The 410,591-nt window shown below is 45.0% G+C and overlaps 7 protein-coding genes and 2 long non-coding RNA genes across 25 annotated transcripts in view; 4 read left to right on the plus strand and 5 right to left on the minus strand.

Annotated features, from left to right (window-relative positions):
• The window catches only part of LOC309336256, an 11,179-nt gene extending 10,950 nt beyond the window's left edge, over nt 1–229 (minus strand). The window contains exon 1 of the long non-coding RNA XR_014153948.1: nt 1–229. This exon is cut by the window's left edge and continues 1,345 nt beyond it. This is a non-coding gene — a long non-coding RNA (uncharacterized lncRNA).
• Nucleotides 1–2,440, plus strand: part of HTATIP2 (HIV-1 Tat interactive protein 2) — a 19,830-nt gene extending 17,390 nt beyond the window's left edge. For all 4 annotated transcript variants that reach the window (XM_081851809.1, XM_081851812.1, XM_081851810.1 and 1 more), the window contains one exon: nt 318–2,440. In XM_081851809.1, coding sequence (XP_081707935.1) covers nt 318–534 — 217 coding nt within the window. In that variant the 3' untranslated portion in view covers nt 535–2,440. The remainder of the gene's footprint in view (nt 1–317) is intronic.
• Nucleotides 2,441–56,798: 54,358 nt separating this feature from the next.
• Nucleotides 56,799–89,752, minus strand: COLGALT1 (collagen beta(1-O)galactosyltransferase 1). Its single transcript, XM_081851744.1, has 12 exons — nt 89,508–89,752; nt 85,159–85,269; nt 83,951–84,068; nt 77,524–77,658; nt 76,003–76,207; nt 74,081–74,200; nt 66,303–66,379; nt 65,483–65,589; nt 64,638–64,770; nt 61,825–61,952; nt 59,441–59,647; nt 56,799–57,564 (listed from the first exon to the last, which is right to left on the minus strand). The coding sequence occupies exons 1-12, from the start codon at nt 89,735–89,737 to the stop codon at nt 57,297–57,299; spliced, it is 1,839 nt and encodes a 612-aa protein (XP_081707870.1). The 5' UTR covers nt 89,738–89,752; the 3' UTR covers nt 56,799–57,296.
• Nucleotides 89,753–100,068: 10,316 nt separating this feature from the next.
• On the minus strand, nt 100,069–108,122 carry PGLS (6-phosphogluconolactonase). Its single transcript, XM_081851823.1, has 5 exons — nt 107,814–108,122; nt 107,337–107,444; nt 105,920–106,021; nt 102,029–102,169; nt 100,069–100,578 (listed from the first exon to the last, which is right to left on the minus strand). Exons 1-5 carry the CDS (start codon nt 108,105–108,107, stop codon nt 100,441–100,443), a joined length of 783 nt encoding a protein of 260 aa, XP_081707949.1. The 5' UTR covers nt 108,108–108,122; the 3' UTR covers nt 100,069–100,440.
• Nucleotides 108,123–109,965: 1,843 nt separating this feature from the next.
• Nucleotides 109,966–162,553, minus strand: SLC27A1 (solute carrier family 27 member 1). 4 transcript variants are annotated; one of them, XM_081851738.1, is made up of 13 exons: nt 162,411–162,553; nt 152,673–152,840; nt 144,610–145,004; nt 143,055–143,216; nt 141,038–141,107; nt 139,916–140,007; nt 139,663–139,772; nt 136,429–136,638; nt 127,875–128,001; nt 122,388–122,525; nt 120,981–121,145; nt 117,482–117,628; nt 109,966–111,813 (listed from the first exon to the last, which is right to left on the minus strand). In XM_081851738.1, exons 2-13 carry the CDS (start codon nt 152,837–152,839, stop codon nt 111,656–111,658), a joined length of 1,941 nt encoding a protein of 646 aa, XP_081707864.1. In that variant the 5' UTR covers nt 152,840; nt 162,411–162,553; the 3' UTR covers nt 109,966–111,655. The 4 variants fall into 4 exon arrangements, with proteins under 4 accessions (XP_081707864.1, XP_081707865.1, XP_081707863.1 ...); XM_081851739.1 differs by having other exon boundaries at nt 162,399–162,542; XM_081851737.1 differs by lacking the exon at nt 162,411–162,553 and adding an exon at nt 160,678–160,817.
• Nucleotides 158,926–188,246, plus strand: NXNL1 (nucleoredoxin like 1). 3 transcript variants are annotated; one of them, XM_081851878.1, is made up of 5 exons: nt 158,926–159,896; nt 183,993–184,093; nt 184,609–184,758; nt 184,864–185,864; nt 186,715–188,246. In XM_081851878.1, exons 4-5 carry the CDS (start codon nt 185,539–185,541, stop codon nt 187,010–187,012), a joined length of 624 nt encoding a protein of 207 aa, XP_081708004.1. In that variant the 5' UTR covers nt 158,926–159,896; nt 183,993–184,093; nt 184,609–184,758; nt 184,864–185,538; the 3' UTR covers nt 187,013–188,246. The 3 variants fall into 3 exon arrangements, with proteins under 3 accessions (XP_081708004.1, XP_081708003.1, XP_081708005.1); XM_081851877.1 differs by lacking the exon at nt 158,926–159,896 and adding an exon at nt 176,696–176,840; XM_081851879.1 differs by lacking the exons at nt 158,926–159,896; nt 183,993–184,093 and adding an exon at nt 184,102–184,321.
• A 3,825-nt stretch (nt 188,247–192,071) lies between these two features.
• Nucleotides 192,072–283,616, plus strand: GMIP (GEM interacting protein). 5 transcript variants are annotated; one of them, XM_081851688.1, is made up of 22 exons: nt 192,072–193,124; nt 200,732–200,869; nt 231,441–231,534; nt 235,234–235,309; nt 236,655–236,718; nt 240,508–240,633; nt 241,267–241,331; nt 242,597–242,707; nt 242,904–242,984; nt 251,206–251,382; nt 253,339–253,476; nt 256,787–256,977; nt 259,303–259,430; nt 261,137–261,223; nt 264,305–264,397; nt 265,561–265,721; nt 266,636–266,824; nt 267,639–267,776; nt 271,883–272,079; nt 273,867–274,155; nt 275,732–275,843; nt 282,489–283,616. In XM_081851688.1, exons 1-22 carry the CDS (start codon nt 192,869–192,871, stop codon nt 282,881–282,883), a joined length of 3,306 nt encoding a protein of 1,101 aa, XP_081707814.1. In that variant the 5' UTR covers nt 192,072–192,868; the 3' UTR covers nt 282,884–283,616. The 5 variants fall into 5 exon arrangements, with proteins under 5 accessions (XP_081707814.1, XP_081707815.1, XP_081707817.1 ...); XM_081851689.1 differs by lacking the exon at nt 200,732–200,869; XM_081851691.1 differs by lacking the exons at nt 192,072–193,124; nt 200,732–200,869 and adding an exon at nt 218,975–219,515.
• Nucleotides 283,617–298,170: 14,554 nt separating this feature from the next.
• Nucleotides 298,171–379,526, plus strand: LPAR2 (lysophosphatidic acid receptor 2). 4 transcript variants are annotated; one of them, XM_081851795.1, is made up of 5 exons: nt 298,171–299,417; nt 300,526–300,615; nt 314,599–314,710; nt 362,552–363,303; nt 377,493–379,526. In XM_081851795.1, the coding sequence occupies exons 4-5, from the start codon at nt 362,571–362,573 to the stop codon at nt 377,792–377,794; spliced, it is 1,035 nt and encodes a 344-aa protein (XP_081707921.1). In that variant the 5' UTR covers nt 298,171–299,417; nt 300,526–300,615; nt 314,599–314,710; nt 362,552–362,570; the 3' UTR covers nt 377,795–379,526. The 4 variants fall into 4 exon arrangements, with proteins under 4 accessions (XP_081707921.1, XP_081707923.1, XP_081707922.1 ...); XM_081851797.1 differs by lacking the exon at nt 298,171–299,417 and having other exon boundaries at nt 300,510–300,615; XM_081851796.1 differs by lacking the exons at nt 298,171–299,417; nt 300,526–300,615; nt 314,599–314,710 and adding an exon at nt 318,376–318,511.
• LOC309336264 lies at nt 359,066–362,906 on the minus strand. Of its 2 annotated transcripts, none has more exons than XR_014153959.1 (2): nt 362,769–362,906; nt 359,066–359,371 (listed from the first exon to the last, which is right to left on the minus strand). It is a non-coding gene; the product is annotated as an uncharacterized lncRNA (long non-coding RNA). The 2 variants fall into 2 exon arrangements; XR_014153960.1 differs by lacking the exon at nt 362,769–362,906 and adding an exon at nt 360,062–360,217.
• Nucleotides 379,527–410,591: the final 31,065 nt, after the last annotated feature.

Here is a 410,591-nt window from a genome sequence, read left to right on the forward strand (position 1 = left end):
GAGTGAACGGCCCCCTACCACTGTAGCTTCCATGTTGGGGCCTAAGGCAGATACTTAATATGCCCTGTTTGAAAAATTACTGTATTCACTGTCCTGAATCCAATACACTTGGTCTTTTATATGATTCACTGATTTTGCTGTCTCCAGAAATGCCCGTGATAGATGCAGCTTCCCCCCCCCCCCCTGCTTGCTTGTACTCTAAAAGGTATCCAATGTGTTATCTGTTGCCTTCCAGAAGTCACCATTCTGAGCAGCCGTAATACCTGGTGACATCAGACAACTGAAAGGAAGTGGTTTTCTCCTTCTGTCTCCTACAGAGTGCTGCTGTGTGATCGCCAGGAGTCTCGGCCAGCAGAGTGGATGGCCCAGAAATTCCTAGGAGTGGTAGCCCTTGTCTTCCCCACAGCCCTTTCTGTCCCAACAGTGACTGTGGCGCAGGCAATGCTGAATCATGTGGTGATGCCAGGAAAGGAGGGCCAGAAGGTTTATGTGCTGGAAAATGCAGATATACATGCCCTTGGGCAGGCAAAATAAGGGGCGAGGGTATTGTTTCCTAGATGACCTAGTGGCAGAGGGTGTCATCATTCCCCAAACCCAGTCTTTCCTGTTCTTCCTTTCCGCCAGAAGGTGCCCCTCAAGCAGTAGGGCCTTGCCTGTTAACTTGAAACCATTCCTCTGTGTCTCCATGGTAATGGGACAGACCGCCACACCTCCCATGGCAGCCATTTTGAGTAGCACTGCTGGTTACCAGAAGGACAAATATTTGATTTTCACTGCTGTGCAATGCTCACTAAAGATTGTAAAGCACATCTATGGAGGGAGGGTGCTGCTTATGGGGTCACTCTCCTCTGTGCCTTGATCTACGGGAGATCTGTTCTTGGTACAAGTCTTCTTTTCCTGTCATGTATTAAAATAAGATCCTCACAAGTGCTTGTTTCCTTACTGCTTTGAAGGTACTGATCAGATCCCTTCTGGGCTAACTGCCTCTTTAGGAATGTGGCTGAAAACCAGCCATAACTGGTTTGTTCCTGTCAGTATCTATAAAATGTGTGATTGGGATACCCATGTCTGAAAACAGTGGGTCTGTCACCATCATTTGGACCAAAGATTATACCCTTCTAGGCGTTTCTGTGACACAGGAAATATTTGCAACCCTGGCAGGACTGAGCTGTCAAGCTTTCAGACACGTAACAATCTGAGCTGGCGCTGGGAACCTGGCAATCTCTTCCTAGTCCTATACCAAAGAAGATTGTGATTTCTTTTTATGTTGAATTTCTGCTTATGGCGCAAGGGAAAAATGGAATGTTATTCAACTCTCATGGGTGAAAATGAATAAGGGATGCTTTTTCTACACAGGTTGAAAAGAGGAATGTAATAATGAACAGGACTCAAATATTATCCACCACCCCGGAATTTTCAGCTGTGCTTCAAAGCTGTGTTACAGCAGTCACTTACAAGTTCCCAAGAGGGCACAATACATGTTCACATGATCTCCATTCGCATGAGGTACACCAGTCTTCACCAAACTTGTGTCTCCTGTGCATGTTTTGGACTACAGTCCCCATCAGCCCCAGGCAGTATGGCCAGTTCTCAGGGATGATGAAGAGAAAGTCCCAAGACACCTGGAGGGGACCAGGTTTGGAAATGTTGGCACACACCTTTTTAGAGAAAGCCTTGTGTGAAGTGGCCTACAGATTGTGGAGGAGGGGCCTGTACAGGAATCTGCCTGGTGTATTAGCCATAGCTGAGCTCTGGTGCTTCAAGTAAAAGTCTAACTATCTTCGGCTGAATGCTACTAAGTGAAGCTTTCTGATATTTTCGTGGATTTATTTGTTTTGCAGTAAGACTTGACCTTGTACAGTGAAATGTTCTCTCCCTCTCCTCCCCTCATGCATCCCTAAATCTGTTCTGAGGGTTCCCTGAACCCTCCAGAGCAGATCTAGGGAGCAGTAATTCGTATTGTGTTAGCACAAATCTTTTCTGCATGAGATCTACCCAGTGACAAGACAGTTATGAATATGAGCTTGAAAGAAAAGTGCTCAATATTAGACTGTACGCCCAAGTTATCTGCATTGGATCTGACTGGTAGATCCCATTCAGATAAATTGAACATACAGTCCAATATTCTGATCCAGCACTTTTCTTTCAAGCTCATATTCATAACTGTCTTGTCACTGGGTAGATCTCAAGCAAAAATAGGTATTTCAGTGGATAATGCAAATGTTGAGAAGCAAAGTGAGCTAGCAAAGAAATGTCAAAACAATATTCAGCAAACAAGGCTTGGGAAAACCTGTGGACTTGACTTCCAATTGCATTTTATTTGATTCATGAATCAAAAAGTATGCTATTTTTATGAAACAATTATGGTGTTGGTGATATTTCTAAAGCTGTAAATGTGTTTAATTCTTATTTATATATTCATTAAAATCATTTAAAAGGTTTTAAAGTTTTGTAGTGTAATGATTACATGTTAAAATGTTAGTTATAGCTTGAAATACCACTCCAAAATAATGTGTGTTCTTTAGATTTTGTTTCCATTTTTCCTCCTTATTGCGTCCCAGCCAGCTCAAAATATAAATTATTAAAAAAACTTAGGAGCCAGCACTTAAATGCAGCATCAAAATTCAAACACATAAAATTAGAGCTGCTAATGTTAATTAATAGATTGACTAACTAAAGCGTTAATTGAAGTTCCTGACTGTCCATTTTAGTCAGTGCAGCTGAAAAAAGGCCTCTGATCTTTGAGGCTCTCTCAATTCTGTTTTCGAAAGGCAGGCTGGCTTTAATAAATGGTGACTTTTCTTAAATCCAGGGGTACCATCTATGCGGGACCTTGGGTGTCAAGCCCCCCCCCCCCAATTTTCAGTGAAGAGCCCCCCCTCCAGTTCTGCAGTGGTGCACTTATGTCTTGGGACGTCAGCACACCCTGCAATGTGCAGGGCAAGGCAGCACACCTGCTTAAATCATACATCACAATTTACACTTCAGTATTTCAATATTATTATTATTATTATTTATTATTTACACTCTGCCCATCTGGCTGAGTTTCCGCAGCCACTCTGGGCAGCTCCCAACAGAATATTAAAAACACGCTAAAACATCATTAAAAACTTCCCTAAGCACACGTGCAATTAGAAGCTGAGATGGGAGTAATCAGCCTCCCAAACTCCTCCAGGACTGGAGGAAATAGGCTTCATATAGATGTTAAAAAGCGTGAGGGAGAGGGGTCTGTACACTCATCCCCCAACACCACTTTCTGGACACGGCCCAGAAGGAAGGAGCAGAACCACTGTATAGCAGTGCCCCCAGCTCCCAGCCCCTCTAAACGCTCCAGAAGGATGTTATGGTAGATGGTATAAAAGGCCGCTGAGAGATCCAGCAGAACTAGGAAACAGATTTCACCTTTGTCCCTAGCCCGTCCGAGATCATCAACCAGCGCAACCAAGGTAGTTTCAGTCCTATGATGAGGCCTGAATCCCAACTGGAAGGGATCCAAATGGTCCGCATCCTCCAGGCGTGCTTGGAGTTGTTCAGTAACCACCCGCTCAGTCACCTTGCCCAAGAATGGAAGATTTGAGACTGGGCAATAGTTGGCCATATTGGCCGGGTCTAAAGATGTTTTTTAAAGAAGCAGTTTAATAACAGCCTCTTTCAGTGGGTCTGAGCAACTTTATCTGCAAAAAAACTTAGCAAAATCATTGCAGGAGTTCTTGGGGTCCTTACCAGGCCTCTTGGCAAAGGTGGTTCCGTTGGATTGCGAACCACCCGAAAGAGTCTTCTGCTGCTGTTTTCTGCAGATGCAATAGAGACAGTGAAGAAGGTCCTCTTCGCCTTTGCTATCGCCACTTGGTAGGCTTGACGTTGAGCTCTAACCTGTGTCTGGTCCGATTCAGAATGAGTTTTCTGCCACTGGTGCTCTAGCAATCTCAGCAATTCTTTCATCGCTGTCAGCTCTGGGGAAAACCACAAGACTGTCTGGGCTCCATACAATCAGAGAGGGTGCTTCAGAGCCAGACAGTCGATAGCCCTGGTTAACTCTGCATTCCAGTGGGCCACCATGGAATCAGATGAAAGGCCATCTCATGGGATAAAACATTTCCTACCACTCTCTGGAAACTATTTGTATCCATTAAGAGGAGAAGAGTTGCGCAGAGGAGAAGAGTTGCGCAGAAGTCCAGTGGCACCAGGAAGTGATCCGACCATGGCACTTCTTTTGTTTCACTTTTACTTGGTGTGACCCACATCCATAGATGTGAACACCAGGTCTAAGGCATGTCCGTGACTGAGTTGGGCCAAACTTATTCAGGGACAGCCCCATGGAGGCCATGCTTTCCACAAAGTCCCGAGCGGCCCTTTGTAAGGTTGTGATGGCATGGATGTTAAAATTCCCTAGGACAACCAAACTAGATGTCTCCAGGAGAACATCCACCATGACCTGAAGCAGCTCAGGCAGGGAATCCTTTGTGCAGCGGGGAGGTCGGTACACCAAAAGGAATCCTGTACTGCCCCTAATGTCCAACTTCCAGAGCATGCACTCAGAGAACTGGGTCTCCCCAATAGGACACCTGGTGTAAAAATCACTGCAACCACCCCCCAACCATATGACCTGGGTTGCTGTGTGTAAGAGAAACCTGGTGGACAAGCAGTGGAAGGACAAGCCCATTTGCTTCAACCAAGTCTGTGTTACACATGCCAGATCAAGTTGTGGATGATAGCCAACTTGTGAATCATTGACCTGGCATTGCACTTTTGAAGCCGGGGGTGAGAATGTGGGGGGTGGAAAATGCAAAATATTATCTTGTTGGTATATTATTTATTCCGCCTTTTTCCCTGACAGGTTACTTTGTTACCTTAATAACATAAAACACATAACATATTACTTGATTTACTATAGAATTATCTTGTGTGATATAAACAAAGTACAATTTGTTCAGGCAATAATTACAAATGGACTTAACCTTTTAAAATTGATTTATTAGATGATCACAAATTTGTTGAAAAAGCAAAAAAGACCTTGAGGGATTATTTTGAAATAAATAGTCAAGGGCTAACAAAGTTACAGACGGTCTGGGATGCAAGCAAGGCTGTAATGAGAGGACTCTTTATACAACAAAATTCATTTAAAAGGAAATTGAGAGAGAAAAGAAAAAAGAAATATTAGAGGAAATTATGAAAAAGGAGAAACAGCTGCCAAACAAAGCAAACAAAGAGGCAGTAAAACAGGCAATCAAAACATTACAAACCCAATACTCAATGATTATAAACAAGGAAATCAGTTGGAAAATAAAAAGAGTAAAACAAAAATATTTTGAGCATGCAAATAAACCGGGGAAGTTGTTAGCCTGGCAGCTGAATAAAAGCGAACAAAGGAACTCCATAAATAAAATTAACATAAATGGCAGAATGACAGACAAGCTGAAGGAAATACGAGAAGGGTTTGTTAAATATTTTTCTGAGTTGTATAGACAAGGGAAAGAAAAAACATTTAAGATAGAAGAGTTCATCAGGAAAAGCAATATGCCATATTTAAAAGAAGAACAAAGGAACATCCTTAACTCCCAAATAACAATGCAAGAAATACTTGATGCAATAAAAAGCTCTAAAAATGGCAAGTCTCCAGGCCCGGATGGCTTTATGGCAAAATATTATAAGATATTAAGTGAACAATTAGCGAACCCATTGAAAGATGTCATGAATGAAATACTGAACACAGGCGAAATCCCAGAAACATGGAAACAGGCCTATATAACAGTAATTCCAAAACAAGATGCAGATTTGCTGCAAATTAAAAACTATAGGCCTATTTCCTTGTTAAATAATGATTACAAATTATTTGCAAATATCCTAGCTAACAGATTAAAAAAAATATTAAATGAATATATACATCAAGATCAAGCCGGGTTCCTACTAGGAAGACAAATGAAGGAGAATATAAGGAATATTTTTAATATAATAGAATATTTGGAGGCTAAAAATGAAAAGAAAGTGGCAATGATGTTTATAGACTCTGAAAAAGCCTTCGATAATGTTTCTTGGAAGTTCATGATAAAGCTGTTAGAACAAATCAGAAGTGGTCCCAAGTTTTTAAAAGCAATAGGAGCAATCTATTCAGAACAAAAAGCTAAACTAATTATAAATCAGGTGATAACGGATGACTGTAAGATCCAAAAAGCAACAAGACAAGGATGCCCATTATCACCATTATTGTTTTTTCTGGTCTTGGAAGTACTTGCCAAAAACATAAGATCAAATAAAGAGATTACAGGTATAAAAACTGGGAAAAGTGAATTCAACTTAAAAGTGTATGCAGATGACCTAGTAATAACAGTGGAAGAACCTAAAACTTCACTCCCTAAAGTAATAGAAAAAATTCAGAATTTTGGGAAAGTGGCAGGATTTAAGCTAAATAGGAATAAAACTAAATTATTAGTTAAAAACATGAAGGAAGAAAGAACCGAATTAGAACAAAACATTGAGATTGAAGTCCATAAAAAGGTTAAATATTTAGGGATTTGGTTAATATCAAGAAATATAAACCTATTTAAAGTAACTATGAAAAAATTTGGCTTGAGGTAAAAAGAAATTTAGAAATATGGAGCAGAATGAATCTCTCAATGTTTGGAAAAATATCAGCAATTAAAATGAATGTGTTGCCAAAAATGCTATTTCTTTTTCAGTCAATACCAGTCATCCTGAAAGATGAATGCTTTAAAAAATGGCAGAAAGGGATCTTAAGATTTATCGGGGGGGGGGGGGGAGGCCTAGGATAAAACATAAAATACTTACAGATATAAAAAATAGAGGCAGGTTTGGCCTCCCAGACCTTAAATTGTATTACGAATCTGCTTGTTTGGTATGGATCAGGGACTGGATGAGATTGGACAAGCAAGAGGCATTACAACTAGAAGGACATGACAACAGATTTGGTTGGCATGCATACTTACGGTACGGGAAAGGGAAGATTCATAGAAGTTTTTACAACCATATACAGTGGTGCCCCACAAGACGAACGCCTCGCAAGATGGAAAACTCACTAGACGAAAGAGTTTTCCGTTTTCGAGTTGCTTCGCAAGACGAATTTCCCTATGGGCTTGCTTCGCAAGACAAAAACGTCTTGCGACTTTGTTTCCTTTGTCTTAAAACCGTTAAAACCAAGGGTGCCTTGCTTGAACAGCTGCAGTTGCGACTTGACTTCGAGGAGCAACTGTTAGCACGCGGTTTGGTAGCCTTTTCTCAGACTTTGCTCATTTTTGAAGCTTTTCCAAAACTTTTCCAGAACTTCCTTAGCATCCATTTGGTAAGTGAAACTTGTAAAACTTTTTGGGGGGTTTTTTGGATTTTGGGTTGGGGTGTTTGGGATTCAAGGACTTGGTGTTGGGGAGGCTTTTTCAAGAATCTGGGAGCTTGGGGGGGGGTTGAATTTTTAAGATTTTCTGTGACCATTGGGCCATTTTTTTTATTTTTTTATTTTTGAAAATTTTCTGAGTTTGAATTTCTGTGTGCTGGGTGGCTGGGGGAACAGTTGGGGAGGCTTTTTCAAGAATCTGGGAGCTTGTGGGGTTTTTTTTGAATTTTTAAGATTTTCTGTGACTATTGGGCCATGTTGGTTTTTTTTGAAATTTTCTGAGTTTGAATTTCTGTGTGCTGGGTGGCTGGGGGAACAGTTGGGGAGGACTTTGCAGGAATCTGGGAGCTTGTGGGGTTTTTTTGTTTTTTGTTTTTTTGTTTTTTTGAATTTTTAAGATTTTCTGTGACCATTGGGCCATGTTGTTGTTTTTTTGAAAAAAAAAATTTCTGGGTTTGAATTTCTGTGTGCTGGGTGGCTGGGGGAACAGTTGGGGAGGCTTTTTCAAGAATCTGGGAGCTTGTGGGGGTTTCTTTTTGAATTTTTAAGATTTTCTGTGACCATTGGGTCATGTTGGTTTTTTTTGAATTTTTTTTTTCTGGGTTTGAATTTCTGTGTGCTGGGTGGCTGGGGGAACAGTTGGGGAGGGGTTTGCAGGAATCTGGGAGCTTGTGGGGGGTTTTTTTGAATTTTTAAGATTTTCTGTGACCATTGGGCCATGTTGTTTTTTGAAAAAAAAATTCTGAGTTTGAATTTCTGTGTGCTGGGTGGCTGGGGGAACAGTTGGGAAGGGGTTTGCAGGAATCTGGGAGCTTGTGGGGTTTTTTTTTGAATTTTTAAGATTTTCTGTGACCATTGGGCCATGTTGTTGTTTTTTTGAATTTTTTTTTCTGGGTTTGAATTTCTGTGTGCTGGTTGGCTGGGGGAACAGTTGGGGAGGGGTTTGCAGCAGTTTGGGAGGGGCTGGGGGAGCAGTTGGGGAGGGGTTTGCAATTTCTGTGTGGTGGGTGGGTGGGTGGGGGAACAGTTGAGGTTTTTGAAGACTTTGGTATTGTTGAAGCTTTTCCAGAACTTCTTTTGCATCCATTTGGTAAGTTAAATTTTTAAAACTTTTGGGGGGGGTTTTGGATTTTGGGTTGGGGTGTTTGGGATTCATGGACTTGGTTCTGGGTTTTAATTTCTGTGTGGTGGGTGGCTGGGTGCTTTTGCATTTTTTGGATTTGAAGCACATCACTGATTTTTTTTTTTTTGTGTGTGTGAGTTTACGAAGGTAGGAGCTGTGCTGCCATGGGACCCAAGAAGACTGCTGCTGCAGAGGCCGGCGAGAGGAAGAAGGAGAAGGTGACGCTGGAAATGAAGAAGGAGATCATCCGGAAGCACGACGGCGGAATGCGTGTGATGGACCTCGCCAGGGAGTACGGGAGGAATCCATCGACCATCGGGACCATCCTGAAGATGAGGGAGAAGATCATGGCGACTGATGCAGCCAAGGGAGTCACCAGGATCGTCAAGAACCGCCCAGCTGTTCTGGAAGAGGTTGAGAAGTTGCTGCTCATCTGGATAGAAGAGCAGCGTGCAGGGGACACAGTGACTGAGGCCGTCATTTGTGAGAAGGCCAAGGCCTTGCATGCAGACCTCGTCCGGGAACAGCCAGGAACCTCAGGCGAGCCAGAAGTCTTCAAGGCAAGCAGAGGTTGGTTTGACCGGTTCAAGACAAGATCTGGAATCCACAGCGTGGTCAGGCATGGAGAGGCTGCCAGTTCTGATGTTCCTGCGGCTGAAGAGTTTGCTGCGGAGTTCCTGGAGGTTGTGAAGACGGAGAGCTACGTTCCACAGCAGGTCTTCAACTGCAACGAGACCGGGCTGTTTTGGAAGAGGATGCCCGAAAGGACTTTCATCACACAGGAGGAGGCCAAGTTGCCTGGCCACAAGCCCATGAAGGACCGTCTGACCCTGCTCTTCTGTGCCAAGGCAAGCGGTGACCTGAAGATCTGACCTGAAGACCCCTGCTGGTGTACCACTTGGAGAACCCACGGGCCTTCAAGAGACACAAGGTGGACAAGGAGCAGCTGAGTGTCATGTGGCGATCCAACAGTAAGGCTTGGGTCACACGTGTGCTGTTTGTGGACTGGGTCAATCTTGCTTTTGGCCCTGCTGTCAAACAGTACCTGCAGGACAATGACCTGCCGCTGAAGGCTTTGCTTCTGATGGACAATGCCCCTGCTCATCCTAAAGGCCTTGAGGTGGACTTGTTGGAGGAGTTCAGCTTCATCAACATCATGTTCCTGCTGCCTAACACCACGCCACTGCTCCAGCCGATGGATCAGCAGGTCATTGCCAATTTCAAAAAACTCTACACCAAGGAGCTTTTCAGGCAATGCTTCGAGGTGACTGATGGCACCACCATCACCCTGCGGGAATTCTGGAAGGACCACTTCGACATCGTCACCTGCTTGAAGATGATCACCACGGCCTGGGACGGGATCAGCCAGAGAAATTTGAATTGCACTTGGCGCAGCCTGTGGCCAGACTGTGTGGCACCAAGTGACTCTGATGCACCATTGTTGCCTTGGGGAGGACCATGGGCCTGGAGGTCACAGAGGAGGACGTCTGCGAGCTGGTGGAGGAGCACGACCACGAGCTGACCACCCAGGAGCTGGTCGAACTGCAGGCAGAGGCTGTGCAGGAGCGGGCCTCGCTGGAAGAGGAGGAAGCAACTGAGGAACGGCTGTCCTCCAAACAACTGAGGGACATTTGCCTGAAGTGGAAGGAGGTGCAGACTTTTGCAGAGCGGCACCACCCTGAGAAGCATGTGGCACATGATCTTGGGAACACTTACGATACAACGGTCATGTCGCCTTTCAGGGAGGTGCTGAAAAGGCGGATGAAGCAGCAGACTATGTACAGGTTCTTGAGCAAGAAGCAAAGAGTGGAAGAGGAGCCTTCTTCGAGTGGTCCCCCAGAGTCTTAGAAAATGTACTGTACACTTTGTTGATTTTTAAATGTTTTTCTGTCATGTTTATAAACTTAATTTATTGTTCCTTCAATTTTTGAAATGCTCTTTACAGCATGTGTGACTTTAAAGAGCAGTTAATAAACTCTTTTTGTACCAAATTTGGCTTTGTTTGGACTTTTTTTGACCATAGGAACGCATTAATTGATTTTCAATGCATTCCTATGGGATTTCGTGCTTCGCAAGACGAAAAATTCGCTAGACGAAAAAAATCGCGGAACGAATTAATTTCGTCTTGCAAGGCACCACTGTAATCAGGAAATCATTAATGAGAGTATGGGAGAGATACAAAGACTTATTGGAACAAAAGACTTTGTGGTAGCTTTCACCACATGAAGTATTACTGCTCAAACCACTTGGAAAGAAAGGAAACTGGCTCACATATTCTGATTTATTAAAGGAACATGATGGAAAATGGAAATTAAGAGATTATGATGAGATCAAAGACCACTTTCAGAGTTGGTTGCATTATCGACAACTATATGAAACATATAAAGAAGACTGTAAGAAAGGATTTAGTTATACTAGATCTAGGTTTCAAACGGAAGTGATTGAAGGGAAAGTGAAACTACTGAAGGCCGCATACAGCATACTATTCGAATGGGAGACGAAAGATGAAGAGGTAAAATCAGTTATGATTAAATGGGCACAAGATGTAGGTCACAACATTATGATGGAAGATTGGGTTAAATTATGGAAAACTGACTTAAAATTTACAGATTGTTCCCTATTGAAGGAGAATTACATGAAGATGATGTACAGATGGTACACAACACCAGTGCAGTTAGGGGAAATGTACAAAACTAGTTCAAATATATGTTGGAAGTGTAAGGAAAAGGAGGGAACATTTTATCATATGTGGTGGGATTGTAAAGTAATTTTAAAAATTTGGGAAATGATATACAATGAATTGAAGAAAATGTTCCATTTAACATTTGTTAAAAAACCTGAGGCATTTTTGTTGGGGATTGTAGGGAAAGACCTGCCAAAAAAGCTGAAAAACATCTTCACGTATGTGACAATGACCGCAAGAGTTCTGGTAGCAGAAGGATGGAAGACTGAAGAAACCCCAACTAAAGAATCATGGCAAGAAAAATTGATGGACTATGCAGAACTGGCAAAATTGACATATAAACTACGAAATAAGGATAACTGTGACTTTAAGGATGAATGGGTATTTGAAGTATTTGAAGACGCAACAAAGTATTTGAAGATGCAACAAAGCGAACTGCATTCCTTGGCAGGTTTTGAATAAACATTCACAATTTTTTTACTGATAATAACTAGCTAAACAGTTGGAGGATCTATATAATTCTGTAACATGCAGAAAATAGAATTATTGGAGAAACCAAAGACTGGAACTGAGGGAAGTAGTGGGGTGGGGTGGGGGGATGGGTTTTATGGAGGGAGGGGAGGGAGGAAAAATGGGGGGAAATAAGGATATGTTTTTGGAAAATATGTTTTGTTATAATTTTGAATAAAATTTATTAAATAGAAAAAAAACCTTTTAAAGTTGTTGTTACAAGTGATCTTCTGCGTGTGTGTTCTCTGCCCTGGGACCTTTGGATGAAGGGCAGATTGCGAGCACCTGAAATAAACAAAAACCTCTGCAGCCATACAGGTGATGTGGGATTACAACTCTCATCAGTGCCACCCAGCATGGCCAGGGGTCAAGGACACAGGAGTTATCAAATAAACCTGGAGACACACAATTTCACATCTCTGGTCTAAGTCTTTTAATATTTAAATTTATTTAAATTTACAAATTTACAAACAATCATCAAGCAAGCAAATAAAACAATTTCCATAAATTCCCTTGGACACCTTGTGGGTCCTTATGCATCTTCTCTGTTAATCCAGTTTTATTTTTTATTTTCCCCCCGATAAATTTTTATTCTTTTCTTTATACATTCTTTTACAATACAAATACAATACATTAAATCACATATATACTTTAGCTCTGTTGAGCTTGCGACTTCCCTCCTTCCCTTCAGCAGGTATCCCTTATTTTCTTTTATCGCGTATTCTGATTTTTAACCTCATATCTGTCATGCGTTGTAAGAGCTATTTCAATCCTGCCAGTGTTTTTAAAGTTTTACAATTATCCTTTAAATACACAGTAAATTTACTCCAACTTTCTTGGAACCTCTGATCGTCCTGATCCCAAATCCTTCCCGTCAGTTTGGCTAACTCCGCAAAACTCATCATTTTCATCTGCCACTCCGCAATAGTGGGAATTTCTTGCAGGTTCCAATTTTGGGCGAGCATGTTTCTTGCTGCTGCTGTGGCATACATAAAGAGTCTTTGTTCCGCTTTCTTAATTTCCTTCCCCATCAAACCCAACAAAAAGGTATATTTAAATATTTTCTTAAGTTCATTGTAAATTAACTCCCAGAAGTATACGTAAAGGTAAAGGTACCCCTGCCCGTACGGGCCAGTCGTGTCCGACTCTATGGTTGTGCGCTCATCTCGCTCAAGAGGCCAGGAGCCGGTGCCGTCCGAAGACACTTCCGGGTCACGTGGCCAGCATGACGAAGCTGCAGCTGGTGAGCCAGCACCAGCGCCGCACACGGAAACGCTGTTTACCTTCCCGCTATAAAGCCGTACCTATTTATCTACTTGCACTTAGGGGTGCTTTCGAACTGCTAGGTGGGCAGGAGCTGGGACCGAACGACGGGAGCTCACCCCGCTGCGGGGATTCGAACCACCGACCTTACGGTCAGCAAGTCCTAGGCACTGAGGTTTTACCCACAGCGCCACCCACGTCCCTCCCAAAAGTTGGTTGCAAAAGAGTTTAAAATAAAAGTGTTTGCTGACAACTTAGTTCTAACAGTAGACGACCCAAAGAATAGTGTACAAGAAGCCTTGCAGAGAATAGAGGAATTTGGAAAAGTTATGGGATTTAAACTTAATAAAAACAAGACCAAAATGTTAGTAAAAAATATGAACAAATAAGAGATAGAGGAATTGCAACATAAGACAGGAATCATGGTGGCTAAGAAAGTGAAATATCTTGGAATATGGTTGACAGTGAAAAATATAAATTTGTACAAAGATAATTATGAAACCACATGGAAAGAGATCAAGAAAGATCTAGAAATCTGGAACAGGTTGAAACTCTCCTTTCTAGGCAGGATATTGGCGATTAAGATGAATGTTTTACCTAGAATGTTATTCTTGTTCCAAAAATTCCAGTGATTAAGGGGACAGGACAATGTAGAGAGTGGCAAAAAATATTATCGAGATTCGTCTGGCAGGGAAAGAAGCCAAGGATTAAAATGAAAATTTTGATAGATAAAAAAGAAAGAGGCGGATTTGCCCTGCCAGACATGAATCTCTATTATGAAGCGTCCTGTCTCGTATGACTAAGAGAATGGATAACATTGGAAAACACTGACCTTCTAGATCTAGAAGGCCATGATAACAGGTATGGGTGGCACTCGTACCTGTGGTATGATAAGGTAAAGGTCCATAAAGGTTTCTCAAACCATGTGATAAGAAGGTCAATCTATGAGGTGTGGGAAAGAAACAAAAACTTCTTGGAAAGGAAAACCCCATGGTGGATATCACCAATAGAAGTTACAGATAGGTAGCCGTGTTGGTCTGCCATAGTCAAAACAAAACAAATTCCTTCCAGTAGCACCTTAAAGACCAGCTAAGTCAGTTCTTGGTATGAGCTTTCGTGTGCATGCACACTTCTTCAGATACACTGAAACAGAAGTTTCCAGACCCTTCTATATAGTGAGAAGGTGGGGAGGGGTATTACTCAGAAGGGTGGTGGGAATGGGTGATTGGCAGATAGCTGTGATGAGCCTGTTGACGACTCTTAACGACTGCAATAGGTCTTACAGGAAAAAGCAAGGGGTGAAAAGGTGAAAAATGGCTTTGTCATGTATAATGAGATAAGAATCCAAGGTCTTTGTTCAGACCAGGTTTCTCCATGGTTTTAAGTTTGGTGATAAGTTGTAATTCAGCAGCTTCTCTTTCCAGTCTATTTCTGAAATTCCTTTGTAGTAAAACAGCTACTTTGAGATCTTGTATAGAATGTCCTGGGAGACCTATTGCAGTCGTTAAGAGTCGTCAACAGGCTCATCACAGCTATCTGCCAATCACCCATTCCCACCACCCTTCTGAGTAATACCCCTCCCCACCTTCTCACTATGTAGAAGGGTCTGGAAACTTCTGTTTCAGTGTATCTGAAGAAGTGTGCATGCACACGAAAGCTCATACCAAGAACTGACTTAGTTGGTCTTTAAGGTGCTACTGGAAGGAATTTGTTTTGTTTTGACCAATAGAAGTGTTGACTATATGGAGAGGGAAGGAGGACCGAACAAGGGTTAAAACTTAAGTCATATGACCAATTAGAAGGCATGTTTACAGGTTGGTTGCAATACCATCAGGTGAATGATATATTGAGTGATGATAAAAGGAAAGCCGGGTTTGAAGATGAAAAATCAAGATTCCAAATAGATTTAATAGAAGGCAGAGGTAAAACTTTATCTAAAATGTATGATTCGTTATTAGAATGGTTTACAAAAGATGAAGACGTGAAAGAAGCAATGATAAAATGGGCTATAGATTTTGGGCATAATATTGAATTGGATTCATGGTATGAATTGTGGAATGTAAACATGAAATTTACGGCATGTACGGCTTTAAAAGAAAATTTAATGAAGATGATTTATAGGTGGCATTTAACACCAGTAAAACTGATGAAAATGTATAGGATGAAGGACAAAAAATGCTGGTAATGCAAAGAGTCAGATGGAGACTCCCCCCCCCCTCAATAATATTTATTAAGTTTCAAACAAATACAACACATACTGTAAAACCAATGAAACAAAAAGAAAAGTAAAAGAAAAAAGAAATAAAACAAATATAGCAAATAATAACCAAAAATATAACCACAAACAGATAAAAAGTAAAAATTAACTAATTAAACTTCCAACTTCATAAACATATTACTTGACTTCCTCTAATCTCTTCCATCTGAATTTCCTTGTAACTGAATGTAGCAGTTTTCCAATATCAATATTCAAAAAACAATATTCCGATTATAATCAAATTTCTTAACTTTTCTTAACATTCTATATCTCATTTATTTATCCTAATTTAATCCTAGGCCTATTTAGTACTTTCAAGTAACTACTAATCTTTAATATTACAATATTTAATCAAATAATATTTAAATTTCTTCCAATCTTCTTGTTATTCCTCTTCTTTCTGGTCGCGGATTCTCCCAGTGAGATCAGCCAGCTCCATAAAGTCCATCCATCTTCATCTGCCATTCTTCCACAGTTGGTAATTTTTGTGTTTTCCACTTTTGGGCTATTAATATTCATGCTGCAGTTGTGGCATACAAAAATACCTTTACATCTTTCTTGGGCAGTTCAGGACCTAATATTCCATGGAGAAAGGCCTCTGGTTTCTTTATAAATGTATATTTCATCAAATTTTTTTGATTCATTATAAATCTTTTCCCAGAAGTCTTTTACCTTGGGACCGGTCCACCACATATGATAAAAAGTACCTTCCTTTTCTTTACATTTCCAGCATAAATTATCACAATTATGGTAAATCTTGGCTAGTTTAACAGGGGTCAAGTACTACCTATACATCATTTTCCTAATATTTTCCTTTAACATCATACATGCAGTAAAATTAACCCCTTTCTTCCATAACCTCTCCCAGTCTTCCATCATTATGTTATGTCCCACATCTTGTGCCCAATCAATCATAACCGATTTAACTCGTTCATCTTTTGTATGCCACTCTAATAACAGATTATACATTTTAGACATATTCTTAACATTGGTATCTAACAACTCCGTTTCCAATTTGTTTTTTTCTGTTGCAAAGCCATTTCTCTTATCAATCTTGAATAATTCATTAATTTGATAATATTGAAGCAAATTCACTTTATCCTTAATTTGTTCAAATGGTTTTAATTTAAATCTGAATACCTCAGCCACTTGTTTTCCATATTTAGCTTTTTGGGGGCCTGTGCTTCCATTGGCGAAAGCCATTTGGGTGTTTTTTGTACCAAGAGATCCTTATATCTGTTCCATATATTATAAAGCGCTTTTCTAATTATATGATTCTTAAAACCACTGTGGCCCTTTATCTTGTCATACCATAAATATGCATGCCAACCAAATCGATTGTCCAGTCCCTCCAAATCCAAAATATCTTCATTATCTAATTTAATCCAGTCTTTAATCCAGCAGAAGGCCACAGCTTCAAAATATATCTTCAAGTCAGGCAGGGGAAAACCCCCTCTTTCTTTTACATCCGTAAGTAGTTTATATTTAATTCTAGGTTTTTTTCCCTGCCAGATAAATTTAGACAGCGCCTTCTGCCATTCTTTAAAACATTTAACATTGTCAATGATAGGTAGGGTTTGGAACAAAACAACATTTTCGGCAATACATTCATCTTGACCACCGATATTTGGCCCATAAGTGAAAATTTGACCATATCTCTAAATCTCTTTTTATTTCATTCCATACTTTTTCATAGTTATCCTTATATAAATTCAAATTCTTCACTGTTAAATTCATACCCCGATATTTAACCTTTTTCGTAAAGACCAGGCCTGTTTTTTCAAGAAGGGATTTTCTTTCATCCTTGTCTACATTTTTATCCAAAACTTAGGTCTTGCTCTTATTTAATTTAAATCCTGCCAGCTGCCCAAACTCCTGAATCATCTCCAGTGCTTTTAATGCACTGGTTTCTGGGTCATGTAAAGTTAAAACCAAATTGTCAGCAAAGGCTTTTAATTTATACTGCTTGGATCCTACTACAATGCCTTTAACTTCCTCTTCTTTCTTCAACATATTTAGCAATACCTACAGAACCAAAATAAATAATAGAGGGGAAAGTGGGCACCCTTGCCTGGTTTCTTTCTCAATTCTAATTTCCTCTGATACCACATTGTTAACAATAATTTTAGCTTTTTGTTCAGAATAGATCGCCTTAATACTATTTAAAAATTGTTGACCAACCTCCATACTTTCTAATTTCCCCCCCATAAAAACCCAAGAAATATTATCAAAGGCCTTCTCCGCATCAATAAACATTAATAATGCTTTACAATTTCTTTTAGCCTCTAATCTTTCTAATATATCAACTATATTCCTAATGTTACCTTTCATATGTCTTCCAGGCAAAAAACCTGCCTGGTCTTTATGTATATATTCTGCTAAGACCTTTTTCAATCTATTAGCCAAAATATTTGCAAATATGTTATAGTCCACATTAAGTAATGAGATTGGTCTGTAATTCTTAACATCCGATCTATCTTGGTCTGGTTTCGGTATCAGGGCTTATATATGCATCTTTCCAGGTTTCAGGTGCTTTCTCCCCTCTTAAAATCTTATTACATTGGTACCTCGGGTTAAGTACTTAATTCGTTCCGGAGGTCTGTACTTAACCTGAAACTGTTCTTAACCTGAAGCACCACTTTAGCTAATGGGGCCTGCTGCTGCTGCTGCGCCGCCAGAGCATGATTTCTGTTCTCATCCTGAAGCAAAGTTCTTAACCTGAAGCAATATTTCTGGGTTAGCGGAGTCTGTAAGCTGAAGCGTATGTAACCTGAAGTGTATGTAACCCTTGGTACACATCTGCCAATGGTTGAATTAACCAATCTTTCAAAGTTTTATAATATTTGGCAGATAAACCATATGGTCCTGGGGCTTTGCCTAGTTGCATCTGGTTTATTGCTGTCTCTACTTCCTGTCTTGTAATCATATCACTGAATAAGGATCTTTTGTCTCCGGGAATTTTCTGCAGTTCATTTACCTTAAGAAATTGCTCAATTTTATCCTTATCTTCTTTACCTTTTTTGTACAGTTGTATAAAATATTTCTGAAAACATTTCCTTATGTCTGCAGGGTTTTCCACAGATTTTCCATCAGATACAATATTTGTAATAGTATTTTGTTTCTGTCTCTTTTTTAATCGTCAAGCCAACAATTTTCCACACTTTTTGCAGATTCAATTGAATCTGTAAGGCTTTAATTTCTTTTTGTATCTGTTGGCTTTTTGGCTTTGATCTTATACTCTTTTCTTTCTCTTTTTTTTGAGACAGAATTTTTTATTTTCTCTCATTTTGTATCTTTCTTTATAGAATTCTGTTGTATGATGAAACCTCTCATAACAGCTTTACTGGCATCCCAAATGACTCTTGTTTCTACTTCTGTATTTATGTTTAATTCAAAGTAATCTTTTAGAGTCCTTTGGGCCTTGCCGATCACCTGTTCATTCCTCAACAACCCATCATTCATCCTCCATCTGAAGGAACCCTGCAGACACAATTTCATTTCCAAAAACACTGCATTATGGTCAGAGCAAGTCTTAGGGCAGATTTGAGTTTTACACACCCTGGGGACCAGATCTCTAGTAATCCATAAATAGTCGATTCTCGAAAATGTTTGACTCGAATTTGAGAAAAAAAGTGTAATCTCTTTCCATAGGGTTCCGTAGCCTCCATATGTGTGACAGATCATATTTGTCCATCATATAAAAAAAAAACCTTTGGAAGTCTGTCAACATTCTGAAATTTTTATTCTTGTGACTTATCCATAAATGTTGAAACTACTCCATTCAGGTCCCCCATTAAAATTAATTTGTAATCCTAATAGTCATTAAGTTTTAAATTCAAGTTTTTTAAAAAATCCACTTTTCCATCATTTGGTGCATAAATTCCCAATAAAAGAAATTTGTCGCCTTATGCTGTAATTTTAACAGCAATGTATCTCCCTCGTCCTTAAACAACAACTTGGGATTCCATTTTTCTTTAACATAAAAAACCACACCTCTTTTTTTTTTCAATAATACTTTTTATTGATCATTTCCGTATATTTATACAAAAAAGATTAGATTGACAGACACATATAAGAAGAAAATACACAATAAAGAAAGAAATAAATACACTTCAACAGAAAAGAAAGAAAAAAGAATACACTGAATTTTTTGCTTTCTCCTCAGTCATTTCACCTAGTGATCCCTATCAAGACTTCCTTCAACTTGTCCGTAAATCATTCGAAACAATAAATAAGATTACACGTTTCTTTACTTGTATTGTCATTATGTCTACTCCCGTCTTCTATTTGCTTTGAACAATAACTCATATTCTTTTACAGTACGTCTCTGAATCCCTTTAGCGTTGTTTGTCCTTCGCTAATACATTCCAGATAATCTACATACTTTCCCCAATCCTTGATGAACACTTGGTCTCTCAAATATCTGACTTTTCCTGTTAATTTATCCAGCTCCGCGTAGTCCAGCAACTTACATCTCCACTCCTCCACCGTTGGCGTTTCCTGCTGTTTCCACCTCTGGGCTAGTACTACCCTTGCTGCTGTAACCGCATAATATACTAGTTTACAATCATCCTTTCTTATCTCTTGCCCCAAAATCCCTAATAAAAAGATTTCTGGTTTCTTTACGAACGTGTACTTTAGTATCCTCTTTAGTTCATTGTATACTTTCTCCCAGAATTGCTTGACCCTTCCACACTCCCACCACATATGGTAGAAGGAGCCCTCATGATGTCTACATTTCCAGCACTTTTTATCCACCTTATACATTCTCGATAATTTTATGGGCGTCAAATACCACCTATAAAACATCTTCATTACATTTTCCTTTATCGTTGTACACGCCGTAAAGTTTAAGCCATCTTTCCATAATCTTTCCCAATCTTCAAATTGTATACTGTGACCTATATCTTTTGCCCAGCGTATCATTACGGATTTAACTTCCTCATCGCTTAGGTTCCAGTCTAACAACATCCTGTACAGTTTCGATATAGTTTTCACTTCATTATTTATTATCTCCGTCTGAAATTTTGAATCCTTGTCTACATATCCTCTTTCTTTGATATCTTTATTAAACATCTGATTCACCTGATAATGATGTAGCCAGTCATAGACATGTTCCTTTACTTGTTCGTACTGTTTAAGCTTCCATTTCCCATCCTCTTTAGTTAGTAACTGGTTATATGTTGCCCAGTTACTTCTCATATTGGTAGTCCTTATACTCATTATTTCAAGAGGTGATAGCCAGTGTGGAGTTTTCGGCTCTAACACATTTTTATATCTTTCCCACACTTCAATTAGCGGCCCTCTAAAAATATGGTTTTCGAACCCCTTATGTACTTTCCTTTTGTTCTTCCATAGATAGGCATGCCATCCGAAACGGTTATCGAAGCCCTCCAAATCAAGTAACTCCGTGTTCATCAACTTTACCCACTCTTTTATCCAATTCAGGCATGAGGCTTCGTAGTATAGTTTTAAATCTGGCAGTGCAAAACCCCCCCTTTCCTTAACATCTGTCAGTAATTTGTACTGGATTCTGGGTTTTTTGCCCTGCCAAATAAATCTCGAAATTATCCTCTGCCATTCTTTAAAGATTTTATTCCCTTTAATTATAGGTATAGTCTGAAATAGAAACATTAACCTTGATAGAACATTCATCTTAATTATATTGATCCTTCCCCAAAATGACAGTTTCAACCCTCTCCATTTCTCCAAATCTTTCCTTATTTCCCTCCACACCGGCTCATAGTTATTTTTAAATAGGTCTATATTTTTGGGTGTCAGCCAAATGCCGAGATATTTTACTTTTTTAACCATCTCTATCTGCGATTGTTGTTGGATTATTTCTAGTGTCTTTGGATCCACATTTTTAGCTATCATTTTCGTTTTCGTCTTATTTAGTTTGAAACCTGCTACCTCTCCAAATTGTTCTATCTCCTTTAATATTTCTTCTATTGCAGTTGTTGGTTCTTCTGTCATTATTACTAAATCATCAGCAAATGCTTTAGTCTTGTACACGTTACGTCCTAATACCACTCCTTTTATGTTCTCATTTTGTCTTATTGAATTCAGGAGGACTTCTAAGACTGTTATAAATAGCAACGGGGAGAGTGGGCAACCTTGTCTTGTTCCCTTCTGTATCTTTATCTCCTCCGTCACCATATTGTTTATAATCAGTTTGGCCCTCTGTTCTGTATATATTGCTTTTACCCCATTAAAGAAGTTGTTACCCACATCCATATGCTCTAGATTTTTCAGCATAAAATTCCATATCACATTATCAAATGCCTTCTCGGCGTCTACAAACATCATTATGGCTTGTTTGTCAATCCTGATCGATAAGTACTCTAGTATATTAATTATATTTCTTGTATTATTTCTCATTTGCCGACCTGGCAGGAATCCTGCCTGGTCTCTGTGAATTATTTCTGATAGTAAATTTTTTAACCTTCTTGCCAGAACTCCTGCAAATATCTTATAATCTATATTTAGCAGTGAGATTGGTCTATAATTTTTAACTAGAGTTGGATCTGCATCTTGTTTGGGGATAAACGTAATATATGCCTCTTTCCAAGTCTCAGGAATTTCTCCATCCTTTAAAATGTTATTCATAATCTCTTTCAGAGGTCTCGCCAATATAGATTTCATCTCTTTATAATAACCAGCAGTAAATCCATCGGGACCTGGTGCTTTGCCCCTCTTTAGATCTTTAATTACTTCCTCTATCTCCTCGCTTTCAATTGGTATATTCAGTCGTTGTTTTTCCTCTCTTGGGATTTTTTGCACCTCTTTTTCTTTCAAAAATCTCTCTATCCTCCTTAGACCTATTTTCTCCTGTTCCTTATACAGACTTCTATAGTATTTAAGGAATTCGCTCCTGATTTCTTTGGGGTCGGTTCTTTCACTTCCCCCCACTATAATTTTGTTAATTGTTCCCTGCTCCTTCCTTTTCTTAATTTGCCATGCGAGCCATTTGCCCGATTTGTTCGCAAACTCAAAGTTTCTTTGTCTTAATCTTTTGATATTCCACTCCACCTCTCTATTTATTATTGTGGCAAACTGAGATTGCAAGATTTTTATTTTTTCTTTCGTTTTCTGACAGTTAGGTTTTTGAGATAATTTTTGTTCGTTTAACATTATTTGTTTTAAAATTTCTTCTTTATTTTTCTCTCTATTTTTGTTCTTAATTGCATTCTGTTGAATAAAATATCCTCTTATCACTGCCTTACTCGCATCCCATACTACACTATCCTTTGTACCTTTGCCACCGTTGTCCGCAAAATATTCTATTAATTTTTTCCGTGCATTCTCTACAACTTTTTGGTCATCTAATAGGTAATCTTTTAGTCTCCATCTATAAGTTCTTGTCTCCAAGCCCTCCAATTCGAGTTCTATTGGGCTATGATCCGAAATTATTTTCGGTCTTATTTCTACTAGTTTAGCTCTTGGACATAGTTCATTTGATACCCATATCTGGTCTATACGTGACACTGATTGGTTCGGTTCAGAGTAAAATGTGAATTGTTTATCAAGTGGATGCTTCAGACGCCAGATATCCACCAAATTACAATTTTCTACCATAGAAAAAAAGGATTTTGGTAGTTTTCCTTCTTTGTTCACTCCTTCTCTGAGTCTATCCACTTCTAACGAAACCACCCTGTTTAAATCTCCCATCACCTCTTTTTTTTACCTTGTCCGATGAAATAAATTCAGAAATAAATTCCTGTACAAGTTTTTTGTTCTGTAAAATTTTTCTATGAAATCTAATAACATGTGTTTCTTGTAAACAAATTATGTCCAAATTATGTCTTGCTAAGATATGATAAACTTGGTTCCTTTTTTCTGAGAATTCAAGCCATTTACATTCCAGGAGTAAATTTTTAGGGACATCCTGATTTTTTAGGGGCCTACTGCCCCTGCCCCCAAATGAAGAGGGACTTTCCAAGCCAAGCTCCTTTGCGTTTTTTCTCTTTCTCTCCAACAGTTCTAATTCTTTGTTTTCTCTCTTGAAATTTAAGAGAGAGACCCTCTGGGAACTCCCACCTGAAAAAGACACTTTTCCCCCCTTAAAGCAGTCACCAAATCTGTTTAATTATTTCTCAAAGCCAAAAAATCTGGGGACCTCTTTGAATAAAATTACCCCCTTCCCATCTATCTTTAAGCTTTTTTATAGTGATGTCCTAAAATAATATCTCTTTGATCTTTTGTTTTAAAGATCACCATACAGTCATGTGTGATCTTGGAGTCCTTTTTTGGTCCAAATCTATATGCCTTGTCAACCCACAAATTTAATTCTTCTTTTGAGAGATCCCAATAGACTGCAAATTCATCAGTAAGCCAGCCCTTTAAATTATACTGCTCCTTCTGGGGTGTTCCTCTCAATCTCAAATGGGTCTCCCTCTCTTTCATTTGAAGAAACGCGATTGAATTCTGAGCTTCCTGCTGAATTGTTTCCAAGTCCGGAACTCTTACAGTTTCCAATTGTGACAGTATTGCTTCATGTGGAGTTACATCTGTCTTAACCACTTTCAAATCTTGCTTTAATTCAACAAAGTCATTTTTTAAATCCTGAATAGTTTTGATTACCTCTTACTTCTGCTTTGATCTCCTGAAGAAGTTGCATCACAGACTCCTCAAATGTTGGTGACCTAGAGTCCCTCCTTGCTTTAATTTTTGCTTTCTCTGGTCTTTCTGCCTTTTCTCCTTTGTCTCCCCCATCCATGCTTTTTTATTTTTTATTTTCCCAGGGTCAACCTCAGTCACAAGGGGGAGATAGTGAAGCAAACAAATTCTCTTCCCAGCCTCTCCGAAAGTCCCCACAACAAAATAGCAGTCTCTCCTTTCCTGTCTTTTGTTCTGTTAATCTTTTCTTTTTACTCCTCTAAGTTCCCAAGAGTTTAGTTTTAAAGTAATTTAATAAAAATCATTATTAAATTATAATAATGATTTTTAGAGTTCTGGCTGCTGGAATTACTTTGTTTTTCCCAAAGGGGAAAACGAAAGTTGAAAGTATCCGATTCCTTTATGACGTCACAATAGAGTCTAGCCTTCCCCCACCGGGTGGTCCGCTTCCACAAAGAAGATACAACAGTTCAAACAGTCTTCTGCAGAGAAATTAATTTTTAGTCTTTTTACCCCCTTCCCCTTACTAGAAGGGGGGGGGGTCTAAGTTTACTTGAAAGTTTTCTAAAAGCAAAGAGTTTAAGGTTGTGGCTTTTGGTTACATTAGCTGCTTTCATTTTTCATTCAGCGGAAGGGATCAACCTCCATTTTTAAATCCCTTTACTTCCAAATTGACAGAGCCACTTCCGAGCTTGGGAGGAGGTGGGGTTGCGGGCCCACCCCTCCCACACCCGTGGGGGCTGGCCTTTAGCCCCCGTGAGAACGAGGGAATCCCCAGGCATGCCTGCGACCCTGTCCGCCAATCGGCGGGCTGGGGAGGCGTGGCCTAGCCCATATAAGGCCAGGTGCACCCGGGGACTGCCCTCTTTGCCCCGTTCCAGCTGCCCAGTTTTCCCATCCCACCCACCCTTTAGGATTAGCTAGCTTTGACCTTGCTATGGACTCCGGTTGGTTGCTGCAAGGGGCCTGGTAGGAATTTTTCCACTTGGCGCACTTCCAGCCATTTGGTTTCTTCACCTACCTCGTAGCAAACGTCACAACTTCCTCGGTATTGGCAGTTAGGCATTGGCAGGGGTAATTGTTATGCAAATGAAGGGGGAAGGAAACACCATCACCTTCCACCAATGGAAAAGGGTAGTCCGGTAAAGGACTGCAGGGGGCATTGCCTTGTCCGAAACCTAGGGAGGTGAGGGCCCCCGGCACGCCCCCGAACAGTGACACCCATGGGATCCTAGTTGGCATACTTCAACAGGACTCCCACGGCTGGTGGATAACCCTTCCCGGTCTCCATGCCAGGTAGTCGATTGGCCTAAGGCCAATACCTTCTAATTCCTGTAATCAATAAAGTTGTGGCCTTTTACGCCCATTAACCTTAAATAATGTGTCCGGTGTTTTCATTTCATTTTTTTTTTTTTTATAAAATTTTTATTGGTTTTACAGAATACAGAAATACAAAGAAAAACAAATAAAGACAGAAAAAGAAAAAAGTAGATGTTTCAAATTTCCATATTCCCTTTATCTGGACTTCCCCACATCTTCCAGACTCTGCATTATTTATAGTACAAACTTCAGCAATTTATTATCTTGTTTCATGACTTATTGTATCTTTCAATTTATCATGTTTCCAAATTCAAAATGTTGTATCCCAATTCTTGTATATCCTATTTTAAACACAATAAAGCTTATTTCATTGTTCCACCTTTAACTTTTTGTACCTTAGTTTTCATTTCATCTAATTACAATTGCTGGGGCTAATGTTTCCTAAAAAATGCATTTTCTTAACATTCATACAACTTACAATGTTTTTGCAAATAGTCCTTGAATTTTTTCCAGTCCTCTTTTATTACTTCTTCTCCCAAATCTCGGATTCTGCCAGTCATTTCAGCCAGTTCCATATAGTCCATCAACTGCGTCTGCCATTCCTCCAGTGTGGGTAAATCTTGTGTCTTCCAATGCTTCGCAATGAGAATTCTTGCTGCTGTAGTAGCATACATAAAAAAAGTTCTGTCCTTCTTTAACACACTCTGGTCTACAATGCCCAGAAGGAAGGCCTCCGGTTTCTTAGGTAAGGTATATCTGAATACCTTTTTTAACTCATTATGAATCATCTCCCAGAAGGCCTTCACTTTCGGGCATGTCCACCAGAGGTGAAAGAATGTCCCTTCCGCCTCCTTACACTTCCAACATTTGTTGTCAGACAAGTGATATATCTTAGCAAGCTTGACTGGGGTCATGTACCACCGGTATATCATTTTCATAATATTTTCCTTCAGGGCACTACATGCCGTGAATTTCATTCCGGTGTTCCATAACCTTTCCCAGTCTTCAAACATAATGTTGTGCCCAATATCCTGTGCCCATTTTATCATGGCGGATTTGACTGTCTCATCCTGAGTATTCCATTTGAGCAGCAAGTTATACATTCTCAAAAGTAGTTTATTTTTTGGCTCTAACAATTCTGTCTCTAGTTTCGATTTTTCCACCTGGAATCCCACCTTCTTGTCCACTTTAAAAACCTCCTGAATTTGTGCATAGTGCAACCAATCTCGCACCTTGTTTTTTAATTTTTCCAAGCTCTGCAACCTCCAATTGTCTCCAATTTTTTCAATTATTTCCCAATATTTAGGCCAATAGGCCTCCATGTTAAGCCTCTTACATGCTTTGGCCTCCACCGGTGAAAGCCACCTCGGGGTCTTACTCTCCAATAAGTCTTTATATTTTGCCCAGACCATCAAAATTGCTCTTCTGACAATATGGTTTTTAAACAGTTTGTGCACTTTAACCTTGTCATACCACAAATATGCATGCCACCCAAAAGCATTATCAAACCCTTCCAGATCTAGGACATCAGTGTTCTCCAGTAAAATCCAATCTTTCAACCAGCAGAAGGCTGCAGATTCATAATATAACCTCAAGTCTGGCAGGGCAAATCCCCCTCTTTCTTTCACATCAGTTAGTATTTTAAACTTTATTCGGGGCTTTTTGCCCTGCCAAACAAACTTAGAAATATCCTTCTGCCACTTTCCAAAACATTTCACCTTGTCCACGATCTGAAGGGCCTGAAACAAAAATAACATTTTCGGCAATACATTCATCTTTATAGCTGCTATTCGACCCAACAAGGAAAGTTTCAATCTTGACCATATTTCCAAATCTCTTTTAATCTCTGACCAACATTTCTCATAGTTATCTTTAAACAAATTCAAATTTTTGGAGGTCAGATACACCCCTAGGTATTTTACTTTTTTAACCACATTTAATTCTGTTTCTTTCAGAAATTCATCTGTTTCTGTAATTGTCGATTTTTTTGCTAAAACCTTGGTTTTTTGCTTATTCAGCTTAAATCCCGCCACCCGACCAAAGTCAGAAATTAGTTCTAACACTTTTTTAGTACTAGAGACTGGCTCCTGTAATGTTAATACCAAGTCATCTGCAAATGCCTTCAATTTATATTGTTTCACTCCGACCTCAATTCCTTGTACAGACCTGTCCTTTCTAATCATATTCAATAACACCTCCAGGACTGAAATAAACAATAGGGGGGATAGGGGGCACCCCTGCCGTGTTCCTTTTTCAATTTTAAACTCCTCTGTCACCACATTGTTTACTATCAATTTAGTTTTTTGTTCTGAATATATTGCTTCTATACCATTTTCAAACCCCTGTCCCACTCCCATCCCTTCCAAATTTTTCTTCATAAACATCCAAGAAATATTGTCAAAGGCTTTCTCCGCATCGATAAAAATTAACACCGCTCTAGTATTAAGATTGGTTTGTAAAAGCTCCAAAATGTCAATGATGTTTCTTGTATTATCAAACAAATGCCTACCGGGGAGAAAGCCTGCGTGATCTTTATGGATCACTTCGTTAAGAACCTTTTTAAATCTACTTGCCAAAATGTCTGCAAAAATTTTGTAATCCACATTTAGGAGTGAGATGGGACGGTAGTTCTTAAGCTGGGTCTTTTCAGTTTCTAGTTTAGGTATCAATGTGATGAAAGCTTCTTTCCACGTTTCCGGTGCCTTCTTCCCTTCCATGATCTGATTACAGACCTCCATCAAGGGTTGCAACAAATAGTCCTTCAAAACCTTATAATATTTGGAGGTGAGTCCATCAGGGCCTGGAGATTTGCCTAATTGAAGGTTCTGAATGGCACTTTCAATTTCCTGCTGTGTAATTTTACCATTCAGGATTGTTCTCATTTCCTGGGGTATTTTTTGTAATCCATTGGTTTTAACGAATTGATCCACTTCAGATTCTTTCTGCGGCCCTTGTGTGTAAAGTTCTTTGAAGTATCTCTGGAAACACTTCCTAATTTCCTCGGGTTTCTGAACAATTCTCCCTTCAATCTCTAGATTTGTAACAGTATTTAGTTTTTGTCTCTTCTTTAACTGCCATGCTAGCAGTTTCCCACACTTATTTGCTGATTCAAAAGATCTTTGTTTCATTTGTTTAATTTTCCATTCCACCTCTTGGTTTATCAATTTCGAATATTGTGCTTGGAAAAATTTCACTTCTCTCAGCACTTCCTTCGACTTGGGCCTAGATCTTAATTTTTTCTCTCCTTCTCTTATTTTCTCCAATATCTTCTCTTTCTTTTCATTCCAGAGTCTTTTCTTGATCGTATTTTGTTGTATTAGAAACCCTCTCATTACTGCTTTACTTGCGTCCCAGATTGTTCTTTTTTCCACCATAGTATTTAAATTTATCTCAAAGTAGTCCTTTAAAGCTTTTTGGGCCTTCTTTACAATCTCCTGATCTCTAAATAAAGTGTCATTCATTTTCCATCTGAAGGATCCGGTCGTGTTTAGTCTCAATTCCACTTTCAGAGCATTATGGTCGGAGCAGGTTCTTGGGCAGATTTCCACTTTTCTAGTTTTAGGTGCCAGTCCTTTAGTTGTCCATATTTGGTCGATTCTTGTCCATGACAGATGAGCTTCGGAAAAGAAAGTTCCTTCTTTTCCTAGGGGGTTCTTAACCCTCCATATGTCAATCAAGTCCATATTGTCAGTCATTTCAAAAAAAGTTTTAGGTAGTCTGCCATTTTTCGATATGTTTGCACTTTGCGACTTATCCATGTTTACAGACACGACTCCATTCATATCTCCCAGCATAATAATGTTGTTGTAATCTAAATAGTTCAGTAAAGTCTCATGCAGCTTCTTAGGGTGTTTTCATTTCACATGGTGGGGAGGGACTTGCCACGCAAATCAAATTTGTGTCCTTTTACTCACGAGTTTCAAATCAAATTTTCCTTGAAGCTTTTGGCCACTCACGATTGCCGGACTCAGAGCTTCGTGCATTGAAGGAAGTGAGTCGATTCCCAAGTGCCACTGTCTCCAACCCCGCTCACACTCGGCGCTCTTTTTAGAGCTTACCGGGGAGCGGGGGAGCCGTTCCAGGCAGCCGCAGGAACACCAGGTCCTCAGAATGCTCAATCTGAGGGTTTTTCGGGGTACCGCAGCGCTCTAGCGTTTCTCCCCTGCCTTCATAGCACCAGTGCCCTTTCCGCGAAAGGGCTCCTGTCCGCCATGATCGGGCGAGCCAACCGGAAGTCTCCTAAATTCAAAGAGGCAGATGGAGACTTTTATCACATGTGGTGGACCTGTGATAATGTTAATCCAGTTTTATTAAATCTCTGATAAAACCATAGTCCAATGCTTAACTGCATTCCATTCCTAGTAATAATTTTTATTATTTACAATGATTTTTTAGGTAAATTACATATTTTCCCAATTCTTTATTGAAATTTTGGTCTTCCTGATTCCTAATTCTTCCGGTCAGTTTTGTCATTTATGCATAGTCCATTGGTTTAATCTGCCATTCTTCTTTGGTAGGGACTGTGCTTTCTTTCCATCTCTGAGCTAATAGTTTCTGGGCAGCAGTAGTCGCATATATGAAAAGTCTCTTCTGGTCACTTGGAATTTTGGCACCTACAATTCCTAAAAGAAAAGCTTCTGGTTTCTTACAAAAGGTTATTTTAAACATTTTTTTTCCAATTCATTGTATATTATCTCCCAAAATTATTTTACTACTTTACAAGTCCACCACATATGATGGAAGGTGCCCTCTTTTTCCTTACATTTCCAGCATGTATTTGAACTTGCTTTATACATTTTAGCTAATTTGCTATGGGTTAAATACCAGCAGTACATAATTTTCATATAATTTTCTTTCAAAGTACAGTGGTACCTTGGGTTAAGTACTTAATTCGTTCCAGAGGTCCGTTCTTAATCTGAAGCTGTTCTTAACTTGAAGCACCACTTTAGCTCGTGGCAGCCTCCCGCTGCCGCCATGCCACCGGAGCACGATTTCTGTTCTTCTCCTGAAGCAAAGTTCTTAACCTGAGGTACTATTTCTGGGTTAGCAGAGTCTGTAACCTGAAGCATCTGTAACCCGAGGTACCACTGTATAGCATGCTGTAAACTTTAAGTCTCATAACCTCTCTCATGTTGCTAATTGTATGCTATATCCCTAGCCCAGTGTATCATTACTGATTTGACCTTTCATATGCCATTCTAACAATAATACATTTTTGAATGTAATTTAGTCTTGTTTTCTAACAGCTCATTAAAGAAACCTTTCTTTTGGTCCATCTTAAATATATCATTGAGTTGATGGTATTGTAACTAATCAGTTAGTAATCCTCTTATATCTTCAAACCTCTTTAATTTCAACTCATGATCTACTTCTATTAATAGTTCTTTATAAGATACCCAGTCATTTCTCATGTTTGTTTGTTTAAAGAGATATCACCTCCAGTGGAGAGAGCCACCATGCTGTTTTTTGTTCTAATAAATATTTATATTTTTCCCATACTTCATAAACCACTTTCCTTACTCCATGGTTTAGGAAAGCTCTGTGTACTTTAACCTTCGCATACCACAGATACCGTATGTGTGCCAGCCATATCTATTGTCATGACCTTCAAGATCTAAAACATCAGAATTTTAAAATGATATTCATTCCTTTAGCCAGCAAAACATGATGCCTCGTAATATGGTCTTAAGTCCAGCAGGTCTAAATTGGTCTAAATTGACTGGCAGAGGCTCTCCAGGGTTCCAGGCAGGAGCCATACCTGAAGATGCCAGGGGTTGAACCTGGGATGTTTTGCATGCAAAAAAGGCCTTCTTTCTCTTGTCACAGGATTGCATTTGCCCAGGCACAAATAAAGATGGGTATAGACTGAGTAGACATTTAGGCTGAGTATAATTAAAGGGTTGTCTCTACATTATCTTTCCTTCAGAACATGACCATTGCGAACTTAAATTAAAAGCTAATAAATGGCTAAGCCTGCTCTTACTCATCAGATGCTTTATGGCTTTCTTCACATCCTTGTTCCTCAAGATGTAGATCAATGGATTGAGCATGGGGATGACAAGTGTGTAAAACATGGAGACCAATTTGTCATGGTCTTGAGATCCATCCTTGGTCCAGGTCTGGGCATACATGAATATGGCAGTGCTGTAGAAGAGACCAAGTGTGGTGAGGTGGGAAGTGCAAGTAGACAAGGCTTTTTGCCGCCATTGGCTGGAATGGACCCTGAGGACATTCCAAAGGAGCTGGAAGTCACTGCTAGTCTGGATGATGGAGCCCATTAGGCCGCATGCATAAAGCTCCCAGGCTAGGAACTGGTCATACGCCATGGCTGCCAGGAGGAAACACTCTGCAGTCACCAGTGTGGAGAAGCAGAACATCTGAGCAGCGCAAGCTGACAGGGAGATGGAAGCTCTGCCACATTGCAGCTGGACGTCCAGGGCCTTGTGTGCAATGACTGAGGAATAGTAAAGATCTAGAAGAGAGAGGTTACTGAGGAGGAAATATGTGGGGTATGCAGACACTGTTCCATTCCGATCAAGGTGACCATCCAGGGATTGCCTAACACTGTGAACACATAGAGAAGGAAGATACCAGAGAAGAGTGGGCCCAGTTTAGGGTTCTCAGTAAAGCCCAGGAGGATGAATGTTTTCACTATGGTCACATTCTGATCCTCTGTAGAGTCAGGGCTGGTGGATCTGTGGATGAAACCACAGACATGGGTGCATTGCAATGGACACACACACAAAAGGTTAGAAGTAGGTGCCTGAAAAACAAGACATAAACTATGGATTTAAAAAGACCTTGCAGAGGAGGAGATGGGAGGAAAGCAGCCAATGTTCCTTGACTTAATAAATACATTTTAATGTAAGCATGTGCAAAATTTATCACCGAGGCGAGAATGCATGCAAACAAATAAAAATGCAAAACCAGAGGCCCAATCCCTCCCCAATCCTTGGATGCAGCTGTCCAGCAAAAGGGAGTCCGTATATAGATGCTCAATTAAAGCCTCTTCCATTAGGACCCCATGGTTGGCCCTGAGGAGCCATTTTGCATCAACTATACTCTTAATGCGAAGCCTATGTTTCTTTGAGGATCAGGCATAACTTAGTGGAATGGCAGAAGGTCCCAGGTTCAACCCCCAGCACCTCCAGGTACAGCTGGGAAAGACCCCTCTCAGAAACCCATGGCAGCCGTTGCCCCTCAGTAGACCATATTGAGCTGGATGGACCAAGCTGAAGGCATTCTTCAATTCATCAAGGGAGGGAGGGACATCCAGGTCTTTTAAGAAAGACCGTCTGGATACTATCAATTGCTGTGTCAGAGACCATGTTTTCTCATAAGTACAGTTCTTGATAGCACTCTGCCCATTGCTTGCTTCATCTGCTTACTGCAGTCTGCGATGATCTCTCCCAAAATGGTTTTCAGTGGTGCTGTTTGCCTGACTGTTGGTCCAAAGGCTTTCTTCATGCCTTCGTACATTTTGTGAGTGTTGCCAGTGTCAGTAGCAAGTTGGCTGCTCTGACATAGCTTTAGCCAGTGGTCACTGGCACATCGGCTGGCAAGCGGCTGAACATTACTCCTTGCCTTTCTCAGCAAGCGTCCTGAGAACAATTGTAATTCACAAGTGTAATTCATAAGAGCATCACACTTTGCAGCAATAACACATGACATAGAATCATAGAATCATAGAATCATAGAGTTGGAAGAGACCACAAGGGCCATCGAGTCCAACTCCCTGCCAAGCAGGAAACACCATCAGAGCACTCCTGACATATGGTTGTCAAGCCTCTGCTTAAAGACCTCCAAAGAAGGAGACTCCACCACACTCCTTGGCAGCAAATTCCACTGTCGAACAGCTCTTACTGTCAGGAAGTTCTTCCTAATGTTTAGGTGGAATCTTCTTTCTTGTAGTTTGGAACCATTGCTCCGTGTCCGCTTCTCTGGAGCAGCAGAAAACAACCTTTCTCCCTCCTCTATGTGACATCCTTTTATATATTTGAACATGGCTATCATATCACCCCTTAACCTCCTCTTCTCCAGGCTACACATGCCCAGCTCCCTTAGCCATTCCTCATAAGGCATCGTTTCCAGGCCTTTGACCATTTTGGTTGCCCTCTTCTGGACACGTTCCAGTTTGTCAGTGTCCTTCTTGAACTGAGGTGCCCAGAACTGGACACAGTACTCCAGGTGAGGTCTGACCAGAGCAGAATACAGTGGCACTATTACTTCCCTTGATCTAGATGCAATACTCCTATTGATGCAGCCCAGAATTGCATTGGCTTTTTTAGCTGCCGCGTCACACTGTTGGCTCATGTCAAGTTTGTGGTCAACCAAGACTCCTAGATCCTTTTCACATGTACTGCTCTCAAGCCAGGTGTCACCCATCTTGTATTTGTGCCTCTCATTTTTTTTTGCTCAAGTGCAATACTTTACATTTCTCCCTATTAAAATTCATCTTGTTTGTTTTGGCCCAGTTCTCTAATCTGTCCAGGTCATTTGGAAGTGTGATCCTGTCCCCTCCCAGTTTGGTGTCATCTGCAAATTTGATCAGGATGCCCTTGAGTCCATCATCCAAGTCGTTGATAAAGATGTTGAATAAGACCGGGCCCAAGACAGAACCCTGTGGCACCCCACTAGTCACTCTTCTCCAGGATGAAGAGGAACCATTGATGAGAACCCTTTGGGCTCGGTCAGTCAGCCAGTTACAAATCCACTGAGTGGTAGCATAGTCAAGACCGCATTTTACCAGCTTCTTTACAAGAATATCATGGGGCACCTTGTCAAATGCCTTGCTGAAATCAAGGTAGGCTACATCCACTGCGTTCCCTTCATCTACCAGGGTAGATGAATTTTAATAGGGAGAAATGTAAAGTATTGCACTTGGGCAAAAAAAATGAGAGGCACAAATACAAGATGGGTGACACCTGGCTTGAGAGCAGTACATGTGAAAAGGATCTAGGAGTCTTGGTTGACCACAAACTTGACATGAGCCAACAGTGTGACGCGGCAGCTAAAAAAGCCAATGCAATTCTGGGCTGCATCAATAGGAGTATTGCATCTAGATCAAGGGAAGTAATAGTGCCACTGTATTCTGCTCTGGTCAGACCTCACCTGGAGTACTGTGTCCAGTTCTGGGCACCTCAGTTCAAGATGGACACTGACAAACTGGAACGTGTCCAGAGGAGGGCAACCAAAATGGTCAAAGGCCTGGAAACGATGCCTTATGAAGAACAGCTAAGGGAGCTGGGCATGTTTAGCCTGGAGAAGAGGAGGTTAAGGGGTGATATGATAGCCATGTTCAAATATATAAAAGGATGTCACATAGAGGAGGGAAAAAGGTTGTTTTCTGCTGCTCCAGAGAAGCGGACACGGAGCAATGGTTCCAAACTACAAGAAAAAAGATTCCACCTAAACATTAGGAAGAACTTCCTGACAGTAAGAGCTGTTCGACAGTGGAATTTGCTGCCAAGGAGTGTGGTGGAGTCTCCTTCTTTGGAGGTCTTTAAGCAGAGGCTTGACAACCATATGTCAGGAGTGCTCTGAAGGTGTTTCCTGCTTGGCAGGGGGTTGGACTCGATGGCCCTTGTGGTCTCTTCCAACTCTATGATTCTAGGGTTGTAATTCTGTCAAAAAACGAGATCAGGTTAGTCAAGCTTGCATGAATCTATTGAGCTTGCATGAATATATCAAGCTTGCATGAATATATTAAGGGGATGCTCATTAAATTTGCAGATGACACCAAACTGGAAGGGGTAGTCAATGCCACAGAAAACAGAATTGGGATTCAAGATGACCTTAACAGATTGGAGAACTGGGCCCAAACTAACAAAATGAATCTCAATGGGGCAAATATAAGGTTCTACATTTAGGCAGGAAGAACCAGCTAAATAAATACAAGATGTGGGACACATGACTTGCCAGTAGTCATGTGAAAAGGATTTAGGGATTTTAGTTGACCACAAGCTGAACATCAGCCAACAGTGTGATGCAGTAGGAAAAAAAGCTAATGCTATTCTAGGCTACATCAGCAGAAGCTGTGGAATGCCCTCCCATCCCATGTCAAAGAGAGAACCAAATACATGCCTTTTCGGAAAAAATTGAAGGTAGTTTTGGAAAGTTTTTAAAGCGTTATGTTTTTTATATTATGTTGGAAGGCTGGGGGTGGCTGGGGCAACCCAGTTCAATGGGTGGGGTTGTTGTTGTTGTTCCTGATCAAGGGAAATCATAGTCCCACTCTATTCTGCCTTGGTCAGACCACACCTGGAGTACCGTGTCCACTTCTAGGCACCACAAATTAAGAAGAACCTTGACAAGCTGGAACATGTGCAGAGGAGGGCGACCAGAATCATCAAGGGTCTAGGAACCAAACCTTATGATGAACAGTTGAGGGAGCTGGATATGTTTAGCTTGGAGAAGACTGAGAGGAGATATGAGAGCCATCTTCCAATATCTCAAAGGCTGTCCCATGGAAGATACAGCAAGCTTGTTTTCTTCTGCTCTGAAGAGTAGGACTGAAACCAATGTCTTCAAGTTACAAGAAAGGAGATTTTGATTCAACATCAGGAAGAACTTTCTGACAGTAAGAGCTGTTTGATTGACTCCCATGAGAGGTGATCGACTCTCCTTCCTTGGAGGTTTTTAAGTAGAGGTTGAATGGTCATCTGTCATGTATGATCTAGTTGAGATTCCTGCATTGCAGGGGGTTGGACTGGATGACTCTTGGGGTCCCTTCCAACTCTATAATTCTATTGAATGAATGAATTAATTAATTAATTAATGAACTTTATTACGGTCTCAGACCATGATTAAAAAAGCATATAGATAAAATAGCAGTTAGGATTTTTTTAACCGATAATTGTTAGAGCAAATGAGGACAAGGAAACAGACATAGGATAAAACATATGGTTAAAATACAAGATTAAACACGGATAATGGATGGATAAAAAACTGATAATTAAAACAGATAAGAACTAAAAACAAACAAGGACACGCAGTTAAAACAACTGTAAGAGCAAAAGAACTAAAAGACTTGCAGTTAAAACAACTATAAGAGGCTGCAGAGTAGAAGCCTCTGAAATAGAGGACACTCAGAACATTAGATCTGCTGTGCAGATGTGGTTAAAACAGACAATTAAAACAATGTACAACACTAAATTTAGCAACAATGTACAACGATAAACTGTCCCAGGGAGTTGACTCAGAATCACCCATGGATCCATGTTTGGGGCTTTCCATGCTGGACTATTTTGAGTTGGGCGATGGTCTGCGCCTACAGATCTGTACATACAATCTGGCGACTACCTAGGTCATCTTCTGATCTTTGCCTAACAGCAAAAGGTCAAATTTTTGCTTTCGCGGGAGGTTGGCGAGCCTCACCAGTAGGGGATCCAAGATCTTACTACGTGCCTCTTCATAAAAGGGACATCTAAAGAACAAGTGTTCTTGGCTTCCCATCTCTCCCAATGGGCAGGTGCAAAGTCTCTGAGCATACGGGACCCTTCTAAAGGCTCCATCCAGGACCAGCGAGGGAAGAGCCAAGCTTCTGGCAAGTGTAAAGGCCCTTCTTGCATCCCTAGATACGAGAAAGAAGAGATATACTGCCAGTGCGGCTATATATCTCTCGATTTCTCCAATTCTAAAGTCGGGGCACCTTGCACAGTCCTGCTGACTCTCGGTGTCTAATATTATTTGCCTGACGGTAGCTTTTGCCTGGCCCAAGCCCCGACTTAGAAGGGCTTGAGGGGCAAAACCCAGTTTCTGGAGGGTGTTCAGGACTGCAGTCTGCCAGCCCAACTGGAATTGGTCACAGAGGATCAATGGGGCTATCCCTCGGGGGAGCAGGTTCAATGTCAGCCATTTGTTGATTGATGTTAGGCAGATGCTAGCCTCCACTCTCATCATCCCCGTTTCCAATCCCACCCATGCGTTTGAGACACATCTGGGGACTTGGAGGAGAGCTCTAAGAAATCTAGATTGAACTCTCTCAAGTGGGGAGAAAGCAGAGGAAGGCGGGCCCAAAAAGGAACCATAGAGGAGTTGTGCCAAAGTTTTGGCCTTGTATAATTTTAGAGCTGCGGGGACAAAGAAGCCGCCTTGTGCTCTGAAGAATTTGAGGATACAATTTGCGTTTTTCGCCGCTGAACTCCCGATGGAGTTTATTTGTAGTTTGTTGGTTCCTGAGGCCTGTACCACCATTCCTAGATACTTATAGTTTGTGACTTGTTCTAATTTATGGCCTTGGAGTTCCCAGCTTCTAAGCTTTGGTTTTGCCCCAAAAGCAAGTATCTTGGTCTTTTGATAGTTGATTTTGAGACATTCAGATTCACAGTATGTTGCGAGCTTTCTTAGTGCTCTTTTGAGTCCAATGGGGGTTCTGGATAGAATTACCGCATCATCGGCATATATCAGAACCGAAATATGCTGATTTGCAAGCTTCGGCGGGTGGAGCTCTGAGTCATTGAGTGCAGATACTAAGTTATTTAGATAGAAATTAAATAGTAGAGGGGCCAATAGGCACCCTTGCCTGACTCCTTTGAAGGTTTTAATAGGGTCCGTTAGGTGTCCTAGGCGGCTGCACCTGACTCTAAGAGCCGTGTTTGCATGCAGTACCTGAATTAAGAGCAGTAGCCTTCTATCTATATTGGTACCCTGTAGTCTGTCCCAGAGTCTGGTTCTGGAGACTGTATCAAAAGCTGCTTTTAGGTCGACAAAGGCAGCATATAGTGAGGCCTGCCCTCCAGATTTGTATTTGTCAATGAAATGTTGTAGCGTTAGGCAGTGATCTGTCGTGGACCTTCTGGGTCTAAAGCCCGCTTGTTCTATTGCCAGAATATCTTCATTCTCCAGCCATTCTGTAAACTTATTAAGGAGGTGCTTTGCGTAGAGTTTACTGATCACACTTAATAGGTTTATCGGCCTATAATTCGCTGGGTCCCCTCTGTTGCCCTTTTTATAGATTGGAACTATTATGGCTGTTCCCCATTCCCTTGGGATGCGGCCAGTGTCATCTATATATGTGCAGAGGGTGGCTAAGAAAGGTGCCCACCAATCCGCCTGTGCTTTTATCATTTTTGGCATAATGCCGTCTGAGCCTGGGGCTTTGGCTGTTTTCAGTTGGTTTATATATGCTTTCACTTCAGTTACTGAAACAGGCGGCCATTTAGCCAGTTGTTCTATATTATAATTCCGTAGTGGAGGTTCAGCGTCCTCATATAAAGATTGGAAGAATGAGACCCACAGGCTAGGGGGAATTTGTGAGGTTAAGGGAGAAATAGCTTTATGGGTGCCAGAAGTTACCAGTTTCCAGAATAGTGTCTGATCTTTTGCTTTTGCTGCACTAATTAATTCTAGCCAACATTTTCTGGTATAGGCATTCTTTTGGTGGCATATTAGGTCTTTATACTCTTTTTTTTAGGGCATGGACGGCAAGATAGGCTTGGTGTCTGACAGAATTTTCCGCTGTCAGGGCGGCTTTGTATTTTGCAGGGCTTTCTTTGCCTCAGAGCAGGTGTGATCAAACCAGGGTTTGTTTGATGTTATTGGTTTAGTTGGCCTTTTCTCTGTGGTATTAAAAAGATGGGGTTTTAATTGTTGGAGCAGGCTCTCATACTTGGAAACTGGGTCCTCAGGCCTAGGATTATTCCCAAAGCCAGTTAAAATTGTACGGAGTTTTTCAGAGGTTAGAATCTTCTTCAGTTTGGGGTCAAGTGCAGGGGTCCATTTGACTCGGCAATCAGGTCGCTCTAATGCGGTGATCTCTGCAGGGTATACTGTTCTCAGGAAGGGTGACTCGTTTAACGGAGACACCTGGAGGTGCAAAGGGAAATGGTCCCCCTCTATGAATGGGAGCACTTTTAAATTCACTATTTTTGTTAGCAATTCACTGTCCGCCAACATATAATCAATTGTGCTGGATCTTACCCCAGACATGAATGTATATTCCCCAGGGATGTCGCCCCTGATGCGACCATTTAGGATATGAAGACTTAGCTGCCTAGAGAATTTGAGGAGGCAGGCTCCAGCAAAATTTGAATGTTGATCCTTTGACTGCCTTGGCAGTTGCAAGGCCTCCGTGCCAAAGTCGTCAGGGTACCCTATTTTTGGCCTGTATTTGGTTTCTAAACTGGGGTCGTCAGGACCTAACCTTGCGTTTAGGTCGCCCACCAGCAGGACCTTTGCTCCCGGATAGTCTGTTAGCAGTAACGTGACATAAGAGTCCAGTCTATTCCAGATGCCCTCAATATCGTTTTTTGTTTTTTGTTTTTGTTTTTGTTTTTTTGCTTGTTGGGGGGATATAAGCGTTGATAATTAGTAAACTGCAGTTTCCCCAGGATATGAGTAGGACCATTGCTAGATGCTCTAGGGGGGACAGTTCCTTACAGGTGGCGTTTAGGCAGAGTGAGATTAGGATGCATAACCCTCACTTGAGCCTCCTTGGTCCTCTGCCTGCAACTGCTCTCACTGCCTCTCACGTCTCCTGGAGAGCAATAATATTAAAGTTTTGATGGTAGAAGCGAATGTCTGTAGAATGGGAGAGGCATCTGGACCAGCCGGCAACATTCCAGGAGATGATTTTTAGGGCAGTAGTTGATTCTTGGGTTTTTAGATTCCAGGCACTCATAGCTGTTTTCTGCCGCTGATTCCTCGGGTCCTTTGAGTTTGGCTTGATTGAGCCGCGATGCGGAGGTATGGGGGAGCCTTTTGAGGGAAAGACTAATTTGGGGGTATTAATTTGTCTGTCCAGGCAGTCACCCGCTAAGACCTTATTTCATTCCTCTGCATGAATAGCTTCTAGCATTCCCTGGCAGTCCATGAAGATTGAGCCAATTCCCGGCGCTGGCACTACTAGTTTGACTTGTTGCGATTTGGACTGGGCTGTTGGTGGGGGTGTAGGAAGGCCCATTTCTTCTGGAGACAGATATCGACAAGTTGTCCATTCATCATTGGTTAAAGCCTTTGATTTACAATTAAATTCCATGGGGGGAGGCGGGGCTAGAGGTGGAAGGGAGTTCCTTATGGTTGATAGTCTTTCAATTAGTGCATCCTGGGAAAGTAGAATCTGCTCGAGGTAGGTTGTTAGGAGTTGTTCATCCTTTGAGGAGAAATCCTTTTCTAGCTTATTTGGTGAGGGCCAGGTTTTGTACAGCCTGCCAGATTGTTTAAGATTGCCAGCCTCTGGGTAGAGCAGCTTACCGTTTCCAGCACTGTTGGATTCTGCAGTGCTGGTTTTGGTTTTTGGTCTGGCTGGCCTATGTGCTCCTAGAAGGGTCTTCGATGTTTTCGAAGAAACGGTGCACAAGCAAGCCAGCCTTCAGGAAATTGTCTTTATTAGAAAGGGTCTGCTTAGTTGAGAGCCCGTCCTTAAAAGTCACTATAGCCCTATTTTGGGCCGTATCATGAGGGATGAATTTTACCTTGATGATATTTTCTGCTGTCACAAGGCCCCTGGTGACTATTCCGATTTTTACGGGAATATTTACTTTTCTTTGAGCATATGATGGATGACCTCTGTTTGTGGGAAGTATTGTGAAGGCAAGTTTGTGTTTGTTTAGCGTTAGCTTCCAACAAGTCTGTGTTGTTTCATCTTGATCCTTTTTTGTTATATTGGGGTACACAGAATTTATTTGTGATGTCAAGAGAAGGGTTGGTTGCTTGGGAGCTGAAATTTCCTTTGGTTTTCCAGACACAAGATCTACCCACCCGGGAAGATTGGCAGATGAAGGTGATGGAATACATGGAACTGGCTGAGATGACTGGCAGAATCCGGGACCAAGGAGAAGAGTCGGTGGAAGATTGGAAAAAATTTAAAGTTTATCTTCAAAAATATTGTAAAATTAAGGATTGTTAGAAAGATGTTGGAAAAAGAAAAATATGTGGTTTTGGCAGAAATGACATAAAGGATTAAGTAAAAATGAATGGGTGAAAGAGAGAACGTAAAATTATAGTATATTAAGACAAATTATTAAGATAAAAACAAGGTTGGAAGGATTTGCTGAAATAACAATTTGAATTAGAATACAAAAATGGGAGGTGTGAGGAGGTCAAGGAAATAAGTAAAGGAAAGAAAGCTATGTAAAGGTTCGATTTGTTCCTTTTTTTGTATTGATGGTATTTTTCTGTTTTTTTTACTTTTCTTTCTTCTCTTTTTTCTTTTTGTAATCTTTAAAATTTGAATAAATATTATTTTTTTAAAAAAAGAAATTTCCTTTGGTTTTCCTATTTCCCCACTAGAGGCCGGTGTGTGATCTTCTGGGGCGTGGGGCTTTTCCTCAGAGTGCTTTATTGGAATGCATGAGTTTGTGATTTTCTTTTGGGTTGTAGAAGCAGAGTTCTTTGTTGTTATATTCTCCAGCACCTTAAAGAGCTTCTGGAAATTCATTTTTTTAGTCCGGCAGGTCGGCGCTCCTTTTTGGCCTCTCAATTTGATGTTTTTGGTCTTCTTCATTTTTTGTGTTGAGCATTTTCTCTTTAAGGTCGGTTTCTTGGGAGCAAGGGACCCTCCCTCCTGCACTGAATTGTTTCTGTTTGGTTTTTTGTAATCAAGTCCTGGCTTGGTTTCACCTCCATTAGTCCTAGTCCCAGATGCCATGTGAGGGAAAGCGACCTCATGGTTCTTAATCAATTCAGTTAGGGTGGTAAGCAGGTTCAAGCTTTCCGAAAGGAAATTTTTAATTGGCTCAAGTTCTTTGCTTATCTGTGTGAAATGAGTTTTGAGTAACTCTTCAAACATCCCTGACAAGTAGAAGATAAAGTTGTCCGGGTACTGTAACCTTAAGCTGTTTGGCCATTTGTCTGTCTCAATCGGTTCAGTCGGGGAAGGGCACCTTAAATTCTCTCCTGATAGGGAGGAGAGGGGAGGCTCATTTAACATGGCTTCTGGGTTTTCCAGGAATAGCTCCTGTTCTAAACTTGCTTCACGTCCCTCTTTGGCTAGCTCAGCTTGTTTTAGTTCTGTTGCCAGGTCCACTCCCTCACCTCCAACTTTAGTTTTTTCCTCCCTTCTAATCCAGGTGTGGTCAATAGACCACTCATGAGAATGGAGATTTCCTGGATTATTTGCTTCATCAGCCTTGGGATGGAAGTAGGTTGAAATTTTGGCCTGTTTTTTCTTTGGGGGAGTTGTTGCAGGTTGTAAAGGTGAAATCCCCAGTTCTTTGCAACATTGTCTTGTAAGTACCACCTTCGTACTCGGAGATAAATAGGGCTATTTTATCCAGCCCACAGCTTTATGGGCTTTTCAATGGAGGCAGTTCAAAGTTGATTTAAGTAGCTTTGAAGGGGGGGTTAAAAGTTCACCCAATAGCTCCCAGAGTCTTTTACTGAGTCTTTTTACTGTTGTGGGTCCACACCATTTGGTAAGCAGAGCTATGTTCCTCTAAAGACAGAGGTTCTGTTCTTAGGTGTGGGTATTAGTCATTACAGATCTTCTCCAGCAATGCACTGCAACATTTTGAGTATCTTCCTTGAGGTGTCTTCTAAACTGATTACCAACCAGCTGTCATTATATGCTGTAATGGGTGGTATTCATGGGGGTAAACTTAACATCTAAGAATGTGAATTTATTTAAAGATAATTATGAAAAATGTTGGTCAGAAGTAAAGAAAGATTTAGAAACATGGTCAAGGTTGAAACTGTCCTTGTTAGGTCGAATTGCTACTATCAAGATGAATGTATTGCCTAGAATGCTTTTTTTGTTTCAGAACTTACAAATTCTGGACAAGATGGATTGTTTCAAGAGGTGGCAGAAAGATATATCATAATTTGTCTGGCAGGGCAAAAAGCCCAGAATTAAGTTTAAGATTTTAACTGATGCAAAGGATAGAGGGGGATTTGCCCTGCCGGACTTAAGATTATACTACGAAGCAGCAGCTTTCTGCAGGCTGAAAGACTGGCTACTTCTTGAGAACACAGACATCTTAGATTTGGAAGGATATGATAATTGTTTTGGTTGGCATGCATACTTATGGTATAACAAGGCAATGGTGTACAAAGGTTTTAAAAACCATACTGTTAGAAAAGCATTATATAATGTTTGGAGCAGATACAAAGATTTACTGGAAACTAAAACCCCCAGGTGGTTGTCACCAATGGAAGCCAAGGGGGTGAAAAAACTTAATATGGATTCTAAATGGCCAAAATATTGTGAAATCTTAGAATATGAAGGTGAAAGGGTAAAGCTTCAGAGTTATGAAAAACTAAAGTCCAAAGTTCGAGATTGGCTGCATTACTATCAGATAAATGAGACATTTAAAGAGGACAGGAAAATAGGATTTCAGAAGGAGAGGTCAAAGTTAGAAACGGAACTGTTAGAACCCAATACTAAGAATCTGTCAAGAATGTATAATTTGCTGCTTAAATGGAATACACAGGAGGAAACGGTGAAATCAGCTATGATTAAATGGGCACAGGATATCGGTCATGACATTATGTTTGCTGACTGGGAACAGTTATGGACCACTGGTGTTAAGTTTACGGCATGTAGTGCTTTAAAAGAAAATATAATGAAAATGATCTACAGGTGGTACATGACCCCAGTCAAGCTTGCAAAAATTTACCATTTGCCCAATAATAAATGTTGGAAATGTAATGAGAATGAAGGTACCTTTTATCACCTATGGTGGACCTGCCCGAGGGTTAAAGCATTCTGGGAAATGATCTATAATGAAATTAAGAAAGTCCTTAAATGGACATTTACTAAGAAACCAGAGGCTTTTCTCCTGGGCATGGTTGGCCAATTGGTGCCAAAGAAGGATAGGACTTTCTTTATGTATGCTACTACTGCAGCAAGAATTCTTCTGGCAAAGTATTGGAAGATGCAAGAACTACCTACTCTTGAAGAATGGCAGACAAAGGTGATTGACTTCATGGGACTGGCAGAGATGACCGGCAGAATTCGTGACCAGGGGAAAGAGGCAGTGGAAGAAGACTGGAAGAAATTTAAAATATATCTTAAAAACTGTTGTAAAATTGAGGAGTGCTAAGATGTCAAGGGGTAAGAAGCAGAGAACTACAGCTGTAATTAACAAATTTATGCGAATTTAATGAAGGGAACTAAATGGATAAATTGACTAAAGGGTTGCTAAAAAATTTTAAAATAAGGATGCAGCGAAAGGGAGGTAAGGGGAAGTCGATTGAAAGAAGTTACAAGAAAATAAGATTATGAATTTATTTATGTTTGATTTGTCTATGTTTGTTTGTATTTTGTGATGTGTTTGTTTTTTTTTTTAAATATGTGTTTTAAAAACTGAATAAAAATTATTATAAAAAAAAATGTAATGGGTGGTATTCATCAGTGGAGTCCTCGCGCAAGGTCTTTTTATCCCCCTCCTCCACAAAGTGTCTTCTGCACCCAAAATTGGCTGGGGGGGGGGGGGGAGACAGCTTGCAGGGGGAGCAGAGGGCAGATCATTCTGTCTGACATGCTGAAATGCTTGTGCTGACAGAACAATCAACTTTGCACAGCATTGAATTATCCCCAGTATCTCTCAGACTTGCTATGATGGTGAGTTCCTAATGCCACATTTAATCATTCATATTCAGTTCTACTGAGGATGGGGTTCTAAATTACTTTATACTTTGTTTAATAGTCCGTTGACCCTAGTAAACACTTGATTGACTGAGCTTCTCTAATCTAACACTTCCTTCCACCATCACACAGTGCCATGATTGCAGTTTGTAGGATGTATTCTTTTTTTTAAAATGATATTTATTAGAAGTTTCAAAAATTACAAAAAAAGCAAAAGAGAGAACAACAAAAAATTAACAAAACATACATAACAGTACATAAAAAAAACCCCACATAAAAACCAATACACCAATAGCAATTAAAAAAAACACACACACATCCAATATTCCATATCTCCATCCTTCATTTACTTGTTTCATCGACCTCCTCACACCTCCCTTTTTGTATTCTAGTTTAGTTATTTGTTTCAACAAATTCTTTCCATCTTTCTCAATTTTTATTGAGTAATTTGTCTTAACATTCTAACCTATTAGTTAACTCAGCAAATCCTTTCCATCTTACACTATATTCTGTCATTCAATTTACCTTAATTTATTTTAACCTTATCTTTCTATAAAATACCTTAAAGCTTAAAACTTAATATTTATTTGTACATAATTCCTTATATCATTTCTACTAAAGCCAAATATTTTCATTCCAACATTTTCCTAATGCTCATTAATTTTACACTAATTCCCAATATAAGTTTTTTTTAAAAAAAAAATTTCTTCAAATCTTCCTCCAGCGTCTCTTCTTCCTGGTCTCAGGTTATGTCAGTCCTTACTGTCCGTTCCATCTAGTCCATCAACCTGGTAATCTTATGTCCGAGGCTCTTAAGTCTTTTCCATGTCCCTTCTGCAGATCTTCTTCTTGTTTGTACTTGCACTTTACCTTATCTTTTGTTGATCTCTTTCTTAATTCCTTTCCTTTCTCATTGAGGAGTAGGTCTCGGGGATGTTCCAACTCAAAAATATCTCCATCTCTCCTCAGCAGATCGGCCCATTCCCCACAGTCCCATTCACCACAATCAACAGTGTAGTCCAGAAAATATTTAAAGGCATTTTCAAAGTCCCTCCAAACTTAAGGGCCCCCACAACTCCAGACCCCCCCCCGGCCCACTCCAGATTCAACCTTCAACAACAACGGCTTATGCTCCTGTAGGGCCTCGGGCTTCTCCATTTGTATTACTTGAGGTTCAACAGCAGCCTCCTCCATTATCTTCTGCGTTTGCACTTGCTCTGTCAAAGCAGGTTCCTGAGTTGGCTCCTGGATGGTTTCTGTATAAGTATTCACTGTTTGTCCAAAATTTTTGATTGCAACAGTCATCAAGTCCATCTTCTCATGCATCTGCTCCAACAAAGCGCTTGTCTTGCAAAAGGCAAGCACCAAAACTTCTTCCAAACACATTTTTGTTCAAGGTCACAGTCTGATCCCACGATCCTTATCACCGCAGCTGTAGAGTCCCCAGATCAACTCCAGCAACAATTTAACAAGCTCCCTCTAGAGGAGACAATTTCTATTTGTATCCATCTTTTGAAAGCAGATCCAACAAAAAAAAGTTACTTTCATTTTTCAGATTTCTTGTTTCTTTTAAATGCAAAAGGCAACATTGGAGACAATTTGTTTCTCTTCTTTAACTATCTGTCAAAGGATGCTCCTTTCACAGTCAATGAACTTCACCAAAAATCTCTGTCTCTGACACCCCGTTCCCAGGTTTGAGACGGTGGAAATTTATCTTTCTTTACTCTCTCTCCTGCAGGCTTAAACAGTCAAAATTCCCCCTCTTAACTCCTGCTTCCAAGAGGGGTTTAGATGGTTAAAACAGGAGGAATTTTAAACCTTTATGTACAGCTTTCCAGACTTTAGCTTGCACAATTTTTGCTTCAGGCTATTTACAAAAGCGGAAGGCGGACTTCCTGTTTAGAACCTTCCCGCTCGAGTGCCAAATTAAAATGTTTCTTAGCCCAATTTTCCGTTCTACTCACGGGTACTTGTTTAGAGTCCAATTGTCCACAGGAAAAAGTCAGCGCTCTCCGGCAACGGCTGTGCAGCTTCACTCCACAAAAATAGCGGTCGATTCAAAACACCGCGCCGCTCACCCCATGTCACTTCGGATCTCCGAAAAAGGGGTTTCCTTGCGTGTGGGGGGGGGGCGCTCCTGGTTGTTGGGATACTGCCAGGACCTCAAAGGCCATCACTGCCTCCTGCCGACTCCGTACTCTGGACGTCCATCGACCTCCCGTAGATACAGTATCAGAAATTAGCGACATGAGCTCCAGAAAATAGCTTCCACATTCCAGAACTGATGCACGCTTTATCAGCAGATAATGCACAGCAAAAGTTGCACTCAGGAGAGTATCATTTAGAAAGTTTATTCAGTGTCGGTCAGGACAAAGAAAAACATGACCGCCTGCTTCGGTGTTCAGCGCAGAGAGAGAGAGAGAGAGACAACAGCTCTATCGAAACAGAAACATCCTGTGAACAGGAAATGCGCAGGCTGTGACACACAAAAGCCTGCTCCCTTTTAAGGTGGAACGGAAATATCCTAACACTGGTGTCAGCCGAATCCCACGTTCCCAGGCTTCCTCCGCCTGGGATTTTTAAAGGGTCTCCGCCTTCGCCGCAGCGGCAAGACCCGATTTTCGCGGTGCGGGTTCCTCTGGATCAGAGGAATTCCATCATTGCCGATGGCGCTAACCCAGAAGTAACTGTAGGATGTATTCTTGGCAACATCCTGTTCATTGGGCGAACAGGTTGGCATATGTGTACCTCGGGAGACAATGGAGGATTGTGCCTTTGGCAATGAAGTCAAGCCTTGAAGTGTTACAGTGCCTGCTGTGGCTGTAGAGACCATTACGGGAGAGAAACATATTTTGTTGCAGCTGGGGCAGATGAAGGCAGCTGGTTTTGCTGCTACAGATGCCCCATGGTGTTTTTTCTCTCTGCGCTCCCCTCCCCAGTGGTCATTCTTCCACTGTTGTGAATATACAACCTGACTGTCTCTAGGAACTGTGGACATTGGCAAGGGATTCCCACATGGCAGGGTTGATGTTTTCAGTCTTCATGTCTTACTTGCAGACATCTTTGTAAGACAGAGTTGGTCTGCCAATGGGCCTGGTGCCTGAAGCCAGCTCCCTATAGAGCAGGTCCTTGAGTGAACACACTAACTGTTTTCAGTGAAGCCAAATAATTATGCAACAATGTTGGTGTCCAATAGCCATGGGTAGGCTCCAGATTTTAGTGCGTTCCTGAGAAAGAGGCCCTTGGAGGCTGCCTCCCCAAACAGTCCCACCTCCATGTCCATGTCATCACTGTCACACTGCTTTTCTGCCCACTTGACACCCGATTGGCACCGTTATCCAGGGAGAAGGCAGGTGAAAAGGCAGCCAGAGCAAATAAGAGCAAGAGCAGGGCCAGGAGGCTGCGCAGTTAGCCCCCTGCTGGACCATGGGCCTTTAAAGTGCCAGACACTACTAAGTCCTGATGTTGACCCTACCAGTTCCTCACCCATGGCACCACTATCTGAGGTGGTTTTATGTGAAGTGTCCCTTAGTAAAAGACATCAGGGAGCTGTGGCTTTAGAACCAGATGTTGTTGGTTTACAACTCCCATCAGCTCCAGCCAGAATGGCCCATGGTGATGCGAGTTGTAGTCCAGCAACATCTGGAGGGCTACAGGTTCCCCACTCCTGCCAATGTGGTGCTCTCCAGATGTTTTGGACCACAACTCCCATCTGCCCCAGCCACTGTGGTCATCGGCTGGAGGGCAGTACATTGACTGCTCTTGGTTTATTCAGCCATAACTTTCCAACCAGCTCCATCAGAAAGCAGTAGAGTGTGGAAGTTTCTTGCACTTCATAACAAAAATAATTGCCTATCTAGGGTATTGCTGTTTGCAAAGTTTGCTAATGACAAGTTGCTTTAAAAAATATACTTTGCACAACAGCATATAGGGGCCTTATTAAAAGTCTGCAAAAGTTTATAATGCAGTGGGGACAGGGAGGAGCCTATTTGCCAACTTATTTGTAGACTCCCTTACTGCAACGGAAGCTCGCGGGAGAGAGATGTGTTTTGGAAATAGGCAGCCAAGCCCCACAGGACACTAGAAAGGAGGCTAATTTAATGAGCTGGAAGAGTCACAATCCAAGAAACTTTTCTTTTTAGTAACAAAGATCTCTCATTTGCATTGACAAGAATGCAATTGCAAATAAATGAAACCAGTTCTCAAATTGGCACCCCAATCTGAAGTATCAAATTTCACTGATCTGCAGGTTAATAGGTTCCCAAAGAGCAACCACCTCCGGTTACTACTAAATTTTACTACTATTAAACTGCAAAATTTTATTTGGTCCAGTATATATATATTTTAATAGGGAGTCTAATGCTGATATATTTGGAAAACACTGGGAATTAATTTCTTTCATGGGAAGCCAATCCCAATGGTTAATTCCCTTCCCCATTCCACATAGAGAGTTCATTTTATTTGTATTTTTTTTAAGAAACCCCACTGCCACATTTAATCATGTTCTTCTACCTCCTTCTGCTGGATTGAACAACCATATATAGCAAATTCTCTGAAAACAGACATCCCTGAGAAAATATGTAGAATAGCATTTGGTGTTATAGAATTTTTCAGGAAATTCTAATTCAATCAATTGTATAAATAATGGTCCACAGCTGAAAATAGCCAGAGGTCCACAGCCAGAGCGAGGAACCTCATGTCTGGGGTTGCCAAATGTGGCCCTCTAGGGTTCTCTATCCAGCCCTCTGGACTCTTCTGGTGCCACATCTCTTCCCCAGGGCAAAACCCTCACCAGCCTCTTAATTATCACTGCTTTCCTGGTGCTGGAGGTTAAAGGTTAAATTGGAGAATGGAAACTGCATGGCTGGGACAGAGCTTATCAATACTTAGACCAATAAGAGTCACATCCATTGCAGTCAGCCCACCCAAAGCAGCATGAGGCCCCCGTTCTCCACAAGGGAATGTGGCCTTGGGTTGAAAAAAAGGTTCCTCTCATCTGATATAAATAATGGAACCAATGCTAACCATTCCAGCTCCAGATTGGCCCATCATTCCACTCTTAAATGGCAGCTTCTTAGAGGCACCAGAAGTCATGTCTGAGGCTTCATGGGGACATCAGAGGTGGTATCTGAATTATATGAACAGTAAGGCAGGAGAAACGGCATTTCCGTGTGCTGCTCTGGTTCGCCAGAAGCGACTTAGTCATGCTGGCCACATGACCCAGAAGCTCTCTGCGGACAAACGCCGGCTCCCTCGGTCTATAGAGCAAGATAAGCACCACAAGCCCAGAGTTGTCTGCAACTGGACTTAACGGTCAGGGGTCCCTTTACCTTTAAGGCAGAAGCATAAAAAAACAGTCTCATACATGATGACAGCACTTAAGAGCTCTAGCTGCACGGTTTTTAAAAGACTTGCCTCAATAGTTAAACTAACTCATAGAATCATAGAATCATAGAATCCTAGAGTTGGAAGAGACCACAAGGGCCATCGAGTCCAACCCCCTGCCAAGCAGGAAACACCATCAGAGCACTCCTGACATATGGTTGTCAAGCCTCTGCTTAAAGACCTCCAAAGAAGGAGACTCCACCGCACTCCTTGGCAGCAAATTCCACTGTCGAACAGCTCTTACTGTCAGGAAGTTCTTCCTAATGTTTAGGTGGAATCTTTTTTTTCTTTTTCTCATTATTTTAGAGAAAACACATTGTATTAGATCTAAAGAAAAAAGATAGCAAAATTAATTCAGAAGATATTGGTCCTCTTTTACCACGTACTGTAAAAACAAGCCACTGTTTCCAAAAACACACCATAGACACACAATGTTTTGAAATCAATTGATGTTTACACTTTTCCAATAGGGTAAAGTCAGAACTTGCTTTCTTGGTTCATGTCATAGCAGAGAATATTTCAAGGAAATGTGCAAGCATGGATTTAATTTTAACTTGTGTTTAAATACCTCATTATCTTTTTATGGCTCTAGGTGCTTGATTCTTAATTTGAAGAACATATCCTTTTCTTATATAAACATTTTTTCAATGAATGAGTGCAGATGCTCATCATCCTTGATCCACACACAAAGAGAGATTCTGAAAAAGTGAGACCTGTACTGGCTAGGAGGCAAGGAAGTTGCAGAGAATATGCCTGGTAGATATTTCTCTGTGTTGAATTTGTTGAAGGACAGAAGATCGTTGAGGTCATGTCAGCTGACAATGTGCTTAGCCATGGATATATACCAAGTCCTTCATGCCTACTGCCTCAATCATAGTCTTTGGCTGTGGTCTCAAGCACACATGGCAAGAATAGAGTTAAACTAGAGGCTGTTCGACAGTGTTCGACAGGCTGGGATCCACCTACCTGAGAGGTCATCCCACACCAAGTCGTTGATAAAGATGTTGAATAAGACTGGGCCCAAGACAGAACCCTGTGGCACCCCACTAGTCACTCTTCTCCAGGATGAAGAGGAACCATTGATGAGCACCCTTTGGGTTCGGTCAGTCAGCCAGTTACAAATCCACTGAGTGGTAGCATAGTCAAGACCGCATTTTACCAGCTTCTTTACAAGAATATCATGGGGCACCTTGTCAAATGCCTTGCTGTAATCAAGGTAGGCTACATCCACTGTGTTCCCTTCATCTACCAGGCTTGTAATTCTGTCAAAAAACGAGATCAGGTTAGTCTGACATGACTTATTTTTCAGAAATCCATGCTGACTATTGGTGATCACAGCATTCCTTTCTAGGTGCTCACAGACTGTTTTCTTAATGATCTGCTCCAGAATCTTCCCTGGTATTGATGTCAGACTGACTGGGCGGTAATTATTTGGGTCCTCTCTTTTCCCCTTTTTGAAAATAGGGACAACATTTGCCCTCCTCCAGTCTGCCTGGACTTCGCCTGTTCTCCAGGAATTCTCAAAGATGACTTACAGTGGTTCTGAGATCACATCTGCCAGTTCTTTTAATACTCTTGGATGCAGTTCATCTGGCCCTGGAGACTTGAATACATCTAAACTAGCCAAGTATTCTTGTACTATCTCCTTAGTTATTCTGGGCTGTGTTTCCTCTGCTGAATCATTTGCTCCAAATTCTTCAGGTCGGGCATTGTTTTCTTTATCAGAGAAGACTGAGGCAAAGAAGGCATTGAGGAGTTCAGCCCTTTCTGTGTCCCGTTTGCATTTCACCATCTTCTCCTCTGAGTGACCCCACTGTTTCTTTGTTCTTCCTTTTGCTACGAACATACCCATAAAAACCTTTTTTGTTGCTTTTAACCTCGCTAGCAAGCCTGAGTTCATTCTGTGCTTTAGCTTTTCTGACTTTGTGTCTACACGTGCTTGCTATTTGTTTGAATTCCTCTTTGGTGGTTTCCCCCCTTTTCCATTTTTTGTACACATCCTTTTTAAATCTTAACTCAGTTAAAAGTTCTTTAGATAGCCACCCTGGCTTCTTTAGGCACCTTCCATGTTTCCGTCTCATTGGTATTGCCTGAAGTTGTGCTTTTACTATCTCCCTCTTAACAAACTCCCAGCCATCATGAACTCCCTTTCCTTTTAGTATTACTGTCCATGGGATCTCACCCAGCACTTCCCTAAGTTTTATGAAGTCAGCTTTCTTAAAGTCAAGAAATTGAGTCCTAGTATGCTTGGCTGCTCCTTTCCGCTGTATAGTAAACTTCAGAAGAGCATGATCACTCGCGCCTAATGATCCTTCCACTTCTACCCCACTAACCAGGTCATCAACATTGGTTAGGACCAGATCTAAAATGGCTGTTCCTCTTGTTGCTTCTCCCACTTTCTGGACAATGAAGTTGTCTGCAAGGCCAGTGAGGAATCTGTTTGACCTTATGCTCTTGGCTGAGTTTGACATCCAGCAAATATCCGGGTAATTGAAGTCCCCCATTACTACTATCTCCCTTCCTTTTGCATGCTTGGCCATCTGTTCCAGGAAGGCATCATCTATGTCCTCTGTTTGGCTTGGGGATCTATAGTAAACTCCCACATGAATCAGGCTGTATCAAATGGGGAAGTACCAGCCAGCCCTTGTCACTTCTGAAATCTGCTTTGGGACTGGACCTTTTAGGCATTTTATGAGGCAAAATAGCAAGACACAAGATTTATGAATTAAGGAACAATGTTGCAAAATTAGTTGGTGTGTAGATGAAATAGTCATATATGAGCTGGAAAGTTTATGGAGCTTTAGGGAGACATAAAAGAGAAGCCATGAGAATAAATATGATGGCAAGAAAAGCAGCTGGTAGGAAACAGGTCAAGCATGCATATACCCTGGCTCCCAATTTCCCTCTCCCAGTTGCTGTTCCTAAGGCAAGCAGCCACCAGCGTGTTTGTTATCTCCATTTGTGCTGAAAATGCAGAAAAGTTCTGACTCAGCACCCAAAAAGAAGCAGCCTCAGGGGGTGGAGCGTGCAAAACAGGAAAGGGATGTATAAACTGCTCTGCACCAACACATTATGAAAAGTTCGTGACACACATTTCTGCTCTAGACCAGCAGGAATTTATATTTGTGTAATAAATTTAGACACCCTCCCCCATCCGTAGCAGGAGTGACTCATAAGATGGCTATCTGCAGATGTTTTTGAAACGTGGGCTTATTTTTCACTTCCTTTTCTTTTTTGACTCTCTCAGCATGGCAGTGGAACGGACTTCCTCAGAAGGTGGTGGACTCTCCTTCATTGGAGGTTTTTAAGCAGAGGTTGGACGGCCATCTCTCATGGATGCTTTAGTTGAGACTCCTGCATTGCAGGGGGGTTGGACTGGATGACCCTTGGGGTCCCTTCCCACTCTACGATTCTATGAAAGAGCTTTCCATACTTTCCATGTTGATGACACTTTTTAGACATGCATCATTTCACAACACAGTAATTCAGTTTTACTAGCTAACTGGAGGTAAACTAGCCCTTTTCCAGTCCCAGGAGTGCAGGGAGTGTTTTTACAACACACCTGCACACTGCAACCAACATGCTAACATGTTGCAACACAGAGTTTGGAAAGCTCTGTTTTATGATATATGCTTAGCTCATGCAACAGACCAGCTTTCAATAATCTAGTGCTTTCCAGATACTTTGGACTAAAACTCTCCATCAGCCCCAGGCAGCATGGCCTGTGATCAGGGATGATAGGAGCTGAATACCAGCCACATCTGGATTGCACCAGATTGGGAAAGGCAGATTGGTGGAGGCAGAGGTGACAATATTGAAATCCTTGCCTCTACATATGGGAAAGTGGGGCTTTTGCCTGCATAGATCCCCCAGGTTCAATCTCCAGCATCTGTCAAAAGGGATCTCAGGAAGCAGGGCTGGCAAAGAGCTCAGCCTGAAACCTAGGAGAGTCTCTGTTAACTGGGACTGCTCAAGCCACTGATCACTGTATGGCCCTTCTTCTTTCTAATGGAGCTATTATTATGTAGCATCGAAGGCAAAAATGAAAAACATAGGTCATGGCACATATGCATCTAATACAGCATTTTCAAACCTTTTACCTTCAATTAACTCTTTCCAAATTCCATTGTTTGTGAACCGAAACTAAGCCAATGACAGGGAACTTATGGCCCTCCAGACACCACAGTCAGCCTGGTCAATGGTCAGGGATTGGCACTGTAGTCGAGCAACATCCAGAAGGCCACTAGTCCTCATCCCTGCTCTAGGCAAACACTTCATTCATGCTGAGCAATGCTAATGCACCTCACTGGTGCCATGAACTAAGCATGCACCCTAAAACATATCCAATACTTTCCTGTGGCAACAGACTGCTAGAGAAGACCAATGATGCTGGACAAACTGACTTTCAAATAAGTACAGTATATAATGACCCCCCCAAAAAAAAAAAATCTCATCACCATCACAGACATATAATGAAGAAAAGGCAGATAGGGACTACACAACAGCCAAATCATTTTAGTGTATTGATTGCTCAAAGGAGATGAAACAAATAACATACAGCTCTATTTTAGTTGTATTAATACAACTTGTGCATCATTTCATGGTCCCAAAAATAAAACCCTAATGTGTTAGTTCTTTTGCTTCAAGGTTCTGCACCTCAAACATGAGAACTTGAAAAAAAGCTTTGGTCTACAGGTGTCATTAAGATGAACAGCAAAATGGAAGTGATGATTTCTTTACTTATGCCTATTTTTCTACCCTCATAAGTGTGTTGGTACAATCCAATTTGCAAACCCACCTCAGCCGTCACTGGCTGAGGTGGGTTTGCAAATTCACCCAGAAGTTCACCCAGGAAAGCTGATTCTAATAAGGCTTAAACAGGTACCAACAATATTGATCACTCTGGGCTGGTGCTGCTCTTGGACCTGTAGGAACTGGGTTTAAATCTCTGCTTTAGCCAGCTTCATTTCTGCTTTTGCTTAACAGACATAATAGTCACTTGCATCTTTGAGGGTTTATTACTATTATTTAAGGGTACCATCTACTGTAATCTTCTGTTTAAGCCCTACTGAAATTAATGGGAGCTTCAAACAAGTTTATGGCCCACTTGCTGGTGGATTGCAACCCAATTGTGCATCCAGAAGGGGTGTGTGTGTGCTTTCTCACTGCATTTGATCCCAAGCCACATTCTACCTCTGCTCCATCCAAAATGACTCAAGAGGAAAGACCAGTATGAGGTTCTTCTCCACTCCATCACTGCCTTCCTCTCCAAGCAACATCTGTAGCATTTTGCTACACACCACATCCTAAATTATGTGTGTCCTATATACAACATCACACCAATCACAAGTCTGCCTATGGATATTAAATAAAGCTGCTCAAATTGCAACACAGGTGTAGTTCTGCCAATCCAACTCCAATCAGCAGAAGAAATGTGTAGTCCAAAGTTGTTCCAAGTACCATGTGCTGAAGAATATACACCTCTGAAAGAGGAGAGTATCAGATGCAAAATGTCTGCTGAGAAGAGGGTGCAGTGAGAGAATGCAGCTAACTATAGGGCTGTGCAGGAAATTCTCATGTAGTATAATCTCATGTAGCAAGAAGTAGCAAGGCACTTGATTATTTTGTGCATCTTGTGAGTAAGTGAATACACAGAGGTCTGGGGGCAGAACTTCCACAGTCTCGCCATCCTGATGTGATGGAAGAGCTCTGCTGGGGATCTCCCATCCCATCCAGCTGCAACCCCTCCACCTGGTGACATGATGCATTACACACCATCTGCTTCAGAGTTGGATGATGCTTGCTAGCATGCCACAACCATGCTTTCTGAGGCACCTCTGCTGTCACCAGAAGGGGTGGTATGTCCTTCCAGGATGGGTGAAACTGCAACAAGGCTGACATTGAGCTGTGTCTTTTAGAACCTTCCAATGTTCCTTACAGGATCGCTAACACTACCTTGCAAGCCTCTCCCTCCTCTCCCCTTTTTTCACCCCATTGACCTGTTCCAATGTTTCAGCACAGAGTTCTCCAAACTTCAGGAGCCCTTGGACTAATAGTCTTCAGCATGCAGATCTGGGGCCCACCTTTTTAACTCTGATCTGCAACATGAGGCTCATTTTAATTAACTATATCTTACCCTCTCTTCCCCAGCCCCACATTTTTTATTTTGAAAAGAACAGAAATATTAATAATGGTGGAAACAAAACAAATTCCTTCCAGTAGCACCTTAAAGACCAACTAAGTCAGTTCTTGGTATGAGCTTTCGTGTGCATGCACACTTCTTCAGATACACATACCAACAACTGACTTAGTTGGTCTTTAAGGTGCTACTGGAAGGAATTTGTTTTGTTTTGACTATGGCAGACCAACACGGCTACCTATCTGTAACTGTAATAATGGTGGAGTGCTGCAGGTGCAACCCGCCTTGAAATGCTGTCCCACAAGTTGAAGGGCAATGCTTTATATTTGCTTGTCACAATGTATGAAGGGAAATGTGGTTCCAACTATGCCTCCCACGATGGAGGGCACCTCCCACCATACATCTCTGACCACTGGGGAGTGAAAGCTACAACCTACCAAGGCACTTTGTGTCTCTACAGAGCAAATCAAGAGACATGGTAGGAAAAACATTCATCAGCCCAAGGGAAACAAGGACATTTCTGACTTTCCACATCGAAACTGGGCATTGCAATCTCAGCACAGACAAGGCACAAAGAAAGGGGAGGGGAGGGGAATCAGGATTCCACAAAAATGAGATCTGAAACTGTCACTAGTAAAAAAATTATATAAAAATAACTGGAAAGGTCTGAAACGTACACAAAGATAAATGGTTTGTCTGACACAGATAATCATTGTGCTGTAGTCTGCAAGTCTGGCCTCCATTTTTTCAAGGACTAACCACTCTTGCTTCTTCCAGAACATATAGGGCTCCCTGTAGGAGCCAGTACCAATTCTTCAAAGAATAAAACTTCTCTTACACAACTGAGTATGGAAAGATCTCACCCACACCACTTCCAAAACAGAGGGTAGGAGAGGTGGGGGATGGCACAGCTATGTAAACCAAACAATTTCTGTTGCAGGCTCTGCATGGCAGAGGGAGTGGAGCTTGCCATTATTGCTTTGCCACAAGGTGTGATGAAAGATGTGGACCCCACAGTGAAAAGCGAGGGAAGCAACCCATAAACCCTGAGAAAGGGAAAAGCCCTCCCTGCCTCATGCCACACCATGCCCTCCTGCTAAGCCCCCTTCATCTGTGCCCCAGCAGGGTCATAGTTCATCACGGGCTGTGCTGTCCAGAGGGGACTGGAGCACATTAGAGTTCTTGGCTTCACTGCTCAGCTCCTGCTGCTCCTTCATCTTCTGGGACTTGGCCCGGTCCCAGTCAGTTTTGATGTTCTCATTGTTCCACACCACAGAGGTTTCCGTGTCGCTGATGTAACCATCGTCTCCTGTGTAGTGCGTTGGGAAGACTAGCAGCGGTTCTACAGAGAAGGCCAGCAAGTTCCGGTTCTCAAAGTGCTCCATATACTCAGAACTGTAGGAGAACAAACATCACATGAAAAGAGCTGCTTCTGGAGATACATCTCTGCCACACGTGTAAATCAGTCAAACAACTAACTGCACAAAAGTATGACTCCTGGAGTTACATGAGGCAAACCATGAACCCCCTTTGAAGAGAAGGAATGCCTTCTCCTCACTAGCTAAGTTTGTCTTAGATTTCTGATGAGCTAGAAAGATGAAACTTCATAATTTCACTTTTCGGTGAATACAAGGGTCTGCTGTACAAATATCTTCTGCTAATATAACTTTCTCCACTCATCTTGCTTATTTGGACCAGGTTTCCTCAGTGTTAGATATTTTTTCACATTCTTGTCTTCCTGTGAGGGAATCAGCTCTTTAGGCAGCTGTTATGTTCTAGAACACTCTAGATTCTTCCAGCAGAAACATATTAGAAGCTGTGATATGAAAGCTAAGAGCTAAATTGCACCTTAAAGGTCGGTTATGGGCACAACAACGCAATGTCTAGGTGTGCTTTTTTTATAACAAGAATACATAGCTGAAAATGAATGAACTGCAACTAAAATATTATGTTCATTTTTCACATGGTCTAGTCCTTCCCCTGCCCACCCCCCCCAATATTCTTAAGAGGGTCTCTTCGCCAGTGTTCAGAGAGTAGCTGGAAAGAGGGAGGCAGAAAAAGGTCCTCCTTTCCTTCCACTCTACAGTTCTAATCTGAAATCTTAGGTGCAGTACTGTGCCCAGAGCTCAGAAACTGCTTGTGCTGATGAAATTCTGTATCTCAAAATGTGCCTAGAACAATGGGAGTTTTGAACATTGTTTAGGAGAGAGAGTGAACCCTACCTAGAGTGAAGGCTACCTAGGCAAAAGCTACATAAGACTCCACAGAGAATTGATTCCTACCTTCTCAAAGAGTACAATCATCTAGCCCAGGAGTTGCTAATGCAGTTGCTCTTCAGATGCTTGGACTCTGGCTCCCATCAGCCCCAGCCCGCCTGGCCAACAGTCAGGGACGATGGAAGTTGCAGTCCAGCAACCTCTTGAACTGGCTACCCCTGATCTAACCACACTGAGGGAAATCCACTTCAGCTGTCCAGTGTTTTTGGCTTCAGATAAATGGCATGGCCAAAGAAGATAGAAACCAACTTGGAACAAGGCAAGGGAGCAAGAGAGCAAAAACCATTTTCCAAGCAAGAAATACATGCCAGGACAGAACCTACAGTTGAGACAAAAGCAAAGGTGTCCATGCCAAACTAAAGAGGAGGTGTGCGACAGGACTGTGGAAGGAAGCTCAGACACGGCCATCCTTCTGGCCCAACAGGCTGCCACTTGAAATCCTTCTGTAAATCAGGAGGGCCTACAACTATTACCTGCTGCCTTGTGATACATATTTGGGAGAAGAAAAGGCTCAGGAGTAAACCCTACACAAATCTGGAGTGGAGTGTACTGGATGGTGCCTTGTATGCCTCCTTCCAGCAACTACTGCAGGCCAGCTGGTGCCAAACGTCTTGATCTGCTTTCCTTTGAACCACATCAGCGAGGCCAAGAGGTCTTGTTGCCTGGACATCCCAGGTCCTTCATACACACTGCCCAGGTGTGTCCCAGGGAGGTCACTTCAGTGCTGCTAATATAGCAAAAGCAATGCAGGAGGCAGCAGTTGTCACAAGACTCTGCAGCTAGAGCAGGCCCTGGCCATTTGACTTCCATTGTCTTGAGACAGATGAATGCCAACAACTTCTATCCAACAGAAAACAGCAAGGGACTCCTCTCTATCTCCCTCTTTTAAGAAGCTACATCTCATGTGCCAAGAAGCTACATCTCATGTGCCAAGCACCCTGCTCCTTCCTGCCCAAGGCCACAGGCCCCTCTTCCCCTCCCAGCCCCAACCTTACACAGGGTGTTTGTCAAACATGACAGGTAGGAACTCATCCACAGGCAGCATCTTGGAGAGGGGCTGGGCATCCAGGAGCTTCTGGGCCCCCTGGAGGGAGATGATGTAGGCCAGGGTCCAGTAGGAGTAGTCCGCTTCCACCAGATTACGGACGTGGGGCACGGCTTTCTCAGGATGCTCCACTTGCATGCGCTTCCGGCCAATGTAACTAAAGGCAAGCAGAGATTGAGATCATGACACTTCTTCCCTTTGAATCACATGGGGGCTGTCAGGACTGGTCGTTGTCCTCTTCCGATCACCACACAAACACTTCTTGTTCTTTTATAACTTTTTATTGTGTATTAACAAAATAATCTTATAAACAGTTCTTAACTATTCTTCCTCAGAGTCACTTCTTTCAGATACCTTCTGAGCTCTGCTTCTCTGTGACCAGCCAACCTCAAAATGGCAAAGGCATTAGAACCTAAAACTAAGATTCTCTCAAGAATGTATAACTTGCTGCTAAAATGGAATACTTGGGATGAAACAGTTAAATCAGCTATGATTAAATGGGCACAGGACATTGGTCATAACATTATGTTTGCTGACTGGGAAAAGTTGTGGACCACCGGTATGAAGTTTACGGCATGTAATGCCTTAAAAGAAAATATTATGAAAATGATGTACAGGTGGTACATGACCCCAGTCAAGCTTGCAAAAGTATATCATTTGCCTGATAACAAATGCTGGAAATGTAAAGAAACTGAGGGAACATTCTTTCACCTTTGGTGGACGTGCCCAAAGGTCAAGGCTTTCTGGGAAATGATCTATAATGAACTGAAAAAGGTATTTAAATATACCTTCCTTAAGAAACCAGAGGCCTTTCTCCTGGGCATGGTCGGCCAATTGGTGCCAAAGAAAGATAGAACTTTTTTTATGTATGCAACAGCAGCAGCAAGAATACTCATCGCGAAGCATTGGAAGACACAAGATTTGCCCACCCTGGAAGAATGGCAGATGCAAGTGATAGACTATATGGAATTGGCAGAAATGACCGGCAGAATCCGAGACCTGGGAGAAGAATCGGTGGAAGAGGACTGGAAGAAGTTTAAAGACTATCTCCAAAAACATTGTAAAATGTTTAAATGTTAAAATGATGTTGGATATAAAGATAATATGGCATCAGTGACATAGTTAAAAGGAATATGTAAAAATGTTTTAAAATGGAAAGGGTGAAAAGACCAGAGTAATATTATGTCAAATTTAAACAAAATGATACAAGGGATTAAGTTATAAAGAACATGTAAAAACGGATTTAAAAAGAAAGGAAAAACCGGAGACATAATAGGGTGAAATGTACAATACTGAATAAGATTTGAAAGAGGGTAAGGAATTGCTGAAATTGATTGTGTAAAGGGGAACACAGAAAAGGGAGATGTGAGGAAGTCAGGTAAGAGGGTTATGAAGATAAATAACTAAAAAACTAGATCTTCTTTTTTTTGTTTTTGCTCTTTCCTTACTTTTTTATGTTTTTATTGTATTTTTTTGTTATGTTTGATTGTGATGTTTTTTATTGTCTTTTTCTTTTTCGTTTGATTGTGATCCTTGTTTTATTATACAAAATTTTAATAAATATCTTTAAAAAACAAAACAAAATGGCAAAGGCACCCTTCCCTTCGTTTTCCCACTCTTTTTTCTAACCTCCTGGCTAGAGCTGGCCTGTATCTCCCCTCCTCCGAATCTGAGCTAGAACTTAACCCTTGCCTTTCCTGGGAACAGCCGGTCCCTCCCTGTTGTTCCTCTTGCTCCCTTCTATTAGATTCACTGCTCTCCTTCCCCCCTTGGGGAATGCTTTCTACCTCTGATAAACTGAAAACTTCTAACTTTTCCCTGACAGGGGCAGCCTGCAGGCAGACCTCCACTGCTCTCCATGCAGCCCACCAAGCCCCAGGGCGCCCCCCCCCCGGCTGCTCAGCCACCAGCCATCAGCAGGGAAAAGGTTGCTGTCCCAGCTCTGCTAATGGGGTTCCTGACAGACAGTGCTGCAGAGATTAAAGTGTGAGTGTGTGAGGCAGGTGAACAGGAGTGAAAGGCATGGGGGGAACTAGGTGCCTATGAGTGTGAATGGCAGGGCAGATATCATAGAATCTTAGAGTGGAGGGGACCCTGAGGGACTAACCCCCTGCAATGCAGGAACCTCAACTTAAGCATCCATGACATATGGCCACCCAACTCGTGTAAATGTGAAAGGGAGCAGGGAGGATGTTGGTCCCTTAACTCCCCGCTCCTGCCCACATGAATCCCCCAGAAGCAAAAATGTTGCCCAACTCTGCCATACAAGATTCCCCACTGAAGGATGCTTTTGCCAAGACTTCCCGCTGCCTGAGTCAGCACTTCCGTACTTACATCAAATCCCAGTCCAGGCCCTCCTCTTCTAAGTCATAGATGAGGTTCATCATGCGTCGCTTAAAAAAGATCTCGAAGCGCAGGTCATCCTCAAACACCACCGACTTCTCCAGGCCTCTCTCAACAACCTAGCAAAAATCAGCACATGTCACTGTTTATTGATTCATTTATTTAATGAAAATATTTCCATCGTGTTTTTCCACTAAGGTGCTCAAGGGGTTAAATCTGCTCTTTCTTGGACCAAGTTATTTTTGGCTGCTTGGCTTGAATTTGATGGTCACAGAGAGGGGCAAGAAGTCATGCAGGGGACTGATGAGACCCCCCCCCCCAGCAACTGGTAGCTCTGCTGGGTCTGGACCAGCCTTTCCCAGCCTTTTGTCTTTCAGATACTTCAACTCTCATCAGTCCCATCAGCACAACACCTGGAAGACACAAGGATTGGGAAGGCTGGTCTAGAAACTTGCTTTTTTATTTTTAAAAATGAAAGCTTGTATTCTCAGAAGGCGGATGGTATTCTCAATGCCACATTCGGCACTCTTTTTCTGCAGTCTTTCAGAACCACAGCATATACAAAGCCCTGTAAGATTGTATGTAGCTCTGCCTCCCAGAGCAGGGAAACAAAACTGGCATTCAGATTTTGAGTGGCAAATATTCCCTAAAGGTCCCTTTCCTTTCTAGATCATCACACCATGAATGTTTTCCATATTCTAGCTGATGTAATAATCCAATGTGCCCAAGAGGTGGCAGCACATACTAAAAATGCAGTGAAATCCGGTTCTAAGGGATTCCTTCCTGCTGCTTTGGAAGACTGCAAGCAAGCAAGGCCACACAGCAGACCCCAAGTCTGGCTCCTGTGCCAAAATAAGGCCAGCATCCCACTTGTGCCAGCACAACAGGGACCGCTCTGGAATTCTGTGTAATACTAAAGCCCCCATGTTTCTCCACTGATGGAAATTGGTCCAATGCATATTGCTTCATCTCCTTTTATATCTGTATCTTGGGCCAATAATACAATAATACAATTGTTGTCTAAACTGAACCATTTTCACCCATTTCAAAAAGGATGAGGAGACCAATGGAAGGTTGCAGATCTGCATCTGTAGAAAGGCATTTCTGTTTCCAGATCTTAGTCACTTCCAGAAAGCTAATCTGCAGCATTCAATAGGCTCCACACAGAAGGAAGCCACTTACGTGAGTATGCAAGAAGGCCAGAGAAGGCACTGTGTTTACCAGCTACCATTTTAAAACATCCACTCACTGAAATCCCGTGCCACATTAACACAAAATTCTGCAACACAAAATGCTGAATTCTGCAACCTGTGTGAATTATGTAAATTAGGCATGGAATGGTACACAAGCCCCACACACTTTCTGGAAATCTAATAGTGGGGATGGGAAACCTGTGGCCCTCCAGATTCCCAGCAGTCCCAGTCAACATGAGGAAATGGATTATGGAACTTGTAGCCCATCATCACCCCAGAGCCACATGTTCCTCATCCCTGTCCTACAGAGAGATCTCTCAACCCCATGGGCCACAAACTTTGAAGCCTAGCTAGGAGGACTGGAAGCTTGCCTACTCCCCCAATGAAAGGGGAGATTCTTTGGGAACTGGATTCTGTGCCAAGTACTGTGTCTTGCAGTCCTTAACTGCTTGTGCAGAACCACACATATACACCTGTTTTGAAAGTTTCATGGTTGGGAACAGATGACCTAATCTCCTGAAAAGACAGACTATGCCTTGCTGTTTGACCTAAACATAATTTTTGGATTTGGTTTGTGGTATTCAAGAGTTCAGTCCCAACTAAGTCGATCTCATAAATGTCGTTTGGAACGCTAGGCACCTTTCCAGTTAGGAGTTTGATCTGGCCTTCTACAAACTGTCATGCAGATCTTTTTTGGTTGGAAGATTAAATAAAAAGAGTTTGTTTTAAGAGCCTCTGCGTGTTCTATGTTGAGCTTAGTTCTTGTCGCCATTTCACTTTGGTACTTTGGTGTTCTGTTAGTGCCTGCTTGTTATTAACTGATAAACTGTGGACCTCTTTGGATAATTGGGTTATTTGAGAGGCAATACCTCTAATTTGTTGAAAGATATGCTCAACCGTTCTTGAATTTGGAGTTAATTGGGTGCTCTCCCTACTTGTTATTCCTTCCTCTCTTAGAGGCACAGGGTCAACTTGCCCCATTGTTGGATTCAGTATTCTCCCCATATTCATAATCATCTTTAAGGAGAGAAAATCGTTTTTTTTGTTGGAACTGTAAAAGCAGATTTGTTAAAAAAAGACCTCCATTTTAGATTGTTTGGAATCTAATTAGATTGGTGAGAGAGCTGCTTCCTCTGGGTCCCTGTAGCGTTTACTAGCAGGCATAGTGTTGCGGTGGGGAGTAAACAAGGAGAGGTTTCCTTAACCGAAGAAGAGAGAAAAAATAGAAAGTGCTCAGTTTGTTCAATTTAAGAGCTTCTCTGTGAGGTGACTGCCAGGAGTTCCAGGAACAAAGTATAAAAGGGAGCTGGCGGTTAATAGCTAGCAGCTGGTGGCCTGCCCAGGATGCTTCACAGAACTTGCCCAAGGTGTTTCTCATAGCATAGATAAGAGGGTGCTGATAGAATCCCAATAGGTTGGTAAGTTTAAAAGTAGAGAAGTAAAAAAAAGAAAAAAGGAAATATTACTTCCCTGGGTAGCAACCAGCGCTAATTACAATCCTGTTATCTGTGGAGCTTTGAAGCCTGCTTGCCAAGCCGTTGCCATCTTGGAACCGCCCCTGAATAAATAATTAAAAAATGGCCGCTGTTTGACATGATGAGCATCACTTACCTCTTGCCAAACCTTATAGTGGCTGAGGAAGCAACCCAATTCCCCCTTGGTGAGTGGACGCCCATGGTATGGGTCCTTGTAACCTGGCAACATCTTAATGCCCAAGGCTTCCACCTGGCTGGTGTTCATTGCTCTGAGGACAGATGGAATGAAAGAATAAAGGACAGTCAGTAGAACACAAGCTATTCATGAAGAGAGCGGCAGAGATACATGCCAAAGATACATGGCTGTGTGATCTAGGGTGAAAAATAATGCAGAAAGAAGAAAACAATTCTCTTTCCCTAGATCAACTTCTGTTGGCAGAAGCTTCCAGCCAGCGCAGAGTTCTTCACTGAACAGAACAGAAAAGCAGTCAAGCCCAAGAAGCAGGGTTGTGTGCCACTCAAAAGCTTGCCTCCTTCTTTCTACAGCCGCTGAAGTTTCTCCAACACAAGATTTCACTTCCCCTATTATTTCTTACTTTCTGTGAGCAATTTGGCAGCAACATCTTTTGCTCCGTGCAAGCGAAGATTAAACAAGGAAGATAAAGAGCACAGGGTGTTGTCTTTGGGCAGATTAGTTTCTGCTTTGGCCACGACTGGCCGGACATCTTGGGGGTCCCAGGCAGAAGACCCTTCATGTCAAACCTGTTGCCCTAGAGCCTTTTTGACTGCAGATCCAAGACCTTCTGCAGGATGCAAAGCAGGGGCTCCAACCCCGAGCCACAGCCCCTCCTTTTAGATATGGTGAGTGTGAGCCCATTCCACTACAACACCATTGGGCCCCTATTGGCATGGCTAAGGTCAAGCACCCTATTCCACCCTGAACACTCGCCCTTTTTGTCTTTGTCCCAGGCAGGCACTCACTTGCCATCCACAGCTTCAACCACTTTGCAGTCTATCTCCTGCTCATAAAGCGCCCGCAGCATCCGCTCCCGGCGGTCGGTCCGACGCTTCAGGTTAATCATGAAGACCTGGGAAAGGAAGCATTGCGGCGTCAAGAATGCAGAGCGATGGCACACCGTGGCAGAAAGGCAGAGGAGGGAGCAAAGCAGCGCCCCAGGCTTTGCCATAGCTATGCAGGCAACCAAAGGACATAGCGGAGCTTTGAGGAGAGAGTCAGAATAGATTCTGCATTACTTCAGAGTGTAGGCAGAAGATGCTGAGCTCCCTGCAAAGCAGGAAATAAGCTGGGCTGCAACCTTTTTGCTTGCAGGAAGTTTTCTTTTATGCAGGGGGCATTATAAAAGGGGATCTTCCTCTCCACACTTGCAACACACACCTGTAGTCTGAAGTGGTACAGTCCACTCTCATCCCCTTGGGATTCTGGCACCAGCTCTCTCATGTCTAGACATTTCCCCTATGGCACTACACTCTAAGATCTATCTGCAGAGCTGAACAAAGAAGGCTCCAGAAGTCAAAGAACTAGGGAAGTCTGCAACTTGGCTTTCAGAAGGCAGGATGACTGAAGGCAGCAGCATCACAGCCCACCAATGAAAAAGTCCCTCAAACTGCCCTCTACTAGGCAAACCCAAAGGAAATTGCCCAGACCCCATGGAAGCAGATGTACAAGATGGTGGAGATGATGACAATCAAGGGTCAGTCAAATTCTGTTCTCTGCTTAAATCCTGTGACTTAGATTATGCCGTTCAAGCACATTCACACAGGTCTGCTTGCTTTTCCTCACCTCATCAAATCCCATCTTGTCCGGGATTTTAGGAGGCATAGATAGGTATCGAGAAGATTCCACTGGAGGGTTTTTAACTGTAGGGAAAGACAAAACTGGGTCATGCAGTGGGTCACGTGACCTGTCACCAGGTTTTCATTTAAGGAAAAGAAGAGCAGAGATGCATTTTATGACAAGCTCCCCCCAGATTCTTGGCCTCGTGTCAGATGCTGGGAAGGGCCATTGTTCGGCGGCAGAGCTTCTGTCTGACACACGGAAGATCCCAGGTTCAGTCCCTGCCATCTCCAAGTAGGGCTGGAAAAGACTCCCAGTCTGAATCCCCCTGGTCCGTGAAGACATTTCTAAGCCACATTAATAAATCTGCACCCTAAATTTTGATGTGGAGGCACATACATGAATTGTTCCCCATGAATGCCCAGTGCACCACGTAGTCCTGCAGCACTGGGTCTCCCAAACTTCCTGCCACACTTGCCTTCCTCTCTGCCACACCCTCTGAGAACCACTAAGAGGTGTCTAGGTGGATTTTTAAAATGGATTTTCTTCTTAGCCCAAGGATGGGGATCTTGTGGCCCTCCAGATGTGGCCGGGCTAGAACCCCCTTCATCCCTGACCCCTGGCTGTGCTGGTAGGGGCTGAGGGGAATTGTAGTTCAGCAACATCTGGAGGGCCAGTCTAGCCTTAGCAAAATGCAATTTTGACTTCTCAAGAGCCCTAGGAAGACAGTTCACTCCCTCTGAGTTTACACTAACTTTGTAAATAGATCTCCAGGAAACCAGGCAAGGACATTTCAGAAAGTCCCTGCCCCTTGCCCTCTGGCTGCAAATGACAAGCATATGGGGGTGGTGGGAGACTAAAGTCCTTTTAAATTTATTTCCTTACATTTCTAAGGTTTCATGATTTTCTTTTCTCATCCCCTGGCCAATATTTTATCACTGTAGCTTGGGTTCAAGATTACCCCAAATATCTTCTAGTCAGATTCAAGGCTAAGTTGAAATGTGCCCTTGGCCATTTCCTGGAGGGCGGGTGAGGGGGTTTGGGCACAAGGCTGGCTCTCAGTGTGGGCTAGAAGCTTCAATGACATATCTTCCTCTAACTCCAAGTTCTCCCTTTAAAAAAAAAAGAAAAATCTTCCTCCACACAACCTTTTTCAACCACTATTTTCAACAAACTTGACTGTCCCACTCCTCACAGATACATTCCACAAGGATGAAAGTGTGCCTAACAGCAAAGGCAAGGTCGTCTTCTTCTTCTTACATGAATGTGCTTTTGCAGACGAGATCCTGCCCTGCCAAAGGAAAAGATCTGAAGGAGCAGCTGGGTGGGAGTTGGGGGGCAGGAATGTCTCTTTACCCTCCAAAGTCTTGTTTTTAGAAGGCTTCTATATTCAGACACCTGGCACTGCTATTTTGCCCATGAAATGACCAGTGCTGTGTTTTGCCAAACAAAAAACAAAAATCAACCATCATGTTTCAACACAAAGAGGATGCAACTTTAAAGAACCAAAACCAGTTGTCCATAGCAGCAGAAACATGCCTGAAACAAATCCCACTCCACTGGTAAAGGCAAATGTTGAGAAACTAAACGTTTTCTCCCCAACACAGTACCTTTCCACATGCAGAAAGGTTTTTGGCATGGCAGCCATGTACATTCTGAGGCAGTACAGTCCACCTCAAAAGCAGACCCTTTAATGGGCTCTTGGGGCCCACAAGCCATCTGCTACTTACAGAAGTTTTGCCTTCGAAGAAATCTCCCAAGGGAAGGTCAGCACAGAGAATGCCCCTTTCGGTTAGCGAAAAACAAGCAGTTATTAATGAAAAGAGGGTGCACACGGAACTCTCCTACCTTCCACCTCAGTTACCTTCTCAAAGAGGTGACCATTTTGCCTTTAAGGGCAGTCAAATTTAGTGAAAGGACCTTTGTGTAGCTGCAGCCCTGTACAAAGAGCGACTGTGAATCATCCCCAAGGGACGGAGTCTAGCAAACTCCTCCAGAACCCAAAGGAGGGGCGACTGCTACACACAAACACCATTGATGGCAGAGGCTGCTCTGAGAGGCTTCACACAGGCCATGCGGGGCTGGTCAGGCTGCCTTGAACTGGAGAAGCAGAAAGCATGAGCCAGGGCAGAAAGGCTCTGGTCCAATGTCCTGCAATTTCAGTGGCACTTTTTGCAGCATGGTCCTATGCATCCCTATGCAAAAGGAAGCCATGTTGATTATCATGGGAGGCCCTTCTTCATGTGCTCCTCTGCGAGAAGATGGTGGCCACATAAGAACAGGGTCTTTTCTGCAGTGGCTCCCCATTTGAGGAAGGCTGCCCCGGGGAGGTTTGCCTGGCACATTCGTTGCATATCTTTAGGCAACAAGTAAACTGTTCATCTATAACCAGGTTTTAGGCAGATTAAACAATTTGTGGCCTTTCAAACTTTGTGTCTGGGCTGGGGTTGTTTTGTCTCTTACACTTTTATTTTTTCTGTTTTTATACTGTAAACTGCCCTGTGATGCTCAGATGAAGGGCAGAATATAACTTTAAATAATAATAATAATAATAATAATAATAATAATAATAATAATAATAATAATAATAATAGATTGATGATTTAGTGAGGTTTACTCCCAGCTATAGAACCTTAACCTTAAGTTGCTTTTGTACCTTTATATGCTGTCTTCACAGCAACCCCTGGGAGGTAGGCCAAATACATTTCCCCTTTGACGGCCAGGGAACACAGGCTGAGAAGCAAAGCTTTGCCCAAGGCAGCATCAGGAAGTACAGAGAGCCGGCTGGATCAGGCCAACAATGTCTAGTCCAGCATCCTGGTCTCACAGCAGCCAACCAGATGCCCATTGAGGGAAACCAGGAAGCAGAACATGAGCTCAACTGCTATTTGGAAGCCTTGCTGCCTCCAGAATGGCCATCCTGGCTAGGAGCCATCAACAGCCCTCTCCCCCCACCTCCATGAATGGGCCTAATCCTCTTTCAAAGCCATCCAAGTCGGTGATATGGCTGTCTCTGGGAGTAGCAAGTTTGACAGTGTGTTGTGGGAAGAAGGACTTTCTTTTAGTTGCCCTAAACCTTCCAACATTCAGCTTCAACTTTCCTCTCTCCACGATAGGAGACTCACCTTTTCTCTAAAATAGGCATCCTCAAACTTTTTAAACATGGGGCCAGTTCACTGTCCCTCAGACTCTGTTGGGGGCCGGACTATAGTTTGAAAAAAATGGTGCCTTCATTATACACCTTTAGGCGCCAGGCAAAAACGTTTCATTTTAGCCAGGCTTTGGGTTGATTTGATTGACATCCTATGCCCTTTTTAAATGTGGTTCTTTTTTTGGGGGGGGGAGATGTTATTGGGTTGTTTTTATTTTGCTTATATATATATAATTGTGGTTTTAGATTACCGTATATTTTGCTCTATAACACGCACCTAACCATAACACGCACGTAGTTTTTAGAGGAGGAAAACAAGAAAAAAAATATACTGAATCAAATGTTGTACTAAACTATTTAATAAACAACCGGTATATCAGAAGCATATTACAACCATGTAAAGTGAACAGCAGTCAACAGTGGCATTAAGAACCATCATCACTGTCATTAACAAATGAAGAGAGAATTTTAGGTTCGAGTACTCTTCTAGTCTTCTGTGAACCCCAAGAAATCACTGCTAGAGTCAGAATTTATGAAGTTCAGTTGCTCACAGTCACTGACATCACTTTCTTCACTTTCTTCATATAAAATGCCATCTTCTTTTGCATCCAAACCATTGCTAATGCCACATTTTTTGAATGACTGTGCAACGATTTCCTCCTTCACCGAGTGCCATGATGTTTTCACCCATTCACAAACTTCCTCCCTTGGAAGAGGGAGGGAGGGAAGGAAGAGAGATGGAGAGCTCACATTTGTTCTAGGCAAAGCAGCCAACTCCTATGGGCCTAGGTGCCTTCACCCCCCCCCATTAAATATTTGAGGGAGTCATCCCCCACCCCCCATTGTGGTATGTGAGGTGGGGCTTACCTGGCTGCCCCCCAATATTTTTTGAAGTTGGAAGAGGGAGGGAGGGAGGGAGGGAGGGAAGGAAGAGAGGGGGGAACTCACATTTGTGCAGCTGCCTTGCCTCGAACCGGAGCAAAAAGAGGAGGAGGAGACTCAGGGACACGAGCCTTGTAAGCCACTTTGTTTGAATTTACCGGTGAGGTGCTGGGGGAGGGACGGAAGGGGATGCCCTCTTTGTCCCTCCTTCCGGCTCATTGTAAAGAAAGCAGAGTAAGAGCCGCTTACATTTCTGTAAGGGAGAGCCATAGAGCAGGCAGACACTGAGAAAGAGAGGCTGTCTCCCTTTCCCCACCTTGGCTTTTACACGCTGCGTGCAGCTCTTGCCGGCTTCCGAGCTGCCTCCCTTCTCCCACCTCGCCAAAAAGCCATAGAGCAGGCAGACAGGAGGAAGAGAGGCTGTCTCCCGACACTCAGCTGTTGCTCAGCTGTTGCCGGCTTCCCAGCGGAGGAAGAGAGGCTGCCGAACAGCCAGCAAGAGCGGCTCCTCCTGCCTGCATTCGCTCCATAACGCGCACACACATTTCATAGAATCATAGAATCATAGAGTTGGAAGAGACCACAAGGGCCATCGAGTCCAACCCCCTGCCAAGCAGGAAACACCATCAGAGCACTCCTGACATATGGTTGTCAAGCCTCTGCTTAAAGACCTCCATTTCCCTTTACCTTTTAGGGGGGGAAAACTGAGTGTTATGGTGCGAAAAGTACGGTATGTTCTGTGAACCGCCCTGAGACCTCTGAGTATAGGGCAGTATATAAAGTCAATAAATAAATAAATAAATAAATAAAACCTCAGTGGCAGCCCCAAATTCAACCCCTGGCATCCCCAGATGGCGTTGGGAGAGCCTCCTGCATGAAACCCCAGAGTGCTGCTGCCAGCCAGAGTAGGCAATACTGAGCAATGTTCTGGCTCGGTATAAGGCCTCTAGAGCTGGCTGCTTGTTGGGAGAGGCTGCCCATTCGCTCCGGCTTCGCCTGGGGCCTCCGCCTCCTGCCCTGCGGGGAGGAGAGCGCTCTCAAGCTGCCATGGTGACCCAGGCACCATGCGGCCCCCCACCTCTCCGCAAGGGGGCTCTGAGGACTAAGCGGCGTGGCTGCGCCTGCAAAACGGAGAGTCCAGAGCCAGAGGGTCCGCGGTACCATTCCCCGGCTGGCGCCTCTGCCTTAGCGGGGAGTGGGCAACTATAGGAAGGCAGAGGGGTCAGGAGCAAAGTTCCGCAGAACGCTTGAAATGCAGGAGGAGGGAGGGAGGGAGAGACACCCCTCTGCCTTAGCAGGAAACTACGAATCCCAGCATGCAATGCAGCCAGAGAGTATGATTAGGCCGAGCACGGAGTTGTAGCCAAATGCTTTCGTTGCATTCAGTCAGAACGCTTTGCCGCCGCTTTGCTGCTCGCTGTAGGCCGCCTCCCCCACCCCCCTTTGTTTGCCCCTGCCAGGCAGGCTGAGTTCAGGACCCTGGCGGGCCGGATCTGGCCCTCGGACCATAGTTTGAGGACCCCTGCTCTAAAACATCCTCAATGCTGCAACCTTTCTTCCTCGGGGAGTCGCTCCATCCCCTGGATCACGTTGGCAGCTCTTTTCTGAATCTTTTCCAACTCTACAACATCCTTTTTGAGGTGATTCTGCAGAATAATTCTGCGTCAGAAGAGAGCTTCAGAAGAGCTCTTGCGTATGGCACTGAGGCCCATCAAGTCCAGGACTCCCAGTGACCTGCATCCAGCAATCGCCAGACAGACACCTCTGGAAAGCCCCTGCCCCACGGTCAGTGCCCACTTCCCCCAGCCGTCTCTGTCTCTGAACCCGGAGGGCCCGCTTAGCTACCAGACATAAGGAGGAAAAGGTAGTGGCACCCGCCCTGTGGAACGCCCTCCCATCAGATGTCAAAGAGATAAACAACTACCTGACATTCGGAAGACATCTTAAGGCAGCCCTGTTCAGGGAAGTTTTTAATATGTAACGCTGTACTGTTTTTAACACTTGATTGGGAGCCGCCCAGAGTGGCTGGGGAAACTCAGCCAGATGGGCGGGGTATAAATAATAAGTAATTATTATTATTATTATTATTATTATTATTATTATTATTATTATTATTATGATGATGCCAGGCTCTTAAACTGCAAGTTGGTTTTGTACTCCCCACAAATGGATGACATCACCCCCAGGTTTCATTATGCATCTACATAAACTTTCCTCTACTCTTAGAAATGTGCACAACAGATCAGATGACCAAACCAAATAGCCACATGGCTTAGGAGCTGAGGGTCCTGTTCAGCCCTTCAGTCTCTCCGTGATTGTCCAAAGCAGAATTGCAAAACAGGAAAAAGCATGCCACTTTGCTCAAAGTGCATACATGTATCTGGGTCACATAACTTTGCCTTTATCAGCCCACAACCAGGGATTGCCCAGGTGCCAAAATTAATTGATTAACTGATTGCCCAGAAGCATGCAGAGCCCTTCCTATAGCAAACCACCAGTGAAGATGTCAAAAGCTCTGCCAAAAGTAAGCCATCCTCGCTCTCCCCTAAGTAGGGCTGGGTGATATCTGGTTTTCAACATCACAATATATCACCAGCTAAATATCACAATATCTCAATATATCTGCGGCGGCAGAGGGCCTTGCTGGGGGGCCCCGGAAAGTGGAGGGTGCACCTCACTTCCCCCACAGCCGCCGAGGGCCTTGAGGTTCCCAGCAGCGGTGGAGGGCCTTAAAATGCAAGGAAGTAGTAGATGAAAATATGAAATAAACTTCCATATAATATATTTAATATATTTTCAACCAATTTAAAGAGTAGTTTGTGATTTATTAGTCAAGTTGCATCTGCTTTCCCACTCAGAGGTCTAAGTGGAATATTTGCATGCATAAGCCCCACTGAATTCAACTAAACTTACTTTTCCTTTCCTGGGAGTAAGCCTCATTGAATTCAGTAGGACTTATTTGTGAGTAGACACACATTTGCTTGCACTGCTTACCAACAAACACCCTTAGCATCATGCTCACATAGTACCCAACCTCCCATTTCAGCATAAGGCAGCCAGCTAAATCTTCTCCCCTCCACCCCTCCAGAAGGCCCCCCCAAAAGCCCTCATCCCACCAATCTCTCTCTCTTTTTATCAAAGGCAGGGACGGAGGGCAAACAAGCAAAAAGATAGTCTCCTTAAAAACAAAAAAACCCTTCCTTTTTAATATGGTGGAAAGCTATTTAGGAGGAACCAACAACATAAACACCCCCAGAAAATAAAAACGAAAACTCTTCCCCCTCTTTTTTTCCACAGGTGGAGGTGAGTGTGAGGAAGAAAGAAGAGCTTTCCAGTGCTTTATTTATATTCTTTGTATATTTTGCCACTGAATCACTGGAAAGACTCCAGTGAAACCGATAGAGTTCCTAAGCTCAACAATTCCAGTGGTTTCCTAAAAAAAAAAAAAAAGCTCAGAAACTTTTGGGGTGTCCTGGTCTTTGCTTTTTGAAATATGGTAACCCTAGATCTGCTTAGGAGGGAGGAGGGAGAGAGCAAACAAAGCAGGAAACACAGCGCCTTGCTGAAACTCTTATCATGATGTATTCAATGATATGCACAGCCCCCACCCCCAGTGTAGTTTTCTAACCCTCCTCCTAACCCTTACACAAGGTAAAATCTGGTGTCTGTTTATAAAAATTTCCTCTTTGGTTTAAAACATCAACTTGCAAAGGCCTTGCTAACTTTTGGCCAAGAGTCACATAGAACTCACCCATCACCTCCAACTGCACGTGCATGAAACTCTCCACCTCGTCGCGGAGGGTGCTGTGGGATCGCAGAGGCACGGGAAGGAAGCCATACACCTCTTTGTTGCACACGTACATCTGAACTTCTAAACAAAGCGAGGAGGAACCACAAAAGGGAGCACATAAAATCAAGATGTCATTGGGCAGCAGAAGACAGACCCCTCTCTGTATCCTTTCCAAGTCAAGGAGTCATGGCCATTGTTATGTTTCACCTCCATATGCATGAAGTTGGGCTAATTGGTGATTAAAATAAATTCTGATGGTACACTTGGCAGCCCACAAAATGCTGCAGTACCCTGTTCAAAGATTTAAAACTAGGTGGAGAACCAGCCCAAGAAATCTGCACTATTTGGGCTACATGCAATTCTACAGGAGCTCAAAATGTAGGAAGGGGTGCTGAAGTCAGCTTCCCAGGACTCTCAGGAAGCTTTTCTTCTTTTTCAAAGCTTCTAGCCCTTATGTTAATTCTCAATAGCAAAAGAGGTGCCTGAACGAAATTTTCTGTGGTTGGGGCACAGCTTCAGCACCCTTGCCTCTCCCATGACCAACAAACCCAGAGCAAAAAATTCAAAATATTAAAACACAGAAGAACAAAGTATGCAAAATAAGACCAATTTATGATCCCCCCCCTCAAGATGCACCATTTATATAGCTTGCAGAAATCCACATCTATTTTTTGTTTTTTGTTGTTGCTAGCAAGGAAAACATATAGCCCTAGTTACGGTGAGGAACAAAGATCAAAGTAGAACTGGTTGTGCCTGGAAATCCCAAGAATGCCTCCTTGGATTCATGGATTTGTGTTTCTGTTTAGAAGGCACTTGCCTCAGCTGAACTGAACTGGCCCCAAGCAAGCAGGCAGGTAGCAAAGTAGATCTGCTTCTCCTTGCCCATGCTGCCACCTGGCTGCCCATTCCATGGCAACACTATCCCAGGTGCAGCAATATTTACAGCGGAGATGGGGAACCTGTGGTCCTCCAGATGTTGTGGAAGTACAATTCCCATCCATTCCATCATGACAGCCAACAGTCCGGGATGAAGGAACTGGAGTCCAGCACAATCCCCACCCCTCCTGTTTTGAGTCCCACGTGCAGGCAATGGGCCTTTTGGAAACAGAAGCTGCCTGGGAGAGACATCCCTTGAACTCCACACTCTTGTCCCTTGCCACGAGTGATGCCAGCTGATTGATCAGAGGGTGTGGTTGGGGGGAAAATGGCCTCATGGGCCAAACTGCATCCCCAGGGAAGGTAAGACTGACCCCCTGGCCAGATGTTCCCCACCTCTGGAGTAATAATTTCCACAGGGTGCTATTTCCTAACAGCAGGGAGCAGCATGGGGCTATCCAATCTTCTTCTCCTGGCTTCAAAGAGCAGCAGTTGTATGTGATGAGAATGGAGTGTTTCTAGCAGGCAACAAGTTGGGGACTGAAGAAATACTGTGGCTCAATGGTGGAGGACGTGTCTTGCAAGCAAAAACCCTGAGGTCCAATCCTGGGTGTTTCCAGGCAGGGCTACGAGGGACTTTTGCCTGAAACCTCGGAGAGCTGTAGCCAGTCACTATTGATAATGCTGAATTAGACTGGCGAATAGTTTCATAGAATCATAGAGATGCAATGTTGGGAGGGACCACAAGGACCATCTGCTCCAACCTCCTGCAATGATGAAATCACAGTATGACTAGGCATAAGGCAGCTTCCTGCGTCCCTATTTTCCAAGGCAAAATAAGGGAAAGTATGCAGCTATGCTGAAGAATTGTCTGCAAGGCAGCTCAACAAAGAAAAACCATCTCAATTAATCTTGTTGATCCTCACAAACAGATGCCTCTGCGAGGCCAACACACACAAACCAAGACGGCATCCTTCTCTGTGAGCAAAGATAGGGCTTTGACTCACCTGCCTGCCTGCAGGCAAAGGCAAAGACGATGATGTCATCGAATGCCCAGGTGTAATCCGGATGGGGTGGGTAGAAGACAAGGCTCCGAGTGGCCTCTTTCTGCAGGTTGATAAGAAAGGTGGAGTGCACCATGGGAACAGCAAAGCAGCCCTGGCGGTCTCGCTTCCTGATGGGGATGTAAGCAGGCGTGCGCTTGTAATAGCCCTAGGAGAAGCAGAATGGAAATTCCACATGAGATTTCCTGCAAAGAGAAGCAGGAATAGAGCCCAGCCTAGGAAAACTTGCAACACTTCAGCATCATGTGCAAAATGAGTCTGTGCTGAATTATATGAACAGTAAGGCAGGAGAAACGGCATTTCCGTGTGCTGCTCTGGTTCGCCAGAAGCGACTTAGTCATGCTGGCCACATGACCCAGAAGCTCTCTGCGGACAAACGCCGGCTCCCTCGGTCTATAGAGCAAGATAAGCACCACAAGCCCAGAGTTGTCTGCAACTGGACTTAACGGTCAGGGGTCCCTTTACCTTTAAGGCAGAAGCATAAAAAAACAGTCTCATACATGATGACAGCACTTAAGAGCTCTAGCTGCACGGTTTTTAAAAGACTTGCCTCAATAGTTAAACTAACTCATAGAATCATAGAATCATAGAATCCTAGAGTTGGAAGAGACCACAAGGGCCATCGAGTCCAACCCCCTGCCAAGCAGGAAACACCCTCAGAGCACTCCTGACATATGGTTGTCAAGCCTCTGCTTAAAGACCTCCAAAGAAGGAGACTCCACCGCACTCCTTGGCAGCAAATTCCACTGTCGAACAGCTCTTACTGTCAGGAAGTTCTTCCTAATGTTTAGGTGGAATCTTTTTTTTCTTTTTCTCATTATTTTAGAGAAAACACATTGTATTAGATCTAAAGAAAAAAGATAGCAAAATTAATTCAGAAGATATTGGCCCTCTTTTACCACATACTGTAAAAAGAAGCCACTGTTTCCAAAAACACACCATAGACACACAATGTTTTGAAATCAATTGATGTTTACACTTTTCCAATAGGGTAAAGTCAGAACTTGCTTTCTTGGTTCATGTCATAGCAGAGAATATTTCAAGGAAATGTGCAAGCATGGATTTAATTTTAACTTGTGTTTAAATACCTCATTATCTTTTTATGGCTCTAGGTGCTTGATTCTTAATTTGAAGAACATATCCTTTTCTTATATAAACATTTTTTCAATGAATGAGTGCAGATGCTCATCATCCTTGATCCACACACAAAGAGAGATTCTGAAAAAGTGAGACCTGTACTGGCTAGGAGGCAAGGAAGTTGCAGAGAATATGCCTGGTAGATATTTCTCTGTGTTGAATTTGTTGAAGGACAGAAGATCATTGAGGTCATGTCAGCTGACAATGTGCTTAGCCATGGATATATACCAAGTCCTTCATGCCTACTGCCTCAATCATAGTCTTTGGCTGTGGTCTCAAGCACACATGGCAAGAATAGTGTTAAACTAGAGGCTGGGATCCACCTACCTGAGAGGTCATCCCACACCAAAAGTTTGAATAGGCTGCCCGTGAGTCCAGCATCGGAGCCACCACAGTCTTGTTCTCAGCTATCAAAAGGCCCAGAGTGTCAGGGTTCGTCAGGAGATTGTCTGCATCCACAAACTGCAGAATTATGCAGCAAGAAAAAGAAGAGAAAAGTCAGTTCTACAGCAGCTGTTCCAGTTTAAATGTTGTGAATCCCCAAGGTCCAAGGTTGCTGGTGAGCAAGAAACCTTAGCCAACAAATTACTGTGCCCCTGTCTTAGGACCTCAACTTCTAACCTATGCTTATGATACGCCAACATTTTAAAACTGGCAGCTGCTGGGCCAGATCTGGACCCAGGAGATTTTGGTCCAGCAGATGCAGCCTTGAGATCCAATTGCCAGAAAAATAACTTTTCAGAAAGGAAGGGCAGGAATGAAAATGAGAGGCGACAGCTGTGATGTCAGTGAAAGAGAAAAATAAGGATGGTGAGGAGTCAGCCATCTGCTTGGCAAAGGAAAGACATGTTGCCCCCCCCCCACCTTTCTTATTGCCCCCTATACCTTCTCAGAAGGAAGGGGACCCCAAACTTGGATGGCAGCTGCTTTTCCAAGGGGCATTATATGTACCTTCTCATGGTCACTATTTAGTAGGGACCAAGGCTTTGATATTCTGATACCTGTTCCTGGTAAATTCTTGTCCGTATTTTGCTTGCAAGGGCAGCTTTGGGGATAACCACCATTGTAGCACAAGAAGCTAGAACATTCAAGCTACTAGTCATTCCTATGCAGGAGGCAGAGACGTGAATGTGTGAGCACAAGAGCACTAAGGCTCCGTGGAATTCACAGCCTGCCATTTTCCAGCTGGCAATATTTATTTTGATCTGCAGTGCGAGGCACCCGTTTGCTTTTCCTTTTAACTAAAAGCACCAGCACCATCTTAGCTTCTAAAACAGCATAGGACAGTATATTGTGAGGCCATTAAAATACAGAAAGTGGAGGAGGCCCTTTTCTGCACATGTAACACAAGGAGGACGCCACTCAGATTGCTGTAAAAACAAATGGCAGAGTGTGTCCCTTTTTTCATCTGTGAAACAGAAGGAGGTATGCTTGGCTTGGAGGACAACTACAAGAAAAGCCAGCTTAAGCATGTGAGGACACTCCTTCCATAAGAAATCCTTTGAGGAACTGTGCAGGAACTGAGGTCCATTGTGGGCTTATCTCCTAAGAGCCAAGGTACTGCTAGGATTAAAAGAAACTTGATGACGTCTACACAAACAAACAGGTGCCTCTGCTTTTCATGAGCAGGGCAGCTCCCTCCAGCCCTAGCAAGAAGCACAGAGACACACAAATCACTCCCTGCCAGCAATTCTGGGCTGCAGACCAGCACCTAATTCCAGAACAGAAGTACAAGGCATGACAAGCCAAGGGGGCTGGCTCCCAGTGAGAACAGCTGGACTTCTACCACTCCATCCCAAAATCCCACCCCAGTTGTGCTTGCCCAGGACTGAAAAGCACCAAGGGAAAGAGCAGCCCACATAAGAATGTCGGCTGCACCCCCAGCGAGGCGAGGCTGAGGAGGTCAGGGGGCACGAAGGGGCATTGGAGACAGGGAAGTGGCATCATCGCCCCCAGAGATATTCCACTCTGTACTAGAAGAATCAGGTGAGGCAAGGAAGGGCATCACCTGCTGTGATCTGCATTGGATAGTTTCCTTTTAATGCCAGATTTGGCAGTATTTGCAGAACAGCAAAGTGGCAGAAGAAAAGAGCTGGATAAGATCAATGGACAAGGCACTGCCGAGGCAAAGCCAGTTTCACCCCAGAAATGAAGGGCCAGCCGTGAGCTCTCTTCTTCTGTTACTTTTGTCCTCAACCAAAATCTTATTACAAGAAATTGAGGGTTCTGACCAAATACCACATTTGGTTTTGAGAAGAGGTCTTTCCCCACTGCAGGGCTGGGGCAGGGGGCAGAAAGGCTGCCTTTCCCTATGGAGAGTCCAAAGGCTGTGACTTGAGATCTCTAATGGAGGGACCACCAAGCTTTTCGGCCAGTGGTCACAGCAACTGTTCCCCCACCCCCCGCACTTCACTTAGAATCATAGAATCATAGAGTTGGAAGAGACCACAAGGGCTATCGAGTCCAACCCCCTGCCAAGCAGGAAACACCATCAGAGCACTCCTGACATATGATTGTCAAGCCTCTGCTTAAAGACCTCCAAAGAAGGAGACTCCACCACCCTCCTTGGCAGCAAATTCCACTGTCGAACAGCTCTTACTGTCAGGAAGTTCTTCCTAATGTTTAGGTAGAATCTTCTTTCTTGTACAGTGGTGCCTCGCAAGACAAAATTAATTCGTTCCACGAGTTGTTTCGTCTTGCGATTTTTTTCGTCTTGCGAAGCACGGATGCACCCTGGTACTGTATTACTGTATGAACATTATTACAGTACTCCTTTTATAATGGGATAGCGGGCAAAGCACAAAGCGGGTCGCTCCCCAGCAGGAGGAGTTTCCCCAGCCTGCAGGATCTGTTGCCGAGAAGAGGCAAAGACACCCCCTCCCACCTCCCCACGAAAACAGCCCCCCCTTCCTCTGTCGCCAAGCCTTGCTGCGTCTTCGCTCCGCCAAACCGCGTCCCACATCAAAGCCCCAGCCCGCTCCTCTCCCTCTCTCTCCACGAGCTGCCAAAGGAAGTTCGAGCCCAGGAACCGAGGGCGGACGCATGAAGCGCCCGGCGCGGACTCTCCCTTGCTCCCTCCGTTACCTTGCGCCACGCCACCGGGCTCCCCACAGTCTCGGCAGCTGCTCCCGGCTTCTTCCCACCCCCACAAAGGCGCCTTCGTGGCGGCCCAAGCGCAGTGGATGCCTCCTCCTCCTCGGTCCCCCTCCTCCTGCCTTTGCGCAGTTAGGGCAAAATGGAGCAGCCACGTGGGGAGGGGGAGAGAGAGAGAGAGGCAGAGGCAGAGCAGAGACCCAGCCAGATCCGCTGCCTCCTCTGGCGCCTCTACAGAAGATGATCCCTCTGCGTCGTTCTGCTAGATCCCGCTTCTGTTGCGCCCAAGTCTGTTATTTGTTCTTTGGCTCCTTCTGCAGTCTTTCTTTCGTGTGCTTTTACGCACACGCTCTGTCTCCAGAGTGTCTGTCTCTCTCTCTCTCTCTCTCGTATCGGGTTACTCGCGATCACGCTTGGAAGAGATTTGCTCCTGCTCTTTTCTTGCCTTGCATTCATTTGCGGAGCGAGACACTCTCCTTCCCCAAGGCTGAAACTGGAAAAGGTAGGTCGCTCCCTCGCTCCCTGCCAGCCCAGTTCCCACTTCAAACTTGGTACAGTACTGTATTACAGTAACGTTTTTAAGAAAAAGGAAACAAACTCGCAAGACGTTTCGTCTTGCGAAGCAAGCCCATAGGGAAATCGTCTTGCGAAGTGCATCCAAAACGGAAAACCCTTTCGTCTAGCGGGTTTTCCATCTTGCGAGGCGTTCGTCTTGTCAGGCCCACAGATCACTGCTTCTGTTCCCCTCAGTAGGGAATCCCCTATCACCACTACACGCCTCCTCTTAGCTTTGGTCGGGGTTCTTCCGTGAGTATGCTTGGCTGCTCCTTTCCGCTGTATAGTAAACTTCAGAAGAGCATGATCACTCGCGCCTAATGATCCTTCCACTTCTACCCCACTAACCAGGTCATCAACATTGGTTAGGACCAGATCTAAAATGGCTGTTCCTCTTGTTGCTTCTCCCACTTTCTGGACAATGAAGTTGTCTGCAAGGCCAGTGAGGAATCTGTTTGACCTTATGCTCTTGGCTGAGTTTGACATCCAACAAATATCCGGGTAACTGAAGTCCCCCATTACTACTATCTCCCTTCCTTTTGCATGCTTGGCCATCTGTTCCAGGAAGGCATCATCTATGTCCTCCATTTGGCTTGGGGATCTATAGTAAACTCCCACAATGAGGTCTCTGTTATTCTTCTCTCCCTTAATTTTGACCCAAATGCTCTCACTTTGGCTTTGAGATTCTAAATCTTGGATCTCTTCACAGGTATACACATCCCTGACATATAATGCCACTCCTCCTCCTTTCTTGTGTGGTCTGTTTCTCTGAAATAGATTGTATCACTCCATTATTACATTCCAATCGTGGGACTTATCCCACCAGGTTTCAGTGATGCCTATTATGTCATATTTAATTTGCTGCTGTACCAAGAGCTCAAGCTCATCTTGTTTATTTCCCATGCTTTGCGCATTAGTGTACAGACATTGAAGTCCATTAATCATTATCCCGTGTCTCTTATTTAAGGATTTTTTCCTCCCACCACTAGATCTGCGTGCTGTTTGCTCCATTTGGTCTATGACATTTGGATGATCATCATCTTCAGGAGCACTGTCTCCCTCCCCCACATTAGTCAGTTTAAAGCCCTCCTGATGAGGTTTCTGAGATTTTTGGCAAAAACATTCCTCCCAACCGTTGTGAAGTGCAGCCCATCGCTTGCCAGAAGTCCATCTTCAAGAAACTGCAGTCCGTGATCTAAGAATCCAAACCGTTCCTGTTTACACCATTTGTGAAGCCAGCTGTTCACTTTCACTATTTTTCCCTCTCTCCCTGGGCCACGTCGTTCAACTGGGAGGACAGATGAGATGACAATTTGTGCATTTAATTGCTTCAATTCCCTGCCCAGAGCCTCGTAGTCTCTTTTGATCTTCTGGAGGCTATTGCTTGCAGTGTCATTGGTTCCCACATGAACCAAGAGGAAACGGTATTTGTCAGTGGGTTTTATGATTCCTTGCAGTCATTCAGTTACATCTTAGATCTTAGCCCCGGGGAGACAGCACACCTCCCGAGACATCTTGTCAGGCCCACAGATCACTGCTTCTGTTCCCCTCAGTAGGGAATCCCCTATCACCACTACACGCCTCCTCTTAGGTTTGGTCGGGGTTCTTCCGTGATCTGTCCGTTCCAAGGTCGCCTGCACATTCCCTGAGGACTGACTTTGCTGCTCGTCTTCATATACCTGATCGACTGTAATGAGGGAGAGATCCTCAAATGGAGTCTGTTCTTCGTCTTCCATGCTAGGGGAGAGGACTTCAATCAGAGCGAACCCTGGGCTTCCTACTTCTCTGAGTCACGTTTCTCCATATATCTGGCACCTGTGTTGGTGAACTAGCCTCCTTCTCAGGGGTGTCCCCTGTCTCCTCCTTGGTGGAGACGGTGTGCTCTGTTGCTTCCAAGAAGAGCTCCAGCTCTCTAATTCTTTGGAGCGTAGCTACACATTCCTCCAGTTGCTGGACTTTGTCTTCTAAGAGGGCAATCAACATACAATTGCTGCAGGTAAAGCTGCCTGCAACCTTTGGCAAGAAAGGTTTTCTTTCCCCAGGGAAAGGAGGAGGGAAAAGTGCAACATACATGCTTCACTTTCCCAAGGGATCTGCAGAATTATCCAGAGGTTTGGGAGGCCCTCAGGGCTGAAAGAGGAAATGAAGTAAAGTGTTGCTCCACCAACTTCCGCTTTCAGTTCTATGTACTTTTCTGAGGAGAGACGGGTGACCTCATCACTTCATGACTCAGGAGGAAGACCATGAGTAGGGGGCTCAGAGGCTTGGTAGGAACAGGGAAAATGCCGTGAGGGCACCTTTGCACCCACAGGCGTCATCTTAGCAACCTCTGCCCTAGGGCCCTTGGTGGCACACGTATCCTTCCCTTCTCTGTGCAACATCAGGGGCCCTTGGCTTGGCCAAAGCTACTTCCCAGGTCAAAGGGGAGGCCCTGGTTCAGAATGTATTGAAAGCTTGGAAACAAGTCTGCTCACTTCTCCCAAATTTCCTTGGGAGGTGGGGGGTGTAAAAAAACAATCCTCAGCGCTTAGGCAAATTATTCACAAAGAGCTTCACATCATTCTCCATAATCCCTACAACAACCCTATAAAGCTAAGTCAGAATTATCATCCTCAGATTTCCGCTTTGCCTGGGGTGGGGTGAAGAGGGATTATCACGGCAAAGGTGTTTTATTACCTGAAGTCCAAAATCCAAAAACATCCTTCCCACCTACAATTAACGCAGGGAATGAACCACAGGGAAAGGAACAGCTGCACAATCTGACAGAAGCAAAAAGTGGGGCTGGTTTGAAAGGAGGCACCCCAGCCCAAACACTATAACCATTAAATGACACAGTTGTTTACTGAAGTATCCCTAGAAAAGTCAGGCTTGTTTCCCAGCCATGGAAATTAAAACTGCGCAGCCCACACTGGTCTCCAGATTATCTCTCTCAGCTATGCGGCTGAGCAGGGCACTAGCATGCGCTGAAAGCCCTCCTGGATGTGCAGACTGCTGGGCTGCCACACAGCATACAGTGATGCCCTAAATCAAGGTCCCTGGAAGTCAGTCATCAGATCTTAGAAATGCAGCTCCCCCACCCTGGCTTCCCTCCCAAGCCTCTCCTTACCAGGATGTAGTCAGCCCACATGTCCCGGGCAGACTGCAGCGCTGCCTGGCGAAGCTTCATGACATGTTCATAACGGGAATTGGACCAGTGCTTGGGACCTTCCTCATCCAGATAGGACCTGCCAGGGACAGCGAGGCTCAGGGTGAGGTCACATAAAGAAATCACCTTCTTCCCCACCCTACCTGCCCCAACGGAGGAATCTAGATGCGCTAAATGCCAACAGATGGGGGATACCCAACAAAGTGCTTCAGCCAGCACAAGGTTTTCTACAGAACGTCTCCCTCTCCCATTCCCATGCATCCCCATGCCCTCTCCAGATCTGCTCTGGAGGGTTGAGAGAGCCCCCCAGAACAGATGGGGCGAGTGCCATTGCACTAGTGGAAGCATTTTGCTACCCCAAGGGATTTTGTGACCTTCATCAGTTGGCTCTTATCCTTGTGACACAGATAAGCTTGAAAAACAGGGAGAGTAGGTGCTGAAAGCAGAAGAGGCTGCTAAAGTCCTTTACACACTTACCTGTGAGCAAGTGCCATGGAATCTGGTAGGACTTATTTCTGAGTAGACGTAGACTGGATTACAGTGTAAAGGTTTCCAGTGTCTTGGCACTGCAAAGAATCTTGGCTTTCCTCCCAACTAGTAAAATAGATTTAGTTCAAATTGCAGAATTGTGTAAAACAAGAGGAAACTACACAACTCTGTTCAATTTGCATAGTTTATACTAGAAGCAGAAGCTGCTTTTCCTTGCACAGAATTTGAATTCATTTTATTTTTAAATGCAGAGTAAACACAGCGTGGCCACAGGGTATCATTCGCCAGAAGCCTCGTTTGGGCCATTCATCCATGGCCACAATGTGCAGTTTTGATGTGCCTGTGGTGCAGTGTCCGAGGTGCATGCCCTGCCTTGCTGAACAGAGCTGTCCAGGGGAATGGGGTGGGGGTGGGGCTACCCAAGTTGACTCGCTTATGCAATCCACCCACCCTTTTCTACAAGCTGCCCATCAACAAGGCTATGTCTGCAAAACATAAGGCAAAAAAACAAGTTTGTGGAACTCAGCCACAGAGCAGTCTCTGTGTTCTCACTCTCTCCTTGGGAATTGGATCCCTCTTCAAATCAAGTTTCTGTTTTCTTTTCCCTTCTCTTCACCTCTCCCCACAAATACTGGAGCCCTTTTTCTCTCCTCCCTTCCCCACAATGCTGGTTTGCTCACCTGGGTTGCTCCATGGGCCGCCACTCCACCGAGTGATACATGTTCTGTACATTCATCAGCCATTCCCGAAGCACAGCTGTCGTGTTGTCCACATTGTGATCAGTTGCCACCCTAAAAGACGCGCAAGGCAATGGATTTGGAAGCTTCATTCCTCCCCACCTCACACTTCCAGGCTTGCAAACAGCCACTTGCCAAGGTTACCCAAAATGTAGGACACCAGTATTTTAGCATCTGCACAGGTTTCTAACTGGGCACAAATTTCATTTGAAAATGTCTCCCCACACTTTGAATAATTTCTTCCAGAGCACAGCTTACAGTCTCCAAGAAAAACCAACCCCACTTGATGATTAAAAAAATGTACAAAATTACAGTTCAGCTAAAGAAAAAACAAGCATAGAAAGAGAAGTACAAGAAGCAGAACATAAAACAGTGAAAGAAAAACTCAAGCTGCAGGAACAGAGCTGATGTAACTTGGGAAAGTTTGGGAGAAACACTTTTGACAAATGTAAAAACACAACCAAGTTGGGGTCTGCTTCACTCAGGGGAGGAGGATCTCAGAGAACTGGTGCTGCAACGTCAAAAGCAGATGCTCGAGTCACAGCATGCAGGGATGTGCAGCACCATCAAGAGCCCTTCCTGGCTTAGGAAAGCAATTCCCTTCAGAGAAGAAAAGGCCCACACAAAGGCAAATTTCCAGAAATGGCTCTAGAGTTCCCACGCCTTCTCCAGAAGACTCTGCCTCCCTCCGACTGTGCCACTCTCACGCCGTGGAGCCTGGTCCTCTCCCTTCCCCCTGCATCCATTCCCCCACGTGGATTTTATCTGTGGGTCAGCAAATCTGCTGCCTCTTTGGACAGCCCTGTCCTGAAGACCCAAAGCAGCAATGGGAATCCTGCGGCCCAATAACTGCACTTGGCTCCATGCGGCGGGGGGGGGGGGGAGCAGGAGAACAAAGGAAGTCCTGCCCAGCTACAGCTCCCACCCACCACCCATGAGTGCCCCAGCTATGATTACCCCACCATATTTTTAAAAGATCAGACAGCACTCCTCATTCCGAGCCAGGATGAGACATCCTAAGCCCATAGCATCTGATATTTTAGAAACTCCTGTCAGCCCCAGTCAGTGTGGAGATCTGTGTGAGCCGATCTCACAGTTCTTCAGGCCATGTACGTTGAGGATCACGTTTCTTGCAGATTAATTTGTTGACTGTAACTAACCTCCTCCCAAACCTTGCTACTTACAATGAGTATGTTTCTTATTCTTATGTGCATCATGATCCTTACATCTCCCTAAACCTGACAAATTGCCACCTATTACTCTGCCTCCATTCTTCATTAGGATGAGCCGCCGCCCCATCAGATCAGGGCCTCTTGGGGTTGTCAAGCCACTCAGATTATCCGGAGCTTTGGGCTGGGCTGTCACCAATATGCTGATGACACTCAGCTCTATCTGCTGATGGATGGCCACACTGACTCAACCCTGAACACACTGACCAGATGCTTGGAAGCTGTGGCTGGATGGTTTCATGGGAGCCGATTGAAACTAAATCCTTCGAAGACAGAGGTCCTATGGCTAGGTCGGGATGGCATGGGGATGAGGGACCAACTCCCTTCTCTTGCGGGGGCCCAATTAGTGCCATTGCCTTCCGTTAAGAGTTTGGGTGTAATCCTTGACGCCTCCCTTTCCATGGAGGCGCAGGTTACAGCAACAGCCAAGGCGACATTTTTCCACCTTTGCCGCATCAAGCAGTTGGTCCCTTACCTTTCCCGCCCTGACTTGGCCACAGTGATCCATGCGACGGTCATCTCCAGGCTTGACTACTGTAATTCGCTCTATGCGGGGCTGACCTTGAAGCTGTCCCAGAAACTCCAGCGGGTACAGAATGCTGCAGCGAGGCTCCTCACGGGGTCTCTGCCATGGGAGCATATTCACCCAGTGCTTTTCAAGCTGCACTGGCTCCCGGTGGAGTACAGGGTCAGATTTAAGGTGCTGCTTTTGACCTTTAAAGCCCTTCACGGCCTAGGACCCTCGTACCTACGGGACCGCCTCTCCCGGTATGCCCCACGGAGAGCCTCAAGGTCCATAAATAGCAACACCCTAGTGGTCCCAGGCCCTAAGGAAGTTAGATTGGCTTCAACCAGAGCCAGGGCCTTTTCAACTCTGGCTCCGGCCTGGTGGAACGCTCTGCCTCATGAGACCAGGGCCCTGCAGGATCTGATTTCTTTCCGCAGGGTCTGTAAGACAGAGTTGTTCCGCCTGGCCTTTGGCTTGGAGCCAATTTGATTCCATCCCTCCCTCCCTCTCTCTCTTTTGTTTTCTTTTCCTTCTCCTCCTGTGACGAGGCTACATTTTAATATTTTAATGTTCCATTATTTTAATGTTGTATTTTATTTTTGTTTTTAAGTTGTAATCATTCTTCTGGTTTTTATCATTGTTTGTAAGCCGCTCTGAGCCCGGCCTTGGCTGGGGAGGGCGGGGTATAAATAAAAAATTATTATTATTATTATTATAGATCCTCCTGGCCAGCTGCCAGAACAGGAGAGGGGGAGACAGAAGGCGGCCAGTGTTTCCTTTTACCACACTTTCCATAGCTGCAAGATGTTCCAGTAATGAAATGTTGCTGCTTTTGGGGGGGGGGGGCACTTTGCACATGTTCTGAGGTATCATATTACATCTTTTTGAAATGGATTCTGACTTAGGCTGCCAGCCATTATGGAGAGCAATGTTGGTGCCCAAAGGCTTGCAAACCAATTTCACAGTGAACGACGATTTTGGGTCCACTGAACATCAACCAAAAACTAGGCACAGCCTCAAAAACCACACAAAATTAATATATGATATTAAACGTATCGATATGATATTTAAAAAGTATCAAAGCAGGCAAGGAAGGGGAAAATTAACCCTGCCCTTCCTTACTATGATACAGTATCTGTTTGGGTGGGGGGCATTTTGGTGCCAAAGTGACTGTCAGCTTCAGAAGAGGGATTTTATTCAAGACCACCATCAAGGGAGGGATCAATTATCAGCCACTACTGCTGATATAATTCACATTTTTTTTATTAAAGCCAAAGAAATACAGTATTTTGATAAATATTGAAAATAAAATGAAAATTCACTTTTGAATTCCAGCCTGCGGATGGAATTGGCTGCAAAACAACTTCAGCCCAAGCCACTCATGTACAGTAATCTTGGCAAACAGGCAGGCAAACTTTTGTAAACTGTCCTTACTGACATTTCCTCTCCCCTTCCTCCAGCTGGCTACTCTGTGCGCAAACCGTTTTTGCTCTGTTTTTTGAAGACTAGTAATTTTCATGTGCTCATTCCCAAAGCTGCTTTCTAATCTTTCATGGAGTAGACGGGAAGGCGAAGTTCTGCAGCCTCAAGCCACTTTCTGAGTCACAAGCGGGGAGCTGCTCTTGCACCCGAGTTCTGCTTCCACTGGATGCCGGACTACATGGGCCAAAGCCCACCAAATGCATGCATGCACAGAGGCATACTGGGTGGTGGCTGGAGGTGGCTGTTTTCTTCCCCGAGTATGGACTCAATCGTCGCAGCAACACGCCTCTACCCATATTTACTGGGAACTAAAAAAGCAAGGGACACGGGTGGTGCTGTGGGTTAAACCACAGAGCCTAGGACTAGCCGATCAGAAGGCTGGCGGTTCGAATCCCTGTGGCGGTGTGAGCTCCCGTTGCTCGGTCCCTGCTCCTGCCAACCTAGCAGTTCAAAAGCACGTCAAAGTGCAAGTAGATAAATAGGTACTGCTCCGGCGGGAAGGTAAACGGTGTTTCAGTGCGCAGCTCCGGTTCGCCAGAAGCGGCTTAGTCATGCTGGCCACATGACCCGAAAGCTGTACGCCGGCTCCCTCGGCCAATAAAGCGAGATGAGCACTGCAACCCCAGAGTTGGTCACGACTGGACCTAATGGTCAGGGGTCCCTTTACCTTTACCCTAAAAAAGGGGGAGAGTCTCACTCTGTTGAAAGTGGGGTGTGGAGCGTGGACGCGCCGCTCCACAAGTTCCGGATGGCCATTGGCCCTGCTTGCTTGAGCTGAGTTTCCTGCATGGCAGGGGGTTGGACTAGATGAGCCTCGGTGTCCTCCCCCCTCTACACTGCTAGGATTCCGGGCGAAACATACGCGTGGCAGCCGCACAGCCATCATCCGGGTGCCGCGGCTCGCAGCGGCCTCCTCGCGAGCAAGCTGCGCGGCGAGCGCGCTGGGCTTTCGGCGGCGGGCGAGGCTGCGCGGGAACTGCGCGATGGGAAGCGGCTTGGGAAGCGGCTCCTGGGACTGGGTCGCCCGGCAAGGCCGGCCCCTCGCTCGCTCGCTCGCTCGCTCGCTCACTCACCAAAGCGCCAGGCGGTCCTTGGGGTGGCGCAGCCTCTCCAGGCAGCCGAGCGCGGCGGGCAGCGAGTGCGCCGCGTTGCGCGCCAGCAGGGCCAGCAGGACGCGCGGCGGCCGCGCCGGAGACTCGGGCACCCAGCGCTCCTCCGGGAAGTAGCCGCGCGCCCGCCCGCCGCTCCACGCCAGCAGCGCCGCCAGCGCCAGCCACGCACCTCGGCGCGGCCCCGCCGCCATCGCCTCGCCCGGAGCACCAAGCGCCGCCTTCCCGGCAGGAAGCAGCCGCCCCCGAAGGCGGCCCTGCGACACCAACGCCAGGCCGGCGGGGCGGCGGCGCGCCTCGCTCCTTTTCCGGAGGACGCGCCCGGGCTGCGCGCTCCCAGCAGCGAAGGCATCCTCCGGCCGCAGAGGCGCTTCGCAGAAGGGGGCTGCTTTGCTTAGGCGGGCAGAGACGGTGGGGGACAACGGCTTTTGGGCTTTTTGAATACTGGTTCTTCCTCCGCAAGGGCAAATACGGATTACATAGCGGGGGCGGGGCGGTATATTTATAGAGACAGATTTATAAACCACTTAAGCAACTCTCTACAACAGTGCATAAAATTAAAATGTAAATAAAAACAACTTAAAGACACCCCCCCCCCAAAAAAAAATCCCACAAAGGAATGAATACACTTAAAATTAATTAAAACGCAGATGAAATCAGTACGGCACTTCTGGGTGCTACATATTAAGAAGTACAACATACAAGGAAGCTGAGAGCAGTAAAGATAGACAGGGATAAGGTGAGAAAGTCCCGTGAGAAAAGGATCAAAGGACTGGCGTTGGGGATGCGATGGTGCTCTTCAACTCTCTGCAGGATGGCCACACAGAACCAGTGACATAGTGTGGGTTGCCAGTACCCAGGGCCACGTGGAGGGAGGGAAACAGATGGAGTGCATATGCACATTCAGCTAAGAGCATCATCCAAGAGATCCGCAGGTGCAGAGATAAGAAGAATTGTTGCATTGTCAGGAGAGGTCACTTCTTGGTTCACATGGAGACACCATTTTCAATGGATCCCTGTGACAGAAGCGCAAAGCTGTATTGAGACAGCACCAAGCATTGAAACTTTGCGCCCCCAACAATTTTGCGCCTGGGGCAGCCGCCCTGTGGTCCCTCCCACACTACACCACCACACAGTTCAAAGCAAAGACATGTTCTCTGCTGTCCCAGAGGGCAGGACTGGATCTCGTGGGCTGAGGTGACAGGAGTATACAGTATTTCAGTTGATCAGTGGGAGAAAGGAGCAACTGGACAATCAATCTAGAGGGGTCGTCAGGTGTCTCTAGCTCTGGGTTGATGAGATTATCTGCAAGGCTCCCACCAACACTATGAAAAAATGTTGACACAGCGTCCTGTGGAATTTATTGATTATGGCGTGACCCGCTAATTTGTTTACGACCCAAATTAGCCATTTACAGCAGTCCGGCACGCTTCCTCAAGCTGTGATAAATTCTGCTCCGTCCAGTCACGCCTTGCAGAGTAAACACAGCGGCAAAGCTGTCACTTGCTTCAGACAAACATACAGAGTACAGGTTTGTCTATTAACAGTTCTTTATTGCGACATTTCTCAGCAAAACAGTCCTGGGCTTCTCTCAGCCATTACAAACTGCGTCCATTTCCCTCAAAGACAGAGAGGAAAAGAGAAAGAATCTCCTCCCAGCTTCGAATCCTGACGTCAGAATGTTGAGGCATCATGGAAACAACTTAACCTGTTAAGTTCTGAACTCCAACACCCCCTCTTGTCTCACATTCTGACAAGACCTGTGGAACATCCACACAACTCCCAGATTCGCACTGTGCGAAACTTACCCACGCACCTGTGGCCTGATACCTTTCAGGTGGAATACCCTTCGTTGTGCGACTGGACCGCCTGGGCACAAACTCAGGTATTTCCTCTGACTCACCGTCACCAGCAGGTGTGTCCTCTGTATCACGGGATTCCCCCTCTGACTTAAAGCGTCTTCGAATCCTCTCCATTACACTCACAGGAGAACTAGGCTCACTCTTGGGCTCTCTTTTAACAACTTGTGGAGACACCCCATCCTGCTCCTGACCTTGGTCAGTGACCTGATCGTCATCAGCAGACTCAGCCTCTCCTTCCTCCTCATCAGAACCTTCCTGCTCTGAATCAGAAAGACATTCTGAAAGAACATCACGCTTTGCAGGAGTCTTTGACCTTTCATCCTTCTCATAGAACTCAGTGTGTTTACTGATCAGCAGCTTACTCTGATCACCTGAAGGGTATGCAAACCTCCATGCACGAGCTGCTGGCTCATACCCACAGAAGATCATTTTCCGGAACTTGGATCCATCTGGCCCTTGCAAAGCCTTAGGCACCGGCACAGATGCAAATACACCAAACTTACGCAGAAAATGAATCTGGGGTTTCCTGCCATGCAACGAACAATAAGGTGTGTCACCTACTAGTGAATTGTAGGTACGATTCCAGGTGAAGCTTACATACCTGATCGCCTCCAGCCAAAACCTTGGAGGTAACCCAGAGTCTGCCAGCATCACCTGTGCAGCCTTAACCAGAGCCTCACTCCTAAGCTCTGCCACCCCCCTCTGATTGGGTGAAGTAACTGTGTGACGTATCCCTTTCTTGCGAAAGAACTTCTGCAAAGCAGACCCTGTAAACCCAGCATTTCTGTCACTGGTGACTGCTTGCACCCTGGTGGAGAACCTTAGTTCCACCCCCCCAATCCAACCTTTGATCAGCTGTGCTGCATCTTCCTTGGACTTGAGACCATGAGTCCAGGTGTTCTGCGTAAAGCTATTCTGCATCGTCAGCAGAAACCTGGCCCCTCCCAGACTTGGTTCCTTTATGGGACCCGACAGATCTATGTGAACCAGTTCAAAGGGTTTTGTGGTTACCCTCTCCACCTTTGGGTAACTGCACCCTTTTACCTTTGCCTGTCTGCAAGTTTCACAATTTATGGCACTTCCACATTCTTTAATCTTACAACCTTTGGAAACCTCAGGCAGCACTTGTAGTTCTTCTAAAGAACCATGAGCTGTCCTTCTGTGCCAAACATGGGCACATGACACATGAGTGGGAACTGTAGCACGCAGGGCTTGTGCTTTCTCAACCTTCCCCTCACCCTCCAGAGGTGTTTTAAGAATGAAGAGGTCATTCTGCCCCTTTTTAACCTTGGCAAGCTGCCTCCCTTCCTTGGAAATTGTGCAGACAGCATCCTCAAAACAAACCTTGAACCCCTTTTTTAACAAATAAGGCACAGATAAAAGACAGTGATGCATCCCTGGGACGGTGCAAAACTCCAACTGCTCCTGCAAAACAGAAAGAGAAATTGTTGCAACATTAGTTACATTTCTTTTTTGTCCATTTGCAAAAAGTACAGTTTTTCCGGCCGGAACTGCCTTGCAATTCCACATCTCGACAGCAGGGGTCTCTGGAATCAAATTGCGATTAGCTGCAGAGTCTATTACAAAGCTAAGCTCCGAGTCTCTCACACAGCTGTCCTCAAACAAAGCCAGACTGGCTGTCAGCTGATCAGGCTCTTCCTGTTTGCCACGTCCACTTGACTCAGTCCCACGCCTGGTTGTTTTTCCAGGCTGGTTGCCATGGAAACCCGGCTGGTTCCCATGGGAATTGACCTTGACAACATCCTGCCTCGCCTCTCTGCTCCGGTGGGGGCAATTGCGACGCAGACGTTCAACTCCAGTGGAAAAGTACTGCCCGGGGCTCCTTCCAGCCGGCCTGGCCCTCCTTCTTCCGGAAAAGCGCTCCGTGCCAGCTCCGCCCCCTCTGAACTCCACTCCAGCATCCACAGTGGAAAATTTTTTAAACTTGCCTTTGGAACTCTTCGCCCCCCCGATCTGCTCACCAGCGCTCCTTGAGGCTGCTTGATGAACAGGGGCTACTTCTCCAGCTGCTCCAGGGCTCTGGCCTCCTGCTGAAGTTTCACACAAACTTCTCAGCACATCCCAGGCAGCCCTTGCTGACTTTACGCCCTCCAAGTGGGGTTTCAGCGATGCATCTACGCATGCTTTCAGCATATCAAGCTCTCTTTGCATTCTCTGCTGGCCATCTTCAGGCACCACAGCCTCAAAGCCTGCAACGTCTGTCAGGGGTAGTGGCTCTTTCTGGCTTACATCCCAAAGCCCAGTAACCAAGAACCAACCTCTCACTCTTCTGCTCCAAGTTGCCCAACTTTTTAAAGTGAGCTTTTCAAGCGGTATGTCCTCAAGGACCTGGCTGTCTGCCATTCTCTTCCCGGGGCCCCAAAGCTGTACTCACGTATCACCAGCTTCTCCAGCACCCGTCTTCTCAGCTGCTCTTAGCTTCCAGCTCGCAGCAACTCTCTTGCCTCTTAGAAGCAGGCAAAAACACAGAACGCAGACCTCCGCCTCCGGCAGCTCCTCTGCCTCAGTACGCAGACTTCAAAGCATTCCGGCAGCCTCCAGCAACAGCTTTACAAGCGGTAATAAGGCCTCCATAACCTGTGGAATTTATTATGGCGTGACCCGCTAATTTGTTTACGACCCAAATTAGCCATTTACAGCAGTCCGGCACGCTTCCTCAAGCTGCGATAAATTCTGCTCCGTCCAGTCACGCCTTGCAGAGTAAACACAGTGGCAAAGCTGTCACTTGCTTCAGACAAACATACAGAGTACAGGTTTGTCTATTAACAGTTCTTTATTGCGACATTTCTCAGCAAAACAGTCCTGGGCTTCTCTCAGCCATTACAAACTGCGTCCATTTCCCTCAAAGACAGAGAGGAAAAGAGAAAGAATCTCCTCCCACCTTCGAATCCTGACGTCAGAATGTTGAGGCATCATGGGAACAACTTAACCTGTTAAGTTCTGAACTCCAACACGTCCTCCTATCAGCCATTTTGGGTGTCTTCCAGCATCTGGCCTGTCCAGATTTGCCAGCTGGACACTCACAAGATCCAGGTTTGTTTCTTGGAATTATTTAGTGGAGTGGCAGGAAGTGCAGCTGCAGCTCTGTGTCCCAAGATAACCTCCCCACCAGCACCCCTCCCCCCCCCACTCCTTGCAGCCAGGGATGCTGCAAATGCATCTGCACATAGTATGTTCTGTAGGAAATAGTCACAGCCAGCTGCATTAGAACATCTGGAGTTGCATCAGAACAAGACTGTGATCCAAGCACACATCTTCTGTCCCGGGGGGATGTTTGAACACAACAGTCTCTTTGCTTAACCCAACTTTAAGCCTGCTTTATTCAGTCCCCATAGTGGTGATCCAGGTGTGTTTAAACACGCACAACTACCAACAGCTGGAAAGTTTGCTACTGTTTGTCCCAGCAAATAGTGGGTGCTGTTTGTCCCTCTAAATAGTGTGGAAAGGCAGGGGGCTTGCCTTTGTGTGTTTACTTAGAAGTGCTACTCAGTTTTAAGTAGCTTTTGAGTGTGATGTCACTGTTCTATCACTAGTGATAGTTTAAACATTATTGCCACTGTTGGTTTGATGGTATAGTTTGTGTGGTTTGATTTCAGATGATGTTTGTACATTGCCTTGAAAGGCGATCACTGGATTTAATATTAAACCCATTAAGAATAAGAATTCAGTGGGGCTTACTCCCAAGTAAGTCTGCATAGGAGTGCTGCTGTGCAGCCCAATCCTATGCAAACCCATTCAGCAGTCCCACAGACTTGCTCCAAGATAAGTGCACAGCGTTGCCTCTTCTTTAAGCCAACCTCCTTGGCTCTTGGTTCTGCTCTTTCTCAACAGCACTGGCAGCAAAGGTAGGTCTCTTGTTCAGAGTTCTCTCCCCAGTCCAACAGGTGACTCCCATGGTGCCACGGCTGCAGCCAGGTCTGCTGGTGTAGATCAGGGATGCAGCACCTGTGGCCCTTTAGATCTGCTGGACTTCAAATCCTGCAGTGTGACAGATTGACCAAAAAACCATCCCAGAAATGGGTTCCGGTGCATTCCACCAGGAAAAAAGCACGGACTATTTTTATGTTAAGACTTTAATAGTACAAGAAGCAATGTTGTTTGTTTGCATGGCAGCATCAACAGATAAAGGTTCTCCAGTGCATCAACACCTCTCTGAGGGCTTTGGCCCGGCTGGGTCAGGCCTCCACCTTGCCTGGATGGAGGACAGTGGAGAAGTTCGCCCCCTGGACAAAGATAAGACTTCAGTGAGGGGCAGGAGGCAAGGGGAGGGCGCTGCCTCAGGGCCAGGATCCACCAGGGAAGCAGATCCTGACAAGTCTTTCCTTCCCGCTTGTTCCTGATGCAGATCTTCCCTCAGCCCTTCTCCCCAGGCAGGGAGAGGGTGCCATCTTGGGGTCTGTCTCAGGTGCCCAGAGGTCTTGGGCTGCCCTCTTCTTCCCCCACATTTGCCTCTCGCTCAGTCCAGAAGGTGGTCTAGAAGGAAAGGGAAAAGGCTTTCCCCCTCTTCATTTGTGTTGCTGAAAGGAAAGGAGGAGGGCAGAAAAAGGGCCAGGAAAAGAAATTCTGTGACCTGTTTGCCCATCCTAAGATGGAGAAGCTTTGTACCTCAAAACAAATCACATTCCGGTATTGTGGAATATTGTGCCAAGAGAGATTCAGCAGCTGCTGCCCTCTGCTTCCATGCTGAAATGTTTTCTGTGCCGCCAGGTTTATGCAGGTGATTAGGAAGACATTTTTTAAAAAATGCTTTTAATTAATTTTATTACTTACTACAAACATACACAATAAAATCACCAAAATAATGACTACAAACAAAAGAAGATATAGAAATAAAAAAGCAAAAAGAGAGAAAAGAAAATAAGAAAAAACATACCAAATACATACATGCAACCATAAATCCATCAGTCTTGCATATTGACTTATGTCACCATATTCTTTAATCTTCATTCCTTTTCTTCTCAAATAGACTTCCATCTTCCTCTAAACAGGTCTATTTTATCTATTTGTTAAACTGCTCTTATTATCCTTTCTTCATTTCTACTGTTTTCCACATACTATACTAATAATTCATACTGTGGTTTGCAAAAGTTAATCAAAGCAAATCCAAGTTTTTACTTGGGGACATTGGTTTTTCACATAATCTCTATATATTCCCCATTCCTTTTGGAATTTTTGGTTAGGTTGTTTCCTAATCGCATCTGTCATTGTTGCTAACTCGAGATATTAAAAATAGCTTATCCTGCCATTCCTTTTTTGTTGGTACTTTTTCACTTTTCCAATGCCTAGCTATTAATATTCTACCTGCCGTTGTGGCATATAAGAATATTCTCTTTTTTTCGTTTGGTATATCCGAGTCCAAAATACTCAACAAGAAAGCTTCTGGGTTTTTTTATATATATAAAGGTTTGCTTAAACATATTCTTCACAGTTCTTCAGAGGTCTAGAATATGGGAAGTCCGTTTGAAATTTAATAATTCAGATTGTAATTTGGTTTTTTAAATTTTTATTTAATTTGTTATTATTTTGAATTGGATTATGATTTGATTTGTTATAAATTGGAAGTTTAATGAAAAATTATTAAAACAAAACAAAACAAATTCTTCAGCTCCTCTTATATAATATCCCAAAAATCCTTTTTTTTTTTCCAATCCCACCACACCTCCAGCAAGTGTTACGATCTCATTTTATACTTTTTGGAGCCTAGGGCTTGCCGATCAGAAGGTCGGTGGTTCGAATCCCCGCAACGGGGTAAGCTCCCATTGCTCGGTCCCTGCTCCTGCCAACCTAGCAGTTCGAAAGCACGTCAAACTGCAAGTAGATAAATAGGTACCGCTCTGGCGGGAAGGTAAACGGCTTTTCTGTGCACTGCTCTGGTTTGCCAGAAGCGGCTTAGTCATGCTGGCCACATGACCCAGAAGCTGTACGCCGGCTTCCTTGGCCAATAAAGCGAGATGAGCGCCGCAACCCCAGAGTCAGCCACGACTGGACCTAATGGTCAGGGGTCCCTTTACCTAATATATACTAGAATGTCCTACAAGAGCTGCCTTCTCTCTCTCTTTTTGCTGTCGATATGCCTGTGGATTCAGCAGCAGCTGAGCTGGTCAACAATGAAGCAGCTGAAGCTAAATGTGGCAAAACAATGGAGAAAAGCTTTGCCAGAGCAGGAAGAGCAGGATAAAGGTCAAGGGGGCAAAGCAGGGGAAAAGTCTTGCACACTGAATCTTAGTTAACTGCATAACTCCGGGATTCATAGGATCATAAACTCACGGAATGGTAGAGTTGGAAGGGACCCTGAGGGTCATGTGGTCCAACCCCTGCAATGCAGGAATCTCAACTGAAGCAACCATGGCAAATGGCCATCTAGAACTTGTGTGATGCATGGAACTTGCACTTTCCTTTTGGCAGTAGCACCCTCCCTGTGGAACACCATCCCATCAGATGTCAAGGAGATACACTTTTAAAAGACATCTGAAGGCAGCCCTGTAGAGGGAAGCCTTTTAATGTGTAATGTTTATTATGCTTTTATATATGCTGTAACCCACAACAGCAGCAAGAATACTCATCGCAAAGTATTGGAAGACACAAGATCTACCCACTGTGGAAGAATGGCAGATGAAGGTGATAGACTATATGGGTTTGGCAGAGATGACGAGCAGAATCCGAAATCAGGGAAGAGAAACGGCGGAAGAAGATTGGAAAAAATTTAAGGACTATCTAAAGAAATATTCAAAAATTAATGAATGCTAGATTGACGCTGGATGAGAAAATCAGGGGTTAATAGTGGTAATGGTTAAGTTAAAAGAAAATGAGTGTTATTAAAATTAAGTTGAAAGTAAGGGAAGGATTTGTTGATAAATTAACTAGACATGAGAATACAGAAAGGGGAGGTACGAGGAAGTCGGGAAAGTAAGTTATAAGAAATTAAGAGTTGAAATTATATGTGTTGTTTGTTTTTATTGTTATGTTTTGTTTGTTAATGTCTTGTTTGTCGTGATAAAAATTTGTGGAAATTTCAATAAAAATTTATTATAAAAATATATATATATATGCTGTAACCCGCCCATAGTGGCTTGGGAAACCCAGTCAGATGGGCAGGGAATAATAATAATAATAATGAAAGCCACATTCAACAGTGGATTCCCCTACCCCCTTCTGAGTAAATAAGGGGAGAATTGCATTGTTGCACACATTGCATCCGTACTCTATGAAAAAATCCAAGAGCACCCCACACCTATCAACCTCTGCTTAAAAACCTCCAAGAAAGGAGAGTCCACAACCTCCCAAGGGAGACCGTTCCTCTGTCAAACAGCTCTTACTGTCAGAAAGTTAGCTGGAATCTCCTTTCTGGCAATTTGAAGCCATGGGTTCGAGTCCTACCCTCCAGCAGGAGCAAACAAGCTTGCTGCCTCTTCCATGGGACAGATTTCCCTGAAAAGAGTTGAAGATGGCTCTCATATCTCCTCTCAGCCTCCTCTTTTCCAGACTAAACACACCAGCTTCTTCAACTATTTCTCATAAGGCTTGGATTGCAGATGCATGATAATCTTGGTCACCCTTCTCAATCTTAAATTGTGGGGTCCAGAACTGGACCCAGGTCTCCAGGTGTGGTCTGACCCAGTTAGAATAGAGTGGGACCAGGACTTGCCTTTCACTGTGAAGTGGACCTTTTTCTTTTGTATAAAAGTCTGGATTCTTAGGATTCTCTCACTCACTCACTCACTCATCTCCCCCCCCCCCGGCAAAAAACTCTATAAGGCTGGAAAGCACTAGACATAAGGACTCAGGGGATTAAACTACAGTTCCAAGAATTCTTTAGGGAAAGCCATGACGGTTAAAGTAGTATAATGCTGCTTTAAAAGCAAGGTGCAGCTGCGACCTTAGTTAGGCTAGGTTCAAACAGTGACTGGCCCAGAGGAACTTCATGGCTGATCAGGGATGTGAACCCAGGACTTCCAAGCAATGTACTTACCTGCTATTCCACCTGTTTCACTATTCTATGACTGACACTACAAAGACTGCTGTTCTCTGGGAGATGTAAATAATGGAGCAACAAAGCTGCCTGCCTTTTTTTTTTTTTTGCTTTTTCTTTCCCTGGGGGTGTCACTGGGAGGCTAACATGATGAGCTCCTGTGCTTCAGAATCTACCTCCTCCCCCTCTTGTGCAGGCCATTGGGTTGCTCAGCCTCCACCCACAGGGAAGGGCTATGGAACATCTTTTCCTTTGACAGCTGTAAGCAGCAGTGCCAGCCAAACGTGGACATGGCTTGCAGTCATCTGGCTGTGCTTTTCTGTTAACCTCTCAAGATGCTCCTGTACATTCTTTATCTCCGTTTAGAAGCTTGTAGACTTTAGATGTCACTGCAAAGCTTTGGTGAGTTGGCTCCGTTGCACTTCACGTCCTCTCTACCTCTCCCATCTACACCTTTTCAACTGAGTCTTGCCAGCCAAAGTTGACCCCAACTGCCCTGCAAATACACTGCGACCAAGGGCCATATAAATTCTGCTAGTACCCTGTATGTTAAATGTGCACTGACCCAGCATCCATATATAATGAGTGCCAATGCAGAAGAGACTTCAGTCTTGTCCCCATATTAAAGAAGAATCACACAAGGAAGAGAGGAACACACAGTGCCAACATGGAGTGGCTGTACTTTACATCTTTAATTGTGCACTCACTTTACACCACATTAGACTGTTCACATGATAAAAGACTGTAACGCTGTTCCCTGCAACTCTGTTTACAACTAGTAGCTGGACCCAAGCGTCCCCCCACCCCCATTTCACACTTTGTCCTGGCTAAAGAAATAATTATATTGGTTACACAGTGCTCCACAAATGTATCACTTCATTAATTTTTTTAAGAGGAGGAAGGAAGGGGGGGGGACAGTGTTAGTTTAGTGCCACTCCTGAGCGCTGCGACCAGATGTGGAGACCGTGACCTGGAATGTTGGCAGGCTGGGCTCTACCCCACAACCTGCATTTGATGGGCTCTCCCCAACCTGAAACACGAGCTTCTACAAGATGGAGTGCTTCTCAAAGGGAATTGTCAACTCCTTTGCAGCTGGCTCATCCAGAAACCAATACAGCTTCCCAGTGTGGGGTTGGACCAGGGCAGCTGGCAGTGGGTTCTCTTCATCACCTTCCAAAATACGCTGTCCCAAAAAACAGGATGTTAGAAGCTAATCACTTGGAACTTAATGATTAGCACAGTACTCAAAATGTAGACGTTACAGAGATTTCCCTCACCACATCTCCAACAAAAGATAAGAATCAGAATTCAAACCCAAAACTGCATGATTAGCAGCCTTGATATCTACTGAATCAGACATGCCTTTGGAAACCAGGTAGGTTGGTAGGGTGTAGCAGAGGCAGCAGTTTGAACAAAAGGGGTGTTTTTAAACTCTAAATGCTTCTGGAAAGATAGACACCCAGTGGCGAGGGCTGGACCTCCGGTTCTCTCCATAAGCTCCCTCGGCCCCAAAACTAACAGAAACAGAATTATACAAAATGAATCCAGCCTGCAGAAGTTGATGAATTTGAATAATCAGAGTGGGGAGAGAGAACATGAAATTGCGGGGCAAAGTATTATTTATTATTTTGTGAATCATTTCCCATGAAAACATCTTAAAGAGATTTACTTTTTAAAAAAAACCCATTATAAAATAGAGAGCCATAGCTCAATAATGAAGCATGTGCTTTACATGCAGAAAAGCCCTTCCTTCCATTCCTGGCATCTCCTCGTCCAACTCCCTGGAGCGCTGCTGCAGCCGCTGTATGCTAAGGGTGGGAATCCTGCACCCATCCAGATGTTACTGGCCTCTCAAGTGCCACCAGTCCCAGGCAGCCTGGCTAAGGGTCAGGGATGGTGGGACAGTCCAGCAATGCCGGGAGGGCCGCCAGTTCCCTGCTGCAGGTGTGGACAATACTAACTTGATTACTCCTATCAGGCCACATGCCAGGCTGGCTTAGAACACCTCTTCCAAGCATTTAATGAGGTTGAAGCTGTTCTCCTCTCCCAGACAAAAGCAGCTAATGCTGGAAGAAACAAGCCAGTGTTGCTTTAAGAAGAGGCTGCTGCCATGTGGCTCCACTGCTGCTTCTCTAGGAACCCAGAAAAAGCCAAGAGGTGTGTTCCCAACAGCCTCACCATCCTCATGCAATTGCTCTGTCAAGGATGATGTGTATTCTTTTCCTGGGGAATTCTAAGACAGGTAAATTCTAAAACACTCAACATGTTGCATCTTTAGGAGGTTAATGTTTGATTCAGTCAAAAATCTGATTTAACTCTGAAACACTTCTGTTTAACTCCTCCACAGATAAACCAGGGCAGGAGAAGCTGAAGCTCTCCAGACCTTGTTGGGACTCCAAATCCCATCAACCCCAGCTGGAATGGCCAATGTCCAGGGATGCTAGAAGCTGTGATCCAAAAATGGACTCAGGACCACAGGTACCCCACCCCAGGTCAAAACCTACCAGTACTAAGTTTCCTAGCTCTTGGTATTCCTGACCCACCCCCCACAACAAATCCATTCTCTTCTTTCCCAGGGTGGAATCCAGCGCACCTCCAAACCTGTGAGAAAGAAGCCACAGGATGCATGTTACCTTAATCACGGCAGCCTTGCTGTCCCCAGTGGCCACAAACACCACGCTGCGAGCCGCGTTCAACACTGGGAGGGTCAGCGTAATGCGCTCCGGAGGTGGCTTTGGAGAATCGCTAATGGCAGCCACTATTTTCTCCCGCTCCTGCCACAGGAAAGAGGGAGGGAGGGGAGATTAGGGGTGTTCTGTCACAGCCCTGCCTACACCATATTGTGCCAAGCCCATAATTGAAAAGGATCTCCACAAAGCTATTCTCAGGCACATTACTGGCAATCTGTAGCATCAGCCAAGCACCTGTTTTGAAGAGCAAGCCTAGATATTTTAACTGGGCAGACACTGGTATTCAAGCCTCCATAGCATCCATGCAGAGCAACCAGTCTTGAGAGCCAGCCGGCCAGTCATCTTTAAAGAATGTGAAGAATGCATGCAAATCCATATCTTCACCCAGAAATGAAGCAAGGTGGCTGGGTACACAGAAAGATTGAGTGAGATTTAAACAACAAGTGCAAAAGAGGAAATTTGACATGACTATATATGTAGCCATGAGCACTTAACAGCAAATGCAAGTCCTAAGAGCACTCCAGACTTGAGAATGCCCTGGAATCTGGTTGCCCACTTAGATGGAGCAACAATTGCAGCTAGGAATTGGGAATATTTGTCAACTTGGGAAAGGGGGGCTTGGCACCTAAAAGATTGATACTGATTCCAGCTACGTTTGATATTTTCTTGCTTCTCCAAATACATGCTGTCTGAACAGACAGAAATGGGCACAGGAACAAAGGGAGAGGACAGCCAAAAGAGGGGAAGTGCTGCAACAACATTGGGTGTGGGTGTGTGGCACATCTGCAGAACAGGCTTAGATGGGGAGTGGCTTGCAGGCTTGATAAACTAAATGAGTGCAGCCATAATCCCCGCCCCCAAGAAATCTGCAAGGAAGTGCCCTGGGATGAGCAAGATGGTTTAAACAGCTAGGGGTTTGTTTAATATTTAATTTGGTGAAATGTTTCTGCATATTTTTGAGTCGTTCTTGTTGCAGAAGCTTCCGAAATACTCCAATTGGAAAAGGAGTTACTCAAGCATTTAACTGTTACATACAAGCAATCCTGTTTGACTCCTAGAATCATAGAATCATAGAGTTGGAAGAGACCACAAGGGCCATCGAGTCCAACCCCCTGCCAAGCAGGAAACACCATCAGAGCACTCCTGACATATGGTTGTCAAGCCTCTGCTTAAAGACCTCCAAAGAAGGAGACTCCACCACACTCCTTGACAGCAAATTCCACTGTCAAACAGCTCTTACTGTCAGGAAGTTCTTCCTAATGTTTAGGTGGAATCTTCTTTCTTGTAGTTTGGAGCCATTGCACCGTGTCCGCTTCTCTGGAGCAGCAGAAAACAACCTTTCTCCCTCCTCTATGTGACATCCTTTTATATATTTGAACATGGCTATCATATCACTCCTTAACCTCCTCTTCTCCAGGCTAAACATGCCCAGCTCCCTTAGCCGTTCTTCATAAGGCATCGTTTCCAGGCCTTTGACCATTTTGGTTGCCCTCCTCTGGACCCGTTCCAGTTTGTCAGTGTCCTTCTTGAACTGTGGTGCCCAGAACTGGACACAGTACTCCAGGTGAGGTCTGACCAGAGCAGAATACAGTGGCACTATTACTTCCCTTGATCTAGATGCAATACTCCTATTGATGCAGCCCAGAATTGCATTGGCTTTTCTAGCTGCCGCGTCACACTGTTGGCTCATGTCAAGTTTGTGGTCAACCAAGACTCCTAGATCCTTTTCACATGTACTGCTCTCAAGCCAGGTGTCACCCATCTTGTATTTGTGCCTCTCATTTTTTTTGCCCAAGTGCAATACTTTACATTTCTCCCTATTAAAATTCATCTTGTTTGTTTTGGCCCAGTTCTCTAATCTGTCAAGGTCGTTTTGAAGTGTGATCGTTTTGAAGTACATGTGAAAAGAATCTAGGAGTCTTGGTTGACCAGAAAGGAACATGGCTCACACAGGAGTGGAGAACCTTTTTCAGGCTGAGTGTGACTCAACAAATGTGAATGCTGCTTTGGAAGAGGAGTCTAGCTTCTGCACTACTCACTCAGTCATGCACACCCCTCTATCCTGCACCCAGGCAAGCAAGAGGCAGGATCCTGTTCAAGGACACAAACATAAACTCAAGGAGGGGGCAAAGCAGGGCCAGTGAGGGGCGCAGCCTGGAGAGAGTTCCAAGGGCAGACAGAGAGACCTAGGGTCCTGAGCCTGAGGCTCCCCAGTCAAGAGAGGAGCAGGGCAGCAATAAACCTGCAGGCACATTTGGTTTCAAACTGGGTGAGGGACCACGTGTTGAGATTCTTGCATTGCAGGACCCTTGGGGTCCCCCCCCAATTCTGTGATTCTATGACAGGGGTCAGCAAACTTTTTCAACAGGGGGCCGGTCCACTGTCCCTCAGGCCTTGTGGGGGCCGGACTATATTTTGAGGGGGGGAAACAAACGAATTCATATGCACGCTGCACATATTGTATTTGTAGTGCACAAAAAATAGGAAAAACAATACAATATTTAAAATGAAGAATGATTTTAATCCCGCTCTCCGTCCGTTTTCCATGGGGGGGGGTGTATATGTGTTTTGTGTGTTACAGAAACTTAGTCACCAGCTATTCACCCTCAACCACCTACCCCCCCCCCCAAAAAGTGACACAAGCCAGCTCCCAAACAGGGAAGGATACCCCTGCCCACAGAAAGAGTGCCTCCACACCACAAACAGTTTCCCTTCCATGGGGTTTCCTACCACAGCTCATCATTCTTGGCACAGAGTGTGCCTCCTGACCATGGGAAGAGTGCCCTGCTGAGTGTGTGTGTGTGTGTGACAGAAACTTCCACCTACCCCCCTCCCCAAGAATATGGGGTGCCACCTTGAATAAAATATTGGGAGAGGCAAGTAAGCCCCACCCTGTATAATCGATCGCATTGTGCTTTACACGTGCACACCAAAAGGCAACGTCCATCAACTTTTTTGGGGGGGTGGCTCCCTCAAATTTTTTGGGGGGCGGCTTGGTGGTGATGAAGGAACCTATGCTAAGAACAGAGACAGGCCAATCCCCGGAATGGCAACAGTGCCCCTGTGCATGGCGAGAGCACCTCTGCAGCACTTGAGGCTACTACAAAGTGGGGTGGGGGGTGGGGACCGATACCACTTGCCTCCTGATTCTGGCCAGCCAATCCCGGGCTCGAGGTGAGCCTATACCCACCCTCTCACGAGGGCAAGGTGCCCCTGCCCATAAGAAGCGCGCCCAGTGTGCAACACCCACGCCTCCTGCTCTGCTCCGTCTCTGCTGTTGGAGACAAGGAAGCCGAACTTGTCGACACAGCGCTCGCCATTGGAGCTGCCGCGGCGGCTGCCCAATGAGCTCTGTGAGTCCATCTCGCTCGTCACAGCCACCGCTGCTTCGTCTTTGGCAGCGTCGCTGTTGTCGTCCTCTGCCTCGGCCAGGGGTGCGGAGCCCATGCCACTGGCCTGGGTGGGGGAGGCAGCCTCCCTGCCGCTGCCGCTTCCTTCCACTCGGCTCTTGGCCATACGCAGCTGCCTCAGCGGGAAAGAAGGGGCATAGCGAAGAGGTGTCCGTGGCTTCGGATTGGCTGCAGGAGCTTCCTGCAGCCAATCCAAAGCCATGCCAGCATCGCGGAAGTCAGTCCCCGCGTGGCAAGGCGTCCATGGCTTCTTCTGAAGGAAATGCTGCGTCCGCACTGGCTTAGATCAGCACACGGAGACTGACTGAGCGGGCAGCAGAATCCACAGGCCAGATTTACGAGCCTGGTGGGCTGGATCCGGCCCCCGGGCCTTAGTTTGCCAACCCATGTTCAAAGTTCACTGCAGCTCCACACCCTGGCTCACCTGCAAGAGAGAATGATCCGGAAAGAGTGAGCAAGTGTGCCCATCTGGTCCCACTCCCAAGATCAAGAGGTCAAACACAGGCATATCCTCGCCTTGGAAGGCCTACACAGAATGGGAGAACACAAATTTATCAACCACATTTTCAGTACTGCCCTTCAATATACAATTATCACTGTGCTTTACAGAGCTTAAAATAAAAGTAAAAATGCAATGGAACAGCAACGCAATCCTAATGGCAGGAAAAAAGAAGCAGCCATGATAATATCATCAGAAGATGATAATAAGCCTGGGAAAAGGTATTTGACTGGCACCAAAATACCTTAGTGCCAGGCAGCCAATTCCTTGGTGTGTCCAAGTCAGGGACAGCCGACCTTCAAATGCATTGGAGGGAACACCTTGCCTCCCACCAGCAATTTTCCAAAGTGCTTTCAGTCTTCAAGCTGTCAAGCTGTCAGGGGGGCCAAGGGGGGGGGGAGACCCAATTCATTTAGCAAGGAGAGATGCATATTTCTGACTATTACTAGAAGATCCCTCTAGGCTTGATTCGAGCGTGGGAGAAACAAATAACTCCCTTGGCCAACACACACAGCCCTTGCAACCTTCGGTTTTGCTTGAATTGTACTGCAGCACTAGCCTCCCTTTTGAGGTCATCTTCTGCATCTTGTTGACTGACCTCAGTGTTGAATGAAGCGTCACTTTTCTGCCGCCCCAAGATTTCTTAGAAAAAGGGTGTGGCTTTGAAATAGGGCCAAGGAGAAACTTGAAGCGAACAAGTTGATCACCAGGCTCCGCACACCACCCAATTAATCACAATCAATGTTATTGGCTCATCAAAAATTCCACTAGGTGGTCTGTGACTTTATTTGGTTGTTTTAATTTAGCATTTCCAGATGACCCAACAAACTGTGTCTTCTGGGCACAGTTCAAAAACTGAAATCAGTAAACTACAAATTCAATCAAAATATTAATCCATATATAAAAGTTGGACCAGGTCAAAATGAACAAAAAGGATAAAAAACCCATTCAACTGCATAAAAAACTCTCACACACATAATAAAAACAGAATTATAAACCAATAAGAAGAAAGCAAAATAGTTCTAAGAACTAAAAAGAACTGAATTTGAAAAGTGAGAAAAATAAGGTTTTCACCTAGCACCAAAAAAATCCTAACATAGGCACCAGGCATGGCTCTTTGGGGAGAGCATTCCAAAACTGGGGTGCCACTACTGAGAAGACCCTCAGCCCATTTAATGCTGAGCAGCAGAGCAGACTAGGAAGAGCTCTAGCCAGGAACTCAAAATTTAGGATGTTGAGTTAAGCAATGAATGGTAAATAAGCTCAGTCCATTAACTCTCAACACACAAGGATTTTTTTATCCCAACATGGGACATTGTCTGAAAAAAACACACAACTGTACCTCTTTCAGTTTTGCTGCATAATCTGCAGCTGCCTCTTCCACTGGTAGCGAAGGGTTGATAACAACAATTTGGTCCTCAGGTACAGCAATTTTAGAAAGGAGGTACGTCTGAAATAGGTAACCACAGGTCACATAACAACAAAACCATCTATGGTGGTTCTTTCCAACTTTTGTACTAGGTGATGAAAGCATCATAGAAATTGCCTCTTTTTCCTCCCTTGTTGAAATTTAGATTGTAAGCCTCTCGGGGTAGGGTCTGGTTTCTTTTTAGCTTATATATAATATTCTGTAAAGTACATCAACGGCACTATATAACTAGTAAAAACAAGATGACTATTTCATTTCTATATCCCGGAGGGCCAGCCCGATCTGTTTGGGCCGGTGCGGCGAACCCCACACGGCGGGGTCCGCTGCCCCCGGGACCCCGCCGCCCCCCAAAGAGCCTCCCCCTCGCTCGCCCCCCCCCCGGAGGGCCACCTGGTAGGCGCCGTAGTTGCTCTCGGGGTCGCTGAGCGGGACGCGGCGCTCGTCGGCGAAGGCCAGGAGCCAGCGGGCCGGGCAGGCGGCGGCGGCGGGCAGCTCCTGGGCCAGGACGCGCACCAGGCTGCCTCCGGCCAGGCCCAGCGAGAAGCGGCCGGCCGGCCCGCACTGCGCCTCGCGCTGCGCCACCAGCTGCGCCAGCGCCGAGCCCAGCTCCTGCGGGGAAGGGAACACCGAGACGTGCGGCGCCGAGGCCGCCGGGCCGCGCCGGGACGACGAGGAGCCGGGCATGGCGGGCGAGGCGGAGAGGGAGCCGGCGGGCGGAACGGAAGGGCCGCGCGGCGAGGGAGCCGGGGGGACCCATGAAAGCAGCGAGCGCGGCCGGGCGGAAGACCGGGAGGTAGCCGAGGGAGCACGGGCGGAAGAGGCGCCGGAAGGAAGGAAGCGCAGCGCAGCTCAGCGCAGCCCGACCCCGCCCAGGAGGCACCGGAAGTCCGGCGGCAACCTCGGAAGCCCTCGCTGCTCCGGACAGCCCCGTAGCGCCGTCCCGCGGCCGGAGGCGCATCTCTGGCTGCCCGCCTCGGCAACTGGCCCTCAGACTCAGCCAGGGGGCAAGCTGGAAGTCAGGAACTAGAAGCGATCAACGAAACCACGTTTCCCACGTCCAGCAAGAGTCCCGCTGCAAGAGCAGCTTTGGCCTTTGCTTCTGCTTTTTGAGTGTCTTTCTCCTCAGCAAAGTCTGGAGGGCGTTGTGTTGGCTGCCTCTGTCCCATCAGGCACAGGGGAAGACCGTGTGATGGGAGTCCCAGAAGTAGGTGGCTAAGGCACAGGTAAAGCCTGGTCCTTAGGAGGCCTCCTCCTCCTCTGCCTTTAACAGACCAAAACGCAGCAGGTGAAGAAATTAGTGTCCTATTTCTATACTGTCTTGTACTTCCCGCCTTTCCTGGACCAAAAGTGGTCCTGAAATGTAGATTGGTGGCAGCCACACATCTCTCATTAGTTAGATTCTAAATCTCAGGGACAGGGCTATTTATTGAAGATACAGGCGCAAATTAACATGAAATGAAACCTCAACCTTTTTAGCTAGAGGCATCTTGAAATTTTGTTTCTTGAGCATGCATGCCTAGCTGCCTATGCTATTCTCCAACCCTTTGGAATAATCCCCCGCCCCTTTTAATGTAGAGACTGTCTTCCTACTTTGCTGCATGTCTCCTGCACAGGAGTTCATATCCAGTCCTCCACTAAAAATAATGCATGGCGTAAAGTAGCTCTTTTTATCTTCCCTGAATCTTCCAATGATTAGCTGTATTAGATGTCCTGAGGTTCTGGTTCAAGAGACACCTGCAGGAATGAATGTTAATGTGTGCAGAGGGCCCATAAATAATGGTCTTCTATCCTGCTATAGCCAATGAGGTCGAGCGTCTACAACAGGAGCAATTTCTTGTAGGGGAGGGAAGTATATGACCACAAAACAGCATGGAAGAAACTATCAGCACATGCCCTACCAGGGGACACTTTAGATGCTCAGAAAATGCATTATTACAACAAAAGGCACTGCCTTGAGGGAAGACACAGGAAGAGAAAGTCCAACTTGTGAGACGTGCCTCGTCTCACAAAAGGATGAGATAAGAGTTTGATTTGGAAGTAAGGTTCATTGGTTCCAATGAAGTTAAATTTCAAGGACTGAAGGATACTTAGGATCCTTTTTGGGTTTTCCTTCTGAAAACTTCTGATATAATAAAAAGTGAGGCATGACCATGGATCAGGTGTTTGTCTTAAGTACATCCTTTATATGAGTTGTATTCTTAGAACAAAGGGAACCTATTAACATAATTTACAGAATACATGCTGTGTGCCCGCCCCCTCCAATACGCATACAGGCAACCCTAGTTACTAATCCAAATCAGACTTGCTTGTGATAACGGCTTATGCAGATATGATGAAGAGACACAGGAGATGATCCAATGCTAAGTGGTCTCCACCCACAAAAGTCTTTTTGCTTGACTAGCTACATCCAATGGTTTAATAAAGCCTGACAGAACAGAACTGAGGGCAACAAAGAGTGAAACTGGTCTCTGCATTTGACTGAAATGACATGCAGCTGCATACATCAAAGAGAGACAGAGACAAAAAAGAGCAAGACAAACTCTTAAGCTTTCTTCATTTTTTATTTTCAAAACAAAGTTATACTTTGACAATAGTGACTCCACCTGAAAATGTAACTGTTAGTGCATGATTTCTGTTCAAACCATGAACTATACAGCCTTAAAAAAACCTATGTGCTTTTCTCCAAACAACAGGGCTCAGTTAGCTGTAGGTGCCTTTTTCTGAGGATTAATAACAAAGCTAAATTTATTACAAATGTTAACCTGCTCTGTCTGGCTCTGATGAAAGGCACATTCTGGGTCTAATAAAAAAGGGAAAGCACACATTCCACTGGTTTCAGAACCATTACTTAACAATGGCCCTACTAGTACTGTATGGTGCTCTATTATACAACCTAACACTGCATAGAAGTCTTTGTAAAATGGTTTTGTGCAAAGTTACATTTTTATGAAAGAGAAGAAGGGTTATTAAAGGGAAAAGGGCACAGAAAGAAGAGTACAGGAACATCCCAGTAAAATAATCAATTCCATAGAAGTTAACTAGGAATATCCTTGGAATAGCTGAATTAGTGGTACAGGTCTTCCACAGCAACATAATCACAAGAAAGAATCACAGCAACTTTGAAGGTATGGTCACTCACAAGTCTCAGTATCCCTTCTGTCTTCCTTGTTTTAAATAAAATGCTTTGTGCCATCTACAGAAATTGCACTAGAAAAAGCCGTAGAGTTAGTAATACCCACAGTTGTGTACTGATGGAAGGTGAATGTTAGGATTATGTTGCAACTTGCTTTGAGCAGCTGCCACACTTCCTACAGAGAGCAGTGTGGATCAGAGAAACCAAAACAAATGTTACCAGACTTTGTTCTCAGGATTATCACCCTGTTTTCCAAGATTCTGGATCAACGTCAAGTAATCTGAAATGTTGCAATGTTCAAAAGTGGACATGTAAACCAAAGCACAATGGCTTCCCCTACAAGGGTACAAAGTATTTTATTAATCTTCTGTCATTGTGTGGAAGCTTTCAAGCACCACAATGGATTAGAAGGGTGTTTCCTGTGCATTTATCAGCCCAAATTTGTTTTTGCTTTAATATAACATTTTTAATACCAACTTTGTTGTTACTTCATCAAATTAGTCATTTTATTTTTAAGATCAAAGTCTCTGCAGATAAAATGATATTGCATTTTGAGAGTCAGTCCATCAAAGTTCTACCTAAACATGGGTTCATTTCAGAGTGATGACAACTGGAGGGACTATAAATGTGTAGATTAGGAAGCTGGAAATCCCAAAACAACTGAAGACGCTCCACAGCAATTGTGCTATTGCCTTAAGTAAGGAAAATCCAGCTGAGACACATGGCAGAAGGCAAGTCCACCAGTGCTATTGCAGGCTCAGTCACACCAATGTATTGAGGGCTTAACAATGTAATAATGGGGACCATAAATCTGTCTTGCTTCACACAGTGTCTTAAAATGCAATGGTTACATAGAGGAAGGGGAAGAAAAACCATTCTAAAGACTGAACAGTAGAAAGGGGCCACCACCTTTGCTCAGGAAACAGTTAATGTACTTTTTAAAAAGATGATGGCCACTCCCTGTGCCTTGCTAGTTTTTGTCCCTACTGCAGATGTTCTGAATGGAAACCTTGCTTCACTTGTTTAGCCAAGTTTGTTTCTCTAGCCAAGCAAAGCCCTTCAGTGGCAAACTCTTCACTAGTGGCTTTTGCTGATGAAATCACAGAGACACTTTTCCAGCCTGGATCCTCTCAAATACACACTCATCCACAGGTAGGTACTTGCCAAGTTTTACATCCAAGAAATATAATCGATCAGATGTCTGTTGTGGGTTGTAGCTTTCCCTTTGCAAACGTGTTTTCTGAATTTTGAAAGTGCCTGTTGGAAGAAAAGAAGTCAGAATAATGGTGGGAGGAGGACAAGGGCAGTGGCAAGAAACAGCTATACTGCAGATTGAAGGGAGACGATTGGCTGAAGGAATTGCCCTGCTCTCTTCTTCAAAGCAAGCATGTCATGGTCAGATGTGAACACAGCTCAAACTTCAACTAGATTCAGGAGGAAGACTGGTTATTTCTGTGAGGCAAGTTGTTGGTATTGTTACCGTATTTTTGCCCCCATAGGACGCACCTAATTTTCGGGGGGGGGGAATAAAATTATTTCCCCCCCAGGCACGGGGCAGGCGTGGGGGAAGCCCGAGCTTCCCCCGACCCCAGCCCCCAGAACAGCCTGCTATCCGCAAGCCTAGGGAGCCACGCCGGTCTCCCCAGGCTTGCGGAGAGGTATGCAAAGCCCGGGCGTGCTCTTCAGCGCGCACCAGGCTTCGGAATGCAGGCAGCTCTGCGCCACCCTACGGAGCCGGGCGCGGCTTCAGATCCAGATGGATACTGGAATCAACAGGGGAAACCTACATGACCTGAAGGTGTTGCTGTGTAATGCCAGGTCAATGATGAATAAAACCACTGCCATCCACGACCTGATTGTGGATGGTGGATTTGACCTGGCGTGTGTGACAGAGACCTGGTTGGATGAAGCAGATGGGCCTGTCCTTGCCGCTGCTTGCCCACCAGGTTTCTCTTACGCACAGCAACCCAGGTCATGTGGGCGGGGAGGGGGGTTTGCAGTGATTTTTAGGAAGTCATTAGCTTGCACCAGGCGTCCTACTGGGAAGACCCAGTTTTCTGAGTGCATGTTCTGGAAGTTGGGCAATAGGGGCAGTACAGGATTCCTTTTGGTGTGCCGACCTCCCCGCTGCACCAAGGATTCCTTGTCCGAGCTTCTTCAGGTCATGGCGGATGTTCTCCTGGAGACACCTAGTTTGGTTGTCCTAGGGGATATGCTTCGCGCCGGGATCCGGAGGGTGGCGCAGAGCTGCAGGAAGCTCAGGAAAGCCTGCATTTGCCCCATAGGACACACACACATTTCCCCTTCATTTTTAGAGGGGAAAAAGTGCGTCCTATAGGGCGAAAAATACGGTATATGCGTTAGTCACGAAATACAAAAATAGCCTCTGGGCGATTTACAAAATAAATTCAAAGACACAGTTAAAAATATAGCAATCAATACACCAACAAAGCAACAACCTCAAGATGCTAACAATAACGAATAAGAAGGGTGAAAAGGTAGAGACAGAAATTACTAAAAAGTAATTATTGTTACAATACAGAATACGGTGAATCGGTCATCTTGCCATTTTGGATGTTTCTAGATAGGAGCTTGATGTCACAAACAGGTGGTTTAGAAGAAGTTTTTTCTCTGTGCACAACTGGCATGCAACTGTGCACATGCTCCATTTTTTAGGCTTATATTTTTCATCGGTATTCTGCTGCTTCCCATCCCCATCAGTAGGTGGCCCTTGATGAAATGTTTCTGTGCTATGTTTTCTGGCTCCAACTCTCATCCACTCCTCCCCTGCCAACCACTACCTTCTCTGGTCTGGGCATGCACTCATGTTTGTCCATATATGTGCGCACACACTTAAGGAACTCTACAGGAAGTGTGCAAGAGTAAACATTACCAGCTCTTAGTTATGCTTCAAAAGGTAAAAAGGTAAAGGACCCTTGGATGGTTAAGGCGACTCTGGGGTTGCAGCGCTCATCTCACTTTCTGGCTGAGGGAGCCGGCGTTTGTCCACAGACAGCTTTCCAGGTCATGTGGTCGGCATGACTAAACTGCCACTGGCGCAACAGAACACCAAAACGCCATTTACCTTCCTGCTGCAGTGGTAGCTATTCATCTACTTGTACTGACATGCTTTCAAACTGCTAGGTTGGCAAGATCTGGAACAGAGCAACGGGAGCTCACCCCATCACGCGGATTCAAACCACCGACCTTCCAACTGGCAAGCCCAAGAGGCTCAGTGATTCAGACCACAGCGCCACCCGCGTCCCCTCCTTCAAAATGGAAGGTTATGCTTGGGGTTGTGTGTGTGTGGCTGAGTACATCATTCATTTGCATTTGGGTTTTGTTTTAATACGGATATCTTGCACAAGGTTGATATTTAGCAATACCTAGAGTCTGAAAATAGATAGATATAAAAATGCTAATCTATGTATTGTAATTACAGTCTCCAAGTTAATCCCCTACATGTGTTGAGATGTTGAGAGAAAAGTTCCTTTGAACCATATTGGAATTTCAGCATTTGCTGCCAGCATGTGGCTATTGGTAGAAACAGGCAGAGGCATATTGGTTGAGCTGCTAGAGCAAATGACTATGTCAGGGCTTTCCAAACTTTTCACGTTGGTGGCACACTTTTTAGACAGACATCATTTTGTGACACAGTAATTCGGTTTTACTAGCAAACCGGAGGTTAAACTAACACCTTTCTAGCCCCAGGAGGAGCACAGGGAACGTTTGTGCGACACACCTACACACTACAGCTGACACACTAATGTGTCATGACACACACTTTGAAAAGCTCTGGGGCTAGGTTTTGCTCAGATGAGCAACAAAGTGTGGCAATAGAGACCATGACCAAAGCACATAGACATAGACATAGAGAGAGAGAGAGCGCGCTCACCAGCTTCCATACCAGTGGGTACAGGCTGACAGATTATTTTACTTAATGGGCTTTTTTTTTTGCTTTGTTGGGGGTAGGTGGGTGGGATGGATATTTGGTTGGGGATTAATTTTAGTATAATTGTTCTGTTTTTGTCTTTTGTTGTTTTATTGGTTGTGTATAGTTTGTGTTTTGTTTTTAAGGGGTGGGATCAGGGCTGCCTGGGAGTGGGGCCCCAGCCAACACAATGGCTGGGACAAGTTCCACCGGGGGGGGGGGGGAGGCACTGGGACATCCGATCTCGGTGATCATGGGCAGGAGGAGGAGTTATGCTAAGACCAGACCGTGTCATTACCGAGGAGGCAGCTTTAGTCGTTGTTTGAAGACTATCCCTGCCTCCGGGTCTGGCCTTGTCCAGATGGATACTGGAATCAACAGGGGAAACCCACACGACCTGAAGGTGTTGCTGTGTAATGCCAGGTCAATGATGAATAAAACCACTGCCATCCACGACCTGATTGTGGATGGTGGATTTGACCTGGCATGTGTGACAGAGACCTGGTTGGATGAAGCAGATGGGCCTGTCCTTGCCGCTGCTTGCCCACCAGGTTTCTCTTACGCACAGCAACCCAGGTCATGTGGGCGGAGAGGGGGGTTTGCAGTGATTTTTAGGAAGTCATTAGCTTGCATCAGGCGTCCTACTGGGAAGACCCAGTTTTCTGAGTGCATGTTCTGGAAGTTGGGCAATAGGGGCAGTACAGGATTCCTTTTGGTGTGCCGACCTCCCCGCTGCACCAAGGATTCCTTGTCCGAGCTGCTTCAGGTCGTGGCGGATGTTCTCCTGGAGACACCTAGTTTGGTTGTCCTAGGGGATTTTAACATCCATGCCTACCATGACCTTACAAGGGGCCGCTCGGGACTTCGTGGAAAGCATGGCCTCTATGGGGCTGTCCCTGAATAAGTTTGGCCCAACTCATAGTCATGGACATGCCTTAGACCTGGTGTTCACCTCTAGTGACGTGGGTGATCTGACACTAAGTAAAAGTGAAACAAAAGAAGTGCCATGGTCAGATCACTTCCTGGTGCAACTGGACTTCTCTGCAACCCTTCCCCTCTGCAGGGAGGTGGACCAATTCAGATGGTCTGCCCCCGCCAAGCTGTGGGGATGTTTTTACCAATGCTTTTATTAACTATGTTTTATTGTGGGATATATGTAGTTTTAGGGGAGAGGTGATAACTCTGCTGGGGAACACATTGTACTCCTTCTGGGGTAGTTTATTCCCCTTGGGTCCCCACCCTGCAGTCAGCTCTCACCTGTAACTCCTAGAAGCTGTCAGCAGGCAACAGCAAACACACTGGCTTCGACTGGCCGGCTAAATCAGGTGAGGGTAGCTGATGGGTCTGAAAAACTGAGGGGGGAAATCATATCTGCTGCCTTGTGGGACATATTTAGGAGAAGAGTAGGCTAAGGAGTAAACCCTACACAAATCCAGAGTCCCTAAGATGGCTTCTTGTACACCTCCTTCAGGCAACTCCTACAGTCAAGCTGGTGCCAAATATATTGCTCTGCTTTCCTTTGGACCACATCAGCCAGGCTGAGAGGGGGATGGAGCCCAGGACCTCCATACTGCCCAGGCTTGTGCCCCAGAAAGTTTACTAAATAACGTAGGAGGCAACAGTTATGAGTCAATGTCTTTGCAGCCACAGCAGGCACTATGATTCTCTGGCAGTTTGACTTCACCCCTGGAGGCACACTCCATTGTCTCTTGATCCAATATCAACAATGCTTTATTGTACTTGTTATTCACATTGTTCTTTGGGGATTTCTATTATAGCTGATGCATTCTTATTTTAAATATGTAAGCTGCCTTAGAAGAATTATTCTGTTACACTCTCAGGGTGCCCTTCCATGCATCATGGCAGGTATTTTGCTAGTTATCTGCAATCTGAAATGATTCATCTAAGTTACAGCTATTAATTCTGTCTCACTTCTAGGTTACAAATTCCCTTTATGTCCAGCTCTTCCTCCAAATTACAGAGAAGGTCACCCTTTCACCTTCTGGCAAGGTGCATAAACTGTCTGTTGCCAGTATATTGAAGCAAAGGCAGCGGAGCAGAAGTCCATGGGTGAAATCTGGTGTCAATTAATGTAAGTTAATGAGGTCAGTCTTAAATATTTCAAACAAAAAGCCACAAATCTTCCAGCCTGCTATGCCCAATTAATAGTTACTATTTAGTTGTGAAAGATCAAGCAGAAACTCTTTCACATAATGAAAGTTACCACTTGATACATTTAGTTCTCCATTACGCAATCTGCATCAAATGCTGGTTTTGTTCCTGTCATTTAAATCTGGCCGCAGCTCAGTTTGCTAAAAGAGGCAGAGTTTCTCACTTCTTCAAAGCAAAAACAGGATATTTTAAAGCCTGTGCCAATCGTAAAAAGGCTCTTAATTCCAACATAAGGGAGTGTAAGCAAGAATGCCAAGATGCTGAAGCAAACAGGCAGTTTCTTTGTGGGTGCAGACAATGAATTCTTTAGCAACAAACTTGACCAACAGCCTACTTGTTAATCTGAGCTGTTTGAAGAAACATCCTGTTGCTCTCCAAAAAAAGAGAGAATTCTCTGGGGTTAGCTCAGCTGCTTCATGAAGAGAATGTGAGTGAGTTTTATGTGCTTGTGGGTCAATTTCCACAACCATTCACCACTTTTTGGAAGATATCAGCATCAACAGTTACCATGCTTGATGGTCAGGAGTTCAGCAATCTCAAGCAGCTGTACAAACCACACAGGGCTAATGGTAGGAGAGAGAGAATGCCCATAGTGAGTTAATTTACCGCCATAATGTTCTTATAAAACAAATCAATCTGCTTCCAGAACCTTTAGAGAAGAAGCAATTCCCACTTTGCTTCACCCTACTCAGAGAAATGGAAGTAAGGATCAAGTGACTGGGTTGATATACCGAGACCAAATATTCCAGCATAGAGTCTGACAGCAAACAGGCAACCTGGGCCGGGTGCCAAGAGAGGATCTTGCTGCAAATGTGCCATTACCTGTAGTGTCAACCTGGGGCAAGAGCCGGAGGAAGATGGGTCGTGCATAAGGGGGCAGTACTTTCTGCATCTCTAGGTACAGCACGTTAGGGTTTAACTTGGCTTCAGGATCAGCAATGGCTGCCATTCCTGCCTTGCCTTCTACTCCTGAAATCAAAACAAAAAACACAGGAAGAGACACAATCTTACACCGCAAAGGAGCAATTAGACCCAACCTAGCAAAATCCACAGCTGGAATTCAAATCAGGTTTCACTCCTCCCTCCCACAAATAACTTCACAGCAAAGGATAAAAAACAGCCTAGCCAGAGAGGTTGCCTGCTGCCTTCCCATAGGAAAGAACTGTTACTTGCCCTGTGACTGCACCAGGAATGTCACTCTAGTGCAGTGTTTCCCAGCCTTGGGCCTCCAGCTGTTTTTGGACTACAACTCCCATCATCCCTAGCTAGCAAGACCAGTGGTCAGGGATGATGGGAATTGTAGTTCAAAAACAGCTGGAGGCCCAAGGTTGGGAAACACTGCTCTAGTGCAGGCATGGCCAGACTTGGCCCTCCAGCTGTTTTGGGACTACAATTCCCATCATCCCTGACCACTGGTCCTGTTAGCTTGGGGGGCCAAGTTTGGCCATGCCTACTCTAGCCTCTGTCTCTGGAGAGGGAGTTGTTGCTAGTTGCTCCCCTCCCTATGAACAAAAGGAACACCAGAGGAAAATGCCAATTCCAACTCACCAATTTGTTCTGGCAGCGTCAATCGCATCTTCCCCCCTTCCCTCATTTAACCTCTAGTTTTTTAGTTTGAAGATCCAAAGGCAGGGCTCATATCTCATTTTTAATTATGTACAGCTTTCTGCCCTGCATCAACATTGTATAGTGAATTTAATTGCTGCGAGCCATTTTGGAGTCAGTGGAGGAAACAATATAATAAACTACACTAGTGGCCAAAATTGTGGAAACCATTTGGAGAAAGTGTATTTTCAAGGTTTGATGGCTCATAGCACCACTTGTTTTTGGAAAGATAATTTAATGAAGAATATAATGCAACAAAGTTTGTTCAGTTATCTGTATTCTATCAAAAGTTATGGGCAAATAACCAGAAAAAGGAGTGTTTAGAGGGCCAATCATGTGTCATCTTGTTTTGGCAATGATGGCTCATAACACCATTTTTTTAAGTAATACAGTGGTACCTTGGGTTACAGACACTTCAGATTACAGACGCTTCAGGTTACAGACTCCGCTAACCCAGAAATAGTACCTCGGGTTAAGAACTTTGCTTCAGGATGAGAACAGAAATTGCACAGCAGCGGGAGGCCCAATTAGCTAAAGTGGTACCTCAGGTTAAGAATAGTTTCAGGTTAAGAACGAACCTCCGGAACAAATTAAGTTCTTAACCTGAGGTACCACTGTACCATAAAATTATATATTAATGGAAAGATAATCTAATGAAGAATGGAATGCAATAACTTTTATGAAGGATTATTTATTACAGCAGCAGTCATAAAGAAAAGAACATGAAACACATAGAAAAAAATTAACATACAAAAATTCTCCCCATGTCAGTTCATACTTAGTTGGGCAACCTTTAGCCTTCCCATGGAGTGAACCAAGTTTTTTAGTTCTGCAGCTATAATAATGTGAAACCAAGATTGAATTATTGCCTCTTTTATTTGGGTTTTATTGCTGGGTTGCTTCTGACTAACAACTTTCTCCATAGATTTTTGATTGGGTTTTGGTCTGGGCTATGCATTTTTGGGCATTTACATTCCCATTAATGATGCAAATTCTGCCCACACGTTTTGCTGTCATACAACCCCAGATCGTAACACTAACTGGGTGTTTCACGGTAGGTGTAATACAAGTGGGATGTAAATCTTCTCCGATTTTCCTCTTCACGTATTTCATGCCATCACTATCAAGCAAGGAGATAGTCCCTTGTTCCGCTGTCCAGTTAACATGGGTTTTAGCCCAGTTTAATCTTTTCAACCTTTGTTTGAGAGATAACAATGGCTTTTTCCTTGGAATTCTAGCATATAGACCATATTCCTGCAGTCTGCGCCAACAGTCCTTGCACTCAACTTCTGGTTATTTGGCCATAACCTTTGATAGAATACAGATAACTGAACACACGTTGTGGCATTCCATTCTTCATTAAATTATCTTTCTATTACTACAAAAACAAGTAGTGTTAGAGCCAATAAACCTCGGAAATACACTTTCTCCAAAACGTTTCCACAATATTGGCTACTAGTGTAGATAACTGAAAGGACAGTAGACTTTCTGAATCAAAAGACAATTTCTGCCCTCTTGCTCACATTAACTCTTCACTCTGCTCCTTTCATTTCAGTCACCAGCTATTATTCAGTGACTCCGCATAAAGGATGTTTTGTTCTGCTCCAACAATCCATGCCAGAAATCTGGGCTATGCCACTAACAGTGACCAAGAGGAGTCCTTTGGCATAAAGAAATAAGCCTTCCTCTCCTTTAACTAGAGGAAGACCTTTGTCATCACATTATTTTAATTGTCACTGTAGATTGTCCTTTTCTATCTGCTTTACCTCTGTTCAGGCAGATATCTCTGTTGTCAGTTTCAAAAGTCTCCTCACACTGCCCCACAGGGGCCTGGGACTTGTCTCTCCATTCCCAACAGCAAGGGCTGGCTGGCTGGCTGGCTGGCTGGGCTCCCTCACCCACTTGCTTGCTTACTCCAATGCCACCTCAGCTTCTGGCAACCAGCACTCCCTGACCAGCCCCAGAGGCATCATTTGCCTGCAGAGCTTGTAACCAGGGCTGCTGCAACAAACAGCTGTGCAAGCCTTTGGGAGCCAGAAATGCAAGAGGGTATCAGAGGAGGGAGGGAAGGAAAGAGGGACAGAGGCCAGTGTTGCCCAAGGCACCCCTGACCACCATTCAAGGCACCCCAGGATGCCACGGCAGACTGGTTGAAAACCACTGCACTAAAGACATTCTGATGATGTTTTTAGAGGATTACACTCTGATTGCTCATTTGTACAGTGGTGCCTTGCAAGACGAAATTAATTCGTTCCGCAAGTTGCTTCGTCTTGCGGTTTTTTCATCTTGCGAAGCACGGCTATTAGCGGCTTAGCGGCTATTAGAGGTTTCGTCTTGCAAAGCAAGCCCATAGGGAAATTCGTCTTGCAAAGCACCTCAAAAAACGGAAAACCCTTTCGTCTAGCGAGTTTTTCGTCTTGCGAGGCATTCGTCTTGCGGGGCACCACTGTATTTACTTCCTCTCTAGTGGTGAATGTACCTCTGCTAGGTGAATCCTATTTCTGTATGATTTACTCTCCTTTCTCATCAGCTTGCTTGCAGGACCCCAATCCCAAAAGCAAATACTGATTTCTAACTATTCTGGGAAACTAAACAGCCAGATAGGCGGGGTATAAATAAAATTATTATTATTATTATTATTATTATTATTATTATTATTATTATGCCTACTCGCTGGTCCAAATTGCATTCCCTGCAATTGCATTGTTCCATTTACCTGGCACTTCAACTCCATAAACGGCAACATCTGTCTTGCTGAGGATGTGGCTCAGGATTCCTTCAACCTCTGTGGTAGAGACATTCTCCCCACGCCAACGGAACGTGTCCCCACTCCGGTCTTTGAAATACATGTAGCCAAGTTCATCCATCACTAGTACATCTCCTGGAATTAAAGAAACGACACTCAATACCCAAACAAACAGCAGAATTGCCTGCTTTGGGGGATCACTGGGTATCTACTACCTACTGCCCTGGAGGAAGGATCCCACAACAGCAAGGGAAGGAGGCAAGAACATCACATGCCTGCCCCTGTTCCAGGTGGCTGCTCCCTTCCTCTGCAGCAGGGATGAGAAATATGCAGCCTTTCAGTTATTGTTGGACTGCAGCTCCCATCCTTCTTGACAACTGGCCAAGCTGGCCAGGCTGATGGGAGTTGGGATCCCAACATCTGGAGGACATATTTCTCATCAATGCAGACCTGGCCTACCACTGTGAGAACGATCCTGATGCTTTTCTATGTTGACTTTCTTAATTGTAGTTTTAAATAATTATTTTACTGGTAAATTGCCTTGGAAGGATTTGTATCCTGCAAGACAGGCTAAAAATACTTGTGATTGGCTAATTATTGATTAACGTAGTTGTCTCTGCCTCTACAATTGGGGATCCAGTAACAGAAGACCAAAATAAAGTGACGTTGTTGCTCTCCAGCCGCTAATGGAATGACTCAAGAGCCAAACAAGCAGATAAAGGCTCAGAGGCTGGGCAAGAATGAATAATTCCCTATGGTAAAACTATTCCATCACAATAGGTAACAAAATCAAACCAGAAGGCTTAGGACAAGAACCATAACCACTTGAAATCCCCTGCACATGGAGCAGTGCTCTATTGAAAAAAGACATAGAAAAGGCAATGAAGGCAACACATAGGCGTCCACCCCGACCCCCCGATTATTTAAGTCTTTTCTTCTTTTTTTGTCTAAGCTTATATTGTACTTCCAGGTTATACTATAGTTAAGCCGTCTTCTCAATTCTGGTTAACAGAAAGGCAGGGTACACATCTTTTAGATAAATGTGATACACAGAGCAGTCTGACTTCGCACATCCATGCTTAGGAAGTGCTGCTTCCTAAAGCCAAGTCACATGAGAGCAGTGGCACTCACTTGCATGAGTCACTACTGGGAACCCATGGCATTTTTAACTATTCAGTCAGATGTTCCTTCCTCCACTCAACTGCCAGTACAGGGCTGCTCCCAAGGAAAAAAATATCAAATATTTGAACCTGTCCTTAGAGGTAGAGTAACTGAGGGCAGGGTTTGCTGTGTTTAGTCTGAGCAAGATCAATCTTCTAGGCCACAACTGTAAATATCCCTAGCCACCAAAGAACAAGATGATGGCCTGAAGAGTACCTGAAAGGTAAGCCTGGTCACCTTTCTGGAAGACATTGTAAGCAATCTTCTTGTTGGTCGCATTCTCATTGACATAGCCATCAAACCTACGCAAAGGATCCTCCTGGTTTATTCGACCCACAAGTAGTCCTGGTTCTCCTGAAAATAATAATTCCAGATGGAAAAAATAGAAATCAAGATACTTCTGCAAAGATTATTCCAAAGTAACCACTAGAAATGCGGCTGGATAGAATTTGTTTGCATCTGAAGTTTCCATGTTTCTGCCACAACATCTCAAGAAAAGTAGACTGATTTGTTCACAGCCCTATAAAACCAGACATCAAATGAGACATGTAGCCCAGTCTTACTCATGTATGAAGTTAGTGGGTCTCTACTCCCAGGTTAGGTGTGTAAAAGACTGCAGCCTGTGGAGCTCTGTTCTACAGATATTCCAACTATTTTATTATTTATTTATTACATTTATATGCCACCTTTTCCTCCAAGGAGCTCAAGGGGGCGTAGATGGTTCTCCTCTTCCCTAGTTCATCCTCACAACAACCCTGTGAGGTGTGTTAGGCTAAGAGATGGTGACTGGCCCAAGGGCACCCAGTGAGTTGGGATTTAAACCCTGGTCTCCCAGGTCATAGTCTAACACTCTAACCATTACACCATTTTGTGCACTTTCATCTCACAGTATTTTTGCCTGACAAAATTCATGCATGCTGCAGAGTGATACCATCATGCAACATTATGATACCATTAAAGAGAAGCACAAGAAAGAGAGAGAACCGGCTCACCTAGCTGCATACATCAACTTTGGTGCAAGGGAGTGAACAACTGGGGAAGGGAGGATGGCCAAGAAAAGGGAAAAAAGACAGTCGTTCTTCATAAGTGACAATCACATGTGGTTCAGCTCCATGGTTAGCTTCAAATATAGGACCATACATTGAGTTGTCCTGTTAATCTACATCAGTTCAGGACAGCACATGTTCCTCACATAGATGCTGCTGGCAAAATATGTCTTTAATTCACATTTAGTTAAAATGGGTTAGTAGTTCATGGGACAGTAGCAATGTAGTCAGACAGAGAGGCCCAGTTTATATGTTCATGAGGTAGCAATTCAGTTCCCTTGAGGAAGCCTGCATTTGCCTAGCTTCCATCTAATGTATATGTGGTTTCAGATCACTACACAATAAGTACATGGGCCCCAGTTATCTAAGGTGCCACAAAATCTCCAATCTGCTCTTGAAGTCATACTAACTGTAGGTTTGACTATGACAAAGAGCAAAAGCAAATTAGCAAGGATTCAGATCTAATGATTAGGAACAATGGACTATTGGGACAGCCAATTTGTCCCTTAAGACCTCATCCGCAGAAGCCATAGCAGTTAAAAGGAGGAATATGAAAGGAGAGTGGCCCACGTCCCAATTATTACTAGATGTGGATAAAGATGAGCCAACTTTGAAGAAATATGATGAAATCAAAAACCACCTGTCAGACTGGCTCCAATATTTTCACTTAAATCAAAGACTGTATATAGGTAAGAAAGAAGGTCTTGCAAAAGAAACATTCAAATTTGAAAAAGAATTAACCCACAATAAAGGAAAAAACATATCACGAATTTATGACGAATTTACGACTATTTATTAGAATGGGAAGTAAAAGAGGAACAAATTAAAGTAGTAATGGTAAGGTGGGTGCATGACCTTGGATACAATATCTACATGGAACAATGGGAAAGATTATGAAGGCCAGATATTAAATTCACGGCATGCTACAACCTTAGGGAAAACACTATGACGATGCAATACAGATGGCACCACACCCCTAAAATGTATAAAGACAGGTCGCCAACATGCTGGAAATGCAAAAAGGACAGGGTCATATTTTCATATGTGGTGGAACTGTGGTTATCCATGAATTTTGGAATAACATCTATACAGTGATACCTCGGGTTACAGACGCTTCAGGTTACAGACTCCGCTAACCCAGAAATAGTACCTTGAGTTAAGAACTTTGCTTCAGGATGAGAACAGAAATTGCGCAGCAGCGGCGCGGCAGCAGCGGGAAGCCCCATTAGCTAAAGTGGTGCTTCAGGTTAAGAACAGTTTCAGGTTAAGAAAGGACCTCCAGAACGAATTAAGTTCTTAACCCAAGGTACCACTGTAGTGAACTTTAAAAACTATTCAAATTTACATTTTAAAAAAGACCAGAAAACTTCCTATTAGGTATACTACCAATAGAATTTTAAAAAAATTTAAGACCATTGTGTATGTATGCAATCACGGCATCCAGAATAATAATGGCAAGAAACTGGAAAAATGAAATCCCACCAACGATTACAGAGTGGCAGACTCTTAGAATACCTGCAACTAGCAAAACTGATGGGAAGAATCAGAGGAGTGTCAAACCAGAAAGTATACAGAAAATGGAAAATATTCAAAGAATATCTAAAATTGCATTGTACAAACAATAAGATACTTGCTGAACTAGATTGATACTTGTAAGCAAAAACTGTATTAGATATTATACTGGAATATATATTTCTCCCTCCCTTTAGAGGAGGGAGAAATGTTGTTTTCTGCTGCTCCAGAGAAGCGGACACGGAGCAATGGTTCCAAACTACAAGAAAAAAGATTCCACCTAAACATTAGGAAGAACTTCCTGACAGTAAGAGCTGTTCGACAGTGGAATTTGCTGTCAAGGAGTGTGGTGGAGTCTCCTTCTTTGGAGGTCTTTAAGCAGAGGCTTGACAACCATATGTCAGGAGTGCTCTGATGGTGTTTCCTGCTTGGCAGGGGGTTGGACTCGATGGCCCTTGTGGTCTCTTTCAACTCTATGATTCTATGATTCTATATGTGTGTGTGTGTAATGAAATAACATAAATCTGTGCAAGAAAATACAGACAGTATAAGCAGTATAATAAGAATTATTGGAAGTTTTACATTTTAACCTGTTATTTAATTGTAATATAGTGTATTTTTTCTTTTCTTCCCCCCTTTTCTTCTATTTTTTCTTTACTTGTATTGCTTTTTAAAAATATAATAATAATAATAAATTATTTATACCCTGCCCATCTGGCTGGGTTTCCCCAGCCACTCTGGGCGGCTTCCAACTGAATATTAAAAACAATACAGCATCAGACATTAAAAACTTCCCTAAACAGAGTGTCAGTACTGGTTGTTGCCCTCTTCAGATCACCACACAAACACTTCTTGTTCTTTTATAACTTTTTATTGTGTATTAACAAACAAACTTTTAAACGATCCTTATCTTTAACTATTCTTCCTCAGAGTCACTTATTTCAGATACCTTCTGAGCTCTGCTTCCCCGTGACCAGCCACCTTCAAAATGGCGAGGGTTCCCTTTCCTTCGCTTTCCTGCTCTTTTTCCCACCCTCCTGGCTAGAGCTGGCTTGTATCTCCCCTCCTCCCAATCTGAGCTAGAACTGAACCCTGGCCTTTCCTGGGAACAGCCGGTCCCTCCCTGTTCCTGTTGCTCTCTTCTGCTCCTCCCCCACTTGGGAAATGCTTTATCCCTCTGGGAAACTGGAAACTTCTACCTCTAACTCTTCCCTGACACAGTTGTCTTTTAAAAGTAAAATAGTTGTTTATTGCCTTGACATCTGCTGGGAGGGCGTTCCACAGGGCAGGCGCCACCACCGAGAAGGCCTCTGCCTGGTTCCCTGTAACCTTACTTCTCGCAATGAGGGAACAGCCAGAAGGCCCTTGGCGCTGGATCTCAGTGTCCGGGCTGAACGATGGGAGTGGAGACGCTCCTTCAGGTATACTGGACTGAGGTCACTTAGGGCTTTAAAGGTCAGCACCAAAACTTTGAATTGTGCTCAGAAACGTACTGAGAGCCAATGAAGATCTATCAGGACCGATGTTACATGGTCACGGCAGCCACTCCCAGTCACCAGTCTAGCTGCCGCATTCTGGATTAATTGCAGTTTCCAAGTCACCTTCAAAGGTAGCCCCACATAGAGCGCATTGCAGTAGTCCAAGCAGGAGATAACTAGAGCATGCACCACTCTGGCGAGACAGTCTGCGGGCAGAGAGGGTCTCATCCTGCATACCAGATGGAGCTGGTAGACAGCCGCCCTGGATACAGAATTAACCTGTGCCTCCATGGACAGCTGTGAGTTCAAAATGACTCCCAGGCTGCACACCTCGTCATTCAGGGGCACAGTTACCCCATTCAGGACCAGGGAGTCCCACACACACACCCGCCCCCTGTCCCCCAAAAACAGTACTTCTATCTTGTCAGGATTCAACCTCAATCCATTAGCCGCCATCTATCCTCCAACTGCCTCCAGACACTCACACACTTTTGCTTTGTATGATTTGTTATTTATGTATATATGTCTATGTGGGAAATTAATAAAGATTTTTTTTTTAATTGTCACTTAAGAAGCCGGGATATATACAAGTGCCAGGGACCCAAACGTAAGAGCTTCCAAACAGGACCTGAAGCTACTTGACTTCCAGATTCTGGCTTTCTGGAAGCTAGTGACCATATTTTGCCAGTTCAGATGAAACAGGGAGCTGCGGTTCACCCTGTCTTCTTGATTTGTTCAGCAACCTGGGAAGAACAAATTAGCTGCAAAGGAGTTGCATCAGGTGTACAGAGCTTGTGCATATCATGGCTTATTAAGCCACAAACTGATCACCCAAACCAGATCAATATTTCACAATATAAATTAAGACCAGTTAACCAATTACAACAAACAGAAGTACACCCATAAATAATTCAGCCTCAAACCACCGTTGGTTATGTACATGGAAACAATCATCAGTTGGCTGTCACTTTTTGGGATGGCTGCCAATCCTTGTCCTAAAAGATTCATTTGAATCTATCAACTCTGCTGCTTTATATCAGGAGTAGCTAAGCTATGGCCCTCCAGATCTTGTTGCACTCCAACTCCCATCATCCCCACCTAGCATGGCCAGGGATGATTAAAGCTGTAGGCCAGCAACTTCTGGAGAGTCCCAGGTTCCGCTACCCCACTGTGTGTCTGTGCTTACGTTTCTTGTATGGCTATCTTTTTATCTACCCTCTTCTTTCTCTCTCTTCATCCTCTTACATTTCTCTTCAACTTCTTCTTCTGCTTCCAATTGCCACCAGTTAACTTTTCAGCCTGTTGCTCTGTTCCAGGGTTCTATGCTCCTCCCTCCCTTCCCTTGCTCTGCATATTTATTTATTCAACTAATTTATATCCCACCCTTCCACCTTTTAGGTATTCAGTGTGTCTTACAAGCATGTTTAGATTAGCGGCAGTGAAGCCCTTCACAAGACCATGGACTCCTTCACCTGACACTTGATGTCTACTCTGCTTCTGGCCATCTTGCTCTCCCTGGTGAAGCAAAGAACAACCCTGCCCTAGAAGTGTCTGTCCACGATCCTCCCCACAATCAGCCCTGGGAGGTAACACCATTCAGGTCAGAAGATGGCTAGGGATGCTCCTAACACACAGCAATATCATATGGCAATCACAGTGACATTTACCTGGGCGGCAGGTGATGCATAGTCCATTCTCTTTCCTTATCAATTCCATGGTATCCTCATTTACTTTTACCAAGCGAATAGGATACACATTTGGCAAAATCCGGCTGTTGAAGCCACAGGCACCAACCTGACAAAAGATAAAGCAAAGTTTAAAAGACGATGGAGGCTACCCTGAGTCATTTGCCATGATTAACCAGCAAGGAACAGCCAGAGAGCTTCCAGTGTATACAGATCCCTGAAGAACGATCAGCTGAGGATAACAGAAACAAACAAAAGGAAACAGGGGAGGAGGACCTGCTCAACCCTCCTATACTATAGCAAGTATCCTGGAGTGTGGTATTGCTAGGGATGTGGGGAAGAGAGAGATATGTCCCACCAGTTTGTTTGCTTTTAAATTGATAGTCTCCTTGCCTTATACAGGAATGTTTCAGGAAGAAAATTGTCTCTTTCCCTTTTCCCCTTTCCAGGACCTCCACTGCTATAATACACACTTTACATACGGTAGTAAAATGTTCAGGTTCAAGCAATATCTTTAGTGCCTCACAAAATGTTCTTCCTCCAGTCCTGAAGCTTCTACTTCACCCAGCCCCCTCCACAGAACAGTCTAAGGTTCCTGTTCTAGGCTGGCAGGAACCCCAAGGAGGAACAGTCCTCTTAGGAAATTGGGATGCCCCGCGACATTAAAAAGGTCAAGGTTCAAGGACCCCTGACAGTTAAGTCCAGTCGCAGACGACTCTGGGGTTGGGGTGCTCATCTTGCTTTACTGGCAGAGGGAGCTGACATCTGTCCACAGACAGTTTTTCCAGGTCATTTGGCCAGCATGACTAAGCCACTTCTGGCGAAACCAGAGCAGCGCATGGAAGCGCCGTTTACCTATTTATCTACTTGCACTTTTTGGCGTGCTTTTGAACTGCTAGGTTGGCAGGACCTGGGACCGAGCAACGGGCGCTCACCCCATTGCGGGGATTCTGATCAACAAGCCCAAGAGGCTCAGTGGTTTAGACCAGTGTTTCCCAACCTTGGGCCTCCAGCTGTTTTTGGACTACAACTCCCATCATCCCTAGCTAGCAACACCAGTGGTCAGGGATGATAGGAATTGTAGTTCAAAAACAGCTGGAGGCCCAAGGTTGGGAAACACTGGTTTAGACCACAGCGCCACCCACAATCTATAAATGAAAACTGAAAACTGGTAATAGTTCATTTTCATTTCATTATAGATCATCTCCCAGAAAGCCTTAATCCTTGGGCACGTCCACCAAAGGTGAAAGAATGTACCTTCAGTCTCTTTACATTTCCAACATTTATTATCGGGCAAATGATAGATTTTTGCAAGCTTGACTGGAGTCATGTACCACCTGTATATCATTTTCATAATATTCTCTCTTAAGGCATCACATGCCGTAAATTTCATACCTGTGGTCCACAACTGTTCCCAGTCAGCAAACATAATGTCATGTCCGATATCTTGTGCCCATTTTATCATAGCAGATTTTACCGTTTCATCCTCAGTACAGTGGTGTCCTGCAAGACGAACGCCTCGCAAGATGGAAAACCCGCTAAACGAAAGGGTTTTCCTTTTTGGAGGTGCTTCGCAAAACGAATTTCCCTATGGGCTTGCTTTGCAAGACAAAAATGTCTTGCGAGTTCCTGCGGGTTTTTTTTCCCTCCCCCCCCCCCCCTTTTCCTAAGCCCTAAGCCGCTTATCAGCTGATCCGCTGATAAGCCGCTTATCAGCTGATCCGCTAAAAGCCGCTAAACCACTAATAGCGCTAATCCGCTAAACTGTCAATGGGCTTGCTTCGCAAGATGAAAAAACCGCTATACGAAGAGCCTCACGGAACGGATTAATTTCGTCTTGCGAGGCACCACTGTATTCCATTTCAACAGCAAGTTATACATTCTTGATAGTATCTTAGCTTTGGATTCTAACAGTTCTGTTTCTAATTTTGATTTTTCCACCTGGAAGCCAATTTTTTTATCTAAATTGTAGGCCTCCCTTATTTGAAAATAATGAAGCCAGTCTCGCACTTTATCCTTTAGTTTCTCGAAACTCTGCAATTTCAATTTGTCACCCTCCTGTTCCAAAATCTCCCAATATTTTGGCCAGTTGGCCTCCATATTGAGTTTTTTCAGAGCCTTCGCTTCCATAGGTGATAGCCACCTTGGGGTTTTATTTTCCAGTAAGTCTTTATATCTTGTCCAGACATTAAACAATGCTCTTCTGACAATATGATTTTTAAATGCCTTATGTGTTTTAACCTTGTCATACCACAGATATGCATGCCACCCAAAAACATTATCAAAACCTTCTAAGTCCAAAATGTCTGTGTTCTCAAGAAGCAGCCATTCTTTCAGCCAGCAAAAAGCTGCTGATTCATAGTACAATTTAAAGTCCGGCAGGGCAAATCCACCTCTATCCTTTGCATCAGTAAGTATCTTAAATTTTATTCTGGGCTTCTTGCCCTGCCAGACGAATCTAGAGATATCTCTCTGCCACTTCTTGAAACAGTCCATCTTGTCTATAATTTGCAATGATTGAAACAAAAACAGCATTCTTGGCAATACATTCATTTTGATAACAGCAATTCGGCCAAACAAGGAAAGCTTCAGGCTTGACCATATTTCAAGATCTTTTTTCACTTCTGACCAACATTTCTCATAATTATCTTTAAACAAATTCACATTCTTAGCAGTCATGCTCACCCCCAGGTATTTTACTTTCTTTACCAATGTTAAACCTGTCTCCTTCTGAAACCTCTCTTTCTCGATTGGTGTTAAATTTTTCTCCAAAACCTTAGTTTTTAACTTATTCAACTTAAAACCTGCCACCTGACCAAATTCCTGGATTAATTCCAAAACCCTTTTAGTACTAGATTCTGGCTCCTGTAATGTCAATACTAAGTCATCTGCAAAAGCTTTAAGTTTGTATTGTTTAGCTCCGACCTGAATATCTTTGATCAGATGGTCCCTTCTAATCATATTTAACAGGACCTCCAGGACCGAAATAAAAAGCAATGGGGAAATTGGGCAGCCTTGTCATGTCCCTTTCTCCATCTTAAATTCTTCTGTCACCACGTTGTTGACTATCAGTTTAGCCTTTTGTTCTTTTATTATTATTATAATTATTATTGATTTTCAACACAAATTAAAAACAAAACAACACACGCACATAAACCAACAAAAACAAAAGAAAAACAAAAAAAACAAAACAAAAAAGAAAACACAAACAAACGCATACACATATCAAATTACAACATTACATTAAGGACTTCCCTCTATCACGGTTTGAGCTCTATTTTAACCTTATCTCCCTGCGGTTTCTTTTTACCATCATTATCAATACCTCTCAGGCTTTATATTGTACCTACTGTAATTTTAATATTTCCTATATTTTTTTCTATATATGTAAAGAATTTATTCCAATCATTAATAAATTTAACATTTTTCTGATGCCTGATCTTCTGTGTCATCCTTGCTAGCTCTATGTTTGTTCTGAGTAAATTGCACCTATACCATTTTGAAAGCCTTGACCAACCCCCATCCCCTGAAGATTTTTCTTCATGAAACTCCAAGAAATATTGTCGAAAGCTTTCTCCGCGTCTACAAATATCAAAACTGCTTTGGTGTTAATATTCATTTGAAGCTTTTCTAGAATGTTAATTATATTCCTCGTGTTATCAGACAAATGTCTACCCGGGAGAAAGCCAGCTTGATCTTTATGTATCTCCTCCATTAATACCTTTTTCAGTCTTTTAGCCAAAATATCTGCAAAGATTTTATAATCCACATTAAGCAGGGATATGGGGCGGTAGTTCTTGAGTTGTGTCTTTTCAGACTTGGTTTTCGGTATAAGTGTAATGTAGGCTTCTTTCTACAACTCTGGCGCTTTTTCCCCCTCCAGAATTTCATTGCACACCTCCTTTAGTGGTTGAATTAACCAATCTTTCAAGGATCTATAGTATTTAGAGGTTAAACCGTCCAGCCCTAGGGATTTACCCAGCTGCACGTTCTGAATAGCACCTTCCACCTCCTGTTCAGTTATTTTGTAATTCAGCAATAGCTTATTTTCTTGAGAAATTTTTTGTAATCCATTAGTTTTCAAAAATTTGTCTATGTCAATCTCTTTCTGTGGCCCTTGTGTGTAAAGTTATTTGAAATATCTCTGGAGGCAGTTTCTGATCTCCTGTGGATTCTGTATGTTCTTTCCTTCCACTTCGAGGTTTGTAACAGTATTTAACTTTTGTCTTTTTTTCATCTGCCACGCTAGCAGTTTCCCACATTTATTAGCCGATTCAAATGTCTTTTGTCTCATCTGTTTAATTTTCCATTCTATGTCCTGATTTATCATTTTCATATATTGTACTTGATATAACTTTATTTCTCTCAGAATCTCCTGCGACTTTGGTTTCACTCTAAGTTTCTTCTCACCTTCTCTTATTTTCTCCAAAATCTTTTCTTTTTTCTCATTTTGAGTACTCTTTTTTATTGCATTCTGTTGAATCAGAAACCCTCTCATGACGGCTTTGCTTGCGTCCCAGATTACTCTTTTTTCAACGGTGGTTTTCATATTTATCTCGAAATAGTCTTTCATGATTTTTTGGGCCTTCTTGGTAATTTCTGAGTCTCTAAACAGGGTGTCATTCATCCTCCATCTGAAGGAACCAATCGGTGTTAGTTTCATCTCCATTCTCACAGGATTATGGTCGGAGCAAGTTTTAGGGCAAATTTCCACTTTTCGAATCTTGGGAGCCATTCCTCTGGTTATCCAGATTTGGTCAATTCTTGTCCATGTCATCTTGGCTTCAGAAAAGAAAGTCCCCTCTCTACCCAGGGGGTTTTTAGTTCTCCAGGTATCAATTAAATCCATATTGTCAGTCATCTCAAAAAAAGTTTTTATTAATCTTCCATCTTTGGTAACTTCCTGTCTTTGTGACTTATCCATATTTGTAGACACCACTCCGTTCATGTCTCCCATCATAATGATATTACAGTCCATGTAATCCAACAATGTCTCATGCAGTTTCTTAAAGAATTCAGATTTCCCCTCATTTGGTGCATAAACTCCTACTATCAAGAGTTTCTCTCCTTGAAATTGAATTTCAATTGCCACAAATCTTCCTTGGTCATCTTTGAATATAAATTTTGGTAATAAACTCTCTTTTGCATAGATCACAACTCCTCTCTTTTTGACCTTATCTGATGAAATAAACTCTTGACCTACTCTTTTATTGATCAATACTTTCCTGTGTAGCCTAGTCACGTGGGTTTCTTGTAAACAAATCAAGTCCAATTGTTCCTTTTTCAACAGGTGAAAAACTTTTTTCCTCTTATCTGGGGAATTAAGGCCACGGATATTCCAACTTAATATCTGCAGAGACATGGTGTAGTTACTTTGCTTTTCCTCCGACTGCTCCTAGTAGTTGTTCTTGTTCTGTCGGTGGTGTCACTTTCTCTGGTTTGTCCAATCCCAAAGGAGGCCTTGCTGGGTCTAGTATTCCTGGTTTTAGTGCTTTTGGCTCTTCTTCTTCCTCAGCTTCTTTTTGTAGGTTTTCTCCATGATCTCTCAAAAATCTCTCTTTGTCCTCCACTGATCTTATTTTAACTTTTTTCCCTTTGTAGGTAAAAGAAATACCTTGGGGAAACTCCCACCTGAATGCAATTCTGTTGCTTCTTAACAGGGCCACTAAGTCTCCATAGTTGACCCTAAGATCCAATAGATGTTTTGGAATGTCCTTAAAAAATTTCTATTCTTGAATCTTCTATTTCCAAAGATTCCTGGTAGTGGAGACTCAGTATTTTATCTCTCTCTTCTTTTGTTCAAAGAGTTATCAAACAGTCTCTCACCCTGTTCTTTCTCCCCCCTTTTCCAAGTCTGAAGGCGCTCACTATCTTAAAGTCTTGGTTATCTGAGTCAAGGTTCCAAAATTCTTCAAATTTCTGTGTAAGGTAACCACTTAGGTTGTCTTTCTCAAGTTCTGGTACAGCCCTGATCCTCAGATTAGTCTGTTTTTCCTTCAGTTCAATCATAGACAATAGCGACCTGTGATCCTCTAACTGTTTACTTATCGGCGGTATCTTTTCCTCTACGGCCAGTGCCTTCTCTTTCGCTTCTTCTGCTATTTTTCTATTTAATGTAGATTCTTGCAGCAGCCTGTCAATAGCCTCTGTATTGGAATTCACCTTCTGCCCCAGGTTGTTAATACTTGTGGTATTTTGGTCAATTTTAGTTGATAATTTTTCCAAGGATTCAAATATTCTATTTAGTGCTGAAGATAGTCCCTCTTCAGATGCCATTCCTTTTGGCCCAACCTGCACAGGATCTTCCCCTTCTGGAACAGAAGGGCCAGATGCTGATTGTCTACGTTGCTGCAGCCTAGTTTTAGCCAATCTTGTCGTTTTTTTCCTGTGGCAGATTTGCCATTGCCTTGTGTCTGAAGATCAAGGTCACTCCCACAGCCCAGACTTGTTTTTATAGTGGAAATTTCCCTAGCCAGCTGGAATGGAAAATTCCCAGTTGTAACAATTTCAGAGTTCCTCTAGGGGGACACAATGGCAACAGTATTTGTTTCAATAGAGTATCTTTCCCAACTTTTCAAGTCCCCTTTCAATAATAGGCAACAGTTTCAAGTTTAGGGGGAACCTTCAAAACCTTCAAAATACTTGCAGAGTATCTATCACAAAGTTACATTGTCCATAAGTAGTGCGACTCTCAACACGGCAGTTTATTATTCCTTGGCAGTCCGATACCAAGGATTAAGTGGTGGTCTTTGTTCCCTTTCCTCTCCTTTTCCTTTTTTTTTGCAGGCGAAAAAAAGAAGTTTCTTTCCTCCCCTCCCTCCCCTCTCCTGCAGCTCAGGGAGGGAGTCCTTTTATTTTGACGTTAGGAATTAGATCCTTTTAACACGATTTTCCAGTTCTTAGCTTAAAAAGTCTTTGCTTTAGTCTATTTACAAAAAGCGGAAGGCGGACTTCCTGTTTACACCTTCCCGCTTCAGTGCCAAATTCAAGTTTGTTCCTTTGATCTCCCGATCTTTCACTTGACCTACTCACGGGTTGTTGTTTAAAAGTCGAATTGTCACAGGAAAGAGGACAGCGCTCTCCGACAGCAGCTGTGCAGCTTCGCTCCGCAGAAGTAGCGATTGACTCTCAGCACCGCGCCAAACTCCCCGTCCCGCTCCGGAGCCCTTTGCAGGGTTCCTTTGCAAATCGGGGGGGGAGCAAAAGGTGCCCGCCGAGTCCCACGGTCGCAGGCTTCACCCGCTTGCGGTTTTCGAGAGGGTCCCCGCTTCGCTGTAGTGGAGGACCCGATTTCTGCGGGGCTTTCTCCCTCTAAGCTAGAGGGAATCCGCCATTGCCGATGGTGCTGCCGCCGGAAGTTGTTTCTTCTCCTTCTTCTTCTTCTTCTTCTTCTTCTTCTTCTTCTTATGACCAGTCCGGACAGTGGTAAGCAGAGTATATCAGTAAAATTGTCCTTTCTGACGTCAGTCTACAAACTGCTGTCACAGCTAGCAATGACCTGCTGTCTGAAGGGATTTCCCCACTAATCCAGTCACTTCTTGGGTTACTTAAACCACTGCATATTCATCTTGCTGCATGGTTCACAGCAACTTGATATGACTTTGCATGTAGCCCTGTGCTATAATGGGGCTGCGTTTCTTCTGGCAGATGGTTGGAGCTACATAAAAAGTTGCAGCTGCTTGTGTATTGGGTGGGGAAGAGAGTTGCTTCCAATTAACACTTCAGAAATGGAGCTTGCACATGGAAGGGTCTGCAGAGATTAGGCTCTGTGAGCCTATGCCACAAGTGGGCTAGGCACTATCCAGACCCAACGTAAGGGGGCAGGATCTTTTTTCTGTCAAGGGCCACCTTCCCTTGAGGGTCATTGTCAGGGACCACATGCTGTCAGTGCCTGAGGCCGAGGCCAGGGGAGGCCCTCCCCCTCTCTTCCCCTCCTCCTTCCTTTCCTCCCAATGGAGAGGGAGAGGGATGGATGGAAGGAGAGGGATGGATTACACTTGCCAGAGATCTGAATTAATCACTTGCCTTCCCTGCCCCTCCTTCCACCACTTCCTCCATCTTGCATTCCCCGCCCTCCATTTTTCTATTCACAGCTTCCTTCTCTCCCTCCAGGCACTCCACCCCGACCCCCACTTGACATCAGGCCATATTGCCCACTCCCATCCTGCATGAGTAAGAATTGTTGTTCAGGCTGATTAACACAAACCAATATATATCACACATATATGCCTCACTGAGTCTGCTTCCTGCAGGGATCTCAGAAGGCCTTGAAAATCTCTCTTTCAAATGGCTTTCTAGGAGTCACTTTAATTAGACTGTGGCTACATAGAATTATGTTATCCTGACCTAGTTATTCTTTTGAGGAGATTGGTCCCCCCCCCCAATATTATATTACCATTTCTTTGTTGTTGTTTTATGACTGTAAGCCAGTCTGGACAGGAATAGCCCAAAAAAGCAGCCTAAAACTATTTCAAAATAAAGAATAAATTACAGACGCCTCCCAAATATATATTGCCATGGCAGCCCTTTAACATACCTTTCCATCCAAATTAGCAATGCTACAGTTACACTCTGTAGCCCCATAAAATTCCCCAATCTGTTTAATTTGGAAGCGTTGGGTGAAGTCTTCCCATATGGTAGGCCTCAAACCATTTCCTATTGCCAGTCGCACTTGGTGGTGTTTCTCTGCCTCCCGCACCGGTTGGTTCAGCAGATACCTGCAGATCTCCCCAATATACTGGATAATCTAAGAAGAACAAGACAGACTAGATTTGAAAGATTACTAAACCCTTTAGAAAATTAGGTCAAAATGCAACATTTCCAGAACTTTTGAAGAGACAGAGGAAGGATATCTGTTTTTCTGATTACTTTCAGGAGAAAATGGGCATAAGTTGATCTGTATATAAAAAATATTTTTACTACTTTAAGTATGGGGGGGGGGGGGAAATGTATTACGAGTCCATTCGTCCAGAAAATACTGCATGGTTGAATGACTGAAAGCTTTAATTGATTAGCTTTCATATAAACCACCCCAGACTCTGTGTTCATCATCTGAGGCCCTCTTCATGCGCCTCCTCCACGAGAGGTCCAGAGGTGGCAACACAAGAACAGGTCTCCGATGAAGAGGCTCCCCATTTGTGAAATACTCTCCCCAGGGAGGTTTGCCTGCCCCTTCATTATATATTTTTAAGTGCCAAGAAAAACACTCTTCTTCAACCAGGCTTTTTGCTGATTAGTATCTGTGGGAGTATTGTTTTGCTGTTGTTGTTTTTACTTATTTTGATGCTGTATTTTATTCTATTTTTATTATTTAGAAAGGTGCCATGGCATTTACAAACCATGGGCTGCTGCTCTTTCTAAGAATGCAAGGCATTCCCCTTCTTCTCTCACACATGAACAAATGACTCTTCTGAGAACAAATGACTCTTCCTGCTGCAATACGTCCATGTATCATAAGATGAAGGAATGCTTTTGTCTTCAGAGCAATATTTTAATTCATATGAATATAAAATCTATTAATGAAAATGTGATTGACTAGTAAGATTTAGTAAAGTTATTCTAACCACTTGGCCTACAGTAAAACTAAGAGAATCAGAGGAGGAAGCATAAGTGTTGCTACACGTTCACATGCAAGGGCACATTCAAACCAAATCCATAGTAATGCAACCATATAATGCAATATTGTCTTGGAAATAGCTACAAAAGTTACCTATTGCTCAGACACAATTCTGACACAGTACTACAAGGAAGTCAGACATTTCACCCGGTCCAGTGTTATGCCTGGTGGTGACCTTGGAATTCTATACGGTGGGGCAGTCTACAAATACTTTTTATAAATCAATAAATATGCACAGCACTTCAAAGAATAAGTGAAGCCTAGCACTACAAGGAAATGCTAGGAGATGAGGTCAGCTTAAAGAATCAGTTCTTGATCAATGCAACAGGGGAGAGGAAAAATCAATCCAGCACTTTCCTTGATGAGTGTCACACAAAACACTGGCATCAGCAAGAGTGTTAGAACTGGGATTAGCTTTCTCACTATGTAAGCCTCTCCGTGTTACCCAATATAGCTACACAGTCATACCTCCGCTTACGTATCCTTCCAGTTACGTAAACTTCGGGATACGTAAGCGGCAAACCCAGAAGTATATTTCCGGGTTTTTGCCGAGCGTGCATGCGCGGAAGCAGTCTCTCCGGTTGCAAAAACCTCAGGATCCGGCCGGACATCTGGAATGGATCCCATCAGCAACTGGAGGTACCACTGTATCTGGAATGGAGGGCAAACGGTCAAGGGATTCCCTGCTGGAATCTTCCTTTGCAAGGAAATTCTGAAAGCAAGAAGCACATGAAGCTGCTAGCCAGGCACTGGCGTCAAATGCAGTTCTGGAAGACAAGGGCCAGCAGCTATGTATTCGACTTAATTCATTGCCACACCTCCAATAAAGGGACAAGAGACTGTCCATCTCTATTCAGAGGTGGCTATTCATGAGGTAAAGTGAAGTGGCTGCCTCAGGTAGCAGATCCCCAAGTGCCATTAGGAGTGGCAGAGTGAGACAGAGAGTTCTGAACCACAGGACATAATCCACTGAGATGCAGGAAGGATGATAGTTGGACTTTCCACCACAGCCTCATCATAGAATCATAGAATCATAGAATCATAGAGTTGGAAGAGACCACAAGGGCCATCGAGTCCAACCCCCTGCCAAGCAGGAAACACCATCAGAGCACTCCTGACATATGGTTGTCAAGCCTCTGCTTAAAGACCTCCAAAGAAGGAGACTCCACCACACTCCTTGGCAGCAAATTCCACTGTCGAACAGCTCTTACTGTCAGGAAGTTCTTCCTAATGTTTAGGTAGAATCTTTTTTCTTGTAGTTTGGAACCACTGCTCCGTGTCCGCTTCTCTGGAGCAGCAGAAAACAACCTTTCTCCCTCCTCTATGTGACATCCTTTTATATATTTGGACATGGCTATCATATCACCCCTTAACCTCCTCTTCTCCAGGCTAAACATGCCCAGCTCCCTTAGCCGTTCCTCATAAGGCATCGTTTCCAGGCCTTTGACCATTTTGGTTGCCCTCCTCTGGACACGTTCCAGTTTGTCAGTGTCCTTCTTGAACTGTGGTGCCCAGAACTGGACACAGTACTCCAGGTGAGGTCTGACCAGAGCAGAATACAGTGGCACTATTACTTCCCTTGATCTAGATGCTATACTCCTATTGATGCAGCCCAGAATTGAATTGGCTTTTTTAGCTGCCGCATCATGACTTGGGTGTGTAACTAATTCACTTTAGCACCTACAAACCACCAGGGTTTGAATGACTCCTGCCTGTCCATGGGCGTCTCTTGTCAAGAAAAACTAGCTTTAGCTATCCAACAGGCACCTGCAAAGGTTTAGGGTGGGTACAGATCACAATATTTGGATGGGAACCCTTCCTAATTATTTCTGCTCAGGAGAACCCAAGTACTCTGGATCACAGGAACATCCATAATGTTTAATGTGTCAATACCAATTGCCCTTCAGTGACTGAAACAGCTTTGGGGTCTTATAAATCCAGCTGAAACAGGGATTTGCAAGGAACTACTGCACACATATCATTTGGAGTACCCCATTTACCTCAAGGTAATTTCTGATTTCATTCCTGTTAAAGGGTCTTCTTGATCTTTTTGAGCTGGAGCTTTCTTTCCAAGCAGACCCTCCCCACAAATGCATTTGCTCCCACCTCCTATAAACTCTGGTGCCTACAAGCAGAGTTTGGGGCTCTCCTTACTGTGCACTTGTATTTCACACAGTCATCCCAGAAGCGACTGGCAGAAAATTTCTTCCTAATCACTACAGTCAGGCCATGGATCACACACTGGCCAGCACCCATGATATTCCCTAAGAGAAAGAGAGAAAGGTTGTCAGCATGGCGGGTTTGCCATGAACCTGGAGGACAGCATCATCTTTAAACAACAGAGTGCCCCCAGCAATGCCAGAGCAAGCCTCCATAACAAAAACAAGCAGCAGGAACTATGGCCTACCTGCTGAGTGATACAGTGGTAGACAGTTATAGATTATGTCATTGGGGGTCATTCTGTAGGCATAATAACCAAAAGCTGCTATTCGGTAATATCTGCAAGGAAACAAAAAGCATGTATGAATTTAGGTCACTTAATACTATCTAGCAGTAGAAGAGTTTGGATTTGATATCCCGCCTTTCACTCCCTTTAAGGAGTCTCAAAGCGGCTCACATTCTCCTTTCCCTTCCTCCCCCACAACAAACACTCTGTGATGTGAGTGGGGCTGAGAGGCTTCAGAGAAGTGTGACTGGCCCAGGGTCACCCAGCAGCTGCAGGTGGAGGAGCGGAGACGCGAACCCGGTTCCCCAGATTACGAGACTACCGCTCTTAACCACTACACCACACTGGCTCTCAGTACTCTCTCAGTAGCAAGAAGAAAGTATTTGGTAAAAAGGACAATTTCAGCTCACATAAGCTGACTTTCGAAAGCAACAACACAAGAACATGCAGGCAATGTAACAAAGGAGACTATTTTCAGGATCCTATTTCTTGTTCACAGGTACATCTAAGGAAAAAGTTGCAGAAGGTACTAACCCCATGATGAAGGCTCCTGCATGATTTCTATCCAAAAGATCCAAAATAGTCCCCCCCCCCACACCCACACACTACAAGAGGAGAAATCAAATTCTCTCAGGTAGCCCTGTTTCCAGAGATAACACTCTCAGTGTTTTATATTATTATGGAATTCATTTCCACCTGGCCCTCAGCGTTTCTTACTTTTTCTCTGTGAAGGAACTGCAGTCCATAATCAAACCAATGGCCTGGCTTGATATAACATAGCTTCCTACATTTGTATATGTGATTAGGCACAGGGTCACTATCCTAAGGGTGACTATGTATACAATGGGAAGTGGGGAGGAGATGCAACACACATCTGGTGCAATGGGCCCAACAATATCAGAAAGCTGCACAAGCTGCATTTCATTGCTCCTGCTGCCTCCTCTCAATTATTCAAAGACAGGAAGGAAATGTTATGCCTTCTTCCAAGAAGACAGCTGTAAAGACAAGTGTCTGGCAACCTACTGTCCAGTAGTGCTTCTTGGATATTTGTGTACATATTAAAAAATAATAATCACTCCTCACCTGCTATGCACCACAATGGCAGCCTTGGGCATTCCAGTTGTGCCAGAGGTGTAGATGTAGAACAGCCGATCTAGGAAGAAAATACAGAAGTGGAGCATGAGTGAGACATTCAGCTTTTGTCTCCTTGATCCTTGCCCATCCTGGCTAATAAAAGTGAGCCAGGAAGGGCTGGGTGATGGGCTCTACGGTGTGGTGAATGCTTCCCTCTGCGAGGCAGCCTTCCCAGACCTGCTGAAAGAGGCGGTCATTAAACCGCTTCTTAAAAAAACATCTTTAGACCCGGCCAGTAAGGCCAACTATTGCCCAGTCTCAAATCTACCATTCCTGGGCAAGGTGATTGAGTGGGTGGTTGCTGAACAACTCCAAGCATGCCTGGAGGATGCGGACCATTTGGATCCCTTCCAATCGGGATTCAGGCCTCATCAAGGGATGATCTCCGGTGGGTTAGGGACAAAGGTGAGAGCTGTTTCCTAGTTCTGCTGGATCTCTCAGCGGCCTTTGACACCATCAACCATAACATCCTTCTGGACCGTCTAGAGGGGCTGGGAGCTGGGGGCACTGTTATACATTGGTTCCGCTCTTTTCTCCTGGGCCGTGTCCAGAAAGTGGTGTTGGGGGATGAGTGTTCAGACCCCTGGGCTCTCACTTGAGGGGTGCCTCAGGGTTCCGTCCCCTCCCCCATGCTTTTTAATATCTCTATGAAGCCACTGGGAGAGATCATCAGGGGGTTTGGGCTGGGTGTTTTTCAGTAATGCAGATGACACCCAGCTCTACCTCTCTTTTAAATAAGAACCAGTGAAGGCGGTGAATATCCTGTGTGAGTGTCTGGAAGCGGTTGGAGGATGGATGGCGGCTAACAGAATGAGGCTGAATCCTGACAAGACAGAAGTTCTGTTTTGGGGGGACAGGGGGCGGGCGGGTGTGTGGGACTCCCTGGTCCTGAATGGGGTAACTGTGCCCCTGAAGGACCAGGTGTGCAGCCTGGGAGTCATTTTGGACTCACAGCTGCCCATGGAGGCGCAGGTTAATTCTGTGCCCAGGGCAGCTGTCTACCAGCTCCACCTGGTACGCAGGCTGAGACCCTTCCTGCCCACGGACTGTCTCGCCAGAGTGGTGCATGCTCTAGTTATCTCCCTCTTGGACTACTGCAATGTGGGGCTACCTTTGAAGGTGACCCGGAAACTGCAATTAATCCAGAATGCAGCAGCTAGACTGGTGACTGGGAGTGGCTGCCTGGACCACATAACACCGGTCCTGAGAGATCTTCATTGGCTCCCAGTACGTTTCCGAGCACAATTCAAAGTGTTGGTGCTGACCTTTAAAGCCCTAAACGGCCTTGGTCCTGTATTCCTGAAGGAGCGTCTCCACCCCCATCGTTCAGCCCAGACACTGAGATCCAGCGCCGAGGGCCTTCTGACAGTTCCCTCATTGCGAGAAGTAAGGTTACAGGGAACCAGGCAGAGGGCCTTCTCGGTAGTGGCGCCTGCCCTGTGGAACGCCCTCCCAGCAGATGTCAAAGCAATAAACAACTATTTTACTTTTAAAAGACAACTGAAGGCAGCCCTCTTTAGGGAAGTTTTTAATGTCTGATGCTGTACTGTTTTTAACACTCGACTGGGAGCCGCCCCAAGTGGCCGGGGAAACTCAGCCAGATGGACAGGGTATAAATAATAAATTATCATCATCATCTTGGCAAACTACTTGTCTCCGAGACAGCTGTTCTGAAAAAAACAGAACAGAACAATAAGCAGAAGGGCTTCTGTGCCAGTAAAAGTGACCTGTGGTGGCCCACAGCCCAGGTTGCAAGATGCAGTTATGCTCTTTTGACCCAGCAAACAGCCCTGAGGTTATAAGCTTTCAATTTCCATGCCTTCCTGAAACTAGGACAGGTGCTGGCTGAGACATCTAGTAACATGATGAAAGGTCCCGTGAATCAGTGTCTGTCAGACGCTCCTGCTGGACTATGCAAGATAACCTGATTCATTAGGGAAAGGCGTGTGGTTGTATGGAAACATACCATCTAATCCTTTGGCTGGAACCTGAGCTGGAGGAGATGTTGATGCCTTAGCCAGAAGAGGGTCCAGGTGTTTGGTGCCTGGAGGAACCAATTCAGGTTTGAAGTCTCCAGAGCAGAACTTGACCATATTTTTCCCCAATGTCCCATTCACTTCAGATATTGCTGCAAAACATAGTCAGCCTTACAAGAAGCTCAAAACAGTAGGTACCCAAGGGCAAAGAGTTTTCAGAATCTAATTTTGAGAAGATGCCAAACTACAGCTTGTGGGAATTCTGTTTATGTCAAAAGAACAATAAACCCAAATGTAAATTTTCATGCCATGCTTACAATAATGATATTCAAATTATGCTAACTGCATGCAAGAAAAGATGCAGGCTAGCCTTCCCAACAGCAATTCCCTGGAACCACACCTAGCATGTCCTTGCTACCATTATCTAGGAATGGTACACACACACACACACACACACACACACACACACACACCTACTCCCTGCAACAAAGGCCACAGGCACACAAACCCACCTGCTGCAGATATACAGAAGATATACTAAAGTATTTGTATCCTGCCATTTGCACTAGAGATCTTTCTACCAATGCTGATGGGGGGTCTTTTTAAATTGCTACTTTCTGCAGCTTTTAAAGTATAAAACCTCCCAAAACAATTTGCAGCATTCATAAACAATATAGCATCAATAAAGATTGATACAATACAACAGAAGAGCATTGTAAGAGCACAATAAATGCATCAGTCAAACTAAACAACCTGTAAAAAGATTGGAAAGATATCAGAGATGGGACTAGGTGAGATTCCCTGAGGGGTGAAATCCAAAGACAAGGAACCACAACCAAAAATGCCTTTTTACAGGCATATTGCCTCATATGATGTAGGGACAACAGTAGGGATTCTTCTGGTGAGGATCTTAAAACCCAAACAGGCTTGTGTGGAAAGTTTTTGAGGTATCCTTTATATAAGCCATTTTATTCTAATAGTGTTTCTATATATGTACTGTTGTGGTTGTACACTGCCCTGTGTGTTTTACTGAATGGTGCATAGAAAATGTCAACATAATTAAAATATTAATGAATATAGTTGTGCTCCTCCTAGCAGAAGACTGAAGTTAAATGTCCATTTTGGGGGCCAGGTGGGTGATGGGTATGAAGTGGAGGATTAGGGTCTGAGAAGCCCCTTGACACCAATCTACCGTTCTGCCTCTACTTCCAGACCACACTGGCTTCTGCACAGTACACACAGAGGAAAGAGCAAGAGAAACCTGCTCCCACTTCTGGCACCAAGGAAATGATGGACATGTTAGCACTACCTTGAGATGACCCATTCCGTAACAGATCAACCAATTCAACCTTGGCAAATATTACTAAGAGCCAAATTACCACTGTGCAATTGAAGATCTTCAGTTGGACACCAGAGGAAGTGAGTAGCTTTCAAGTATTTCCTCCAGAGAAATCAATCTTCTCCCCCTCCTCACAAAACAAAAGTGTAGTTCCTCTGAGTAAAACAAGAAGTGCTTAAGAAGCAGCAAACCAAATGGAATCCCACCTGTTGACAGCTCTCCGCCAAAGATGATGGCTTTTGCCCCTGATGTTTTCACACAGTAAGTCAGAGAATCAAGACGCAAGTTGAAGTTGATGAGGGCTGCCTCGATGCCCACTTTGGCCATCCCTAGCCAGAAGCCTACAAACTCAGGTCGACTCTCCATAAAGATGGCAATGACATCACCAACTCGAAAGCCTTGCTGGTAGAAGAAGTTGGCCACAGTATTAGAATATTCATCCAGATGCCGGAAAGTCCATTTCTCATCAGTAGCTTCATAGATAAAGGCCACTTTTTCTGGATGTCGGCAGACCACATCCTGGAATATCTTGGGGACATTGCTCTTGGCTTTCCGGTGCCAGTACAATTTATATTTAACCTGTATGAGCACCGACAGCCCCCTGCAACAAGGAAAATCTAGTTACAATTGCACTTAACACAATGTTCCCTGCTCAGAGGGAAAGGCAGCAATATACCAGAGTATCGTCTTGTCCAGATACTCATTCTTCAAGATACAGACTTCACAGATATTAACTTCATTTAAGGAGCTACTTATATTGTGCCTGACCCACAGTCAGTTCCATGCCAAAATTACTTCATACAAAATAAATAAATAAATAAATAAATAAATAAAATTTCTGCATCTAAGCAATCTAAATTCTACACCCAGCTAAGTATGCATTCACCCTCCTTACTTTGAGAACTTAATAATACAAGTTTGTTTTCACTATTTTGCACATTTTAGAGTTTAATAGGCCTGTGGAGAGGGAGAGGCGAAGAGCTAGTCACAGCATACAAACTTTCCCAACCAGTGAAAAATGTAGTCACACACCTCTCTGGCTTCTTGAGATTTCATCAAGTGTCATCCACGCATCTTCAATCATAGAATCATAGAGTTGGAAGAGACCACAAGGGCCATCGAGTCCAACCCCCTGCCAAGCAGGAAACACCATCAGAGCACTCCTGACATATGGTTGTCAAGCCTCTGCTTAAAGACCTCCAAAGAAGGAGACTCCACCACACTCCTTGGCAGCAAATTCCACTGTCGAACAGCTCTTACTGTCAGGAAGTTCTTCCTAATGTTTAGGTGGAATCACATCTTCAGTCATAAGGGATAGAAATTTGTTTTTGTTTTTAAAAAGCCAGTATTTTTGAGGAAGCTGACTTTTATGCCCAATATCACGTTCTGGACTTGTTCTGCCCTCAGCTGCAGCATACAGACATAAATATCCTCAGTTCATCTAACCAAGTATATTTATGTCTTGACAGCTACTGGCACTTGATGCTTCAAAGGAAGCAACAATTTAAACTACTGTACTGGGAACTTGTGCCACAATCCACCCTCAATTAACAATTCCCAACACTCAAGATTTTCAAAGGCTGAACCCTTAGATATTATAGCTCCTGGTATCTTAGCTTATAAGCACCAATGGTTCAAAATTCTCTGCATGAAACAGAGTCTGTTGTCAATGCAGAAAGGCATTTGTCTATTGCAGGGATGCCCAAATGGTCGACCGCAATCGATAGGTCGATCTCCAGTTGATAGCAGTCGATCGCCGGCTCAATTTCCTCCGCGGGGTAAAAAGAACATCCAGCCCCGCCCCCTCTCTCTGTCCTTCATTTGCACACAATTGCAAAAACAGAAGACAGAGTTTTGGCTGGCCGGTTTATTGTTTGGTTAGTGATTTATGGCATGCCCCCCCCCAAAAAAAAACAGAAGAGCTTTTGGTTTCCCGCCTAAAAAAAGCTCACCAACTTTAGGGTCTCTCCCCCCCCCCCCATGGGTAGATCACTGCCAGTTTTTTATTCTGGGAGTAGATTGCAGTCTCTTGGGAGTTGGACATCCCTGTATTGAAATTAAAATCTGGTTCTAGCCAAAGTTGAGGAGGGGCACTCTACAAACCAAAAAGACATGCTGAATGTTAAGTATTTCTTACACAAGTACATACAAATAAAGTTTGTTTGTTTTTTCATTCACTGTGAGATAATGTATAGCTGCCTCTTTGCTGCTTCCTGCTTAACTCACATTTTGGAGTACTAAGAAGCAATGGTCTGTGGTATCCCACCCTGCCTATTTAATGCCAAGTGTTACGTGGGAGATTTCGGAAACTCAGGGGAAAAAATTCTACAACAACATCTTCCAGATAAATTGTTTCAAGTTTGGTTATCTTACTGTGAATTGTTTTAATGAAGTGTTGCATTTGGAGGTTAGGGGTTTAAAACAAAAGACTTCTAGTTCTGTGATAGCTGGGAATGTTTTTATACCTTCGAATGGTTATACACCATAAGAGTTCAGAAGGTAACAATCTCCAGCTAATGGGAAGGAACAGAGAGCATTTGGAGCCAATATGTAGTTTTGAATTTGAAAAAAAAAAAAAAAATTTGAGCTGTCAGGAGTGTCAACTTGCATAAAACATTGGGGAGGGGGGCCAAGTATGCCCTGCCCCATATATTTGATCACAAGACGCAGTGCACCCACACCATTTGAATGGCAATGCCCATCAACTTTGGGTGGGCCTGGCTGCCTTAAATATTTTAGGGGGGGCTGAAGAGTCCTCGGTCCCTGGGAGCTGGCTTCTAGGTGAACTGTAGTTGACGTTAAAATTAACAAGAGCCAAGCCTTGGATCTGGCTGAAACAGTTCCTATTTCAGCTGTGCTGTCTGTTTCTAGGAATGTTCCTGCTTCTATCATGGTCTGCTTGTATATGTGTAAATGAAGCAAGTGGTTACAAAAGGACACTAAGTGTCTGGTTCTCTCTCATCCAAAGGAAACTAAACTCCTAATTGACACGGGAATTTCTCACCCATCAGATTAGTGCAGAATATATACAAGCAGACATGTATGATTCCCTAGATCTCTCGGTCCATATAGCTCTTTGCAGAACCAAGGATGGAGATAAAACCATAGGGGCTGAGGCAGTTTTGGCCCCCTGAATGTATTTTTGAGGGGGCTGGGCCTCCTCCATTTTCAGAGGGCATTTGGCTCTGCCCCCTGGCTCCTCACAATGTCATATGTGACGTCAGGACAGAACAGGATAGAACAGTCATTCGTAAGTCCACATATCACTCCATGGTCAGGCCAGTCCTTTGCTTCTCTATGCCTACATCTTAGAGTAGTTTACATATAGAACCGGGGGGGGGGGGTTCAGGGGGGGGAACCATGGGTTGTATCCACCTAGAGTAGGCTTAAGTTGGTCCTGTTCATTAATTTCAATGGATCCACTTTGAGTAGAACTAACACTGGCTACAATCCTGTGAAAAATGTTCGTATTTTGCATGAAACTGCCACTTCATTCCGAGTCTAATGTTTTCAGATTTGCAGTCTGGAATGTCTTTAGACATGTGCTGTGACAGAAAGAGGAAAATGACTAAACAAGTGGCAGAAGAGGAGGGGAGATAGGAATAGGGCAAGAGGCTATAAAAGAAGCAAAAGAGCACAAAATTCCAACCCCTAAACACTGGGCCTGTATATTTAAAAAAAACTTCTTTGCATCTGAAAGCTTGAAAACTGAGATTTTAACACTTGCAAATTTTTCATTAGATTCTCTTATAATCTTAGGGCACAAGAATTGGTTATAATCTTAGGGCACAAGCATTGGTTTCTGGCCTGCAACGTGCAGCTGCCATGCACAGAATTAAGTTGTGCATGTCATTGCAAGCCTCCATTGGTGCATTAGGTGGAAGGGGGACTGTAGATGCTGTTGGTCTTAGTATTACAGCCTGACAACACTTCCAGCATCTTTTAACAAGGTCCACTTGGCACCAAACCCTCCCTTCTGTGGCTTTGTCCCAATTTGTAAATAGTATATATGAAATAATATACAACAGAGGAAATCATTTACAGAATGCCCTTCATTCCCAACCAAGCATGGAGACAACCCAGCCAGCAGAATACACGATGTGCACTCAGAAGGTGCAGGTTCAATCCCTTGATCAAAAGCATTACCTCTGCCCAAGAAATCAGGGAGCTGCAACAAGTTAGAGTATAAAACAGCTTCATAATGTATTAAAACATGTCAGTCAACTAGTGTAACTAAAGTAAAAATGTCTCCTTGCAGTGGACATGGTAGAGCACCCAAACAGACCTGAGCCCCAATACTTCATTTTAAAAATCAAGTGCTGTATTCAAAACATTTGATTAAAAATTGTAACATATGCTGGAACTACAGCATTTCACAGAAAAAAATCTCTACTAATTTTCATTTACTTTATTACAGAAAGTTTTCCTGTAGTTTGTGCCCATTTTGATGCATGGGCAAGGTGAATCAGAAAGGGAACAAAAGGGAGTGGAGAAAGGAGGAACACTTTGCAATTTAAATGCTGTATTTTCAGGTTCAATTTGTGTCTGAAAGCAACAAGGAGCAAGCAAAATTAACTCATTTGTAGAAGGGCTCTTAAAGATGACTCAAAGCAAATTATATTGCATACCTCACATCCAGTCAGGGTTATGAGACATTAAGAATTATATTGACAAAAATTGGATAAAAGATGAACACCACCACTAGCAGCACAACCTTAGGGATATTTGCTTAGGAGTAAACCAACAGAGTTTAAAAGTAAGTATGAATAGGATTGTATTTTAAGGCTGCTGCACAATGCATGCTTAATCAGAAGGTAACCCCTCCAAATTCAATGAAGCTCACTGCTTCATAATTGTACTCAGGACTGCTGTGTTAATTATCTGCTATCCTGACTTTTAGTCTATACCAGACACTGAAAGCAACTTTTTGGTGTGGGTAACAGATCTTTCTGGTTTTTTGGATAATTTAAAACATCTTCCATTGTACAGTGGTACCTTGGTTCTCGAACTTAATCCACTCCAGGAGTCTGTTTGACTCCCGAAACAGTCTGAAAACGAAGGTGCGGCTTTCAATTGGCTGCAGGAGCTTCCTGCACTCAAGAGGAAGCTGCATCGGACTTCCAATATCCGAAAAACGTTCGCAAACTGGAACACTTACTTCCGGGTTTGCAGTCTTTGGGAGCTGATTTGTTCAACAACTAAGCCGTTTGAGAACCAAGGTACCACTGTAATGGACAATTATGATCAATTTTGAAGTAGGAATTCCTTTTAGACTCATCAGGAAGATAATAATAAGTGCCACAGCATCAAGACATGACTAACAGGGCTGCACTAAACACATTCTGTACCAAAAATGTCATTTGCTGTTGATCTAAGGAAGACTGCCCAGAGGATTAGACCGCCAATACAAATCAATAACATTAAAAAAAAAAATCCTACACATCCCTCCTGAGTGAAGCAGGAGCCTTGAGGGACTGGGGAGAAGAGAGACTGGTTTAGTAATAGGCTGCTGGCATTTCACCAAACGAGGCTTGCCTGTCACAATGACCCTGCCCTCAGCTCTGCCAGGAAAGAAACAGAAGAGTCTTTGCAAGCTTTAGCTGCACTTTCCACATTCTTAAGGGGGCTTTATTCTCTCCTGTTATTTCTCACTTGCCATGCAATGAGAGGAAACAGAGATCCAGAGGACACTGAAAACCCCTGTAAGAAGTGAAGCAATCTTTGAGAATGCAGCAGCCCTAAATCCATTGACAACACAGGAATCTCAAGGATATATAATCTTGAAGAAAATAGGTGTCAATTTCAATTACAGAGCAAGGCACACAGGAGAGCAGTATGGATCTAACACACAGTTTATATCTTCAACCAAGAAAGCTCATCTATGGTTGTTTAGATGATTCTTCTTGTTACTGCCACTCTTGTGATTCTTTTGTACAGTGGTACCTCGGGTTACAGACGCTTCAGGTTACAGACTCCGCTAACCCAGAAATAGTACCTCGGGTTAAGAACTTTACTTCAGGATGAGAACAGAAATCGCGCAGCAGTGGCGCGGCAGCAGCGGGAGGCCCCAGTAGCCAAAGTGGTACCTCAGGTTAAGAACAGTTTCAGGTTAAGAACTGACCTCCAGAACAAATTAAGTTCTTAACCCGAGGTACAACTGTATATGGTTGCATTGGTGGTTTTTCATTTATATTATAGTACCCCACCCTGCAGTGGCGAGCAGATTGAAAATATTTTGAATAATAATAAAACAAAGATCAAGAAACCTATATATACACATAAACTCCACACAGAATTCATGTTAATTTCTAGGTGTAAGTTATTTCCAAGTAGGAATTTGAATTTGGCTTTAAAATTATTTCCCCTTTCAAACTTTTAATTTATCTAATTTGGATTCTGAAGCATACAAATGAGATTTATCTCCTTTTATTATCACAACAATAGCATGATGTACATTGGACCAAGAATTAGTACCTGGCCCATGGATGTAGCCAAGGGGAAGCTGCTCCCCACCCCCCCAGATCAAGTAAAGCAATATAAATACTTAACATACTGATCAATCACATTGGCTCTGCCCCCCTTTCAAAAGTCCTGCACCCCAACAAAGATCCTGGCTACGCTGATGACCGGGCCCCAAGCTTCATGGGTGAGTAGAATTTCTCAACATTTCTCATTATGTGTAGTTTCAGAATTCTTCACATTAACACCATTTATGTTTTTGAGCAGACAAATAGCTAACAAAACTTTAAGCAACCTTCTCTCCCACCTGCTACCCACCACAAATTAGTTCTCCCTTCAAGGTCGCAGCCTCCTGTGGAGCATTTCCTTTCAAAATGGAATCAGAAAAATGATTTTCACAACGTTTAGTTCAGCCCCAAATCTACCTCTAACTACTCAGTTACAACAGCTGAGGAATGGAATTTTATCAATAACATTTTATCTGCTTTTAACTGTGTATTTCCATATCAACAGCTTAGAGTCTTAGGAAGTGAGAGCTGTCTCTTTCAGATGTACTGTGGTACCTCGGGTTACGTACGCTTCAGGTTACAGACTCCAATAACCCAGAAATAGTACCTCGGGTTAAGAACTTTGCTTCAGGATGAGAACAGAAATCGTGCGGCAGCAGCAGGAGGCCCCATTAGCTAAAGTGGTGCTTCAGGTTAAGAACAGTTTCAGGTTAAGAACAGACCTCCGGAACAAACCAAGTTCTTAACCCGAGGTACCACTGTATACGAATGGTATGGTACTTTGCTTCTGAAGCAATCTAGCAAATGCTTCACACACTGTTTCATTTCACAGTAAGAGTATTTCCATTCATGTGGGTGACCCGTTCAACGTAGCTTTGTCCCCAGATAAACTAACCTTGGGTCGCTTTCCTCATAAGTACAGTACACAAGACTGAATAAACAGAAGATTTAGAATGTTGTACCTTGATCATCTTTGGATTTATCAGCAGCAATAAATCCAATTTAGCACAAGTTCCACTTCCACTGAAGTCCTTAGCACACTGAGCCATATACAGGTCTATCGGGTGTGAGAACACCTTTATTATTTATGGCACAAGTGGCAAACCCTTTTCAGCCTGAGGGCCACACTGAGCGTCAGCCACCTGTCCAAGCAGCATTGGGCATGGCCAAAGGATATGTGTGCGTACAGGCTCACTACAAATACAGCCAATAGTAGCTAGCATGGCTGAGGCTGCATTGCTCTTCCACCTCTCCAACATCGTGTGTCACTGCTGATACCAAAAGGGAGAGAGGAAAAGACAAGGCAGCATGGAACTCAACATGGTTTTTGGCTCAGCAACACAGCTAATCTAATGCCCTGTGCAGAGCTTCCTGTGACTGCATCCAGCACAACACAACACAGGCAGCACACATGCACTCGCTACACAAGCACATTCACAACACACAGTTTTTTCACCAGACATGTAACCACAAAGTACACTCATCCTTTTCTCTCATTCTCCACACTCATGTGCACACGCAGCATTGCCAACCCTCACCACTCCAGTGCTGGGATGAGAGTGTCTGGAAATGTTGTGTTTTATACTCTTAAAGATCAGGCTCCAATCTTAGTTCTATGGTGCTCAGTGCAAAGATCAGAAAGAAAAACCCTCTATGTGCACTTTTGTTTAATTTCCTGATCAGAGGGGTGGTGAGCCACTTCTCACGGCATGAGGGGCCAGATCTGTGCCACAAGTTGGCCACCCCTGATTGATGTAAACAACAAACGAGCACATTACGATGCAAGAGGAAGTTGTACTTACAGGAGATCTCTCAAGGCTGTTTTAAAGATGATCCGGAGAAATGTCCAGCCACCAGTGCCAATGTAAATGCCCAGAGCAACTGCAATACTCCATGACCAGGCCAAGCCAAAAAAACGCATCAGGCCAAGAGAACCAAGTGAGGCAGTGCAAACGCCAATCATACGCATTCTAGAGAAAGAGATAGGCTGCAGTGTTAACCACTAAGTTCATTTGTTTTGCATCAACATTTTATTAAGTATGCAGTTGAGCAGTGTTAGAAACTCAAGATATATAAGCTAGATGCCAAATGGCTCCTTAAACCAGGATTAGCCGGGGGTCATTCCACGTCGGTTCAACATGGTCACGCCACCCACTTTCTCGGATTTTGATGAAACTTGGTGTACACCCTTCCCTTATGGTTGAAAGAAACCCCCTTAATCCCCCCCATCTCAAACGGTTTTAATTTTATAGCACTTCAAAATTTCGTGAAATCTGTGTTTCTGTCCCTCTTGAGATCCCCGGCCTTGTGTGCATTTTAATGTTTTTCTCCATAACCAATTATCAGATCTCTTTGAATTTTTACACAGGGATCAATAACATGATGAGGATTTCAGGAAAAAATACACCAGCACTCAAAAGATCTTATAAATGCCTTTAAAAAATGTATAAATGTAGCTTTTCTGGTGGAAAAACTAGGTTTAGGAAACCTAAATTTTCAGCGTTAGGGCACGATGCAATCAAAAGTTTTTGATGGCGAAAATTATTGCAAAGTCATGCTCTTTCTCAACAAAGAATAAAATTTATGGTTCTCTTATGTCTTGTAACAAAACTTTACGTTTTTTGGACATCGGGGGGGGGGGATGGCTACTGGGTACAACTTTCCTACAATCCATAGCTGTAAAAGAAAAAAATAATGAAACAAAGTTCATCTTAAAATCTAAAATAATATTGGTGATTACAGGGTTGTTGTTGTTTTTTCAAAAGTGCAGACTTGTTTTCAGTTTTGGGGTATTTAAAACTATGAAAATTGGCTATATCATGAAATCAATCTAAAAAAAAAAATCGGTCAGAAACTTTAAATGCTGACATGTAAGGAAATAAGACCTAGCAAGAAAAAGATTAAAAGTATGTAAAATTATGCATTATATTCAATTATGAGTACATCAAACCATATTTTTTTTTTAGATTGCCACTGAACACTGCCTCGAAACTTTCTCTGATCCCGTATGTAGCACCTCTCAAAAGACTATAATGTTTCCTAGGTACAATTCAAGGTGCTGGGCTTGACTGAGAAACCTTGAAGACAAGGGAAACTGCCTCCTTCTCTTGTGAACGCCAAGATCAACAAATGGGTATTTAACAATGCCATCCACACACCATGTTCTGATGCAAGTAATGAACAGAAAGGCTGTCCGTTAACTGAAGCACAAGCCTGAGTATCATTCCAAAAAGTTACAAATACTCATTTCATTTTTTTATTTAGTGAAGGCTAAGGTAGCCAAGGTGAGAACTTTCACACTGAATATACTTAAATCCATTTTTAGTCCTGAGTCTTCAAGCTTGGAGAAAGAACACATTTTATGAACGAGTGAATGAAAGCTTAATGAAGGATTTAAAACAGGATGAGCAAGTAAGTTACTTGGCGAATAGAAAAGAGCAACTTGTTCCAGAAGTAGGGAACGGCATGCTAGAAGGGTACAAAGACAGGAGTGGCAAAAGGGAACAAAGGAGAATCAGTGTTGTTTTTGCTACAAAGCTGCACACTCGAACACTTTCATTTAGCTGATTTTCTGTCTTGCACACTGTCTTGCAACACACACTCCTTTGACTAGACTCAAATACAATCCCATCATAACATAGTTAGCAACAGTCTGTCGGGGTGCAGGGTGCAAATGCTGCTTATGCACCAAGAAAACTGCATTATTAAAAACAAAATCACCATGATAGGCAAGGAACATTATTTAGATAAGATAAAAGATTGTATCTCCTAAAGTCAGGAGCTAGATCCTAAGGCCTGTGAGGACACTTACTCGCTTGTCCTTAGTTACAATTTTCAACCTAATAATAAATATACTGCGTGTCAGTTGTGCACATTTATAATCTGTACCTGAAAATATAATCTTCCTAGGGTTCCTTCTTTAAGTACAGCTTCCTCAATGTGTTTTATACTAGGGATCATGTGTTTGATACAGTCATGGATTCAGTTTAAAAAGATAACAATTGTAGTCCTTGTTTTAGCCTGTTTCTATTAAATTCAGATTTCACTTTTTTTCTTTTGTTTTAAAACAATCTTACATTAACTGAATAGCAATAATAATAATAATAATAATAATAATAATAATAATAATAATAATATCTGGCTTCAAAAAACAACATCAATCATTCATCCCATTTCAGTTTCAAAATAAAATGCAGCTCCCTAGCATTTTAGGGTAAATGAAATAGCAGCACTACTTACAGGGAGGATGACTAATGCCATATAGAGAATTTCAAAGACAGAGACTGGATCTTTTAACAAATCCAACTCTGATCAAAGCATCTGTTTGACATTTAAAGCCCTAACCAGATTTCAGCTCCTGCGTACTTGAAGGATTGCCTCTGCCATGGGCTCTGATATCATCAGTGTCTATGGTGAGAGCATGATTACAGCTCACAAACACATGTTCATTGAGATTGGTGGGTATTTTGATATTTTCTATTGTTTAGACTGATTTTAATTTGGCAGAGCAATCCAAGCAATGGGGAAGCAAACTGACTCACGCCCACCAGCCATATGCTGGGACCACCTTTTCAAATCCCATGCTGAAGGGAGTGTTTTTCACCAGTGAGATCTTTCCTCTACTGGGTGTGTTATGTACTTGTGGGTGTACTGTATTCTGCATCCTGCCACACCTCAGCCTGGTATATTTGGGGATTGAAGGGCAAGTTATATTATTACTGTTAAAGCCAAATGCTATCAATAAAATTCACAAAATGGATATTGAGGAGAGAGATTTCCTGAAGCAGATTCTTTGGATAACAGACGAACAGTTCAATACTGTACTATGCATGCCTACTCTGGTGTATGTTCCATGTTCAGCATAGTAAACATCCATTAAGATTGCAGCCTTTGACTTTTAAGGTGACTTTCAACTTCAGTACTGGTTACTACAGCAAAACAACTGAACTAGGAAGTTCTAAACCATTATGGGGTGAAATATGAGCAACATGTTTACAATGTTGTTTTACACAAACCTGGGCAAGGCGTAACAATGTGTGTTCCTGAATGAACCTTGAGGATATCAGACTCAGCCTTTTGGCTAAGATCAAGTGTGAAATGGAAAAAAATGCCAAAGGGCAAAAATTACAGCACATACTAAGGGGGTGAGAGGAGTTCTTTTTTTAAAAAAAGTAAAAATATTTCAATACAGATATTTGGATTGAATTATTTATAATTATTGTAATAACAAAAAGGAATATTAATTCTAAAGCCAGTAAACCTAGCATCTTATATACAGTGTTAGAAACTCAGATATGTAAGTTAGGTGCCAAACGGCTCCTTAAGCCAGGGTTACAGTTGCCAAAACAGAATGCCTAGATGCCATTTTGAGGCCGTCCGGCTCGAAAGCCGTGTTTTTCAATACAGCTTGTTGGTTCCTGAAATTCATTCTGATTGTGCAGAAGAACTGATACAATTCTACAGGACATGTTGCTAGTGTGTGAAAACAGTGAAGACTCAAGGATTCCCAGGCATGCACCTCCAGATGGTGGAGATGTCAGGCACCCTCCTGGTGCCCAGGCATCTTCACTTGATTGCAGGTGGCCGATAGGCAAGTGCAAAATTTACCTGATGAATTTTCATCGCTGCTTATATAACAATCAGGGTGTACTTTAGTTCAAACAGAAGGGTAGTTGGGTAATTTTAGACTCTGGACTTGACTGTCTTCCAATATCACGTCCAGCCTTTTTAGATGGTAGTGTGTATTATGTGCTTTGTTTACTTCAAAAAGTGATAAAGCCACTCCTGCTGTTTCAAGGTCCTTCTGCTCATTCTGCTAAGTAGGGCCAGAAACCTCTGCCCCAAGATACAGTCATACCTCGGGTTGAATGTGCTTCAGGTTGAGTGCTTTCGGGTTGCGCTCCGCGGCAACCCGGAAGTAATGGAGCGCGTTACTTCCGGGTTTCACCACTCGCGCATGTGCAGATGCTCAAAATGACATCACGCGCATGCGCGGAAGCGACAAAACACGACCCACGCACGTGCAGACATGCCATCACGTCTTAGGTTCTGTTCAGGATGCCAACGGGGCTCCGGAACAGATCCCGTTCGCATCCTGAGGTACCACTGTACTGATAACTTGGACACAGAATACCATCCCTAAAACCTTAGCTTCCACTGTACATTTTTAAAAAGATGTTTCTAGTCTCCTAAAACTAGGAGCAGGTGGGGAGGTGAAACACTGCTGTGGAGTGCCACTGCAGCTTACAAGGACAGGGTCAGGCAGGAACAAGGAAAGGGCTGCAGGAATGCACGGGCAGGGCCAATCTTGCACTCTTGTCATTGCACCCATAAGCAGTGACCTCACCTCACCTCTGCCCTGCCCCACCCTCCTGGTAAGCTGCAGCTATACCAGTCAGTGTCAGGAGGACAACTCAGTAGCACCCTCCCACCACACCAGCTGCTCCCGTCAAAACTGCAGTGGGCACTATATGCAGAATAGTTGCATGCAAGACTCTTAAAACTCAAGGGCACAAGGCAGTCTTCCAATGGTTAGGAAACAAGGTTTTACTATCCCAAAAGGGTTCCCAGTGTTTTCTCGCATAGTTGCTATTCCTTCTTGCATCAACAATAAAATCTAATATTCCCTTTCTTCTCTGGAATTCCACTTCTTGCCAAATTCTTTTAAAATTCCAGTCTTAGAAGCAAAAACTCACTACACCAATTTACAGTATTCAGGAAATGCAATTCATTCTGCAACTATAAAAGTTGTGTGTGATGCCCAAATGCCTTGTACAGGTTGCATGAGACAGTAGGTATCTGCTTTCTTGTTGCCCTGATCCCACAGAGAACTGTCACCACCATGCTCGAAGTTCAGCAGCAACAAGTGAATTCATGAATGGCATCTTGAAGCAGGTAACGCGTAACGTTTTCTGTTGTAAGTCTCCTTATTCATTCATATATTTTTCTCCCCCTTGTTTCCAATTCCACAATTAGAGTATTGCTGAGTGCCACAAGGAAAGGTGTAACTTGGTTTTGCCCCCTGGATTTGGGGAGAATCTCCTGAACTACTCTAAGATCAAAGTCTTTCTGAGGAACAGAACCAGCCCCTTGAACTACTTCTAAAACAGCTACACCTATAGTTAAGATGTAAAAAGCCCTACCTTGGACCATTTGCCATCCTCTCTGTCCAAAGTAAGGACTAAAATGTCTGTGTTATCCTTACACAAAAGATCATCAGATCATTAAGCCTTTCCTCCTCCTGGATTGTGGATGATGGGAGCTCTATCATCACCAGGATGACATCCTGCAAGCCAGTTTGCCAGCTCTTGGGCTTCAAGAACTGCCTTTCTCTTCTTTTCACATCTGTGGTATGTTAACTCCCAAACCAAGTTTTCAGAAGCATGCCCCTACTCACAATCCAGGCTTTTTCTTTGAGAGTCTTGAAGGGGATGATGCCCTATAGCATCTATGAAGTAGGACTAGAAGAGTGTGAGGAAGAGACTTCATGGCTTCATTTAAACGGCTGTCCAGGCACTTCTGGCAGCAGCCTCTGGCACACCTCAGTCCACCTCAGCTCTTATAGCTCTGCTAAGGATCTTCTTGACCCACTCAGTGAAATCAGGGTGCACTGAGGTCCCTCCAACCACCCTTACATTAGGGTTGGGGGTTTAAGGAAGTAAAACAACTCTACTAAGAAGTCCAATGTTTCATATATTTGATCCCTACAATTCATTCTACAAGCAGAATTTTTCTTGGCACATTTTTTTGGGGGGGGAGAGTGTAGTGTACATACAGCCCTACACAGAGTTAATAAGGTTGTGCTTTGTACAGTCACTAGTCAAGAAGTCATAGAATCATAGAGTTGGAATAGACCACAAGGGCCATCGAGTCCAACCCCCTGCCAAGCAGGAAACACCATCAGAGCACTCCTGACATATGGTTGTCACGCCTCTGCTTAAAGACCTCCAAAGAAGGAGACTCCACCACACTCCTTGGCAGCAAATTCCACTGTCGAACAGCTCTTACTGTCAGGAAGTTCTTCCTAATGTTTAGTCAATGTAATGTAGCATCCAGATAGTTGTACACAGGCAGGGTAAACCCAAAATCATACTCCTCTGTAGTCATGAAGCTATGAGTGATACAGGGCCAGTCACAAACTCTTGACCCGGTTTATGTCATAGGGCTGTTACAAGGATAAAATAAGATAACCCCTATACACACCACGCTGAGCTCTTTATAGAAGAGGCAGGATAAAAATATAACACACAGGCCTATTGCTGTCAATAATCACACATGCCCTATTCATCTGGGTTGGTAAATCCATGTATTATTTCCTATTCCTCAATTTGGCAATCCATGTTTGATCTTTATTATATTAGAGTCTGACCACACTGGCTTCTGTATTCAAAGTTAATAATCAGTCTCCCACAGAGACTGGAAGAAAATATTTAATTCCATGTACAAAAACTTCAACTTTAGAAACTAAATTTTAAGTGCCCTGTTAGAAAATTAACAATTCTGTGCAAAGAGAGATTAATTGGTAATAGGTTCAGATATACTTCTTCACATAATGCACAGAAGAGGGTGGCACGAAAGCAAACACCAACAATGCCTGTTTCAGCTGGGCTGCCCCTTTCCCCCATAGGGCCACTTCATTTCTAGATAGAAGTTTATTTCATAGAATTGTAGAACTGGAAGGGACCACAAGGCTCATCCAAATCCAACCTCCTGCAGTGCAAGAATCTTTCACACAATGTGAGGCTCAACACCGTGACTGTGGGATTAAGAATCTCTTAAGAGTCTCATGCTCTCTCGACTGAGCAAGGAAAGTGGCTTCCCCATTTCTTTTATTCACAAGAGAAGACTAGAAATAAGCCCGCCCCCACTCTTTTTTCTGGACAGTTGGCAACATTAGGAAGAGGACTTCAAGATCTTGCCAGGTTTACTGTCGGCTTTGGGAATCCCTCCAAAAGAGTGTCTTGGGAATAGAGCTTCAGGAGACAGTGTTTGGTGGCATGTTATCTGTGGAAAGCAGTAGCCTTAGGGTAAGAAAATGTTTTGACATGCTGAGATTCCTTTGCCAACTGCCAGCTTAGTCAAACTGTTTTAAGTTTTGGAAAGTCTGGTCAGGTATCTTCCTAGGTTGATGGCACTGAGGGTTGCCGTGAGACTTAACTGTGTGCACTGATTTAACATAACTTATGGCTGCTTTAGCATAATGCGTGACAATATGAGCATGGTGAGCTTTCTCCCCACGCTCTTTTTATGTGAACTGGTGAGTGTGAATTTAGGACTGAGGTAACCACATCACCTGAAGGGATTTGAAGACTGGCCTTCAGTGCCTTGCAGATTGTCTACTGAATTTGCAGGGATTCCTCTGTCTGCTCATCTCTTGTCAAAAACATTTTGGATGGGTGGGTATGACTCTCCAAATTCCCTACATCACCTAACCGTGCTTAAGTTTCAAAAGCTTTTTCTGTTATCCTGCCTAAATCTGCTGTGTCTCAACTTGATTCTTGCCCTTCCCTTGTGACTCAGGTGAACAGCTCCATGTGATCTTTATTGCAGTCTAGCTATTTGCCAACTGATATCATGTAGTGCTTTAATCTTCATTTCTCTAAGCTAAACAAGCACAGTTCCACCAACTTTTCCTTATGTCATAAATTCTGGACTCTTTGTTGTATCTAGTTGTATGCGTTGCTATCCAACATGCTCTCTGGATCTGTTTTTCTCCTCCTCTCCCCCTTTTAAAGTATGGTGACTAAAAGCAGGTATGATACATCTGAGTCATAACCAGCACCAGTTTGGTTCTGTTGTAAATATTACCTTCTGGTAAAAACATGCCTGCATAGAAATATGAGCATCAGCTTGATTCTTGGTTTATTGGTGATCAGACCTGGAACAGGTGATTTTAGAAATATTTTTCATCTTTTTTCTGCAAGTATGGAAGATTAGCCTTCCTGGATTAAATCTACCAGGCTTGTAATTCTCGTTTTTTGACAGAATTACAAGCCTGGTAGATGAAGGGAACGCAGTGGATGTAGCCTACCTTGATTTCAGCAAGGCATTTGACAAGGTGCCCCATGATATTCTTGTAAAGAAGCTGGTAAAATGCGGTCTTGACTATGCTACCACTCAGTGGATTTGTAACTGGCTGACTGACCGAACCCAAAGGGTGCTCATCAATGGTTCCTCTTCATCCTGGAGAAGAGTGACTAGTGGGGTGCCACAGGGTTCTGTCTTGGGCCCGGTCTTATTCAACATCTTTATCAACGACTTGGATGATGGACTCAAGGGCATCCTGATCAAATTTGCAGATTACACCAAACTGGGAGGGGTGACTAACACCCCAGAGGACAGGATCACACTTCAAAACGACCTTGACAGATTAGAGAACTGGGCCAAAACAAACAAGATGAATTTTAACAGGGAGAAATGTAAAGTATTGCACTTGGGCAAAAAAAATGAGAGGCACAAATACAAGATGGGTGACACCTGGCTTGAGAGCAGTACATGTGAAAAGGATCTAGGAGTCTTGGTTGACCACAAACTTGACATGAGCCAACAGTGTGACGCGGCAGCTAAAAAAGCCAATGCAATTCTGGGCTGCATCAATAGGAGTATAGCATCTAGATCAAGGGAAGTAATAGTGCCACTGTATTCTGCTCTGGTCAGACCTCACCTGGAGGAACGGCTAAGGGAGCTGGGCATGTTTAGCCTGGAGAAGAGGAGGTTAAGGGGTGATATGATAGCCATGTTCAAATATATAAAAGGATGTCACATAGAGGAGGGAGAAAGGTTTTTTCTGCTGCTCCAGAGAAGCGGACACGGAGCAATGGTTCCAAACTACAAGAAAAAAGATTCCACCTAAACATTAGGAAGAACTTCCTGACAGTAAGAGCTGTTTGACAGTGGAATTTGCTGCCAAGGAGTGTGGTGGAGTCTCCTTCTTTGGAGGTCTTTAAGCAGAGGCTTGACAACCATATGTCAGGAGTGCTCTGATGGTGTTTCCTGTTTGGCAGGGGGTTGGACTCGATGGCCCTTGTGGTCTCTTCCAACTGTATGATTCTATGATTCTATGAAATCAAATGTCTATTTGGTCCAGCATTCTGATTCCCGCAGTGGTCAGATGGATTCTTCTGGCATATTATATGCATGCAATGGCATTTCCTGACATTCTCCTAGCACAGAACCTCTCAAACTGTTGGCTGGCTAGCTCCCTCTTGCCATCCTGTCTCGTCTTCTGTCCGTTTGGCTAGTCTTTTCAGTGGCCATGGATGCATCGTGTGCCAGGGTTCATTTATACAGGCAGTTTTACAATACAGTAAAAGGACATCCCTATGGGGCACCGGGATGGCACCCCACCCAGCCCGCGGGTCCGGGGGGGGCCGCTTCTCGCCAGGCTTCCTCCCGCGACCCTCCGAGCCCCATCTCCCGCGCGCCCCTCCCAGCCGCTCTCCCCCTCCGTTGCCAGGCAATGGCACGGCGCCCCCCGCCCCCTCAGGAACCGTGGCGAGGGCAGCGCCCCCGTCGTCAAGGCAACGCACCAGCTCCCGTACCTCGCGCCGCCACCGCCCACCGCTCACTCGCGAGGCTTCTTCCACCTTCCGCCCGTCCGTCCGTCTCTCCTACGGCCGCTTCAGAGGAAGCCCCGCCCCTCGACTCCACCGGCGGGCCCGGGGGCGGGGCCTGGAGGCAAAAGCCCCGCCCCGAGACATCGAGCCCGGGAGGCCTAGAGAAAACGGGGGAGGGCGGAAGGCGAGGATGCTGGGAAGGCGGCGGAACGGAAAGAGGGGGCGGGGTTCCTGCTCTGCTTTGGCAATGGGAGGGGCTGCGAAGGCGGGAGGGGCGCCTCGACGTCCTCGGTCGGACGGATTGCTCGGGAATGTTGTCCAGCCTTCCTCGTCCGTCTGTCTCTCACACAAACGCAACTCTTTCGAGAACTGACTGGGTGGTTTTGGTTGTTGTCCGTTGGCAGCAGCTCGACAGGCCGAACTGACAGAAAGGGCTCTCTTCAGAAAACGGCCCGCTTCCCGCCCTGGCCTCTGCAGGCTTGCTCCAGAAATGTTGTCAGGGTTGCACTCAAGACTCCCAGTGAGTTGCAGGGGGTTGGACTAGATGACCGTTGGGGCCCTTCCAACTCGACAGTTCTCTACACAGAATGCGACTCTTGCTTTTCTCTTACGTCTGCTCTCGTCTGAAGCCCTCTCTTCAACCGGAGGGCTGCAGTCAGCCGCTGGGCTATAGCCCCATCTAAGCTGGGCTGCAGCAGCACCTCTCTTAAATATCATAGAATCATAGAATCTTTTAAAAAAAAAAATAATAATATTTTTTATTCAATTTTTTCCAATATAAAATTTATACAGTTCATACATCTTTTTTATATCCATTCTCTTTTTTGACTTCCCTCAACTTGACTGATACTCCTTCCCTTCTTGATTTCTTACACAATTCTAAAACCTTACTTCTATTATTTTTATAAATAAAATCTTATTTTACTCATATTCTAACATTTCTTTTTACAGAGCTTCATTAAAGCTTAAAGCGTTATTTGATTATAACTTAATTTATGCATATACTCTGTAAACTTTTCCCAGTCTTCTATAAATCTTTGGTCTCGTCGATTTCGGATCCTTCCCGTCAGTCTATCAAGTTCTGCAAAGTCCGTCATCTTCAATCTCCAGTCTTCTAATGTAGGTAGCTCCTCTTGCTTCCATTTCTGAGCCATCAGTATTCTTGCCACAGTCACTGCATATAAAAATAGCTTCCTTTCTTATTTATCTCATTCCCTGTAATACCAAGTAAAAACGCTTCTGGTTTCTTAACAAAGGTGTACTTAAACATTTTCTTCAATTCGTTATATATTTCCCAAAAGCTTTTTACTTTCTTACACTCCCACCACATATGATAGAATGTACCCTCTTTTTCTTTACATTTCCAACATTTGTTACATCCTTTATACATCCTTGCTAACTTCACTGGTGTTACATACCATCGATACATCATTTTCATCACATTTTCTTTTATTGTTGTACATGCAGTGAATCTTAAACCTTTCCATAATTTCTCCCAATCCTCCATTTGTATATTATATCCAAAATCTTTGGCCCAGTCAATCATAACCGATTTTACCTCTTCGTCTTTTGTATACCATTCTAATAATATCTTATACATTTTAGCCAAAACTTTAATATCACTGTTTATTATTTCTTTCTGAAATTTCGACTCTTTATCCTCAAAACCTCTTATTTAGATCTTTTTAAAACATTTCATTAATTTGAAAATAATGCAGCCAATCATTAACATGTTCCTTAACTTCTTCAAATGACTTCAACCTCCATTTACCTTCTGTTTTTATTATTAAATTCTGGTATGTTGCCCATCCCCCTTTCATATTGATTTTTTTCACACTCGGCGCCTCTAGTGGTGACAACCAATACGGAGTTTTTACTTCCAACAAGTTTTTATACTTTTCCCATACCTCTATCAAAGACCTTATGGTGTGCTTTTTGTCATACCATAAATAAGCATGCCACCCAAATCTATTATCAAAAACTTCTAGATCTAGCAAGTCAGTGTTTTCTAATTTCATCCATTCCTTCAACCAGCAGAGGCAAGATGCTTCATAATATAATTTCAGGTCTGGCAGGGCGAAGCCTCCTCTTTCTTTTAAATCAGTCAGTAGCTTAAACTTTATTCTCGGCTTCTTACCCTGCCATATAAACCTTGAAATTTCTCTTTGCCAGTTTTTAAAGATAGCTGCCCCCCTGATTACTGGAACAGTTTGAAATAAAAATAACATCTTTGGTAGCACGTTCATTTTTATTATTGCACTTCTTCCCCAAAATGAGAAATTTCATTCTTTCCCACACCTCTTAAATCTTTTTTAATCTTACTCCAAGTTGGTATGTAGTTATTATGATACAAATCAATACTTCTGGGGGTTACCCAAACTCCTAAATATTTAACTTTCTTTACCACTTCTATTTCTAATTGTTGCTGCACTTTATCGGTAGTTTCTCGATCCATATTTTTACTAAACATTTTTGTCTTTTTCTTATTCAAAATAAATCCCGCCAATTGACCAAACTGTTCTATTTCATTCAAAACTTCTGTTACAGTATTTGTCGAACTTTCCAAAGTTAGTACCAAGTCATCTGCAAAGGCCTTAACCTTATATTGTTTACTTCCTACTGTTATCCCTTTTATCTGTTCATTGCCTCTTATTGCTCTTAAAAGGACTTCCAGTACCGTGATAAATAACAGTGGTGAAAGCGGACATCCTTGCCTAGTTCCTTTAGTTATTTTTATGTTTTCTGTTACCACATTGTTAACTATTAATTTTGCTCTTTGGTCTCTATATATTGCCCCAATACCATTCATAATTCCTTGTCCAATATCCATCATTTCAAAGTTTTTTAACATAAATTCCCAAGAAATATTATCAAAGGCCTTTTCCGCATCCACAAATATCAACATAGCTTGCTTATCATTCCTGGCATTCAAATTTTCCAAAACGTTAATTACATTCCTAATATTATCTTTCATTTGTCTGCCAGGAAGAAAACCTGCTTGGTCTTCATGTATCAAACCCTTCAACACTTTTTTCATCCTATTTGCTAATATATTGGCAAACAGTTTGTAATCATTATTTAGAAGCGAAATCGGCCTATAATTCTTAACTTGAGATAAATCTGAGTCTTGCTTGGGTATTAAGGTAATATATGCTTCTTTCCAGGTTTCTGGTATCTCTCTTTTTGTTAATATATCATTCATTACTTCTCTCAGTGGTACAACTAGGATGTCTTTCATTTCTTTGTAAAATCTTGCACTGAATCCATCCGGCCCTGGGGTCTTTCCACTTTTTAATTCTTTAATTGCATTTCTTATTTCTTCTATTTCTATTCTTTCATTTAATTTACTTTTCTCTTTCGTCGGAATTTTCTGCACCCCTTTCTCTTTCAAGTATTTTTCTATTTTCTTTAGATTATCTTTCTCCTTCTTGTATAATTGTCTATAAAAGTCCACAAATCCTTTCCTTATTCCTTTCGGGTCATCAATCTCTTTATCTTCAACCACAATCTTATGTACCATACTTTGTTCTTTCCTTTTTTTAATCTGCCACGCTAGTAGTTTCCCAGATTTATTTGCATTTTCAAAGTTCTTTTGTCTCATCCTTTTGATGTTCCATTCCACTTCCTTGTTTATTATCATAGAGAATTGCGTTTGTAATGTTTTTATGTTAAGTTTCAATTTTTTATCATTAGGTCTATCAATAAGTTTCTTCTCATTTTTCATAATTTGTTTTAAGATTTCTTTTTTCCCTTTCTCTCTATATTTGTTTTTAATTGCATTCTGTTGTATAAAAAAACCTCTCATGACTGCTTTGCCAGCGTCCCAAACTATACTTGTTTTTGTTCCTTGATTCATATTGTTTATAAAATAATCCCTCATATGTTTTTGCAAATTCTCTACTATTTTTTGATCATCAAAAAGATTTTCGTTTATTCTCCATCGGAAAGATTTTTTTCTTCAAATCCTTTTAAGGTACTGTTATGGGAATTGGGGTTGCTTGTGCATAAGCCGCAAACTGCTCCAGGCTGGGTTGTCTGGCTAAAACCTTTCCCTGGCAGAACAGCCCTCACACCGTGGCTGTCTCAATCACTGGCAGAATCCGTCAGTGGGCGTCTCCTGAACTTCTTCCAACATAAAAGTTCTTTTACACCAAGTCTCCTCCTAGCCTCCCTGCGCGGAAGGTTTCTGCGCAGAGTGGGCGTGCCCAGCGGAGGTCCTGTGCTCTCCCCGCTGGTGGAAGAGTCTCGGAGCCCTCCCTCCGAAGCCCTCTCAGCCTCCCCTTTCTTCCTGGCGTCACGCTGATTTCCTTCCCCAGAGGAAGCTCTCCCTCTCTCCTTGCTGGTTCCCTCTCCGGCATCATTGGGGAGCCGTGCCTCCACCCTTGGCTCTGATGGCAGTTCCCTGACAGGTACATTTTATTGGATTATGGTCCGAAAGCACCTTAGGTTGTATTTCAATCTTTAAGATTCTTGTTGTAAGGTCATTTGTTATCCATATTTGATCGATTCTTGACATTGATTGATTTGCTTATGATTGATAGGTAAACTGTTTTTCCAATGGGTGTTTCAATCTTCAGATATCAATTAAATTGCAATTCTCTGCCATCGAAAAAAAAGTCTTTGGTAACTTCCCTTCTTTTGATTTTCCTGATGCTCTTAATCTATCCATCTCCATTGAGACCACTGCGTTCATATCACCCATTATTATAATTTTTTGATCAATATATTCAAATAATTTCTCTTCTAAGTCTCTGAAAAAATCCATTTTGTTTTCATTAGGTGCATACACTCCGACGATTATTATTTTTTCACCTTGCCATTTGACTTGTACTGCCACAATTCTACCTTCTTCATCTTTAAAAATCTGGTGGGCTTCTATTTTATTTTTAATATATAGAACCACTCCTCTTTTTTTTAATTTTGTCCGATGAAATAAATTCATTCCCTAATTTTTTATTTACCAAAATTTTTCTATGTCTCCTCATCACATGAGTCTCCTGCAAACAAATAATGTCCAAATTTTGTTTTTTCAAATATTGTTGAATTTTGTTCCGCCCCCCCCCCATTTATCCCATTGACATTCCAGGTCCATAATTTCAGCGCCGTAATATCTTCTGATTAGTTTTTAATAATAGTCTTTAATTTATTTTCCCCTCTTCTTTCTCTTCCTCTACCTTCTCCTCATCCGAATCTTGCGAGTCTTATCCTTCAGCTCCTGCCCCCATTGGTGCAGTTTCTTCACTTCCCAATTCTTTGTACCTTCTCAGAAATTTGTCCAGTTCATCCAGTCTTGTTATTCTATGTCTTTTCCCTTTGTAAGCAAATGAAAGTCCTTCTAGGAACTCCCATCTAAATTCAATATTATTTTTCCTGAGGGCTTGCACTAACTGTTGGTATTGGTTGCATTTTTTCAGCAGGCGAAGTGGGATGTCTTTAAAAATGATTATGTTATTCCCCCCAATATTCAATCTTCTCTCCCTATTTTTTTGCAAAATTAAATTTCTCATTTCTCTATCTCTAAATATCACCAAACAATCTCCTGGGAATTTCTTCGCTTTATTTGTCCTTACTTTAATTCTAAAGGCATTATGTACCGTCTTTGCCACATCTTCTTCTTGCATCTCCATCCAAATAGCAATTTCTTTAATCCCATCAACCCCAGCTGGAATGGCCAATGTCCAGGGATGCTAGAAGCTGTGATCCAAAAATGGACTCAGGACCACAGGTACCCCACCCCAGGTAAAAACCTACCAGTACTAAGTTTCCTAGCTCTTGGTATTCCTGACCCACCCCCCACAACAAATCCATTCTCTTCTTTCCCAGGGTGGAATCCAGCGCACCTCCAAACCTGTGAGAAAGAAGCCACAGGATGCATGTTACCTTAATCACGGCAGCCTTGCTGTCCCCAGTGGCCACAAACACCCCGCTGCGAGCCGCGTTCTGTCACAGCCCTGCCTACACCATATTGTGCCAAGCCCATAATTGAAAAGGATCTCCACAAAGCTATTCTCAGGCACATTACTGGCAATCTGTAGCATCAGCCAAGCACCTGTTTTGAAGAGCAAGCCTAGATATTTTAACTGGGCAGACACTGGTATTCAAGCCTCCATAGCATCCATGCAGAGCAACCAGTCTTGAGAGCCAGCCGGCCAGTCATCTTTAAAGAATGTGAAGAATGCATGCAAATCCATATCTTCACCCAGAAATGAAGCAAGGTGGCTGGGTACACAGAAAGATTGAGTGAGATTTAAACAACAAGTGCAAAAGAGGAAATTTGACATGACTATATATGTAGCCATGAGCACTTAACAGCAAATGCAAGTCCTAAGAGCACTCCAGACTTGAGAATGCCCTGGAATCTGGTTGCCCACTTAGATGGAGCAACAATTGCAGCTAGGAATTGGGAATATTTGTCAACTTGGGAAAGGGGGGCTTGGCACCTAAAAGATTGATACTGATTCCAGCTACGTTTGATATTTTCTTGCTTCTCCAAATACATGCTGTCTGAACAGACAGAAATGGGCACAGGAACAAAGGGAGAGGACAGCCAAAAGAGGGGAAGTGCTGCAACAACATTGGGTGTGGGTGTGTGGCACATCTGCAGAACAGGCTTAGATGGGGAGTGGCTTGCAGGCTTGATAAACTAAATGAGTGCAGCCATAATCCCCGCCCCCAAGAAATCTGCAAGGAAGTGCCCTGGGATGAGCAAGATGGTTTAAACAGCTAGGGGTTTGTTTAATATTTAATTTGGTGAAATGTTTCTGCATATTTTTGAGTCGTTCTTGTTGCAGAAGCTTCCGAAATACTCCAATTGGAAAAGGAGTTACTCAAGCATTTAACTGTTACATACAAGCAATCCTGTTTGACTCCTAGAATCATAGAATCATAGAGTTGGAAGAGACCACAAGGGCCATCGAGTCCAACCCCCTGCCAAGCAGGAAACACCATCAGAGCACTCCTGACATATGGTTGTCAAGCCTCTGCTTAAAGACCTCCAAAGAAGGAGACTCCACCACACTCCTTGGCAGCAAATTCCACTGTCGAACAGCTCTTACTGTCAGGAAGTTCTTCCTAATGTTTAGGTGGAATCTTTTTTCTTGTAGTTTGGATCCATTGCTCCGTGTCCGCTTCTCTGGAGCAGCAGAAAACAACCTTTCTCCCTCCTCTATGTGACATCCTTTTATATATTTGAACATGGCTATCATATCACCCCTTAACCTCCTCTTCTCCAGGCTAAACATGCCCAGCTCCCTTAGCCGTTCCTCATAAGGCATCGTTTCCAGGCCTTTGACCATTTTGGTTGCCCTCTTCTGGACACGTTCCAGTTTGTCCATGTCCTTCTTGAACTGTGGTGCCCAGAACTGGACACAGTCCTCCAGGTGAGGTCTGACCAGAGCAGAATACAGTGGCACTATTACTTCCCTTGATCTAGATGCAATACTCCTATTGATGCAGCCCAGAATTGCATTGGCTTTTTTAGCTGCCGCGTCACACTGTTGGCTCATGTCAAGTTTGTGGTCAACCAAGACTCCTAGATCCTTTTCACATGTACTGCTCTCAAGCCAGGTGTCACCCATCTTGTATTTGTGCCTCTCATTTTTTTTGCCCAAGTGCAATACTTTACATTTCTCCCTGTTAAAATTCATCTTGTTTGTTTTGGCCCAGTTCTCTAATCTGTCAAGGTCGTTTTGAAGTGTGATCCTGTCCTCTGGGGTGTTAGCCACCACTCCCAGTTTGGTGTCATCTGCAAATTTGATCAGGATGCCCTTGAGTCCATCATCCAAGTCGTTGATAAAGATGTTGAATAAGACCGTGCCCAAGACAGAACCCTGTGGCACCCCACTAGTCACTCTTCTCCAGGATGAAGAGGAACCATTGATGAGCACCCTTTGGGTTCGGTCAGTCAGCCAGTTACAACTCCACTGAGTGGTAGCATAGTCAAGACCGCATTTTACCAGCTTCTTTACAAGAATATCATGGGGCACCTTGTCAAATGCCTTGCTGAAATCAAGGTAGGCTACATCCACTGCGTTCCCTTCATCTACCAGGCTTGTAATTCTGTCAAAAAACGAGATCAGGTTAGTCTGACATGACTTATTTTCCAGAAATCCATGCTGACTATTGGTGATCACATATCTGGGGGGGGGGGGATAAGAAAGGCCTCCCTGAGCATTTATGGCAGGTCTGAAAAGGCTTAAAGCTACTAATCTAAATAATTTCATGTCAACGCTTACATAAATTTGCTTATGACAAGAGAAATCCGTTTCAAGTTATATTTGCTTACATTTTGGACATAGGTACTGTATTTGAACATGACTTTAATTAACTTCAGTAGGCCGCCTTATCCGATTCAAGTCTATGAAAGCAAAGTTCATAAACCAGACTCCAGGCTATTAAACATCTAATGCAGGCCTATAGAAAGATCATAGTTGGTCATAACATTGCCGCCTGTTGGTACTTTTAATGGAGAATTCATGTTTCAGGAGATGATTAGAAATTGTTTGAGCAAGCACCAGTCCCTGCTGCATATACAGGGGAAGGCAGCTTTTCTAAGCAGTAAAAAGTAAACAAAGTATGCATTCAAAATACAGGAGCAAGTAAGGGTTACTTCTCTCATAGAGAAGTAATGCAATTTGTTGATAATCCACAGTTAAGAAAAACAAATTTCTGTGTACAGTGGTACCTCGGGTTAAGTATTTAATTCGTTCCGGAGGTCCGTACTTAACCTGAAATTGTTATTAACCTGAAGCACCACTTTAGCTAATGGGGCCTCCCGCTGCCGCCGCGCCGCCAGAGCATGATTTCTGTTCTCATCCTGAAGCAAAGTTCTTAACCTGAAGCACTATTTCTGGGTTAGCGGAGTGTGTAACCTGAAGCATATGTAACCTGAGGTACCACTGTATTACATATTTACAGGATTTTAACTCTGCTCCGTACTCAAAGAGGCCCCCAGAGTGGTTTACATAGTCCAGGGACCAGAGGAGTCTGCTGGGAACTGATCTTCCAGCAGACAATCAAATGGCTGCTGCTAGATGATGAGGGAGCAAAGCTGATAGGAGTGCAGCTGATAGGATCATAATGGGATCCCATGTGTGGATAAATTCTTCCCTCCTAGCAAACACAAGTGAATGCATATGGGATGTCTCATTTTATCCTCAATAACTGAGAAATGTTAAACAAATAATTTGTCCAAGGTCATCCTGTGCTCTTCAGCACTGAGCAGATATATAAACCCAACTCATCCCGGCATAGGTTGGCAGTCGTGTCCATTTTCCAATTGTGACTTTAACAAAGCATTAAATTTACTTAATAGTTAAGAGAAAATGATATTACTGCTGGATAATAATAATAATAATAATAATAATAATAATAATAAATTTTGATTTAAAAACTGGGCTCAGGGCAGCTAACAGCAAATATAAAACATATATAAAAAACATTGATTAAAATACGACTTGAAAACAGCATAATCCATGATCCAAATAACTTAGACCCTCCAAGTGTCTCAATTTTCCAGGCACAGTCCTGGATTTACAGAAGCCATCACAGTTTCTGATTTGACCCCAGAATTTGGGGGGGGGGGGTATGCAGTGACTCCTGAGCCAAGGAGATAAGTAACTATACAACCTTTAAAAGACATCTGAGGGCAGACCTGTACAGCAAAGTTTTTTAAAATGGTTTATTGTGTTTTTATGTATGTTGGAAGCCACCCACAGTGGGCAACCTAGTCAGATGAGTGGAGTATATTGTTGTTGAATAGGGCATCCTTATTTTCATTGGAGAAATATTGGCGGGTATGTGTAACTGTCATGGCTCACAGTGCAATAAAAACCATGGATCAGATCAGTCAAATTCATCATTTTGCCCCATAGTGAATGGCTGGTCTGTCCATAATTTGCCAAATTAAAAGGTAGTTTTTTGGTGCCTGTAATACTGCACATAGGTTACTTAAATGCCATGACTTCTATGCTAATTGCTAATGTGGACTATTACTGGAGGCAAACTGATTATGCTGTCTTCCTCACTGATATCTGCAACTGATTTGTTTTCATGAAAATAGATAGGCATAGTACTTCAATAGGAGATTTATTGTCCAAATTATTTCTAATACAGGTAAAGAACTGATATAAGTAAAAAAACTGCTCCTTTTCCCTTATGGGGTACCCAAGAGCCCATATAGAGTCCTTTTGTAGGTTCTCTATCGGTAGGAGAAAATAACAGAGACCAACCAGAGAATATTGAGAAGAAAAGCAGCTAGTAAGTGTGATCTTTATTAACTGTTGCAACAGGGTGCTCCCCCACACGCAGGAGAGAGGAGGAGGACCCAGAACAAAGGTGTGCCCACCCTTATATAGACATTTTAAATAGCCCGCCCTGGAGTCCAAGACCACCCCCCAGAAACATACATACATCACAGAAAAGGTGGTCTGCAACAGAAATCTGAGTGCGTTGTTTATCTCCTGTCTGGCACGTTACCTGATTGCATTATCTGGATTTTGGCTACTCTTTTGTTATTATAACTACTTAATTCCTGAATCTAGGTCACAGGTCACAGGCTCACACCATGTTCATATCTTGAATGTGCCCTTAAGACAGGATTTGTGAGGAAAGAGACAATGGGGAGGTTTCCCACTTTGACCTTGCAGAGAATTATTTGAGGTCAATTTGTTCAGGACCTAATCTGTGGGGTTTCAGACATGTGGTTTATATATACAGTGGTACCTCTGGTTACGTACTTAATTCGTTCCGGAGGTCCATTCTTAACCTGAAACTGTTCTTAACCTGAAGCACCACTTTAGCTAATGGGGCCTCCTGCTGCCACTGCGCCGCTGCCGCCCAATTTCTGTTCTCATCCTGAAGCAAAGTTCTTAACCCGAGGTACTATTTCTGGGTTAGCAGAGTGTGTAACCTGAAGCGTATGTAACCTGAAGCGTATGTAACCCGAGGTACCACTGTACAGTTATGAACATTTAATTTTTTTATATATGACCTTAAAATTCTTATAACAGAACTATTAGCTTTCTTGTGCAATACTCTAATTTTAAAGAAACTCTGTTTTAGTGGCAAGGCGCTGAGAATCCAAAAACACTTATTATATGTATTTTCTTTTTCTTTTGTATTTTCTTTTGTTGTAAATAGGTATGTTTTCTAATTTGTGCTTAATAAAAATTATTTTTTAAAAAACAAAACAAAACACTTATTATTTGGGGGAATAAAAAAGAAGCGAGGAGAAGAAAGCCCAAGACATTTTCGTAACCATAACATTTAAACATTTCACAGGCAGGAAACACTATTAAGTAGTGTTGCTTGAAGTTACTTCCTTTTATTATTATAAACAGAACTGTGGCATATGTAAAGAAGAGGAATATTTGTTGTGTGTTAAAAGTCACAATGTTCTAGAAGATGTAACAGCTATTCAAAATGAAGCGCCTCTGGTTAGTATTATTTTTTGAAGAAGCATTTGTTTTCAAAACCAGTGGGCAATGTAGATTTATTTGAGAGACATATTTTCTCTCATAAATTAATCAGTACAAATTGTTCAGCTGCAAAACCTTGATAGGACATTATGCTCAATTTCTCTTTCTATCATGATGGAAATTGTTGTGTACATGATGTTCCAGTGACCTTTCCTCTACTTCCAGATCAGCAGAATTACTCCTGAATCTGATAGTATTGTCTGAAGCCTATTGTTAGAGAACTCACATGAACTGTTCGCTGGGGGAGGGTTTCCTGTAGTATCAAGTGAGTCAAGAGCTACACAGACAGAGAGAGAGTCATATTACAAGACACTAAAAGGTCATTTAGTTTCTTGAATACAAATCACTTACCATAACATAATATTACAAAGTGATTTACAAGAATAATGTACAAGAAGAAAATACAGTGATATAGTAATAAAATAATAATAATAAAGATAACACTAATAGTAAAAACATCCTTTCCAGCTATTCTTGAATTTGGTTCTGAGGATAACACACATTGTTGTATGCCAAGCAAATTCCCAATTATCTGGCATATTAAGAAATTCCCAGATTTTGATCCATTGTGTGACTCAGTTTCCCAATTCATGGCTAAGTGTGGATGAACAAGTGAGCATGTGGATATTCACAAAAAATAATAATCCATCCACTTTCTTTCTACCCAGGTCCTGCTGCTGTTGCTGTGCTACTCGGAGCTAAGCAGTGTTTGACTTAGGGTTATGTCCAATCCAGGGCTCATGGGTTGTTTGCCCCCCCCCCCCCGGACAAACCACAAGTGGTAACCAAAGTACACACCTTGGTTATGTGGGAGTAGGGCAACACTGCATGTGATAAGTTACCTGACCTGGAGGGGGGCAGTGGCAGCAATAGACAGGAAGGCAACCTATTCTTCTCTCACTGATTCCTTCTTGAGTAATGACTTGCTGTCATTAAAGTGTGTTTCCCTAGGCTTTACTTTCCTCCATCTTCAGTCAGTTGGTATCGGACCTTCCTTTGCTAACCTCATCCACATGTAAGGTAAAGGTAAAGGTACCCCTGCCCGTACGGGCCAGTCTTGACAGACTCTAGGGTTGTGCACTCATCTCACTTAAGAGGCCGGGAGCCAGCGCTGTCCGAAGACACTTCCGGGTCACGTGGGCAGCATGACGAAGCTGCTCTGGCAAGCCAGCACCAGCGCAGCACACGGAAACGCCGTTTACCTTCCCACTATGAAGCGGTACCTATTTATCTACTTGCACTTAAGGGTGCTTTCGAACTGCTAGGTGGGCAGGAGGTGGGCCATTCTTCCCAGGTGGGTAAATCTTGTGTCTTCCAATACTTCGCGATGAGTATTCTTGCTGCTGTTGTTGCATACATAAAGAAAGTTCTGTCCTTCTTTGGCACCAATTGGCCGACCATGCCCAGGAGAAAGGCCTCTGGTTTCTTCAGAAAGTTATATTTAAATGCCTTTTTCATTTCATTATAAATCGTCTCCCAGAATGTCTTAATCCTTGGGCATGTCCACCAAAGGTGAAAGGATGTACCTTCAGTCTCATTACATTTCCTACATTTATTTTCGGGCAAATGGTAGATTTTTGCAAGCTTGACTGGTGTCATGTACCACCTATAAATCATTTTCATTAAATTCTCTCTTAGGGCATTACATGTCGTAAATTTCATACCAGTGGTCCATAACTGTTCCCAGTCAGCCATCATAATGTTATGTCCAACATCTTGTGCCCATTTAATCATAGCAGATTTCACCGTTTCATCCTGAGTGTTCCATTTCAACAGCAAGTTATACATTCTTGACAAATTCTTAATTTTGGGATCTAGCAATTCTGTTTCCAACTTTGATTTTTCCACCTGGAAGCCAACTTTTTTGTCCAAATTATATGTCTCCATTATTTGATAATAATGGAGCCAATCTCGCACTTTGTTTTTTAATTTTTCAAAACACTACAGTTTTACACTCTCTCTATCTTGTTCCAAAATTTCCCAATATTTCAGCCATTTGGCCTCCATATTAAGTTTTTTTCTGTGCCTTTGCTTCCATTGGTGACAACCATCTTGGGGTTTTATTTTCTAACAAATCCTTATATCTTATCCAAACATTAAACAGTGCTTTTCTAACAATATGGTTTTTAAACGCTTTATGTGCTTTCACCTTATCATACCACAAATATGCATGCCAACCAAATACATTATTAAAACCTTCTAAATCCAGCACATCAGTGTTTTCAAGAAGCAGCCATTCTTTCAACCAGCAAAAAGCAGCTGATTCATAGTAAAGTTTAAGGTCTGGCAGGGCAAATCCACCTCTTTCTTTAGCATCAGTTAATATCTTAAATTTTATTCGAGGCTTCTTGCCCTGCCAGACAAATCTGGAAATATCTCTCTGCCACTTCTTGAAACAGTCCACCTTGTCTATAATTTGCAATGTTTGAAACAAAAACAACATCCTTGGCAAAACATTCATTTTTATCGCAGCAATTCGACCTAGCAATGATAGCTTCAAATTTGACCATATTTCTAAGTCTTTTTTCACTTCAATCCAACATTTTTCATAATTATCCTTAAACAGATTCACATTCTTGGCAGTCATGTTAACCCCTAAATATTTCACTTTCTTGACCAATGTTAATCCTGTCTCCTCCTGGAACTTCTCTCTCTCATTCACAGTTAAATTTTTCTCTAAAACCTTAGTTTTCATTTTGTACAACTTAAAGCCTGCTACCTGTCCAAATTCTTGAATCAGTTCCAGTACCCTTTAGGTACTAGATTCTGGCTCCTGTAAAGTCAAAAGGTTGGACAGTGTTCTCGAAGCTACTAATATGAGTTTGACCAAACTGCGGGAGGCAGTGGAAGACAGGCGTGCCTGGCGTGCTCTGGTCCATGGGGTCACAAAGAGTCGGACACAACTAAACAACAACTGCTCTTCATCTGAAGATCTCATGTCTGTTCACAGCACATATATCACTTCACTGATATGTACACCAAACTCCAACAGGCTTCTAGAGCACAGCAAACCATGAGCCTGAGTTTAGACGTAATTGTTATATACTGAGTTGAATAGGATCCAAACTGCAGCAGTCTGATTGGTCCTAGAACAATAGGATCCAAATTGCAGCAGTCTGATTGGTCCTAGAACAATGCAGCAGTATGATTGGTTGGCAGGAACCACCCAATCACGCTCCAGATATAAGTGAATCCACAACCTGATTGGCTTACAGTAGAATTCCAGAATTAGCCAATCATGTGCAGCCCATTGTGTAAATAATGTAGATAAAGCAGATACTTTGAGGGGACTTGGATTCATTCCTCCTCACCACTATGAGCTGAATAAAGAGCATGAAATCACTTTGCGACTCTGAGTATATTTCACTGGCGACGAGGATGGGATCCCGCTGAGCTGACTGCCACATGCAGCACCGCCACCTGCCGCACCGCTGCCTCGCACCGTGTATCCAGGCTTCAGCTCTGGGACACAAGGAACTCAGAATGGCAACCGACAGCAGCTTCTCACCGTTCAACCCAGCATCTGGAGACTGGGAAGCGTACGCCTCCCGTTTCACCTTCCTCCTAGAAGCCAAAGGGGTCACCGATCAAGAAGACGCCAAGAAGAGGGCGATATTCTTCAGCATCTGCGGAGAGGAGACGTTTGAAATCACCCGGGCTCTCCTTGCACCTGAAGACGTCGCTACTGTTCCATACAAAACAATAATGGAACAGCTGAAGGGGCACTTTTCGCCGCAGCCCTCAGTGGTGGCTCGTCGAAATGCCTTCTACGCAAAGCGGCAAGCCCCTGGGGAAACCATAACTGGGTTTGTGACCTCTCTCCGCCAAGCCGCCCGGTTCTGCAACTTCTCAGAGCTGGAGAACATGCTTCGGGACCGCCTCATCGGTGGCCTGAAGGATGAGAAGCTGCAACGACGTTCCGGAGGCGGCGCGAACGACAATGGCGGTCCTTCTCGCGCTGTGAGAAGGAAGCTCTACGGAATCGGGCCGTCCGCTACGGCAAAGCGGAGACCCGCGCTGGAAAACCCCAGGCAGCAAGAGCCTGGGGACGTGGGACTCGGCGGGCGCCAGAAGCGACCCTTAAAACGTTGAAGAGACCCCGTAAGGAGCCTCGGATCGTGGAGGGGGTTGCGGCGCTGTGAGTCGATCGCTACTCTGTAGAGTGAAGCCGCGCAGCTGCTGTCGGTGAGCGCTGACCTTTTTTCCTCAAAACATTCGGAATTGAAAAGCAACAACCCGTGAGTAAGGAAGGACTTTTCATAATTGGAGTCTAAATTAATGGAAATGTGGCTGAAAGCGGAGAGATGTTAAAAGGAAGTCCGTCTTCCGCTGCTATTTAAATTTCAAAGCAAAAAGAGCTGGAGGAGTGGAGCCATTGTAGAGGCTTTTTAAACCATCTGATTTGAGCACCTATTGAAGCTGCTTTGAGATAAAGTAAAGTCTTAACTTAATTATTGGATTTAACCTTTACTTGGACTGTGTTAATCTTCTGCTTTGGGAACTACAGATCTTGACTGAGAAGCCCAGGTACTTGAGCTGCCTGAACAGCAAAACTGTCAGTTTGCAGATTTGGCTATTGTGTATTTGGACTTGCAACATTTAGAGCATTTTAAGACTTGCTACTTTGAAGCATCAGTTGGCACTTGCCAGAAACAATGTTTTGCTGTTAGTACTAATTCTGCTAAACACTAGCTACTGAAGGTCTTTGGACATTAAATTTGACTTTATTGATTTTATTTGATTTGACCTTTTCTCTCAAGACATTTCAAACTCCCTCTAGAGGATTTTGGACTTACAGCAGTGATATTATTCTACTTTCTCTTTCCTTTCCTCCTATATGATTGTTTACTCTTGGGCCGTGGCATTCTCATGGGAACAACTCAGCTTGACCTTGACTCCTAGATAAAATTGGAATGAGCGGCACAAGAAAAAGGGGAGCAAGAACTAGACAAACAACTTTAACCTCAGCCTTACAGACACGTAGATCATCTGTACCTACCCTGCCGGTAGCAGGGGAGGAAGAAATTGTATCTACTCTGCCGTTGGCAGGGGAAGAAGAAACTGAGCAGTTACAGCTGGAAGATATGGCCTCAGGAGCAACTGCTTCAATTTTAGAGAAAATTTATGAAAAATTGGAGTCTTTGGATAAAAGAGTAGAATCATTAGACAAGAAAGCGGATGAACAAACAGCCAAAATTGATCTAAATACAGCTTGTCTAAATAAAATAACTGGACAGGTGGCACAGAACGTACAAGCAATTGGGTAGTTAACTGAGGCCACTGAAGAGAATCGTAAATTGGTTGAGGCTACTAGTCAAAAAGTTGAAAATTTAGAACAAGAGGTAAAACCATTGTGTAAACAAGTTGGAGAACATCAGATGTATTTGTCTATGATAGAACTGCGGAACCGGGAAAATAATTTAAGATTAAGGTCAATACGAGAAGCTGAAGAAGAAAACTTAGCTGAGTTCCTGACCAAAGAATTTTCCAAGTTCTGGCCTATACAGGAAGAAAAGGACTTTAAAATTGTATCGGCTTTCAGACTTGGAAGATTTGCAAAGAAAGATAAGCCCAGAGACTGTTTGATAACTCTGAGATCGAAGGAGGAAAGGGACAAGATTTTGGGACTACATTACGGAAAGTCACTGGACATTTTGAATAGAAGAGCTGAAATTTACAAAGATATCCCGAAACAACTGCTGGACCTTAGATCCGCCTATCTTGAATTGGTCAGATTGCTAACGAGCAACTCAATCATTTTTAGGTGGGAATTTCCTCAGGGATTATCCTTTACCTTCAGAGGGAAGAAAGTTAAGATTAAGACACTTGAAGACAGAGACAAATTTCTGATTGCCTACGGAGAGGACCTACAGAAAGGAATTGAAACACCTTTGGGGCCTGGAGCATCGGCTGTACCTTCTTCCTTGGAACCTGAAGATCTAGAGAAAAAGATACCACCCCTTGAGAAATAACAGATTTGTTCAGGATGTCTCTGCGACTGTTGAGCTGGAATATTAATGGGTGCAACTCTCCGGAAAAAAGGAGGATCTGGCAATTGAGATATAATATCAAGGAGAGAAGTTTTTGATACTAGGAATCTACGCACCAAATGAAGGGAAATCGGAATTTTATAAGAAGTTGCATGAGAGTGTCCTGGACTATCTGGACTATGACAACATCAATATGATGGGAGATATGAATGGCGTGGTATCAACCAACATGGATAAGTCACAAAATCAAAATCTTACAAAAGATGGCAGATTACCAAAGACATTTTTTGAACTGACTGACAATATGGACTTGATTGACATTTGGAGGACAAAGAACCCCTTGGGAAGAGAAGGAACATTCTTTTCTGAAGCCCAACTGACATGGACGAGAATCGACCAAATATGGATATCTAGAGGTCTGGCACCTAAGACTGGAAAAGTGGAAATCTGCCCAAAGACCTGCTCCGACCATAACGCTGTAAAGATGAACATGACACTACTACCAACCGGCTCCTTTAGATGGAAGATGAATGACAATTTGTTTAGAGATCAGGAGATTACCAAGAAAGCCCAAAAAGTTCTGAAGGATTATTTTGAGATAAACTTGAGCACCACAGTGGAAAAAAGAATCATTTGGGATGCAAGTAAGGCCGTGATGAGGGGGTTCTTGATACAACAGAATGCTGTAAAGAAAAGGACACAAAATGAGAAAAAAGATCAGATTTTGGAGAAAATCAAAGAACTTGAGAAGAAGCTAAGATCTAATCCGAAGTCACAGCCGATTCTGAGAGAAATTAAACTCTATCAAGCACAGTATTCTAAATTGATAAACCAGGAAATAGAGTGGAAAGTCAAATTAATGAAACAAAGAACATTTGAATCGGCGAATAAATGTGGGAAACTGCTAGCATGGCAGTTGAAAAAGAGACAGAAACTAAATACAGTTACAAATTTAGAGATTGATGGAAGAAACATTCAGAACCCTGTGGATATTAGAAAGTGTTTCCTGAGATATTTCAAAAAACTATACACTCAAGGGCCGCAAGATGAGGACGAGATAAAACAATTTTTGAAAAAGAATGGACTATCAAAATTGTCACAAGAAAATAGAGTAATCCTGAACTCCAAAATAACACGACAAGAGATTGAACAAGCCATTCAGAACATGCAACTGGGCAAATCTCCAGGGCCAGATGGGCTCACCTCCAAGTACTATAAGACATTGAAAGATTATTTGATACAACCATTGTTGGAGGTTAGCAACGAAATTTTGGAGGGGAAGAAGGCGCCGGAATCGTGGAAAGAAGCTTTCATCACATTGATACCAAAATCGGAAACTGAAAAGACTCAACTTAAGAACTACCGCCCCATCTCTCTCCTAAATGTGGATTACAAAATATTTGCAGACATTTTAGCAAGTAGATTTAAAAAAGTTTTGAATCAGGTAATTCATAAAGATCAGGCAGGCTTTCTCCCAGGAAGACATTTGTTTGCTAATACAAGGAACATAATTGACATTTTGGAACTTTTGCAAACAAATATCAATACAAAAGCAGTTTTAATTTTTATAGATGCGGAGAAGGCCTTTGATAATATTTCTTGGAAATTTATGAAGGGAAATTTGGAAGGGATGGGGGTGGGACGGAGTTTTGGGAATGGGATTGACGCAACTTATTCAGAACAAAAGGCTAAACTGATAGTTAACAATGTGATTACAGAAGAGTTCAAAATTGAAAAAGGAACATGACAAGGCTGCCCGATTTCCCCTTTGTTATTTATTTCTGTCCTGGAGGTGCTCTTGAACATGATCAGAGGGGACCGGCTGGTGGAAGGTATTCAGGTCGGAGCGAAGCAATATAAACTGAAAGCGTTTGCAGATGACCTAGTTTTGACCCTTCAGGAGCCAGAATCTAGTACGAAAAAAGTATTACAACTGATTCAAGAGTTTGGTCGGGTAGCGGGATTTAAGCTAAATAAGCAGAAAACTAAGGTATTGGGGAAAAATTTGACAGTTACAGAGTCAGAACGGTTTCAGAAAGAGACAGAGTTGAACGTGGTTAAAAAAGTAAAATACCTAGGGGTAAATATAACAGCAAAAAATCTGAGTCTATTCAAAGACAATTATGAGAAATGCTGGGCAGAAATCAAGAGAGACTTAGAAAGTTGGACAAGATTGAAACTTTCCTTGTTAGGCCGAATTGCTGCTGTAAAGATGAATGTATTGCCGAAAATGCTTTTTTTATTTCAAACATTACAGATTGTGGACAAAACAGAGTGTTTCCGGAAGTGGCAGAGAGATATTTCTAAATTTGTCTGGCAGGGCAAAAAGCCCAGAATTAAGTTTAAGATCTTAACTGATGCGAAAGAAAGAGGGGGCTTTGCCCTGCCAGACTTAAGGCTGTATTATGAATCAGCAGCTTTCTGCTGGTTGAAAGATTGGCTGCTTCTCGAGGACACCGATGTACTAGATTTGGAAGGTTTTGACAATGCGTTTGGCTGGCATGCATATTTATGGTATGACAAGGTTAAGCTTAACAAGAATTTCAAGAACCATATTGTCAGAAAAGCAGTGTTTAATGTCTGGATAAAATACAAAGACTTATTGGAAAACAAAACTCCAAGGTGGCTTTCACCATTGGAAGCTAAGGCCCGGAAAAGACTCAATATGGAGGCCAAATGGCCGAAGTATTGGGAAATATTAGAAAAAGATGGAGATAACTGGAAATTGCAGAGTCAGGAGAAAATGAAAGACAAAATGCGAGATTGGTTACACTATGCTCAGATTAAAGAAGTTTTTAAACTTGATAAAAAGTTAGGATTCCAGGTGGAAAAATCGAAGCTAGAAACGGAACTGTTAGAGCCTAAGACTAAGGTACTCTCAAGAATGTATAACTTGTTGTTAAAATGGAACACACAAGATGAAATGGTTAAATCAACTATGATAAAGCAGTCTGATTGGTCCTAGAACAATGCAGCAGTATGATTGGTCCTAGAACAATAGGATCCAAATTGCAGCAGTATGATTGGTTGGCAGGAACCACCCAATCACGCTCCAGATATAAGTGAATCCACAACCTGATTGGCTTACAGTAGAATTCCAGAATTAGCCAATCATGTGCAGCCCATTGTGTAAATAATGTATATAAAGCAGATACTTTGAGGGGACTTGGATTCATACCTCCTCACCACTATGAGCTGAATAAAGAGCATGAAATCACTTTGCGACTCTGAGTATATTTCAGTAATGCTAAGTCAAACCATGGCTTGCAGGGCCCGCAAAGCAAATGCAATTTTTGCTGTAAATGCTACATGCTCTTTCGTGCTTAGGTATGATTTGGTTTAAAACAATGTATGAACCAAACCAGAGGGATCGTTGCAGAGCTCAATGCAGTCTTCTATTCCCTTCTATGTTTTGCTATGAGATATTTTACTCTGCCCTTATATTTTGGTGTTTGGTTTGCTATTTATTATTTTTATGGATAATTTAGGTGTTTTGAGCTGGGCAGGGGGCTAATTTTTTTTTTTACATGCTTCTTACACAATGTAGGAGAATATGTTTTTTGTTTTGAGACTTATTTTAGAGGAACAGTGGAGGTCATCCTTTATGTTCCCACCAACATCTAAAGTGGGGCTTTGGTATTAGGTAGAGAGCCTTCTTTCTCTTTGTCTGCATTCAGTCTGTGAAGCTCCTTGCTTTGGAAGGCCCACGTTTCTCACTCCCCCTGGTGACCTTCCACTGCCATGTAAAAACCTTTCTACTTTAGAAAGATGTTTGGGCTGTGGTAATCTGCTTTTATTTTTTCCCCTGATTGTATGTTTCGTTTGACACACACAGGGTGTTTCAATTTTTTGTTGTTCAGTCTTGAATTTTACCTGCCATATCATCTTTTCTCTCAGTTTTTTGTATTCTAATTTTATTAGCTTTAAGGGTTTTAGGCTGCCTTGGACATCTTATGGAAATGTGGAGTAGAAATAATTTAATTACTACATGTATTTGTTTGCCAACAAGTCACCGTAGCTGTGCACACTTGTGAAAAAACAATATTATACAATGACACAGAGAGCACAACCAAGTAACTCTTTTTCTTTTATTTGATCAGGATTATCACCTGCCCAGGAAGCTATCAGTACAACGAACAGATTTCTGGCAAGCAGTGCATGGATCATATTATCTCCAAAGGTCTGCTTTAAGAAGATTAAGGTACTGGCTGTGGATTCTATTAATAGGGAGGGAGGTGAAATTCAGCATAAAAGGTCATGCACGTCAGTGATCCAAACTAGCAGCAAGGCAAGGATAGTGTCACACTGAAATGTGAAGAGGAGGATCTCAGCTGCACAAGGAATGAAAGAAGGAGGTTTCTAATGATACAAAACACTGAACAATGTAAGAACTCTGGCTTCTTATTCTGGGCATGGAGATGTCTTCAAGGTGAGAAAAATGGAACTGTATCACATTGATGTGTGTATATATATATATATATATATATATCCATTTTAACAATCCAATCAAACCTCATCATATATTCCGAATTATACATATTATTTAATAATCAAACAGTCCAAATATTATGCCAAATTATAATTTTTCAGGGGGACTTCACCATGCTCCGAGGTCGGGGGGGGGATCTGATCATCTCATACTTCTACTGCTTTTCATAATCTTTCCTGATAGTACACATAAGTCATTCTGATGTTAATCCTCGTTATTTTCCACAGCATCTGAGTTCTTCTGGCAAGCGAGATAGCTCAAAACAGTGTTTCTGTGTGATTTTTATGTCCAAGATTCCCCTCCACATTGATGTATTCTTTACTTAGAAGAAGACTGGAGTCCCCATCCTTGGGAGGACACTACGTGATACCTGGAAGGTACAACAATCTGACTGTATCATTAACATGTACAGACTAGATTGCATTCCCAAGACTTTCTTAAGACCCCTCTAGACCTTTAATAATGGTTTTTTGTTCTTGTAGTTGTTTTCACTGCTGGAGTCTTGGCAAAGCCCCAGCCTGAACGGAAATGCCTTATTTCTCAAGATCTTTGTGGGAAAACCTAGTTCCAAATGGAATGATTTGCCAGAGGAGGTCTGTGTAGTGCTTTCCAAGTCACACCGATATCTATTGCTTGCCATGAAATGGTTTCTGGTAAGGGCAATAGCCATTTATTGCTCCTTGGCTAACCTTGCTAGCTGCCATCAGAGGTAGGTTAGACAGAAAGTGACCCTAAGTCTCCCATTTTGCTTCATAGCTGAGCAGGGATTTGAAGCTGGCCTTTTGTCAACTCTGTCCAACATTCTGTTCATTGTGCTTAATTTTGGGGCCTCACAACTAATGGCAGAGCTGGGCAGTGGTAGAATGTGGGGAACCAAATAATTTGTTGCATTTTGTTTTTATTATGTGCAGATCTCTCTTTTTTTACACCACCTATATTTTTTATGCCTTCCCCACCTGTAGTCTGAAGTAGTACAGTCCGTTCTAGCACTCCCCCACCCCACCCTGCATACTTGAATCAATAATTCAATAAAAATAAATTCTATGAATGCATGATGAAGCTAAAAAAAGATTAATTTCCCTGATACTGCCTTCTTGTTCCTTTTCTGTCTTAAAATTGGTGTATGGCACCATTAGCACAACAATCAGTCTAAAGCCATGGCTGCCATTTTTACCAACAAGACCCTGATTGTGAACAACAAGGACAAGGATAAGTTGGAGCTGGAACGTGAGCTAACCCAAGCATTGGAGAACAAGATTATGCTTCTGTATTTTGGCTCTGGTGAATGTCTTCGATGCCAAGAGTTTGCACCCATCCTGAAAGATTTTTTTGTGAGGCTCACAGATGAATTTTACGTGGAGAGAGCATCCCAGCTGGTCCTGGTCTTTGTCTCACTGGATGAGACTGAGGAGAAGCAAGACAAGTTTCTGAAGACCATGCCCAAGAGATGGTTGTTTTTGCCCTTCCAGGATGAATTCAGGAGGTAGGGATTCCAGTGCTTAGACAGCTTACACAATGGCCAAATTCAAAGTGAGTCACCAGAGGCATATTTGCATAGTTTATGCATTGCCAGGGGTTGGGCTAGATCACCCTTGGATCCCTTCCAACTCTAAGATTCTATGATTCTATGACCTTTGCCAGGAGCTGCTGCATGGTTGTGCAGCACACCCATGTGGTGAACTGTTGAATTGCAAGGGGTAGTTTCTCCTTCATGCCTTGGACTGAGTTTTCGGGAGGTGTGGATAGGCTGGGCAGATCAGGACGAGGTGGGGGGGGGGAGTTGCTCAAGGACAACCGCTGGGCGGGACGCAGCAGAATAGGACCAACCACGTCAGAGTCCTGGAATACCAAAAGTCCTCAGGGGAGGAGGGTCCTCCCCAGGGAGCATCCCAATGGGGTGCCTTTCTGCACCCTGTTCTGTCTCCCTGAAGCTCCACCCTTGCCTCCTGACTTGGCTTCACTTTCAGAGTCACCAGGGCCCACCGCCAGTCCACTTTCCCAAGAGGAGATCACTGCTCCCACTACTGAAGGTGGGAATAATGCATAATGTGATGATGTCACAATACTGAGTAAGTGATCTTATATGTTGCAGGGGAAAAGAACTTGACACAGAGGTTTTTGGTGGCATCCCCATGATATATAATGTGCAGATATGCTCAGAGTTAGTAGCCGGGCAAAGGAAATGAGCGATCATCATGCAAGCAATTCAGTTTTGAAACTAACTAACTAACTAACTAACTAACTAACTAACAAGCAAAACCCATTGTTTTCCAGACTTCAAACTTTTATTCAAAACCTTGGAGCTTCATCTCTCTTTCTGTATTAACTTCCAGGGAACTGGAATTGAGATTTTCTGTGACAACCCCCCCAGTGGTGGTGGTGTTGAAACCAAACGGAGAAGTCATTGCTGCAAACGCAGTGGAGGAGATTAAGCAGGTGGGCCCTGCTTGCTTCAGGAACTGGCAGGAGGCAGCTGACCTGGTGGAGAGGAACTTCCTCCTGGCCCAGGACTTTGACAACGTGGCTCTGAGGAGCATCATGGATCCCATCCGCCGGCTCAAATACAAGCTTGCAAGCAACAAAAGCAGAAGGGGCAGCAAAGATGACAAGGAAGAAGAAGTGTTCTCCTGACAGGACATTTCTTCCCATCGTAGCTTTGTTGTAGGTGAGCTTAACTCTTCCCAACCCATGGCCTGTGTGCAGGATAATGATTGTTACCTACAAGCACAGAAATTGTTACTGAGAACAGATTTCAAGCTTCTGAAAATCTAAGTGCCTTTTACTTTTCTATATAAAAAAATTCTAGCCTTTATGACTGTGAAGATAGTCATGAAAGTGTGTGGACAATATCTTGTGAAAGCATAGAATGTGGGAGACTGGTGGGTGAGTGTTGTTCATGCAGATTTTCAGTGGCTCCTGGGAACTGTGTCTAGCATTTGCCCCTTCTACTTGAATAGCAGAAGACGCCCATGTGGATTTGTTTGCTTGAATTTGCTACCCTCCCTTGACTGCAGCGTGCCAGGATGTGCATACATTCAATGCAACATATTAAATGTCAGTAAAACATCACTTAAAACCATAGTTAAAGCAACATAGGGATTACAGTGCTACTGTGTAGAAGCAGCAGAACTACTCAGTCAAAAATGACTCATTTGCTCCCAAAAGCCTGGGCAAAGAGGTGTATCTTGACTCATCGGCAAAAGAAGTACAATGGTGGTGCCAGATGCACCTCCAAGGGGAGGGAGTCCCTAAATGGGCAGGGAACCGCAGAGAAAGCCTTCCTATGTGCCAGTGCCCTGTGAGTTTTAAGGGGTGCCAGCTCCACCAGAAAAGCCTCCTCTGTTGATCTTACAGGTGCTCCTTCAGTTATCAGGGAAGCCAAATGATGTAGGGTTTTGTACATGAACAGAAGCACCTTGAATTGGATGCAAATAGGCAACCAGTGCAGGATTTGGGGGACAGGTGTTGCAGCTTCTGAACTGTCTTTTATTTATTTCCTAACATTTATATACCACTTAATTATAATAAAACTTTAATGATTCAAAGGCAGCACTACACACAGCGCATTACAGTAGTCCAATAAGGAAGTTATCAATGCATAAATTTAAAAAAATGTATGCAGATGTGCTTTTTTTTTGCTTACTATATACAGTAGTGTCTGCTTTCATATGGCTCTCCCTGTTCCATCACTGGAATATTCTGTTACAACTTGCTTTAGGCTCAGACAATAACTACTGTAAACCCAAATTAACATTCACTTGGTGCAAGGCCTTCTGTGTGGTAGCATTTTCCTTGTGGAACACATTCATACTAGAAACTTCAGGTTCTTCTTATCAATCTGTAAAAAACATACCATGGCTTTCAACAGGCATTGCTTTGTCAGGTTTTATTTTCTACTGTGTCATTGGTCGACTGCTGATTTTGTAGCTTTTGTCTTATTGTGGTGCTGTTTGAAATTACGATTCTCCTAAATGACTTTGAAGCTGAGTGGGTGGTATATAAACTTTAAAAATAAAAAATGATAGATAAGTGCATAAATAAAATACGGCATCACCAAAGAAGGCATAAAAAGGAGAAGGGAACATTTTCAAACATATACTGCTTATGAAAAGAGAAAGATCAGTGGTTTAGTTTTGCTTCTGAGCTTTAATTCCTCAGCAAATAGCAGGTGAAGTGTGGGGAGTATTCCTATTCCAATTGGGATCTGAGCAGAAGCAAAGTGCTAAAGCCCTGCTCACCCCCTGCCAGGGTTGTAATCTGACTTGGCCCCTTTCCATATGCTGGCTGTTAAAACCAAAGCAGCTGTGCAAGGATGAAATATGTGGCAAACATCATGCTTTGTTTGGTCCTCTATAGTACACCAGTCTTGGCCCACCTGGTGCCCTCCAGTTGTAACCGGACCACACTTCCCATCATCCCTGACCATTGGCCTTGCGGGTTTGGGCTGATGGCAGTTGTAGACCAGAAAGTCTTCAGGGGGGTACCACATTGGGAAAAGTATTGCTTGAGATGCATGGCGTCTGCCAACCTATGACTCCGCTCTGGCTTTCCTCTGATAGCTCATGGAAGAAGACATGTGATTTGCCATGGTGCTCTGTGTTGCACCACACACAGACATGCGCAGATCCTCCTTACAAGAATGTGTTTTTATTAATTTATTATGACCATTTCTCTCTTGCTTTCCTGAACCAGGTACAGGGGACACTAAGTTGTTTGCAACTGTTGGTTGGTAGAGAAAGAAGATGACTAAGGAGTGAGGGCATACTAAGAAGTGTATAAACTAAGAATGGTGTACTCACTAAATCTTTTTTAAAGGAAAACTTTAAGAAGGGATGTAAGAAGGCATCATTTTCTATTTCGCCCTGTGTTTGTGACATGCAGTACTGGATCCATTCCACTGCAGTTCATCTTCCACCAAATACTATGGTAATCATCTCACTGTCTGTTGGGACAAAATTATGTAACTGCTTTGCATGCAGATGCTCCTGGGTTCAATCCCTGGCATCTCCAGGCAGGGCTGGGAGTGTCTTGAACCTTGGAGAACTGCTGTCAGTAAATGCATTCGACCCACAGCTGTGAGGCATTTGCGAGCTTTTTTGAGGAGAAAGTCCTGTTGCTCCGCTGTGACCTCCCTGCCAATTTAGATACAGTGACAGAACTGGAGGCCCCTTGACTGTCTTTGGGTCCAGTGTTAGACCATTTCGATCGGATACTCCCTGCTGATGTGGATAGACTCCTCCAAGCTGGTAGGCCCACCACCTGCCTCCTTGATCCGTGCCCGTCTTGGCTGATTAGGGCGTGCCCAGATATTGAGCGGACCCCCCTGGTTGAAATTATCAATTTGTCCCTTGGCACAGGGATATTCCCAGGGGAGCTGAAGGAAGCAATGGTGTGTCCGCTCTTAAATAAAACTTCACTAGATCCTTTAGATCTATCCAATTACCGCCCAGTTTCAAATCTCCCATATCTGGGTAAGGTAATTGAGAAAACAGTTGCTGAACAGCTTGGTAGGTTTCGGGAGGAAACATCGGCTTTAGATCCATTTCAGTCTGGATTCCATCCTGCTTTTGGGACCGAGACGGCTCTGGTCGCCCTAACAGATGATCTCCGCAGACAACTGGATCGAGGCGGGTCGGGACTGCTAGTTCTCTTAGATTTGTCAGCAGCCTTTGACATGGTTGATCATGATCTTTTGGACCACCGCCTCGCAGACGTGGGGATACAGGGCATAGCCCGTAAACGGCTGTGCTCTTTTATCTCTGGTCGGGGACAGAGGGTGGCACTAGGGAGGGAGATGTCATCACGTCACCCCTTGGTGTGTGGAGTGCCGCAGGGCGCAATCCTCTCCCTGATGCTTTTTAACATCTTTATGCGCCCCCTTGCCCAGATTATCCGGAGCTTTGGGCTGGGCTGTCACCAATATGCTGATGACACTCAGCTCTATCTGCTGATGGATGGCCATACCAACTCGATCCCTGACACACTGACCAGATGTTTGGCAGCTGTGGCTGGATGGTTTTGTGGGAGCCGATCGAAACTAAATCCTTTGAAGACAGAGGTTCTCTGGCTGGGTTGGGATGGTATGGGGATAAGGGACCAACTCCCTTCTCTTGTGGGGGCCCAATTAGTGCCATTGCCTCCCGTTAAGAGTTTGGGTGTAATCCTTGATGCCTCCCTTTCCATGGAGGCGCAGGTTACAACAACAGCCAATGTGACATTTTTCCACCTTCACCGTATCAAGCAGTTGGTCCCTTACCTTTCCCGCCCCGACCTGGCCACAGTGATCCATGCGATGGTCACCTCCAGGCTTGACTACTGTAATTCGCTCTACGCGGGGCTGCCCTTGAAGCTGTCCCAGAAACTCCAGCGGGTGCAGAATGCTGCAGCAAGGCTCCGCACAGGGTCTCTGCCATGGGAGCATATTCACCCAGTGCTTTTCCAGCTGCAATGGCTCCTGGTGGAGTACAGGGTCAGATTTAAGGTGCTGGTTTTGACCTTTAAAGCCCTTCACGGCCTAGGACCCTCATACCTACGGGACTGCCTCTCCTGGTATGCCCTACGGACGACCTTAAGGTCCATATTTAGCAACACCCTAGAGGTCCCGGGCCATTAGGAACTTAGATTAGTTTCAACCAGAGCCAGGGCCTTCTCAGCACTGGCTTCAGCCTGGTGGAATGCTCTGTCTCTTGAGACCAGGGCCCTGCGGGATCTGATCTCTTTCCGCAGGGCCTGTAAGACAGAGTTGTTCCACCTGGCCTTTGGCTTAGAATCAGTTTGATTCCCTCCCTCTTCCTTTTTCCTTTCTCCTCCTATGAAGAGATTGCACCCTAATGTTTTAATGTTGTATCTTAATCTTTTAAATTGTATTTTAACCAACTTGTTTTTATTATTGGTTGTTAGCCGCCCTGAGTCCGGTCTTGGCTGGGGAGGGCGGGGTATAAATAAAATTTATTATTATTATTAAGATACACTAAGACCATGCTGGGTTTTAGTAATCACAGCATCCTTTTCAAAGTGCTCACAGACCGACTGTTGAATTATCTGTTTTAGGACCTTTCCCGGTATTGATTACTGACTCAGTAGTTACTTGAGTCTTCTTTTCCCCCCACCTTTTTGATGGGGACAAGATTTGCCCAACTCCAGTCCGCAGGTAACCTCACCTGTTCTCCAAGAATTCTCAAAGATTATAGATACTGAAAAGTAGCATTTGTATTATTAGTGTAGCTTTAAACACTGGCATTCATAATATTTTCTTAGTACCTGAGAATGTTCAAAGTGCTTTACATATATCCACAAAAATTATTACAACCTTGTAAGGCAAGCCAGTACTGTACTATTATCCCCATACTGGAGATACAGGGCCTGAAGCTGAAAGAGAGTAGATTGCTGATTTCAACTAGGGGATTACCTAATTCACAACTTCCATCTTGTCCTAGGCACTTCACTTTTTTCTCTGCCACATTAAATTTCTACTTGCTAGGCTGCATTTAAAGGTACAGGAATAGGGCCTTGAGGGCTGGTGGGTGGAAATAGGCAACCCTCCGTTCGTTGAGAAGGCTCGTGTTCCACCTCTTGGGGCTTTGAATCAGACTCCCTAGAAAACATATACAAGGCCTTCAGGTAGGAAATGGTTAATGAAAGAGAGAAAGGTGGGAGGATTGCTTCATCCTGTGTTGGGCAGAGACACTCCTGCAAATGGAATGTGGAAAATCTGCCCTGTCTGACGCCCTGTAACCCAAATGGCTCATCCATGATTCCTCACAGACATGTGACATTTACCAACACTTCTGAGTCTGGCGTCCTTGGACCTGGTTTAAACGAAAGGAGACGCAGACTTCCGCTGGACGCATAAGACTCTCCTGGGGTACAGCTTTCAGGCAATGACTTTAGTACATCCTCTTGTGTGATGAGGCCAACAGCGAATGAGAATCCTTTCTCCTGACCTCATTCCTCAATCTAGGGCACACCTTAGCTCGAGAATCTGACAGAGCTCTCCAAGAAGAAAGAAAGGAAAACCATTTCGCTCCTGCCATTTTCAAGAGAGGAATGAATATCTGTCTCTGGGAAATGAAGGGCCTTCTCTGGTGCTGGGTGTGTGTTCCACAGAACTGTCAGACTGGACCTTTCATTTGAAGACTATGCCAAGGCATGATTCTATGACTATTCTAAGGCACCTGTGCCTTAACTGTTCCCAATCAATGCCTCTGGAACTCCCCTCCCAGTCATGACATCTTCGCAACAGCCCCACTTGAAGAACTCTGACTCACTGGGAGAACCGCTGAGCCCTTGGAAAAGAGCAGTCGTGTGCCTTCAGAATCTGAGGACAATTCACGGATGAAGACCATGGATGCCTAGGAAATAGTTGGGGGTCTTACAACAAATGCTGAAGCCTGTGGGCTGTTCAAGGGAGGCACATGACAGGGGAATCTCTAGCACCGAAGGCAGTTGTGCTTGTGGTACTTGTCATCTGTGTCCAAGCTCTGAGGGATGAACATGAATAAGGCCAGGGACCACAATGATTCCACCTGCCCTTGCAATGGCAGCCAGTCACCACTGGGCAATGGGCTCTTAGCCAGTGATTCAGGTTTCCTGAGTGCTGTTTGGGCTTCTGTGCAGACATCCACCTCTGGGGAAGGCATGGGATGTGTGACTCTCTGCCCCAACCAGCTGCTTCAGGTCACTACGCATCTCAGAGAAATGGACAAACAGTTCCAGCATTTCCGGGAACTTTTCCAGCAAGATGGCAAGTATTGGAAGCATTTTATTTATTTGTGAGTCATCTCACACTTCCTCCAAGTAACTTGGAAGGGCCAGGGAGTTAGCTAAGCTTGGGAGGGGTGAATCTGCCTCCCTTCTCTGCCGTTTTCTGCATGATTTTTTTACTTCTGGTTCTGTTCCATTTCTGCAATGAATCTTCAGACTTTGTTTTCAAACATTCATCTCAAAATACAATTTTTGAGGAATATATGGTTTTTTTATTTTTAAAACTGTTACGTTTAGTAGAGGCAATGTTAATTATTATTATGGTCATTTTTTCATATAGAATGGTTACCGACAAGCACATACAAAATGCAGTAAAAATAATGAATGTACAAAATAAAAATAGAAAAATGAAATGAAAATACAGAGGGGAGGGGGAAACCAGGAGACAACTGAGAATGCAATGCCACATACAATTATCACATATAAGAAGAAAAAGGTGAATCAAATTAGTTCTCAATAAAGCCTCTCCACATAGTAATCTGTGGAGCAGGGGGTTTAGTGGGCTGTGTGGATCAATTAACATAGGAGAAAAGCTAAGTTGCATAAAAGTGGTCTATTTTTGATGAACCACTTAGGGCTCTCTGCTTGTGTGTCAGGTGTTCTGACAGTGCAATGTCCCATTCACTAGCTACTCTTAGGAAGGAGGTGAGTCCAATTTCCAATGGGAAGCCACTGACATTCTGACTGCGGCAATAAGCATAAACTCAAGAGATTTGTGTGTGATGGATTGGTGAGTTGGCACCAGGCTCCAGGGACAGGTGTGCCAGGGCTGAGTCTGGGGACAGTGCCTGAGAAGTGATGGTGGAAACAGTGTGCAAAATTTGGGTCCAGAAACTGAACTATGCAGCAATCCCACTCAAAATGCATTTTTTTGTATTTACATTGATTAGTCAGTCACCTATTAACCTTCCACTCTAGGGTAATACACATGGTAATACACATAAGGAAATATATCTTCAATGAGTACTTTCATATCTTTTATAAATTTAAACTTTTAGAAAAGTCATTTTAACCAGTAGTGGCTGATGCAGTACAAGGCAATGGGAATGAATGAGGTTGCGCACCCTGAAGATTTTAATATTTGGTCCTCACAATCAAGCTAAACACTATACCCATGGTCAGCATGCTGACTCTAGTTAATACTAATTTGTTTGTTTTTAAAGTCAAGCACAAGAATTATTCACACCCCTGAACATTTATCAGAATGCAGAAAAGATGTGAGACTTCTGAATCATCTGCATTAATGTATAATAATGATTAATTAAAGTGGCTGTCCTGCCCTATTTCTGAAGGGTGGTAACCAGTTGTTAGAACACACTCTCAATATATTCTCTTGACTGAAGTCTAGTTAAAACAGCTAAAAATTTAATTACACTGCAAGCCAATGCAAACTTAAGTGCAGTTAAGTCAATGAAAATCTATAGGCTTAAATGCATTTAACTGAGCATTGGGTTGCGGTCAACTGCTGTATAACTCCCATCTTCTAATGCCTGAATTAAGGGGTGATATGATAGCCATATTCAAATATATAAAAGGATGTCACATAGAGGAGGGAGAAAGGTTTTTTCTGCTGCTCCAGAGAAGCGGACACGGAGCAATGGATCCAAACTACAAGAAAGAAGATTCCACCTAAACATTAGGAAGAACTTCCTGACAGTAAGAGCTGTTCGACAGTGGAATTTGCTGCCAAGGAGTGTGGTGGAGTCTCCTTCTTTGGAGGTCTTTAAGCAGAGGCTTGACAACCATATGTCAGGAGTGCGCTGATGGTGTTTCCTGCTTGGCAGGGGGTTGGACTCGATGGCCCTTGTGGTCTCTTCCAGCTCTATGATTCTATGATTCTGTGATTCTAAAATATATTAAGGCAGTATTGGCAAAGATCACTACAAAAGTGTTTCCAGATTGATTGTTGAGCTTATGGTGGGACTCTAATGAGGGCAACCACTTACTGAAGGTATATTTAGCCAACTCCCAGAGGACAAGGTCCCTTCAGTCCCCCAATAAAATATTTGAGGGAGCTAGTCCTCCCCCCAAAGGGCATTGCCATTCAAATGGTGTTTGTGCGCCACATGTGATCAATTATGTGGGGCAGGGCTTACTGCCCCGCCCTCCCATATTTTATTCAGGTAGGAACCCCAGCCAGAACTGTTCCAGGCATGTTGAATTATTCCCAAATCAGTACATCATCATCAAACATCAAAATGTTTATTCGGCTTTACGCCCATCATGAAACACAACACAACAAAACAAATCAAATAAAACAGCGGACTCGTACAAGCCACAAGTAGTATAACACAGTTCACAACTCACAAGGACAAATATTAGCCATTCATAAGAAAAGTTTAAGATTAAGATTAAAGTGAAAAAAAATAAATTGCACTACACTAAAATCAATATCTGATGTCGTTATAGAAAATTCTTATAACTATCAATAATCAGCTAACATTCCATTCCGTCTCTTGTACGAGAGGACGGCTGTTAGGAATTTAGCAACCTGTAGGGTAATATAAGGATCCACATCTTGAAGAACCAGGCAAGCTGTAGGTCTACTGGTTTGTCAGCCATAGGCTGGATTATGGAATTTAGTATACTAGCACGGGCTGAACTGTACAAAGGGCAGATAAACATAACATGATGTAGAGATTCAGATGTTTTCATTTCACAAGCACACATTGAAGGGACTTGGCCCTTAGTGAATCTATGTCTCAGCACGTTTCTTGGAAAGACATTAAACCTAGCTCTAATGAAGGCATATCGGTGAGACGCGGCCATAAGCGATGTTAAGTAGGACGGAGTGCGGTAGATAGGGGTTATGCCGAAATTTAACAGCGAGCAGGCTCCACCACCAGCTACGAAATTTTGGTATAGCTCCGCATCATCCAGCCTTTGATTTATACACCTTTTTGCCACGTTTAGATCCAGTTTGAGCAATTCAGTGGGCGAGATCTCATAGGACAGCAATTTGGCATGGATTTTTCCTGACCACAAATTTGTGAAGTCATCACGCCACATGCATTGAATGAGATAGTGGTTCGGGAGTTTATGCCATAGGGATATCCAATAAATCAAAACTCTCCTCCATATAACTAACTCCACCTTTAGGGCGGCCACCATTTGTTGACGGGCTACCAGGCAGACATATAAACTCAAATCAGTACAAGAGACAAGTGGTTCTTGTGGCACAAGTTTGCTGCTCCCCCCCCCCCAACAACTCCTCTTCACAGAGTCATAATCTTTGTGCTGGGAGAAATCCAAAACATCATGTTCCCTGAGCGCTAGACTTTAACAGTGCAGTCCTATGCAGGTCTACTCAGAAGTAAGTCCTGTAATGGAGCTTTCTCCCAGGTAAGAAGCAATTAAGTACAGTAAGTGATTGCAACCTCAGATCATTAACACTCAGGAAATGGTCATAAGACAGAAAAGCCTTGTCTAAATATGCAGGGGTGAAACTAGGCTTTATTTCACTCGGATCATAGGCCCAGTTTGGTACACACACCCGTGCACATTTGCGTGCACACACACACACACACACACACACACACACAGCGTGGAACCTCAATGGCGCCCCTCTGAAAGCTTCCGGCTATTCCTCACTCCTGTAACTACAGCACTGCCTGTTATAATAGGTTGCTGCCTCTATGCCTCATCAGAAGCTCCACAGTCAACCAGGAACTGCTTTAGTCACAATGCAATCTTTGCAACAAACATCATTATACTAAGCTGCAGCTGAACACCAGCAGCAACCCGCACAAGGGCCAGGCTAAACAGGACACCATTCATGCAACCAGCAATTGTGTGAATGACTTTTTCAAAGTGCATTGCAAGCATGATTCCCACCTCCCACCCCAATCCAAATCAGCACCCTGGTGTGAGCTTCAGCCCTTTGCTCCTGCTGCAGTTCTGATCCAGAGTGCATGAGAGTGAACAGGAGCTCACCTGCTGCTGCCCCAATGCAAATGGCAGGCCTGGGTGAGTCAGTAGGTGCTTGATATAGTACATTGATACCCTAAATAGACATGGAGGGCCCTAGCTATTTCTGTGACATGATGAACTAATAATCCAACAATTTATGTATTTCTGCTTTGAAAGAGAAGTGCATTCTCGAATGCCTCCTTTGGTGAGGACCAAGGCGGCTGGTGCTTGCCCCATTGTGCAGCCTGTGAGAAAAGTCACCAGATGGCGCTCAGCAACAGCGAACCCTGTTTTCAGACTAACCAAATTTGCATCCTCTTCAACCAGCATCCTGTTAAGTTGGGCTGAACATCCAGAGCCAAGTTGAGCACAGCTTTAAAGTGTGGAGGCTGGATTACATCCACACTTATTATATTTATCTGCAAAGGAAGATCATAGTTCAATAGTAGAACCTCTGCTTAATGTGTCCAGAAGTCCAAACAGCCAGGTTTTTTGTTGTTGCTGGCATTTCTAGTTTAAAGACTAGATAGCAGGCTCAGATTCTGTCCTCCTGACCACAAACTTAAGCAATATCTGACCTTTGACCTCACTCATTTCTACTTTGTACACATAGTAGCTGCAAACCTTGTGTAATGCACATGGGGCTGCATTCTGACTTTGCATAAGACTGTGGCACCACTGACCAAGATCCCCATTTATTGCTAGGAAGATGTGGGGCCAGGAGGAAATGGCTGTGGAGATCCCATGATTTGCATGCCTATCTGTGGGCAGCCCCTATTTTGCATTGAGCTGCCTTTGGTTTGCCATTTCACAGTGTCCTGGTTTGATTATCTCTATGGCTATAATCCAATCCACATCTAGCTGAAAGTAAGACCCATTGACCACAATGCGGCATATTTCCGATGATTAGGCTGTGAGATTAGTTTCTCCTCCCCAACTATTCTCTCTTGGAAATATCCCAAGGCTGTTTTGTCTCCCATAATCTCTGGGTTTGGAAATGATTGAGGACCCCTTCGTCCTGGTTCCTTCCCCAACAATTGTCCCGCTGCATTCATGTTATCTTGGCCAGCAGACATCTGGAAACCACAAATCCACAAAGAGAGTGAGTTGTAGCCAACACTGTTCCTCCATTCATGCAGCAGACTCCCACTCATCTCACCTCCAGGCCCCGCCCATGCACCCTCAAAATCTTAGTTTAGGCTAATTCATTTTTAGGCAAAATTGCCACTTCCAATATAGGTTGCCATGCATCCAGATTTTCCTGGACATAGCAGCAATTTGCACCTGGATGCTGTTCCCAACAACCGAATCCTGGGTATGTCTGGGAAATTCCTGACATATGGCAACCCTAAGAGATCCTCCAGGGCATAGCTGTCAACTTACAGATTTGAAAATAAGAGACCAGCAGCCTTGAAAATAAGGGACCAGCAGCCAAAATAAGGGACCTGCAGCCTCACCTGTTTCAGGCACTCCAGTCTTCCTGTCCTCCTGCAGTCTGGTCAAACTCATGCTGGTAGCTTTGAGAACACTGTCCAACCAACTTCGTAACCAGACGTTCAACTGAATAGAATCAGAAACACATGCACCACAAGGCCTATGCAGCCTCAACTTAAGATGGCTCCCCGGCCTGGCTTTGCACTGCAAAGTTTGCAGCAGCACGTGCAAGAAAATGGCGTCCAGCATTCAAAAACCCCCTCAGCTTGCATTAACTAGTCACACACAAGGCATGCAAGCTCCACCCCCCAGTCATTCTTAGACTTCTTCTTGGGTGAGCAACACAGCCAAGCAACACAGTTGGAGCCTCCCTCCTCCCTGGCCAGCAGGGAGGGAGGGAGAGGAGCTGCTTCCTTTGAAATTTAAGGGACATCATTTAAGGGACATCCATCAATAAGGGAAAGCAGCAGGACATGGCGCTGGAATAAGGGACTGTCCCTTCAAATAAGGGACACTTGACAGCTATGCTCCAGGGTAGATTTTGAGGAAGCACGGGCAGAACAGAAAGTCCTGTTGCCTGAGTGGAATACTGCTTCTGCAGTGTGGGAGGCAATCCATTGTAAAGTTCCAAGTGCAGAGAATATTGTGCAGAGGAGACAATCTCCCTTTGCTGATGGTGGTCCACACACACACACACAAATATGGCGTGAAAAGTTAAAGCAGCTTAATGCCCCTCTGTGAGATTCAATGTGCTGGTGCATATCTTTAAAGTCTTAACAAAACAAATTCCTTCCAGTAGCACCTTAAAGACCAACTAAGTCAGTTCTTGGTATGAGCTTTCATGTGCATGCACACTTCTTCAGATTCTGAAGAAGTGTGCATGCACACGAAAAAGTGTGCATGCACACGAAAGCTCATACCAAGAACTGACTTAGTTGGTCTTTAAGGTGCTACTGGAAGGAATTTGTTTTGTTTTGACTATGGCAGACCAACACGGCTACCTATCTGTAACTGGAACTTTAAAGTCTTAAGTTATGGTACTTGGGACCATGGACATAGCCAGGATTTATTGGGGGGGGGGGTTCTTTGTTGGGGGAGGGCAAAACCGAGTAATCTGTGATGCGATTGGTCAGTTAGTTAAGTATTTATTTATTTATTTATTTATTTATTTATTTATTTATTTACTTGATTTAGGAGGGGCACCTCCCCTCCCCAGCTACACCCATGTTTGGGACTAAGACACCTGGAGGAATGCCTCTTCCTCTATCAGAAGTCAGGGGCATAGTGCCGGGAGGGGGGGGGACGCTGCCAGGCTGATGGCCCTGGGTGCATTTTTTGAGGGGGAACTGTGCGTTTGGCTCTCTCATCTTGCCTTACCAGTCCTGTGCCACTTTGCAAGGCTGGGATCTGATCTGAATGATTCGTTGTGTGAGTCATTCAGATCAGAACCCAGCCTCACAAAGCAGCTCAGGGCTGGCAGGGTGGCATGAGAAGGATGCAACAGACATGCGTTCTTCAATCCCAGTCTCACCCTTGCATGGCTGTTGCACCTAAAAAGAAAAAGCACTGCACAACAACACTGCACATAACAACGGTTATGCATTGATTTAATATTGAACAAGGACGGGATAGCTCAGGAGGCAGAGCCTGAGACTCTCAATGTCAAGCAGTGAGGCCTCGTCCGCACAGGATGCCTGTGCCCACCTGCCACCAGGTCCGGTTCAAGGTGTTGAATGCAAAGCCCTTAACAACTTGGGACCTGCTTGCCTATGAGTTTGCCTTCCCCCAAATGTGCCCCCTCAACTGCTTCCATCAGCGGAATTGACACCACTACAGGTACCTACGAATCCTCTTTGCCTTGATAAGAACTCGCTCATTTAGTGTGGCAGCTCCTCCATTGTGGAACTCCCTGCCTGTTGCTATTAAACAGACACCTGCACTTCATTCTCTTGGGTGCCTGCTGGAGGAATTCATTTTGGCAAGCCTACCCTGATGCTTAGAAATGCTGATGTGAATTTTAATATATTTTAGCATTTTAACTTTAGTACATTTTAAAGTATTATGTTTTTAAATTTATCTTTGAAGGTTTTTTCTTTTTTCTTTACAATTAAGCGGTATATAAATTTTATGTAATAAAATAAATGAATTAAATGTTTATTATTTATTAAGTTATGTTATGACAACCCAATAAAATCAGAGATAGAAATAATAATACACGTTTATCTGCTGTTATTTTGTTTGCAGGCGATGCCCTCTCAGACCCAATTGAGGTTAGACTGGCTGACCTGCTCCAGGCCACCTCATCCTTTCTCAGCAAGTACCCAGCCTTGAACGGTTCTGCCATTCAGCCAGCCATTGCCTCTCTCATCACCTGTGTGAATGGTGAGTATCTAACCCCAGGTACTTTCAAGCCACCCTGAACAATGTTTCCTCTTTTTTTTAAAAAAATAAAATAATTATATTTATTCAAATTTTAAAGGTTACAAAGAGAAACAAAAAAGAAAACAAAACAATACATAAAAACAAGTCACATCAAAGAAAAAAGAAAAAAGAAAAACAGATAGAACAAATCAAACCTTGTATAACTTTCTTTCTTTAGCTTATTTCCTTGACCTCCTCACACCTCCCCTCTATGTATTCTAGTTCAATTAAATATTTCAGCAAATCCTTCATCCTTGTTTTTATCCTAATAATTTATCTTAATATACTGTAATTTTACATTCTCTTCTTTCACCAATTAACCATCCATTTTTACTTTATTTAATCTTATTTCTCATTAAAACTAATATATTTGAACTTGATCTCTTAAGTCTCTTAAGACCCTTAAGACTCTTTTATGACCCCCAGGGTCATAAAAATTTCATTCCACGATTTTTCCATCTCTCATTAATTTTTTTTAATTTTTTTTTAAATCTCCACATATACACTTTAAATTCCCAATTTTCTTCCACCGTCTCCCCTCCCCGGTCTCGGCCCCTGCCGCCAGTTCCATCAACCTCCAACAGTCCATCAACCCGGAGATCTTATATCCGAGAGTCTTAACTCTTCTTGACGTCCCTTCTGCCGATCTTCTTGATAATCTTTAATGCTAAAAAGCAGATCTCGGGGGAGCTCCAACCCAACGATGCTTAGATTCCTTCTTAACAAGTCCGCCAGATTTCCATAGTTGAGGCTAGGGCCCACAAAGTATTCCAAATCTTGTTTCACAATTCTTCCAAGTCCAAAGGCCCCAAAAGCTCCAAGCTCCTCCTGGCCCAAATCCATATCCCAAAAGACGATTGATCCCTGCATAAGGGGATCTCTCCCACTTTCCTTTTCCAAACCAGGCCAGGCTCCCATCTTTACAATTTGGCTTTTCCTAGTTACAGTCATATAGGGCTTCAACTTATAATCCTCCATTTGCCTCTGTAAGGTCAAGGCTCCCCCTTGTATTGCATTATATTCAGCAAGAGCGACTTTCTCCTTCTCCAATTCATCAATTTGTTCAATTAAAATAGATTCCTGTGCCGGATTTTTGTCAACTTCTGTACTGCTGCCCACTTGCCGCCGCGGCAAGACCCGATTTTCGTGCAGCGGGTGCCTCTCTGTCAGAGGAGCTCCGCCATTGCCAATGGCGCTAACCCGGAAGTCCTCAAAGCTTTTGATTGCTTATAGTGGAAATACCTATTTCAGCAAGGCATTTGACAAGGTGCCCCATGATATTCTTGTAAAGAAGCTGGTAAAATGCGGTCTTGACTATGCTACCACTCAGTGGATTTGTAACTGGCTGACTGACCGAACCCAAAGGGTGCTCATCAATGGTTCCTCTTCATCCTGGAGAAGAGTGACTAGTGGGGTGCCACAGGGTTCTGTCTTGGGCCCGGTCTTATTCAACATCTTTATCAACGACTTGGATGATGGACTCAAGGGCATCCTGATCAAATTTGCAGATTACACCAAACTGGGAGGGGTGGCTAACACCCCGGAGGACAGGATCACACTTCAAAACGACCTTGACAGATTAGAGAACTGGGCCCAAACAAACAAGATGAATTTTAACAGGGAGAAATGTAAAGTATTGCACTTGGGCAAAAAAAATGAGAGTCACAAATACAAGATGGGTGACACCTGGCTTGAGAGCAGTACATGTGAAAAGGATCTAGGAGTCTTGGTTGACCACAAACTTGACATGAGCCAACAGTGTGACGCGGCAGCTAAAAAAGCCAATGCAATTCTGGGCTGCATCAATAGGAGTACAGTGGTGCCCCGCAAGACGAACGCCTCGCAAGACGGAAAACCCGCTAGACGAAAGGGTTTTCCGTTTTGGAGGTGCTTCGCAAAACGAATTTCCCTATGGGCTTGCTTCGCAAGACGAAAATGTCTTGCGAGTTCCTGCGGGTTTTTTTCCCTTCCCCCCTTTTTCTAAGCCGCTAAGCCGCTTATCAGCTGATCCGCTAAGCCGATAAGCCGCTAAAAGCCGCTAAAAGCCGCTAAGCCGCTAATAGCGCTAATCCGCTAAGCCATCAATGGGCTTGCTTCGCAAGACGAAAAAACTGCTAGACGAAGAGAATCGCGGAATGGATTATTTTGGTCTTGCGAGGCACCACTGTATAGCATCTAGATCAAGGGAAGTAATAGTGGCACTGTATTCTGCTCTGGTCAGACCTCACCTGGAGGACTGTGTCCATTTCTGGGCACCACAGTTCAAGAAGGACACTGACAAACTGGAACGTGTCCAGAGGAGGGCAACCAAAATGGTCAAAGGCCTGGAAACGATGCCTTATGAGGAATGGCTAAGGGAGCTGGGCATGTTTAGCCTGGAGAAGAGGAGGTTAAGGGGTGATATGATAGCCATGTTCAAATATATAAAAGGATGTCACATAGAGGAGGGAGAAAGGTTGTTTTCTGCTGCTCTAGAGAAGCGGACACGGAGCAATGGATCCAAACTACAAGAAAGAAGATTCCACCTAAACATTAGAAAGAACTTCCTGACAGTAAGAGCTGTTCGACAGTGGAATTTGCTGCCAAGGAGTGTGGTGGAGTCTCCTTCTTTGGAAGTCTTTAAGCAGAGGCTTGACAACCATATGTCAGGAGTGCTCTGATGGTGTTTCCTGCTTGGCAGGGGGTTGGACTCGATGGCCCTTGTGGTCTCTTCCAACTCTATGATTCTGTGATTCTATGATTCTGTGATTCTACCTATTAACAGTACTAACATGAAATTTGGTTCCAACTTTTTACAAACTCCCAAAAGAAATATATTCCTGAGCCTCATCAAAATGCAGGACTAACAGTATGGACTCTTAATACCATAGTAATCCAAAGAGGCACAAAACAAGGATATTCACTGTCTCCCTTCCTATTCATCCTGGCTCTGGAACCTCTAGCAATCCGAATTTGAGCAGCCACAGACATCAAGGGAGTGGAAATAAAAGGCAGAACCTATAAATTAGGGCTTTTTGCATACGACCTAATGGTCACAACACCAGACACCATAAACACAGCAACCTCCCTAATCAGAGAACTCAACACATTTGCAATGGTGTTGGGCATATGGTAAATTCTGCAAAATCTGAAGCTATGTGCTTCAACACGCCCCCTCATACCCAAAAAGAATTTACCAACATCACCAAGATAAAACTTTGCCACACGAAGTTCAGATACCTAAGGGTACAAATAGCCAGAAACCTCAACAAATCATACCTCCACAACTACAACCCCTTGTGGTGACAAATCAACAAAGGTCTGAAGAGATGGAACACCAACTTCACTCTCTCAGACAAAATAACCATGATCAAAATGACCACCCAAAACTAACCTACCTATTCAAAACCCTCCCAATCTGGATTCCCCCAGCCCAACTTCACAAGTGGCAGAAGAAAACTACACTCACTTATCTTCCCACACAAAAAAACAAGAATAAGTCCCAAATACCTGCACCTCCCCTCCTCTGAGGGAGGATGGGGAATCCCCAACATAGAAGCATATTCCATCGCCAGCCAAGTACGCCATTATCCTGTATATACTAGAAGATGAGATAAAACAAAGGTTACACCTGGAGAGGGAAACAATTGAAAATACCCGCACCACAGCATACCCATTCCTCCCAAATAAACTAAGGAAAATTCTCACAACACTAAACAGGTTCACATAGACCATGCTTAAAGCATGGAAAGAAGAAGTAGGTAAACTGTCCCCAACCCCATCCCCACTAATTCCCCTGGCACACAACCCACTATTCCATTATTGCAACATAAAACCTCCAGATAAAAATCTGGCAAACCAAAGGCTTGCCATATCAACACAAGAAATACAAAACAAACTAGGGGACACCCAAGTGCCCTGGCTACCATTATATTACCAATTACATGCCCTTTTAAATAATCCAGTAGTAAAATCAGCAGCAACTAGGCCCTTGACAACCTTTGAAAACCTCCCCCTAACAACAAAGGGGCACAGCAAAGGGATAGTACAGTGGTGCCTCGCAAGACGAAAAGAATCCGTTCCGCGATTCTCTTCGTCTAGCGGTTTTTTCGTCTTGCGAAGCAAGCCCATTGACAGCTTAGCGGATTAGCGCTATTAGTGGTCTAGCGGCTTTTAGCGATCAGCTGTTAAGCGGCTTATCAGCGGAACAGCTGATAAGCGGCTTAGCGGCTTAGGAAAGGGGGTAAAAAAGCGGAAAAAAAACACGGGAACTCGCAAGATTTTTTCGTCTTGCGAAGCAACCCCATAGAGAAATTCGTTTAGCGAAGCGCCTCCAAAACGGAAAACCCTTTCGTCTAGCAGGTTTTCCGTCTTGCGAGGCATTCGTCTTGCGGGGCACCACTGTATCCACAATATACAAAATACTACTCCAAAATCCCACAAACCCCCTAGATGTAATCAAAAAACAATGGGAGGATGACATAGGCTATGAGATTAACCCCACCCAATGGACCAGAATGTGGTCTAAACCTCCCTTTAAATCCATATCAGTGAAAAGAAAAGAACTCACTCTGAAAAACACTTACAAGTGTTACCTAACACCATGGAAACTAAAGCTAATATGCCAAGGAACCTCACCAAAATGCTAGAGGATGCAGCTACACAAGCACATACCTACACATGTGTTGGGAATGCCCTAAAATCCAACTCTTCTGGACATCAATCATACAAGAAATATGCAAAATAACTAAGCAAGTATTAGAAGTCATTGCACATACTTTTGTAAACCAAGAAATCTTTAATAATATATATATATATATATTAAAAAACAGAACTGTAGCTGCTGATGAGAGATTAAGATCAAGAATGAATGTAATTGGATTAATTAAGACTTGGAAGCAGGATGAAATAAAATCATCTCACCTTGAAATCTAGCATGCGGGAAGTCATACAAAATGTATAATTGGCTTTATAATTGATATATATTTGAATCTGAATTGTAATTTGACATTGATAAAATGTGGTTTATATTGGATTTTAATAATTGGAAATTAATAAAAATTATTTATATATAAAAGGGTGGCCTTTCCGTCTTGTCACCATGACAGAGAATGGCTGACAAAACATGTGACCAATCTCCATTTAATTAAACTTATTGCTGATGTTGAATAACACAGATACAATATGTGAATATATGTACACAGCTGGGAGGCAAGTTACTCATAGGCATTTCTGCAAACTTTCAGATGAGTAGTCAAAACAGGGCTGGGGTCAAGATGCATCATAATTTTTCTCAGGATGTGAACTAAAGTAGTGTAAGAGAAGTGGACCAATAGGGTCACAAAACCAAAAAGATGGGAGAACAAATGCAGCTGATTGCAGGGGTGCAATCAGGAGACTCCTTCAAAAGGTCTCTGGGGGTCATCCCATGATGTATAAGGTTTTAAAATCCAACCAGGTCAAAATCAGCCAATGTGAAATCCTGGAGAACAAGTTAATTTTTTTGTGATGTAACTCCCGTTTCAGTTTCATTTATGTTCATTCACAAGCTTGTTCTCTCCTGTATCTGCATCAATCTGTGATTTTTTAAAAATCTGCATGAAAATGCAAATTTAGAATCATGCATATATATATATAATATTGAACATATTTTCTCACAAAATGCACATTACTACAATTTTTATATGCATCTTGGTAAGTTTTTTAAGCTGAACTACATTGCAAATGTCAAATGTCCTGATCTGTACATTGGTCTAGGAGGTGTGCGTCAAGTCAGTTCATATTGGAATTCATAAAATAATTAATTCTGCAAGTACCACCAACCTGGCATTAGAGTTGGTAAAGGTAAAGGTACCCCTGCCCGTACGGGCCAGTCTTGACAGACTCTAGGGTTGTGCACTCATCTCACTCTAGAGGCCGGGAGCCAGCGCTGTCCGCAGACACTTCCGGGTCACGTGGCCAGCGTGACGAAGCTGCTCCAGCGAACCAGCACCAGCGCAGCACACAGAAACGCCGTTTACCTTCCCGCTATAAAGTGGTACCTATTTATCTACTTGCACTTAAGTGTGCTTTCGAACTGCTAGGTGGGCAGGAGCTGGGACCGAACGACGGGAGCTCACCCCGACGCGGGGATTCGAACCACCGACCATGCGATCGGCAAGTCCTAGGCGCTGAGGTTTTACCCACAGCGCCACCCGCGTCCCTTGGTAAAACCTGGTGCCAATTTCCTTCACCTTAATTTTAGTCAAGATGCCAGTGTTGCGTTCTTTTGTGTCACTGCATTCTTAGCCCTTCCAACCACCAGAAGGCTTGCTGCCTTGTCTAAGTGCAAATGAATGGAAGGGCTTCACGCTTTCACCATGTTACACAAGGTGCCAGATTCTTTGTACTGTAGATGTGATGGTGGCAGCTAGGGATCACCTGGATTAAATTCGTTTGCAAGCAAGTGTTGGGTTGATACTTACATCAGGGTTACTTGGGTTTCCCTAAACCTCTTTCCTTTTAAGCAAAAATCACATGTAGGGATGGAGAGGGAATGTCTTTTAAACTGATTTCAACAAGGAATTTGGTGATTTCAACCTTTGCTTGCATCAGACTGCCTCTTGTATCAAGAACCTGTTTATATGTGAGCCACTCATGCATTGTTGGGTGTTTAGTTTTTTTGTTTGTTTGTTTGTTTTAAAGCATAATTATGTACATAATTATGTACAGTATATAAATAATGATAATAATGATTATTATTATTATTATTATTATTATTATTATTATTATTATTTATACCCCGCCCTCCCCGGCTAGGACCAGGCTCAGGGCGGCTAACATCAAAGTGTATAATACATTAAAAACATTGTCAACCAATCGATTAAAATACAGCTTAAAATCAAATTAAGATCAGAATAAAATCAGATAGCAACCCACGAATTATAACTATAGGGGTTTGGAACATTAAGTGCTCACCAGGCCCAATTATTTGTGCTGATCTTATATGAGTCGGTGGGAGGAGTTAGGGAGGCAACTTACTGTACATGCAGGGTCTTCTAAAAAGAGGGAGAGGTCAGACTGGCCCCCGACCAAAGACCTGGCAGAAGAGCTCCGTTTTGCAGGCCCTGTGGAAAGATGTCAGATACCGCAGGGCCCTGGTCTCTTGCGACAAGGCATTCCACCAGGCTGAAAAGGCCCTGGCTCTGGTCAAGGCCAGTCTGACCTCTTTGAGGCCTGGGACCTCCAAGGTGTTATTATTTGTGGACCGTAAGGTCCTCCGCAGGGCATGCCAGGAGAGGTAGTCCCCTAGGTTCGAGTGCTTTAAAGATTTAAACCAGCACCTTAAACCTGATCCTGTACTCCACCGGGAGCCAGTGCAGCTGGTGTAGCACTGGATGAATGTGATCCTGTGGTGAGGACCTTCTAAGGAGCCTTGCCGCAGCATTCTGCACCCGTTGGAATTTCTCCGTCAGCTTCAAGGGCAGCCCCGCATAGAGTGGATTACAATAATTGAGCCTGGAGGTGACCATCGCATGGATCACAGTGGCAAGATCAGGGCAGGAGAGGTAAGGGACCAGCTGCTTAGCACGGTGGAGGTGGAAAAATTCTGCCTTTGCTGTGGCTGCAACCTGTGCCTACATAGAAAGGGAGGCGTCGAAAGTTACACCCAAACTCTTGACGGAAGGCGCTGGCACTTATTGAGCCCCTATAAGAGATGGGAGTTGGCCCCCAACCCCATGTCACCCCAACCCAGCCAGAGGACCTCTGTCTTCGAAGGATTTAACTTCAACCGGCTCCCACACAGCCATCCAGCCACAGCTTCCAAACATCTGGTCAATGTGTCTGGGGCTGAGTCAGGATCAACAGATAAAGTTGGGTGTCATCAGAGTACTGATGACAGCCCAGCCCAAAGCTCCGAACAAGCTAGGCAAGAGGGCGCATAAAGATGTTAAAGAGCATCGGGGAGCATCTGCGATGACAACTCCTCCCCTAGCGCCACCCTCTGTCCCTGACCTGACAGGGAAGAGTGCAGCCATAGTAGGACTGTGCCCTGAATCCCCACGTCGGCAAGGCAGTGGTCGAATAATTCGTGATCGACCATGTTGAAGGATGCTGACAGATCTAAAAGAATCAGCAGCCCCGCCCCATCCTGCCCCATCCCAGTCCAGCTGCCTACGGAGATAATCTGTTAGAGCGACTAGGGCCATCTTGGTTTCATGACCAGGGCGAAAGCCAGACTGAAATGGATCCAAAGCCAATGTTTCATCCAGAAACATACCAAGCTGTTCAGCAGCAGCTTTTTCAATTATCTTACCCAGGTACGAAAGATTCGAAACCAGGCGGTAATTGGATAGATCTAAAGGATCTAATGGTGTTTTCTTTAAGAGCAGACGCACAACTGCCCCTGGGAATGTCCCCGTACTGAGGGACAGATTGATGATGTCACCCAGAGGGACCCACACCTCGTCTGGGCACGCTCTAATCAGCCATACGGGCACAGGTCAAGGGGGCAAGTGATGGGCCTTCCAGCTCAGAGTAATTTGTCCACATCGGCTGGGAGTATCTGATCGAAGTGGTCCAGAACTGGACCTGAAGACAGTGGAGGGGCCTTCAGTTCTGTTACTGTATCCAAATGCCTCACAGCTGAGTCAAATTCGTATTTAAGTTTGCTGTCCCTCCAGGGACATTAAGGATCTAATTATACTAAAAAGTTGTGCCGGGCGAGAGCTAGCGGATGCAATGGAAGCTGAGAAGTAGGACTTCTTAGCAGCTTTCACTGCCATCTCATAGGCTCAAGTGTCCTATAAGATGTTCTTGAGGCTCCGTCGTGAGCACGTCGCCATACTTGCTCTAGCCATCTCAGGTTTCACTTCATTTTCTGGAGCTCCTCGGTAAACCAAGGGGCCCCAGTTTCGGCAGGGTCGTAGAGGGTGCCTGGGTGTGATCTCATTAATGGCCGCCAAGAGCCAGGTATTCCAGCCCTCAATGAGCTCATCTAATGAGCCACTGGGGGGCAGGGTCTCGCAAGGCCTGACGGAATCCATCAGGATCCAACAGCCCCCATGGGCGGGGCCAAATAGGCTCGCCACCCAAGTGGGGTGGGGGTGGGGAGTCAATTCTGGCTTTCAGAGTGTAGTGATCAGACCATGGCTTTCAGAGTGTAGTGATCAAACCACAGGGGAGGACATGCTCACAACTATACCTACGCCAAAGATCAAATCCTGCTTGATGTGTGGGGCCTGAAACAAACTGGGAGAGCCCTAGTGATGCTATGGAAGACACCAGGTCCAGAGCCTGTGAGGAGGGGGCAGCATCTGCGTGGATGTTGAAGTCTCCCCAAACTAATAGGTTAGGGAACTCCAGGGCCCAGCATGCCGCTACCTCCTGTAGGTCTGACAGGGTGGCTGCCAGTGCACTAGGTGGTTGGTACAGCAGCCAGACAGCCAGGCTCTCCTCAGTGCCCCACACCAGGCCAACATATTCAATGCCGGAGATCGATGGCACTGGCAGAGCCCTGAAAGGGCAATCCCAGATTAACAGCACCATCCCTCCCTCCAGTCTGCAATTGGTGGAGGATGGAGAAACCTAGGCGTGCCATCTCGCACAAGGCGACTGTTTCGCCTTCGCACATCCAGGTCTCCGTCACACAAGCCAGATCAGCCCCCTGCGAGATTAAGAAGTCTTGCAGGGTGGCAGTTTTATTGCCTATAGACCTGGCATTGCACAGCACCAGTGATGGAGGTGGGAAATCCCTGCTCAGCCTACCTTCGTCCCTTGAGATGGGGTGCAGATTGGAAGAGGTTCAAGCATATCTGTATCTTAAACCCCTTCACTTATAATATTTGCCCCCACCGCCATACCTCCCTCGTCCCTCAACAGTGGTGATCCCAAGCCCTATGCTGGCCTCCCTTGTTAATATCAGTGTTCTCCTTTCCCAACCCACTAATACCCTTACAATTTTGGCAACTCATATAATATGCATAAAAGAGTTGTATTTCTGTACTACATTTCTGCAGTTATGAGTATGTTAATATGTACACATTTTTATAGTTATACATATGCATTGTTGTATGTATAGGTATATGGTCAGTTTAAGAAACCTGGAGTGCATATGCATCTACTATTATGCATAGGATAATGTGTGTAATTATGCATACAAGGTAGGAGATTTAGCCTTATTTTTAGTGGAACTGGAGGAGGAGAACTTGCTCCTTGTTGAAATTAAGAAGTGAGGCAGAAACTGGGAGTGGGTGGGAAACCCATGTAAAGGAGCTCAACATCAAGATTTTAAGAAAATCCCTCTCTGGATCACCTGCTCCCTTGTTCACTTGGGAGGATTGCCGCCAAAGAAGTCAGTGGAGGCCAGCCCACACTGTCCTCTGGTGTGTGTTTTTGTTTTACAGTGGTACCTTGGGTTATAGATGCTTCAGGTTACAGACGCTTCAGGTTACAGACTCCGCTAACCCAGACATAGTAGCTCAGGTTAAGAACTTTGCTTCAGGATGAGAACAGAAATCGCGCAGCGGCAGGCCCCATTAGCTAAAGTGGTGCTTCAGGTTAAGAACAGTTTCAGGTTAAGAATGGACCTCCAGAACGAATTAAGTTCTTAACCCGAGGTACCACTGTATTTTTGAAGAGGAAGTTGTCAAAGTGTCTGTGGTGAATTGAGGCTTCATGTGAACAAGGCTAGGCACTCAGGAGTTCTCTTCAGGGCTGGGAATAGACACTCTTCAGCTCCTTCCCCCTCTAAATCCTCTCCAGCCTAATTCTCATATTGATATTTGAAATATACTCAGAGTCCTGCAGTGATTTCATGCTCTTTATTGCAGCTTGTAAAACAGTGATTGAATTTCCCCCCAAACCGCAGACTTTTATATACATTATTTACACAATGAGTCCCGTCTGATTGGCTGATTAGCTTCCTCCTGGGGTCTGATTGGGCTGATGCTGCAAGCCAATCAATTGTTTCACTCTAGGACCCTACTTGCCTATTTTTCTAGGATCCAAGCTTAGGACATAACAATATTGTTGGGTGGCAGCCATTGAAACACCAGCCACATATAGGACTGTTATGGTACCCTTCCCCCACCTCAGCCTATTACTGATAGGTGTGCAAGTGAAAGCATGTGATCTCGACAGGGATGCAAGTTTACACCAAGATCCCGCACCCCATTTACATTCATTAGCCACATCCCCAAAGCCTGTAAAATGCCCTTCTCACCAATGCCTACATATGCCACTTTTCTCTGGCTCTTGTAAGTGCCGTCATGGAGTAGAATCATAGAATCATAGAATCATAGAATCATAGAATCATAGAATCATAGAATCATAGAATCATAGAGTTGGAAGAGACCACAAGGGCCATCGAGTCCAACCCCCTGCCAAGCAGGAAACACCATCAGAGCACTCCTGACATATGGTTGTCAAGCCTCTGCTTAAAGACCTCCAAAGAAGGAGACTCCACCACACTCCTTGGCAGCAAATTCCACTGTCGAACAGCTCTTACTGTCAGGAAGTTCTTTCTAATGTTTAGGTGGAATCTTCTTTCTTGTAGTTTGGAACCATTGCTCCGTGTCCGCTTCTCTGGAGCAGCAGAAAACAACCTTTCTCCCTCCTCTATGTGACATCCTTTTATATATTTGAACATGGCTATCATATCACCCCTCAACCTCCTCTTCTCCAGGCTAAACATGCCCAGCTCCCTTAGCTGTTCCTCATAAGGCATCGTTTCCAGGCCTTTGACCATTTTGGTTGCCCTCCTCTGGACCCGTTCCAGTTTGTCAGTGTCCTTCTTGAACTGTGGTGCCCAGAACTGGACACAGTACTCCAGGTGAGGTCTGACCAGAGCAGAATACAGTGGCACTATTACTTCCCTTGATCTAGATGATATACTCCTATTGATGCAGCCCAGAATTGCATTGGCTTTTTTAGCTGCCGCGTCACACTGTTGGCTCATGTCAAGTTTGTGGTCAACCAAGACTCCTAGATCCTTTTCACATGTACTGCTCTCAAGCCAGGTGTCACCCATCTTGTATTTGTGACTCTCATTTTTTTTGCCCAAGTGCAATACTTTACATTTCTCCCTGTTAAAATTCATCTTGTTTGTTTGGGCCCAGTTCTCTAATCTGTCAAGGTCGTTTTGAAGTGTGATCCTGTCCTCCGGGGTGTTAGCCACCCCTCCCAGTTTGGTGTAATCTGCAAATTTGATCAGGATGCCCTTGAGTCCATCATCCAAGTCGTTGATAAAGATGTTGAATAAGAGCAGTAAGAGCAGGAGTCTGTGTGTTTTAGATGACCTCATCAGCACAACTGCATGAAAATGATGGTGAAAATTGCTTCCCCCTCCCCACAGGGAGCTGCCACACACAACTGGCTCCCCATGCAATCCTGACCCCCACACAAATCAGCATCTCAGGAACTGTTGCACCACAAAGGAAATGTGAGAACTGGATCGCCATGAACATGGAATTAACATTCAGGGAATAAGTGCCAGCCTCAGCAGCTAGCACCCTCAAGCAGCACTGGAGTCCCTGCAGCAAGCAGCTGGAAGGAGGAAGCATTTGCCACGTTCATTTTCCCACAATGCCCTGGAGCATCTGGTATAGTGTCACAGCCAGGCTTTCTAGGAAATGTGAAATCATCACGAGGGATCCACCAGAGGAGGAGGAGGTCCGTTCTTGCCATGGTCCCTTTACACCTCAAAGTAGCCCTGAACGGAGGCGGATTTAGGAGAGTGTGGCTGGTTCAGTCGCACTGGACATGGAGCCTCTGGAGTGCTGCAGGGGACTCCACAACTATGATGTAGCATGGAAGGCAAGGGTGTGCGGGGGGCCGCTAGGGGCGCATTGGAAGATGGCTGACAATACCATCTCTCCGTCTCACACGAGGCAATTAAGGGGCTAATATGGGAGTATGTAGCCTTCCTTGTTTCCCCAGGGAATGGGGGAAACACTGCCTTCACCTGCGGTTGCCATAAATCACCCCCGAGTTCGAAAGAAGAAGGGGGTGAGGGCACTAGGCGCACAGCACTCGTGTGGGATGGCTCTCCCGATGCCGTCTCTGATTGCGCGACCTGGTTGCAGGAGCTCAAAATAACAATTAGAGAGAGCAGCAAATGCACATGTTTTTAGTGAAGAACGGGAGTTTAGACTGCTAATTGAAGTGACCTCTGTGAAGCTGAGCGACGGGCTGGATTCAACAGGAAAATATATCAAGAAGAAGATACATCAAAGGGTTGGTATCTCGGAACGGGACAGAAAGGGGGGACTTTTCTTTTCTCTCTCTATGTGATTACCTAACAATCCCTCCCCAAGAAGTTACTGTTGCACAATTGACTATAAGCGGGATGATTAAGAAACTGTGTGGAAATGAATTACTAACCAAAGGCATGGTTTATGGAGATCTGGAAAAGAATCAAAGGCTTTTGGAATGGCGCAGTTATAAAAAGAGAGTCGCCATGTTGGCAGGCTTTGTTCCAGGATTGACGATTAAGAGGGGGAGGAGGCCTTGGCTTTGTTATTATATCAGACTCTTGGCAGAACCCCCTGAGAAGATCAAGAAGGGAGTGACAGGCCTGCAAAGATTAATGAGCAGACATGAAGATTGTTTTTATGGAAGTGATGAAATGCATCTGCTGTCTGAATATGATTCTTGGATGAATGGAAAAATCCACACAGGATTATAAAAATGCTTGTTTTCAACTCGCTTGTGATTATCAGAGGTCACAAAATAAAGAAAGGAAAAAATATACGAAAACAACAAGAAGAGATGAGGAAAACAACAAAGAAGGAATGGATAGAATTATGAACATTATTTGGACAGAATTGTGAACATCAAAGCAGCAGCAATAAGATGACTGGATCGCTTTCGGAGCTTGAAACATCGGTACCCCCAACAAAAATTTAAAATTTGGCTCTGTAATTTGGAATTAATGTGATTTGATTGGTTTGTTAATAAAAATTATTTAAAAAAAAAGAAAGGCAAGGGTGTGTGTGAGAGAGATGTCAAATTTTGGCAGCACACAGGACACCACTGAAATTTGTACTCCCAAGGTCTACCACTGCCCTGAAACAGATTAGGGGCTTGTTAAGTTTATGGAAGGAGTGCCTTGCACTGAAAACATGCAGGAAAGGCAGAAATGTTATGCCTTTAATAGCAAGCAAAAATAAACAGTTGAAAGTTTTCCCTGGCAGGGATGGTTGCAAATTGTGGTTGAGGAGTGCCAGGCAGCCAAAGTGAGCTGCTAGTGAAGTTCACAGTAAGAAGTGAGGAGTAGGAAAATACAGTTCCCAGTAACAGAAAGCAAGAAAGGAATGTGGACACTCATGTAGAGGACAAAAAAGATCTAGTTCACTCATGAAGTGAGAAAATGTCAAACTGAAGGTGCCCATCTCAAGGATGCCTATGAGGACCTACATACAGCAACAGTGTTTTGTGTTGTGTCGGCTCCTATTTGTTATGTGCAAATGGCTTTAGATACCTATTAGGTCCATCAATTACCATATAGCATATATTCAACAAAAAAACAGTGACAATTAGTTGTTGACAGCTGGACATATAAAGGGCCCCATTACCTTCAGTAGCTGAGGGCCTCATCAAACCTCAATCTGGCCCTGATCACAGCCATGCAGTGTCCAGGGTTGCAGCAACTTTCCATGCAGAATGTGGTTTGTTCCCCCAACTCCACCCACCATATAATTTTTGGAGAAAAAGAACGCAAATGCTATGCAGATAAGCAGTCTGTTGGCAAATGGCCTTTGGGAGGGTTGCTATTGAGTTGTCTTCTGTGGCTTTGAGAATGCAGAAGTAGGGACAGAAAGTGCCATGACGTCCTCCTGACTCAGTCTTTTGCCACATCAGCCTGCAGTTCTTTATATCTTCTGAGCGTTTTATGTCTTGGGTTCAGTCTTGCCAAGATGCAGTATAGATACGTTGGCTTTGACAAACCCCAGACGGAATCACTTTCACTTTTATCCCACAAGGTGATGTGATCATTGCACAGTGAAGTGCAAAGATGCTTGTAAAAGTCTGCTAAAATAACACCCTGGCCCTACATTCATGGTTTCAATAAGTGTTGAAAGTTCAAAACCGGTTTGGAAAGAGAGTGAGAGAGGGCTCCTTGGGGAGTCCTGCAGTCCTGCCATCACACCATGAAGGCCCTAGAGCTGGTATTAATATAGAAGTAAGCATTTTCAAAATAATGCAAAATTCTGACCATGATGGCTGCACAGGTAGATGTGAAATAATGGACATAGGTGTGAAGTCTCATGTGTTTCAATGTTCTTTGCTTTTCACACATAATTTCTAGTACTTGTCCCTGGTAAATCAGTTCCTATTTTGACTTTTGGGGAGCTAGGGAGATGCCCTCAAAGACAGGCTGAAGATGGGCACCCCAGCTCCCACAAAAGGGGAAAGGAGATTGAAGGAGGTTTAAAGGGTAGGTTGATGTGTATTTTCTTGGCGTGTATGTTCATTTTGCATTTGCCTCTGTCAAATAGGCCTTGCAGGTTTTTATATTGTTTCAAAACCCTGCAAAACCTGTTTGATCAGAGGTGACTGTGGCACACACAGAAAAGGTTTTTGTATACCAGAGGCAGGCAGAAAGTTTTCTTCTTTGGCAATCATTTGGCAATTGTCTTCCATGAACATGGTCTTAACAGAGTTTTTATAACATTATTCTTGTTTATAAAACCCAATTAAAACACAAACAGTGAGTCTGTGAGTGATTGTGGAGGCCAATTCTGGATCCACACGTCCTTCCACAATGGGGAAAGAGGTTTCCAGGTGGGAGTAGATCATGATGAGGATTTGCCAAACATGCCTTCCTCTTAGCATGTTTCTCCCTTTCGTCCTCAGTTCAAGGATCTTCAATGTCCATGACACCTTTGGTAAAGGCTGTTCTTCATTTGGAGTGTTGGCAAGCCAGTGTTTCCCAATTGTCGGCTGTGGTCCACAGATGGACTCCATATTGCTTACTATTTGCTGCCAAAGAATGCTAGACTAGGAGGATCTTGGGTTGATCCTTGGTCTGCACAAATATACAGAAACATAATAAAACTTCTGACATTAAAAGCTTCTCTATATAGGGCTGCCTTCAGATGTCTTCTAAAGGTTGTGAGGTTACCGTACTTATCTCCTTAACATCAGAAGGGAGGGTGCCACTACTGAGAAGGCCCTCTGCCTTTAACCTCACTTCTCGCAGTGAGGGAACCACCAGAAGGCCCTTGGAGCTGGACCTCAGAGATGGGAGTGGAAGCTCCTTCAGGTCTGCAGGGCTTTAAAGGTGAGCACTTACACTTTGACTTGTGCTTGGAAACGTACTGGGAGCCACTCTCCTGTCCCGGCCCTGCTACCACGGTAAAGTCTACCTCCTTCCAAATCTGAGTTATTTAATCTGCAAAAAACTTCGCAAAGTCATTTCAGGAGATCTTGGGAGTCCTTACCAGAACCCAGTGGTGAAAAGGATCTGTTCGATTCCAGACTGCCTGAAAGAGTCTCCTTGTACTGTTTTCTGCAGATGCAATAGAGGCAGTGAAGAAGGTCCTCTTTGCTATTGCTATCGCCACTTGGTAGGCTCGACATTGAGCTCTAACCTGTGTCTGGTCTGATTCAGAATTAGTTTTCTGCCACTGGTGCTCTAGCTGTCTCAGTGATTGTTTCATCGGCCTCAGCCCTGGAGAAAACCATGGGGCTGTCTGGGCTCCATGCAATCAGAGAGGGTGCTTTGGAGCCAGGCAGTCAGTAGCCTTGGTTAACTCTACATTCCAGGGGGCCACCAGGGAATCAGCTGAAAGGCCATCAACATGGGATAAGAGCCATAAAGTGTCAGGGGTGGACCATTCAAATTAGTACCTTGTAGAATTGTTCATTAATTTTAAAATGCTAAATCCTGTACTAATACTAGCCCTTTTTATGTTCTGAAGCAAAAGTGCATATTCAGAATAGCTTCGGATTGGTTATGCTTTAAACAGTAAAAGAGCCTGAGTTGGCACTCTTCCTTTGCAAAGTGAAAACACAGAAATGAGCCCTGGGGATTCTATTATAAAGACCACCCAAAGTGAAGCTGACCCATCCCTGGTTTAACATTATGACAGCAGTCCTTCAACAGTTCCAGACCCAGAGTCCTAACCCTCACCCAAACAAGCATTTAGGGACCCACTTCATTTGCTTCCTTTGTACCTGAACAGTGGAACTGCTTTTTGCAACTCCATATATTGTCAAGCATTAGCTCCCATCAGCCCTGAATGGGGGTGGGGGCATAGATGCATCACTCCTGCAGTACAGAGTCCCATCCCGACATAGGCATAGCCAGTATTTTTATTAGGGGGGCATGACTTTTGTTAGGGGGGCAGAACTGACATGACTGGTCAGTTAGTTAAGTATTTCTATTGCTTTCCTTGATTTGGGGGGGGCAGCTACCCCCCATCCCCCCTTGCCCATGCATCCTGACCCAGCAGTTGAAGTCCAGTGATGTCTCTCACAAATTGTTTTCAGCTCTCTCTTAAAGTCCACAGTTTATCTCCCGTTTTACTTGATTGAGCTAGTACAGTTTAGTAGAGCTGCTAAGAACATAAAATCGGAAGCCCCTCATTCAAATCTTACCTTAGTTACAGACATCATAGGTGTTTTTAAGCAAGCCAGTATTTTCTTAGCGTTAGCTGTCACATGGGGTGAGCAGGACTAGTCCACTTTGCAGAGCTGCTCTAAGGAAGCCTGCAATCATGTGCCATGAATGCCGATGGCTTATGGTGTCCAGGATCCAGGGGGGTCTAAGCAGTTTCAGAAAATTTATGCATTTCATTATTTATGTTTGGATTTTTACTTTCTCTTGCTGCATATTACTGCATAGTTGTTGGCTTACAGAGCAAACACATTCATTCATTCATTCATTCATTTGTATACTGCTTTTCTGGCAGACGTCACAAAGTGCTTTACATAAAGTTATTACAGCAATATGCAGTGATTGAAACATAAGCTAACAAAACAATGGATTTTTTTTTTTAAGCAGCAGCAGCTGCAACTGGTGCCTCTCCACTCCCCATGAGATCTGGGGTTCTTCAGAGGCCCCCCTGGTGGCAGTTGCCCAAGAGAGGGGCCGCTGACGTGAGCTGGGCAGGGACCAGCCAGAAGACCCTTTCCTTCCCCTCCACTGGGGGGGGGGTAGCCTTTTTTTACCTCATCCCCACCAGCCATATTTCTGTCAGGAGGTCCTCAAGACACTGAACACAGGTTCAGAGATGGCAAAGCACATGCAATGCATTATATTACAATGCTTATTTTATTTTTCCCCGGAGTAGAAAGTGAGGTTTGTTAATTTCGGAAAACCTCAAAGCCAAGAGGCCTTGTGCAGCTGCAGATAGCAAAGCCAGTAGGATTGCCACAGGGCCCTCTTTCTTGCAAGCTGAAGAAAAGTATGCAAATCAAAGGGGCAAACAAGTTTCCTCACACGGAAATGCTTGTCGGCAGGAAGCAGCAAATTCTGAGCGGCTGCGGGCTCTGGCAGACCAGCAAGGCTCTGCAAAGTATGCAGAACCCATGGGGCCACCTCCCAGAGCCTGTGGCTTTTGAGTCGTCCGGGGACTTGGGCTGGGATTCACCCCTGCGTTTCCTGCTGAGGACTTGACCATGGCGGACCCTGAACCTGCTGGTAGGTGAAGCAATCTTCTGATCTATTTCAGCAAAAAGGATGAAGCTCATTCTTAGTGCACTGTCAGGAGGCAGGTCCTGGGGCTTCTAATCTGGGGCTGCACTGAAGGTGTGGTTGTGCACTTGCTGGAAAATTCTCACTGTTGTTTGGGGCCGGATCTCTGAGAGTAAAGCTTGAGTGGATGAGACCAGCAGTTTATTCAGGGCCAGGGGATCAACGATTTTGGTCGGAACCGAAGACAGCACAAAAGAGACCATGTGTATATACACACTCAGCCAGCTGTCCTCTGCAGTTAACAGTTCCCTCCACCCCAAATGTGGGGAGTAACAGCCTGCAAAACCTGTTTGACCAGAGACAACCTGAGGCAAAAGGGACAAAGAGGTACTGCAATGGGCAACACCACCTCTGCTGTGCAAATACAGCCCCTGTGGGTCTCTACCCAAGGTCAGTATGCAGTCCTTGGTTGTGGCTGATGCAAAAAAGAGGAAACTAAATGAAACTAGGCAGATTGAGTATAGCAGTGTTCATTTCAGAAGTACTTAGAAAGCAGGAGCAGTTATTAATTGCTTCAGAAACCATTATTATATTCTTATTGTATTCACAGTTGGGAAAAGGGCTCAAAAGGTAGTTGGTGTTATATATTTGTATATATTATATATTTGTTACTTGAAAACTTATTTTAAAAGGCTGACCCTTAAGTTATATCTCTGAAACTGAAGGCATGTGCACACAGCACTAGGTACACTAATTGGAACCCTAATCCTGAAACTTAAAAAAGCAACTTTTAAAACTAATGCTTTTAAAGTTTTGTAGCAGAAATGTCAGATTTGAAATTCTATATGTACACACACACGTGAAATTTTAGAAAACTTTCCTCCCCAGATTTGTTTCAGCTGTTGCACTAGATGTTTGAGTGGAAATTATTCAGGCCATCTGAGGAGCCCTTGCAGGATGGTCCATCTCCTGCCAGCCATGCTCAGAGCTGTGATCAGCACATATTTCCATTTCCTGGCTGTTTTTGCCTAACTGCCCTTCTGTACGTACACACTTACACATTGGACACAAAATCACAGAGCATCTTAGAGCTGGGAAGGATATAGAGGTCAGGTGACCTGACTCCCTGACTTGGTCTCACATGCACCATATTCATCTTCCAGCAATCCTCAGATACAGGAACCTTACCCCATAGATCACAATGTTGTGTTACAAGCAGAGCCCAGGGCTAATAGTTTCTAAGTCCCAGAGTCTGCTACAATAGTCATAAGAAGAGCTGGCTGCATTAGGCCAGTGTCCAGTCAAGTCCCGCCTCCAGTGGCCAACCAGATGCCTATGGGAAGCCCGCCAGCAGGAGCTGAGCAGGAGCAGCCCTCTCTCCCTCTTGGCTGTTTCCAGCAACCTGCGCTCAGAGACCTCTTGCCTCCCACAGGGGAGGGAGAACACAGCCACCCAGGTTAGGAGTTACTGAAACACATTATCTCAGTGAATTTCCCTAATCCTTTTTAAAAGCCGCCATTGCCTCTTTTGGAAGGGAATTACGGTACATAGTCTCACAGAGAAAAGCCACAAGGCATTTTCAATACTGGATGGGTGTGGTTCTCCTAAGCACTCTTAGGGGTTCATGTTCTTACTTCCTGACAGTAAGAGCTGTTCGACAGTGGAATTTGCTGCCAAGGAGTGTGGTGGAGTCTCCTTCTTTGGAGGTCTTTAAGCAGAGGCTTGACGACCATATGTCAGGAGTGCTCTGATGGTGTTTCCTGCTTGGCAGGGGGTTGGACTCGATGGCCCTTGTGGTCTCTTCCAACTCTATGATTCTATGATTCTATGATTCCTATGTGCCTCTGATTCACTGTTTCAGCTTGCGCTACAGCCCCCTTGTATGACCTAAGCGAATGGTTCATATCCCATATCAGGCCTCCATTTCATTCTGTCAGACAGTGAGGACAAGGCTCCGTAGGCACTGGCTCTCTTTTTCCATGGTGGATGTTTTTACAGCTCATTTGTGCTCAGCAAGAAGGCAGAAGTTCCACTTCCCTTTGTGCTCCTCTTACCTCATTTCACAGAAAGTGTCAAATAGTAAAAAAAAAAAAAAAAAAAAACCTCAGCATCTTTCCCTGCCTCAATTAGAACATTATTTCCGGTCCTGGGCCTGGCATACACAGAATAGATGTTGACACTGCTTAACAAGCAAGCATTTGGAGGACAGTGGGAGGATCTGTTCCCCATGTATACAAAATTCACACACCGGACAAGGACAAGACACATACATGCAAAGGAATGTGGGAATCCATGCGTTTCTGCATTAATTTCTGGGCAGAAGTTAGAGGCACCATTTAAGAATGAGAGGGGTATGTTTCAGGATCCCGTCCAGCCAGTTCTGCAGTTCTACACACTGATTTACAAAGTTACCAGGTTTCATAAAAACAAGTTATTGAGGAAGGAATTCAGCATTGCACTAAGGCCATTATTCCATTAGGACAAGCATCTGGGCTTGACAGATGGAACAATTTCCCCCTCTCCTCCTCCAGTGCACTTTTTGGGGTTCTCCCAACCCCTTCAGAGCCAATTTCAGGGTTCAAGGGGAGAAGTGGGAAGGCCACTGTACAAGCAAGAGCCAATTCCGTGGATGCACCTCATTAATTAAATCCCACCCAGGAGACAACTGGAGACTGCTGAGCTTCGAAAAATTAAAGAATAGGGTGCAAGATTGGTTTCATTATGCCCAAATTCAAGAAGTCTTTAAGTTTGACAAAAAAACAGGATTCCAAGTGGAAAAATCGAAACTAGAGACAGAACTGTTAGAACCTAAGACTAAGGTACTTTCGAGAATGTATAACTTGCTGCTTAAATGGAACACTCAGGATGAGATAGTCAAATCAGCCATGATAAAATGGGCTCAGGATATTGGGTACAACATTATGTTTGAAGACTGGGAAAGGTTATGGACCACTGGAATGAGATTCACGGCATGCAATGCCTTGAAAGAGAATATTATGAAAATGATATATAGGTGGTACATGACCCCAGTCAAGCTAGCAAAAATTTACCATCGATCTGATAATAAATGTTGGAAATGTAAGGAGGCTGAGGGGACATTCTTTCACCTTTGGTGGACGTGTCCAAAAGTGAAGGCCTTCTGGGAAATGATTTACAATGAGTTAAAAAAGGTGTTTAGGTACACCTTTCCTAAGAAACCAGAGGCCTTCCTCCTGGGCATAGTGGACCAAAGGGTGTTAAAGAACGACAGAACATTTTTTATGTATGCAACTACAGCAGCAAGAATACTTATTGCAAAAGGTTGGAAGACACAAGACCTTCCCACGCTGGAAGAGTGGCAGACGCAGTTGATGGACTATATGGAATTGGCAGAAATGACTGGCAGGATTCGAGATTTGGGAGAAGAGACAACGGAAGAAGACTGGAAAAAATTTAAGGATTATTTACAAAAACATTATAAGTTGTATGAATGTTAAGAATCTGCATGATTTGGAAATTTTTGCTCCTGCAACTAGATTGGGAAAATAGAAAATTAAGTTATAAGTAAGAAAAAGGTGAAATTTAAAGTTATTTTATGTATTATTCTAAGGCATAAATATTTGAAAAAAGGTACTTTAAATCTAGAAGTAAAATATTTTGAAAGATACAAATAAGACACGAAATAAGGTAATAATTTGCTGACATGTTTATTGTGAAGAACGCAGGGTGAGGGAGATGTGGGGAAGTCCAGTTAACAATGTAAAAATGCATTTTGAAAGTTGGATCGCTTTTTCTTTTTCTTTTTTCTGTAAATTGAAAATGTAATAAAAAAAATTAATAAATAAAAAAAATTAAATCCCACCCTAAGATTAATGGGGCAGAGCCTTAGAAATAAGGGTTGGGCCTTGGTAGTGTAGGGACAGAACCTGGACATAGACAGAGATTTTGCCTGGGAGCATTGGGAACAGAGCCTGTGTCCAGTAGTTTCTGGGCAAAGCCTCATAGCCACAAGTGGCTCTAATAGCAAAAATACTCAAGCCAAACAGAAAATAGCCTATCTGCTGGTTTCTGTCTTCATGCTATAGGCACTTCCAGACAGTAACTGTTTTCAGGTGAAATTCTGTCACAAATTCAAGTTGTGCAATTAATGTTGGTTTAGAGGTCTCAAACAACAAAGTTGCTTCTGCAAAAGATCAGACTTTTATAATAAGGAAAATGCACGGGAAAGTGTTGGATGACACTTGCTTTGACACAACATCATTTAACTTCCCTGCAAATAATCTGGAATTAATGCTCAGTCAACAGCCATTGTTATCTAAGTTCTCTACAAACAAATCAGGGTGAATGTTCAACACACAGGTTGTCTGGAACCACCACTATTTTCTCCCTCTGAGAGCTAAACTTCATCCCCTGGAGATCTTGAGATGAGTTGTTAGACTTTGGCACCTGGAGACTTATGAGTGACTAGAATTATAAGCAATTAAATGAGCCTGCGTAGTAGTCACCAGGCATGCCCAAGGCATTCGTGTTTGCTTTAGGAAAAGGACAACTTCTTGACTCTTGCTAGTAACACTGCTGTAGTAATTACAGATTGTAAAAAAGTGAAACTCCCCAGGAAAATATGCCAGGCCTACTCCACTATGATATATAGGTGATCATAGGATGTTTTTATTCGACCAGGCATTCAGCGAACTGATTTCACATGAGATAAGTTGTTGCTATGGTATTGTGTATTTTTACTTTTTGCAGTGCTGTTCTGCAGACAAGTAAGGTGTACAAAAATGTATATTCTGGGGTAAAGTGTGCATAGAAATGCATTGTTTGTTGTTTAGTCGTTTAGTCATGTCTGACTCTTCGTGACCCCATGGACCAGAGCACGCCAGGCACTTCTGTCTTCCACTGCCTCCTGCAGTTTGGTCAAACTCATGCTGGTCACTTTGAGAACACTATGACACCATCTCGTCCTCTGTCGTCCCCTTCTCCTTGTGCCCTCCATCTTTCCCAACATCAGGGTCTTTTCCAGGGAGTCTTCTCTTCTCATGAGGTGGCCAAAGTATTGGAGCCTCAGCTTCAGGATCTGACCTTCCAGTGAGCACTCAGGGCTAATTTCCTTCAGAATGGATAGGTTTGATCTTCTTGCAGACCATGGGACTCTCAAGAGTCTCCTCCAGCACCATAATTCAAAAGCATGAATTCTTCAGCGATCAGCCTTCTTTATGGTCCATCTCTCACTTCCATACATCACTACTGGGAAAACCATAGCTTTAACTATACAGGATATAAATGCATATATTAGTGAAAATAGCATGTAATGCAATATATAAGAAAAAACTATGTTGCAAAAAATGTGTATATTAGGAAATAGCACTAAAATGTAATTAATCTTCATGAGGGACTTCATGAGCCAGTGTGGTGTAGTGGTTAAGAGCGGTAGTCTCGTAATCTGGGGAACCAGGTTTGTGTCTCCGCTCCTCCACGAGCAGCTGCTGGGTGACCTTAGGCCAGTCACACTTCTTTGAAGTCTCTCAGCCCCACTCACCTCACAGAGTGTTTGTTGTGGGGGAGGAAGGGAAAGGAGAATGTTAGCCGCTTTGAGACTCCTTAAAGGGAGTGAAAGGCGGGATATCAAATCCAGACTCTTCTTCTTCTTCTTCAAATGTGGAATGTGAAGAACTGAACTAAGACTGAAAAAATGAGAAATGAACTAGAATTGACAGATTTGCCCATCCCTAGATATGGGCAAGGCACGCTTATTATGTTTATATAATAAGACATTTAGGCTAAATTTTAGGAAGAGTTCTTGAGTTATAGAGTTCCTTAATATTAAGATAGATATCAGTGTTATAAAATACATTCATGACTGTGCATATTCTAGGCTTCTGAACACATATTGTACAGATGTAAAAATTGGTATTAAGTACAATATTCTGCATACTGTCTGTTCAGCTTCCATTTTAAAAAAACCAAGTGTCTAGTCCTCATGGTTGCAAAAATAGCCTTGAACATGTGAGCACTACCAGGTGAAATTGGCAGTGTGTGTTTTGGGAAAGATTTCCAGTGCTGAGTGAACAGAGTTTCAGTGCCCTGCAAAGATTTCTGTGGACAAAGCAAAATAAATTAGGCAAATACATGCAATTTTTATAAGAGCTGTTGATTTCAACTTGACACAGATTTTTTAAAATAAACTTGGTACATGCCAACTTAAAGCATAGAGTACATATAGCCCTGCATAGCCTGCAGTGCAAAGTTTGGTCTTCCTACAACTTTTATATGATTCAGGGTCTACTGCTCAGAGAGATGGTTATATCAGTCAAATGGCACATGTCAAATATTGATATAAAGCAAATCCAACCATGGATGTCTTTGGGATCTCTCCTTAGTAGACTTGCTTTGACTTCCAGGAAGGGAGGAATATCAAAATTAAATATGAGGGGGTGGGGGGAGAAGCTGTAGAAGTCTTGTGGAGTGTGGACCCTGTAAGAAGGGCACACATTGGTTTCACTCTTCTAGCAGACAGTGTGGTCCTTGTATGCACTGATGTGGTCGGTTTCACAGCACTTAAATGGCTCGTTGACAGTGCTGGCTATAGTGACTCTCTGGCAGGCAAGCTTAGGGCTCATCCACACATCTTTTTGTGGCATGGTTCTAAGCACAGGTCTGAGAGGTATTGTTATTGGATTTGGGGTTTTCTGGGATCAGTGTTTTCCCCAGGAAAACCTGCATTTTACCAATGAATCAGAACAAATGGCAATCAGGTTTTCTGCACATTACTGCACATTCTGCACATTACTGTTTGCTCTGATTTAGCAATAAAATGCAGGTTTTCCCAGGGAAAGTGCAGGGATAAACCCCCCCCCCCTTCAGACCTGTGCCTAGAAAGCATGAAGCCATGCTTTAAGTGTGAACCAGCCTATAGCTACTTTTGGACGGGAGGTGCTATAAGACATGGACTCTCACTGGACAGTGCTGAAGCCATCACCACCAGGCATGTCCATCACAAATCCCTACTCTACTTTAGCTGTGCCCATGAGCATAGTCAGACGCACAGGGGGCAGCTGCCCCTCCAATCAAGTAAGTAAATAAAAATACTTAACTAACTGACCAATCACGTCTCCGATAGCTTGGATCTGCAGAAATCCTGGCTGCACCCATGACTGTGCCCTTCATTTCAGCCACTGTCTGAAATGTGGCAGGCAATTACTAGGTCCAGGGCCTTCTCCGTAGTGGCATCCTCCCTCTGGAGACTCTACCCAGAGAGAATCACCTGGAGAGCTGGCATTTTATTGCTGTCACTGCACTGTGAGAGGGTTAAAGACTAATTTTAGCATAACTGTTTTTAGTGGAATTGTGCCTATTTTATGTATCCCGGACAGCTGGTTTGCTATATTCTATGGTCTTGTTACATTGCTCCATTTTCTAGGGTTCTCTTCTGATGGGGGTTCTGTATGAATTGTTTTTCTTTTAAATGGATTGCAAGCCACTTGGAGAACCCATTAAGCTAGGAATGTAGGATACACCTATTAGAACAAACAGTCTGCACCTCCCAGTCCATCTAGTCAAGCCATTTTGAATGCCCAAAATTTGCACACACAGATATTTGGATGTTGGGAGGAGGTTACACTGTTCTGCTACAAGAGTTCAAGCAGATGTCTCCAGAAATGAAAACCAAGGGTTACTTCCCGGACTATCCCTAGCAACCAATCTTCCCCATTAACCATCACGTCCCCCAGCACTAGCAAGGTGAACCCCACACTCCACTTTGTTATGCAGAGCTAGGATTATTGCTGCAGATGTACAGAGCCGGCTACAGCATTGCATATCATGCCCCAAAGGGCAAAAGCCAACTTCCTAGGCGTGCCTTCACATAGACAACAGTATCAACATCACAGAGGGGTTTGTGCTGTTTGGAGACACTGAGAATTCTCAGATTGCAGAGATGGTTGGATTCTGCTGCACTTAGCATGCATGCTGTCCACAAAGACAGGCCAGCAAAGCCTCTTCCTCCAACCCGTGCAATTTCCATGGTCGGCCAAGGTGTGTCAGCCAATACTGTCAGGACGAAACTAAACTCAAGTCTTTGTCTTTTCCCTATTGGCTGCCTTCCCGTTAAAATTCAACTGGGCAATCTGCGTAGTTCAGTAGTGAGGCAAGCAAGAAGGTGCAAGACCCAGCTGAGTTAAAATGATTTGGAGCAACATTGCTGGCTCTTTTCGTTTTCATTTGTGCCTGACAAACAAGCCTTTCCTCCCATTGCTTGCTGCTTAGTGAAGCAACCCCCTGAGTTTAAGGCAACCACATCCTGTTTCTGGAGGAGGGGGAAGGAGAGCAGAGAGATTTTGCTCTGTTTATGGTATGAAGAAGCACATGCCTTGTTTTAAAGGTTTGGCAAAGAGTTTTGACCCAGAGTTAGGCCATCTTTACACATGCTGCATCCTGATATCCAGGTTTATTATGAGCATATAGGGTGTTTTCTTTTTAAATTGTTGCTTGGTGGTTTCCACGGGGAAGCATTCTAAAATGGCCTCTTCCCCATGCAGTCTGAAGTGCTCAAGTCTAGATTCCACCACTTCAAGTCCCCCATCTGAGTCTTCTGCACAAGCGGTCAGGCCAGGCCATGTGTTTGTTTCAGGAAACAGAATTGGACATTAGTGAGACTCTAGGGAGAAGTCTAGAAGGGGGGGGGCACAGGTTTGTGCCGCCAATGCATGCTCCTCTCTGCTTGCTGCTTCACGCTTGCTTGGCACACCCCATCATTATGATGAGGCGGCTGGTGCACTGTGCCCACGGGGGCGCAAGGGGGAACAGACGCCCAGCAGTGTCCTGAGGAGTTTGGCAGCCCCTTTTCCCTCCTTTCCTGTGTTGCTCAGCACATCCGCTGTGCCCCACAGGCCATGAGGAGGCTGCTGGAGTGCGGTGCTGCAGCCATGGGTGAGGGCTGTGAGGCCAATAAGGGCCCTGAGGGACCCCCAGCGTGCCTGGTCTGCTGCTGCACCCTGACTGGATACACGTGTCTTTCAGTGACTTTGTGGTAAAGCCAGGGCTGGCCCACCTATGAGGCAAGGGGAGGCAACCGGCTCAGGCGGCAGGATCCACGGGGGTAGCAGATCCTGATGTTGATCTTTCTTTCCCCCTGGTTCCTGATCTTCCCTCACCCCTTCTTCCTTGTTGGGGAGGGCATTCGCCCAGGTGCCAAAATGTCTTGGGGTGGCCCTGATAAAGCCTCTCATAGGGATTGGCTGGGCAGCACTGATGTCATAATGTGGTTGGGTTGCACCAATGATGGCTGCAACCCTACTGAACTATTTTTGCCCTCTTCTGTCCAATTTTAAATAGCACCTTTGAGCAGGAAAGGAAGCGGTAACAGACCAAAATTAGTAGGAAAGTAAAGCAAGTTTTTCCCTAGAAGAATCAGCAGAAAAAGGAAAGGTTGGAAGAGAGTTTATAGTACTACAAACCAATATAGACTTTAGGCCAGCTGAACAGTTATGGATAAGAATCTTGGGTATTGTGACCTTGAGTGAAATGCTGAGAATCCTCAGCCGCCCATCAAAGAGTTCCCCCAGAAGTAGGATCACCATATTTAAAAAAGTAAAAACCATGACACACTGAAAGTTGTTGGGCTTTTTTTATATATATAAGTAAAAGCTACAAGAAAATTTGAGGTTTTGGAGCTTTTAAAGGCAATTTTGGCACAATTTAACCCCCGTTGCAACTGGAGAGCCAAGGGGTGAAATTCTGCAGAGCAGCAATGGTCCAATCAGTGCAAGCATTTCTCCTTGTACTACATAATGTCCTGTCCCTCTTCTCACCCCTGTGTGCCTCCCAAAACTGGAATTCTCTCAACCCTTTGAAGCAGAGTTGGTGATGGCATGGGGCATGCGTGGAGAACACATTTAATGTTCTGGCTTAAGCAGGTTTCCATTGTGAATATCCTAAGCTGGAATCCAGCTGAAAATAGTGCAGAGTAATGCAATGCACTTTATTCCATGCTACCCTGATACCAACCAATCAGCTACTGGTGCCTGTCATGTCACTTCCCAAGCAGCCCCTGATTCCAATGGCCATGGGTAGGACCGTCTCTCTTTGGCATCAGAAGCTCTGGTACCAGCATGGAGCACATCCTTGCTTCCTTCCAGTGGTAGCCAGACCACTTACCAGGAAGGAGAGGAGCAAGGTGTCACGGAGATTGGCATATTGTGGGCACATGGGAGGGAGTGCCAAGTTGAGCCTGCCCATTTGCCTGCACCAAGCCGGCTTCCCTCCCACCTTATCCTCTCCCTCTCAGAAAGCAGCAGTGGCACTGCTACCTGAAAGCTGGCAGTGCAGCTTCGCTCCACAGGCAAGTTGCTCCTGCCCCCTGAATTTTGTCAAGTCTAGAAGTGGAGCTCAGTGATTTTTGCTGAGTCCCAGCTGTCTATCAATCTCACCAGGACCGTTATAAAAATAGTGGAGCACTGGCTGGGGAAATATCATCCTTGCCCCCGTTTTTCTGGCAACTGGTGTGAAATAGGTAAATAAAAAATAAGGTCAGTTTTCTTGGGTGGATCCTGTTTAACAGGACTCCTGGAATTAGTCTGGATTCAGGACCACACCAAAGAGACAATTTGTTCCCCACGTCCCATGGAGCTCTCTCCACTGCAATGACTGTTGTGATGTCCTCAGAGAGAACACTGGCCCAAGTTCAATCCCAAACATCTCCAGGAAGGGCAGGGAATGTCTTAAGGGCTTGTCCACACTTCCGCTTCTCATGTGCCTTGGAAGCACAGGTCTGAGCCATTTACCACTTTCCCCTCACCTTTCCCAGGGAAACCCACTCTTTAGCTCTAAATCGGTACAAATGGCAATCCACAGAAACCCCAATTGCTGTTTGCTCCGATTGAGCACTAAAGAGTAGTTTTCCCTGGGGGGAAGTGTGGGGAAGACCTGAAATTCTGTTAGGCCACTGCCAGTCAGGGCTTATCCACACTTACCTTGTGTCCCACTCTTTCCAGGCACAGGTCTGCACTTTAAAGCTCCATGTCCAAGTGCCCCATTTTTTGCTCCAGAGCTTTCGCTAGCCCCACCCCCATCAATTGCATGGATTCAGAATATGATATTACTAGCAGTGGGACCCATCCAGTATTGCTTTTGTCATCGGGGGGGGGGGGGATGACAGACACAATCTTTAAAGAGAAGCCACAGTTGGTTATTGGTCTGTGGTACAAGCCTGGCAACTTTTCAGTTTACATGACAATTGCTGGATCTTATCAGATCAGATGCTGGGTCAGCCATCAGTTCTGCCACTCTCTCCTATGTTTACAGCCTTTCTTTAAGTTTTACTTTTCACAATGCTGTATGTTTGTTTGTTTATTTATACTTTTATCCTCCATGTTCTGTTTTTAAAAATGCAAATATGTTTAAAAGAGTTGCAAAACTGCTCACAGGACCGATGCCTTGCTGATGTCATGTGTGCTAGCCAATTAGTACTGTCAGTGCTTTCCCCCTTTCTTTCTTTTTAAGGAAAAAGGGTCTTGGCAGACACCATGAAGTTGTTAGAGTAAATGCCACACTTTTAACTTTTTGGGGGGGGGGAGGTGCCCATACTGCATAGCCTTGAGTACCTCCAGAAGAAAAGTACCGAGTGCTGTGACAAGCCAGATCTTCCTGCAAACTAGCATCACTGTTGTTTTTTCCTAAGGAGCAAATGGCATGTTTGTATTAAGGAGAGTTTCAAGCCAGCTCTGCAAATCTTGTGCCTGTCTTTATTTCAGTTTGAGCATTCACTAAGCCCAATAAGATTTCAAACACATCCATATTGTTAATTATTTAAATAGTTTTCAATAGATTTTAGCTTGAAAGGAAGACAAGACTTCTCTATAATTTTGCCAGAATGCATGGCTAGATTCTATCTTTCATTGTTTGCACAAGGCCTCACGGAGATTTCTCTTTTATCCCTTTTATCCTCCTTTCCAGATCTCAATAGCCAAGTGAAAGGGACTGAAAACAAGAAACGCTTCAGTGAGATTTTCCGGAGTCTGGATGCCATAGAAATTTCAATTGGAAATTCGTATGTATCCAAGATCGGTTTCATAGCAATCCTCCTAACACAGTGCTCACCACCACCGCTAAATTTATCCATACTGTTGTACAGAACTGAAGGGAGAAAGATCAACGCAGATGAGGCATGAGCATCTCCATCAACTGTGGCTGCTGAAAAAAGCACAACTGCAACCATGAAAATGGCTTAGAATTGTCAGAACAATATTTCTACTGACCCGTCCAGGTTGTTATGCTTTTCGCCAGAACCAGAAGGTGCAAAGCCAGAAAAAATAACCCAGCTGAATTCTTCTTGCATTTAGCCTGGTTCTTTCATTTATTTAACAAAATTTATATACTGCTTAAATTGAAATAAAACCTCTAAGCACTTTTCAAATAATATAAAACATACATTTAAATTGTCAATAAAAATCAGTGTTAGAAACATGCTATAAAAAGCAAAATGAATAAAATCAACAGTTAAAAGTATACATTCTAAGCTAACATTATGGGTTAAATACCCATCAACTTTACATGTCTGGGTAGGCTTGCCCAAATGGAAAAGTTTTCAGCAGGTACTGGAAAAAATACAGGAAGGAGCCTGCCTAAAGTCAATGGGCAGGGAGTTCTGGGGTTTAGGAGCTGTGACACCAAAATATGGGTTCCTTACAAATGCAGAACAGCTATTCTGGCACACCTGCAACAGTGCGAGTTGGGTAGATCCAGATGGCTGACTGGGGTAAGGGGATCCCAAGTCAAGTCAAGTTTTATTGCGGCAAAAGCCAGTGACACAGAACACCACAAGATCATACAAAAGGAAATCAACAACAGCATCAAAAAGGAAAAAAAAAGAAAAGAAAAAGAAAATTATTACGCAAGGGAGCTTCGCAGTGTGCCGTTCAACAAAAGAGATTTACGCTTCCTGATTTGCTAAAGTGCAAAATTTGGCCACCTCATATGATATTGAGCTTGAGGAATCTTCCAGAAGGTATTTTTGTAGAATTTCGGGGGAGGATTCCAAATAATGTTGAAGGGGTATAAATTTTGATAAAAGCGGCAAAATAAGTTGAGCTCGTTCTTCACTATAGAATTCGCAAAATAGAAGGATGTGAGTGACAGATTCTACCTTATTAGACATACAGGGGCAGAGACGCGCATGCATTGGTACCCGCGTAAATTTGCCGTACAGCACTGCTGAGGGCATTGTCTCAAAGCGGGCTCTGGAGAAAGCCCATCTATAAGCTTCGTTAGTGATGTTAGTTAAGTAAGGGGCAGCTGAAAAATTAGACCAAGCTTTTAAAGATCTATACGTCTCCGGGAGTAGGGCGTCTTCTTGTTGTAATTCAACATCGTAGAGTCTCTGAGTGATGATTACTTTAGCCTTGTTCAGAGTTCCAATAAGAAGATTTTCAGGGTTTAGGCCAATTTGTTTGATCTTGTTAGTTATTTGCATAAGCCAAGGAGGATAGGGAACTGCAGCCAGGAAGTAAGGTAACAGTCCCTTAGGGTTGTAATGGATTTTCAACCAGAGGGATATTGCTTGCTCCCAGACTTTTAATTCCACTCTGGGCAGTCCTGCCTCTTGCCTTAAGACTGCATTAGGTGTACACTTTGGGGTAGCAAATAATGATCTTAAGAATTTTGATTGTACTGTTTCAAGGGTCTTAAGGTTGGTAGAAGGGCTAATTTGAGAGCCATACAGGAGTTGGGCTAACGATTTTGCCTGGAAAACTTTAAGGGCCATCAGGAGGAAGCCAGCTCCTTTCCTTCTGAATAATCTAAGGATGGCATTTGCACTTCTTCCTGCTGATATAGCTGATGTGGTCAGGTGTGTTGACAATTTGGCATTATAAGAGAAAGTAATGCCTAGGTATTGGAAGATCTTAGTCTGTTCAATGGCGTTTCCCTTTACGCTCCAATTATCTTTCCTGAAGGAGCGGTTAAAATGTACAATTTTGGTTTTGGCAAAGTTAATTGTTAACAGCTCAGTGTTACATTGGTCACTGAACTTTCCTAAGGCACGTTTCAAGCCCACTTTGGTTTGAGAGAGAAGAACAGCGTCATCCGCATACATTAAAACTGGTACTTTTCTGCCGTTAGAGAACACGGGGGGATGGGTTTCGGTTTCACGGCAACATGTGACCAGGGAGTTAACATAGATGTTAAATAAGAGTAAGGGGATCCTTCAAGCAAACTGATCGGCCCTAAGGTGTTGGTAGCAGATATGTACTTTATGTTATTTTTGGTTTTTGGTTTTTTAAAGTTTGAGGTGCAGGTGCCTCCGTGGCTAGGAGTGCCTTTTACCAGCTTGATTGGTAAGACAGCTGTGGCCATTCTTGGACTGGGATAACTTGACCATGTACTGGTAACCTCGTGGTTGCACTACTCTGGTGCACTCCATGGGGCTGCCCTTGGGGTTGGTCCACAGGCTGCAGCCGCTGCAGAATGCGGGAACAAACCACCGGCAGCATATAACACGCCACTTGGGGGATTTTTTTCTGGCTGCCAAGCTGCTGCCAGTCCAAGTTCAAGGTGCAGGTATGAAGATATAAACCCCTCTATAGCTCAGGACCAGGGAGCTTGAGAGACCACCTTATATCTCACCCAGCAGATCACTGCAGCATGCAGGAGAATTTACCCTTTCAGTGCCAAAGGTTTCCAAAGTTTTCTCTGCGGTAACTCTGGGCAGGGCTTTTTGTATGGCTGCCCCTGCTCTGTGGAATAGCGTTCCTGTTGAGATGCCCAATGTCGACAGGTGCCCAATATCCACACTTTCCAGAAACAAACTGAGGCTTTATAGGCTTTTCCAGTTGGCTAAATGGGTTTTTGCTTTGGTATGGTTTTAGTTTTGTTTTAAACACAACTGCTGGTACCCCCACCACCCCCAGCAACTGTTTATTGATGTTTCCATTGTACATTGTCTTGAGGTAACTCTATAGAAACTAATTGATTAATGAAGATGATGACAATAGATAATTCTGCAGCAGAGAATAATGACATCAGGAGTAATTTACTTTGGGAACAAATCAAAGGAATGCAGTTTCAATGGAAGCAGGATCAACTAAAATTGTTCTGTGGAAATGCAACCAGCCCCACACAGTTGATGCTACTGCTGGGTTTGCTGACCTTGGGGGAGAGAGAAAATCAAGGTTTCTGGAGTTTCATGCAACTTTTGTCTCTATCAAACCAGCTTGTCTGACAAGCTACTTTTGTTTATATGGTCATAACTTTAGGGAATAGTTGCATTTCTTGGTATGCTGCCATTGCAGATTTTAGAAGGAAGGCTTTCAAACTGATGAACAAGCAGCAATGGAGGACTGCTTCATGTTGCCGGAAGGCAAATACCTGTGTGTCATTGCCATCATTTGTGCATATAAGCAGGGAGCCATAATGGATTATGACTCCCTATTGAGAGCACATATGTTGTACATTTTACCAGAAAAAAATGAATTTGCCAGTGCACATCTTGCTCAGTCAGGATGACCCCAAATACTCTGGTTTTTGGGGTGGAAAAATCCAAATGCTACCATTCTCCCAGATAAGAATCTAATAATAAATAAAGGAGGATTTGCCACTCAGTAATGGCTCCTAAAATCTACCACTCAAGGCAGCTACACCATTCTGCATTATAGTGTGTTGTATGGCCCATTTTGTATTGTATGGTTCTAGTGGAGAACCTTTACTTCTGCCGTGTGTGTAATATTACTTGTTGGCTCTTTCTAATTTGCAGGGCAGTTGATATGTTCATTGATGATGTTAATGACAATGATAGTGGAATCTCAAACCTGCAGACGGAAAAACTACAGGTACGTTGAAATGTAAGCCTGACACTGGAGTGAAAAACTATTAGTGCATTTGTGAAAAGCTAATTTGTTCCAACAGTTCAAAAGTAACCAAATCCCTTCCTTTGCATGATAAACTCCCCCATAAAGTCTAATACCACAAAACTAGCAAAATGGGTAGCCAACATGGTGCCTATGGGTGCGGTGGCCCCCTTGAGAACTTCCACACACCACTCACTGTCCTTTGCATTAACAGGAGAGAAGGGGGCTGGCTGCCTTTCTTCCCCTCAAAAAGTCCTGTACAGCTGGAGGACAAAGTTGGAAGGCTCTCACCTTCATCTGCTTCTTTTCTGCTGCATGTGCTTTTCAAAGCTCAGACCAGCACTGAAGCTGAAAGCAGGAGAAAGGGAAGATTCTGGGAACTTGTAGGGAGGGGCTAGGGGAGAAAGTGGTCAAGAAAGAGAAAATGGAATTGGAGAGAGTGGAAGGAAGAGAAGGGGCAGTGTACATGTGCAAAGGTCCAGCAAAACAGATCCACTGGAAACGGCATAATTTTTTAAATAAGTTTTCTCCTCCTTCCCAAATTACCATTAAATCACAAATCATATCTGTCTCATTGACAAGACTGCAAAAATCACAGATCCTGTGCTTTGGTCTAGTGCTGCCATGGTGTAAAATTGTGTATCCAAGGCACAGATCCTTATGGATCCCCAAATAGTGAGAAATTAGCTTAATATCACTTTTTAGCTCAAAGGGTGTGAAAGGTGTCTGAGACGACACTGCAGGATATTTCAGCTATCTTGTGAGGTTTTGGATTTTTTCACTTGCCTTCTACCATCTGCATAGCTGTCAACGTTTCCCTTTTTTTAAAGGGAAATTCCCTTATTCCGAATAGGATTCATCGCAAGAAAAGGGAAAAGTTGACAGCTATGACCATCTGCTCCTTCCCAAGTTTCTGCATCAGAAGCAGATTATGTGGGTGGGTGGGTCTGAGGTGCACAGTCTGCACCTCATGCCCTTTGGCAAAATGAAGGGCTCGCCCACACTTCCACTTGCCCCATTCCTAGAAAGCACAAGCGGGTTTCCACTTGCCCTGCTGCTTTCCCCAGGAAAACTTGCTCTTTAAGTGCTAAATGGGAGCCAATGTCCACCTGGAGAAAACCTGTTTGACCTTTGTTCTGATTCAGTGTGAAGAATGGGTTTCCTCTCGAGAAAGCAATGGGGCAAACAGAAGCTGGAAGAGCCCTAAAGCACTGTAGTTGTGTTAAACAAACTAAATGAAGCTTTAAAATGGGGGAGCTGTGCATTTGGGGGTTATTCACCCATTTAAAAACATTCTCAAAAATGTTATCATCTCTTTGTTTCACAGACAGATGAAGCTTTCTATAAATGTGAAGGAAGTTCGGAAGCAGGAGAACCAGGGAACATGTCAGGTAACAGGACAAGGGAGGTTAAACAAAGGTGACCAAATTCAGTTTGGATTGCCACTGTCATTTTACATCTGCTGCTAGGCTTGAGGACTCTTGTAAGTTTTTGGCATCATGAATGGCAGGATATCCAGGACAGACAAAAGAAAGTCCTTCTCCACAAAATGCACAATTAATTTATGGAGTTCACCATCACACAATGTGGCAATAACCAGTAGCTTAGATGGCTTTGAAAAGGGGAACTGATGAGACTTCCGGGTTAGCACCTCTGGCAATGGCGGAGCTCCTCCAATCGGGAGGAACCGGCTCCGTGAAAAACAGGGTCTGACCGCCACGGTGACGGCGGAGACCCTTAGAAATCACAGATGGGAGAAGTCTGTGAACCTGGGATTTGGCTGGCACCCTCAGCGCCCACCTACTCGCGGGGAGACCCGGTATCGGGAATCTGGAGCGACGTGGGGTGAGAGGCGCGGTGCTTTGAATCAACCACTTATTTCACGGAGCAAAGCCGCATTGCCGCTGTCGGAGAGCGCTGACTTTTTTCCTGTAGACAATTGGATTCTAAACAACAACCCGTGAGTAGAACGGGAAATTGAGCTTTTAAATAATTTAATTTGGCATCGAACGGGGAAGGTTCAAACAGGAAGTCCACCTTCCCTTTCTGTAAATAGACTGAAGCAAAGTAGTTATTAACTAAGGTTTTGGAAAGTCTCACATAAAGGACTAAAACTCCACTGATTGAAACCATCAATTCTGACCAAGTGAACTTGCAGGAGAAGGTGGAAAATTAAAGCATCACGTCTCTGAACCTGGGAACGGTTTGCAAAAAGTCCATCGGCGGTAAACAGGACAAATTTGACAGCTAGCTTTAACTTGACAGCAAGCTTTAATTTGACAGCTGGCATTAATTTGACAGCTAGCTTTAGAAGAAAGACATTGTTTCTATTGTCTGCTTCTGCACTTAAAAAGAAGAAAAAGTAACTGGGAACTGTTATTAATTTACTTTTGGAATTGTGCTGGAAAGGATTGATACAAATTGAGACTGTTTCCCTCTAGAGGGAGTTTTGGGACATTGTTACAAGTGTGCAGCTGCAAAATTGGTCTGAAGATAAGGACTGTGAGAAACTAGTTTTGACCTTGAATATCTTAAGAATGTCGGTAAAGGAAGAAGTAGCGTCTGTTCTGAATAGGACAATTTATCTGCTGGAAAAGCTGCATAAACAGATAGATGTCATGGCTACTAATATTGAAATCTTGGGAACAAAAGTGGGCATCAGCACAGAAGTCGATAAGAACCCGGCACAAGAATCTTTCTTAACTGAACAAATTGATGAATTAGAGAAGGGGAAAGTTGCTGTTGTTGAATATAAAGCAAAATATGGGGGAGCCTTAACCCTAAAGAGGCAAATGGAGGATTACAACTTGAGGCCTTATATGACTGTAATTAGGAGAAGCCAGTTTTTGAAGATGGGTGCCTGGCCTGATCTGGAAAAGGAAAAGTGGAGAGATCCCTTTATGCAGGGATCAAATGTCTTTTGGAATATGAATTTGAGCCAGGAGGAGATTGGAGCTTCGGGGGCCTTTGGACTTGGAAGAATTGTGAAACAAGGTTTGGAATACTTTATGGGCCCTAGCTTTAATTATGGAAACCTGGCAGACTTGTCAAAAAGGAATATAAGCATCGCTGGGTTGGAGCTCCCCCGAGATCTGCTTTTTAGCACCAAAGATTATCAAGAAGATCGGCAGAAGGGAAATGAAGAAGAGTTAAGAGCCTCGGATATCAGATCTCCAGGTTGATGGACGCTGGGAGGTTGATGGAACTGACGGCAGGGGCCGGGATCGGGGAGGGGAGACGGTGGAAGAAAATTGGGAATTTAAAGTGTATATAAGGAGATTTAAAAAAATAATAATTAATGAGAAATGGAAAAATCGTGGAATGAAATTTTTATGACCCTAGAGGAAATGTCTTAAGAGATTAAGTTCAATATATTAGTTTTAATGAGAAACAAGATTAAGTTGGAATGAAGTAATGTGGTTTTAGCAGAGATGATATAAAGGATTAGGTTAAAATTGATTTATTAATTGGTGAAAGACGAGAATTACAGTATATTAAGATAAATTATTAGGATAAAAACAAAGCTGGAAAGGATTTGCTGAAACATCTAATTGAACTAGAATACAAAAAAGGGAGGTGTGAGGAGGTCAAGGAAATAAGTAAAGGAAAGAAGGCTATTTGGGGGTCTGATCTGTTTTTGTTTTTTTGGTTGTTTGTTTGTATTTCTTATGTTTCTTGTTTTATTTTTATTTTTTATTGTTCTTTTTTGTAATTTTCAAAATTTGAATAAATATTATATAAAAAAAATGAAAAGGGGATCTGATGAATTCATGGAGGATGTGTCAATTAAATGATGGTTTTTTTAATTACAAAAGCCCACCCTCTGGTTATATTTTCACTTAACAGCATGGCTACCCACAACCTGTTGTGAGGAAACACATTCTTTGGTTGCTTCCCCCATCACTACTTCCATCTGGAAGGGGGAGGAGATTGCTGGCACTCTCTCTCCCCTTTCTCTAGTTTCAGAACTGTTTAGGGGCAGTTTAATGGCTGAATGGTGGCAACATGAGGATGACCATCCTGGGAGGCATGTGATTATGTAGGTCAGGTGTTGGAACAAACCTTGCCTTGGAAGAACTTGCTTAGGTTTTGTGATTTTTCCACGCTAAATGACAGATTCCTACTCACTGATTCATGGGATCAAAGTCACGTTTAAGCATTACTGTATTAAAGACATATGTAAAAGGGAGTCAAAGAGGGAAGTGCTCTGGAATTAAGAGCAATCACTATTAAGTATGTACACACTCTTAAAAGCCAGACATTCAGTGTGATGTCTCACACAGGTGGGGTCCTTTGCCCTCCTACAGAAGAAAGGCCTCTCATTGTGAGAACTGGTCTTTTTGGCTAGGTAGCCTGGCTGAAGGACCAAGTTGCCAGGGAGAAAAATGAAACTGTAAGTTGGAGAACTCATTAGTTCCATAACAGTAGCACAGACAGATGACAAGAAGGGCATGTCCAAAGGATGAGTCATTGGGGGATTGGTGCTCCTTAAGTATGAAAATCCCTCCCAATGTTGCTGGACACTTACAAATAAGATTTTATACCCCTGTCATTCTTTCCAGAGGTTCCTGTGATTTTGTCTGTTGTTTCTTATATTATTGAGGACCTTCTCTGTTTTGGTTGGCATCCAAAATACCAATCCATATTTCACCACCCCATTTAACTTGGATCAAGAACAACAAACCTGTTGCCAACGACCCCTTTAATGATATCTGAATAACCTATTTACAATATTAGGGCTCCATCTGGAAGTACCCAAAGAGATGAAGGTAGCAGCACTGCTAGTGAACTAGAGAAAGCTTTGTCTGGCTCAGGAGCAAGGCAAGCATCAGGAAGGCAGAAGACATGTAGCAGGTGCTGCAAGAGACACACACACGGGGCACTTTGTTACAATGGCAGTGCATGTTACAAGGAAGGAGAAGCTACAGGGATTGAAAAGGCCAATCACCAATCAGCGGAGGAGGGGGGTAGAGTAAAGCAAGAGGCTGGTAAAGATGTTTGGTCTCCTGGAAGCCAATGGGCTTCCCGTGGTCCAATGAGCAGAGCGGCTAGACACCAAGTCTGGCTTTGACCTGACCAATGGAGACTTGTTTGCCTCCTCACGCTGCTGAGTGCTGGTGGTCAGCCACAGGGACTTCTTCTGCAGCTGCTTCCTGAAACCTGCAAATTAATTTTCTCAGCTGAAGAGGCCGACGAGATGCTGATCAAGTGCACTGGTGGCGTGGAAGCAGCCCTAGGCTATGCCAAGATGTGGTGCAAATACGTCAAGGAACTCTTGACCTGGGTTGACAAACGCCTGAATTACGGTGAGGCTGGTTTTGCATTTTCCATGACCTAAACAGGCCATCAGACCCTCCAAACTCTCCTCTAACACAGACTCTTTTAAGTTAAAATCCAGGTGATATATTTCCACATTAGGCAGCCATAAAAAATGTCCCCACAAGCAATCCTGGCCAAAACAGCAGCAGAAGATGACATTAGAATGGGTACACAGTGTTGCGACATACAAGAGCCCCACAAGAAGCATTCGGGAATCCACCTGGATTTTCAGTAAGGCTTTATTCAGTTGCAGTCTTGCAGCATTGTAAAGCAGTCTTGGTACATTAAGGATACACAAGATACAGGTGGAATTACATTCAGGGAGAAGCCATCACCTGAAGACAACCTTGCCTCTTTATGCTAGCTGGCAAGGAATCAATTAGGCTACGCCCCATGATGCTTAGTCATACATGCTGCTGAGTCAGCATTCCCAATAAGCACAGTGTTTAACTCCTTGATACCCACAACACTCCAACACACAGTTCTTTCCATGAATCTTGCCACAAGGTAGGAGCAGCTTTCCAAAATCCCATGTTTTTGTGGCTACATAGAAAGAAGCTCTCTGCTCCTACTGTATGTTTCCTTTGGAAATTCAGTCTATTGTTGTTTTCTGTTCATAGAAACTGAGTTTGCAAAGAACATCCTGAAGATCGCTGATGCTGGCAGGAGTGCCATTTTCCCACAGGTATTGTTTCCTAGTTGCTCCCTTCTGGGACTTCATTTCACAGGCTGTGTGAAATAGTTTTGGTATTGCCCTACGTTGTCTGATCTGTAGGGTCTTTGCTAGTCTCTCCCATGCAGAGCCTAAATCTATAAGGTGTGTGTGTACCCCCCCCCACGTTTACAGTTACCATTTTTCCAGTACGTATAAAGATGAATTCACCCATGCAAGGGCAAGTGTTCCAGGGTGCCACTTCCAATAATGCAGCACCCAAAGGCAACTGTTATTTTCTGGTATTATGTTCTCATCAGCTAGTTAATGGACATGACACACTTGAAAGCTAGCCTCTCTACTTGACAGAGCAAAATTAACTCTTATGTGCATTACACCATGCTATTAGCATTAATTTCATGTCTGTTTCATTCCTGCAGCTCTGAGAAGCAACCAGCATCCTCTGTATGTCAGGGATGGGCAACCTGGTACCCCCAGGTGTTGCTGGATTGCGACGCCCACCTTCCTTCACCATTGGCCATGCTGGGGGGGGGGCTGATGAGAGTTGGAGCCCAACAACATCTGGAGCACCACACAGTTCCCTGTCCCTGTTCTATGTTGTACACTCAAACCTCTGTTCTCAAATGGCTCTGTTTTCAAATGTTTTGGCTCCCAAATGCCAAAGACCCGGAAGTAACTGTTCTGGTTTTCAAACAATTTTCAGAAGCTGAACTTCTGACACGGCTTCCGTTTTGAGTTTCCCTATTGTATTGAGGCTTCTGCTTTCAATTTTTGGTTGTTGGACGTTTCGGAAGTCGAATGGTCTTCCAGAGTGGATTACATTTGACAATTAAGGTTTGACTGTATCGTAGTGCCATGACACTAGCTTCTAATATGGCTGGGCTAAGTTGCAGCTAGAACTCCTAAAGCTTGATTCTCTGCTTTCTCCTTTAAGCAGGCAGAGGGGTTGTTGCTGAAAACCACTTCTGTGTGGTATGCAGCTAGTTTTGTGGATTGGCTCTGGTGCTTCAAAAGTCTCGAAAGCCAGTTGCAGTGCTGATGTGGACACTTGCCACGTGACGTGGCTGATCCATGGGGTGAGCTGTTCACATATGCCATGGTTACTGCATTGAGCCAGCAAATGAAACCGGCAGAGCAGTGCCACATACGTGAGATAGGAGGTCTTCTTTCATCGCTGAACATTCCCTGTAAGCTGGGATTTGAACCCAAACATCCTTGTTCCAGTCCCAACACTCTCAGTCCTAGAACCCATTGGCTCTGTGTTTTTGTCTTTTCAGACTTTTATGCCCTTACAGAATCTGTACACCATGACCATGGAGCATGACATCAGGGCAGGGAACTTGGCCATAGAGACGGCTGGGATTTTGCAAATGAAGGAATACTATCAGGTACAGTGTTTCTCAGCTTAGATGAGACACCATTTTACAAATGCAACAACTAAAATATCTCTTGGGCTTGCAATCCACTCTGCTGATTTGCCCAGGTCCCTTGGTCACTCGTGGTGTCTCCTATATGCCATAGATTAGTAAATAATGAAACCTACTGCTGGAGATCTCACTTCCTGCACCCCACCTTGCCTTGCAGCCTCTTTGGGCGAAGAGGAATGAAATTGAGAAATGGCGGAAGGAATTCAAAGATCAGTGGCAGAAGGAGCAGAAAAGGATGGTAAGAGCAGATCTAGGAAAGGACGTGGGGGGGGGGAGGGAAAAAGCTGCAATCACTGGGAGGTCCCCTTTCAGGTGGGTGTGGGCCATGCAGTATTTCTCAGCTGGTTCCTGGGCAATGCATGCTGGGATTGATATGAAAGTGGAAGCTTGGGGAAGTACTAGGACAGGCATAGGCAAACTCGGTCCTCCAGCTGTTTTGGGACTACAACTCCCATCATCCCTGACCACTGGTCCTGTTAGCTAGGGATGATGGGAGTTGTAGTCCCAAAACAGCTGGAGGGCCGAGTTTGCCTATGCCTGGACTAGGAGCTTGTCCCAGGGCTTCCATGCAAGTTCACATCATCCCTGTAACCCCTGTGCTCAAAGAAAGACAGTCTCACCCACACTTTCAAGTCTTCTTATCTGTCATCCCTTACCCTGCAATATTTCTCCAATAGAAAAGGGGGCCTCACCCCAACTATTGGTCAAAATGTATAAAAGGGTGTTAGAAATGCAAAGAAACAGAGGGGACATGTATACACATGTGGTAGGGATGTAAGAAAGCTAAGGAATATTGGGAGAAGATATACACAGAAATTTTTAAAAATGCTAAAGTTGCCATTTCCAAAAGACCCAGAGATGTTCCTTTTGGGTATAATAGAGGCTGAGAGACCTAGGAATGTATTAAATCTTTTTCTTTATGCAATTGCTGCGGCCAGAATAGCCTATGTACAAATGTGGAAGGATAAAACAGACCAATGAAAGAGGATTGGCAGAATAAGTTAATAGAATATGTGGCGTTAGCAATATTGACTGCAAAGATAAGAAGCCAGGATGAACATACCATAAGAGACGAGTGGGAAAACTTTGGAGAATATTTAAAGAATTACAGGTGAAGCTCGGAAAATTAGAATATCGTGGAAAAGTTCATTTATTTCAGTAATTCAACTTAAAAGGTGAAACTAATATAATTGTGATGATCAACTACTCAAATCTCTTTTCTGATGAGAGCAGCTTTTGCATCTCATTTGGAAACCAAGGACCCAGAGTCTGGAGGAATAATGGGGAGGCACACAATGCCAGATGCTTGCAGTCCAGTGTGAAATTTCCACAGTCTGTGTTGATTTGGGGAGCCATGTCATCAGCTGGTGTTGGTCCACTGTGCTTCATTAAGTCCAGAGTCAACAGTCAACACAGCCATCTACCAGGAGATTTTGGAGCACTTCATGCTTCCTTCCACAGATGAGCTTTATGGGGATGCTGACTTCATTTTCCAGCAGGACTTTGGCACCTGCCAAAAGTACGTTGGCACTTTGGCCAAAAGTACCAACACCTGGTTCAATGCCCATGGGATTACTGTTCTTGATTGGCCAGCAAACTTGTCTGACCTGAACCCCATAGAGAATCTATGGGGCATTGCCAAGAGAAAGATGAGATACATGAGACCGAGCAATGTAGTAGAGCTGAAGGCTGCTATTGAAGCATCCTGGTCTTCCATTACACCTCAGCGGTGCCACAGGCTGATAGCATCCATGCCACACCGCATTGATGCAGTAATGGATGCAAAAGGGGCCCAAACCAAGTACTGAGTATATATGCATGCTTCTACTTCTCAGAGGTCCAATATTTGCAATCCTTGTTTTGCTGATTTCATTTAATATTCTAATTTTCTGAGATTATTAATTTGGGGTTTTCATCAGCTGTACGCCATGATCGTCACAATTATAAAAAATAAATGCTTGACATATCTTGCTTTGCATGTCATGAGTCTATCTCATATATTAGTTTCACCTTTTAAGTTAAATTACTGAAATAAATGAACTTTTTCACGATATTCTAATTTTCTGAGTTTCACCTGTATAACAGTTACATAAATCTCCAAGTAGGAATAGATATATGAACAGCAGCTAAATCAATTAAAGGGGGTATAAAGATATGTAGCACAACTAAGAGTAAAAAGGAACCCATGGAAGGTTGGGTGTGTGGGGAAGTCGAATAATATAGAAGAATATTGTGAAAGCATAAATAAAATTTTAAAAAAGAAAATACGGATGTCCCATTCCATAATGATAATTTGACTATTTATACCCCACACATCTTACTGGGGTTGCCCCAGCACTCTGGGAAGCTTCCAAACAGATATAAAAATATAATAAAAAATATAATAAAACACTAGACATTAAAAAAACTTCCCTTCAGAGGCTCGGGGGTTGGATAACTCCATACCCCCCAATAGTTCTCCAATGAAAATAGGGATATTCTAAGGAAAAGCGGGACATTCCAAGCAGGATCAAATCAGAAACCGGGATGGCTTCTCTAAATTAGGGATGTCCCTGGAAAATAAAGACACTTGGAGGGTCTGTGATCCTTTTTCGTCCCAAGGACTGTAGCCAGAGGTGCTCTCAGAGGCATTACATGCCTTTCTTTGTCAACTTTAATTAAAAGCCATACATGGCTGATGTCCAGCAAGGCAAGGTAGTGAGTGCCACAGCTGCGCAGGGCTCCTGAGGACCGCCAGACCAACTGTGCTGCTTGGCTGGTCTCCAAGCTGCTGCAGCTGCCATGGGGGGAGGGACTGGCCCGTCCTGTCCCAATGTCCAGATTGGACAGCATTCTGCTCACACAAGGCCTGATCCCCCAGTAGAAACAGCAAACATTGGTAACATTAAAATCACAAACCATGCCCCAGTAGAAGCTACCCTCAAAATAGGAGAAGAAGCACAAACTATCTCATCATGGTCCTTCAGCCCCATCCTAACCACAAACCAACTAGCTAGAGAGAGTCTCTTGAAAACTCTCCAGAACTGCTTTAAGGACAATGATGTGGTTGACATTACAACCCCCTTCCTTTGGGACACAATGAAAGCGGTCAACAGAGGAGCCTTCATAAAGAAGAGGGCATCCTTTAAAAAAAACACCTCCTCAAAAATTGATAAATTCGAACAAGACATTACAACCCTCTCATCACACTACAAACAAACAGAAGCCAAAAAAACTCCTTAAACTCATAGAACAAAAAAGAAGGAAAATAAACTTTCTAGAAATCAATAAAACAATTATTAACATCCTATATTCTAAACAACGCTTTTACGAATATGGGGGGAAGAACTCCAGACTATTAGCAAACATATGTAGGAAAAGATTACTCAAAATAAGAATACACTGTGTCACATAAAAATACACTGTAAAAATACACATAAGAATACACTGTGTCACATAAAAAAACACATGGTAACATAACATCCTCCACCAAAGAAATAACCTCAGAATTTGCTGAATACTATCTGACTTTATGTGGGGATGCGGGTGGCGCTGTGGGAAAACCTCAGTGCCTAGGGACTTCCAGGTTAGCACCTCCGGCAATGGCGGAGTTCCTCCGATCGGGAGGAACCGGCTCCGTGAAAAACAGGGTCTGACCGCCACGGTGAAGGCGGAGACCCTTAGAAATCACAGACGGAAGAAGTCTGTGAACCTGGGATTCGGCTGGCACCTTCTGCGCCCCCCTACTCGCGGGGAGACCTGGTATCGGGAATCCGGAGCGACGTGGGGTGAGAGGCGCGGTGCTTTGAATCGACCGCTTATTTCACGGAGCAAAGCCGCATTGCTGCTGTCGGAGAGCACTGACTTTTTTCCTGTGGACAATTGGATTTTAAACAACAACCCGTGAGTAGAACGGGAAATTGAGCTCTTAAATAATTTAATTTGGCACCGAACGGGGAAGGTTCAAACAGGAAGTCCACCTTCCCTTTCTGTAAATAGACTGAAGCAAAGTAGTTGTTAACTAAGGTTTTGGAAAGTCTTACGCAAAGGATTAAAACTTCACTGATTGAAACTATTAATTTTGACCAAGTGAACTTGCAGTAGAAGGTGAAAAATTAAAAATCGAAGCATCACGTCTCTGAACCTGGGAACGGTTTGCAAAAAGTCCATCGACGGTAAACAGGACAAATTTAACAGCTAGCTTTAAAAGAAAGACATTGTTTCTATTGTCCGCTTCTGCACTTAAAAAGAAGAAAAGGTAACTGGAAACTGTTACTAATTTACTTTTGGAATTGTGCTGGAAAGGATTGATACAAATGGAGACTGTCTTCCTCTAGAGGGAGTTTTGGGACATTGTTACAAGAGTGCAGCTGGGAAATTGGTCTTAAGATAAAGACTGTGAGAAACTAGTTCTGACCTTGAACATCTTAAGAATGTCGGCAAAGGAAGAAGTAGCGTCTGTACTGAATAGGACAATCTATCTGTTGGGAAAGCTGCATAAACAGATAGATATAATGGCTACTAATATTGATATTTTGGCAACAAAAGTGGGCATCAGCATAGAAGTCGACAAGAACCCGGCACAAGAATCTTTCTTAACTGAACAAATTGATGAATTAGAGAAGGAGAAAGTTGCTGTTGTTGAGTATAAAGCAAAACAAGGGGGAGCCTTAACCCTAAAGAGGCAAATGGAGGATTACAACTTGAGGCCTTATATGATTGTAATTAGGAGAAGCCAGTTTTTGAAGATGGGTGCCTGGCCTGATCTGGAAAAGGAAAGGTGGAGAGATCCCCTTATGCAGGGATCAAATGACTTTTGGAATATGAATTTGAGCCAGGAGGAGATTGGAGCTTTGGGGGCCTTTGGACTTGGAAGAATTGTGAAACAAGATTCGGAATACTTTATGGGCCCTAGCTTTATCTATGGAAATCTGGCAGACCTGTCAAGAAGGAATATAAGCATTGTTGGGTTGGAGCTCCCCCGAGATCTGCTTTTTAGCACCAAAGATTATCAAGAAGATCGGCAGAAGGGAAATGAAGAAGAGTTAAGAGCCTCGGATATCAGATCTCCAGGTTGATGGACGCTGGGAGGTTGATGGAACTGATGGCAGGGGCCGAGACCGGGGAGGGGAGACGGTGGAAGAAAATTGGGAATTTAAAGTATATATAAAAATTAATGAGAGATGGAAAAATCGTGGAATGAAATTTTTATGACCCTAGGGGAAATGTCTTAAGAGATTAAGTTCAATATATTAGTTTTAATGAGAAATAAGATTAAACAAAGTAAAAATGGATGATTAATTGGTGAAAGAAGAGAATGTTAAATCACAGTATATTAAGATAAATCATTAGGATAAAAACAAAGATGAAGAATTTGCTGAAATATCTAACTGAACCAGAATACAAAGAGGGGAGGTGTGAGGAGGTCAAGGAAATAAGCTAAAGAAAGAAAGTTATGTGAAGGTTTGATTTGTTTTTTTTTTTTATTGTATGCATTTTTTCCTTTTTGTCTGTTTTCCTTTTTTATCTTTTTTCTTTGATGTGACTTGTTTTTATGTATTGTTTTGCTTTCTTTTTTGGTTTAATTGGGTGTTTTTCTGTTGTTATTCTTTTATTACTCATGTAACCTTTAAAATTTTAATAAAAATCTAAAAAACAAACAAAAAAACTCAGTGCCTAGGACTTGCCAATCGTATGGTCGGTGGTTCGAATCCCCATGGCGGGGTGAGCTCCCGTCGTTCGGTCCCAGCTCCTGCCCACCTAGCAGTTCGAAAGCACCCTTAAGTGCAAGTAGATAAATAGGTACCGCTTTATAGCGGGAAGGTAAATGGCGTTTCCGAGTGCTGCACTGGTGCAGGCTTGCCAGAGCAGCTTCGTCACACTGGCCACGTGACCTGGAAGTGTCTTCGGGCAGCGCTGGCCCCCGGCCTCTTAAGCGAGATGGGCGCACAACCCCAGAGTCGGTCACGACTGGCCCGTACGGGCAGGGGTACCTTTACCTTTACCTTTACTATCTGACTTTTAGAAGTCATCTGAAGGCAGCCATGTTTAGGGAAGTTTTTAATGTTTGATATTTTATCACTTTTATTATTATTACAGTGGTGCCTCGCAAGACAAAAAGAATCCGTTCCGCGACTCTCTTCATCTTGCGGTTTTTTCGTCTTGCGAAGCAAGCCCATTAGCGGCTTAGCGGATTAGCACTATTAGCGGCTTAGGGGCTTAGCGGCTCACCTGATAAGCGGCTTAGTGGCTCAGCTGATAAGCGGCTTAGCGGATCAGCTGTTAAGCGGCTTAGCGGATCAGCTGATAAGCGGCTTAGCGGCTTAGAAAAAGGGGGGGAGGAAAAAAAACCCACAGGAACTCGCAAGACATCTTCGTCTTGCGAAGCAAGCCCATAGAAAATTCGTTTTGCGAAGCACCTCCAAAACGGAAAAACCCTTTCGTCTAGCGGGTTTTCCGTCTTGCGAGGCATTCGTCTTGCAGGGCACCACTGTATTAATATTCTATTGGGAGCCACCCAGAGTGGCTGGGAAAACCCAGCCAGATGGGCAGAGTAAAAATAATAAATTTATTACTACTACTACTACTGAATTTTATGCCAATCTATACACCTCCCGCAACCCGCAACAGGAAATCAGAAGATTCCTAACAGGACTGACCATGCCAACCTTAACTGCAGAGGAACAAGAATTCATGCACAGCCCTATCACCCCACAGGAAATAGAGACAGTATTCAAAAACCTGTAACCACCCAAAGCCCCAGGCCCAGATAGCTATACAGCAGAATTCTACAACAAATTCAAAGAACCCCTGATGCCTTACATGACCTGCCTATTTAACGACATCACAAAAGGGCTCCCCATCCCTAAAACCTGAACCTCTTCCAAAATAGTTTCTATCCTAAAGCCACTCAAAGATAGCCTCAAAATAGAATCATACTGCCCAATATCATTGATAAATCAATCAGTCACATCAATCCTGGCTAACCGCCTAAAAATCTTCCTACACAAACTAATCGCCCTGGAGCAGGCAAGCTTTGTCCCTGGTTGCAGCATAACAGACCCCATTAGGAGACTACATTGGTACCTCGGGTTAAGTACTTAATTCGTTCCGGAGGTCTTTTCTTAACCTGAAACTGTTCTTAACCTGAAGCTAATGGGGCCTCCACTTTAGCTAATGGGTCCTCCCGCTGATACCACGCCACCAGAGCACGATTTCTGTTCTCATCCTGAAGCAAAGTTCTTAACCTGAGGTACTATTTCTGGGTTAGCAGAGTCTGTAACCTGAAGCGTATGTAACCTGAAGCTTATGTAACCCGAGGTACCACTGTACTGAATCTGGTAGAACACAGCAAATCAACCAAACTCCCATTGACAGTCATGTCATCTACATTTGCATAACACTGAAGTACATATTCATGAAAATTCAATGCAATACTGCTGGATTTTGCCTTCCTGTGCTCTGGCCAGTGAGTGTTTAGGCACCAGGGCAATTGAAAAACACATGATACAGGCTGTTCAGTGCTGTTAAGTTTTTGAAAGGAATTATAGCATGCACTTAATATAGTGAATAATTTCAAATATGCTGGTCTATTGGTATTTAGATTGCACTGACTTCCCCTGCTTCTCCCGCTGCTCTTCTACCTCCATGTCTATTAAATGTGATTAGAAGTGTAATGTGAGCAACTCCTGTGAGGTGCTGTTTGTGCAGCTGCTGTTTCCTATGGTGTGGATGGGGGGGAAACAAGCCTGATAAGCCAATGACAAATATAGAATGAATCTGCAAGTAGTGCTGGATGGCCACCCCTGTTGAGCTACTTCCAATGTAGCCTTTTGTTTTTACTAATTAGTTACTAGCCCACAAAAGGTTTTGCTTGCCCAGTTCCCAGAGATACCTCCTTCAGGGCTCATCCAGACTTGTGCTTCTTAAAAGACACTTTAAAAAGCATAGGTCCGAGGGTTTCTTTGCTTGTCCCCTGCTTACTAGTCATAGGTCTGAGTGGTTTTGCTCTTCACCCACCCCTTTCCCCCAGAAAATCCACTCTCTAGCCATAAATCAAAGCAAGCATTAATCTGGAGAAAACTTCATTGACATTTGCTTTGATTCAGCGGTTTTCTTTGGGGTGGGAAGCAGTGGGGCAAGGAGCCCATCATCATTTATGACACTCTGGGGGGCTTCCAGTTGTAGGATACTTCTCCTGCTCCATCAACTGGAAGCAAATTTTACTTGCCATGGCCACTAAGCCTATAGCTGTTTTCAAGCCTGATTTAGAAGGGTTACAGCCGGGAACCACACTTTAAATCCACAAAAATGTGCTTTCCCCCCCAAAGTTTATTGCAATTTGGTTTTAGCACTTTGATCAGGAAGGAAAGAAAAGCTCCCTAGATGCCTCCTAATGCAGGTCTGAGCTTCTAAATGAAAAAATGACCCAGAGCCACAGCTGGTCAGACATGCCCTTGTAACTCCTCCTTCAATTGCAGAATGATTCCAGGTCCTCGATGCAGAAGGCACGGCTCCACTACCTCCAGCGCTGCGAGGATCTGGAGAAAGCCAAAGTGCTAAGTGCCAGAGCAGAAGAAGAATGGCAGACCACTGCAGGCAGCGGCAACAAGCAACTGGAGAAGCGGCGTCGATGTCGTGATGAGCTGCAGTCAAAGGTATCAGTCTGAGATCCTAAAGCCTATGCAGTTTGTCCCTTTGTCATTTGCAATCTGGGGTCTAGTTCAGACCTCGGATTTTGGAATTCAGGTCCTCCTAACAAAGAGCCTGTAAATGTGTGGCAAAGACTCAGATGCCAAAGGTGAGTTGGGAAACAGGGCCAATGACAAGTTTTTGTGGGCTACAAAACTGGGTGTGGAGGATCTCTGCATGGGAGACCAAATGACAGCAAAGCAACTCACACAGAAAGGTTGATGGCCTATTGGTCTGGTCACCCCTGGTAAGACAGGGTGTATTAGCTGGTTAAAATCTCTATTATCTTTGGTCTGTTTGTAGTCATAGCCTTTTATATACTAAACCTTTATGCTTTCCCTTATCCATTTAATGCTCCTAACCCTTCTTTTAGCTTCTTTTATATTTTTATAGTCTTTTATATATACCTTCTCTTTAGATCTCCAAAATGATTTTAAATGATTGTACTCCACCCTACATCTATGACCGTAATAAACAGTTTTGTTTGCAAAGCCTAGAAGGCCCTTTAGAATACGCCAGTATTTTATTGTATTCTTTTATTAAGTACTGTCCATGGAGGCCCAGGTCAATTATATGTCCAGGGCAGCTGTCTACCAGCTCCACCTGGTACTCAGGCTGAGACCCTCCCTGTCCGCAGACTGTCTCACCAGAGTGGTGCATGTTCTAGTTATCTCTCGCTTGGACTACTGCAATCACCTTTGAAGGTGATTTGAAAACTACAACTAATCCAGAATGTGGCAGCTAGAATGGTGACTGGGAGTAGCCACCGGGACCATATAACACAGGTCCTAAAGGATCTAGATGGGCTCCCAGTACAACAACAACAACAACAACAACAACAACAACAACAAATTATTTATACCCAGATATAATTTATAGATGACTGGGTTTCCCCAGCTACTCTGGGTGGCTATTTACATGTGCAGACTTTATATAATTCACTAGGTAACACATTTCAATGGAAAAGTCAACTCAGAAGATATACAGGTCACTCTAACAATAAGAAATGCAGTTTCAGTCCAGAAGAATTTTGTTTCTCCTTTCCTCTGAAGAGAAGTTTCCAAGCACAATTCAAAGTGTTAAAGCCCTAAACAGCCTTGGCCAGTTATCTGGAGGAGCATCTCCACCCCCATTGTTCAGCCCAGACACTGAAGTCTTCCTCCGAGGGTCTTCTGCTGGTTCCTCACTGCGAGAAGTGAGGTTGCAGGGAACCAGGCAGAGGGCCTTCTCAGTAGTGGCACCCACCCTGTGGAACACCCTCCCATCAGATGTCAAAGAAATAAACAACTATCTGACTTTTAGATGACACCTGAAGGCAGAGCTGTTTAGGGAAGTTTTTTATGTTTGGTGTTTTATTATGCTTTTATATTGGTTGGAAGCTGCCTAGAGTGGCTGGGGCAACCCAGTCAGAAGGGCAGGGTACTACTACTACTACTACTACTACTACTACTACTACTAATAATAATAAATAAATAAATTTTGTTTGAAGATTTCAGCTTGTGTGTAACCAAAAGGTTATTGCATGTCTTTCTGGCTGCTCTCGTCAGACTTTTATCAACTATCTCCCTGAGTAACCTCTCTCAAGAAGCCGATTGCCTAATGTGGATATTGAAGGAAATTTGGGGTTTGCCCAGTGACTTTGAAACTCCAAAGGAAATTAACAAAGGGATCAGAGGAAGGCTGCAACAAACGGCGTCGTTTTTCTATGTGACAATGAACCTCAAACTAAAACTGCATTTCAGCTTAGTTTTAAAGTAAATTTTACAAAATTTATTTTGGGTGCATAATTTGGCTTTTGTGGTAGAGGTATCCACATAGGGCACTTCCTCAGGTACCCTCAGAAATGTGTAAGTACCCCCTTCTTGCACCTCCAAGTCAGCACTTTCCATTCCTTCCCTCAGTTTTTATTTCACTGCCCACAGGTTCAGGAACTGGAAGTTGTCTATCGAAGCTGTGTCTATGATGCTAACATCCACCGGCAGGAACTGGAGAAAGTCAGGGAGAGAATCATCTCCCACATTCGCAAACTTGTGTACCAAGGAGATGAGGTGCTGAGGCGGGTAAGCCGTGATCTGTGCTGAGGGAATATCCCTGGCCCTTTCCTACTCTTCTCCAGGTGCAAAGACAGAAGTGACTCAAGGAGGCCTCACCCCAATTAATTACCTACCAATTAAGGGAGGCAGGAAATTTGAGTGCAGAAAACTGCCTTCTTAGGGATGTAAGAAGGCAGCAATTTCCATTTGTCATAACTGTTTCCATTCTGCTGCAGTTCAGTTTCCGTTAAATACTATGCTGCTTGTCTGGCTGTCCACTATTTAACGTAAATGATTTTACAAATCTATGGTGCAACCACATTGGGAATACTGCGTACAGTTCTGCTCTGTTGGAAGAATCTCAGAAAAGGGCAATAAAATGATCAAGGGGAGAGGGCAACTCCCCTTGAGAAAAGGTTGTGGCAGTTGGGCCTTTTTGACTTAGAGAAAAGGCAAGTAAGAGGTGACATGACAGAAGTTTATAAAATTATGCATGGCATAGAGAAAGTGGAGAGAGAAAGTTTTTCGCCCTCTCTCATAACACTAGAACTCATCAACATCCAATGAAGCTGAATATTGGAAGACAAAAGAAAGTCCTTGTTCACGCAGCACAGAGTTAAACTATGGAACTCCCTCCCACAGGAGGGAGTGTTGGCCACCAACCTGGATGCCTTTAAAAGAGGATTAGACAAATCCATGGATGACAAGGCTTCTACGGCTACCAGTCCACTGGCAATGTTCCCCCTCCCCTGTCAGAGGTCATCTGCCTCAGAACGCCTGTTGCTGGGAATCAGATAGGGCAGAGTGTTGTTGTGCCCACATCCAGCTTGCCACAGATTTCCCACAGGCCCCTTGTTGGCCCCTGGGATGCTCTAAACAGGACGCTGAATAAGATGGACCATTGGTCTGATGCAGCAAGCTGATCTTACATTATTCTACTTATTATTATTACCCTATCCTTCGGCCTAAGGTCCCAGGGCGGGTCACAGCAATTAAAACACAATATTAAGAAGCAGTTTAAAGCAACTTAACACCACAAAAATAAGGTGAGTCCTATGTATCCCTTTTGTTTGGCCCCCATGAAGCTGGATTCTCAGTCCTCACCTGGAACTGTCTGGAGGAGGATGGGACACAGCTCTCCAATGAGAGGCCAAGGCAGACAGAGGACGGAACAGAACTTTGGGCCTTTGTTTGGAAGGGAAAAGGGGAATTGGAAAAGGGCAGTTGAAGAAGTGAACGGGAGAGAAAAAGCAGGAAGGAGGAGGAACAACAACATAAGTAACGGAACGAAAGAGCCAGGCAGGTCAAACACAGAGACACAAAGGAAAATACTTTTGAGAGACTTGCACAGCTGCTGCAGTTGGAGAAATGCACAGGCTTGAGAGAAATGATTGGGGAAAGTAATGCTGATTGTCTATATTGCAGCAAAGGGCATTTAGGTGAAGTCCTCAGAACACTCATAGACAGCATCCCATCAACGTATACGTACAGTCATACCTTGGGTTAAAGTTGCTTCAGGTTGAGCGTTTTCGAGTTGCGCTCCGCGGTGACCCGGAAGTAACGGAACACGTTAGTTCCGGGTTTCGCTGCTTGCGCATGTGCAGACGCTCAAAATGATGTCACGCGCTTGGGCAGAACCTGTGAATCGTGACACGCAGACACACAGACACGGGTTGCGTTCGCTTCAGGATGTGAACGGGGCTCTGGAATGGATCCCATTTGCATCCAGAGGTACCACTGTACCATGGTTTTGGCGTGTTTAGATAAATTTGCAAGTATTACCCTGTGACACTGATGATCAACACTGCTTTGCCCCTGTTGTGTATTTGAGGGTGGCGGGAGGAGAGTCTGAGAGACAACAGCTTGCCTATGGACACCTGTGAGCTTTGGAATTTTAATTACAGCTCCCATCATTAACCAACAGGTAAAACCTGTGTTGGATTTTGCAGTTTTCAAAAACAACAGGCACCTCCAACTGTCCAATTTCAGCATCAGTCTGAATTGCATTCTATTACTACACAGTCGGTGGAGGAACAAGAATCATTACCATTGCTTGCTATGGTTTTCAAGAACATTTAGTTTAAAGTGAGCCTAGCAACAGAATAGATTGAAAACACCTCCTGTTGGCTGACATGATTTTCACTGTTCCCTTTCTCCAGCAATTCTCGATACATTTTGCAGCTTGTTCTATTTGGGTTTCAGTCTCCTTTAGTCTCCTTTTGCTAGTTGCTGCAGCCAAGCCCCAAGATGAGGAAGACTTTAGAGGGGAGGACTTCGGGGGCTCGCTTTGGGGGGGGGTGGAGAACAGAAGACAGAAAGCAGCATCCAGGGAAAGAACTAGACTGAAGTGGAAAGAGAGACCATGGAAGCTGTGCTATATGGTGTCTGGACCATCTCCGAAGTTGCAAGGGGAAAACCTCCTTGGCTGGGCGTTCAAAAGAGATGTGGACAGAAGTTGGGCTGCCTAGGAGTTGTGGGGATAAGGAGATGGTGGATGGATTCAACCTCCTTCCACTTATTCATGATGTGTGTGTGACAACCGTCATCATAGATGGGGCCAGCCTCAAGGATTGGTGTCATGGGGTACTTCCTGAGGGTGCATGTCTTTAGGAGGCCTCACTGCCCTTGGCTGGTCCTGGCCTGCCTGTGGCTGTTGGAGAGCATCTGTAGGCACAAGGAAACAGCAACACCTTCCCAGCAACACCAATGACTCAGAAGAAGCTTGCTGGTGGGGAGGAGGAACAGCTATGGCAGCCTGGCAGCTTCAAAACACCACTGAGTAGCTGAAGTGAGGTGAGAGAAAGGGAGGAATGTAAATGACATGTGCGGACACCTTGTGCAAGCTTCCACCAGATGAAAAACAAAGTAAAAGCAGGTGAACAAGAAAAGCAGGAGACAAACACACAGCAGCTGAGGAACAGAGCCCACATCTTCCTTCCCTCTAATATCATTCATCTTGCTTGTTGTAGGAATCTGATTTTGAGCCCTAACAGCTGACAGCAGAGCTCTCAAGCAAAAAAAAAAAATAGTGAAACCAGCACGGAATAGCTATAAACTTCATCAGCAGGAGGTGTGGAACGAGAGAAGTGATGCCATAATTGTGGCAGCCAATAGAAAGGTGTCTTTGGTCCTTCTCCAGGACTGCAGTTTTCAGCTAACTTTACATTACATTTATATTTCATTTTTATGAAAACTATAATATCTAGATTTAGGGTTCTTTTTAAAATAGTTATTAATCAATTAACTGTTTAGGAGAATTTAGGAGAAATCCCAGTTCTGAACTTCCAAATGACGAAAAGTCATTTATGGTCATATTGTCATATTTTGTTTCCCTAAGGTCACCTTGAGGATGTTCATGTTCCAGAAAGCCCAGGCAGAGCGAATCCCTGCAGGATACCAGAACCTGACTGAGATCTGCAAGCCCTACAAGGTTGGGGCAAAGTACCTGGAGTTCATTCAGAACCTGCAGAAAAACGAGCTTCCGATGGAGGTGTACAAATTTGAGGAGTTTATATCCTCAGGGCAGAGGTAAGGAAGCACATTTCTTACTCCTCCTCCACACCTCAAGCAATGTAATGCCGCAGACTTTGGATGTCACACCTACACATGTGTACAAAACAGAATTCCTTTGGGGCTAAAAAACAACAACTATCCATGGGAGCACAAGATGCAGAAAGATGCCCACAGGTTCAGGATATGCCAAAGATGCATGAGAAAGACTGCCAAATCTTTACTAGTGGCGCAAGGTCAATACTATGTCATATAGTTAGTACTATGGGGAAAATCTTACTACAATACACCCTATTTTATCTATTGCATTATTTTTATTTTCCAGCCATCTCTGAATTTGCTGGGTGTTGGGGGTTGGAGAGGGGATAAATAAATTTAAATTAAGATAAAATGTCCAAGCAAAGAAATTAAGTTGCTTCAACATAGATTTGCTATTTACCTTTCACAGAGCCTGAGAGCAAAACTACATGTTATGAGGAAAACAGATTCAGCAGATTCTCCTTTGCAAAGGCCACCCCTGGCCATTTTAAAAATCATTTTGTCCCTAGCCAGAGCCCAGAACCCTGAGGCAAGTCAGGCCAGCAGAGTGAATTGAAACATGTCAAGCAAGAGTTTTGAAACTTTCTGCCCCAGAGGCCTACTTGGCAGGGCTGAAAGCGATGGCTGCCCCTCATCATAAATTGGGGGGGGGGGAGTAGGTGGGCGTGGTGTCCTAAAGTGGTGGCAGATGGAGGCAGAGTTCAGCAAAATCAGCTGACAATTGCTGACAGCATTTTCTGCTGATAGCACTTTTTAGAAATTGCTAGATTCTTGGCCAGAGCAATTTTATCATGGCAAGGAGTTTCATTCTTCAGTTTTCCTCAAACTAAGTACAGATATTAGCCCTGGAGGCAAGGTGACTCAGTCACAGGGGTTTTAAGTGGAGAAGTTTTGTATTTTAATGTTTTCCCTACCCCCTCTGTGATTTCTTCTCCTTTCGCACTTTTTATCTCTGATGAACTACTAGTGTTTTTCATCCCTTCTCCCTGCTTCTATTATGTTCACTTATTCCTCCTATAAATGTCATTTTTATTCCCAAGTTATTGTTGCTGTTGTTATTTTTAAAATTAACTTTTTATCTGTTATTCTAATTTCCTTCAGCCCTCCTTCCTCTGGCCTTTTCCTCTCACAGGAAGGAAACCTTCCTTCTCTCCTCTACCTCAGTATGGGGGGAGTCACTGGTGCTGGCACCCATCCAACCCCAAGGGGACATCAGGGGAAGAGGCGCTGAGCTGAAAGGGAGACCTACCTGAAAGTGGACTGAGGCCCATAGTGGTCCACTGTCTGGGAAATGGTGATGTCAAAGACTGCTTGATAAAGTAGGCACAGGTTGTAGGAGAATCCATTTCATTTGTTGAAGGTGATGCATGATCCAGAGCCAGCTTTTGTAATGGTTAGTGATTGTGTAGGTACATTTCTTCATTTAGAGTGGTCATAGCCCAGGGCAGTGGCAGAGGAAGGGGTGTGTGAACCGCCCCGGGTGTCATCAGTGGGGTGTGTGTGACAAAATGACAAAAATATTAGTTAAAACTTTTTTTAAAAAAAATTGGGCTCACGAAACTTTTTAGTTCAGTCAACAAACATAATGAAACGCGACTGGCACTGGGTGCCACACCACGGGGGCTGGCACTTACCGCAGGGCCTGCAGTGTGTTTGAGCCACGCGTCTCTCCTGGGAATGACGTGGTGGCTTGAGCGCCTGCAGGCTCAGCGCTGCCTGAAACGGCAGCGTGGGGCTTGCGTCTGCCCACCACCTCTTCCTACAGCTGAGGGGGAGACAGCGGAGAGGGTCCATGCAGCGAGCCCCACCCCCAGGACGCGCACGCTGCACCAGGCACCCTAGCAGCTAGCTACGCCCTGGCCCAGGACAATAACTTATGAGACAAGAGCTGCTTCTACACCAGGGCACTGAGTATGGAACAAGGGTTCACGGATATCTTAGAAGGGTCCACACAAAGCTGTCCTCCATTCGTAATCTGCCTATGGTTTGCCAGTACATCTTCCATCTTTTTTCTTACTGCACATAGTCTGGCTTGTTGGGGAATGGTGGAAGTGCAGCACCATCTCAACAGGTAGAGGTGCTCTTCTGTCCTTTTAAAACAAGAAATATCTTCTTCCAGCTAGCTGCTTGATGAAGGCAAGTGTGCCTACGCATGATGGGAGCAGCAAATGCACCAGCCTGCCACCTGCAGTGGCAAAACCATTGAACCATCGCACCAACTCATGAACAAGTTCTTTACTGACCACTAAATGTTTGCATCCTTTGAGAAAACTGAAGTGCTTGACAGATGCATTGCTTTCTCAGGTCACCCCCCACCAATTCCAGAAGAAAGAATGCTTCACACAATACTCGTATCTCATCATCTGCAGCTGACCTCAGCAGCAACTCAGAAGATGCCTCTGGAAAGCCATCGTCCTCAAGCAGTGAGCAAAGTAAGTTATGTTTACATTAAAGTCAATTTTCTGTTTTATTGTCCTTCAGTTTTGTTCCATAATTCTTGCCATGGCCCAGCTAGATCAGTGAATGGTTCTCACAGGGCTGGAGTGGAGAGAAGGGCCAAGGAAAGAAAATGACACATTTCAAGGACCACCCCGTCCAGAACCCAGCACCAGCCTGTGTGGTGGGGCCAGCCTGGCATCACAACAGGTTTCCTGGAAGGGGCGGGGCTGAGGTTGGGCCTGCTTTCATGCAGAGCCAGTCCAGGGCTCCTGTCTGTGCCCCTGCGTGCCCTGGCCTCACTGTGGCCTTGCCCTGTCCAGGGATCCGCAGCACCGCAAGTGCTCAGAGGGTGGCACCACCGCTGTGCCCCTACGCACAGACCAGGGCTGCCCAAACCCCATGCTCTCCCTTCAGTGACTGAGGTCAAGGTGGTCACTCTACCTTGGGATTGCTAGTTTGAGGTGGGGGGCAACTTTGTATATCAGGGAAAACCCTCTTCTCCATGCATTGGTAGACTTCATTTAAAACTCTGGCGTCTTCTAACAGTAACAGCTTGGATATTAAGGAGGACATAAAAGTTCAGATTTAGCAGAACTTATAGATATGATTTCACACATAAAAAGATAAAAAATGAGAGAGGGGGTGTATTCTTAAAGTGAAGGATATCTCTATTTGTTACCATTTGAAAATCTTATTTTCCTAGCACGTCAAACTGAGAGATCAGTGTCTTAAACATACTTTGACTGAGAGTCGGTAGAGCCACAAAAATGCTTCTCGAGTCCAGCTTGTGGACCACCAGCTGCCTGTCCCAGGCCCTAACTAGTCATTTCGGGAGCCCCCAGACTTCCTTTTCAGTCTCCTGGATCCTCACTTCTTAGCCCTGTTTCTTGGATGCTCCTTTCAGACCTTAGTGGAAATAAGGTGGAGACAGAACAAGGATCAGCAGCTGAAAATTTCTAATGTCTACCTCAGACACCCTCACCCAACATTTTACAATTCTATTTTTTGTTTTGTTTTGTTTCCTATCTTCATAAAAGATTTGAAAGCTATCCATATCACCTCTCTCCCCACCCAAACTATTGTTATATTATTATATTATTTGGCTGAAAAAGTAACTTCATACTGTCCTGGAGAGCTGTGTCTTTGTGGAATCCCTGTCCAGACTGCCTGAAAGACAGAAGGTGATTAACTCTGGAGAAGCTGCCTAGAGGGTAGATTCGCCACTGAATCGCAACAGGGCATCTCCTCGATAAGATTGCTGCAGCTTGCTGCAATGAAATTACCTCAATCTAGTAGAAGTCAAACTGAATTCCCCCGAGTAGTGTAGGCACTGGCCAAAGTGAACAGTTTTCGTCATGCCTTCTGACCTGTGAACTGTCCAGCAGCTGTTCTCTGCTTCCTTTAAGTCAGACAAGTCTTCCTGGCCGCTGCTCCCCATTTCTTTGACTATGTAAAGACATCACATTTCCCCAGTGATTTACCCCTGTCTGTTACAGTGGTGCCGGCCCCAATCCTCCTTCATTAGCAAAGGGAACTGGATGTTTACAGGTTCAGTTTGAGTTATGGGTTATGAAACCTTAAAACACATTTGAGCTGCATGCATGAATTGAAACTGTGGGCGATGACAGTGCTCTCGTATTGCCTACATCACAGTGAAAATATGAGTTGCACACAGCTTTTGTTTCAATCTGTTATCCAGGTGGCAGCAAATCCTCCCACAGTGACACGGAGAGTCTGGGAGGGAGTACTGAGGGCCAGTCCTTAGAGTCACCTGCCTCCAGCCCAGGTGAGAGGAAAGTATGAAATGTTGCAAAATAATAAACATCCATTAACACGAGGCCTTCAGGTTTTTCCACATAACTTTGTTTTTCAGCACATATAAATCTGCATGCTTGGCTATTTTTTTGCAATGGGCCTCTTCTATTAAGGGCAAACAAATCACTTTAAAATACCAGGTTTTAATTTGTTTTTCAAAAGTGGGCTTTGAATTTCAAATATGCCTTTTAAAAAAACTGAATGGCAATTTAATTTGTGCTTCCTTTGCAGTCCCTAAATTATCTTTTAAAAATTGAATTAATGCATTAATACATTCTGAATTGGAGGCCCCAAGAATGGTCTGGGAGGAAGTGATGCCGCAGATTCACTGCAGCTATGTAACTGTGGACCTGAATGGAAAACCACCAGGAGTCTGCAGGAAGAGTGTGCTGTAAATAAAATACCCATAATTTTAAAACAAAATTCTGAATTGATACTCTAATTTCATGTCAGCAGTATCCATATCTCAAGGAAAAGATATTAAAGAGAGCACAATCTGCAAATGTTGCCTGCAGAGACTGACGTACAAGCCTGCAGCACGCAGGTACTGGGAACCCATTCTTAGTGTGGCCCCATGTCCTGCTTTACAGAGGGCAATTTGAAGGTCTATGCAGCCCAAGTCCAATTGACAAATAAAGATCCCTAAGAAGGGAAAGCAGAGGCACTGAGTCTATTTATATTATAGCAATTATTTCTAAATTTGCGTCTATACATATAAATTAGCATCTGCAAATTTTATGCATTTCCTTTGTCCTTTTTTTTTGGGGGGGTATGCATTTTCTGTTTTGGGGGTGGGCAATGCTTTAAGCACCCACACTCTCCATCCTTGAAATGTAAGCTATAAAAATATATGTAAAAATAGCAGGCAGGAAAACATGAGTGGTATTTAGCTTCATTTTACTCAGAGTAATTAATGGCCTCAGATTAGTCATGTTCATTAGTTTCAGTGAATCTACTACGATTAAAGCTTAGCTGAATACCACCCCACGTCACAGTTGATGTCTATACAGAATTGCATATCTTCTGTGTTCTGAACTTAGACAGTGCCAGAAACTTGGGGTGGAGTTCAGTGTCATCTCTTGCAAACAATGCCTCCCTGCAAGCTTGCCAGATAAAGCTATCTCCGCTCCTCCATGCACTGTTCTGGGGGTTTTCCTGACACCCCAGCTGGGACCCAACTTTGGGGTTGGGGTGGGGGGAGGAAGCGGAAAGCCCCTCTGCGGAGACCCTGACTCAGGGCTTCCTCTGACAGGGCTCCTTAGGCAAATCTCCCCCATGGAATTCCCACTTGTCTATTTCATCATCATCTTACATAAGTTCTACAGTGTGATTTTCTGTTTAAAACATTCCTTATGTTGCAAACAATAAAAGATTAAATACTAGGTTATTTGTGTAAATTTGCTTTAATTGATGTTAGTGGCTTTGCACTTCTTTAGTATGGAGAGGGAAATCCAGGTATAAACTTTAATGTAAATAAACAAATCTGGACCAATAAAAGTTTCTGAACTTTCTTCAAGGGTAGCCATACAGTGCATTGCAGTGGTCCCGTTGAGAGTTTGCCAGGGTATGCTTGGTAGTGTCAACATCACTCTTTCTCTCTAAGAAATACGGCCATGCCTCAGGTTACAGACGCTTCAGGTTGCGTTTTTTTGGGTTATGGACCAGCCAAAACCCGGAAGTACCGGAATGGGTTACTTCTGGGTTTTGGCGGCCGCACATGCGCAGAAGCGCCAAATCACAACCCGCATATGTGCAGACGCGCCGCTGCGGGTTGCGAACGCTGCAGGTTGTGAGCGTGCATCCCGCACGGATCACATTCACAACCCGAGCGCCCACTGTATGTTGAAGCTGATAAGAAAGCTCTCCTGGTTGTATCCAGGAGAAAGCCTGTACCCAGGAACTGTAATGGATGGTCATTTTTGTTAGGCGGGATGTACAAGGGCTTTTGCTTGTCCAACTGGCTTTCCCTCCACTCTCCTCACTCCATGTGCGCCCCCCCCCCCCCCCCCGCAATTCACTCTGGGAGAGCAGGAGAACCCCAGAACAGAAGAGGGATGTTTGTACAGACGGAACATCTGTAGTAACTCAATGCTGAATTCCACCAATTAACTTAGAATCATAGAATCATAGAATCATAGAGTTGGAAGAGACCACAAGGGCCATCGAGTCCAACCCCCTGCCAAGCAGGAAACGCCATTAGAGTACTCCTGACATATGGTCGTCAAGCCTCTGCTTAAAGACCTCCAAAGAAGGAGACTCCACCACACTCCTTGGCAGCAAATTCCACTGTCGAACAGCTCTTACTGTCAGGAAGTTCCTCCTAATGTTTAGGTGGAATCTTTTTTCTTGTAGTTTGGAACCATTGCTCCGTGTCCACTTCTCTGGAGCAGCAGAAAACAACCTTTCTCCCTCCTCTATGTGACATCCTTTTATATATTTGAACATGGCTATCATATCACCCCTTAACCTCCTCTTCTCCAGGCTAAACATGTCCAGCTCCTTTAGTCGTTCCTCATAAGGCATCGTTTCCAGGCCTTTGACTATTTTGGTTGCCCTCCTCTGGACACGTTCCAGTTTGTCAGTGTCCTTCTTGAACTGTGGTGCCCAGAACTGGACACAGTACTCCAGGTGAGGTCTGACCAGAGCAGAATACAGTGGCACTATTACTTCCCTTGATCTAGATGCTATACTCCTATTGATGCAGCCCAGAATTGCATTGGCTTTTTTAGAACTTTTCCAGTTCTAGAGCTAGTTACCATGAGCATCTCTATATTTACCTTGAGATAAGTAGCTGGAGCATTAGGGAAAAAACCACTTCAAATTGTTAATATTGCAGTGAAACAAAGATGGTCTAAATTTTCAACAAGGCTGTCTATAGGTTAAACTGAACCCAGTTCCTAAAACTGTAGAGCACTCTTTCCTTTTCAAGGAAGTAATTTCTTTTTTCACAGAAGAAGCATCCTAAGCAGAATCCTGTGTGACTTTGAATTTAACTGGTTTCTGGCTCTTAAGTGGCTTCCTTTTCTGTTTTTAATCTGTTCTTCATGTCTAGGCCACAAGAAGTTGTTGAAAGCTCCATCCACAGGCACGGTGTCCTCCTCTGAGGACTGTGAAGGCAAAGATTTAATGCAAGCCTATGACCATGGTGAGAAACAAGCCACAGACTGGGGAAATGAACGAGGGAGGGAAGAGTCCTGTAACTGCAAATGCTAGACAAATGGCAGATCATGAGGTTAATCAGTTCTGGGCATGTACAGCTTTAGACTGCAGGTGAAGACTGCATGTTGAATGACCTACATTTTGGGGGGAATGAAGGGCTCGTGTCTTTTTTCTGATGTATATTTTTCTACGGAAAGGTAATATGTTTCATACAGGGGAGGGGAAAATTTGATCATGTAATGGTACTGTTCAGGAACGATTTTACCACATGATCTCCTCTGCCATGCCAGAATTAAAGGGGCTTTATGGATGCTGGGATTTCTGTGTGGACTCAATATCTGAAGAGGATTGGAGGGAGAAATTGCAAGGTAGTAATGTCTGGGACGCAGGTGGCGCTGTGGGTTAAAGCCTCAGCGCCTAGGACTTGCCGATCGAAAGGTCGACGGTTCGAATCCCTGCGGCGGGGTGCGCTCCCGCTGCTCGGTCCCAGCGCCTGCCAACCTAGCAGTTCGAAAGCACCTCCGGGTGCAAGTAGATAAATAGGGACCGCTTACCAGCGGGAAGGTAAACGGCGTTTCCGTGTGCGGCTCTGGCTCGCCAGATGCAGCTTTGTCACTCTGGCCACGTGACCCGGAAGTGTCTCCGGACAGCGCTGGCCCCTGGCCTCTTAAGTGAGATGGGCGCACAACCCCAGAGTCTGTCAAGACTGGCCCGTACAGGCAGGGGTACCTTTACCTTTACCTTTAATGTCTCTTGGCCTAATCACAATGAAATAAACAGCAAAAAAGCAGAATGGAAAGTCAACCCACAAGAAATTTAACCACATTTGAATCACTTTCTTGACACGAGGCAAGTGGAAATGTGAGTGAACCCACCGTGTGAGGGCCAGCCCAGGGTGCTGCTGCACTTCCATGTATCTAGTTAAGAAGGGGCGAGGTTCCTGCTTTAGCTTCTCCAGCTTTCCCAGCCCCCTGGCACTTGAGAGCCTTTTGAGCCTGAGTTTGAAGGAACCTTCCTTTGTGTATTCTAGTCCTTCCCACCCTCTGCTATCTGTTCTCTGTGTAGAAGGTGCATGTTTAGCTATTAATCTAGAAGCCATGTCTGCAGTCTAACAGAGGACAATAGTCACATGCCCGACCCTCTTTTCAGATCTCACTGATGCTGCCTCTGAAAATGGCTTGTCCCATTACCACTTTAAGAACATCAACCTGTCCAGTGCTGCTCAGACCCACCATCTGCGGAAGCTGAGGGGCCCTTCAAAATGCAGAGAATGTGAGAACGTAGTGGTCAAAGGCGTAGAATGTGAAGAGGTCAGTGAGCATTAAAGGGAACTGCTTTGCTGCAACAAGAGGTTCAGATCTCAGTCAGGCTGGCACTTGGGCACTGGAAAGGGAGAGGCACACAAATTGGCCCCAGCTTACAGCATAAAGCCCTGAGGCAGATTCTTAGACTTTTAAGTCTGGAAATAATTAGGATTTTGGTTGCGATCGTATGTATACAAGGGGAGAGGAAGTGGGGTGCGGGGTGTGTGGTGCACCCCGGGTGTCATCACTGAGGTGGGTGACAAAATGCCAGGCAGCACTCATTGCGGGGCCTGTAGGGCGCCCGAGCCATGTGTCTTTCCTGAGAGAGACGCGGTGGCTTGAGCGCCCGCAGGCTCCACACTGCCCAAAAGGTCCACCCGCTGCCTCCCCCCCCCCAGCTGCAGGGCGGCTGAGTGGGAGGAGGCAGGCAGACTCTAGAGGCCCCACAGTGCGCCCCGCCCTTGCCTTGCCCCTGGGCACGCCACCCCAGGCGCCCAAGCGTCTTCCTCCGCCACTGTATGTATACTTAGCACTACTTCTGTGTGAACATAAATAGGATGCTGCTGTAAATCTACTAATCTAGTTCCGTGTTTTGCCCTGAGACAGGCTGTCCTGAACATTCGCCATATCCTCACACACTCCACTTGTGTGAAGTTAACTCCACTTGATGAATGTTTTTCAATGAGATTTGATTGCCAATGAGACATGTAAAAGAAGATGGAGTTTGTGCTCTGACTCCCCCTGTGTCTGGATGTGGAACCTGGAAAAGAGAATGAAGCACAAATGGAAATGCTTTTCCTCTGCTGTTGGTGCATTACACCTGCCTCAGAGTACTGAGATGTGAGAAATTAGCAAGGGGCCCCTTTGGGGCTGGGAAAGAGTTCATCCAGAGTAACACGGGATCTTTGGGCCATTTGCAGTGCTGCCTGACCTGTCACAAGAAATGCCTGGAGAGCCTCCTCATCAGCTGTGGTCACCAGAAACTGCCGGCACGGGCATCGCTCTTTGGGATAGACTTCCTTCAAGTGTCACGGGATTTCCCAGAAGAAGTGCCATTCATTGTGGCAAAGTGTACCTCGGAAATAGAAAGGCGTGCCCTGGGAGTGCAGGTAACTTGTCCCTGCATGCAGAAATCCATCAGTGCTCAAACTCCATACCTCTCAGAACCCAGAGTGAGCAGCAAAACATAAAGACATAAACATGTCTGCTGCCCAAACATAACGGCTGAATTAATTGAGTAACTAGACTATGATTGGCTCATTTGTATTCCTCAGTTCTGTGCAAGTGCAGCAAACCAGAGCAAAAAAAATTCTAGACATTAATCCTAAAGAAATGCGTGAGTCATGCCTGGTGAAATCCCACAAATAAGCAGGGACCAGAACAGGATTTCTGGTGAAGAATTGAGCTTTTCTGCTGGTGAAGAATTTTATATCCGCCATTCTCCTATCACAGTAAGAAGGAGACACTGGTGGGAGTTCCCAGTTATTGGGAATTTTTAAGGTGATGAACAGCCTCACCTCTAATGAGTAGCAGACTGTGCTGTGGCAGGACCTATGAAGAAAAGACAGGTTGTCTGCTTCTTTGCGTGTCTGTATTGCAGCAGTTCAGGGAAGGTGCAGAAAGTGGGGGGTGGAAACAACAGGGGGGGGGTTAGAGAGTTGTGAGGCATCCCTAGACTATTTCTTTCACTCTGCGCGGTAGCCCTAACTTCCTGGTGAGCTAAGGCATCTGCTCATGGCCTTCAAGAGCTGCCTCAGAGTTTCAGTCCATGTGGATTTCCCAGTTTCATGTGCTAGCAGTCCAGTCTCGTGAACACACACCTCCGCCTCCCTGCTGAGTCAGAAAGAAATCCCAGGTCCCTTTCTGACACATACATCATGTGCGGTGGCCTCAGGCCCAGTCTCTTTTTTGTCCTTGGCGCAGGGCATTTACCGCATCAGTGGAGCCAAATCACGGGTGGAGAGGCTGTGTCAGGCCTTTGAGAGTGGCTGGAGGCTGGTGGAGCTCTCGGATCATTCACCCCATGACATCACTGGAGTCCTTAAACATTTCCTTAAGGAGGTAAGAAATGGAGGGGGAGACATCCTTAGAATTTCATTTCTCTAAACCTGAAAGTGGTTTCCCAAAGTTTATGTCTTTAGCACACTCTGGGAACTCATCAAGCTACACATCCCCAACCCTTTTCAGGTGTGTGTGCTATTTTATCTAAAGGTGGAAACAAATTTAATATAAAAAAATAAACATGCAACTGGGTTCAATCTGTTGGGAAATAACTGGTGAATACCAATTAATCCTGAAGTCCCAGGTGTGTGGGGAACTACAAAGAAAAGCAGCTGACTGCATGAATTCAGAAATAGGGTGTGGGGCTTGACTTCAGCCAAAGCAGCCCCCAGCAGAGTTTAAAACACAGATCTAGACTGCGTTTACAAAGCATGGGAAATATAGGTCGTTAGACTTTTAAATGTCCCAATATGAGTGCTTACAGTTCTCCCCTGCCTCTGCCCCTCTTGAGCTTAATAGACCACAACTTTTAGTAAGTTTAAATGCTTTATTTCAGTAATCACAGGTCTCACTCATGCGTTGTTCAATGCTACAGCAGAAACAACACAAGTAAGGTATTCTTGCTTACAAAATACAGAAGTGATTCTCAAACATGTGGACTGAGTCTGAAGTCCCAGGCTCAGACATCTGCTCAACTTACATGGTTCAAAGGGAGAGGGGAAGGAATATGAAACCTTTAGTTCCTCCCTCCTTGGAGGAAAGGGGATGTGACATCACAGAGTCTACTCTAGTAATTTTGAACTCTGTAGTCCTTAACCCCTTCACATACTAACTAGCACAGGTATGCATTGTTAGGTTTGACTACAAAACTCCCACACACTCTACATTAAAGGTAACGGGACCCCTGACCATTAGGTCCAGTCGTGGCTAACTCTGGGGTTGTGGTGCTCATCTCGCTTTATTGGCCGAGGGAGCCGGCGTACAGCTTCTGGATCATGTGGCCAGCATGACTAAGCCACTTCTGGTGAACCAGAGCAGCACACGGAAACGCCGTTTACCTTCCCGCCGGAGCAGTACCTATTTATATACTTGCACTTTGACGTTCTTTCAAACTGCTAGGTTGGCAGGAGCAGGGACCGAGCAACGGGAGCTCACCCCGTCACAGGGATTCAAACCGCCGACCTTCTGATCGGCAAGTCCTAGACACTCTACATTAGTCTTGTTTATTGTTATTAATAATAATAATAAAAAAAATTTTTATTTATATCCCGCCCTCCCCAGCCGAAGCCGGGCTCAGGGCGGCTAACAACAATAAAACAGTACAAATAGAACCTGACCCTGGCCCCTTGCCCTGTCCTCCCCTGTGAGGCTTTTTGTTTCCTGATCAATCTTTTGGTGAGTGACTTTTCCCCCAAAAGAAAGCTCAACATTTCAGAGCTCCAGTTACAGATAGGTAGCCATGTTGGTCTGCCATAGTCAAAACAAAACAAATTCCTTCCAGTAGCACCTTAAAGACCAACTAAGTCAGTTCTTGGTATGAGCTTTCGTGTGCATGCATTCAGTGTGTATCTGAAGAAGTGTGCATGCACACGAAAGCTCATACCAAGAACTGACTTAGTTGGTCTTTAAGGTGCTACTGGAAGGAATTTGTTTCATTTCAGAGCTGCCCCTCTAAAAAAAGCTTAACAACTTCGACTTTCCTCCATAAAAAAATGACCTGAACATCCCAAAAAGGGGGTAGATCACTGCCATATTTTTTTCCTGTGAGTAGATCGCAGTCTCTTGGGAGGTGGTTGTCCCTGCTGTAGACAACAAATACAGTGGTGCCTCGCAAGACGAAATTAATTCGTTCCGCGAGTTTTTTCATCTAGCGAGTTTTTCGTCTTGCGAAGCACGGTTTCCCATAGGAATGCATTGAAAATCAATTAATGCGTTCCTATGGAGACCGCTTGCCAGGCTGGCGGTGCGGAGAAGGGCTTTTCTCCCCACCGCAAGCCTTCAGGACAGGTACGGGAACAGAGGGGAAGGCGTGCAGCGCTTCTCCTCTGTTCCCGGGGCTTGCGGTGGGAGGAGGGTTTTTCCTCCCCACGTCAACATTCAGAACAGCATTCTGAAAGTTGGCGGTGGGAAGGAAAACCCTCCTCCCACCGCAAGTCTTCAGGACAGCCATCCGAAGGCTGGCGCAGGGAGAAGGTCTCTCCGCCCCACCGCCAGCCTTCGGAGCAGCCATCCCAAGGCTGGCGGCGGGAGGAGGTCTCTCCGCCCCACCGCCAGCCTTTGGAGCAGCTATCCCAAGGCTGGCGGCGGCAGGAGGTCTCTCCGCCCCACCGCCAGCCTTTGGAGCAGCCATCCCAAAGCTGGCGCGGGGCGAAGGTCTTTCCACCCCACCGCCAGCCTTCAGAGCAGCCATCCCAAAGCTGGCGCGGGGAGAAGGTCTCTCCGCCCCACCGCCAGCCTTCGGAGGAGGTCCGAGGACAGTGGGGAAGACGCGCTGCGCTTCCCCGCTGTCCCGGAGATTTCCCTGTGGGCTTTCGTCTTGCGAAGGAAGCCCATAGGGAAATTCGTTTTGCGAAGCGCCTCCAAAACGGAAAACCCTTTCGTCTAGCGGGTTTTTCGTCTTGCGAGGCGTTCGTCTTGCGGGGCACCACTGTACTGACTCACTGTTGAGGGGCATGGACAGAAGGAAAATCCTGAAAACAAGTACAGACAACTAGCACCCGAAGCATGGGCACTCAACTACAGGCCCAACTTGCGCCATCCTTGTTTTATGACTTTGCTGTTGCTTTTTATGTCTCAAAAACTACTCTGTTTCACAAGAAATATCAGAAAAATAAAGAAAATGAAAGCAGTTTCATCCTAGAAATAGTAATTCCCACAAGAAGCACTAATTAGTAAATTTACTAAATGGGTGCTTAATTCTCTCTTAAACTTCAATTCATTTTCAGAAAGTAAATATTTCAGTTCCGTATTTATTGTGGCATTGCTGCTCCTTCTTGCTTGTTCATGAGTTGCACAGCACGTGCCCCAATCTGTAGTTATTCTGCTCCTTCTGTTCCTTTATTCCCTGATATTTCTAACTAGTTTTATTATGTATTTTTATTTATTGCGTATGTTCACAGTAACCCTTAATTCAGGGGTCACCAGGAGCCTCAGCTTTCACTGAAATTAGGCTCGAAAGAAGCATTCTGTTGTAGCCAGTAGAATAGGTTGTGGTGTGTGCTTAGTAGAAATGGGCAAAATGGGCAATTTTGGTTTCACATTTTTCCAACATTCAGTTCTCCACAATTCCACATTTCTTTGCAATTTTTTTTAAAAAATTAAAGTCCTCATAAAAATCATAAGTGTTTTAGGGCAAACTTCTCCTCATATGCATGTACTTGTATACCATCTTACTTCTACTATGCACATTTTCCCCCAGAGCTGTGCTGTTTCCTCTAATATAATGCATTTTTGCATGTGATTTTCTCTAATATAGGCAGTTTTGTGGACATTTTTCTCAACTATATGTATTTTTGTGCACATTGCTGGGCTGGAGAACTGTGCTGCTAATTACAGAAAAGTGTGAATTTTGAAGCATGGCTCTGTTCCAGTACCTGCATTTTTTCACAGTGTGTGAATTAGGTATCTTCTTCTTTAAATGCAAACTGAATCAATTTCCCTTCCCATCTCTAGGGTTTGGTTGAAGTGTTTGTGCATGTGGGTGTGGTTTTATGGTGACCAAAACAATTTTCAAATGGCCCCCCAAAATGTCGGTGACCCCTGCCTGGAGTAGTTAGGGCATCCCATGACTGCCCATGGTTCTGTTGCATCTGCTCTGCTCTCTATTTTCCATTGTTTTTGTACTGTCGAAAGCAGCTGTAGGCTCTCCAGATGCTATGGTAGATCTGTGGCTGAGGGAGGAAGGCTCTTCTCCTGGGAGACCAGCATTTTTTACAAGATTGTGATGATCAATTGATTATTTTCTATCTAGCTCTTCCAAAGGAGCCCAGGACAGCAAACAATGACACAATAAAACAATACAATTAAAATAAAAGGAAGGTATATTTGAAAACAAGAGCTTTTACCTTTACCTTCTGCTGGAAGTGGTTCGCTCATTTCTCTGAAAACGTTTGCAGTCGCATGTAAAGGGGGGGTTTTCTAAATCTTCTCCTCCCTTCTTCTTACAGCTTTCCAGTCCTGTGCTCCCGTACGAGCTGTATGATGATTTCATGGCTCTCTCCAGGAGCGTGCAGAGAATGGAATACAGAACAGGGGCTGATGCCAAGACCTTGGCAGATCCCATCAAGAGTGCAAAGGATTTACTGCGCAAACTGCTACCAACAAATTATAACACATTACGGCACCTCATTGCTCACCTCTACAGGTAACAGGGAGACCAGCAGTGACTCCTGAGCTCTTTTCTTGTAGGAATAAGGGCTGCTTTGGATGCTCTTTGCAAAGCTCTAAAGTGGGGTATAAATATCCTTAAGAGTTAAGTATCCAGTTTCAATACAGATCCATTGGTCCACACCTCTGTTTGCCCTGCCACTTTCCCCTGGGAAAACCTGCTGTTTCCTTCTGAAATGGACCAAATGGCAACTGGGTTTTCTGCAGATTGCCATTTGTTCCAATTCAGCAATAAAGAGTGTTTTGCAGGGGAAAGCTGCAGGGCAAACACAAAGCCACTCATACCTAGAAGTCCCAGGGCCCTATGAAGCAGTGTGCGCCCACCCACCCCAGGTCTCATTGGGGCTCCCTACGCCACTGCCTGTGTTTATCTGCATGATACTTGGGTGTCCTGCTTTCTCCCAAGGGCTCAGGCTACCAGTAGAACATATAAAACCAGGGGCAAAGCTAGACTTTATTTCACACAAGTCAGACCCAGTTTGACACTGTGCATTTATGTTCACACACACGTAGACTGGGAGCCTCAATGGCGCCCCTCTGGAGGCTTCACCCAGGGCAAAAAATCTAGCTAGCCCCCAACCCCGAAGCTGTAGTGCTGTATGAAATTTATATTTTCCATCCCCAGATGCTTTTAAAATGGTATCTGGTCAAGAATTCAAAAATTGAGAATAGCTTCCACAAGCCACAAAAACCTGTTTGCATCTTCCTTAAGGGCAGAGCTGCGCATTGATGCAAACATATGTCACACAACCTTAGTGGGATCTTCTTCTAGGGAAATGGTGGTCAACCTGAATCCAGTGATCCTTGAAGTTCCTCAGAAGCTTCCCCGGGGTTGCTCTATAAGAAGATCAGTCATGGAATAGGATTCAGACCACTTAGTCCATTCACGTGAGACCCAGTCAGCCCCAAACCTCATACAAAAACCTCTCCATCTTGCTAAAGTTCTGCAGCTAATGATTTGGGAATTCTTATGCAGGGAGATTCACAGCTCAGTTGCAGAACCATGGGCATAGCCAAGGGGGGCTCAACAACTTTGACTGCCCCCACAACAAAATCCTGGCTAGGCTCATGTGCAGAACGCATGTTTTCAATCCCCAGCATCTCTAGTTCAAACAATTGGGGAGCAGATGATGGAAAAGATCTCTGCCTGGAGCCCTGGAGAGCTGCTGCCAGTCAAAGTAGACAATATTAGGCTAGATGGACAAATAATCTGACTTTGTATAAGGAAGATTCCTGTGTTTCTACAAAACAGAAGATTGTAAAGAGAAGAGGGTAACTCCAGAGTAAATCCTTTCAAGGTGAGGGGAACCTCAGGTGATAGGTTAGCACAACTACTTTTGCACCAATAGTATAAAGCTATAATGGTTATTCATGTTTTATGTAGGGTCTAGGCTCTTCCCTCAAGGTAGCACTCCTGAAGGGGTATTGTATTTTTCCAGTACTCAAGCAGCAATATTATACTGCTGGGAAAATGTGATCCTTTCTCTGACATTATCATCATTGCTGTACCATGTGGAATGCAGTTGCCTAAGTGTCACAGCCCCTATTGAATGGCACCAGTGATGAAGGACCCATCCCATGCATGCTAACTATGGAGATGCTTTTCAGAATGAAGTGGAGAAGCCCTGAATCCACAAAGTCACAAAATGAAAATGACTACCTACCTTACTGAAAATGTAGCCTAAGCACCTCAGTGTCTCCCATTTCTGGAAAATGTTTAGGTTCAGACCTTTGATGATTCATTCTCTCTCCTCCCCCCTCAAGAGTGGCTGAGAGATATGAGGATAACAAGATGTCTCCCAACAACCTGGGGATCATATTTGGGCCCACACTAATCCACCCTCCCTTGAGCAATGAAGTTTCCATGTCGTGCCTCGTGGACTCAGGATACCAGTCCCAGCTGATTGAGTTTCTTATCCTCAACTACGAAAGGATTTTTGGGATGGATGACCTGCCTCCATCTGTGCTTTGTGAACGTGAAAACTCTTTGAAAGAAGCAATTACCAATGAAGCTCTTTCAAGCAGCGAAAGAGATGTTGATGCATCCTCTGAGGTAGGAGTGGGGGCGGTATTCCCAAGCACATGCTTCCCTTCTTTTCCCTACTCCTTCCCACATTGCCTCTACAGATATACTTCCATGGGCACCCCTCAAAATGGTGGTGCTAAGAATAGGGGAAGTACCGTATTTTTCTGTGTATAAGATGTTCCCATGTAGAAGACGACCCCTATTTTTTTGAACCCAAAATTAAGAAATTGATATTTTAGGGTTGCCATATCTCTAGAAGTGAAAATCTGGATGATTGGTGGCAGCAGAAGGTTGTTGAGCTTTTTTTGGCCAAGTGGGCAAAGTGTAACCCCCAGTCCCCCCGCCAAATACACAATCCAACCCAGACATTTGCTAGAAAATTTAAAGATCCTCCCGGCAATCAGCCTGTGATGGCTGGCAGAACTGGTTCTGGCAGCTTTTTCATGGTAGCCGCAGGAAGGTAAGTAGTGTTTCTTAAAACTCCTGTGCATTCACCATCTCTGTATAAGGTAAAGGTACCCCTGCCCGTACGGGCCAGTCGTGTCCGACTCTAAGGTTGTGCGCCCATCTCGCTTAAGAGGCCGGGGGCCAGCACTGTCCGAAGTCACTTCCGGGTCACGTGGCCAGCGTAACAAAGCTGCTCTGGCGAGCCAGCACCAGCGCAGCACACAGAAACACCGTTTACCTTCCCGCTATAAAGCGGTACCTATTTATCTACTTGCACTTAAGGGTGCTTTCAAACTGCTAGGTGGGCAGGAGCTGGGACCGAAAGATGGGAGCTCACCCCGCCGCGGGGATTCGAACCGCCGACCATGCGATCGGCAAGTCCTAGGCACTGAGGTTTTACCCACAGCGCCACCCGCGTCCCCCATCTCTGTATAAACCAAACCCCAATTTATGACTTTAAAAATTAGCCAAAAACATTGTCTTATACATGGAAAAATACGGTAATTGCAAAAACACAGGATGCCAGATTCAATATAGAAATCATCATGTATAAAAAGAGTATTTGACATTGGTGGGACAACATGACTATATCTAGGTCAGGAGAAAAATGATCATACTATGTTGTTGTCCTGTAGCTGCTAAGGTCAGGACAGGGGTGAAAATAGCCAGGTTATAACAAATGCCTTCCCTACATGTGGCCACATATTCTGTCCTTGGTATCCAGTCGCTGCGAAATTTTGCCAACATTTCAACTTTATCAGAATAGATCCATTTTTTGACATTTCAAAAGCACATAATACGACAAATGGCAGTGACCAGTTTCAAATTCTGAAAACAAAATGTGAGCAAAATGGATGTTTCAACAGGGAACATTCTGAAACAAAAATATTTATAAAATAATGAAAATACTCCCCCCCCCACACACATTTTTTTAAAAAATGTGGCACTTGAATTTAAAACTTTTAAATGAAATTCTGTAATTAAATGATTATATACACACACAGTAATGGGATTCTTTCCCTCTGACTCTGATTCTAACTTTTTGAAAGTCCTTTTGCAAGTTTGCTTTTCTTGCAGCAGCCACACCTTCATACAGGTGTGGCTATATGGGGAGCGCAATACACAGATTCACAAACATGGCTTTTCCTTCCAACAGAAGTCCTCCTCTAAGCCGTATCTGGATGAAGACAATAGCACTGCTGTGGATTCTGCCAGGCAGAAGCAGTGTATGGAGGAAACCCACTTTCCTGAAAGTGGGGAAACTATAGGTAAAGTTCTTTCCTAGATCCTGATCAGGCATTTAAAGATATTGGTTCCTATTTTGGGGGGAGAATATTGTATTCTTCAGGTTCAACAGTGCCCCACTCTTCCTCCAAACCATTAAGATCCACAATGTCTCCCTCATAACTTCCAGACACCCTGTCTCTCTAGATAATGTTTCTATATCAACATTTCGAGAAGCCACTGCATTCTAAATTTTGCCTGCTCTAGTATTAGAATGGCCAAACCCAAATGATGTATCTCGATATAATAAGAAAGGTATGACCCCCCCATAGGAGGATTTGTATTGCCACATCACTCCTGGTTTGGCGTGAAGTCATGGTGCTGTGGGGGTGCAAAAGTGAAGGCAGGTTGCGCAACAGCAGAGGTCATGGCATAGGAGTAGGAAGGGAGACACAGTGAGAGGGGGGAAGTGGTTAAAGAAATGGCAGACATCTGAGTAAAGCAGAGATAGAGAGAACTGAAAGAAAAATGGTGAATTTAAACCACAGCAGAGGTTTGACTAAAGGACCTTCATTGTCAAAACATTGTATGAAAGTACTATGGAGTATTTTAGAGCATTGCATATTTTATATCTCTCACATGAGACAGCTAAGGAATTGGAAAGGGAGAGAAGTCTGAGTACTGGAGATACAGGGAGATACACCGAAAGCAGGGGGAAGGGACTGTTCTAAACAATGACAAGTTTTGAGTAAAGGGAGATAAAGAGACACTGAGAAGAAAATTGCAGTTTTAAACAATGGCAGAGAAATGAGTGAAACAGGGCTGTAAAAACAAAATAAAAAAATTCCTTCCAGTAGCACCTTAAAGACCAACTAAGTTAGTTCTTGGTATGAGCTTTCGTGTGCATGCACACTTCTTCAGATACACAGGGCTGTAAAGTCACACAGAGAGGGAAAAAGTGGTTGTTTTAAACAATGGCAGAGGTTTCAATAAAGCAGGGATGGAGGAACACTGGTGATTTTAAATAATGGCAGAGGTTTGAATAGAGCAGGCAGAAGTGGGGGGGAATGGCAGTTTAAAACAAGGTTTGAGTACAGCAAGAAGGAAGTTTAGAAAGGCTCTGTTGTGTTAGCTTCTGTGTTGCATCCATCTCTGCTATTTTTCCATCATAAAACTAGGTTTTATTTTGTTTTTTTAAAAAAACAACAACTCCTTGTCCCACCATTTCTGCTTTATTTAAATCTCTGCCATGGATTATGAAATATACTCAGAGTCGCAAAGTGATTTCATGCTCTTTATTCAGCTCATAGTGGTGAGGAGGAATGAATGAAAGTCCCCTCAAAGTATCTGCTTTATATACATTATTTACACAATGGGCTGCACATGATTGGCTAATTCCGGAATTCTACTGTAAGCCAATCAGGTTGTGGATTCACTTCAATCTGGAGCATGATTGGGTGGTTCCTGCCAACCAATCATACTGCTGCCTTGTTCTAGGACCAATCAGACTGCTGCAGTTTGGATCCTATTCGACTCAGTACATAACAGATTAAAACCACCATTTTCCTCCCAGTGTCTCTCCACCTCAACTCCAGTGCTTGGGGAAGCCCAACAAAGGAAGTGATCAAAGAGGAGCTTTCCTCGTCATTAACTTTTAATAAGCATTGCTTTGGGACATCTTTCTTTTTTTTAATTTCTTTTTATTGAATTTCACTTAAATAACCAAAAGAAAAAACAAATCAACAATTTCAAAAGAAATATCCATACATAACACAAAAATAGCATCAGTTTCCATTACAATTCTTTGTCTTCTTCCTTAAATCTTTATATCTTTAAATCTTTAAATCTTTCCTCTACATACCTATTGACCTCCTTCCCTCCCGATTTTGGGCTTCTTAATAAAACTTCTTTCTTTTTTCTGCAGCTTTAATTGTTAATGGTTTGCGCATCGTAAGATTTATATCAAACCTACTGTAGTTTTTAAGTTTCTATAGTTTCCTTCAATGTATACCATAAATTTATTACAGTCACTAATAAACTTTGTATTTTTTTGGTTTCTATTTTTTTGCGTCATTTTTGCTAGTTCAACATATTCAAATAATTTTGTTTGCCAATCTCTGATACTTGGGGTGTTTGGGCTTTTCCACTTTTGTGCTATTAATATTCTAGCTGCTACTGTTGCGTATTGGAATAGTGTCTTATCTTCTTTTTTAATTTCGTCCCCAATTATTCCTAGTAAGAAGGCTTCTGGTCTTTTAGGGAAAGTGTATTTAAATAATTTTTTTAACTCATTATAAACAAGTTCCCAGAACTTCTTCATTTCTTCGCAGGTCCACCACATATGGTAGAAATTGCCTTCTTTGATTTTACACTTCCAGCAAGCCTTATTTCCTGTTTTGTACATTTTCCCTAGTTTTGCCGGTGTGATGTACCACCTATACATCATTTTTTCCAAATTTTCTCTAAGCGTAATGCATGCCGTGAATTTCATTCCACTGCTCCATAATTTCAACCACTTATCATATTCTATATTGTATCCCAAGTCCATTGCCCATTTTGTCATGACCTCCTTTATTTCTTCATCTTTAGTGTCCCATTCTAATAATATGTTATACATTTTAGATAATAACTTGGTTTTACCTTCAATTATTTCTATCTGAAATTTAGATTTTTTCTCATTTATCCCTACTTTTTTATCTTCCTTCCATACTGCATTTATTTGATGAAATTGCAGCCAGCCTGTTAATTTATCTTTCAACTCCTCATATGTTCTCAATTTCCAGCCGCTTTCTGATCTTATCAGTAGGTCTTCATAAGTCAGTCTTTCTCCTTCCATGTTTGCTTTTTTGGTGGTTAGGATGTCAATTGGTGATAGCCACCAGGGTGTTTTCCATTCCAAAAGTTTTTTATTTTTCTCCCAAACTTCATATAGTGGCCCTCTGATAATATGGTTTGAAAAACCTTTATGTACCTTTTCTTTATTTAGCCACAAACAGGCATGCCAACCGAATCTGTTGTTGAAGCCTTCTAGGTCTAGCAGGTCAGTGTTTTCCAAATTAATCCAGTCTTTGATCCAGCAAATGCAGGAGGCTTCGAAATATAATTTCAGGTTTGGCACCGAGAATCCCCCTCTTTCTTTCCGATCTGTGAGTAATTTGGATCTAATTCTCGGTCTTTTCCCTTGCCATATAAATTTCGAAAGAGTTTTTTGCCAATCTTTAAACATTGTGGAACCTCTAATCACTGGAATGTTTTGGAATAAAAATAACATTTTTGGGAGTATGTTCATTTTTATTGCCGCCATCCTTCCCGACCACGAAAGTTTTACTGTGTCCCACGTATCTAGATCTTTTTAAATTTCCTTACATGTTGTAAAATAATTGTCCTGAATTAAGTTTATGTTTTTTGTAGTTAGCCAAATTCCCAAATATTTTATTTTTTTAACCACCTTGATTCCATTCTGTATCTCTAATTTTTCTCTTTCATCTTTTCCCAAATTTTTGGTCAACATTTTTGTCTTTAATTTATTTAACTTAAAACCGGATAGTTTACCATACTCTTTTAGTATTTCCAAAGCCTTACTAACACTTTTTTGCGGCTCTTCTAAGGATAACATCAAATCATCTGCGTACGCTTTTAGTTTGTATTCTTTCGTTCCTACTTTGATCCCTCGAATCTCTGGTGTTACTCTTATTTTGTTTGTGATTACCTCCAATACCATAATGAATAAAAGCGGGGATAGAGGGCATCCCTGTCTTGTTCTTTTTTCAATTTTGAATGAATTTGTTAAATTGTTGTTTATAATCAATTTAGCAGATTGGTTCGAATAAATCGTTTTTATTCCTTCCATGAATTCGCCCTCTAGCCCTGCTTTCTCCATGCTTTTTAGTAGGAACTGCCATGAAACATTATCAAATGCCTTCTCAGCATCGATGAAAATCAGCGCTGCAGGTATTTCATTCTTACACTCCAGATATTCAATGATGTTTATGATATGCCTTACATTATCTTTGAGTAACCTATTTGGGAGGAATCCTGCTTGATCTTTATGTATTAAATTTACTAGACATTTTTTAAGTCTGCTTGCCATCACCTCTGCAAAGATTTTGTAATCGTTATTTAATAATGATATAGGCCTATAATTTTTTATATTTAGTTTAAGCTGACAATCCATCCTGTCTTGGGGCTTTCCCTGGATTCTTCTTCTTTATCGCATCCTGGATCTCTTCTGCTTTTATGGGTTTATTTAATTGAGTTCTTTCTTCCTCTGTTATAGTTTTCCCGCTGTAGTCTTCTAAATATTTTTCTATTCGGGTTATCTCTTCATCTTCCTTTTTATACAATTTCTCATAAAATTTGGGGAAGTTTTCCTTTATTTCTTTTGGGTCTTCTATCAGTTGCTCCTCTATTTTTATCTTATTTATCACATTTTGTTTTTCCCTTCTTCGCAATTGCCAAGCTAATAATTTACCTGTTTTGTTAGCTGATTCGAAGTATTTTTGTTTCATTGACTTAATTTTCCATTCAACTTCTTGACTTGTTAGCATTGAATACTGTGTTTGTAATATTTTTATTATTTGTATGTTTTATTCGTCTTTCGGATTTGTTGTTAATTTTTTCTCACATTCTCTTAACTGACTGAGGATTTCCTCTTTCTTTTGTTCTCTTACTTTCCTCTTATAACTGTTTTGCTGGATGAGAAAACCTCTTAGGACTGCCTTGCTGGCATCCCAGACTACATCTATGCTTGTTTCTTTATTAAGATTCAAACTGAAATAGTCTTTTAAGGTGACTTTGGCCTTTTCAATAACTTCTTCACTCTCCAGTAGATATTCATTCATTCTCCACCTGAACCCGCCCTGTGATACACCTTTTATTTCAAAAACTATCGAATTATGATCAGAGAGAGTTCTAGGTTGGATTTCACATTTCAGAGTTCTTAATGTTAGTTCTCTTGAGACCCAGATTTGATCAATTCTGCCCCAACTCTTATGTGGTTCTGAAAAGAAGGTGAATTGCTTCTCTATTGGGTGTTTGTATCTCCAGATGTCTATTAAATCTAAATTTTCCTCCAGGTTATTAAAGGATCTTGGCAGTTTCCCTTGGTTACGTTTTTTCTTTTCTGATTGTCTATCTATATTTCTGGTGCCGGCACTCCATTAAAATCTCCCAATAATATCGTCTTTTTACGCTCTAACTCTAGCAATATTTGTTCCAGTTTCTTAAAAAAATCCAATTTGTTCAGATTCGGGGCATATATGTTTATCACGTTAAATTTTTCACCCTGGAAATTAATTTGTACCCCCAAAATCCTTCCTTCATCATCTTTACAGATTAATTTGGGTTCCCGTTTTTCTTTGACATATATCGCTACCCCTCTTTTTTTTCCCCGCAATAGAATTTATAAACTCAACCCCCAGTTTTTTGTTTATCAAAATATGTTTATGCTTTTTGGTCATGTGTCTCCTGTATACAGAATAAATCAAGATTCTTTCTTTTCAGGGCATTCACAATTTTATTCCTTTTGGTTTTTTCATTCAAACCGTTCACATTCCATGACAAAATTTTCAGATTCATTATTATGGTTACTTTCCAATCTACAAACAACTAATAATTTAAATTTGAGTGGTTTTGTTTTCTGTATCCTCTTCCTCTTCTTCCTCTTCTTCTTCCACTACTCCCTCTTCTTCTTCCTCTTCTTCTACTTCTTCTTCCCTTCCTTTATCTTCCTGTTCTTTTCCTTTCTCTCTTTTTCTTCTTCTCTCCTGTACATCTCCATTTCTTCCTCCATATCTCTCCTCTACTTTTCCAAGATCTTTCTCATATCTCCACAGAAATTTCTTCACTTCTTGGGTCTCGGTAATCCTGAATCTTTTATCTTTATAGAAGGAGATCCCTTCTGGGAACTCCCATCTATGTTGTATGCCTTTTTTTTTCAGAACACTTACTAGCTGTTTGTAACCTTCTCTTTTGTGTAGGAGTCTGGTTGGTATTTCTTTAAAAATGATAATTGGTCTGCCTTCAATTATTAATTTCTTTTGATAGCTTGTTCTTAATATTGTATTTTTCATCTCTATCGAATTGAATATGACTAAACAGTCTCCTGGAACTTTTTTTGATTTTACTTGTTTAGACCTCATTTTTATTCTAAAAGCATTTTCCATCGTATATGCGACCTCTTTCAATTCCAACCATTTCGCTAGTTCTTTAGTCATTTTTTCTTTAATGTTCTCATTTGCTTCTTCTCCTACTCCTCTAAACATTAGGTTTAGCTGTTTCTGTTTCATTTCAATCATCGCTAAATTATCCAGAACTTGATCTTGATTTCTATTCAGTTCTCCTATTTCATCTTTTATCCTGTCTCCTTCCTTTGTTCTTTCATTTCTTTTTGTATTTTTTTGTTTGTTTCTTCCATAGTCTTTGATCGAACTGTTAAGTCTTTAATTTTACTAGACAGTTCTCCTACTACTCCCTCTATTTTCTTGTCTATCAACTCATGCATATCTCCTAGCTTTTTCTCCATATGTATTTCACTCTGTTTGAACTCCTCCTTTATTTTTAGCCATAAGATATCTAACTCCTTAGATTTGGGAAATCTTTCAAGTTAAGATTTGTTGCTTCCTGGGATGATACATTCAATAGGTTGTCTGCTTCCCTAATTCTCCATAATGTCTCTTCTCCTCACTCAGAGTTGAACAGCAGTGATGGCACCAAACAGAATGACGCTATACTTGACCCTGAAGCTGCCAATGTCAGCCCACAGACCAGGGGGCGCTTCAGCCGGATGCCTGTGAAGCACCCTCGCACTGTCACCCCCATAGTGTCCAGTCTGCCCCTGCTGGCTGCTACCATGGCTGGCTCAGAGGCAGGAAGCCGTCTCCTGGAGCAAGGTACAAACAGCTGCAGCAACTCGCCAGACACTCGAGGGCAGCGCAAGCACTTTGAGATCACTCCAGAGACTGCCAGGATTGTCTCCAAGTTCCAGACTCAGAATGGGAGCCAAGACTGCTGTCCTGCAGGGCTGGAAAACCCACTGGAGGGAGAGCCTGTGGATGCATTGGGAGGAAGCAGGACTGAATCTTGAGCCTTAAATGTTTTTGTTTTATTTTTTTAGGAAGCAAACCAGACAAAGGGCTTGAATTCCAGTTCCAGGAACAATTTGGAATAACTAGACCCTAACTTTGCAAAAGCAGGAAAAACTGCTGTTCACCTAAGAGTACACTTGAGAACTGGGGAAGAAACAGCCCTGGGTGTATCTCACAGAAACCTAGGAGGGATGATGCCCCCTCCAGATTTAACTGTTGCATTTCTTGCTTTGCAATGCCTTTGCAATGGAGGCGAGGAGCCAGTGCGGAGCTGCTGGGTTGCTGAAAGCTACAAAGCCATTGGTGCAGTCTCTCGAAATGGGGCTGATGCTGAAGGGCGACTTCCATGGGGCAGCCAGGAGCATTTGATGGGAAGAAGAGTCAAGGGCAGAGCCTAAGGCATAGCAGGATGTTGCTTGAGGTCCCAGGGGAGTCGTTTGCCAGCATGGGGTGGCTGTTTTTCCAGGGGTCGTATTGGGGATAAAACACATTTGGGGTGTTTGGGGGCAGGGCATGACTGTTCAAGTAAAATCCAGGGTGGTTCAGGGGTGGTTTTTCCACCTGGGCTGGGTATGGTTTGAAAAGGTGTTGACATTACACTGAGACTACATGATGGGGGGCTCAACCAGACCAGACTGCCACATGCAGGGCTATATTCGGCAGGTTTAAAGATACCAAAATATTGAGAAAGGTGAGTTCCGTGACCTATATAAACTTTGCAAATTAAGCAAAGTTTCATAACTTCTCTTACTTTGCATACTTCTATTATTTTTATTTCTTACTTTTGTGCATTATTTATTCTACTGCTGCTGTTCATACCGAGGGGGCAGTGGAGCCCCACTGCCTGAGCTTTGGAAATCTTGTAACAGCTACCTCTCTTGCTTCTGAGCTTTCAGGGGGTATTGCTCTTGCTTCTGAGCTTTCAGGGAGTCTTCAGAGCTACAAACTGTTTTTGTTCTCTCTCTCTCTTTTTTTTTTTTTTTACAAAAGAGAACAGATTCTCAGGAAGCAAAGCTTTGCAGTGTCATTTTGGTTTTTTGGATTTTGAGCAACAGGCCAAGCTTTTTGTAAGCTTCTGCGAAGATATTTAGGATGGTTTGGAGGTCATCCTCTGAGTGTGCACACACTATGTTGTCATCAGCATATTGAAGCTCTATGACAGAAGTTACAGTAACTTTACTCTTTGCTTTCAGCCTACTCAGATTAAAGAACTTTCCATCTGTTTGATACATGATTTCTACCCTGGTGGGAAGTTTCGCTTCGACAATGTGTAGGATCATGGCAATGAAAGGCGATAACACATCCCTGTTTAATGCCCAATTCCACTGTGAATGGTTCACTTTGAGAGCAAGTGTTATCCGCAATAGTTGCTGTCATATTATCATGGAGGAGCCAAAGGGAGTTCACAAATATATCTGGGCAGTCGATTTTCAGAAGAACAGTCCACAGGGCATTACGATTTACAGTGTCAAAGGCCTTAGTAAGGTCAATAAACGCCATATACAGGGGTTGGTTTTGCTAGCTGCATTTTTCTTGAAGCTGTCGAGCAGTGAATATCATGCCCACTGCCCCCTAGAACAGGCATCCCCAACCTTTGGCCCTCCAGATTTTTGGACTACCAATCACCACTGGTGCTGTTAGCTAGGAATCATGGGAGTTGTAGGCCAAAACATCTGGAGGGGCGCAGGTTGGGGATGCCTGTCCTAGAAGGTCTAAAACCATTTTGGGATTTAGGAAAGGTCACCCCAGATATTGTTAAGAGACAGTTTGCTAAGATCCCTGCAAGAGGTTTGCAGACTGCAGCTAATAAAGAGATGTCTCAATAATTTCTGCAGTTTCCTGAAGGATATAGCAGGCTAGAAATGTAAATCAACAAGTAGTAAATATTGGGGCATTGGTTGCTCCCCTCAATGTCTTGGCCAAGATAGCATGGATTTCCTTCAACTTTGAACAAACTTTGTTATGTTGTTGTTTTTTTTTAATAAATTTTTATTGGGTTTTCAAATTTTTTAACAACACACAACACATATGACTTCCCCCCACCCCCCCACATACATCCCACTTCCCCCATTTAATTCAGCAAGTTCTTATTCCTCTCTCTAAACTTAATCTCATTATTCTCCAACTTAGTTCATCTTATTAAACCCCATATTATTACCCTATCTTCTTATATGCAATAAATCCTTTTTTCTAAGATCAATCAAAATTTATATACCAATCTCCCCTTTTTTATATTAAAGTATAAATCCAATTTACAATAACCAAAAATCATAAAGTTTTTCAAGAATCTGTTTTCCCCCCTCCCTCCCTGCCCGGGTATCTGTCCCTTCCCAGGTAGTTATCCTTCCATAAAATTCCTAGCCAGGATTCCTCACATCTCCAGCCCTCAAGTCTATTTCAGTCTCTCTCCGGTTTTTCTGTTGATATTCCTTTTTGCTGGTTTCCAGGTCTCGAAGGGTGTCTGTTACAGTTACTTCCTCTTCTCCCAGTTCAAGCCTAATTGAGAAAACTTGTTGCCAGGGTTCTACCAAAAGTCCTCCAGGTTGCAGATAATAAAGGCCAGAAAAGAGGAGGAAGTCCCAGTTATATTTCTTTACTCCTTTAATTTTCATAATTCTACAGTTTCCAAGGGCTTCCTCCTTCACTTTTCTCCTCAGTCTCATGTCTTCATACTTTGTAATCCAAAAGGTTTCTTTGTTCTCTGGCAACATAGGTTTCCACACTTTCTCTTCTCCGACTTCCTCCTTCACCCCCTCCAAAGATGTCATATTTGGTTGAGCTACAGAGTCTCTCAAGAACAAGTCTCTAGTTCCATCAGCAAGATTGTTTGTTTTAAAAATCAAGGTCGTGTATTGTTCTTGTAAGATTCCCACGAGAAAAGAGGCTCTCTCTATTTGTGCTAGTAATTTTCCTTCTGCAGCCATTGTAGTGTCACTGGTTTCCCCTAGGGGGATTGCCATTGTTCAAAGTTCTACGCCAGCAATCCTTTACCCTATTGTTTATTTACTTTGTTTCAAATCACGTCTGTTTATATGTAACACCTTTAAACCAAAGAGATATATAGTAATACAGTTTTGTTCTTTGTTCAGCTGTTTGACAGCTCAGTTGACAGCTGTCAAACTCCGATTCCTTAAGGCTAGATTGGTGCAGGACGCTCCCAGGTCCAAGGGGGGGGTCACAAAAGTTTCCAAAGTTCGTCTCTTCCCTCCAGCACAACTTGACAAGATAAAACTTGTTCTTAAAAGTTATTAAAGTCTCTTACCAGTTTCCGTAAACATAAAATCTTTTTTCCGATCTTAGATTTTCGCTCCTTGCTTCCAATTGCCTGTATGAAGGGGGGGTGTGGACTTCCCTTTAGCACATCCCCCCGTTTGCCCGATTTAAAAATAACGATTTTTTTAAAAGTCCAAATTTTCTTCTACTCACGGGGTGTTTGTATCCGATCGAATTTTCAGGTAGAAAGTTGACGCTCTCCGGTGAATGGCTTGCGGCTTCACTCCACTGAGGTAGCGGTTTACTCTCAGCACCACGCCACCCCCCGTACCTTCTCCGCAGCCTTTAAAAAGGCTCTTCGACTGTCAAGGGGGGCGCTTAAGGTGCCCACCGAGTCACCAGGTCCACAGGTATCCGCACCTGTGGTTTCTAAGGGTCCCCGCGTCGCCGGCGCGGCAAGACCCGTCCTCAGAGGAGCCGATTCCCTCCGGAGCTCGGAGGGAATCCGCCATTACACCGATCGCATCAACCCGGAAGTCCTCCAAACTTTGTTATGTTGACCACCACACATTTACCACCGGAGAGAGGGCTGTAGACTTAAAAATTATTTCTTGAACTGGAGCTGCCCCAGACTGACAAGAACTCTAAAGTCAGAGGGTGGGGTGTGTGCATATATTTTCCATTCTGTCAGGGTGTCTCCCAGGCCATCTCCATGTTTCAGACTTAACTGGCTTCACGTTGGATCAAGATAATGTTACAAATTCCTTCCTAGCAGTTATATATAATATTAAAAGAGGGGAAGTAGAAGAGTCCTGTGATTGCTTAGACTCCCAATCTCTTAAATTCTCTGCTAAACCTGTATGTAATGTTAATACCTGAATTTATCATGGTTAACCCTGGTTGAGCCTCAGCCACCAACAGGGCAAAGGACACCGTTGCCTTGAGTGCCAGTTCAGGGGTGGGAGAGGAGAGCAGCTGTTTGGGCCTCTCCAACCAACCTTAAGACAAAACTTAAGACTGTTTGGCAGTTCCTACTGATATGCAGCCCAGGGTTAAAGGCACCAGAAGGGAAGGGCATGGATCAGGATCATAGAATCATAGAATCATAGAGTTGGAAGAGACCACAAGGGCCATCGAGTCCAACCCCCTGCCAAGCAGGAAACACCATCAGAGCACTCCTGACATATGGTTGTCAAGCCTCTGCTTAAAGACCTCCAAAGAAGGAGACTCCACCACACTCCTTGGCAGCAAATCCAACTGTCGAACAGCTCTTACTGTCAGGAAGTTCTTCCTAATGTTTAGGTGGAATCTTCTTTCTTGTAGTTTGGAACCATTGCTCCGTGTCCGCTTCTCTGGAGCAGCAGAAAACAACCTTTCTCCCTCCTCTATGTGACATCCTTTTATATATTTGAACATGGCTATCATATCACCCCTTAACCTCCTCTTCTCCAGGCTAAACATGCCCAGCTCCCTTAGCCGTTCTTCATAAGGCATCGTTTCCAGGCCTTTGACCATTTTGGTTACCCTCCTCTGGACCCGTTCCAGTTTGTCAGTGTCCTTCTTGAACTGTGGTGCCCAGAACTGGACACAGTACTCCAGGTGAGGTCTGACCAGAGCAGAATACAGTGGCACTATTACTTCCCTTGATCTAGATGCAATACTCCTATTGATGCAGCCCAGAATTGCATTGGCTTTTTTAGCTGCCGCGTCACACTGTTGGCTCATGTCAAGTTTGTGGTCAACCAAGACTCCTAGATCCTTTTCACATGTACTGCTCTCAAGCCAGGTGTCACCCATCTTGTATTTGTGCCTCTCATTTTTTTTTGCCCAAGTGCAATACTTTACATTTCTCCCTGTTAAAATTCATCTTGTTTGTTTTGGCTCAGTTCTCTAATCTGTCCAGGTCATTTTGAAGTGTGATCCTGTCCTCTGGGGTGTTAGGATCATATGAGGTCCTCCTGGTATGTTTCTTAGACACTTAAAGGAAAGACATGGAGAAGCAACTTTATCTTCGGGGAATGCCCTTTCTTCTTCCCCTGCCCATTTGTATAGTCAGTTCAGCAAGGAAGTGCCTGTATCATTTCTCCTCAGGGGTCAATTGCAGCTTGAAGTGAGGTGCCTTGAGGAATTGGTGCCAGAGAAAGGCTAAATCCTGCTTTGCACCAGGGTGGGTCCTAAATCCAAACTGGGCTGGACTTCCGGAGGCGGCGCCACCGGCAATGGCGGATTCCCTCTAACTTAGAGGGAGAAGCCCCACAGAAATCGGGTCCTACTGCTACAGCGAAGCGGGGACCCTCTCAAAAACTGCAGGCGGGTGAAGCCTGCGACCGTGGGACTCGGCGGGCACCTTTTGCGGCCCCCCCGATCGACTAAGGAACCCTGCAAAGGGCTCCGGAGCGGGATGGGGTGTTTGGCGCGGTGCTGAGAGTCAATCGCTACTTCTGCGGAGTGAAGCTGCACAGCCGATGCCGGAGAGCTCTGTCCTCTTTCCTGTGACAATTCGACTTTTAAACAACAACCCGTGAGTAGGATAATTGAAAGATCGGGAGATCAAAGGAATTGCTCCTTTGATCAAAAGAACAAACTTGAATTTGGCACTGAAGCGGGAAGGTGTAAACAGGAAGTCCGCCTTCCGCTTTTTGTAAATAGACTGAAGCAAAGATCTTGCGAGCTAAATAGCCTGGAAAATTGATTCCAAGATTGAAATTTCCTGCATTTATAACCATCAAAACCCCCCTGGACAGCAGGAGAAAAGGGGGGAAGAAATTTTGACCTCTTAATCCTGCAGAGAGAGTGAAAGAATATAAGCTTCCATCGTCCCAAACCCGGGGACGGGATGTCAGAACAGAAATTGTTGGAGTTGTCCATTAATTGAAAACGGAACACTTTTGACAGATAGAAATAAAAGAGAAACAAAATAATTCTAATGCTGCTTTCTGCTTGTCTGTATTGTTCTGTAAGGAAACAAAGTACCTGAAAATTGAAAGTAAATTTCCCCTTGTTGGATACATTTTAAAGATAGACGTTAAATAGAAACTGTGTCCTCTAGAGGGAGCATGTCAGTGTGTTTGCTGTAATTCACAGGGAAGATACAACAGCTGTGAAAAATTGACCGTGGGACCAGCTATTCGACCTTGAACAGAAATGAATAGGGAGGAAGTTTTACTTTCTGCCCTTGGCAAAATAAATGCTGTGCTGCAGCAGCTGGATGAGAAAGTGACTTTGATGAATGAAAAGTTGGATTTTATATCTGCTGCAGCCAGCAAATATGAGCTAACAGGAAACGAAGTTAAAAGGCAAGTCCAAGGGCAGATGAAGGTGGAAGAGGTGGCGATTGCACCTCAAAAGCTACAGAGACTCAAAATCCCGCACGATCAAAAGGTGCAACATTGGAAGATTGAACTTGGAGAATATTTGCAAGACTCTGGAGTTAAGGAAATTCCTAGCTCTGGTGCGACTGTGAAACAAGTTGATGAATATTCCTGGAACAACTACCTTTTGGATTATAAATTAAATATAGGGGAGTGGATTAGCGGGGAATGGGACAATCTGACGAAAGAAAATGGAGAATACTACTGTAAGGAATTCCCCGGAGACTCACTCCCCAAGGAGAAAGGGAAGAAACTACGTAAGAACCCAACAAGGGACAAGGATGTGTGCAAGTACAAACAGGAACAAGAAAACCTGCAGAGGGGGCATAGAAGGGACCTGAGAGCCTCAGATATTAGAACACCAGATTGATGGACAGGATATAATGGTGAAAGGACTGACACTACCCGAAACCAGGAAGAAGGGACGTTGGATAAAACTAGAATGAGATTTTCTTTTTATATATCTTTTTATTTTTGGAATTAGTGTAATACTAATGAAATATTAGAATGTGCTGGAAAGGATTAATTGGCTTTAGCAGAAAGGTTTGAAGGAGTTAAGTTTAAATATGGTTTAAATTTTGAAATTTTATTGCTTTGAAGGCAAGACAAGGCTAAAGAAACTAACGCTAAATTGAATTGAAATTTTTTTTAATGTTAATGATAATGAAATGAAATGAAGCGGTTTTAGTAATAAGGTAAAATAAGAATTTGTAAGAATGGATTGATAGTAGACGAAAATTTGGAGCTATAATACGTGAGGATAAATCAATTAAGGGTAAATTAAGAGGGTATGAATTTGCTGAACCAAATTTTGAAATGGAATACAAAAAAGGGAGGTGTGAGGAAGTCAGGAAAATAAGCAAATGAATGGTAAGAAACTAAAAAGAGGGATTTTTATTTTTTCTTTTTCTTTTTATTTTTATGTTAAATTTTGGGATTTTGTATTTTTTGTGCTTTTTATTGTTTATTGTCTTGTAATTTCTTTTTTTGTTAAAATTTAATAAAATATCATTTTAAAAAAAAACTAAATCCAAACTGGGCTGTTTTTTGTACAAGAAAAACATGTTCATCTCACACGTCATGCTTTGTTTGGGCTTATGTGCCTGCACTCCCTGATTAAGAAAGTTAGATTAATGTACAGGGTTTGCTTTTTCATTTTAACTCCGTTATTTCAAGGCTGTAAACTCTTCCATACTGGGGCACACATACTTGTGAAGCATTCTTCCCCCACTCACCTGACACTCCTGAAAGTAAAACTATGGCCTACCTTAGAGGAGAGGCATGGTGAAGTTACCCTCACAACTTTTGGGCAAATTAAAGCTGCTGGATGAGGAGTTAGGCCTCTCAGGAAGTAGTCCTATAGCAGCTTAACTGAGGGCTCCTCTGGGAACATGTGGCAATCCAGGGTGTTTTCTCTAACTGTTAAAGAGCAGTTTTCCCTGAGGGAAAGTGTGTGTGTGTGTGAGAGAGAGAGAGAGAGAGGGGGGGGAAGTGTTGGATAAGCACTTAAATGAATTATTGCTTTGCAAGAGTCGTAACATAACTTTGCTTGATTTTATAACAAACTTCTAGTTGTTCAAGGTGTGCCCGCCCACCCCTTCCTTTCAGAGGGAAATGTTCTCATTTTGCACTGGTCATTCCCCCATCTCTCGGATTGGGTGATGGAGGTGTTAAGTTTTTGGTCACAGTGCGCACATGTGGAAGTAGGCACCTTTTAATATTTTGATTCGTGTTTGGGGCAGTCTGCCTCCTCCCAACCTTGCTGTGTGTTTCTAGGGAGCCAGGTCAAATAAATATCCATTCTGAGTTTTTCCTGAATCAAACTTGGCTGCGAGGAAAAAAATGTCAACTGGTTTCTTCCCCTGCTGTAGCAGTGTGGAAAATGCCAATTTTAACTGTATTTTTAAAAGACTGCAGTCACTGCACAACTTAAAAGATACAGAAGCCAGGGACAATACGGCCACAGCAGACCCCCGACCCCCGATATTTGGGTACTCTTCACTTGCTTAGAGGCACAGCATCCTCAGGTCCCTCTTTAAAGTATCAGATGGGGGCACTTCCGGGTTAGCGCCTCCGGCAATGGCGGAGCTCCTCCGAACGGGAGGAACTTGCTCTGTGAAAAGTAGGGTCTGAACCGCCACGGCGAAGGCGGAGACCCACTGAAATCACAGGCGGAAGAAACCTGTGAACTTGGGATTCGGCTGGCACCCTTTGCGCCTCCCCTTCTCGCGGGGAAACCCTGTTTTGGGGATCCGGAGCGACGTGGGGTGAGTGGCGCGGTGCTTTGAATCGACTGCTTCTTTCACGGAGTGAAGCCGCATTGCTGCTGCCGGAGAGCGCTGACTTTTTCCTGTGGACAATTGGACTTTAAACAACAACCCGTGAGTAGTACGGAAAATTGGATCTTTAAATACCTTAATTTGACATCGAACGGGGAAGGTTCAAAACAGGAAGTCCGCCTTCCCCTTTTGTAAATAGACTGAAGCAAAGAGCTTACAAGTTAAGGTCTTGGAAAGTCTTATGTAAAGGATTAAACTTCCATCGATTGAAATTATTAGACCCCCCTTGGAAGCAGGAGAAGAGGGGGGGATTTTGGACAGTGTATCCTGAAGGAGAGAGTGATTAGAATTAAATTGCCACTGCTCTGAACCTGGGAACGGACTGACAGTGGTTGATGTTTTGGGAGAGTTCATTGACAGCGAAGAGAATGGATGTTGACAGTCGGTTGAATAAGAGAAATATATTGTTTCCATTGTCCGCTTCTGCGTTTAAAAGGGAGGAAAAGTAACTGAAAATTGAAACCAACTTTACTTTTTGAACTTTCTTTGAAAGGATTGATACAAGTGGAGACTGTTTCCCTCTAGAGGGAACTTTTGAAACTGTTACAAGAGTGGAGCTGGGAAATCTCCAGCTGCTTGATAAGAAGTGTGGGAACTAGAGACTGACCTTGGACATTCGAGAATGTCGACAGGAGAAGCCTTAGTAAATGCATTTTGCAAGATAAACTATTTGCTGGAACAGCTTCATAAAAAATTGGATGTTATGATTACTAAAACTGACATTTTGGGACCAAAAGTAAGCACCAATACAGAAATTATTCAGGATTTGACACAGGAATCTATTTTAGCAGAACAAATTGCTGAAAAGGAGGAGAAAGTTGCTGTTGTCGAACCTAAGCAATACAAGGGGGAGCCTTAGTCTTACAGAGGCAAACCGAAGACTATAAGTTGAGGCCCTTTATGATTGAAACTAGAAAAAGTCAGACTCTGAAGATCGGAGCCTGACCTGGACTGGAAAAGGAAAGTTGGAAAGATCCCTCTATGCAGGGATTAACTGACTTTTGGAATATGGACTTGGGTCAGGAGGAGATTGGAGCTCGGGGGGCCTTTGGAGTTGGAGGAATTTTGAAATATGCCCTGAAATACTTTATGGATCCTAGCTTTAATTGTGGAAATTTGGTTGACCTGTCGAGAGGGAGTGGAGGTGTCATTGGATTGGAGTTTCCTCAAGATCTGCTCTTTAGCATTAAAGAATATGAAGAAGAACTGCAGAAGGGATGTGGAAAAGAGTTAAGAGCCTCGGACATAAGATCTCCAGGTTGATGGACTGTATGGAGTGGACGGAAGTGTCTGTCAGAGCCCGAGACCGGGGAGAGGAGATGGTGGAAGAAGATTGGAATATTTAAAGTCTATATATAGAAATATTGTAAAATTAATGAGTGACAGGAAAATGTTGGAATGAATTTTTATGGCCTTAGTAGAAATGCTATAAGGAGTTAAGCTTAAATAAGTATACTAATTTTAATGGAAATAAGATTAAAAATATGTTAAGATATTTATATGATAGAAAATGGAGAAAGATGGAAAGGAATTGCTAAAACAATTAATGGAAGTGGAATACAAAGAGGGAGGTGAGAGGAGGTTGATGATATAAGGGAATGAAAGTTAGAATATGGAAAAGGTATGATGTATGTTTTTAAATTGTTTTTGTTTTGTTTAGTTTAGTTCATTGTGTTGGGTGATGTGTTGAGGTTGTGTTTTGTATGGTTTATATATTGTATTGTATTGTTTTATTTTTCTTGTTCTTGTTCTTTTTTTTTTTTGTTCTTCTCTTTCTCTTTTTCCTTTTTAAAAAGTAATAATTTTTTTTTTAAAAAAAAGTATCACATGGGGTTCGCTTCCCAAAGAAAGAAGCTGTAGCCCCAGAGGCAGAGGTGGGGAGCCTTTGGTCAGGCAACAGATGGAGGACCACAGATTTCCCCATTCCTGCAATACAGGAGCGATAAGCAGTATAAATAAAATACAATTATAAATAAAATTTTATTATTATTATTATTAGAGAAGAGGGCTCCTGTACCTTTAATAATGGTGCATACGAAGGGAGCAATTATTTACACTTTGGTGGGGAAAGCAGCATCTCAAACTCCTCTGAGCAAACATGCTCTGGGTCTGTGGCTGGGGGGGGGGGGCAGGCAAGTCAGCAAGTTCTTGGTTTTGTGCAAAGAATGGCTCTAGCTGGCAGTAGTAGCTGCTGCAACTGGGTTATTTGGAGCAACCGGGAGGTTTTGGTACTTCTTGACATTTGAGGCGGAACAGAAGATCCAGGATCAATGCTGCATGAATCATCACAATATGGATTTCCACAAAACTTGAAAGTCAGATTAAAAAGAAGAACTTGGTCAGAGACCACATACCAATCCTGCATCACTCAGCTCTAGCCTTTTCAAGAATGACTGTGCAGACAGAGTTTGTGAGAGGGCAAAGGGAACAGCACTGAATCAGGAAGTGTGGGGTGAAGTGGAACAAAATCACTTTGCACAAAAGAAAATCAGCACAAAAGAAAATAATGTATCGGGAGCATTATGATGGAATGGAAGCACCCAAAGTCCATCTGGATTACGCGCCATGTACAACAAATTGGGCATTTCCAAGACCAGGGGAGGGGAATACTGCAGTTTGCACACAGATTCTTCCTCCTCCTCTCCACCTTTGATATATCAGCCTTGGGCAAGATAATCCTCAGTCCTTTTATGACTATATCCAAACAAATGCTTCTGGCAACAAGCCCTTTGCCATTGTTCAAGGTTCAGGGCTAAACAGCTCACTGCAAGCAGCCTTCAGTTTGTTTGTTTCCTTTGCAGCTGGCTTGTGCGGCAAGGAATTCAGAGCCATTTGGTGCAGTCAGGAGAATCGAGGGGCAAAGCCACCCAGGAAGCAAAGTGAGGCGGCTGCCTCAGGCAGCAGGATCCACAGGGTCAGCAGATCCAGCCTCCAAGGAATGCAGCGCTTGCTCCTACTTCTGCCGCCTTCCTTGGAGACTGGAGACTGGGAAATGCAATTTACTCCTCACAGAACTACAGTTCCTGGCATTCCTAACAAACTTTGCTTCCCAGCATTCTTGGATGGATGGTGTGGATGTAACTGCATCCCTTAAGCCCATGTTGGACAGCTCAAATGAGGAAGCCCATGATCCATGGCTTTGTGTGGAGACTCAGCAGTCACCTTGAGGTGAAGTGTGGTGTTTGTGAAATTGTAACATGCGGGACAGTTCTTTTCAATTGAGAGTTCATTTTCTCTGGCTCCATTTGCTATTGTCAATTGTCAAACAAAAATTAGGTGGATACGGCCCTCCCCAAACAGGCTCCCTTCGACCCACATAGCTTCAAACCACTCAGACCATGGCTGAGATCCAGTGGGGTGGAGGCTTCCCATTTTGTTGGGAGGGAGAAAAGAAACAATATGAGGCACCAGACTCCACATGCCTTTTCGCTTTTGCAAGAATTATGTCTGCAAAAGCCGCCTTTCCCTCCCCCTCTCTATCAGCTTTAGTGTCGGACGCCTGCAGAGCCCTAAAAAGTCATTTAGCGTGCCTTTCTGCTTAATGTCTGTAAAAGAAAAACAACAGGCCATGTGTTGCATCCGGTGGCCAGAGGGCTAAATATGTCTCCCTCCCTCCCCAAATGCATGATGGAACACTGAGATGCTCGCTTGGCTCGGCTCAGCTGCGGACGCCACTCACCGCCTTCAAAGTTGTCTCCTGCAGAACAGCCCTCCAGGCAAATCTGCAGCGCTGGCCCCCATGGTGGAAAGAGCCAGACCCCTCCTTTGCTTAGGCCCAAAGCATGTCTGCGGGTAATGCAAGGCAAAGAAGCCCCTGCAAATCCATGTAAAAGAGCAAAGGGGGTGTTAGAAGCGTAAGCGACTTTCGTATCTACTGAGGCCTATGAATAAATCATATTCCAGCCACAAGCTGTCCTATTAACGAGCATCTTAGCCACAAGCTGCTCTAACTATAGTATAAGCAGTCTAGGCCGTTTGTGGTTGCCTAGCTGTTGCAGCTTGTGTGAAAAAGCAACATTATCACTGCTCACATGGGGGCATGCAACTCTCCCTCCACCAGCTGCTTGCACCACTCAGCCTCTTTCCCTCGATGCTTCTATTTCTCCTAGCTGGGCCCTCGGATGTTTACACCATGCATTTAAAGCACATTTTCCCCCTCCCAAGAATCCTGGGAGCTGCGGCTTACCCCTCCCAGAGCCAAACTTTCCAGAACCCTTAACAAACTACTATTCACAAGATCATGTGAGTAGGGAGATGTGCTTTAGATGTGCTCAGCTGTGGAGAGAACAGGCAGCAAAAGGAGCAGAGTCAGCACCCTTTGGGCAGCTGCCGGGGCTTCCAAGCCATGGCTGCATCCGCAGCTGGCACCGGGAGGCTGGGTCTATAAGCCACCTGCCATTTTAATTCCCTACAATGCCCTTGATGTAGATTCGCTCCAGAGCATTGTGGAACATTAAAAGAATAGCCACCATCATTAAAAGAACACCACCTTGAAGCAATGCTATGTCAAAGGCATTGGGAGCCATGAAACTGGCAGGCGGCTTAAAGCCCCCCAGCCAAATGGGATGCTGCTGCAGATCCCACCACCAACAGCCCCCAGGAGGGTCTTCCAGTGTAGGGCACTTTGTGCCTCAGCCCTGGCACCAGTCTTGTCCTGGGGTGGGTGGGGAGGCCACAAGAAGAAAAGTGGCTGCTTCTAGACATATCCATGTGGATTTTATCTCCAGGGATAAAATCTACTCAGCTGGAACGTGATCTTTGAGCCCCCCTGGTCTATGAACTGATGCATCTTCTGATGACCTACTCAAGGCTGCAGAGTAAAGGATGGGTATTATCCTCCCAGCTCCTGGGGTGGCCCCCTTGCCCCAGGCAACTCCACTGATCCCTCACAACTTGGCTTGGTTATAAAGGGTTCAAGTCCAGTTTTCCCTTTGCTTCAGCCACAGCCAGACTCTGGCTTGGCTTGTTTTGGTTCCTCCTCGTTCTCCCTTCTCACATGCTCTGTAGTTGTTTGCCATCTCCCTCATCTGCCTGCCTCCATCCTTGTTCCAGTCTTCCTTTGAAGGACTCCTCAGCTGACTTGACTCTGCCCCCGGAGGACCGCTTTGACTGTGCTCAAGGGCTTCACTTCAATTCTGGTCCCATCAGTCTTGCTGCAACTCAAACTTTATCTCTTTGCAGATAGGTAGCCGTGTTGGTCTGCCATAGTCAAAACAAAAAAAATTCCTTCCAGTAGCACCTTAAAGACCAACTAAGTCAGTTCTTGGTATGAGCTTTCGTGTGCATGCAGAAGTGTGCATGCACACGAAAGCTCATACCAAGAACTGACTTAGTTGGTCTTTAAGGTGCTACTGGAAGGAAATTTTTTTGTTTTATCTCTTTGGGTTTTCAGCTACAGGTAGGAACTCAGCACTGAAACTCTTAATGTGCCGTTCATCTGACCCTTGTGCCACAGAAACACACTGAATGCTTGCTGGTCTCTCATACATCTGAATGATGCCATTCATAATAATTCATTTTATTTTGTAGTATCCTTGTAAGTATCCTTGATTAAAAGACTTTCTTTTCTCTGCCTAATAGAAGCCAATCCTTCAGCTCTTGCGAGAAGGATTTCATTCTGCTTTCAAATCGTCTTTTGCATTTTTATTTCTGAAATGGATTTTTGCCTTCCAGCAGCCCTGTGTCTCCCTGTGACAAACAGCCACTCTCCTTTGCTCGGCAGCAAGAAACAAGTCAACGGCATTCATTAATCTGACGCGTACGGAGAAAGGTAAATTTGTTCTGAAAGTGTTGTCTGTGAAGCCAGTGCATCTCCAGGGCCCTTGTTGCTAACGATCTGAAACCTGCTGCCTAAGCAAAGCCAGAATTGCAGCTTTGCAAGTTCTTTTTTTAAAATAAATGATAGAGCAAGGAGCGACCACAAACAGCTGGTTGAAAAGGATGTCTAACTTGATCCTCTCCAAATCTGCTCTTCAGCACACTCTCAACTTGTTTTCGCTGAAGCAAACAACAGCCAAGGGCGTTTTCTAAATCTGTGGCAGAAATGACAGGCGATGGCTTCTGCAGAAACCCATCAACCCACGGGATCTGACAATCCTGTTCCTGGGAATGCCAGGCCTTATTGTCAGCTCTGGCTCCATATTAGAGTTTGCCAGGCTCATTCGCCTGGAAGGAAAGGTGCCAGATTTGTAAGCGGAGCTGTTGCCAAATCTGTGGAAATGACTGTGGGATTTTGGAACCCCCACCTGCATGCAGCAGCTTTCCTAGCAGAGCATTCCATAAGTAGTTTAAAAAAAAAGGTAAATGATCCCTGGACGCTTAAGTCCAGTCAAAGGCCACTATGGGGTGTGGTGCTCATCTTGCTAAATGGTGTTTCCCATAAGTAGTATTGCCCGTCTCTCTGCTGCCATCACCCCAAAAGGGCTCCAGTAAGAGGTGGACTTTGGTAATATGGTGCCCTGAGCAAGGCAAAATTTTTGCCCCCCAAACTATTTCTTATTTTCACAATCATTCCTTTTTGGGACAGTTGCTTTTTATGGACCTCAGTAGACATCTGTAAAAATATAGCTGCTAACAACAACAACTTTTGCACCATCCTCAGTCTTTTAGGTCAGATGCAGCTGCTGCCTCTGAATGCAGACTCCAGGTGTCCCAGTATCTGAAGGAATGCCTCACATGGTACCTGTCTGCCCAAGATCCCAGAGGAAAAGCCTATCTCATTGCCAAGCCTACCCGGACCCCAAGATCATCTTCTGAGGCCCTTCTTTGTGTGCCTCCCATTGGAGGAATGCTCTCCCCAGGGAGGTTTGTCTGGAGCCTTCATTGTACACCTTTAGGTATCAGGCGAAAACATTCCCCTTCCATCAGGTCTTGGGCTGATTAACATCTTAAAACACTTTTAGATGTGGTTGTGGGAGGGGATATTGGTTTGTACAGTTTTTTTGTTCTTGTTTTATGCATTTTGTTTTTTTATATTGTATTTTTATGTGCTGAGCCGCCCTGAGATCTACAGATGAAGGGCGATACACACACACACACACACACACACACACACACACACACCAACGAACCAACCAACCAAGCATTGGTTGGTGTTTGGGGAGGCCCTGTGTCCTCCTCACAGTCCTCTCTCGGAAGGGGTTTCAGAGGACAGCTCTCTCTTTGGAAATATCCTCTGTTTGAAAGGCTACGTGCTCCACATTAAAGATAAAGAAGCCAACACCTGGACAGCACAACACAAGAAGACAGCACCTGGATCAGGCACATATGGGTGAAATTTTTTTCCTGTTAATTATTTCCCAATTTGCAATTAGCATATACACATTTCAGACAAATCTGTGACCTCTTTTCTGACGAAGTATTTCTTCTTCTGTTTGTTGATGCCACCCAACTGGACTGCCTTGTGGCTGAATGTCCTCAGGGTCTTCCCTGCCTCCAGACTGGGACCTGCAGAAAAGGACAACTAAAATGATCAAACCCTTCCTTTTGTTAAGTGAATAGTTCTGCAAGGCCTGTGAAGTACTCCCCCCTTTTGTAATGGAAGCCAGGGCAACATCTTGCCCCAGAAACCAAACAGCTGGAAATCATGCGCAGCTAGAGGAGATCCCGAGGTAGGTGGGGTGTACACACTCGTGTGTGTGTGTGTGCGCGCGCACATGTGTATGTGTAAGAGAACACTAGACTGTTAGTCCTGCAGCTAAGTCTGAAAGGGAAACAAAGGCCTGACTCTAAAAGCATTTTACATCAAATTTGCATCTGCTAATTTATATGGCTTAATGCACACTTTGAAATAATGTGTATAATCTAAACAGAAATAACATGCATCCCATCACGCTGGGGAAGACTGTGTTCCAGGTTACCTGCTCAATCTGACATCCGGGTTCTCTTTATGGGCAGCTTCAAGGCTCTCCCTTCTTATCTTTTATCTTTAAAGCAGACTTGGACCCAGCAACCCTTCAAGGAGAGGACTGTGCTCTGCAGTGGCCGGTGTGTGGGCCACCTTTTGCACACTGCAGAACAGGGTAGTACCTGCCCACATTCCTTGCAGGGAACGGCTGGCAGCTTCTCCTGGGTCCTGTCCTGGGGTTCATACATTATGTTTTCAGCTGAACCTTGGCTGTTTCAGCAGCATTGCTCTCTTGGGCTGGGCCTCTCCTCCTCTCCACCCCCCACCCCGCCTCCACCCTGCTTTTGATTTCCACAAAAGTGTGGACAAGCAGTCAATTTAATAACTAACTAATTCCATTAGACATTCTGCAGCAAAACAGAAAGAAAAAAGAAAAAAGAAACCATCACAAGACTTACAGTACTTAAAGATTAATACATCTACAAAGCCCTGAGCTCTAGGATATCTTAGGGACTACTAGATCTCTTCTATCCCAGCTTGACCACTGAGATCATCTCTAGGAGCCTCAGTGGTTGTTGAGACTCAATTGACAAACTGAAACCTTCAATGTCATCAGCCCAGTCCTGTGAAATCCTCTTCCCAGAGAAATTTGGCAGGTGCCCTGTACATTAACCTTTACATGTTTGCCATAAAACCTTTCTATCGTCAGACTCTTGCAGACAATTAAGAAAAACATTTTCAATAGTTATTAGCTGCTGCTCTGTAATTTTAAAATGTAGGGTGTGTATTTTTACTGTTATAAAATAATTTTTAAATGACATTGTGATGTACAAGTATTTTTTTATATAAATAAAGGCATTTATTTGTCATAGCATAACCAAACAAATCCAGGAAAAGTTTCTGTCCCTTGCCCTAAAGGAGTAACAAGACTCAGAACATGACTGCTTGAATCATCGGATAAGGTCAGTGTGCCAGACAAGGACTTAGGTTCAAATCCTCATTTAGCTCTAGAGCGCATTTGGGTGACCTTGGGCCAGTCATACTCTCTCTCTCTCTCAGCCTTACCTACCTCACCAGACTGTTTTAGAGATAAAATGGGGGTAAAACCCATGGAAGGAGAACTAGGGGTTATTCAGCATCAGTAGGACAGAATAACCTGCAACGGGGTTATGATGCTACCACATATTATGAACCCAGTGGTATCTCTGAGAAAGGAGGCCTCATCTGGGGAGGAACTTAGGTCAACAGTAGAACAAGATGTTTTGCATTCAAAAAATCTCTGGTTCAATTCCTGGCAACTCTATTTAAAAAGGATCAAGTGACAGCTGATAGCAAAAGCCTCTGCCAGTCCAAACAGACATAGCTGGGCTAGAGAGACAAAGAGTCTGTCCCGGAGGGTTCGTGTAAAACTGTCCCCCTTAAAAAACAAACAAAAAAACTTCACTGTAACCAAGTTGCCCTGTAGTAAGAGCAGGTGCAATAAAAGACCTTTAATAGCCAGGCAAAAGGGGAATTTCAGCAGCTTCAGCTTGTCCTGCTGGTTTCCCTTGCTGAACTGCCTCCTACGTAGCTGTGAAGGATGCTGGAAGAATCCTGTCCACATCTGCACCTAGCCAAGTTCACAACCCCTGCGGTGGGCAAGGGGGGGGGGAGTGGTACCTGGGGAAGCCTCTCCTCCTGTTGTGACCCATTCTGATCCCATTCAAAATGCATCAGCTGGTATTAATCCTATGACTTATAGAGTCCAAGCCAAAGCATGTTTACTCAGAACAAATTCCCTCTGTGCTCAATGGGGCTTTCTGTCAAGGAGGGGTGGATAGAAGGGGTTTGGAAAAGGATCTGGCTGAGGGGCCAGATCTTGAGCCACCTCCCTCCCTGTGGACCATTTTGACAGACACCTGGCATCACCATGACGTCAGGTGATCCAACTTCAGAGGAAAGAGTTGGGAGCGTACAATCCAAGGGCTCCGGGCTCTATCTAGGAGAAGAATCCCCTTACATCTGAGAAAGGGGAAAGGGAAAGTCAAAGACTTGAGAGCACTTTTTTATCAAGCAATTTTTTTAAAAAATCAATGTCTCCAACTGATTAATCAATTCAGCATAGGAAGACAGCATATAAGAATGAATTGTAAAGGTAAAGGTAAAGGGACCCCTGACCATTAGGTCCAGTCATGACCGACTCTGGGGTTGTGGTGCTTATTTTGCTTTATTGGCCAAGGGAGTCAGCGTACAGCTTCCGGGTCATGTGGCCAGCATGACTAAGCCACTTCTGGCAAACCAGAGCAGCGCACGGAAATGCCATTTACCTTCCCGCTGGAGTGGTACCTATTTATCTACTTGCAATTTGATGTGCTTTCAAACTGCTAGGTTGGCAAGAGCAGGGACCGAGCAACGGGAGCTCAACCCGTCGCGGGGATTCGAACCACCGACACTTCTGATCGGCAAGCCCTAGGCTCTGTGGTTTAACCCACAGTACCACCCGCGTCCCTAGGATGAATGAATTGTAGTTATTTCTAACATTAATATTCTTCTCTTCAGTAGTCAATCAGCATCCCTAGCATGGCTGGGCTAAATTCATTTCCCTCGAGAGCCAGTGTGGTGTAGTGGTTAAGAGCGGTAGTCTGTAATCTGGGGAACCGGGTTCGCGTCTCCGCTCCTCCACCTGCAGCTGCTGGGTGACCTTGGGCCAGTCACACTTCTCTGAAGTCTCTCAGCCCCACTCACCTCACAGAGGGTTTGTTGTGGGGGAGGAAGGGAAAGGAGAATGTCGGCCGCTTTGAGACTCCTGAAGGGGAGTGAAAGGCGGGATATCAAATCCAAACTCTTCTTCTTCTTAACATGGAATGTCCTTGTCAGCTGGGATCTACCCTCTTCTGCACTCTGCGGGCCAAAGGACCCTCGACATAAAATGCCTCTTTGCATCTGACCTGCTTTTTTTATATATATAAAGAAAGCATTTAATCATATCAGGTAGGAGTCTAATAATTAATGAGAAAAAGAGCATGGAATGGGGGGAATTTAACCCTCACCAGCTGACCTCCTGAGCAAAATCCCTCTTTTGAAGCCACTACAGTGGTACCTCGGGTTACCAGCACCTCGGGTTACAAACACTTCAGGTTACAAACTCCGCTAACCCAGAAGTAGTACCTTGGGTTGAGAACTTTACCTCAAGATGAGAACTTTACCTCAGGATGAGAACAGAAATCGTGTGGTGGCAGCGGAAGGCCCTGTTAACTAAAGTGGTACCTCAGTTTAAGAACAGTTTCAGGTTAAGAACAGACCTCCGGAATGAATTAAGTTCGTAACCAGAGGTACCACTGTACTTACTTTGGGGATGTGGGGAAAATGCCTCACTGAAGCCAAAGCAAATCCCAGGCTTCAGATGAGCCCCCCCCCCCTGCCCTCAGGAGGCGACAATAGTTAAATCCTTCTCCATACCTACTTTGATCCCATTAATTATCACCTACCCCACAGTGGGACGCGGGTGGCGCTGTGGGTAAAACCTCAGTGCCTAGGACTTGCCGATCGCATGGCCGGCAGTTTGAATCCCCGCGGCGGGGTGAACTCCCGTCGTTCGGTCCCAGCTCCTGCCCACCTAGCAGTTCAAAAGCACCCTTAAGTGCAAGTAGATAAATAGGTACCGCTTTATAGCGGGAAGGTAAACAGCGTTTCTGTGTGCTGCTCTGGTGCCGGTTCGCCAGAGCAGCTTCGTCACGCTGGCCATGTGACCCGGAAGTGTCTGTGGACAGCGCTGGCTCCCAGCCTCTAGAGTGAGATGAGCGCACAACCCTAGAGTCGGACACGACTGGCCCGTACGGGCAGGGGTACCTTTACCTTTACCCCACAGCTGATGCTTTTTTCATTTTGTTTTAAGCCTGCAGGTTAGATGCCAAAATGCCTTTAACCTCCCAGGTGCCCTTTGGCCCTGAAGTGGTTCACTCCAGAAAAAGAGGTCTGCCCTCTTATCTGCTGTTTGTGAGAAAGGAGCCTCATCCATCAGCTGCCACTGGATCAAAAGCAGCTTGCAGTGGCAGAGCAAATTGCGCACAGACACAGCCATGGGTCCTGATCCCGTTTTGGTAGGTCTCATTTCCTCTGCGTCTTCGCAGACTGGAGGTGCCTGCCCTTCTGTCACACATTGACAGTGCCAGGGCAGCTCAGCTGGTCACTCAGGCCCTGCTGCAAGGAGTGCGATTGAACCAAGTTCTAATTCCACCAGAGGTCAGCATGTTTCACCCAATTAGAGTTTCGATCAGCTGTGAAGTCTGAAGGCCCCTTGTTGACTTGGTGATAAGGCAAGTTATTGATCCTTCCTCAGGCACACAGGCACCTTTATTAGGGCTGCAATAGGGGCTTGTTTTGTGCCAGGAACTAATATTGACCCATGCAAGATGCTGTGTTTATCTACTCTCCTGTGTGCAAAAGCAGCAGACTTCTTGTTCTAAACAGGGGAGGCACCAACACTATGCATCGCCTTTATGTGCCAACGAGGGAGAACTGCAAAGCCCAAGAAGCAAGTGAGTTGGATTTTATTGCCAATCCATGCATGGGGCGCAAAACATGGAATCCAATGGGATCACCGGGCCCATTTTAGTGCCTGGGGCAGAAGCGATAAATGGCACCTGCACACACACCGATTAATAAGAGGCTTGATCCCCATCATCCACTAGGAAAGTCTCCTGTCCAAGCCCTGCTAGATGTCCTGATGTGTGTCATCTGATGTTTTTGGGGGGTTTTGAAAAAAGAAGTCTGTGGTTTTTGCACACAGTGGCAGGAGGACAGGGGCTGCTTAATCCAGGGGTAGCCAATGTGGTCCCCATCATCCCTGAGCACTGGACATGCTGGTTAGGGCTGGTGATGGGAAGTGTAGTCCTCAAGTCTACAGGGCACCACCCTGAATAATTAGTCCTTTCCCAGGCAGCCATGGTTTCCCAGTTAAGGCCGCCTCCCTACCTGCTCTTCCTCTCCCATGGCTACAGATGCATACCAGCATTGGGAACCCCATGGAAGAAAAGCAGCTGGGGGACAGTTCTGAATGAAGATACAACTGGCAGGGAAAGGGACAAATAGCCGTATCCTCCCCACAACTACCCCACCAAAAATTATAGCCTCCTAGGGCTGCTTTTCATTTGTCACAGTCAGAGATTCATTATACTCCTTTACATGTAATACCTCTTGGTCAGTGCCATAAGCTATAGTTTAGTGCCAAGGGCCCCCCCAAAATTTAAAGGGGTAAAAACTGGATGTACATGTAGGCTCCTATGATGTAAGTAATGGGCCCCGTCTGCTCACCTGCTCCCTAAAATATCACTGGTTTCAGTTCAACAATTACTTTGATAAAATACATATTTTGTTATGCGCAAGTGGCTTTAGATACCTACAGTGGTACCTCAGGTTACATACGCTTCAGGTTACAGATGCTTCAGGTTACAGATTCCATTAACCCAGAAATAGTACCTTGGGCTAAGAACTTTGCTTCAGGAGAAGGGGAGTGAAGACTGCTAACAGAAGGGACCTCTGTGAAAGAAGACGACGGGTTGGAGCAACAGGAATATTTTACGAAGAAGATACATCAAAGGCTGGGTATGTCGGCAACGGGACTGGATGGGGGGGGGACTTTTCTTCTTTTCTTCTATGTGATTAACCAAGAAACCCTCCTCGTTAGAACTGTCGGTTAACTGACCCAAGCAGGATGATTAAGGACTGTGTGGAAATGAATTTTAACCAAAAGTATGCTTTATGGAGATTGAGTAAAGAACAAGAGCTTTTGGAATGGCGCAGCAAAAAATACAGAGTCGCCATCTTGGCAGGTTTTGCCGATTTATAACCGGGAGGCGGAATGGATTTGTTTTCAGACTGCTTTCCTGGTGAATCTCCTCAGAGGTTGAGAAAGGCGACAGATTTGTGAAGATTAACGACGCTAAGACTGTTTTGATTTATGGAAGTGATATTATACGGAAAATGTCTGGATATGGCTCTTGGATAAAAAAAAAATATCCACACAGGATTACAAACTGTTTTAACCCGCTTGTGGAGACTATCAGAGGTCACAAAGAGAAAGGAAAAATATATGAAAATAATAAGAAGAGATGTGGAAAAACAATAAGAAAGGACTGGATCGTACTGTGAACATCATATGGTCAGATTTGTGGACATTAAAGCAGTAATAAGAAGCAAGAAGATGATTGGATCCCCTTCGGAACTTGAAATATGGGTACCCCCAACAAAAATTTAAAATTCGGCTTTGTAATTTGTAATTTATGTAATTTGGTTTGAATTGATGTGATTGGTCGGTTAATAAAAATTATTCTTTTTTTAAAAAAGAACTTTGCTTCAGGATAAGAACAGAAATCGTGCAGCAGCGGCACGGCGGCAGTGGGAGGCCCCATTAGCTAAAGTGGTACCTCAGGTTAGGAACAGTTTCAGGTTAAGAACGGACCTCCAGAACGAATTAAGTTCTTAACCTGAGGTACCACTGTATTAGGGCCATAAATTACCATATAGCATATATTCGACACAAAAAAAACCAGCGACAATTTGTCGTTGACAAAGGACAGCTGGACATATAAAGGGCCCCGTTACCTTCAGGAGCTGAGGGCCTCATCAAACCTCAATCCGGCCCTGTTCTTGGTCCATACTCTAACATACCTGGGCTGCCCTGCAGATAGGAACTGGCTTTAGAAACAAATCCATATGGAGAAGAGCCCACTCCAGGTGGGAAATCTCAAAACCTCGGAGCTGGAGTATTTGTTTGTGTTTTCTTTTCTTTCTTTTAGAATATCCCCGAACTGCAAGCAGTACTGCAGTCATTCCCAGCACAGTGCTATTGAAAGACAGAAAAGTCACAAGGCAAGCTGGCTGCAGTTAACTCAGATGTATTTGCAGAAAATGGGCAAAAAAGAAGCAACCTCATAAACAGAGGAGTTTGAATCAGAGTCAGTTCCCTGGGGAAGGGGATGTGAATGATCTCTGATCCCACCCTCCTAGCAATTTGCATGTCATGAAGTCAAGATGCTAGGCCTGCCTTTGAAGTGACAAGTGAGAAAGAACTGCCAGCTTCCTTCAGCAGCTGATTGCAAAGATATCGCCCACCTTCAGCCTGCAAGGATGCTCAACATGCTCTTAGACATGCAAGGTCTGAGTCTGGTTAGTGCCTGGAAGGAAGACCACCTTGGAAGCCCAATTCGCATTACCTTGAGTTCCACAGTGAAGGAAAGTTGGGGTGTAAATGGAAGAGAATTATAATAGCCACCAGAGCAAATGAAATCTCACACTTGGAGGAGCCAGCAAACTGCAAATACCCTCCATGCCATAATCTCACAATGTAGACCCCACAACACAACATGTAGTGTACATTGCAGTTCTCACTACTCTCACTGCAGCTTTTAAAGGATGTTAGGTCTACTCTTAGCCTCAATGGAACCTCCCTGTATAGGAACAGTTTACCTTAGAACACCAGACACTGGTTTTCACACAGTGGGGGAGGAATCAGGCAGGGGCTGCCTGTTGTCAGATACATCATGCTGGGCAAGATGGACCTTGACTTGGTCCAACAGGGCAGTTTTTCATGTTTTTCATATGTTGTTGTAAGATCTTCAAAGCCTGTTGTGCAGAGGAGAGCTACAGGAATGATTCAAGCGCAAGAATGCAAACTGTGCAGAGTGAAATTGGATGAGCTCCAGAGAAGGAAGTAAACTGGGCTCTCTAGGGAAAGCTCCTTAGGGATGCAATCCAAGGTCCAGGGAAACAGACAGCACTTACTGCAAAGGAAATGTGTTTACAGTCAGCTTGCCTGTGTGGGAGGCAGAACCAGGATCTAATCAAACAAGTTGCCTTTAAAAATGAGGAACTGTCCTTTTTCAATGGTTGCAGTCTGCCCAGGGTGGTGTGTGTGTGTGTGTGTGTGTGTGTGTGTGTGTTGAGATCAAAACATAGATGCCTTTTTAACAGAGATGCTTGCTTATACCACATGCCAGTGCAATGCGAGTGATCAGGTATAACTGGAATTTTCTAGTCTGGGATGGAGGTATTTCCTGCAGTCAAACACCCCCAGAACTCAAAAGCCTCTTATCCTCAGTTGCAACCAAGAAGGCTTCTGAAATATACTCGGAGTCGCAAAGTGATTTCATGCTCTTTATTCAGCTCATAGTGGTGAGGAGGAATGAATGAAAGTCCCCTCAAAGTATCTGCCTTATATACATTATTTACACAATGGGCTGCACATGATTGGCTAATTCCGGAATTGTACTGTAAACCAATCAGGTTGTGGATTCACTTCAATCTGGAGCATGATTGGGTGGTTCCTGCCAACCAATCATACTGCTGCATTGTTCTAGGACCAATCAGACTGCTGCATTCTGAATCCTATTGTTCTAGGACCAATCAGACTGCTGCAGTTTGGATCCTATTCGACTCAGTACATAACACCCCTCCCCTCTAAGTTCCAGTCCTGCCCGGGAGGTCGCATTCATAGTCCTCAAGGTACGCTGGCGGCCTACGTGTGCGTTGCGGCCTGGGGTGTTCCCTGGTCCGGGGTTCTGGTTCTGGCTCGTGTTCCAAGGATGCTGGCTGTGATGGGGCTGTTTGGTCTGGCGCAACCGGCTCGCTCAGTCGTGGTTCTGGTTCCGGTGTCCTTTCGGCCTCCCGGGACCTCTTTGTATTTACTGGTTCTGCCTCTCCTGCTGGCCCCTGCTGCTCTATGGGCCTCACTGCCCCACTGTTCCCCTGGGACTCCTCTGACCTGTCCTCCTCCTCCTGGTTTTCTCCCGGGAATCGTCGCCGTATCTGGTCACAGTGGCGGCGCCAGCATTGCCCCCCATCCGTTAGCACCTCGTACGACACGGGGCCAGTGACCCTGGTGACTGTGGCGGGTACCCATGCAGGGCCTGCCCCAAAATTCTTTGCGTACACTGGGTCCTGGGCCTCGAAGGTCCGGGGGTTCCTGCCTTCCCCCACCCCTACCTCATCCTGAGCTCTATCGGGGTGAAGGCGGTCCAATCTGATTGCAAGGCGCCGACCCATTAGTAGTTCAGCGGGGCTCCGGCCAGTCGTTGAGCTGGGGGTGCTGTGCTGTGCTAGAAGGAATGTGGCAAGGCGGTACTCCCAATCCCCTTGCGTCATGCGGCGAAGGGTGTCCTTGGTGGTCCGCACCATGCGTTCTGCTTGGCCATTGGTGGCAGGGTGGAATGGCGCCGAACGGATGTGGCGGATGGCGTTCTGCGCTGTGAAGGTTTGGAATTCTCCTGACGTAAATGCAGTCCCGTTGTCTGAGACGAGAGTGTCAGGGAGCCCGTGCGTTGCAAACAGCCTGCGTAGTACCCGGATGGCTGCGGATGTAGAAGTGGATGGTACCAGTGCGACTTCCAGCCATTTGGTGTAGGAGTCCACCACTATGAAGAATGTTTTCCCCTGAAAGGGGCCAGCGAAGTCCACATGCAGGCGTGACCATGGTGCTCGGGCAGACTCCCAGGACTGGACTGGGGCCCTTGGGGGATCTGGGCGGGATTCTTGGCAGGCCTGGCAGTGTTTGACCCAGGCCTCTATCTCTCCGTCGATCCCCGGCCACCACACATAACTCCTGGCAAGGGCCTTCATTCTTACTACCCCTGGGTGTGTCTCGTGTAGGGCTGTGAGGACCCTTTTGCGGAGGGGCTGGGGAACAACGACCCTGCTTCCCCATAACAGGCACCCCTTGTGGGCCGACAGTTCATGTTTGCGGGTTGTGTAGCTGGCGAATTCTGGCCCGGGGCTGCTGCTGGGCCATCCCCTCCACACCCAGTCCAGGACCCGGGAGATGACCCTATCTTTCTTGGAATGGTGTGCAACTTCTTGTGCCTGAATGGGGCGGTCGGGAAGCAGCTCCAGGCTCATAACCTCTTGTGCAGGTGCCGGGTCGGGGCCTGTTTCTGGTAGTGGTAGCCTGCTGAGGGCGTCCGCATGGCCCATCACCTTCCCAGGGCGGTGAATCAGTGCATACTGGTAGCTGGCAAGGAAAATTGACCACCTGAGGACACGAGGAGACAGCACTTGGGGGGTCTGCTTTTCGGGGGCAAACAAGCCAAGCAACGGTTTGTGGTCAGTCACCACGGTGAAGGGCCGCCCATACAAGAAATCATGGAATTTTTTTACTCCCTTCACGATTGCCAGGCCCTCCTTGTCGATTTGTGAGTAGTTCCGCTCGGTTGCGTTGAGTGTCTGGGAAAAGTATGCCACCGGTACCTCTCTTCCATCTGGGAGTTGGTGTCCCAGGACAGCGCCAATGCCATAGGGTGAGGCGTCGCATGCTAGCACCACCGGCAGCCTCTCGTCGAAGTGTGCCAAGACCGAGTTTGAGACAAGCAAGTCCTTGACTGCCTGGAATGCGGCCTCCTGGCGATGGCCCCACACCCAAGGGGCCCGCTTGTCCAGGAGTCTGTGTAGGGGCTCCGCTACCGCCGCCTTGTGGGGAAGGAAGGAATGGTAAAAGTTCAATAGTCCCAAGAAGGCCTGAAGTTCAGTCTTGTTCCTGGGCGCTGGGGCATCACAAATGGCCCGTACCTTGTCCCCAGTCGGGTGGACCCCTTCTGCGTCCACCATGAATCCCAGAAAGTCCACCTGGGGCACTCCTAGTAGACATTTTTCCCGCTTTACCTTGAGACCCGCTGTCTGGAAACGGTGCAGAACGGTGCGGAGGCGGTCCTCAAACTCCTCTGGTGTGGGCCCGGCAATCAACACATCATCGAAGAAGGGGGTGACGCCAGGAATCCCTTTAAGGAGAGAGTCCATTAGATTCTGGAATATGCCTGGTGCCACGCTGACACCGAATTGTAGCCGCTTTACCCTGAATGCTCCTCTGTGCGTCACAATCGTCTGTGCCTCTGCTGTTGCCTCATCTACTGGCAGCTGTTGATATGCTTGGGCCAAGTCCAGCTTGCCAAAAATTTTCGACCCAGCCAGGGTGGCAAGGACATGGCTGACCACTGGCACTGGGTATGCATGGGCCGTGAGGGCCTTGTTTATGGTACATTTGTAGTCTGCGCAGATGCGGACTGAGCCATTAGGCTTGACAGGTGTGACGATTGGGGTTTCCCAGGGGGCATTAGGTACCGGTTCCAGCACTCCTTGCTCCACGAGCCGGTCCAATTCCTCGTCTATACGGGGTTTCAGAGCGAACGGGACCCGGCGGGCCTTGAGCCTGACTGGTCGTACTGCGGGGTCAAGCTGTAGAGCAATGGGGGGGCCCGTATACTGTCCCAATTTCCCATCGAAAACCCCCGGAAATTCCTTGCATATGGCGTCCACGTCCACTTGTAAGCTAGTGTGGTTCACCCCGGTGACAGCTAGCCCCAGTGGTCCAAACCATGCCAATCCCAGTAAGCTAATGTAGGGGCCCTTGACCACAAGCAAGTCCAGTTGCCGCGTCCGCCCTCGGTATTGCACCCTGAAGGTCCCCACCCCCATTGTGGGGACCTTACGTTTCTGGAAGTCCCGGAGGGTGAATGGGGCCGGCCTGAGTTTGGGACCCCCAGTAGGACACAGTTTCCTTAAGGTCCTTGCCGAGATTATGGATAGAGTTGAACCCGTGTCAAGCTCCATGCGGCATGGGGCCCCCTCTATCTGTACCTCTACATAAATTTTCTCTATGTTGGGGTGGGGCAACTGGTATACCTGGAAGTCCGTGAGCTCTGTCGAGTTGCCTTGGTGCGTTGGGCCCCGGGACCTGGGGTTCTTGGATTGGTCGTCTGATGCCTGGTGTCGGGTGGGCCGAGCCCGACACACCCGGGCGATGTGTCCCGATTTTCTGCACTGTCTGCACTCTGCATTGCGGAAACGGCAGGTCCTCCTCTCATGACTTTCTCCACAGCTTGCGCAGTTCCCTCCTTCTCGTCGAGGCAGCTGTGGTATGTGGGCTGCTTGAGTGCGCTGCTGTACTCGGTGCACCTCCTCCCTGTCAGATCCTGAGTCGTCGGTGAGGTCTTCATGGTGGACCCTCGGTTGGGACGGCTGGCTCGGCCGTGCCTCTTGTGTCGACCTCTCGGCAGCTTCCGTTGCCAGGGCCTCCTCCAGAGCGACCTGAAACGTTAGGTTCTTCTTAGCGTAGAGGCGTCGTTGCAGCTTCTCATCCCTCAGGCCACCGACGAGGCGGTCACGAAGCATGTTCTCCAGCTCTGAGAAGTGGCAGAACCGGGCGGCTTGGCGGAGAGAGGTCACAAACCCAGTTATGGTTTCCCCAGGGGCTTGCCGCTTTGCGTAGAAGGCATTTCGACGAGCCACCACTGAGGGCTGTGGCGAAAAGTGCCCCTTCAGCTGTTCCATTATTGTTTTGTATGGAACAGTAGCAACGTCTTCAGGCGCAAGGAGAGCCCGGGCGATTTCAAATGTCTCCTCTCCGCAGACGCTGAAGAATATTGCCCTCTTCTTGGCGTCTTCATCATCGGTGACCCCTTTGGCTTCTAGGAGGAAGGTGAAACGGGAGGCGTACGCTTCCCAGTCTCCAGATGCTGGGTTGAACGGCGAGAAGTTGCTGTCAGTTGCCATTCTGAGTTCCTTGTGTCCCGGAGCTGAAGCCTGGATACACGGTGCGAGGCAGCGGTGCGGCAGGTGGCGGTGCTGCGGTGCTGTGTGTGGCAGTCAGCTCAGCGGGATCCCATCCTCGTCGCCAGTGAAATATACTCGGAGTCGCAAAGTGATTTCATGCTCTTTATTCAGCTCATAGTGGTGAGGAGGAATGAATGAAAGTCCCCTCAAAGTATCTGCCTTATATACATTATTTACACAATGGGCTGCACATGATTGGCTAATTCCGGAATTGTACTGTAAACCAATCAGGTTGTGGATTCACTTCAATCTGGAGCATGATTGGGTGGTTCCTGCCAACCAATCATACTGCTGCATTGTTCTAGGACCAATCAGACTGCTGCATTCTGAATCCTATTGTTCTAGGACCAATCAGACTGCTGCAGTTTGGATCCTATTCGACTCAGTACATAACAGCTTCCCATCCCCAAGTGCTCTTGGCAGCTGGGCAGTGCTTTAATTATGGGGAGAAAGATAGCGAGTCCTTTAGAAAACCCAGGAGCCCCATTTCTGACTCCTCCCAGGTTTAGTCAAGTCATGTTTTCCTTGTAGTCTTCTAGAAGCCGGACCTGGGAGGGGCCGTCTTCTGAGCACGCCCCCTGAAATTCCAGCCCTCAGCATGGGTGGATTCAGATAGTCAACAAAGCCAAGCAGAGGTGATCAGACTGAACTCAAGCAGGCAGTAGCCACAGAGAACATTGAGCATGGATCAAACCGAAGCCCAAACGACATCTAGTGCACAGAGAGGTGCCTCATTTGGCAGTACAATACAGTGGTACCTCGAGTTACAGATGCTTCAGGTTACAGACGCTTCAGGTTACAGACTCCACTAACCCAGAAATAGTACCTCGGGTTAAGAACTTTGCTTCAGGATGAGAACAGAAATCGCGCAGTGGCAGCGGGAGGCCCCATTAGCTAAAGTGGTGTCTCAGGTTAAGAACAGTTTCAGGTTAAGAACGGACCTCTGGAAAGAATTAAGTTCTTAACTCGAGGTACCACTGTGTGTGCAACCCAATCCTATGGGTATGTACAGTCTTCTGATGCTAAGTGTCACTGAGTCCAATTGAGCTTATTCCTAAGAAACCCTGGATAGGATTGCAGCCTTAATCCTTGATAGACTCTGCTCCCCTTCCCATGCTCATTCATGCCACTCTAGCATCCCCCTGCCCCCCCCCGAATAATTCAGGGCCTTTCAGCACATGGTTGTCACTGTCCTGAGAGAATCTGCAGTTATGGCTGTGAACTAATCAGAGGGAGCCATGTGGATGTTGGTGTGGAAGAACTCGGTGCTGATCAGGGTGGATGTGCCTCATTGCCACAGGGGAGCAGACGGAGCCCCTTGCAGTGCTGTGTGTCCTGACCAAGAGGGTCTTGGTTTGCAGCAAGTGCAAGGCCAGCCGGGGCATCAGGCTCACGCAATCAAGTGATCCATGGCATGGGTGGGTGGGCCACATTCTCCTGTAGGCCAACTTTTTTTGAGGGAGGGGCACATGCCAGGGGTGGGCAGGGTCAGAGGCAAAAGTGGGCAGAGCAATGGCTGCAGATTTTACCTTTGTCCAGCAGGTTATTTTCTGCACACAGCCCTACCGTTCTCTGTCTCCCCCTCCAGGTGAACAAGTAGCATTGTCGGCGTCTAAGGACATATTCCACCCAGCTAAAGCTTAGCAATCAAGGAGGGGGCAAGACAGGGCTGGAGAGGGGATTAGTCTGGGGAAAGGCTAAGGATCTCCAACCCCCTTTGCCTGAGGTTCAGCATCTCTGCCAACAATGCATCCTCCACCTCCTTGTGATGGGCACTGAGCAGCCATAACTTAGGAATGCTCGCCTCACTAACAAAATGGGTTTAGTCTATTTTTATGATGGGGCTGATGCTGGTTGCAAGCCACATTGGGCACCATACGGTGGGAAAGGAGGTCATAAATTAAACACTGAGTGATCTGTCAGTTAATCACAACTGTCCCACTCAGACCTTCTGCTGGGCAAGGGGAGTTGGCCAACTCAGGCTGCAGATTTTGAAGGCCCAGAAGAGTAGCAGACTGAGGTGACTCAACTGTGCGATATATTCCATGGAGAAGTTCTCCTGCACAAGCTTCACTGAAATAAGCCACAATGCTCTTGCACAGCTTGCACTGGTTTCAACAGGACTTGCCTGGAAGAACTTTTCCAGGCCCTGTGAGTGCAGGCAAGATCAGTTAGGATTTTCCATCTCAGGCATCAGAATGTCTTGTTATTCTTGTCCTTTTCATCTAAACATGGACAGGTCACTATTTGTTCTGTGGTATATTCCCTATGAGGCACCAGAGGGCTGAGGAATCCCAAATCAGAACCTGGACATCTAGGGATTGGGTGCTTTGTACGTTGCTAAGCATCTGTATCTCATTCTTTCTCAGGGATGGTCTGAAGGCACCTGAAGCAACCATCTTGCTACAACCAAGTGGGTCTAGGTCTGGTCTGGGTCTGGATGAGAGACCACGTGAACTGCCTTGAGAAGACAGAAGAAAGGTAGAGTATAAAGGGGCTAAACATAATTGTTTTGCTTGTGCTTAGGAAGCCAGAGCATCTTCTCCCTGGCCCTCCTTCCATCTGGGAGCCTACCCTAGTCTGCCTGCAAACCTGCCACTCTTCTGGTTATTGCTATTGTTTTCAGGAAGCTCTTCTTCATGTCAGCCCCCACTGGAGCTGAGTGACTCACACCCTGCAAAGGCAAGATGAATGGCGGAGCCTCACACATGTGGCAGTGATTAAAGAAAGCTGGTTTTAAATTACTCTCTCTGCTGCAGCTGGCTAAAACGGGGAGGAGGTGGGGAAGTGGAGAGGGGAGCCCCAGCATCTTCAGGGCCTCATGGAAAAGCCCCATTCCACTTCCTGCCTGCCCTGGAGAGATTTTTGGCCAGGAGGAGGGCCATAATTCACTGGCTTGTTAAAGGGTGGGGGATGGGACAGCAAAGGAAAACTTGTAAGCTGGAGAATAAAAACTCCTGCTGCGGTTTCTACCAGGAGCTGAATAGCAACAGAGAAATGTGATAGTAAAGAAGAAGAAAGGTGGTAGTGGGGGACATGAGCAGAGCTGCAGCAGGCTCTCTCTGGATGCAAAAATCAGTCACCTTCAAGTAAAGACAACAGTAAGGAGGCAACCCTATCAAACCCATGCTAAGTGATGACCAACTAAGGAGGCAAGAGAGAGGCCGAGGGAGCAACATTCTCAGTCATTGGAAAGGTTAAACTACAGGCATGATGGGAAGGCCAGTTCCCATTTACCCATCCTGTGTCTCCAGGGTAAGAAGTGGAGGGAGATGCCAGCTGCACTTGCCTCAGTGTAAGTGTGCAATGAACCAACAAGGAACCAGTGGGCAAAAGAAATGCTGAGTTCCGGATTTGCGCCATTGTCTCTGTGCCTGAGAACCACTATCTGAAAGTGGGTGTAGGTAGCAGCCGCCACCCAGAGGGTGTAAGGGAAGGCCTGGTTTCACTCCACAATTATCCTTTAAACTGTCCTCAGGCCTGGGCCAAAATATCGTGCTGCCTGGGAGGAATGACGAGATCTCTCATTTTCAGGCACAGAAGTGGATAGGAATGGCAGCCCAGTCTTACTTCAACCCTGGCACTGGGGTCGTGCCCTGCTCTGCACCTGAGGGTATGAGTCTGGCTTAAGGGATGCAGGGCCAGCCATATGGCACACACAGCTCTGCCCCCCAACATTGGGAATGGGCGGGGAGGATTCAGTAGGAATAGCCAGAGACTGCCACTGCCTGATGCAGATGCCTCATTCTGCTGGCCCTGTTTTGCCCCCAAACTAAAGCCTTTCCTACAGATATAGACAGAAGTGATTACAACCACCCTCAAAGTTTCCAGAATGTTGCCCCTCTATTATGATCTCTCTCGTAAGCATTCATCCTCGGGGCAAACGTTTTATGCAATGGAGGGAATGTCAGCTTTGTTTTGTTACCTCCTAACTTTTCTAGCTGCCATGACTGTAATACACATATCTGCAAACATTTTATACACAAGTACAGGTGTGTCTTTGCAGTGAATCTATCACCCCTATTCCCCCCAAAACCAACCTACAATCAGAATGAGATCTAACATGTGTACACGTCCAAACACATTAACATTTCCTCCTCTCCCCCCCCCCCCCAATCTCCTGTGAATGAAAGACTGAATCCAAGAGTCTGAGTTCCCTTTCCCTAACTACTCTGCTCAGGCCAAAACAATCAATGCTAAACTGTAGGATCAGAGGATGCATGGACAGTGGTGTTTTTTTAAATTGCATGTTTGTGTGTGTGACTGCCCAGATAGACTGGGTCAGGGAAAAAAGATTCCACCTAAACATTAGGAAGAACTTCCTGACAGTAAGAGCTGTTTGACAGTGGAATTTGCTGCCAAGGAGTGTGGTGGAGTCTCCTTCTTTGGAGGTCTTTAAGCAGAGGCTTGACAACCATATGTCAGGAGTGCTCTGATGGTGTTTCCTGCTTGGCAGGGGGTTGGACTCGATGGCCCTTGTGGTCTCTTCCAACTCTATGATTCTATGATTCTATGATTCTAGGGGTCGGCAACCCAAGGCCCATGGGCCACAGGGTTTAACCACCCCATGAGATGCCCCCAAATCGAGCCACACACTCAGCGAGTCCCCACGCGCTGTGCTAAATTGGCGTGGCGTGGTGTGGGGACTTGCTTCTGTGTCACCAGAAATCACATCTGCACAGACACAGATGCTGGAAATGGCAGGTGCATGCGCCCATGTGCTATCCAGCCCATGGAGGGATCTCTGCTGGAGTGAACCGGCCCAGGCGAGGTAAACCTTGCTGACCCCTGGACTGGATTGTCCTGGTTGGCAAGACACCCACTGCTCTAAATCCCCTCTAATCCGGAGGTAAGTCAAAGATCCTAAGGCTGCCCACTGACTTCTGGGGTTTCACTGACTTTCGAGTCAATTTGCTTATGCACACAAACTGGGATGTGAGCTCCACTGAGCACAGTGGGACATCCTTCTAGGTAAACAGACCCAGGACTGGGTTGCACATTCTTTTAAAACCAACTGGGAGTAAACATGAGCTGCAGGCCTTAGGGCAGGGATGGGGAACCCGACACCCTCCAGATGTTGTTGCTGCCCTTCCAGCATCCCAGACCACTGGGCTAGGGCTGGCGGGGTGGACTGGTGGGATGGAGTCCTTCGACAGCTGGAGGGCTACAGGCTCCTCTATTCTGCCTTATGGCCTTTCATGGCGTTCAGTGGGGCTTCCGCCATAGGACTGCAACCATACTCCTGCATAATCAATAGCTTCATCAGGCCAGGCAAGAACCACAATATCCCAACATGACTGACTGACTCTCCTAACAGTAAACTCAACTTGTCTCCAAGCTTTGCACTCTGTTCACAACAGCCAACAGGTGAGAGGAGCCACAGGTGAGAGCGGAGTGCAGGGTGGGGACCAAAGGTGGACAAACAACCCCAGAAGGAACATGACACGTCCCCCACCAGAGGTACCCCCCATACACCCCACACATCCTGCTATGTATATACCATGAATTAAATCATATGACTTCTCCCCAAATCCTGGGCATGACAGTTTGTGAAATGGGTTGGGACTTGTAGCTCCATGAGGAGCAAATGAGATCTCCTAGGATTTTGGGGCGTAGCCATGTGCTTTAAATGCATGGTCTTCAGTTGCGCCCAACATCTGCTGCCTGACCCCGTCGGGCTGCAGGACCCTGTGCCCTCACTGCAACTGGCCTGATAGCGAGGGATGCAGCTCTGCCCCGCCTAAGCGGGGTACTATTGGAGTATCACATTCAGGTGCGCCCTTGGGAACCTGTGCCCCTCTAGACTGGGACAGGGGAAAAATCTCTGGGTCCCTCTTCTGCCCCCCGCCCTCTCCCCTTATCCCGCGACCCCCCGGGATGCCGAAACCTGCCGTGGCCGCAAGTGGCCGGCCAGGGGCCCGAGTGGCGTCTTCCTCCTGGGGGCCACAGAGATGCCGCCCCCTGCAATCCTCTCTGAGGCGCCCGCTTGCCGGGCTGGGTGGCTCCGAGGGCCTCGGGCGAGGCGAGGAAGGCGGGCCCAAGGAGGCCGCCCGAGGCGGAGAGAGGCGCGCCCGCCCGCCGGCCGCGGCGCAGTCGGCGCTTGGCGGGCCGAGGCGGCGCTTCCCTCTCGCTCCGGCTTTGTTCCGCGCGCGAGAGCGGCCAGGCCGGCGCTGCTCCGCGATGCCTCCCGGGCGCCGCTCCAGGAAGCAGCCGCGGCGGGAGCGCGGCGCCCACCACTAGAGCGCGGCGGAGAGCGGAGAGCGGCGGGCTCGGGGCGCGCAGGTAAGCGCTGCCTTTCGGCTCCGGGGCCGCGCGGGAAGCGGCAGGCAAGGCGGCGGCGGCGGCGGCGGCGGGGAAGGACTGCGGAGCGGAGCCTGGGCGGCCCGGCTCTTGCCCTCGGTCGGGGAGAAGGAGTTGCGGAAGCAACAAAGGCGGGCGGCTCCCGGGAGCCTCGACCAGGCAGGGCCACTTCTGGGGAGGGGACCCACTGGGACGCGGACTTCGGCCGCCCCCGGCTCCCTGCGAGCCTGCCTGCGCGGTCGCCATCCCTTGAGGCATCCAAGCAAACCTTCTCTCCTCAGTCCTATTAACGTGGAGTTGGTGGGAAGACAGGCTTCCGCGCCCCACCTTGAGCTCTTTGCAGGGAAGGCGGGAATAGAAATGCAACAGAAGTTATTCACCGGTTGTTTCTTCCATGAGAATCTAAGAACAACCCTATTATCGCTTCACGAGCTAAAGCTGTGTTAGATAGAACTAAGTGTGAGTATTTGCCATAGTTTTGTTCACAATAATATCCTTTTGGGAAAGTGTCAGTGGGGTGCCAGAGTTTGCATTTTGCCAATAAGTCGCCTCATATGGTTGTATTTTTTCTTCAGAGCAGTCACTGCTGAAAGTTACCTGTCTTGCAAAAATAATGTGCTACCAAATGGCAGCGGCACAGATGTTGCTCGATATCAGGATCAGCATATTCAGTGGTAACGGAGTAATCTTGATAACATGAAGCAAACATTCAGAAATCCTCCTTTCCAACAAATGGTCTTTCACTGTCCTTTCACGCAACAGTTCAAAGAACTGTTGTTCTTTTTGCACAAACAAAAACAGCTTAGAGTGACATCTCTCCAACTTCTCTGTTTCTCCAGCAGAAAAGTAATTGACAAATTTGGGCGAAGCAAACTTCAAATCACCCTTGACTTAACTATTAATTAACCGCTATTAATTAACCACAGTGACAGATCTGGCAAAAGTCCAGGGAATTGTTTTCCTTGACTATTATCGTTTGCCTCAGATGTGCAGGCTGCTTAAAACAGCTCCATGTAGGAGCTGCACCTTGTGGTGAACCCTCACCAGATCTGCAGCCAGAGAACGGTTTGCAAGTGTTCTAGTCCGGCCCACTTGTCGTTTTAATCAGGCCCCTGTGGCAGTTTAACAACTTCACACATCTCAGTGTGTGAAACAAAATACCTCCTGAGATGTGTGCAAACCTGGTGGCCACCTACAATGAACGGTCGACCTCTGTAATTGCCAACAAGGGTTTTGCCACCATGTACTAAGTCATCTTTTGCAAAGGGATCAAATACTTATTTCACTCATTATAATGCACATCAATCTCTGACTTTTGTCTTCTGGGTTTCTGGGGGTTTTCCAGTTGTTATTCTGTCTCTCACAGCTACAATAAACCTACAATTAAAATTATGGACCGGTCATTTCTTCGTCAGAGGGCAAACGGGCAAATTTAGCAGGGAATCAAATACTTTTCCCCCTCACTGTACATCAGGAACAAAGGGACAGGGAGGAGGTAAAGATCTACATTGGGATCTACTGCCCCTGTGAATCCTCTCGCCTGAGGCAGTCGCCTCACCTTGCCTCATGGGCAGTGGCGTAGCGTGGGGGGTGCAGGGGGGCCCGGCTGCACCGGGCGCAACATCTGGGGGTTAGGGTTCGGGGGTGCAAATCCACGGGTTAGGGGGCGCAAATTACTTGCCTTGCCCTGGGTGCTGACAACCCACGCTACGCCACTGCTCATGGGTGGGCTTCTCCTGCCTGACTTGGTGGAAAGGTGCTCCTGAATTACTCCGAATGACTCCGTTTGAGGAGGGATGGTGGTTGTCAGTGTGTCATGTGCAGCATTTTCTCTTTACTTGGAGTTGCATCTTTCTAATGGGGGGCAGGGAGTTGCAGGAAGGGCATGGAAATTTGAGATTACTGTACAGTATTTGAAAAATGCTGCATTTGGAGAAGGAGTCTGAACTTGTTTAAGAGCAGGAGGCAGTGTTTAAAGAATGGGCTGGGTTTGTCCAGCCCATAAAGGAGGGAGGCATTGTGATCACACATAACCAGAGCTGGCTTCTTCCCAGTTGGCTGGAATTCTAACAATTTCAGCATTTCTTTGGGGCAAGGAGAAGGTTTCTAGCCTTCCGGATTGGGAGGCAGCGTTTGAATCAAACTGCTTCTTGGCTAGGAGTCCTGGGTTCCTACCTGTGCTCCTAACTCTTCCAGTCATGAAGCCCTGGAGATGGATCCCAGAAATCCTTTTTCTCAACTTCTCAATGGTCTTCTCAGGGGAACAAGGAACAATTTGTTTCTTGTGAATCATGAGGAGGAACGGGGAGGGCTGAAGGATCTTGATGGAACTTGCGACTGGACTGATAGGTGTCTGCTGTGTATTGTTTTAAAAAGTTGTGCTTCAATACCAGAGAGAAATTGTGGGGTACGTGATTGTCTTTATATAGTAAGTGTAAAATGGAGTTGGGGTGTAACCTCAGCATTCTTGGAAAAGCGTGTGCCTCTTTCTCCTATTGCCATATCTGAGCACAAACCCCACAAGTGCACTTTAGCACAGCTGTTTGGCCCAATATGGGGAAGTGCTTGGTTTGGTTAATAGCGTGGGGTACTTGAGCAACCAATGCCTCCAGGTCAGCAGCAGCAGCAGCAAACAATTCCAAGTTGTTGTGGGAAAGCTGCCTGCATACTCCAGTGGGATGGGCCATGGCTGGCCATGCTGGCCCTTAGGGGTGTTTCCAAGAGCAATGGGGGATGTCTGTTTTTTCTCTCCATTCAGTGTGGCAGGGTGAGTGACAGACAGAGCTGACACTATGGGGGTGCAGCCAGCCAGCAACTTCTCCTGAACAAACCCTGGCAATGTGAGTGTGAGCCCTGCAAAAGCTCAGTAGTCCTGGTCTCATGGATATTTTTTTCTAAACTAGTTTTTATTGGGGGGGTTTTGTGTTACAAAGCAAACAGATAAACAGGGAATGTCTCCACTTTCAATTCATAGTTTTTCACAGGTCATTTACATTTGGTGAGAGACATTTTTGTCATAGCCATCTTGCAGTTGAGGGAAAGGAGAGGTGGAGAGAAAGGTTGTTCTTTCCTTCTATTGCCTATTCTTAGTGTGTTTGGGAGGGGTTGTGTCAGCATCACATGGGTAGGTCCTTTGTGTTTTTGTTTTTTCTTTATTGATATTGCAAGAGGTTAGGGGTTTCTGAGCTTGGTTAGTCATGTTTAGTAGATTGTGGAGTAGCTCTGTGTGAGGGAGGCCAGCTGGATTGTTGGGTCACATTAGCCATATGGATTCATATGCTGTTGGAGGGGGTAGATCATTGCTGGTCTCATGTATTTCAGCAAGGCTTTGTGAGAGAGATATTCCAAGTAGACTGTCCCATCCTAATTGGGGATGGTGGAGTGACCTTTTGGATCTTACAACTCAGGGACCAGAATATCTTGAGCTGGCCTCAGATTTGATGCACTGATAGAGGTGATGTTGGTGGCACACTTTACTTCGGCCCCAGATTTCACCACCCTGAACAGTAGGCTTATCCTGAGAGCCAGGGAGCAGCTGTGCAGCCTTATTGTTGAGTCTCCTAGTCTTGTTTGTGAGCACCTCCACCCTTGAGGCTAAGCTGCAAGGTCAGATGTTGCCCAACTGAAAGCAAGGCCAGACAAAAGCCAGGGAAGCATTATTTACCTGTCAGCACTGAGGCTGCCCCACCCCCACCCCGCTCTTTCACTTCCCTGCATTTCAAAGGGATGTGGTAACTATCCCTCCTGCAATTGTTCCTCTCCTCAGCTGAGCTGCTGGCTTATGCAGCCCCTGGGATCCTTTTCAATCCTCTGGGCACAAAACAAAGACACCACATAGGATGCATGCTTTCATACAGAGGGAACCAGGGCCCATATGAGCAGTCAAAGTATCTGGAAGTGAAGTCTGTCTTGTCAACGATGGATAAAGTGAGACCCTAGATGTTTTTATCCGTGGATGAAGATAGACCATAGTTTGTTATTGAAAGAAAGTTGAAAGTGGTTTGAGAAAGGGTTGGTTCCCTGTTCTTTCTTCTGAGTAACCATGGTTAGGATTGCATTATAAGGAACTGGTGATTAAGGCTGCAGTCCCTTACAACTTCACCTGGGAGTAAGCCCAGGTGGATTTCTTCCTTCTGTGAAGGATGGCACTGTAAAACCCGAAAGATAAGCTTTGCAAGCTCTCAGGTCCTAACGAACAAAATAAGCTTTGCACAATGTCAGGTGGTATTAAAATGGACAAAATAGAGGAAATGGACCTACCTCTGTCCTTTGAACACCTTAAAATATAATAGAATCACAGGATTACAGAGTTGGAAGGGACCCCAAGAGTCATTTAGTCCAGCCCCCTGCAATGCAGGAATCTCTGCTAAAGCATCCATGACAGATGGCCCTCCAACCTCTGCTTAAAAACCTCCAAGGAAAGAGAGTTCACAACCTCCTGAGGGAGACTGTTCCACTGTTGAACAACTCCTACTGTCAGAAGGTTTTTCCTGATGTTTAGTCGGAATCTTTTTTCTTGTAACTTGAAGCTATTGTTTCGAGTCCTGCCCGCCAGAGCAGGAGCAAACAAATTTGCTCCATCTTGATAGCCCTTGAGGTATTTGAAGACGGCTGTCATATCTCCTCCCAGTCTCCTCTTTTCCAGGCTAAACATACCCAGCTCCTTCTACCGTTCCTCAAAAGTCTTGCTTTCTAGACCAATGATCATCTTGGTTGCCCTCTGTCAATATCCTTATATTGTGGTGCCCAGAATAGGACACAGTATTCCAGGTGTGGTCTGACCAAGGCAGAAGAGTGGGATCTTAACACTAGACTTCTGTTGATGCAGCCTAGAATAGCATTAGCTATTTTTTGCTGCTGCATAACACTGTTCACTCAGGTTAAGCTTTGTGGTCCACCAAGACCCCTAGATCTCTTTCACATATACTGCTAGTAAGCCAGGTGTTCCTCATCTTATACAGTGGTATCTCGGGTTACAGATGCTTCAGGTTACAGACGCTTCAGGTTACACACTCTGCTAACCCAAAAATAGTACCTTGGGTTAAGAACTTTGCTTCAGGATGAGAACAGAAATCGCGCAGTGGCGGTAGCGGGAGGCCCCATTAGCTAAAGTGGTACCTCAGGTTAAGAACAGTTTCAGGTTAAGAACAGACCTCCAGAACGAATTAAGTTTTTAACCCAAGGTACCACTGTATTTATGCATCTGGTTCTTCCTGCCTAAGTGCAGAACCATACATTTGTCCCTACTGAAATTCATTTTGTTAGCCTGAGCCCAGTTCTCTAATCTGTTAAAGTCATTTTGAATTCTGATTCTGTCTTCTGCAGCATTAGCCACCACTCCCAGATTGGTGTCATCTGCAAAGTTGATCAATTCCTTCATCCAAGTCATTTATAAAGATGTTGAACAACAACAGGCCTAGGACTGAACCCTGTGGCACCCCACTTGTCACTTTTTTCCAAGATGACAAGGAACCATTAATGAGTTCCTCTTTGGGTTTGATCAGCTACAAATTCATCTAACCGTTACCTCTTTCAACCCACATTTTACCAGCATCCTCACAAGAATATCATGGTGGACTTCGTCAAAATCCTTACTGAAATCAAGGTACACTATGTCCACAGCATCCCCCTGATTCACCCAGCTGGTAACTCCATCAAAAAAAGAAATGAGATTTGTTTGACATGACTTGTTTTTTAGAAACCCATGCTGGTCTTAGTAATCACAGCATCCTTTCTGAGTGCTCACAGACCGAATGTTGAATTATCTGTTCTAGGACCTTTCCTGGTATCAGTGTCAAGCTCACTGGTCAGTAGTTACTTGGGTCTTCCCTTTCCCCCTTTTTGAAGATGGGGACAACATTTGCCCACCTCCAGTCAGCAGGGACCTCACCTGTTCTCAAAGAATTCTCAAATATCATAGACAAAGGCTCTGAAATTACATCTGCAAACTCCTTTAAAACCCTTGGATACAGCTCATCAGGTCCTGGAGATTTTAATTCATTTAAAGTAGCTAGGTGTTCCCTTTCTACCTCTTTTCCTATTTTGGTCTGCAGCTCCCTCTTTCCATCATTTATTCTGTTATCACCCGGTCAGGCATTGCTTTCCTTTTGGGTGAAGACAGAAGCAAAGTAGGTGTTGAGTAGTTCAACCTTCTCTCTGTCACCCAAAAACATTTCTCCACTTTCTCCAAGCAGAGGACCTATCACTTCCTTGTTCTTCCTCTTAGCTAAAGAAACCATTGTTGTTGTTCTTAGCCTCTTTTGCAAGCCTGATCTCATTCTGAGCTTTCTTGTGCTTGAATGACTGTGGATATCAGCTGATCTAGTTGCAATGATTTTCCTTAAGCACAGAGGTCTCAGCCACATCACACATTTAAAGCACTCTTATACCACTTGAGCAGTCCTGGAGAATCCTGGGAGCTGTAGTTTGTTAAGGGTGCTGGGAACTGCAGCTCTATGAGGCCAGCACCCTTTAGAAGGTGCAGTTCCCAGGATTCTCCATGACCATTAACAGTGATATAACAGTACTTTAAATATGCTTTGAGAATGTGAGCAGAGCTACCGTGGGGGGGGGGGCAGAAGAGGAAACGGGGACTTCTGAGAAAAACTGGCAGGTGGGTATTTGTTTTTTGTGGTGTACATCCACTCCATAGTCATTGCGGGGGACTCAAGCATCTTTTTAGTGCTGTTTTTACTTGGCAGCTGTGGGGGATTCAGGCAGCATTTCTGCTGGTACCAATTTTTGTTTTGTGGGAAATCTCATCATCTTCTCAGTGATCAAGCCACATATGTCACCACACTAGGAAACAGCAACTTCATTCACAGCTGACATTTTCCGTTGCCAGTCTGAGTGTTGCATGAGCAGTGGCTGCCGGGCCGTCATGGGTGCCTTTCTTTTGGAGCATCTGTGAGTCAGAACAAGAGCTCCCCACCTGGAGAAAGCACTGTTCTAGGAGGTCCGAGGCCTCTACAAATTCTGAATCTCTCCTTGACGGAATCCCTTTTGATGGCATCGTACGCTGGATGTTCAAGGCGTCTGCTGAACACTTTTTTCCTGGCAACTGAAGCATAATAAGTACCGTATTTTTCGCTCTATAAGACGCACCAGACCACAAGACGCACCTAGTTTTTGGAGGAGGAAAACAAGAAAAAAAATATTCTGAATCCCAGAAGCCAGAACAGCAAGAGGAATCGCTGCGCAGTGAAAGCACACACATTTCCCCTTACTTTTTAGGAGGGAAAAAGTGGGTCTTATAGAGCAAAAAATACGGTATTTTCTGTTCTTGTGTCCTGGTGGTAGCAGAGAGAAGGGTGCAATCTGCAGGTGAGCTTTGCTTCCTGTGTTCAGTCAGTGGTACCATCAGGGCAGGGTAGGATTATGGGGGCAGAAGGCCAGGAATCCCTTCACCAGGCTGAGCAGAAGGGATCAGACGAACCACACTTTGAAATAAGTGAAGCAAGACCTTCAAGGGAGAGGACTGTAAGCCCATGAAGCGCAATGCCAAAATCACATCACTGTGTTCAGCATCAATAGCCACTCATACACCTCCTACACCTGTCTGCATATGCAAATAATAGTGATACTTAGTATTTACATAATGCATTTCAAAGAGTCAGAGTCACATATACTGTCTCTGTAATCTTCACAATAGCCCCACAAAGGGCAGCAGGACTTGCTGTAGGCTGTCTAATGAGTTCATGGCTGAAGTGACATTTGAACTAGGAACTTCAAGCTTACATTCTGAGCCATCTTCCACATTTTGTATTGGAAATTGTTGCTTTTCCTAAAGCATTGCATAAAATGATTGCCCACATTTCAGAACATTGTTTTACACTTGCAAAAATTGCAACAAACAAATATTTTGAGGTGTTGTGAAGAATTGCCAATGGGCTAGAAAATTAATCTCTTTAAGCCATGGATGAAAGTTGGGCATATTATTATTATTATCATCATCATCATCATTATTATTATTATTATTGCTACTACTACTAATACTAGGTAAAAGGTACTACTACTACTACTATTACCAACATTACAACATTCCAGCTGTTTTCTACTCAGTCTTCACCAATACTTTATCAAGCCCTGACTAAGCCTTCACCTATGTCTTGAAGGTGCAAGACCCCTCAGTTAGCAGAAGCATATGCTGCAAAGTTTTGCATCTCAGATTCCAATTAAGGAATAGCATGTTTGAATACTCCCCCATATAAAAAGACTTCTGCATATAGAACACTTTCAGTATACCTAAAGTCCTTTGCTTATTAGGGGTTACCCCACATTTCTTCAGAAAATTGCTTTGCACAGGTAACTACCAGAGAGTTAACAAAAAAATTCAAAAGTGGGGGGTCCGTGACTTGGCACTTGAAAAATAGGGGTCCTTGGTAATTAGGTAATTAGGAAACACTGCCCTAAACAACAGCCCAAGTTGCAAATGAAGCTTTTCAAGGCTTAAGATGATGCTGAGAGATCAAGCTGATATGCAAAGGGGATTGGTTGAAACAATGGCAACCCTGATCTGTGTCTATTCCAAGCCAAATACAGTGGTGCCCCGCAAGACGAACGCCTCGCAAGACGGAAAACCCGCTAGACGAAAGGGTTTTCCGTTTTGGAGGCGCTTCGCAAAACGAATTTCCCTATGGGCTTGCTTCGCAAGACGAAAATGTCTTGCGAGTTTCTGCAGGGTTTTTTCCCTCCCCCCCCCTTTTCCTAAGCCCTAAGCCGCTTATCAGCTGATCCGCTAAAAGCCGCTAAACCGCCAATAGCGCTAATCCGCTAAGCTGTCAATGGGCTTGCTTCGCAAGACGAAAAAACCGCTATACGAAGAGCCTCACGGAACGGATTAATTTCGTCTTGCGAGGCCCCACTGTAACTCCACATTCCACCTGACTCCACGTTTCACCTCCCCCACCCCCCAAATAAATCCTCCCTCCTTTCTTTTGCAGCTACTGTAGTATCTCAGTTTAAGAACGGTCCGGTTTAAGAACTATTTGGTTTACAAACTCTTGCAAAACTGGAAATAGTGTCTTGGTTTGTGAACTTTACCTCGGTCTAAGAACGGAATCTGAATGGTGGAAGGGCACCGGCGGTGGGAGGCCTCATGAGGGAAAGCGTGCCTTGGTTTAAGAACGGTTTTGGTTTAAGAATGGACTTCTGGAACGGATTAAGTTTGTAAACAGGGTACCACTGTAGTTTGAAGAGAAGCAGGAAGAACTTAGAGCTGTGCTCCTTTAAGGAAGACTGTTTTTTCTGCATTGTATTTTTCAAGTGCGTGGACTGGTTTGCAGAGTGCAGGAAACAGCTAGCAGAGTTCCTTATCACATTGCTGCTGGTGTTCTCAGCACTGTGTGGGGAACAGGTCTGGTGGCCAAGTGCAAAAGGGACCAGCCCTGTCCCTTCCCCAGTTGTGTAGCAGAGGAGATTTCAGCAGGGGAAGCTTGTTGAAGCCCAAGTGGGGAAGTTCTGTGGTGCTCAGATCCTACTTCTGAGGATCCCATGGGCACCTGGATGGCCATTGTGAGAACACGATGCTGGGACGAGAGAGGCCTTCGGTCTGACCCGGCAGGAGTGCCCTTAAGTGCTAAAGGTGCAGGAGCCCCTGTCCTCCTTTGGGCTTCCCTAGGAACAGGAGGCATCATGCAAGCAATTTTTAAAACCTGACATTGCAGAGATGTTTTTTAATCTAAAGCATAGCCAATCTGAATCTTGCTCTTCCCCCGCCTTTTCATTTTTATCATCTATGCCAAACTGCCATGTTTGCGTTATTCTTGGAAATACAAGGCATCTTGGCTGCAGATATGCAGGCATCACAGGAGTTGCCAGCCATGTTCAGAAGACGAAGAAAAAGGTGGCTTCATTCTGTAAAAGCTCAGGGACTGCTCCTTGCACATGTTGCATGTGCTGTGCTAGCTTGGTTGGCTTAGCACAAATGTGTGGGCTCTGGGAGAGAAGATGATGACTGCTTCATTTCTTCCAATTGCACACACAATGCTGGTGCTTCTCAGCCACAGGGACCACCATGGTCAAAATGAAAGCATCCTTTATGTTGGGTCTCGGGGGATCAGGGGCACTTGAGCATCACTCTCTGCCCTCAAACCAAGTGCTGCATAAATACAAATGTAGGGTGTTCTATTTTTCTAGAATGCCTCCCTTGTTCTCTTAGAATGGCAAGGGCACCCACCTGAGAGGTGCTGGAACTGAGTTCCTGCGAGTTCCAGCTGAAAAAAGCCCTGGGCATGATTCAAGAAAGTTATTGGGTGTGTAGAACAAGGGCCAATCATGTAACAAGACTCCCCACTTTGGTACAGGCCCTGCACTCCCTAGATCTACTCTAGAGGGGGATCCCCAGGAGAGTTTAAGGGGGCACTCAGGAGGCATGAGGGAGAGAGTAGGAAACTCACTGTGTGAGTGAAACTCACTTTCCATGCACATACCCCACTCAGCACTACATTGAATTTTGGCTGTTATGACTTGATTGCATAGTCAATTGTTACACTTTTGACAAAGCAGATGAGGATTCTGACTATGAGTTGTATCAATGCTCAGAGTAGACCAATTGAAGCTAATGGACACTGGATACGGTCCTATGTGTCTGCACCGATCATTGCCCAAGCATTCCTCAGGCAGACCTTCAATGAGCCTCTTAGACATCACTAAGCCCAGAGCAATGTGAGACCCTTATTAAAATCCTAGTTAGGTTTTCTCCTTGATACACAGAAATGAGGAGGAAGAATCCTAAGGGTGAGACCTTGACATAGGAGAAGCTGAGAGGATAAGCTGATAACAAGCAGCAGAGAAAGAAAACATAGAGCCGTGATCAGTAACCAACGGCCTGTGGACCAAATGCAGCCTGGTGGGGGTCACCACCTGAGTTTCTGGCTCCTAAGCAAGGGAGGGGGAGAAATGTAAGAAGCAGAAGCCGTGGGACTTTCTGTGGTGATGGTGTAGCCTTCCCTCTCTAGTCCATCCCCAGAGAGAACCAAGGAAGGCTCTGTAGAAAAATGGGTGTTTACTCAGGGTGTCATGCCAGAGTAGGTGCTGATGCTCTCGGGGGTGGGAGGTGGGGTTATGGGACTCACAAAGGCATCTGTGCACTAACTGCTGTTCTCGGGTATACTTTGGGGGTGGGGCATCAGCAGGTAGCAACATAAATCAGCTCAAACACTTCCTCTTTTAAAACTTGAGTGGCAACTTTGAATTACTAATACCTATTGTTATCACCTTTGGCAAATATACAATGTCTATTTAAAACACACACCTCATATCTCCCTATGACAGTTTCTGGTACTGATTATAAGGAGTGAGATTATAGGACTGCTGCGTTCACTCCCCAGTGCTTAGTGATGGGTAGGTCCTAGAGTGGAACTATTATTTCCCTGAAATGATTAAAATGAACTCCATCCATCCCATGGCGATAGTTGGCATCTGGAATGTTTGATCATCTTTCCTGGGTGAGACTATCAAGTAAAACACCCAGACCTGCTCAGGGACTCTGCCGTTGTAATGTCAGGATCTGAAGGCAACACAAGGAAGTGCAATGTGTGGATGTGCCTTCAGGAGTCCCTGGCCCAGCCTGGCCACATGACAGCCAAAGAAGCCTCTTTTGCACTGGAGGTCCATGTGATCCGATGCCAATCAGCTGTGGGCTACATATCCCAAGCCAAAGCCTTAAGTGGCAGACTTGCCTGATGAATTTCTACTAGCAGAGAGGTGGGGAAACTTTTATCAGTCCAAGGGCCACATTCCCTTCAGAGAGACCTTTGGGGGGGGCACATGTCAGTAGTGGGTGGAACAATTTCTGCACAAACACAAGCATCTCACTATCCTCCACCCAGAAAAGCAAAGAGGCCCTGTCAGAGTTCATGGATGTGTTTCCACCAGGCAAAACCATGCAATTTGAGGGTCATGCCAGGGAGAGGCATGGCCTGGGGAGAGAGGGTGGGCCTGAGAGGGAGTTCAGAGGACCAGACAGGAAAGGGCCACAGTTGAAGGGGCCCCAGGCCTGAGGTCCCCCCCCCCCTTCTACACCAGCACCTGGAAAGTGGGGCTGACCTACATAGCTGCATATGTTTATAGCAATGGCTGGGCCAGGGTCCACAGACTTGGGCTTTTGAAGTTCTATCTACACACATGCACGTTTGCTGTGGGGTCAGCAAACACTCAGCAAATACATTTGTTGTTCAAACTATAGATCTGCCCACATTCTCTCACACACAAACGCAGAAATTCAGCATGGTGCTATGGCAATTGTTCCATCAGTGCAAGAATGATTACTCCTCTCCCCCTGCCATGTGCAGGTTCTCCTGAACTCCTCCCCTGAGCTCATTTGGAGGATGGGGGAGGAAGCCCCTTTTTGCTAGTGGAAGTTCTTCAGCTTCCCTCCTCCCCCAGTCGTCCTGCTGCTGCTGTGGTCCCCCCAAGCTAAGCCATGGTTTGGCTCAGTGCTACTTCCAAGCCCAAGCTCATAGTTTGTCTCCCCCAGACAAACCATAAGTAGCAAGCCAACAGCAAACCTTGGCTGCAGCTTGTGGCTTGTATAGAGTGAGACAAAACCTAAGCTCAGGTTTAGATGTAACATGAAGCCAAGCCATGGCTAATTCTAGATAGTGTGGCAGCAGGACAAGGGGAGGAATGGAGCAGACATGATTTTTATTGTGCACACCCTCACACTTGCACATTCACATTTGGCCATGGATTGGCTCAGTCTTGCATGCAAACCTGGTTGTAGCTTGCACAGCTGGAACAGGAAAAGTATGGTTGGGTCAAATCAGTCATGGCCATGAAACAGGGCATAGTCAGAAAAAGGATCTTATTCTTGCCTTGAAGGTCTGCTATTTCTCCATCCCTCTTCAGATGGAAATACACTAGGGAGCAGAAATCTGACTCACCCAGCTGTCCTTCCTTCCATTCAGGGTTGTAACATACAGTAGCTCTCCAATAAGCATAATTGGGATTAAGAAGAAGGCCAGATGGTGCGTGGTTTATGGAACCACGCTGCATCAATAGGAGAATAGCATCTAGATCAAGGGAAGTAATAGTGCCACTGTATTCTGCTCTGGTCAGACCTCACCTGGAGGACTGTGTCCAGTTCTGGGCACCACAGTTCAAGAAGGACACTGACAAACTGGAACGTGTCCAGAGGAGGGCAACCAAAATGGTCAAAGGCCTGGAAACGATGCCTTATGAGGAACGGCTAAGGGAGCTGGGCATGTTTAGCCTGGAGAAGAGGAGGTTAAGGGGTGATATGATAGCCATGTTCAAATATATAAAAGGGTGTCACATAGAGGAGGGAGAAAGGTTGTTTTCTGCTGCTCCAGAGAAGCGGACACGGAGCAATGGATCCAAACTACAAGAAAGAAGATTCCACCTAAACATTAGGAAGAACTTCCTGACAGTAAGAGCTGTTTGACAGTGGAATTTGCTGCCAAGGAGTGTGATTGGATTGATCTTTATTACGGCCATTGGCCCGTCACACGACAGTTTCATACCAACATAATATACTTAAACCTCCAAATTTAAAATCGCTAAAACTTACAGAAGACAAACAGAAGCCAAAGCAGAACCAAAAACAAGGACCACCATCATACATTACAGTAAATTTGTAACCTAAACATCGCCCTCTGCTCATAAATTAATCAAGGATATCAATGGTGATATCACCTAATTACATCCTAAAACATAGATCATGGTTTAAAGCAGTGTTTCCCAACCTTGTGCCTCCAGCTGTTTTTGGACTACAATTCCCATCATCCCTTGCCACTGGTCTTGCTAGTCAGGGATGAGGGGAGTTGTAGTTCAAAAACAGCTGGAGGCACAAGGTTGGGAAACACTGGTTTAAAGGGATTATCCGAGCCACACAGGAGTCCGTTTCTCTTCTTTAGGGATAGGACGCTGATCAAGAATCTGGCAACCATGAGTGATCTTAGGGGGTCATCGTCAATTAGTAGATATCTCAGTTTGGCTTCAATCGTATCATCGGCAATTCCCTTTAGATATTGAGCAAGAAACTTGCTCCTGGCCGGTAAGTGAAAAGCACAGTCAAGAATTATGTGATGCAACGATTCCGGTGCCCCACAATTACAATCACATAAGAGCGATATCTGTCCATTGGAGAATCTATTTCTCAGCACGTTCGATGGGAAGGTGTTGAATCTTGCCTTCACAAAGGCATATCTATGAGCTGAAGAAGTTAAGGAATTCAAATAGTTTGGGAGCCTTAAGAGGGGTAATAAACCAAGATTTAGAGGTGAGCAGGTACCATTGCCCAAGACCATTTTCTGCTGCAAGTCCATCTCCTCTAGTTTACAGGTTACTGTTCTTTTAGCTGGAACTATGTCCTGCTCTAGTAATTTGGATGGGGAAATTCCCATTGCCGTAATTTTCAGCTGTAAATTTTTTACCCATGGGCTCTGGAAATCATCTCTCCACATACATTGTATCAAGTACAAGTTTGGGAGATTGTGCCATAGAGATAACCAGTGACAAAGTATGTGCTTCCACAGAGCATTTTCCAGGGATACAGTATTAAGTTCCATGCGTAGTAACGCTGTATTACTTACACAGTTGGGCAGTTTCAATATCCCTCTTAAAAACTGATTTTGAATAACCTCCTGATGAGATAGCTTGACAAAAGTCCCCCAAATTGAGATGGCATAAGCAATTGTCGGGATCACCTTGGCCTTGAAGACTTTCAACGCCGATGGGATATGAAGGGCCCCATCGGTGAAGAAGAATCGCAAGATCGCCCAGGAGATAGCTTTGGCTCTATTTGTAACATAGGCTACGTGGGCCTTCCATCTAAGGTTATGTTGTAACCAAACTCCCAAATACTGGAATCTATAGACTTGTTCGATGACTCTCCCATCAATTCTCCAATTATGGAGTTTCCGGCTCTTTGAGAAGATGAGGATCTTAGATTTTCCATAATTAATTGTAAGGGAATTTGCGTTACAATATGATCCAAAAAATTTTAAGGCCCTCCTGAGACCTACTCTAGAAAAAGAAAGAAACAAAGGAATGCCAAGGAGTGTGGTGGAGTCTCCTTCTTTGGAGGTCTTTAAGCAGAGGCTTGACAACCATATGTCAGGAGTGCTCTGATGGTGTTTCCTGCTTGGCAGGGGGTTGGACTCGATGGCCCTTGTCGTCTATTCCAACTCTATGATTCTATGATTCTATGAAACCAATCCCCAGTTCTTGGATGGTCAGAGCAGAGTGCAAAGTTTGTTTTAAAACCAAACGCTGCCACCTCACCCATCCAACTGCTCTTTCCACATTCCAGCACAGACCCTGCTGTGCTGGCTGTTGCTGCTGCCATTGTTATGATGTCACGGGCCTCTTTTCTCTGTTGCTAAGGGAAGGAGCTGTAGGCTCAGGGCCCTGCACCCTACCCTGTGGGCTCCCAGCACAGCCCCATGCAAGGGAGAGTTTCATGGTTGAATCCAGCCCTTTCTACTTATTTTTTACTTTCCTGGCACTCCAAGGTTGTCTGCACCACACAACTCAAGCGCATGGCTTTCCCCAAAGAACCCTGGCTGGGAGTAGCAGTTTACCACTCGCAGGGCTGCAATCCCCAACACCTTCCATAAACTACACTTCCCAGGATTTCTGGGTGGCAGCGGAAAGCAATGTGTTTTAAATGGGTGGTGTGAGCTGAGTGCATCAAGCGGTAGTTTGGTGTAAGGTGTGAAGGATTTGAGCGGTGACCCGAAAGGCGAGGTTTGGTGGGCTTTCTCCATGCTTCAGTGGTGCCAGGGATGAAGAGGCCTAGCTGTGTTCTTCTTTCAAGGAAGAACAGTGGCACTTGCCAGAGCCTCCCTTCTCTGGGCCCAGGTGATGGAGGCGGCTTCTGCTTTCTTTCTCCTGTGCCCTTATAATAATTTAATAATAATAATTTATTATTTATACCCCGCCCATCTGGCTGGGCCTCCCCAGCCACTCTGGGCGGCTTCCAAAAGAATATTAAAATACTATGATACATCAAACATTAAAAGCATCCCTAAACAGGGCTGCCTTCAGATGTCTTCTAAAAGTCTGGTAGTTGTTGTTCTCTTTGACATCTGGTGGGAGGGCGTTCCACAGGGAGGGCGCCACTACCGAGAAGGCCCTCTGCCTGGTTCCCTGTAACTTGGCTTCTCGCAGTGAGGGAACCGCCAGAAGGCCCTCGGTGCTGGACCTCAGTGTCTGGGTAGAACGATGGGGGTGGAGACACTCCTTCAGGTATACTGGACCGAGGCCGTTTAGGGCTTTAAAGGTCAGCACCAACACTTTGAATTGTGCTCGGAAACATACTGGGAGCCAATGTAGGTCTTTCAAGACCGGTGTTATATGGTCTCGGTGGCCGCTCCCTGTCACCAGTCTGGCTGCTGCGTTCTGGATTAGTTGTAGTTTCCGGGTCACCTTCAAAGGTAGCCCCACGTGGAGTGCATTGCAGTAGTCCAAGCGGGAGATAACCAGAGCATGCACCACTCTGGCGAGGCAGTCCGTAGGCAGATAGCGTCTCAGCCTGCGTACCAGATGGAGCTGGTACACAGCTGCCCTGGACACAGATTTAACCTGTGCCTCCATGGACAGCTGTGAGTCCAAAATGACTCCCAGGCTGCGCACCTGGTCCTTCAGGGGCACAGTTACCCCATTCAGGACCAGGGAATCCCCCACATCTGCCCGTCTCCTGTCCCCCAGAAACAGTACTTCTGTCTTGTCAGGATTCAACCACAATCTGTTAGCCGCCATCCATCCCCCAACCGCTTCCAGACACTCACACAGGACCTTCACTGCCTTCACTGGTTCTGATTTAAAAGAGAGGTAGAGCTGGGTATCATCTGCATACTGATGAACACCCAGCCCAAACCTCCTGATGATCTCTCCCAGCGGTTGCATGTAAATGTTGAAAAGCATGGGGGAGAGGACAGAACCCTGAGGCACCCCACAAGTGAGAGCCCAGGGGTCTGAACACTCATCCCCCACCACCACTTTCTGAACACGGCCCAGGAGGAAGGAGCGGAACCACTGTATGACAGTGCCCCCAGCTCCCAGCCCCTCAAGACGGTCCAGAAGGATGTTATGGTCGATGGTATCAAACGCCGCTGAGAGATCCAGCAGAACTAGGAAACAGTTCTGCACCTTTGTCCCTAGCCTGCCGGACATCATCAACCAGTGCGACCAAGGCAGTTTCAGTCCCGTGATGAGGCCTGAATCCCGACTGGAAGGGATCCAAATGGTCCGCTTCTTCCAGGCGTGCCTGGAGTTGTTCAGCAACCACTCGCTCAATCACCTTGCCCAAGAATGGAAGATTTGAGACTGGGTAATAGTTGGCCATCGTGGCAGCATCTAAAGATGGTTTTTTAAGAAGTGGTTTGATAACTGCCTCTTTCAGCGGGTCTGGGAAGGCTCCCTCACGGAGGGAAGCATTCACCACCCCACGAAGCCCATCGCCCAGCCCTTCCCGGCTAGCTTTTATAAGCCAGGATGGGCAAGGATCAAGGAGACAGGTGGTTGGTTTCACTCGTCCAAGCAGCCTGTCCACATCCTCGGAGGTAACAGATTGGAATTGATCCCACTCAACTTGACTAGACAGGACTCTAGCACTCTCCCGCCCCGGCCCTACTCCCACGGTGGCGTCTACAAAAAACTTTGCAAAATCATTGCAGGAGAACATGTGGCCCGTACTGGGCCCCGATGTAGCAGGTGGTTCCGCTAAATTGCGGACCACCTGAAACAGTCTCCTGCTGCTGTTTTCTGCAGATGCAATAGAGGCGGTGAAGAAATTCTTCTTCGCCGTCGCTACCACCACTTGGTAGGCTCGACATTGAGCTCTAACCTGTGTCCGGTCAGCTTCAGAATGGGTCATCCGCCACCGGCGCTCTAGCCGTCTCAATGATTGTTTCATTGCCCTCAGATCGATGGAAAACCACGGGGCTGTCTGGGCTCCATGCAATCGGAGAGGGCGCTTCGGAGCCAAACAGTCAATAGCCCTGGTTATCTCCACATTCCAGCGGGCCACCAGGGAATCAGCTGAAAGGCCATTAACATTAATGTGATAAAGCATCCCCTACCACTCTCTGGGAACCATTTGGATCCATTAAGTGGCGGGGGCGGACCATCCGAATTGGTCCCACCTCCCTGCAGAGGGGAAGGGTCGCAGAGAAGTCCAGTTGCACCAGGAAGTGATCTGACCATGGCACTTCTTTTGTTTCACTTTTAGTTAGTGCCAGGTCACCAACATCCGTAGAGGTAAACACCAGGTCCAAGGCATGTCCGCGGCTATGGGTTGGGCCAAACTTATTCAGGGACAGCCCCATGGAGGCCATGCTTTCCACGAAGTCCCGAGCCGCCCCTTGTAAGGTCGTGTCGGCATGGATATTAAAATCCCCTAGGACAACCAAGCTGGGTGTCTCCAGGAGAACATCCGCCACGACCTGAAGCAGCTCGGGCAGGGAATCCTTGGTGCAGCGGGGAGGTCGGTACACCAAAAGGAATCCTGTACTGCCCCTATTGCCCAACTTCCAGAACATGCACTCAGAGAACTGGGTCTTCCCAATAGGACGCCTGGTGCAAACTAATGACTTCCTAAAAATCACTGCAACCCCCCCTCCCCGCCCACATGACCTGGGTTGCTGTGCGTAAGAGAAACCTGGTGGACAAGCAGCAGCAAGGACAGGCCCATCTGCTTCATCCAACCAAGTCTCTGTTACACATGCCAGGTCAAATCCTCCATCCATGATGAAGTCATGGATGGCAGTGGTCTCATGAATCATTGACCTGGCATTGCACAGCAGCACCTTCAGGTCATGTGGGTATCCCTTGCTGATTCTAGTATCCATCTGGTCAGGACCAGATCTGGAGGCAGGGATAGTCCTCAGACAACGACTAAACCTGCCTCTTCTGTAATGACATGGTCTGGTCTTAGTGTAACTCCTCCTCCTACCCGTGATCACTGAGATCGGTTGTCCCAGTGCATCTCCCCCTGTGGAACATGCCGCAGCCATTTTGTTGGCTGGGACCCACTCCCCGGCAGCCCTGACCCCTCCCCTTAAGAACAAAATAAGACCTTAAAACAATAAAAACAGAACAAAAAAGGAAACCCCAGAAAATAAAAAACAATACAAATAAAAAACTGTAAAAATTATAAATCCATCAAAATCAAACAAATCCCCAACTAAACATCCATCCCACCCCCACCCCATCCCTGCATATACAATAATAATAATAATAATAAAGAAATAAAAAGGAAAAGGAAAATTTTAAAACATTTTAAAAAGAACTATGCACCCCTCCAGATCCCCCTGGGCCGCAGCAGCAGTGACAGCAACCGTCCCTGTGAGGCCTGTCAGGCCCCGCCCCGGGCCAGATGGTGAGTGGCAGGACAGAGCAGGGCCCTCAGACACTCACACACAGGAGAGTCCTCCTGGGCAGCAGAGCACAGCAGTCCTTGTGAGGCTTTAGTCCTTAGGTGGCCTTGTTCATGTTATGGAACAATAATGGGGAATCTGTGGCCCCCACGGTTGTCAGACTCTAGTTCCCATCAGCTACAGCCAGAATGTGAGTTGTCGTAGTGGTGGCTGGTGCCCTTTAGAAGTGGAAGAGTGAAAGGCAGGGAGACCAACAGAGAATCACAGAATTGTAGAGTTGGAAGGGACCCTGGGGATCATCTAGGCTAACCTTCTGCAATGCAGGAATCTCAAAGCATTCATGACACGTGGCCATCCAACTTCTGCTTAAAAACCTCCAATGAAGGAGGTTCTCCCACCTTTCAAGGGAACCTGTTCCCAGGGGCGGAGGAAGGGGGGTGTGGTGGGGGCGGGATGCCCCGGGTGTCACCACTCGGGGGGGGGGACAAAATGCCAGGCGGCACACACCATGGGGCCTGCAGCACACCTGAACCACACATCTATCCTGGGAGAGATGTGGTGGCTTGAGTGCCCGCAGGCTCTGCACTGCCCAGAAAGCCCACGCACTGCTGTAGGGCGGCTGAGTGGTTGGAGGCAGGGAGACTCCTCAGTGGCCCCGTGAAACATCCTGCCCCACCTGGACCTGCCCCTGGGCACCCAATTGGCTTGCTCTGCTGCTGCCTGTTTCACTGTCGAATAGCTCTTATCATCAGAAAGTTCTTCCTGATGTTGAGTTGGAATCTCCTTTCTTGTAAGCCAAGAAGCCATTGCTTTGGGTCCTGCCCCCTGGAACAGCAGAAAACAAGCTTATTCCCTCTTCCACGTGTGACAACCGTGGGGGCCACAGATTCCCCATCCTTGTTCCACGCTTATTCCCTTGAGATATTTGAAGATGGCTCTCCTCTCTTCTCTCAGACTCCCCTCTTCCAGGCTAAACCTACCCAGCTCCCTGCATCGTTCTTCATAAGGCTTGGTTTCCAGACCTAGGGAGAACCAGAACCAACAACAGGCACAGCCACTCATTTGAGTTTTGCCCCCCACCCACCCTGAGTTCTGCAGGGCAATATGGAAATGAAGGAGGAAGGAGCTGGCGGGCAGTGCTGCCCCCTGAACCTGGGGCAGCCAGGAAGGGGCTGGCTAAGGGCAGGTTGTGGGGGGTGGAGCAGTGCCCTCTGTGCCCTGATGGAGCAGCCTCTACCAGCTGCAGTCCAATGTTATCCAGAGGACCAGCAGGGAAAGACTGTTGCGGGATTCGCTGCCTCAGGGCCCCAAATAACTTGACCAGCCTTGGATGGTATAATCTAATTCTTATTTATTTGCATTCATTCGCTTCTATGTGACTTACAATGATAAAGGATACATAATATAAACTAGTAGCGTGCATTTAACTTGTGCACATTCAGCTTTTCACATTGGGCAAAAAAATTAAAAAAATTAAAAAGGGGGGAAGGGGGGTGTCCATGGAAAAGGACTTTGGCAACCCCCCCGCCGCCTCTGAGCCCAATGTGCTTGGACTCTACACCATGCTGACGTTATGAGTTACCCCCAGAATGTGACCCCCGTGTAAGTTAACCGTCGCTTGTACATCAGTAAAAGAAGATTATTGACTAAAAATACTCATCCTGTAGTAACATGGAAGCTACAAACCACACCAGGGCATCAACACACGGTACAACTCCAGTTAAGAGCCAACTGTCTGGGTCAACAGGCCCGTCCTTCCCTGGCGCCCAAAAGTTGATCATGACGGCATGAGGCACATCTCTGTAGGGCAGCTTTTCCCAGCCTTGGATCCTCAGGCACTGTTGGACTGCAACTTCCATCAGCCCAGCCAGCATGGCCTAGTGGCCAGGGATTGTAGTCCAACAGCATCTTGGGACCCAAGGCTGGGCAAGGCTGCTCTAGGGAGAGCATTCCACAGCTGAGGAGCCACCGCTGAGCAGGCCTGGTCTTGTGTTGCCTCTCTCAGCACCCCTTTTGGAGGTGCACACAAAGAAGGGCCTCCAAGGAGAATTGCAGCATCAGGGTAGGTTCCTTTGAGGAGAGGCAGTTCCTAAGGTCCCTAAGGACTTTATAGGTCAAAACAAGCACTTGGAATGCAGCAGCTTGGCATGGGGGGAGGGGGTCATTTGCTGTTCTCCTTCAGTCAACCAAATAGTCCTATCCTAATAAATTGAAGGCAAACAAAAATGAAGCTCTCCAAATTCCACAGTTGGGCAGTACCTTTATTAGGACTAGGCAAATGTCACAAAATAAGCGAGGAGCAGTCCTCTTCTACAGAACTCTCTGTCAGGCAAGACAGGTAGTTATGCAAATCTGTTCATGGATGTGGAAAAGCCTGGGGAAGCTAAGGCTGATTCTCATTGTCATCAGACACTTGATAGCAATTTTCATGTACACATCTCAGGTAAATTCATCTTCAAATGAACCCTGCAACTCGGGAAATCCTTTTCATTATGCAGTTTAGGTTCTCTGGTTAGGGAAAGGAACTTGCTCAAGAGCAGTCCACAAAGCCACGGCTGAAATCAAGGCTGGATGGCTTTGCAAGAGGATTAGACACATGCATGGAGGAGAAGCCTCTCAATGGCAGCTATGTTCTGCCTCCCCTCAAGGAGGCCAGTGGCTGGGAATCTCAAGTGGGCAGAGTTGCTGCTGCTGTGCTCAGATCCTGCTTTCAGGCTTCCCTTGGGCGTCTGGTTGGCAACTCTGAGAACAGGATGCTGGACTAGTGAGGTCTCTGGCCTGATCCAGTAGGCTCTTCTTGTGTTCTTAAGTCAGCTCTTCCCAGTCGGTGTACTTCTGGGCAGGTCTCGAAAATCGTTTAGAAACCAAACCACTAAACACTGGTATCCAGACACCAGTTGAAAACAAACAAATATCTGAACTGAATTTGCACATGGGACATCTCACTAGGAGATGGAAAGAAGGGAGCTGCTGGGTTTGGCACATTGTTTTTGATCCTCCTCTCATTTGTTTGCTGTGTTGTGTTATTTCCCAGTTACAGAATGTACTTTGCCTACCTAATTAGTTCATCAAGCAACTTGGCTGAGAAAGCCAGGTGCCAAGGGAAATAATCTGCAACCAAACAAACACTGGCTTTGGGATGGCAAAGCCCTTTCAGGGGTTTCCTGTTACTCAGCATGAATGCGTTGACTCCCTGACAGAGGAGAGAAAGGGAAGAAGCAAATGCACCACACCAGGGTTGAGAGAGAAGATTACAGCAGCTTGTCCTTACTCCAAGCCGCAGTGGTTCTCAACCTGTGGGTCCCCAGATGTTGTTGGACTACAACTCCCATCATCCCTGACCTCTGGCCTTGCTAGCTAGGGGTGATGGGAGTTGTAGTTCAACAACATCTGGGGACCCACAGGTTGAGAAAGGCTGCTCCAAGGGACTTTGCTAGGGTACCAAATACAAGGCTCCTGGATCTTTAATAGGCTGCTAAGACATCCTAGTCATGCTGGCCACATGACCCAGAAGCTGTACGCCGGCTCCCTCAGCCAATAAAGCGAGATGAACGGTGCAACCCCAGAGTCGGTCACAACTGGACCTAATGGTCAGGGGTCCCTTTACTTAAGACATCCTACATTTAAAGCACATGACCCCACCAGAGAATCCTGGGAACCAGAGTACCCCTCACAGAGGTACACATCCCAGCACCCTTAACAAGCTGCATTTGTAAATGCATTTTGAAGGTATGGTACATATGCTGCCATCGTCATGTAGAGAGGGAATTTCAGGCAGCGCATAGCTAAACTGTGGGTGTTCATCGATTTCTCAGTCCTGCTCAGGTTTCTGTTCAGACCAAGCAAGAAGAAAACAGAAATTGGTAGCCTATTTTCTCACAAGTAAGTTTCCACTGCAGTAAATGCGAATACACTTTTGCAAGTGTTTCAGCAGCTGAGATAGTAGACTGCAATGGTAATTCTAGAACTTAATTGTCTGCAATGGGTAAGCAACTGGCAACCCAAGGGCTCATTTTAGCTTCCACACAAGCAGTCTTCTACAGCAACAAGTGGGTTCAGGATTGGGCCAGGGAGCTGTTCATGCCTCACGACAGGAGGGAGTTATGGCCACTATCTCGAAAGAGCTGCAGACAGTTCTGAATTTGGACACCTTGGCCTCAGCTTTCCTTGCTCTGGTGACCTCCTTCCTAGACTCCTGCCATGTGCTCCACTTGGGACTGCCCTTGAAGATGCCTCAGAGGCTGCAGCTACTGCAGAAACTGGCTGCTAGGTTGGTAAATGGGGCAGCTTGATGGGACCATGTGTCACCAGTCCCAAAAGTTCAGCGCTGGCTGCCAGTGAGCTACCAGGCCCAATTCAAGGGGCTCATATTGGCATACAAGGACCTAAATTGGTGTGGATTCATGACAGGGCCCTCCAGGTAGCATTTTCTCACTGGCAAAATGTCCTCTCTGGGGCAATGCATGCGTCCCTATCATTCGCTTTCATGAGGCACTTGAAACAACAGATTCTGTTCCTGACAATCTTGAAATTATGAGCTGTAAGTGTATGTTGACATTTTACATATTTTTAGTTGTTTTTAATTATCTTTAATTGTTTTTAAATGTCTTAAATGTATTTTTTTATTCTTAGTTTTAATTATATTGTTGCTTTCTGTTGGTGTTTGCAGACCTGGGCTCCTTTTGGAGAAAAGGCGGGGTAGTAATTTAATAACACAATTAAAGAAACAAAGTCCTTTAGAAGAAGCCTCCCTTTACTGGGACCCTCACTCTGTCAGAAAGGGCGCTTTAACTCCTTCTCTTCCCCTCACTTGTGACCATGCAGAAGAGTTTCTATCAACATAGCACCACCTGGCTCCTTGCTGCTGTTCCCATGGGAGGGAAGGAGTTAAAAAACCCTTTGCCTGTTCAATATGTGGAGCCAATCCTGCCCAAAACTTTGACCCACTAGGCAGCCCCAACTGTGCTCCTAGTTCAATTAGTTCCTGATCTGGTTGGAAGAGGCTCCTGATCCTGGCAGGGAAAACAGGAGAGCAAGCTTTTCACATTTTGGAGGTGAGCATCCCTCCTGCTCCTTTCCCCCTGGATGCCATGTCTTCTTCTATTGTTAGCTTGAGGGCAGGGGCAATCTCCGCTCTGCTGCCCAGGAGGACTCCCCTGAGTGAGTGCTTGAGGGCCCTGCTCTTGCCACTTACCATCTGGCCTGGGGCGGGGCCTGAAGCCTCATAAGGACTGCATGCGGCTTGCTGCCTGCTGCCCAGGAGGACTCCCCTGAGTGAGTGCCTGAGGGCCCTGCTCCTTCCTGCCACTTACCACCTGGCCCAGGGCGGGGCCTGACAGGCCTCACTAGGACAGTTGTTACTGCAAGAGGGGCACAGAGTGGTTTTAAAATGTTTTTTAAAAATTTTCTTTGGGATTTTTTGTATGTGGGGGGTGGGGGTGGGATGGATGTTTGGTTGGGCTTGGGGAATTATTTTTTTATTTTGATGTTTTTGTAATTTTTACATTTTTGTTGTTGTATTGTTTTATTGGTTTTGTTTGTTTGTTTACGGTGTTATTTTGTTCTTAGGGGGAGGGGTCAGGGCTGCCGGGGAGTGGGCCCCAGCCCACAAAATGGCTGCGGCATGTTCCACAGGGGGAGATGCACTGGGACAACCGATCTCAGTGATCACGGGTAGGAGGAGGAGTTACGCTAAGACTAGACCATGTCATTACAGAGGGGGCAGGTTTAGTCGTTGTCTGAGGACTATCCCTGCCTCCGGATCTGGTCCTGACCGGATGGATACTAGAATCAGCAAGGGATACCCACATGACCTGAAGGTGCTGCTGTGCAATGCCAGGTCAATGATTCATGAGACCACTGCCATCCATGACTTGATCATGGATGGAGGATTTGACCTGGCATGTGTAACAGAGACTTGGTTGGATGAAGCAGATGGGCCTGTCCTTGCCGCTGCTTGTCCACCAGGTTTCTCTTACGCACAGCAACCCAGGTCATGTGGGCGGGGAGGGGGGGTTGCAGTGATTTTTAGGAAGTCATTAGTTTGCACCAGGCGTCCTATTGGGAAGACCCAGTTTTCCGAGTGCATGTTCTGGAAGTTGGGCAATAGGGGCAGTACAGGATTCCTTTTGGTGTACCGACCTCCCCGCTGCACCAAGGATTCCCTGCCCGAGCTGCTTCAGGTCGTGGCGGATGTTCTCCTGGAGACACCCAGCTTGGTTGTCCTAGGGGATTTTAACATCCATGCCAACACGACCTTACAAGGGGCGGCTCGGGACTTCGTGGAAAGCATGGCCTCCATGGGTCTGTCTCTGAATAAGTCTGGCCCAACCCATAGCCGCGGACATGCCTTGGACCTGGTGTTTACCTCTATGGATGTTGGTGATCTGACACTAAGTAAAAGCGAAACGAAAGAAGTGCCATGGTCAGATCACTTCCTGGTGCAACTGGACTTCTCTGCGACCCATCCCCTCTGCAGGGAGGTGGGACCAATTCGGATGGTCCGCCCCCGCCACTTAATGGATCCAAATGGTTTCCAGAGAGTGGTAGGGGATGCTTTATCCCATGTTGATGGTCTTTCAGCTGATTCCCTGGTGGCCTGCTGGAATGTGGAGTTAACCAGGGCTATTGACTGTTTGGCTCCGAAGCGCCCTCTCCGATTGCATGGAGCCCGGACAGCCCCGTGGTTTTCCACGGATCTGAGGGCAATGAAACAATCGTTGAGACGGCTAGAGCGCCGGTAGCGGATAACTCATTCCGAATCTGACCGGACACAGGTTAGAGCTCAACGTCGAGCCTACCAAGTGGTGGTAGCGACGGCGAAGAAGAATTTCTTCACCGCCTCTATTGCATCTGCAGAAAACAGCAACAGGAGACTTTTTCAGGTGGTTCACAATTTAGCGGAACCACCTGCAACATTGGGGCCCAGTACGGGCCACATGTTCTCCTGCAATGATTTTGCAAAGTTTTTTGCAGATAAAATCGCTCAGATTCGGGAAGAAGTAGACTCCACCGTGGGAGCAGGACCGGGGCAGGAGAGTGCTAGAGTTCTGTCTAGTCAAGTTGAGTGGGATCAATTCCAATCTGTTACCTCCGAGGATGTGGACAGGCTGCTTGGACGAGTGAAACCAACCACCTGTCTCCTTGATCCTTGCCCATCCTGGCTTATAAAAGCTAGCCGGGAAGGGCTGGGCGATGGGCTTCGTGGGGTGGTGAATGCTTCCCTCCGTGAGGGAGCCTTCCCAGACCCGCTGAAAGAGGCAGTTATTAAACCGCTTCTTAAAAAACCATCTTTAGATGAGGCCACGATGGCCAACTATCGCCCAGTCTCAAATCTTCCATTCTTGGGCAAGGTGATTGAGCGAGCGGTTGCTGAACAACTCCAGGCACGCCTGGAAGAAGCGGACCATTTGGATCCCTTCCAGTCGGGATTCAGGCCTCATCATGGGACTGAAACTGCCTTGGTCGCACTGGTTGATGATGTCCGGCGGGCTAGGGACAAAGGTGCAGAACTGTTTCCTAGTTCTGCTGGATCTCTCAGCGGCGTTTGATACCATCGACCATAACATCCTTCTGGACCGTCTTGAGGGGCTGGGAGCTGGGGGCACTGTCATACAGTGGTTCCGCTCCTTCCTCCTGGGCCGTGTTCAGAAAGTGGTGGTGGGGGATGAGTGTTCAGACCCCTGGGCTCTCACTTGTGGGGTGCCTCAGGGTTCTGTCCTCTCCCCCATGCTTTTCAACATTTACATGCAGCCGCTGGGAGAGATCATCAGGAGGTTTGGGCTGGGTGTTCATCAGTATGCAGATGATACCCAGCTCTACCTCTCTTTTAAATCAGAACCAGTGAAGGCAGTGAAGGTCCTGTGTGAGTGTCTGGAGGCGGTTGGGGGATGGATGGTGGCTAACAGATTGAGATTGAATCCTGACAAGACATAAGTACTGTTTCTGGGGGACAGGAGGCGGGCAGGTGTGGGGGATTCCCTGGTCCTGAATGGGGTAACTGTGGTGCATGCTCTGGTTATCTCCCGCTTGGACTACTGCAATGCACTCTGTGTGGGGCTACCTTTGAAGGTGACCCGGAAACTACAACTAATCCAGAACGCAGCAGCCAGACTGGTGACAGGGAGCGGCCGCCGAGACCATATAACACCGGTCTTGAAAGACCTACATTGGCTCCCAGTATGTTTCCGAGCACAATTCAAAGTGTTGGTGCTGACCTTTAAAGCCCTAAACAGCCACGGTCCAGTTATACCTGAAGGAGCGTCTCCACCCCCATCATTCTGCCCGGACGCTGAGGTCCAGCGCCGAGGGCCTTCTGGCGGTTCCCTCATTGCGAGAAACAAAGCTACAGGGAACCAGGCAGAGGGCCTTCTCTCTTTTTTTAATTAATTTTTATTCAAATTTCCAATAACCAATCCATTTATAATTTAACATCCAATTTAACTTATACATTCTTTTTGACTTCCATCAGCCTATCTGACAATTTTCATATTTCTCACAACTTCTCACATTTCATACATTTATGTTGCACTTTAACATTCCCTATTTTATCTTCTCTTTTAAGCGACATTCCAATTTATTTTTTCACAAAGCTTCTTGAAATCCTACAAGCGTTATTTCCTGATCACACACAGTTTTCATATGCTCTGTAAATTTGTTCCAGTCCTCGGTGAATCTCTGATCGCGTTGGTTTCGAATTTTCCCAGTTAATTTGTCCATTTCTGCGTACTCCATCAATTTCATTCTCCATTCTTCCCTCGTTGGCATTTCTTCCTGTTTCCACCTTTGGGCCAACAAAATTCTGGCTGCTGTTACTGCATATCTAAATAACTTCACATCTTTCTTTCCAACATCATTCCCTACCATACCAAGTAAAAATGCTTCTGGTTTCTTTACAAAAGTGTATCTCAACATTTTTTTCATCTCATTATAAATCATTTCCCAAAAGCATTTCACTTTCTTACATTCCCACCACATGTGATAAAATGTCCCTTCTTTCTCTTGACACTTCCAACATTTATTACTAACTTTAAACATCTTTCCAAGTTTCACAGGAGTTATATACCATCTGTATATCATTTTCATGACATTTTCCTTTATCGTAGTACATGCGGTGAATTTCGTTCCCTCTTTCCAAAGTTTAATCCACTCTTCTAATTGTATATTATAACTAAAATCTTTGGCCCATTGAATCATAACCGTTTTTACTTCTTCATCTTTTGTGTGCCATTCAAGTAATAATTTATACATTTTTGACAGTGTTTTTACATCACTATTCAAGATTTCTTGCTGAAACCTCGATTTTTTCCCTAAGAAACCTTTTTCTCGCATATCTTTTTTAAACATTGCATTCAATTGGAAATATTGCAACCAAACATTCACCTTTTCTTTAACCTCTTCATATGGTTTCAGATTCCACTTATCTCCTTCTTTGGTTATCAAGTTTTCATATGTGGCCCAATTCCCTGTCATATTGACCCCTTTTGTACTCATTATTTCCAATGGCGATAGCCACATTGGAGTTTTAGGCTCTAATAAATTTTTGTACCTATTCCACACTTCAATTAACGTTCCTCTAAAAATATGATTTCCAAAACCTTTGTGCACTCTGTTCTTATCACACCATAAATACGCATGCCACCCAAATCTATTGTCACATCCTTCTAAGTCCAACAGTTCTGTGTTCTCTAATTTTATCCATTCTTTTAACCAGCAAAGACAAGAAGCCTCATAATATAACTTTAAGTCTGGCAGGGCAAAGCCTCCTCTTTCTTTTACATCTGTCAATATCTTAAATTTAATTCTGGGCTTTTTGCCCTGCCAGATATATCTTGACACTGTCCTTTGCCATTCTTTAAATATTTTCACACCTTTGATTATTGGTATTGTTTGAAACAAAAACAACATTTTCGGTAGCACGCTCATTTTTATCGTTGCGATTCTTCCCCATAACGATAGTCTCATCCTTGTCCATACATCTAAATCACATTTGATTTTATTCCAAGTAGGTACATAATTGTTTTGAAATAGGTCAATATTCCTGGGAGTTAACGTGATCCCTAAATATTTTACTTTTTTAACCACTTTCATTTCTGTTTGTTGCTGTATTTCTTCTATCACTTCTTGATCTAAATTTTTAGCCATTATCTTGGTTTTATTCCTATTTAATTTAAAACCTGACACCTGACCAAAGTACTCAATTTCTTCTAACACCTCTTGAACACTCTGTATGGGATCTTCTATAGTTATGACTAAGTCATCAGGCAGAGGGCCTTCTCGGTAGTGGTGCCCGCCCTGTGGAACGCCCTTCCAGCAGATGTCAAAGTGATAAACAACTACCTGACATTCAGAAGACATCGGGGGTTGGACTCGATGGCCCTTGTGGTCTCTTCCAACTCTATGATTCTATGATTCTATGAAGGCAGCCCTGTTCAGGGAAGTTTTTAACGTGTCATATTTTACTGTATTTTTGGTTTTTATGTAAGCCGCCCAGAGTGGCTGGGGAGGCCCAGCCAGATGGGCGGGGTATAAATAATAAATTATTATTATTATTATTATTATTATTATTATTATTATTAACTCTAGAATTAACCCTTGTGGCAGCCCGGGTGTTGCCCGATTTCAGCCTGCTCCATCCCTGACCACTGAGAAGGCTGGCAAGGCTCATGGGAGCAGAGTCTGATCATGTCTGGTGGCCGCAGGTTCACTCTCTGTGTGCCAAGGTCGGCACCCTGTGTCTTGGGAGTGGCTGTTGGAGTAGTTGGCGTGGTGACTGAAAACAGAGTCCCGCATCTTGGAGAGGGTTTCAGCAGGTGATGCTCCTCATGTTCTGCAGCGCTGTGCCATTATGCTCCCATTCAGTACAGTTAACTGTACAAGGCCCCGTCTTCCCTATCCCTTTGAAGCAGTTTCATGCCACTTTAAAAGAGTCCTGGCTTTTCCAGGGACTGTTGTTGGTTAAGGCTGCTGAGAGTTGTCAGCAAACTTGGGAATCTTGGGGAGAAGCCATGGCTGTTTAAAGTGGTATGATGCTGCTTTAAAGGTTTAGTACAGATGGGGCCCAAGAGTGAAGGTTTTTATTTGGCTGTTCTCTTGTCGGATGGAGGCTTCCATGCTCCTGCCCTCCGTCCTAGGGTCAGAGGGAGCAGGCAGCCTGTAGACACAACTGTCCATAAGAAAAGCCTCTTTCTTGCCCTTGTTGCATTGGGGATATTTGGAGGAGAGGTCATGTCTATCTGGTAGGGGATTAACTGATCCTCCAGGGACAAAGACTCAGTTATTCATCCCACTTGGCCCCAGATGTTGTTTGCTGCAGGGATGTTATCTGCCTAGCCAACAAGGGCTGCAAAACTCATTTTAAGGGTCCTCAGACCTGGTGTGAGTTTAAACTGTTCCCAGGGATAGCCCTCATATTCTGGGCCGATCCTTTCTCGGTGCTTTTCTCAGAATAGCTTTGGGATTGCCAAAGGTTGCAGGCATCTTGCCAAAGGTTGCAGGCAGCTTTACCTGCAGCAATTGCATGTTGATTGCCCTCTTAAAAGACAAAGTCCAGCAACTGGAGGAACGTGTAGCTACGCTCCAAAGAATTAGAGAGCTGGAGCTCTTCTTGGAAGCAACAGAGCACACCGTCTCCACCAAGGAGGAGACAGGGGACTCCCCCGAGAAGGAGGCTAGTTCACCAACACAGGAGCCAGATATATGGAGAAACGTGACACAAAGAAGTAGGAAGCCCAGGGTTCGCTCTGATTGTTTAGAAATACACAATCGCTTTGAAGTCCTCTCCCCTAGCATGGAAGACAAAGAGCAGACTCCATTTGAGGATCTCTCCCTCATTACAGTCGATCAGGTATATGAAGACGAGCAGCAAAGTCAGTCCTCAGGGAATGTGCAGGCAACCTTGGAACGGACAGCTCACGGAAGAACCCCGACCAAACCTAAGAGGAGGCGTGTAGTGGTGATAGGGGATTCCCTACTGAGGGGAACAGAAGCAGTGATCTGTGGGCCTGACAAGATGTCTCGGGAAGTGTGCTGTCTCCCCGGGGCTAAGATCCAAGATGTAACTGAACGACTGCAAGGAATCATAAAACCCACTGACAAATACCCCTTCCTCTTGGTTCATGTGGGAACCAATGACACTGCAAGCAATAGCCTCCAGAAGATCAAAAGAGACTATGAGGCTCTGGGCAGGAAATTGAAGCAATTAAATGCACAAATTGTCATCTCATCTGTCCTCCCAGTTGAACGATGTGGCCCAGGGAGAGAGAGAAAAATAGTGGAAGTGAACAGCTGGCTTCGCAAATGGTGTAAACAGGAACAGTTTGGATTCTTAGATCACGGACTGCAGTTTCTTGAAGATGGACTTCTGGCAAGAGATGGGCTGCACCTCACAACGGTTGAGAGGAATGTTTTTGCCAAAAATCTCAGAAACCTCATCAGGAGGGCTTTAAACTGACTAATGTGGGGGAGGGAGACAGTGCTCCTGAAGGTAGGAGTCTATCAATTGATGAAGATGATCATCCAAATTTCATAGACCAAATGGAGCAAACAGCACGCAGACCTAGTGGTGGGAGGAAAAAATCCTTAAATAAGAGACACGGGGGAATGATTAACGGACTTCAATGTCTGTACACTAATGCGCAAAGCATGGGAAATAAACAAGATGAGCTTGAGCTCTTGGTACAGCAAACTAAATATGACATAATAGGCGTCAATGAAACCTGGTGGGATAAGTCCCATGACTGGAATGTAATAATGGAGGGATACAATCTATTTCAGAGAAACAGACCAGACAAGAAAGGAGGAGGAGTGGCGTTATATGTCAGGGATGTGTATACCTGTGAAGAGATCCAAGATTTAGAACCTCAAAGCCAAAGTGAGAGCATTTGGGTCAAAATTAAGGGAGAGAAGAATAACAGGGACCTCATTGTGGGAGTTTACTATAGATCCCCAAGCCAAACGGAGGACATAGATGATGCCTTCCTGGAACAGATGGCCAAGCATGCAAAAGGAAGGGAGATAGTAGTAATGGGGGACTTCAATTACCCGGATATTTGCTGGATGTCAAACTCAGCCAAGAGCATAAGGTCAAACAGATTCCTCACTGGCCTTGCAGACAACTTCGTTGTCCAGAAAGTGGGAGAAGCAACAAGAGGAACAGCCATTTTAGATCTGGTCCTAACCAATGTTGATGACCTGGTTAGTGGGGTAGAAGTGGAAGGATCATTAGGCGCGAGTGATCATGCTCTTCTGAAGTTTACTATACAGCGAAAAGGAGCAGCCAAGCATACTAGGACTCAATTTCTTGACTTTAAGAAAGCCGACTTCATAAAACTTAGGGAAGTGCTGGGTGAGATCCCATGGACAGTAATACTAAAGGGAAAGGGAGTTCATGATGGCTGGGAGTTTGTTAAGAGGGAGATAGTAAAAGTACAACTTCAGGCAATACCAATGAGACGGAAACATGGAAGGTGCCTAAAGAAGCCAGGGTGGCTATCTAAAGAACTTTTAACTGAGTTAAGATTAAAAAAGGATGTGTACAAAAAATGGAAAAGGGGGGAGACCACCAAAGAGGAATTCAAACAAATAGCCAGCATGTGTAGACACAAAGTCAGAAAAGCTAAAGCACAGAATGAACTCAGGCTTGCTAGAGAGGTTAAAAGCAACAAAAAAGGCTTTTATGGGTATGTTCGTAGCAAAAGGAAGAACAAAGAAACAGTGGGGTCACTCAGAGGAGAAGATGGTGAAATGCAAACAGGGGACACAGAAAGGGCTCCTCAATGCCTTCTTTGCCTCAGTCTTCTCCGATAAAGAAAACAATGCCCGACCTGAAGAATTTGGAGCAAATGATTCAGCAGAGGAAACACAGCCCAGAATAACTAAGGAGATAGTACAAGAATACTTGGCTAGTTTAGATGTATTCAAGTCTCCAGGGCCAGATGAACTGCATCCAAGAGTATTAAAAGAACTGGCAGATGTGATCTCAGAACCACTGGCAGTCATCTTTGAGAATTCCTGGAGAACAGGCGAAGTCCCGGCAGACTGGAGGAGGGCAAATGTTGTCCCTATTTTCAAAAAGGGGAAAAGAGAGGACCCAAATAATTACCGCCCAGTCAGTCTGACATCAATACCAGGGAAGATTCTGGAGCAGATCATTAAGCAAACAGTCTGTGAGCACCTAGAAAGGAATGCTGTGATCACCTATAGTCAGCATGGATTTCTGAAAAATAAGTCATGTCAGACGAACCTGATCTCGTTTTTTGACAGAATTACAAGCCTGGTAGATGAAGGGAACGCAGTGGATGTAGCCTACCTTGATTTCAGCAAGGCATTTGACAAGGTGCCCCATGATATTCTTGTAAAGAAGCTGGTAAAATGCGGTCTTGACTATGCTACCACTCAGTGGATTTGTAACTGGCTGACTGACCGAACCCAAAGGGTCTCATCAATGGTTCCTCTTCATCCTGGAGAAGAGTGACTAGTGGGGTGCCACAGGGTTCTGTCTTGGGCCCGGTCTTATTCGCCATCTTTATCAACGACTTGGATGATGGACTCAAGGGCATCCTGATCAAATTTGCAGATGACACCAAACTGGGAGGGGTGGCTAACACCCCGAGGACAGGATCACACTTCAAAACGACCTTGACAGATTAGAGAACTGGGCCAAAACAAACAAGATGAATTTTAACAGGGAGAAATGTAAAGTATTGCACTTGGGCAAAAAAAATGAGAGGCACAAATACAAGATGGGTGACACCTGGCTTGAGAGCAGTACATGTGAAAAGGATCTAGGAGTCTTGGTTGACCACAAACTTGACATGAGCCAACAGTGTGACGCGGCAGCTAAAAAAGCCAATGCAATTCTGGGCTGCATCAATAGGAGTATAGCATCTAGATCAAGGGAAGTAATAGTGCCACTGTATTCTGCTCTGGTCAGACCTCACCTGGAGTACTGTGTCCAGTTCTGGGCACCACAGTTCAAGAAAGACACTGACAAACTGGAACGTGTCCAGAGGAGGGCAACCAAAATGGTCAAAGGCCTGGAAACGATGCCTTATGAGGAACGGCTAAGGGAGCTGGGCATGTTTAGCCTGGAGAAGAGGAGGTTAAGGGGTGATATGATAGCCATGTTCAAATATATAAAAGGATGTCACATAGAGGAGGGAGAAAGGTTGTTTTCTGCTGCTCCAGAGAAGCGGACACGGAGCAATGGTTCCAAACTACAAGAAAAAAGATTCCACCTAAACATTAGGAAGAACTTGTTCGACAGTGGAATTTGCTGCCAAGGAGTGTGGTGGAGTCTCCTTCTTTGGAGGTCTTTAAGCAGAGGCTTGACAACCATATGTCAGGAGTGCTCTGATGGTGTTTCCTGCTTGGCAGGGGGTTGGACTCGATGGCCCTTGTGGTCTCTTCCAACTCTATGATTCTATGATTCTATGATTCTATGATTTATTTACCAACTTTGTTATTGGTGGAACTGGCATTCTTGTGATGTCAGCCTCATATCATTGTTATATGTCCCTCTGAGGATCTTGCTAGATGTCAGCCCTAGAATATGGTAAGTATGCTTCTAGGCATTAAGGGACGTGGGTGGTGTTGTGGCCTAAACCACTGAGCCTAGGGCTTGCCGATCAGAAGGTCTGCGGTTCGAATCCTTGCAATGGGGTGAGCTCCCATTGCTCAGTTCCAGCTCCTGCCAACCTAGCAGTTTGAAAGCACCCCCCAAAAAAGTACAAGTAGATAAATAGGTACTGGTCCAGCAGGAAGGTAAATGGCATTTCCGAGCGCTGCTCTGATTTCGATGTTCCATTACGCCAGAAGCGGCTTAGTCATGCTGGCCACAAAACCCAGAAAAACTGTCTGTGGAGCGGACAAACACTGGCTCCCTTGGCCTGTAAAACGAGATGAGCACTGCAGCCCCAGAGTCGTCTGTGACTGGACTTAACTGTCAGGGGTCCTTTACCTTTAACTATATGCTTCTACGCATGCACAGAAGGCATTTGGTTATCACTGAATTTGTAGTTCATACACAGTCTGCCAGAATTTGTAGTTCATACACAGACCAGCCCATAGGAATTAACTGCAGGCTACTTCAGAGTAGCTGTTGTTTTTTAAAAAATTAAAGCCTTATCTTGTGGGTGCCTTTCAGCATCTTACAGTAAAAGTAAGGATGAGATACTGACCTATTTTACAGGGTTGCTGTGAAGGGAGCTGTGTGTGTGTGTGTGTGTGTGTGTGTGTGTGGAGAGAGGGAGAGGGAGAGGGAGAGGGAGAGAGAGAGAGAGAGAGAGAGAGAGAGAGAGAGAGAGAGAGAGAGAAGTTCTTCCAACACTTACAGTACATTTGATAAAAGTGGTTGAAGATTATTAGCATGGCCCTCATCTTGCCACAGGTGTGCAGTGCGGTGGGGGGGCTGGTGTTGTGCACACCTTGAGGGCTGAAGTGTGTGTCTGTGGGCAATTGGCATGTGGGAGTGTGTGCCTCCACCCAAGGGTGTCACCAAGGATGGCCCCTTCACATGTGGCATCAGAAAAAAAGAAAGGGGTGCCCTCAGATGACTATTCTGGATTTGATTCCCTGACCTTGGAAATCCCAGCGGTTGAGGGCCAAGGCTTCTCTGTGACAAGGCCATGGATTGGGACCAGGCAAACTGGAACTGGGCTCCCTTCCTGGATTATTATGGAATGCTCAGCAGCAAAATAATAGCAGGTTAGACTATAAAAAGTTCACTGGGATTCCAGTTCTGCTCCACATTAGTTAATCTGGACCTAACTGCTACGCTCCGTATACAGAATCTCCAGTTCATCCATAAGCCTAGCTAGAGACTAAAATGTGGGTCTAAGACACTTATCCAGCTGGAATTCTACATCCCCAGCAGCGGCCTTGCTCGCTCTCTCCTTTTCTGCTAACCCTGGACGGAATGATGGACGTTGCATTGCCAGTTAGGGCAGTTGCAGGTGCATTTAAAATGCCACAAATTAGTACTGACTCTAACACACTGGAATGAGGAGTTTTGTATTGTTAGCTGTTAAGGCTTGTGATGTGCTTAATTGTTGTTGTTGTTTTAATCACATTGAATAGATTTCTTTAAAGCCCAAGAATTAGAGGCCCCTCCCTCTTGTCTCTTTTTAACGTAAATGCCCATGGCCAATCTGTGAATGGTCAAGCCCAGATAAAATGCTCATAACACAAAATGATCTTTTTTTCCTTTCCTTTCTTTTTTGGGGGTGTTTATAGTTAGGGCTGCTTAGTTGAGTTACGACTCACTATGCTGGAACTCAAAACACTTGGGGTGAATCACAGCAATCCATAAATAGGTTTAGTCAGCATCCTTGGCTTTGAGCCAGTTGGATCCAAACTGATTTACAAGTGGGGGGGCAGGCCTTGCACCCACATTTTCACGTTTCTGCTTTGTTGATCAGTCTAAATGATATGCGGTATTTCTGATAAAAGGAATCAACTGTTCAGCACGGTTTGGAATCCATGTACAGGATCAGAGAAATGGTTTTGTGCTCAAACAGCATTCAAAAGTCTCCTTTTTACACTATTTCCTGAGACTTAAGATGCAGGTGGCGCTGTGGGTTAAACCACAGGGCCTAGGACTTGTTGATCAGGTCAGCAGTTCGAATCCCCACGATGGGGTGAGCTTCCATTGCTCGGTCCCAGCTCCTGCCCACCTAGCAGTTCGAAAGCACGTCAAAGTGCAAGTAGATAAATAGGTACCGCTCCGCCGGGAAGGTAAACGGCGTTTCCTTGCGCTGCTCTGGTTCATAGAATCATAGAATCATAGAGTTGGAAGAGACCACAAGGGCCATCGAGTCCAACCCCCTGCCAAGCAGGAAACACCATCAGAGCACTCCTGACATATGGTTGTCAAGCCTCTGCTTAAAGACCTCCAAAGAAGGAGACTCCACCATACTCCTTGGCAGCAAATTCCACTGTCGAACAGCTCTTACTGTCAGGAAGTTCTTCCTAATGTTTAGGTGGGATCTTTTTTCTTGTAGTTTGGAACCATTGCTCCGTGTCCGCTTCTCTGGAGCAGCAGAAAACAACCTTTCTCCCTCCTCTATGTGACATCCTTTTATATATTTGAACATGGCTATCATATCACCCCTTAACCTCCTCTTCTCCAGGCTAAACATGCCCAGCTCCCTTAGCCGTTCTTCATAAGGCATCGTTTCCAGGCCTTTGACCATTTTGGTTGCCCTCCTCTGGACACGTTCCAGTTTGTCAGTGTCCTTCTTGAACTGTGGTGCCCAGAACTGGACACAGCACTCCAGGTGAGGTCTGACCAGAGCAGAATACAGTGGCACTATTACTTCCCTTGATCTAGATGCAATACTCCTATTGATGCAGCCCAGAATTGCATTGGCTTTTTTAGCTGCCGCGTCACACTGTTGGCACCATGCCACATGACCCGGAAGCTGTACGCCGGCTCCCTTGGCCAATAAAGCGAGATGAGCGCTGCAACCCCAGAGTCATCCATGGCTGGACCTAATGGTCAGGGGTCCCTTTACCTTTAAGATGTATGGGGGCTGAGGAACCTCATGAGGATGGGTTCAACAGAAGATGTAAATACAGAACAGAATAATGTATACTTGGCCATCTTCCATTCATGGCATGGAAGACCAGACCTCCACAGTTACCTTAGAAGCTCTGAGAAGTATTTGTACATTATGATAATGGTATGAACATTGTGGTTATAGTTGAATCCTGTGGTACTTCACCACTAAGTCAGAACTATAACCTGTGAACTGAGCAATATGATTTCTCTAGAGCAAAAACTGGAATCAAGGTTAGTTACTGCAGTGCTCCTGTCGAGACACTTCTTGCATAATGTCTGTGGTGCAATTGATAATGAGTAACATACAGGAAGCCCTCAACCTTTGCAGGGGTTGTGTGCCGAACATTGCGCCTGAAGCCAAAATCATGTATAGCCCAAAACTCATTGGCTACAATGGTGGGTGGGATTGCCAAAGTTTTTTCCTCCTTTCTGCCCCCTTTTTATCTGCAGTGGTACCTTGGGTTAAATACAGTGGTGCCCCGCAAGACGAATGCCTCGCTAAACGAAAAACCCGCAAGACGAAAGGGTTTTCCGATTTTTTAGCGGCTTCGCAAGACGAATTTCCCTATGGGCTTGCTTCGCAAAACGAAAGCCCATAGGGAAATCTCCGGGGACAGCGGGGAACCCTCCTCCCACCGCAAGCCCCGGGAAGAGAGGAGAAGCTGCGCGCCTTCCCCTCTGTTCCCGGACCTGTCCTGAAGGCTTGCGGTGGGAGGTCCGGGAACAGAGGAGAAGGCGCGCAGCTTCTCCTCTCTTCCCGGGGCTTGCGGTGGGAGGAGGGTTTTTCCTCCCCACCGCCAACATTCAGAAGGCTGTTCTGAAGGCTGGCGGTGGGAAGAAAAGCCCTTCTCCCGCCTCCAGCCTTCAGAAGAGTTCCCCGCAGGGCTCCCCAAGCTGTGAATGTCTGCCGCGCGCGAGGGGCGCTCTGCTTAAGAGCGCCCCTTGTGCGGGGCAGCAGGCTGCTAACCGCAGCTTGGAGAGCCCTGTGGGGAAGTCCGGCAGGGCTCCCCAAGCTGCAGATGTCTGCCCCGCCCGAGGGGCGCTCTGCTTAAGAGCGCCCCTCGTGCGGGGCAGCAGGCTGCAATCCGCAGCTTGGAGAGCCCTGTGGGGAAGTCCGGCAGGGCTCCCCAAGCTGCAGATGTCTGCCCCGCCCGAGGGGCGCTCTGCTTAAGAGCGCCCCTCGTGCTGGGCAGCAGGCTGCTATCCGCAGCTTGGAGAGCCCTGTGGGGAAGTCCGGCAGGGCTCCCCAAGCTGCAGATGTCTGCCCCACCCGAGGGGCGCTCTGCTTAAGAGCGCCCCTCGTGCGGGGCAGCAGGCTGCTATCCGCAGCTTGGAGAGCCCTGTGGGGAAGTCAGGGCTCCCCAAGCTGCAGATGTCTGCCCCGCCCGAGGGGCGCTCTGCTTAAGAGCGCCCCTCGTGCGGGGCAGCAGGCTGCTATCCGCAGCTTGGAGAGCCCTGTGGGGAAGTCAGGGCTCCCCAAGCTGCAGATGTCTGCCCCGCCCGAGGGGCGCTCTGCTTAAGAGCGCCCCTCGTGCGGGGCAGCAGGCTGCTATCCGCAGCTTGGAGAGCCCTGTGGGGAAGTCCGGCAGGGCTCCCCAAGCTGCAGATGTCTGCCCCACCCGAGGGGCAGCAGGCTGCTATCCGCAGCTTGGAGAGCCCTGTGGGGAAGTCCTGCAGGGCTCCCCAAGCTGCAGATGTCTGCCCCGGGCGAGGGGCGCTCTGCTTCAGAGCGTCCCTCGCACCCGGCAGCAGGCTGCTATTCGCAGCCTAGGCAGCCCTGCAGGAACTCTTCTGAAGGCTGGCGGCGGGAGAAGGGCTTTTCTTCCCACCTCCAGCCTTCAGAAGGCTGTTCTGAAGCCTGGCGGTGGGGAGAAAAGTCCTCCCCCCCCCACCAGCCTTCAGAAGAGGTCCGGGGAAAGACTGTCCCCGGACCTGGTCTGAAGGCGGTCTCCCTAGGAACGCATTAATTGATTTTCAATGCATTCCTATGGGAAACCGTGCTTCGCAAGACGAAAAACTTGCAAGAAGAAAAAACTTGCGGAACGAATTAATTTCGTCTTGCGAGGCACCACTGTACTTAAGTTGTTCTGTAGGTCCGTTCTTAACCTGAAACTGTTCTTAACCTGAGGTACCACTTTAGCCAATGGGGCCTCCTGCTGCTGCTGCTGCGCCGCCGGAGCACAATTTGTGTTCTCATCCTGAAGCAAAGTTCTTAACCCAAGGTACTATTTCTGGGTTAGTGGAGTCTGTAACCTGAAGCGTCTGTAACCTGAAGCATCTGTAACTCGAACTACCACTGTATTTGTTAAAGTTTTGCCAAGCGTGTAAAGCTGAATGTGCCCAAATTAAATGTGTGCAGGTTACATCCCTACTCTTCTCCCTCTGGGACCTTTTGCACACAACACATGTGCTCTGCTACCTAGCTACAGTCCTCCCTGCAAATTACCTGTGCTGGGTTCTTTTTTTGATAAAGGGTGTGTGGGTGTGTGAAGATATTTGCATATGACCCATCATACAACTTTATCCCAATTTCCTATCTAATATAACTTTTGATGTAATTAGGAATTACAATAAAATACAGTTAGAGTATTAAAATTCTGCAAAAATAGAATTAAAACAAGCACACTTTTCAAATAGAGGAACTTATCCATATGTTTTATTAGCTGCTTCTTCTTTTAAAATTAAAGAAGAGAATGAAAAATACAGAATAGATTTCATAATAGCTTTCCTACATCTGTGTAGGGATGATGTAGGTGAAACCCTGACCAGCACCCAGTATCTTGTCCCTGAAACACCCATTCTCTCTTCTGCCTTCTCTGCCTCCCGGGGGCTCTTCAGCAGGCGCCTGTCCTGGAATCAGCCGCTTGCCATGAACACCAGAGAAAATCCTGCAGCTGAAGCCCCCTAGGCAGCAAAGTGCCCTTGGATTGCTGCTTGGCCCTGGAGAGATAAACAAACCCAGATCATTACTGCTTGATAATTTTTGAGGCAGAACAGCTGTGGCAACAAAAAATGTTGGCGGCAGCATCTCCCACACCCACAACTTGGGGAGGAAATATTCCTGAGGAAGGCTTTCTTCTTATCAGATCTGGGCAAATTTTCCAGGCTTGGCCTCTATCTTGTCCCAAGAGTTTTGCCTCTTCAGCAAAACTGTGGGTGAAGCAAACGTTGAAGCCTGACTCTCTGGCGTTCCTCATCCTCTGCAGGCTTCTCATTTTCTGCAAGCCACATTCGGTGGGTGGGACTGTCCCCCCCCCCAAGTTCAAGGATAATAATAATATTATCATAATTTATTATTTCTACCCTGCCCATCTGGCTGGGTTTCCCCAGCCACTCTGGGTGGCTTCTAGCAAAAGATTAGAAAGGATTTAGGCCCAAAGTGGAAAACTCTTATCCCATTTATTCCCCTTAACACAGATTAGATGTTTAAGTACAAATTGGAGTTGGGCTCCTAGCATAGGAGGCTCCTTTTTGTTTCCCTCTCTCAAAGAGTGGATGGGCCTTTAGCAGCTAGATTCCATGAGGGATTGGAGCAAATAGCACTTTCAGTGACCGGTTGAATCTTCTCCTGCTTTCCATCTGCTACTTGAGCAGAACCTATCAAAGTGGGGAGAGCAGTCTTAACCACACCTGCACCAGACATCGAAAGTGTTTTTATACCACATAGTGGCTTCCGTCACACTCCTGGAAACTGCAGATCATTCTTAGGAGAGCCCTATTCTCTGCACAGAACAGCAACCCCAGAATGGTTTTCATATTCCATCCCTTTTCCCAGGATTCTTTGGGGTAAGCCATGCCTGTTAAAGGGCAGCCTTACAACAGCCCTGGTGCTCCAATTGCACCCATTTCCATGTAAGTGGAGAGAAGGTTTGGGCTGATCCATGGGCTGGTGGAAGATCTAGCTAGCTGGGATGCGAGATGCTTGAATAACAATTCCTGGATAATTGGTGGGGTGTGTTTCATAGGTCCTCAAACAACTTTTGAAATAATCCTGAGTTTGTTGAAATGTGCCTGGCTAATTTCAAACACGGCTAGGAAGCCACAAGAGGTGTTAGCTAAGGCTTCAAGTTTTTTCTCTGCGTGCTGAAGACATTGGAGTCTCCTCTTCCTTGCCCTTTGCCTTCACTATGTATCCCTGCCAAAACATCTGCAATTCTTCCAAACACCCAGTTTCTACACTTCAGTTATGCAAATGTTGTGCAGCTTATTCTAAGCACAGTTATTATGTCCCCCCCCCTTCCCGGCACACTTAGTATTCCATGTAGCCCCCCAAATAGCATTCCTTTGTGTAACTGCTTCAGCTAATACTAAATGGAATGTAATAGACATGCACATGCATGCCCTAGGGATCAAATGTTCCACGAGGAGTTTGTCCATAAACAGCTAATTAATCCTATTAATACAAGAGATTAATTTCCATTATTAAATATCTCATGTAATAGCCTCCTTCATGCATTGCTAAGAGTACAGGGACAGAACCTGATGCACTTGATCTGTTGCATGCTGACATCTAAATTCAGTTGGAACTTTGCCCAATCCATGCTGTGGATGGCAACCTTAATATAACTAGACGCCAACTCTTTTACAATGTCCTAAATTCCTTCCATAATAAGGTTACTTCCAGTGAGGTGTATTATTTAAAACCTTTGCCCATTTTTTAATGAAACAGGCACCTACAGTAATTTACTCCATTAGCTATTCCAAAGAGAATTCTTTTTGCTTCTTTTGTCAGCATTTTTTGAAAAATAAATAAATAGTTGGGGTAGTTGTAAGATTACTAGCTAACATCTCCTCACATATCTATGTGGAACAGATTCAAAAGGGATGATGGAATACCAGGGAGTTGTATAATTTCGCTTATACATGGGATTGTTCCTTTTTTGTTTGTATGCACAATTGTAGCACAAATGGTAAATGTCAAAGCTTGAATTGTGAACTTGCTGAGATAAAGGTTTAAATTTGTATTTTTAAAAAATAGGTTTGGTTTTAGAAGGGTATCTTTTGGAAACAGAAGAGGGACTAAGCATGTAGGCTTGATTCCCAAATTTACCTCTCATTCACTAGCTGGCGCTTAATCCTGGTTTTTGTGTTTGAAACAGAATTGGCGGCGACCATCTGTGACAACGGCATCCTGTCGTGTGTGCAGACAGCTTCAGTGGCTGTGGCCCATGTCCTGGACACCAGATAGAAGAGTTCTGGGGAACAGGAAACTCAGCCTTCCCTCCCCAATTGGGTGCGCGCTGGATGTTTTGGACGGCAACTTCCATCAGCCTCAGCCAGCACTATGCTGGGTCTGATCAGAATTGTAGCACAAAACATCTGGTGGGCTCCAGGTTTTTTTGGGGGGGGGCAATAGATTAAACTATTTGCCTTTCAGTTGGTTGATTTGCATGGGGGTTGTGTTGCGGTTCATTGCGCACGTGGGTGGAGCTTACATGAGTCCACTCTGCCCACTCTGCCCGGTCCCCCTCCTGTTCTGCTTCTTCCCCCTTTTCCAGCCACTTTGAGGTCACAGCAATGCAGTCATGCATGATCACACATGCTTTGAATGCACACAAAGTGGTTGTTTCCTGTACTTTTCTTTTTCTCTTCTTAAAAAAAAATTAAGCATGTGAGAAGAGGAATTGGAGAAAGATGAAAGTATGCAGTAAACAATGAATGAAGCAACTGCAGGGGTTGCCAACATGTCACCCGGGGGTGGGCTGGGTGCCCACCAGTACCTTTGATGGTGCTGCCACCTGGCCTCTCTGGCCGTTTTTCTCCTCTGCCTCCTTCCAGCACCCCAGGGCTTCCCCAGGCCGCTTCCAGTTGCCTCAGGAGGAGGAGGCAGGGGGCACCATTTTCTGTTTTGCCTCAAGTGGCAAAATGTCTTGGGCCAACGCTGCTGGCAGCCATACAATACACAAGTTTATCTTAAATGAGCCAGGCCCTGTGGTGACAGCCAGATTGGGGGGAACTCAGTTTGTGCTTATCTTGGGGATGAGAAACTGGAGAGCAATTTGTTCCTCAGATGAGCAGGAAATGTTATGCCAGCTGGCCCTGCCTCCCTGCCCTCTCTCCAAGGTTAAAGGCAAGCTGAACAGAAGACTTGTTTTCTTTTTGTTTCTCTCTCTACCACAGGGACTGACGATTTGAAAAGATGACCAGGTGTTACTACAACGAGACCATTGAGTTCTTCTACAACAACAGTGGCAAGGAGCTGTCCCGAGTGTGGAGGAACAAGGATGTTCTGGTGGTTGTTCTGGGCCTGACGGTCAGCATCATTGTGCTTCTCACCAACCTGCTGGTCATTACAGCCATTGCGATCAACAAGCGCTTCCATTATCCGATCTATTACCTGCTGGGGAATCTGGCTGCTGCCGACCTCTTTGCCGGCATTGCTTATTTGTTCCTGATGTTCCACACGGGACCCAACACAGCCCAGCTTTCTCTCAAGACTTGGTTTGTCAGGCAGAGCCTCCTGGATACCAGCCTGACAGCCTCTGTGGTCAACCTCCTGGCCATTGCGGTGGAGCGACACCAGACAGTGTTCACCATGCAGCTCCATAGCAAGATGTCCAACCAGCGAGTCATAATCCTCATTGTCTGCATCTGGCTAACAGCTCTGCTGCTTGGCCTCATCCCCTCGTACGGCTGGCACTGTCTGTGTAGCCTGAAGGACTGCTCAAGGATGGCTCCGCTCTACAGCCGAAGGTACTTGACCTTTTGGGCCATCTCCAACCTCTTCATCTTCCTCATCATGGTGGTCGTCTACACTCACATTTTCATCTACGTCAAGAGGAAGATGGCTCGTATGTCCAGGCACACCAGCTTCCATCCACGTTACAGGGAGACCATGATCAATCTCATCAAGACAGTTATCATTATCCTCAGTAAGTAAATGTCTCATCAGACCTCCAGTTTCTTTGCAGTCAAGAATTTCTTTCTGGGAAAGATGCAGATGCAGATGCAGACTACTTGCTTCTGCTGACACCTTCCTTGGCTATGGATTGGTAGGTGTCCCTTGTTGTTGGCTGTTTGAAATGCCAGCTTCAAGGAATGAAAATGAATGGAGGATATCTCTGTTCTAGACAGAGATTAGCTTGGTCTGTTGGTTACAATCTCAACATATAATGCACCAGGTTGATCCTTCGGTGGGTCTATCCCAAGGATTGCCTTCTGGTGGTCCATAAACTAGAAATGAGAGATGATCCCCGTTCGAATCTGGCTATAATAATAATAATAATAATAATAATAATAATAATAATAATATATTATTTGTACACTGCCCATCTGGCTGCGTCTCCCCAGCCACTCTGGGTGACTTCCAACAAAGATTTAAAAAAACATTAAAATGTCACACGTTAAAAGCTTTGCTAAACAGGGCTGCCTTCAGGGAAGCCACCCTTTGAACCCATTCATCTCCAAACCAAGGCAAGGTTTTATGCCTTTAGTAGATTGTGTCAAGATAGTCACTCATGCCAAATTGTCACCTAGATTATCTGAAACAAGCCTCAGTGAACCTCTGGCTCATGCACACCCAGGGGTTTATTTTGCAAGGCAACAGACATTTTGTCTGGCAAAATACACTTCTGTCCCCCAGACCACTGTCTTGGAATGTACAGCAATCCTGAGAATATAAACATTATTTTTTTATCTGTCCTTATCCATCTTTTTGTCTCTTTGCAGTCTCCCTTTGAAATCTATAGTTTAAGCCTTGATAGTTTATAACGGTGGTTACTGGGGGATTTGCATTACAAATTGTATTAGTCCACACTGTTCTTTTTCTTCCTCTACCCGGCCTTATTTTAGTTGAGTCTACTACACCCTTACTTTAGTTTTCTGTGGGTTTAAATGGTGGCGGAAGAACTTGCTTCTGTAACTCTTACCTGCCAGGAGGTAATTCTTACTCTCCACAGGCAACTAACTGGTTTGATAATTTCAAGACTGACTTCCAGAAGATGTACATTATGCCACCCTAGATCTTCCCATGTGTCTGCATGCATACTCTTGGGATGATCAAGGTCTTACTTATTTTCATCTCTGTTTAACCTTTTGGTCTTCAAAAGAGTATTGATGGCCCTCCACAAAGTGTGCATGGAGTCCCTCACTGGAGTTTGTGCTCTCCTCTTTCCATGTTTATCCTTGTAGTGATCAGCTGCTGGCTTGTGTTTCTCCAAATGATTCTCCAAGATGACCAGTTCACAGGGCTACTGAAGTGTGCAATGGCTGGCTTTGCAATGCCTGGGCTAAGAAGTAAAGTGGGATCCATGCCATCCATTGATTAAGTGTGCAGGGGCCATGTTGCATCAGAGTTGGGTCCCCAGCTGTTGTTGGACTACAACTCCCATTATCCCTAGCTAGCAGGAAGCATCTGTGGTGATGTGGGCTTTTGAATTAGTGGCTTTCAAGACATAAGGCCAAGTTAGCATGAATTGAAAGAGCCAGCTACTATGATTCACCCCAGAAGTGGCTAAGCTTTTTCTTCTTTTTTCTGGTGGGGTGGTGCACACAATATTTTACTTTGCCCAAAGGAAGCAGGGCTGGAATTGAGCCAGGCCTTGACAGGGTTGCACAAGAGAAGTCTGCCAAAGTTTGGCTCCCCGAGGGCTTGGAGGGAGTCAGGAGAACGCTGTCAGGCCCCCTGCTGTGTGGATGCAACATCTTGGCTGTGTGTTGGCGCGTGTGGATGTGTGACAGGATCTCCCTGAGGTCTTGGAATGGCCAGATGACGATGATCTGAGGAATGTATGACAGGACCAGAGGGGAAATGAATTTCATTCTTCACGCAGAATAGCTTTTCCTCAGAGGATAAAGCTTTAGGAAGTGGATAGCCAAACTCTGTAACCACACTGATTCTTTGAGAATATTGGTTTTAGCAGCTTTCCCCTTTGAATATAAGGATGTCCACAGGCCCGGCTCAAGGTTTGGGATGAGCCAAGCTGTGGTGCTGTGTCTGGCTGTACACTGGGAGCAGAGCCAGCCTTGCTCCTGGTGGTGCCAGCCAGTCCAGAGGGCCCCACCCCTACTCCTCACCAAATGAGCCTCATTGACGACGGCAGCAGGCTCTGCTGGTTTTTGTGCCGCCAGACGGAGTGGTGGTCCCATATCTTCATTCAGTTCTTTGCTCCTATTGCTGCTTTAGAGTGAGGGTGGCCAATGAGGGTGGCCAAGGGGCTGGGGGGGGGGGATCAGGACTTTTTAAACTAGGCAGCCAGAGCCAAAATGAGCAGTTAACCAGGAGAAATGCGAAGTTCAAATATTCAAGAGATGCAAAAGTTGTATTATTTTAGTTACATGATGTCCAGGCCCCTGGAACTGGGGATAGTCGTCGGATTTAGTGCCATCAGTGTATAGTAAGCCCACAACTTACACAAGGGTTACTTTCTGGGGATCACAACCAAAGCCAAAATCAAAACCCACTGGGTCAAGGGCAGATGGGATTGCCAAAGTCATTTTTCTCAAAGCTCTGCCCTTAGGGTTTTGTTTTGTTTTGTTTTGTTTGCCACGCACATAAAGCTGAATGTGTACAAGTTAAATGTGTGTAATTTGCAGCCTTATTGTAAAGTAAAAAGCTAAAGGACCCCTGGATGGTTAATTCCAGTCAAAGGTGGCTATGAGGTGTGGCACTCATCTCACTTTTAGGCTGAGGAAGCCGGCGTTTGTCCACAGACATCTTTCCAGGTCATGTGGCCAGCAGGACTAAACCGCTTCTGGTGCAACAGAACACCGTGATGGAAACCAGAGTGCACAGAAATGCTGTTTACCTTCCCACTGCAGTGGTACCTATTTATCTACTTGCACTAGTGTGCTTTCGAACTGTTAGGTTGGCAGAAGCTGGGATGGAGCAACAGGAGCTCACCCTGTCATGTGCATTTGAAACACCAACCTTCCGATCAGAAGGTTCAAACCACAGCACCACCTGCGTCCCTAGGTTTACTGTACTGTGTATCAAGCCTGTGGCCTGCCAGCTGTTTGCTTTGCATTGCACCACCAGCAAAAGCCGAAGATTCCCCAGGAATTTATAATGCACATTTTGTCTGGGGATGAAACAAGTGCTGTTATATATACTGGAGCTTCATTTTCACCTAGGGTAGGTGAAAACCTAGTACTTATCGGGAACAGTGAGGAGGTTTCGAAGGAAGACAGTCCTGGCGTGATGGTGCTCAGGCATAAGAAACTGGTGGGTTTGTGCCCCTCCATCCCTCCCTCATCCCACAAGCCACTTGCAGAGAGGACTTGCTTCCAGGACAAATGTGGAGGCGTCTGGAACTGATTAACTGAATGTGATGGTGTGGTACTGCCTCGTAGGTGAGCCACTGAGCAAAAAGTAAAATTAAAAAATAGGTGGGCACAGATATGCTTTTTATAGCATCCTTTGGGTTTCCTCATTTCCCAGTTCATATCACAAGTACAGTGGTACCTCTGGTTAAGAACTTAATTTGTTCTGGAGGTCCATTCTTAACCTGAAACTGTTCTTAACCTGAGGTACCACTTTAGCTAATGGGGCCTCCCGCTGCTGCCGCGCCGCCACTACACAGTTTCTGTTCTCATCCTGTAGCAAAGTTCTTAACCTGAGGTACTATTTCTGGGTTAGCGGCGTCTGTAACCTGAAGCATCTGTAACCAGAAGTTACATGTACCATTGTACATGATGGTGTAAGTCTAAGTTTTTGCAAGCAAGGACAGAAGATGTAGTTGCTTTGACAACCTACAAATACTGTACTTGTGTGGATGCTGGGCTTTGCCTGCTGTCTTTATTTTGACTAATGACCAGCTGAGTGGACAGAAGTGAAACAAATTCAAATGAACAGAGAGGCTAACATAGATTTTTTGGGGGGAGTACATGCACAGGGACTCATGCAAGTGGGTTCTGCATGTGTCACTTGTGTCCTCCATTTTTCAGGGTACATACAGTGGTGCCTCGCAAGACGAAATTAATTCGTTCCGCAAGTTTTTTCTTCTTGCGAGTTTTTCGTCTTGCGAAGCACGGTTTCCCATAGGAATGCATTGAAAATCAATTAATGTGTTCCTATGGAGACCGCTTGCCAGGCTGGCGGTGCGGAGAAGGGCTTTTCTCCCCACCGCAAGCCTTCAGGACAGGTACGGGAACCGAGGGGAAGGCGCGCAGCCTTAGAACTGCTATCTAAACTGTATAGTGTTTCCAATCTATCACTTTTACTTTTCTTCCTCTGTGCCCTCTTTGTGAACTGTACACAGTGGGCCAGACTCTTTCCAGAACAAAACATTGCTGCAAATAAAAGTAAATGGGAAATTATTTTTGGGGGGTGGGTGGGGGGTTGGGTGGATGGGATTTTATTTGTTTTTATTCAAAACAAAGCAGGGCTCTTTTCATTTTTCAGTTCATTTTTAAAATAAATACACACCCCTGGATTTTGATGTTTGGGTTTCACACACTGAACCACCCCCACCCGTGCTTTCTGGACCCTTTCTCCAGGGAATAGTGATCTCCCTAGAAAGGCTCTGCAGGGTCCTCGGGAAGATAGTAAATGGAGACGGACAAGCTCTGCTCTGAGCCAGAGGGCCACTGCTGCCGCCGTGGTGACACGTTTTCACTTGTTCCTGTCAAATTGGTACTTGTGACGGATGTTTCTCCTCCCCAGAACAGTAGAAGGGGAAGTAAACTGAGGTGTGTCTCAATGAGTGCTGTGAATTCATGTAGGGCATGTGGGGGCTGGATCCAGGGATTCCACATCCGGCGGGGGCGACAACACATTTTGACTGGTGGGTGGGGTTCAGGCCTGGCCGTTACTCTACGGCAGGCTTCCTCAAACTCAGCCGTCCAGATGTTTTGGCCTACAACTCCCATGATCCCTAGCTAGCAGGACCAGTGGTCAGGGATGGTGGGAATTGTAGTCTCAAAACATCTGGAGGGCCGAGTTTGAGGAAGCCTGCTCTACGGGAAAACTGCCCTTTAGAACATGATGCCCCCCATAGCAATGGAGGAGGAGGAGGCATTCCATGGGAAACCCAGCAGGGAAAGTGTTCCTAGAAGATAGAAAGCATGAAAGTACTCCTGCCTCATCGTCACTATTTTAGTGCTGTTGTTTCTTCCCTTGCCTTGGATCCTGGATCCTAAGCCCTTTAAGTGGGGGGCATGGTCTTACAATCTGCTTGCCTTCCTTCATGGATGGATGGATGGATGGATGGAGAAATTCAGTTTGGCTCCATGATATGGTCATGGAATAGCTGTTTTCTGTCTTTGAGATACTGTAGATGAGACTCTACACCAGTCTCTCCCAGCCCAGTGTCCTGCTGATGGGAGTTGTAGCGCAAAGCGGCTGGCACACTGGGTTGGGAATGGCTGCTCTACACACATCCTTTCTGCAGTAGAGGCTGCAAAGAAGAGGCCAGAAGTCTCCGCTTCCATTTTCAGTTCCATTATGTCCAAACCGTCAACTGTTGTTAATTTTATCTATGGTTTTTTAAAGCCAGCTGCTTCATTGTCTTGCTTCAGTAAACTATTTTGAAGATTAACCTCTTTTAACCTCTTGATGGATAGTAACTGGCAAGTTGCACTTTCTACTGTATAGAAATAGTCATGGTACAGTGGTGCCCCGAAAGACGAACGCCTCGCAAGACGGAAAACCCGCTAGACGAAAGGGTTTTCCGTTTTGGAGGCGCTTCGCAAAATGAATTTCCCTATGGGCTTGCTTCGCAAGACGAAAATGTCTTGCGAGTTCCTGCGGGGTTTTTTCCCCTTTCCCCCCCTTTTCCTAAGCCCTAAGCCGCTTATCAGCTGATCCGCTAAAAGCCGCTAAACTGCTAATAGCGCTAATCCGCTAAGCTGTCAATGGGCTTGCTTCGCAAGACGAAAAAACCACTATACGAAGAGCCTCACGGAACGGATTAATTTCGTCTTGCGAGGCACCACTGTACCTGCTTACAGGGTCACATGTAGGTGCTGCTAAAGCTGCATGAATAAAGGCACCTTTATTCATTCTTTATTCATTCTTTAATCATTCTCTCAAACCAATAAAACTCTCTGTGATGACCAGTGACAAGAATCCCTTCTCTAGAAGTTTTTTTTGGGGGCGGAGGGGTGTTATGTATGGTGTAATCCTATCTGCCTGGGTTTGTATGAGCTTTTAAGACACCTCATGCAGCTAGGAACTTCACAAAGGAAGAATGATCTTGACCTTTCTTCTGGAGAGGACGGGTGGAAAGTTTTCAGATAAAACCTTTTGCTGGATGACAGTAGTTTGTGCACTGCTTTAAGCAGACTTCTAGTTAAATACACCTCATAATCAGAGTTAAAAATATTAAAGGAGTCAGTATTCTGATCACTATAGTTTTACAGTTACAAAAATTGTGTGTTTTTATTTGTTTTGGAAACATTACTTGGTGTGGGTGACTTGTTGAAATTAGCATTTTCCAAAAGCTGAAATGGGGCTGGAGAAATCAGATTCAGCTGGCGAACCTGATCCTGAGCTCCCTGAACAGACCACAAGGATGACATGAGGGTCACAGGCCTCCCTTGCTGTTTGCCTTCCAGCACAAGTGGATCCTGCAAGAGTATGTTTCAGTGCAGAGTGCTGCCCTTAGGGTTCCAGCTAGCCACGTCCTTGTCAGGATACGTGCACCATTCCATCCCGAAGTTCCCTTTGGCCTTTCCCCCTGGTTGCTTCCTTCCTCCTGGGCATGCGCTTGCCCTCGCTGAGCTCTGCTGTAAACCCATGCTCAGTCCTCATGGGGTAGTTTCTCCCCTTAATTTTTGTTTGGTATTGGTACTTCTGGAAACCTGCCGGCTTCCCCCAATTTGTAGATACTTCCCATGTTTATAGCTTGAGGCTGTCACCAGTTGAGACTCATCTGAGAAATTGTCTTAAGAGTCCTTTAGCCAGTTGACAGCACAGTTATGTACTTGGTGCCTAGAAAATTAGTGGTTTAGATCCCGAGGGTCCTGAGGAAGCATTTGTGTGTGAGAGGTTCAGTGCAGATAACATGTTCTTGAGCAGGAATGTGCTTGTTATGGTGCACTCCATATGCTCCTTGGGGTGTGTGGGCTGACCCTTTTTGGGCTCCCTCCCTCCCTCCTTTCTTCCAAAGGAGAATCAGTTTGGTACCTGTGATGGGATAATGAGCTGCTTGTGCATAAAAGCTGAATCCCTCAGAGCTTTGGCATAGGTCTCAAAGCTCTGCCTTTACGGGAGCCCTCAAAGCATGACTCCCTCAATCGCTGGCAGAATCTGTCAGTGGGCGTTTCCGGAATTTGCGCCAACATAAGAGTTCCTTAACGGAAACTCTCCTTCGGGATTCTCGGCGTGACAGTTTCCTGCGAGGAGTAGGTGTACCCAGAGGAGGTCCTGAGACCTCCCCGCTGTTTTCACTGGAAGTCTCTTGGAGCCATCCTTCCGACTGAGTTTCTCCATGAACTCTCTCTCTCCCCCTGCTGGTTCCTTCCTCCGCATCCGAGGGTCTCCTAGCCTCCTTGAGCCCCTCCACCACCTGCCTCTCCGATGGCAGTTCCCTGACATCCACCTCCCCTCCAGGGCCCCCCTCACACCCCCTCTCCCCCTCTTCTATGGGTGGTGAGGATGGAAAACCCCTGAAAGAATCCTCCTCATCTTCGGATGACTCGAAAAACGCCCTCCACCGACTACTGTCCCTTCTCCCCGAGTACTCTTCCTCATCAGATTCTTCTCCCTCTCCCGGCCCTGATTCTGGGAACCCTTCGAACTCCTCTTCCTCGTCGGTGGTCTCCTCTTTCCAGAACCGTGTCACGGGCTGAGGTTTCCTTGGGAACCTGCGATGAAACGTTTCTACTAAAACCTCATCATTGACCGCTTCTGCCGGTACCCATGTGTTCTCTGACTCCGGTTCCCCTTCCCATGCCACTAAATACTCCACCTGTTTACCCTTCCACCTGGAATCGACTATTTCTGCCACGTGACTGCTGCGTTCCCTCTCTTCTACTGACGGTACCGGGGGAGCCTCACCCTCACGTCCCACAAACTCCCGACCCTCTCGGTATGGTGACAGTAATGATCTATGGAATACTGGGTGCAGTTTCATGTTGTTTGGCAACCTGAGTTTGAAGGTCACCGGATTTACCTGTTGTATGACCTCAAAGGGTCCCAGTCGTTTGGGCCTCAATTTATTACACCTGCCCTTGAATGGCAACCCTTGGGTCGACAACCACACCCGGTCCCCCACCCTTATGGTCTCTCCTTCCCTTCTGCTCCTGTCTGCCTGTTTCTTGTATTCTTCCTTGGCCCTATCCAAATTCATTTGGAGCTGACGATCTATTGCTTCCATTTCTTCTACAAAGTGTTCCGCTGCCGGTACGCTCCATCTTTCCCCTCCTTCCCCTGGAAATGCCCTAGGATGGCACCCATAATTAGCCAAAAAGGGACTCATTCCCGTGGACACATTCTCCGCGTTATTGTAGGCAAACTCGGCCAGAGCCAATTTCTCTACCCAATCATTCTCTCTGTCATTCACATAACACCTCAGGTATTGTTGTAGAATACTGTTTGCCCTTTCCGCCTGCCCATTAGTTTCTGGATGTCTGGCGGTCAAGGAATTTACCTCTACGTGCAGTAAGCTCATGAGCTTCCTCCAGAACCTGGAAGTAAATTGTTTCCCTCGGTCTGAGACCACCCTCAAGGGGGCGCCATGCAACCTAAAAATGTGTTTTACAAACAACCTGGCGGTTTCTTCTGCCGTGACCGCATGTGCGCAGGCTATAAAGTGGCACATCTTGGTTAACAGGTCTACCACTACCATGACAGCTGTTTTCCCTTTGGATTTTGGCAGATCCGTCATAAAATCTATGGATACTGCCTCCCATGGCCGTTCTGGTGTGGGTAATGGTTCCAGTAACCCCGCCGGTGCCAGCCTCTCCCCTTTTGCCCGCTGGCAGCAGTCGCACCCCCTTACATACTCACGTACATCTTCCCTCACCTTTGGCCACCAGAACTGCCTGGTAACCAACCACATGGTTTTGTGTTGCCCAAAGTGCCCAGCGGTGGGGCTGTCATGCAATTGTTTGAGCACTCTACCCCTCAGTTCCCCTTCTGGTATGTACAGTGCCCCCTTGTAATACAACGCCCCGTTCCTTTCCTCAAACCCCCCTGTGTTCTCTCCAGCTCCCCTGAGCCCTCTGAGCTTATCTTGGGCGTATTCATCGTTCTCGGTTCCCTCTACCAGTTCTCTTTGCCCCACCAATGCTGCCCCACACACCCAGTGGTCCTCGGGGATGATATGCCTTTCCTCGGGCGCTCCCTCCCCCTCTAAATACTCTGGTTTTCGAGAGAGAGCGTCCGCCCTGACGTTCTCCGGGCCTGGTACGTAACAAATTTCAAAATGGAATTTGGAGAACTCCTGTGCCCATCTCACTTGTCTCTGGTTCAGTACTCGGGCCGTTCTCCAATATTCTAGATTTTTGTGGTCCGTGCACACTTGGACCTTGTGTTGTGCGCCAATCAGCAGGTGTCGCCACCGCCGAAAAGCTTCATGAATGGCGAGCAGTTCCCGGTCGTACACGGTGTAGTTCCTCTCGCATTTGTTCAGTTTCCGCGAGAAGAAGGCACACGGTCTCCAGTCCGACGCATCTTTTCCCGGCTGGAGAAGCACCGCCCCTACCGCTCGATCAGATGCATCCGTTTCTACCCTCATCGGCTTCTGAAGATCCACGTGCAAAAGCTGTTCTTCCGACGCGAACGCTTTCTTTAGCCTTTCAAACGCTTGCTGCGCCTCTTCCGTCCAGGCGAATTTCTTCTTACTACTGAGACAATCAGTGATGGGAGCCGTTAAGTGGGCAAAGTTCTTGATGAACTTCTGATAGAAGTTTCCAAACCCCAGGAACCTCTGCACGTCTTTCCTGGTTCTGGGTGTCTTCCATTCCAGTACCGCTTGGACCTTGCTGGGATCCATGGCCAATCCCTTGTCTGACAAACGGTACCCCAGGAATTCCACCTCTCTGGTATGAAACTGACACTTCTCCAGTTTCACCCACAGCTGGTTTGCTTGCAGCCTGCTTAGTACCTCCCTGACATCTCGCACATGCTGCTCCTCATTCTCTGAGTACACCAATACGTCATCTAAGAATGCCACACAGTTCTTGTAAAGCAAAGGTCCCAGGACGTGATTCATGAAGGATTGGAAGCAGGCTGAGCCCCCCTGTAGACCGAAAGGCATAACGAGATACTCAAAGGCCCCCAAGGGGGTGAACATGGTAGTTTTCCATTCATCTCCTTTTCTCATCCGTATCAGGTTATACGCCCCCCTCAGGTCCAGCTTGGTAAAAATCTTTCCCTTCCTCACCCGGGTCAAAATGTCATCAATTCTGGGCATGGGGAAAGCCACTGGTTCTGACACTGCATTTACGGCCCTGAAATCCACTACAAGCCTGGGTTTATCCGTGTCTTTTTTGTCCACAAAGAAAACTGGGCTACCCCCCACCGCTCGTGACTCCCTGATGAAACCTCGTTTCAGGTTCTTGTCAATGAACTCCCTTAACTCCTGCATCTCCCTGTCGGACATGGCGTACAGTTTGCCCACTGGCAGCTGGGCTCCTGGGAGTAGGTTAATTTGACAGTCAAAGGGTCTGTGCGGGGGCAGTCTATCTGCTTCTCTCTCGCTGAAGACGTTACCCAGGTCGGCGTATTGTTGTGGTATTTCTCCCTTTTTTTTCACCTCCATCCCTGCCAGAGTGGCCATGGCTCCCCCCTGAGTTTCCCTTCCCTTGCAGTGTTCTAGGCAATGAGCTGACCCAAAAGAGACTATCCGCTGGTGCCATCCCACTAGCGGGTCATGCAGCGCCAGCCAGCTCATTCCCAATATGATGGGCGCTCCTCTCCCAGGGTGGCCACATGAAACGCAATCACTTCTGTGTGCCTTGCCACCTTCATTATCATGGGAACAGTCTGTTGGTTCACTTCTCCTCCCAGCAGTTCCCTCCCATCAATCGTTGTCACCTGCAAAGGGTTACTTAAAGGGAGCGTCTGTATCTGGTGTTCAGCTGCAAACTCCTTACTCATAAAATTACAAGAGCTGCCTGAGTCTAATAGAGCTTTTATCGTTAGCGGATGTCCATTGGGTAGCTCTAGCAACACCTCTATGACTAGAGCTGCTCTTGGGGGTTCAGGCTTGGGCACGTTCACTGATCCTTGGCCTGGCTGCTGTGCCCTGATGCTGGCAGCCAGGCGTTGGCTTTTACCTGCTCCTTACTCCCCTCCTCCTCACTCCCAACAGCTCCCGCCATCCCTTCCTTTGAGGGCAGACTGGCAAAATGTCCTGGCTGTTGGCAGAGGAAACATTTTTTGGCGCCTTTCCCCTCCTTCTTCCGCCCTTCGTTGGCGTTTGAAATTCGGCGCGCGCGCGCGCTGCCCCAATCTCCATCAGTTCTACAGGCGGGGAAGGTTGCTCCGGCATCTCAGGAATGCGGAAATCGCTCCAACGCTCTCCTCTCCCTTCCCGCTTCTCGGCTCGCTCCAATCGCGAGCGCGGATTTGGTCAGCTGATCCATGGACTCCGGACGGGGTGCGCGGGAAAGCTCGTCTTTTACCGCTGGGGATAGCCCTTCTTCAAACAGCATTTGTATCAGGTCCGCAAACAGGTCCCACCCCAATTTATGTATCAGCATGGTAAACTGTGTCCAATACTCTCGGACGGACTGATTCCCCGGTTAAAACGCCATCAACTGTCTGCGCACCACCCCCTGTTCAATCTCGCTGGAAAACATCAAGTCCATCGCGAGGAAAAACTTTCTCTAGTCCTTTAAGGCGTCATTATTCGCTGCCATCAGGGGCCTCACCCAGTCTCTAGCCCCCCCCCCTCGAGATGCCCAATCACAAAAGCCACTCTCGATTCCTCATCGGCAAAGTCATCAAACTGCAGATTGAGGGCATATTGCATCTCTGTCTTAAAGGCTTGGTAATTTCTGGGGTCACCCCCAAACTTTTGCACCAACCCTGGTACCTTCCTTGCGATGGGGGTGGTTTTCCCCTTTGCATCCTGAGCCCGCCTCTCCTCAAGCCGCAACGTTTGCAGTGCTAGCTGGTGTTCCAACGCTCTGTATCTTTCCTCCAGACTTGGACCCGCTCCAGCTCCACCTGCCCCTCCGGCTTCGGTTGGGTTACTCATGATGCCTCTCCTTTGCACAAGCGGCTTTCAGGGACTGACAGATTGCTGTGATGGGATAATGAGCTGCTTGTGCGTAAAAGCTGAATCCCTCAGAGCTTTGGCATAGGTCTCAAAGCTCTGCCTTTACGGGAGCCCTCAAAGCATGACTCCCTCAATCGCTGGCAGAATCTGTCAGTGGGCGTTTCCGGAATTTGCGCCAACATAAGAGTTCCTTAACGGAAACTCTCCTTCGGGATTCTCGGCGTGACAGTTTCCTGCGAGGAGTAGGTGTACCCAGAGGAGGTCCTGAGACCTCCCCGCTGTTTTCACTGGAAGTCTCTTGGAGCCATCCTTCCGACTGAGTTTCTCCATGAACTCTCTCTCTCCCCCTGCTGGTTCCTTCCTCCGCATCCGAGGGTCTCCTAGCCTCCTTGAGCCCCTCCACCACCTGACTCTCCGATGGCAGTTCCCTGACAGTACCCAAGCTGTAGGACAGCTTGACTTAATCCGATATGCAGGTGTTGATGGATGGGGCTCTCACGCCCTTGACTTTGGCATGCGGCTGGCTACCTGCTTTCTGCAACAGATGTATCCGCCTGCCTCTGGCATGACCAGAATTTCAGAAAGGCCCAAGGTTGGATTTTGCTAAGCTCTTAGGCTCCTGTGTGCTGTGCTATCCTAAACAGTCGGCCAGAGGCTACTCTCTAGCTGTGCAGCAGTGGCTTTGGAAATGAAGGACCCTTGGATGAGTTCTGCTGGGGAAGCTGAGTGGTCGGGGTGGGGGTGGGCTGAAGCAAGAGGGGAGCTCCAGCTGTAATGAGCTCCAGCTGAGAACAGGGTGGGGTCCTGTAATAAACCTTGATTTGAGTAGAAAAAGAATCACCAGGGAGGCTTACATGGATATTTTTCATGCACACTTATTTGTGTTTAGAGGAGCAGGGCAGATTGTTTGTGGTTTTGAGGGATGGTGATGCTTATTTTCATGTGGTCAATAAGTTTCCTGGCTACTTTTGTGGAGGTACAAGATCCAGGTTTGAACATGTTTTCCCCTGGTCAGTTGGCAACCTGAGGATAAGGGGTGCAACTTTGCAGACCCTATTTTTGAGATAGATTCAACACTAAATATATATACTGTATAAAAAAGTAGTGCAAACGCATCTCTTGATAAAGACCATGAAAGTCTGATAGCCATGAGAAGAGATGGAGAATTCTAGCTTTTTCCTCTTAAAGTTTACCCAGCAGCTGTCTAGGATCACCAGGAGAAGAAGACAAGGCTCCTGCAGCTTTTCATAATGAAGTAGATGAGGGAATTTCTGCAGGTTTTGTCATTTTGAAGCATATTTACTCCACTCGTCAGCTGAAAAGGCTCCCAGAACAACTCACAAAGATCAGTAGTCAGGCAGCCCCCTCAAAAGTCATGACACAAAAGGAAAAAGGGATGGGGAGAGAAGCAGAAATGCAAGTTTAAGTAGCAGTTCTTTTAAAAGTTACAGTTCTTATTAGAACCAGCTGGGATGAAAATTGTTCATGTAGCCTAGTATGCTCTAGATCTTTTTAATTCTGAATTTTAAATTGTAACCTGCCCTGGGACCTGCTGGTGAAGGGCAGGTATTATTATTATTATTATTATTATTATTATTATTATTATTATTATTATTAAACAGCAATGGCTAGGCACCAGTTGAGAGAGGAATAGCCAGAGGTCCTGGCAGCAGAGCTGATGGGGTCGTCCTGTGCCCTTTCTCTGTGCTGAACTCTGATGGAATGACTGATGCAAGCATCTTGTTCTTAACTGGGGAATACCATTGAGGACGGCTCCTCCTGCTGCTTTCAGAGCAGTGTGGGAGCAGAAGTGTGTGCTCATCCACCATGCAAGCATTTTCCACATTTTTTAAAAAAGTGCTGAGCATATCAAAGAAGTGTCCCGCCCCTTGGAACCAGGAGGCCTCTGATCTCTTCCAAATTCTAAAGAGATTCCTCTCTCCTGTTCTTAGGTGCCTTTGTTATCTGCTGGACCCCTGGACAGGTGGTGCTCCTGTTGGACGGCCTCGGCTGTGACAGCTGTGACGTGTTATCGGTGGAGAAATATGTCCTGCTTCTGGCTGAAATAAATTCACTCATTAATGCCATCGTCTACTCCTACCGGGACAATGAGATGCGCAGCACTTTTCGGAAGATTCTCTGCTTTGCCTGTCACAGGATGCCAAAGTACTCACCTGCGTCGGTCAAGTCCAGCACCACAGAGCACAGGATATTGCCTCAGAATGGCCATCCAGTGATGGACTCCACACTCTAATCTGCCATTTTCAGGCTTCTTCATGCTGGTTGTCTGAAGCCAACTTTTTGGTAATCAATGGGAGACCAGCCTGTCTTGAGGCTAGAGACCATGGCTGCGGTGCAACTGGGAAAGCGCTGTGACCAAGGTTATCAGCCAGGGTCTGTAGGAGACATTGTTGTATCTGTGGATGAGGACAGCCATCTTGGTTTGTAGCACCCAACTGTGACGATGTGCACCCCCCCCCGACTGATGGTGCTGTATTGTAACTGTAGAGATCACATATCTGGGATGCAGTGACTGTTCACAGAGCCAAGGAATGAATCAGCACACTTGCTTTGCATGACACCTTGAAAGGCACCTTAAAAATGCTGTTGTGTTAAGAACCTGTTCAAAACTGGTTTGCACCACAGCTGCTTCTTTCCCAAGCTAACAAGCAAGTCTCCCTCTGTCTGTTAACACTGGGGGGGGGGGCTCTTAAGACAGACTCTTGTTTTTCTAGTTCTTTTAAGCACACAAATGTTTGGACAGTCTTTGAAAAATGGTGGAATGAAACCACTGGGATACCTGCCTTTCTGTTCTTGCGCAGTGCTGTTTTAAGCAAGCTGTCCTGAGGGGTGCCATCGCCTGCTATGTCAAGGTGCTTGTCTAGAATGTTTCTGTGTAGGGTGAAGAACTTTCTGTCCCCAGCCTGTTCAGTATTACTGCCTTCTTGGCACAGCCATTCTAGGGCTGAGACCCAAAAGCCCACATGCCTTCTGCTACTGCACAAACTCCCCAATAATCTGTTACAACCTCTACCCCCCTCTGTGTTTTATGCTCTTGTAGATTCCAGGTCAAGATGGCCCAGTTGTCAGCTGTCCTTCTGGCAACATCCACAGTAACAATTAGGTTGAATTAATGGTCCCATTCTATCTAGGAACAGACACCGCAGCAGCAATAGGCAAGAATTAAGCATGCCAAGAGCAATTATTCTTTTCTCTTTTTTTGAAGGTTGATGCTTAGAGGTGGAGTTTGGCAGCTTAGCTGACACTCAGATAGTGTGGTGCCCTCCAGGTGTTGTGGGACTACAGCTCCCATCATCCCTGCCCATTGCCCATGCTAACTGGGGATGATGGGATTTGTAGTCTCACAACTGGAAGGTCCTGTGTTGGCCAACCACCAGCTGATGACTGAATAGTTTAGCTTGCTAAGTATCATATTCTTCTGCCCAGGCTTTGTTTGCTCCCACAACTCATTTGCTGTAGGAAATGGACCCCCTGCATTGTTAAAACAGAGGCATGATGCCCAGTTAGAGGGCTGGTTCCATCATGAGGTCTTGTCTGTAAAATGCCATTGTTTCCCCCCACAGGCTTGGCCTTGAGTTGCTTTAGAGTCACTGGGTGAAGAGTCAGTCAGCAGGTTTGCTCCTGTGCCTTGAATAATTGCATAGCAGGCAGAAGTTTGGTGGCTGAACTCAGCCCACCCCCTCAGGGAGATTACGATGCTAACTGCTTCAGCTTTTCTTCCAGATGTGCACAGTTGAACCCAGGTGTCCCAAAGCCAGCAGCCCCTATAAGCATTCACTCTTCTGAGTTGGCCCATCAACATGCAAAAATATGAGTTGGAAGAACCCATGCTTCTTTTCTACTGTGTAAATTTCACAATTTGCAATGCACACACCCCCCCAACACCTTCTCTGGAAAACTGTGATGGGTTTTTTAATATATCATATATGCCAAGAATAAAATAATGTGTTGGTAGACTGACAAAAGTGATTGGAATAATATGGTTAGCCTGGACTGATGCGAAGGTGTCCTTCTCCCTTCTGCTCATGTTGCCACCTAAGCAGGGGAAGGGGGGAAACTGGCCTCTCCTCCTGCCTTTGGTAGCCACCTGACCTGCACCTATCAGCTGGTGGCACTTTTCATGGCATAGAGGTAAGACTGTTCCCTGTCAATGTCTGCAGAAGAAGCTGCTGTTAAAGGCACAGGATCAGTCCTCACTCCAAAGGGATGGTGAGCCTAGACCATTGTTACAGATAGGTAGCCGTGTTGGTCTGCCATAGTCAAAACAAAAAAAATTCCTTCCAGTAGCACCTTAAAGACCAACTAAGTTAGTTCTTGGTATGAGCTTTCGTGTGCATGCACACTTCTTCAGATACAGTGTGCATGCACACGAAAGCTCATACCAAGAACTAACTTAGTTGGTCTTTAAGGTGCTACTGGAAGGAAATTTTTTTGTTCTAGACCATTGTGTAAGTCAGCAAGTGTCTTATGTTGTGCATGTACAGGTGCACTCTGGAAGTTTTGTCCCTGCTGTGGTTGTGACTGGAAGAAGCTGTTCAGGGTGGGTAGAGAATGTCAGGGGCTCCACCATTCATTCTCACCACTTTTCACCGTGGAAGGAGGCAGTGATTCTTACCAAAGCTGCGGCAGGAAGGGATTTATAAAAGCTGTGTTTTATTGCATACGTTGGTTGCCAATGCTGCTGCAGCCTCTAGGTGATGTACGATGCAATCTTAAAACAATCCAATATAACGGCGCAACTCAGAAAATGAACACATGAGCCAAGCATCAGTTTACAGGAAGCATGATAATAAAAGACACTAAATACAATTTATTATTATTATTATTATTATTATTATTATTATTATTATTATTATTATTTTGAAAGGCTTATTCAAAAGGTGTGGGAGAAGTGGAAAGTCTTTGCCTGGTACTGAAGTAACATTAGTTAAGTAATGCCAGGTGAGCTTCCTTGGGGAGAGCATGCTGCAAACTGGGCGGGGTGGGTGAGCCTCTGTAAATACCCCGTTCCCCCTCACTAAGGTTTAGCTTGGGAGCACACACACACACACAAACAAACAAACAAACATTGCTGGCTATTTGTTAAAGAGAAATCAGTTACTCCAAGGCAAACTGTATGACAAACTACATTTCAGTTGGCCCTGGAAGTAGGGTGAGCACTTGGCTCTGTCATAGGCTATTGGTGAGAGAGCCTGCCCAAAATACTTTTGTGAATGAGGCAAAATGATTAAAGGGGAAAGGGCAATTCTCCATCAGGAGACAAGGACAGAATGCAGCCTTTCAACCTGGTAGTCTCCAGGTGTGCCTCATAGTCCCAACAGCATCTGGAGGGCACCAGCATGGCGAAGGAGCAGTGGAACTGAAACCCAGTACAAAGGGCAAATGCCAGGGGGGGGAGAGAGAGCTGGGCTGCAGTGGCAAGACAAAGGGAGGGCCCACTTTGACAGTAAAGTAGTGCAGGTGGAATGCAGCTGATTCCGTCCCCACCACTTGCACCTGTAAGGATAGGGAGCCTGTGGCCCTCCTTCCCCAGCCAGCTTGGTCGGGGTGATGGCAGCTGCCGTCCGACACCACATGAGCTTCCCTCATCCCTGGTAGGCATTGCTAGTAAAGGGATGGGGAAAGAAGCAGCACTTGCCAGAGGGGAGAAGATGCCGCTGAAGGAAGGGCAGCCTTGTGGCAGCAGATGACATGGGTGAACTGCACTGAGAGCCTGCAGAACACTAGGGGCTCCTCAACATCCAACATGGCACAGGGCAAAGGAGATGCATGACAGCACAGCACTCTGCTGCCTTGCACATTAATGTTCCACCATCTGACACTCTCCTAGCTTAGTCAAGCTCTGTCCCTCTCAGTCTCTGTGTCTTCTGCTTGCGAATACTCATTGGGAGACGGTTGGTTCCTACCAGTTCCCAAAGCTATTTCCCCCATTTCACTTAAAGCACAAACAGAGGGAACTGCCTTTGTCCTGCTCAGACTCTCCATCTAAGCTCAACTATGCTGACTGGCGGCTGCTTGTCTGTGTTTCAGGCATGAGAGATGAGGGGTACCTCATCTGCTGCTTTAGCCTTTTAACTGGAGGTGGCAGGGATGGGACGTGGGACTGACCACCTGCAAAGCAGAGATTTTACCACTGAGCTGCAGCCCCTCCCCAGATTTTAGGTCCCATCATTCATACACTGGGGGCAACAGAGCAGGAGGATTTCCTAGACAAGCCCCACTGGAATGAACAGGAGCTGTGCAATACTGCTTCCAGGCTATGGTGGTTTGATTCTATTAGTGTTTAATTGCTTTTTAATTACTACCCCCCCCCTTATGTTTTTGGCTGTTTCTATCTGTAAGCTGTCTTGAGCCCCTGTCTGATGAAAAGGTGGGCGATAACTAAATAAATATAATAATGATAATCCAAAACTGAGCTGGAGTAGAGTCTAGGTACCATTAAGAGCAGGCAGATCAGCCCCGTGGGCAAATGACCCATTGGCATTTCCTCCCAGGGCAAACCCCACTGAGATGGATGGGATTGCTGGTCTTGTTCAGTTCACTTCCATTTCTGTTTAGACGTGTGCAGGACAACTTCCCAGTTGATTGTGAAGTGACATCTTCAGTTAGCTTCCAGTCCTCAATCCCTCAAATGTTTGGGGCTCCTTTTAATGGGTGCTTAAGCAGGGCTGGAGCTATCAGAAACTCTGGCTGGGGGACTAGTGCAGCTTGATGTTTAAAATGGAGTCCAGTTTGCTTTCTGGCACGGAAGTAAGAGCTGGATGTGGATAAAGGTAACTGGACAGCTGCTTACAAGAAACTGGCTGCGTTTTCTTCAGTCTCAAGAGTCTGTCATGGATGCTTGACAGTTGTGCACAGGGACAAATCTGCACAGGTTGCTTGGTGCTTCCACAAATGACCCTTGGAAAAATTAAGCTGATTATGCCAAACTGATTTTAGAAAGTCTCTTGTGTTTCTTTTCCAGATTGCCTCATTTATTAACAGGACATGTGGACACTTTTAAAGGGTGTGCTGTTTGTGGGAGAGCCAAATGACCAGCTGCCTAAACCATGGCTCTCCACTGTTTGTGAATGGATCCTTGTAGTGAGAGATGAGCTACGTTGTTCTCTCCCAAATACCTTACTTGGCTTTCAGGAGAGTCCAATGAGCAGTTTGTATTGCTTCTGGGACGAGAAGGAGAGCTCTCCAAGAGCCTTCCGACCTCACCCTTGCTCTGTTGGGCTGCAGATGTGGAACCAGAGGTGGGGAATCTCTGGCCCTCCAGATGTTGCAGAACCACAACTCCCATCATCCCCCACCAACAGCCATGCTGGCCACAGCTGATGGAAGCTGGAGTTCAACAACATCTGGCAGGCACAGGCTCCCCACCACACTGAGAAGCACACCTTCTCTGTGGCGACCCTTCCCACAAATTGCGCACAGCCCCACCTCTTCCTAGGCATTACAGGATGCTAATTTTTGAAACATTTGAGCTGTTGGAGCATAAATCAGGGGTTTCAAAAGCTACAGCCTCCGTTTAGCTCAGCTTCTCTTTACAGTGGTACCTTGGGTTACATATGCTTCAGGTTACATACGCTTCAGGTTACAGACTCCGCTAACCCAGAAATATTACCTTGGGTTAAGAACTTTGCTTCAGGGTGAGAACAGAAATTGTGCAGTGGTGGCATGGTGGCAGCAGGAGGCCCCATTAGCTAAAGTGGTGCTTCAGGTTAATAATGGTTTCGGGTTAAGAACAGACCTCCAGAATGAATTATGTTCTTAACCCAAGGTACCACTGTATTTCATAAAAAAGACTGGGTTTGGGAGTAAAAGGGCGGCAACTGTTGTCCCCTCCTTCCTCCTGGATGATCTGCATACCCCAATAGCTCTATGACCAAAAGAAGTGGCATAAATAATATATCCAAATGCAGTTCCAGCTCTGAAAACAGAGAGCTGATATAGGTGTCAGGGTACCTTGTATATCAAGCAAGACCAGCAGATGATGCCAGATGTTGATTTACGGAAACACATGGGAGACGTGCGGGACTTTCACCCACCACCTTGTCTGTAGAATTCCCTTACCTGTTTTCTCCTTCTTTGTTTCTTGATCACATCAGCTCATCAGTCAGCATTTCTCCATTCAGATCCAAATGATGCTTCCAGGTGGGCTGTAGGGCAGGGGCAGAACATCTGCTTTGTATGCAGAAGGTCCCAGGTTCAATCCCTGGCTTCTCCAGGAAGCTCTGCCTGAAACTAGGGAGCCACTAGGGACAATATAGAGCTAGATGAACCAAGGGCTGACTCGCTAGAAAGCTGCTTTCTGCTTTCCTACGTGTCATATTTTGTGGGTCATTGACACTCAAAACTGGGGCACCAGAGAGAGACCTTACTTCCCCCTACGCTGCTTGCTGATAACCCAGACAAACTAGAAGGATCGGCACAGTGCTGCCATTGTGAAACTGATTTAAAAGTGCTCTGGATGCTTGTGGTTAACTGCCAAAAAAAAACACACGTTGTGGCTCCGGTCCATTGAGAAACACCATCCTCTGATCAGGAAGATCTCCCACGACTTCTTCCCAAGCCTACCCACCCTGCTGTATGGGAACTTCATTGTAGTTTTTCTGTGGTGGGTTGGGGGATGCACTTTGCATTTGCTTGTGGGTAGAGTTAGCTCTTCTGGCTTTTTATGTCCCACGAGTCAGCAGTGGCACTGAAAATAGCTGCTTGGCACAAATCCAACCCTGCTGGTTGCTGGCCAGTGCTCTGAGCAGAAAAGGCATATGCTCTAAGGTACTATTAAAACAAATGATGCATCTTATACTTCTCTTCTTGGCTCTCTTTTCCTGTGTGTAAACATTTAAGGTTAGTTCTCGTTGAATTTCATTTGGTTGCTATCAGTCCACCTCTCAAATGGAAAACTATTTTGAACTTTCAAACTATCCTCTAAACCAGTGGTCTCCACGCTTCCCTCCCCCAGACCACTTGAAAATTGCTAAGGTTTCTTGGCAGACCACGTAATCCTCTCTGCCCCCGTTATAGCAATTGCAGTGCATGGTGCTAGGTGCTGCATGATTTCTAACTCCTATTTTTTTGCTTCTTTTATTTCTTAAATATTATATGTTACTGTATTACAATTTGAATTCTACAGAATTTAAATTGTAACACAATATAAGTAATAAAATAAAAATATAATAAAAAGCAATATGAGTATTTAATGCAATTGATGTGCCAGCTTCCAGCTTCAACCACAAAACCACAGAGATGCCATGGATCATGTGAATGAAGCTCATGGGCCCTGTATGGTCCAGGCACTGCCCTTTAGGAACCCTTGCTCTAACTAAACTGGCTGCAATTTCACCCCCTTTTGCCTCCCCTTCTTTGTTCAAGTAATTCATAAATCGATGGCTTACCTCCAGACCCAGTAATATACCCTGTGAATTCCAGATACCCTTTTAAAATAAAAGTGAATAAGTCTGAAGTAGGCTCCCTGTCACTCTCTAATTTTTGTAAACAGTGTGCCCATTCTAAGGCAGTTCTTTTGAACAAGGCCTGCTATCTTTTATTTCTACTATTCCCGGGTGTTTAACAGCACTCTGTCTCACACACAAAGGCAGCCAACTCCTCACATTTGTTCCTTGTGGCAAGACAAGGATTGTTGCTTGATTTCTGTTGGCAAGGCTGTTGTTAAAGTCTCAGGAGCAGGGCATGAAGAAAGCAGGCAAACCTCTTCAAATCCTTCTTCAAAACCTCTTCAAAACCTTCCATCAAAAAGCATCCATGTCATTCAAAAGTACCTAGCAAAGCTGGTTTGTTTCACAATCCTGTGCATGTCTGAAACTTTGTAAATGGTGCGGAATCGCCCAAAGGGGAGAGGAAGACCTGGGAATCCACAGAGGTGTGGATCATGTGCAGATCTGTGAGCTCAGGCTGCTGAGTGATGCTAGAGCAGCATTTGAAGAAATAAAAATGGCAGTTTCTGTGTTTATTTAACAACTTGCTACAGCTCTGTGCACTCTTCTGTATTTTACAACACATTTATTTATAGCAATCTTCAAGTGACAACCCTGTAATAAATATTAGCAATGAAGCATTGCATGCCCTGTTTGTTTAAGCTTTGCCCAATGACGGTTACGTGCCTCTCCCATTAAGATTTTAAAACCTACACTGTCATGATAGCATTTTAAAGGTTTGTCCCAATACACAAAGCTTTTTTTATTTTTTTAAAACCCTCAGCCTGTGATTTGTTTTTACTGGAACCAAAGGGAATTAAGAAAAACAGACACAGATAAAACAATCTGCAGAGGGAAGACACAGACTGACAGCTGCCACTCACTGTAAGGGGGGTGGGGGGAGCTTTATGGAGTGGCTTGAATCTTTAATAAGATTATCTTCCTGTATGGAATATACAAATTGTGATACAAAGGAAAGGGAAGCTAAAGGTTAAGGGGTTTTGTCCTTGAACAGTTGATGTTGTTGCTATAAGAACCTTTACCCAATTTTATATGCAGTATTTGGCTCTTACCTTCATTTGTTTTTATTAAACAAGAAAAAAGAAGAGAAGGGAGACGATCCCTGGATCTCCCCTTGCACCCTCCCTTCCCCACACGATCCCTTGCCTGCATCCATGGCCTGCTAGATCAAGTGCCGCCATGGACCCAAGTAAATCAGATGCACATACAAATGCACAGAGGGGGGTGGATGCTGTATGAAGCGCTACCAGCAAGAACCAGGTGCAAAAGACAGGATCATTGAGCACATTCCAGGTCTAGAAATGTGTTTCCATTGCCAGAATTGAAATGAATTTCAGCTTACTCCCAACTAGCTACCTGTTCCTGTTTTAGCAACCTAATTTAGGTGGGAGAAAGTGTTGCTGCCATTGTTAAGCAATTGGGAGTCAGAACCTCTTGGCAGTCGACTGCAAATCACCCAGAGATCCACTGGTTGTTCAAATATATCTTCTACCCTGAAATAGAGGAATCTTCTCTGTAAAGCAGGACTCATGGATGCTGGTGGAACTGGGCTTATAGGATCAAAGGATTGTAGAGTTGGAAGGGATCCTGAGGGTCATCTAGTTCAACGTCCAAACATAATCCCTCCCCACCAGCTTGGGGTTGCAGCTAATTTATAATGGGGGCAGGACTTGAACCCTGAGTCATACTCCTAGCACAATGCTGCAAACAAGTTATTGATGTCTCTGAAGAAATGGGTGTGGCAGGTAGGAAAACCCAATAGCATATGTCAGGTCTGGGGAGAAATTCCTTTCTGACATGAATAATTCAGTACACCTGAGTTCTGAGCCCCATAGGTCACAGCTGCGCCAAATGTTTAAAGCACCTGGCTTTCTCCAAAGAATCCTGGGAACTGTAGTTTACCCCGCACAGAGTTACAATGCCCAGCATCTATAGCAAACTACCGGTTCCTGGATTTGGGGTTGGGGGGAGCCATGTGCTCTATGGTGCGGGTGGGACCTAAGAATCCCATAGAATAGAGATCAGTTTAGTCCAAAGGACAACACTATAACCCCCCTTTGCCCCAAGAGGCTGCTTTTGATTCTGAAAGGGAGAAGCAGGTGTGGCAGTAGGTCTAAAGTGATGCTCTCAGCAGGCCTTCCTGTTGCTGCCTGGGCTTGCCACAAACTCTTCGCCTGTGATATTTATGACACCTGAATTTCAGGCTAGCCAACCCTGATTTACAGGCTGTGTAATTATAGCCAAAGAGATGGGGCATGGTTGTGCTTTTGCTCATCTGCTTACACAAACATGCCAATCTACGCACCAGTGGTACTAGTGCAGCCTAGTGGTGCAGTTTGGCAATTTTAGACTCTGGGCTAAATGGTCTTGTGGGAGCCCCTCTCTTCTCTAGACTTTGTGTCCTGGCCCTCGCTGCCAGTTGAAGAACTGGGATTTGGGTTCCTGTCACATTCTTTCTGGCATAAATCTGAGCAGTAGACAGGCAGGGCAAGGGTTAAAGGCGCCCCACCCTTCCTTTTGAAGAGCAGAGTGGGCATAAGTCTTGGTGTGGCAAATGGCTAGCGTTTCTGCTCTGGGCAAGCAAAGGGGCCCTTTTGCAAGTGGGTTGGGCCCGTGAGGTTTGTTTGGGTTGGTGCCAGCATCTCCATGTCTTTGGCAATCTGACTGACTCTGACAGGAGGGGCTGGCAGTGGCCCTTGGGTGTGGGACTCCTCTCCGACAACCTCTTCCAGGATTCAGCCCCTGACTCTCTAGATCACTGTCTCCTTCCGCCATCTCTCACACCTCCCTGGCTCTGCTCTGGTTGCCTTTCTCCAGCTCCCCGATCTCGTCTCCCACCTCTTTAGGATCCACCCATCCCTTCCAACAACACTTTAGAATGGGCCTCAGCACTATTTTAGGATGTGTTGTTGCTTCGCTCCCTCCACAATGCTTCAAGCCATCCCTGCTGCTTTTGGGGCCTCGCCCCCTGCTCTTTTCTGATGGCCCCCCGGGGATCCCCAGATCTCACAGGCATGGTATGTCTCTGCAGGTCAGGAGTTCTGTGCAGTGCTAGCATGACTTACTAGAAGAATGTCTGGCCTCACGCCTGTGGAATGTGCAAGGAGGACCTGCCTATTGCCGAGACCCCATGGGGATGTCGTTTGGGAATCAGCGCTGCTGGGGAAGGGGATTCATTTAATCTCTTGCACTGCCTACTCAAAATCTATTTTAGCAAGTCACTGAACCCGGAGGGAGTTTGTGACAATAAAACCACATTGTCATCATATAGGAAGATTAATATTGGTCATATTAAAATTCTGCAGATGATGAAAATGGTAATCTGTCTGAATTCACAAAAGTAGCAAAAGGAAATTAGAGATTCCGAGGAGAGAAACAAAGATGATTGAGGCTGGTTTTAGAATGCAAGTCAGATATACATATATATATATGATGAAAATTACAGTACCTGAAGCCTGATTCTAACCAGGTTTATTCAGAACTAAGTCTCATTTATTTCAATTTACTTCATTCCCTGGACACAGAAGTTAAATCTTTTCACAGTGCGAATGCACAGAGCCTTGCATATAAAGAAATGCCAAGAGAACCATACATTTTAGCATAGGGTAAAGAAGATTAAGAGGCCCACGATGGCTAGCCAAGGCTGCCATAAAGCAAAGCGACAAGAATTGTTCCCACTTGTCAATGAGTGTGGAACAAGAGTACGAAGGTTGAAGTTGCAGAAAGAATGATTTGGGTTATATATTAGGGGAAATTTCCACTGAGTAAGAGCGAGTATTGAATTATTGTTTCACACTCTCCGCTTCCCTCAGTTCCAACAGCAGCTTTACAGTCCTCGTGAGAATTGTAATAAACTGTTTTTTAAAAATGTACAGGTGAGGAAGCCAGCCAGCCAGCCAGGGTGCAGGCGGCCAGTCCTAATCGCAGAGCAACAGGAGCCCAGGAGCTCAAGAGCCGGAAGCTGCTTCTGATCGCCAGAAAGGCCTTTCCAAGGCAGATCCAAATCTGTCTTTTCTGATTACCCTATTTACGGTAGTTTCCTGCCATTTTGTGTAGCATTGCCCCCTAAAGCCCTGGCTATATTCATCCCTACAGTTGCAATTGACCTTTGAAATGTCCCCGATCCACAAATGTTCGATTTTGCAAACAATTAAAAACAAAATTACATATGCTACTTGGGCGAGGAACCATTTTGACTTTTCTCTGGGCTATTTTTTGCTTAAAAAGAAGAAGTGCAAAGTGAACTGTTGAGGGTTTTGTTATAAACAGCCTGAAGAGATGCAACGTTGGAGGTCCACCCTCCGATCTTCTCGCTTGACATTTTTGCAGGCTGCAAATGGTCTCCTTGCAGAGCTGGACCAGGGAACTTTTGGATCTGTGCAAAGCTGCCCCCTGTGGCGAGTCATGGGGCTTCATGTTGCTGCATCTCCCTCCTATCCTCCTGCTCTGCAGTGGACCAGCACAGCCATAGGTGCCAGCTCCCTGGGACCTTGGGTGTCCAAGCACCCACAAAATTCCCCACGAAGGGGCCGGGCACCCACAAATTTTAGCACCAGAGCCATACATGCTGCATGGCACCCACGGCCCCGGGCACCCACTATTGTGGAGCCAAGCTGGCACTCCTGAATGCAGCTCAGCTGCAGCTGTAGGAGTGGAGGGCCCTAACTTAGGGAAGGGCTGCTTCTCAGTGGCAGAGTTCAGCATGCAGAAGGTCCCAGGTTCAGTCTCTGGCGATTCCAGCTAGGAGTTGGGCGAGGCCCCTGCTTGAATCTATGGAAAGCCACTGCCAGTCAGAGTAGGCAGTACTGACCTAGATGGACAATCTCAGGCCCCATCTGCACTGTACAGTTAAAGCAGTCTTATACAATGGTACCTCCGGTTGCAGACGGGATCCGTTCCAGAGGTCCAGCCGGATCCTGGAGAGACCGCTTCTGTGCACACACGCACGCACAGCGGTAGAGTGCTTCTGCACATGCATGTGCGGCAAAAACCTGGAAATATACTTCCGTGTTTGCGGCTTACATATCCCAAAGTTTATGTAACCGAGGAGATACGACTGTACTGCTTTAAGCAGCCATCATGGCTTCCCCCCAAGGATCCTGGGAACTGTGGTTGTTTGTTAAGGTTGCTGAGAGTCGCTAGGAGGACCCCTTGCCATTCCCCTCACATTTCCAGAGTGGTTTAAGCATCTGTCCCCAGCGAACTGAGAGATAAAGCTGTATGAGGAGAATAAGCATCTCATAACTATTCTCAGCAACACTTTCACAAACTACAGTTCCCAGGAAGCCATGGGTGTTAAAATGGGATAATAGTGCTTTAAATGTCACATGCAGATGTGGCCAGATGAATAACAATATTCAAGAACTACATACGCCAGAGATGTAATGGAACAATTTTATCTCATTTGGTGTTCGATAGAAAGGGCGGCCCAATGGAGCAGTCTAAGCCTGTCCGAAGAATGTGTTTCTGTGCATTCCTTCCATCCACATCTCAGATGGAGGGAGGCTTTGCAAAAATGACTCTCCAACTGATCTAAGGCTATGCACACCTCAGCCGCTCTGTTCACCCCACAGAAGGGGTGGGGAGCTCTCCACCCTATGCCCAGGACCTGGCTAGTTTTCCAGCACCAAACTGCAATTCACTGATGCTGTCAACAGCTTCACAACAGCTGCCCTGAAATGGATGCATCTCAGTTTAGCTGCAGCTTCCAAAGTGGTACTACTCTGTATGCAGCCACACTGGATGGGCAGAATCCTAAGGGAGGAGACGATTATTTAACAATCCTGTTCCTAAACAGCATTTTGAACTGAGACTGGAAACAATCCAACATCCAGTGGTGTTGGTATAAAAGAGGAGTAGCTCCGTTCAGAACTATATATATATATAACTTAACCTCCATTTATGAGAACAAGGATGGCCAAAATTAGTACAGCGTAGGCCTAACTAGCCATTACGGGGAAATGCGTGGCTTCCGCTGCCCTGCATGTCTTCTGCATGGTCCCTTGGCAATGTCTAGTGAAATAATCATGTGCTATATGACACAGCAAGGCATCTTGTATTTCCCTTGCCCTGTGCAAGTGGGAAGCCATGAACTGGAGTCAAGAAATGCAAAACACAATGACATCACAGCATGCATTTTTGTTGCTAGACTTACTGAGGAGACGCTGCTCCTTGTCAGCCATGTCTGTCCCCATAACATTTTGTTAGCCCCTAGGAGTGTGTGCCATGGACGAGGAAGTCCTCAAATATCACCTCTGTCATGAATGAAATAAGTCGCCTTAGGCAAGCTAGTATCCTATCACACTTCCACCTGCAATAATGGCTATAATAAGACCAACCTACTTTGCATTGCTGCTGTAAGGAATAGGGAGTGTCGCCGGAAACCCCCCCCCCTTATTCCCTTAATCACGTGTATTGCACAAGCACCACACTCACACATACACGCACCTCCCCTCCCTGGCCCTAGAGATGTCCCTTTAGAGGGCCATCTCTTAAAGCCTTCCGTAAATAAGGAAGCGCTAGCCTGACAGCCTTTCGCTGTAGCGCTTCGCATCGCCCTATCTGTATTGCGAGTAGACCGGCCGCCTGAACTCTAGGTCAATCGGCGGCCGCCTCAGCCAATCAGCATTGTCAAACAGCGCCCCTTGCGGCGGCCACGCTGGTACTGCAGGCTACCCGCGCTTTCCTCCCTCTGACAGCTCACAAATACAATGTTTCCGAGTTCAATTGACCGTGACTGATTAAATCAAAATGTAGCAAGCTGCTTCCGGAAGGCGAAAGTACTTTTGAACTTCAAGGACCATATTCTTTATAAATTCACAAAAAATCAGCCATACCTCGGATTTTCATCGGACCACTTTTATTTTACTACATATCACAAGGACTATCAAAGGGGGGTGGCCTGATGCTGGACAGCCATAATCCTTCGACCGAGCAGTCACGTACTCAGCGGCCCTTCTCAGTTGACGTGACTACCTTGATAGCCATCGTGATGGGCTCAAACAGAAGGCTATCAAGGACACAATAAGCTGCACTCTTTAGTGTATTCCACACGGAATCTCACAAAGGACACCGGCCGGATTCCCCTCAGGGGGCAGGAAACTTCGCCCTTCTCTTTTGTTCTTAAAAGTGACTCATGTGGGGAGGGGAGAGGAGGCTCCGGCCAGGTGTCAGGATGCTCGGATTACCTGTGTAGCCCCTCCTCGACTCCTCCTAATTTTAATGTAATCATGATGTAAATATGATGTAATTCCGAGGGTGTAGCTTAGGGGATTAGCAACTAATAAAAGTTGGGGTCTTCTTTTGTTCGGGGCTTCCATCTTGCTTCACCTCGTGGGCGGTGGGAGTCCTGTCGCGACAGTCTTTTAAATAAAGGACCGAGCCTACTGGCTGCTGTTTTGCTCTGAATTGCTCTGGTTGGTGTCTTCATTTTGTCCAAGGGAGCCCTCAGATTTTTCCGGTAACAGTTTGGCGACCGTGCTCAGGGACACTTGGTTCTCCTGCAGAGGTGAGAAGGGAGATAGAGGGGATCGGGCGCCACTGGGCAATCTTAGCCCGGGGATCCTTTTTTCCTCTCCCTGTCTTTTCTTTGCGGGCGGTAATCAACCGTCACCAGAAGCCCAACCAGAGAGAGCAAAGGCGAGGTAAAGCCGGCTAAAGGAAAGGATCCCGGGATCCGCGAGGGACACCAACGGACGTGAGTATGGTTTGAAGAAAGTACATTGGGAGGGGGTGGAAAGCAACGTCTCCACAACAGCCAAACTTTTCTTCCTTTCATTTCCAACGTTACCCCTCGGAGTCAGCCGGGAACGTCTTAAAATTCTCTCCTTTTCTCCCTGTTTTTCCTCTCGGAGCGTGGCCGGGAAAAACGTGGTTTCTGTTGTTTCTCTGACGACCTCTCTCGGAATCGTCCGGAGGCGTCCCTGCAAACCTCTCTCTACCTTCCCTGTTTATGCAAATGAAGCCGCCCCTCCTGCTCGGCGACCCTTGTTGGGGATGACCCGTGTACGTGAGAATGCAAGGTCGTTTGCTTCCTTTCAAACTTTTACTTTCTCAGACCCCGATCTGGCACTGCACTGCGCAGGCGTTCAGTAGGGAACCCGAACTTAGTTCAAAGGCTAGGTAGGAGGCTGTTGTGGAGGATAGAGCGGGAGGTTCACAAATTGGGGCCCCACACTAGGGTTAGTTCTGTAAACAGCGCTGAGGTAAAGGGATTCTGGGCAGAGAGACCCGTGGTTTGATTTTCCGGGCAGAGGGACCCGTGGTTTGATTTTCCGGGCAGAGGGACCCGTGGTTTGAGTTTCCGGGCAGAGGGACCCGTGGTTTGATTTTCCGGGCAGAGGGACCCGTGGTTTGAGTTTTCCGGGCAGAGGGACCCGTGGTTTGATTTTCCGGGCAGAGAGACCCGTGGTTTGAGTTTCAGGTTCAGGTTTGAGATTTCCAGAAATTAATTCATGGTTTAATTGTGTTAGCCAAGGGTACTTCGAGTACTGAAAGGATTTTTTTTCCTGTCCCCCTTCTTTTCCCATTGCCCCTCCTCCCTTTTGTGTGTGCATCCACTCTTTCTGTCTTTAGTGTACTTCGTTAACAAAAAAAAAGCAAAGGAAAATAACGAGAGAATGGGAGCCCACGCTTCCAAGCATTCAAACTGGACTCCTCCTAGCGACAAGTCTTCCGCGGAGCCTTTCCGTCATAAGGAGGACTCTGATACCCCACTTCAATTTGTCTTCCAAAACTGGAAAGAATTGAGAGGGAGGAAAGAACTCTCCAAGTCTAAGTTAAGGGACCTTTGTAACATCTCGTGGGTCGCTTTTACCCACCACCTAGAGCCAGCCTCGAGATGGCCACCTCAGGGCTCCTTTAATCTTGTGAGGATACAAGCACTTAAATCCTATCTGGCTGATGAGAAGCCCCGGCAAATATTCTACCTCAATGCCTTCATTGAAGCCCGCGAAGTCTTTCAACGGCAGCAAGCCCAAATTGTCCGACAAATGGCCGTTTTAAAGGCAACTGGACCTCCCCCACATGACGAGATTAGAGCCCAGGAGGAACAATTAGAGAGGGCCCTCGTCCCTTTCTACTACCCCGAATCACGGACTCTCCGGCCGCCAGGACCCGGGGCAGGAGATAGAACAGGCGCCGGTGGGGGGGCAGGACCAAGGGAGGACACAGCCAATCCACCCGCCTCTGCCGCTTCCCAAAGCACACCGAATACACTGCTGGCCAACCCTTCCTCAAGTACACCCAACTTAGCAACATCGCCGGCCAACCCTTCCTCAAGTACACCCAACTTAGCAGAAGACCAAGTAAGCTTAGATCTTGGGCCCTTACTCAACGGGCAACTTCTAAATGGAGGAAGAGAGGGACCCGTTTCCAGCAGAACTAGAAACAGGGATACTTTGCAGAACGGAGAAATAGAGGGTGCTTTTCCTCTGCGGGCATTACCTATACCCCCAGTCAGGGCAGGGGACCCACCCCGCATGGTCTTTACTCATCAGCCCTTCCTTACCTCGGACTTAATGAACTGGTCCGACAAGATGCCCTCCCTACGAGACGACCCTGACAAATGCCACCGTCAGGTGGCCACCATCTTCTCCACACACAACCCCACATGAGCAGATGTGCATATGTTGCTCGGGGCCCTCTTTAATGAGGCAGAAAAGAGAGAAATACTGGCGAAGGCGGGGGAAGCTCTAGCCCAAGAAGGCTACCAACAAAATCGCCCTGCCTCGATGGCCCCACTGACAGCTCAGACGTTAATTAACGACCCTGACTGGGACTATAACACTGATAATGGCTTGTGGGGTTTGAAGATTTTTAAGAAGGCCATCCTAGATGGTATTAAAGCTGCGGGACAGCGAACCGTGAACTGGACCAAAGTCCAAGCCGTCCTTCAAGGACCTGAAGAACATCCCTCTGAGTACTACTCAAGGCTAGTCTCCGCTATTAAGACCTGGGGTGGAATAGATCCGGAGAGCCCACAGCACGAAGTAATAGTCAAAGGATTTTTCAAAGACCAAGCCACAGCCGACATCCGGAAAGCCTTAAACTCACTCCTTGGATACGATGGAAAAACCATTAACGAAATTCTTTCCATCGCAAAGTCCGTCTTTAACTCGAGAGACGAACGGAAGAGGAAGGACCAAAAATCTGACCCTCCCCGAGTGCTCGCCTATGCGGCCGGGACTTCTACCTCCAAAGAAAAATTTATTTTATTTTTTTTTTATAATATTTTTATTAAGTTTATGAAATACAGAAAAAAGAAATAAAGACAGATATAGAAAATAAAGTAGAGAAATTACAATTTTCCATAATCCTTTTTTCCAACACTTCTAATGGACTTCCCCACATCTTCCTAACTGCGTTCTCTGTGATACAAAACATCAGCAATTTGTTAACTTGTTTCAAAACTTATTGTATCTTTCATTTTATCATGTTACCTAATTTCCAAAGTGTTGTAACCCACATCTTATACGTTTTAACTTAAACATAATAAAGTTATTTCATTATTCCACCTCTGACTTCTTGTACCTTAATTTCCATTTCATTAATTTACAATTGCTGAAGCTAGAATTTCCTGAAAAGTGCATTTTTTAACATTCATACAACTTATAGTGTTTTTTCAAATAGTCTTTAAATTTTTCCCAGTCCTCCTCGATTGTTTCTTCTCCCAAGTCTTGGATTCTGCCAGTCATTTCGGCCAGTTCCATGTAGTCCATCAACTGCGTCTGCCATTCCTCCAGCGTGGGTAAATCTTGTGTCTTCCAATGCTTAGCAATCAGGACCCTTGCTGCTGTGGTAGCATACATAAAAAAAATTCTATCTTTCTTAAGTACTCTCTGGTCCACAATGCCCAGAAGAAAGGCCTCCGGTTTCTTAGGTAAGGTAAATCTAAGTACCTTTTTTAGTTCATTATGAATCATCTCCCAAAAGGCCTTCACTTTCGGGCAGGTCCACCAGAGATGAAAGAATGTCCCTTCCGCCTCTTTACATTTCCAACATTTATTGTCAGACAGGTGATATATCTTAGCAAGTTTGACTGGGGTCATGTACCCATAATATTTTCATAATATTTTCCTTCAAGGCACTACATGCCGTAAATTTCATTCCGGTGTTCCATAACCTTTCCCAGTCTTCAAACATAATGTTGTGTCCCAAGTCCTGTGCCCATTTTATCATGGCGGATTTGACTGTCTCGTCCTGTGTATTCCATTTAAGCAGCAAGTTATACATTCTCGAAAGTAGTTTATTTTTTGGCTCTAACAGTTCTGTCTCTAATTTCGATTTTTCCACCTGGAATCCAACCTTTTTATCCACTTTAAAAACCTCCTGAATTTGAGCATAGTGCAACCAATCTCGCACCTTGTTTTTCAATTTTTCCAAGCTCAGCAACCTCCAATTGTCTCCAATTTTTTCAATTATTTCCCAATATTTAGGCCAGTAGGCTTCCATGTTAAGTCTCTTACGTGCCTTGGCCTCCACCGGTGAGAGCCACCTCGGAGTCTTACTCTCCAATAAGTCCTTATATTTTGTCCAGACCATCAAAATTGCTCTTCTGACAATATGGTTTTTAAACAATTTGTGAACTTTAACCTTGTCATACCACAAATATGCATGCCACCCAAAAGCATTATCAAACCCCTCCAGATCTAGGACATCAGTGTTTTCCAATAAAATCCAATCTTTCAACCAGCAGAAGGCTGCAGATTCATAATATAACCTCAAGTCTGGCAGGGCAAATCCCCCTCTTTCTTTCGCATCAGTTAGTATTTTAAACTTTATTCGGAGCTTTTTGCCCTGCCAAACAAACTTGGAAATATCCTTCTGCCACTTTCCAAAACATTCCACTTTGTCCACGATCTGTAGGGCCTGGAACAGAAATAACATTTTCGGCAATACATTCATCTTTATAGCTGCTATTCGGCCCAACAAAGAAAAATTTAAGCCAGGGGGACCAGAATTACTGGAAGACCGGGTCTGTTTTCACTGTGATGAGATAGGACATATAAAAAGATACTGCCCCCTTCTGCTAGGAGCCAGAAGGGCCGAATATAGAAATTCAAAATCATACAGGCCAGAATACAGGGAAACCACCTACCCCAGAAGCAGGGAGCCTATCTCCCCACAGGAACCGAACCGAAACCCAGTCCAAACGCAACCCCGTGCAGGCCCCCTGCAACCACACTCCCGAAACCAACCCCACGACACTACAAATCCCTTCAGACAAGGAAACCGTCCCACGAATCCGACTCATGAAATGGTAATGGAGGAATATCAGGAACATTGACAATTAGAAGCAGATCCCGCCTCTTTCCCTTTCCTCTGCCCAGTCTTACAACTCTCCTCCTCCGACCCCATATGCACTATGGAAATTGATGGTCAGTCCTACGACTGTCTCCTAGACACAGGAGCCACCTACTCCACCCTTACAAATAGCCATTTGACTCCAGGGGAGGAGACCAAAACCGTAATGGGGCTTGACGGAATCCCCCGCAACTGCCCCCTCTCCAAACCTGCAAAAGTCTCCGTTGGACCTCTATCAGTTAAACATACCTTCTTACTAACTTCCAGTCCAGTTAACCTTCTGGGGAGGGATCTGCTCTGCAAACTGAACGCTACTATCCAATGCGGCCAAGAAGGAATTTATTTGCATATGCCAGACGACTCCATTTTCAACTTCCAAGGAGTCCTTCAAGAAGCTAATAACAAACCCATTGACCTTCCTTCTGAACTTCTTGATAGTGTTCCCTCCTGGCTGTGGGGAACCGAATCAACATCCATTGGACTCTTAAAGTCTGCAACCCCAGTAAAAATTAACTATAGGAAAGATTTACCATTTCCCTGTACCAAACAATATCCCCTGCCTCCCGAAGCAATCGAGGGACTCACTCCGATGATTGACGAATTTCTGAAAATGGGAGTTCTAGTTCCCTGCGCCTCACCATGTAATACCCCCCTTCTTCCAGTCAAAAAGCCTAACACCAACCCTGTCAAATGGCGCTTGGTGCAAGACCTTCGATTGGTCAACTCCTTCGTTATCCCCAGGCACGCTGTGGTAGCCAACCCGCACCATCTTTTGAGTACCATCCCGGAGGGAACTGTAGTTTACTCCGTGATAGACCTCTGTTCCGCCTTCTTTAGTATCCCCGTGGACCCAGAAAGCCAATTTCTCTTCGCTTTTACTTGGCAAACCGGCCAATTAACGTGGACCCGATTACCCCAAGGATATGTGGAGTCCCCAGCAATTTTCTCTTCCATATTACACCAAGACCTTTTAGATGTGAACCTTCCGGGAGGCTCCGCTCTCAGGCTTTATGTAGATGACATTTTACTTTGTGGACGGGATTTAGAATCCTGTAAATCAGACACTATAGCCCTCCTGACGATACTGGCACATAAAGGACACAAAGTATCCCCGAGAAAGGTACAATATTGCCAGAAGGAAGTTAAATATCTTGGCCACATTCTTGGGGAAGGTACCCGGGCCCTCACCACTGATAGGATCGAGGCCATAACAAAGCTACCCCTCCCCAAAACGAAAAGACAACTCAGGGGTTTCATTGGAATGAGCGGATTTTGCCGAGCATGGATTCCCCGCTACGGAGAATTCACCCGCCCACTTACTGCAATGACACATGACAGCGCCCCAGATCAATTGCGATGGACTGCTGAGGCACTTGAAGCCTTCGAATCTATCAAACGGGAATTGAGGTCATCGCCCGCCCTCGGACTTCCTGACTATAGACTACCTTTCTCTTTGTTTGTCCATGAAAATAAGGGGGTAGCCTCTGGAGTACTTACCCAACCTTTTCAGGGAAGGAACAGACCCGTCGCGTACTACAGTCTTCAGCTAGACACTACTATACTGGGGAATGTGGGATGCCTTAGAGCGGTGGCGGCTGCAGCACTACTCTTAGAGAAGGCACAAGAGACTGTTTTAGGACATGAACTAACCGTAAACGTCCCCCATGCCGTGGCCACCCTTCTTAGCTTACAAGGCTGCCAACGTTTCACGATCCAAAGGTTGAATAGGTATGAAGCCATCCTCTTAAGCCCATCAAATGTTACCATAAAAAGAGTAAATTCCCTCAATCCGGCTACCCTCTTACCCCTTCCCGACGATGGCACCCCACATCACGACTGTTCCCAGATAGTCCGTCATGCCGAAAAACCACGAGAGGACCTCGACTATCTTCCCTTAACCAATCCCGACCTTGTACTATACACCGATGGTAGCTCAAAAATTGTAGGAGGGGAACGGAGAAGTGGATATGCAGTAGTTAGTGACACTGACATCCTGGAGGCACGTCCTGTGCATGCTAGGTATAGTGCTCAAGCTGCCGAACTTATTGCTCTGATCCGAGCCTGCGAATTGGGGGCAGGACAGAGAATCACAATCTACACAGATTCAAAATATTGTTTTGGGTTAGTTCATGCTACGGGGCAAATCTGGCTACAGAGGGGTTTTCTAACTGCTGCAGGTACGCGAATAGCCCACGCCCCCCTAGTACAACGTCTTATGGACTCCATACATCTGCCAGAAGAAATAGCAGTAGTCCACTGTAAAGCCCATACCAAGGGAAAAGACCCAGTCTCGATAGGGAACCGCTGCGCGGATCGCGTGGCACAAGAAGCAGCCCTCCGTCCACTGTCTGCTGACAATGAATTCCAGGGACCCCAGGTCCCGTCGGACATAGACTTTGAACTAATGTACAAAACCGCCACCCCAGAAGAGACAAAGGGATGGGAAGAGCAAGGAGCGCTCTTTAAGAATGGCGTTTGGTACCTCCCTGACAAGAGACTCATAATGCCCAGACTCTGGGTACCCAAGCACATAAGGATTCTGCATCAGTGTACCCACTGGGGAAGGGACAAGCTCATAGATTCTGTACAACGCTGCTGGTATGCCCCAGGACTGGCTCTCGCCGCAAAAGCAGCAGTAAAGAATTGTCACACCTGCCAAACATTTAATCCAAAACATACGGCCAGGTGCCCACCAGGAGCCAGACCATGGGCATTTGTCCCCTTCAAGAGCCTCCAAGTGGACTTTATAGATTTGCCCCCTTGTCAGGGCTACAAGCATGCCCTTGTCATTATTGATCAGTTGACTGGATGGGTAGAATGCCTCCCGACTCGCCGAGCTACTGCTCAGATAGTGGCAAAAACTCTACTTCATGAAATAATACCACGTTTTGGGGTTCCAAGACACATAGACAGCGACAGAGGCTCACATTTCACTTCCGATGTGGTGCAGCAAATTGCTAAAGCTCTAGGGATTAAATGGAAGTTGCATACCCCATATCACCCCCCTTCCTCAGGACAAGTCGAGAGAATGAATCAACAGCTGAAATCTCAGCTAGGGAAGCTCTGCAGGGATTCTGGAATCAAGTGGGTCAATGCCCTCCCCTTAGTCTTACACAATCTCAGAGCATGTCCCCGTGGTAACCTTAATTTGTCTCCTTATGAACTACTTTTTGGAAGACCTTCCCCCGTATATAACACGCAATTTCCCCCATCAGAACTAGAAGTAGGCGAGTCCGAATTGACCAAATATATAATACAGCTCCAGAAGCAACTCCTTGTTCTCCACAGATACGCAGCAACAAGTCAGAACCTACCCCTCGACGAGAACATCCATCCGTTCCAACCAGGGGACTGGATTCTGGCAAAAACCTACCAGAAAGTACCCCTACAACCCACCTGGGAAGGACCCTACCAGGTACTTCTCACTACCCCCACCTCCGTCAAAGTAGCAGAGAAGTCGGCCTGGCTGCACCATACCCGCTGCAAACCCGCTCCCCCACCTAATCCTACCGATGACGACGCACCCTACTCCATCCCTTCACAACCGGCAGAGGACAACGTTGACCCAGAAGTCACCCTACAGACCGGACCAGATCGGGGCACGCATCGAGCCCTACAGACCGGACCAGATCGGGGCACGCATCGAGCCCTACAGACCGGACCAGATCGGGGCACGCATCGAGTCCTATAGACCGGACCAGACCGGGGCACAAATCGGGCCCTACAGACCGGACCTGTTTCAACGCCAACACCATCCCATTGGACCTCCGAAATCGTCCCGACGGCGGACGACCAGAAGCGCCCGCCAATCCGCCTCCGTCTCCGTAAGACACCGTAACTCGCTTTTGACAGCTCCGTTTTGACAGCTCGGCCTTTGACAGCTCCGCTTTGACAGCTCGCCTTTGACAGCTCCGCTTTTGACAGCTTGCCTTTGACAGCTCCGCTTTGACAGCTCGGCCTTTGACAGCTCCACTTTTGACAGCTCACCTTTCACAGCTCGCCTTTGACAGCTCCGCTTTTGACAGCTCGCCTTTGACAGAACACCCTTCCGATACTTTCCCTTTGCGATCCACCGCTGCCTTGTTCCCGATTGCCATGCTCTCCAACAGGCACACCATGCCGTTTGCCCCCGCTCTACTCATGTTCCCGATTCTTACCACAACTCTCACTTCCATGACGACGCATGTCTCATGCCCAGGATTACAAATTGATCACGAATACCTGGATTTCGGGATTGTAGACATAGTAAAACCAGGAACTTTGGACCGCCTTGGGGATTTTGACTTTTGCGTACCTGAAACCCGCATCCTTCTACGCCATTCTATACTGCCTACCCTAACCACACACCAGACCTGGGAACTTTTTATTCGTTCTCCAACCTACGCCCTCCTTGGCAAACTAATACTCAGCAGAGATGGCCCTTGGAACCGGGCCCGCTGTATAAATGGTTCCTATACGCTATTCTCTGATGGCATAACCCAACAATCACTTAACTGGACAATTTTGGACAACGGCGGGGGGGGAATCAGTTTACACTGACCGAAATCACCCAACCGACCGCCTCATCCACGGATTCTATTGCCAGAGAGTAGATACTGTACCTCGCCTCACCACCCTCCAGGGCGTTTGCCTCCGGAGGTACTGCTGTGTCTGGGACATTGGCTATGCCCCCACTTGGGACGGCAAAGCATACCTTGAAGGCTGGTATCAACCCGATACCCCACCCACTCAATGGGATACCTCTGGACCTCAACGATGTGGAGGTGTGACCACAAACCTCACCTACCTACACCGACAAGACCCCCTTCACCCCACAGGCACAGCACCTCGACAAAGGGGGGGAACTGTTGATATCCCAAACCCCTCTCAACGACGACCTACTATCAACTTGGCACTCCAACACTTACGTTAAGCTTATCTCCGAAATCGCCAAACAAACGACTACCGATGACTGCTGGATCTGCGCCAATACTCCAGCTCACCTCCACAGTGACATCCCCTTCCTTGGAATACCCCTTACTCTACAACAGCACCTCTCTGCTGACGTGCAGTCCTGGAACCTGACAGCTGTAAACCTAACTTACCAATACATCCACCTAACCGGACCTACGAAAGGGGACCTCTGTCGGAAGTTCAGCGGCAACGATAGGATGATCGGAGAAAGTACTTGTAAGTACGTTATTGACATCACCCTGACGGGTAGAATCACTGTGTGGCAACAAGACACCCCCTCTCCCCATCCAAGTCTGCTGTCTGCCTGGAAACAAGTGATGGGTTTGCCTGATTCCTGGGAACCCTCCCCCATTGCCCAGTGTTTTTTTCGAACCTTTCTAACCGGCCGCATAGATTCCTGCCTCCAAGGACTGTTTTGGGTGTGCGGCCACCGCGGATATGTATGGGCCAGCCCCCACTCCCGAGGCACCTGCTACCTCGGACTTATCCTGCCCGGGATCAGAGTTACCCCACACCTTCCCCCCGGAAGGAGACGCAATAAGAGGGCGAAGGATTTGTCAGAACTTTCCGATGTGTCTGCCAATGGGGAAACCTACGGCCGAGCCCTTTTCCCCGCCTACGGAGCCGGCTCAAACCATGTTGATATTCTTAAATTGACTGACATTTTACTAAACTTTATGGAAGAATCTAACGCGGCAACCCAGTCCATCTTAACAGAGCTGACAGAAGTCAGGCAGACGGCGATACAGAACCGCCTAGCTTTAGATTACGTTCTGGCGTCGACCGGAGGGGTATGTGCCATCGTCGGAACCGAGTGCTGCACGTACGTCTCAGACCAGACCTTGAACATCACGGGTCACCTCAATAACATCCATAAACTGACCAATGAGCTTAGAGATATCCAGCATGAAGGCCTATCGGACACCCAATTTTGGAGCTGGCTACCCGGATCCACATGGATAAAACAACTCTTAGAAAACGGCCTCTTAATACTAATCACTGTCGTCATTTGCATCGCCTTTCTCTGCTGCGCAATCCATTGCTTCCCACTCTGCTGTCAAACTTGCAACACCTGCATTCCGTCTCTTCGCCCCCGCACGTTCGCCCCTCACCAGACGTTTCTGCCAGGAACACCCGCCGCCTTCATGGAGATGGGACCCATAGGAGCCTCGCACGACCCGGACTCTAGGTACCCCACATCAAACTTTTACTAGCTTGTGCGGAGAAAAGGATTGCGCGGTATCCACCTTCGCAATCTTATCTCCAAAGGGGGGAACTGTCGCCGGAACCCCCCCCCCTTATTCCCTTAATCACGTGTATTGCACAAGCACCACACTCACACATACACGCACCTCCCCTCCCTGGCCCTAGAGATGTCCCTTTAGAGGGCCATCTCTTAAAGCCTTCCGTAAATAAGGAAGCGCTAGCCTGACAGCCTTTCGCTGTAGCGCTTCGCATCGCCCTATCTGTAGACCGGCCGCCTGAACTCTAGGTCAATCGGCGGCCGCCTCAGCCAATCAGCATTGTCAAACAGCACCCCTTGCGGCGGCCACGCTGGTACTGCAGGCTACCCGCGCTTTCCTCCCTCTGACAGCTCACAAATACAATGTTTCCGAGTTCAATTGACCGTGACTGATTAAATCAAAATGTAGCAAGCTGCTTCCGGAAGGCGAAAGTACTTTTGAACTTCAAGGACCATATTCTTTATAAATTCACAAAAAATCAGCCATACCTCGGATTTTCATCGGACCACTTTTATTTTACTACATATCACAAGGACTATCAAAGGGGGGTGGCCTGATGCTGGACAGCCATAATCCTTCGACCGAGCAGTCACGTACTCAGCGGCCCTTCTCAGTTGACGTGACTACCTTGATAGCCATCGTGATGGGCTCAAACAGAAGGCTATCAAGGACACAATAAGCTGCACTCTTTAGTGTATTCCACACGGAATCTCACAAAGGACACCGGCCGGATTCCCCTCAGGGGGCAGGAAACTTCGCCCTTCTCTTTTGTTCTTAAAAGTGACTCATGTGGGGAGGGGAGAGGAGGCTCCGGCCAGGTGTCAGGATGCTCGGATTACCTGTGTAGCCCCTCCTCGACTCCTCCTAATTTTAATGTAATCATGATGTAAATATGATGTAATTCCGAGGGTGTAGCTTAGGGGATTAGCAACTAATAAAAGTTGGGGTCTTCTTTTGTTCGGGGCTTCCATCTTGCTTCACCTCGTGGGCGGTGGGAGTCCTGTCGCGACAGTCTTTTAAATAAAGGACCGAGCCTACTGGCTGCTGTTTTGCTCTGAATTGCTCTGGTTGGTGTCTTCATTTTGTCCAAGGGAGCCCTCAGATTTTTCCGGTAACAGGAGATAATGACCATGCTCACACACCGTGAGGTGTCTGCTCCAGTCAGTCTGTGCCCTAAGCTTAAACACTCCCACTTTGCTCCTTCCTCCAGCATGACAATTTGCAAAGTGTCTAACTTGGTGTCGCATCCAAGCTCCTGATTTGTTTCCCCCAAACCTTGGCTCCAGTTCATGGTTTGTTTGATATGAAACTGTCTCAAATTCTACAATATAGTTGGTGTTGCTTAGCTGGAAGAGTATTACAGTTCAGTAAGCATATGAATTTGGCCACAAAGAGAGATGCACCACTAATTTGGAATATCTTCAGCTATCAACTTTTGCAAAATGGTTTTTTTATTCGAAGTAAAGCTGAAACAGACATTTTTATTTAAACAAAACAAAGCTGTAGGCAAACGTTTATGTTGATTACAATTTGGAAGGATTGCCAGAGGCTGGGCAAATTTGCTTCATGGGCTGGATCCAGCCTGCATTCACGCTGCTGGCCTTCCCTGTGCTAGCATCTAAGCATGCATAGTAGTAAACAAGAACTATAATACCAGTTGGGGGAACAATTACTTTTGGCAGCTGTTATCTTTCCATACTTTATGGGGAATGTAATGATACCCTGTTGGTAGATAAGGTAGTCAAGTACTGTTGAACTATAAACCAGAGGCAACTGCCTTTATTCTCTCAGGGTGGATAGGATAGATTAGAAACAATGTTTAGGATTTGCTCTACATGACTTTTGGTCATAATAATCCATTCTTGCTCCAGTAGCAGGTGGATAACCATAGTGCCAAATGGAAGAGTCACACAATACAAGTCTCTCAGTTTTTTCCAAAATTGAAAATGTAAACCTTAAATTCAGATTTCTCTTCAGGTGGCTTCAGTTCCCCCCATTGCAAAATCTGCATTTCATTGGGAAGGATTACATAACTACATTTTGGATGGATGATATTAAAGCTTGCTTTTATGCATTGTTTGACTTGCAGGATGAAAATTTATGATCCAATTCATTGTTTCTCCAAATTCAGTTTCAGTTCTACTTCACATATCGATTCCAGATTAAGACTTGGGGTTGAATCCAGCACTGCCCATGTGCAAGTGCAATGTACCTTCATTTGTGTGACACAACTATCCCTTCTTGCCCCCGCCCCGTGCACCCACAAATTTGGTCCTCCAACCCTCCAGATCACATTTTGGGGGCACAGAGGAGGAATTCATGAGGAAGTGAAGAGGAAGATCCATTGCACTTGGAAATGTTTCCCAGTTGTGTGTGGCCCCAGGTAATTGCAGTGTTGCTAGTCTAGGGGTGGGGAACCACCAGATGTTGCTGGACCACTAGTTGTGACTCTGAAAAAGTGTAAATACTTCACTTAATTTTTCTCATCTTACAGTAACTACCAATGCAGGGGTGTCTGTCATATTTTTAGGGACAAGCTGGGGACTAGTTTGTGGGAGTGAAGCAGAGGGTAAAGACTATTATTAGGGCAGTAAATTCATTCATGGGAGCATGGAATGTTAGCAGAGGGGACAGGCAGTACCTTTGGTGGGGGGCACATTGTGCTCCTTCTGGGGCAGTCTGTCTGACTTTGGTACTCCCTGCCCTGCACTCAGCTCTCACCTGTCAGCATGAGAAGCTGTCAGCATGAGATAGCAGCCACAATTCCGGGAAATGGCTTTGACTGGCTGGCTAAACCAGGTTAGGGTAGCCAATGGGTCTGAAACCCTCAGTGAGTTAGTGACTTTTCCTGTGTGCAAAGACAAGCTCTGGCGGTCTGAGCAGATGAGACCAAGAGTGGGTCCAAGGGTCAAGAAGGCGGTTTCTGCACTTGCTGTAGAGGGAAGTGAGGGGCACATGGGGTTCATCAAGCTGGGAAGGCAGCCCGTCTAGGAGAAGGAAAACTCTGATCCTAAACCTCTGCTGCCTTGTGGGACATCTTCAGGAGAAGAAAAGGCTAACCTACACAAATCCAGGGTGGAGTCCCTAAGACGGTTGGATGACACCTTGTGTGCCTCCTTCTGGCAACTCCTGCAGCCAAGCTGGTGCCCAACATCTTGCTTTGCTTTCCTCTGGACCACATTTAGGAGGCCAAGAGGAGAGCCTTGTGTTTAGGCAGCCCACGAGCTCCATACACACTGCCCAGGTTTGTGCCCCAGGGAAGTCACTTTGGTGCTGCTAACATAGCAGTTCAACTTCACCCCCAGAGTGTGATGGCCTGGGAATCGGATTCGGAGGCTGAACCTGAGGAATCCCAGCCTGCACAGGATTCCCCGCCTCCAGAACCAGCTGAGCCGGGGCTGGGGCCTGAGCCTGAAGGGTCCTCACCTGTGCTGGATCCTCAGGTGAAGGCACCAGCTGAGTCTGCTCTGGCTCCTGAGGGGATGGAGGACCCATTGCCTGCAGGTGCTCCACCCTCAGCCCTGTCAGAGGAAGTTGAGGTTGCCTCTGGGTCTAGTAACCCTGCAGCCTCTCCTGAGCTGCAGAGGCTCAGGGCAGAGAGGCGGAGGGAACTAAGTTCCCGCAGGAGGAGTGCTCGCCTCCAGGCCAGGGGAGACGAGTCACCTGAGGATCGGGTCCGCCCTATGCCTCGGGGGAGATAAAAGCCAGCCAGCCCCAGTCCCAAGTTGTGGGCAACATCGTTGGTTGTTGGTTCCAGCCTGATCCCTGACTTGCTTCCCTGCCGGAGGTCCTGACCTCACCCGACGCCCTGCCCTGCACCCAGCTTCAACTTCTACGGACTGCCTTCATATTGCACCATCGACCTCGGACTGGACTCGGACCTCGCCTCTCAGTTAGCCCCTGGGACCAGCACACAGAGGCTCACTCCACTGTTTGTCGAGACAGACAGATACCAACATCAACATTCAATATTGCTTGATTGAAAGCTAGGGTGGCAAATTGGGTAGTGGGTCTTCTGTGGGGACACTCCTCCTCTCTGCCTCCTGGAGCCATTCTGTGCTTCAGTCTCCTCATGTAAATGGCTTGGAAGGGATCATTAAGTATATTCTTTTATTCTGAGCTCAAAGTCTCCAGCTTGTTTCGCGCATGCATCTGGAAACCTCAATTTTGACTTTAAGAAAGCCGACTTCATAAAACTTAGGGAAGTGCTGGGTGAGATCCCATGGACAGTAATACTAAAAGGAAAGGGAGTTCATGATGGCTGGGAGTTTGTTAAGAGGGAGATAGTAAAAGCACAACTTCAGGCAATACCAATGAGACAGAAACATGGAAGGTGCCTAAAGAAGCCAGGGTGGCTATCTAAAGAACTTTTAACTGAGTTAAGATTAAAAAAGGATGTGTACAAAAAATGGAAAAGGGGGGAAACCACCAAAGAGGAATTCAAACAAATAGCCAGCACGTGTAGACACAAAGTCAGAAAAGCTAAAGCACAGAATGAACTCAGGCTTGCTAGAGAGATTAAAAGCAACAAAAAAGGCTTTTATGGGTATGTTCGTAGCAAAAGGAAGAACAAAGAAACAGTGGGGTCACTCATAGGAGAAGATGGTGAAATGCAAACAGGGGACACAGAAAGGGCTGAACTCCTCAATGCCTTCTTTGCCTCAGTCTTCTCCGATAAAGAAAACAATGCCCGACCTGAAGAATTTGGAGCAAATGATTCAGCAGAGGAAACACAGCCCAGAATAACTAAGGAGATAGTACAAGAATACTTGGCTAGTTTAGATGTATTCAAGTCTCCAGGGCCAGATGAACTGCATCCAAGAGTATTAAAAGAACTGGCAGATGTGATCTCAGAACCACTGGCAGTCATCTTTGAGAATTCCTGGAGAACAGGTGAAGTCCCGGCAGACTGGAGGAGGGGAAATGTTGTCCCCATTTTCAAAAATAGGAAAAGAGAGGACCCAAATAATTACCGCCCGGTCAGTCTGACATCAATACCAGGGAAGATTCTGGAGCAGATCAGTCTGTGCAAACAGTCTGTGAGCACCTAGAAAGGAATGCTGTGATCACCAATAGTCAGCATGGATTTCTGAAAAATAAGTCATGTCAGACGAACCTGATCTCGTTTGTTGACAGAATTACAAGCCTGGTAGCCTGGTTGATTTCAGCAAGGCATTTGACAAGGTGCCCCATGATATTCTTGTAAAGAAGCTGGTAAAATGCGGTCTTGACTATGCTACCACTCAGTGGATTTGTAACTGGCTGACTGACCGAACCCAAAGGGTCTCATCAATGGTTCCTCTTCATCCTGGAGAAGAGTGACTAGTGGGGTGCCACAGGGTTCTGTCTTGGGCCCGATAACATCTTTATCAACGACTTGGATGATGGACTCAAGGGCATCCTGATCAAATTTGCAGATGACACCAAACTGGGAGGGGTGGCTAACACCCCAGAGGACAGGATCACACTACAAAACGACCTTGACACATTAGAGAACTGGGCCAAAACAAACAAGATGAATTTTAACAGGGAGAAATGTAAAGTATTGCACTTGGGCAAAAAAAATGAGAGGCACAAATACAAGATGGGTGACGCCTGGCTTGAGAGCAGTATATGTGAAAAGGATCTAGGAGTCTTGGTTGACCACAAACTTGACATGAGCCAACAGTGTGACACAGCAGCTAAAAAAGCCAATGCAATTCTGGGCTGCATCAATAGGAGTATAGCATCTAGATCAAGGGAAGTAATAGTGCCACTGTATTCTGCTCTGGTCAGATCTCACCTGGAGTACTGTGTCCAGTTCTGGGCACCACAGTTCAAGAAGGACACTGACAAACTGGAACGTGTCCAGAGGAGGGCAACCAAAATGGTCAAAGGCCTGGAAACGATGCCTTATGAAGAACGGCTAAGGGAGCTGGGCATGTTTAGCCTGGAGAAGAGGAGGTTAAGGGGTGATATGATAGCCATGTTCAAATATATAAAAGGATGTCACATAGAGGAGGGAGAAAGGTTGTTTTCTGCTGCTCCAGAGAAGCGGACACGGAGCAATGGTTCCAAACTACAAGAAAGAAGATTCCACCTAAACATTAGGAAGAACTTCCTGACAGTAAGAGCTGTTCGACAGTGGAATTTGCTGCCAAGGAGTGTGGTGGAGTCTCCTTCTTTGGAGGTCTTTAAGCAGAGGCTTGACAACCATATGTCAGGAGTGCTCTGATGGTGTTTCCTGCTTGGCAGGGGGTTGGACTCGATGGCCCTTGTGGTCTCTTCCAACTCTATGATTCTATGACCTCCCAAATTGGCTCTGGAAGGGGTCAAAAGAAGAAGGGAGGAGAAGGCAGATTTTTTTTGTCAGGCGAGCAGAAATGATTGCACTGATGGGGCCATCTGCTGAGCGCTACATTGAACTCCCCCCATGAATTTCTCCAAATAATCCTGACAGAGGTTAAGGGTGCTGGAAATTGTAGCTCTGTGAAGGGAAAACTAAAGTTACCAGGATTCTTGGAGGAAATAATTTGCTTTAAACGTATGCCGTGTACATTTTGTAATGTAAGAAAAGTTTATTTGAATAGTTAAGCATTGTCATTGTGGGAATATGTCGGCTTTAAAGTTCTGGATCTTATTTTATTTTTTAGTTTCATGAACATTCTCAAAAGCACAGGTATTCCTGCTTTGCTGAATTTCACTCTCTCTGTGCTTTGATCCACCTCTAGTTGCAAGTTGTTGCAGGCACCTAGTGGCCTTGAATGGGAAATGACAAGCCCAGCTGCATCCAATGTGCTCATTACGTCCAGTGGGATTAGATGAGTATTAAGTTATGCAGCTGCATTTGATCAGATGTGTCTGGTATCTTCCTTTGCCAGATGGGGGAGAGACATTTTCAGAAGACATTCCCAAACTGCACAGGGAGCTCCTGCATCCCGTCATCTCTGATGATGTTAAGCCCCTATTCAATAGTGACACTAACACTGCCTGCGTGGAGCATACAAAAGGAACTAGAGAAAGTGGGCAATTAAGCAGCAGGTAGTATTTATTTATTTTTTAAAAATAAGAATGAGTCCCATGGCCCAGCACAAAGCCATGG

The sequence above is a fragment of the Podarcis erhardii genome, assembly GCF_964252035.2.
Source record: "Podarcis erhardii genome assembly, chromosome: 2".
Lineage (NCBI taxonomy): Eukaryota > Metazoa > Chordata > Lepidosauria > Squamata > Lacertidae > Podarcis > Podarcis erhardii.

What these genes read in the sequence shown, in the direction of transcription:
- COLGALT1 (XM_081851744.1), bottom strand. Translation starts at nt 89,737, where the DNA reads ATGGCGGCGGGGCCGCGCCGAGGTGCGTGGCTGGCGCTGGCGGCGCTG. An exon ending in AAGGACCGCCTGGCGCTTTG is followed by an intron (nt 85,270 to 89,507) that starts GTGAGTGAGCGA and finishes CGCGTCTTTTAG; the next exon opens with GGTGGCAACTGATCACAATG. An exon ending in GGTGTGGGATGACCTCTCAG is followed by an intron (nt 76,208 to 77,523) that starts GTAGGTGGATCC and finishes TGCTTCTCCTAG; the next exon opens with GGCTATTACAAGCGCACGCC.
- PGLS (XM_081851823.1), bottom strand. Translation starts at nt 108,107, where the DNA reads ATGCCCGGCTCCTCGTCGTCCCGGCGCGGCCCGGCGGCCTCGGCGCCG. An exon ending in GCAACTACGGCGCCTACCAG is followed by an intron (nt 107,445 to 107,813) that starts GTGGCCCTCCGG and finishes TACCTATTTCAG; the next exon opens with ACGTACCTCCTTTCTAAAAT. An exon ending in CGGATCATTCTCTCTTGCAG is followed by an intron (nt 102,170 to 105,919) that starts GTGAGCCAGGGT and finishes TTCCTGTGGCAG; the next exon opens with GAGCGGGAGAAAATAGTGGC.
- SLC27A1 (XM_081851737.1), bottom strand. Translation starts at nt 160,715, where the DNA reads ATGCTCATATTTCTATGCAGGCATGTTTTTACCAGAAG. An exon ending in TGGCGGAGAGCTGTCAACAG is followed by an intron (nt 143,217 to 144,609) that starts GTGGGATTCCAT and finishes TATGTTTTGCAG; the next exon opens with CAATATCTGAAGTGAATGGG. An exon ending in GCCCCAGGTTGACACTACAG is followed by an intron (nt 111,814 to 117,481) that starts GTAATGGCACAT and finishes TTCTTCCAACAG; the next exon opens with GCACTTTCAAAATTCAGAAA.
- NXNL1 (XM_081851878.1), top strand. Translation starts at nt 185,539, where the DNA reads ATGGCTGCCATTTTTACCAACAAGACCCTGATTGTGAACAACAAGGAC. An exon ending in TTCCAGGATGAATTCAGGAG is followed by an intron (nt 185,865 to 186,714) that starts GTAGGGATTCCA and finishes ATTAACTTCCAG; the next exon opens with GGAACTGGAATTGAGATTTT.
- GMIP (XM_081851688.1), top strand. Translation starts at nt 192,869, where the DNA reads ATGAACATGAATAAGGCCAGGGACCACAATGATTCCACCTGCCCTTGC. An exon ending in TTTATATCCTCAGGGCAGAG is followed by an intron (nt 256,978 to 259,302) that starts GTAAGGAAGCAC and finishes TTGCTTTCTCAG; the next exon opens with GTCACCCCCCACCAATTCCA. An exon ending in ATGTTGATGCATCCTCTGAG is followed by an intron (nt 274,156 to 275,731) that starts GTAGGAGTGGGG and finishes TCCTTCCAACAG; the next exon opens with AAGTCCTCCTCTAAGCCGTA.
- LPAR2 (XM_081851795.1), top strand. Translation starts at nt 362,571, where the DNA reads ATGACCAGGTGTTACTACAACGAGACCATTGAGTTCTTCTACAACAAC. An exon ending in GACAGTTATCATTATCCTCA is followed by an intron (nt 363,304 to 377,492) that starts GTAAGTAAATGT and finishes TCCTGTTCTTAG; the next exon opens with GTGCCTTTGTTATCTGCTGG.